The 576,716-nt window shown below is 43.4% G+C and overlaps 1 protein-coding gene across 1 annotated transcript; it reads left to right on the top strand.

Moving 5' to 3' along the window:
- The first annotated feature begins 112,451 nt into the window (after positions 1-112,451).
- Positions 112,452-393,890, top strand: SCARF2 (scavenger receptor class F member 2). The gene is made up of 11 exons (XM_073673292.1): positions 112,452-113,049; positions 222,495-222,553; positions 233,315-233,416; positions 234,560-235,079; positions 240,058-240,276; positions 244,923-245,051; positions 263,637-263,740; positions 281,806-281,920; positions 283,673-283,794; positions 385,413-385,565; positions 388,661-393,890. The coding sequence occupies exons 1-11, from the start codon at positions 112,820-112,822 to the stop codon at positions 389,905-389,907; spliced, it is 3,000 nt and encodes a 999-aa protein (XP_073529393.1). The 5' UTR covers positions 112,452-112,819; the 3' UTR covers positions 389,908-393,890.
- The last annotated feature ends 182,826 nt before the right edge of the window (positions 393,891-576,716 follow it).

Here is a 576,716-nt window from a genome sequence, read left to right as displayed (position 1 = left end):
TGTACCTCAACTTGGGTTAGATTAGTCATACTTAGTGGAGGATTAAGCTTGTCACTTCTCATTTCTCCTGTTAGTTCTATTTCCTTTGTGAAAGTTGTCGAAAAAAAATTATTTAATAGATTAGCTTTATCCTCATCTTTCTCTGATTTTGCCTTCCTCACTTTTTATCGGTCCAATATTATCCGATTTAATCCTTTTACTATTTATATACGTAAAGAACAGTTTGGGATTTGATCTACTTTCCCTAGCAATACGTTTCTCTGTTTCCTCCTTCGCTATTTTTATTTGTTTTTTACAGGTTCTCGTTTTTTCCTTGTAACACATTAGTGCCTCCTTACTGTTTTCCTGTTTTAATCTCTTGAATGCCTCTTTTTTGCTATTTAACGCCCCTTTTACGTTCTTGTTCAACCATATTGGTTTCCTCTTATTTCTGTCCCTTTTATTCCCATACGGTATATACCTCTCGCACTGAGTATTCAGAATTCTTTTGAAGGTTTCCCATTTACTATTCGTATTCCATTGATTAAGTACTTTGTCCCAGTCAATAAGTTGAAGGTTTTCTATCAGCTGATCAAACTTCGCCCTCCTAAAGTTTAATGTTTGTGTTGTTCCCTTATTGATAACCCTACTGAAGGGCATTTTGAAGTCGATAATATTATGATTGCTATTACCTAGGTGCCCCCCTATCTGTACCTCAGTTATTCTATCAGGCCTATTAGTCAATATTAAGTCCAACACGCCTTCCCTCTCGTTGATTCCTGCACTAGTTGGGAGAGATAATTATCCTTAATATTTGTCAAGAACCTTTTTCCTTTCTGAGATCTACAGGTTTCTGTTTCCCAGTCAATATCCGGCTAGTTGAAATCCTCCATTACAATCACTTCATTATGTTTTGCTACTTTGTCTATTTGTCCTAATAGTAGATTCTCATTCTCCTCTGTTATATTTGGTGGCTTATAGCAGACCCCCAGTAATATTTTATTATTATTTTTTGCCCCCTCTATCTCTACCCACATGGACTCGACCCCCTCTTCTCCCTCTCCTATATCTTCCCTTAGTCTGGGTTTTAGACATGACTTTACATATAAGCAGACTCCTCCGCCTTTCCCCTGTCTCCGGTCCCTTCTAAATAAACTATAATCTAATAAATTTACCGCCCAGTCGTAGCTATCATCTAGCCAAGTCTCTGTTATACCTACGATGTCATACCTCTCCTCCGATATAAGCACCCGCAGCTCATCCACCTTATTGGTCAGGCTTCTTGCGTTGGTCAGCATGCAAGATAAAACTTTGGGGTTATTTAGCATCCTATTCTTCTCTAACGATCTAACTGTACTATCCCCACCCCCCTCTCCACCCTCATTATATTCACTTCTCCCCTTCCCCCTTGCTTGCCTCACATCCCACCTATTTCCTTGGTTTCCCCCCCCTTCTCTAGTTTAAAAACTCCTCCAACCTATTAGCCATCTTCTTCCCCAGCACCGCTGCACCCTCCCCATTGAGGTGCAGCCCGTCCCTACGGTAGAGCCTGTAGCCGACCGCGAAGTCGGCCCATTTCTCCATGAACCCAAACCCTTCTGCCTTGCACCAACTCTTTAGCCACTTATTCACCTCCCTAACTTCCCGTTGGGGCTCCTGTGTGGCTCGCGGGATTGGTAGTATTTCTGAGAAAACTACCTTGGAGGTCCTTGCCCTAAGCTTCCTACCTAGGTCCCTGAAATCATTTTTAAGGACCCTCCATCTACCACTCACTTTGTCATTGGCCGATGTGGACCATGACCGCTGGGTCTTCGCCAGCCCCACCCAGTAACCTGTCAACCCGATCCGCGATGTGCCGGACTCGAGCGCCAGGGAGGCAGCACACCGTTCGGCGGTCCCGGTCTTTGTGACAGATTGCCCTGTCTGTCCCCCTAATAATAGAGTCACCCACTACCAGAACCTGTCTTGCCTGCCCTACACTTCCCCCCTCCCCCTCATTACTGGAGCATACACTCCCCCGGCGGTCAGAGGATCTGTCGTGCTCCAATAATGCCGGTTCTGAAATAGCCTTCCTATACTTCTTCCCTCTATCCCTCCTAACTGTTATCCAGCTCCCTGCCTGTTCAGCCTGCACTTCCCCTCTATGCTCCACCCCCAGTATTGACCCATTGAGTGTCTGCTCGGTGAGCAGCAAACTCCGTTCCATGTTGTCGATGCTCCTCAGTATCGCTATCTGAGCACTTAGATCCAGAATTTGGGCTTCCAAGTGCACGATATGCTCACATCTCTAGCAGCAGTATGGATCCTCGGGCGGTTGCTCACGGAATGCATACATTGCGCAAGATGTACACTGCACGGCTCCGGCCAACATGGACGTCATTCTAAATATGGGGATACAGTCAGTATATATATACAAGTACAAAACACAATTATTTATATATAGTTGTATGGACGGGGATCAATTAGGGATGTGCAAGTGTATCAATTAGATATCGGCCGGGGATCAGTTAAGTATGGACGGGGGATCAATTAAGTATCAAGTATGGACGGGGGAATCAGATAAGTAGGTCAGGTGGATTAATTAAGTAAAAAGTAAAGTAAAGAAAGAATGAAATACAGTCAGCAATTCAGTCCTAAGTCCTCCCTTCCAAACTCCCTGAATACAAAGTCACTGAAAAACAAGTCACACACTTACTTTCGTTCGCACTTACACTCTGGACACACGCAGCTCGTTCACACTCACAAACTAAGAGATTTAAAGAGGTTTTTTTTTTATTTATTTTTTTCCTTTTCCAGCAATGTACCCTTTACCTCAATGCACTTCCAAAGGACTTGATGCCCAACCAGCTGCCCCTTATAAACCCTTAATTATGACCCCTTCCCCTTAATTAACCCCTTGTGAGTAAATCTACACCTCAGGATTTTAGTGCAATGTAGTTAACCCTTAAATACACAGGTAGTAAACTAAGAAACTAAAACTGTAGTGAGAAAATAGGTTTTAAAAAGCCCAATAAATCTAAACAGGGAGAAAAGCACTCAGCAGGTCACAATGCAGCACTCACCGCAATTCACACAGGTATTTTCTGCAGGATTCCCAATACCTCTTCACTGAAAAACAAGTCACACACTTACTTTCGTTTGCACTTACACTCCGGACACACGCAGCTCATTCACACTCGCAAACTAAGAGATTTAAAGAGTTTGTTCTTTTGTTTTTTTTTTCCTTTTCCAGCAATGTACCCTTCACCTCAATGCACTTCCAAAAGGTATAAAGACTGTAGGTTATGGACGGTGAATAACCGAAAAACTTTCCATTGTAAATAGTTGCACTTATCAAAGTGCCCCCCTTATTTGTTTCATAAAAAGACCACAGAACAAAAACCCGTTTGGCGTGGCCGAAGACATGGTCCAGGACCTGGATCGCTTATGCCCTGTAGCCACGCCCAGGGCCTACGCTGAGGATTTTCAGGCGGGTCCCTCATGCTACTCTTGTTACACCTTTATCAGTGAAATGGACACCTGGTGACGGGACTTACTGTAACATTGTTATTGTTATTACTATTGTTACTTGCTGTTACCTGTTTAAAATGCTTTAGTCCAGGAGTACTGAATTGTACTAGGGGGGAACGTGGCACCCTGCTACTACAGGTAGCACAGGACCCAAAAGGGTGCACGGATGGACTTCTCCACAAGAGGCCCTCACTACATGCAGACACCTCCACCCTTCCACCTCAGACCACCAGAGGGAGCCTGTTAGGGATATATAAACTGGAGGGTGGAGTCAGTCAGACAGTCAGTCAGAGAGTGTGCTGACACTGAGAGCAGTGAAGACGCAGTACGTCTGCTGCTGTTCTGAGGGCCCCGAGTGTGGCCGAGGCAAGGAGAGAGAAGAGAGGAGTTAAGGGGGCAGAGGAGCGTCTGAAGCTCACCCCAATACACAAGCCGGACACCGGGCCCGCGCCTACAGGGTTCTCTACACCCAGTAGGGACAACCGGCATACCAGGAGGCTTCCAGACTCCTGGTCATGCTGAAGCTACCATCAATTACAGGACTAGGAACCACGAAGGCCGCGGTGTCCAGGGATACTGATTGCCAGTGAAAAGTCCTACTACCAAGCAGTCATGTAAGAGAGCAAAACAACATAGAGGCTAGGCCAAGTTCCAGGCTGGCCAGAAGCTTAGAAAGAGGACCAGGAGGCCTACAACCCACTCACTGGGGAGAGTTCTGAAGTGCACCCTTCCTATTAAGTACCCTGGACCCTAGACCCTACCTACCTGCCGTTACACCAGTAAAGGTACTGAAGCGAATCCCCTGTGTGCGTGTCCGTCATTCCCCCTGACCCAACCGGGCCACCTCTCACCTGCATCCCTTCCATCAACCCTGCCCCGGGGGACCGCTCTGCCTGTGGGGAGCAGAAACATCCCAGCTGCTATCCCATCACCCCCGGAGGTTTGCAGCAGCGCCTGTATTCATTACCGGGAACCACAGGTGGCGTCACGAGAGAAACTGTTAACAAAAAAACCTTTTTATAGAGTGACAGGCCCGGCAGCCGACTGCCGTGACATCCTACAAAGAAGGTAAAGGCCCGGGTACCGAGTCCCCCATATCCCCCTGGGCGAGTCACTATTAAAACATCGTATCTACCCCAAATTAAAACTGTAGCTCACCATGCAAAATAATGCTCTAGCACAGCTCTATTGACAAAAAAGTAAACGCGTTACAGGTCTCGAGAAATGGCAACACAAGCAATTTTTTTTTAATTTCCGATTTTTTTTACTATTTAAAAACAAAACTACACAAGTTTGGTGTCACTGTAATTGTACTGACTTTGAGAATCCTATTGGCAGGTAATTTTTACTAAATAATGAATACGAAAAAAACAAATAAACAATTGCGGAATTATATTTTTTTCTCAATTTCACTCTTCTTGGAATTTACTAGTACATTAAATGGTAAAACGAATGGTGCAATTCAAAACTAGTTGTCCTTCAAAAAATAAATCCCTCATATGGCTATGTTGACCGAAGCAAGAAGTAGTAGAGTTGTGAGTTATTGTGAGTTATATATAATCTTGTGATAGATAATGTATAAATGATTGAGACAGGTTCAACTTCATGGTCGTATGTCTTTTTTCAACCTATGTAACTATCTCCCCCAATGTCTCCTAGAAAAATACCTCCATACATACCGGATCTGATGAAAAAATTCAACATTTTGTTTAGTCAGATTCGTATGGAATCTTACATAGGAACTCTCCATATGCCGCTATTAAAATGGCATGCATATAGTGATAAAATACAGGATTCATGCATCTTTACAGAAGACCCCATTGTGACCTCATGCAAACACCCTTATTCTTGAGCCCAAACTTTGGATTTTTAAATGATAGCATCATCTAATTTTATGTGGTAAACCATTTTATTCATACATTGCATTGTTTTATTTTGGAGATCTGTGTTTTACATTACATTTTATAAAGTCCAGCTTCCTAAATCTTTAATTGTTTCTGTCCATTTCTAGATTAGCTTAGAAAGAAGTGCAGCCTTTCCCATTCATTCAGTGTACTCCCTGCTACTTCTTGCAAGTACATCGTTTTAACTATCACAGATGAAGAACACATTGTTTTCAATACACCAAGACGTGTTTAGAAAGACATTACATGCACTCCAGGCCTACACGCTGCCCACGTCTATTGACTATATAACATCAGGCATTTTCACAGCCCTGAGGCTCTCATGTGCCCTATTATACCCATATATTACACTTATATTTCACAGCAGAACCATCACCCCATATATTTATAGGATGAAACTATTGGCGCCTGAAGAGCAGATACTAATATAAGACATCTAATATTACACATTCCAATGTAACATCAAAGATGGAAATCTTCTCATCTACAAGAATGTGATCATATTGAGACATCTGTCTCAACAATTGCATTGCAAGACAGTAAAATACTAAGAAATTCATAAATAATGCACACTGTATTGCTGAAAATGATATCACTTTTGTTATATTAGAAGCTCTAATCAAGATGAAGTTTGCTTTTTAGTATAGGCTGTAATACAGTTCTATGGTAGCCACACTATTAATAGTTAGTGCTAAAATGCTCAATTATACCAATTACACTGCTTCAAGAAGTACAAGAACCTAAGTTGTTTTTCTGAAGTGGCCAGGATAACAGCAGGAACATAAGATACAATAATATACCGTAATATAGGCATAAGATGGCAGAGCTTGTCTTCAGGCAGGCTAGCCAAGTGCCATTATTGAGTTGGTACAGACTAATCTAGGGTGCAAAATAGAGATGAGCGGGTTGATCCGTGGAGGATCTCGAATTTCCTGAAATTGACAGTTTCACACGAATTTGAACATTTTGATATTTGATTCACAGTTCACCATAAGAAAAAAAAAAGTTTGCCCTGCATCATTTCCCACACTGTTGAAGAATCATTGAGCAGGCTAACATCACTTTGTGCTGCCGCACAGGCTATGCAGCTATGACATCTAATTTATCATATTTTTGTACAGTGGTGGTCAGTACATGGGCCATCACAGATCAGACGTTCCCAGCAGAGCACAGTTTGTATGGCAGTCACTGGGTCCTTCTCTTCTGTAGAGTGTAAGCTCTTATGGTCAGCGGGATCCTCTCTCTCTGTTGTGTAAAGTATAAGCTGTTATGGTCAGCAGTTTCCTTTCCTCTCTCCTCTTCCTCACGTGTATTTTTCAAGTTTTCCAGTATTGAGATTCGCGATAATTTATTCGCCACAAATCAAATTTCTGGGAGAAATTGCGAAGTCAGCGACTTTGAATTTCAAGAGATCCACTCATCTCTGGAGCATAATCATGGTTGCGAACTATCTAATAATTCGCTGAAAAATGTAGTAGTTTCTCTGGAGAAAAAAAAGACTACATTCTCTTACAGTTTACAATAAAAGCAAATGTATTAATATCACTACTCTAAGCTATCAAATTACTGCATATCATTTATGAAAATAGATATTACTTATCTATAGCACACTCCTCTTTTATAAGACCAGAGCAGGTGTAAAATTAGACAAAATACAAATTTATGGCTCAAATGGTTTTGTATCCAGATATTATCTCCTAATAACTCCATAATTTACTTGTGCATTCCTCAGCATATGTGTGGCTTATTACAAGTCTCATTTTATTTTTGAATTTCCAAATGAGAGTGAAGAAACAATGGATCCTTAACCACTTCGCGCCAGAGCCTGTTTTTGCCTTCGTGACCGGGCCAATTTTTTCAATTCTGACCACTGCCAGTTTATGAAGTAATTACTCTGGAACGCTTCATCGTATTCCCCTGATTCTGAGATTGTTTTTTCGTGACATATTGTACTTCATGATAGTGGTAAAATTTCTTCGATATAACTTGTGTTTATTTGTGAAAAAAATCGGAAATTTGGTGAAAATTTTGAAAATTTTGCAATTTTCAAATTTTGAATTTTCATGCCCTTAAATCAGAGAGATATGTCACACAAAATAGTTAATAAATAACATTTCCCACATGTCTACTTTACATCAGCACAATTTTGGAACCAAAATTTTTTTTTGTTAGGGAGCTATAAGGGTTAAAAGTTGACCAGCGATTTCTCATTTTTCCAACAAAATTTACAAAAACATTTTTTTAGGGACCACATCATATTTGAAGTCACTTTGAGGGGTCTTTATGACAGAAAATACCCAAAAGTGACACCATTCTAAAAACTGCACCCCTCAAGGTGCTCAAAACCACATTCAAGAACTTTATTAACCCTTCAGGTGCTTCACAGGAATTTTTGGAATGTGGAAGAAAAAAATTAACATTTAACTTTTTTCACAAAAATGTTACTTTAGACCCAATTTTTTTTATTTTCACAGGGGTAACATGAAAAAATGGACCCCAAATTTTTTTGTGCAATTTCTCTTGAGCGTGCTGATACCCCATATGTGAGGGAAAACCACTGTTTGGGCGCACGGCAGGGTTCGGAAGGGAAGGAGCGCCATTAGACTTTTTGAATGTAAAATTTGTCTGAATAATTAGCAGATGCTATGTTGCGTTTGGAGAGCTCCTGATGTGCCTAAACAGTGGAAACCCCCCACAAGTGACACCATTTTGGAAACTAGACCCCTTAGGGAACTTATCTAGATGTGTGGTGAGCACCTTGCACCCCCAGATGCTTCACAGAAGTTTATAATATTGAGCCGTAAAAATAAAATTTTCACATTTTTCCCTCAAAAAATGTTTTTCATTCCCTAATTTTGTATTATCATAAGGGTAACAGGATAAATTGCACCATGAAATTTGTTGTGCAATTTCTCCTGAACACGCCGATACCCCATATGTGGAGGCAAATTACTGTTTGGGCACATGGCAGGGTTTGAAAGGGAAGGAGCGCCATTTGACTTTTTGAATGTAAAATTTGTTTGAATAATTAGCGGACGCCATGTCACATTTGGGGAGCCCCTAATGTGCCTAAACAGTGGAAACCCCCCACAAGTGCCACCATTTTGGAAACTAGACCCCTTAGGGAACTTATCTAGATGTGTGGTGAGCACCTTGCACCCCCAGATGCTTCACAGAAGTTTATAATATTGAGCCGTAAAAATAAAATTTTCACATTTTTCCCTCAAAAAATGTTTTTCATTCCCTAATTTTGTATTATCATAAGGGTAACAGGATAAATTGCACCATGAAATTTGTTGTGCAATTTCTCCTGAACACGCCGATACCCCATATGTAGAGGCAAATTACTGTTTGGGCACATGGCAGGGTTTGAAAGGGAAGGAGCGCCATTTGACTTTTTGAATGTAAAATTTGTTTGAATAATTAGCGGACGCCATGTCACATTTGGGGAGCCCCTAATGTGCCTAAACAGTGGTAACCCCCCACAAGTGCCACCATTTTGGAAACTATACCCCTTAGGGAACTTATCTAGATGTGTGGTGAGCACCTTGCACCCCCAGCTGCTTCACAGAAGTTTATAATATTGAGCCGTAAAAATGAAATTTTCACATTTTTCCCTCAAAAAATGTTTTTCATTCCCTAATTTTGTATTATCATAAGGGTAACAGGATAAATTGCACCATGAAATTTGTTGTGCAATTTCTCCTGAACACGCCGATACCCCATATGTGGAGGCAAATTACTGTTTGGGCACATGGCAGGGTTTGAAAGGGAAGGAGCGCCATTTGACTTTTTGAATGTAAAATTTGTTTGAATAATTAGCGGACGCCATGTCACATTTGGGGAGCCCCTAATGTGCCTAAACATTGGTAACCCCCCACAAGTGCCACCATTTTGGAAACTATACCCCTTAGGGAACTTATCTAGATGTGTGGTGAGCACCTTGCACCCCCAGCTGCTTCACAGAAGTTTATAATATTGAGCCGTAAAAATAAAATTTTCACATTTTTCCCATAAAAAATGTTTTTCATTCCCTAATTTTGCATTATCATAAGGGTAACAGGATAAATTGCACCATGAAATTTGTTGTACAATTTCTCCTGAGTACGCCGATACCCCATATGTGGGGGAAAACCACTGCTTTGGTGTACGGCAGGGTTCGGAAGAGAAAGAAGCGCTATGTTGGCTGGGATAGGCAGCAGACACCATGTCACATTTGAAGAGTCGCTGACATGCCAAAACAGCAGAAACCCCCACAAGTGACCCCATTTTGTAAACTACACCTCTCAAGGAATTCATCTAGGGAAGTAGTGAGCATTTTTTAATTTTTAAATTTATACCATTGGGCAGTGAAAAAAGCATAATTATATTTTTACCACAAAAAAATGTTTTACCCTCAGATTTTACATTTTCACACAGGGCAATGGGTAAAAATGGTGCCGAAATGTGTCACACAATTTCTTCTAAAAGTGGCAATACCCCATATGTGGCTGTATCGTACCGCTCAGCCATATGGCGAGATCTGGGGGGGACGGAGTGCTATTTGACAATTGGAGAACAAATTATTGTAGAATAGGCATTTGGATTTGGGAGCACAAAATTTTCTGAATTTCTTTTGGGGGGCAAGGACCATTTTGCTTTTCCAGAGCCTTTCTGCTACCAGTAACTTGGAAGTCCTTTATATTTTTAACAGATGATGGACCTGAGTGGGGACTAGCTTTTTTTGAGGACTGAGTTGAAGCTTTTATTGGGAACATTTTACGTAACATTTATCCGGCGCTCTAGGCTGAGCACTTACATCGGGGTTTCCATCTAAATTTCCAAGTGATGTAATTCAGATGAAACCCCTGCAGGATCCATTCACTATAATGAGGCAGCAGAGTTACTCTGGACTCCGTCTGGCCTCTGTTTAGTGGTGTCCTTTTTTTCAGAAGTGCACAAAACTGTGGCCAACCGCACTTTTATGCACGCCTAAAACAAATGACACCGTGGGATCCCAGGCTAGACGGCGTCCACAGTGGCCTATATCTGCCTCATTACAGGGAATCTTCCATCATGGGTTCTGGCTGAATCACGTATTTCAGAGATTTACACGGAAACTCTGGTGTAAGTGCTCAGCGCAGAGCGCAGGATAAATGTGAGCAGAGCCTTACTGGGATCTTTGGGAGACATAATAAACAAATCAGTAGCAGGTGAATAATATTTGTTTTATTTATTTTTTATGGCGTTCCTAGTGTGATATAACTGATTAGATTACTTTATTCTTCGGGTCGGTGCGATTACAGAGATACCAGATTTATATCGGGTTTTTATGTTTGGCAGCTGTCACACACTAAAATACGCTTTTTTTGCAAAATCTAGTTTTTGCATCACCATATTTTGAGAGCTATGATTTTTCCATATTTCGGCCGATAGAGTCATGTGACGGCTTGTTTTTTGCGGGACGAGTTGACATTTTTATTGGAACCATTTTTGGGTACGTGACATTTTTTGATCGCTTTCTATTACGTTTTTTGGGAGGTAAAGTTAACAAAAACAAACACTTCAGGAATTGTTTTTTGAGGTTTTTTTTATGCCGTTCTGCGTGTGGTAAAAGTGATCAGGCAGCGTTATTCTTCGGGTCAGTACGTTTACAGCGATACTACACTTACTGTATTTTTTTTATGTTTTGGCGCTTTTACACAATAAAACAATTTTATAGAAAAAAAAATATTTTTTTTGCATTGCTTTATTCTGAGCGCTATAACTTTTTTATTTTTCGGCTGATGGAGCTGTATGGCGGCTTTTTTTTGCGGAACAAGATGACGTTTTCAGCGGTACCATTTTTATTTCTATTCTGCTTTTTGATCGCATTTTTTCCACTTTTTGTTTGGCGATATGATGAAAAAGCATATTTTTTTGCTCCGTTTTTTATTTATTTTTATTACGGTGTGCACAGAAGGAGTTAATTAGTGTGACAGTTTTATAGCTCGGGTTGCTTCGGACGCGGCGATACCAAATATGTGTACTTTTTTTGGTTTTGTAATAATATACGGATTTATTGGTTTAATATTTTATTTATTTATTTTTATTTATTTTGTGATTTTTTTTTTTTAATAGTTTAAAAACTTTTTTTTTACTTTTTTTTACATTTTTACTTAGTCCCTGTATGGGACATTAATTTTTATTTTTCTGATCACTGATCTCATGTAATGTAATAGACATATATTACATTACATGAGATCTTCACTGACTGTTTCAGTCAGTCTCCTGTCTGGCATCAGCTACATACAGGCTGAAGCCAGACAGGAAGGACACCATATATGGCAGAGCTGGAGGCGGTCATGTGACCTCCAGCTGCCATAGCAACCCCAGGTCCTCAAACGAAACGGAGGTCTTCGGAGGTAAGTAAGACGACCCCCTCTCCTCCTGCTGTCTCCTATATGCCGCGATCACTATAGATCACAGCATATAGAAGACAGCAAAGGGTTAACATCACTGGGACCTGATCTAATCAGGTCCCGATGATGTACCCTGTCAGAGCTAACGCTCTGCACCGGAATCGCAGTGCTTGCAGGACCCTGGGGGTCCTGAGCACTGCGAGACCACCCACCGTTTTTAAACGTCGGCGCTGCACAGAGCCCGGCAAGCGGTCGGGAACCGGTTAATTCCGCAACCACATGGAGCTGTATACCTTCAGAAAGAGTTTCACGTAGACTAAAGTAAAAATAATTTTCATTGTACTCACAAAAGAACATGTAAAACAGGCATCAAGTAGAAACAACAAACCTGCGTGCATGTCCACCCTTAGATTTCTCTTGTTTCTTCTGGGGCAAACTAGGCGTACAGTATTATTTATTATTTTTATCAATCATTACTAGTAATGGGCGAGCACTAAAATGCTTGGGTATTTGTTACTTGAGTTGAGCAAATCGAAAGTCTGGAAGGGTCTAAAAAGTGCTCAATTTGTTGGAAACAGAGCTGAAGTGGCATGGGAACAACATAGGAAGACCCCTGGAAGCATCTCTGAATTTCAGGTCGCTGCTAGGAACAGTATTGCCAGACTATTAGGCCAGTTTTAAGGACTGACAATAAAACATACAAAACCAAAGTTAAAATGGATTTTACTGGAAGGAATGTTAAGAAACATTCTTTCCAGGATAATGACTTGTATATAAGGCAAAATAAATAAAAGAAAAAAAATGTTCCTCCACATCTTGGGCTATGTTCACACATACTGTTTTTACACGCTTTTAAAGGTGAAAAAAACATTCACCAGTAAATGTAATTGTAACATTTTAATACCTTATCTGATGATTTGGTGTGTGAGACATGATCAGACACATCCTATTTAATTTATGAAGGAGGGACTTCATAAATTAAACAGGATTTGTCTGATCCTGTTTAATTTCCCGTTAAAGCCCCTTTCTTTTCAGGGCCATCAGGCAGCCCTCACTATTTGTATAGGGCCATCAGGTGGCCCTTACTATTGTTAGAGGGCCAGCAGATGGCCCTCACTATTGTCAGAGGGCCAGCAGGCGTCCCTCACTATTGTCAGACGGTCATTCAGCAGCAATTACTCAAATTTTAGAGGTCCAGCAGCTGGCCCTCACTCAACATTTTTAGAGGGCCAGCAGCCACCCCTAATTAAGCATTTTTGGAGAACCAGAAACGGCTTTGCTTTGCATAGCCGTATATTGCCACTGCAAAATAATGTATCCATCTGAAGTGGTCACATTTTCTTTTTCATATATATTATGTAAAGTTTGAAACTTGGAGGGTCAGCAGGCAGCCCTCACAATTTATAGACGTCCTCAGCGGAGACCGGAGCTGGGGAGGTACCTGAATTGTCGGAAAAAGAATTAAGCACAACTGGTTTGAGGAGAGATACGTGGAAGGAGTTGGGAATCCGTAAGGTGGCCGGGAGTTTTAACTTGTAGGCTACTGGGTTGATTTGCTTGAGGACTTCAAATGGACCGATGAACCGTGGACCCAACTTATAGGAGGGTATTTTGAGACGAACTTGTTTGGAGGAGAGCCAAACCTTGTCTCCCGGACGGAATTGAGGTGCGTCCAGGCGTCTCTTATCAGCATGTTTCTTCATCCGCTCGGAGGATTGAAGAAGTAAGGATCTAGTGTCCTCCCAAATGGTGGAAAATTCACTGACCAGAGACTCCGCGGCAGGGTTGTCCAATGAAGCGGAGACGGGAAACGGAATCCGGAGATGTTGTCCGTAGACCACAAAGAACGGGGACTTGGAAGAAGATTCGCTCTCATCGTTGTTATAGGAGAACTCGGCCCATGGTAGGAGCTCTACCCAATCGGCATGGTGAGTGTTGACGAAGTGCCGGAGGTAGCTGGTAAGGATCTGGTTGATACGCTCCACTTGGCCATTGGACTGCGGATGGTAAGCAGAGGAGAAATCCAGGGTGACATCCAGCAGCTTACACGTAGCTCTCCAGAAACGCAAAGTAAACTGGACCCCGCGATCAGACACAATGTGGAGGGGTAGGCCGTGGAGACGAAAGATGTGATGAATGAAATCCTTAGCCAGCTCTGATGCAGATGGGAGACCAGGCAGAGATGAAGTGGGCAATTTTAGAAAAGCGGTCAGCAACCACCCAAATGACAGTACAACCTTTCAGTAATAAAGTTCATAGCAATGTGTTGCCACGGGGCAGCAGGTACGGGAAGAGTCAGGAGATGGCTGGCTGGAAGATGTCTGGGAACCTTGTTGCGGGCACAGGATGAACAGGCCGTCACGAAGTCTACCACGTCCTTGAGCAGGATAGGCCACCAGTAATGCATGCTGGGTAATGAGCAGGAAGGTCTTCTTCTGGCCAGCATGGCTGGCTAGTTTAGATGAATGACCCCAGTGAAGAACCTTCCTACGATCCGGAACCGCTACAAACGTCTTACACGGTGGGAGACGAGACAGGTCCAAGGGGGCCACATTCATCACTTTGGAGGGATCGATGATATGCATAGGCTCCTCCTCTTGATCGGAAGACAGGAAGGATCGGGACAAGGCGTCGGCTTCAACGTTCTTGTCCGCAGGGCGGTAATGTAGGGTAAAGTTGAAGCGGGCGATGAACAAAGACCACCGGGCCTGACGCGGATTGAGTCTTTGGGCATTCTGTAGATATGCCAGGTTTTTGTGGTCAGTGTAGATGACCATCGGGTGCAGAGCCCCCTCAAGCAGGTAACGCCACTCCTCCAGCGCCAATTTGATGGCTAGCAGTTCTCGGTCTCCTATGGAGTAGTTGCGCTCGGACGAGGAGAAGAGATTGGAGAAGAAGCCGCAGGTTACCATTCTCCCGGACGGAGATTTCTTGGTGAGCACCGCTCCGGCTCCGGAAGAGGAAGCATCAACCTCCAGAAAGAACTGTTTGTTGCAATCCGGATGATGCAGCACTGGGGCAGAAGCGAAGTCTTGTTTTAAGGAGAGGAAGGCCTCCTCCGCTTCGGACGGCCATTCCTTAGGATTTGCTCCCTTACGAGTGAACACAGAGATGGGAGCAGTCCGGGAAGAGAAATGTGGGATGAAGAGATGGTAATAGTTGGCAAAGCCCAGGAATCGCTGAATCGCCTTCAACCTCTCCGGACGGGGCCACTTTAAGACGGCAGAGACCTTCTCGGGGTCCATCCATAGACCTGTCTTAGAGATAATATAGCCCAGGATTGGAAGAGAGGTCTGCTTGGAGAGGCATTTCTCAAATTTTGCGTATAGCTGATTCTGCCTGAGCCTAAGCAGGACCTGACGAACATCCCTCCGGTGCGTGGGAAGATCCGGAGAGAAGACCAAGATGTCGTCCAGGTACACCACCACGCAAGAATATAAGAGGTCACGGAAGATGTCATTAACTAATTCTTGGAAGACGGCTGGAGCATTATAGAGGCTGAAGGGCATCACACGGTATTCATAGTGGTTGTCCCGGGTATTGAATGCCATCTTCCACTCGTCTCCTTGGCGGATCCAGACCAAGTTATACGCCCCACGAAGATCGAGCTTGGTGAAGATCTTCGCGCATTTAAGGCGGTCGAACAGCACAGAGATGAGCAGCAGGGGGTATTTGTTTTTGATAGTAATCTGGTTGAGTCCTCTATAATCGATACAGGGGCGTAGTGAACCGTCTTTCTTTTTTACGAAGAAGAATCCGGCTCCAGCAGGGGAGGAAGATTTCTGGATGAATCCCCTAGCCAGATTTTCTTCGAAGTACTCCAACATGGCCCGGGTTTCAGCCAACGACAACGGGTAAATACGCCCACGGGGTGCAGTGGCACCGGGTACCAGGTCAATAGGGCAATCATATGGCCTATGAGGTGGCAGTGTCTCTGCTTCCTTCTTGCCGAAGACATCTGCATAGGACCAGTAAGGTGCGGGTAGACCAGGTAAATTAGCCGGAGTAGACAGAGGTCAAGCCGGGCGAACCGTGACCAGGCAGGTCTCATGGCAATCCTGCCCCCAACGGAGCACCTCACCGGATTGCCAATTCAGAACAGGTTCATGTCTCTGTAGCCAGGGTAGACCTAGCAAAAGGAAGTGAGAGAGTCCAGAAAGCACATGGAAGGAGATCCTCTCTGAGTGCAGCATTCCCACCTGAAGGGTTACGGGCTCAGTAACTAGCAAGATGGTCACCGGAAGGAGCCTTCCATCCGCGGAAGCAACTGCCAATGGTTCAGCCAGAGGTTTGGTAGGAATCTGATACTTCTCTACAAGGGACTGGGAAATGAGATTCCCAGCGGCTCCGGAATCCAGATGGGCGGTTTCAAAGAAGCGGTTCTCTCCACAGAAAATAGAGACAGATAAAGTCAAGAACGGAGAGGATTTACTCTTGCCTAGGACGACCTCTCCGAGCGGTCCTAGACACTGGAGTTTCCCAGCTTCACCGGACAGGAACGGATCAGGTGCTCCTTACTACCACAGTAGAAACAGCTCCCCTCGGCTCGGCGTGTTTCTTGGTGAGACTTGACCATCTTGGTCTGGTCGATCTGCATGGTTTTGGGCGAGCGTGCCCGGGTAGTTGCTGGTTGGGAGGCAGGTTTCTGGAAAACAGGAGCAAGACGAGGAAATCTTCTCTCCCGTGTAGTCTCCTTAGCACGTTCTAGGAAACGGATGTCAATCTGGGTAGCTAGTAACACCAGGTCATCCAGGGTGGTAGGAATGTCCCGGCCGGCTAGCTCGTCCTTAATCCGACCGGAAAGACCCTCCCAGAAGGTGGATACCAGGGCCTCGTTGTCCCAGGCAAGCTCTGAAGCGAGGGTGCGGAACTGTATGGCATACTGGCCCACGGTGAGACTCCCTTGGCAGAGACGGAGCAATGAGGAGGCAGTAGAAGTCCTTCGTCCGGGCTCATCGAAGACCCTCAGGAAGGCAGTGAGGAAAGCCGGAAGATCGGACACCAGGGAATCTCCTCTCTCCCATAGAGGATTTAGCTATGCCAATGCTTCCCCGGTGAGGTGAGACATGATGAACGTCACCTTGGCCCGGTCGGAGGGAAATTGATGTGCCAGAAGTTCAAAGTGCTGCGTGCACTGGTTCAGAAAACCCCGACATAAGACGGGGTCACCCCCAGAATGAGGAGGCACAGAAAGCTAGGGTTCTCGGCTGCATGCCTTGGTATTGGTAGGCAGCGGCGCCGCCGGAGCGGGTGTCGCTCGGCTTGAGGCGGGCACAGGTGGGACAGACAGCATGTCCAGGCGAGAGTTGACAGACCGCAGGAAGGTCAGGATGGTTTCCTGTTGGGATCTTTGACGAGAAACCTCCTGGTACAGGTCAGCAAGTGAAGGAGCCTGGGGGCCACCGGGTTCCATGGCCCCGTGCAAACTGTTATGGATCCGGGTGGTGGAACCTCTGTACTGCGGTGGGACCACAGGGGCGTAACTAGGTAAAACTCGGACTGACCAAGGTTGCACGGCAGCTCAATCGACTTCGTGAACCAGGGAAGGACCGAGCAGAGGGACCAGGTGCTACTCTGGGCCTGTCCTTGTATGAGAGCAGGTGACTCCCACGGGTAACTGGCAGGAGCCTCCGGGTAGGCACGGCAGGTAACTGGTAGGAGCCTCTAGGTAGGCTGGCTGATAGGCACGGCAGGTAACTGGTACATTTTCCAGGTAGGCAGGCAAGCCAGGCCCATAGACAGACTGGCGGGTTTGGATCGTAGGCAGACCGTCGGGCTGGAGAGTACACTTGGCTGGCAGAGACAGGTAGTCAGGCTGGCGGACAGGACTGGTAGTCAGGCTGGTGGACTGGACTGGTAGTCAGGCTGGCGGACTGGACTGGTAGTCAGGCTGGCGGACTGGACTGGTAGTCAGGCTAGCAGCGGGACCTGAGGGCTGAAGCAGAGTTTAGGACACAAAGCTACAACCTTGCACGGGCACCTCCATTTTTGAGGAAGTGCCTTTTGTATGAGAGGTCCTCCGGCCATTGGCCAGGGACTCCTTAGGATGGCGCGCACGGCCCCTTTAAGAGGGAGGGAGCGCGCGCGCCCCAAGCACAGTGCCCGGGAAGCTGCGCACGCCGGCAGCAGCAGCAGGAGAGCCGGAAGACACCAGGCCGGGAGCGCAGTGGTAAGGGGGATGGCGTCTCTGCCTGTCAGGGGGCAGAGATGCCGATACTACACTGAGTATGCTGGTGGTGGTCAGGCTAGTAGTTTTGCGGCCCCTGCTGATGCTGGCATGGCAGATGTTGCAAATGGCCTTTTTTGGGTTAACAAGACAGTCTTTAAAAAAGCGCTAGACTTGGGAAGACCAAACCCTTGGACTAGCAACTTCCCTCGTGTTGGTGTTCTGGGAAACAGTTGCCCACCTTGTGTTTCTGGCCACCCCACAGCCTCTTTTTGCCTGTTCTGGTGTTGTGGATTTTGTCCCCCTCTTCACTGCTGTCCTCGCTTTGCATGTCACCTTCCCAGGTTGGGTCAGTGACTTCATCATCCACCACCTCGTCTTCCACTTCCGCACCCTGGTCCTCCTCCTGACTTGCTTGAAATTGTGTCATCATCATCCACCTCTTGCAACAGTAATTGCACTTTCCCACCATCACCTTCTTGTAACGATGGCTGCTCAAATATTTGGACATCGCTACATGCAATCTCCTTATATCCCGCTTGAAGCGGGCAGGGCGAGAGTCCAGAATCTATAAATGGAAATGTGAACAGCTCTTCGGAGTGTCCAAGTGTGGGATCACTTGTCTCCGGGCACTCGGCATGATGGGAGGAAGGAGGATCAGGGTGAGGATTATGTTGTCCAGACTCACGGCTTCTGAGACTGGACCGTCTGGAAGACAGGGTGGTGCCGGCTAACTGACTGGAAGCATTATCTGCTATCCAACCAACAACCTTTTCACACTGGTCTGGCTTCAAGAGTAGTATTCCTCACCCCCCTAAAAAGTGCGACAGGAAGCTAGGTCGACATGATGTGTATGTTGTGCTCCCGCAGCAGACAGAGTTTCATCTTGCCCACGGCCTCGGCCTCGGCGCTCAACATCAGCATCACGTCCACTTCCCCGTCCATTACCACACGCCTTGTATGATATTTCCCTGCAGAAAAAAACTTTGCAGGATTCTTATCAAGGTAAAATTTGACCACCTCAGTGGACTTGTTACACTGCAATAGCAATACAGCGATGCTATTGGTTAACAGCCAAGTCTGGATTTATATTTTCAACGCACAACTGCAGCATTTTAAATAGCGCTCAATTTTTTTATGCTGAGAACCCTTTGCAATATTTGTATTGCAGCAAATTTAGCACACCTCAGATGGACTTTTTTCACTGCTTGGACTATATAGCAATGCTATTACAACCAACCAAGTGTACCTGTATGCTTTTAAAGCACAAATGAAGTTGTATAAATGGCGTATAATATTTTGATGCTGAGAACACTTTGCTGTGTTTGTATCGCAGCAAATTTAGCACACCTCAGAGAGACTTTTCACTGCTTGCACTATTTTGCGATGCTATTGAAATCAGCCAAGTCTGGCTGTATGCTTTTAACGCACAACTTGAGCAGTGTAAATGGCGTATGATATGTCTTTTCACAACAATTTGAAATATTAAGAGCAAAAAGATTATTAGTAGCCCTCAGAAGGGCTATTAGAAATGAGTTCCACCAGCAGAAAGGATGTGTCCTAACTAGTGTTGAGCATTCCGATACTGAAATATCGGGTATCGGCCGATATTCGCGGTATTGGAATTCCGATACTTAATTCCGATACTTTTAGAATATCGAATACCGGAATCGGAAGTTCCCATAATGCCTGCGCTCTGCAGTGTCTCTGAAGGATGACAAGCTGGATGGCAGCGCTCAGCTGCGATCCAGCCTGTCATCAGAATGCCATCCCAGCGTGAGAGAATTCTCCTGATTGTTTAAAAGCCGGCGGGCGGTAAAAAGCCGCCGGCTTTTAAACAATCACACAGCCCCATACTGCTTCCCCGCAGCCTCCCACCCCGATCCTCCGCTCCCCTCGCCACCTCCCATCCCGATCGTAAGTTATGACCGGGCGGGGAGCACAGCACCAAGGAGCGGGGAGCGAAGGACCCGGGCGGGGAAGCCGGCAGTGAAAAGACTTCACCGCCGGCTTTCCCGTTCTGTGCTGCGCTTTCCCGCCGGTTATTTCAAATGAACAGCTGAGGTATCAGGTGATGCTGATCAGCTGTTCATTTGAAGTAGCCGTGGTGCCCTCGGAGGGTTCATGTGAGTTCATGCTTGACTGCATGAACTCACATGAACTTTCCCACGGCCGCACAGGTCAGCCTCACCTCCCAGACCATCAGCCCGTCATGATTAGTGTGTGTGGGTGTCTCTGCGATGTGTGCGGGTGTGCGCGGTGTCTGTGCGATGTCTGCAGGTGTGTGCGGTGACTGTGCGGGTGTGCGCGGTGTCTGTGCGATATCTGCGGGTGTGTGCGCGGTGTCTGTGCGCGGTGTCTGTGCGGGTGTGTGCGGTGTCTGTGCAATGTCTGCGGGTGTGTGCGGGTGTGTGCGGTGTCTGTGCGATGTCTGCGGGTGTGTGCGTGCAGGCAAACATAGGCCGATGTGACACTACTACTCCCATCGGCCTATGTCTGTCCCTCGTCCACTCGTGCCAGCAGGATCAGCTCGATGGGAGCAGTAGTTCCCATCAGCCTGATCCTGCTATTTAAATTGCCCTACTGTGTCCCCAATAAATTTTAAATACATGTCATTGGTGGCCAGTGGTTACCTACAATAAGTTAGTTTATACATTACCTGTCCCCGCCGATCGCCACCTAAAATAAAGTAAAAAATAAAAAACTACACCTATACTCACCTAGACACCTAATTCCCCGAAGCCATCGATCTCCTGTAATAAAATATAAAATAATAAACCACAACCTTATCCTTACCCCTCCATAGTAGTCCACGAGTGTCCCACGATGATCTCCAGTTTAGAGCAGCCACATAGAATGTGACCGCTCTGAACAGCTGCCGCCGCTAGAATGACAGGGCCGTAAAGCAGCCCCGTCATTGCATAAGCGGGTTAGCCGGAGTTCAGGCACCGCTGCACTGGTTAGCTCCTTTACGGCCCCGCTGTACCGTGAGAAATTCCCACGGTACAGCAGTGCTGTAAAGGAGGTCACCAGAGCAGCGCTGACTGAATGCACTCCGGTGACCTCAGTCAGTGGCTCCCGCTGCCGGGAGCGGACGTGTTCCCGGCAGTGTGAGCTTACAGCAGCAATGACAGCTGTCACCATCTCCAGATGTGACAGCTGTGCATGGGAGATCAGCGCAGGAACGTGGACAGGTAACTATTTTTTTTTTTAGTAAACTAAGAATTAAATAAAATGGTGTGTTTTATTTCAAATAAATTATTTTTTTCTGGGTGTAGTGTGTGTTTTTTATTTTTAACACTTTGTAGGTTAGTAATGGGGGTGTCTTATAGACGCCCATCATTACTAACCTGGGCTTCATGGCAGCTGGCGCTGACATCAACCCCAGCCCTATTACCCCACTGCCACCGCACCAGGGCAGCGTGGAAGAGCGAGGCTAAGTGCCAGAATTGGCGCATCCTATGGATGCGCCATTTCTGGGGCGGCTGACGGCTGGTGTTTCTAGCCTGGGAGGGGGCCAATATTCATGGCACCCTTCTTGGGCTATTAATATCAGCCCCCAGCTGTCTGCCTAGCCTTTGCTAGCTATTAAAATAGGGGGGACCCCACGTCATTTTTTGGGGGGGGTCTCCCATTTTAATAGCTAGTAAAGGCTAGGTATTCATCTGGGGGCTGATATAAGAAGCCTGGGAAGCTCCGTGGGTATTACTCCCTTCCCAGGCTTCAAACATCTGCCCCAGCCGTCTGCTTAACCTCCGCTAGAGACTAAAATTATGGGGGATCCCACGCCAATTTTATTTTTAATAAATCCTTTATTTTAACACTAAATGAAACTTGAGGAGTTAATAAAGATGCAGTCCCTAAATTATTTATTTTTTAATTAATTTTTCCCAAAAATTTTGACGTGGGCTTTGCCATATTTTTGTATGCCAGCCAGGTACAGCATCCAGGAACGGGCTGCCCCCAACTCCCAGCTGCCTAATTGTACCTGGCCGGACACAACAATATAGGGAAGCCCTTTTTTTTTAATTATTTCATGAAATAATTAAAAAAAAATTGCCTTGGGGCTTCGCCCTATTTTTGTGTCCAGCTAGGTACAACTAGGCAGCTGGGGGCTGGAATCCGCAGCGCTGGGAGGCCCAAGCTTTCTGGGCCACCCCCGCTGCAAATTGCAGTCCGCAGCCACCCTGGAAAATGGCGCGTTCATAGAAGCGCCATCTTCTGGCGCTGTACCCAACTCATCCAGGGCCCTGGTGCGGTGGCTCACTGGGTAATAAAGGGGTTAGGGCCAGCTTGGCATTATCAGCTGGCCCTAAGCCCAAAATTCATGGGGTCACGCCAATAATAGACATGACCGCCATGAATTTCTAATAAAGTATTTAAAAAAAACACAAATACCCAGAATAAAGTCCTTTAATTGAAATAAACACACAATTCTTTATTGTTCTAAATTAAACCATGCTTACCATCACGCCCATTCCAGCTGAAGCCAACGATCTCCTGCAATAAAAGAAAAATAATAAAGCAACATCATCCTTACCTTTCCATGGTTCCCACGACAGCTTCAGCTCTGCTACATCGAGATGACAGGCTGGACCGCAGCAGAACGCTGCCATCCAGCCTGTCATCCCGCAGACACTGAGAAGCGCAGGCATGCTTGCGCTCCTCAGTGTCTGGCTGTGACGGCATCTAGATGAGCCGAGTTCATGTCCAATGAACTCAGCTCACCTCATTCACGTCACTGACAGCGTGGGAAAATTCTCCTGCACTCAGCGCTTCAGCGTGAGAATTCTCCCACGCTGTCAGTGACGTGCATGAGGTGAGCTGAGTTCATTGGACATGAACTTACCTCATGCATGTCACTGACAGCGTGGGAAAATTCTCACGCTGAAGCGCTGAGTGCAGGAGAATTTTCCCACGCTGTCAGTGACGTGCATGAGGTGAGCCGAGTTCATTGGACATGAACTCGGCTCATCTGGATGCCGTCACAGAGAGACACTGAGGAGCGCAAGCATGCCTGCGCTTCTCAGTGTCTGCGGGATGACAGGCTGGATGGCAGCTTTCTGCTGCAGTCCAGCCTGTCATCTCGATGTAGCAGAGCTGAAGCTATCGTGGGAACCATGGAAAGGTAAGGATGATGTTGCTTTATTATTTTTCTTTTATTGCAGGAGATCGTTGGCTTCAGCTGGAATGGGCGTGATGGTAAGTATGGTTTAATTTAGAACAATAAAGAATTGTGTGTTTATTTCAATTAAAGGACTTTATTCTGGGTGTTTGTGTTTTTTTTAACTTTGACTATGGGGTTAGTAATGGGGGTGTCTTATAGATGCCTCTCCATTACTAACCTGGGCTTGATGTCAGCTGGCATTATAAGCTGACATCAACCCCAGCCCTATTACCCCACTGCCACCGCTACAGGGCAGTGGGAAGAGCGAGGCTAAGTGCCAGAATTGGCGCATCCTATGGATGCGCCATTTCTGGGGCGGCTGACGGCTGGTGTTTCTAGCCTGGGAGGGGGCCAATATTCATGGCACCCTTCCTGGGCTATTAATGTCAGCCCCCAGCTGTCTGCCTAGCCTTTGCTAGCTATTAAATTAGGGGGGACCTCATGTCATTTTTTGGGGGGGTCCCCCATTTTAATAGCTAGTAAAGGCTAGGTATTCAGCTGGGGGCTGATATTAGTAGCCTGGGAAGCTCCGTGGGTATTACCCCTTTCCCAGGCTTCAAACATCTGCCCCAGCTGTCTGCTTAACCTCCGCTAGAGACTAAAATTACGGGGAACCCCACGCCAATTTTTTTTTAAATAAATCCTTTATTTTAACACTAAATGACAAGTACAGTAATCAACACTGTCACTGTACTTCATATATATGTGACTGACATGTTTCTATCTATCTAATTTATGTGTGATTCTCTATTCCTTCTATTCTAAATTGTCGGGTACAGATGCTGAATTGCCGGCCGGCTTTTTTAAAGAGACGGTGCATGAAAACACTATTATTTTTTTTTATAAATCCTTTACACTAAATGACAAGTACAGTAACCAACACTGTCACTGTACTTCTTATATATGTGACTGACATGTTTCTATCTATCTAATCTATGTGTGATACGCTATTCTTTCTGTTGTAAATTGTCGGGTACCGCTGCTGAATTGCCGGCTGGCTTTTTTAAAGAGACGGTGCATGAAAACGCTCTTATTTTTTTTAATAAATCCTTTACACTAAATGACAAGTACAGTAAGCAACAATGTCACTGTACTTCATATATATGTGACTGACATGTTTCTATCTATCTAATCTATGTGTGAAGCTCTATTCTTTCTGTTCTAAATTGTCGGGTACCGGTGTATGCCGCTGATGAATTGCCGGCTTTTCGTGTAATACATTCTACATTATTCTTAGTTGTTTTACTTCATGTAGAATTAACCTACAAGGAAAGAAAGGGTTTATTTTCATTCCGATATTTGTGTCCCATTGACTTGCATTGGTTTCCGGTATCGGAATCGGCGATATCCGATACTTTTTGGGTATCGGTCCGATCCAATCCGATACGATATTTCCTGATATCGGAAGGTATCGCTCAACACTAGTCCTAACAGAAAGGATGAACCCTATCCTGTCCTACATTATCCCTCCACAATAACTCCCTAACTACTGCTAACAGCAGTATTAATATTCATTAGAATGAGCCCTAATAAGGGCTGTTGTTGCAGATTATAGAAATAAAAGTAGTGTGGAACCCTGCCTAAACGCTAAAATTCTCTCCCTCACTTAGCAGCAGCTCTCCCTATTGTGCCTGTTTCCGGGGTAGACTGTGACGAGCATAGGGTCCTGGGTCTTATATAGACCCGATGACGCTATTCAGCCAACCAATCACAGTAATGCCACTACCAACAAGGCTACGACATTACAGTGACTGGCAGGCAATCCTCGCATGTTTATTGGCTGCCTAAAAAGCGCCAAACATGCGGGGCAGGGACTCGAGCTTCCGCCCGAGCTTTAAAAATATACTCAATGAGCATCTCGAGCACAGTGATGCTCAAGTGAATTACGAATAGTGACGAGCACGCTCACTCATCAGTAATCATTATGATTTTGTCTATCTATATTGATTTTTTTCTTTGTGATTTTTGCATGTATCCAGAAAATCAGGTTGGTATCCCTGTGTAGAAATGAGTATTAGTATGCACCTTTGCCTCCTTTTTTATGGAGCGGAATTCTACCCAGACAGGCATTATTCTGGTTAAGTCACCTCTCAAAGACTGAATGTGTTAAGGTTTTTATGTCAGGGTTTTGACAGTTCTAGCTATACTATTTCCAAACTTGAGAATTCAACTAAAATAAAAAAAAACAAATTCTGTTGCCTATAACAATAATAAAGCATTCAACAGATTATTTTTTACCTATTGTTAAATATGTTATATACAAAATATTATTTCACTAAAACCATTGTTTCTATGTGGGTATGCCATAAATGTCTTTAAAAGGCAAAACCTTATAATCCTTCTGATAAACATATATCTTTATTCTATTTCAGTCATTAGACAGCATATATGTGCAGATTTTTGGCCTAATGAGAACAATTTTGTAATACGAATTGTACTGTTGTTGCCAAATAATTAATGCGATAGAATACTTGCTTTCATTCTATAGAAGACTCTTGGCTAAGTATCATTATCTGCCACAAACATAACAATAGGGACCATCTGCCTAGATATATTTACCAGCACGGCTGCTGCATTTTCCAACTAATGGAACAGATTTCCACTAAATAGAAATAATATGTATTTTTATCATAGATTTATGGCTGCTCTGTGTCCTTCATATCTGCCAAATAATCTGTCAATCTGACCAGCTCTGGGCTATTGAGGATGCAAAATTTGCTGTTATCTGCAGCACTGAACCTAAGTGATCCTAAGCCTTAAAATGCATTTTCTTATATTGGGATTGTTATTTGCTAACTCTTAACATTATTCTTCATTATGTAGTTAAAATGCCTAAACATGAAATAGAAACTTTTTCCCCTTAGACGCAAGCACCTTCAGCAGTAAAAAGAGTTAAGGCAAACAATTTCTATAAACAAGGCAAGGATGTAATTATTACCCTTCTGGGACTTTGCTGTACATATGTTCAGAACACTGGTGCTTTGCAAAAAGACGTTTTCATGGTTTAAAGGAATGGACTTTGCGGTTAGAGATCTTGTGATTTTGGCTTCCTGGTCCCTTGACTCAGCCCTTCATGTGATCTGGAATACATTCCTACTATTTTACAGGGTATTCCAGAGTCTTAACCCTTGGGGCACCTAAATACTGACTGTCTGTGTAGCTTGTCACCATATGATTTCTTGCTAATAGACTGGCTCCTATGTCATGAAAGATAGCAGTGGGAGTCCTCCATTTGTTGAGATAATGCTAAAAAGCACAAAGTCAGTGTTGAATCGGAGCACTTTGACTTTAACATCATAACCCTACCATGTGGCACTTGTGAATTTCGGACAACTTCATAAACATACATAAATGTCTTTCATGCTTACTAGTGAACCTTAAGGTCTAGACCTTGTGTTCTAGGGATATAAAGCCTAAAAAGAGAAAGCAGTTATTTATTTAAGCACATTATAGCATTCCTAGCTTCTGTTAACAGTGTTTCTTTAATGTATAACTTGTCAGCTGTTCTTCCACTGGAACATTGCCCTAGTCATGTGAATCCTGCCTGGTCAGGCCATTCCTTTATTACTATTCCAGAACTTTGGGATTTTATGTAACATGAAGTCTGTTAAACTCACTATAAATTTGCATGAGCTATAATGTAACGTATATATATATATATATATATATATATATATATATATATAAATCTTGCATAACTGGAATGAGAGTAAATTAAGCTGAATCCATTTCTTTTACTGATAAATATTTCATATTTACAAATTAATATTCGCTAATATTTACATAAGAAGGCAAAAGGCTAAATCATGCAGCTTTTGTAACTAGTAGAGATGACTGAATCTTTTGAAATTTGAATTTGCCACGGTTTGACAAATTTTCACATAAAGTTCCAATGGATTCGCTACAAATCTCAATGCTGTAAAGCCTCTTATTGCTTCAAAAAGATGTATGTAACACACTGAAGTCTCTTAGGCTGCTTTGAACCCCTTTTGAGCTTTTTACTTTAAACATAGCTTGCTATAGGTAACTGGTAGTAACAAGTTGTTTAAAGAGGATCTGTCACTAGGTCAAAAGTGGCCAGCTTTTACTTTTATTTCATTCCCCCTATTTCTTTGGCTATTTCAGTTTATTTCTTTTTAAAAATCTGCCACATGGTTCCAGAGATATGAGCCTTTTAATCTGACATTTTTTACTGTCTTTACAAGGGTACATGGCTCATAAGGTTCTCTGGGGGCATGTCTTCAGGCTGTTCTGCATTATTAACCTGTGAACAATGCCCCCTTGGTAAAGGCCATAAAAATAGGACTGAATTAAAAAGCTTATATCTCTGAAACCATATGGTGGATTAAATAAAACAACAAAAAAATGCCTAAACATGAAATAGATATACTATATACTCAGGGCAATTGTGGAAATGAATTAAGAGCAAAAACTCATCACTTATAACCAAGTGTCGAGTCCTTTTTAATAACACACTGCAGCGACAGAATTTTAAGGCTTCTTAAATTGTAAAAATGGTTCAAAAATTATCCCTTTTGGAGAGCAGATGCCTGCCTTGCTCTCATTTATACACAGATGGTGCAATCAAAAAAACAGTGGCTTTTCCACAAAGGGTGGTGGAAAAATTATCTTTGTTTGGGAAGTATCATAAGTTTTTTTCTTTGCTAAAGCCTTTCAAAAACTGCCCCTTTATTTAGGGAGCAAAAACAGGTGCGCTGTTTTAAAAGAGAAGAAGCAATGGCTTCTCAAAGAGGCGTCAACTAAAAAAATTTTCTTTTTTTTGGCATCCCTAACAGGTTTGCTATTCTGAGTGACTATGACTAAATTCTCAATTACTAAACAATTACAATACCTTTTTACTTCATCATGAATTATTTTTCATATAGGGAACAGGAACAAGTTTGCTATGTTCAAAAGTGAAGACACAATGGTTTGTCAAGAAGCCAAGAACAAATTACTCATGAACATTGTACTTTTCCCTGCAGCAACACAGTATAGCTATACAATTTTATTTGCTCTGGGGGAAGGAAATCACTTAAGAAGTTTTTAATGAAATTAATGAAAAAATAATAATTTACATTTCCCCTCCAATTAGAGCATTCACGCTGTTTTATGTTGGGAACAAGCACAGGTTTGCTATGTTCAAAGTGAAGATGCAATGGTTTGTCAAGAAGCAAAAAAAAAATTACTCCTGAACATTGTACACTTCCCTGCAGCGGAAGAGTATAGCTATACAATTGTATTTGCTCTGGGGGAAAGAAATCACTAGAGGAGTTTTTAACTGATATTAATAAAAAAACAAATTTTATTCACACTTCACCTCCAATTAGAGTATTCACACTGTAATTTTTTTAGATTTATCTATACATATTGAAAATGGCAAGACTCTCACTAAATTATATACTTAACTCACAGATAGCAATAGCTATATTCTTATGTCTAGCTGTCATTTACTAGTGTTGGTGAATAACATTATAAAAGGACACTTTATGAAGGTGAAAGTGAATTGTACAAATATAGGGGAACTTGAAAATGAGGCATCTAATTCAATAAAAAAAATTACATCCTAATTTCATTTTTAAAAAGCCTAAAATCTTGCCAATTATGTGGCTCATACAGTCAAAAAACATTCCATAGAAAATAAGAATGTACAATGGTAACCCTCTGGTTTTATACTTGTTATATATGTGCCATTAAAGAAAATTAACCAATAAGAACCTTTACATCATCAGAAAATTCCCAAAATATTGCTACAAAACATCATATTAGTTGCTGTAATTGGGGGGACATTTTTTGTATCAAATGTTCATGAGAAAAATTACCGTATATGTGGGATGCACTAAATGGGAATTGAATGTGAGAATGAAAGAGCATGCCAATATTATTAAGAAACTATTTATGGGGACAAACGCATTGACAACTTGAGAGGATTTAGTTTTGGGAATAGAAATTGGGAAGGTGGGATATAAACAGCAAATGTTAAAAGCTGAAACCAGATGGATTTTTAGATTAAACACTATAAAACCAGATGGATCAAACAGTGAAATTGAGCTGTTTGCAGGGGTTTGTAGGGGTGGATAATACCTTCCATTGGTACACTATGGGTACCAGAAAGGCAGGAACAGCACTCACCATGGATCTATATAAACTATGTGTACAGCCAACCGTAATTCATGAGGAAGAAGGACGTCTCCTCCAAAACACGTTGGACGAACTATGACCAGCAGGACACACTGTACTTTGTGACATCACAACCAAGTGAGTGACTTTCCAACTGGTACTTAATTTTGCTGTACACTACCAGCAGGGTCATGGCAGCAGGGGCGAAACTACAGTAGGTGCAGGGGTTGCAATTGCACCTGGGTCCCAGAGCCTAAAAGGCCCCAAAGTCACTTTTGCCTATATAAAAAAGACCATTGCTATTAAAAACTTGCATTAATTGGGGGCCCAATTGGAGCTTTTGGATTGGGGCCCATGAGCTTAAAGTTACGCCACTGCATGGTAGTCAACTATAGTACATGTTAAAGTGGGACTTTGTAGCATCTTAGCACTCAACTTTAATCAGCAGTAAGTTCCAGATCTCCATCCAGCTTCCATTATGTAAGTATTGTTACAAGGAGGATCTGAACCCACTCCATTTAATTTAGATCACCTGAATAGTAGGAATAATTCAGAGGCCACAGGCTCAAAGGCTCGAAAACGTTGCTCGGACAGACATGGCCCAACCCACTCCATATAGAAGGTTCCAGAGGAACCCCAACTTTTACTCTTTATCCCCTGTACAGGGATCTGGTCTTACAACGGGGTCCAGTGGATTGCTTCCATAGAAGGACTGCCATCTGGACGAGCAAATCAGAGGCAGGAAAGGTGGCCAACCAGGGTCAGAGCCAAGAGGCCATGTTAGGAACAGGTAACAAAAACAAATTGACTGGTAGTGGAAGTCAGAGACCCAGGGGTTTAATAAATGGCAGCCCCGCCCAAGACTCTCAAAAAAGAGTAATCAAAAATCAGTTAATTAAGCTCATAGCTCCCTGATCTAGAGACACCAAAAGTCCTAAAAGGTGCTAAACAAGACTGATGCAAAAAAACACGGAAAAAAGTGTAGCGCCACCTAGTGGCCAAAGCAAGAACAAAAGGTACAGGAACTGACACAGATGTTACAGTGTGGTTGTGCAGTGGTATTGGCAAAGCTGCATGGTAAAAGGATATGATGCGGCAGACGTCCTCTCCTGTAGCCGGCGCAGAAGCCAGCAGCCAACTTCAGTGTGCAAGCGATAGGCAATATATTGAACCGAGGGCATTACCTAAATGTGAACGGGGATCAACCAGGGGCACACCAAGAAATCATGTAAACAAAGAGAGGCAAAGCGGTGTACATAAAGACTGGGATCACCACAAAATATAGCAACGTAATTTTATTAGACAAAAAAAGATGAACAGGAACAATTTAAAAATATTTAAAAAGCAAAACATGCTATAAAAATTTCCATAATGGGACAAAACACCTCCAAAAAACACCACAGACCACACAATATGAATAGTGACCATCAAGATATATCAAAGGCAGGTCATATAGCGTAGAAACAAGCAATAATGCAAGGGAGTTTGCGAAACCATAGGCGAGGTCACATGAACATGGTGGAAAAAAGCAAATGCAGCCAGGAGAAGTACCTGAAGTGAAGTAAGGTCAATAGGTGTGGAGGAGTTGGAAACCCCACATGTATCGCCACCTCTAATGTGGCTTCATCAGGGGAGGGAGACACAAAGGAAGGTTCACAATTCATCATTTATATACTGAAATACTACATATGTAATTAAGTAAAGTTACCACATGCGGGGATGAAGCATAGGAACGGCGTCATAGGAAGTAAGCAGCAGCCTAGATGGTATCAGTGCACCTGCGCCACAGAGCCAGCCTATCGGGGGGCACTTGACAAACACAATAGACGAGAAAGGTAGTATTGTGCATGCTCTGTGGAGAAGGGCCAATCAAACACAACGTATCAAAAGGTATGGAGACGTCTCGTGTTCAATATACAGCAGTCACAGTGTGTCCTATAAAGTGTATATACAGCATTCACAGTGTGTCCTATGGACTATGGAATATATACACAGCAGTTGCCTATAAAATGTATATACAGCAGTCACAGTGTGTCCTATGGCATATATAAACAACAGTTGCAGGGTGTCCTATGGGATATATATACAGCAGTCACAGTGTGTCTTATGGCATATAAACAGTTATTGCAGTGTTTCCTATGGGATGTATATACAGCAGTAGCAGTGTGTCCTATTGAATGTATATACAGTAGTCGCAGTGTTTTCTATGGAATGTATGTACAGCAGTTGCAGTGTGTCCTATGGAATGTATATACAGTAGCCGCCGTGTTTCCTAGTGGATGTATGTACAGCAGTCATAGTGTGTCTTGTGGGATATAAATATACAGCAGTCGTAGTGAGTCCTGTGGGATATATATACACTAGTGGCAGTGTGTCCTATGGGAGTTATATACAGCAATCGCAGTGTGCTCTTTGGAATGTATATACAGTAGTCAAAGTGTTTCCTATGGAATGTACAGTATGTACAGCAGTCACAGTGTGTCCCGTGGGATGTATATACAGCAGTCGCAGTCTCCTGCTGTTAGAACCCTCCTGTTTGTTTTTTCCATCTTGTGTTTTGTGGTCTTGTGACCGTCTGCCTTTATATTCCAGCTCCGCCTTTTTGGCTGTGCTGGACTTCAGTGTTGTTTGACTGTTTTGCTAGCCAGGTGCTTCGGTGCCTATATCTCTCAGTTCGCTTGGTCCTTTGGGACCTCTAGTACCTTTTGTCAGTTTATCTTTAGTTTTCTGCAACAACTTTCTCTGTTCAGGAGGTGTCCCATTTTTGTTCCAGTCTTTAATTCTTTTAGGGACCCCTTCCCTTTATTCTATTGGTCTTCGTTCAGACTAGCCTAGGACTAAGGCGGGTCTGTTCACTAGGAACAGGCAGCCCGCTACATCGTAGGGATTCAGCTTAGTCTTACTGTAGGGAAAGCTTTCTCCTTCTTTCCTTAGTTCTTGTTTGCAGATCATAACACCTATAAAATGTATATACAGCATTCGCACTGTGTCCTATGGGATGAATATACAGACGTCTCCTATGTGAAGTATATACACGAGTCTCGGTGTGTCTTATGGCAAAGTTACATTTTTTTCTGTTCTTTTTCATCTCCTTAAGAACCTTTCATATGTGGAAAACTAATGCTAGCAAGTATTGTAAAAACTGACACATGGACCAAAAATGGGTCCAATACACTGAGAAATACCATACACTGACCCTTTTTCACATATCAGGAAAAAAGAATGCTTGAAACCTTAATTGATTGTTTTCTAATTAATAAGTTACTGATGTAACTTGCTGTAGAGCTAATATCTGGTATGCTGTTCACAGATCAGAGCAGCGGCTGAAGCAACATAAGCAAAATAAAGAAAATAAAAACAGAATCCCCCCTACAAAGGGCACTGTGCTAAGCCTCAAAATGCTCTAGAAAGCAATAGGAACCATGATAACTGAACACAGTGATAAGAGATGATAATAAGTTATTAAATAAATGAGTCTGAAGAGCTATTTGTAGATTTGGAGCCTCTGTCACTCCAGCTCTATTCTCCACCTAGCACTGCATCCTCCTGCTTAGAGTCTGTCAGTCAAGCAGGATGTGGTGGAGCTAGGCAGGGAGCAGAGCTGGAGTGCGGAGGTTTCAGATTTACCATAGCCATTTGCATATCAATTCAAACACTGATTTCTCAGGAGGAACAGACTGGCTATGTAAAGTTATTGCTGAACTTGTCTTTGAAAGAAGTACATGTACATCTAAATAGTTTGCTGAGTAGATAGTTAAATTTGTAAAGTTCTGCAGAATATGTTGGCGCCATAAAAATACAAACTATTATTATTATTATTATTTGGTGACAGATCACCTTTAAGGACAGAATGTTTGCTTGTAATACAAGTGGTTTGGGTGGCTGTTAGAGTCCCAGGGGGCCTATAGCCTCACAAAACACCCTACATGTGACCTAGGAGCAGCCTGCAGCTGCCACACTGTCTCATACTGAACTTACCATTTGCCTTGGGGCACAAGATAAAATATATCTCTGTACTGCTGTTAACAAAACAGAGTAGCAGCTTATCATATAATCATATACAAAACATACAATAACTAAATATACATTCATAAAATAAAAAGATTTGAAAAATATGTTTCAGTATGTTGTTTTAATAGTAAAAAATAGCTTATTGATAAATGCCCTGTAAATTTTACTCTGAAAGCAAACCCTTAATTGCTTAATTGCTATAATTGATATAAACCAGAGATGCACAAAATTTTTGTTCCAAGGGCCTCATTGCCATACTGAACCAATCCCAAAGGCCGCAAAAAGTTTTAAAGAGGTAGTTACATGAATACCATCAGTACATTAATGGGTACATCAATACATCACCAGAACCAAATTTTGACTATGTGAGAAGGCTTTAGAGAGTTTTTGCTCCAAAAAAATCAGTGTGAACACACACTAATGTAAACTGAGGGTATTTTTAGCAGAAACTTGCCAAATCCTCCTCATAATCTCACATCTCTAAGTTTTGATGCTTTTTAAGTTTTAAGATAGCCATTAAGCATGCTATGGATTGCTACATGCGTACAAGATCAGAACCACTGTCAGTACACGAGTGAAGCACCAGAACCACCATCAGTACATGAATGCAGCATCAGATCCACCATCAGCACCTAAATGCAGCAACAGAACCACCATCAGTACATCAATGTGGCGCCAGAACCACTGTAAATAGTTTAATGCAGTACCAGAACCACCGTCAGTACATGAATGCAACACCAGAATACCCAGTCAATACATGAATGCAGCACCAGAACCACCGTCAGCACATGAATACAGCGCCAGAATCACCTTCAGTATATGTTTAGAGCACCAAGCTTAGTACAGCGATCAATTGCAGTGTCAGGTCAGCCACATTCATAATTGTATAGAATGAACCTGCAATTCCCAGAATGTCCTGCACAATGGTAAGGAGATGCTGCAAGTTGTTGTTACAAGCCATTGTCAGACTGAGGACCATACAGGAACCACAGTACTAATGAGACGCAGGTAGTATCACAGATAAATATTTACATCCAGTTATCTTATGGGTGACATCTTCTCTGAATTAAGTTGTTCTTTTCTTCTCCAATTTGTCCAGAAGCTTTCACACCCAAAGCTTGTCTTTGCAGATTTCCCTCTTCTACGTCTTCAGCAGCACTTCATGACACCGAACCCTTAAAAATAAAAGTATCTTTATACTGCTCCATAAATAAACATATATCCCATGCTGTACCCCTGAATAAATAATTGCCTCTCTGCTTCCTGCACAACATACCCCCCACCTTGCCCTTCTCCATGATATCCACCTCATACACAGTCACTCTCCATAATGTCCCCTCACATACTGCCCCTTTCCATATCTCCCCCAAACTGCCCCTTTCCAAGTCACCCCCACCTCACTGCCCCTCATTATATTATCCGCCCTTTGTTAACCCTCCTTAATTGCTCCATAATGTCCCAAATTGCCCCATAATGTCCCCCATTGTGACATGATGTGCTCTCGTAGTAATACCACTCTCTCCTCCCCCCTCAAATGTATTCACTTCTGAAAGACGCAAATTCGCCTGCCGCAACAAACCCTTTGACGGCCCGCATGCAGCCCGCGGGCCATATTTTATGCAGGCCTTGGTTAAAATGAATCTTGTGTCTGAAACAGACATAGAGAATTCACAGTTAGGCCGGGGTCACACTACCGTACAACACACCCAAGTGCTATGCAATAAAACATCGCATAGCACTCGGCCCAGTGTTATTCTATGGGGCAGCTCAGATCAGTGATTATTTTCTCTTGCCAGTTCGGCATGAGAGAATAATCTCAACATGCTGCGAGATTCGATTCACTCGCACCCATACAAGTCTATGGGTGCAAGTGAAACATCGGACTGCACTCGGATGTCATCCCAGTGCAGTCCGATAAACGCCGAGTCAGGCCATGGAGGAGACGTAGAAATTACTTTCTCGGTCTCCTCCGCAGCTGTGCTCCGATTCTCTCTTGCGAGCATGTGACTCGCCCCCTGGGCCGTGGGGTACCCGAAACGGGCCTTCTGGTGTACGGTGCTGATGGGGGTAGTAGTGGCAACCCGATCCCGTGGCTCAGGGTGGTCAGACCAAATTGTGGCAGTCTATTTATCAGTGTTTTGAATGTCCGACTACACCACCCGTGGATTGCGGTCAGGGAAAACCGCCGCTGCAAGGCAGACCGCTGAGGCTGGTGTTGGTGTGCAGCACAGGGGTAGGATAACTCCCCACGGGAAGAGTGTAGCCTCAGGGCAGTGTAGGTGGATGCTGGGGGTGATAGTGCAGGCCGCAATAGTAAGAGTTCAGAGTCCGCTTCAAACAGTCCAGGGTCTTTATTGTAGGTATTATTAATGACCCAACAGTGGTACCGGTTAGGAATGGACCTGAGTGTCTGAGAGCATTCGGGCGAGCCCCACTGGTCAGGGCGAGTGTGTAGGCCTACCGTTCTCTCTATGCTCTTTCTGACTATCCCCCTCTTTGTGGTGTAATAGCCCACGTCCCTGAGCTAGACGTGTACTTCTCGCCTGTATGGCTTGCGACTCGGGCCTTGGGTACCTTTTGCTTGCTCCTTGCTGTACTGGTCCCTCTGAGTGGCGGAGCCTCCAGGCTTCTTAGGCCAAGGGACCTGAAATCCCTCGTGGGTTGGTTCTCTGCTGCTGGGCTTATAACCCTGACAGCCTCGGACCCCAATGTCCGGTTGGATTGGTTCTCTGCCAGGACCGGCTCTCGTCGCCTCTGTCCCTGGCTTGCAGTTTCTCCTCAGCCTCATGGACTCCTCAGCTGCTGCTGACCTGTTCCTCTTCTCTGAGAACCCTTCTGGTTACTTTAGAAGTGGGTTCTGGTCTCTCTCTCTCTAACCCTGCCCCAGTTCCAGCTTTTATAGGGGCAGCCAGCTCCCCCTACTGGCCTGGGACAGGAGGTGCTGCATGCTAATGGTCCCTAACCAGGGGACCTCCCTCCTGCTCTCAGACACAGCCTTTAATATTTGTGGCATCCAGGCCTGGGGTGACACATTCCCCCCTAGTAAAATTTAGTACTCCGGACTAAACAGGAAACACAAATACAGGGTATAAATAATAACATAACACATATACAGATACATTTTGTCCTTAAGGCCACAGCGCTTCCGTGACTGGGTGTCCATGTCACCCAACAAGGTGAAGTTTTCCACGGTGTGGGGACCGGTCCCTACAAACCCCAAGTTCCTGGCCTTGGTCGTGGCGGCAAGGTAAAAGCTAACTACTTTGGACCACAAGGAGGCCACGCCGGACAGGTTTTTCTTCCGTGGCCATCTTCACAAGAGGGCACCAAGTGCAACTATCTACAAGACAGTTCCGGCCATTCAGTGTCCATGACCTGTCAGTCCATTGTATCTAGGAAAACTGGGATAACAGTATTAATAACCAGGTAACAAGTATAAAACATTTGCAATATACAGCATTTAGATCTTCCAGCGAGCTGGTATTTGACCCCTAGTGCTCCGGGTTGACCTGCGTAACCCACTGTCTGGTGGTGGTCTAACCTGGCTTTCCCCACTAGCATTTAGGGTACAGCTACTAGCTAGGTTTACAGGCAGGGCAGGCAGCTGTCTGCGGGTCCTTTGGTTTACCGCAGGCATGGCAGGCTCACTGTCAGCAGAGGGTTGACTCTCCTGGGCTGCTGGCATGGGTTCTTCTGCCTCCGGGGCTGCTTGTTCCTCTTGTTCTTCCTGCTCTCCTGTAGGCTCCTGCTGGGTTGGTTGAAGGAAGTGTAGGACGGGTACGACTATTGCATCATTTATCCGAGTCCAGGACCGGGGGAACTCTCCAAGAACTGTGCTGATCATTTCTTCCTTGTCCACTGCGGGTTCAAGGTCATCTTGATCTTCTCCTGCACTCTGTAGTTGCTCGGGGCACCTTTTTAGGTGGTCTCTGGAGACGGTGCTAGTGGTTTCTCCTCCATCCTTGGTAATTACACATACCTTCGGGTTGTCATGGTTGGACGGCAGTACTGTGTACTGGTCTCTCTCCCACTGGTCATCTAGGTTGTGAAGCTTTCTCTTCCGCTTCAGGACCTGCTCGCCAGGTTCCAGGGGACCAGCAGGGGCGTGTTGGTTGAAGAGCCTCTCTTGCTTTTCTCTTGCTTGAGCCAGGCTCCTCTCCACGCTCTCATGTACCTTTTTGTACTGTAGCCGCCATTCCGTATCCCAGTCCGCATCTGGGGAGGTGTCCTCGGGTGTCAGGACTCCCATCTCCAGGTCTATCGGCAGCTTACCTGGTCTTGCTCGCATCAGGTAAGCCGGGGTGCAATTTGTAGCATTCACCGGGATATGATTGTATAAGTCTATCAGGTCTGGCAGCTTTTCCGGCCACAGGCTGCGTTCTTCCAGGAGCAACGTTTTGAGGAGATCAATGACGATATTATTCATTTTCTCACACAGCCCGTTGGTTTGCGGGTGGTAAGGCGTTGTCCGAATCTTCTTACAGCCGTAGAGGTTGCAGAACTCCTGGAAGATTTCAGCCTCAAACGCGGGACCTTGATCTGTCAAGACCTGTTCCGGATACCCGTGTTGACGGCAGAAGTGTTGTTGGAAGGCTCTGGCCGCTGTTTGGGCGGTCAAGTCTTTAACGGGAACCACCACCAGAAACCGGGAATAGTGGTCCACTATTGTCAGGGCATAGACGTAGCCCGACCGGCTTGGAGCCAGTTTCACATGGTCCAGAGCTACCAGCTCAAGAGGCTGCCTGGTGACGATGGGCCTCAAGGGTGTCTTCTGGCTGGTACCATCCTTCCTTCTGAGGTTACATGGGCCGCAGTCCCTGCACCACTTCTCTATGGCCCCTCTCATACCGACCCAGTAGAACCGCTCTCTCAGTAGGAACTCCAGTTTCTTCCACCCGAAGTGTCCCGCTTTGTCATGGTAGGCCTCCAGGACCATTGCTGCGTCTCGTCTCGGGACCACTACCTGCCAGGTCAGCTCGTGCGTCCGGTGGTTGACAAGCTTTCTGCACAGCTTACCTTCGTAGAGGAATAGCCTGCTTTTCTCCTTCCATAACTGCTTGGCTTCCTCTGGAGCGTCCGGGCCAGGGCTAGCATCTGCCTGGGTCAACAGGTCTTTCACCAGGCGAATTGCAGGGTCACTATCTTGCATTTCAGTCCAGCCGTGGTGGGGTAAGGGATTGAACATGATGGTGGTTAGGTCGTTGTCTCTTACCCGGTGAGAGTACTGAGTGGCCCCATACCGGTGGAACGCAGGAAGCTCTACTTCCTCCAGCTCTTCCGAGTCTTCTTCTCCTTCGGGTAGGTGGGGCATTCTTGATAGGGCGTCTGCGTTGGCGTTGGTTCTGCCCGCCCGGTATTTGATTGTGAAGTCATAATTTGATAGCCGGGCCATCCACCGCTGTTCTAGGGCACCTAGTCTTGCATTGTCCAGGTTTGTCAACGGGTTGTTGTCCGTGTACACAGTGAACTTTGCGGAGGCCAGGTAATGTTTAAACCGTTCTGTGATGGCCCACACCACTGCGAGGCATTCCAGCTTGAAGGAGCTGTAATTCTCCGGGTTTCTTTCAGTGGGCCTCAGCTTCCGGCTGGCATACGCTATCACCCTTTCTCTGCCCTGTTGGTTTTGTGACGGTACGGCTCCCAGCCCCACATTACTGGCGTCTGTGTGGAGGATAAAAGGCTGGCCATAATCGGGGTAGGCCAGGATCTCATCCCCTGTGAGGGCCATCTTCAGCTGGCGGAAGGACTCCTCTTCCGGCTTGTCCCACTTAAAGGGTGGCTTGTGACTTCTGGATTTAGACTGACCTATCAGGAGGTCCTGCATTGGAGCTGCCATCTTAGTGAACCCGGGGATGAACCTTCGGTAGTAGCCCACTAACCCGAGGAATTGCCTCACTTCTTTGATGTTAGAGGGGCTTGGCCAGCTCTTGATGGCTGTAACCTTGTCGGGGGCTACTCCCTCTGCACTCACCACGTGTCCTAGGTACTGTACCTTCAGTTTCACTAGGTGACACTTTGAGGCCTTCACTTTCAGGCCATAGCCTGCCAGGGCTTCGAACACCTCTGCCAGGTGTTTTAGATGGTCCTCGTAGGTCTTCGAATATACAATCACGACGTCTAAGTAAAGTAGGACCGTCTCAAAGTTTCGGTGCCCTAGACAGCATTCCATCAGCCTCTGGAAGGTCCCGGGTGCGTTGCAGAGCCCGAAGGGCATACAGTTGAATTCACTTAATCCCATCGGGGTGGTGAAGGCAGTCTTCTCCTTGTCAGCCTCTGCCACAGGAACCTGCCAGTACCCGCTACTAAGGTCCAAAGTAGAGAAGAAATTAGCTGATTTTAGTGCAGCCAAAGACTCGTCTATCCTAGGTAACGGGTACGCGTCTTTATGGGTGATACGATTGACCTTTCTATAGTCCACGCACATTCTCATGGTACCGTCTTTCTTTTTTACCAGAACCAAGGGGGCTGCCCAGGGGCTACAACTGTCTCTAATGACCCCGGCTTCTTTCATTTCTCTCAGCATGCCCTTTGCGTTCTGATAGTGTGCGGGGGGTACAGGTCTGTATCTCTCTTTTATTGGTGGGTGGCTCCCTGTGGGGATGTGGTGTTCTACCCCTTTCACTCTGCCGAAGTCTAGCGGGTGCTTACTAAAGATTCTCTCGTACTCCTGAACCACCCGGTAGACTCCTTGTTTTTGGTGCAGGGGAGTAGAGTCAGCACCCACGTGGAGTTTCTGGCACCAGTCCTCCTTGTGTTTCTGGGAGCCATTATCCTCCACCGGTGGAGATGGAGGCAAGGGTTCCACGACCCTGAGAGCATTGTGTTCGACGGCAAACAATTTGGCTAATGTAGCGTACCGGGGCAAATGTACTTCCCTTTCCCCAATGTTTAAGATCCGGACGGGCACCCTTCCATGGCGGACATCAACCACCCCCCGGGCTGTCAAAATGGTGGGCCTGCTGTCTGAGTACACGGGTTCTACCATGGCTTGGTAGTCTCTCCCTCTTAACCCGATTGCAGTCCGACACCAGATCATCATTTCACTTTAGGGAGGCATGGCAATGGGGAACGGGTCGCTCATCCTCACGCTACCGATCTCACCACCAGACAGTTCTACCTGTTGCCGTCTCATCAGGGCTCTTATCTCTTTCTGGAGGACTCTCTGTTGGCTGGAACTCGCATTCATCGCTACCTGCTGCAAAATTACAATTACTTTTGAAAGACAATTTTCAATCACGTTAGTACCCAAGGTTATTTTAGGGTGACTTTCTCGACGGTCAATGTCCACAATGATCACTCCCTGTGCCGGCAGTTCAACCTTACCAATCTTGATGGTCAACTCTCTGAACCCCACCTGCGGCACGGGTTGACCATTGCTGGCGATGATGCTCAAGTCATCGTCTGGATAACGAGTTATATCAGTGTCACTCTAGTACTGCTTGAAAAGTACATAGGGGATGGTAGTCACTTGGGACCCGGTGTCCAGTAGTGCACTCATGGGGATACCGTCCAGCACTATGGGTAAAACCGGGCGTCCCCCTACGTACTTAGCACACCAATTAGACGGGCCTGATGACCTTATGCCTGGGGGTTGGCCCTCTGCCCCAGGTTGGACCCATTTAAAGTACAGTACCTGGCTACGTGTCCCGGCTGGCTGCAACGGCGGCAAATCGGCTGTCCATCCTCAGTGTAACGATCGGCGGGCCTCCCTCTGAACGACGTGATCCTCCACCGTCGACGCCACAGGACATCCTCCGGACTAGAAGCCAGCTTGATTGGTCCTGACGGGTCCATCTGTAACGACTGTACGGTCCTGGTCAATGCAGCAACACTCTTTGTTAGTTCTTGGACTCTTGGACCTGATGGTGCAGATTTGCAGGCGGGGATGGATTTAGGGCCTGCGCATCAGCCCCCACAAGGTCTGCGGGGTAGGGCGCCGCCCCCTGGTGGTAAGTGATGGCAGGGCGCCGGGAAGCTACAGCGCCACCTGGTGCGGGTTCTCGGAGCACCCGGATGGCCCTATCTTTGAACTGTGCAAAAGTCAAATCGGGGTTCTGTAGGGCCATGAGGCGCAGCTGAGTTCTGTGGGCGCTGGACAGCAGACCTTCTATAAACTGGTCAGTCAATAGTTTATCCGTATCCTGCACGCTGCCAGGGTCAGCTTGCTTAATTGCCCCCAAGGCTTCCTGTAAATTTAGGGCATAATCTCTGATGCTATCTTGAGCTCGCTGCTTACATCCATAGAACCGCATTTTGATTTCTGCTGAGGTACGGGTATCAAAGGTGTCCCGTAGACGGGTCAGAACATCCTTTACAGTCCTTCTCTCCTCAGCTGTTCAAGACTTTACCGCACCAGTTAACTGCCCTATCAGTATGCTTACTTTCTCTTCTTCTGTCAGGGGATAAACTTTGAAAAGACTATACAGCCTTTCTTTAAAGTCGCCCAAGGTATGCGACTCGCCGGCATACTGTGGCAGCCAGGCCGCTCCTGGGATATAGGGCATGGAAAACGGCATCACAGCTGCAGCGGCTACGCTGGTGGTAGAGGGTCCCTCCGCGTCCGACATCTTCCTCCCCCCAAGTTAACCGTGGCCTACCTTCCGGCGGTCCTCTTCTGTAGGCCGCGGCTCCGCTCGCGATGCTCTGGGCGAGGACCTTGCGTCACTCGGTGATGACGTCGGCGTCCGCTGGATCTCCTTCCAGGACCTTGTGCAGCATCTCAGCGTAGGGCGGGGTTTCAGGTCTCGCGTTTTTGACGTCCACGCCCCTCTTCTTCCCGCGCGGCGTCCCGAAGATGGCGCCCAATGGCGGGAAACAGCTCCGATTGGCGGGAAATGGCCCCGAATGGCGGGAAACTTCACTCAGGTAAGTATAAAGTCTTTTTCAGGCACGCAATACCCGTTTGTGGCGGGTTGGCCACAATCCTGCCGACTACGCCAAAGCTGACTCACCCCCTGTTCCGTGGGGTACCCGGAACTGGGCCTTCTGGTGTACGGTGCTGATGGGGGTAGTAGTGGCAACCCGATCCCGTGGCTCAGGGTGGTCAGACCAAATTGTGGCAGTCTATTTATCAGTGTTTTGAATGTCCGACTACGCCACCCGTGGATTGCGGTCAGGGATAACCGCAGCTGCAAGGCAGACCGCTGAGGCTGGTGTTGGTGTGCAGCACAGGGGTAGGATAACTCCCCACGGGAAGAGTGTAGCCTCAGGGCAGTGTAGGTGGATGCTGGGGGTGATAGTGCAGGCCGCAATAGTAAGAGTTCAGAGTCCGCTTCAAACAGTCCAGGGTCTTTATTGTAGGTATTATTAATGACCCAACAGTGGTACCGGTTAGGAATGGGCCTGAGTGTCTGAGAGCATTCGGGCGAGCCCCACTGGTCAGGGTGAGTGTGTAGGCCTACCGTTCTCTCTATGCTCTTTCTGACTATCCCCCTCTTCGTGGTGTAATAGCCCACGTCCCTGAGCTGGCCGTGTACTTCTCGCCTCTATGGCTTGCGACTCGGGCCTTGGGTACCTTTTGCTTGCTCCTTTCTGTACTGGTCCCTCTGTGTGGCGGAGCCTCCAGGCTTCTTAGGCCAAGGGACCTGAAATCCCTCGCGGGTTGGTTCTCTGCTGCTGGGCTTATAACCCTGACAGCCTCGGACCCCAATGTCCGGTTGGATTGGTTCTCTGCCAGGACCGGCTCTCGTCGCCTCTGTCCCTGGCTTGCAGTTTCTCCTCAGCCTCATGGACTCCTCAGCTGCTGCTGACCTGTCCCTCTTCTCTGAGAACCCTTCTGTTTACTTCAGAAGTGGGTTCTGGTCTCTCTAACCCTGCCCCAGTTCCAGCTTTTATAGGGGCAGCCAGCTCCCCCTACTGGCCTGGGACAGGAGGTGCTGCATGCTAATGGTCCCTAACCCTCCTGCTCTCAGACACAGTCTTTAATATTTGTGGCATCCAGGCCTGGGGTGACACACATGCACTCGGCTCATGCTCACAGCAGAGCAGGAGCCGAGGGTCATTAGCATATCGCATCCGACGCTGGTGTGGCTCCAGCCTTTAAAACAAAAAATCCTCGGATCTGAGACTGCAACTCACTGCTCTGTTTACAAAGCAACATGGATGACATTGGTATCCTGGATTTCGGTTATGAAAGATTTTTGGCACATAGGGCAAACTACTCTATTATGGAATTGAGATTAAAAGGAACCATGAAGCTAATGTGAACAGATTTGGCATCCCACACCTCCTTTGGTGCCACATTAATTCATTTAACTTTAACATTTTAATTATGCATACTTATTTATTATTTCATGGATTGGTGTTTGTAAGGGTGGTCATTTTGAGGTTTTCACTACCATATTTGATTTACAGTTGCTAGGCCATAATGTTAGTATTCAAAGGATTTCATCAGATTTATTCATTTGATGTAAAATCAATTCAAAAGAGAATAGGGAGTCTGCACAGGAAGGACGCACTTTCAATTATGCTAGAAATTGGTGTACATTTTAGTGGAACGATACTCCAGCTAATTTAGATTTTGACTTGTGGTTCAACAGACAGCTCAAAAAAAAGATTATATTTGTAGGGCCGGCATCTCTGCATGTTTCCTCCCACCCCCCACCCCCAGCAGAGACGCCAGCTTACTCACCACCGTGGCCTCCATCCGACTCTTCCTCCTCATGCTGCTGTGCCTTCCAGCGTACCTGCCTGCATCAGCCGTGCCACCAGTATACCAGTCATACCTGCCTGCAGCTGCCCGTGCCTATCTATATTCCAGCCGTACCCATCTGCACCTGCCTGTGCCTACCTGTATTCCAGCCGCACCGTTTACACCAACCTGTGTCCACCTGTATACCAGCCATACCTGCCTGCTCCTGCCCGTGCCCACCTGTATTCCAGCTGCACCACCTGCACCCGCCTGCGCCACCTGTATATCAGTCGTTCCTGCATGCACCTGCCTGCGCCCACCTGTATTCCAGCCATACTCGCCTGCACCTGCCTGTGTCCACCTGTATTCCAGATGCACCTGCCTGAAACCTGCCTGTGCCCACTTGTATACCAGTCATACCCGCCGGCACCTGCCTGTGCCTACCTGTACTCCAGCCAGTGCCTGCCTGTAATTCAGCTGTGCCAGCCAGCACCTACCGCTCCTGGGTTCCTGCCATGCCTGCCTATACCAGCTGAACTTTCCCGTCTTGGCAGTTCCAACTTCCTTTCCCTTGGGGGTCAGCTGCTGTGCAACCAAGGTCAGTCCTGGTGTATCATCTAGTTTAGCCCCTCAAGTCTCTCCTCGGCTCGTGACACAGTGGTTTCACCACTTCCCGCTACAATATTGTTTGGCTAATACAAACAATTAGAGCATACACCGGATACAATAAGGGACACTTATGCAAAATTTTAATGCCAGAAAACTAGCACATAGACCAACATATTATTGCTTAAGATATATTTGCACAAAAATATGTGACTTTTTTACCCATCTCTGCCTAACAAGCCACTTTTTTTTTAAGAACAGTTTTAGCAGACTCAAAGAATATTCAATAATTTACTCCAGAAATTGGCATATGTTATAAATTGACATAGATGCTGTTTTGATTTAGACCTGATTTTAAGCGCCCTACTTATGAATAGGCAGGACTCTTAAACAATGTTTCTGGTGCCTTCTCCTATCATCCTACTATTTTTTCAACTAAGAGGAGAGCTGACCTGCCCCCATACTATGCCCTTACATAGAGCAGCATAGTTTTCTGCCAGATATGCTTTCTGTATATAAATTTAGTTTTCTTGTGGCCATAGTTCCAGTGAAGCCTCAAGCGTTTAATTTATTTCCTTAAGCAGTTGAAAGCTATTGCTAGATCCAGTTGCAAAATCAAAATGCTCAACATATAGACAATATTATCCTTTTTTGTTTTTGGGTTCCATGTTGTGGTATGATGAAGTGGCCTCTAAGTTCCCCAAGTCCAATTCATTAAGACTGGTGTTTCATAGGCCAGTCTTAATAAAGGACTTATTGGAATACGATGTGAAAAATTCACTAAGAGGTGCACACCATATAATGAATTCAGTGCATTTTTTCATTGTCGAGCGACTCAATGCACTTTGCCAGAAATACTCCAATCCGGACTAGAGTAGCAATTCTAGCAACAACAAAAAACTAGCAAATTTGACGGGCAGGCGTGGCTACGACAGTATGTTCTCTTATACATTTCATGTATACCAACTCTTGAAGCTCATCAAGAGAAAGCCAAGAGTGTGCAAAGCAGTCATCAAAGCAAAAGGTGGCTACTTTGAAGAACCTAGAATATAAGACATATTTTCAGTTGTTTCACACTTTTTTGTTAAGTATATAATTCCACGTGTGTTAATTCATAATTTTGATGCCTTCAGTGTGAATGTACAATTTTCATAGTGATGAAAATACAGAAAAATCTTTAAATGAGAAGGTGTGTCCAAACTTTTGGTCTGTACTGTACGTCACATATACGTTGTCAGAAAATACTGCCATTTCTGGCCTCCATTAAAAATTTCCTTTAGTGTGTCAGTGAAGCAATTCACCGCAGTTTGCTGGTCAAACTACTTACCTACAGGCCAGGTATTTAAAACTCTGTTTTCTCCATCACATGGATCACATATAAGGTCGCTCCAAACTCAGTCATTTGTAGTGAGCGTGGAAGATACTGTCCTCCATTTAAAATGGGCAAGGCACGTGGCAAGGGACGTGGAACTGGACGTGATGGTAATGGTGCATGTAGAGGCCGAGGAAAAGGCCATGGGCAAGCCGAAATTGTGCCACAACAAACACCCACATCTTCTCGCCTGACCTTCCTGTCCCATTTTCTAGGGGACCGCAGCACAACACTATTGAACCCAGAGCAGTGTCAAAAGGTTGTTGGTTGGATAGCGGATAATGCTTCCAGTCACTTAGCCGCCACCATCACCACCCTGTCTTCCACACGGTCAAGTCTCAGTAGCCGTGAGTCTGTACCGCATATTCCTCACCCTGATCCTCCTTCCTCCCACCATGCCGAGTACCCAGAGACAACTGATCCCACACTTGGACACTCTGAAGAGCTGTTCACTTTTCCATTTATAGATTCAGGCCTCTCGCCCGGTCCACTTGAAGCGGGGCAAGAGGAGATCGCATGTAGTGATGCCCAAATATTTGAGCAGCCACGGTCACAAGAAGGCGAAGGTGGGAAAGTGTCACAAGAGGTGGACGATGATGAGACACAATTGCCAGAAAGTCAGGAGGAGGATGAGGGTGCGGAAGTGGAAGACAAGGTGGTGGATGATATAGTAACTGACCCAATCTGGCAGGAGGACATGCAGAGCGAGAACAGCAGCACATAGGGGGAGTGAGGCAGAGCACCCCAACAGGCAGGAAGAAGTAGTGTGGTGGCCGCAGACAGAAGGCAGGCAACCGTTCCCCGTAACACCAACACGAAGGAAGTTGCCAGCACAACTGTTAGGTCTTCCCGAGTCTGGTTGTTTTTTAAAGACTCTACCGATAACCCCAAAAAGGCCATTTGCACCACCTGCCAGGCCAGCATCAGCAGGGGTGGCAAAATGACCAGCCTGACCACCACCAGCATGATCAGGCACATGGCAGCAAAGCACCCGACTTTGTGGGCCGAACCCCAGGGTCCAGGAACAGTGTCTGCGGGTGGCACCATTGCTTCTTACGCTGTTGTGCATGCAAGCCAATCCCCTGTCCATTGTGCATGCGAAGATGCCTCCTGCCCTTCACCTATCGTTGCACACTCTCAAGTAGCAGCATCAGGAAGCACGTCCATGTCCTTGTCCCAGAGCAGCGTTCAGTTGTCCATACCCCAGTTCTTGGAACACAAGTGCAAATATGCAGCCAACGCCCCACAGGCCACACTACTAAATTCTCACATTTCATGACTGCTTGCGCTCGAAATGTTGCCTTTTAGGTTCGTGGAGACGGAAGCTTTCCGCAACCTGATGGCAGCGGCCGTCCATCGGTACTCGGTCCCCAGCCGCCACTATTTCTCCCGGTGTGCCGTCCCCGCATTACACAAGCACGTGTCCCAAAACATTAGCAGTATTCTCAACAACGCAGTTACCGGTAAAGTCCACCTAACCACGGACATGTGGACAAGTGCTTGTGGGCAGGGATGGTACATCTCGCTGACGGCACACTGGGTTAACATAGTGGAAGCCGGGACCCAGTCGGACCTTGGGACGGAACACGTCCTCCCGATGCCAAGAATTGCGGGCCCTAGGTCAATCAGGGTTGCCCCCATGGTCTGCAGCTCCTGCACCTCATCCTCCTCAGCCTCCTGCTCCTCTTAAGCCTCCATCTCCGAAATGACCACATCAGTCACAAGCTGGAAGCACTGCAGTACTGCCTCGGCCAACCGGCAAAAGGCTGTGCAGAAGCTAATATGCTTAGGTGAAAAACCGCACAATGCTGAAGAGTTGTGGACAGCTCTGAAAGAGCAGGCAGATCTGTGGCTCACACCGCTGAACCTACAGCCAGGCATGGTTGTGTGTGACAATGGCCGGAACCTGGTGGCGGATCTAAGGCGAGGCGAGCTCACACACGTACCATACCAGGCCCATGTGCTTAACCTCGTGGTTCAGCGGTTTCTCAAATCCTACCCGGAGTTGCCGGATCTGCTTGTTAAAGTACACCGCCTGTGTGCCCATTTTAGAAAGTCAGCTACAGCTTCCGCCGCCCTTGCAGTGTTTCAGCAGCGTTTGCAGCTTCCAGCTCACAGACTGGTATGTGATGTCCCCACGCGTTCGAACTCTACACTGCAGATGTTGGGAAGGATTTGTGAGCAGAAGAGGGCAGTTGTTGGGTACCAGCATCAACAAGGACATCGGTATTCAGTTCAGACTTCACACATAAGACCTCAGGAGTGGACATGGATGTCAGACATATGTACCATCCTCCAAAACTTTGAGGACTCCACCAAGATGGTGAGCGGCGATGACGCCATAATTAGTGTCACCATCCCGCTTCTCTGTCTTCTGAAACACTCTCTGCTCACAATCAAAGAGGATGCATTGCAGGCGGAGCATGATGAGATGGAGCAAGGAACCATACAGGGTGATTACACACAGCCAAGCCTTATCTCATCCCAACATGGATTGGGTGACAATGAGGAAGAGGAGTAGGAGGAGGAGGAAGGACAGGAGCTAGTTTCATGCACTATGGACGATACTCCCTGCACAGCTGTCATACCGTCTGTTCAGCGTGGATGGCCAGAGGACAGAGAGGAGGAGGAGGAGAGCATGGTCAGTCATCCTCTTGGTGAGGACACGGAAGTCTTGCCTGTTAGTAGTCTGGCACGCATGGCTGAGTTTATGTTACGCTGCCTTTCCCATGACCCTCGCGTTCTCAAAATTTTGGGTGACAGTCATTACTGGTTGGTGACACTTCTAGACCCACGCTACAAGGAGAACTTTATATCTCTTATTCCTGAGGCGGACAGGTGTACAAAAATGGGGCAGTACCAGAAGGCCCTTGTTGCGGAACTATTAAAAAAATTCCCATCTGAAAACGCTGGCGACAGAGGGCACACTTTGTTGGACAACCAAGGAGTACAGGCAAGAGAGACACAACTTCAATCCAGCAGAGGCAGGGGAACACTGTCAAAGTTCTGGGAGAGTTTTCTCAGACCCTGCCATCGCACAGGCCCTGAGGCGCGGGGTACTCTCACAAGGAGTGCAAAGTTCGGGAAGATGCTGAGGGAGTACCTTGCCGACCGTACCAACGTCTTCCGTGATTCCTCTGTGCCTTATAATTATTGGGTATCCAAGCTGGATACGTGGAATGAACTGACTCTCTATGCCTTGGAAGTCCTGGCCTGCCCTGCCGCCAGCGTTTTATCAGAGCGGGTTTTTAGTGCCGCTGGTGGAATTATAACTGATAAGCGCATCCGCCTGTCAACTGAAAATGCTGACAGGCTGACTCTTATTAAAATGAACAAGGGCTGTATTGGACCAGACTTCTCAACACCACCGAATGATAGCAGCGTGACATAAACTCAAATCCAGTGTCTTTTCTTGGGAGGTGTATTCCCATGCACCTTTTCACACCCACACATGGGTATACGCTTCCTGATTTTGGCCATTTGCTCTTGTCCTCCTTCTTCTCCTCATCCTCCACCACCATATAACCAGGGTGACCGTGGTCTGTGATGCAACACCCACATCATTTTTTTAAAGGGTGTTTATGATGCCCATAAAAAAAAAATTTATACAGTATGTTCATGTATACCCCCCAGGGGTAAATGTTTGTCAGCCCATACACTTAGTGCATGGGCATTACAAGTATAGGAGGCCCGCTCCTTTCTAATGGGAACATTTTTTTATGAAGCCCTCCTCCACGTCTCTTCCAAGGGTCATTGAAGTGCCGCCCAATTTTTGGCAGCCCTTGCATTCACTGCATAGGCCAACACTATGGGAAAGTCTCTCCTTTCTAATCGGAATTTGTCATTACTGTGGCCCTGCTCTATGTGTCTTTAAATTCTTAGTGGGGTTTTTCTTAAAATTGGTCAGCCGTTGGACTCACTGCATACCCTATAACTGTATAGTAGACCCTTTCCTTTCTAATGGGAACATGTCGTACCTTTTTACTGTGGTCCTGCTCTGTGTTTCTTTAAATTCTTAGTGGGGTTTTTCAGAAAATTGGTCAGCCGTTGGACTCACTGCATACCCTATAACTGTATAGCAGACTCTCCTTTCTAATGGGAACATGTCATACCTTGTTAATGTGGCCCTGCTCCATGTGTCTTTAAATTCTTAGTGGGGTTTTTCCTAAAATTGGTCAGCCGTTGGACTCACTGCATACCCTATAACTGTATAGCAGACCCTCTCCTTTCTAATGGGAACATGTCGTACCTTGTTACTGTGGCCCTGCTCTGTGTGTCTTTAAATTCTTAGTGGGGTTTTTCCTAAAATTGGTCAGCCGTTGGACTCACTGTACCTTGTTGCTGTGGCCCTGCTCTGTGTGTCTTTAAATTCTTAGTGGGGTTTTTCCTAAAATTGGACAGCCGTTGGACTCACTGCATACCCTATAACTGTATAGCAGACCCTCCCCTTTCTAATGGGAACATGTCGTACCTTGTTACTGTGGCCCTGCTCTGTGTGTCTTAAAATTCTTAGTGGGGTTTTTCCTAAAATTGGTCAGCCGTTGGACTCACTGCATACCCTATAACTGTATAGCAGACTCTCTCCTTTCTAATGGGAACATGTCGTACCTTGCTACTGTGGCCCTGCTCCGTGTGTCTTTAAATTCTTAATGGGGTTTTTCCTAAAATTGGTCAGCCGTTGGATTCACTGCATACCCTATAACTGTATAGCAGACTCTCTCCTTTCTAATGGGAACATGTCGTACCTTGTTACTGTGGCCCTGCTCCGTGTGTCTTTAAATTCTTAGTGGGGTTTTTCCTAAAATTGGTCAGCCGTTGGACTCACTGCATACCCTATAACTGTATAGCAGACCCTCCCCTTTCTAATGGGAACATGTCGTACCTTGCTACTGTGGCCCTGCTCCGTGTGTCTTTAAATTCTTAATGGGGTTTTTCCTAAAATTGGTCAGCCGTTGGATTCACTGCATACCCTATAACTGTATAGCAGACTCTCTCCTTTCTAATGGGAACATGTCGTACCTTGTTACTGTGGCCCTGCTCCGTGTGTCTTTAAATTCTTAGTGGGGTTTTTCCTAAAATTGGTCAGCCGTTGGACTCACTGCATACCCTATAACTGTATAGCAGACTCTCTCCTTTCTAATGGGAACATGTCGTACCTTGCTACTGTGGCCCTGCTCCGTGTGTCTTTAAATTCTTAATGGGGTTTTTCCTAAAATTGGTCAGCCGTTGGACTCACTGCATACCCTATAACTGTATAGCAGACTCTCTCCTTTCTAATGGGAACATGTTGTACCTTGTTACTGTGGCCCTGCTCTATGTGTCTTTAAATTCTTAGTGGGGTTTTTCCTAAAATTGGACTCACTGCATACCCTATAACTGTATAGCAGACCCTCTCCTTTCTAATGGGAACATTTCGTACCTTGTTACAGAGACCCTGCTCTGTGTGTCTTTAAATTCTTAGTAGGGTTTTTCCTAAAATTGGTCAGCCGTTGGACTCACAGCATACCCTATAACTGTATAGCAGAACCTCTCTTTTCTAATGGGAACATGTTGTACCTTGTTACTGTGGCCCCGCTCTGTGTGTCTTTAAATTCTTAGTGGGGGTTTTCTTAAAATTGGTCAGCCGTTGGACTCACTGCATAACCTATAACTGTATAGCAGACCCTCTCCTTTCTAATGGGAATATGTCGTACCTTGTTACTGTGGCCCTGCTCTATGTGTCTTTAAATTCTTAGTGGGGTTTTTCCCAAATTTTGGCAGCCCTTGCAGTCACAGCATGGGCATTACCACTATAGGAGACCCGCTCCTTTATAATGGTAACATTTTTTTTACTGAGGCCCTCCTCTATGTCTCTTCAAAGGGGTATTGGGTTGAGTCCAAATTTTTGGCAGCCCTTGCGGTCACTGGATACGCAATAACAGTATAGGAGACCCACTTATTAATAATGGGAACAACAGAGCATAGCCGGCTGGTGGCTCTCTAACAATAGCTAGGGAAGACTGCTGGCCTTTTAAGAATTGTAAGGGCCGTCTGATGTCCCTATAAAAATAGCCTTTATGACTTTCAGAGTCCCTCCATTATCAATAAAACAGAATGTGTCTGATGATGTGTCACACACCACATTGCCAGATAAGGTTGTAAAATGTTAAAATGACATTTCCCGATGAATGCATTTGTCTTAAAAAATAACGTTAAAAAAACAAAACAATAGGATCTTTCTTTAGCATAAAAAACAGCGTCACCATCTAACTTCAATGTAATCACATTGCTCAGCTCATGCACCTCCTCCTCCATCTCCGAAATGACCACATCAGTCACAAGCTGACAGCACTGCCTTGGCCAAGCGGCAACAGGCTGTGCTGAAGATAACATGCTTAATGCTTAATTGACAAACCGCCCAGCACTGCAGAGTTGCTGAAAGCTGTAACACAGCAGCCTGATCTGTGGCTCTCACCGCTGAACATACAGTCAGGCATAGTCATGTGTGACAATGGGCGGAACCTGGTGACTGAGAAATGACAGCCGGGGTAGATACGGTTTCCCTCTATGCCAGTCCTTTCACCGAGCTAATGAATATGGCTGTGGTGAAACACAACTCCCACTGAGAATCTATTTCAGATTGAAAAACATTGTGCCCACCAGAGGATTTGATTCTGAGGGCTAACCTTTCTCACCCGCTCAAGAGCCCCATCGCAGCTGCAAAGTTAGCGCTATCATGAACTCTCCTGAGGTAGAAGCCAAGGCACATCAGAGGATTCTCTGGTGGGACCGTCCAACCCTGCCGAGAAGCAGTCCTGGCTAAGAAAAGTGTGTGGGAAGGTTCCCGGACACTCTATGGCTGCTTTTTTACTGAGGAAGAAACACATGCAAACACAGGGAGTACATACAAAGTCCTTGCAGAGGTTGTTCTTGCTGGGATTTGAACCCAGGATCCCAGCACTGCAAGGCATCAGTGCTAACCACTGATCCAATGTGCTGCCGTTCACCCTCTAATATCTAACAGGCTGGAAAAACTTGCACCTACTGCCACTCTATCTTCAGCTCCTTTGTGAGAAAATGTATTTTTGCAGCCACTCAGTCTACCAAATAAAATTCCTGAGAAGGAAATTGGGGATGGCTTCGCTACTGGTACTTGGGGCAGTGCTAATACCATGGCGTCGTACCATAGTTTGCTGGAAATATTCCAGGCTGGTAGGAGGCAAGCAAATTCCCACAGAAAAGTACAAGCAGTAATGTTCAGGCCACATTTCAAGTGAAAGCAGCTTTTGAGGCTTTCCTGGGAGAAATGACACGCAGGGTAGATACGGTTTCCCTCTATGCCAGTCCTTTCACCGAGCTAAATACAACTCTTAGCAAAAAAAGTTGTGGACTGGCTCCGTACCGTCCCTGGCCACATTCACCTGTCCACGTGTTTGTGGTTAGGTGGTCTTTCCCAGTAAGTGCACTGGGGAGGGCACGGATAATGTTGTGGGACCCGTGCTTGTGGAAGGCGGAAGCGATACCGGGAAATATAGTGGCAGCTGGGGACCAAGTATGGACACCCGGCCACCGTCGGCATGAGGTTATGAAAAGCTTCTGCCTCCACGAGCCTAAAAGGCCACATTTCAAGTGCAAGCAGCTGTCAAAAAATTGGCAGTATAGTATTGCAGCCTGTGGGTGGGTGGCTGCCTGCATACTTGCGCTTGCATTCCAAGGAATGGGGTAGGGACAACTGAACGCTGCAGTGGGACAAGGACGTGGACGGTGATTATTGCAAGTCTGCAACAACAGATGCATGGCAGGAGGCATCTTCGCATGCGCCAAGGATCACTCATGATGGGCACACTTTTAGGCAGTGACCTGGGAGTCAGAGATGCTTCCAGAGGTCTTCCCCATGCTGTTCCCATGTCTTTTCAGCACTGTATGCATGTGTCTGATGATGTGTCACACACAACATGGCCAGATAAGGTTGTAAAATGTTAAAATGACATTTCCTGGTGAATGCATTTGTCTTGGTTGAAAGCAATGCAAAAGTGCAAAAACGCATCAAAAACGCTATGTGTGAACATAGCCCAAGGTGTGAAGGAGTATTTTTGGTTTTGGTTATTTATTTTGCCTTATATACAAGTCATTACCCTGGACAGGATGTTCCTTAACATATTTCCCAGGAAAATCCATTTTGGTTTCGTTTTTATATGTTTTATTGTGAGTCCGTAAAAGTGTCGTAATACTCTGATCACGTTGTTGACAGCAGTGATCTGGGAGTCAGAGATGCTTCTAGGGGTCTTCCCCATGCTGTTCCAGTGTCATTTGAGAACGGTTCCCATCGATTTGGGCAATTTTTAGGCCCTCTGCAGATGGCCGGGGAGAGCCGCCTGAAAAATGCTCGAGTTTCCCATAGACTTACATTGGGCTCGTTGCTCGGGTCGAGCACCCGAGCATTCCAATTTGCGCGACCAAGCAATGAGTGCCCGAGCATTTTAGTGCACGCTCATCACTACATCCTGGTTCTGAATGAATGAAATATTCTCAATGAATACTTTGTTCTGTATAAAGTTGAATGTTCTGACAACAAAATCACACAAAAATCATCAATGGAAATCAAATTTATTAACCAATGGAGGCTTGGTTTTGGGGTCACCCCCAAAATTAAAGTGGAAAAACACACTACAGGCTGATCCAACTTTGATGTAATGTTCTTAAAACAAGTCAAAATGAGGCTCAGTATTGTGTGTGGCATCCACGTGCCTGTATGACCTCGCTACGACGCCTGGGCATGCTCCTGATGAGGTTGCGGATGGTCTCCTGTGGGATCTCCTCCCAGACCTGGACTAAAGCATCCGCCAACTCCTGGACATTCTGTGGTGCAACTGTTGGTGTTGGTGGATGGAGTGAGACATGATGTCCCAGATGTGCTCAATCGGATTCAGGTCTGGGGAACGTGCGGGCCAGTCCATAGCTTCAATGCCTTCATCTTGCAGGAACTGCTGACACACTCCAGCCACATGAGGTCTGGCATTGTCCTGCAATAGGAGGAACCCAGGGCCAACAGCACCAGCATATGGTCTCACAAGGGGTCTGAAGATCTCATCTCGGTACCTAATGGCAGTCAAGCTACCTCTGGCGAGCACATGGAGGGCTGTGCGGCCCTCCAAAGAAATGCCACCCCACACCAATACTGACCCACTGCCAAACCGGTCTTGCTGAAGGATGTTGCAGGCAGCAGATCGCTCTCCACGGCGTCTCCAGACTCTGTCACGTCTGTCACATGTGCTCAGTGTGAACCTGCTTTCATCTGTGAAGAGCACAGGGCGCCAGTGGCGACTTTGCCAATCCTTGTTTTCTGTGGCAAATGTCAAGCGTCCTGCACGGTGTTGGGCTGTGAGCACAACCCCCATCTGTGGACGTCGGGCCCTCATACCACCCTCATGGAGTCGGTTTGTAACCATTTGTGCAGACACATGCACATTTGTGGCCTGCTGGAGGTCATTTTGCAGGGCTCTGGCAGTGCTCCTCCTGTTCCTCCTTGCACAAAGGCGGAGGTAGCAGTCCTGCTGCTCGGTTGTGGCCCTCCTGCAGCCCCCACCACGTCTCCTGGTGTACTGGCCTATCTCCTGGTAGCTCCTCCAGCCTCTGGACACTACGCTGACAGACACAGCAAACCTTCTTGCCACAGCTCGCATTGATGTGCCATCCTGGATGAGCTGCACTACCTGAGCAACTTCTGTGGGTTGTAGAGTCCGTCTCATGCTACCACGAGTGTGAAAGCTCAACCAACATTCAAAAGTGACCAAAACATCAGCCAGAAAGCATTGGTACTGAGATGTGGTCTGTGGTCCCCAACTGCAGAACCACTCCTTTATTGAGTGTGTCTTGATAATTGCCAATAATTTCCATCTATTGTCTATTCCATTTGCACAACAGCATGTGAAATTGATTGTCAATCAGTGTTGCTTCCTAAGTGGACAGTCTGATTTCACAGAAGTTTGATTTACTTGGAGTTATATTCTGTTGTTTAAGTGTTCCCTTTATTTTTTGAGCAGTGTATATATATATATATATATATATATACAGTACAGACCAAAAGTTTGGACACACCTTCTCATTTAAAACATTTTCTGTATTTTCATGACTATGAAAACTGTACATTCACACTGAAGGCATCAAAACTATGAATTAACACATGTGAAATTATATACTTAACAAAAAAGTGTGAAGCAACTGAAAATATGTCTTATATTCTAGGTTCTTCACAGTAGCCCCCTTTTGCCTTGATGACTGCTTTGCACACTCTTGGCATTCTCTTGATGAGCTTCAAGAGGTAGTCACCGGAAATGGTCTTCCAACAATCTTGAAGGAGTTCCCAGAGATACTTAGCACTTGTTGGCCCTTTTGCCGTCACTCTGCGGTCCAGCTCACCCCAAACCATCTCGATTAGGTTCAGGTCTGGTGACTGTGGAGGCCAGGTCATCTAGCGTAGCCCCCCATCACTCTTCTTCTTGGTCAAATAGCCCTTACACAGCCTGGAGGTTTGTTTGGGGTCATTGTCCTGTTGAAAAATAAATGATGGTCCAACTAAATGCAAACCGGATGGAATAGCATGCCGCTGCAAGATGCTGTGGTAGCCATGCTGGTTCAGTATGCCTTCAATTTTGAATAAATTCCCAACAGTGTCACCAGCAAAGCACCCCCACACCATCACACCTCCTCCTCCATGCTTCACGGTGGGAACCAGGCATGTACAGTCCATCCGTTCACCTTTTCTGCATCGCACAAAGACACGGTGGTTGGAACCAAAGATCTCAAATTTGGACTCATCAGACCAAAGCACAGATTTCCACTGGTCTAATGTCCATTCCTTGTGTTCTTTAGCCCAAGCAAGTCTCTTCTGCTTGTTGCCTGTCCTTAGCAGTGGTTTCCTAGCAGCTATTTTACCATGAAGGCCTGCTGCACAAAGTCTCCTCTTAACAGTTGTTGTAGAGATGTGTCTGCTGCTAGAACTCTGTGTGGCATTGACCTGGTCTCTAGTCTGAGCTGCTATTAACCTGAGATTTCTGAGGCTGGTGACTCGGATAAACTTATCCTCAGAAGCAGAGGTGACTCTTGGTCTTCCTTTTCTGGGGCGCTTCTCATGTGACCCAGTTTCTTTGTAGCGCTTGATGGTTTTTGCAACTGCACTTGGGGACACTTTCAAAGTTTTCCCAATTTTTCGCACTGACTGACCTTCATTTCTTAAAGTAATGATGGCCACTCGTTTTTCTTTACTTAGAATTTGTATTATGGCAAGAAAAAAGCAGCTAACAGTCTATTCAGTAGTACTATCAGCTGTGTATCCACCAGACTTCTGCACAACACAACTGATGGTCCCAACCCCATTTATAAGGCAAGAAATCCCATTATTAAACCTGACAGGGCACACCTGTGAAGTGAAAACCATTTCCGGTGACTACCTCTTGAAGCTCATCAAGAGAATGCCAAGAGTGTGCAAAGCAGTCATCAAAGCAAAAGGTGGCTACTTTGAAGAACCTAGAATATAAGACATATTTTCAGTTGTTTCACACTTTTTTGTTAAGTATATAATTCCACATGTGTTAATTCATAGTTTTGATGCCTTCAATGTGAATGTACAATTTTCATAGTTATTAAAATACAGAAAAATCTTTAAATGAGAAGGTGTGTCCAAACTTTTGGTCTGTACTGTATATATATATATATATATATATATATACACATATATATATACACATATATATATACACAGTACAGACCAAAAGTTTGGACACACCTTCTCATTTAAAGATTTTTCTGTATTTTCATGACTAGGAAAATTGTACATTCAAGCTGAAGGCATCAAAACTATGAATTAACACATGTGGAATTATATACTTAACAAAAAAGTGTGAAACAACTGAAAATATGTCTTATATTCTAGGTTCTTCAAAGTAGCCACCTTTTGCTTTGATGACTGCTTTGCACACTCTTGGCATTCTCTTGATGAGCTTCAAGAAGTAGTCACCGGAAATGGTTTTCACTTCACATGTGTGCCCCTGTCAGGTTTAATAAGTGGGATTTCTTGCCTTATAAATGGGGTTGGGGCAATCAGTTGTGTTGTGCAGAAGTCTGGTGGATACACAGCTGATAGTCCTACTGAATAGACTGTTAGAATTTGTATTTGTATTATGGAAAGAAAAACCAGCTAAGTAAAGAAAAACAAATGGCCATCATTACTTTAAGAAATGAAGGTCAGTCAGAGCGAAAAATTGGGAAAACTTTAAAAGTGTCCCCAAGTGCAGTTGCAAAAACCATCAAGAGCTACAAAGAAACTGGCTCACATGAGGACCGCCCCAGGAAAGGAAGACCAACAGTCACCTCTGTTTCTGAGGATAAGTTTATCCAAGTCACCAGCCTCAGAAATCGCAGGTTAACAGCAGCTCAGATTAGAGACCAGGTCAATGCCACACAGAGTTCTAGCAGCAGACACATCTCTTCAACAACTGTTAAGAGGAGACTTTATGCAGCAGGCATTCATGGTAAAATAGCTGCTAGGAAACCACTGCTAAGGACAGGCAACAAGCAGAAGAGACTTGTTTGGGCTAAAGAACACAAGGAATGGACATTAGACCAGTGGAAATCTGTGCTTTGGTCTGATGAGTCCAAATTTGAGATCTTTGGTTCCAACCACCGTGTCTTTGTGCGACGCAGAAAAGGTGAACGGATGGACTCTACATGCCTGGTTCCCACCGTGAAGCATGGAGGAGGAGGTGTGATGGCGTGGGGGAGCTTTGCTGGTGACACTGCTGGGGAGTTATTCAAAATTGAAGGCATACTGATCCAGCATGGCTACCACAGCATCTTGCAGCAACATGCTATTCCATCCGGTTTGCGTTTAGTTGGACCATCATTTATTTTTCAACAGGACAACGACCGCAAACACATCTCCAGGATTTGTAAGGGCTATTTGACCAAGGAGGGGAGTGATGGGGTGCTACGCAAGATGACCTGGCCTCCACAGTCACCAGACCTGAACCCAATCGAGATGGTTTGGGGTGAGCTGGACCGCAGAGTGAAGGCAAAAGGGCCAACAAGTGCTAAGCATCTCTGGGAACTCCTTCAAGATTGTTGGAAGACCATTTCCAGTGACTACCTCATGAAGCTCATCAAGAGAATGCCAAGAGTGTGCAAAGCAGTCATCAAAGCAAAAGGTGGCTACTTTGAAGAACCTAGAATATAAGACATATTTTCAGTTGTTTCACACTTTTTTGTTAAGTATATAATTCCACATGTGTTAATTCATAGTTTTGATGCCTTCAGCGTGAATGTACAATTTTCATAGTCATGAAAATACAGAAAAATCTTTAAATAAGAAGGTGTGTCCAAACTTTTGGTCTGTACTGTATATATATATAAACAGTATATTATTTTTATTTTTTTATATTATTTTTCTTTTTTAAATTGTATAAATAACTTAATAAATTCATTACATTCACATGGAGTAGGGACCTTTTACAGGGCCATGGGCTTATATACTGTTAAGTAGGATCCTGGTCTTCATTTTTGAAAATTTTGCTTAGCCCCAGTAGATCAGAGTATAATATTTAGATGCGTGGTCCATGTCTTTTTTCTACTGTTATTATTAATTCAATAAATGTACAACTTGAGGTATAGCAGAATATATTTTATGCTATAATTTGTGAATGAGCGTTAAGTTTGATCAATTCTGTGTGTAAATTTAGTAATCCAACAGTTTTCAAAAAGTGAGTATAATAAATTATGGGAAATATGCTGTTTATTAACACTGTGTGTCGATATAAACTTTTCAAATCACATTAAGCAAAGTAAAATGCACTGTATTGCAATGTGCCAATTAATATCCATTGAGTCAAAAGAAATATAGTTTAGCAGATAAAAAAGTAATACTTTTTCATATAACAGAAGAATCTTGGATAGGAATTAAAGTAATGATTAATTTAGTGTTTAATGCAATGTTATCGAGTTATTACCCTGCCAAATTTCAGGTTTTGAAGTGACACTGCCTAATTCAATTAACTTTACTCTGATAAAAAATAAATCGTGGAGATCTTTATCAAGGTTCCAATTTCTCTACAAAGGCTATTACTGACGCGCCCCCTGGGCCTGTGCTGTGCAGGGGAACCCGGAACCGGGCCTGTTGTAGAATGCTGGGGGTTGTAGTCTCCGTGTGGCGGTGACCCGGTCCGTGCCCAGGGTGGTCAAACCAGTGGCAGTCTTAATGTATAGCAAATGTCCGACTACGCCACCCGTGGATTGCGGTCAGTGGGGACCGCCGCTGCGCTGCCGACCGCTGAGGCTGATGTTGTTTGTGCAGCCGAGTATGGGATAACTCCCCACGGGAGAAGTATTGCCTCAGGGCAGCTAATGTGAGAGATGATGGGAGTGATGGTGTGAGGGTCCCAGTGCTAATGGTGCTGGTGCGGCAAGGAATCACAGAGACGTAAGGTGCAGTTCAGGGTCTTTACTGATGGTACAAGGCAGACCCTTCCGGGAGTACTGGCTAGTATAAGGGGCCTGGTCAGTCTGCGAGCAAGCAGGATCTCCCCTGGCCAGGTGGAGTTGTAGGCCTCCCCGCTAATCTGCACTCTTCCTGGCTACCTTGCTGTCAGCGGTTACAAGTAGCCCACGTCCCTGAGTATACCGTGTGGTGCTCACCCGTATGGCTGGTGACTTGGGGCCTTCTGTTAGCCTCCGCTCCTGGATGGCGGCGCTGGTCCCTTCTTTGTGACTGAGCCTCCGGGCTTCTATGGCCAGAAGACCTGGAATCCCCTGCCGGCTGGTTTCTGCTGCTGGGTATATATCAGTCCCCACAGCCTCGGACTCCTGTGTCCGGTTTTAGTAACTTCAGCCAGGGCGAGCTATATCTCTGCTCACAGCCGATGGCCTTCAGCTGCTGCTCCTACAGAGCTCCTGTTCTCACTTTCCCTCTCCAGGCTCTGACTGCTCTGCTTGTTCTGCAGGCTCTGTCTGACTTAATCCCGCCCCAGACCCAGTTTATAAGGGCAGATTCCTCCCCTCCCAGGTCTGGGTGGGCAGTGTTGCATGCTTAGGGCTCCTGACCAGAGAAACCTCCCACTTGCACTCAGACATAATATCTCTATTACTGTGGCAACCAGACCCCTGGGGTGTCACATTCCCCCCTAGTAAATTTTAGTACTCCGGGACTAAACACATTTTTAAAGAAACATAAATACAGGGTATAAACAATAATACGATAACATATTTACAAGAAGCTTTAGTTCTTTAAAGGTCACGGCGTGTCCGCAACCGGGTGTCCATATCACCCAAGGTGAAGCTTTAAGCGAAGTAGGGGACCTGTCCAAAGCAAACCCCTTGCGTTGTCCTTGGGCGTGGCTGCAAGGGTAGACTAACTACTTTGGGCTGCAAGGAGGCCACGCCAGACAGGTTTTCTCTTCCGCGGCCGTCTTCGCAAGAGGCACCAAGGTGCAACTATCTACAAAACTGTTCCGGTTATCCAGCGTCCATAACCTGTTAGTCCATAAAAATCTGCAGGGTAACTGAGAAACATAATTAATAACAGGCAACAAACATAAACCATAAACAGTTAACAGATAAATTCACAGTGCATTAGTTTAGATTCTCCAGCGAGCGGGCATCTGACCTCTAGTGACTCTAGTGGACCTACGGAGCTCACTAACTGGTTCTGCACTACAGCGTGTAGGAGGTGTTATGGGTAAGCTGGGCAGCTGTCTGCGCACTCTTTGGCTCACTAGGGGCACGGCAGGCTCACTACTAGCAGAGGGTTGATCCTCCTGTACTGCTGGTGTGGACTCTTCTGCCTCTTGGGCCGGCTGCTCTTCCAGCTCTACCGGTTCCTCTGTAGGCACTTGCGGGGCTGGCTGGAGAAAGGTGAGGACGGGTACCACGACAGCGGCGTTTACTTGTGTCCAAGACCGGGGGAAGTCTCCGAGTACGGTACTGATCATTTCTTCCCTTTCCTCTGCGGGTTGAGGGTTTCCTTGATCTTCTTCAGGGCTTTGCAGCTGCTCGGGACACTTCTTCAGGTGGTCTCTGGAGACAATAGCTGTGGTTTCTTCTCCATCCTTACTGATTACGCAGATTTTTGGGTTCTCATGGCTTGATGGCAGTACGGTGTACGGGTCCTTCTCCCACTGGTCGTCCAACTTGTGGAGCCGCCTCTTCCTCTTCAAGACCTGCTCTCCAGGTACCAGGGGAACAGCGGGAGCATACTGGTTATAAGCCTTCTCTTGCCTTTCTCTAGCTTGAGACAGACTTCACTCGACGCTCTCCTGTACTTTCCGATACTGCTGCTGCCGTTCTGTATCCCAGTCTGCCTCTGGCGAGGTGTCCTCAGGCGTCAGGACTCCCATATCCAGGTCAATAGGCAGCTTACCAGGTCTTGCTCTCATTAGGTAAGCCGGGGTACAGTTGGTGGAACCTACAGGGATGTGGTTATACAGGTCCACCAGATCAGGCAGTTTCTCAGGCCACAGACTGCGTTCTTCCAGGGGCAATGTTTTTAGCAGATCTATCACCACCTGGTTCATCTTCTCGCAGAGTCCATTGGTTTGAGGGTGATAGGGCGTTGTTCTTATCTTCTTGCAGCCATACAGGTTGCAGAACTCCTGGAAGACCTCCGCTTCGAAGGCTGGTCCTTGGTCTGTCAACACTTGGTCCGAGTACCCGTGTGGATGGCAGAAGTGCTGCTGGAAGGCTCTAGCTGCTGTTTGAGCCGTTAAGTCCTTGACCGGGACCACCACCAGGAACCGGGAGTAATGATCTACGATTGTGAGGGCGTAGACATACCCAGATCTGCTTGGAGCCAGTTTCACATGGTCCAGGGCTACCAGTTCCAGTGGCTGTCTGGTGATGATGGGCTGCAGGGGAGTCTTCTGGCTGGCTCGGTCTTTTCTTCTCAGGTGGCACGGGCCACAGTCTCTGCACCACCTCTCGATGGCTCCTCTCATGCCTACCCAGTAGAACCGTTCACGCAACAAGAACTCCAGCTTCTTCCATCCGAAATGCCCTGCTCCGTTGTGGTATGCCTCCAGAACCATAGCCGCGTCTCGTCTTGGGACCACTACCTGCCAGGTCAACTCATGTGTTCGAGAGTTAACCATTCTCCGGCACAGCTTCTCCCTGTAGAGGAACAGCTTACTTTTCTCCTTCCACAGTTGCTTGGTCTCCTCCGGAGCATCTGGGACAAGACGGGCATCGGCCTGGGTCAGCATTTCCTTCACCAAATGGACTGCGGGATCACTGTCTTGCGTCTCCGCCCAGTTGTAGTGGGGCAAGGGATTGAACGTCACGGAGCGCCTGTCCTTCACACGGTGGGAATACAGGGTAATCCCATGACGGTGGAACGCAGGGAGCTCAACTTCTTCCAGATCTTCTGGATCTTCCCCTACGTCCGGTAAGTTCGGCATTCTAGACAGGGCATCCGCGTTGGCATTTGAGCGTCCTGTCCGGTATTTGATGGTGAATTCAAAGTTGGACAGGCGGGCCATCCATCTCTGTTCCAGGGCACCGAGCCTTGCAGTGTCCAGGTGTGTCAACGGGTTGTTATCCGTGTACACGGTGAATTTGGAGGAGGCAAGGAAATGCTTGAAACGTTCGGTCACTGCCCACACTACTGCCAGGAACTCCAGCTTGAATGAGCTATAATTCTCAGGGTTCCTCTCCGTGGGCCGTAGCTTTCGGCTGGCGTAAGCGATTACCCGTTCTTTCCCTTGCTGGATCTGGGACAGTACGGCTCCTAGCCCGATGTTGCTTGCGTCCGTGTGGAGGATAAAGGGCTGGCTGTAGTCTGGATATGCCAGGATTTCATCCCCCGTGAGGGCCATCTTCAGCTGGCAGAAGGACTCCTCTTCCAGCTTTTCCCACCTAAAGGGCGGCTTCTGGTTTTTGGCTTTCCGAGATTGACCTATCAGGAGGTCCTGCATAGGGGCTGCCATTTTGGTGAAACCGGGAATGAATCTTCGGTAGTAGCCTACCAACCCGAGGAACTGCCGCACTTCCTTTATGCAGGAGGGTCTTGGCCAGTCCTTAATCACGGTGATCTTATCAGGGTCAGGAGCCACTCCGTCAGCACTCACCATTTGTCACAGGTATTGCACCTTTGGTTTCAGGAGGTGACACTTGGAGGGTTTCACCTTTAGGCCGTAGTTTGCCAGAGCTTCAAACACTTCTGCCAGGTGTTTCAGGTGGTCCTCGTAGGTCTTGGAATAGACGATGACATCGTCCAGGTATAACAGGACCGTCTCGAAGTTCCGGTGTCCCAGACAGCATTCCATCAACCGTTGGAAGGTTCCTGGTGCGTTGCAGAGCCCGAACGGCATACAGTTAAATTCGCTGAGACCCATCGGGGTGGTGAATGCGGTCTTCTCCCGGTCCGCCTCTGCTACAGGAACCTGCCAGTACCCGCTAGTGAGATCCAAAGTAGAGAAGAAGTTAGCAGATTTTAATGCAGCTAAGGACTCTTCTATCCTTGGTAACGGGTACGCATCTTTGTGTGTGATACGGTTGACCTTCCTGTAGTCTACACACATTCTCATGGTGTTGTCTTTCTTTTTCACTAAGACTAGTGGAGCTGCCCAGGGGCTACAGCTGTCCCTGATTATCCCAGCCTTCTTCATGTCTCTAAGCATCCCCTTGGCGTGTTGGTAGTGTGCCGGGGGTACGGGTCGGTATCTCTCCTTTATGGGAGGATGGTCTCCCGTGGGGATGTGGTGTTCTACCCCCTTTACTCGCCCGAAGTCTAGCGGGTGTTTACTAAACACTCTCTCGTACTCTCGAACCACCCGATAGACTCCCTGTTTCTGGTGTGAGGGAGTGGAGTCAGTACCCAAATGCAGTTGCTGACACCAGTCCTCCATTGGTTTCTTAGAGCCGTTACCTTCCTCTGGTTGAGATGGAGGCAAGGGTTCCACGGCCTGTACAGAGTTCTGGTTGATGGTGAACAATTTGGCTAGCGTGGCATACCGGGGCAGGTGTACTTCTCTCTCCCCGATATTTATGATGCGAACGGGCACCCTCCCATGGCATACATCGACCACCCCCCGTGCCGTCAAAATGGTGGGCCTACTGTCTGAGTAGACGGGTTCTACCATTGCTTGGTAGTCTCTACCTCTTAGACCAATAGCTGCCCGGCACCAAATCATCATCTCACTTTTTGGGGGCATGGCAATAGGGAACGGGTCACACATTCTCACGCTACCTATCTCACTACCAGATAGTTCCACCTGTTGCCGCTTCATCAGTGCCCGGATCTCTTTTTGGAGCACACGCTGCTGGCCGGAACTGGCGTTCTTGGCAACCTGCTGTAAAATGAGAATCACCTCTGCAAGACAATTTTCAATCACATTAGTTCCCAAGGTTATTCTAGGGTGACTCTCATGACAGTCTATGTCCACTATAATCAGTCCTTGTGCCGCCAGTTCGACTTTACCGATCTTAATGGTCACCTCTTTGAATCCCACCTGCGGCACGGGCTGACCATTGCTGGCGATGATACTCAGGTCGTCATCTGGGTAGCGGGTTATGTCCGAGTCATTCCAGTACTGTTTAAAGAGCACGTACGGGATGGTGGTCACCTGTGACCCAGTGTCTAGTAGGGCACTCATAGGAATGCCATCCAGTACCACAGGCAAGATTGGACGTCCCCCTACGTATTTATCACGCCAGTTTGATGGGCCTGATGGTCTTATGCCTGGGGGTTGGCCCTCTACCCCAGGTTGTGCCCGTTTAAATGACAGTACCTTGCCACATGTCCGGGTTGATTGCAGCGGCGGCAGATGGGTCGTCCGTCCTCGTTGTATCTGTCGCTGGGTCTTCCTCTGGCCGGTGGGGTCCTCCTCAGTCGGTGCCACGGGACGTCCTCCGGTCCGGATGCCAGCTGGATCTTTCCTGGAGAAGAGACCTGTAAATACTGCACAGTTCTGGTTAGCGCGGCAATGCTCTTAGTCAGCTCTTGGACCTGATGGTGCAGGTCTGTAGCCGGGTCACTGTTTAAAGCCTGCGCATCAGCTCCATCAGGCCCTGCAGACAAGGGCGCCGTCTCCTGGTGGTAAGTGATAGCAGGGCGCCTGTGGGTCACAGCGCCACCTGGTGCCGGTTCTCGGAGCACCCGGATGGCTCTGTCCTTGAACTGTGTAAAGTCCAGGTCAGGGTCCTGTAAGGCCATTGCCCGCAACTGGGTTCGGTGGGCATTGCACAGTAGACCCTCAATAAATTGTTCAGTCAACAGCTTATCTTCATTTCCCACGCTGTCAGGGTCTGCCTGCTTAATGGCTCTCAGGGCCTCTTGTAGGTTTAGAGCATAGTCTCTTATACTCTCATGTGCCCGCTGTTTACACCCGTAAAATCTGAGCTTTATTTCGGCTGAGGTGCGGGTATCAAATGTGTCTTTCAGCCGGGCTAGTATTTCTCTGACAGTCCTCTTCCTCCCAGGTGGCCAGGACTTTACCTCCCTTTGGGCTGCCCCGATTAATTGGGCCACCAGGATGCTCACTTTTTGCTCTTCTGTGAGGGGGTACACCTGGAAGAGGCTATCCAGTCTTTCTCTAAAGTCATTTAGAGTATGTGACTCCCCTGAGTACTGGGGTAGCCAGGTTGCCCCCGGGATATAGGGCATGGTGAATGGCATGACTGCTGCAGCGGTTGCGCTGGCGGTGGCTGTGGCAGTGGAGCTCCCCTCGGTATCCGGCATCCTCCTCCCCCCTAGTGGACCGTGGCCTACCTTGCGATGCTCTTCTTCCGTAGGCGGCGGCTCCGCAGTCGATCGTCGAGGTTGAGGACCTGGCGTCGAGCTCCGATGACGTCAGCGTCGCTCTTCCTCCCTTCCAGGACCTTGCGCAGCGTCAGACCGTGGGGCGGAGCGTGGGGCAGAGCTTCGGATCTCGCGCGCTTTCGGCGTCCACGCCCCTCTTCTTCCCGTGCGGCGTCCCGAAGATGGCGTCCGAAGGCGGGAAGCAGCTGCGGATGGCGGGAAGAAGGCAGAAGACGGCGGGAAACGGTCCAAGATGGCGTCTGATGGCGGGAATCGGCTCCGGATGGCGGGAAACGACTCCGGACGGCGGGAAACTTCACCACAGGTAAGTATAAAAGTCTCTTTTTCAGGCACGCAGTACCCGGTGGTTGCGGGCACGAAATCCTGCCGACTACGCCAAAGTTGACACGCCCCCTGGGCCTGTGTTGTGCAGGGGAACCCGGAACCGGGCCTGTTGTAGAATGCTGGGGGTTGTAGTCTCCGTGTGGCGGTGACCCGGTCCGTACCCAGGGTGGTCAAACCAGTGGCAGTCTTAATGTATAGCAAATGTCCGACTACGCCACCCGTGGATTGCGGTCAGTGGGGACCGCCGCTGCGCTGCCGACCGCTGAGGCTGATGTTGTTTGCGCAGCCGAATATGGGATAACTCCCCACGGGAGAAGTATTGCCTCAGGGCAGCTAATGTGAGAGATGATGGGAGTGATGGTGTGAGGGTCCCAGTGCTAATGGTGCTGGTGCGGCAAGGAATCACAGAGACGTAAGGTGCAGTTCAGGGTCTTTACTGATGGTACAAGGCAGACCCTTCCGGGAGTACTGGCTAGTATAAGGGGCCTGGTAAGTCTGCGAGCAAGCAGGAGTTCCCCTGGCCAGGTGGAGTTGTAGGCCTCCGCGTTTATCTGCACTCTTCCTGGCTACCTTGCTGTCAGCGGTTACAAGTAGCCCACGTCCCTGAGTATACCGTGTGGTGCTCACCCGTATGGCTGGTGACTTGGGGCCTTCTGTTAGCCTCCGCTCCTGGATGGCGGCGCTGGTCCCTTCTTTGTGACTGAGCCTCCGGGCTTCTATGGCCAGAGGACCTGGAATCCACTGCCGGCTGGTTTCTGCTGCTGGGTATATATCAGTCCCCACAGCCTCGGACTCCTGTGTCCGGTTTTAGTAACTTCAGCCAGGGTGAGCTATATCTCTGCTCACAGCCCCTGGCCTTCTGCCTCTGCTCCTACAGAGCTCCTGTTCTCACTTTCCCTCTCCAGGCTCTGACTGCTCTGCTTGTTCTGCAGGCTCTGTCTGACTTAATCCCGCCCCAGACCCAGTTTATAAGGGCAGATTCCTCCCCTCCCAGGTCTGGGTGGGCAGTGTTGCATGCTTAGGGCTCCTGACCAGAGAAACCTCCCACTTGCTCTCAGACATAATATCTCTATTACTGTGGCAACCAGACCCCTGGGGTGTCACATTACAACCTCATTTTTAAGTTCTAAACCCTTGTGATGTTTTCTAAGCATTTGTAATAATAGATGTAGAGAAACATAAAATTATGTAGACGTCCTTATTATCTTATACCCTTTTCAACAATCTATTGTACAATGTTTTACAACGACTTTTGGATATTGTAGTGTGGATTAAGAATAATATCAGCCACTTTCACATTGCTACCGTAAATGCTAGTTTATGTAAAAGAATAAACATAACAAGTTAAAAACAGTCATAAAGAAATAATGCAATATACACTGCTCAAAAAAATAAAGGAAACACTTAAACAACAGAATACAACTCCAAGTGGATAAACTTCTGTGAAATCAAACTGTCCACTTAGGAAGCAACACTGATTGACAATCAATTTCACATGCAGTTGTGCAAATGGAATAGACAATAGATGGAAATTATTGGCAATTATCAAGACACCCTGGGGATCACACACCATATCTCAGTACCAATGCTTTCTGGCTGATGTTTTGGTCACTTTTGAATGTTGGTTGTGCTTTCACACTCGTGGTAGCATGAGACGGACTCTACAACCCACAGAAGTTGCTCAGGTAGTGCAGCTCATCCAAGATGGCACATCAATGCGAGCTGTGGCAAGAAGGTTTGCTGTGCCTGTCAGCGTAGTGTCCAGAGGCTGGAGGCGCTACCAGGAGACAGGCCAGTACACCAGGAGACGTGGAGGGGGCCGTAAAAGTGCAACAACCAAGCAGCAGGACCGCTACCTCCACCTTTGTGCAAGGAGGAACAGGAGGAGCACAACCAGAGCCCTGCAAAATGACCTCCAGCAGGCCACACATGTGTCTGCACAAACGGTTACAAACTGACTCCATGAGGGTGGTATGAGGGCCCGAAGTCCACAGATGGGGGTTGTGCTCACAGCCCAACACCGTGCAGGACGCTTGACATTTGCCACAGAACACCAGTATTGGCAAAGTAGCCACTGGCGCCTTGTGCTCTTCACAGATGAAAGTAGGTTCACACTAAGCACATGTGACAGACGTGACAGAGTCTGGAGACACCGTGGAGAGCGATCTGCTGCCTGCAGCATCATTCAGCATGACCGGTTTGGCAATGGGTCAGTAATGGTGTGGGGTGGCATTTCGTTGGAGGGTGGCACAGCCCTCCATGTGCTCGCCAGAGGTAGCTTGACTGCCATTAGGTACCGAGATGAGATCCTCAGACCCCTTGTGAGACCATATGCTGGTGCTGTTGGCCCTGGGTTCCTCCTAATGCAGGACAATGCCAGACCTAATGTGGCTGGAGTGTGTCAGCAGTTCCTGCAAGATGAAGGCATTGAAGCTATGGACAGGCCCACTCGCCCGTTCCCCAGACCTGAATCCGATTGAGCACATCTGGGACATCATGTCTCTCTCCATCCACCAATGTCACGTTGCACCACAGACTGTCCAGGAGTTGGCGGATGCTTTAGTCCAGTTCTGGGAGAAGATCCCACAGACCATCCGCAACCTCATCAGGAGCATGCCCAGGTGTTGTACGGAGGTCATACAGGCACGTGGAGGCCACACACAATACTGAGCCTCATTTTGACTTGTTTTAAGGACATTACATCAAAGTTGGATCAGCCTGTAGTGTGTTTTTCCACTTTAATTTTGGGGGTGACTCCAAATCCAGGCCTCCATTGGTTAATAAATTTGATTTCCATTGATGATTTTTGTGTGATTTTGTTGTCAGCACATTCAACTTTGTACAGATCTAGGATGTGTTATTTGAGTGTTCCCTTTCCACCCAAAATTGACATGACTTAGGATATAAGGCAGAACTGTTTCTGGCTTATATCCAAAGTCATGTGATAAGGCTTGTTAAAGGGTCACTATTGATTTTTAGGATTGCCACTTCCTGTAGGTGGCACTAGAGTTCTGGTCCTCTTCCTCTCTGAAGAGTCAATTTGCATATTTCCCAGAGGAGCATTGTGGCTTTAAGGCTATGTGCCCACGATGCAGAAATGCTCAGGATTTTTTCCTGAGCGTTTCTGCATCTCCCTGGCAAAAAAAAAACGCATGCGGATTGTACATGCGGATTGTACATGCGGATTGTACATGCGGATTGTACATGCGGATTGTACATGCGTTTTCCTGCCAGGGACATGCGGAAATGAAGCATTCTTCACTTGCATTTCCGCATGCGGGTTGACAAGCGCTTTCCAAGCGATCTTAGCATCACTTGGAAAGTGCTTGACAACTTGGTCACACTATATAAATCCATGTAAACAGCATGGATTTATATAGTGTGACCCGAGAGCATGTCAAAAAATAAAAAAATAAATGTATACTTACCCTCCGATGGCCCCTGGTGTCCTGCTTCACTCCGTTCTCCCTTGCCGGCAGCGGTAACTGAAGGACCTGCCGACGTCAGCGTCGCGGGACACGTCACATGACTCTGACGTCAGCGCAGGTCCTTCATTCCATCGCGAAGTGCCGGGAAGCAAGGGGGAGCGCAGCGCGGGCCGCCAGAAGGTAAGTACCGTATATATTTATTTTTTATTTTATTCTTTTTTTTACAGCTTTTTTAATGGTACCTGGGTGTGGATGAGACTCTCCTCTACACCCGGGTACCATCCGCACATTAGAACGTGCCAATTACGCAAGTACAGATGCAGTCTTGCGGAATTGGCGCGGTCTAATGCAAGTCAATGGCGGCAAAAACGCAGCACTTCCGCAAAATAATTGGTAGTGCTGCGTTTTTTTCCACAATGATAATCCGCAGCGGAAATTTCCGCAGCATGTGCACAGCACATGTGGATTATCATTGGGGGACATGGCAGGCCTTCTACCATGCATTTTTTAAGCGTTTCTACAGCGTTTTTGCCGCTGTGGAAACGCTTAAAAAATGCTTCGTGGGCACACAGCCTAAAAGTCTCCTTACCGTGACATGCTTAACATTTCGCTCTCCGCAAGGAGAAATGTTACCCCTTAGATACCGGTCTGATTTCACAGCGATGCCAATTTCTCATATAATAAATCAATCCATTCGAGGAACAATCAAAACCAAAATCTGTACGCTGAAAAACTCAAATCTGTACAAGCACATTACAGATATATACATTTACATAACACACACAATGTACATACTGCATAAATCTATCACATCCCAGCAGCGGAGAGGAAGCCGGGCTGAGCAGAGGAGAGCCCTTGCCTATATAAACTTACAATAACCAGTAAGGAGTTCCAGTTTCTGTTTCGTCATTGGCGTCTTTTTTAAAAAGCAGCATTTTGAAGGTCCTGCCTTTTTTTCATTTGCAGGCTTTTTTATAGGACTTCAAAATCACAAGTAACAATGCATACAAAGAAATGTCTGACTAAAAAAAACCCACCAAAACATTTATAAAAATGCATGAAATTCATGTTATTTTAATTTCAAATATGAAAAACCATCACGAAATATGACGTGTGAAGGAATCACATATGCAGTTTTTTCATGTATTTCGTTTTTAACCAAAGCCAGAAGTGGGTTGAAAAGGAACAAAAATATAAAAAATGACTTAGGCTATATAGGCACGTTGCGTTTTTTCAGCGTTTGTTTATGCAAATTTTCAGCTGCGTTTTACAGTACCAGCAAAGTCTATGAGATCTCAGAAATCTCATGCACACAGCTTGGTTTTTTTGTCCTTGGTTTTTGTAAAATGCAGCATGTCACTTCTTTCAGCTTTTTTTTTCAGTGTTTTTGCAGTGTTTTTCACGCATTGAAAGCAAAGCTGAAAAAACGCTGCAAAAATGCAGGCATCAGGTTTTGCTGCGTTTTTTTTGCCAAAACCTGAGGAAGTTGAATCAGATTATTTTCTTTTGTACTAAACTTTATCAGCATGCACAAGAGACAAATGTACAGTGACAAAAAAGCAGTAAAAAATGCACCAAAAACGCAGCAAAAACTCAGGAAAAGCTGCTTTTTTGAAGCAGCTTCTTTAGTGCCAAGAGAGCAGGTTTTGCCTGCGGAAACAAAATACACATCAAAAACGCAACGTATGAACACAGCCTTATACTTCTTCAGCATCAATTACAGCCTTTAGTCTTCCCAACAAATACCCTTTTTCTGTGTTTTTTACAAGTGTTTTAGTACCATTTTTCTATTTTTTGCTTTATTTGTTATTTCTTCAGTCTTGTTTTTCAAGTCCATTAGAGAAGCCAATGGGAAAAACACAGAAAAAGTTATATTTTGAGGAAAAATACCCTAGCATGATCCATATAGGAAAAAAAATACAGACAACCTCGAAAACTCAATCAAAATGCCACAAAACTAAATGCATTACATGAAGCGTGTTTTATATTGCATTCTAAACTTAAACTGGATCTCTTGCTGAAAAAAATAAACCTCTTAAAAGCTATTTAAAGTGCTGTATGAGAACCCAGACTTAGAGTGTCAGCTCAACAACACTAAACTGATTGCAAGAGGTCAAACTTCTTGAACCTGCAGTGATTGCTGGGGAAATTGACTGCATGTTCACATTTCCCTTGCAGTATGAATACAACAGGCTATTGACTCCCCAAAGTAGCACCATGGAGGAGGCAATAGCCTGACTTTTAAGATGATATTTACACTGTACTAAAATCTGTACTTTTTTTTTAACTGTAATTTTTATTGATATTTTTGAAAAATTACAAATAAGATGTATATAGAAACAACATTCACATGATAAGTTAACTTAGTTTAACTTGTATAGACCAGTTTTAAGAACAAGAGTAGAAGCCGAAGGAGGAATGGAAGAGACTTGATTAGCGATTAAAAAAAAAATACCAGAAATGAATAAGTATACAATAAAGTGTGGAGAGCCTCTCTATAAGCGGATCTAAACTACATTCTGATGCTGATAGAACAGAGACCACTTTTGTTGGGATTGACGTTAAAAAGCACCCTTGCCGGAGAAAAAATATGCTTTAAATTTTTTAATATAATTAATTGCAGGAATTATTATTATTTTAATACCACAACGTAGGTAAAATGCAATAGAAATAGTATCTACATACTGTATAGTAAATGTAGACATATGTCTATAGAGAAGTACATGCAAAACATCAGCCTTCTGATGATTTCTGTTAAGATGCTTAGGAAAGGTGCACACTGTGCTTGATTCATAACGGTGAAAAAAGAAATGACTAACCCACCTACGTTTCCAACTTTAGATTTTGGAAAGCCTCGAGCTAGGGGGTGATCGATTGAAAAAACAGATCGATTTGCCCAGCTTGAACCAAATGGGTTAAAGTTAGCACTTTTATTTCAAATATTCAAAATCAATAAATGAATCATAGAATCATAGACTGGGAAGGGACCTCAAGGGTCATCATGTCTAACCCCCTGCTCAATGCAGGATTAACTAAACCATCTCAGAGAGATGACTGTCCAGCCTCTGTTTGAAGACTTCCATTGAAGGAGAACTCACCACCTCTCATGGCAGCCACTCATTGATCACCCTCACTGTCAAAAAGGTTTTCTCTAATATTTAATTAGTATCTTCTCCCTTTCAGTTTAATTCCATTGGTTCTCGTGTTCTTCAGATATTTGTAGACAGCTATTAAGTCTCCTCTTAGCCTTCTTTTTTGCAAGCTTAACATTCCAAGATCCTTTAACCGTTCCTCGTAGGTCATAGTTTGCAGTCCGCTCACCATCCTGGTAGCTCTTCTCTGAACTTACTCCAGTTTTTCGATTACTTTTTTAAAATGTAGTGCCCAGAACTTGACAGATGAGATCTGACCCAGGAGGTGTAGAGGGGAATAATTAGTTTGCGTGATCTAGACTCTATGCTTCTCTTAATACATCCCAGAACTGTGTTTGCTTTTTTTGCTGCTGCATCACACTGTTGACTCATGTGCAGTCTGTGATCTATTAGTATACCCAAGTCTTTTCCACACGCGCTGTTGCTTAGTTCTAGTCCTCCCTTCTGTAGATATAATTTTTGCTTTTCTTGCCCAGATGTAGAATCTTACATTTCTCCCTGTTAAATACCATTCTATTAGCCTCTGCCCATTGTTCAAGCTTATCTTGATCCTTTTGAATCCTTTCTCTGTCTTCTCTACTGTTAGATATCGCTCCTAGCTTTGCATCGTCTGCATATTTGACTAGTTTACCTTCAGTTCCCTTATCTATCACCCTATCATTAATAAAAATGTTGAAAAACACTGGGACCAGGCCAGAGCCTTTTGGTACCCCACATGAAACACTCTTCCAATTGGATGTGCAACCATTTATTACTACTCTTTCAGTATGATCACTGAGCCAGTTATGAATCCACCTAACCGTAGCCTTGTCAATCCCATACTTGGTCATTTTTTCAACAAGGATAGTATGAGAGACTTTATCAAATGCTTTGCTGAAGTTGAGATATACTATATCTACCGTATTTCCCTGATCCACCCAGTCAATGAGTCTATCATAGAAGGAAATTAGATTAGTCTGGCATGATTTGTTTTCTAAAAACCCATTCTGGCTCTGGTTAAATGCTGTATTCTTATCCAAGTACTTACATACATGCTGTTTAATAATTTGTTCATCAAAGAACTTTTCTGGTATAGAAGTAAGGCTCACTGGCCTGTAATTTCCTGCCTCCATCTTCTTTCCTTTTTTTGAAGATAGGGACAACATTAGGCCTTCTCCAATCTTCTGGAACTTTTCCTGTTCTCCAGGAATTTTCAAAGATTCAGGTTAGTCAATGGTTCTGCAATTTCTTCTCCTATCTCTTTCAGTACCCTAGGATGTAATTCATCTGGACCAGGAGATTTAAATTCAATTAAATTAGCTAAGTGTTTCCTCAGCATCTCTCTGTCTATAGATATTGCAGATTCTTTTATTCCTTTAATAGCACAGTGAAGATCAGTTGATGTTACATTTGCTCTCTTAGAGAACACAGATGCAAAATACAGGTGGGCCATTTATATGGATACACCTAAATTAAATGGGAATGGTTGGTGATATTAACTTCCTGTTTGTGGCACATTGGTATATGGGTGGGGGAAAACTTTTCCAGATGGGTGGTGACCATGGCGGCCATTTTGAAGTCGGCCATTTTGGATCCAACCTTATTTTTTTCAATGGGAAGAGGGTCATGTGACACATCAAACTTATCGTGAATTTCATAAGAAAAACAATGGTGTGCTTGGTTTTAACGTAACTTTATTCATAGAATCATAGAATGGTAGAGTTGGAGCGGACCTCCTGGGTCATCTGGTCCAACCCCCTGCTCAAAGCAGGATTCACTAAATCATCTCAGACAGATGTCTGTCCAGCCTCTGTTTGAAGACGTCCATTGAAGGGGAACTCACCACCTATCGTGGCAGCCTGTTCCACTCATTTATCACCCTAACTGTCAAAAAGTTTTTCTAATATCTAATCTGTGTCTCCTCCCATTCAGTTTCATCCCATTGCTTCTAGTCTTTCCTTGTGCAAATGAGAATAAAGATGATCCTTCTTCAATGTGACAGCCCTTGAGATATTTGTAGACAGCTAATAAGTCTCCTCTCAGTCTTCTTTTTTGCAAGCTAAACATTCCCAAATCCTGTAACCGTTCCTCATAGGACATGGTTTGCAGACCGGTCACCATTCTGGTCGCTCTTCTCTGAACTTGCTCCAGTTTGGCGATGTCTTTTTTAAAATGTGGTGCCCAATACTGGATGCAGTATTCCAGATGACGTCTGACCAAAGAGGAGTAAAGTCCGATAATGACTTCACGTGATCTACACTGTATGCTTCTGTTAATACATCCCAGAATTGTATTTGCCTTTTTTGCTGCTGCATCACACTGTTGACTCATGTTCAGTCTATGATCTATTAGTATACCTAAGTCTTTTTCACATGTACTGTTGCTTAGCTCTATTCCTCCCATTTTGTATATGCTTTTTTCATTTTTATTGCCCAGATGTAGTACTTTGCATTTTTCCCTGTTAAAAACCATTCTGTTAGTTACTGCCCACTGTTCCAGTATATTTAGGTCTTTTTGAATCCTCTCTCTCTCTTCTCTAGTGTTAGCTATCCCTCCTAGCTTTGTGTCATCAGCAAATTTAATCAGTTTACCCTCAATTCCTTCATCTAAATCATTGATAATGATGTTGAACAATACAGGTCCCAGGACAGAGCCCTGTGGTACCCCACTTGAGACATTCATTCACTGGATGTGAAGCCATTTACGACCACTCTTTGAGTCCGATCACTAAGCCAGTTATGAATCCACCTAACAGTTGCCTTGTCCATTCCATACTTGGTCATTTTTTCAATAAGGATGGTGTGAGATACTTTGTCAAATGCTTTGCTAAAGTCAAGATATACTACAGTGGTGGCCAAAAGTATTGGCACCCCTGCAATTCTGTCAGATAATACTCAGTTTCTTCCTAAAAATGATTGCAATCACAAATTCTTTGGTATTATTATCTTCATTTAATTTGTCTTCAATGAAAAAAACACAAAAAGAATTGTCCTAAAGCCAAATTGGATACAATTCCACACCAAACCTAAAAAAGGGGGTGGACAAAAGTATTGGCACTGTTTGAAAAATCATGTGATGCTTCTCTAATTCGTGTAATTAACAGCACCTGTAACTTACCTGTAGCACCTAATAGGTGTTGGCAATAACTAAATCACACTTGCAGCCAGTTAACATGGATTAAAGTAGACTCAACCTCTGTCCTGTGTCCTTGTGTGTACCACATTGAGCATGGAGAAAAGAAAGAAGACAAAAGAACTGTCTGAGGACTTGAGAAACCAAATTGTGAGGAAGCATGAGCAATCTCAAGGCTACAAGTCCATCTCCAAAGACCTGAATGTTCCTGTGTCTTCCGTGCGCAGTGTCATCAAGAAGTTTAAAGCCCATGGCACTGTGGCTAACCTCCCTAGATGTGGACGGAAAAGAAAAATTGACGAGAGATTTCAACGCAAGATTGTGCGGATGGTGGATAAAGAACCTCGACTAACATCCAAACAAGTTCAAGCTGCCCTGCAGTCCAAGGGTACAACAGTGTCAACCTGTACTATCCGTCGGCGTCTGAATGAAAAGGGACTGTATGGTAGGATACCCAGTAAGACCCCACTTCTTACCCCGAGACATAAAAAAGCCAGGCTGGAGTTTGCCAAAACTTACCTGAGAAAGCCTAAAACGTTTTGGAAGAATCGTTCTCTGGTCAGATGAGACAAAAGTAGAGCTTTTTGGGAAAAAGCATCAACATAGAGTGTACAGGAGAAAAAAAGAGGCATTCAAAGAAAAGAACACGGTCCCTACAGTCAAACATGGCGGAGGTTCCCTGATGTTTTGGGGTTGCTTTGCTGCCTCTGGCACTGGACTGCTTGACCGTGTGCATGGCATATTGAAGTCTGAAGACTACCAACAAATTTTGCAGCATAATGTAGGACCCAGTGTGAGAAAGCTGGGTCTCCCTCCGAGGTCATGGGTCTTCCAGCAGGACAACGACCCAAAACACACTTCCAAAAGCACTATAAAATGGTTTGAGAGAAAGCACTGGAGACTTCTAAGGTGGCCAGCAATGAGTCCAGACTTGAATCCCATAGAACACCTGTGGAGAGATCTCAAAATGGCAGTTTGGAGAAGGCACCCTTCAAATAGCAGGGACCTGGAGCAGTTTGCCAAAGAAGAATGGTCTACAATTCCAGCAGAGCATTGTAAGAAACTCATTGATGGTTACCGGAAGCGGTTGTTCGCAGTTATTTTGGCTAAAGGTTGTGCAACCAAGTATTAGGCTGAGGGTGCCAATACTTTTGTCTGGCCCATTTTTGGAGTTTTGTGTGAAATGATCAATGATTTGATTTTTGCTTCATTCTCTTTTGTGTTTTTTCCTTGCAAGCAAATTAAATGAAGATAATAAGACCAAAGAATTTGTGATTGCAATCATTTTCAGGAAGAAACTGAGTATTATCTGACAGAATTGCAGGGGTGCCAATACTTTTGGCCACCACTGTATATCTACAGCATTTCCCTGATCCACCCAGTCAGTGATTCTGTCATAGAAGGAAATTAAGTTAGTCTGACATGACTTGTTAGTTACAAACCCATGCTGACTCTGGTTAATCACTTTATTCTTATCCAGGTACTTACATACATTGTTTAATAATTTGTTCAGAGATCTTTCCTGGTATAGAAGTCAGACTCATCGGCCTATAGTTCCCTGGGTCCACCTTCTTCCCCTTTTTGAAGATAGGAACAACATTTGCTCTTCTCCAGTCTTCTGGGACTTCTCCTGTTCTCCAAGAATTTTCAAAGATTATGGAGAGTGGTTCTAAAATTTCTTCTACGATCTCCTTCAGTACTCTGGGGTGTAATTCATCTGGATTCTTTCATGAGTTTTTTACAAGTTTATGACCACTTATAAAATGTGTTCAAAGTGCTGCCCATTGTGTTGGATTATCAATGCAACTCTCTTCTCCCACTCTTGACACACTGATAGCAACACCGCAGAAGAAATGCTAGTACAGGCTTCCAGTATCCGTTATTTCAGATGCTGCACATCTCGTATCTTCACAGCCTAGACAACTGCCTTCAGATGACCCCAAAGATAAAAGTCTAAGGGGGTCAGATCGGGAGACCTTGGTGGCCATTCAACTGTCCCACGACGACCAATCCACTTTCCAGGAAACTGTTCATGAAGGAATGCCCGGACCTGACACCCATAATGTGGTGGTGCACCATCTTGTTGGAAAAACTCAGGGAACGTGCCATCTTCAGTGCATAAAGAGGGCAACACATCATCATGTAGCAATTTCAGATATCCAGTGGCATTGAGGTTTCTATTGATGAAGAATGGCCCCACCATCTTTGTACCCCATATATCACACCATACCATCAAGATATGAGATGTGCAGCATCTGAAACAACAGATACTGGAAGCCTGTGCTAGCATTTCTTCTGCGGTGTTGCTATCAGTGTGTCAAGAGTGGGAGAAGAGGGCTGCATTGACAATCCAACACAATGGGCAGCACTTTGAACACATTTTATAAGTGGTAAAACTTACATAAACTTGTAAAAAACTCCTGAAAGAATAGTTGAGAGTTGTATTCAGCCCCCACTGTCTACATCGAGTGTAAAATGAAGAATAAAATAAAAAAACACATTATACTCACCCTAACACCTTACGTTAAAACCAAGTACACCCTAGTTTTTCTTATGAAATTCTCAATAAGTTTGAGGTGTCACATGACCCTCTTGCCATTGAAAAAAATAAAGTTGGATCCAAAATGGCCACCATAGTCACCACCCATCTTGAAAAGTTTTCCCCCTCCCATATACTAATGTGCCACAAACAGGAAGTTGATATCACCAACCATTCCCATTTAATTTAGGTGTATCCATATAAATGGCCCACCCCGTAGAAATGTAAAAGTTCGACCTTCCCAACATCATTTTTGATCATTTCACCCTTTTCATCCTGTAAAAATTGTATAGCATCTTTGAATTTTCTTTTGCTTTTGACATACCTCCAAAATCCTTTTTTATTGCTTTTGGTCTCCTTTGCAAGCCTCACTTCATTACTGGCTTTCCTGCAGGCATACCCGCAGACAGCATTATATTCTTCTTTATATATGCCCCCCCTCTTTCCAATTGATATACATTTATTTTTTCCTTTTGAGCAAGTGTTTAAGTTTTGTGTTCATGTTCATCCATCCTGGTCTCTTTAAATGCTTCCAATGTTTCCTTCTTTTCGGGATTGTTACTGATTGTGCAGTGAGAATTTCATTTAGCAAAATTTCTCATCCTTCTTGGACATTTCTGTCCTTTAGAACATCCAGCTATTGGACCTTTCCTACCCTCTTTCTGAGTTCATTAAAATCTGCCTTTCCGAAGTTCAAACGTAAAGTCTGAGTTTTCGCAGGTCTACCTTCTTTTGTAATCCAGAATTTGAGGATAGCATAGTCGTTGCCTCCTAAATTTCCAGCCATCTTTACTTCCTCAATCATTTCCTCCCTTTTTTGTAAGAATTAGGTCCAAGATGGCAGATCTTCTTGTTCTCTCTTCTACCTTTGAAAGACAAAGTTGTCAGCGAGAGAAGATAAGAATTTTCTGGACCCTTTACTTTTTGCCTGAGTGTGATTCCCAACAAATATCTGGATAGTTAAAATCTTCCATGATCATATGTCATACTGTTTTGAGAACAAAGACATCTGACGTAAAAACAGTTCATCCATATCTTCAGTCTGTCCAGGTGGTTTATAGTAAACACCTACAATATTGTCCTTTCTGTTCTTCTCTCCTTGTATTCTTACCCAGTTTCTACAGAGCTACCATTCTCGGAATCTTGGATCTCTGTGGAGATGTACGCTTTCCTAACATACATTGCAACACCCCCTCCCCTCTTTTTAAGCCTGTTTTTTATAAGTAAGTTGTAGCCTTCAAGGTTTGTATTTCAATCATGTGTATCAGCCCACCAAGTTTCAGTGATGCCTATCTATATATATAATCGTCTTATCCTGTCTGTCTGTCTGTGTGTCTGTGTGTCTGTCTGTCCAGGAAATGCCGCGTCGCTCATTGGTCCGGCAGCGGCTAATCAGCGCCGGGGGATTTCTAAAAAAAGATGGCGGCCGTTAGCGGCTCATCTGCGGGACGGAGCTGAGCGGCGATGCAGCCGGGAGATGACCGGCGCGAGGCGCTCATCTCCCGGCCGGCAACAGCAGAAGGAACCCGACCGCCGGACCCATCTGCGGGACGGAGATGCAGCCGGGAGATGAGCGGCGCGAGGCACTCATCTCCCGGCCGGTAGCAGCGGATGGACCGCCGGCGTCGCTGACCTCCATGCGGAAGGGAGGACCGGGGAGCGGCGCTGCGGGTCAGGATACTTCTGCTGCAAGCGCCCGCTATGTCCCGGGTTCTCGCAGCGGAAGTATCCGCACAGGCAGCGGCGCTCCCCGGTCCTCACCAAGACGATTCGATGATTGGTCGCGGTCTTCGGACCTGACCAATCACTGATCTTAGTGCAAAACTTAAACACTATTGTGCTGATTGGTCGCCGACGCTGCCCGCGACCAATCACCGATTTGGGCACCAAATTTAAATATCGGCCGCGACCAATCACCACAGCGGTGTTTAAATCTGGAGCCAAGATCGGTGATTGGTCGCGGCCGATATTTAAATTTGGCGCACAAATCGGTGATTGGTCGCGGCCGATATTTAAATTTGGCGCCCAAATCGGTGATTGGTCGCGGTCAGCGTCCGCGACCAATCAGCACAATAGTGTTTAACTTGGGCGCCAAGATCAATCATTGGTCGCGGGCCAAGATAGCGACCAATCACCGATGTGTGCGGCAATTTTAAATAGCGTCCGCGACCAATTGGATGTCAGCGCCGCTGCCTGTCCGGATACTTCCGCTGCAAGAACCAGGGACATGAGCGGGCGCTCGCAGCAGAAGTATCCCAACCCGCAGCGCCGCTCCCCGGTCCTCCCTTCACACCCTAGCCGCTGATGCCCCCACAGTATCCGCATGGTGTTACAAAGGTCCGGAAATTTGTGTTAAAAATCGCTGATTGGTCGCTGGCACTGCCCGTGACCAATCACCTATTTGGGCGCCAAATTTAAATATCGGCCGCGACCAATCAGCACAGCGGTGTTTAAATGTGGAGCCAAGATCGGTGATTGGTCGCGGGCAGCGTCCGCGACCAATCAGCACAGTAGTGTTTAACTTTGGCCGCAAGATCAGTGATTGGTCGCGGGCCAAGTCCGCGACCAATCAACGATTTGTGCGGCACATTTAAATAGCGGCCGCGACCAATTGGGACATGAGCGGGCGCTCGGAGCAGAAGTATCCGGACCCGCAGCGCCGCTCCCCGGTCCTCCCTTCACACCCTAGCCGCTGATGTCCCCACAGTATCTGCATGGTGTTACAAAGGTCCGGACACTTGTGTTAAAAATCGCTGATTGGTCGCTGGCGCTGCCCGCGACCAATCACCGATTTGGGCGCCAAATTCAAATATCGGCCGCGACCAATCAGCACAGTGGTGTTTAAATGTGGAGCCAAGATCGGTGATTGGTCGCGGCCGATATTTAAATTTGGCGCCGAAATCGGTGATTGGTCGCGGGCAGCGCCAGCGACCAATCAGCGATTTTTCACACAAATGTCCGGACCTTTGTAACACTATGCGGATACTGTGGGGACATCAGCGGCTAGGGTGTGAAGGGAGGACCGGGGAGCGGCGCTGCGGGTCGGGATACTTCTGCAGCGAGCAGTCGCTCATCTCCCGGCTTCTTGGAGTGGAAGTATCCACACAGGCAGCGGCGCTCCCCGTTCCTCACTAACACGATTCCGCTCCCCGCTCCTCACCAATACGATTCGCTAATTGGTCGCGCTCTCCGCACGAGACCAATCAGTGATCTTGGCGCTAAAGTTAAACACCGCTCTGCTGATTGGTCGCGGCTGCTGCCCGCGACCAATCACCGATTTGGGCGCCACATTTAAATAGCGGCCGCGACCAATCACAGATCTTAGCGCCACATTTAAACACTGCTGTGCTGATTGGTCACGGACGCTGACCGTGACCAATCACCGATTTGGGCGCCACATTTAAATAGCGCCCGCGACCAATCACCGATCTTGCCGCGACATTTAAACACTGCTGTGCTAATTGGTCTCGGACGCCAGCCGCGACCAATCAGCGAGCTTGGCGCCAAATTTAAACAACGCTCTGCTCATTGGTCGCGGACGCCAGACGCGTCCAATCAGCGAGATTGGCGCCAAATTTAAACAACACTCTGCTGATTGATCGTGGTCGCTGGCCGCGATCAATCAGCAGTATTGGCGCAAAACTTAAACCCCACTCTGCTGATTGGTCGCAGTCGCCGGCCGCGACCAATCAGCAGTATTGGCACCAAATTTAAACCTCACTCTGCTGATTGGTCGCGGCCGTCAGCCGCGAACAATCAGCGGGATTGGCGCCAAATTTAAACAACGCTCTGCTGATTGGTCGCCGGCCGCGACTAATCAGCGATTTTGGTGCCAAATTTAAACACGCTCTCCATTCCTCACTAACACGGTTCGCTGATTGGTCGCGGCCGCCGCCCGTGACCAGTCAGCGATTTTGGCGCCAAATTTAAACACCGCTCTGCTGATTGGTCGCGGCCGCCATCCGCGACCAATCAGCCAGATTGGCGCCAAATTTAAACAACGCTCTGCTGATAGGTCGAGGCCGGCGACCGCGACCAATCAGCAGAGCGATGCAGAGCGGGGTTTAAATTTGGCCCCAAAGTCGCTGATTAGTCGCGGCTGACGGCCGCGACCAATCAGCAGAGCGTTGTTTAAATTTTGCGCCAAAATCGCTGATTGGTTGCGGCCGGCGGCCTCGACCAATCAGCAGTATTGGCGCCAAATTTAAACACCGCTCTGCTGATTGGTCGTGACTAATCAGCGATTTTGGTGCCAAATTTAAACACGCTCTCCAGTCCTCACTAACACGGTTAGCTGATTGGTCGCGGCCGCCGCCCGCGACCAATCACCAATATTGCCGCCAAATTTAAACACCGCTTTGCTGATTGGTCGCGGTTGCCGAACGCGACCAATCAGCGATTTTGGCGCAAAATTTAAACACCGCTCTGCTAATTGCGCCCCATTGGCCGCATACCTATTCTAGAATACCCGATGCATTAGAATCGGGCCACCATCTAGTGACATCATATCTCTCTTCCTGTCTTAGCAGCTCCAGTTCCTTGTTTGTTTCCCATGGCCTTCTAATAGCAGGGTTCTCAACAGAATTCATTAGCTGCATACCTTTTCCTGGCCTTACATTTCTCATCCCATATTGCTCTAGTTTAAAGTTCTCCTGCTCTCCTCATGAGTGTGGCAAAGCGTCTACCAAATATGTGTTTTTCTGTTTTCGTAAGATGCAACCCATCTCTAGCAAGGAGTCCATCATACAGGTAATTCACTCCATGGTCAAGAAACCCAAAACATTGCTTAAGGCACCATCGATGTAGCCAGTTGTTCACCTGTAGAATCCTGTTCAATCTTCTTTTTCCATGTCCATCCACGGGGAGGATGGTTGAGAAGACAACCTACGCTCCCAACTCCTTCACCTTCCGGCCTAGGTCTTCAAAGTCTCTGCATATAGTTTCCAGGAGCTTCTTTTGCTGTGTCATTTGTTCCTACGTGTATTAGTAGGCATGGGTAGTCTAAACTGAAAGAGTAGTGAATGGATACTGAACATCAATCCCGTTTCAAGTGCTATATGCGTTCTTAATCAATGTGAAATACGGACCGAGCTAGACAATCCCACCTCTTTTTTCAGTCTTGATTTATGCCTAATCATCTGCCCAGTGTAGCATCGACGTCTCTGCCCCGTTCTAGGCAGAGACGCCGTCCCTCTCACCTCCCCGCTCCTGGCGCGGCGTCCTCCAGCGCTGCTCTCCCCGCTGCTTCCGGCGCGCGCTCCTTCCCCGGCAGTGTGCTTAGGGCACGCGCGCGCGCGCTCCCCCTCTCTTAAAGGGACCGCGCGCGCCGTCCTAAGGAGTCCCCGGCCAATTGCCGGAGGACCTCCCATATAAAGGGCACCTCCTCCAAAATGGAGGTGCCCGAGCAATGTTGTTTGCACCTGTGTCTCACCTGTGCTTCAGCCCTCAGGTCCCGTTGCCAGTTACCTGCCAGTTACCTGCCAGATTCCTGCCAGCTTGCTGCCTTTGTCCTGCCTGATATCCAGTCACCTGCCTGCCTGCTAGCCTGAGGTCCGACGGTCTGCCTTCCAACTCCTGTCAGTCTGTCTATGGACCAGCTTGCCCGCTCACCTGGGAGCGCACACCTGTTACCTGCCTGCTAGCCTACCTGGAGGCTCCGCCGTCATGTGCTGTGACCATCTGCCTTTCCAGAGACTCCTGCCCGCTCACCTGGGAGCGCACACCTGTTACCTGCCTGCTAGCCTACCTGGAGGCTCCGCCGTCACGTGCTGTGACCATCTGCCTTTCCAGAGACTCCTGCCCGCTCACCTGGGAGCGCCCACCTGTTACCTGCCTGCTAGCCTACCTGGAGGCTTCGCCGTCACGTGCTGTGACCACCTACCATTCCAGAGACTCTCGCTTGCTCACCTGGGAGCACACATCTACCATCTGCCTGCTAGCCTACCCGGAGGCTCTGCCATCACAGGTCGTACCTACCCTTTACCCAGAGACTGCCCCGGTCACTTGCCGTAACTCCCTGCCCGTTCATCCAGAGACTGCCCCGGTCACTTGCCGTAACTCCCTGCCCGTTTATCCAGAGACTGCCCCGGTCACTTTCCGTGACCTCCAGCCCGTCCACTCAGAGACTGTCCCGGTCACCTGCTGTGACTGCCTGCCCGTCATCCCTGATTGCCACCCGCTCCCTTACAAGGACCGCCCCCTTGTATAGTAGCTCAGAGGTTCCGCCTCCCAGACCCGTTACAGTTTGCTCGGGCCATGGAACCCGGTGGCACCCAAGCTCCCTCGCTCTCGGACCTGTGTCATGAACTGTCCCGCCAGAGGTCCCAACAGGAGTCCATCCTGGGTCACCTGCTGAATGTCAATTCTCGCCTGGACACTCTGACTGCTCCGCCAGCAACCTCCGCCAGCGCCATGATTCGCAATCCGACAGCTCCGCTGTCCACCAACACTATGGTATCCTACCCCGGACCCCGGCTTTCTGCACCTCCTCGCTTCGGAGGCGACTCCGCTCAGGCTCGGGGCTTCATAAATCAGTGCACCCTGCACTTTGAACTCCTGTCCCACCAGTTTAACTCCGACCGGGCCAAAATTGCCTTCATCATGTCCCATCTCACCGGAGAGGCTCTGGCCTGGCTAAATCCTCTATGGGAGAGAGGAGACCCCCTGGTGTCCAACTTGCCTGCCTTTCTCATGGCCTTCCGGAAAGTCTTCGACGAACCCGGACGGAAGACCTCATCCGCATCGTCACTGCTACGCCTCCGTCACCGTGGGCCAATATGCCATACGGTTCCGTACCCTTGCCTCGGAGCTGGCCTGGGATAATGACGCTCTGGTTTCAGTCTTCTGGGAGGGTCTGTCCGGCCGTATTAAAGATGAACTTGCCGGTCGGGACATTCCTACCACCCTCGATGACCTGATAGCTCTTGACACCCGGATTGACCTGCGGTTCCAGGAGCGTGCCAAAGAGGTCACCCGTGAGAGGAGGTTTCCACGCCTAGCTCCTACTTTTCAGCAACCCGTCACTCCCTCCGTCTCTCCTGAGCCTATGCAGGTCGACCAGACCAAGATGGTCGGTTCTCGCCAAGAATCTCGCCGAGCCGAGGGAAGCTGTTTCTATTGTGGCAGTAAGAAGCACTTCATCCGTTCCTGCCCGGAAAAGCCGGGAAACGCCAGTGTCTAGGACCACTCGGAGAGGTCGTCCTAGACAAAAGTAAGTCCTCTCCGTCTCTGACCTTACCGGTCTCTATTGCTTGGGGAGAAAACCGTCTCTTCGAACTCGCCCATCTGGATTCTGGAGCTGCTGGAAACCTCATCGCCCAGTCTCTGGTAGAGAGATACCATATTCCCACCAAGTCCCTGGCGGAGCCATTGTCAGTTGCTTCCGTGGATGGAAGACTTCTCTCGGAGACCATCCTGCTCGTCACCGAACCTATAACCCTACAGGTGGGAATGCTGCACTCTGAGGAGATCTCATTCCATGTGCTGTCCGGACTTTCTCACTCCTTGCTGCTAGGTCTACCTTGGCTCCAGACACATGAACCCGTATTGAACTGGCGGTCCGGTGAAGTACTCCGATGGGGTCCTGACTGCCATAGGACCTGCCTGGTTCCGGTCCGTCCACTTCGCCCTCAGCCTACTCCAGCTAACTTACCTGGTCTCCCGGCTCCCTACTGGCCCTATGCGGACGTCTTCGGTAAGAAGGAAGCTGAGACGTTGCCGCCCCATAGGCCATACGATTGCCCGATCGACCTGGTACCTGGCACCACTCCTCCCCGTGGGCGTATCTACCCGTTATCTGCAGCCGAGACCCGAGCCATGTCTGAGTACATTGAAGAGAATCTGGCTAGGGGATTTATCCGAAAATCTACCTCCCCGGCTGGAGCCGGATTCTTCTTTGTCAAAAAGAAAGACGGCTCGCTACGTCCCTGTATTGACTACAGAGGACTCAATCTCATTACGGTAAAAAACAAATATCCCCTGCCACTCATCTCCGAATTGTTTGACCGGCTCAAGGGCGCCAGGATCTTCTCCAAGCTGGATCTTCGAGGAGCGTATAATCTGGTCCGTATCCGTCAAGGAGACGAGTGGAAGACGGCATTCAATACCCGGGACGGTCACTACGAGTACCTTGTGATGCCCTTCGGTCTCTGTAATGCTCCCGCGGTCTTTCAGGAACTAGTCAATGACATCTTCCGTGACCTCCTGTACTCCTGCGTAGTGGTATACCTGGACGATATCTTGGTCTTCTCTCCGGATCTCCCCACACACCGGAGGGATGTTCGTCAGGTCCTGCTTAGGCTTCGGCAGAACCACCTTTACGCCAAATACGAGAAGTGCCTCTTCGATCAGACCTCCCTTCCGTTCTTGGGCTATGTCATCTCCCAAACAGGTCTGCAAATGGATCCCGAGAAGCTCTCTTCCGTTCTAAAATGGCCTCGTCCTGAAGGTTTGAAGGCGATACAGCGATTCCTGGGCTTCGCTAATTATTATCGTCTTTTCATCCCACACTTCTCGTCTCGGACTGCTCCCATATCTGCACTTACCCGTAAGGGGGCTAACCCCAGGATATGGTCGCCTGAAGCCGAGGAGGCCTTCCTTTCCCTAAAGAAAGCCTTCGCCTCTGCTCCCGTCCTGCACCGTCCGGACTGTAATAAACAATTCTACCTGGAGGTTGATGCTTCCTCCTCCGGAGCCGGAGCGGTGCTCACCCAGAAGTCTTCTACCGGGAGAATGGTAACGTGCGGCTTCTTCTCCAAAATCTTCTCCTCGTCGGAGCGCAACTACTCCATTGGAGACCAGGAATTGCTAGCCATCAAATTGGCACTAGGAGAGTGGCGCTATCTGCTTGAAGGGGCTCTCTACCCGGTAATTATCTACACGGATCACAAAAACCTGGCATATCTCCAAAATGCCCAGAGGCTCAATCCTCGCCAGGCCCGGTGGTCGTTGTTTTTTGCCCGCTTCGACTTCACTCTTCATTTCCGTCCGGCGGACAAGAACGTCAAAGCTGATGCCTTGTCTCGGTCTTTCCTGTCCTCCGATCAAGAGGAGGAACCTACGCACATCATCGACTCCTCCAAGGTGATGAATGTGGCTCCCTTGGATCTAACTCGTCTTCCACCCGGTAAGACGTTCATAGCTGTGCCAGATCGGGAGAGGGTTCTTCGCTGGGGACATTCTTCTAAACTAGCTGGCCATGCTGGCCAAAAAAAGACCTTTCAACTTATTGCCCGGCATTACTGGTGGCCTACCCTACGTAAGGACGTGGTAGACTTCGTCGCGGCCTGTTCATCCTGTGCTCGTAACAAAGTTCCCCGACATCTACCTGCCGGCCATCTCCTGCCCCTTCCCGTACCTGCTGCTCCTTGGCAACACGTCGCTATGGACTTTATCACCGACCTTCCAGTTTCTGCCGGTTGTACCGTCATTTGGGTTGTCGCTGACCGTTTTTCTAAGATGGCCCACTTCATTCCCCTGCCTGGTCTTCCGTCTGCACCCGAGTTGGCTAAAGACTTTATCCGCCACATCTTCCGTCTCCATGGTCTGCCCCTCCACATCGTGTCGGATCGTGGGGTTCAGTTCACCTCTCGTTTCTGGAGAGCCACTTGTAAGCTGCTGGACATTACCCTGGATTTCTCCTCCGCTTACCACCCTCAGTCCAATGGTCAAGTGGAGCGGATCAATCAGATCTTGTCCAGCTACCTACGGCACTTCGTGGATGCTCACCACTCGGACTGGGTGGATCTTCTACCGTGGGCCGAGTTCTCTTATAACAACCATGAGAGCAAGTCCTCTTCCAAATCCCCGTTCTTTATAGTTGGTGGCCAACATCCCCGGATTCCACTTCCTGTCTCCGTTTCTGTGGACAACCCTGCTGCGGAGTCTCTTGTCAGCGAATTTTCTACTATTTGGGAGAGCACCAGGTCCGCTCTTCTTCTCTCCTCTGAGCGGATGAAGAGATATGCTGATAAGAGACGTCTGGATCCGCCCCAATTCCGTCCGGGAGACAAGGTTTGGCTCTCATCCAAACATGTGCGGCTCAAAATACCCTCCTACAAGTTGGGTCCTCGATTCATCGGCCCCTTCGAAGTCCTCAGGCAAATTAACCCTGTGGCCTACAAATTAAAACTCCCGGCCACCCTACGGATCCCCAACTCCTTCCACGTATCTCTCCTCAAACCCGTTGTCTTTAACTCTTTTTCCAAAAATCCAGGTGCCCCTCCTGCTCCGGTTTCCACTGATGACATCTTTGAGGTAGAGAGTATTCTGGCCTCCAAGAGGGTAAGAGGAAAAACCTTTTTTCTGGTAGATTGGAGGGGGTTTGGTCCTGAGGAGAGAACTTGGGAACCCAGGGAGAACATCAACGCCCCGCTTCTCCTTGAAAAATTTCTTTCTGGCCTAAAAAAGAGGGGGCCTAAAGGGGGGGGTACTGTAGCATCGACGTCTCTGCCCCGTTCTAGGCAGAGACGCCGTCCCTCTCACCTCCCCGCTCCTGGCGCGGCGTCCTCCAGCGCTGCTCTCCCCGCTGCTTCCGGCGCGCGCTCCTTCCCCGGCAGTGTGCTTAGGGCACGCGCGCGAGCGCTCCCCCTCTCTTAAAGGGACCGCGCGCGCCGTCCTAAGGAGTCCCCGGCCAATTGCCGGAGGACCTCCCATATAAAGGGCACCTCCTCCAAAATGGAGGTGCCCGAGCAATGTTGTTTGCACCTGTGTCTCACCTGTGCTTCAGCCCTCAGGTCCCGTTGCCAGTTACCTGCCAGTTACCTGCCAGATTCCTGCCAGCTTGCTGCCTTTGTCCTGCCTGATATCCAGTCACCTGCCTGCTAGCCTGAGGTCCGACGGTCTGCCTTCCAACTCCTGTCAGTCTGTCTATGGACCAGCTTGCCCGCTCACCTGGGAGCGCACACCTGTTACCTGCCTGCTAGCCTACCTGGAGGCTCCGCCGTCACGTGCTGTGACCATCTGCCTTTCCAGAGACTCCTGCCCGCTCACCTGGGAGCGCACACCTGTTACCTGCCTGCTAGCCTACCTGGAGGCTCCGCCGTCACGTGCTGTGACCATCTGCCTTTCCAGAGACTCCTGCCCGCTCACCTGGGAGCGCCCACCTGTTACCTGCCTGCTAGCCTACCTGGAGGCTTCGCCGTCACGTGCTGTGACCACCTACAATTCCAGAGACTCTCGCTTGCTCACCTGGGAGCACACATCTACCATCTGCCTGCTAGCCTACCCGGAGGCTCTGCCATCACAGGTCGTACCTACCCTTTACCCAGAGACTGCCCCGGTCACTTGCCGTAACTCCCTGCCCGTTCATCCAGAGACTGCCCCGGTCACTTGCCGTAACTCCCTGCCCGTTTATCCAGAGACTGCCCCGGTCACTTTCCGTGACCTCCAGCCCGTCCACTCAGAGACTGTCCCGGTCACCTGCTGTGACTGCCTGCCCGTCATCCCTGATTGCCACCCGCTCCCTTACAAGGACCGCCCCCTTGTATAGTAGCTCAGAGGTTCCGCCTCCCAGACCCGTTACACCCAGCATAGGGACACATACAGTACTACATGCACACATTTTGTGCGGCAGCTTTCTATAGGAAACCATAATTTGCAATGTTTCTCTATACAGTTAAATAAATGTTGTACAGATATGTAGTGGCCAGACACTGGCCAAAAGCACACACTTATGGGCACTGTCTGGTGATTGGGACCTATGGAAATGTTAAATTACTGCTGTACAATGTCGTTCATGCTGCTGTTGTAGCTTATATGTGTGCTTAAAAAGGCATGAAAGGCAGGAATCCCTCTTTATGTGCTGTGCTATGTATGTGAAAAATCACAGCCGCTAGTCTTCTCCCACCAGCATTGAGTAGATTGCAAAATCAGATATAGAGGCTGAAAAGAGGAAAACTATTGACGATTCAGGATACAAATCATCTAATAGGTAAATGTAGTGTTATGCCTTATTTACATATGCAAAATGCCTATTCCGCCATACCAGAATCTCAATTTGCAGACACTGTGTTTCGGAGTGTTGCCCCTCATCAGTGCAAAGTATGAGACCTGGTTTGACTAGGTGAGAGGCTTCTGACCAGGATCCAAGGTTCCAAGGGTCCTTAAAAGCCTCCTCATATTGGCATGCCAGGCTAGGCATGTCACTCTCCACAAGGAGAAACATTACCCTTGGATCCTCATTTACACTGATAGGACAAAGTCAAGTCTGAAAAGTTGTTTGAAATGATGGTTACCTTTCAAAGTCTCCACTAAAGGGAACCTATCCAAACCTTGGAGAGCATGAATTAAAGCCTGGCTGTACAATTGCAGCTAGGTATGTTTTTCTCTTAAATGCTTTGGTGTTTCAGAGGAAACATAGTTTAAAGATCTGGTTTGAGACTATAGGGAGAGGCGTGACTAGTCTGGTTTCTCTCCACTCTGCTCCAGTTGATTGACAAGTCTCTCCCACACACATGGGACAGACCTGTCTATCACCTAGAGCAGTGTCGGGAAATTATGTTTTCTTTGAATGCTGGAGCATCCAAATGAAGGTGAGTACTGCAGCCCATTATCAGTCGTAGATTGGATGCTCACATGACATAACAATGTCATGTGAGCCCTAGGAGGCCATGCGCCGACATTGATGGAATGGCGCCATTGCGGAAAGTGAGTATCTGTTATTTTTATTTAACACAGGGGAGTATAGTATTTAAGTATAGTGTTTAAATATAGTTGCTGCTTATGCAGAGCGCCACAATCGAGATGCCAGTCTTAAGATGTTGCGGTCTACATCAGCAGCAACAAAAAAGATAAAACTCACTTCATTATACTGAGTTTTGTCATTTCAGTCTCTGCCTATGCAGAGTGCAGCAGCTTTTGACTAACTTATCTCGCTTGCTGTGCTTTGCATGAGCGGCACATTCATTCGCTGTATAGTTTGGCGACTGGGGCAACTGTCCCTGTATTCCCCCACGCTACACCACTGCACGTATATGCATTTTAACTCTTAGTTCTGTATATTTCTAATTATAAAAGTTAACATTTATAAAGTTTATACATATTGTAGGGTTTGTACTTACTCAGCTGCGGTTGAGGTAGGCACAGGAAGCGTTTTCATTGAAATATCCAGGCTTGTTTATTAAGACAGCATAAATCGCTCAGGAAGCAAAACACAAAAAACAGCCTTTTTCGGCTGTAATATTGTAATATTGCGGGTTCGCCCGCTCAGCGTCCAGTTCTCAAGTCCTTAGCACAGACCAACACACTGGAGATTCACATATCTCCAGACAAAGACCTGAATGAGACACTTGGTCTCCATTTTATTTACCAAACCACTTCCCCGGGGTGGGGATATGTGAGCAGCCATTCCTATCCATCTCTTATGACTGCTCATAAAACCGGCCCTGATATTCCCTATTAACCCTCTCAGCAATATTAACCCTCCCAGAAAACATTTAGTTTCCATTCATAATCAACATTTTCTTTGGGATTCCATACCACCCCGTACTCCCATAAATGTGGGCCATTGATTGCAAAGAAGTTTCTTACTTTGCCCATCCAAAAAAGTAATTTTCCTAACAGATTCATATAAGGTCATATAGCAAACATGAGTACACCCCAATGAATGTCTTAGAAGCAAAGCCAACGTTTAGACTACAAAATTCTAATAACAATAATTCAACCACGGGCAAGTCTAATTATTCTGTAGAAAGGTGTCCATGAGACAGTTGACTATAAAAGGGCATTACTTATCCCCTTACCGACATACAGTTACTTGCAAGCCCACATCTTTTCCTGCAGATGATGACTGTAAAACTCAGGCTGTGGCTTTTAACCTGTTAAATGTTGCTGTTGATCTCAGACGACAGCGGCATTAACTGCGCGCTGGCAGGTGGGCGCATCATTCTATTGGTGCCCCAGTGACGTGATCGGGGGGCTTGGATGGGTTGCCATTAGGGACAGAGGTCTGCTGAATATCTCCATGCCTGTCATGACGGTGCTCCTGTGAAAGCCAGCCTGTTTCTGGGGTTCATAAGAGACCGGGATTTTCGTTACACACAGTACTACTGTAGTATTGCTGTGTATCGCACAAGTGGTCAGATGATTGCAGGCTCAAATCACCTAAGGGGGCTGCCAATTACAGTAAAAATATAAAGAAAATAAAAAATCTAATAGTTGAAATAACCCCTCTTTTCTCTCATTAAAAAAAAAATAAAAATACACATACTTGGTATCACTACATCCATAAAAGTCCAATCTTTGAAAATGTAAAATTAATTGATCAATAAATGGCATGATGAAAAAAAAATCAAAACTCCAGAATTACCAGAATTAATTTTTTTCGGCAGCTGAAAAACTAGAAAAAAATAGAAAAAGAAGCAATCAAAATATCATATATACCCCAAAATGGTATTAATAAAACCATTGGATCAGGGTGCAAAAAACAAGTCCTCACACAGGCCCATAGACTGAAATTTTTTTTTTTACAAATTTCTGAATTATTTCACCTCTAAAATGAAAAAAAACTTACGCATGTTTGTAACTGACCTGGAGAATCATACTGCTGAGTAATTTTTACTGCTTTCCAATACATCACATGATAAAATGAATGGTGCCACTCCAAAGTCCAACTCGTCCTTCAAAAAATGGGTTAACAATGAAAACCCATTCCCATTTCATGCTCTCAGCAATGGCACCACATGTAAGAGAAATATCACAAGACCTGAGAAAGAAAATAATTTCTTTACACAAGAAAGATGAAGGCTACAAGAAGATCATCAAAACTTTACTTATCAGAGTACTGTAGCAAAAGTGATACAAAAATGTAACAAAGATGGAACAGCAACCAACTCATAGAGACGTCCAGGCAGACTACCTAAACAGGAGCATCTTCTGGCGAGAAGAATTGAAGAAAATCAATATGAAAGTTCACCCCAGTTAGGTATAGAAATAGAAAGCCAAAACAGGGTGAATGCACTGCATAGGAATGGCATGCATAGTTGTCGTCCATGAAGTAAGTCTCTCCTATAGCCCATGCACAAAAAAGCCTACCTACAATTTGCCAAGGCCCATGCTGAAAAATATGAAGATTACTGAGACTATATACTCTGGAGTGATGAGACCAAGATAAATCTTTTTGGAACTGATGGCTTCAAAACTTTATGGAGTCACAAAGGTGAGGAGTACTAAGAAAAATGCATATTTCATACAGTGAAACATGGTGGTGGCTGTGCTCTTATGTGGAGCAGCATGAGTGTTCCAAGTGTTGGAGAGCTACATTTCATTGATGGTATCATGAATTCACAGATTTACTGCTCTATATTGAAAGAGCAACACCATCACTTCGTGCCCTTGATGCAATTTTCCAACATGACAATTAACTAAAACACACAGTTAAGGCCACTGTTTAATTTCTGAAAAAGAAGAGGGTGAAAATGATTCTTTGGCCAAGTATGTCTCCTGATCTGAACCCAATTGGACGTCCATGGGGAATTCTGAAAGCACCATTCCAGGGCTATAATAAAAAAAAAACACTGGTCTTATACTTGCCTCTAGTCTTATACTTAACAGCCTGTCCTCATCATTTATCTTCACCGCTCCAGTCGGTCTCCAGCTGTTTGTGACCTGCCGGATCTCTCCAGTGTTTGCTGGGTGACCCGGGGGTCACTTTTCGAAGTAAGTCTATGAGAGCCAGAACAAGGCCAGAACGAGGCTCTCCTAGACTTGCATTGAAAGCTTGTGACTGTTACCTCTGACTTCCATTCAGTCAGAAGTTGCGATCACAAGATGCCGCCTTGGGACCAGAACGGTGACGGGAAGAGCTAAAGACGGCGGGTGGTGAATATAATATTAGATGCAGGACCTTATGTTAGTAGCACAACTCCAGCTCTGAAATTAAAAAAAACGACGCTGAAGTGGTGCTTGAAAAAACAAGTCGAGCATTATTCTCTATTCAGCATTCAGGCTCTAAAAGAGGTCGTTTTTGAAGAATGGAAACAGAGATGTTGCAATATGTTGCCAACTTGTTCGTTCCATGCCTAGAAGACTTGGTGCTGTCGTTAAAAATCACGGAGGTCATACAAAATACTGGATGTAGTAGTTTTTGCTGTGGGGAGTATTCATTTCTGCATCAACTAATTTGAGTTGAACAAGATTATATAAAGAAAGTTATATTAACTTTATTTTCATGTTATAGGTTAAAAAATGTTCTACGACACTCATTCTTGACAAATTTTTGGAATTTGTTTTTGTGTTCAGTGAAATATTGATTAAAATCTTATTTTTCAAAGAGAATGTACTCATTTTTGCTGAGCACTGTATATACACTGCCCAAAAAAATAAAGGGAACACTTAAACAACACAATGCAACTGCAAGTTAATCACGCTTCTGTGAAATCAACCTATAAAGTTATGAAGCAACACTGTAAATCAATTTCTCCTGCTGTTGTGCAAATGGAATAGATCACGGGTAGAAATGATAGGCAATTAGCAAAACACCCCCTATAAAAGAGTGGTTCTGCAGGTAGTGACCTCTGTTCTCATCCTTTTTTGCTGCTGTTTTGGTCACTTTTGCATGTTGTCATTGCTCTCACCCCTAGAGGTACACCACAGAAATTGCTTAGGTAGTACAGCTCATCCAGGATGGCATATCAAGGAGAGCTGTGGTAAGAAGCGTAGCTGTGTCTGTCAGCACAGTGTCCAGAGCATGGAGCAGATACTGTACCAGGAGAGAAGCCAGTACACCAGGAGACGTAGAAGGGGTCGGAGGAGGGCAACAACCCAGAAGCAGGACCGCTGCCTCAGCCTTTTAGCAAGAAAGAACTGGAGGAGCAGTGCCACAACCCTGCAAAATGACTCCAGCTGGCCACTAACATCCATGTGTCTGCTCAAACTGTCAGAAACAGACTCTATGAGGGTTGTATGAGGGCCCGACATCCACAAGTGCGATTGGCATTTGTCAGAGAACACCAAGATTGTCAGATTCGACAGGGCACCCTGTGCTCTTCATGGGTGAGAGCAGGCTCACACTGAGCACATGTGACAGAGTCTGGAGACACCGTGGAGAACGTTCTGCTGCCTGCAACATCCTCCTGCATGACCAGTTTGGCAGTGGGTCAGTAATGATGTGGGGAGTCATTTCTTTGGAGGGCCGCACAGCCCTCCATGTGCTAGCCAGTGGTATCCTGTGTAACATCCCTGGCGGCGTGCTGGCATGGCTTACCATCTGCCACCATGCAAGACCGCCAACTTACCTATCAGTCCAGGCTGCACACTTTGCTCCAGTACTTGCTGTGTGCATGTCTCTTGTCTGATTGCTTAGGGTGGCGGCACTGTTACTGCCTGATTCTTAAAGTTACAGTGTGCGAAGTCCTAATGCCTCCCCAGCCTATTGCTGTGAGTCACTGGATACTTAAACCGCCTCCACTCAGTAGGAGGTGCCTGAGCAACACTTTCTTTCAGTGTGTTTTGTGCAACTGAGTTGCCAGGTCCTGTCCTGCATCTTGTCTGTTTCCGCCTCCCTGGGGGCTGTATACCCAGGCCTGTTACCTGTATCTGTGACTTCTAATCTGTTCCGCCACCCTGGGGGCTGTATAATCAGGCCCGTTACCTGTATCTGTGACTTCTAGTCTGTTTTCGCCACCCTGGGGTCTGAGTTCCCAGGCTCGTTCCTGTATCTTGTTCCTGGTTAAGTTCCTGTCTGAACTGTGTCCTAGCCCGTTACCTGTTTGTCTCTATGTCCGAACCTTCCCTTTTCCTGCAGTGTCTGAACCTGCACCTAACTCCAACTCGTTGTCTCAGTACTTCTGTTTGTGAGTTTTGTGGCCACTCGCTACTTCATTGCAAGTACCTTGTGTGTATCTGGTTCTGCTTGTCCCGTTTCCCTGCCTCCGTATCTACCTCCTGTGTTCTAGCTATCTTCCTGTGTTTCCCAGTCTGTTCCATGTGAACAGAGCCCTGTCCAGTCTGCCTGCACCTTCTGCTCTGCGGTTTCGCTCTGCTCTGTTCTGCCTTGCTTGTCCACCGCACCTGCGGTTTCGCTCTGCTCTGCTTGTCCACCGCACCTGCGGTTTCGCTCTGCTCAGCTTGTCCACAGCACCTGCGGTTTCGCTCTGCTCTGCTTTTCTCTGCACCTGCGGTTTCGCTCTGCTCTGCTTGTCCTCCGCACCTGCGGTTTCGCTTTGCTCTGCTTGTCCATCGCACCTGCGGTTTCGCTCTGCTTGTCCTCCGCACCTGCGGTTTCGCTCTGCTCTGCTTGTCCTCCGCACCTGCGGTTTCGCTTTGCTCTGCTTGTCCTCCGCACCTGCGGTTTCGCTCTGCTCTGCTTGTCCTCCGCACCTGCGGTTTCGCTCTGCTCTGCTTGTCCTTCGCACCTGCGGTTTCGCTCTGCTCTGCTTGTCCTCCGCACCTGCAGTTTCGCTCTGCTCTGCTTGTCCTCCGCACCTGCGGTTTCGCTCTGCTCTGCTTGTCCTTCGCACCTGCGGTTTCGCTCTGCTCTGCTTGTCCTCCGCACCTGCGGTTTCGCTCTGCTCTGCTTGTCCTTCGCACCTGCGGTTTTGCTCTGCTCTGCTTGTCCTTTGCACCTGCAGTTTCGCTCGGCTCTGCTCCACTTGTCCTCCGCGCCTGCGGTTCTTTCTCTGCTTGTTCACCGCACATGCGGCTCTGTTCCTGTATCCCAGTCTGTACTGGTCTCTATCCAGCCTGCGTTCCTACCTGCCAGTATCTGCCTGTCTGCATACCAACCGTGCCTGCCAGTACCTGCCTGTCTGCATACCAGCCGTGCCTGCCAGTACCCGCCTGTCTACATACCAGCCATGCCTGCCAGTAATCACCTGTCTGCATACCAGCTGTGCCTGCCCATTCCTGCATTCCCTGGTGAGGGTCAACAGCTGTGACCAACGTCTGACCTGGAGTAGCACCTGGGCCACCTCCCACGTCCCTCCTCAGACCACGGAGTCGATTAAGCCGCCGTGTGTTCGTGGTCGGATCTGGCGAGGCCCCTAGTCACCACTAACCACGCTCACGCCAGTCAGTTCGGGCGTGATCGTAACATCCTGACTGGGATGAGATCCTCAGACCCATTGTGAGACCATATGCAGGTGCAGTGCGTCCTGGGTTCCTTCTGATGTATGACTATGCTAGGCCTCATGTGGCTGAAGTGTGTCAGCAGTTCCTGCATGATGAAGGCATTGATGCTTTGGACTGGCCTGCCCGTTCCCCAGACCTGAATCCAATCGAGCACATCTGGGACATTATGTCTCATTCCATCCACCAACGCCATGCTGCACCACAGACTGTCCAGGTGTTGACTGATGCTTTAATCAAGGTCTGGGAGGAGATCCCTCAGGAGAACATCCACCACCTCAACAGGAGCATGCTCAGGAGTTGTAGGATGGTCATCTAGGCATGTGGAGGCCACACACACTACTGAGCATCATTTCCTTGTCTTGAGGCATTTCTACTGAAGTTTGACTAGCCTGTAAGTTGATTTTCCACTTTGATTTCAAAGTTTGTCCAATTTTTCGGACTGACTGACCTTCATTTCTTAAAGTAATGATGGCAACTCGTTTTTCTTTACTTAGAATTTGTATTATGGCAAGAAAAAAGCAGCTAACAGTCTATTCAGTAGGACTATCAGCTGTGTAACCACCAGACTTCTGCACAACACAACTGATGGTCCCAACCCCATTTATAAGGCAAGAAATCCCACTTATTAAACCTGACAGGACACACTTGTGAAGTGAAAACCATTTCCGGTGACTACCTCTTGATGCTCATCAAGAGAATGCCAAGAGTGTGCAAAGCAATCATCAAAACAAAAGGTGGCTACTTTGAAGAACCTAGAATATAAGACATATTTTCAGTTGTTTCACACTTTTTTGCAAAGTATATAATTCCACATATGTTAATTCATAGTTTTGATGCCTTCAGTGTGAATGTACATTTTCATAGTCATGAAAATACAGAAAAATCTTTAAAGGAGAAGGTGTGTCCAAACTTTTGGTCTGTACTGTATGTGTTTATATATATAAATATACTAGCTATTGAACAACCCGTTCTACACCCAGGTGGTGAGCATTTTTATTGGCATATGGTCTTTCATGCTGGTATGTGCTGCCCCCCTCCTGGTATTTGTGCTGCCCCCATCCTGTCCCCACCATCCTATACTGGTATGCGTGGTACCCCTCACCCCAATCCTGGTATGCGTGGTACCCCTCACCCCAATCCTGGTATGCGTGGTACCCCATACCTCATCCCTATCCTGGTATGCATTGTATTCCTCATCCTGGTGTGCATGGCCCCCCTCATCCAAATCCCGGTGTGCGTGGCACCCCTCATCCCCCCAATCCCGGTATGCGCGGCACCCCTCATCCCCCCAATCCCAGTATGCGTGGCACCCCTCATCCCCCCAATCCCGGTATGCGTGGCACCCCTCACCCACCCCCCCAATCCCGGTATGCGTGGCAGCCCTCACCCCCCCCAATCCCGGTATATGTGGCAGCACTCATACCCCCAATACCGGTATGCGTGGCACCTCTCATCCCCCCAATCCTGGTATGCGTGGCACCCCTCATCCCCCCAATCCCGGTATGCATGGCACCCCTCATCCCCAATCCTTGTAGGCGTGGCACCCCTCAGCCCCAATCCAGGTATGCGTGGCACCCCTCACCCACAATCCCATTATGCGTGGCACCCCTCACCCCCAATCCCGGTATGCGTGGCACCCCTCATCCCTATCCTGGTATGTGTGGTACCCCTCATCCCCCAATCCTGGTATGCCTGGTACCCCTCATCCCCAATCCTGGTATGTGTGGTACCCCTCACTCCTAATCCTGGTATGTGTGGTACCCCTCACCCTGGTATGCATGGTACCCCATCCCTCATCCCAGTATGCATTGCACTCCATCCCTCATCCCCAATCCCGGTATGCGTGGCACTCCTCATCCCCAATCCCGGCATGTGTGGCACCCCTCATCCCCAATCCTTGTATGCGTGGCACCCCTCATCCCTAATCCCGGTATGCGTGGCACCCCTCATCCCCAATCCCGTATGCGTGGCTCCCCTCATCCCCAATCCCGGTATGCGTGGCACCCCTCACCCCAAATCCTGGTATGCGTGGCACACCCTCATCCCCAATCCCGGTATGCGTGGCACCCCTCATCCCCAATCCCGGTATGCGTGGCACCCCTCATTCCCAATCCCGGTATGCGTGGCACCCCTCATTCCCAATCCCGGTATGCGTGGCACCCCTCATTCCCAATCCCGGTATGCGTGGCACCCCTCATTCCCAATCCCGGTATGCGTGGCACCCCTCATCCCCAATCCCGGTATGCGTGGCACCCCTCATCCCCAATTCCGGTATGAGTGGTACCCCTCACCCCCAATCCCGGTATGCGTGGTACCCCTCATCCCCCAATCCCGGTATGCGGGGTACCCCTCACCCCCAATCCCGGTATGCGTGGTACCCCTCACCTCCAATCCCGGTATGCGTGGTACCCCTCACCCCCAATCCTGGTATGCGTGGTACCCCTCACCCCACAATCCTGTTATGTGTGGTATCCCTCACCCCCAATCCCGGTATGCGTGGTACCTCTCATCACCCAATCCCGGTATGCGTGGTACCCCTCACCCCCAATCCCGGTATGCGTGGTACCCCTCACCCCCAATCCTGGTATGCGTGGTACCCCTCACCCCACAATCCTGTTATGTGTGGTACCCCTCACCCCCAATCCCGGTATGTGTGGTACCCCTCACCCCAATCCTGGTATGTGTCGCCCCCTCATCCCTTTCACACTGTTCACACATACAAAAAAAAGAAACAGTTATACTCACCTTTCTTCTCTGTGCTCCAGCGCTGCTGCGTCCTCTTCTGCCGGAGGCCGGGGGAGGAGTGCGGCACCAGAGCACCGCACTGTCCGGCGCCATTTTGCTGAAGACACACTGTAAATGTGTTGAAAAGCAATGTCTGACTTTCATTTGTTTATTTACATAGATTTTTAATTTATTATTACTTTTGTCAGATTCAAATTATTTCTGTGACCATTGTGGGTTTTTCTTTCATTAAATGAGGGGTACCAACGATTTTGACCACGTGTGTATATATGTACTGTATACATATATATATATATATATATATATATATATATATATATATATATATATATATATATATATATATATATATATATATATATATATATATATATATACACAGTGCATTGTGAAAGTATTTGGCCCCCTTGAACTTTTCTACCTTTTGCCACATTTCTGGCTTCAAACATAAAGATATAAAATTCTAATTTTTTGGGAAGAATCCACAACAAGTGGGACACAATCGTGAAGTGGAACAAAATGTATTGAATATTTTAAACTTTTTTAACAAATTAAAAACTGAAAAGTGGGGCGCGCAATATTATTCGGCCCCCCTGAGTTAATATTTTGTAGCGCCACCTTTTGCTGTGATTACAGCTGCAAGTCGCTTGGGGTATGTCTCTATCAGTTTTGCACATCGAGAGGCTGAAATTCTTGCCCATTCTTTCTTGCAAAACAGCTCGAGCTCATTGAGGTTGGATGGAGGGCGTTTGTGAACAGCAGTTTTCAGCTCTTTCCACAGATTCTCGATTGGATTCAGGTCTGGACTTTGACTTGGCCATTCTAACACCTGGATATGTTTATTTTTGAACCATTTCATTGTAGATTTTGCTTTATGTTTGGAATCATTGTCTTGTTGGAAGATAAATCTCCGTCCCAGTCTCAGGTCTTTTGCAGACTCCAACAGGTTTTATTCCAGAATGGTCCTGTATTTGGCTCCGTCCATCTTCCCATCAATTTTAACCATCTTCCCTGTGCCTGCTGAAGAAAAGCAGGCCCAAACCATGATGCTGCCACCACCAAGTTTGACAGTGGGGATGGTGTTTTGAGGGTGATGAGCTGTGTTGCTTTTACGCCAAACATATCGCTTTGCATTGTGGCCAAAAAGTTTGATTTTGGTTTCATCTGACCAGAGCACCTTATTCCACATGTTTGGTGTGTCTCCCAGGTGGCTTGTGACAAACTTCAAACGAGACTTTTTATGGATATCTTTGAGAAATGGCTTTCTTCTTGCCACTCTTCCATAAAGGCCAAATTTCTGCAGTGTACAACTGATTGTTGTCCTATGGACAGACTCTCCCACCTCAGCTGTAGAGCTCTGCAGTTCATCCAGAGTGATCATGGGCCTTTAGGCTGCATCTCTGATCAGTCTTCTCCTTGTTCGAGATGAAAGTTTAAAGGGACGGCCGGGTCTTGGTAGATTTGCAGTGGTCTGATACTCCTTCCATTTCAATATGATCACTTGCACAGTGCTCCTTGAGATGTTTAAAACCTGGGAAATCTTTTTGTATCCAAATCCGGCTTTAAACTTCGCCACAACAGTATCTCGGACCTGCCTGTCATGTTCCTTGGTCTTCATGATGCTCTCTGCACTTGAAACAGAACCTTGAGACTATCACAGAGCAGGTGCATTTATACGGAGACTTAGATAGTTGGTAGAGGCGCTGGTAGGTGAGCCTTATATTGTACCTGCTGCAAGAAAAGACGACCTACCACAAGTTGTCTGGTTTGGATATATCCAATGAATGAATTTAAAATATTACTTGCGCTGGTAATGTTAGGCTTTGGATATAAGGGTTAGGAGATTGGTAAAATGGTTTTAAAAATAATTTTTAGGATACCCAAATAGATTAAAACATACACTTTATTTAAAATTATTAAGACAATAAATACAAAAAACGGGGAATAAAGGATATTTAAAAAATCATTGGGAGCGTAAAGAATCTTGAGGGTAGGACCAAGTTGTCATCGACGGCTCTAGGGAATGGATGCAGTAGGTGGATGCAGGTGATCTAGGTTAAAATTAGATGGGAAGAGAAGAGTTAGTGGGTTTGCATGTTCACAGCCTTCGCGGTAGGGAATAGAATTTACCTGCGATGAAGTTGACTGTGGAGTGGATTCATAAATGGTGGCACTAAACTTGATCGTGGTTGTGGTAAGGTTTCCACGAACTAGAGGGAAAAACAGGGGATCAGTATTATTATGACCTGGTAGATAGCATGCCTTGTTGTACCGGAATAGAAGAGCTTATTTAAGGTACATTTAGTACAATGAGTAGGTTTGAGTATGCAAATGAGGTTTACCTTCTAAGAGGAATTGTTGGTGCCTGGGAATTGGACGTGGAGTGTGTCCTAAATAGGGCGTAGCCTGTAGGATACTAAAAGGCGATGGTTACTAGAAATAATTCTGTTGTTGAAATGGTGGATATAAGCTAGAAATAGCGGAGTCGGATTACCTGTTGTTCATGTGGCTAGAGTTTGCGTGTTAATAGAAGCTTGCCGTTCTCACCGAGGGCTTATAGTGTCGGTAATTTTTGTAGTCATGTACCACCTCTTGATTGAGGTGGTAGTGGCTACAGGTGAAGCCAGGACTGTAGCAGTCTCCTAAGGCTTCTAGGCTGGCACAAGCTTCGGATGACGTGGATGTTGTACCCGGTAGCAATGCACATTCGGTGCTAATATTGCTGCTTTCAGATTGTAGAAGCTGTGGAACTCAAAACAAAGGTATCACAATCTTTAAGATGAATGACCCAATACCTGATATGTTAGTGTAAGTGGAGCTCAGTGTAAAAACTTACAGTTGTAGATTTCTTGGAGCAGATCCTGTTCACTGATATGGTACTGTGTGATGGTTCGTTGTGCTCTTCAAATTTGAGCATGTGATGAGCAGGCGGTAGATTTGAGGGAGAGAAGCGGGGATTGTAGACGGAGTCCCGGCCGGTGACTCACTGTATCTCCCGCGATTCTCTTGTTGTCTTGCGTAGTCAGTGTGGAGGAGGCTGGACCTTTACGCTCCCAATGATTTTTTAAATATCCTTTATTCCCCGTTTTTTCGTATTTATTGTCTTAAAAATTTTAAATAAAGTGTATGTTTTAATCTATTTGGGTATCCTAAAAATTATTTTTAAAACCATTTTACCAATCTCCTAACCCTTATATCCAAAGCCTTAAAACAAGTCAAAATGAGGCTCAGTATTGTGTGTGGCCTCCATGTGCTTGTATGAACTCCCTACAATGCCTGGGCATGCTCCTGATGAGGTTGCGGATGGTCTCCTGTGGGATCTCCTCCCAGACCTGGACTAAAGCATCCGCCAACTCCTGGACAGTCTGTGGTGCAATGTGACGTTGGTGGATGGAGCTAGACATGATGTTCCAGATGTGCTCAATGGGATTCAGGTCTGGGGAACAGGCAGTCCATAGCTTCAATGCCTTCATCTTGCAGGAACTGCTGACACACTCCAGCCACATGAGGTCTGGCATTGTCCTGCATTAGGAGGAACCCAGGGCCAACTGCACCAGCATATGGTCTCACAAGCGTTCTGAGGATCTCATCTCGGTACCTAATGGCAGTCAGGCTACCTCTGGTGAGCACATGGAGGGCTGTGCGGCCCTCCAAAGAAATCCCACCCCACACCATTACTGACCTACTGCCAAACTGGTCATGCTGAAGGATGTTGCAGGCAGCAGATCGCTCTCCACGGCATCTCCAGACTCTGTCACTTCTGTCACATGTGCTCAGTGTGAACCAGCTTTCATCTGTGAAGAGCACAGGGTGCCAGTGGCGACTTTGCCAATCCTGGTGTTCTGTGGCAAATGCCAAGCGTCCTGCATGGTGTTGGGCTGTGAGCACAACCCCCATCTGTGGACGTCGGGCCCTCATACCACCCTCATGGAGTCGGTTTGTAACCATTTGTGCAGACACATGCACATTTGTGGCCTGCTGGAGGTCATTTTGCAGGGCTCTGGCAGTGCTCCTCCTGTTCCTCCTTGCACAAAGGCGGAGGTAGCGGTCCTGCTGCTGGGTTGTTGCCCTCCAACAGCCCCCTCCACGTCTCTTGGTGTACTGACCTGTCTCCTGGTAGCGCCTCCAGCCTCTGGACACTACGTTGACAGACACAGCAAACCTTCTTGCCACAGCTCGCATTGATGTGCCAACCTGGATGAGCTGCACTACCTGAGCAACTTCTGTGGGTTGAAGAGTCCATCTCATGTTACCATGAGTGTGAAAGCACAAACAACATTCAAAAGTGACCAAAACAACAGCCAGAAAGCATTGGTACTGAGATGTGATCTGTGGTCCCCACCTGCAGAACCACTCTTTTATTGAGGGTGTCTTGATACAGTAATTGCCAATAATTCCATCTATTGTCTATTCCATTTGCACAACAGCATGTGAAATTGATTGTCAATCAGTGTTGCTTCCTAAGTGGACAGCTTGATTTCACAGAAGTTTGATTTACTTGGAGTTATATTCTGTTGTTTAAGTGTTCCCTTTATTTTTTTGAGCAGTGTATATATATTTATAATATAACGGGAGATGCGTATCTCTGTCTGAAGCCTTTATAGACTGAGCATGTGCGACGCGCAGTCTGGCTCCAGACAGAAGCACGCATCCAGCCGTTACAGGTAAGAGGAGTGTGTATGGCGCCAGAGATCACGGTATGCGTAGACACTGAACGCATAGCGCTACCCGGTGCCATTTTACTGAAGACACATTTGCAGTGTGTCTTCAGCAAAATGGCACCGGACAGCGTGGCATGGGCACGCGCGTACTACGGCACCACACTTCTCCCCCGGCCTCTGGCAGAACAGGACGCAGCAGAACTGGAACACAGGGTAGAAAGGTGAGTGTAAGTGTTTATTTTTTTGTATGTGTGTACTGCGTGAAAGGGGGTGATGGGACCATGCATACCAGGATTGGGGGGTGAGGGGACCATGCATACCAGGATTGTGGGGTGAGGGGATCATGCATACCAGGATGAGGGGTACCACACATACCAGGATTGGGGGGTTAGGGGACCATGCATACCAGGATTGGGGGGTGAGGGGACCACGCATAACAGGATTGCGGGGTGAGGGGACCATGCATACCAGGATGAGGGATGGGGTGCCATGCATACCAGAATGAGGGATGGGGTGCCATGCATACCAGAATGAAGGGTACCATGCATACCAGGATAAGGATGAGGGGTGCCATGCATACTAGGATACTTGATTGGGTGCCATGCATACCAGGTTTCTGAGATGAGGAGGCCATACATACCAGAATTGGGATGAGGGTCGCCATGCATACCAGAATGAAGGGTACCATACATAGCAGAATAGGGATGAGGGGTGCCATGCATACCGGGATGAGGGGTACCATACATACCAGGATAGGAATGAGGGGTACCATGTATACCAGGATTGGGGATGAGGGGCCCATGCATACCAGGATAGGGATGAGGAGTGCCATGTATACCAGGATAGGGATGAGGAGTGTCATGCATACCAGGATGGGGGTGAGGGAGCCATGCATACCAGGATTGGGGATGACGGAGCCATGCATACCAGGATTGGGGATGATGGGGCCATGCATACCAGGATTGGGGATGAGGGGTGCCATGCATACCAGGATTGGGGATGAGGGGTACCATGCCTTCCAGGATTGGGGTTGAGGGGTGCCATGCATACCAGGATTGGGGTTCAGGGGTGCCATGCATACCAGGATTGGGGGTGAGGGCTGCCATGCATACCAGGATTGGGGGTGAGGGGTGACATACATACCAGGATAGGGATGAGGGGTGCCATGCATATCAGGATGGGGATGAGGGGTGCCATGCATACCAGGATAGGATGGTGGGGACAGGATGGGGGCAGCACAAAAACCAGGAGGGGGGCAGCACATACCAGCATGGGAGACCATATACCAATAAAAATGCTCGCCACCCGGGTGCAGAACGGGTTCAATAGCTAGTATACATATATATGTATATGTATATACAGTACTGGCCAAAAGTATTGGCACCCCTGCAATTCTGTCAGATAATACTCAGTTTCTTCCAGAAAATGATTCAATCACAAATTCTTTGGTATTATTCTCTTCATTTAATTTGCTTGCAAGGAAAAAACACAAAAGAGAATGAAGCAAAAATCAAATCATTGATCATTTCACACAAAACTCAAAAAAAGGGCCGGACAAAAGTATTGGCACCCTCAGCCTAATACTTGGTTGCACAACCTTTAGCCAAAATAACTGCGAACAACCGCTTCCGGTAACCATCAATGAGTTTCTTACAATGCTCTGCTGGAATTGTAGACCATTCTTCTTTGGCAAACTGCTCCAGGTCCCTGATATTTGAAGGGTGTCTTCTCCAAACTGCCATTTTGAGATCTCTCCACAGGTGTTCTATGGGATTTAGGTCTGGACTCATTGCTGGCCACCTTAGAAGTCTCCAGTGCTTTCTCTCAAACCATTTTATAGTGCTTTTGGAAGTGTATTTTGGGTCATTGTCCTGCTGGAAGACCCATGACCTCGGAGGGAGACCCAGCTTTCTCACACTGGGCCCTACATTATGCTGCAAAATTTGTTGGTAGTCTTCAGACTTCATAATGCCATGCACACGGTCAAGCAGTCCAGTGCCAGAGGCAGCAAAGCAACCCCAAAACATCAGGGAACCTCCGCCATGTTTGACTGTAGGGACCGTGTTCTTTTCTTTGAATGCCTCTTTTTTTTTCCTGTACACTCTATGTTGATGCTTTTTCCCAAAAAGCTCTACTTTTGTCTCATCTGACCAGAGAACATTCTTCCAAAACGTTTTAGGCTTTCTCAGGTAAGTTTTGGCAAACTCCAGCCTGGCTTTTTTATGTCTCGGGGTAAGAAGTGGGGTCTTCCTGGGTATCCTACCATACAGTCCCTTTTCATTCAGACGTCGACGGATAGTACGGGTTGACACTGTTGTACCCTTGGACTGCAGGGCAGCTTGAACTTGTTTGGATGTTAGTCGAGGTTCTTTATCCACCATCCGCACAATCTTGCGTTGAAATCTCTCGTCAATTTTTCTTTTCCGTCCACATCTAGGGAGGTTAGCTACAGTGCCATGGGCTTTAAACTTCTTGATGACACTGCGCACAGAAGACACAGGAACATTCAGGTCTTTGGAGATGGACTTGTAGCCTTGAGATTGCTCATGCTTCCTCACAATTTGGTTTCTCAAGTCCTCAGACAGTTCTTTTGTCTTCTTTCTTTTCTCCATGCTCAATGTGGTACACACAAGGACACAGGACAGAGGTTGAGTCAACTTTAATCCATGTTAACTGGCTGCAAGTGTGATTTAGTTATTGCCAACACCTGTTAGGTGCCACAGGTAAGTTACAGGTGCTGTTAATTACACGAATTAGAGAAGCATCACCTGATTTTTCAAAGGGTGCCAATACTTTTGTCCACCCCCTTTTTAGGTTTGGTGTGGAATTATATCCAATTTGGCTTTAGGACAATTCTTTTTGTGTTTTTTTCATTGAAGACAAATTAAATGAAGAGAATAATACCAAACAATTTGTGATGACAATCATTTTCAGGAAGAAACTGAGTATTATCTGACAGAATTGCAGGAGTGCCAATACTTTTGGCCAGCACTGTATATAGTAATCACTATTTACCTACTTTAAATCTACATACCGTTTTTTACGGACTATAAGGCTATGTGCCCACAATGCAGAAATGCTCAGGATTTTTTCCTGAGTGTTTCTGCATCTCCCTGGCAGAAAAAAAGGAATGCGGATTGTACATGCGTTTTCCTGCCAGGGACATGCGGAAGTGAAGCGTTCTTCACTTGCATTTCCGCATGCGGGTTGACAAGCGCTTTCCAAACGATTTTAGCATTTAGCTTGTCAACTTGGTCACACTATATAAATCCATGCAAACAGCATGGATTTATATAGTGTGACCCGAGAGAATGTCAAAAAATAAAAAATAAATCTATACTTACCTTCCGATGGCCCCCGCAGTCTGGCTTCACCGACCCGGCTGCCGGCAGATCGCGCTACACTGACGGACCTGCCGACGTCAGCGTCGCGTGACCCGTCACATGACTATGACGTCAGCGCAGGTCCTTCAGTCCATCGGGAACTGCCGGCAAGTGAAGAGAAGGAGAGCGGGGGCCGTCAGAAGGTATCTATTTATTTTTTATTTTATTCTTTTTTTTTACAGTTTTCTATGGTACCCAGGTCCTGAGGAGAGTCTCCTCTCCTCTAGACCTGGGTACCATCCGCACAATAGAACGCATGGAATGCGCATCTACATATACAGTGATGCGTAATCCATGCGATCTAATCCAAGTCAATGGCGGCGAAAACGCAGCACTTCCGCAAAATAATTGGTAGTGCTGAGTTTTTTTCCGCAATGATAATCCGCAGCGGAAATTTCCGCAGCATGTGCACAACACATGCAGATTATCATTGGGGAACATAGCAGGCCTTCTACCATGCATTTTTAAGCGTTTCTGCAGCGTTTTTGCCGCTGCGGAAATGCTTAAAAACGTATCGTGGGCACACAGCCTAAGACGCACTTTTTTCCTCCAAAATTTTGGAGGAAAGTGGGGGGTGCGTCTCACAGTCCAAATGTACTATATTATACTGTTGCTGTGAATGGTGGGAGGGGTGGAGGGAGCGGCAGAGGCGGAGGAGCGGGGCACAAGAAGCAGGAGCCACCTGCTGCAGCTTAGACTGCGCCTGCTGCTAAAGAAAATTAATATTCACTGCTCCCCACGCTCATAGGCGTGTGGAGCACTGAATATTCATTCTCCTTAATAGCGCACGCAGTGTCAGCAGCAGACACCGGCTCCTGCAATGGCTCAGCAGTCAAGTGTGCCCGCTATTAAAGAGCATGAATATTCACTACTCACCACTCCCATGGGATGAGCGATAGCCCAGCCTCTGCAGAAGCCAGCAGCTGCGGCTACAGTGTGTGCCCGCTATTAAGAAGAATGAATAGTCACTACTCCCCATGCCCATAGTTCCGGCGTGGGGAGCAGTGATTATTCTGGCAGCTCATCTCCCCATGTGAGGGCGCATGGCAGTGACATGAGCTGCTCACACAGTGAGATCAGCTGCTGGCAGAAGAACAGGACGCAGCGCTGGAGCAGAGGGAAGGAAGGTGAGTAGAAGCGTTTATTTTTTTGTGTGCAGCGTGATGGGAATGGGGGTACCATGCATACCAGGATGAGAGGCGCCATGCATACCACAATAAGGGTTGCCATGCATACCTGGATGGGGGATGAAGGGTGCCATGCATACCAGGATGGGGGATGAGGGGTGCCATGCATACAAGAATGAGGGGTGCCATGCATACCAGGATGAGGGGTGTCATACATACCAGGATGAGGGATGAGGGGTGCCATGCATACCAGGATGGGGATTGGGGTGCCATGCATACCAGGATGAGGGGTGCCAAGCATACCAGGATGGGGATTGGGGTGCCATGCATACCAGGATTGGAATGGGGCCACATATAACAGAAAGGGGGGGCCATATATACCAGGATGGGGGGGATATTAGTAGAAGATTGAGGGACATTACCCCTATAACAGTGTCAGCAGCAGACGCCCTCCTCCATAACAGTGCATCATGACCACATTTTTTGCTTCAATTTTTTTTCTATTTCCCTCCTCTAAAACCTAGGTGCGTCTTATGGTCCGGTGAGTCTTACAGTCCAAAAAAATACAGTAAATATTTTAAAAATAAATGTCTTCCATTGACCTCTCTATTCCCAATATTTCTTCCATATTTCCTTTCCACCCTTCTTTTCTCTCACTGTACCCAGCTTTCCTCACGACTCATTCTTGTGCTGTTCGGCCTCATGGTGCTGTTCTTTCCCCTTTCTCCCCTGATTCAGCCACCATGTGTTATCTGACAGGGAGCCTGCAGCTTCAATTAGGTGAACTGAGTTCTCTTATCACTCCTCTTGTCTGGATGGTGTAACCAGGACTCCCTATCACATGGGGGTCTTGGTCCTATTAACTTATTACCTCCCTGCCTCTCAGCATCATACTGTCTTGATAATCTGACTGTAATTTTAGTGTTAGTTCCTCAATCAGTGCTATATAATATTCACATAACTTACTTATCTGTCTATCTGCTCCTTACAGTTTATACATCCAGTATATAACTAAAACACTGTTCTGAACACACATGTACTTTCTTTCTGCACGTTTTTCAGTATTTATACACATCGTGTTTGGTTTTCCTTTCATGTCTGAAGACGATAACCGTAGAAATTTGAAATATGGGGCAGCCCTTATATATTAAAGTTAAAAATAATTATGTTAAAAATAAAGTATTTATTTACTATACTCCCTTGGATCTGTTTGGCATCTCTTCTTGCCACCTACAACCAGCAGCGTCCATTGCTCCCTATTTTCATCTTATATCCATGACTTTTTTTTAAGGTTAGGGTCACAAGACAGTATTTTCTCTCATCCAAGAGAATCGGGTTGATTATGCAAATATAACTCTGATCAGATTTTGATAAGAGTGTAATCATGTAGAAAAAAGAATCAGAGCTTACTATGCTTTGTAGGTTGGAAATCCATGAGAGGAAAATTGGTGGGTGCTATGACTCCAGCTGGTGTGGCTCAGCAACAATGGAAAAGTGAAAAAATGGAGAAGATGGAGAAAAAAAATGTCTCCATCTTCTCCATTGTGTCTGTCCCTGGAAATCGAACTGCACTCAGATGACATCCGAGTGCAGCCCAATGGTATCCACGCACTCATTGACTTGCATGGCCGAGTGTGATCCGAATATCGGATCAAACTTTGGCATGCTGCGATATTTTTCCTCAGACCGGCTCAGTCCGAGGGAAAAAACTGAGCACGTGCCCCATAGAATAACATCAGTCCGAGTGCAATTGGATGTTTTGTCGGATCGCACACGAGCCGAAAATACAGCCATTTGCATGAGCCCTAAAAGAAGTTCTGCAGTAGACGAGGCACGTACTCTAAGGCATAATGTACATCCTGTGTCCTACTCCTTATATATGGTCACTTGATTACCAATATTCCTATGGATTACTTTGGGATGGGGGCATAATATCCAATATATCATCAGATTTGCTTCCTTTATGAACGAAAACGGTTGTCAGTTGTGAAGCTTCCATGATTAGATCCACAGATTTCAGTATCCACTTAGATCAAGGTCAGATCTGCAGATGGATTTTAGGAAATCGATACTAGGAAGAATCTGATGAGCCAGAAGAAGGTGAAGCCTGGTCAGAGCTGCTCGGGGAATGTGCACAGGGATCTCTACCACTGCTGCTGCTTTATGAAGTGATTGTAAGAAACTTTGGGACTTTAACTCCAGACAGAAGAGGAAACTTCAGTGAGTGACTTGGAGCAGCAATGCCCTACTGGTCAGGGTTGGGTGGGACACGTCCACGATGCCCCACCTCCTAGAGGATCAGGGTAGCAAATCTGGAATTTCCTTCTGCCACTCCTGCCGTAGAAATCACTTCAAGCTGCCTGGCAGTCACAGGGACTGAGCACCATTTCCGTTGTGTGAGCTGCTGCACAATAACAAGACGGTCCCTCCTCATCCTCAGCACATCCCTGCAGCTCATCTGAGTCCTGCTGCTCGCCCACTCACTGGGATCCACAGTCTGGGAACTTAACCCCCCCACTCCCTGCACAGGGCATCTAGGAGACACCTCGTGGATTGCATTCTTCATGAGAAGTTTGGAGCCTTCTGAGATGCCCATCTACCCCCCACTGCCAGCTGCCTCTGGGGGACTTTGAAACTTTGCAGTGATCAGGGTGTCTGGGATGCAGATTGAGCAATCGGCTTCTCTGGGTCGGATGGGGATGAGGAGAGGAGGAAAGTTCTCTGGGATGGAGGGAACATGTGTGAGGGAATGGACTCTGCTGCTTGTGAAGCACAAGGGGACACCAGGGTCTCACTTCTTCTTTGTGGTGCTTTTAATGCTTTGCTGTGTGAACTATGGAAGTGGCCAAGAACTCAATCCTAGAGGAAGGAATGTCTGCAAACCTCCTGGGTAAGAGCCTGCACCAATAGATTGTACTTTCAGTATGAGCAATGTATGATTCTTAAAGGGAAATAAATGTAAGGGATTGTTAATAGTCTGGTAACTTCAGAAACTGCAGAAGCAGTATATTCTTGTAAAGGGAAATTGTAGAAAATGTCATAAGTAACTTCTAAATGCATTGGAAGGGCTGGTAGGAAAGTTCTGGTCCTTGAAAGTAATCTCAGAGTGATGATCTATAGCTACTTCTATAAAAACTTCACTTTCCTTAACTAACAGATATGTTTGCAAAACCATTTCAGATATAATGTATCTTAAAGGGGAACTCTATCAGGACTGAGTTCTAAGTAAGCTGAAAAACTGTTGCAGAAAGTACTGCCTGAAAGAGGAACTCTGACAAAGTTTGACATAATGTGAAACTTATGAGTAAGATTAAAAAGTAATTTCGGTACCTTAAATAGTTTTTAACCCCCTAGTTAGCAATCCTGCCTTCACTCCTCCACTGTTGCTTAGCAACATCACTTTTTATGGAGAGGTGATCACTGTAATACTCACAGCTAAAGAGTTGACTCTCTATTAGATGATACTGTGGCCAGGTAAATAACAATGAAAACATAACCTAGTTAGATTGGACTATGAAATGTAGAACTTGCTCAACAACTTCTGGTTTGGTGAGACATCTGCTAAGTGAAGATGGTGGCTGGATCCCTACAGAATAGTCTCAGAGCATTAGGAGTGGGCACGTGTTTGGTTAATTGAACTTGGTATAGTAGCAAAAGCTATGGAGATAATGGAGTGTTTGCTGTAAATATTTGGGAAATTTGCTGACAATATTTGGACAATTGCGCAAAGTAGCAAACAGAAGCAATGAGAAGTGGACATGGGGAAGAGGAACTAATGAGTTAGAATGTGTCAGTAAGTTTCCAATAGGAGGGGCCCCAGAATTGCATAACATGGGACTGATTGGTCCAGTGTGCTCATCACTTCTGGGCAATGGCAGGGACCATGGGAGGCCTGTATCTTCCACTCCAGCTTTGTGCTGTGCTGATTAACGAGTGACAGTGAGGATGGCATGGTCATTGATAGGCAGAGAAATCCATGGAAGGGCACTTCATAAATGACCGTCAAATGCCAGGCATTTTCCTTCTGTGAATTGCTAGTTCCTTTAATTTCTTTAATAACTTGGCTGTGACTTTTCTAACAGGTAATCATGTTACCTCTCCTCAACACTTCAATTATATTGCAATATATTGCATTTGCAAGGCAATAAATCTCAGCTAATGGGATGAATATATCCTTTAGCTGAATTCTTCATAAATTGTAGAATGAAATCCTGGAAGGTATAATTGTAACAAGTGGCAGAGCTTAATTAGGAGATTAATACTTTATTTTTTTTGCCTTAATAATTCATATAGAAGCAATTTTATATTCCTGTTATGGACAGTTAATGTATGAAATAAGGGGGTCAGATGTGATTAGCCGCTTTGGCTTCTATGAACTTCTTTTCTTATAGACATTTTCTTTTCTCCATGCCTAATCTTTTTTCGCCTCTAGCCGAGTTATGGCGCTTGATATCGCCATGATATGCAGCAACTAAACTTCCATTTAGTAAGTTGAAATGGCATTATATGTCTAAAGATGTCCGATTTTTGCATACGCATGCTATCAGTGTTTTTCACGGATAGCACTCGTACCCATGGTATTCATGTGGCCGGTATTTTTCCTCGAACCAAGTGATCCATGGCAAATATCGGAGACAGATCCGATTTTGATCCAAGGGTTGGATCAAAATCGGCAACGACAGTCAATGGGTCCGTGAAAAAATTGGACAGCACTCGAATGACATCTGATGGTGGTCCAATTTACAGACTGTTAGAATGGCGAAGGTTACATTTCTCCATAAGCAAGAAAATCGGATGACACTCGTACCCCACTCTCTTCAAACTCTGATGAAACTCTGATCAGATTAATCGGTCCGATTTTCTCGTACGCTAAAAAATCAGACGTGTGAATGAGGCCTAAGAATACCAACTGCAGCCTATAATCAAGAACTATGTATGTTACAATATTAATGTGACATTATATATCTCTACAAGCCTCAATGTCACTATGTTACATTTATTGCTTTAAGACAAGAAGTCAAAGTTACAGTCTATCTCCAGTCATATACACAGTATGGGTTAAGTGGCAGCTTACAGTAATATCCTATAGTGGCTCATAGTATGAGTTCATCTGTGTAGTGGACTTCAAGGTCATTGACTTATAAAGGCAGAAATAGTTTCTGATGTATATATGATTTTGCTAACTTTAGTGACTTTTTAGCCAGACACGGTAACAGTTGAGACATTGTAAAAAATATGGTGTAAACTTTAGTGCGTTTAGGAGGGCCTTCTAAAGGGAAACACAGAGTGTCAGGAAAGTTATTGCCGCCTTTTCCTTACATTGTAGACTGTGTTATGCAGCAAGTGATTGGCCCGGCTTGTACAGTCGTGTACAGGAGGAGCATTACAACGCTTCTCATACAATGCAGGTTATCTAACTGGAGAATAGGAGGATTGCTAGGATTGCTACTCATTAGTAATATTAGTGCACTCTGTACTAACAAAGCGGAGGAAATTAAAGAATTCTACAAAACAAGGGGAGTACATTGATTTAGCCAATTTTATTAATTATGTGTTTTAGACATTTTTATACTTTTGTTGACACTTTTGAATTGTCTTGAAAAAGGAGTAGGGCTAAGAGTAAAATACTGATTTTTCAATGGCGTGTGTCATCTTTTGGGAATAAGATAGTGGTGTGAAGAAAAAGTCAAGAGGGAGTGTAGAAAAGAGATAAAGCCTTATTATTTATTTACTATGCTCTCTTTTATAGCACCAAAATATTCCGCAGCGAATTCCAGACATCATCAGCACTGTTCCCATTGGGGCTCACAATCTAATTCCCTATAAGTATGTCTTTGGAGTGTGGGAGGAAACTGGAGAACCCAATGGAAACCCACGCAAATATAGGGAGAACATACAAACTCCTTGCAGATGTTGTCCCTGGTGGGATTTGAACCCAGGACCCCAGCGCTGCAAAGGAACACTGTTGTCCTACAAATATTTGCCAAATTTATCCTACAAATTGAATCAATCTCTCTCGTCATCTGTCCTAGTTTAATCCTGTCTAAATTTGGGGTGGATTTGTAAGACACTGTTCACATCTAGATGTATAAAAAGAGAAATATAGAAATTACAAAGTGCTGCACTAACTGCACGAAGACACCAGAGGCGCCATATGGTCCCTATTGATTATCATGAGGTTTATCTGGTTTCCATCATGGTGAATGGTATTTTAACAGACAAAATGTGAATAGAGCCTAAATTGTACCCACTGTATTGTGTTCGGCCCATATAAATAGTTCGGACATTTGAACATTCAGTAGCCAATTTTCTTTGTTCCTCCTGGTCTCCAGTGTCAAATTTGTAACAACTCCCAACTACCATGTGCCAATGTATTATACTGGTGCTTTGTTATGCCCCTATCTGCCATATTCGCAATTACGATAACTTCTTTGTGGATGTTCCCATGGCTTTCCTATTCCTAGGCTCCTAGTGGTTGGATTTGCAAATGTACATCTCAAAAGGAAGGCCCCGATGAATGCCTCTGTATAGCCACATGGTGACTGTAGGCTTTCATGAAATAAAATAAGTAAAACTTAGGGTGTGTGCCCACGTAGCGTTTTACAAGCATATTTGATGCTGAAATTCCGCAGCGGAAACGCTTGTAAAACACTTGGTTATCCACACCCCATGGTCCACAATGAGTTTCTGCAAGTTCTATGCCCATGCTGCGGATTTTTCCGCAGCGTTTTTGATGCGCACAAAAATCTGTAGCATGTTAATTAATTTTGCGTTTCCGCATGCGGAATTGCCTTTGCAATGCAATAAAAAACGCAAGGCAATTCCGCTTGTCGAAAACGCACGATAAACGCTTGCGGAATTCCGCATGTGTTTTTCCAGGAAAGGACAAGCAGAAATGAAGCAGAAATTTTCTGCTTCATTTCCGCAACGTGGGCACATAGCCTTACAGCATACATTTTTTTTTCTGTAAAACCCTGCATAGGCAAGCACAGAAGACTGTTTTCCTATGCTTTGCAAAACTAATATTCTAGCGGATGCTAAAAGAAACATGAATAAATGGGGCCCTAATGTTTGTCATATAGTATGTGCCAGGAGTGTTCCCGGTGCGTACTCAGAAGATAGTGTATAAATGTTATGTCAGTACGGTTATACTGGTATAGAGAGCAACGACAATGCTATATATGATTATTTATCAGTGTAGGTTAACCTAATTCTTCTCATACTTTTCTTTTCTCAACAGGCAGACTATTCTAGACTACAAAACTAGTGGCTTATTCTTAATATTCAGTCTGTGGGGGTCTTACTGTAGTTAGCTGCCTAAAGGGGCAACTGTGATATCTGCCTCTTTATTTTGTTCCAGGCACAGCCTTAGCCCATTAGATATTGTGTGGCTTAAGGCCAGACGATTTATAGTTCTCAGTTTGAATGAAAACTCTGCTTTTAAAGGGGTTTTCCCACAAACAAAGTACATTTTAATCAATTTATCTGGGAATAAAATAAGTTCCACAATTGGATGAGTTAAAAAAAAATGTTACTGTGCTGAGATAATCATATAAATGTGCTCCCCCTATAATGTGTGCCCTGACCGTATAGGAATATGGTCTGATCATACCACAGCTCCCGGGCAGAGCAGAATGCAAAAGAGTATACAGACATTACAGCATGGGATTGCAGCTGACTCTTTCTGTGAGGCAAAACATTTGCTGCTTGTTTTTAAATATGTTTTAAACCAGCATTTGTGATCCTATGCTGTAATGTCTGTATACTTTTTTTGTGTCCTCCCCTGCCCAGGAGCTGTGGTATGATCAGACCATGTCCCTGTACATAGCAGGGGCACATTTATAAGATAATCTCAGCACAGGAATATTTTTTTAAACACATCCAATTGTGGAACTTATTATTATTCCAAGATCTATTAATTAAAATTTACTTTGTTCATTGGAAAATCCCTTTAAGTTAATTTTCACAGTTATAATGCGTATAAGATGATGAGCAATCTTATAGTAAACTTGACTCATTTCTCTCTTCATGGCCAAGTTAGATTCAGAATATCTTTTTTTCCTGGTACCAGAGAACAGTGTATTCTGGGTCATTAGAGACACATGGTTTAACTAGTAGGCGTATATCTGATACAGCAATCAACCGAAACCTCTGTTTCCAAGGGCTACCAATCAAATTTTTAAAGCAGCTGTGAATATGCAGAGAAAGAATAAAATGAGATAACTCAAAAGTAGTTGTAACATTTTATCATTTTAAAAGGAAAAATTTTGTTTAAAGCCCCAATTCATCATTGCTCTTTTTTCAGTTTTCTGGAGTAATAGCTCCTTCTAAATGGCTTTAGTATTTGCTACTGATTTTCTCTACTTTTTATAACACTTTTTAAAGTTCTCTCTTTTTTGAGTATTTTTTGATTTTTCTTCGACAACTTTGCTCATCCAGATTTTTTAGGCAGATTCATGAAATGTAAAGTTTACCAAATGTTGCATTTTTTTAGCGCATCTCACTAAGTCACATGACTTAGGATAAAAAGCCAGGTCATGTGATAAGGCTCATTAAAGAGTCACTATTGACTTCTAGGATTGCTACGTCCTGTAGGTGGCACTAGAGTTCTAGTCCTCTTCCTCTCTGAAGAGACAATTTGCATATTTCCCAGAGGAGCATTGCGGCTTTAAAAGTCTCCTCACTCTGACATGCTTAACACGTCACTCGCCGCAAGGAGAAATATTACCCCTAGATAAGGGAATGTTCACACAGAGCGTTTTTGCTGCGTGTCTTGTCTTTTTTCTGCAGCCAAAACTTGCTCTCTTGGCAGTGAAAACATGTTCAAAATCCTTGTTCTTCAGAGTTTTGCAGTGTTTTCTTCACAAAATTTTTGATTCTATTTTTTGCAGCATTTTAGGTGCAGATTACATATGAGATTTGTCTATACTACATCTTTAATAAAGTTACTTCATTCACTGAAAACGCCGCAAAAAATACCGTCACGTTTTTTGCAGAGTTGTTTCACTTTCTCTTTGCTTTTTATGGGTGAAAAATGCTTAAAAAAAGCTGAAAGTATTGACATGCTGTAGATTTCAAAAGCGCTGCAGCTCTCAAATTCAGTTAGGGAAAAAAAACGTGTGCACGACATCTCAGAAATCTCATAGCTTTTGCTGGTGCTGTAAAAAGCAGCTTTTAATTTGCATAAAAAACTGCAGAAAACCTCATGTATGAACATAGTCTAATAGGTAGATACTGCCAAATTATAGACCAAGAGATCCAGTGCCATCGGCCTACAGAATGCCTTTATTGGTATGCTGCCATGCTGTTGTTGTTGGTTTAATTAAGATTGTGCCTCTGCCTGGAAGTGACCATTTAGAATTGTTCTGCCTTATTTGTAAGAAAAAGTCAACGGTTGTGTTTGGACATTGAACTTGTGTTGTTACATTGCTTAAGGAAGAAGCATCGCAAACCTTTTCCCACCACTCGCATCCATCTCTACAGCCAGATTCTGTGTCTTACAATTTGGCTTTCGAGACTACTCAGGTCTCTTCACCAGGCTAGTATACCACAAAATCTGAAGAGTCACATATTTATACACAATAAGACACAAAAATAATGCAATAGATAAGACAGGTGATGGAAAGCAGAGTTATTATGGAAGAGATAAACAGTTCTGGCTATAAATATTTTAGCAGTTAATATATAAAGAGTGTGAAGGTTTTAAATGATAGTTTAAGTGATATTTTTAAGTTTTAAATGATAGTTTGCAGGATCTTGTGATTGCAACATTTTTGGTTTGTGATATTACGCCTTGTTCTACACCTATGGGCTCGCTCATACGAGCAAATAAATCGGGCAAATAAATCCGAGTGCAGTGCAATATACTCACACAGAGTCAATTGAGAAGATGGAGAACTCTTGATCTCCATCTTCTCCTCACCTGTGCTGTGATTCTCTCATGGTAAAGAATCAGATCACACACAGATGACCCTCGGATCAAACTGTGACAGAGTTTGATTCGAGTGTCATTACCATAATCGGCCCGATTCTCTCACACGAGAGAATATTCACTTGTGTGATCCTGGCCTAATATACACATAAATAAATAGCAATTAGTGTAGGTTTTGTGACAGCTTATCAAGAAATTTGTATCCAAGACACCAAGAAGCTCTATCATGGCAAATCTCCTATCTTATATAGTTATTATTTCAGTTTGCACTCTAGATGATAATCGAATAAGGCCACGGCCCCACTATCAGTATTTGGTCAGTATTCGGTCAGTATTTTTTCTCAGGAGTGGGAGCCAAAACCAGGTGAGGGACAATCAGAGAAAAGGTATAATAGAAACAAGTCACCAATTCTGCATTTATCACCCACTCCTGGTTTTGGTTCCCACTCCTGAGAAAAAATACTGACCAAATACTGATAGTGGGGCCGTAGGCAAAGTGGCCGAATACTGATAGTGGGGCCGTAGGCTAAGTGACCGAATACTGACCAAATACTGATAGTGGAGCCGTGGCCAAAATGTATCACTTTGGCATGACTCTAACTTACTATAACCTGGCAATGATTAAAGTAGGAAAAGAGAATGTAGTTGTATGACTTATAACACTTGCACATTGTAAAATGCTGACTCACAAACCTATATAATTGTTGGGAATGCTTGCCAGGTCCTGGTTCTAATTGCTCTTGGAATGCATCGGCGCTAAGTGTTATGTTGCCGAATGTGTTTAATGTAAACTGTATTGTACGGTACGTTCTAGAACACGTTCCATATGGTATATTCTCTGTACTTTAAAGTGAATTTTTGAGTATCTCCACATGTTCACATGGTTTTATGCATGTCTCTTTTAAAATAAAGAGGGGACTAATGTATAAATATTCACTTCAACATTGAAAATCTCTAGTAAATGCTCTGTTTTACTTACGGAGATGAAAATGCAGTGATAAACTGTTCTGTATATGTAAGTGAAACTCTGGATCCAGTTGCAATTCATTTTTAGCTCAGACCGTTAAAGATTAATTTCAATCTAAGAAGGGTATAACCATGTCTAGGCGCCATCCACAGGAGGTGGGTATACGAAAACAGGGGAGCACAAGTGCGCTACACTGTTCCCATAACTCCTGAGGCTGCCATTTTTCTGCCCCAGCTATCATGTTTTCCCCTTGATAAGCCAAGGACTGATGTGGATAAAAATATCAAACAAATAACTTCCTATGTAATGCATGCAGGTCAATCAGCATCCACTGTTTTGACACAGAGAGCACTTTTTGCCTATATTCCCTGGACAGTGGTCATCATCACCTTTAAACATCACTTTTATCCATGGAGTCCAAAATTTGGTGTGCTCCCTCTTTGGATGTGGGCAAAATGTTTTTGGCAGATTCTACAAAACATATATATATATAGACAGTAGCACTGCTTCTGATATCAGACTTGATATTTCTTATCTTTATTGAGGGTTAAAGTCTTGTTGTCACTTATGCAGAATAGATAAGTTGAAATGAAAGGAATGTGACTGAGATGAGTTCTGATGAGAATCAATGTCACCTTTCTGCAGCAAAGGCAGCGACTACCGTGAATGCTGGGGGTTATAAAAACCATGATTCATTTTTCCCAAGTATCTATGACAATTTATGCACCTCATTTAAGGGGTTATTCCCACAAAAAAAAATCTAGATATTCTCTATTCCAGCGGTCCCATATGAATAGGGGGATAACTTTATTTTTTGTGAATAAATCTTTAAACTTTAATTGTAAAATTCCTCCAAACAAAGCATACATTATATTGGGACAGAGCTTCCTAATTCCTCTGCTACATAGTATGTACGTCTTCTCACTGCATATACTTTATCTTTTTTCAATACTCATCATAAGTCCACTTTTGTGGATTTTCATTCACATCAATAGAGGGCACACCATTAGCAAAAACACTAAATACTGTACATCCATATAAACTGCTCATATATCTGGTAACCACCATATGGATACTAGATGTCTCATTAAAAGTTATCACAATGTTGATTTTGAGAGTTTTATTGTTGTTGTTATTTTAATAGGGGGACACTTTCCTTGTGTAATCTACAAATACATATACACGAACACAGTCCTGCGAGCATCTTCATGTAGGTGACATAGCTGGGATGCCAATTTTAATGCAATTCTCTTTATAATAGATTTTCTAGAAAATTCCTTTGAATAGGTGAACCTCTCCTGGAACCTCCACTGAAGAATGGGCCATGCCTTGACCTCATCCCTAGAGTACCCGACACAAAGGGCAGTAGCACTCTGGAAATTCTCATTGGTTACATATTCATTGCAACTAGGCCAACATTGTTACCTCACATAAAAACTTGTTTGCAGTCGTGTAATAATGCCATTCTCCATTGGAATCTATAATGTGCTGCTGTTATGCTTAAATGACTGTTTTTCTTATTCAGTTATCCTCAAAGCATTGTAAAGTTCTGAATTTTTTTTTATGTATGTCAATACCTCTGCTTCATTCTCTCTAAAACAACATGCTTTAGTGCTGTTTCATGCTTCTTTAGATGCTCCTTTTAACTGCTGCTCAGCAAGATTCCTACCCTATATTCAAACAATCTTATACCTGGCCAGCCTCCTTGCTCTTTACCTTTATACACAGAGAAGGGGATTCCATGTTCTGATTGTTTGAATATAGTTTATCAGTCTTTCTGAGCAGCAGTTGAAAGCATCTTCTAAAGAAGTCTAAACTGGGCATTGAAACAGCACTGCAACATTGTGGTAAAAAAATTATAACTTTATAAATTCTCTTTAGGTTCTAGATATTTTGAAAGTCATAGTCAAGAGCATTTTTGGTGACATGCATGGAATGTGACTGTTGCATGACAGCTCTTGAGACTCTCTAAATATATTCGATGGTTTTAGTTAATCCAGTTACTTACACATGAGACATATACTAGACCATTTATACTCCTAGCTAAGAATACAACATCATAATTGTAAAAATGTGAACTATGAGGACCATTCCTATATCTTTATAACACTATCTATGGGATAGAGTGTCAAGGCATGGCATTAAGATTATTTTATAATATTTCTAGACAAATGTATTTACTTGTTCTTATGATTTAATCCAAACAGCTGCTATATTAGAAAATAGTAGAATGGATTTTTTTTGTATATATTTATAGTACAGGCTTCCTGATGACCTTAGAGACTTGCACTCTTATTTACTGTAGTTACAAAATGAATCCCCCATTGTTGGTGATTGATGACATTTTAGAAAAATGTGTACAGCCTCATGTATGAAAATGGCAAAAGTAAAATAAGACTTATTGGTCAAAAAGGCCATTTTTAAACCTTAGACTATGTATGATGTCCCTTGTTGGCTGCCATGGCTATATTTTTTTTTAGACAGCTTTCTCACGTGAGGCCCATTATTCTGTTTTTGTTCCTGACCTTAAGTCTTAACCACAAAAGGACAATGTCCCAGAAAGTAACAAGTAGAGGGAAAGCACAGTGGCTCAGTGGTTAGTTAGTACTGTTGCTTTGCAGCGCTAGGGTCCTTTGTTCAAACCCCACCTGGGAGAACATCTGCATGGCTTTCCTCCAGATATTCCAGTTTCCTTCCGCACTCCAAAGACATACTGGCAAGGAATTTAAATTGTGATGCCCAGTGGTGACAGTGATAATAAGTTTAAGTACAATAATTTAATAAAATATAGAAAGTTGTTTGGTTCATGCTTGAGAGTTGGTTTTCATTAGTGGTTTCCTATGATATTGTCTTATGCAAGGGAATCTGCCAGGACGTTTAGTTTACTTAAACTACAGGTACATCTCACTAAATTAGAATATCATCAAAAGGTTAATTTATTTCAGTTCTTCAATACAAAAAGTGAAACTCCTATATTATATAGAGTCATTACAAACAGAGTGATCTATTTCAAGTGTTTATTTCTGTTAATGTTGATGATTATGGCTTACAGCCAATGAAAACACAAAAGTCATTATCTCAGTAAATTAGAATACTTTATAACACCAGCTTGAAAAATGATTTTAAAAGCCGAAATGTCCTACTGAAATGTATGTTCAGTAAATGCCCTCAATACTTGGTCGGGACTCCTTTTGCATCAATTACTGCATCAATGCGGCGTGGCATGGAGGGATCAGCCTGTGGCACTGCTGAGGTGTTATGGAAGTCCAGGTTGCTTTGATAGCAGCCTTCAGCTCATCTGTATTGTTGGGTCTGGTGTCTCTCATCTTCCTCTTGACAATACCCCATATATTCTCTATGGGGTTAAGGTCAGGCGAGTTTGCTGGCCAGTCAAGCACAGTGATACTGTTGTTTTTAAACCGGGTATTGGTACTTTTGGCAGTGTGGACAGGTGCCAAGTCCTACTGGAGAATGAAATTTCCATCTCCAAAAAGCTTGTCGGCAGAGGGAAGCATGAAGTGCTCTAAAATTTCCTGGTAGACGGCTGCGCTGACTTTGGTCTTGATAAAACACAGTGGACCTACACCAGCAGATGACATGGCTCCCCAAACCATCACTGATTGTGGAAACTTCACACTAGACCTCAAGCAGCTTGGATTGTGGCCTCTCCACTCTTCCTCCAGACTCTGGGACCTTAATTTCCAAATGAAAATTGGAACTCTGGGACCTTGTGGAGTGTGTCAATGACTGCCTTCTGGACATCTGTCAAGTGAGCAGTCTTCCCCATGATTGTGGAGCCTACTGAAACAGACTAAGGCACATTTTTAAATGCTCAGGAAGCCTTTGCAGGTGTTTTTTGTTAATTATTTTAATTTACTGAGATAATGACTTTTGTGTTTTCATTGGCTGTTAGCCTCAGTCACCAACATTAACAGAAATAAACACCTGAAATAGATCCCTCTGTTTGTAATGACTCTATATAATATATGAGTTTCACTTTTTGTATTGAAGAACTGAAATAAATTAACTTTTTTATGATATTCTAATTTAGTGAGATGCGCCTGTATATACATGACCATAGAAGTGCATGTGTGTCTGTATTGACCCAACGCGATTCTCTTTAAAAAAATTAGTGCTAAGTGCAGTTAAATAGTAAAAAGAAATTGTCCAATTTTGGATTCTAAAAATAACATTTGATTTGTGCATTGATCACTCTCAGCTTCTATATCTTTGTGTTATCAGACCTATACCTAAGTGAAACTGAGAGTGCGGACACGGGGAATGGCTCTGAGAGCATGGCGGTTCCTTCATTATGGTGATCCCTTTCAAAGTGTCTACAGACATGTTTGCATGACATCTCACAATATGTTTTAGAATTTTTGCATTATGTTAACTTTATATATCCTTGACAGAGAAGGGTTTGCTAAGGTGCAAGAACTTGCTGAACTTACAATAATAATAATAATACAAGTTTCTCTATATTATTATTATCGAATCAAATGCAATGCAACCAAGGACTTATCATTTGGATAAATTAAGTTAACTGTATTTTGAATAAAAATTAATTATTATTATTATATAATACAATTAACACAATTTATTTATGAAAATGACGTGTCTGTGGTTGCATTGCATTGGATCCTTCTAGATAGCTATAGTAATGCAGTTCTTCTCCCAGAATTCTGTAATATTTGAGAGTATATTTTACGATTCATTTTGTAAAGCCTGAGAGACAGGAGAAGGTTTGTGAAATGTAAACATTTTACATTGAGTTGTATGTGGGATTTCCTGTTAACCCTCCTATTCTCTGTGGGCCTAGCTGGAACTGCACAATAATTGCAGCTGACAGCATAGGCTGCTTGCACGCGCATCAATATTCATGCTCCGCTTGGAACATTCTCTTCCTGCGTCTCTTAGTATTGTTACTGTACTGTTCTCTACTTGAGTGAAAAGTTAACTTCCCTCTCAGCAGAGAAACACACAAGCAACTACTGTCTGTTACTGAGGCCATGTGTCCTCCCTGCTAATAAACTCCTCTCCAGCAAGGCGAACGCATTTCCACGACTCTCAATTGCTTCTTTTATAGCGCTATGAACGGCTGAGTTACCTGACGGCCGATGCATATTCATATATTGAGTGAGTTCGTGTGTCTCCCATACGTTCCTTATGACTGCTGGCGTTGTGCGTGTAAATTAATTGCTGGCATAGGACAAAGGTAGCACAGAAGGAACTAGTCTACAGCTTGAGAAGTCATTTACAATACAGGCAGGCTGTGGATTAATGGGAAACTGTCAACTATCCAGATTTCAAGGGGTAGTCTGCTTTGAAAATCACTTTTCGTATAGTGGGACCTCAGGGACAAGACTGACCATGGGGGTTCAGTGCAATAATAATAATATAATAATAATTTTTATTTTTATAGCGCCAACATATTCCGCAGCACTTTACAAATTTTAGGGGGGACTTATACAAACAATACAGAATAAACATATCTCATATCGAAAGGAGTGAGGGCCCTGCTCGCAAGCTTAGTCTATGAGGAAATGGGGGGAGACCCAAGAGGTAGAATGTGCAAAGCTTGTGATCAGATTTAGAGACACTTATTATTATTTACATCAAGTATACAAGTTAAAAATGTGAAGAAAATGGTGTGTTTTTCAATATCACCATATATATTTAAAAGTGAAAAATTGAAAAATCTTGCAACTAGGTCAATAACCGTAATATTAAAGCAGTTGTCCTCTTTCAGAAAAACAAAAAAACAAACCGCATACAAACTTTTTAAACTAATACTTTGTTAGCTGTTATTATATTACTGTTAGGATTGCAATGCAAGATAACACTTATATATATATATACATACAGTGATGGCCAACAGTGATGGCACATTCTGTCAGATAATACTCAGTTTCTTCCTGAAAATGATTGCAATGATTGTAGCGCTTGATGGTTTTTGCAACTGCACTTGGGGACACTTTCAAAGTTTTCCCAATTTTTCACACTGACTGACCTTCATTTCTTAAAGTAATGATGGCCACTCGTTTTTATTTACTTAGCTGCTTTTTTCTTGCCATAATACAAATTCTAACAGTCTATTCAGTAGGACTATCAGCTGTGTATCCACCAGACTTCTGCACAACACAACTGATGGTCCCAACCCCATTTATAAGGCAAGAAATCCCACTTATTAAACCTGACAGGGCACACCTGTGAAGTGAAAACAATTTCTGGTGACTACCTCTTGAAGCTCATCAAGAGAATGCCAAGAGTGTGCAAAGCAGTCATCAAAGCAAAAGGTGGCTACTTTGAAGAACCTAGAATATAAGACATATTTTCAGTTGTTTCACACTTTTTGTTAAGTATATAATTCCACATGTGTTAATTCATAGTTTTGATGCCTTCAGTGTGAATGTACAATTTTCATAGTCATGAAAATACAGAAAAATATTTAAATGAGAAGGTGTGTCCAAACTTTTGGTCTGTACTGTATGTATATGGCATTATTGTATTTTTTGGTGGCCAAGTCTCTAGGGATGTTTTCTAATTAATTTATTGTTTTCCATATGTTTATGTCTGCACAAGCAACAATAATCTGAGAGAGACTGAGCTATACCATTTTTCAAAGGACCCAGTGTGGTTGACTCTGTACCATTGTTTGGATCTAATTTTTAGCCGATCCTGTTTTTTATTTGTGTGTCTGGTATAAGGGTAAACTAGGGCTAATAAGGAAGAGCCGACATGGAACGGGGACACCAAACCGTATCTCTAGGGTTCTAAACGTCCGCTGTCAGGTAAGGTTTCAGTATCAGAGGGAAAGCTAGGGCCAGTCTGAATGGTCTTGGTATTGCTTCCCAGTTACCCTTACCCCATTTGTATTGACTCCTGTTTTTAATGTTCTTTGTCCGTTTATATATTGACTCGTTATATCTTTTAATGATATCTAATGAAAGTTAGATTTTATATAGGGTTACTTTTGCTGTTATGGTCTTAACTGCAAATGGACATGTATATCATCAAGATCTTCTGCTGGCAGCTCCCTTTGTAATTGCTGACTAATGGCCAACATGTGTTAGATGGGAGACAAGTCCAGAGACGTACAGGCCATGGTAGCACGTTTAGGCCACCAGGTTGTTCACCGTAGCACAAGCAATATGCAGCCTGGTGTTGTCATGTTGCAAAAATGTCTTCTGGGACACTTTGGAGAAATGGCCGTACCACTGGTTCCATGACTAATAAATGGCAGATTAATTAGAAAAGTTATTCTTCCAGTTCTCTGTATTTGCTAAACATCCATTGGGACTGCACATCTGATGACTATGTAAGCCAATTTCAGTTACATCGTAATAATCCATCCTTAGTGACATTTCTGGCCAGTGATTGAATATGTGGGTCACTTACATGTTCGCACTGTTGGCGTCACATCAGTTCACACAGAGGAAAAAGTCTAAGCCCAAATATAGATATTTACAGTTCTCTGGACACCACGTTCACAGTTGGAGAGAAGAAGACTTTGAAACATGGAACATGGAGAAGGGACCATTTGTTGAGTAAATTCTTAACATTGAGGTGCAAGGCATGTTTTTGTTTTTAGGCATGATTACTTCTTTAACTACAACCGATAGCAGTATAGCCCCCTTGAAATAAAAACTAAAGATGAGGGGCACCCAACTGTGAGAACCTCTACAATCATGATTATCTTTTAGCCATCATTAGTATTTTGAAAGAAAGTGTTTTGTGCAAGAAAAAGTAGTTTTAGTTTCCAGAAGGTAGAGATTCTCCATGAAGAAGCATCAGATGCATACACTCATGCTGTTTTGCCATCTTTTGGAGAACATTTCCAGCATTACATGTAGACCATAGCTGTGCTAGGAAAGAAGTAAAGGCACAAAAACCCCAAATAACTTCCTCATGGCCCCCAACTGGTCATGTTTTCAGGATTTCCTTAGCATTGATGGAATTATTATCAAGGCATCAGAAACTGTCACAAGTTCTCTCACCTGTGTAATACTAAGAAAATCCTGAAAACATGAATTGTTGGGGGGCCATGAGGACTGGACTTTAGGAAACGCTGCCTTACAGGATTGGTCAATAAGGTCCTGTTCACACTGCAGTGCATCCAGAATACGTTTTTGTGCCCATCTGAAAAAACAGGCACGTTCAGAGAAAAAATAAAACACTAATGGAGTTCAATGTATTCTATTGCCCCATTGGCGATTTGTCAGAATCCCGATTTTAGGGGTATTCAGACCAAACCCATGGACACACTGCAAAAAAAAAGCAGTGTGAACAGGGCCTAACCTATGGCTCTCCAACTGTTGAGAAACTGTGGATCGCAGGGCATGCTGGGAGTTGAATTTTCACAACAGGTTGTAGACCACTGCCCCAAATGGAGAAATACAGGTTATTTAGGTGAACCTCAGTAATTTTAAGTGATAAGGGATAGAAAGGGCAGATTTTAATGTCAGTTCAGGTGTTTTCAGTCGCGAGTAGAAAGTGTGGACTGGACGGCTCTATACAGACCTCCTAATGTAAACTGGAAAGTTTCTGCTATGCACAATGTGAATGTTTAAAAATAGCCGGCTGTGGATGGGATGACTAATGTGCACTTCTTGTTTTGCAAAGCTTTCTTTATTTCACTTTGGAAAGATTGTAGAAACGAATAAACTTTAAGATTTAAACCAAATGTTTGCTACATTTAAAGACAAAGCGCATGTTAGAAAATAAATGTTTTTTTTTTTAAGTTAGACAAGGATGTGAATACATTTGATTTAAGGGGTATGTACACATTTATACTAGGAACAAGGATATGTATTTTAGATTAGAGTGCCTGTAAAAAGGTAGCAAAGAATACATAGAAATGATTAACTGTAAGTTCACATTTCAGTTTTCACTTTTAACAAGACGCAATATAATCAACAATGTATAGCAAAAAAAAGCATTTTTGCTTTTTTTTTTGCTTTGCCTCCTTTTTTTTGCGGAAATATTAGCAATGAAAGCATTTGGCACTTAAACAGTTAATTCTTAAGACCAAGTGGGCATTACCAGAGAGATTTCACTGGGGGCGTGTACTTCTTTCTCTTTCTGATGCTGACCAATCATAAGCAGGCAGCAAAACACTGAGGAAAAAAAAACACCCCCCCACAGTAGTATTGGCAAACAGTCTGCCTTACTGCAGAGTGATGACATGCTGGAGCACAGCAGAGCTGAGCTTTCAGCTCTCGTCTACAGTAGTTTCAGTACAGACACTTCTAGTAGCCCTCCTTTCATAATGCTGCAAGCTCTGCCAATCGTTAATAGTCATCCACATACAAGGGGAAGAGGAATAAGCTCCCATTATAGCTAAGAATGGGCTCTGTGTGAGACATAAAGATACAGTCTGCTCTCCTCACAGCAAAGACATGGTGCTAGAGCACAGCCGACCTGAGTGTGATTTACAACTTTCAGCTTTCATCTCCAGCAGTCAGTGTGGGGGATATGGTAGTACAGCAGAGTTGGCAACACTACAATTGGTTTGGCAATGATATTGTGTATTTGATGCTGCCAATAAAGCTCATTTGAATTTTAGAGGAGAGCTACTAGAAGTGTTTACAATGAGACGACTTCTGTAGAATTGCCTCTCTTCTGCACCGAATGACAGAGATGAGAGCTGAAAGCTGTTAGTTAATCACTCTCAGATCTGCTATGCTGCAGCACGTCATTACTCTGCAGTGAGGAAAGCAGACTGTCATTATGCCTCACATTGAGCCTGTCCTCAGCTATGGTAGGGGCATGTTCTTTCCCCAGTGTGATGCTGTCTACTTATGATTGATCAGGATTAGAAAGAGGAAGAAGTACACCCCCCAATGAAATCTATCTGGTAATGCCCACTTGAACTTAAAAAAAATTGTCGTTTAGGTGCTAAATACTTTATGCTAATATCTCCGCAACAAAGAAGCAAAATTGAAAAATGAAAAAACAAATATGTTTTATTCTGCTCTGCAGCGCCTATTACATCGTGTGTCCAGTTCGACATGAAACATTTGGTGAAATTACCTCTTTCAAGAGGGTCCCATATGTTTAGAAAACTTTGATTAATATTAACATATGGATGAATTACAAGGTATGACTGCTGCCAGTATGTTTTTCTCTTCTATTGTATCTTGATTGTGCCTGGTCAATTAATTCATATCTGGCAGTCTTGTTGCTATAGATGTGCTGCCTAACAACCATTATATATAATAAAGATGCGACACACAGTGTAAACTTGGCTTTATCAGATTATTAAAGTCTTAAAGGGGATGTCTTTTTGTCCTTACTAGCCAAGAGTGGATACAGCACAGAGTATTGATGAAGGGACTGATTGGGTCCCGAAACACACTGTCATTTCACCATAAAGAAATTTACTTTTACAGACTCTGGACGTCAGTCTGAATTCTTGCAAAAGCATAATAGGCAAGATAAGCCATGATTTTCCGATCCACATCTCTGGGGGTCACAATCACTGTGAGCAAAATATAGCTTAACCCTATTGACAAAATATTAGTAATCGGACTGATAAAGAAGTATTCCAAGAGCAATACATTTCCAAAATTCTAATTGCTGACATATATATCCATCCGTGTGAACATACCATAAAGTCCCCTGTACACATTAGATGAAAGTCAGATGAGCCCTTATAATTCCAACTGACCATTATAAGGGCCTCCTGACTCTCCTCTGGCAAATGAAGTCGAAAGGGAGAAGAATCAGACAGTTGAAACTGCAAAGCCTTATAATTTTGTTTTTGGGGGACATAAGCCACCGCCAGAGGTTTATTACAGGGGCTTTCTCTGCTCTCCCCATTGAAGACACATTATCACTTGGCGGAGTCGAATAATTATGTGTATGGTGGAGTTGGGAGAGATAACTGTCTGCCGGACAAATGCTCGTCTGACAGCCATCTCATGAATGGCCGACTATAGGGGTACGGTCATAGATGGCTATTATTTTTCAAAATAGAAAAATGTTACTTGTTATCCATGGAATTTATTTAGGATTAAGGGTGTGCTACACAACCTAATATTGAGATGTTATTTTTTTATATTATTTTTATATTATATTTTAGTGGTTAAAAACTATACAGTAGTTTCTAAAGTCCCTTTATTCTAGTCACATAACCATAATTGTCCGTCCATAGTGAGAAGATGGGATGTATGGTTTGTTTCCCATCTAGCTGAAGTGTAATCTCTTCTCTCCTCATCCTTGTACCTGGCACTTATTAGTTATAACCTCTTCATTTGAATAACGGTCTCGCTTTGAGCGGGGGGCCTCTGCAGGACGATTAATACAAATACTGTGTGCTATTCATCTTTACACTTGCATAGTTTTCCCAGCTGCCCCATAACACATGGCTTCTGTATAGGAAGACAAACAGCTGCATCCTGTCAGACCCTGCTCTTATTTAATAGATAGCCGCTTATAGGACCAAATAAATATTTCCTCAAGGTTGAGTATTATGAATTGTCACCATGTTTCAGATGCCACACTATGAAAAGCTTCGCCCATAAATTCTGAGATTTCTGGCCTAGCGTAGAAGAAAATACGGACAGCTGGCATACACAATGCAGATTCCAGGATTAATTGTAGTCACTTCCTTTACTCCACAGTTTTCGGTAATCAGAGGAAATCAAAGCAGTGCTATAAATATGACTCTTTCTTTTTTTCTTTAGCAGGCGGGCGGAAGGGCTGTCTTGTTGGAAAAAAAGATCATTTGAGCTTTCGTATAATAAAGAGCGGCTCTGCTGAATATTGTATGCTAATAGATGCGGAAACTATGAGAAATGTAAACAGCTTTGTTATGTTGCATCCCTTTTATACCTCCGCATTAATCATATGTACATAACAAACATATTCTCATGAATTTTTGAAATAATAAAATTGAAAACAAAAAATGCAGACTTGAAATTCAAGGTCAAATAGGGACACCGTGCATGGAAGGAATGGGTAAAATGATGGAAACGTAAGGAAGCAATATATAATGTAAACCTTGGAAGGCAGGCAATAGATAACGTAAACACAAGGAGGCAGGCAATCGTGTACTGGATCTTTTAAGGACTAGGGAAGATATTTCTTCATTGACTTCAATAGAAAGGAAGTAGATATTATCAGAGGTGCCTTGACAGCACATAGGAATTTTTTCCAGCTATCTCTTGACAGTATGAAGAATCACTCAAAATCACTCCCTTACACAACGGGAGTGTTCTGTCGAACACTGTGGATGATCTGTAGACCAAGGAGTAGATTGATAACAGTAGACCAAGGAGTAGATTGATAATGGTAGACCAAAGAGTAGATTAATAACAGTAGACCAAGGAGTAAATTGATAACGGTAGACCAAAGAGTAGATTAATAACAGGAGACCAAGGAGTAGATTGATAACGATAGACCAATGAGTAGATGAATAACAGTAGACCAAGGAGTAGATTAATAACAGTAGACCAAGGAGTAGATTGATAATGGTAGACCAATGAGTAGATGAATAACAGTAGACCAATGAGTACATTAAAAACAGTAGACCAAGGAGTAGATTGATAACAGTAGACCAAGAAGTAGATTGATAACAATTGACCAAGAAGTAGATTGATAACAATTGACCAAGGAGTAGATTGATAACGGTAGACCAATCAGTAGATTAATAACAGAAGACAAAAGAGTAGATTAATAACAGTAGACCAAGGAGTAGATTAATAACAGTAGACCAAGGAGTAGATTAATAACAGTAGACCAAGGAGTAGATTGATAACAGTAGACCAAGGAGTAGATTGATAACAGAAAACCAAGAAGTAGATTGATAACGATAGACCAAGGAGTAGATTGATAACAGTAGACCAAGGAGTAGATTGATAACAGTAGACCAAGGAGTAGATTGTAAACAGTAAATCAAGAAGTAGATTGATAACAATTGACCAAGGAGTAGATTGATAACGGTAGACCAATGAGTACATTAATAACAGTAGACCAAAGAGTAGATTAATAACAGTAGACCAAGGAGTAGATTAATAACAGTAGACCAAGGAGTACATTGATAACATAAAACCAAGAAGTAGATTGATAACGACAGACCAAGGAGTAGATTGATATCAGTAGACCAAGGAGTAGACTGCTAACAATTACATCAGTTTTACAATGTACAGCTGAATGCAAAATACCATGAGATGAAGATGGACCTGTGTTGCTCGCGTATAACCATATTTTATTTCCAGATGTTTTAGCTTTGGCAGAATTGTGTACTAACATTAGACGACCATATTCCACCTAGTGTCCACATTAGACAATGCCTATGATCATTTATTCTGCATTACAAGAGGATACAAAACAAGAAATAAATAAGGTCTCATTCATACGTCATTAATTTTTCACGTACGCACAAAATCGGTGCTTTTCATCTTAGTTTCATCAGTGTTTGATCAGTGAGTTAGTTTTCCCATCAGTGCTTCATCAGTGATTTTTACATATGAGATTTTTTTTTACAAAGCTTCTCCTATACGTTACAATGTTAATCACAGACCGCACACATATTGCGCACTGATGCCATATGGGTGCTGTTTGAGTTTTTCATGGACCTTTAGATTTAAATTTTGATCTGATAAAAAACAGACATGTCTGTGATTTTTTTTTTGCGTACACACAGTTCACAAAAACACACACACATGTGAATAGCATCAGTGATTATAATGGTTGTGTTCTATCTGTGAAAACCACAGATAGAACACGTACATGAAAACCAGGTGTCTGAATGAGGCCTAAGACCTGGGACTGCTGACTTATAACTTGTCACTGTAAGGCTGTGTGCCGACGATGCGTTTTTAAGCGTTTCCGCAGCGGCAAAAACGCTTAAAAAACGCATGGTAGAAGGTCTGCCATGTTCCCCAATGATAATCCGCATGTGCTGTGCACATGCAGCGGAAATTTCCGCTGCGGATTATCATTGCGGAAAAAAATGCAGCACTACCAATTATTTTGCGGAAGCGTTGCATTTTCGCCGCCATTGACTTGCATTGGAACGCTTGGATTATGCATAACTGCATCTGTACTTGCAGAATCCATGCGTTTCAATGTGCGGATGGTACCCAGGTCTAGAGGAGAGGAGACCGACCAAGTTGTCAAGCACTTTCCAAGTGATGCTAAAATCGCTTGAAAAGCGCTTGTCAACCCACATGTGGAAATGCATGTGAAGAACGCTTCACATCCGCATGTCCCTGGCAGGAAAAACGCATGTACAATCCGCATGTACAATCCGCATGCGTTTTTTCTGCCAGGGAGATGCAGAAACGCTCAGGAAAAAATCCGGAGCATTCCTGCATCGTGGGCACATAGCCTAACATCACTTATTTAGTGAGATTGACTATACTAGTCTTTGTACATTGTATTTTTATCTTAGTGAATGAAGGACAGTGTACTGTAACTGATTAAAAAATGCTTCAGCCATGCAATAATGTTATCTTTATATGTACTTAGGACTATCTGCAGCTCATAACCTTGCGGGTACATAATTGGTGGCTCACATCATGAAGTTTACTAGAGGTTAAGTAAAGAGGGAACTTTCTGTGTTTTCATTAATGTCTTACATTCATTGGGATAATAGGTTTTGGCAGCAGAATGAGGGTATATAAGCATCATCTAGGGGGTGATGCTTCCTCTTTAGATTGTTGCCACCACCCAGGCAAAGTCAGAGAGTTTAGTGAGCATTAATGTGCCTTATGTCTTATTTCTATGACGCAAACATCATATAAGTTGCCCCTTTCCTTTTATTGATTTGCTCGGGATTCTGGCGGTCTGGAGTTTTAACTGTTATTGGTACACACATCTGTCTAATATTCTAGGAACCACTTCTGATTCTCATGCCCTATAACCTGCCATCCACTGTTTTTAATGACCAGTTCTTCTTCATCAGCATTCAGCCAGCACTACAGTTACTAGAGCTTCCTCTCCCCTATCATTTCCCATCATGCATTGCATCTGATATTGTCCAATGTCTTGTTTTCCTTGAAGTGAAATATTGCCTCTCTGTTATGCCTTTATACAGTTTGACAGACAGTTGAAACTGCAGGGTGGCCGATAACCTAGGTAACAAGCTGTACACTATGAAATTAGAAATCCCTCCAATTTTGAGAAGAGGGGTAAATTGCAAAACTGCTCATTTTTTTAAGCACTTTGCAATTTCACTCATTTATGAAGTTGAGACAATCCCTTTAAACGAGGTTCTCTACTTAAGGCAATCCAGGCTTGTTAGAAGGGCCACCTAGCAATAAGATGATCATAAAGTGTTCCCTGCTGAGACCACAAGCAATCAGATCTTTGGTGAAACCTTGCTGTAGGTGTCTATTTCCCTACATCTCCACATCGGAAAATTTGACATTACAAAGTGCCTATTCAAATCTATGAGTTTGTTGTGTAATGCCAGACAGGGCAGGTCTTCCAAAAGAAAAGATGTTCTGGCCAAAAGATAAAGACCTGAAATGAGGACCATTTACTTTAAATTACCAAATAAAATATATGAAAAATGGATTTTCTACTCCATTAATTAAGGCAGGGGTCTCAAACTCGGCTGGGTATATGGGCCGCACATGGAAAAAATTTGAATTTGGGGGGCCGCATTCTTTGTTCAATGTGACATTTTTAGTGATACCATTTTTTTTTGTATACACCTTTTGAACATTTTTGCCGTGTTTATTTTTTTATGGCTTGGGTCGTTATGGATGTGGCGATAATAAACGTGCACTTTTTTGTGTTTACTTTAGTTTACATATAAAACAGCATTTTTAGTGCCCAATATTTTTTCATGCTTTATTTTATTTTTTATTTTTTTTACAATTTTATTTCCCCCAATTGGCCACATTCAGTAATATTGTCTTACAATTAGCATCATATAGTAATAATGGAAAACATCTTGTAGTAATGTTCCCCATCCAAGTCCCCATCTTGTACTAATGTGCCCCATCCAGGTCCCCATCCTGTGGCTATGTGCCCCATCCAGGTCCCCATCCTGTGGCAACGTTCCCCATCCTGGCGCCCATCTTGTACTAATGTGCCTCATCCAGGTCCCCATCTTGGGGCTATGTGCCCCATCCAGGTCCCCATCCTGTGGCTCTGTGCCCCATCCAGGTCCCCATCTTGTGGCTCTGTGCCCCATCCAGGTCCCCATCCTGTGGCTATGTGCCCCATCCAGGTCCCCATCCTGTGGCAACGTTCCCCATCCTGGCGCCCATCTTGTACTAATGTGCCTCATCCAGATCCCCATCTTGTGGCTATGTGCCCCATCCAGGTCCCCATCTTGTGGCTATGTGCCCCATCCAGGTCCCCATCTTGTGGCTATGTGCCCCATCCAGGTCCCCATCTTGTGGCTATGTGCCCCATCTTGTGGCTCTGTGCCCCATCCAGGTCCCCATCTTGTGGCTATGTGCCCCATCCAGGTCCACATCTTGAGGCTATGTGCCCCATCCAGGTCCACATCTTGTGGCTATGTGCCCCATCCAGGTCCCCATCTTGTGGCTATGTGCCCCATCTTGTGGCTCTGTGCCCCATCCAGGTCCACATCTTGAGGCTATGTGCCCCATCCAGGTCCCCATCTTGTGGCTATGTGCCCCATCTTGTGGCTCTGTGCCCCATCCAGGTCCACATCTTGTGGCTATGTGCCCCATCCAAGTCCCCTCTTGTGGCTATGTGCCCCATCCAGGTCCCCATCCTGTGGCTATGTGCCCCATCCAGGTCCCCATCCTGTGGCTATGTGCCCCATCCAGGTCCCCTCTTGTGGCTCTGTGCACCATCCCGGTCCCCATGTTGTGGCTCTGTGCCCCATCCAGGTCCACATCTTGTGGCTATGTGCCCCATCCAGGTCCCCATCCTGTGGCTATGTGCCCCATCCAGGTCCCCTCTTGTGGCTATGTGCCCCATCCAGGTCCCCTCTTGTGGCTATGTGCCCCATCCTGTGGCTATGTGCCCCATCCAGGTCCCCATCCTGTGGCTATGTGCCCCATCCAGGTCCCCTCTTGTGGCTCTGTGCACCATCCCGGTCCCCATGTTGTGGCTCTGTGCCCCATCCAGGTCCACATCTTGTGGCTATGTGCCCCATCCAGGTCCCCATCCTGTGGCTATGTGCCCCATCCAGGTCCCCTCTTGTGGCTATGTGCCCCATCCAGGTCCCCTCTTGTGGCTATGTGCCCCATCCAGGTCCCCTCTTGTGGCTATGTGCCCCATCCAGGTCCCCTCTTGTGGCTCTGTGCCCCATCCAGGTCCCCTCTTGTGGCTATGTGCCCCATCCAGGTCCCCATCTTGTGGCTATGTGCCCCATCCAGGTCCCCTCTTGTGGCTCTGTGCCCCACCCAGGTCCCCATCTTGTGGCTATGTGCCCCATCCAGGTCCCCTCTTGTGGCTCTGTGCCCCATCCAGGTCCCCATCTTGTGGCTCTGTGCCCCATCCAGGTCCCCTCTTGTGGCTATGTGCCCCATCCAGGTCCCCTCTTGTGGCTATGTGCCCCATCCAGGTCCCCTCTTGTGGCTATGTGCCCCATCCCGGTCCCCATGTTGTGGCTATGTGCCCCATCCAGGTCCCCGTCCTGTGGCTATGTGCCCCATCCAGGTCCCCATCCTGTGGCTATGTGCCCCCTGTGCTGTTCTTCACACACATAAAATAGAAAAAAAAAAAGATGATTCTCACCTGTCCTCCGTTCCCTCGGCGGCCTTCCTGCAGATGTGGCCCGCAGGCACCACAGAGTCCGACCCCTTGACGATCCCGACCTGGTCCAGGAGGAGCCGCCGACAGCAGCGCTGCATTGCCGCACAGAGACTGTCTCCCAGCACAGCATTTTCAATGTCAGCCGCCGGCCAATCAGAGGCCAGCAGCTGACATCTGCATATGGCAATGACGTCATACTCGCTGCGCCGACACGCAGATATCAGCTGCTGGCCTCTGATTGGCCAGCGGCTGGCATTGGAAATGCAGTGCTGGGAAACAGTCTCTGTGTGGCAATTCAGCGCTGCTGTCAGCGGCTCCTCCTGGACCAGGTCGGGATCGTCAAGGGGTCTGTGCCTGCGGGCCACATAAAGCAGCCTCAGGGGCCGCATGCGGCCCGCGGGCCGCGTGTTTGAGACCCCTGAATTAAGGTAACATGTATTCAGAAGAAATCCCATTAATTTACTCAATTGAAGAAAACTAAAGGTGAGGTGCCTGAACCTTTAAGAACATGTTCCAGCATTTCCATTCACACTTACAGTAATGGACGAAAATGTTGGCACCCTTGAAATTGTTCCAAAAAAGTATTTCTCCCAGAAAATTATTGCAATTACACATGTTTTGTTGTACTGTACACATGCTTATTTCCTTTGTGTGCATTGGAATAACACAAAAAAAACAGAGAAAAAAAGGCAAATTGGACATCATTTTACACAAAACCCCAAAAATGGGCCAGACAAAATTGTTGGCACCCTCAACTTAATATTTGGTTGCACACCCTTTGGAACAAATAACTGAAATCAATCACTTTCTATAACCATCAACAAGCTTCTTACACCTCTCAACTGGAATTTTGGACCACTCTTCTTTTGAAAACTGCTCCAGGTCTCTCATATTTGGTGTTCAATGAGATTTAGATCCTGACTCATTGCTGGCCAGTTCAGAACTCTCCAGTGCTTTGTTTCCATCCATTTCATGGTCTTCTTGAAGTATGTTTGGGGTCATTGTCCTGCTGGAAGACCCATGACCTAGGACCTAAACCAAACTTTCTGACACTGGGCACTAAATTACGACAAAAAATCCTTTGGTAATCTTCAGATTTTATCAGGCAGCAAAACAACCCCAAAACATCTTTGAACCTCCACCATATTTCACTGTATGTATTGTGTTCTTTTCTTTGTAGGCCTCATTCCGTTTTCGGAAAACAGTGGAATGATGTGCCTTACCAAAAAGTTCTATCTTAGTCTCATCTGTCCACAAGAAGCTTTCCCAGAAGGATTTTGTCTTACTTGCAAACATTTTGGTAAACTGCAGTCTAGCTTTTTTATGTGTCTGTGTCAGCTGTGAGGTCCTCTTGGGTCTCCTGTCATAGCGTTTCATTTCATTCAAATGTTGACTGATTGTTTACGCTGACACTGATGCACCCTGAGCCTGTAGGACAGCTTGAATTTCTTTGTAACTTGATTGGGGCTGCTTTTCCATCAGCCGGATTATCCTGCATTGCAACCTTCCATCAATATTGCTCTGCCGACCACGTCCAGGGAGATTAGCTACAGTGCCATGGGTTGTAAACTTTTTGATTATGTTGGGCAACGTGGACAAAGGAACATCAAAATCTCTGGAGAGGGACTTGTAGCCTTGAAATTGTTGATATTGTTCAACAATTTTGGTTCTCAAATCCTCAGACAGTTCTCTTCTCCTCTTTCTGTTCTCCATGCTTAGTGTGGCACACACAGACACACAATGCAAAGATTGAGTCAACTTCTCCCTTTTTTATCTGGTTTCAGGTGTGATTTTCATATTGCCCACACCTGTTACTTGCCACAGGTGAGTTTGAATGAGCATCGCATGCTTGAAAGAAAGTTGTTTACCCACCATTTTGGAAAGGTGCCAACAATTTTGGCCAATCTTTGGAGTAATGTGTGAAATTATGTCCAATTTGCCTTTTTTTCTCTGTTTTTTTTTGTGTTGTTCCAATACTCACAAAGGAATTAAACATGTATAACAAAACATATGTAATTGCAATAATTTTCTGGGAGAAATACTTAATTTTCTGGAACAATTTCAAGGTTGCCAACACTTTCAGCCATGACTGTACTGTATATGTTCTACACCTACATTATTCTGTTATCACACTTTTGTCCTATTATTATGTTCAGAATTATTATATCTTCTTATTATAGCTTATAACTTATATTAATCAAAAATTATTACCGTGATGTTAGATTAGTAAAATTGCTAGGGTTTTTAGAGACCCAACTAATGAAAAGAACTATGCAGAATTGGCTTTCGTATGTCCGCTGTGGGCTGATATAGACGCATAAATCATATATAACAGTTGGTGTTATGTGACTGAGGTCTGAAAGACACAGGAAACAATGCAGTTAAATCCCATTGTCTCATGCATTTTGCACTGCAGAGTTCAGACCACATCTGGGAAATAAAAATAGCCCATGGCAAAATTCCAGCTCACGCTAATAAACCAATGGCAAAGACTGATCGCCTTCCAATGGTTAAAAAAACAGTCGTTTTTGTAATGCATCATTGCTAATGGCTGGCTCCAGTGGTGGTAGAACAAAGCATCTGACAGTGACCACCCAAAGCAACAGCTGCGATATCATAGAGGTATTGAACACAAGTATTCACTGCTCAGAATAGGACAGGTTTCAAAATGCTGTGATATGGACATATTTTATTGTTCTTCTGAATGTAACTCATTATAGGGTCCTATAGTGATATAACTTCTGTTCAATAGAACTATAAGGGTCACGAAATGCAGCCACATCACGGCTATGTGAACAGACCTACATTTCAATGAATGAGATCTTAAAGGAGATACTTAAATAAAAATGATTGAATTGTGCATGTTATGTATTATAATATATGCATTAAGTAGATGCTCTTAGTTGTCCTAATCAGTGGTTGCACTATATGTACCCCGCCACCCTCTTATCTCAACATCTGAATAGCTACAGGAGTTATATTACGACTGTAAAAGCTTAATGTGCTTCTTTCAACTCAGTTTATAGAAAACCTGCATTAAATTGCCATGTTCTAATGTAAAACATCACAATCCAGTCGACACAAGGATTTTCTTCCATTAATGTCATTCTCATGTAACAAATAGAGCTTGTAAGTGCTGCCATGAAGCAGTACCACTGCACTCCTCCTCTGCTTGCTGCATTGGAGAGTGCAAAGTTTGGACCAGTGTCACAATCATGCCGCTGGCCCAATGTGTCAGTCATTCAGGAGTGAGACAAACCCCTTTAAAAATTGGTGGTGCTATAAAAGGTATCTTCTGTTTCTGATAACAAAAGCTATATTCACATGTCCTCCATTTGAGATGTTCATTAGGGAAAGTATTCAATGTACAATATGCACCTAAAGTAGGCATCCATCACAAGCAGGACCCATTATAAAACCTAAAGGATGCAGTGGTATACACTTTTTTTATACTGGATACCATATTACGGAATAGCATAGTTCTTTTTTGCAGCAAACCGACTTATACCAACTTGGCGGTGATCATAGGGACACTTTTTACCTCCATCGGCTGATTGATACTTATGGATATGCTTGGCTTGTACATAAGCATTTCCTGGCTATACACTATGGGGAGGTGCGGACGGTGCCTTTTAGACACTGAAGTACCTACATCATTTTTGAAGGAGAAGTATGATGCGAGTGTGGGGCTCCTTAGACAGCGTTTCTATGAATATCTATGTAGAACAAGTACTCACACCAAGAACTTCATCAGGTAGTGTCACCTCGACTGCAAGAGGAATGTATAATGATTGCAAAAGAAGCTTATTCTCGGGCTGAATTTTTGGATTATTCACAATAGTAACAGCAGTAGCTGCAGCAGCTTCAGCAGGTAAAAAGACAATTCTGAACCAGTATTCACAGCAAGAACTTCATCAGATAGTGTCAGCTCGACTGCAAGGAGCATTTACGGTGATTGCAGAAGAAATTTATTCTTGGGCTGAATTCTTATATTATTCACAATAGTAACAGCAGTAGCTGCAGCTGCTTCAGCAGGTAAAAATACAATTCTGAACCAGTACTCACAGCAAGAACTTCATCAGATAGTGTCAGCTCGACTACAAGAAGCATGTATGGTAATTGCAGAAGAAGTTTATTCTTGGGCTGAATTCTTATATTATTCACAATAGTAACAGCAATAGCTGCAGCCGCTTCAGCAGGTAAAAAGACAATTCTGAACCAGTATTCACAGCAAGAACTTCATCAGATAGTGTCAGCTCGACTGCAAGGAGCATGTATGGTGATTGCAGAAGAAATTTATTCTTGGGCTGAATTCTTATATTATTCACAATAGTAACAGCAGTAGCTGCAGCTGCTTCAGCAGGTAAAAATACAATTTTGAACCAGTACTCACAGCAAGAACTTCATCAGATAGTGTCAGCTCGACTGCAAGAAGCATGTATGGTGATTGCAGAAGAAGTTTATTCTTGGGCTGAATTCTTATATTATTCACAATAGTAACAGCAGTAGCTGCAGCAGCTTCAGCAGGTAAAAAGACAATTCTGAACCAACGATATACAGAGGTGAACCTCGAAAGATGGCTGACAAACGCTAACTGGGGAAGAAGGGAGGGGGTACATACATCAGAACTGGGCTACAGGAAGAAAGACAGGACAAACTTCTAAAAGGCAAACTGCATAGCAATGTAACAGCAACAATGCAATGATAATACAATACTGTATGGTTCCCGAGTCGTGGGACATGACAATTCAGGAAAACGCCAGTGGTGAATTCCCTGAAGTGTCTTGTCTGATGTCTCCTTGGACGTCTTTTCCGCCGCTGTCTTTTCTGTATATTCCAAGTATAACAGAATAAAATGAAAGGACGGAGACAGGTCACTTGTTTTAGCTGCTTGATGGCTTTCGAGGCCTGGAGCAGTTAAAAAAAAGTGACAAAAGATAGAATATATCCACAGCAAGTCATTTTGATATTCATATGTTCATCATTTTGTCGTTCTTATAGCTCTTTTTCAGGGTAGTTACAGGCGTAATCGGCCTGAAAAAGGCATCATGTGCACATACACTAAGTGTCTATCACAAACTTGATGTGAAGATAGATTAAGGGGTTTGCATAAAACAATTACATAACTGGCATATGATAATAGTACTGGTTAGATACAATTGTAGCAGTAGATTGGGGGCACATTGCTACTAGTGTGTGCTATATGGCACATTGACACTAACAAACACTGGTTTTCTATGCTTGTGTTTGTAGACTGTGCTGGGGGTTGACTTCTCCCATCTCTGAAATAACCCAGCTCAGGAGCCTTTTTAATGAATGTTTAAAGCAGGAACATGTGCACATATGGAGGTAGAGATCATAATTTACAGTTTCCTGTCTCACACACTCAGCTTCATGCTGTGAGCACCGCTTAGTTAATGAAACCAAATCCCGCTCAGAGTTTTTGGTTATTAGCACCGTTCTACCTCAAAGCAACAGTCCTGGGCTAAGATTGCCTCAGTTTTCAATTTCAGCAGTGTGTGGAGTTTGCTGAAATAATTTCGAGTTGGCGTTTCTCCAGAGCTGATAAATTGGCCTACACTTCTGACTTCATGCTGCTTTGGACTGCATGCAGTTACCTCCTGCTAGAAGGCCCAAGTCATTGTGGGTTTCCACTGGTGGAATCCAGGGTGTGGGGTTCAGGGAGGTGAACACTATATCACAGAAACCTAGAGCATTTCGATGATAACACACAACATGCAGGATGGTAAACCTCTAAGCTTCTTTTCTTAGAACGGTGCATTACTCTGTTGCTCATCCTGGAAATGTATGTATTTATTGGACATTGGGTGTTATCATTCCTCTTGTGGATGGGATGTCTCCATACAATCTCTAAAGCCGGCCATACACGTGCCGTAAGTGGCGGACGAACAGTTTGGCAGACAACTATCTCTCTTGAGTATACCACCATACACATGGGCGCCTTACTGGATTAAGTGTTCATGTGTTTTTTATGGGGAGAGAGGAGAAATACGCAGACTGACACCTTTGGCAGAATCTTATCTTCCCAGGAAACAAAAGGATTTTCCATTAAAATTCCAAAAGCCCAGTTCTTCTTGGGGGTCGAGAGGCCCCCATTCACATCACATAGGTGGAATTTGTAAGCTCCCTCAACTTTCATCTACTATGTATGGGGGGCCTTCAATCTTTGTAGCGACTAGGGATGAGCCGTGGAAGTTCAGGGTCAACCAAACTTTAGTCCAAAGCTCGGTTTGGGTATCAGAACTGTACCTGAACTTGAACCTGTACCCGAACCCCATAGAACTCAATGGCGACACGAACTTTGGAGCTGGAAAATCTCTCTCCTCCCTGAACTCCCGAACGGGAGTTCGCTCATCACTATTAGCAACACATCTTATTGACAAGGTCTGTATAATAGTTATAGACCTAAAACAAGAAACCTCCAATCAAAACTATTTGCAAACTTGCTTCAGTCTTGCTTCGATGTGTTGAGTCAATACATAAATTTTTGCTAAAGAGCATGTACTCTTTAAGAGCTATTTTATGAAGAACCCAAAGGCCTCAGTGACCCATAGATAAACTTCCCCTTTTATATTTTCCCTCTCTTAATTCTGTGCTCTGCAGAACATTTCCAGATCCTCTGGGTTCATGAATAGAATGCAAAAAACTAGAGTGAAGACTGACACTTATATTGGTGGAAAATTAGGAGAGCAGAAGTGGAATAACTCTGCAAAGCAATGCAGTTTTATGTCCTATTCTGGACCCGAGTGGCAGATTTTAATAGAAAACATTAGTTGTCTGTTGGGGAAAGATAACTCCTTAATGGCGAAATACAATTTAGTACAACACTTGACATAAGAGTGCAACCTGGGACTTCTATCACTTTATATATGTCTACCACGCTCCTGTTTTTTTCTGTACACTGCTTTAGGAAAGCTTCTGCTATTACTATAAATGTAATTTTCTAGATTGTCAAAAGTCTTGTAGATACATTTTTATATTGTAATTTTGGGACCTTTAATTACAGAGATGCGTGTGCTGCAATTACCTTTCCTAGATAATGCAAATGATGAAGGGTGAGGGAATAGTATCCCAAAATGCTTTGATCCTTTTTTTGTCACTGTATGATTGTCAAACACACACAGTAAAAATGAAATATTACAGTAATAATTACTTTAATCTAACTGGCTGTGACCTGAATAAGTCATTTTGGAATGTCTGTGGGTGAAATATGATGGAGAATTTCTACATTTTTAATACTACATTCACTTGTTACTTTATTTCAGCGCAATAATACAAAAACTGCGCTGATTTCTCATTCTGCAGGATATATCATTAAACAAAACGTATAAATCACTTGTGGGAGCGGGTTCTGCTGCCTCTTAATAATTATGATGCAATTTTACAGGCATAATGAGAGCATCCAGCATACAAGAAATCATACCTTCAATTAGGTTATTGTCCCATTGCAGTCCTATTTGCGGGAAGATGATACTGGTATAGTTTACCAGGATAAGCCTCAATCAGCCTTATGGAGGCCAGAAGTGTCCTTTTGGACCTTATTGAGCCGGTATAAGTCAATATACTGCAAAAACTTTATAGTCTGGTATACTTTTTTTTTCACAATGGGTCCTGTTGGTGACAGATATCTTTTTTTAGTGCATATGTTGAGAACTTTTCCAAGTGACGTTATAAATATAATGAGGATATACAGTTAGGTCCATATATATTTGGACAGAGACAACATTTTTCTAATTTTGGTTCTAGACATTACCGCAATGAATTTTAAACAAAACAATTCCGATGCAGTTGAAGTTCAGACTTTCAGCTTTCATTTGAGGGTATCCACATTAAAATTGGATGAAGGGTTTAGGAGTTTCAGCTCCTTAACATGTGCCACCCTGTTTTTAAAGGGACCAAAAGTAATTGGACAATTGACTCCAAGGCTATTTCATGGACAGGTGTGGGCAATCCCTTCGTTATGTCATTCTCAATTAAGCAGATAAAAGGCCTGGAGCTGATTTGAGGTGTGGTGCTTGCATTTGGAAGGTTTTGCTGTGAAGTAAACATGCGGTCAATGGAGCTCTCCATGCAGGTGAAACAAGCCATCCTTAAGCTGCAAAAACAGAAAAAACCCATCCGAGAAATTGCTACAATATTAGGAGTGGCAAAATCTACAATTTGTTACATCCTGAGAAAGAAAGAAAGCACTGGTGAACTCATCAATGCAAAAAGACCTGAGCGCCCACGGAAGACAACAGTGGTGGATGATTGCAGAATATTCTCCATGGTGAAGAGAACCCCTTCACAACAGCCAACCAAGTGAACAACACTCTCCAGAAGGTAGGCGTATCAATATCCAAATCTACCAAAAAGAGAAGACTGCATGAAAGTAAATACAGAGCGTTCACTGCACGGTGCAAGCCACTCATAAGCATCAAGAATAAAAAGGCTAGACTGGACTTTGCTAAAAAACATCTAAAAAAGCCAGCACAGTTCTGGAAGAACATTCTTTGGACAGATGAAACCAAGATCAACCTCTACCAGAATGATGGAAAGAGAAAAGTATGGAGAAGGCATGGTACAGCTCATGATCCAAAGTATACCACATCATCTGTAAAACACGGCGGAGGCAGTGTGATGGCTTGGGCATGCATGGCTGCCAGTGGCACTGGGTCACTAGTGTTTATTGATGATGTGACACAGGACAGAAGCAGCCGAATGAATTCTGATGTATTCAGAGCCATACTGTGTGCTCAGATCCAGCCAAATGCAGCCAAACTGATTGGTCGTCGTTTCATACTACAGATGGACAATGACCCAAAACATAAAGCCAAAGCAACCCAGGAGTTTATTAAAGCAAAGAAGTGGAATATTCTTGAATGGCCAAGTCAGTCACCTGATCTCAACCCAATTGAGCCGGCATTTCACTTGTTAAAGACTAAACTTCAGACAGAAAGGCCCACAAACAAACAGCAACTGAAGACCACCGCAGTAAAGGCCTGGCAGAGCATCAAAAATGAGGAAACACAGCGTCTGGTGATGTCCATGAGTTCAAGACTTCAGGCAGTCATTGCCAACAAAGGGTTTTCAACCAAGTACTAAAAATGAACATTTTATTTACAATTATTTAATCTGTCCAATTACTTTTGGTCCCTTTAAAAACAGGGTGGCACATGTTAAGGAGCTGAAACTCTTAACCCTTCATCCAATTTTAATGTGGATACCCTCAAATGAAAGCTGAAAGTTTGAACTTCAACTGCATCTGAATTGTTTTGTTTAAAATTCATTGTGGTAATGTCTAGAACCAAAATTAGAAAAATGTTGTCTCTGTCCAAATATATATGGACCTAACTGTATTCTTAGGTTTTAGAAAAAATATTTTTATAGCCACATCAGACTTTAAGGCTATGTTCACACTTTGCGTTTTTTTCAGCTTTTTTTTTCTGCAGCAAAACCTGATTTCTTGGCAGGAAAGAAGCTGCATCAAAACATAGGTTTTGGTGCGTTTTTCAGGATCCCAAAGTTCAGCTTTGCTTCCACAACAGAAGCATGAACACAGGTCACCAATGCAAGACATATGTGAAACAATATTAACCATAATTTCAAATATAATGGTGGTGGGAGGTGAATTGTTCAGGACTAGTTTTACCTAAGACACTTGCAGTGCATTGAGTTTGTAGGATACTATTTTTTTCACACTATGGTCTGCCATTGAGTTGCTCAGAAATTGTTCAATTTCACAACTCCCTGGGACACAGGTATTGTTCAATCTCATACCTAGCTCAGCCAATGTTTACTGTATACACATTACTAATTTAATTAAATTGTTCTAATCCAAAGATTGCCATCTCAGGTGACCAAGACAAGATGGTAAAATTACAAAAATAAATGAGTTTCACATACTGTTGTACTTGCTTTTTTTTCACTAAAAACGCTGCAAAACCTGATTGCTTTGTTCACACTAGACGTTTTTTGACCGTCTTTTTAACCACCCCTTACTTTCAATAGGTGAAAAACACAGTAAAAACGCAGAAAAATAGCTGAAAGATGTGACATGCTCTATTCTGCAAGAAACCATGCAAAGCACAAAATACTGATCAAACAAAAACCAAGGTGTGTGCACTTCTGAAATTTCACAGACTTTGCTGCTACTGTAAAAAGCAGCTGAAAATTTGCATAAAAAACTCAAAAAACAAAACCGCTGAAGAAACGCAATGTGTGAACATAGCTTTAGTCTACGTTCCCACTATGAGTATTTGGTGAGTTTTTGATGTTGCAGATTTTCTTCACCATTTCTGCATTTATTATGTATTTTCATTGCGTTTTATAGTGCGTGCATTTTTTATGTGTTTCTGACGTAAAAATGCACTAAAAACGCATGTGCGATTTTTACCTGTGGATTTTCCATATGTAATACCTAATACAAGCTTGTGGGAAAAATCTGGACATAAAACTCAGCGTACCCGCAAAAGAAATTGACATGTTGCGGATTTTAAATACGCACCGCACATCAGTTTACACTGAGTAAAAAGAAGCGCAGTGGGCATGTGATTTCTATAAATCCCATCCGCTTTGCTGGGACTGTAAAACGCAGCCTTAGGATAAGTTTCCACAACGATTTTCTAGTGCGTTTATGACACTGCGTATAGAAATTTCATGCCCGCTGTGCTGTTTTTAATTAGTTTAAACTGACCTGCGCTGCATTTTTGAAATCCACAACATGTCAATTTCTCTTGCGGGTATAGTGAGTTTTCTGTGTAGATTCTCCTATAGAATTGCACTAGATGCGATAAATATGCAGGTAAAAGACGCACATGCGTTTTTAGTGCTTTTTTGGAAACGCACTGAAAACACATCTAATTCGTACATGACTGTATCAATAAAGTTTTGTCAAAACCGAACACCAGGAAGTATTAAAAATAAAACAGCTTTATTTAAAACATGACGTACTAAAGAGAAACAAATCCTCAAAAATGCAATAAAAAAGCATTTAACCCCTTAACTACTGGTGCCGTATTAGTACGCATATTTGCGATCCCCCCGTTCAGTGAGGGCTGCTGCGCTGAGCCCTCACTGAACCGAGCACATGTCAGCTGATTATTACAGCTGACGTGCCCGCAACAGCCCCGGGTGGAATCGCGATCCACCCGCGGCTGTTAACATGTTGAATGCCGCTGTCAATCTCCGACAGCGGCATTTAACGCGCGCTTCCAGGTAGCGCGTAATAAGCCCCGCCCACCGGCGGGTCACCGATGGATGGGCATGACAACCCAGGGTCTGCAGCAGACGCCTGTGGTTGTCATGATCTTGTCGCTATGAGCGCCACCTAGTGGTCGGCGCTCATAGCACAGGACCATTTCTGCTGCATGCAGGGGACCTGCTCGTCCCCTGTATGTAGCAGAGGCGATCGGACAGTTGCTGCTTCTAGTCTCCTATGGAGACTATTGAAGCATGCAAAAAGTAAAAAAAAAAAAGTTTTTAAAAATATTAAAAAAAAATATAAAAGTTTAAATCACCCCCCCTTTCGCCCCATTCAAAATAAAGTATATAAAAAAAAAACCTACATACACATATTTGGTATCGCCGCGTTCAGAATCGCCCGATCTATCAATATAAAAAAAGAATTAATCCGATCGGTAAACGGCGTAACGAGAAAAAAATTCTAAACGCCAGAATTACTTTTTTTGGTCGCCGCAAAATTGCAATAAAATGCAATAACGGGCGATCATAACATTGGATCTACCCCAAATGTTATCAATAAAAACGTCAGCCCGGTGCGCAAAAAATAAGCCATCAACCAGCCCCAGATCACGAAAAATGGAGATGCTACGGGTCTTAGAAAATGGCGCTATTTTTTTTTTTTTTTTTTTACCAAATTTTGGAATTTTTTTCCACCACTTAAATATAAAAGAACCTATACATGTTTGGTGTCTATGAACTCGTAATGACCTGTAGAATAAGAAGGGCAGGTCAGTTTTAGCATTCAGTGAACGTAGTAAAAAAAATAAATAAAAAACAACTGTGGTATTGCACTTTTTTTTGCAATTTTACCGCACTTGGAATTTTTTTCCCGTTTTCCCGTACAAGATATGGTAAAACTAGTAATGGCGTTGAAAAGTACAACTCGTCCCGCAAAAAATAAGCCCTCACATGGCCATATTGACCAAAAAAAAAAAACGCTATGGCTCTGGGAACAAGGGGAGCAAAAAAGGAAAATGCTCCGGGGCTTAAGGGGTTAAAAAAACACACTTAAAAATGTAATGAAAAAGCAATCACCCTAATTTAGCTAATAGGTGCAGAAATGCTGCAGAAAATCTTCAACATCAAAAACTAACCAAATACTCATGGTGGGAACATAGCCTTAGGTCATGTTCATACGTTGCTTTTTTTCTGTTGCCAAAACTTGGTCTCTTGGCAGTAAACAATCTGTAGCCAAAATGCTTGATTTGCTGCCACAAAGAATGTTACCCCTTAGATCCCAGTCTTAAGCCTCTCACCTAGCCAAATCAGATCTTACACTTTGCACTGATGAGGAGCAAAAGCCTGAAACACCATGTCTGCAAATTGAGATTCTGGTTTGGATTTTATCCTAAGTCATATGGCAGCTGTTTATGTAAAAAAAAAAAAAAAAAAGCAGCGTATAGTGGCGTCAAAGAGATTGCCCCATCTGTGACATGTTTGGTATATTGATAGGATATGCCATAAATGTCAGATACATGTGGGTTCTATTGTTCTAAATCACTAGAACAAGGCTCACGTTCTTATGGATATAGAGATGTCTGTGCACACGAGGCTTGCTTCATTCATTTTTATGACAGCTCTGAAAATTGCACAGCAAAGTGTGCAGAGGGAACTTGCTCTATTGAACATTTATAGCATCTATATATATAATCGTCTTATCCCGTCTGTCTGTCTGTCCAGGAAATCCCGCGTCGCTGATTGGTCCGGCCGCGGCCAATCAGCGACGCGGGATTTGAGAAAAAGATGGCGGCCATTAGCGGCTCATCTGCAGGACGGAGGTCAGCGGCGATGCAGCCGGGAGATGAGGCGGCGCGAGGCGCTCATCTCCCGGCTGCTTGCACCAAAAGGACCCCGACCGGCGGCTCCGCTGACCTCCATGCGGCTACTGTCGGGAGATCAGCGGCTTGGCCCGCTGATCTCCCGACGGCAAGTGTGAACGGAGGATCGGGGAGCGGCGCTGCCGGTCGGGATACTTCTGCTGCGAGCAGCCGCTCATCTCCCGGCTTCTCGCAGCGGAAGTAGCCGCACAGGCAGCGCCGCTCCCCGGTCCTCACTAATACGATTCGCTGATTGGTCGCGGCCGACGGACGCGACCAATCAGCGATTTTGGCGCCAAATTTAAACAACGCTCTGCTGATTGCGCCCGGTCGGCCGCATACATATTCTAGAATACCCGATGCGTTAGAATCGGGCCACCATCTAGTATGTCATAAATGTCTTGGATGGGACAACCCTTTAAAAAATGTAGAAATCGGGCTATGAATTAAATACTGTAGCAATATTACTACATATGGCATACAGAAGAAGTTTTAGAGTAATCTGATTCAATTTCTTGATTAAAGTTTGTCATCACAAAATGTTTGTTCTTACCAAGCAGAGGCGATCAGTGCAGCTTTGATTGAGCAGTTCATTGCATATTTCCACCTATATGTTTTTCATCTATTTCTGCTCTCCTCCAGCTTCCTGTAGAGCCAGAGCTGTCAATCTAAGAAGAGGGGGGGATAAATGCAAAATGAGTAGGAAGGAAGGTGCACTGAACTGATTGGCTTTGCCAAGGGTGCAACAAGTACCTGTGCTTGGTTTGAACAGTCATTTTATGCTGACAGACTTCCCTTAGTGTTGGTCATCTGCTGAAAACTGTCACTCTGAGGCCACATTCACAAGTTCAGTATATGGTCAGTATTTTAAACCAGGAGTGGGTAAACCAAAACCAGGAGTGGGTGATAAATACAGAAGTGGTGACATGTTTCTATTATACTTTTCCTCTGATTGTTCTACTCCTGATTTTGGCTTACAAATACTGATGTAAAATACTGACCAAATACTGAGCGTGTGAACGTGGTCTAAGGAGTCATTCTCATTTCATCCCAACACATACTGTCACTCAAAAATGTTTGTCCCATTGTGCAAAACCAAAAAAAAAACATCACAGTTTAAAACACTGCAGAGACTGTATCATGTTAATGATTTGTGTAGTTAGTAGCTCTGTCCAGTGTTATCATTCTTAATCATTATCTTTAATTATGATGATTTACTAGCACACATCAGCACTTCAGTCTTCTTATGTGACAGTGGAGCCTCTGGGCCTCCTCAGGCAGCAGACTTCCAAACTACATTTATTATTTCACCCATATGTAGACCATGTCCTTGCAGGCAACGTATAAAATTAATTTTTAATATAATAAAGTTAGACTTAAGAAAAAAATTACGCATTTACAATTTGCTCTATGATCTACTTTATTTTTAACATATATTTTAGTCTATAGACTTTGTAAAAAAAAAAAGAAAAAGAAAAGGTGACTAAGCACTAACAGGCATGCGGTTGCGACCTACCTTCCTGTTATGCCTGGCGCCATTCTCCGCTGACACAGAGCGATCAATGATCACTCCTGCCGGTGATTCAGCTGCTCTCTGTCAACAGCACTTCCTCTTCCGGGCAGCTCTGCTTACAGGGCGGGATTTTGTCATCATGTTTATTGACAGCTGGCCCCCCAGTTAGGGATCCAGCTTTCTATCAGCATGACGCCAGCAGTCATGCCCTGTCAACAGAGCAGAGTGGAAAAGAAAACACCGCACTGTCGATGTTACGTTATCAGAAGCTACTGAATCACCGGCAGGAGCGGTCAGTGACAGCACTCTGCCGGCGGAGAACGGTGCAACCTACCTGCCTGTTAGTGCTTACCATTAAAGAGGCTGATCAACCATCATGATCTTACGGGTCACAGAAAATGCAGATCATGGCTTCATATCAGAATTATGTATCATAATGATTTATTATGGTTTTCCAATGTGTCTGTAAAAAATATTATCTGTTCGTGATTTTTTTGGTAAGCTGTCCAGGAAAAATACCAAGTCAAGTTGCCAATTCTGGACTGGAGTACCATTTCTGGCCGACAGTTGATGAATTTGACGGACTCCAGATCCTCCCCAGCTCCGCTCATTTTGGTGGATTCAAACTGGCGTGAAGACTGCAAAAGTTGCAAAATTTTTGTTGCCCCAATATTTTGAGACTTTTCAAAGCTTTTAAGACACTTTTCTGGTGTAAAAGCTTTGATGAATCAGGCGCACAATCTACAGGGAATCTACAGTCTGAGTAACACTTGTTTCATGAATGGTTCACCAGGAGGTCAGTGCATAACTAGCTGATCACAGCAAGGGCAAAATGATAATAAAGTACAGATTATCAAACTATTATTAAAGATTATCAGGTAACTGCCACAAACATACTGTAGCGTCGGCGTCCCTGCCCTCTGCTAGGCAGGGACGCTGTTCCCCTCACCTCTCTGCTCCGAGCCCGGCGTCCTCCTCCCGCTCTGCTGGCAGCGCGCGCTCGTTCCCGGCCACTGTGCTTAGGGCGCGCGCGCTCCCTCCCTCTTAAAGGGGCCGCGCGCGCCGTCCTAAGGAGTCCCCGGCCAATGGTCGGAGGACTTCACCATATATAAGGCACCTCCTCCAAAATGGAGGTGCCCGAGCAATGTTGTTGCACTGTTCACTACTCTGCTTCAGCCCTCAGGTCCCGTTGCCAGTTACCTGCCTGATTCCTGCCAGAGTCCTGCCAGTTTGCTGTCTGTTTCCTGCCTGATATTCCTGCTACCTGCTTGCTAGCCTGAGGTCCGACGGTCTGCCTTCCTACTCCTGTCAGTCTGTCTATGGACCAGCCTGGCCGCTCACCTGGGAGCGCACATCTGCTACCTGCCTGCTAGCCTTCCTGGAGGCTCTGCCGTCACGTGCTGTGACCACCTGCTATTCCAGAGACTCCTGCCCGCTCACCTGGGAGCGCACATCTGCTACCTGCCTGCTAGCCTTCCTGGAGGCTCCGCCGTCACGTGCTGTGACCACCTGCTATTCCAGAGACTCCTGCCCGCTCACCTGGGAGCGCTCCTCCGCTACCTGCCTGCTTGCCTACCTGGAGGCTCCGCCGTCACGTGCTGTGACCACCTGCTATTCCAGAGACTCTTGCCCGCTCACCTGGGAGCGCTCATCTGCTACCTGTCTGTTGGTCTTCCTGGAGGCTCCGCTGTCACATGCTGTGACCACCCGATTATCCAGAGACTCTCGCCTGCTCACCTGGGAGCTCACGTCTATCATCTGCCGCCACAGGTCGTACCAATCCTTTATCCAGAGACTGCCCCGGTCACTTGCCGTGTCCTCCTGCCCGTTCATCCAGAGACTGCCCCAGTCACTTGCCGTGACCTCCTGCCCGTTCATCCAGAGACTGCCCCGGTCACTTGCCGTGACCTCCTGTCCGTTCATTCAGAGACTGTCCCAGTCACCTGCTGTGACTACCTGCCCGTCTACCCTGGTCGCCACCCGCTCCCTTACAAGGACCGCCCCCTTGTATAGTAGCTCAGAGGTTCCGCCTCCCAGACCCGTTACACATACTGAGGTTACTGGAGCTTAGGGCTTGTTCAGACAAGAGTATTATATGGACATGTGCTGTCAGCGTAAAAATCGGACACCACACCGACTAATGTAATTCAATAGGGCTGTTCAGATGACAGTTATTTCACACCAACCGAGTGTCCATGTGAAAAAAATCATAGCATGCACTATAGTGTTGATCGAGCACTAAAATGCTCGGGTGCTCGAAGCTCGGGCCGAGCACATCGTGATACTCGGGTGCTCGACCCGAGCAACGAGCCCAATGTAAGTCTATGGGAAACTCGAGCATTTTTCTGTAGGTCCCCCCCGGCGGTCTGCAGAAGGTCAAAAATTGCCCAAATCGATGGGAACAGTGCTCCATGAAACATGTCAGGCAGGCAGGCAGAATATATAGGCAGACAGGCAGGCAGGATATATAGGAGGATGCATGAAAAACATAGCAGGGCACTCAGAACACACTAGTGCCCTCCGATTTTCATGCACCGTCTCTTTAAAAAAGCTGGCAGTTCAGCAGCCATATACAGTTATAACATCGGTACCTGACAATTTAGAACAGAAAGAATAGAGCATCACACATAGATTAGATAGATAGAAACATGTCAGTCACATATATAATGAGTACAGTGACAGTGTTGGTTATTGTACTTGTCATTTAGATTTAAAATAAAGGGTTTATAAAAAAAATTGGCGTGGGGTCCCCCGTAATTCTAGTCTCTAGCGGAGGTTAAGCAGACGGCTGGGGCAGATGTTTGAAGCCTGGGAAGGGGGTAATACCCTCGGAGCTTCCCAGGCTACTAATATCAGCCCCCAGCTGAATACCTAGCGTTTACTGGCTATTAAAATGGGGGTCCCAAAAAAAAATTATGTGTGTTCCCCCTATTTTAATAGCTAGCAAAGGCTAGGCAGACAGCTGGGGGCTGATATTAATAGCCCAGGAAGGGTGCCATGAATATTGGCCCCCTCCCAGGCTAGAAACACCAGCCATCAGCCGCCCCAGAAATGGCGCATCCATAGGATGTGCCAATTCTGGCACTTAGCCTCGCTCTTCCCACTGCCCTGTAGCGGTGGCAGTGGGATAATAGGGCTGGGGTTGATGTCAGCTTGTAATGCTAGCTGACATCAAGCCCAGGTTAGTAATGGGGAGGCGTCTATAAGACGCCCCCATTACTAACCCCATAGTGAAAGTGAAAAAAAACACCAACACCCAGAATAAAATCTTTTAATTGAAATAAACACACAGTACTTTAGTATTCTAAATTAAACTCTATTTACCATTACGCCCATTCCAGCTGTAGCCAATGTCTCCTGCAATGAAAGTAAAATAATTAACCAACCTCATCATTACCTTTCCATGGTTCCCACGAGGGCTCCAGCTCTGCTACATTGAGATGTCAGGCTGGATCGTAGCAGAACGCTGCCATCCAGCTTGCCATGCCACAGAGACACTGAGAAGATGTCAAATGAACTCGGCTCACCTCATGCATGTCACTGACAGTGTGGGAGAATTCTCCTGCGCATGTGGTGCCGGCAAATGACGTCACCGCGTGAGCAGTAGAATTCTCCCACGCTGGGATGGCATTGAGATGGCAGGCTGGATAGTAGCAGAACGCTGCTATACAGCTTGTTTTCCTTCAGAGACACTGCAGAGTGCAGGCATGCTTGCGCTCCACAGTGTCTCGCTGCGACGGCATCCAGATGAGCCAAGTTCATGTCCAATGAACTCGGCTCACCTCATGCACATCACTGACAGCGTGGGAGAATTCTCCTGCTCACGCGGTGACGTCATTTGCCGGCATATTTCCCAGAGGAGCATTGGGGCTTTAAAAGTCTCCTCACCTTGACATAATTAACATGTCTCTCTCCGCAAGGAGAAATATTACCCCTTAGATACCGGTCTGACGCCTCTCACCCAGCCAAACCAGAACTCACACTTTGCACTGACAAGGGGCAGTACCCTGAAGCACAGTGTCTGCAAATTTCGGGTTCTGGCTTATATCCTAAGTCATGTGATAAGGCTCATTAAAGGGTCACTATTGACTTTTAGGATTGCTACTTCCTGCAGGAGGCACTAGAGTTCTAGTCCTCTTCCTTTCTGAAGAGACAATTTGCATAAGGATAAATTGAAATCCTTAACATACTTATTAATATTTTTTTATTATTATTTATTATTATAACATATGAAACTGTATTTGATCATCTACATTTTAAAATGTTGATGTATAAAAAGGGATCTCACACGAATGTTACCTCTGCATGATTAAGGAGGAACTTGATGAAAACCTTTTTTTTTGTGATTTTCATCATCAATATTGAGCAACAGTTATGTTTGTCTTGTATATTTTTCATTGTTAGCTTTTGAGTATTCTTTTGCAAGGTACTTTGTAAACTTTTAGTTCATTCTGCTATGGAATAATTGAGTGACGTGGTTGGTCAAGTAGAGCGGAAGATTGTGTTCCAAGAGTGCCATGTAACACAGTAGTAATGACCAGCTGATGGACGTGAAAAATATTGCTATTAAAATGTCCTTTTAGTTGAAATTTCACTCAAATAGAATTAGAAAATGCCCTTACTTTGGCACTCGTCAAAAGAATATTCTAGTTATTCACTTTATACAAAGAGAATTTATAACGGCTTACTGCTGCTTGGCATACAGTGTCTCTGCGTGGCAGGTAGCCAGCATCTCTTACTTGTGGCCTTCTAGCACTGGCATTGATGCTCTAAAAACACTCAATTTATGGAGTATGGCCAATGGCAAAATGCCACAGCATCCTCTAAGTTTACTGCTCCACCCAGACCTTCTGTACAGCATGCATTTACACAGAAAATCACTTTCACAATCTTAGGGTCATAGATTCAATTGCATTGTGCACATATTTGTGTCCGTAGAAGAAAAAGAGTTGTGTCACAAATCTATAATTTTCTATGGAGCTATTGATATACTGAGTTAGTAACACAAATAAAAGAACACAAATTCGGCTTTGCTGCATTTTGCATTTAAAAAGAAGCTGTTGCTTGCCAAAAATGGTGTAAATGCTGCCGTTCTTCTGAATCTGGCATTGTTCTTATGTTCCTGTGCCTTTCCGTTCCTGTTTCCGTGCATGAACCCTCTTACCTACATATAAATCTGGTATTTTCAGACAACTGGGAGTGTTCCTCAAAAAGATGCCCACAGAGAAGAATCGAGGACCACGTCCTCTTGGTTAAAGGTGATTTTTAATATTATCCAGAACTTTCATTATTTTTGTGTATGGGGCTAAGAACTAACAGGCAGTAAGCTGCTAACTACCTGCCTGTTCTGCATGGGGATGATCTATACCTGTTAAGGCGGTGACTCTCCTGCTTCACTTCACCTCTCGTCAACAGAACTGCACCTTCTCTTCCGATCTGCTCTGCCAATGGAGCATCTTTGCAGACATCATGATGATTGACAGCTGACTCCCCGCAGTTAGGCAGTGGGGAGCCGACTGTCATTGAGAATTCAGAATGACATCAGCAGTCACATCCCATCAGCAGAGCAGAAAAGAAGACGCAGCTTTGTCAGTATAACATCAGTGTAAGCAGAGGAGGGAATCACCGGTAGGAGCGGTGTGTGACCGCTCTAAGAAGGCAGACATCGTTGCTGAGCAGAACAGGCAGGTAGTTAGAAACTACCTTACTATTAGTTTTTAGTTCCATACGCAAAAATAATAAACGTCCTGGATAAACCCATTAAAGAGTAAATTTACAGGGAAGGCGGCCATATTTCAAGAAAGGAGATGCAAAGGAATACAAGACAACGCTAGATTTAGGCTAAAAGTGTCATTTATACAAGTTAAAAAAACTAAATATTTATGGCAATTGATAGGTATTCACTATTTTTATAGCTACAGTATGCAAGGACCATGGCCCTTGTAAAACACATATTCAATATATTCTTTAAACCTAATCACTATGGAGTACCAAAAAGAGCAATCATAATCTAGTGATGGATGGGTATATACATGTTTAGCACTGTGGTAATGATAAGTTTTTTCTTTAAAGTGCCAGTGGCATGAAAGGAGGTATACTGTAGTAAAAAGTACGTTTGGGAAGATCATAGTGAGTCCAGATGGTCATCGTCTCTTTCTACTAACTGGCAAGGTTCTGATAACAAAGCTACGTTCCAATGCCCTGTACAGTTGGATGCAGGCTTTGTATAATGTGTGCTGTCAGAAGGTAATTGCCTCTGCGCATAAGGCTACATTCAGGCGAATGTATTATTAACAGTGTGTTGTCCATATGCACAAGAGCTATTTAATAAGAATGGCAGTTCACACTAGTATTATCCATTTTGCATAAAAAACAGTGTTATTTTCATGACACATAGTTTGTGCAGTTGTTCACGATACAGATGAGCTCACAGAGCCACACAAGGATAAAGTCACTTTCACTGGTGTAACTAGATGGGCAAGATTTGGACAGGGTCCTCCCCCATCTTGGTATATATATCCCCCCTGCTGGTATATGTATGCCCCATCCTGGTATATATATCCCCCATCCTGATATACTGTATAGCCCCCATCCTAGTATATATGTTCCTTATCCTGGGCCCCATCCTAGTATATATATCCTCCATACTGGTATATATGTCCCTTATTCTGTGCTCCATCCTGGTATATATATCCCCCATCCTGGTATATATGTCCCGCCCTCCTGGTATATATGTCCCTTATCCTGGGTCCCATCCTGGTATATATGCCCTTATCCTGGGCTCCATCCTGGTATATATATGTCCCTCATCCTGGCCCCATCCTTGTATATACATCCCCCATCTTGGTATATGTCCCTTATCCTGGGCCCCATCCGGTTAATATGTCTCTTATCTGGGCCCCTCCGATTCCTCACAGTGCAGTGTCCTCTTCTGAAGCCGGCAGTTGACTTCAGTGTGCAAGCGACGGGAGTGCATGACGTCACTGCCATGCGCCTTCAGTCACGTGCACACCGACGTCAGCTGCTGGCTTCTTATTGGCCGTCAGCGTGTATTGCTGCTCACAGACCCGACAGGTCTGTGCACTGCAATATACTTCAACTGGATATGTGTCCTAAGATCCGAGAATGCACATCCAGTTCAAGTTTCTGCTGGCGCCAGCGAGTCCTTCACCCCTACGGGCCGGATAGCGGTCATGACCTCTGCAGTCATGGTCGTTACGCCCCTGGTCACGTTCACGCTGGCTGGTGAGCTGCTACTTTCGTCTAAATGTAGCCTAAATAAATGATTTGTATTATGTATAGCTCACAATGTGATTAACTAAGTGGTTTTTAAAGGAACACATAGGAGAAAATAAGTTCAGTTCTTCAGGTATGTTGATACATGAAAGTAAGTGAAGCAGTGCCCTGGATAAACACAGAGCTCTCATCCAGCCTGTATTACAGGAAAGGACACTACTACAAGAAAAAAAATCGGAAACTTGGATCAGACTGCAAGCTTCATATCAGGGAGTCTGAAAATGAATGAAATAATGACAATAGTAGGCTAAAACTTAGTGGAATTTATTAACTAAAGGTAACTACTAACAGGTAAAAAGACATATTTTCCTTGTCAAAGATATATATAGCCTTTTATGAAGGAGCCTTCTGCTGTGCAGAAATGTACTGTCTTCAATGTGCAAATGATAAAAATAAATCATTTTAGTTTTGATGGAAACTTTGTCCATTTGAGGTGAAAGCTTTCCTTTCTTAGTGTGCTGACGGGATGATGCATGGCATGAAGCTGAGCACATGAAAGATAAGTATGTGGAGATATATGTAGAATGTTCCTCTTGGAAGTTGTGAGTTCACTGAGAAAGGAATGTACCATTCGGTACAGTAAAGCTGTATACATCTGTTAGTAATATTGCTGTTCTATTAATATTAATAGACATACAGTTGTGCTCAAAAGTTTACATATCCCGGCAGAATTTTTCCTTTCTTGGCCTTGTTTCAGAGAATATGAATGAAAACAAAAAAACTTTTTCTCCCCTCATGGTTATTGGTTGGGTGAAGCCATTTATTGTCAAACTACTGTGTTTTCTCTTTTTAAATCTTAATGACAACCAAAAACATCCAAATGACCCTGATTAAAAGTTCAAATACCCTGGAGATTTTGGCCTGATATCATCCACAGAATTTGACATAAATGGGTTTGAATGGCTATTAAAGGTAACATCCTCACCTGTGACCTATTTGCTTGTAATCAGTGTGTGTGCATAAAAACGGAGTGAGTTTCTGGGATCCAGACAGACTCTTGCATCTTTCATCCAGCCACTGACGTTTCTGGATTGTGAGTCATGGGGAAAGTAAAAGAATTGTCAATGGATCTATGGGAAAAGGTAGTTGAACTGTATAACACAGGAAAGGGATACAAAAAATCCAAGCAATTGATAATGCCAGTCTGCAGCATTCAAACCGTGATTAACAAATGGAAAATCAGGGACTCTGTTAAAACCAAACCACAGTCAGGTAGGCCAACAAAAATTTTGGCCACAACTGCCAGGAAAATTGTTCGGGATGCAAAGAAAAACCCACAAATAACATCAGCTGAAATTCAGGACTCTCTGAAAACTAGCGGTATGGCTGTTTCAAGATGCACAATACGGAGGCAATCGAAGAAAACTGGGCTGCATGGTCGAGTAGCCAGAAGAAAGCCATTACTGCGCAAATGCCACAAAGTATTTCGCATCAATACGCCAAACAGCATAGAGACAAGCCTCAAAACTTCTGGAAAAAGGTAATTTGGAGTGATGAGACCAAAATTTAACTTTTTGGCCACAACCATAAACATTACATTTGGAGAGAGGTCAGCAAGGCCTATGATGAAAGGAACACCATTCCTACAGTAAAGTACGGAGGTGGATTGCTGATGTTTTGGTGATGTGTGAGCTACAAAGGCACAGGAAACTTGTTAAAGTTAAAGGAAAGATGAATGTAGCACGTTATCAGCAAATACTGGAGGCAAATTTGCACACATCAGCCCGGAAGCTGCGCATGGGACGTACTTGGACCTTCCAACATGACAACAATCCAAAACACAAGGCCAAGTCGACCTGTCATTGGCTACAGCAGAACAAAATGAAGGTTCTGGAGTGGCCATCTCAGTCTCCTGACCTCAATATCATTGAGCCACTCTGGGGAGATCTCAAGCTAGACAGCCCAGGATTTTGTTCATGCTAGACAGCCCAGGAATTTACAGGAACTGGAGGCTTTTTGCCAAGAAGAATGGGCAGCTTTACCATCTGAGAAAATAAAGAACCTCATCCACAACTACCACAAAAGACTTCAAGCTGTCATTGATGTTAGAGGGGGCAATACACGGTATTAAGATCTGGGGTATGTGAAATTTTGATCAGGGTCATTTGGATGTTTTTGATTGTCATTAAGATTTTAAAAGAGAAAACACAGTAGTTTGTCAATAAATGGCTTCACCCAACCAATAACCATGAATGGAGAAAAAGTTTTTTTTGTTATTCATATTCTCTGAAACAAGGCCAAGAAAGGAAAAATTCTGCCGGGGTATGTAAACTTTTGAGCACAACTGTATACTCAACAAAGTTTAGCAAAACATAATGATAAAATCCACTATTTCAGATACAACTCCTGCAATAGGGATACTTGCATGGTGGAATGGGCACATTCATCTCTGTGTAAAGAATTCTCCTAGCTGAACGGTATCAGAACCACGAACATGGTTGGCTATTGGGTTATAAAATGCCATGGAGCTATACCAGCAAGACTCCATACACAGCTGGTCCAAAGAGAACCAGTCTTCTCTGCAAAGCTGGGTCACTATCATCCTGTTCAACCTGTCATACTTTACCATCTACTGATGAGGGTCAAGTACCCCCAAACAGCTTTCTGTAGATACATGTCTGATTTGGCCATTATACTCTAGTCGTGTTACAAGGCCTTCATGGCTCTTTTTATTTTGTGCTACAGTTGTTTCAAAAGCCATAACTTATTAATTTTCTGCCTTTATTTTTTAACTGAAAAGAGGAGCGATTAAAGCTTTGTAGATATACTTTTAATTTTATTTTTTTATTAATTTTTACTTTAATTTTCAGTCACCCTACAAGATATAAACATGCAATGTTTTACACCAAAAGCATACTCCAATACTACTGTTACGCACATGCCCCAGTCTGTTTGATTTTCTTGTGTTCCACGTCAGGCTTTGCAAGTAGCCCGGCATCCTCTCATGTATTGTATTTCCTGGGCCTATATAAGGCCTCCCAAGACACATACAGTACCCGTGTCTTGGTATTGTGCTAAGACTTGCTAGTAGCTCTCTTAGTTGTCTGTGCACAGTGCCAGTGCACTGTCATCAGGATGTTTCATGGCTGTTTGATTTTTCCCATCCATGAGTTACTTGTCTGCAGTTTCCTGTAACCTTGCTACCTGTCTGCATCTCCATGACGCTTTCTATAAGCTCAAGGTCTTCAGTAGCTCTGCAATCTGGCTGAGGTCTTCAGTAACTCTGCAATCAGCATGACGTCTTCAGTAACTCTGCAATCTGGCTGAGGTCTTCAGTAACTCTGCAATCTGCTCAAGGTCTTCAGTATATCTGCAATCTGCCGAGGTCTTCAGTGACACTACAATCTGCCGAGGTCTTCAGTGACACTACAATCTGCCCAAGGTCTTCAGTAACTCTGCAATCTGCTTGAAGTCTTCAGTAACTCTGCAATCTGCTTGAGGTCTTCAGTAATTCTGCAGTCTGCCAAGGTCTTCAGAAACTGTGCTATCTGCCCGAAGTTGTCAGTAACTCTGCAATCTGCCCGGGGTCTTCAGTAACTCTGCAATCTGCCCGAGGTCTTCAGTAACTCTGCAATCTGCCCGAGGTCTTCAGTAACTTTGCAATCTGCATGTGGTCTCTTGGATATTTCCCGCCTGCCAGCGGTTTCCAGCATCCCACCTACTTGCCTGCAGTCTCCTGGACGTTTCCTGCTTGTCTGCGGTTTCCAGCATCCCGCCTGCTGGTCTGTGGTTTCCAGGACTTTATTAAAATCTTTAGTTTGCCTCTACGTGTCCGCCTGTGGCTTTTAGTACCTCTGCTTTCTGCTTCCCATTAAACAAGATTAATTATTTTACATACCCAAAAAAGTAATTTTCCTAACAAATTTATTCAAAACCATGTTGCAAAAATGAGTACACCCCAATGAAAGTCTTAGGAGCAAAGCTAAAGTTTAGACTCCAAAATTCTAATTAACAAAAATTCAGGTGAAATTAATTTTAAACTTGCTTAAAAATCACCATTCCCAATAACACATTGTCCTATGAAATCAAGACATGTGCTGCCGAGAACAATGACTGCCTATGCCCACAGGACGATCTATTACTGATCTACTACTGTTCTGTGCACATTGAAAGTATGGTTGGGTTGTCTAAAGCTATTAAACAACCTCTGATTGTCAAACATAGCCAATCAAAAGTTGTTTAACAGCAAACATCGGCTAATTAAAACCCACCCTAAGATTCCATACACAGATGGTCTCCTTAAAAAAGCCAGTGACCCCTCTCCTAACAACCAATACTAGGTTCTGTCATAGTTAAACATTTCCATTATCAATCATTACATTCTGAACCTTTTAGTTAATTGATGCAAATGCAATATTTGCTATCAAGCATAAGCTGTATCATATAGTGCCATTTAAGTGATCAAGACTAAACTGTAAATTCTGTTGACTTTCTTGGATGTAAAGCAAATCTTCCCGTGTTTTCCTTAGGGCCTATGGGAACCAAGTATACCTTATCTCCACATTCATCACACATCTTTTATTTGGGCTGGATAGGAGAAGCCCTGTGGGGATTGCAGTTGCTGCAGAAATTACCATGTTGTGACAATCCTTGCTGAGTTGAATAATTCCTGATAATGGGTCACCCATAATAGTTCACATGTTATAAATGGATGTGAGGATATTAGTTACATATATAGCATTTATTCCAAGCTGTGGTGGCTTTAAGGCTGAGTTCACACGATGCGTTTTTCATGCGTTTCCGCGGCGTTTTTGCAGTTGCGTAAACGCCGCGGAAACGCATGAAAAATGCATGGTAGAAGGGCAGCAATGTTCCCCAATTGAAATCCGCATGTGCTGTGCCCATGATGCGGATTTTTCCGCAGCGCAAACGCTGCGCTCAAAAATCCGCAGCATGTCAATTAATTTTGCGGAAACGCTGCTCTTTTGCCGCCATTGACTTGCATTAGACCGCATGGAATCCGCATCACTGTATATGTTGATGCGCTTTTCATGCGGTCTAATGTGCGGATGGTACCCGGGTGTGGATGAGAGGACTCTCATCCAGACCCAGGTACCATTAAAAAAAAAAAAAGAATAAAATAAAAAATATATATATTCTCACCTTCTGACGACCCGCGCACCGCTCCTGCTTGATTCCCCGCACTTCGCGGTTGAAGAAGGACCTTCGCTGACGTCAGAGTCATGTGACGGGTCACGTGACGCTGACGTCGGAAGGTCCTAAAGTCTTCACTGCCGGCAGCCGGGACCGAGCGAAGCCGGACACCGGGGGCCATCAGAGGGTAAAGTATATATTTATTTTTTATTTTTTGACATTCACACACTATATAAATCCATGCCGGTTGCATGGATTTATATAGTGTGAAGTTGACAAGCACTTTCCAAGTGATGCTAAAATCGCTTGGGAAGCGCTTGTCAACCCGCATGCGGAAATGAAAGTGAAGAATGCTTCATTTCCGCATGTCCCTGGCAGGAAAACGCATGTACAATCCGCATGTACAATCCGCTTGCGTTTTTTCCTGCCAGAGAGATGCAGAAACGCTCAGGAAAAAATCCTGAGCATTTCTGCATCGTGTGTACATACCCTAAGTCACAAGCCTACAATGCCTTATCTGTATTTTATTATGCATTTGTTCCTACTGTAGATAATTAGGTTATAATAAAATGAATGCACATGAACTGTAGTTATCTTACCACGTAGAAGTCTGCCCGGAATCTCTGCACGTCATTAGAAGCCGTATATCACTGACACCACATGAAAATATATTAGAAGAATATTTAAGTAGGGGAAGTTTTGTACACAAACTTGTTGTATTGCCTGTCATGGCTAAACAGATGAATGTCCTATACACGTGAAGATAAATTTGTTACATTTTTATATGTACCAATACGCCAGATTGGTTCAGAGACGAAAACAGTTAAACTTAACTAATTTTGTGGAGCTGAAAATGTCTATGATGTTTAAATTTGCTGATTGGCTCTAGTTTTCAAGATCCAGAGGAGGTTGTAATTATTTATGATACCTTTTATGCAGGTTTATAGAAAAATTGCATCTATATTATTTTATCATTATTGCATTGTTAGTAGTCTATTACATCATCTATTTAGTCTATTGAACCTTCAGTATTCTTGCTCTAATCTTAGGGTGACCAATCAAAAAACGGCAACTCAGCTCCGATGACGTAATCCTAATTAAAGTTGCATCACCTACTTTTATAAATGCTCTCTGTGTAAGGCATACTGTTTTAGGATTTCTTAGCTAAGTTTCATAGCATATGGACATGTTTCTATATGTTTTTTCAGACATGCCTCGTTCTTGCATTAACAGAGCGGATAGTTTTTGCTATATATGTGGAGAAGTCACTTTTGCATCACAAAGGCGAAACTTGACTACCAGAATAGGAGATCAAGAAAAGAGTTGGGCTCCACACATGTGCTGCAAAATGTGCTAACTGACACCTCTGGTGGTTTTAATCACAGCAGGATCCTACCTACCCATTTAAATGTAGGCTATCAACCCAGGAGAAGAATCACATTTGGTTAGGTCCCATGAAAGAGAATCGCCTTATCGTGGCTACTACATGACATGAATTGGCCAATTTATTCGCTAAGTATTCTCATGTTTTCCTATTTTCTAGAGCAGTAATGCATTAATTCAAATTTCATGTATTTCATGTTTGCATGGTATAGAGCTGCAGAGTTCAACTTTATTTGTTAGTTATATATGGAGACGATTACTCTTAGTATGCACCTGCGTACACCTGTTTTCTGTTTGGTGCATCACATCTTACCCATTGGTTGCATGGGAAAAGACAATATATGCCTTTTGCAATCCCAATGATCTGGAGAGAACCAAACAATAACACTACCATTTGTTATTTCTGCATGGTGCCCCCCATTAGGAAAGGAGTTTGAAGGAAGAAGTGGACTTTACAGTATCCAAACATTCCATCTGCAATACGCCCAGTACCACATACAGAAGAACTGCCGGTTCCAAAAGCACCAGAAACGTTTTCAGTCTAGTCAAGTGATGAAGAAGAGGGCGCTCGTTGTCATGAAGCATCTTCTCACAGCACAGACTTTCTGTCAGCAACCTGAACTGAACCACACCTTATAACACAAAGTGAACTGAATGACCTTGTTAAAGATTTGGATCTGCATAAGACTAAGGCTGAGCTTTTAGGTTCCAGGCTACAGCAGTGGAATCTCCTATCGAGCAATATTTGGATTTCTTTGTTCCACAACCGTAATAAAGATTTTGTCCAATACTTCTTCATGGAGGGCAATCTTGTGGAATGCAACAACATCAACAGTTTAATGGAATCTCTGAAGATAAGTCATAACCAAGAGGAATGGACGCTCTTCATCGATTCGACCAAAACAAGCCTAAAAGCTGTCTTGCTGCATATTAGTAACTTGCTACATTCAGTTCCAGTTGGTTATGGTCCTCATTAAAGAAACCTATGATAACATGAAACAGCTGTTGAGGTGCCTGAATTATGACCAACATGTAATGACTTAAAGGTGGATGCCCTCTTACTTGGTCTCCAGGGTGGATACACAAAGTACTGCTGCTTTCTGTGTGAGTGAGATAGTCGTGCAAGAGAATATCACTACAATAAAAAAGACTGGCATCCCCGACAATCACTTCAGCCAGGGAGAAAAAATGTCCTGCACTTTTTGACCCACATAAAATTTTGTTACCACCATTGCATATCAAGTTGGGCCTAATAAAGAACTTTGTAAAGGCACTGCATAAAAATGGAAAAGCATTCAAATATCTCATTGATAAATTTCCAAGGTTGAGTGAAGCTAAGATTAAAGAAGGAGTCTTTATTGGACAGATTTGTAAGCTTCTTCAAGATAAGGAGTTTCTTCGTTTGTTGCAAGGCAAGGAAAAGGCTGCATGGTTAGCATTCACCTTAGTGTTGGCTATTTTTTGGGGAAACTCAAGAGCAGATAACTATTAAGAGTTGGTGGAAAATCTCCTCAAAACATATAAGAATCTTGGCTGTAACATGTCCTTAAAGATTCATTTCTTGCATTTTCATCTAGACTTTTTTCCACCAAACTGCAGATCAGTGAACGACGAGTACTGTTGAGAGATTTCACCAAGATAGAAAAGATATCAAGGAAAAGCGAATTTGTCAATGCTTGCAGATTACTGTTAGACAATTGTAATAGGTGATCCGATGCAGGAGTACAAGAGACAAGCAAAAAAGAGTTGCCACTGAATGAGGACCAAATTTTGTAGTGCAATTTCGGTAACTGTTTATAATTCGCAATAGTGTTTAGACATGTTTTAGTTATTTGAATTGTTGCTAAATTTCCTCTAAATAAATATTAAAAACTTGACTTAAAATATTCTGCATTTTTATATTTGCAAAAATAATAATATTTCAAAGTGCTGAAACTTTTATGCATTAATTATACTCGTATTTAGCAGTAACAGGAAGACTCTTTGCTTTCATAGAAACAAGATACGACTAAAAATTTTCATTATCACATTTGAATTCAGGTCAAAATCATTAAGAAATGTCTCATTTCATGACTAAACCTGACAACTTTTGAAAATATGTAGAACAGTGTAATCATCTGTTTTAGTCTAAGTTCGATGGCTAATGACTAGCAGATGCATTGTTACATGATGGGACATACCACTGGCAAATCATAATTTTTTGGTCACCAAAAAAGATCTGATCAAAGAAAAATGATTGAATTCTCTCTGATTGATTCTTCGATGCACGTGTTTAATCTGGCCTATCATTGCAAACATTTACTCAATGGTAAGATATTTTACACAATAATTGCTTTATATCTTCCCATACACATAAAATAAAACTCAGCTGGCTTAGCTTAATGTCAGAATTTCTGTTTGCCAAAGATGTGATCGGTAAAGTTGGAATTTTTTTGGCTATTAGCTGAAACTACACGACTATATAGCATGACTATCGTCTGAATTGGACTGATCATTTAAGTTGATCGTCTACATTCCAGCTGATACCTATGTGTTTGGCCAACTTTAGGGTCTCTCATATGACGCGGATATGCTGCTGATTTTCTATCCAGATTTTCCAAGCTGAAAATCCTCAGTATTAGGTCACGGTTAGTATTCGGTCAGTATTTTTTCTCAGGAGTGGGAGCCAAAACCAGGTGAGGAACAATCAGAGAAAAGGTATAATAGAAACAAGTCACCAATTCTGCATTTATCTCCCACTCCTGGTTTTGTCTCCCACTCCTGAGAAAAGATACTGACCGAATACTGACCAAATACTGATAGTGAGGTCGTGGCACCAGGGCTCATACACACAACTAATTATATTGGATGAGTTCTATCCATAGTTTTCACAGATAGCACATGTACCCATGATATTCTATGGGGCTGTGCACATATTCATTTTTTTCCTCGGACCAAGTGACATGTAGGATTGTGATCCGAGTGTTGGATCAAAATCAGAAAATCAAGTCTGTGGGTCTGTGGAAAACATTGGACCGCAGTCGGATTATATCCAAGTGCAGTTCTATGTCCACGGACTGACATAATGGAGAAGGTGGAAAACCTTTTTTTCTTTCCACTTCTGAGAAAAACTGATCCCACTCCAATCAAATTCTGATCAGAGTCTGATCAGCATAATCGGACCGTTTTTCTCGAATGGAGGGGAAACGGTCGTCTGCACCTACCCTTACACTGCCAGTAAAGTAGATGATATTTTACCAAATGTCATCCACCTGCTCTGCCAGGCGGATTATAAGTTTGCAGTGTGTCAATTTTTGCATTGGAATACATAGGGTCAAATCCACAGTAAAATTTGTGAAAAATCAGTATGTAACTTATGAAGATTTTGCCACAGTTTATTGCCAAATCTAGAGCAGATTTTTTTCTGCATAATTTATGCTTTCTGTGTTAATTCCATTATTCTCAAAATGCATTCTGACAGTTTAAATCTGACTGGTTTGTACTGGCAACAGAGCAGATTTTATTTGTATCAGTTTTTAAACCTGACTCCCTATGTGTCTTGTGATCTGCATGACCGTTCTCTTATGTGTCCCTGTATATCCATTGTCTGCTATAGAATATGTTACTTTTGCTGGAATTTCTTAACACCAACCTCTAGCCCTGTTACCCTAACCCTAACTCGTCCACTGTGTACATTTCTATTGTTAGCACTTCTGCATTAGAAGCAAGTTATAGATGTGACTGGCATCGTGCAGCATGTGCACAAAAAGATATATTGTGACTGTGAAACCTTCAAGTCTTTGGAAAACGTATGACTGCATTATGGGCACATCTTGCTGTGAATTATTATTGTTATGGAGTATCAAACGTGTCCTTTGTATCAAGTTGAAATACATCTTAGGTTGAAAGAAAAATATGACATTGTATAACTCTCTTATCATTCCTAATGCTAACGTGACCCTCCTGTCCAGGGGCCAAATTTACCATTTGATAGGATAAAAGGAGCAATAATGCCTGGTGCTCTCATTTTCCTTCTTCTGCCATTGATCTGATCTGCAGCTTTGAAGTCCCTTTTTCCTTCCCCCAACTTGGCAGTAGCATTTCTCAGACTACTGGATGAACAATATGCAGCGGCAGTCTGAGACTGCCTGGTGCTCTCTGATTGGCCAGTGCTACCCATGAGCCGGTGCTACCTATGAGCATGGGTATACGTCAGACTTTCAATTCACACTGCGCATCAGCTGCTCTCGGGAGCCTGGTGGCCATGTTAGGTAAAAAAAAGAAGATACAAATAAAGAAAAAACAGCTCACCCAGGCTTTAGGCGTGTTGAAGCACGGAATCCAAGGGAACAAATATAGAAAAAAATCCAGCTTCTTGAAATTTGCAAAATTTATTGAAAAACAAGTTAAAAAACAGTGCATGGTATTCTCATAGGTAGCACAGCAATGCGCTTAAACTTAGTGTTCTTAGTCAGAGCTGAAGCTGGATTTTATTCTATAAAAAAAAAGAGAAGACCCAACAATAGCATATTTTGTTGCAGAGTGAAGAAACAGTAGGGCACCAGATGTTATGCTTTTATACCCTATCACATAAATTTGGACAAGTCATAAGTGAGCAAAGCACAATAAAGTAAAATGGTATAGTGAAGTGCAAGCATGATACATTAAGAACATACAATAATAGAGCAGTACCACAACAAGTATCACAATGAACAGTAAACAGAAGAAGGTTTTTACCACAAACACGAATTAGGCCAATCCAGAAACAGTAACAATAAAGAAAGTATGCAAGATTTGTATCCAAATTTAAGTATGGGGAAAAAGCTATCCCTCATGTATTGCCGTACCAAGGTAGCTTCCTCAGGGGTGATACCTCTATGTCACTTTCAGTACTTGTGTGGTGTATTTGTATTGCATGTTTATTGCCATATTAATGACTATCTGAATGACCCAAATTATCTGCAGTCAAGGTGTATACTGTACTTGTTTACAGAATTTCTCTTAACCAGATTTTTGTTTAAACCCTTAATTGTGGAGTGTATTAATCACATTTGTTCATATATCAGATTTGCTGACTACTTCATATCACCCCTGAGGAAGCCATGTTGGTATGGTGATATTCCTTACATTTGGATGCACTATTATTTTGTATTCTTTCTGCATCAGAATAGGGATATGCATCTAAGCCATTATTGATATAGTACTGGGGTAAAACCTCAGCTGTATTTTTGAGCTGGGGTCATGTCTCTTTCGTCTTTTAACGGATTTGCTTGCATTTAAATTTCCTTTCTGTGAATAATTTATCGTATTTCTTAATATAATATTACTATTTAAGACATTGGATGAGCGGCTATTCATGTGTGTTTAGCTTTCCTATTGATTTTTCTACGTTTTAAAAAATTTGGCTCCTGGGATGGAGTTTTTTTAGTTTCTTTTAGGTTAAAGGCCTTACCATGGTTTCTTTATTTCAACAAATGTGTTTGAGACATAATCTTGTGGCAATTACTAATACAGTGTTAAAAGAATTAAGGTTAAATCACACATCGGATCTTGACGAACTGGAGAAGAGTGAAAATCTTTTAGTGATACATCATTTTGTTCTCAACAAATGACACAAATTGTATCAGTCAATAGAAAACAAAATCATCAGTCAACTGAAAGCTGGAGTCCAAGTCACCCTGAAAATCAAAGTAAAAAAAGTGTGACTAACTAGTGTGTATGGCCTCTACGTACCTGTATGTACTCCCGACAACATCTGGGCATTCTCTAGTCCCGATGAGACAGTGGATGGAGTCCTGGGGGATCTTTTCCAGACTTAGAAGAGGGCATCAGTGACATCCTGGAAAGTCTGTAGTGCTACTGGCTGGTGTTGGATGCACTAATACATAATGTCCCAGCGGTTCTCAATTAGATTCAAGGCTGGGGAACATAAGGACCAGTCAGTGATATCAATGCCTTTGTCCTCCAGTAACAGCCTACAAACTCAGGTCACATGAGGCCAAACATTGTTTTACACCAGGAGGAAACCTGGGCTACTGCACCAAATTAAGGTTTGAAAATGGCTCTGAGAGTGTCATCTTGGTACCTAACATCAGTCAAAATACTGTGGGCTATCATATAGACGTTTATGTGACTCTCCAAGGATATGTCTGTTTTGACCATCACTGACTCACTGACTTGTTAAACTGGTCATGCTCGATGATTATGCATGAAGAATAAATTTTCACCATGGAATCTCCAAACTCTTTCATGTCTGTCACTTGTTCTCAGTCTAAACTTGCTCTTATCTGTGAAGAGAACGGTGTGCAAATGGCGAACTTGCCAGTTCTGGTGTTTTCTTTAAAATGTGAATCAAGATGCACATTGCTTGGCTGTGATCACAGGGCTAACTACAGGATGTCAGTCTCTAATGCCACCCTCATGGAGTCTATTTTTGGTCAGAAACATGCAAGCTAGAAGACCGCTAGAGGTAATTTTCTAGCTCTTTTACAATGCTCCTCCTGTTTCTCCTCATACAAAGGAGCAGGTATTGGTCAATGCTGCTGGGTTTATGCCCTTCTATGACCCTATCTGGCTCTCCTCGTGTACTCGCCATTGTCCTGGTATCTGCTATATGTTCTAGCTCTTAAGACTGTGCTCTGGGAGATAGAGTAGCTGGACTACTTGTGCAACCTGAATGAGCTATAGGTACGAGGTAATGTTAGCAGTAGTGACAAGGACACAAGTAAAATACCAAACTAGAAATAAATCAGTCAAGCACGATAAAGAGGGTAATTCTGTGTGGCCAGCATTGGAAAACCAATCTCTTTTTGTGGTCATCTTGCCTCCTCAGGGCAAATGTCATCACTTTCACTTGCAGCAAAGCATATAAAATTGATTCACAGTCACTTGTGCTTCCTAACTTGACAGATTGATATCTCGAAAGATAAATTGAATTGGAGTTGTACTGTGATGGTTGAGTGTTCCCTTAATTTTTTTGAGTAGTTTATATCACAATTACAGGGTCTCCACCTTTCTCTTGTTAATGCATCAGTCTTCCCCAAGTGAAATACAGGTTTCGTATTCACAATGTTTTTCATTGAAGGAGGCTGATGGACAGACCTGGTCACATGCCCCTCCATTAACAGCCATTGTTTGGACAGAAGAGCTGTGCAGTCTGTAAGGAAGGCGTCGCTAACAATTGCAGAAGGAGAGTCTTTAGAATAATTATATATTAGTAAGTGCCACAATATCATGTCCCCGATACATTTATTAAAATTAAGATAAAGTGGCTGTGATGAAAGCCGGCCGGTGGGTGCAGCTCTCTGGCGCCCCCTTACCTCTCAGGTCAGTCAAGGTACTGCACCTAGAGAAAGTAGTGCCAGGAAGCTGCAACCAGCGCAGGGAACACGGTAGTGTGTTATCCCTTCAACGTCACTAAACCGTAACGTCACTACACAGCACAACTCGCTAGCGCCCTCTTAGCCTCAGGTCAGTCAAGGAACTGCACCTAGGATAAGCGGTCGCCAGGGAGACTGTCCTGTAACCTACTGGGTATCGGGGCCCTCTGTAGTGAGGGCGGTATATATATCTTCCTTGGCCGCGCCAGGAATATATATATCTGAACCTCCGACCGTCACTACCAGCCTTCCCCAATCCCCAGTTGGTATGCTGCCACCAGTCCCTATTTTAGATATACGCCCAGTCCGTGAATGGGCCTATATCGGGTCAGGAAACAACCCTGGGTAGCGTTTTTGGCTTGAGCCGAGCTCACACGGACGTGCGTTCGTTATGCAGAATAAAAGGCGGGCCCACAATTACTTGAGGTAATTGATTATAATAATACACTAGATACACGATATACAACTAAATATACACAGGTATAAGGTCAGGCTAAACTATACAACAATGGAATACAACACACAGAATCACCACAGCATATCAGTTACCGGTTTCTTGATTTTCTTGTGACGCAGGGAGAGGATTCTGCGGTCGCAGGCACGGTTCTTTGTTACAGGCTGAGGCCTACCACCGCATGGTCAAACTGCTCCTCCCCTTGGTGGCCTCAGCTGGTGCTCAGATGTTCAGCACACCACTCTTGGGTCAAAAACTGACTTGTCTCTTGTCTGTCCTGCTATCTTACCTGCCCCGTCCCGCCCACTGCTGGTGAGGTCAGCTGGCTCAGTCTCCACCCTCAGGTCTAACTTCGATCAGAAGCCCAAATTCTATGGAACCCAATAACTTCTTCTGGGATGGTCTCATGATACCCCCAGGGGTTCCCATGGATTCGGGCCGCCGTAACCGACCTTTTGATATCAATTATGATACCATACGGTCCTCAGGAATGGCTCCGCGCTATATCTTGGCTTCCAGAGCACGTACAAACGTCTACCGCGGAGGCTTGTGTGCGCAATGGCTCCGGGACGCCGTGATATTTTTTTATTGGCCCATCCCACGCAACATGCGTGTACTATTCATGTTTCTATATCTTATGCCTCCATGCTTGTGACAGACAAAGAAACTAGTCCTATGGGACAAATGGTCAGGTACAGATAGACGAAGCACCCCCCCCTGCTGGCTGTGTTTCCTCTCGAAGTCTTTGAAGCTCCTAGCATTCAAGTGTTAAGTAGGCCCTGGATGGGGGAAACTATCTAGTTGACGTTTTAACAGAAGGTCCCAAGGGTGGGGGCTGCTGAAGTGTGGCCATCCCTGGATATGATTTATCATTACCAAGATGGCGGCTACGGGTTCATCACACCTCCCCCTATACGAGGGCGCGAGGGGGTAGCACATTCCTGTGTTCCCCCGTGCGTCCTTCTGCACCCTCCCCTTGCCGGGATAACCCGTCAGCGTTACCGTGGTCACGGCCTCTTCTGTGGCGAATGGAGAAGTGGTACTGCTGGAGAGCGAGGCTCCAGCGTAGCAACCTGCCATTCGACCCAGAGACCGGGTGTAACCAGCTGAGGGGGTTGTGGTCCGTCTCCACGGTGAAATGGCTCCCGTACAAGTAGGGCTGCAGACGCTGCAGGGCCCATACAATTGCCAGGCATTCTTTTTCCACCGTGGAGTAAGCCACCTCCCGGGGCAGTAGCTTCCTGCTCAGGTACAAGACAGGATGTTCCTGGCCTGTCGTGTTGACCTGACTTAGCACAGCACCGAGGCCAAAGTCACTGGCGTCGGTCTGTACCACAAACGGCCGGTCGAAGTCGGCAGCTTGCAGTACAGGGGAGCTACTTAGGGCGGCCTTGAGTGCCCCGAAAGCTGTCTCGCAGGCAACTGTCCAGTCGACTGCGACGGGCAGCTTCTTCTTGGTGAGGTCCGTCAGGGGCTTGGCCAGGGTGCTATAGTGTGGGACGAACCTCCTATAGTACCCGGCGGTCCCCAAGAAGGACATCACCTGCTTTTTGGTCCTAGGAGTGGGCCAGGATGCGATGGCATCCTCTTTCCCCGGTTCTGGCTTCAGAACCCCCCCGCCTACCCGGTGACCCAGGTAGAGGACCTCACTCATGCCCAGCTGGCACTTTTCCGGCTTGATGGTCAAGCCTGCCCGGTGGATCCGACCGAGCACCTGCCGCAGGTGCTCTAGGTGATCCTCCCAAGTGGGACTGAAGACTGCAATTTCGTCCAAGTACGCAGCCGCGTACCCTTCAAGTCCCTCAAGCAGCGTATTGACCATCCGCTGAAAAGTGGCAGGGGCATTCTTCATGCCGAATGGCATCACTGTGGACTCGTACAGTCCAAAAGGGGTGATAAAGGCAGAGCGTTCCCTTGCCGCGGGGGTCAGAGGAATCTGCCAGTACCCCCGGCTCAGATCCATGATGGTCAGGTACGTAGCCCCGGCCATCCGATCGAGCAGGTCATCGATGCGTGGTATGGGGAACGCATCGGTGGCCGTTACAGCGTTGAGCCCCCGGTAGTCCACGCAGAACCGTGTAGTTCGGTCCTTCTTTGGAACGAGGACTACAGGCGAGGCCCACGCGCTGCTGGATGCCTGGATCACCCCCAGCTTCAGCATCTCGTCTATCTCTTGGCGCATGTTTCCCTGCACCTCGAAAGAGACCCGATATGCTGAACGCCGGATCGGCGGGTGATCGCCAGTGTCCACGTCGTGGACAGCCATCTCAGTCCTTCCGGGCAGGCTGCTGAACAGCCCCCGGAAGGGGTGCAGGGTGGTCCCCAGCTGGGACCGTTGGTCCTCCGTGAGCTGGTGGCCAACCCCCACATCCTCGATGGACCCACCCGCCTTGGCTTGGGTGAGCAGATCCAGGAGGGTTTCTACCTCTCCTTCCTCGGGAAGGTTGCACACTGGGTGGGCAGTCGCTTCCCGCTCATGATGAGCCTTCATCATGTTCACGTGGAAGGCCTTCCTCCTTCCACGGGCGTGATCCAGGGTGACCAGATAGGTGACGGCATTGAGTTTCTGGTGCACGAAGTAGGGACCTTCCCAGGCTGCCTGAAGCTTGTTCTGTGGTACGGGGACCAGTACCCACACCTTTTGACCCACCTGGTAGGTCCTCTCACAAGCATTCTGGTCGTACCACCGCTTCTGGTCGGCCTGGGCCTGGGCCATATTGTCCTGCACCAGCTTTGCCAAGGCCATCATCCTGTCCCGGTGGCGTACGACATACTCGATGACCGACACCTCGGGGGTGGCCAAATCCCCTTCCCATGCTTCCTTCACCAGAGCCAGGGGGCCCCGTACCCGTCGCCCGTACAGGAGCTCAAAGGGGGAGAACCCCGTTGAGGCCTGCGGAACCTCCCGGTAAGCAAATAGGAGGTGTGGGAGGTAACGCTCCCAGTCTCTCCCGTGGGAGTCGACCAACATCTTAAGCATCTGCTTTAAGGTGCCATTGAACCGCTCACACAGGCCATTAGTCTGTGGGTGATACGGGCTGGCCACCAGATGTTGCACCTGCATTTGCTTACAGAGGGACTCCATCAGCCGCGACATGAACTGGGTCCCTCGGTCGGTGAGCATTTCTTGGGGGAAACCCACTCTGGAGAAGATCTCCAGTAAGGCGGTAGCCACCTTGTCGGCCCGAATGGACGACAAAGCTACCGCTTCCGGGTACCGGGTGGCATAGTCCACTACCGTGAGTATGAAGCATTTCCCGGAGTGGCTGGGAGTGGACAGAGGTCCAATAAGATCCACAGCAACCCTCGAGAAAGGCTCTTCGATGATTGGCAGAGTTACCAGTGGGGCTTTGGGGCGCGGCCCCGCCTTCCCCACCCTCTGACAGGTGTCACACGAACGGCAGTAGGCACCCACCGCGGCTCCCATCCCAGGCCAGTAGAAATGCTGAGCTATCCTGGCCTTGGTTTTAGCGATCCCTAGGTGTCCGGCCATCGGAATCTCGTGTGCGATCCGCAACAATTCCGCCCTGAACGGATAGGGTACCACTAACTGTCGGTCCCTGGGCCACGCCTCCGGTGAACCCTGCTGGACCGTTACCCGGTACAGCCGTCCCTGGTCCCAGACCACCCGCTCGCAGTCTGACTCCATGGGAGGCTGTGCCGCCTGTTCCTTGAGAGCTTTCAGGCTGTCGTCTGCTTCCAACGCAGCCTGAAATTCCTGACTTGATGTGGCCAGAATCGACGAAACTGCCACATCCTCCGTCAGCCCCTCCGGGCATGTCACCTGGCCGCTGTCTGACCCGGCAGACACTTGGTCAGAAGTGGGGAAGCCGTCGGACCTCTGCAAGGCTCCTTGGGCTCCGGCGCTCCCACTCCTGGTGACAGCGGCTATGACCGCTGTGACCGTGGGTAGTGCCTGCTTCCCCTCTGTTTCTGACCAAGCCGCCCGATCAGGCAGGCTTCCTAGGCCTTTGGACATCTCGGATGTGGGGAACTCCTGCCCTGGGGTCTTACCTGGCGGCTCCTCTCTTGGGACACCCCCACCTCCCATGGCCTGTTCCTCCCCCTGCAGTGGGCCTATACTCAGCAGCCTGGATACCCCTGGGAGCCCTACACTGCCGGTAGCTGCCCCCCTCTCCATCCCTGAGCTTCCCTCTACAGAATCCTGCCCGCCCCCTCCCTCACCGGAGGACAAGAGGTCACGGCACGCCGGCTGAGCACCTCTGCGGGCATCCCCACACTCCCCACCTGCTTTCACTAACCCTGTTTGTGTTGTGTCTGTGCAGGTGTTACCCTCAGGTTTCACTCCCTCCTCCTCAGCAGGACACACACTACATACAACATGGTTGGCATTAGCAGCAGACAAATCAATACACTCTTGGGGGGCCGAACTTGGGGGTTCAGAGGGTACATACTGCGATACTAGACGCCCCAAGTCGGTCCCTAATAAAACATTTGCGGGAATATTTGGCGTTACTCCCACCTCCCGCATCCCCCTTCCGGCACCCCAGTCCAAATACACCATGGCAACGGGAAGTGCCGGCTCCACGCCTCCAACCCCGGAGACGGAAAGAGTCTTTCCTGGTACCAAGTCCTGGGGGGACACCACCTCAGGCCGTACCAGTGTTCGTTCAGCGCCCGTGTCCCGCAGTCCCATGACCGCAGAACGGCCTATGGTGACGGGTTGGATGTTGTCCAGGGACCTACCACCACCCCCTCCCACACACAAAACATTGGGCGCTCTCTGGGACTGGGATGGGGTCTTTTGGCGCTGGGGACACTCAGCCCTAAAGTGTCCTGGTTTGTTGCATAGATGACAACGTCTTACGTCTGGTCCTTGCCTGGAGAGGGCAACAGGGGGATACACCCCTTGTGTTCTAGGGGCCGGGGAAACAGGGGCATGACTGGGCTTACCCCCTCTCCAGGTGCTGCTGGCAGACTTCTTCAGCTCAGGCGCCCTGTTATTGGCATACTCGTCTGCCAGGGCGGCTGTAGCAGAAGCCCCTGTTGGTTTTCGGTCACGGAGGAACTGTCGGAGGTCCTCTGGGCAGTTCCACAAGAACTGCTCCGTGACGAACAGTTCCTGGACCTCCTGGCGGGTAGTAAGCGCTAGACCCGAGGTCCAGTGCTCTGCGGCTCTCAACAGCGCCCGCATATGATCGGTCCAGGTGTCCTTGGGGCCACGCAGCAGGCTCCGGAACTTCTGGCGGTACGACTCGGGAGTGAGGTTGTACTGCCGGATCAGGGCCCGCTTGATGCAGTCGTAGTTCTGTACCTCCCCGGCAGGTAAGTCCCCCAAGGCATCCAGGGACTTACCCCTCAAACGGGGGGTCAGGTATCTGGCCCACTGATCCCGGGCCAGATGGTGCTGAAGACAGGTCCGTTCAAATGCCACCAGAAAGGAGTCCAGGTCCCCATCCTTCTCCAGTAGAGGGAAGTCCTCAGCTCGGACTTTGGACGACTTGGTCTCCTGATGGGTTGGTTGCTCTAGCGGAAGCCCCCGCTGGGCCAGGTCCAGTTGGTGCTGGCGCTCCGCAGCTCGCTCTGCACGCTCCGCAGCCTCCCGGCGCTCTGCAGCTTCACGCTCCGCAGCCTCCCGGCGCTCCGCAGCTTCGCGCTCCTCCTCCGCTGCCTTCTCTGATGCTGCCAGGAGGGTTTTGTAGACGGCATCGCCATGAGACTGGAGACTTGCCATAGCCGCTTGTAAAAGGGCTTGTGATCTGGACAGGCTGGGCTGGGTAGGTGGTGGGCAGCCCACTGCGGGACCGTATACTGGGGACTGGCTCCCTGAGGTGCCCGGGCTGGACTCCTCCTCGCCATGAGTAACAATGTCCTCCCCTCCTGCCACACGGACCGTAGCATTAGCCTCCTGCAGGGTCTTGCTCCTGGTGCCGTCTGCCATCTTGGTAACCGACACCGCTGCAACCCTGAGTTTGCACACACCTTGTTATACTTTTAGCCTGACCGTCTAACGTTGGGCTGACCTTAAGACTCCAGCAGTGGAAGTTACCACTGGCAGTCTTTAGTGCCTGGGAGTAGGGGTCCCACAACACTATTATTCTGCAATCCCACCGCTCTGCCACCAATGTGATGAAAGCCGGCCGGTGGGTGCAGCTCTCTGGCGCCCCCTTACCTCTCAGGTCAGTCAAGGTACTGCACCTAGAGAAAGTAGTGCCAGGAAGCTGCAACCAGCGCAGGGAACACGGTAGTGTGTTATCCCTTCAACGTCACTAAACCGTAACGTCACTACACAGCACAACTCGCTAGCGCCCTCTTAGCCTCAGGTCAGTCAAGGAACTGCACCTAGGATAAGCGGTCGCCAGGGAGACTGTCCTGTAACCTACTGGGTATCGGGGCCCTCTGTAGTGAGGGCGGTATATATATCTTCCTTGGCCGCGCCAGGAATATATATATCTGAACCTCCGACCGTCACTACCAGCCTTCCCCAATCCCCAGTTGGTATGCTGCCACCAGTCCCTATTTTAGATATACGCCCAGTCCGTGAATGGGCCTATATCGGGTCAGGAACCAACCCTGGGTAGCGTTTTTGGCTTGAGCCGAGCTCACACGGACGTGCGTTCGTTATGCAGAATAAAAGGCGGGCCCACAATTACTTGAGGTAATTGATTATAATAATACACTAGATACACGATATACAACTAAATATACACAGGTATAAGGTCAGGCTAAACTATACAACAATGGAATACAACACACAGAATCACCACAGCATATCAGTTACCGGTTTCTTGATTTTCTTGTGACGCAGGGAGAGGATTCTGCGGTCGCAGGCACGGTTCTTTGTTACAGGCTGAGGCCTACCACCGCATGGTCAAACTGCTCCTCCCCTTGGTGGCCTCAGCTGGTGCTCAGATGTTCAGCACACCACTCTTGGGTCAAAAACTGACTTGTCTCTTGTCTGTCCTGCTATCTTACCTGCCCCGTCCCGCCCACTGCTGGTGAGGTCAGCTGGCTCAGTCTCCACCCTCAGGTCTAACTTCGATCAGAAGCCCAAATTCTATGGAACCCAATAACTTCTTCTGGGATGGTCTCATGATACCCCCAGGGGTTCCCATGGATTCGGGCCGCCGTAACCGACCTTTTGATATCAATTATGATACCATACGGTCCTCAGGAATGGCTCCGCGCTATATCTTGGCTTCCAGAGCACGTACAAACGTCTACCGCGGAGGCTTGTGTGCGCAATGGCTCCGGGACGCCGTGATATTTTTTTATTGGCCCATCCCACGCAACATGCGTGTACTATTCATGTTTCTATATCTTATGCCTCCATGCTTGTGACAGACAAAGAAACTAGTCCTATGGGACAAATGGTCAGGTACAGATAGACGAAGCACCCCCCCCTGCTGGCTGTGTTTCCTCTCGAAGTCTTTGAAGCTCCTAGCATTCAAGTGTTAAGTAGGCCCTGGATGGGGGAAACTATCTAGTTGACGTTTTAACAGAAGGTCCCAAGGGTGGGGGCTGCTGAAGTGTGGCCATCCCTGGATATGATTTATCATTACCAAGATGGCGGCTACGGGTTCATCACAGTGGCCAATCCCATTAAGTCTAGATAACTTAAAGAAGCTCCATTCCCAGTGATTAACTAAAATTAATTTAAGAGACTTTGCATTTAAGCATTTTTCCCTTCACTGCACATCTAATGTCTTATATATTTAGTATGTATACATAGTTCACATACTGGACTTAGAACATGTACATTGGAATAATGTTTTTTATGATCTTAAAACAATCTAGTAATGTATATATATTTAATAATGCAACTTTCCATTCCTTCATGGGCTGGAGCAAAGACTACATCTACCATGCTGGCTGGTCATACTGAACATCTTTCTATGAGATTATATTACTCATTATAGGCTACATCTATCTAACCCTGTGTTTCCCAGACTCCAATCCTTACGGTCCCCAACAGAACATGTGTTCTGGATTTCCTTAGTATGGAATTATTATCAAGGCATCAGATATCGCTACAGGCTCTCAGGCCTGTGCAATACTAAGGAGATCCTGAAAACAAGATCTGTTGGGGGCCGTGAGGACTGGAGTCTGGGAAACACAGAGTTAGATAGATGTAGACTATAATGAGTAATATAATCTCATAGAAAGGACTGGAGTTTGGGAATAACTGATATCCCTTAGAGAAAATCTGGGCAGTGAGAAAGATAAAAAAACTGGGAGAAGAAAGGAGCGCTATCTGAGCGCCGTAAATAACATCACATATAGAATTTTGATAAGGTAACTGGAGAGGTTCACCTTTGTGGGTTGTGCAGATCTAGGCACAAGTCTAGTAGAGATTTAATAAAATGTTTTACAGGGTCTCCACCAACGGTCTGCCGCTCATCCGAAACCCGTGGTTGCACACCTTGTCCTGGCCCGACAGGTTGCCTCCACGTGAGTTTGTGAAAGAGATTACCGGAGGCGCTCCCGTGGATAATGATAGAGACTCCACTGTAAGATTAGTGGAAACGTTCCAATAGGCTCGCAGGTGACTGCTCAAAAGCGCATAGGTTCAAGATATAAAAATTTATTTGGAATTAAAAACCACTCAAGAGATGAGTGGTTGACATATAATAGCATATAATGGCACAACGCGTTTCTGCTCTCAAGGAGCCTTCATCAGGTGCATATATATGCTATTACAGTGGTGGCCAAAAGTATTGGCACCCCTGCAATTCTGTCAGGTAATACTCAGTTTCTTCCTGAAAATGATTGCAATCACAAATTCTTTGGTATTATTATCTTCATTTAATTTGTCTTCAATGAAAATACACAAAAAGAATTGTCCTAAAGCCAAATTGGATATAATTCCACACCAAACCTAAAAAAGGGGGTGGACAAAAGTATTGGCACTGTTTGAAAAATCATGTGATGCTTCTCTAATTCGTGTAATTAACAGCACCTGTAACTTACCTGTGGCACCTAACAGGTGTTGGCAATAACTAAATCACACTTGCAGCCAGTTAACATGGATTAAAGTTGACTCAACCTCTGTCCTGTGTCCTTGTGTGTACCACATTGAGCATGGAGAAAAGAAAGAAGACCAAAGAACTGTCTGAGGACTTAAGAAACCAAATTGTGAGGAAGCATGAGCAATCTCAAGGCTACAAGTCCATCTCCAAAGACCTGAATGTTCCTGTGTCTTCCGTGCGCAGTGTCATCAAGAAGTTTAAAGCCCATGGCACTGTGGCTAACCTCCCTAGATGTGGACGGAAAAGAAAAATTGACGAGAGATTTCAACGCAAGATTGTGCGGATGGTGGATAAAGAACCTCGACTAACATCCAAACAAGTTCAAGCTGCCCTGCAGTCCGAGGGTACAACAGTGTCAACCCGTACTATCCGTCGGCATGTGAATGAAAAGGGACTGTATGGTAGGATACCCAGGAAGACCCCACTTCTTACCCCGAGACATAAAAATGCCAGGCTGGAGTTTGCCAAAACTTACCTGAGAAAGCCTAAAACGTTTTGGAAGAATGTTCTCTGGTCAGATGAGACAAAAGTAGAGCCTTTTGGGAAAAAGCATCAACATAGAGTGTACAGGAAAAAAAAAAGAGGCATTCAAAGAAAAGAACACGGTCCCTACAGTCAAACATGGCGGAGGTTCCCTGATGTTTTGGGGTTGCTTTGCTGCCTCTGGCACTGGACTGCTTGACCGTGTGCATGGCATTATGAAGTCTGAAGACTACCAACAAATTTTGCAGCATAATGTAGGGCCCAGTGTGAGAAAGCTGGGTCTCCCTCAGAGGTCATGGGTCTTCCAGCAGGACAACACACTTCCAAAAGCACTATAAAATGGTTTGAGAGAAAGCACTGGAGACTTCTAAGGTGGCCAGCAATGAGTCCAGACCTGAATCCCATAGAACACCTGTGGAGAGATTTCAAAATGGCAGTTTGGAGAAGGCACCCTTCAAATATCAGGGACCTGGAGCAGTTTGCCAAAGAAGAATGGTCTACATTTCCAGCAGAGCATTGTAAGTAACTCATTGATGGTTACCGGAAGTGGTTGTTCACAGGTATTTTGGCTAAAGGTTGTGCAACCAAGTATTAGGCTGAGGGTGCCAATACTTTTGTCTGGCCCATTTTTGGAGTTTTGTGTGAAATGATCAATGATTTGATTTTTGCTTCATTCTCTTTTGTGTTTTTCCTTGCAAGCAAATTAAATGAAGATAATAAGACCAAAGAATTTGTGATTGCAATCATTTTCAGGAAGAAACTGAGTATTATCTGACAGAATTGCAGGGGTGCCAATACTTTTGGCCACCACTGTATATGTCAACCACTCATCTCTTGAGTGGTTTTTAATTCCAAATAAATTTTTATATCTTGAACCTATGCGCTTTAGAGCAGTCACCTGCGAGCCTATTGGAACGTTTCCACTAAACTTACAGTGGAGTCTCTATCATTATCCACGGGAGCGCTTCTGGTAATCTCTGATCTGTCCCTTATATGTTACCTCTGGTTTAGGTGAACTTTTAATGATAATAGCCTAGGTGGAAATAATTCTGCTGGCAGCCTGGAGAGCCAGACTGTTAAAGACCTCCATTTTGACCATTCCATAGTCTATAAATGGGAAGCAGATTACAGACTCTCCAATAAAAGACAAAATTCTACTGATTAGCTAAAAAGAAGCTTTGGGAGCTGCTCTTATTATAACAATATATTATTAATTCTTCAGAAAATCTTTATGTGCCTTTTATGTGCCTCCAAAACTGTATTTTAGCTGCTAAATCATCTTTTCTTTACACTCTCAAAACAAGGTTATTATTTGTGCGATTTTTACAGTCTTCCTCGCTCCTTCTGCACATTACATTTTCCATTGTGCCTGCCTTCTATTATTTGGAGAACATTTTCATGTTTCTTTTTTCCGTTGCACTGGGAAATTCCTTACATCCATTATTATTAAAAATGTCTCTCTAACACCTAATTCATAGAAGAGTATCTGAACATTTTCGTTCACCACCTTTATTGTTTTTTTTTGTGGCTTACAACTGCCTTCATATTTCATGAGTTTTCCTGGCTCTCCGCATATCTCAATATATTATTTCACTTTATCGGGCTGATATTTATTGGGTTTTGTTATCAGCTGAAATTTGTAGGTGTTTTACACGATTGTCATGCTTTTCTTTCATTAATTAATTGTCAGATCCTTTATATTATGTCCTTATCTTAATCACTTCTACAGACGCTACAAGTCTACATCATTTTATATAGAAAATTGCTGATTATTAGAATTTGAGTCTTTCATTTAAATGGTGGGCTCTCACGTCTACAGAGGAGATGGGTTATGAAGTTATGACTGGTCCCTAAGAAGAGTAAGACATTTACTAACCTATCCTATAGAACTTTCTCTAATAATTTCAGCTTACTAATTACTTGAAGGGGTAGTACAGGAATAGGTTTTTCATCAGCATCAGCTTCTGCTAGGTTAAAATAAACTCAGGTGTTACTCATCCTCCCCAGGTCCAGAGATACCCTCCACTGCTGCCCTAGTGTTTGATGACAGGCTGCAGAGGTGATATCTAGACTACAGGAGCAATCATGCAGCTCAGTTGACGCAGGCGGCACAAGCCACTAAGCTCAGTGATTCGCTTCAGTGGTCACATGATGTGGCCACTGCAGCCTATCAACAAAGACCAGGGCAATGGCAAAAAGGTAGCAGTAGATCTGGAGAGGGTAAAAACTTAAGTTTTTTTTTTAATCTAGTAAAAACCAATGGGAATGCAAAAATGTATACCTGGAAAACCCTTTAAAGGGGTATGCACAGGACTTCAGACTCTGGAAACAGGCGAGTGGGCTATGCTATGTGGTTTTTGTAGGTGGGTCTACGAAAATACCCTTATATGGATAGATACATTGTCAATATATTATCAAAATGTATTAGCATATAAAATTATGGTATTATGTAGGTGCAAAGTCAGTACCATGGATCAAGCTTCAGTAATGCTTTGGCATCTCTGACGTAATTTGCTAAAACACTTCATGCTGGGGGCTAATGGACTTATATGGCTTCTTAATCACTGGTTGGAAGTAGCTAATTTTAAAGAACATGCCCTTCAGGTGTATTTACACTGCAAGATTATCATAAATGAACGTTACTAGGAAAGCTCGCTTCATAATAATTTTTCAGTGTGTACAGGCTGCTGATAACCCAAAGAACAAGCAAAAGGTTCGCTTGTGGGGTGAAATGATTTCTAAGCAAGATTAAAAATCATCATTCTCTGCAGCTCTTGTGTAAACAGGATTCACGCTGCCTAGAGCAATGGCAGCCTATGTGCACATCGGAAGTGCAGTCTGCCTGTATAAACAAGCAATCAAATTACCGCCGATCACCAAACATGTTGTTGATTGGCGGTCATTAAGTTCACGCACATCTACTAATGTAAATGGATTCTTACTTTAAAGAGGGTCTTTCTTTTGAGAGATTTACTCTAACCCATCACCACTCGTTTCTAAAATTATTTATATAATAGATTCAGGCCATCTTCACGGCCCCACATTTTATGTCTGAGTGCGATCCGACAAATCTTTGGATCACACTCGCACCAAGGTTAACCTATTTCCTCGAAGGAAAAAATTGCAGTATGTCCGATCACACTATGCTCACAATGTGATCAAACTCTGAAGATTACGCCATAGTTGCCCTCTGCACACAGAACAGAAACTATGGTGCCTAGTTACAATGGCAGCATTATAGATCATCATTCATCAGTTCATTGTCAGTTAATCAAGCTAACCTGATGCCCTGGCACAAGTCGGCAGTAAATGAGTTCCCGTGGGCACAGCTACATATATAGGATGCCTATGTCATGTTGTTAGCACACAGTAGTGGTCAGTGGGTAACCATAAAAGCGCACACAGCGGAGAAACAGATTTTTCCATAGGTATAAAATAGTGAATTCTTTCTAAAGAAATACAACATTGTCCTTAAATTAGCATAAAATAATACTGTACAATGCTATCCTTAAGTTGTAAAATGTTTTCCTTAACCCCTCCGCTCCCAGACCATTTTTCATTTGTAAGCTGTCATCTTTTCCTCCTTTTCTTCCAAGAGCTAGCTATGCCTTTTCTATTTTTCCATTGTCATTATGAGGACTTGTACTTTTTGGGACGAGTTGTAGTTTTAAATGACACCATTCACATTACCATGTAATGTACAGGAAAATGGAAAAAAAATTCCAAGTGGGAAGAAATTGTGCAAAAAATACAATTCCAACATGTTTTTTTGCTGTGTTTTTACGGCGTTTATTGTGTAGTAAAAATGACCTGGCAATGATTGTTCAGGTCAGTACAAACAGGGTGATACCAAAAATGTAGTTTTCTTTAAATTATTTTAGTGGTTTTAAAACTTTTAGAACTTTGTACAAAAAGTGTGTTGTTTTTTGTTCCTATTTTCTGAGACCCCTAATTAACGTTTTTATCATTGGATTTATTGAGCTGTTTCTTTTCTGTAAGGGAAGCTGGTGATTTTATTGATACCATTTTGTGGAACATTGAACGATTTGATTGCTCACTATTGCATTTTTTAACTACCTGTAATCGTTTGGACTACACGAGTACAATGTTATTCTATGGGTCTGTGCATATGGCAGATTTTTTCCTTGGACTGAGTCTGTCCAAGGAAAAATTCACAGTATGCACGATTTGCATCCGTAAATCTGATCACACTATGTCATTAGCATAATAGGGCCAATTTTCTCCGATGAGAGGAAATACAGTTGTGAGACCCTAGCCTAAGAGAGGTGTGACAACCAAAAAAAACAGTGAATCTTGTGTTTGGATTTATTTTCTCTTCACGTCCTTCACCTTTACTTTTATATATCGATAGATTGGACTTTTACAGGCACGGCTATATGTTTATATTTATATATTGTTATTTTTTTCATTTTGTTATTTTTAAACATGGAAATTTTTTTACTTTATTCTTTAGTCATCTTAGGATACCTCAACCTGCGATCCTTTGATCGCTTGTTTTGTATACTGCAATACAACTGTATTGCAGTACATGGTGTAAATGATGGCCTCCTATGAAGATTATTCTATGGCTGGGCTTCACAGGAGTTCTAAAATGGCAGCCATGGGGGGGCTAAAGCTGCCACGGTATCCCATCAGCACTAATGATTGCTCCATATAAGTGCCATTGTTAGTGATTGTCATCAGGATCTTCATGGGTAAACAGCAGCTCTCCGAGTTAGCGCAGGTCACCGTGGTTACCGTCAGATGCCATCTATGTAACACAGCTGGCATCTGCCACTTATGGAGCAGGCTAAGCTCCTGACCTCCACAAAATAAGACCATGGTGTAGATGTACAGTTACATCCAGGCCCAGACTGCTACTCTGCCCTTCCGGGCACTTGCCCGGTGGGCCACGGTGTGGCACTGCTTGTGGAGCCGCCAGCCCTTTAATTTTCCATGTGCCTGCCCTGGTGGTTCAGCATCTCTGGGGGCGGGGCGCGCATAACTGAACGCTGCAACGCACAGGTGCCTGGAGCCGGGAACGCACTGACGCTGTCATATGTCAGCGCTTTCTGCTCTCCTGCCCTAGTAATGCTGCAGCCGAGGCCCGGCTGAAACAGCGAGGAAGGAGGAGAGGTCAGTTTTTGTTTTAAATCAATTAGTACCTTGTGGGGGCTACAATCTGTGGGGGCCATCATACTATATGGGGGATTATATGTGGGGGCTATCATACTATATGGGGGATTATATGTATGGGCCATCATATTATGTGCAAGATTATATGCGGGGCCATCATATTATGTGCAAGATTATATGTGGGGCCATCATATTATGTGCAAGATTATATGCGGGGCCATCATATTGTGTGCAGGACTGTATGCAGGGCCATCATATTGTGTGCAGGACTGTATGCAGGGCCATCATATTGTGTGCAGGACTGTTTGCAGGGCCATCATATTGTGTGCAGGACTGTATGCAGGGCCATCATATTGTGTGGAGGACTGTATGCAGGGCCATCATATTGTGTGCAGGACTGTATGTGGGGCCATCATATTATGTGCAGGACTGTATGTGAGGCCATCATATTGTATGCAGGACTGTATGCAAGGCCATCATATTGTGTGCAGGACTATATGTGGGGCCATCATACTGTGTGCATGACTGAATGTGGGGCCATCATACTATGTGCAGGATTATATGTGGGGCCATCATATTATGTGCAGAATTATATGTGGGGCCATCATATTATGTGCAGGACTGTATGTGGGGCCATCATATTATGTGCAGAATTATATGTGGGGCCATCATATTATGTGCAGGACTGTATGCGAGGCCATCATATTGTGTGCAGGACTGTATGCGGGGCCATCATATTATGTGCAGGACTGTATGCGGGGCCATCACATTATGTGCAGGATTATATGTGGGGCCATCATATTGTGTGCAGGACTGTATGTGGGGCCATCATATTATGTGCAGGATTATATGTGGGGCCATCATATTGTGTGCAGGACTGTATGTGGGCCATCATATTATGTGCAGGGCTATTAGGACTTTTGCTTTGGGGCCCCATGATTTCTATGTACGCCCCTGGTGGCCGACTATTCAGCTCCAGACCAGCAGTCAGCTGCAGTGTGTTGCCGTTCCTGCCCCACTCTGCAGCAGTCTGGGTCACTGGGTGAGTTCGTGTTCTATCCAAGCCCAGAGACAAATGTAGTAAATTTAAAGGGGTTGTCAACTACTTTAACATTGTGACTTATCCTTAGGATAGGTCATTAATGTTTGATCTGTGTGGGTGCGACACCCGGTTCCTCTGCAGATCAGCTGTTCTCAATGCCGGCAGGAACCGCTCAGTTACAGCACACCATTGTCTGTGTCCACTTAAATAAGACCGTAGTTGAATGATGTTCGAGTGCAGTCTGATGTTTCACCCACACCCACAGACTTGTACGGGTGCGTGTGATCCGAATTCTGGAGCCTTTGGCAGCATGCTGCACTTCTCTTTTTTCACAGACCTATTTGGTGTGTAGAAAACAGCGCAGATCTGTACTGCCCATAGTATAACATTGGCCGAGTGCTATCTGATAAAACATCGGCTATCACGCAGCCATGTTATATGCCAGTGTGAGAGAGCCCTCACTGAGCCAAACACATTCTCATCTGTTTCTCTCAATGGAATAGTAAGAGAAGTGGATGAGAAGAGATGAGAATGTGTTTGACAGATCATCTACTTGTGGTCACGTGACAACTGCCTGAACCGCCTGATAAAGCCAAATCCGAATTTTACACTCTGGTTAGTATTCAGCAAGCTGCACTGCTGATTAGAAATATGCACTCGGTGGAAAATCCCTTTAACGATGTGCGAGGAAGGGATGAGTGAATAAATTTATAATTATTATAATGTGCACTGACCTTAGGTCCTCCTGAAGCTAGGGGCATACATAGAAGTCACGGGGCCCCATACCAGAAGTCCTAATTCTGGTTCCCCTTTCCAAAAGCAAAAATTGTTAGCGGGATCACGGGGCAGAGGCGCAGTCACAGAATGGCGAATCTCCCAACTTTTAAAGACAGGGAGAGGGACATGTATGGTAATTTTTTATTGAGCTCCCTTAGCGTTTTCACCCACAAACTGTACAGAAAATGTCGCATAGAAAAGATACACTCCTATTTGAAAACAGAGATTTGCATGTGGGCTGCTTTGGTTTGTGTGCCAGGGCTGATTTTCAGTCCCAGTCCGGCCCTGGTTACATCCACATGCATCAGGAGACTAAAGGATTTTTTCATTATTTTAAAGAGTCTGGAATGCCTCTATAGTTGTCCTCAGTTCTCCAGTGAAGACGTCCTGTCCAGCATTCACACAACTGGCCTCAGGGGTCAAGTGCCATAAATTCTGAGTCCAGTGATTGGCCGAAGTGGTTGAATGATGGATAGGACGTCATCGTTGGCCTAACGGGGTGGTGCTGGAGCGGTGAGGAATACAAGGGGTACGTAATGTTTCTTTCTTTCTTTTATAACATTCCCTACTCTTGGGCAAAATTTGTATAATTCTGGAGAATCTTTTCAAAGAAGGAGAGACTCCATAGCCTTCTTGAGAGATTTCAGTTTACATGGCTAAAAAGTTTCACATGCATGAAGAAGTAGGACAGTTGATGTACGTTAGCACTTTAGTTTGCAGAAAAGACTTGTGTTGTTTTTTCCTAATCTCCATTTATGTATCTGTCTCATAGTAGAGGCTCGATAAGTCATGTTATCTTTTGCTTATTCGCATCACCTGTAACTCGGCTGCATTCATAACTTGTGTGATGAGTCTCTCAGGCCCTTTGAGTCAAGATATAAAGGGAATTTGGAGACCTGATTTAGGCCTCATATTTCAATAATTAAATACTGTACAGACTTTAAAAATCAGTGAGCAGAATAATAAAGAGAGTGGAAAACAAAGTCAATGTTTCAGAAATTATTAAAAAGAGAGGAAATGTAAAATAAATGTACCGAGATGTAACAAAAATGAAGTAACATGAACTGAACTTCAGCTGGGTATCTGTGTATATAAATGGCAAAAGATTTACATCATGTCGGATTTCTGCATCGGGATTCTGCTGAAGACTTTGACATTGTGCAGCTGGAACTATGAAATGATGAATGTAATAAGCTACATTGTACAGTTGGCAGAAAATAAACCCTCATGGTTACACCACCCCTACTGTTTTAAAAAGTTAAAGGTGTTCTTCAGTGAGAATCAGTTATCACCTATCTACGGGATAGGTGGTAACGTATTGATTGGCCCATCTCTGACCGCTGGGACCTTCACCCATCAGCAGAATGGGGAATTTTTATCCCTGATGGGGCACCTTACAGAATATAACGGCAATTTGCAAGCCTGACCACCACTCCATTCTCTTTGGCACTGCTGAAAAAAAGAGTAGAGAAGCACTCAGTAGCCCCATAGGGAATAAATGGAGCAGCAGTCGAGTATGTGGACTTCCAGTCCATTCTAATGGAAATTGCAACTGCGACTCCATTCTAACGGTTCCTCATCCTGCCAATGAAATATTCTTAGGCCGTATTAACTAGTGGGTGGGAATGTCAGCTATATACTTTATACTTATGGAGATCGATAGCGTGGGTCGGAGTGAAGACAAACACGATATATCGTATTAACAGGATATATTGAAGCAGGCAAGCATATATTATAGCAGGCCGGTATAGGCAATAAGCGATCAGTAAACAGTCTCTGGAAACGGTTGTGATGTCAGTACAAACCGATAGATGTCCCAGGTCCAGAAACGCACAGTCCATGAGATCCTGAGCCCGGACCAGGCTCCTTGCAGAGAGCAAGCTGAACTGCAGGTGGATGCAGAGCGGGTCTTTGCACACAGATGAAAGTCCGGATAAACGGCAGGCAGGTAACAGGTGGGGAATCCCAATGTAGAGAAGCAACAGGCATGATGCAAGTCCTTCAAGCTTGGCAGCAGGTAAGATACAAGATACACAAGCAAAGTATAGTTGGCCAGAGTCTCTTTATATATATAGCAAACAGGAAACTGGAGATATCAGACAGGAAACAAGATGGCCCCCGAGGCGGTCAACTCCATTTTGGATAAGGGCAGAACCAAACAGAACAGGTACATGCAGCTCCATCTTGGATAAGGGCAGCACAGGTACATGCGGCTCCATTTTGGATAAGGGCAAAAACCGGACAGAACAGATACATGATTCAGCTCCTTACAGGGAAAGAATAAAATACTGATTAATAGCTGGAAAAATATTAAAATTTGAGAGTCCTAAGTGGTTGATACCTTTTAATGACTAACTGAAAAGATGGTAACAAATAGCAAGCTTTCGAGACTACTCAGGTCTCTTCATCAGGCATAAGGTATCAACCACTGAGGAGTAGTGTTGAGCATTCCGATACTGAAATATCGGGTATCGACCGATATTCGCGGTATCGGAGTTCCGATACTGAGTTCCGATACTTTTAGAATATCGAATACCGGAATCGGAAGTTCCCATAATGCCTGCGCTCTGCAGTGTCTCTGAAGGATGACAAGCTGGATGGCAGCGCGTCAGCTTACTGTAATTGTCATTTAGTGTTAAAGGATTTATTAAAAAAAAATAATAGTGTTTTCATGCACCGTCTCTTTAAAAAAGCCGGCCGGCAATTCAACAGCGGCATACACCGGTACCTGACAATTTAGAATAGAAAGAATAGAGCATCACACATAGATTAGATAGATAGAAACATGTCAGTCACATATATAATAAGTACAGTGACAGTGTTGATTACTGTACTTGTCATTTAGTGTTAAAATAAAGGATTTATTAAAAAAAAAATTGGCGTGGGGTTCCCCGTAATTTTAGTCTCTAGCGGAGGTTAAGCAGACGGCTAGGGCAGATGTTTGAAGCCTGGGAAGGGGGTAATACTCACGGAGCTTCCCAGGCTACTAATATCAGCCCCCAGCTGAATACCTAGCCTTTACTAGCTATTAAAATGGGGGACCCCAAAAGAAATGACGTGGGGTCCCCCTATTTTAATAGCTAGCAAAGGCTAGGCAGACACCTGGGGGCTGATATTAATAGCCCAGGAAGGGTGCCATGAATATTGGCCCCCTCCCAGGCTAGAAACACCAGCCATCAGCCGCCCCAGAAATGGCGCATCCATAGGATGTAATCGCGGGTGGCGATCCTTGCCGCGGTACCCTGAGGTCATCTGATGTTAGGCTCTGGTAGTGAGTCACTGACAGGTCTAATGCACTGCAATACACAAGTACTGCAGTGCATGAGACCAGAGATCAAAGTAAAAAATATTAATGTCCCACAGTGGGGATTGTGAAAAAGTGAAAAAAATAAAATATGTTAAAAAGTAAAAAATACACGAAAAAAAAAGCGCACACAAATCACAAAAAGCTGTTTTGCCACTAAAAACGCAGCCTTTGTGATAAAACAAAAATAAGCAAAAAAAGTGCACATAATTGGTATTGCCGCATCCAGAACAACCCAAACTATAAAACTGTCATGCTACTTATTCCATACGGGGAACACCGTAAAAAATAATAAGAAACACACCAAAAATGTCACTTTTTCATTATACTGACTACACAAAAAAATTAATAAAAAGCGATTAAAAAGTTATATGTAAAAAAAAAATGGTATAAATTAAAACGCCAAATCGTCCCGCAAAAAACAAGCCCTAATATGGCTCATTCGGCAAAAAAAGTTACAGCTCTCAGAATATGGCGATGGATGCAAAAACAAACACATTTTTGTAAAATATTGTTTTTAGTCTGTAAAAGCAACAAAGCATAAACAAATCGATATAAATCAGGTATTGCTGTAATCATACTGACCCAAAAATGTATTGGTCTTATCACTTTTACCGCACGGTGAAAGACGCAAAAAAAGTAGATAAAAACAACTGTATTGCTGGTTTTTGTTCATTCTCTGTCTGCACAATCTCAATAAAAAGCGATCAAAAACGTTATCTACCCCGAAATGGTAGCAATACAATCTTTAACTCATCGCAAAAAAAATAAGCCCTCATACAGCTTTGTTCGCCAAAAAATAAAAAAGTTGCAGCTCTCAGAATAAGGTGACGAAATAACTATTTTTCATAAAAAATCATTTTAGTGTGTGACAGAAGCAAAACCTAAAAAACTATATAAATCTGGTATCGCTGTAATCACACAAACCCGAAGAATAAATCCACCTTATCACTTATACCTCACAGTAAACGGCACAAAAATAAGAAAATAAGAACTATTCTTGTACTCATTGTCTATATGTTCATCCTGCCTCCCAAAAATCAGAACAAGGCTGGGGTCACATTTATCCTGCTCTCTCCGCTGAGCGCTAACATCGGGGTTTCCGTGTAAATCTGCAAAACCGCAATGCAGACAAAACCCCCGACAGAATCACTCAAGTATGAGGCAGATGGAGTCACTTTGGACTCCATCTGGTCTCTGTTCCAGTGGAGTCATGTTATTTTAGGAGTCTTTTTAGCGCACAAGTGTGGTCGACCACAGATCTGTGCATGCCTAAAAAGATGTATACCACCAGAACAGACACCAAACGGAGTCCAAAATGTCTCCATCAGCCTCATTATATGTTCCTTCTGGGTCTGAATTGTATTTTTGTGGGATTTACATGGAAACTCCGACGTAAGTGCTCAGCATAGAAAACAAGAATGTGATCCCACCCTTATACTAAAAGCGATCAAAAAATGTTATGTACCCCAAAATGTTACCAGTAAAAACCGTACCTTATCCCGCACAAAACCAGCCCCCACTAAGGTCCGTCATCTGTCACTGGAAATATGGGGGTTCCCACGTTACTAGTAGAACAAATACTCTTGAAATGTGACATGTCTCCAAAACCCCACTCAAATAAAATCCAGTGAATTCTTCTCTCCCAAATCCAAATGCCCCTCTGTGCCTAAGCCGCAGTAAGCGATTGGCATTATTGTTTGGCATTATTATAGTTTGGCATTATTGTAGTCGGGAAAACCCATTTAACAATTTACGAGGCATATGTTGCCAGAAGCATAAGCTGGGGAAAATGTATGGGGGCGCTACAATATATGTTGGCAATGCACTGTGTGGAGGAACAATATATGGGCACTAAACTGGCATATTTACAATTCTCCAGAATAAAGCCTGGCGTGGATGTTCCAAAATAGTCACCGCAGCTGTAGATGAATTAATTGAAAGGTGCAATTTCTACAATGGGGTCACTTTTGGGGTTTTTCTGCTATTCTGGCACCTTTGGCACTCCGCAAATGTTGCCCTAGTCTAGCAAAATCTGTGCTCCAAAAGCCAAATAGCGCTCCTTCCTTCTCAGCCCTGACATGTGGCCTAACAGTAGTTTCTGAAAACATATGGGGCATCCCTGAGTTCAGGAGAAATTGCGCAATCAATTATGGGATCCATTTTAACGTATTAACCATCGTGTAACTGACAAATTTGCAGCAAATAAAAAACTTAAGTTTTACCACGAAAATGTTATCGGTGACGGCGGAAGTGCTTTCTTGCGGAGCTTGGCCGTCAAGTTGTAGTGGCCGCCACAGGGTACTGCACATTCGACTCCTGTTCAATTCAATGGGAGGCGGATGTGCAGTACCCTGCGGTGGCCACTACAACTAGATGGCCAAGCTCCGCAAGTAAGTATTTCTGGCTGGAGGCTGCTGGCACCGATAACAGCTGATCGGCGGGGATGCCGGGTGTAGGACCCCAGCCGATCAGACATTGATGCCCTATCCTACGGAAAAGTAGTGGACAACTTCTTTAAGTAGTGAAGTCTCCAATTTTGGGTCGCTTGTGGGGGGGGTTCTTCTGACACCTCAAGGGCTTGGCTAATGGAGCCCACAATATGATCAAATGGAATCTGCGCTCTAAAAGCCAAGTAGCGCTCCTTCCCATCCAATCCCTACCGTGTGCTCAAATAGTAGTGTACAACCACATATGTGGCACTGCCACATTCTGTAAAAATTGAATAACAAATTATGGGGTCCATTTTCTCCTATTACCCCTCGGTAAATTATACATTAGGTGCTAAAACAGTATTTTAGTGGAAAAAATTTAAGTTTTTGTGAATGGCCTGTGGGTTAAAAATGCTCAGTACACCCCTAGATGAATTCCTTAAGGGATCTAGTTTTCAAAATGGGATCACTTGTGGGGCTTTCTGCTGTTTTGCTATCTCGGGGGCTCTGTAAATGAGACATTTCCAGCCAAATTTACATTCAAAATATCAAATGTCGCTTCTTCCCTTCAGAGCCCTGCTGTGTGTCCAAACAGTACCTTTTGACTGCATGTGGGGTATTGCCGTGCTCAGAAGAAAGTGGGTAGCAAACTTTGACATCCACTTTTTCATGTTTCCTCTTGCAAAAATGAAAAATTTGGAGATAAAGCAACATTTTCATAAAAAAAATGAAGATTTTGAATATGTCAAACTAATGTTAACAAAATCTGTATAGTACCTGTGGGATCAAAATGCTCACTATACCTTGGGTAAAATCCTTGAGGGGTGTAGTTTCCAAAATGGGATCATTTGTTGGGGTTTTTCGCTGTTTAGGCACCTCAGGAGCCCTGCAAATGCGACATGGCGTCCTCTATTTTTTGGGGTCCATTTTCTTGTGCTATTCCTTGTAAAAGGGAGAAAATTGGGGCTAAAGCAACATTACAATTTATTTTTTTTTCATTCTACTTTGCATTAATTCCTGCGTAGCACCTGAAGGATTAAAACATTTCCTGAAGTTTTGATGTATTTGAAGTTTGCTGTTTTTAAGATGGTATCACTTTTGGGGAGTTTCCAATATATAGGCCCCTCAAAGTCCATTTAAATCTGAATAGGTCCCTAAAGAAACAGGTTTTGAAAATATCAGTCCAATAGTCAATTCATATGCACCATTGACCAAATTGTGGCTTAGCTCAGCAGGGCCTCCGACCAGGAAAAAATGAGAAATTATTGTTCAACTTGTAACCTTTCTGAAATCCTAACAAAATAAAATGACGTTTGAAAAATGCTGCAGATGTAAAGTAGACATGTGGGGATGTTATTTAAGTTATTTATTAATTATTTTGTACAGCATGACTAACCAGTTTAAGGGTATAAAAATTGAAAGTTCGAAAATTGCGAATTTTTCACCAAAATTTCGATATTTTCACAAATAAACGCAAAACTTTTGTTGACCTAAATTTACCAGTACCATAAAGTACAATGTGTCACGAAAAAACTGTCTAAAAATTACTGGGATACGTTGAAGTGTTCCAGAGTTATTACCACATAAAGTGACAATGGTCAGATTTAAAATTCTGGCTTGGTCCTTAAGGTCAAAACTGTCTTGGTCACAAAGGGGTTAAAGGGAATTTCAGCAGTTTTTTTCTATTTAAGCTGAACGCAGCATAATACAGGGACGGAGAGCCTGATTCCAGGGGTGTGACACTTACTGGGCTGTATGCTGTTGTTTCAATACAATCAGTGTTTTATCAGCAGGAGAATATCACTATAATGTCACAAGGGCACTGTTCGAAATCACCTGGCAGCTCCAAAATGGCTACCACGAACAGGCTTGGCACACGCTACTACATTTCCCAGACCCCAGGGATCCGGACTTACACAGGGGTTCCTGGGCAAGGCCCACAGAGTCAGCTGCTGTTCAGTGGCAAGAAGGGTCATCAAGCAGGGTCAAAGAGGTCACATCAAGGACAAAATCGTAAAGCAAGCGAATAGTCAGAAAACAAGCCGAATTCAAGGAACAGGAGTAATCAGAAAAACAATCAGGATCAGAGCGCAGCAGTATTCACTAGTTCAGCTATACTATTGACTGGCTCTCCGGGGTTTACATAGAACAGCCCCACCCAGTGCTGACAGCAGATAGAAGCCAATTAACAAGTTTAACCTTGTTGCTTCTGGACTGGCCAGAGCCATAAATCCCCGTAATAAAATAGGATTGATGCTATCAAGCATCACCCACAACTATGGTGTGGCGCCACCTAGCGGCCTAAGCAGAAACAGGCACAGATATTACATATAGGACTAGGTCTCTTGTGCAGGCCAGTCCAGTGTAATCCAGCCCTCACCACTGATTGCCAGCTTGCTGACAGTGTGTACAGTGTACGCAGGAAGCTGCCAATTAGAAATATGGGGGGTTATGCACAGCTCAGCATTCTGACCTACTGCTATGCCTACAGACGTGAAAACAAGGATGTCATCAAAACTGCACAAAGCAATCTAATAAGTGACACATAGCTGGAATCAGGGTCTCTTTGCCTACATCATGCATCTCTCAGATTCCGCAGCAAAAACCTGCTGACAGATTCCCTTTAAGCACATAGCCAAATATTACGTCAGATCGCAAATAAGTTGATGCCTGCTATTTAAATCATAAGCCACAGGTCAGTCTACATAGGAGAAAATTAAATCCAGGATACAGCAACTCCACATTATAATGTAACCTGCAATATAGTGTACTATATATCCATATACTGAATTGGTATTATTGCCCAAAATGTGCACATTCACGCCTGATAGAAATAAAACAGATGGCACTTAGCTAGAAAAAAAAGAAAGTAAAATATTGAAAACTTGCCCTATTCCATTTTTCAGCAGCAGTCACAATCTAATTGATATTGTGCAATGGGGCACATGAAATTTGAGCAGCACAGCTGATAAATAGAAATGTGTTAATACTACAGACAGCATATTTATGACCTGTAGATGGTATTTGTTAAGTGATTACATCACAGGTAATCCATTATACTCTAATCTCTCTGAATTTAGCTGCAAAGAATCCACCTTTCATCGATTAGAAAGAAGCTTACATGAGAAAGCTGCTGCAACTTACATTTCAGATCCATAAATCATTTCTAAACCTATTCAACATGGATGAAGCCAAATCTAATCAGTATGAGAAATTGTTTCCAAACCATCACTTGACAATGTAAATAAAAGGGTAAAACAGATCTTTTGTATTTTGTATTGACTTTATTCTTTTATTAAGTGCATATACTGTATAGGGCTTTCTTTTCTGGGTTTCCAAGTTTCCAACCGCCCCAACATTCCCAGTCAAGGCCCCTTAATGTTCCATCATCCTCCTTAAGACAAATGCTGTTGGTATAACGTAATCTAGTGTCGATAAGCTTTGAGGTCGGGTCATAGAAAAACATAAGTGAGCTCTCTTCTCATCAATTTTCCTACCAAAAACAGTAATGGATCCCAAAGGAAATGTTTGGGTAAGGTTCTTTATTTGTCTGGTGTCCATTCTCATTCGGGAAACAAGATGAAACAAGAGATGCCTGTAAAGCTGCATGCCCATGGTAGAGCAGTGCCATGTAATTCATGTCTCAATGGTTTTTTGTTTCAAATTCGTACAAATTATAAGAAGAAAAAACCTCTGTATGCCTCCATGTAAGATCGCTTGCATATGAAGGTATAAAAGGGCCGCAAAAACTTCAGCGAGTGCCACGTTATAGCTTTATATTACTCAGAGGTTGCCACGATGTGGCCATGTGAATGAGCCCTAATGCCGAAGCTGGGTTTCAATGAGTAGAAAGTCGTATAAGTGACAATTACCATTAGCGACATCTCAGAATGGTAGTCAGGCATTTACATGTAGCGATGATCGTGTAAAAATGTGTTAATATACGATCGTAGAATCGATTAATCATTCGTCGTTCACGGGATTCAGACAAGTAGTGTGGCAGATGACTGGTAGTTCGTGTGTGGAAAGGAATGTAAAGATGCTAATGTCTGTGCACGTGCAACCGTTTAGCCATCACTTGCCCATCCCCTTAGCTTCCTATTTGAGTTCTATAGCAGCCAAATCCAATCAACCAATTAGAAGAAGTCACACGGTTACAATACATTTGCGTCTCTGGTTGAATTACCATATTGTTGAACAAACAAATGACCTTCATTTACATTGACTTATCAATTACAGAGCAACAATTATTTTTTGGCCAGCATGAAAATTTCATAAACAATGTACATGTAGAAGAAACAGGTGGAAAGCGCCCCTTGAGCAGATCAACAAATATTTCTGAGTAGAAGTAAATAGCTTCTACTCAACTGGATCGGTTGTGCAGCATCAGGCACAACCTTGGTAATTGCAAATTGAACCTCCATGGCTGCAGCTATGCCCTCTGAACCTCCATGAAAGATCCAGAATAGAAATTCAGATGAGGGGAACAGAAATTGGGCTTCTAGGAGTGCTGCCAAGGATGCGAAAGAGAAATTCTAATGTTTAAAACGTTAAAATTTATTGAGCTACATGTTAAGAAGCCAGTCCAGCTCCTTCATCAGGCTCATACAGATTGAACAATACATGCCATCATTTATACAATCCATATTGACCTCACAATTTTAGTGATTGGCGAGGCCAACCAATCACTAAGATTGTGAGGTCTATAGGGATGGTATAAATGATGGCATGTATTATTCAATCTGTATGAGCCTGATGACAGATCTAGACCGGCTCTGTAACATGTAGCTCAATAAATTTTAAAATTTGAAAGATTAGAATTTCTCCCTCGCATCCTTGATAGCGCTCCTGGGAGCCCAATTTTTGTTTCCCTCATCTGAATAAACAATGTACAAGCATTTGTGGCCATAACTTCGACTCATTGTAACCATTTACACAATTCTTGCATGATGGGTAATAACCATCCTCATCTTCTCATGTAAAACCAGCTTGATTGATGACTTGGAATTCTTGTGTCTATTTGTCATTAAAGCACCAGAAATCTTGGGCAAGAAACTGCCGGTCTAAAAACAGCTTTACATTTGAATCAGATGGTGATAAATTATGTTAAAGCATCACTCCAACATTTTATTTTATTGCAGCGCTGGAGTAATATTACTAATGGAAGTTCCGTGGCCCTAGTATTATACTTCATCTGTTATCAGCACCGCTCTGGTTGGTCTCCAGAAGTTTGTGACCTGCCAGATCCCTCCAGTGTTTGCTGATGCGATTCTGAAGTCACATCTCAGTGTAGGTCTAAGAGAGCCAGAACGAGTTATGATTAAAGTAGTGAAAGTAATAAAATAGTGAAGTGGTATAAAAATAGTATAGAAAAAAGTAAGGAAGATACAGGTAAATACTTACCAACAGGTCAAGATACAGATTAGGTGGCATGTGGGTTTAGGTGATATTTCTTTATTATATGGGGTTTTTGCCTTTCCCTGGACCAGCATGTTAGGCTATAGGTTGACCTCGATGGACTTAACTCTACCTTCAACTTCAAAAACTATGAAACAATGGGACCAAGTTTGGACAATTCTCGCATATATTTAGAAACTTTCTCAATTTAAAATATTGCATAGAACATGTTATACACCTGAATTCCTAAATAAATCAAATTAAAAAATGGCCGATTCATCAAGACTGGCATAGCGCACAATCGCACAAGTCTTGCTGAAATAGAGTTCATGCCACCTAATGAATCCAACGCTTCTAGGAAGTTTTTTTTTGGTGAATATGTCAATAACTGTAGCTCCTAGAGAGCTGAAAATAGGTCTAAAACCTTTGGAAGTGCCCGATTTACCTAGGTGCCAAATGTGGTGCAAATTGATGCAGTTGTTTGGCTGTAAATTAATATCTGCTTCCTTGTTCCATGTTTTGGTGAATATCTCAATAACGCTTTTGTATTCTATTTTTTTGGAATTATTTTAAAGGAAACCAGGTTTTTCCCATATAAAGTAAAGCCATCACCTGTACACCCTTAACTACGACATTCTAAAATGTTGTATATATGTCCCCAATGCACTCTGCATAGTAAAAAAGTAGCTCTTATTATACTCACCTACAGAGCAGTCTGGTCCAATGGGTGTAGCTGGTCTTGATCCGGAACCTCCTCTCTTCTTGCAATCGACATACTCCTTCTTGCTTTCTGTGGATGACGTGTCCTACATCATCCACACAGCGTCCTCCATCGCGCTCCTGCGCAGGCGCACTTCTCTCTACCCTGCCGAGATGAGAGCAAAGTATTGTAGGGAGCATGCACTGGCACTCTTTGCCCTTTCCCCACGTATGAGCATTACAATACTTTGTATTTCTAGAATGCTGTATAAGATGCTGGCCCGACTTCATATGGGAAAAACCTGGTGACAGGTTCCCTTTAAGAATGGTGGTCCTATAGAGCTGAAAACCTTCCAAGGTGCCAAATTTGGGGATGATTGGTCCAGTTGTTTGGTCGTGCATAAAGTATATACACAGAAATTCATTTTTATAAATAAAGATTATGGGAATAATGGGTTAACTTAAAGGGTCATAGAAGAATATAGACAGACTATATAATCTAATATCAATAGGTAATTATTAATAAATATGTCATTGGTTCGCGCAAACATCAAAATTACTGACCCCATGGAAACAATTAGTAAATGATATGATCTATGAAAAAAACTCGTCAAAGGGTATGTATGTCTCAAAAATGACACCACGTAATTTGGATGGTGCAATTTTTTAACTTTAAATACTTTTTTGCTGTAAAAGTAGTTTATATTTTCCCATACAGTATTCAGAAATAGGGTACCTTCACACATAAACACAGTACTTTTTGCAGGATATCCCTAGGTTTTTTTTTCTGCATTTTTCTTGTGCAACTCAAGGCTGAATCCAGATGGCGACTAGAAATGGAAATTGTTGTTATACACAATATAAATAGTGAGGTTTTAGCTGTGATGTTTTTCTTCACTTGTCATGTGTTTTTTAAGTCTATGGTATTTTTTACAAATGCAACATGCTTTAGGCTTGGGCTTCTTTAAGCCAATTTTGGGGATTTTTTTCCTGTTGACCTATATTGTGTATTTTTTTTCATATATATGGAAAACCCTTGTGTTAATATGGGTTTTTCATTGATGTATGAATCACTTGACTTTTTTGGCCAAATCTATGAAGAAAACCTTAGGCCATGGCCCCACTATTGGGTGGGATCAGTTTTTCTCAGAAGTGGAAAGAAAAAAAAGTTTTATCCACCTTCTCCATTATGTCAGTCCGCAGACATCAGACTGCATTTGGATATTATCCGACTGTGGTCCAATGTTTTCCACAGACCAACAGACTTGATTTTCTGATTTTGATCCAACACTCGGATCACAATCTTACATGTCACTTGGTCCGAGGAAAAAAATGGACATGTGCACAGCCCCATAGAATATCATGGGTACAAGTGCTATCTGTGAAAACCATGGTTAGAACGCATCCAATATAATCAGTCGCGTGTATGAGCCCTAAGTCCACAGCCCCACTATCAGTATTCGGTCAGTATCTTTTCTCAGGAGTGGGAGACAAAACTAGGAGTGGTTGATAAATGCAGAATTGGTGCACTTGTTTCTATTATACCTTTTCTCTCATTGTTCCTCACCTGGTTTTGGCTCCCACACCTGAAAAAAAATACTGACCGAATACTGACCACAGGGCTGCCACCAGGAATTTCAGGGCCCCATACTGGCAAAACTTTTGGGCCCCCTTGAGACTCCGCCCTGGCTCCACCCCAGCATTGCCTCCATCCCTCGAACCTTCTACAGTCCTGCTGCCCACTCTTGGAAAAACTCCACTTCTGCTCCACGTCCTCACCAATCACACATTACCAGTTCCCAGTGAACTGGTAGACTCTTCTGGCCGGGCCCTACTCTACTCTAACCTATTAAAAATTTCTTAAAATATCCAATACTCTTTTTAGGTATATTTTTATTTATTTTTCTAAAAGGGAATGTGTCATATACATTTTTAAAATGACCAATACTACCACATACAAGGATCAAATATCACCACACCATGACCAGACCACATATTACCACCACATAGTGACCAAATAATACCACATACAAGGGACAAAAACCGCCACACCATGACCAGACCACATATTACCACCACATTGTCACCGAATAATATCACATCATGAGTGGCTTGACACAAGGAATGCAACACTTCTAGCCCATGCCCTGGATACGTCTGTGTGTGGTGGCTCTTGAAGCAATGACTCCAGCAGCAGTCCACTCCTTGTGAATCTCCCCCAAATTTTTGAATGGCCTTTTCTTAACAATCCTTTCAAGGCTGCGGTTATGCACCTTTTTCTACCACACTTTTTCCTTCCACTCAACTTTCCTTTAATATGCTTGGATACAGCACTCTGTGAACAGCCAGCTTCTATAGCAATGACCTTTTGTGGCTTACCCTCCTTGTGGAGTGTGTCAATGACTGCCCTCTGGACATTTGTCAAATCAGCAGTCTTCCCCATGATTGTGGAGCCTACTGAAACAGACTAAGGGACCTTTTAAAACACTTAGGAAACCTTTGCAGGTGTTTTTTGTTAATTGTTCTAATTTACTGAGATAATGACTTTCGTGTTTTCATTGCCTGTAAGCCATAATCATCAACATTAACATAAATAAACACTTGAAATAGATCACTCTATTTGTAAACTCTATATAATATATGAGTTTCACTTTTTGTATTGAAGAACTGAAATAAATTAACTTTTTGATGATATTCTAATTTTGTGAAAAGCACCTGTATATCTATACAGGGGAAGGAGGAAAAACATTAGTCCAAAGCTGCCATTTCTTGGCATACATTATAAATTTGTTCTCTCTTAAAGCAAGTTTCATTAGAGTTCACCAGAGTAGTTTGGTCAGTTTTTACCATCAGAGTTGAGTCGAAGTTTAATCAATTTTTCTCGGATGTAAAAAAAAATTAATGTTTTTCAATGTTTTCCAATCAAACAGTCCGTAAAATGCAGACAGCACACCGATGATATTCAAGTGTTGTCCAATTTTTGGATGGACTCATAGATTTGCTTTGGCTAGTTTGATCCGAGACTAATGAAAATTGGACATGTCTCTATTTTAGTGTGGACCACTCAGTCCGTGAAAATACACAGACTTTTGAACCGCTCCATAGAATATAGGTACTAGTGCTATCCATGAAAAACTGACGTCTGATTGAGTCCTTAGTCATAGAAATAATCCAAAGGGTTTTTAATCTTAATCGTGTTAACTGCATGTGTTTAGTTTTTTTGGTTTCTTTTTTTACATTGCAGCCAAGATTAAACGTGATGCTACAGTTTTATAGAAAAATATGCAGCAGGGGCTCGTAATTCAAAACTCTTGAGGTTTATTTACTAAGCTAAATGTACCAGAATTGTAACTCAATTTACCCAAAAAACTAGGTCAAGATTTCTTGATTGTTTTAGGGACTTTTTTTTTTTATATGCTCATCAAGGAGAAAATTTAAAATTGTGCTCCAAAATTGCACCTAAATTTTGGGTGCATAGTAAGACTTAGAAAAGACAATCTAAAGAGCATGAACCATTGTGATAAATTTGGAGCATTTTCAAAAATTCTAGTCTAAATTTATGCTGTTTGGAATATATAAAACTTTGTAAGATGGTGACATATAGGGTCAACCTTTCATATCATTGAAGCATTTGGGCAACTCAGGATCAATACATCAAATCAGCTACGAATGTGCGACTTGGCTTGGACAATTACTATTAACTCTTCGTCCCTATTCAGCATTATATTGTTTGAACAATTTTCCAATAACTATGGGAAAATGTCAGCATCTTCTTGTGCAGACATGTCTTATTTACCACATACTGTTTCATGCTGCCTCCTATTCCTGAACTAAATATTGAATAACTTGCAAATGTTTATTTTTGTAATTAACGTGGATGATACTAGACGATGCTCTTCGCTGTTTGGTAAATTCTCTTTAATTGTAGCCATTTATTACATTACACACCACGATTGTACTTTTTCTCATTATATTATGTGAATGGCATGTCCAACAACAAGCTTTTTATTAGCATAGATCATCGTAATCGTTAAACCCAGTGCATGACCAATTAACCCTTTTCCCACTATAAGTTAATTGCATACAAGTGTGCTTTAGATTTGTGCAGCACAGACGGTATTAAGAGAAACACATGTGCTGTTTTATAATTAGGTGTCAGCCTGCGTGACATATCTACATCTCTCCGCCAGTAATAACATACTGGAACTGGACAAAGCTATCTTGTGAATACTAACTTGGAAAGGTTAGAAAGTTACTGTACTTAATCCAAGCTCTGGAGACAGTTTAATGGGAAACGACCAAATGCAGATCAAGCAGCCGGACGGGAAAAATAACAGCCTCCGGCTATTCCTGACTTAGGAGTTGGGAATTGCATGGTGAGAATAGTCTTCTGTCTGGGTTTAAACCCATCATTGGTACTTACTACAAATTTGGAACGTGCTGGAAGTACTTTCTGAGTATGAGGTTTGTAATGACGCCAGACTAATTGGCTCGCACTTATGATTTCATGATCCTCACTGGACAATCATAAACAGATTATTAGCGGAACACTTACGAAAAGGGAAAGGGATGGATTTATGGGATTTGAGATTTTTTTTTGCACTACATAGTGTTTGACCGAAATTCACCAATTTTCAACAATGAGTATTGTGTATGACTACTATTTTCATTCCCAGACATAGTATTGTGACAAACCGTAATTTCCTGTGTGAAGAAACCATTTTATGGCCATGCAGCCCTCTGTTTTTTACAGTTAGGACATGTACCTTTTATACTATGGTGCACTATTCACATGTCCATGGTTATTTACAGGCCAAGTCTGCGCAAAATATTCACTGATGTTCGTTTTTGATTTGATTCACAGAACAAAATGATCCCAGCTCATCTCAGATCTATGGATCCTATGGGCCCTTAAATATCACGGCGGCACTCAGATGCCATCCATATGTGGTCAGTGTGCTATCCGTTTTGAATAATTTTAATGAATAGGAGAAGCTTTGCAAATTTTTCTTTTTTTGGCAAACTAGGAAATCATTGATCACCGGTGAAAACAGTCACCCTAACCCATCTAATACAGCACACTGATGAAAATTCGTCAGTTTTTTTAATGTACGGGAAAAAATTACGTCTGAATGAGGCCTTACCTATACAATAGAAACCAGAGCGTTCTAGATATTTCAGGCAGTCAGAAAGACTAACAAAAAGTGTTTACTTCATTGAGTTCTTATTTTTGTTAAGTGTTTTTCTTACAAACCTACACATAGGAGGCATAAAAAAAAAACCAAACTTAAAAATAAACTTACAGACACTCTGTTTGCCAGACTTTCTACAAGTTTCATAAATCACTTTCATTCTAATGACCTTTGTTTCAGCTGGGACTAATGGTTGGGGTTGGTTTTGGTTGCTTGATGTACCATTGATTGAACACAAAGCAGCATAGGGAGGCTCCTGTTGCATTAAACTGCCTCCCAATAAAAGACTGGTTAGATCAGAGATCTGCAAGAAGGGTAAGGAATGGTCTAAAAAGAGGAAGTTATGTATTTTTTTGTAATTTAGGGTATGTTTAATAGAGAGTGATTTTGGCAGCATTAGACTAGTGACTCAAAACATATAATTTTTCTTAAGTTTCCTATGAAAAGTATTCCAGATAAAAGCATGAAACTTCTCTCTCAAACTCCTTTCACTCATACCCATAGGGGTCAATTCATCAAAACTTTTATGTCAGAATTCTAGCTGTAAGGCCACGTTCACACGTTCAGTATTTATTCAGTATTTTACATCAGTATTTGTAAGTCAAAACCAGGAGTGGAGCAATCAGAGGAAAAGTATAATAGAAACACATCACCACTTCTACATTTTTTACCCTCTCCTGGTTTTGGCTTACAAATACTAAGGTAAAAACTCACCCAATACTCAATGTGTGCACGTGGCCTTAAAAAGCTTTCTAGGCTATGTTACCACTATGAGCGTTTGGTGAGTTTTTGATTTTGCAGAATTTCTGCACCTATTATTTAAATTAGGTTACTTGCATTTTTTCATTGCATTTTTGTGTTCCTTTTTTAACATGCATTTTATTGCGTTTTTTATGCTTTTTTTTTTCTTTTGTTGGTGTCATGCTGTAAACAAAGCGACTTTATTTTTTATTCTTCCTGCTATTTGGCTTTGACAAAACTTTTATCGACGTCCTTTTGTGCAGACCATATTTTTGATGCGTTTCCGCCACGGAAGCGCACTGAAAACAATTGTGCATTTTTTTACCTGTAGATTTTCCGCATCTAATGCAACTCTATGGGGAATATCACACAGAAAACTCCGAGTACCCGCAAGAGAAACTGACATGTTGTGGATTTCAAACACGCACCACAGATGAGTTTACACTGAGTAAAAAAAAAGGGCAATGGGCCTGAGATTTCTATAAATCCCATTCGCTTTGCTGGAACTGTTTTTTTGAGGCAGCAAAAATACACAGCGTCAAAAACTCACTAAAAGCTCATTGCGGGAACGCAGCGTAAGAGTCACAAAGATTTGGCGCAACGTGAAGATGCACTAAAATTTTGCTATAGATCAATGTGAAAATTGCCCCTCTTGAAGATTTGGGGCCATAATGATTTGTACAAGGTTTTAGTTGTGTGGAGTGAAAATCAGCAGCCATAGAAATTTTGGGGCCAATATGATACATTTGTAAGTCTCCAATCATACAGAGTATGTGAAGGTTTTAGCTCCTGGACTCCTATGGAATACAACAAACAAAAAATGTGCTTTTTTTCACTTTTAACATTATTATAAAAATATTAATCTCTAGAAGCATCATGTTACAGGGCAGTATGGAGGAACCTTATGGTAGAATATAAGGCCACGTGCACACGTTGAGTATTTGGTGAGTATTTACCTCAGTATTTATCACCCACTCCTGGTTTTAGCTTACAAATACTGATAGTGGGGCCGTGGGCTTATACTTTTTCCCTGATTGTTCCACTCCTCGTTTTGGCTTACAAATACTGAGGTAAAAACTCACCAAATACTCAACATGTGCGCGTGGCCTTAGGCCACGGCCCCACTATCAGTATTTAGTCAGTATTTAGTCTGTATTTTACATCAGTATTTGCAAGACAAAATCAGGAGTGGGTGATACCGTATTTTTTGGACTAGAAGACGCACCGGACCATAAGACACACCTAGGTTTTAGAGGAGGAAAATAAAAAAAAATGTGAGCAAAAAAATGTGTTCATGATGCACTTTTAAGGGGGAGGGGGTCTTCTGCTGACACTGGTATAGGGGTAATATCCCCCAATTCTGACAATATCCCCTATCCTGGTATATATGCCCCCCCCCTTCCTTTTATATGTGGTCCCCATCCCCATCCTGGTATGCCTCGCATCCCTCCATCCTGGTATGCATGGCACCCCTCATCCTTATCCTGGTATGCATGGCACCCCTCTTCCCTATCCTGGTATGCATGGCACCCCTCATCCCTGTCCTGGTATGCATGGCACCCCTCATCCCTATCCTGGTATGCATGGCACCCCTCATCCCTATCCTGGTATGCATGGCACCCCTTATCCCCATCCTGGTATGCATGGCACCCCTAATCCCTATCCTGGTATGCATGGCACTCCTAATCTCTATCCTGGTATGTATGGCACAGCAATCCCCATCCTGGTATGCATGACACAGCAATCCCCATCCTGGTATGCATGGCACCCCTCATCCCTATCCTGATATGCATGACACCCCTCATCCCTGTCCTGGTATGCATGGCACCCCTCATCCCTGTCCTGGTATTCATGGCACCCCTAATCCCTATCCTGGTATGCATGGCATCCCTAATCCCTATCCTGGTATGCATGGCACCCCTAATCCCTATCCTGGTATGCATGGCACCCCTTATCCCTATCCTGGTATGCATGGCACCCCTAATCCCTATCCTGGTATGCATGGCACCCCTCATCCTTATCCTGGTATGTATGGCCCCCTCATCCTAATCCTGGTATGTATGGCCCCCTCATCTTTATCCTGTTATATATGCCCCCCTCAGAGTTATCCTGGTATGTATGGCCCCCTCATCTTTATCCTGCTATGTATGGCCCCCTCAGCGTTACCCTGGTATGTATGGTCCCCTCATCCTTACCATGGTATGTATGGCCCCCTCATCCTTACCCTGGTATGTATAGCCCCCTCATCCCCATCAGGCTGCACATAAAAAAAAAATAAACACTCATACTCACCTTTCTTCTCTCTCCTCCAGCGCTGCATCCTGTCTCCATGTGAGCCGCACATGACGTCACTGACATGCGCGGCTCACATGGAGAGATCAGCTGCCGGAAGTCACTGCTCCCCACGCCGAGACTGTGTGCGGCTACCGCTTCCCCCACACCCCACATATATATGCACCCCCCCAACATTCGGACTATAAGACACACCCCCTATTTTCCTCCAAAATTTTGGAGGAAAAAAGTGTGTCTTATAGTCCGAAAAATACGGTAAATACAGAAGTGGTGACGGGTTTCTAATATACTTTCCCTCTGATTGTTCCACTCCTGGTTTTGGCTTACAAATACTGAGGTAAAAAACTCATCAAATATTGAACATGTGCACGTGGCCTAAGAAGAATGAGGGACCCGCCATATTAAAATGGGGGAAGCATGGTCGCACAGACCCTATAGAATAATAATACTTTATTTAGCTGGTGTTGTTATGGCTAATATTTCCTAACAGATGTTTTCTAGTTTATTTATATAGGTCAAAGGTGATTTGAGTCAGCTGTGCTGAGGCACGAGCAGGTTTGAACTGGTTTGAGCAGTTATTCTGCGCGGTCTTTTTGATTGATTCTGATTGGTGGAGGCAAAAAAGTGTGGGAAATCGCCAACCTATTTAATAACGGTTCCAGTGATCAGCTGGCATTCGCCGTCGGATCAAGACAGAAGACACCTTCCCTCCCTCCCTTATTTTATTCTGTCGTGATGCCTTTAATTAGAGGGATAATCGTCCAGCTTTTGGTGGGTGGAGTTGGTTATTATTGATGGTTGGTATATGGTTTTATGAGAGTTTGAGAGTATTGAAATTTATTATTATAAAATTAAATTTATTTATGTTTTTTTTATCTATTAATAATTTAAAGTAACTCTTAATAAAAGGCATCACGGCCTATTTTTATTCCACTATTTCAGAGTGTCATGTGTTTTTATTATTTAGTTAACGTTTTTTGGGAAACGGTGGGTCTTGTGCTACCATGTAGATGTACAGATGACCTGTTCATGGACTCGCAAGTTGGCAAACAATATTCTAGCCTTCATTCTCTACTTGGTCTGGTACCATAGGTCAACAGTGAGTATATCCAAAAGCTTGATCATTCTATTATAGAGAATAGTTATTTATATAGATTCAGAATGTCAGCCGTAAAAATAAAGATTGGGTAAAGGGTGTATGCGACCTGTGAGCAAAGGGTTAACCATTGCCAGTCTGGAAGCTCTGTATCTAATTGATTGAACCTGCTGGACCTAACTAATTGACAAGATACATGACTTAATTAAAATATTTATAAATATCGGCTTGATAATGGCGTAGAAACAATTCCACGAGAAACTTTTACTTTGATCTGCCGTACGCACACTTCTGCAGAATAAAGGCCTTTACTTTTACCTCGAATACATAGATCGACAACACAATTCCTTTCTGTCTTTATATACTGCAGCTTGCTGAAATGATTGGTCTGCTTCACTGACAATTAACCTAATAGCTAACTAATGACTTTCTTATAGAAAAATAGAAGAACCTCTCTCATAGCTGCATTACATCAGAGGCTGAGGACTGATTAAAGTGCTACCCTTTGGGTATTTTTGTAAAGGAACAAAAAGCCTCTTGTGCTATTACTTATCAAAGGGACTCTATATAATCCATTTGATTATTTTCTGAGAAGGTTCAGGATGTTCTTTACTTGCACTCAGAATCAGTATCTGCTTGGAAAGAGAGGGGGAAATTGGACAGTAAAGGACTGTAGAAGTATTCAGTCTAAAGTTCTTCTCCAGATGGGTTATAAAAGTGAATGCATTCTTTGTCCCTTTAAATGTATGGACATGCTGGATGTAAAGATGTAGGATGTAAACAAGTGAAAAGTGTGCGCCATATAAACTTTTATTGGTCTGAAAACTTTGATATTCCTGAATTTCGGAATGGACTTCGCTGTCTACTGCAGTAATTCTATGCTCATATGCGTCTTTCCAGCCATATATATTCTGCTGTTGTAAAATATAATACTGTAAAATCCAAAAGTAATGTTTTCAGGTATGAACAAAGCAGAACCAGCCATGTCCATGGAAATGCAATGTACACTGGAATATTATAATGCCGCACTAAATGTGATGGGTAGTTTGCAATATACAAAATTATATTGTAGCTAACCTAAGGTCTAGATGACTACAGCATTTTTATATATACATGCGTATATATATATATATATATATATATATATATATACAGTCATGGCCAAAGGTATTGAGAATGAGACAAATAGTAATTTTTCCAAAGTTTACTGCTTCATTTTTTGTAATGGCAATTTGCATATACTCCTGAATGTCAAAGAGTGATCAGCTTAACAGCAATTACTGTACTTGCAAAGTCAATATTTGCCCAGAAAATGAACTTTAACCCCCAAAACACATTTCAACATCATTGCAGTCCTGCCTTAAAAGGAGCAGCTAACATCGTTTTAGTGATTGATCCATTAACACAGGTGTGGGTGTTGATGAGGACAGGGCTGGCGATCAATCAGTCATGATTAAGTAAGAATGACATCACTGGACACTTTAAAAGGAGGCTGGTTCTTGGTATCATTGTTTCTCTTCAGTTAACCATGGTTATCTCTAAAGAAACACGTGCAGCCATCATTGCACTGCACAAAAATGGCCTAACAGGGAAGAGTATCGCAGCTACAACAATCTATCGCATCATCAAGAACTTCAAGGAGAGAGCTTCCATTGTTGTCAAAAAGGCTCCAGGGCGCCCAAGAAAGACCAGCAAGCACCAGGACCGTATCTTAAAACTGTTTCAGCTGCGGGATCGGACTACCAGCAGTGCTGAGCTTGCTCAGGAATGGCAGCAGGCTGGTGTGAGTGCTTCTGCACGCACTGTGAGGCGGAGACTCTTTGAGCAAGGGCTGGTTTCAAGGAGGGCAGCAAAGAAGCCACTTCTCTCCAGAAAAAACATCAGGGACCGACTGATATTCTGCAAAAGGTACAGGGAGTGGACTGCTGAGGACTGGGGCAAAGTCATTTTCTCTGATGAATCCCCTTTTCGATTGTTTGGGACATCTGGAAAACTGCTTATTCGGAGAAGAAGAGGTGAGCGCTACCACCAGTCTTGTCTCATGCCAACTGTAAAGCATCCTGAAACCATTCATGTGTGGGGTTGCTTCTCAGCCAAGGGAATCGGCTCACTCACAGTCTTGCCTAAAAACACAGCCATGAATAAAGAATGGTACCAGAATGTCCTCCAAGAGCAACTTCTCCCAACCGTCCAAGAGCAGTTTGGCGCCCAACAATTCCTTTTCCAGCATGATGGAGCACCTTGCCATAAAGCAAAGGTGATAACTAAATGGCTCATGGAACAAAACATAGAGATTTTGGGTCCATGACCTGGAAACTCCCCAGATCTTAATCCCATTGAGAACTTGTGGTCAATCATCAAGAGACGGGTGGACAAACAAAAACCAACAAATTCTGGCAAAATGCAAGCATTGATTATGCAAGAATGGACTGCTATCAGTCAGGATTTGGTCCAAAAGTTGATTGAGAGCATGCCAGGGAGAATTACAGAGGTCTTGAAGAAGAAGGGGCAACACTGCAAATATTGACTTGCTGCATTAACTCATTCTAACTGTCAATATAACCTATTGGTACTCATAATATGATTGCAATTATATTTCTGTATGTGATATAAACATCAGACAAACACTAATAAAAACCAGAGGCCAGCAGATCATGTGAAAATATAATTTTAGTGTCATTCTCAAAACTTTTGGCCATGACTGTATATATATATATATATATATATATATATATATATATATATATATATATATATACACTGTACACACAACTGTACAACAGGTCATGTAGATGGACTTCATACATTGATTTGGGACTGCACCGAAGTGTATGTAAGCACGTTAAGTAGCAGATGTGCTTTTAATGTTTTAGTCTTTATTTTTCTAAGTAAGATTTTATGAAATGTCAGTAGGACACTACATATAACTCTAAATAATTAGGTCCAATCTCTGGGCCCGCATCAATAATGTGAACGAAGAGCTGTGGTCCAGTCTTTCTGATACAATAAGTGAGATTTATGGAAATTATAAGATGAGAGTAGACAAGACCAAAACTTCTCTGGATCAAAGAGGGTATCAGCATCTGAATGTGTATTATATAAATAGGAATGCTTTTTTTTAGGAGGGGGGCACTTTATTAATTTCAATATTAGGTAACTCCAAAATTTGCCAGATTCACCTAACAATCCTATGTCTTAGGGTCTGTTCACATCACAGGTACCTCTGACTTGATACCATGCAGTGTTATCTGCCATCTATAGCGTCCCGTTGTAAAAGAATATATGCATTTAACAAATATTTGTTTGCATTGTATACCATTGTTTGGAATAGCGGAGTTTACTATTCTTTACTGACATATGATGGCGAGACGGGAGCCAAAAGGACACTCATTAGTCCTCTATCAGGCAAATAGAACCATATGAACATATACAGTTTGTATGTCGGCATTTCTGAAGCACATGCTAAACATAATCACGTGCATGATGTGAATATAGCCTTAGATAAATACCCTGTTTTAGGCTTATTTTATTAAATGTCTCCTTTACTGCTGCTTAGGTATGCTGCTCAATACATCCCTATACTTCTGGTTTTTCATAGCAATAAAAGCACTGAAGAATGAGAGAACACATTACAAGGGCTGCTACACATTATATTTTATTGTGTTTGCTTTTTCTTTTTACTGCTTAAAATCTACTGGGTATTTTTAATTAACATACATAAAAAGAAGAAAAATATATGTTTTACAGATCATCAAGATCTCATTCACTGCATAGAGCAAAATTACAAGTTATGACTTATTGGCACCAGCCACGTGTTCTTTTTCTGTCCATGATTCTGCAGAATCTGTTCAGTATTTTCCATGTGAGCTGTGCAAACCCCATCAGCCTGTGGCAGTTTGGCTATTTACCAAGTTGTAAATGATACTTTCCATGTGTAAATCTTTAAGCGGCAAACATCTAAAGCAGTCATTTGGTGAATTGAAAGAAAAAGAATATGTTATTCTAGATCTGCAGCTTTGCAGACAGGGACGCAAAGAATCTTCTGGTCCTCACCAAGCACATGCAAATCTAGCAAGTAATAATGATCGTATTGTATTCAACAAATAAAATGTAGTGGTACTTTAAAGATTTTTCTGGTTTTATGCACATAAACCTTAAAAGGAACCTGTCACGATGAAAATGCAATCCAATCTGCAGGCACCATGTTATAGATCAAGGAGCAGATTGATAGATACATTTTGTGAGAAAGGATTCAGTATACACTGAATTCAGTGTTTTTATCATTTAATCCTTTGTTCTTTCTGGGATTTTCAGTCCAGTGGGTGGTCCTGTCTCCACTGTGCGCTTAACTGTTATATGGAGGTTCAAGCCAGCGGTGTCTCAACCCTGGTGACCTTCCAACCCATTGGACTTGAGGTATAAATCTGCCATGTGTTGGAAGACACCAGCATTTCAGTGCAGCTCCATTGTAAAGAATACTACAACCTCACTATCGTCAGGGATAACTGTTATTATTGTCTTGGTCAAGCAAAGGTTTTTGGCTCACTACATTCAGCCTTTGTCAGGTATAATCCTACAAAATCATAGCTCACACATGCACCCAATCAGTCACCTGTTTTTCTGCTATTTTCTAATTGTCCAGCAGCCAGGAAGGGGTGGGTTGTTGCCTTTGGGGGCAGGGCTGGTGCGGGGCTCCACCTTGCCCCTGCACTCCGTTCCAGGGGACCGGCTTTAGGGCATGGTGGATTGGGAGGCCGGATGCCGTCGCTCCTAGGAGACATGGGACACTATTTCTCCTGGTTCAGGTGTGTGGTTGGAGGTTCCTTTTTCTCCACCCTCCTCGCCCCTTCCTCTGTCTCTCTGGGCAGAGGGTGGAGATTGGTCGTTACTTCAGCGGTGTTAGGTAATCCATGAGAGGGATATTTAAACCCGCCATGTCCTCTTCATCGCTGATTATTCAGTTGCACTTCAGTTGTACGGTTGGTAGCTCTTTGGTGAGTGTTTCTTTGGTTTGTCCCTGGCTCTGGTGCCCTCTGGTACCTACATAACTGTTTGATGCCCCCTGACCTTCCAAGTTTGGTTTGCTAGGTTTGTCTCTGCCTTACCGGTATAGTTTATTGGTGTGTTTGACCCAACTGTGGCCAGTGTGCCCAATCACCAGACCCCCCGCTATTGCCACCTGGGAACAGCTTTGCAAAAGTACCCCTCCATTTAGTGGGAGAGGGTGAAGAGTATTCTCGACCCTCAAGGGTGTGCATAAGTGGGACGGCTTGCGCCAAGTGTGTCTGGCACACTGCTGTTGCTGGCCTTCAGTCCGCTTATCTCACCACTACTAGAATGTTACACTAATATATTTTAATACTTCTTTACTTCTAATATACCTATTTGCAATCAATGAATGGGAGTGTTCTTGTTGGCTTCCAGAGGCATATAGATCTGGTTTGTACCATATTGGATAAAATATTATTCTCACTATACAGAGGCATTTTAAACAAAGTTACATTTAGTGGGTACTATTACTATATGGCACCCCAAGATCAGCTGATCAAAGTGGTTGCCACATTCCAGCAAGCGCCAGATTCCCTTTATTCTTTGCCAAGCACATCTTTGCATTCTTGGCAGTGACTGTACCTGGTTTTACAGCTCAAGCCCGTATATTTGAATAGGACTAAGCAGGAAAGAGCTGCAGTACCAAGCACAGCCAATACTAAATGCATGGAGTTGTGTCTGAGGAATAATGAAGAGCAGAAGTTGCTTGCTAGAGCGTCATAGCTTCTTGAATAATGTAATTGTTGGTGGAGCAGAAAGCAGGTATTATGGTAAATATTTATACTTTGCTTTATTATTTAGACAATTCATATATCTTTGATAATTTTGTATTTTAATATTAGCTTTATAAGTGTTATTCTTAAATAACAGGGTGTTGTCTCTGATATAGAGATGTACAGTGCTGGCCAAAAGTATTGGCACCCCTGCAATTCTGTCAGATAATACTCAGTTTCTTCCTGAAAATGATTGCTATCACAAATTCTTTGGTATTATTCTCTTCATTTAATTTGCTTGCAAGGAAAAAACACAAAGGAGAATGAAGCAAAAATCAAATCATTGATCATTTCACACAAAACTCCAAAAAAGGGCCGAACAAAAGTATTGGCACCCTCAGCCTAATACTTGGTTGCACAACCTTTAGCCAAAATAACTGCGAACAACCGCTTCCGGTAACCATCAATGAGTTTCTTACAATGCTCTGCTGGAATTGTAGACCATTCTTCTTTGGCAAACTGCTCCAGGTCCCTGATATTTGAAGGGTGCCTTCTCCAAACTGCCATTTTGAGATCTCTCCACAGGTGTTCTATGGGATTCAGGTCTGGACTCATTGCTGGCCACCTTAGAAGTCTCCAGTGCTTTCTCTCAAACCATTTTATAGTGCTTTTGGAAGTGTGTTTTGGGTCATTGTCCTGCTGGAAGACCCATGACCTCTGAGGGAGACCCAGCTTTCTCACACTGGGCCCTACATTATGCTGCAAAATTTGTTGGTAGTCTTCAGACTTCATAATGTCATGCACACGGTCAAGAAGTCCAGTGCCAGAGGCAGCAAAGCAACCCCAAAACATCAGGGAACCTCCGCCATGTTTGACTGTAGGGACCGTATTCTTTTCTTTGAATGCCTCTTTTTTTTCCTGTACACTCTATGTTGATGCTTTTTCCCAAAAAGCTCTACTTTTGTCTCATCTGACCAGAGAACATTCTTCCAAAACGTTTTAGGCTTTCTCAGGTAAGTTTTGGCAAACTCCAGCCTGGCTTTTTTATGTCTCGGGGTAAGAAGTGGGGTCTTCCTGGGTATCCTACCACACAGTCCCTTTTCATTCACACGCCGACGGATAGTACGGGTTGACACTGTTGTACCCTCGGACTGCAGGGCAGCTTGAACTTGTTTGGATGTTAGTCAAGGTTCTTTATCCACCATCCGCACAATCTTGCGTTGAAATCTCTCGTCAATTTTTCTTTTCCGTCCACATCTAGGGAGGTTAGCCACAGTGCCATGGGCTTTAAACTTCTTGATGACACTGCGCACGGAAGACACAGGAACATTCAGGTCTTTGGAGATGGACTTGTAGCCTTGAGATTGCTCATGCTTCCTCACAATTTGGTTTCTCAAGTCCTCAGACAGTTCTTTGGTCTTCTTTCTTTTCTCCATGCTCAATGTGGTACACACAAGGACACAGGACAGAGGTTGAGTCAACTTTAATCCATGTTAACTGGCTGCAAGTGTGATTTAGTTATTGCCAACACCTGTTAGGTGCCACAGGTAAGTTACAGATGCTGTTAATTACACGAATTAGAGAAGCATCACATGATTTTTCAAACAGTGCCAATACTTTTGTCCACCCCCTTTTTTAGGTTTGGTGTGGAATTATATCCAATTTGGCTTTAGGACAATTCTTTTTGTGTTTTTTCTTTGAAGACAAATTAAATGAAGAGAATAATACCAAAGAATTTGTGATTGCAATCATTTTCAGGAAGAAACTGAGTATTATCTGACAGAATTGCAGGGGTGCCAATACTTTTGGCCAGCACTGTATTAAAGCCTTCCTTTGTTCTGAAAGTAGAGTAAAACTAGATATAACCAGCCTCCTAAGGAATGCAGCAGAAGACGTGATTGACGACTTTGTTTTGCTCAACTTATCTCCCTTTTTTGCTAACGTAATGTAAGCCACTCCCACTTTCCTTCTCTTTGTGGTTTGTAATAAAAGCTTCTATCCAGGCATCTGAGACTCAGATGAGTCTGGGACACAGACAGTTTTGGTCGTGTTTCTCTTGTCTCCGATCGATCGACTCCCTGATTTGATCAAAACTGGCAAACATGTGAAACCCTTTGAGTTTCTCCTAAAACTTACTATACAGGTTTCCACATCACAGGGCACATCGATCTGATGTAAGGTTAAAGAACTTCACTGAAAAACAGCTTCAAATTATATTGTTTCAAATGAAGAACAGAAGAGAACTTCAGATTTCATACAATTATCATGAGTATTAATAGCCACCTGTCTATATCTACAGATACTTGTCTATGATGTCCAGGCTTCTGAAAGCCTGCAGAGGAAAGGAAGGGAATATGACTAGTAAGTCTCCTTACTGTCTCGCCCTAATTTGAGTCATTTTGACTTTTGGGGTAACCTATTCCATTCAGATGTACATTAATATTCACCTAAAAAGGTTTTATTACAGAACATAAAGTATTATAATAGAAGAAACGTTCAATAGTGGATGTATTATTTTCCGTTAATCATTTTTTCCTGACCTAAATTGAATGGAGCTTTCTTCAAAAATTAACATTTTGCTCAAAAATGCGACCTCATCAGGTACAAGGAAAAATAATTTCTTTCTACACAATTCTTAGCATTTAACACATATACAGCTCAGTCCTTAGAAGGATTACTGCAGTTGGTTCACACACCAATAATTCTTTAGCGTTTGGGATCGATAGACTCTGCATTGCAGCAGTTGCCAGAAGTACTATTTTCTTGCATTTGGAAGAAAGCTTGGCAGGTTTGAAACATTAAGTGGATTCAGAGTTCTTTCTAATGTGTCAGAGGAAGTGCCAAGAAATAAATATATATTTGATCTGCGTCTCATTGCAGACCATAGTTTGTGGGCTGGTTGGTTGTTCTGTTGGAAGTGTTCCTGTAGTGCCGGAAACACTAACCAAGAAGGGATGCACCTGGCCGGCACCAGTGATGAGATGTGCTGTGGCGTACAGCTGTGGACCACTTGGTATCAAGGGGTGAAATGTCTGCCTGAATCCACTTACAACAATGGGTGGACATGTCAGAATTCGTGTTGTTTTGTGTTCAGCTTGTGAAAACAGAATGAAAGCAAGGAAGCGTGCTGTTCATGTTATCTAGACACAAATAGATCTTGTGAATATAGTATGATATTTATATAGTAATATATATAATATACATATAATATGGTATAACAAGACAGGAAATAAACAGCATTTTACATCTAAACTTTGGAAAATAGCCATTTATTTGTATTGCTATATAATAAGAATGCCATGAGAGCAGAAAATCTGGGCAAGGGCATAACTAGATATTAACTAGCTGTAGAAAAACACATTAAACCACATGCATAGTAGTCCTATACTTACAATGTGCAGTAGGAGGTAATGGCGTTACTGGGGTTGAACTATGAATATAAATCAGGGATGGAAAAGAGCTATATTGAAGTAGTGTTGTATGACTTAACAGTAATTGCATGTATTAGTGCCCATCTAGTATTGTTCATACCCCGGAATTTTCATTACGTGATTTTGACTTCAATGCTAGATGGCAGTTTGCATTTTGAAGCTTCTGGGTAATGGTGGGGAAAATGAGAAGGCTACATTATTGGCCAAGACTCCTACTAGCCATGTGGACTGGGAGGTAGATGGTAAGGCCTTATACACAGAGGACCTGCCTGCTCTCCTGACTTTATCCTAGAAATAAATGAAGAGTGGGACAGCTGGATGTTACCAGTTGGGGTGGTGCCCATCTCAATCTGATACCATCCAAACAGCGCTGACAATGCCAAACTATGTGCGGACACATTCTCTTGACATAGGGAAGGGTATCAGTTTATTCATAAATGTTTCTAAGGAGTAAGGTTTCTCCTTATGGAGAGTTGACATGCCAGATCTGGCATGCCAGTATGAGGAGACTTAAAAGCCTTGCAAGCTCCTCTGGGAAATTAAATATGCAAATTGTCTCTTCAAAGAGGAAGAGGACTTGAACTCTAGTGCCACCAATTGGAAGTAGCAATCCTACACGTCAATATCAACCCTTTAACGCGCCTTCATAAATGTTTAAAAGGAATAATGGAGGAACTGAACCATGCAGAAATATAGGAAAATATTTCTTTAAATACGCATACTCTGATTTTAAATCCATTTTATGTATGTTGTGAAAAAAAATGGGTTTTTTTCCCGTTTTTACAGTATTTTTTTTCTCTTTTGAAAATATAGTGGTTCAAGTTTTGCCTGCTGTGCAGGGTGGAAGCAGCTTGGAGAAGACTGTCCAACAGGTAAGCATAAACTTATATTGCTGTATTGCAAAATGCAATTCTAGTGATATGCTGAGAACTGGAAAAAAGTGCTAAAATAAGTGAGGAGAAGAGTACGACAAGTTGGGATAAACAAGACAAAGAGCCTGACCCAAATGTCTTTCTTCACAATGTAGTAGCGTGATTGAGCTGAATGGAGAAGGGAGGGATTTTGATTTTAGCATTCTTCCTGTTCTTGAAGATAGTAGGCAGAAGTGATTAGCCAAAGTAGAAAGAAGTAGCTATATGGGTAACAGAGGCTGCACTTGCTCGCAGAAACCTGTTCCTGGGATTTTTCATTAAGCTACGCTCACACTGGCATAGATTCTCTCATGTGAGAGAATCGGGACAATTGTGCTACTGCTATGCCAGAGTTTGAGCCAAGTGTCACCTGAGTGTGATCCGATTCTCTTGCATCAGAGAATCGCAGCACATGTGCAGAGAAGATGGAGACAATTTCTCCATTATCTCTGTGAGCGTACATCGGACTGCACTCGGATGTCAACCGAGTGCAGTCTGATGTTTCATATGCACCCATAAACTTGTATGGGTGCACGTGATCCGAATTGGCATGAGAAAACAATCGCAGATCTGCACTGCACCGTAGTATATAGGGCCCAGTGCTATCCAATAAAACAGCGCATAGCACTCAGCTGTGTTATATGGCAGTTTGAGCGAACCCTTAAGGTGTTTTCTGTTTCTTTATAAATGATAGCTTGTCCTATCAATATTACACCAGTGGATAACCTTGCTGATCAGCTGTTTGAAGTGGCCACAGAGCTACATATAAAATTTGTAAAAAAAAAAACAACACTGTGTATCAGTATGTGTTAACTATTAATTTATGTTAAAATTAAATTATGTTAAAGTAATTGGGTATTACTTTAATTGTATTGCTTTTTCTGTATGTTATATAGAAGTCGCTTAAGTGGGTTCTCTTGGAAGACAAAAAAGAAAGTAAATATAGATAAATTCTTAAAAACCTTTAATTAGTAACACATATATTTTGAATTACAGAGGTAATCACTACAGTTAATTAAAAAGGCCACCATATTGTTACACTTACAGAAACCTTTCCTAAAATGTAATAGGACAGGTGCATGTGCAGTAGGATGCTTCAGCCCCTCCATTAATGAGTAGGAAGATGTGCTCCCATTGGATATTCTGATGTAATGTGTGAAAACCAGGGTTGCAGAGACTAAGAAAAGACCACTCACATTGCTGTCCACCCTCTCTTTCTGATTTAATACTGGAAGTACTAAGGGTGCTGAGGTAATAAGAGACTATTCACACTGCTGTCCACCATGTCTTTCTGTTCTAATACTGGAGATACAAGAGGTGCTGAGGTAAGAAGAAGCTATTTCACTGCTGTCCACACTGTGTTTCTGGTCTGATACTGGAAATACAAAAGGTACTGAGGTAAGAAATGACTCCTGACATTGCTGTCCACACTATGATCCTCATCTAACTCTGGAGGTAGCAGGAGTACTGAGGTATGTTCACACTGCTGTTCACCTGTCTTTCTAATATGGAGATACCAGGAGTGCCTAGGAAAGAAGAGGCTGCTCACACTGCTGCACACCATATCTCTTATCTAATACAAAGGATACAAGGGGTGTTGAGGCAAGAAGAGTCTGCTCAAACTGCTTGGAAAAAAGGTAAAAAGACATTCACTGCAGTTGCCTAGTCCCTCCGGAACACGGAGTAAACGTCGCTGCGAATGTAGTAAAAGAAATCCAGCTTAATGGTATGAAATCTTCCACTTTATTTGTATGTGATTAAAACATCTTCACATGCATCATTAGTCCATAGATAGGAATATGTACACAGTTCTGGTGCACTTAGCTCACTTACTCAAAGTTGAAGATTTTATTACCTTGAGCTGGACTTGTACTACTTTTCTGATCACACTACTGCCGGTTTGTTCTTCTAATCTAATACTGGATATACTAGTGGTATGGAAATAAGAAGAGGCTGCTCACACTGCTGTCCACCCTGTCTTTCTGATCTAATGCTGGAGATACCAGGGGTGCTGATGTAAGAAGAGGACACTCTTCCTCGTATTCACTCTGACTTTCTTTTCTAATAATGAAGATAGCAGGGGTGCTGAGGTAAGAGACTGTTCACATTGCTGTCCACCCTGTCTTTCTGAATGATGAGTGGCTGCTTTGACTTGGAGATAGCTGACAGCATCTGAACTGGGTTGTCTCCGGCTCATAGTAGTCGAGCTCTTACTGCACATGTTCATTGGCACCTATCCTATGAACATTCTAGGACAGGTTTTTTGTACGTGTAACAAGACTGCAACCATTTTATTGTACCGCAATCATTTTAATGTGATTATCGCTTTAGACACAATAAATATGATTTGCTAATTAAAGATGTTTGAAATGTATTTAGAATCACATTTCTTTTATGTTATCTATTTTTTTTTCCATTCCCGGAGAACTCTTTTGATTTCTGTAATCATTGCAATTTATAGGTAACAAATTTGTGTTAGACACATGACTGGTAAATGTGGAGATATTCATTTTAAAAGTGCTAGTGACGCGCCCCCTGGGCCATATTCTTTAGGGGAATATCCGGAGCCGGATCAGATGGGAGTTGTAGTCTTCCGAGTGGCTGTGACCCGGTCCGTGCCCAGGGTGTCAAACTCAGTTGTATGTGGCAGTCCTACAGATGTTATTAAGTTCTTTATTGTCGACTACGCCACCCGTTGTATTGCGGTCACTATGGCCGCCGCTGCAGCAGGGTCCGCTGAGGCTGATGGTGTAGGTGCAGCTTTTGGTGGTATAACCCCCAACGGGTGGGGTATAGCCTCAGGGGGTCAGGTGCAGAGGATGGGGGTTGTGGTGGTGCAGCATAGATGTTAAAGGAAGACAGAGTCGGGTTGTGCAGTTTAGGGTATTTACTCACTGCTGATGTTCCGGTCACTCCAGCTTCAAGTGACCTCCCGAGCCGTGCTGCATCCACCAGGTCCTGGATCCAGCCAACCCCCAAGCGAGTCCGGAGCGTGACCCTGAGCTCTCCTTCTGTCCTTTCTCTGGCCGTCCCCACTATTGATCCACCCAGGTCCAGCTCCCTCGGGCCTTCTGTTGGGAGACCCTTGGCCTTGGGTTCCCTGACCCTCCACGTGGTATGCCTTCGGGGTGGATGTGGTGGGTGGCCGTGGCAGACGCTGCCCACGGCCTCCGGTCTCTGGCTAGGGTGTGTTTTTGCCCCCACCAGCTTGGGTTCCGGTACCCTAATGCCAACTCTTCACCCGCTGATGGACTTTGGGTTCTCAGAGTTCCTTTCTTTGTCTCCTCTGGGTCTTTCTTCTCTGCTCCACTCTCTCTCTGCAGGCTCATCTGGACCTCTGCTTCTTACTCTGACAGACTGACCCTGTTCTTTGATGGTGCCCACCTTATATACACCCTCTATGTGTGAGCTCAGGCGACCAGCACCCAATGAGCTCCTATCTTTACCCAGGCTGCTCCCCCTATCTGCCCCTACACTACTTGGGATGTACCACCCCCCTCCCACTCCAGCCAGGAACAGACTCGGTCGTACCTGCACATTTCTAAGTGGGAGTACCGTCGGTCTGCTCCTCGGAAATGGGATGTGTGTAGTGCATGCAGCCTACCGAGCTCAGATCCACACTCCATCCTTACCCGGGAGTGGAATATCACACCTCTGGGTTGAGGTGCAATACCCCTGTAGCAGCCGAATCCTCAGGGTGCTACATTCCCCCCTGGTAAATCACAGCACGTCCTCGGGCTGTAAGACATAACACCAAAAACATACAAATTTTTGCATAAACATATAAAACATATAAAACAACATATATTAGCAGCATAACTCTTCATATAAAACATTCTCGTCGCCTCTGGCTCCTCCTCCGGTCACTGTGCAACGTGTGACCGGGTACAGTGCGACAGTCTCTCTAGAAAACTGGTTTTCCTATAAAACCGGTAGGGGGCGCTTTAGGACGCGCAACTATTTACAGGGGTAGTGGCCGCTCTCAGTCCTCGGCCAGGTATTAGGGAGGAATGACCGCTCTCAGTCCTCGGTCAGTGGGATTAAGGGATAAACGGATAAACAGTTCACACTTGCTGGTCCCAACGGGGACTATATTTAGCAACAGTAACAGTTTCAGTTTCAGTTCACTGTGCCCCGACGGGCAACTATATACAGCTTCTGCTTCGCTGTACTTAGCGACGGCGTCCTCCTGCTCTTTCTTTATGGTTACCTCTAACTCTAGTTTCAGACCCGTCCGGGTCCTCTTGTTCTTCCTCCTCACACCGCAGCTCTTCCTCCGTCAGGCGATGCACATGGAGGGCGTAGGGTCCTTTGGCACACTTGTGCCGGGTGAAGGTGACCTCGTACCCGATGTAAAGGTCACGACCTCTGTGTCCCTCCGGTAGGTGGGACTCAACGTCTCTCCTGGTCACGAAGACGTCGCCTAGGGTGCGGTGGTCTCGGATGAAGCCCCACCCATGCTGCATGTTAAACTTTATCACAGTCCCGGTGGTGCGGGGACTATGCGCTGCACGGGGGTCTCTCCTGGCCCGGCTCTTCTGCTCCGCGCTCCTTATTTGAGCTTGCTGTTCCCGGACCCGCCTCTCTCTCCGCTCCCTCTCAAAGTCCTCGAGCTGTTGGCGGCAGCACTCAGCACGCTCCGCTGCAGCTGCCCGAGTCTCTTGAGTGAACCCCATGAGATCTTCTCCGGTGGGGTCCCACTCGAACTGCGCTTCTGCTAGCGGGGGCGAGATCCTCTTTACGGGCTTTGGAGCCGGGATCAGGGGTTCATCCAGGGGTCTCTCTCTCCGGAGTCGGGGATGGTGAAACTCCGGTGGCCATATAAATGGCTGCCCATCCGGGCACGTATGCTGGGCGTACAGGACCTCTCCCAGATGCGGCACTCTTGGTCTTATGGGCGCGGTGGTGTTAGCGCCCGGGTTGCCCGGGCCTTGCGGCCAGGCCTGGGGTATCTGGAAGGTAAAGGGCACCGTAAGGACGGCGGCGCCCTGGGCTACTTGGCCCTGCGACCAGGCCGGGGGCTCCGCGGAGGTAGGGGGCGCTGTTGGTATTGCGGCGCCCGGGGGTACTAGGCCTTGCGACCAGGCTGGTGGTACTTCCTGCTTGGTCACGCTCAGGGTCGAGGCGTGTGACGTCACAGGGGTCGCGGCTCCCGTTTGAGGCCTAGTCTGCGGCGGTGACGTTGCAGCGACGGGCACGGCAGGATAGACTTCGGGCTCTGCGACGGGGAGCTGGGGCAGGTACGCGGTTTCCCGGTTTGGGGTATAGACGTCCCCTTTACCTGCCTCCACTCGTTCGGCTCCCTTCTCGGCGCCGTCTCCGGCCTTCAATCCTCCCGCGCCATCCTCAGAGGCGGTCTGTTTCCTCGTCTCGGGCGGCGTGCTCCGCTGACAGGTCTCGGTCTGCTGGGCCATCTCACGGCTCCACTCCGCCAACGTCTCTCGCTGCACCCGGGCCATCCTCCTTGCGAGGCCCTCCAGAGCGGTCTGTGCACACTCCCGGTCTCGGGGGAGCTGTGCTAGGACCTCCACTAGGCCTAGTGGGGTCGTTGTTTCCAGCAGGCTCCTGACCAACGGGTCGGTGCTGCTCTGCTCTCCTTCAGTTGTCTCCAGCAGGCTCCTGGCCAGCGGGCCGGTGCTGCTCTGCTCTCCCTCCTCTGTTTCTAGCAGGCTCCTGACCAACGGGCCGGTGCTGCTCTGCTTTCTCGCCATCTCCGGGTAAGCTCCTCCGAAACTCTTCTCCAGGCTTCTTGCCTCCGGGTGCGCTCGCTCCAGACTGCTCCAAGCGACACCCATCTTTGTTCTCTCCTTTCGTCTCCTCCCACCTCGAGGGCGGTCCCGGGGCCACTTGGTGATTGTCAGCTCCAGGGGCTGTTCTTTCACGCTGACAGACACCTCTAGCATCACAGTCTCTGTTGGTGGGGGCGGTTTCCACTTTTGGCGCCATTTTCGGTCCTGGCCCACGATGGGAGGTGGCCTCTCGCCACCCTCTGGCACGCCCATAATGGCGTCCGCTCTGGCAAGGCGGGAAATCTTCGGAAATGGCGGGAATCGCTTCCCAGTGGCGGGAAACTCTGCAGATGGCGGGAAAAAGCTGTTAATGGCGGACAACCGGCGGGAATCGACCTGTGATGGAGTCCGATGGCGGGGACCCTCCGGAACCGGCAGGAGACTTCTTTTTGAGGTAAACTCGTTCTTTTCTTCAGGCACGCAGTACCCGGTTGTTGTGGGCACGTAATCCTGCCGACTACGCCAAAGCTGACGCGCCCCCTGGGCCATATTCTTTAGGGGAATATCCGGAGCCGGATCAGATGGGAGTTGTAGTCTTCCGAGTGGCTGTGACCCGGTCCGTGCCCAGGGTGTCAAACTCAGTTGTATGTGGCAGTCCTACAGATGTTATTAAGTTCTTTATTGTCGACTACGCCACCCGTTGTATTGCGGTCACTATGGCCGCCGCTGCAGCAGGGTCCGCTGAGGCTGATGGTGTAGGTGCAGCTTTTGGTGGTATAACCCCCAACGGGTGGGGTATAGCCTCAGGGGGTCAGGTGCAGAGGATGGGGGTTGTGGTGGTGCAGCATAGATGTTAAAGGAAGACAGAGTCGGGTTGTGCAGTTTAGGGTATTTACTCACTGCTGATGTTCCGGTCACTCCAGCTTCAAGTGACCTCCCGAGCCGTGCTGCATCCACCAGGTCCTGGATCCAGCCAACCCCCAAGCGAGTCCGGAGCGTGACCCTGAGCTCTCCTTCTGTCCTTTCTCTGGCCGTCCCCACTATTGATCCACCCAGGTCCAGCTCCCTCGGGCCTTCTGTTGGGAGACCCTTGGCCTTGGGTTCCCTGACCCTCCACGTGGTATGCCTTCGGGGTGGATGTGGTGGGTGGCCGTGGCAGACGCTGCCCACGGCCTCCGGTCTCTGGCTAGGGTGTGTTTTTGCCCCCACCAGCTTGGGTTCCGGTACCCTAATGCCAACTCTTCACCCGCTGATGGACTTTGGGTTCTCAGAGTTCCTTTCTTTGTCTCCTCTGGGTCTTTCTTCTCTGCTCCACTCTCTCTCTGCAGGCTCATCTGGACCTCTGCTTCTTACTCTGACAGACTGACCCTGTTCTTTGATGGTGCCCACCTTATATACACCCTCTATGTGTGAGCTCAGGCGACCAGCACCCAATGAGCTCCTATCTTTACCCAGGCTGCTCCCCCTATCTGCCCCTACACTACTTGGGATGTACCACCCCCCTCCCACTCCAGCCAGGAACAGACTCGGTCGTACCTGCACATTTCTAAGTGGGAGTACCGTCGGTCTGCTCCTCGGAAATGGGATGTGTGTAGTGCATGCAGCCTACCGAGCTCAGATCCACACTCCATCCTTACCCGGGAGTGGAATATCACACCTCTGGGTTGAGGTGCAATACCCCTGTAGCAGCCGAATCCTCAGGGTGCTACACTAGCGTATCCTTGGGATTACACCTCAGGTTAATACTGCCTACAGGAACATGTCAAGTAAGAAAAAAATGAACAAATAGTGCACGTAGAATGAATAATTAATCCGCTGTAAATTCCAAATCCTTCTTGAAAGTCATTGGAGAGATCAAGAAGGCTGACAGATAATAATGTTATCCAGTTACCACCTAGCTGTTTTATGCGACCTCCTCAACAGCTGTTTTATCATGCGTCTTGTTCCACAAAATATGAAACCTATATTCCCTTCATGCATTGTCGCTACTTATCCTATATGCATTGATTGGAAATATGAATAGATAATGAACTATGTATGCCCTGTCTTACAATATTAAGTTTATTATAATAGTATATTATCAGCATAAAAATGTTTTGGGGAACTTGCAGACCGTAGCCAGTCTGGCCACAAGATCCTTTAAGTATATTATGATACATATAGACATGCTGAGTTCCCCTTGTCAGTGCTCTTTAAAGGGGTTGTCCACTAGTGGACAACCCCTTCATAACAGCTGGTGTAGATCCATTAATGGACAAAAGAGTTAAAAAAGCCAAGTTTTGTGTGCAGAATGGGCAGAAGGAGATTAGTTAAGCATTACCCTCATCCAGTCATCTATCACCTGCTATGATCACGACTTGTTTCATGCCTTTCTGATTATCCTGTTCTAAAATGGACAATATAACACTATAGTATAGCTGCATGAAGTAGGGATACTATCGGTGGACTGTTGCCCAGGCTCTCATTTTATAGTCCAGTGTATTGGCATTTTACATTCCCCAATGTATTCATATGGCACATTTACATAACTATTTAGTGGAAATAATCCAGCATATATTTATTTAGCATTTCCTGCTAGAGACCTCATTTCTGATTACATATTTGGAAACTGAATATTGCTGTACAATAGTAGCACATTAGATTCATTTTATTGTGCCACAAATTGCTCTTCTAGCAGATCGTTAATATCCGGATGCTGAGTAGGTCCAAGTCAATCAGTGAGGCAATTTCCTTTCCTGAACCACCAGTGTTGAATTGCCAAATCTAAGGTTGATGATATTCCTATGTAACGAGTCCAAGTTGCTGCTTTATGTATTGTAATTTGCCTCTCTTTTGTGCTCATAGGAAGTTTACGCCAATTATAGCACAAGGCACAAGTTTCTTTTGCTTGTGTATTTAATACATTCTATTCTCCATCATTCTATTCTTCATGTACGACTAAGAAACAATTTCCTTGGGTATAACATGAGCAATGACAACTGTTAACCAAAAAATGTTAACCCTTTCCCTGGTAAGGATAAGGTACATTAGGTCTTTAAAGGCTAGAGCTGAACACTTAATAAAGTCTGGGATCTGTATATTTTGATGCAATATTGTAGGTGCAACAATTATTTAAAGCAGTGTGAAAAAGTTTTATTTCTAGTTCTGTGTGTAAGGCCTCCATCGGACGTCTGATTTCCACATATGCTTTCTGTCCTTGTTTTTGACTGATATAATGAATAACCTTTATAGTCTATGTGTCTTTTATCCTGTTTTGTGGACTAACTGGTTCACAAGAATATAAGGAGACGTTCATTTTCAATCCTAGTCGCAGATAAAGCTCACCCATTCAAGTATATGCAGTCAGATGCCACCCTAGTTATATCCTAGTGCTGGCCGTCTTTCTCTAACTGTTTGCTTTGAGAAAAAACTCATGAAGTAAAATCTGAGACACTGATTTTTTCATTTTATCATTAAGCTTAATTTATAATTTTATATTTAATTTAAGTTCATATTTGTTTTATTTGTCAAAACGATAAAACTTGTTTTGGCAGTGAAAGGGTCAAACAGGAAGTGGGCAAAATATGATTTTAACAATTACATATATGAGTATATTACAGTATATATACTAAATTTGATTCATATATAATAAATTTGATTCCTATATGGTCAAAAAGTGACAATATCATAGAGTATTATTATTATTATTACTTTTATTATTTATTATTATAGCGCCATTTATTCCATGGTGCTTTACTTGTGAATAGATAGAATATTTAATCTTAATAAAACACACATAGGCATTTTTATTCATAGAACTATGCAGTTTCTTTTATATCCTCTCATTTTTCATTATCTGCATGAATTTTGTCATTTATTCATAAGAACTCATTGATTTCCCTGACAAACAGCAGGCTATGGACTCTTGGCAGGATACTTGTGAAATTCCCTATGGTGCTATTGAGCCACCACATTTTAATTACATTAATACAAATTTGTTTTTTACAAAATTCTCCCTACTCTAAAAAATATTCAGACTTTTATTGAATGTACTTACTCTATTCATAGGCTTTTTAGCCTCAAGAACTATTGATGTCAGTTCAGAAGTTATAGACTGTGTGTGAACAATCAGATCTCCAAGAAAACTAGTGACAGGTAGGGATGAGCGGACCCGTGGAAGTTCGGGTTCTGGTATCCGACCTGAACTTTAGTTCAAAATTTGGTTCAGGTACCTGAACTGTACCCGAACTTGAACCAGAACCCGAACCCCATTAAAAACAATAGAGACCCGAACTTTGGATCTGGAAAAGAATTCTCTCTCCTCTCTCTTTCTCAGAACTTTGAACTTTGCAACGGGCTTCCCAGGGCTGTGGAGTCGGAGTCATGAAGTTGGAGCCGGTGTCCATTTTGGTGGAGTCAGAATCGGTATAAAATGGACCAACTCCAATTCCTAAAATATATAATAAATTGGGTACAGTAGTTCAATGCAGTTTGTGGGGAATATTTTTTCATAAGAATTTTGGAAAGTTATGAAATGTCCTATAAATGTCTGTCCTATTCCTGATCTAAGGGTCTAGACTTTTAGCTGAGATGAATCTGTGCTACAGTAAATTTATCACTTAAACATGAGCCATGTATGAGGGAGTCAGAGTCATGGAGTCGGAGTTGGAGTCGATGTCATGGAAATTGAGGAGTTGGAGTCGGAGTCGGAGGTTTGGCTTACCGACTCCACAGCCCTGGGGCTTCTGGGAGAAGTCCGTGTTCAACGTTTAGCTCCGGATACTAACCGTCTGGTACGAAACTCGAACTTTTAAGTTTGGGTTCCCTCATCTCTACTTATTACGTTCTTGGTGTGTTGACTCAAAAAAAAGGAATTTAAGGAAAGCTGCCAACTGTCCTCGTGTGAGGACCATAATTAATATCCATTCTACTCATTATTTGGTAGAATGATTTTGTGTATTTATTGACTTTGGTAACTCTTTTTAATGCAATGCTTGTGTTAATTGATTCCTAGCAATATGTGAAGGCAACTTTACCTGTAAAGAAAATGAAGTCTGTGTCCGGCCAAATGAATGTCGATGTCGTCACGGCTACTTTGGTGCCAATTGTGAAACAAGTAAGTAATGTTTGATCTTTTATGTAATGACATCATAATAATAATAAATGCTTATTTATATCTTTTCATGTAAGTGTAGTATTAACCATGCACTTGTCTTGTTTTTGTAGTTTAGCACTGTTGGCGCTGATAGCTTGTTAAATAAGTTGTCCCATAGGATAGATGTTATATATATTTGAATGATTAAAGAGAATCTGTCACCATGTTTTTATTATATAATTTGGGAACAGCATGATGTAGGGGCAGAGACCCCGAATACAGCAATGTGGTACTTACTAGGCTGTGTTTTGTTGTTGCAATAAAAATCAATATTTTATCAAAACTACAGTAAGTGATACATCCCTGGAATCAGGAACTCTTCCCCTGCATTATGCGGCTCTCAAATGGGGTAGCAAAATCATTTAAATAACTTACCATCCATTGATAAATAGATGTGCCCCCTCATCCTGATCTAGTATATACAGCAAAGCTGGCAAGTGAGCTTCAGAGAACAGGATGTGTCAGCCTGTTGTCCCATTCCATTAGCCAGTGTGAAAATTAGAATATTTCACATTTTGCTAGCACCATGATATTTACTATTAATTACATAATATACAGTATATTTTATATGTATGACTGTCCATGTCTGTGGCTTTGTAATTAACAAAAAAGGTACAAATCTAAATCTTTCCAATTCACTATTCCAAATGACTATAGTATTGAATGTGACTTATTTTTACTTTATTTTGATTAGATTTTTTGATTTTTACTGATGAGTTTTCAGGTTTCAGCTATTCACATAGTAAATAATAATCCATAAGATTGTAATAGTAATTCATCAGTTGCTACAAAGAAGCAAAAGATTGCATTGCAAGTGGCAGCGAAAAAAATTAGTTTATTTTTTGTTACATATTTTCCACTCGGCTGTACATCATTGGTGGCTCGGTATAGTTCAATCATTCTTTCATGGACTTCTTTAGGCTTTTTTTGTTCCTTTTATAAGGAATGTAATCACAAAACAAAGCTCCAAATCTCTCACTTTCAATGTAGAGCCGCACTGTACTGCACTTGCCATCCTGTCACTTCCAGTGCTTTACATCTGATGTGGAGACTTCATATAAGAATGGATATAGTCTAAGATTCTGTTAATCTTTTCTGTTTTAGAATGTCCAAGACAGTTCTGGGGTCCAGACTGCAAAGAAAAATGTGCATGCCATCCTCATGGACAATGTGATGATGTAGGCGGTCAGTGCACATGCAATCCAAACCGATGGGGACCCAACTGTGAGAATGCCTGTCTCTGTAAACATGGCAAGTGTGACCAAGAGACTGGGAAATGTACTTGTGAACCGAACTGGTGGGGGCCTCAATGTGCAACTGCCTGTTACTGCAGTTCCAACTCACAGTGTGACCAAGCCACTGGAAGATGCATCTGTCAACCAGGATGGTGGGCACGGAGCTGTAATAATCAGTGCACATGCAACAATTCACCATGTGATCAATTGACTGGACGTTGCATGTGCAGAGATCGCCTATGGGGAATGCGCTGTGAACGAGTATGCCAGTGTTTCAAAGGGAAATGTAATCAAGTGGATGGAACTTGCACTTGTGAGCCTGGCTACAGGGGCAAATATTGCCGTGAACCATGTCCAGCGGGACTGTATGGCCAGGGCTGCAGGAGGCGGTAAGAAGTCTTTACTTATTTAATTATTTAGTCAACAGATGGCCAGTTTGTGGTATCTGAGGAATGACAAGGACATTCTAAGATATTTGACAAATATTTTCTCCAAATTAACAGGTTAATGGATTGATGTTATAATGTTCAAACTTTATGCTTTTATTTGTGACACGTATGCTCCCATGCATCTGTTTTACAAGTATTTTTCTTCATGCTCTAAATCTGTTTATTTTCTGAGAAGCAATCTGTAAAATGAAAGGGAGTTTCCTTGTCATCTATTACAGCTAAACAGTATATTGTTACTATAAACAATATATCTATATATATATATGCTCATATATACGCTCACACACTCCTCAACATTAAAATTGCAGTACCAAGAAGGAAAAATCGTGGACTTATGGAAATCACAGGATAGACATGTTACTGATATGCAAATGATGAAAAAATGGAAACTAAATTTTCAAAACATCTCAGTTTATTCAATATTGAGTATAAGCTTCACCCGCAGAAATATATGCACTTACATGCCTTAGTATGCCATCATATTGATTTGGTGGTGGAGCCGGTAAGATGGCTGTTTCTCCAAAGTGTCCTAGGTTCCGTGTTTCAACAGGACAATGTCAGGCTGCATGTTGATTGCACTGCTGCAAGGCCTAAATGTGCTACCATGGCCTCCAGGGTCTCCAGACTTGTCTCCCATCAAGCAAATCTTGGATGTCATTAGTCGGCAATTGCAAAGGAACATGCGAGTAGTGGATCTTGATGATTTGCGTGCCCAAGTGTATTAAACATGGCAGAACATTCCTCAGACAACCATCAAAAACTTCATGCCAAAGCATGTGAATGCGTGTATTTCTCCGAATGTTGCTCATACTCAATACTGAATAAATTGAGATGTTTTGAAACCTTTGGACCTGACCAAAACTAGCCTTGTTCACACCAATACTGTAAAACTGCACATTTTAGAGTGGCCTTTTTTTGTCGCCAGCCTAAGGCACACCTGTGCAATAATCATGCTGTCTAATCAGCATCTGGATATGCCACACCGGTGAGGTGGATGGATGATCACGGCAAATGAGCAGTGCTCACTAACACAGATTTAGACAAATTTGTGAACAATATTTGAGAGAAAAAGACCTTTTGTGTACATAGAAAAAGTCTTAGATCTTTGAGTTCAGCTCATGAAAAATGGGAGCAAAAACAAAAGTGTTGCATTTATATCTTTGTTCAATATATACATATATATATATATATATATATATATACTGTATATACATATATATATATATATATATATAATACACACACACACAGCAGGTGAAATAAGTATTGAACACGTCATTGATTTTCCAAGGAAATATATTTCTAAAGGTGTTAATGACATGAGATTTTCACCAGATGTCGGTAACAACCCATCCAATCCACACAGGCAAAGACATCAAACCATAAGATGTCCATGAATTAAGTTATGTATAATAATGAGAAATGACATAGGGAAAAAGTATTGAACATGCTTACTGAACTTTAATACTTCGTACAAAAGCTGTTTTTGGTTATAACAGCTTCAAGACGGCTCCTGTATGGAGAAACTAGTCACATGCATTGCTCAGGTTGTTTTTGACTATTCTTTCACACAAACACTCTTAAATTCTCAAGGATCCATGGGCTCCTACTATGAACTCTGAGCTTTAGTTCCTTTCATAAATTTTCGATTGGATTCAGGTCAGGTGATTGGCTGGGCCATTCTAGCAGTTTTATTTTCTTTCTCCTGAAACCAATTGAGAGTTTCCTTGTCTGTGTGTTTGGGATTATTGTCTTGCTGAAATGTCCACCCTAGTTTCATCCTCATCATCCTAGTAGTTGCCATCAGATTTTTATCAAGAATGTCTCAGTACATTTGTCCTTTCATTCTTCCTTCAACCATATGAAGTTTGACAATGCCGTATACTGAAAAACAGCTCCACACCATGATGTTCCCAGTTCCAAACTTCACTGTTGGTATGGTGTTTTGCGAGTGATATGCAGTGCATTTTGGCCTCCAAGCATAGTGTGTATTATGGTATCCAAAGAGTTCAATTTTGGTCTCATCTGACCAGACTATATTCTCCAAGTATTTCACAGGCTTGTTTAAATGTTGTTTAGCAAACTTTAAACAAGCTTGAACATTATTTTTTGTTCAGCAATGGAGTTTTGCGTGGTGAGCATACATACAGGTCATGGAGGTTGAGGGAATTACTTATAGTTTTCTTTGAAACAATTGTAACTGCTGATTACAGGTCTTTCTGTAGCTCTCCACGGGTGGTCCTTGGCTCTTTTTGGCTCTTGCACAACTCTTCTAATAATTCTTTTCACTCCTGTGTTTGAAATCTTGCGGGGAGCACCTGGTTGTGGCCGGTTTATGGTGAAATGATGTTTTTTCCACTTTCAGATTATGGTCTCAACAGTGCTCACTGGAACCTTCAGTAGTTTAGAATTTTTTCTGTAACCAATGCCATCAGTATGTTTTTTAACAATAAAGTTGCAAAGGTCTTGAGACAGTTCACTTCTTTTACCCATCATGAGATGTTTCTTGTGTGGCATCTTGGTAATGAGACACCTTTTTATAGGCCATCAGTTGAACCAGCTGATATTATTTTTAACTAAGTGGCAGGATTGCTTTCAAATTATTGATAGATTTCAGCTGGTGTCATCACTTTCCATGGCTTTTTGTACCTCTCCTTTCTTCATGTGTTCAATACTTTTCCCTGTGTCATTTCTCATTATTACACATAAGCATAACTTAATTTATGGACATCTATGGTTTGATTCCTTTGCCTCTGTGAGTTGGATGGGTTGTTACCAAATCTGATGAGAATTTCATGTCACCTTTAGAAATATATTTACTTAGAAAATTGTTAACATTTTCAATACTTATTTCACCCTTTGAATATAGCTTTCCTAGTTTCGCATAAATACAGAATTGGGCAGGATTGCAGTTTAACAACCTACTGGTGATTTTTTTTTTTAGATTTTGGTTGGAATATTGGTCAACTGGGTATTCAAATGCAAATGACACCCATAATCAGCAGTGCAGTAAATTGCTAATAATGTGTGTCCATGAACATAAATTCCCACCAATCCAGGTAATAAACAATATTCTGCAACTCCGTTCCATTTAAAGTTAACCTGTTGTGTCCTCTGACTGTTCTCAGCCACTGGCACAGTGTTATACATGCCAATTTCAGAATTCTAATAAGATATGATGTGCAGTCATTTAGGGATATACTTTTATCCTGGAGCATCACATATGCAAATGAAGCAGGACTAGTCTGGCAAGAAGTTTCTTAGGGTATGTGCACACGATGCAGAAATGAAGCAGAAAATTTCTGCATCATTTCTGCATCTCCCTGGCAGAAAAAACGCATGCAGATTGTGCATGCGTTTTTCCTGCAGAATACATGCGGATCCACATGCAGATTCACATGCGTTTCCGCATGCAGATTGACAAGCGCTTTCCAGGCGATGTTAGCATCACCTGGAAAGTGCTTGATAACTAGGTCACACTGTATAAATCCATGCAAACAGCATGGATTTATACAGTGTGAACCGAGAGAGTGTATATACTTACCTCCGATGGCCCGCGCTGTCCTGCTCACTCCGTTCTCCCGGCTGCCGGCAACTTTGAATTGAAAGACCTGCCGACGTCAGCGTCACGTGACCCGTCACATGACTCTGACGTCACCGCAGGTCCTACAACTCACTGCAAGTGCCGGGAACCAAGCGGGAGCGCTGCGCGGGCCGACAGATGGTAAGAATACATTTATTTTTTATTTTATTCTTCTTTTTACAGCTTTTTCAATGGTACCTGGGTGTGGATGAGACTCTCCTCTCCTCCACACCCGGGTACCATCCGCACATTAGAACGCACCAATTACGCAAGTACAAATGCTGTCTTGCGGAATTGGCGCGTTCTAATGCAAGTCAATGGCGGCGAAATCGCCGCGTTTCCGCAAAATTAATTGACATGCTGCGGATTTTTGACCGCAGCGTTAACGCTGCGGAAAAATCCGCATCATGGGCACAGCACATGCGGATTTCCATTGGGGAACATTGCTGCCCTTCTACCATGCGTTTTTCATGCGTTTCCGCGGCGTTTACGCAACTGCAAAAACGCCGCGGAAACGCATGAAATACGCATCGTGTGAACACAGCCTTACTCTGGACTAGTTCTGTCTCGGATTTTCTAATCTTGCCTCCTAACAGTCCTGCCATGCAGGCCTTCAGTCATGCCCAGGATGGCATGATTAGAAGATTGATTCAAGGCTGAACTTGTCCAGGGCAAGGGACACCTTGCTGGATTAGTCCTGACTCATTTTCATATGCTATGTTGCAGGATCAAAGTACATTCTTAGATGATTGCATCCCTACTATGGCACATCAAACACCATGTTACAATGCAGTAACTGGCGTATATACCGCTATCCTAGCATTAGGGAAAATTTAGGAAACCTGACACATTCCCATTAAGTGAATGGGGTTTAGATATAATATTACAGTACCTGCAGCTCCTGGATGGCAGTGGTGGAGTGGATGGCAGTGGTGGAGTACAGGAAAAATTAACAGAGATTCTAAGTCCCTTCATTGTTGCAGTTTGTGTAGTCTCAACTATATATTGTCACTAGCTATGATTGCAAAATCACTTACCTTTAGGTTGGGGTTACACGAGCGATGAATCGCATCACAGGTGTGGAGAAGATGGAGAACTTAAAGATAGCAGATCTTCGGTGACCCATAGTATAAAATTAGTCCGAGTGCTATCCGATAAAACATTGGATAGCACTAGGCTGTGTTATATGCTCATGTGAGCGAGCCCTTAAGGTAGTGTACATTTATGCCCTTGAATTGCGCAATTACTTTTCTGTTATGGATTTTAGTTACAAGTGTTTATAAAGATGTTGAGTTGAACTTGAATGAGCTAACATCAGATTTCTCTCCCTTCTAGGTGTGGTCAGTGTAAGGAACAGCAGCCTTGTACCATTGCTGATGGCAGGTGCATTGCATGTGAACCAGGCTGGAACGGGACAAAGTGTGATCAAGTCTGCTTCCATGGCTTCTATGGTGATGAGTGCTCCAAAATATGTCCACCTTGCAAAGATGGACACACATGCAACCATCTTAATGGGAAGTGTTCACATTGCAATCCCGGCTGGATAGGGGATCGGTAAGGAGAAGAATTTCTTATCTAGTATTATAAAACATTAGGATTATATTTCCTTTCACAGTGACAGTGATAGATGTGAACGTCTAACTAGTCCTGAGTGAAAATAGACTAAAAAATAGACTATGGAAGACATTAAAAAGAGAGACAGTGATGAAGGCCATCCATCACTGAGGTCACTGAGAATTGTGGTTATGCACATCTAGCCAACATTTCATAGCTGACATTCTTGGGCAAAAGGGAAAGTTTAAGAAGTGCAGATGCAATACAGTAATGATAGATCATATACTGTATATACATATGTATAAATTCTGTATATACAAATAGTTCTGCTAAATGTAGTATGTGAGATGAAATTAAATAACCTTAAGAGCAAAGTGCAGTGACCATGGTGAGAATTACAACCATTTTCATACAAAAACCCGCTTTAGATTTAGATTAGATTTCTTTTGTATGCATTTGGTATTAGTTTCTATTTCCTCTTAAATGAAGTCTACGGGGTTGTCTCTGCCAGTGATGCAAGCCAACATTAGGTGGAAAACAATCTGTGGTCAATGACAGAAGAATTCTTTCCTTGGTGAAAAGCCCTTAAAAACAGTTGGCCGGATCAAGATCTCCCACCATGGGGTAGACGTATTTGTGTCAAAGTCAACAATAAAGAGAACACTTTACCAGAATAAATAAAAAGGGTTTACCACAAGATGTAAATCATTGGTAAGCCTCAAAAACAGGAAGGAACCAGAGTTTACAAAAAAAGCATTAGATGAGTCTGTACAGCTCTGGAATGATTAGAGACGAATGTCAAGATGAGAAGTAACTGATTATGAACCAAAGCATAACACCAAATTAGTCAAGAATGGTGGTGGTGGTTAGGGCTTGGGTATGTATAAATGTCTGTGGAACTGGTTCCCTTGTTGAAGAACCTGTTGTATTGAGGTAAATTATCTTCTCGTATTCAGCCATTTTTTTCAAAACAAATTAGATGCTACTTTTCAGTATAGATGGGCAATGATCAAAAAGATATGGCAAAAACAATATGTTCAGTAGCGGCCAAGATAATTACATGACCTCAGTCCTGTTGATCATGTATTACACTTACTAAAGGCAAATGTGGAGTGAAAATATGCCAAAAACAAGTAGTAACTGAAGACATCTGCTATAAATGCCTGTGAAAGAGTAGGCAGTAAAGAAACCAGGTGTCTGGTAATGTCTATAGGTCTCAGACTTAAAGGGAACCTGTCAGTTGATTCATGCTGCTCAAACCATGGGCAGCACGATGGCTGAACGATTGCAGCTAGGTATGTTTTTCTCTGAAATCCCAGAAATTTCAAAGAAACCATAGTTTTCAGATTCGTCAGGGGATTATAGGCAGAGACGAGACTAATTTAGCACAGAAACACACAGGTCTTTCCCATGTGTGTACATCGGGAAAGATCTGTCAATCACTTAGAGCGGTGAGGGGAGAAGTCGGCTGGGGGCGGTGTCAGACTAGTCTCGTCTCTCTTTCGTCTCCGGCCAGGTTCTGATTCATTATGCCCTTGGTTTGGGCAGCATGCATGAACTAAGAGACATTGTTCCCTTTAAGCAAGAACTGACTGGCATGTTCCCTTTAAGCGATCATTGACATTGACTGACTGCAAAGAATTCACAATGAAGTATTAAAAATTACAATTTCATTTACGATTGCAAGTTTATACATCTACGTTTGAGCCTGTAAAATTGATGTGGACTCTTCATTTATAGGTTGTAATTGGTTCATCTAATGTAGGTGTAAATACTCATATTTTTGTAATATTTTAATTTCAACTACAATGTGCTATGGTTGACCGCTAAATTAGAGTCACTTGATTACTTTTAGTATTATAAATACATGATTTATTTATTTCCCGTTGTTTTCATGACACCAAATTATTTCTCAGACTAATACATTGAGAAGCTAATTAACCTATCAGTATGGGAGAAAATTAGAATATATACAAAAGTTCCATATGTGTTTCACAGCCACACTTGCAAATGCACAATAAATAGACAACTTGCACTTTAGTAGCATTTTTCTGGACATGCTATCAGTATGACACAGAATAGTGTACATCTATCAGCAGAGAGATATCATTTCAGTTGAATGTCACTTCTAGTCTGGAGACCACATCACACAAAGTTTTGAAGCCTATTGAATTTTTGTATATGCAGTGGGGAAAATAAGTATTTGATACACTGTCAATTTTGCAAGTTTTCCAACCTACAACACTTCAACTGTGAGAGACAGAATCAAAAAATAAAAAACAGAAAATCGCATTGTATGATTTTTAAATAATTAAATTTCATTTTATTGCATGAAATAAGTATTTGATCACCTACCATCCAGCAAGAATTCTGGCTCTCACAGACCTGTTAGCTTTTGTTTAAGAAGCCCTCCTACTCTTCACTCATTACCTGTATCAATTGCACCTGTTGAACTCGTTACCTGTATAGACACTTGTCCACACACAAAATCAATCACACTCCAACCTCTCCACTATGGCCAAGACCAAAGAGCTGTCTAAGGACACCAGGGACAAAATTGTAGACCTGCACAAGGCTGGGATGGGCTACAGGACAATAGGCAAGCAGCTTGGTGAGAAGGCAACAACTGTTGGTGCAATTATTAAAAAATGGAAGAAACACAAGATGACTGTCAATCTTCCTCAGTCTGGGGCTCCATGCAAGATCTTGCCTCGTATGATAAGGATGATTCTGAGAAAGGCCATGAATCAGCCAAGAATTACATTGGAGTACCTGAAGAGAGCTGGGACCACAGTCTCAAACATTACCGTTAGTAACACTAAGCTGTCATGGATTAAAATCCTACAGGGCACGCAAGATCCCCCTGCTCACATCAGCAAATGTCCAGGCCCGTTTGAAGTTCGCCAATGACCATCTGGATGATCCAGAGGAGGCATGGGAGAAGGTCATGTGGTCAGATGAGACCAAAATAGAACTTTTTGGTATTGACTCCACTCGCCGTGTTTAGAGGAAGAAGAAGGATGAGTACAACCCCAAGAACACAGTGACAACTGTGAAGCATGGTGGAGGAAAAATCTTACTTTGGGGGTGCTTTTCTGCAAAGGGGACAGGACGACTGCACTGTATTGAAGGAAGGATGGATGGGGTCATGTATCGTTGGATTTTGGCCAACAAGCTCCTTCCCTCAGTAAGAGCATTGAAAATGGGTTGTGGCTGGGTCTTCCAGCATGGCAATGACCCGAAACACACTGCCAAGGCAACTAAGGAGTGGCTCCGTTATAAGCATTTCAACGTCCTGGAGTGGCCTAGCCAGTCTCCAGACCTGAACCTAATAGAAAATCTTTGGAGGGAGCTGAAACTCAATGTTGCCCAGCGACTGCCCAGTAACCTGAAAGATCTGGAAGAAGATCAGTATGGAGGATTGGTCCAAAATCCCTGCTGCAGTGTGTGCAAACTTGGTCAAGAACTACAGGAAACGTCTGACCTCTGTAATTGCAAACAAAGGTTTCTGTACCAAATATTAAGCTCTGTTTTTCTATTGTATCAAATACTTATTTCATGCATTAAAATGCAAATTAATTATGTAAAAATCATACAATGTGATTTTCTGGATTTTTTTTTAAGATTCTCTCTCTCTCTCACAGTTCAAGTGTACCTACGATAAAAATTACAGACTTCTCCATTATATGTAGGTGGGAAAACTTGCAAATCAGCAGTGTAGCAAATACTTATTTTCCCCACTGTATGCATTAGGCCTCAATCAGACATCAGTGATCTTTCTTGTATGCAACAAACAGTCCAAGTGTCTTCAGTGTTTTGGATCAGATTTTCATTATTTTGGTCAGTGTCAGTTTTTACCAATCTTGTGTCATCAATGATTTTCACGTATGAAAAAAAATAGAACAAATTCCAAATCTTCTGCTATACGTTATAGTGTTAATTGCGTACTTCACACAGATGCTACAGACTTATATGGGTAATTTTTGTCCGTGATTCCAATCATAAATGGACTTCTCTCGGATTATTTTTTGGGGACACATGTGACATAGGGCCCGATACAATAACGCTTTTATGCCAATATTCTGGAGTAAAAAGCTTTGAAAAGTAGCATAATTTTTGCACAACTGATGGCTGCAGTAAAATCGGGTGACGTTGGCATTTGCCATTTTTGCCTAGCTCCTACAAAGTTGAAGAAGGTAGTGCAGGGCAGGGGCATGGCGACCGCCAGCAAAAGCTGGAATAAGTTTTGGGTGACGCACACACAGATGTGTATGCTGGTTGTCTGATGCTCCTGATAATCATTTGCCACTTCATGAATCAGGAGCGCCTGACCCCAGCCCATCACCTCTTCAAGACCAATGTAAACAACCCCGGTCTTGATGAATCGAGCCCAGGACCCGTAGTCTGCAAAAAACATGAACACGTGACTAGCATCATAGACTTTAATGGGTACATCTTCTATCATGAATAGAACATGTATGGGATTCACGGATGTCTGAATGAGGCCTAAGTGGACAGCTGGGCCATAGAGTATTTATGCCTGGCCAGGTGTATACTGAGACACATATACAGTTATGTTTGATGCCTGTACATGTATATGAAATAATGAATAAAATAATAATAATATATATATTTATTATGTCTAGGTGTGAAACTAAATGCCGTAATGGTACATATGGAGAGAACTGTGGTTTTGTCTGCTCTGACTGTTTTAATGGAGATTGTCATTTTGAGACCGGAAAGTGTCTCTGCACTGCAGGCTCTTATGGACCATAGTAAGTGTCAGGGGTTTCCTTTTTTTATTACATCTGTTGAAGAGGGCTACATCAATTTAAAGAGGAACTGTCAGCTCTCTTGACTTGTCTACTTTAATAAATATTTGCATTTTTCATTAAATAACAATAATGTTATTCCTAAAAGAAATTTATGAATAAATTGACAACTAGTTGTTACTATTCCTTTTTGTCAAAGAGGCGTGTCAGTGTTCATCCACCATGCTGTGTATACTGCATTCCTATTAAAAATGCTTTCTACTAGCCCCACATTTCAGTGCCTGTTTTAGCCATTTGTTCGGGCTAACATATTAAAGGGCTTTTTCATTTTTAGAAAAGTGGATCTTAAATGATTTGCATATTGTAAAGTAACAAAGACAGATAGTACTCATCCTCCCACTCTCTAGTGCGAGCTCACTGTTGCTGCTATGATCTCTGTGTTTTGGTTGCAGTGGTGATTTCATATCACGCATCACCACTGCAGCCAATCACTGAGCTAAGCAGCTCAGCAGATATGCACAACCGCTGAGCTCAGTGATTGGCTGCAGCTGTGATGTGCGCTGTCGATGTGATGTTACCACTGCAGCCAAAACTCCGGAGTAGCAGTGGGAAGCTGGCAATGGAGAGTGGGAGGATGAATACTATCTGTCTTTGTTATTTTACAATACGCAAATCATTTAAGATCCACTTTTCTAAAAATGAAAAAGCCCTTTAATATGCTAGCTCGAACAAATGGCTAAAACAGGCACTGAAATGTGGGGCTAGTAGAAAGCATTTTTAATAGGAATGCAGTATACACAGCATGGTGGATGAACATTGAGGGTATGTTCCCACAGGGATTTTTACACGCCAACATTTTTTGCATGTTTCATATGCTTCATGGTAATAATTATAGGCGTGACCTGGCATGCAGTGGATTAATATCCCTAGCACCAGTCAATTTACGTTGCATATTTTAGTACAATACTGCTATTGTCGTCACAGAATCAATCGTGGTCTGATTTTTTAAAAGTTGAAAACGATGTAGTTTTGGTTTGAGAAAGGGTTTGGTATGGACCCAAAACACATGAATAAAGGCTTCTAGAAGCAGAACTACCAGTGCCAAACTACTCTGTCTGTCGCTACAGATTTTCGGATCCAGGAGGATCGCAGCTGAAGTATCCCATGGGAACATACCCTGAACTTTTAATGTTTTATCCACCCAGCTCTGTATTGTTTCTTTATTATTATCATCTATTAGGACACAGAAATTACTAATGACCTGATAATTTATAACTTGTAGAGAAAATCCGAGATATCCTATCTCACCAATGGCACAGTCTGCTGCTCTGCCTTTCTCAATTTTACACTGCAACTCCCAATGTTCGGATTGGCTTCTGTGTTATCACCATCCCAGCACAAGCTCACCGGGAAGCCATTGTATTTGAAAATCTCTCTTGCAGCAAGAATAGAATAGTAATACATGAAAAACAGCTAAACTTCTCTTGAGAAATAAATACAGAGATATGTAATTATCATATATGATATAATAAATGCACATAAATAATAAATACAGAAACAGAACTATAATATACTGATCCAAATAGGGGAGTTACGGGAGAGCTAAGGGATTAGAAAATGTAAGTAGGCATCAGAATAGTTAACCTAAAGGGCATCCTCTTATTTAGCTATTACACTTGTTTACCGATAGTTATATTAATATTTTTTGCTGAAATTAACACCAGATAGTGACTGATTCACCAAAGTGCTTTATGACAATTTTCTAGCTTTGAAAAGTCTTAAAATTTTGCGCAATGTAAAGTTGCATAAAGATTTTGCATCTTGTTGTGTTTTCCAGCCTGCTCTGCCATAAAGGGCGGAACAAAGAATGTGGGGGAGTGGCGGCCGAATTGATCAAAAGTTACACCACTTAAGTGTAATAGCTTATGCCAGAAAAGTTATTCCAGTCCCTGCTGAGGCATGCGTTGCATTTCTGGTGAGGCACACAGAGGCATCGCACGCCACAGAGAAGATGCGCCAAATTCATTAAATGTCATGCACTTCTAAATAAATTTGGTGCATCTTATTCCTTCACGCCCATCATTAAGACTGGCATGTACAATGCCAGTCTTAATGAATCGGCCAAATAGACAATGCCGGAAAGTATAACAAGGAATGCTGGTGTCCTAAGAAACATGCAAAATGTGGTGGGCTCCAGGCTTGGACTGGCCCACAGGGGAGCAGGTGAATTCCCCGGTGGGCCTCTGTGCAGAAGTGGCCACAATCCCCATGTTTAAGCAGTGGTTTACACAATACACTTGATTTACTATATAGTGACAAAGACAAGACAGTCTCATCAGTCATTCATTCCTTTATTCATTCCTTTATTCATTCATTCATTCATTCATTTATTCATTCATTCAACAAACTATCCACTTTATTTTTATATAGAATAAAGGTACATTTGTGACTGAGGTTCAGGTAATTTTTCCATGTACTGTAGCTGAAGAGTGGACCCCCAGAGTCAATATTACTTGGGGGGCACTTAGTAGCCCAATCTGAAACTGGTTGTCTCCGTACAGTATTCTATCACTGTTCCCCTTTAATGATGTAAATAGCTACTGTCTGGGTTGTTTGTTTGCATTTCTAACACATTTTACAGTCTTCATTTTAGTGCCAAAAGTTATTAGGCAATCATTCATGTTTAGTGCATGATGTGCGAAAAGGTAATGAACTTCATTTAAATATAAATGACTTGTGCAGAGATAATCTGAAGGTCTGAACAACTTCCATGTATTTTGTGAGTTTCTTGGGGAGTTATGTGGGCCTGTTTTGCAGATTAAAGTTAGTCATATAGAACAGATGAATACAAGACATGGTTTTATAAGTAGAAACATATGATAGGATATTCGGTGACAATTCTGAATGTACATTATGGGAATGTTACCAAATAAGGTCAAGGGTTGAATAACTGAGGAATCAAAACAGGCTTTATGGTGCTTTCAACTGCAATAACTTTAACTTATAAAATATGATTCATGTGTTAAAACATTAAAAGATGTGTACACATCTGACCAGATATACATCTGTATGGCGGCATCTTCATTATAAAAAGTCATCCATGCCCCAAAACATTGTAAAGGGAAACCTTATTATCTTGAAATGAGGAAAAAGTTATTAGCGCACCAAATTGTACATATCTGGTCAAAGCATTACTGAACAAACTATCAAACAATGGATGCTCATATAGGCATTTACCACCATGAGTAACCGAAAAATAAAGAGACCACCAGTAATTTTCAGGAAAAGACGTTAACATGTTATTCAGCTATTTCTAAGTTGTTGCTGTTTTTTTCTTTGCGTTTTTGTTTTGACCTATTTTCTTCATACTTCTGATTGACAGATTCGGCATTGATGGTTTGCATGCCCTTATATTTCCATGTAACTAGGCAGATTTATTATTTAGGGGTTTGGCAAAATAGTAATTGCACATTGAGAGTATTCTTTCACTTTATCAAACTTAATTGCAACCAGATTTACAAAATAGACAAAAGATGTCTCACTTATCCTCATGTAACTGGTTTATGAAGGCAAATACTATAATGTTTCACTTTTTTTTGCAGCTCGATATCTTATATTGCAACTAGGTTACAAAAAAACCAAAAAGTGCTAATTTATCACCATACCTGTCTTTGCTTAGTATTATACTCACCAGTGTCCTTCCAGCCTTTGACTTCTGCCCTCTTGTTGCTCTCTGCTGGTAGAGAGTGTCTATGTTTTAGCATAGTTTGACTTTTTCCCTTGACCCTTTACATAATGTTTCCGTTTTATCACATGTTCTTCTACATTTCAGAACAGGGCTAGATTTACTAGTGTCATTCCATCTGATATAACTCATCTCTGCATCCTTCTGTCATTAGTGAATTGTTCCATTCCAAACATCAATACTCTCCCTAGTAAATATCAATAAAAAAGGTTGTCTTGGGCAAGAAAAAATACTGTTTTCAAGAAGCGATACCGCCATTGCACATGGGCAACTGATGAGTTTGTTAGGTTCAACAAACCTCAAGGTGGCCGAAATGCTTGATCACCCTCACACACCAACAGTAAAATAGAAATTGCTCCTGGTGGTGTTGTTCCTTTATCCTGGGCCTCATGACTGTATTCTATTGGACCCTCTGTAGTTTAGGAACATATAGCAGCAGTACATGCCCTCAGATCAGATCATTCCTGCTTTAGGGTATAACCCCCACCCACCTCTCCCTGGTAGGAACCAAATTTCACCCACTCTCCAGGATATCACTCCAGTGGGCCTCATAAATTCAGTATTGCTCTGTCGTCTTCAGCTTTGTAGGGTGATCACCCCAAGGGGTCTCGTAACAGCACCCCTCCTATTAGGGAAAATGTAGTAACTACTACAATTGGATGAACAAACTGCTCCCAATTACTTTAATTAATACTTTTTCTAACCTAAGACAAGAAGCTGATTTCTACATAAGGAGGAGTAAACATCAAGTGCAAAAATTGTGCAATAATAATAGTGAAGATCTTTTTAATTGAAGCAGTTCCCCTTGTAAAATAAAAACAACAGATACTCTCCGCCCGCACCAGCGATGTTCCGTCAATGTAACATTGTTATGCCATGTTTGAAATGCAACCAATCAGTGTCCGCTATTGGGCTGCTGCACTCTCACTTCCGTCAGACGAACCTTGGACAAATGGAAGAGGTGCTGATTGGCTGCAGGGCTTACGTGGCTTTAACAATGTCCCAGGAAACCCAACGCTGGAATGGCACCAGTACGGAAGATGAGTATATGGGGTTTTTTTTATACAAGAGGGAACTACTTCATTTAAATAGGGGTTGTCCAAGTAGTGGTCATTCCCTTTAATAGCAAATAATCTGCCTTCATAAACATTGATATATTCCTGTATTACTCAATTATAAGGTATGATAAAAGTGAAGACTCCAGAATTGTTGTCTACCTATGACCACAATATTAGTTGTCACCCATCTTTCTCAGAAATGGATATAATTAAGAAGGTTTTATTTTGTCTTTAAACACGAGTTAACACACAGTTCAGGTTTCTTTAGCTAGTCTATCTCTTCTGTGAAAACAAATGGAGATTAATAATTTCACAGATCATAAAGTAGGAATTCATTAGAAAAAAATACAATTTGTTAACTGTTCTGACAGGTTCAGGGCAACGTTCACATCTCTTCCATATAAAGCAACAGTTTCTGTCAAATTTCTCCCCTTAAGTTGAGTTTCATTTAATACACAATATTCTCATACATATGGTTATGATTACTTCAGTATTTACCTAGCACAACCTCCAGGTTAAAGCACAGCTTATAAATTACTTCTATAAATTTTCTCAGCAGGGTTTGCTTACATCTGCTTATTCATTAAAAAAAACCTCCAATAACAGAGCTGTACATGTGAACAGATGCAGGTATATACTATACAGAAATAGCTTGCCCGGCTCCACACAGAACATACACTAGGAGCAAAGCCAGATTTGAGAATGACCTAACAAATGCTGCCTTTTTATTTGGATCACCTGTATGTTATTTATGAGGAAAGGATAACTTTAAACTATTAGCTGATTATAATTGCTTTTCTACACGTTAAATAGTGCTTATATTAAATATTCAGATTTATTAAGCTTTAAAATGTATAAAATGGTCTATATTAAACTATTTTTTAATAATGGGAATTTTTTTTTAAAGGGCAACATATAACTTGATTCAACATGAAACAGCATCTTGTAATATTCAGTCTATGTACCAAACCATTACTTAAGCACTTCCATCAAAGTTTTTATCCCCTTAATATATTGCAACCATCATATTATATAGCACTGTGTACTTACAATTGCTCATTTTGCCTTTCTACCCAGTTACTTCTTCTTTTTTTCCATTAGGACTATGACATCACATGATTAAAAAATCATCCCCCTCTACAACTCCTGACCCAGCTGCTTGGTCCCCCCCCCTGCCAGGGATTTTGCAGTGATATAGAATTGTAGTTCTAACAATGACTCATGCAGGGAAAATTTACCTCCTGTTTCTACATAGAGCTTAGAAGGATTCCACTAGTCAGTTTTAATTAACGTGATATAATAGTCCTAATGGAAAAGTGAAGAAGTGTATAGAAAGGCAAAATGAGCAATTGTAAGTACACAATGCCATATTATATGATAACTGCAATATATTAATTGGATAAAAATTTTGATGGAAGTGCATCTTTAAAGAGAACATTTCTCTGGAACTAAATATAAACTGAGTACCTCTTCCAATTGGTGCTGCTGCGCTAATTCTGGAACATTTTTTTCTTTTTCTTCTGTGCCCCACTGTTCTAAAGCTATGCCCCCTAATAATAAAGATGGAAATTTTATCATCAACCAACTGGGCTTATACCACAGATCTTCTCTGTTGGCATTTGATTTTTTCCGCTGATGCTGGCCAGTCTTGATGAGTCGGCCCTTTCATTTATGTATTTTCCAATAAAGCCATTTCCTTATTATATTGGATATCACAATTATAATAATGACCTAAATATCTATGACGCGCCCCTGGGCCTGTGCTGAGTAGCGTTGCGCACGCGGGGGCCTACCCGGAGCCGGATCTGAGAGGGGTAGTAGTTTCGTGGCGGTGACCCGGTCCGTGCCCAGGGAGTCAAACTGAGCGGCAGTATTTAGCAGTAGATGTTAGAATGTTCGACTACGCCACCCGTTGAATGCGGTCATGACACCGCCGCTGCAGGGCAGACCGCTGAGGCCGGTGATACGGTTGTGCAGCGGGGATGGTATAACCCCCAACGGGAGGGGTATGGCCTCAGGGCAGCGGACGTGGATGATGAAACACTCGGAGACGGTGCGGTGTAGTTCAGGGTCTTTACTGGTGGCAAAGGTAGACCCTCCCGGAGTACTGGCTAGCGATCGGGGCCTGGTCAGTCCGCGAGCAGATGGGATCTCCCCTGGCCAGGCGGAGTTGTAGGCCTCCCCAACTAATCGTACTCTTCTGGCTACCTTGCTAGAGGCTGGTAAAAGTAGCCCACGTCCCTGAGTGTACCGTGTGGTGCTCACCCGTATGGCCGGTGACTCGGGGCCTTTTGGTAGCTTCCGCTCCACGTCGCGGTGCTGGTCCCTTGCGTGTGACCGTGCCTTCGGGTTTCTTGGCCAGAGGACCTGAAATCCCCTGCCGGGCGGTTTCTGCTGCGGGGTAAGGATTAGTCCCCACAGCCTCGGACTCCGGGTCCGGTAAGAACTCTTCAATCAGGGCGAGCTCTACAGCTTCCAGCCCCTGATCTCTTTTTAGCACTGCTCCCACTGAGCTCCTGATCTTTCTTTTTCCTAAAGCTGCTCCACTCCAGACCAGACTGTGTCTCTGTCTGTGTTCTCTGCTCTTTCTCTCTAACCCTGCCTCAGCCCCAGCTTTATATAGGGGAAGTTCTTCCCCTCCCAGGACTGGGCAGGAGGTGTGGCATGCATAGGATGTCTGACCAGGAAACCTCCCACCTGCTCACAGACGTAATATTGCTATTACTGTGGGAACCAGACCCCTGGGGTGCCACATTCCCCCCTAGTGAAATTTAGTACTCCAGGACTAAACATATTTTTGTAAAACATAACAAGTAAAAAACAGAAACAGTACAATAAAGAAAAACACATTAGGATGGTCACGGCATGTCCGCAACCGGGTGCAGTCTTTGAAGAAAACAAAGGTGTCCATTTCACCAAGAGACAGGGAGCCGTAACCAGGTAGGGGTCTGTCCTGCCCCGAGTCCTTAACAGTCTTTAGTCCATTCCTGGGTTACGCTCCAAACATATGTACAAAGGATTCCGGATAATCCATAAACGACACCTATAAACTAACTAGAAATACACAATTATTTACAAGTAACAGAAAACAGGTAAATACAAATAAACAGTCTAAACACTTAGATCCTCCAACGTACGGGTAACTGGCCTCTAGTGGCTCTAGTGGACCTACGGAGCTGACTGACTGGTCCTGAGCTACGGGGTGTAGGAGCTGTCAAAGATAAACTGGGCAGCTGTCTACGGGCTCTTTGGCTCACTAGGGTACGGCAGGCTCACTATAAGCAGAGGGTTGATCCTCCTGGTCTGCTTGTGTGGGGTCTCCTGCCTCCTGGACCGGCTGCTCTTCCAGCTCTACCTGTTTCTCCGTAGGTACTTGAGATGCTGGTTGGAGGAAGGTGAGGACGGGTACCACAACTGCGCCATTGACTTGAGTCCAAGACCGAGGGAAGTCTCCGAGCACAGTACTAACCATATCTTCCCTTTCCTCTGCGGGTCGAGGGTCTTCTTGTTCTTCTTCAGGGCTTCGTAGCTGTTTGGGACACTTCTTCAGGTGATCTCGGGATACAATGGCTGTGGTTTCTCCTCCATCCTTACTGATTATGCAGACTTTCGGGTTCTCATGGCTTGAGGGCAGTATGGTGTACGGGTCCTTCTCCCACTGGTCGTCCAACTTGTGGAGGCGTCTCTTCCTCTTCAAGACCTGCTCTCCAGGTACCAGGGGAACAGCGGGAGCATACTGGTTCTAAGTCTTCTCCTGTCTTTCTCTAGCTTGACAGAGACTTCGCTCCACGCTCTCCTGTACTTTCCGGTACTGCTGCTGCCTTTCTGTGTCCCAGTCTGCTTCTGGTGAAGTGTCCTCGGGTGTCAGGACTCCCATCTCCAGATCAACAGGAAGCTTACCAGGTCTTGCTCTCATTAGGTAAGCCGGGGTACAGTTGGTAGAACCTACCGGGATGTGGTTGTATAGGTCCACCAGATCAGGCAGTTTCTCAGGCCACAGACTGCGTTCCTCCAGGGGCAATGTTTTCAGAAGATCTAGCACCACCTGGTTCATTTTCTCGCAGAGCCCATTGGTTTGCGGATGATAGGGTGTTGTTCTTATCTTCCGGCAGCCATACAGAGTACAGAACTCCTGGAAGACTTCCGCTTCAAAGGCAGGTCCCTGGTCCGTCAGCACCTGCTCCGGGTATCCGTGTGGACGGCAGAAGTGCTGCTGGAAGGCTCTAGCTGCTGTTTGAGCCGTTAAGTCCTTGACCGGGACCACCACCAGGAACCGGGAGTAATGATCTACGATTGTGAGGGCGTAGACATACCCAGATCTGCTTGGAGCCAGTTTCACATGGTCCAGGGCTACCAGTTCCAGTGGCTGTCGGGTGATGATGGGCTGCAAGGGAGTCTTCTGGCTGGCACGGTCCTTCCTTCTTAGGTGGCACGGTCCACAGTCTCTGCACCACCTCTCGATGGTTCCCCTCATGCCTACCCAGTGGAACCGCCCACGCAGCAGGAACTCCAGCTTCTTCCACCCGAAGTGCCCAGCTCCGTCGTGGTATGCCTCCAGTACCATAGCCGCGTCTCTTCTTGGCACCACTACTTGCCAGATCAGTTCATGCGTCCGGGAGTTAACCATTCTGCGGCACAACTTCCCCTTGTAAAGGAACAGTCGACTCTTCTCAGCCCACAGTTGCTTGGTCTCTTCCGGAGCGTCTGGGTCAAGGCGGGCATCTGGCTGAGTCAGCATCTCCTTCACCAGTCGGACGGCGGGGTCACTGTCTTGCATTTCCGCCCAGTTGTAATGAGGTAAGGGGTTGAACGTAGCGGATTGCTTACCCCTTACACGGTGGGAATACTGGATAGTCCCATGACGGTGGAACGCGGGGAGTTCAACTTCTTCCAATTCCTCTGGATCTTCCCCTACGTCCGGTAGGTTTGGCATTCTGGACAGGGCATCCGCGTTGGTATTGGAGCGTCCTGCCCGGTATTTGATCGTGAACTCATAGTTGGACAGGCGGGCCATCCATCTCTGCTCCAGGGCACCGAGTCTTGCCGTATCCAGGTGTGTCAACGGGTTGTTATCCGTGTACACGGTGAACCGGGAAGAGGCGAGGTAGTGCTTAAAGCGTTCGGTGACTGCCCACACCACTGCCAGGAATTCTAACTTGAATGAGCTGTAATTCTCAGGGTTTCTTTCGGTGGGTCGCAGTTTTCGGCTGGCGTAAGCAATTACCTGTTCCTTCCCCTGCTGGATCTGGGACAGTACGGCTCCTAGCCCGATGTTACTTGCGTCGGTGTAGAGGATAAAGGGCTGGCTGTAATCAGGGTACGCCAGGATTTCATCCCCCGTGAGGGCCATCTTCAGCTGGCGGAAGGACTCTTCTTCCAGCTTCTCCCATCTGAAGGGTGGCTTCTGGTTCTTGGCCTTCCTGGACTGGCCTATCAGGAGGTCCTGCATAGGAGCTGCCTTTTTGGTGAAACCGGGAATGAATCTTCGGTAGTAGCCTACCAACCCGAGGAACTGCCGCACTTCCTTTACGCTGGAGGGGCTTGGCCATTCCTTAATTGCGGTGATCTTATCAGGGTCGGGAGCCACTCCGTCAGCACTCACCACGTGTCCCAGGTACTGCACCTTTGGTTTCAGGAGGTGACACTTGGAGGGTTTCACCTTTAGGCCGTAGTTTGCCAGGGCTTCGAACACTTCTGCCAGGTGTTTCAGGTGGTCCTCGTAGGTCTTGGAGTAGACGATGACATCGTCCAGGTATAACAGGACCGTCTCGAAGTTTCGGTGTCCCAGACAGCATTCCATCAACCGTTGGAAGGTTCCTGGTGCGTTGCAGAGTCCGAACGGCATGCAGGTAAACTCGCTAAGTCCCATCGGGGTGGTGAATGCGGTCTTCTCCCGGTCCGCCTCTGCTACAGGAACCTGCCAGTACCCGCTAGTGAGATCCAAAGTAGAGAAGAAGTTAGCAGATTTTAAAGCAGCCAAAGACTCCTCTATCCTTGGTAAGGGGTACGCATCTTTGTGTGTGATACGGTTGATTTTCCGGTAATCTACACACATTCTCATAGTGTTGTCTTTCTTTTTAACCAAGACTAGTGGAGCTGCCCAGGGGCTACAGCTATCCCTGATTACCCCAGCCTCCTTCATGTCTCTAAGCATCCCCTTGGCGTGTTGGTAGTGTGCAGGGGGTACGGGTCGGTATCTCTCCTTTATGGGAGGATGGTCTCCCGTGGGGATGTGGTGTTCTACCCCCTTTACTCGCCCGAAGTCTAACGGGTGTTTACTAAACACTCTCTCGTACTCTTGAACCACCCGATAGACTCCCTGTTTCTGGTGTGAGGGAGTGGAGTCAGTACCCAAATGTAGTTGCTGACACCAGTCCTCTATTGTTTTCTTAGAGCCGTTACCTTCCTCTGGTTGAGATGGAGGCAAGGGTTCCACGGCCTGTACAGAATTCTGGTTTATGGTGAACAATTTAGCTAGCGTGGCATACCGGGGCAGGTGTACTTCTCTCTTCCCGATGTTTATTATGCGAACGGGCACCCTCCCATGGCGTACATCAACCACCCCCCGTGCTGTCAAAATGGTGGGCCTACTGTCTGAGTAGACGGGTTCTACCATTGCTTGGTAGTCTCTACCTCTTAGACCAATAGCTGCCCAGCACCAAATCATCATTTCACTTTTTGGGGGCATGGCAATAGGGAAAGGGTCACACATTCTCACGCTTCCAATCTCACCACCGGAGAGTTCCACCTGTTGCCGTCGCATCAGTGCCCGGATCTCTTTTTGGAGCACTCGCTGCTGGCCGGAGCTGGCGTTCTTGGCAACCTGCTGTAAAATGAAAATCACCTCTGCAAGACAATTTTCAATCACATTAGTTCCTAGCGTTATCTTTGGGTGACTCTCGCGCTTGTCAATGTCTACAATGATCAGTCCCTGTGCTGCCAGTTCGACTCTACCGATTTTAATGGTCATCTCTTTGAATCCGATCTGTGGCACAGGTTGACCATTGCTGGCGATGATACTCAAGTCGTCGTCAGGGTAGCGGGTTATATCCGAGTCATTCCAGTACTGCTTGAAGAGCACGTACGGGATGGTGGTGACCTGTGACCCGGTGTCAAGTAGGGCACTCATAGGAATGCCATCCAGTACCACAGGCAAGACTGGACGTCCTCCCACATATTTGTCACGCCAGTTCGATGGGCCTGGTGATCTTATTCCTAGGGGTCGGCCCTCTACCCCAGGTTGTGCCAGTTTAAAGGACAGTACCTTGCCATATGTCCGGGTTGATTGCAGCGGCGGCAGATGGGTTGTCCGTCCTCGTTGTATCGGTCGCTGGGTCTTCCTCTGGCCGGTGGGGTCCTCCTTGGTCGACGCCACGGGATGTCCTTCAGTCTGGATGCCAGCTGGATCTTCCCTGGAGCAGAAACCTGTAACGACTGCACAGTTCGGGTTAGCGCAGCAACGCTTTTAGCTAGCTCTTGGACCTGATGGTGCAGGTCTGGAGCCGGGTCATTGTTCAAAGCCTGCGCATCAGCCCCCACAGGCCCTGCCGACAAGGGCGCCGCCTCCTGGTGGTAAGCGGTAGTAGGGCGCCTGTGGGTCACAACGCCACCCGGTGCCGGTTCTCGGAGCACCCGGATGGCTCTGTCCTTGAACTGTGCAAAGTCCAGATGAGGATCCTGTAAGGCCATTGCCCGCAACTGGGTTCGGTGGGCATTGCAATATAGTCCCTCTATAAATTGTTCGGTCAACAGCCTGTCCTCGTTTCCCACGCCGTCAGGGTCGGTCTGCTTAATGGCTCTCAGGGCCTCTTGTAGGTTTAGTGCATAGTCCCTTATATTCTCATGTGCTCGCTGTTTGCACCCGTAGAATCTAAGCTTAATCTCAGCTGAGGTGCGGGTATCAAAGGTGTCCTTCAGCCTGGTTAATATCCCTGCGACAGTCCTCCTCCCAGGTGGCCAGGACTTTACCTCCCTTTGGGCTGCCCCGGTTAGTTGGGCCACCAGAATGCTCAGTTTTTGCTCTTCTGTGAGGGGGTACACCTGGAAGAGGCTATCCAGCTTTTCTCTAAAGTCATTCAGGGTATGTGACTCCCCTGAGTACTGGGGTAGCCAGGCTGCCCCCGGGATATAGGGCATAGTGAAAGGCATGACCGCAGCAGCGGTGGCGCTGGCGGTGGCTACGACAGTGAAGCTCTCCTCCATATCCGACATCTTCCTCCCCCCTAGTGGACCGTGGCCTACCTTGCGATGATCCTCTTCCGTAGGCCGCGGCTCCGCAGTGGATCGTCAGGGTCGAGGACCTTCCGTCGCACTCCTATGACGTCGGCGTCTGCTGGGCTCCTTCCAGGACCTTACGCAACGTCCGGACGTGAGGCGGGGCTTCAGTTCTCGCGGGCTTTTCGGAGTCCACGCCCCTCTTCTTCCCGCGCGGCGTCTTCAAGATGGCGTCCAACGGCGGGAAAACTCCACGGATGGCGGGAAGAAGGCAGAAGATGGCGTCCAACGGCGGGAAAACTCCACGGATGGCGGGAAGAAGGTAGAAGATGGCGTCGGATGGCGGGAATCTTCACCACAGGTAAGTTGAAAAGTCTCTTTTTCAGGCACGCAGTACCCGGTGGTTGCGGGCACGAAATCCTGCCGACTACGCCAAAGTTGACGCGCCCCTGGGCCTGTGCTGAGTAGCGTTGCGCACGCGGGGGCCTACCCGGAGCCGGATCTGAGAGGGGTAGTAGTTTCGTGGCGGTGACCCGGTCTGTGCCCAGGGAGTCAAACTGAGCGGCAGTATTTAGCAGTAGATGTTAGAATGTTCGACTACGCCACCCGTTGAATGCGGTCATGAGACCGCCGCTGCAGGGCAGACCGCTGAGGCCGGTGATACGGTTGTGCAGCGGGGATGGTATAACCCCCAACGGGAGGGGTATGGCCTCAGGGCAGCGGACGTGGATGATGAAACACTCGGAGACGGTGCGGTGTAGTTCAGGGTCTTTACTGGTGGCAAAGGTAGACCCTCCCGGAGTACTGGCTAGCGATCGGGGCCTGGTCAGTCCGCGAGCAGAAGGGATCTCCCCTGGCCAGGCGGAGTTGTAGGCCTCCCCAACTAATCGTACTCTTCTGGCTACCTTGCTAGAGGCTGGTAAAAGTAGCCCACGTCCCTGAGTGTACCGTGTGGTGCTCACCCGTATGGCCGGTGACTCGGGGCCTTTTGGTAGCTTCCGCTCCACGTCGCGGTGCTGGTCCCTTGCGTGTGACCGTGCCTTCGGGTTTCTTGGCCAGAGGACCTGAAATCCCCTGCCGGGCGGTTTCTGCTGCGGGGTAAGGATTAGCCCCCACAGCCTCGGACTCCGGGTCCGGTAAGAACTCTTCAATCAGGGCGAGCTCTACAGCTTCCAGCCCCTGATCTCTTTTTAGCACTGCTCCCACTGAGCTCCTGATCTTTCTTTTTCCTAAAGCTGCTCCACTCTAGACCAGACTGTGTCTCTGTCTGTGTTCTCTGCTCTTTCTCTCTAACCCTGCCTCAGCCCCAGCTTTATATAGGGGAAGTTCTTCCCCTCCCAGGACTGGGCAGGAGGTGTGGCATGCATAGGATGTCTGACCAGGAAACCTCCCACCTGCTCACAGACGTAATATTGCTATTACTGTGGGAACCAGACCCCTGGGGTGCCACATCTACCTTGTAGAGCAGAGAAATATACAGTAGATGAGATCCAGTACTCCATCTTTGGCATTTGCATAATTTGTTTCAAGCCAAGTCCACATGTTTGTGCCTTTCAATCAGTAAACTGAAGACGACTCATAGACTTTCACTTTATTACATCTTCAGTCTCGGAGGAGAGCAGCACTTGGCTGAGCTTTCTCCTCTTCATTTTAGCACCTAGATTCAAACTTTCCATGATCATATCTTCTGACATGTCTGTATGTGCAGTCACACTTTAAATTAACTACCTCACGGCATTGTTTTCCTACTTGTAGACCTGTGAAGTTATAGTAACTTTATTCAAATCTTTTATAATGGAAATTTGGAGAATTCTGCTGACTTTCTGGCAAACTTTCTCTGACCTTCATAGGGATCTAATATTTGTTCAATTGTCAAAATTCTTGATACCATTCTCCCTAGACAAGTATATAATGAGAGACAATGACTTGCTTAAAATCTTTATTAAATTTGAATCATTTTAATATGTAAATGTGGCATGCTTTCCTTTAAAGGGATCGTCCTGTCTAAAACGACAAGTCTGCAGTCACTCTATCTGACTGCAGATTTGTGAATCCTCACACAGCTCGTACTGCACACTGTGAGGATTCTCCAGTGTCGGTGCCAGGAACGGCGCTCATGTGACTGCAAGTATGCGATATGCCGGCCATAAACCGATTAATTGAATGCAGCCTTGCTCATTGCAAGTGTATTAAGCGAGGCTAGAAACAGTCTAGTCATAATGTGACTGAGTGTATGCATATTGCATACTTGCGGTCACTTGACTGCCTTTCCCGGCACTGACAAGTGCTGTGCGTGCGATGTGGGTATTCAAAAGTCTGCAGTCACATGGAGTGACTGCAGACTTGTTGTTTTAGAGAGGACAACTCTTTTAACAGTATAATTACTCTTGGCAAATATTTGTAAAACTATGACCTCTTGTGACTGAACCAGGTGGGTAAATGACTTATCGGGACAGTCAGAGCAGCAGGACTTTGAAATAAGAGTGTGTCTGTCATGAAACCATGGGAGTGAGTGAAGGATGCCTTACTGGTAAACGGTGTGTGAAAGCTGAGAAAATTGAGTACAGATGGTGTTGTAAGTTGGTGCACTGCAAATCACTAGGGAAAGAGCCGGATCTGTCTGTAATCACAAGTGGGTTCCATTGATGTTTTTGTTCAATTTCTATATTGTAAGTCATACCCCTCTTAATTGGAAAACATTGTAAATAAATTAAAACTATTTTTAAGAAACTTTGGTGTCATGGCAAGTATCATGTTGAGGAGTGAGATACCCTTCGGCCACCAGGGGTGCATGGCAACTATCCTTCAAATATTAGAGATAGACAATCTAGCAGTCATCTCCTGGTCTTTAGATATGGATGGTCCTTTTGTTAGTTATATAGCATTCTGTGCATCTATATCAAGAGCAGACAAAGGCAGAAGAGGGCCCCTGAGTAAGAACAATATATGGACCCTTTGCAGTCCAATAGCTCCCATAGTGCACAATTCCACTTGCTTTGGAGGTGAAAGTGGGCCCCCATACCTCTTAGGCCCCTATGCGACTGCACAGGTTGTGACAATGGTATGTCCACCCCTAATCTATATTAGTATGATGGATCTGGTTTAGAAAGGCTATGTTTTGTAATTTTTGGCAATGCAGTTAATCTGTTGGATGAAGTCAAAAAATAGTCTTTTATTTTTGCATTGAACTGTTTTTGTGACTTTTTGGCACCAGAAGTCGCAAAAATTGCACCAAAATACTGGCATTCTCAAAGTGTACTCAGGAGAAGGGGGACCTCAAAAAAGGTGCAAACAGAATTATAAATTGGGTGCAAACAAAAAAAGGTGCAAAACATACAAAACTAGACAAAAAACAGGCATAAAGGGAGGGAAGAATAGTGGCCTAAGTACAATCAAACTGGGTATTTCGCTCTTGATTAAGCAGATGAAGTCTCCACTAGTTTTAGTCGATTCTCAGGAACACTTTTGTTTATACATTTAAAGGAAACCTGTCTGAAATCATTATTATGATGGTGTAGTGTTTTAAAAGATAAGCCAATCAATCTCTTTATGATCCCAAAGCACTGCTCCAGCAGCGAGAAATCGCATTTTGAAGTTGTATATAGAAGTGCATTGGGGCGTCATGATGCACTCGCAGCTTCTCAATCTCACTTGTATTTCCTATCTAGCAGCAACCTTCCCTGAGTGATTGACAGGTCAGAGGCCATGTACCAGAGCATATGACCTATCAGTCTGTCAGGGAAGGGTGCTGCCAGGTAGGAAATACAGTGTGAGGCTGAGAAGCTAGAAGTTCATCATCACGCCCCAATGCACTTCCAGGCACAACTTCAGAATGCGATTTCTTACTGCTGTAGCAGTGCTTTGGGGTTATCTTCTGGCTTAGATTTTAAAAGGCAGTTTTCTTGCTATATATTATATTTATGTACAGTAAATAAGATTGTTTCAGTAGCAAGCACATGTATTTCTGCAAGTCCCATTCAGATGAATGCAACATTCGCAGCAATGCATCTGCCACATATGAATATACACTGTATATACTTGTGCATTAAGCTCTCTTGCTATTTATTTGGCCTTTTTGCCTTTGCTGCACAATTTTCTGCACACAGAGGTAGTCAGAATCCACTTTTTATCTCATCAGCGACTCCTTCTCCACTCATCTCATATGTTTTACACTGCAGCTCTGCCTGTAATGATTAGCTGCAGGGTTTAGGTGCAGCCCTCCAAATGCTAAGGGATTTTGTTTCACCTAGTTTTAAAATAAGGAGCTCTGCTACAATATCTCTTATTATTTAGAAAAGAATGAACTGTAAGCAGTTCCAAATGGCCACAATATGGCTGAATTTCAGCTTCTGCATAACTGATGCAACTCCAGACTTTTTGCAGTTTTACTGAACCAAACTAAGATTACGTTAGAACCCAATGGTAATGTAAGTGTGGTACAGTAGAACCTAAAATTCAACCATATTATACCCATATAAAACCATTGTGATGGTTGAGTTGGACACCAGCATAACAACATAAAAATCATGCAGAACAGAGAACGATATAAACCTTCATATAAAGAATTAAGCATAAAAATGTTGGCTATAAACAAAGTGATAAACATTACTGTGGAGAAAGATTTTATGAGAACCATTTGCTGTGCACATGCACTTAGCCTCCCATGCTTAGTAAAATATTAGTCATAAAGAAGCATGCTTCTCCTACAAACAATCAAAGTTACATGACGACTTAGTTCCTGAGGCCCTCGCCCCGAGACCACGGTCCCTTATTGTTTTCGCATGCTGAGCTCCACATCTGGATTCTGCTCTGTACAATTTATGCATTTGATTGCTCAGATATTCATTGTTTTCCTAAATAAGAAGTGATGCCAATATTAGCTATGGTTGTCTGCTCTAAGAGTATACATCATCCACATATGCGCCTCCAGACTTTTATCACAAATGTCAGAGTCCGTGGGAAATAGTTTAAACATGCCAGGGCGCGCATAAATATGCTTAGTGTTGTGGTGCGGTGTCGTTTTTCTTTGTTAATGTGATTTATAAGGCAATTTCTCGTTCCGCTGTAACCTTGACAATAGCGCAATTTACAAAATATTAAACTGTTAATAAAACATATGGAATTTCGAAACATAAGTATTGTGTTGTTTTTTTTACCTCCAGGGTATTTTATCGCTGCCCTTTGTTTATTAGCTCCATGTATTTTGCTTTGCTCCTCTACTGCTTCTCGTATTATATCTCTTTGGTTCATTGTGTTTATAAATATTGAATATGGAAGTCGTGGGGAATACTAATGCTTACCATACCCATACACGAAGCGGCTTTCTTTATAATTCTTAGCGCCCTCTGTAGGATTTAGGGGAATCTTCATAAATCAGAATCCAGGCCATTATTTGGACTGTATGGAAATCAGCTACCACAAAGGCTCATTCTACACATAGCTTTTATATTATGACTTTCAATTCAGCGCACTGGTTACATAAGGTCTTAATACAACATAAAAATGTAATTTTATAATTGTGTTAACATATACACATGCTGCATATAACAATGTTGCTTGTTTCATTTGTAGCTGTAACCTGTCGTGTCCAGCCGGCCAGTTTGGAGTTAATTGTGAGCAGTTTTGCAATTGTCATGATGATAAGTGTGATCCTTTCACCGGCGCCTGTCATATGGGTAAGTTCTCGTCATTCTATTTCCATGGATTCATGCTGTATAGTGTCGTGGCTGTGTAGTAGCGGTATGAATTAGTCATGTATATAGAAATAATACTTGTACTGGTAAAATAAGGCATTGACTAGTTATGACAGACCCATGTAAAATGCACTTTTAGGGATTTTGTACTTAAAAGGAGTCTGTCAAGCCTAAAATGCTATCTCAACCACTTACACAGGTATGTGGGGAACTTAGACCCTATAAAAATCAAAGGTATAGCGTAAGGGTTTAGTTGTTATTGAAATACTATTTTTGGGGTTTGTGAACCAGGGGGCTTTGGTTTACCATTGACGACGCTAAGATCTTGGCGCACTGTTAAGGGTTTCACTACCTGAAACGTGTTGTTTTATCTACTACCATGGCATTTTAAATTCTCCGACTGGAGTGTTTTCTATTCACACTAATAAAGAAGAGTTTTTTTGATTTTCATGGAGCTGGATTTTTCTTTCTTTGCACTGTTATATACTCTCAACTAGCATACTGGGTACTGTCATATCTTGAGTGACAGCGCTAAACTCAATCAGCGGCTCAGCAGCATTCACATAGTGTCAATGCCGTATCTCATCGCTGGCTCCTGTCTGTGGCTGGGGCTCGGTATTACACTGCAGACACCAGCGAACGATGAGAGTCGGCATTGACATTCTGTGAGCGCACTTGCAGTGTCCGTGCAGAGCTGCTGATTGAGTTCAGGCAGCTAGTTCAATCTAGATATGATGAGCACCATGCATCCTCATTTTCATACAAAATAAATCTTTTTATGACAATAAACCACTAAAATCTATAGTACAAAATCAAGTACACACTACTCAGCACGTGACATGGGGTGCGACTACAAGAGTTAAGCTATCTCCTCTCACTCAATCTTGCACTCAACCTCCGTTATAGGCTGCAGAGTGAGCATAAATCACACCCCTAACCAAGTCTACACAACCCAGATAGGCAACATGCTGCCACCACTCAACTATACGCTTCTGTGCGACAGTCAAAAGGCCACACACTCTCTGGAAGGCTATGGATTGTTTTGAGCATACAAGGACCAAACTTATTAAAGTTTTAAGCTTTAACAAAAAAGGTACAGTGCTTATAAGAAAATGAAAAAAAAAGAGAAAAATAAGATGACACACAAATATGCAGTTATAGAATGAAAAAGGAGAAATAATATTACCTAAAATTTCACACTGTATTTGTTCTTCTCTCTCCTAGAACGTAGGGAAGTTTTATGGATCACACTCAGCTCGACTGACACCGCACCATGTCAACAGCTTTCCATTGATTAACCCATTTCTTGATATGCCTAGTCTTGGACTCAATTTTCTAGTATGGTACTATATTTTAGTAAGGAAATCGTAGGTCTGTAACAGGACAGTGGGCTAATAAGAAATCAAGTACATTGAATATTAACCCCTTCATCCCGGGCCATTTTCTGTTTTTGCGCTTTTGTTTTTTGCTCCCCTTCTTCCCAGAGCTAAAACTTTTTTATATTTCCATTAATATGGCCATGTGAGGGCTTATTTTTTGCGGGACAAGTTGTACTTTTGAATGACTCCATTGATTTTAGCATATAATGTACTGGAAAAGGGGAAACAAATTCCAAGTGCGGTGAAATGGCAAAAAAAGTGCAATTCCACAATAGTTTTTTTGTTTTTATTTCTTACCATATTCACTAAATGCTAAAACTGACCTGCCATTATTATTCTCCAGGTCATTATGAGTTTGCAGATATCAAACATGTATAGGTTCCTTTTAATTTATGTGGTGAAAAAAAATCCAAAGTTTGTAAAAAAAAAAAATGGCGCCATTTTCAGAGACCTGTAGCATCTCCATTTTTCATTATCTGGGGCTGGGTGAGGGCTTATTTTTTGGGCGCCAAGACGACATTTTTATTGATACCATTCTGGGGTAGATAAGATGTTTTGATTGTCCGTTATTGCATTTTATTGCAAAACGTAATTCTTGCGTTATTAATTTTTTTTCTCATTACGCCATTTACCAATGGGATGAATTCTATTTTATATTTTGATAGATCGGGTGATTCTGAATACAATGATACCAAATATGTGTATTTTTTATATTATTTTATTGCTTTATTTTGAATGGGGGGTGATTTGAACTTTTTTGTATTTTTTTTACATTTTTTAAATATTTTTAAAAACATTTTTTCTACTTTTTACTTGCTTCAATATTCCCCTTAGGAGACTTGAAGCTGCGATCTTCTGATCGCTTGAGCTCCACATAGCAGGGCTTCAGCAGAAGCAGATGAGTAAGGTTCATCTGCTATGAACGCTGGCCATGGGTTGGCAATCATAGCAGATCGGCACTGACAACCATCGGGGTTTCCTGCAGATCCTCGGTTGTCATGCCAACCCATCGGTGCCCCGCGATCATTTGATGGGCGCACTGATGGGCAGGGTTTGTGATGCGCTTCTGGCTGTCAGAGATTCTCATGTGCTGTCATGTGGCGGGAAAGATGCGGGCTCAGTGCCAGAGCCCGCATCAAAGGAGGATACACGACATATGACGTATATGTACGTCATATGTCACGAAGGGGTTTTTAAAAAACTTGTTTTTTAAAATTACCTCTTCCTACAGTAAATTAGGTATGTTCAGCATGGTTACGTAGGACCATGATCCTTTGAAACTCAGGCTCTCGAAGCTGAGGTATGAGGAATGACATTTTCTGTAGTCCCAGCCATACCCCCTTGGTTTTGAGGTCCTGTTAGCCTCCTGACCTGTTATGTGAGTTCACAGAATTCATGGCCCTTTGTGTAGAGTTAATCATGGGAATGTCAAACTTATCCTTCTGTTATTTTCTAATATTATATTCTCCCTTACATACTTGTATGATTTTTATAGGGTCTCATACATACCTTTATAAGTGATTTAGTTAGCTTTGTTTTTGCTTGACAGACTCCTTTTAATAGGAGACACTATGATAAGTATGTTGCTTGTAGACTTTCAGAATTCATGCAATGTATTTAACTCCATTTTTGAGCTAGTCACAGGTCCTTTAAAGCAGAGGTCCCCAACCGCCGGTCCGCGGACCAGGACCGGGCCGTTGGGGTTTTTCAGCCGGTCCGCGGGGAGAGGGGGCCCCTCCAGCCTCCAGCAGGGCCGCCATCAGGGCATGACTGCCCTGACTCCAGTATGGGGCCCGGCCGGTAGGAGCCCCCTCGGAGCCCCCCTCTTGTGCGTCTCTCTCCTCATGGGGCCCCCGGCCGCATGCTAAGCGCCGGGTCCGGAACATCTTAGCGCTGCGCTGCTGCGGCAGCACCTTCATGATTCCCCTGACTTCCGGTCATGTGACGGCGCCGTCACATGGCCGGAAGTCAGGAGAACCTGGTGTCAGCGATTTGGACGAGCGCCAGGATTCTGCAGGGATCGCATGGGGGTAAGTATAACAAGTTTTATTTTTTTTTAAATACAATTAACTAGGAGTGGGGGGAATGGGAGATGCACATGGGGGGAGGGGAGAGATGAGAGATGCACATGGGGGAGGGGAGAGATGAGAGATCCACATGGGGGGGAGGGGAGAGATGAGAGATGCACATGGGGGAGGGGAGAGATGAGAGATCCACATGGGGGGGAGGGGAGAGATGAGAGATGCACATGGGGGGAGGGGAGAGATGAGAGATGCACATGGGGGGGAGGGGAGAGATGAGAGATGCACATGGGGGGAGGGGAGAGATGAGAGATGCACATGGGAGGGAGGGGAGAGATGAGAGATGCACGGGGGGGTGAGAGATGCACGGGGGGGGATGAGAGATGCACGGAGGGGGATGAGAGATGCACGGAGGGGGATGAGAGATGCACGGGGGTGAGCTGCACATGGGGGGGTGAGAGATGCACATGGGGGAGGGGAGAGATGAGAGATCCACATGGGGGGGAGGGGAGAGATGAGAGATGCACATGGGGGAGGGGAGAGATGAGAGATCCACATGGGGGGGAGGGGAGAGATGAGAGATGCACATGGGGGGAGGGGAGAGATGAGAGATGCACATGGGGGGGAGGGGAGAGATGAGAGATGCACATGGGGGGAGGGGAGAGATGAGAGATGCACATGGGAGGGAGGGGAGAGATGAGAGATGCACGGGGGGGTGAGAGATGCACGGGGGGGATGAGAGATGCACGGAGGGGGATGAGAGATGCACGGAGGGGGATGAGAGATGCACGGAGGGGGATGAGAGATGCACGGGGGTGAGCTGCACATGGGGGGGTGAGAGATGCACATGGGGGGGTTATGTTTACATAACTTTGTTGCCTTATGAAGGGCGGGGGGGGGGCCCCCAAAAATTTCTTGCACAGGGGCCCACTACAGTCTGTGTCCGCCCCTGGGATGAAGTAAATGCAGCTGAACAGCAGCTGTCAGGACAGCTGCCCTGTCCTGCTGCAGGGCGTGATGGGGCCTCAGTGATGCGGCTCCTGGCACAGCACATTATGTGGGGCTCCTGGCATAGCTCCTGGCGGGGACCTGGTCTACACTATATGATAAGTATGCACTAAACTCCAAATCCCTCCATTACCCCGCCCCCATATGACCAAAGCCCCGCCCACCCCACCCCCTCCTTGCTGGGCCATGGAAAAATGATCTTGCTTCAAGCTGGTCCCTGGTGCAAAAAAGGTTGGGGACCACTGCTTTAAAGAATACAGCTGAGTCTTTTATGAATGTTTGTGGCCTCTTTCATTTGAGTGCTGATCTCTACATATTCAAATTGATTCTCTGTCTGTCTTCTTATCGATCAATCCATATGTCGCAGTCATAGAGGAATGACATACATGATTGCAGTCTCTTCTAATTAAACCATTCTTCCAATCTCATTTAAAGTGTAATTACAGAAGAAATAAAAAATGCATGCAGGTAAAGGAAAGCTATTCCTTTGTGGTTTATTTTGTGTAGACGTAAATTAGCTGGCCTGAGGCTACCACAGGCTCTCTTGCTAATAAATGGAAGACACTCTTGCTGAAGTTTGATAAACCACATAATGAATTAAGGACACTTATAGGAATTAATGGCACTTGCAGTATAGTACATTAGGACATATTTGTCAATATTCTTGCTAATTTACCTAACATAGCTGCCATGTTTCTGTGCAGAAGAGTGTCCGCGAGCGAAAGTAGGTACACCAGCAACAACAGAAATAGGTGTCATAGAAGCAAATGATTGCGTCTCTGAAACCTACAGCCAAAACTGTACAAATGCTTATTAAATGATGTAGGACCATAAGAATTAAAAAGAAAAGACGTCCTTGTTACATTATTGATGCAGCAACAAAATCAAAATTAATACTCTGCTGCTTGCAATGGGGAAAAGCAGGAGTTGTTTCCTAAAATATGTCGTACTACCCAAATGGAAGCATATAATTGTGATGGGAATTCAGCATGTGAGTAGAAGAAAAGCAGCTAATTTTCTTGGACAGCTTGTTGTACAAGCATGAAGTCATTTTTCATTATAAAGTAGTGTAGTATTATTTATTTATTTTACTCATATCTATAGCGCCATCAATTCCACAGCGCTTTACAGACATTATCGGCACTGTCCCCATTGGGGTTCACAATCTAGTTCCCTGTCAGTATGTCGTTTAAGTGTGGGAGGAAATCGGAGAACCCGGAGGAAACCCACGCAAACATGGGGAGAACATACAAACTCCTTACAGATGTTGTCCTTGGTGGGATTTGAACCCAGGACCCCAGCGCTGCAATGCTGCAGTACTAACCACTGAGCCACCGTGCTGCCCAGTATACAGGGTGGGCCATTTATATGGATACACCTAAATTAAATGGGAATGGTTGGTGATATCAACTTCCTGTTTGTTCTACATTAGTATATGGGAGGGGAAAACTTTTCCAGATGGGTGGTGACCATGGCGGCCATTTTGAAGTTGGCCATTTTGGATCCAACTTTATTTTTTTCAATGGCAAGAGGGTCATGTGACACATCAAACTTATTGAGAATTTCATAAGAAAAAACAATGGTGTGCTTGGTTTTAACATAACTTTATTCTTTCATGAGTTTTTTACAAGTTTATGACCACTTATAAAATGTGTTCAAAGTGCTGCCCACTGTGTTGGATTGTTAATGCAACCCTCTTCTCCCACTCTTGACACACTGATAGCAACACCGCAGAAGAAATGCTAGCACAGGCTTCCAGTATCCGTTGTTTCAGATGCTGCACATCTCGTATCTTGATGGTATGGTATGGTATATGGGGTACAAAGATAGTGGGGCCATTCTTCATCAATGGAAACCTCAATGCCACTGGATATCTGAAATTGCTACATGATGATGTGTTGCCCTCTTTATGCACCGAAGATGGCACGTTCCCTGAGTTTTTCCAACAAGATGATGCACCACCACATTATGGGTGTCAGGTCCAAGCATTCCTACATGAACAGTTTCCTGGAAAGTGGATTGGTCGTCGTGGGCCAGTTGAATGGCCACCAAGGTCTCCCAATCTGACCCCCTTAGACTTTTATCTTTGGGGTCATCTGAAGGCAATTGTCTATGCTATGAAGATACGAGATGTGCAGCATCTGAAACAACAGATACTGGAAGCCTGTTCTAGCATTTTTTCTGCGGTGTTGCTATCAGTGTGTCAATAGTGGGAGAAGAGGGTTGCATTGACAATCCAACACAATGGGCAGCATTTTGAACACATTTTATAAGTGGTGATAAACTTATGAAATAATGAAGTTACTTTAAAACTAAACACACCATTGCTTTTCTTATGAAATTCTCAATAAGTTTGATGTGTCACATGACCCTCTTCCCATTGAAAAAAATAAAGTTGGATCCAAAATGGCCAACTTCAAAATAGCTGCCATGGTCACCACCCATCTGGAAAAATTTTCCCCCTCCCATATACCTATGTGCCACAAACAGGAAGTTGATATCGCCAACCATTCCCATTTAATTTAGGTGTATCCATATAAATGGCCCACCCTGTAGTTGTTCTTTCTTCAGTAGATCTACCATACTCACGCCAGCTATGTATCATGCAGAGCATGTAAGGCAAGAGACTGCTGTTTCTACTTGTAGAGACTTAAAGTTGTCATAAGGAGTCTTGTAGACTTGCAATGCTTCCTGAGAAAATGGTATTCAAATTAGCTCTTCTCCGTAAGAATGAAAGATGTCCTTCTAGTGCCACCAGTTGGAGGAAGCTACCCTTTAAGTCAACACCTGATCCTTTTACAGGGCTTTCAACACCACCAAGTATGTAAGTGAAACCAGGGTCAAAGCCTCTGTTCTCCCGTACTAATTGAGTGGCATATTCTAGTACTCTGTATGTCACCGATTGATAGAGATATTCTCTCCTAGAAGCAATGCAGACAGACTAGTAGGAAGAAGAAGCAAGCATCCAAGATCCTGGGAGGCTCCAAAATGCAATTCGGAATATGTGTGAGTAAAATAATCCTTATTTATTAGTTAAAATTGGACAAAAAGACATTGTAACCTATGCATTTTGAACAGTATAGTTCTTAATCATGACAGAATCATATCCTGCTATGAAAATAACTATACTTTTCGAAACGTGTAGGTTTCAACTTTTGCTGAATATGTCCCTGTAGTCCGTGATGTGTTTTTGTCCTTTTTTAACCAATAAAAAAAGAATTTTTACTCACACATGTGCTGGATTGCCTCCTGGAGTCCCCCAGGATCCTGGATTCTTCCTCCCTCCTAGTTTCACCTGCGAGCCGGCTGGTTCTTTGCACTGTACATGAATGGGACGCCTAAGGAATTACATTGGTTAGCTACATCATTTTCTTCAGTCACACCATTTGTTAGGTTCTAGTAAGTGATACAGTGGGTACGAAAAGTATTCAGACGCCTTTAAATTTTTCACTCTTTGTTTCATTGCAGCCATTTGGTAAATTCTAAAAAGTTATTTTTTTTTTCTCATTAAAGTACACTCTGCACCCCATCTTGACTGAAAAAAACAGAAATGTAGAAATTTTTGCAAATTTATTAAAAAAGAAAAACTGAAATATCACACGGGCATAAGTATTCAGACCCTTTGCTCAGACACTCATATTTATGTCACATGCTGTCCATTTCCTTGTGACCCTCCTTGAGATGGTTCTACTCCTTCATTGGAGTCCAGCTGTGTTTAATTAAACTGATATGACTTGATTTGGAAAGGTACACACCTCTCAATATAAGACCTCACAGCTCACAGTGCATGTCAGACCAAATGAGAATCATGAGTTCAAAGGAACTGCCCAAGGAGCTCAGAGACAGAATTGTGGCAAGGCACAGATCTGGCCAAGGTTACAAAAGAATTTCTGTATTACTCAAGGTTCCTAAGAGCACAGTGGCCTCCATAATCCTTAAATGGAAGAAGTTTGGGACCACCAGAAGTCTTCCTAGACCTGGCCGTCCAGCCAAACTGAGCAATCGTGGGAGAAGAGCCTTGGTGAGAGAGGTAAAGAAGAACCCCAAGATCACTGTGGCTGAGCTCCAGAGATGCAGTAGGAAGATGGGAGAAAGTTCCACAACGTCAACTATCACTGCAGTCCTCTACCAGTCAGGCCTTTATGGCAGAGTGGCCCGACTTAAGCCTCTCCTCAGTGCAAGACATATGAAAGCCCGCATAGAGTTTGCTCAAAAACACATGAAGGACTCCCAGACTATGAGAAATAATATTTTCTGGTCTGATGAGACGAAGATAGAAGTTTTTGGTGATAATTCTAAGCGGTATGTGTGGAGAAAACCAGACACTGCTCATCACCTGCCCAATACAACCCCAACAGTGAAACATGGTGGTGGCAGCATCATGCTATGGGGGTGTTTTTCAGCTGCAGGGACAGGACGACTGGTTGCAATTGAAGGAAACATGAATGCGGCCAAGTACAAGATATCCTGGATGAAAACCTCTTCCAAAGTGCTCTGGACCTCAGACTTGGCTGAAGATTCACCTTCCAACAAGACAATGACCCTAAGCACACAGCTAAAATAAAAAAGGAGTGGCTTCAGAACAACTCTGTGACCATTTTTGACTGGCCCAGCCAGAGCCCTGACCAAAACCCAATTGGGCATCTCTGGAGAGACCTGAAAATGGCTGCCCACCAACGTTCACCATCCAACCTGATGGAATTAGAGAGGATCTTCAAGGAAGAATGGCAGAGGAGCCTCAAATCCAGGTGTGAAAAACTTGTTGCATCATTTCCAAGAAGACTCATGGCTGTACTAGCTCAAAAGGGTGCTTCTACTCAATACTGAGCAAAGGGTCTGAATACTTAAGACCATGTGATATTTCAGTTTTTCTTTTTTAATAAATTTGCAAAAATGTCTACATTTCTGTGTTTTTCAGTCAAGATGGGGTGCAGAGTGTACTTTAATGAGAAAAAAAATGAACTTTTTAGAATTTACCAAATGGCTGCAATGAAACAAAGAGTGAAAAATTTAAAGGGGTCTGAATATTTTCCGTACCCACTGTATTCTATTATATCATTCTGGTTAGTCCTACAATTATTGTTAGTTTTTAGATACATTTTAAAAGCATCAGTCTGAAAAATGTATTCAGTTCTACTCTAAACTCATCAATATTTTGTGTAGTTCACTTAAATTTTCATTTTATATACAATTTTTTTTCATCCAGAATAGGGGGATCATCACACTGGTCATGTGGGTCAATAAGAAATTGTGGATCACTTATTTCACAGAGGTGCACATTTAATGTAGCAGCTGAACCAGGTGTAAAAGCAGCCGGCATTACACACTCCGGATGTACGCAGCGTCCCATCCACGCACACAACCCTGACCACTCATGCACAGGTTTTTTTTACACTTTGCAGAACTGTTCCAGCATTAGAGGGAGGAAGTGTTTTATCCAGCAGGCAACATAACAAGCATTTTATTTGTTCCTCCCGGGACATTGTTTCTTGGCTCGACTTGCTTGGCTGAAATTGTAAGTCTGTTATTGAAAAGAGTGTGGAAAAGAGTAAGATTTGCCAATTAAAAGGTTGATTTATTGGACATTAGAAATACTCGTTACCGTAATCCTTAGTACAGTACATTTTGATGGGTCTTAAAGTATGCAGAAAGTCATTTTTTATTTGATCACAGGGCAAACACTTTCTGCTATAGACTTGTTAATGTTTTAAGAGTGTTTTATAATGGTATAATAGTTGATCGAGGAGAAAGTGTTTTTGGGATAGAGCCTGGGTGTTGATGTCATATTTGGGGAACAATTGTTAAACTAATTTATTTGGAACGTTTGAAACAAGACTGAATTGTTCGCTTTTAGCTGTGTATCATGGTCATATTTGAGTTGTTAGAACAGTTCTGCATTCGTTTTCACAATTTTTCTGCCATATATTCAGCACAAATTTTTCAAAGTTCTTCGAAGTTTGCGATTTTGAATAATTTGTGATTCATTTCATGAATCACATAAATTGGCTGTCACCTTGTTACAGAAATCATAATGCAGAGAAGGATCACATGACATCAGGCTTGGCTTGCCGGGCTTCCGCATAGTGCCTTGCAGTTACCTCATCTATGAGAGACTGTAGTTCAGAGGAGAATAATAGCCGCTATAAAAGTCCAAGAAAGAAATGCTGTAGCCATTTAATGGAAAAAGGTGAGAAGAGAGAGGACCTCAGAGCTCAGTTAGAGAGGCATTGTACACATTTGGAGAATTAGTGTGTGCAGAAAATGGAATAGATTGATTACAAGAAATAGATAGAGAGCTCTCACCCTTTCTATTCATTAATATTCCTTAATAATGATCAGATCAGCTGTCATGTGCATGAAACGATGTGGGCTCAGCACCGGAGCCCGCATCAAAGGGAGGGAGGCGACATATGACGTATGTATACGTCATATGTCATGAAGGGGTTAACAACATTGATATGAAAATAGAACATTCCAATTGCGTTCAATAATAACAATAAAAAAGTTGATGGTTGGTAATATTAAGTTATTGTTAAACATTATAATATAAGTATAACCAGTTTGATGAGGTATTAATATAAGCTCTTACATGAACCAAATAGGTATGTGTGTGCTAGAGGAATACAAAGAAGAAATGAGGACAGAAAGAAAGAGAATGGGAAGGAAAAGGAGGTGGGGGGGGCAAAAAAACCCCACAACTTATTGAAACCGGCAATTCAGAGGAGACCACATCTATCACAACATTCTATTTTAAGTATTATTTTCTGACAACCAGATTGACAGGTCATTCCCCTCACTGAAAAATATCCAACATGTCCATGGAATAACTGACTGTCAGAGTCCATGAAGTGTTTTTTGTAATTACTTTGTATTGTCATTCTTGCCTATCACTGACTACTCACAGGCATCATGTCAGAGCCGGCTGTAGCCGGGTCACATCGGCTGATGTCACATCGAGTTGTGGCTGCAGCCAGGCGTGACCCAGTGATGGGCACCCCCCTGATTGATGGGCTGTGGGTGGCTTTTCACTGCACGTCACAGACTAGCATCCACTGCGTGCTTTCCCAATGAATGCAGAGGAGAGGGAAAGCGCGTGGTGGATGCTGGGCTGTGATGTGCGGTGAAACCCCACCCACAGCCCATTAATCAGGGGGGTGCATGTCACTGGGTCACGCCTGGCTGCAGCCGCAACTCTATGTGACATCAGCCGATGTGACCCGGCTCTGACATGATGCCTGTGAGTGGTCAGTTATAGGCAAGAATGACAATACAAAGTAATTACAAAAAACACTTCATTCCACTCTTTAAATCGATGGGGGCATTATGTATAGTAGTGGACAACCTCTTTAATTTAAATCATTGCTTATTCTTCGGCTAGGGGTTCAGTGGGTGGTCCTAATTAATTATTTACAGCCTTCTCTGTTTGAGCATACAGAAACCGCCCACTGGACTCCTAAGCAGAGAGTGAGCATTGAATAAATGATACGTTATACACAATCTTTCTTACAAAATTATACATCAATCTGCTCAGCTCTTCCTGCTCTATATCATGGTTCCTGCAATCAGACATGTTCAAGGTGGCAAGTTCCCTTTAATCCATTCTGAACAAAATTCCTGAAATCATTCATGAAGTGAAATAAACACATTGTGAAACATTCACCAGAATGAAACCATTAAGAACCCCTCCACCTCCCATGTGTAAGCAGCCAATTTCCCACGTTTCACAAGGCAAGCACATACAGCTAAGAATAGAGCTGTGGGCCTCTTCACAAATGACATGGTTTATGCTGAACATTCTGCTCATTTCTCCCCATGTTTTAATTCGGGCAGTGAGATGTTACTTTGCTCCTTTGACATTGAATGGAATTAAAAGATTATTACAAAATACAACTTTAAAGGATGCAGAATGCTAGTGTAGATGAGTATCAGAATGCTTGCAAGTTGCATTTCCCAGAGGTAAAACACCCACACAGCACAATAAAATGTAACATTATACAAAGCAGACAACATCTGAATGGAATTTCCAGAAACGCTTGTTGTCATAAAACATTTTCATTTTCTTAGTTTGCCTATTGTGAAACATTGCCTAATGAGTAATACAAGCGAAGGTCCGCTTAGGACAAAATTTAATGCCTCAGATTGCAAACCTACAAATCTGCAAGTCCGCAACAATATCCATGTGTTACATCTTTATGTTGATGCGCAATTACTATGGATTTATTGAAAGGGATGAAATTGACATTCTGCAGATTTGTGCATGTAGCTCTTTCAAAGACAAGTCCAGCAATGACTTTACATGGCCAGTCCATTCCTCTGTTACTTAGAAACCAGCGTTTGATATGCAAATGAGTCTGTAGATTTGAAACCCCTGTCACTCCAGTTCTATTCCCAGTGCTACCTCCTCTTGCTTAAAGGGAATATGTCACCACATTTGACCTATATAAACAATTAATAGGGGCATACAGGTTATAGACAGCTGAAAAGAGTGATACCTGTATGTCTCATATCAGATGTCTTTTTGATAAGTAATTTTTTATCACTTTATGTAAATGAGCTCTTCCAGGTTATGGGGAGGACGCTGCCTGGAAGATAACTCTGCCTCCAGAGCTTATTTTACATGAAAGGAAGTTACCAGTGTGATGTGTGATGGCGGCTCTCTGCTCTCCTGATCTCACTGCAGAGCTGTGTGTTGTTATACCTGACACATCTGCAGGTTCCTCTCCACTTCAGCTTCCAGTTCACAGGCAGACGGGCCTGCAATATTGTTGAAATACAGCACAGCTCAGAGAGAAGCAAAAAGTGTTTGCAAAAAGACAAAGTTAATTTCTCCTGTTCTGTGTTAGTTACTTGTCTCACACTGGTAACTTCCCCTTCATGTAATATAAGCTCTGGAGGCAGAGTTATTTTCCAGGAAGCATTCTCCCCAAAGCCTGGAAGAGGTCATTTATATAAAGTGATAAAAGATGGTTTCTCAATAACAAGACATCTGATATGAGACATACAGTGAGGACTTGTTTCAGCGGTCTACAGTATAACCTGTATGCCCATATTAATAGTGTAGATAGGTCAAATATGGTGACAGATTCCCTTTAACTGATGGCTCCTTTGCCTGAAGTTACACAGGAAAGAGGAGGAGATGGCGCTGGGCAAGGAATAGAGCTGCAGTGACAGTGGCTTCAGATCTACTATAAACATTTACATACCAATTCAAACACTGATTTCTCTTAAAGTAAGGAGGAATGGACTGGCCATGTAAAGGTATTGCAAGACTTGACTTTGAAAGTGCTACATACACAAAGTTTGGGGGGTGAAAATCTACTGACAGATTCCCTGTAAAATTTGCTCCATATGTTTATTTCTATATAAGTAAAAAGTATTCTGCATGTGGATGAAATGCTACAGGAGAATCTGCAATATTGCAGATTAAAGGGGGTTGTTGATTTTAAACAAGAAGCAATCCTAGAATATTTTTAACACTATTTCTGGACATATGGCTTATATCAGTAATTTTTCAACCGTTTTCTCCTTTGCATATTCTATATCTTATTTTCAGTCATCTGAGCTAGTCAGTGGTGACTAGCTGCTGTGATGGATGTCTCTCATACACAGTAGACAGACATGCTTTGAGCAGGGGGTTGGACCAGATGACCCAGGAGGTCCTCTCCAACTCTACCATTCTATGATTCTATGAGAGATTCTAGCTGTCCTGTCACTATGTAGCACATGTTCAGAAGCAACAGCAGCAAGGAAGACATTATACAGCTTTACTGAGCAGTGTGGCTGTGAATCCAAAACTGGGGTGAGATAAAATACTAGACAGCAACAACACCATCTGTCACTCGGCAATGTCTCACTCTACTCCTCTCTCCTCTTCATGCATATCCTCAACAGAGATGCAATAGGCAGCTGTGAGCTAATCTCTCAGTAACCTGGCAAAACTTTTTGTTTTGTCAGATTTTATCTATGTTTCAGTACGAATAATGAGATGGGAGGAGAAGATCTGCCTGATTAGTGGAGAAATAATCAGATTTCTCTGATAAAATATATTACAAAGTATCTTATATACTGTATTTGTTTATACTATTGAGTCATCTAAAGTTTGTTGAAATGAAGTGACTATTTAATAATAACAGACCAAGTATTACTTACTCTTCGATAATACATGCTTCTCTAGCACCATCTACTTTGGCATAACCACTGAGGCTAGTGATTGGCTGCAGCGGTCATATGTTGTAGACAGGCAGCGGCATCCCTGCAAACAAAAGCCCTGGGGAACAGTAGAGATAGGCTGCTGGAGCAGGAGGGGAGTCACAGTCACGGCCAATTCGCTGCACATGTGACTCGAACTGTAAAGGGGAAGCCGGTTCCTCACACTCACTTGTCCATGACCACTCTCCTGTCACGATAGTCTGACAATGATCTAGGCGCACCACACAAGTTTAGCTTTTTTTAATTAAAGATTTCCTACCGATGCCCCATTTTGAACAAGTAGGCGCCATCATTTCGAAGGGCAATCTCTTCTAAAAAATGTCATTAAGCAGAGAGATCAATCTGTGCATGATCCATCCCCATCAATAATGGCGCCTGCGTGAGATTTCAGCCAGAGGAGGCAAATCACTGAAAAAATAATGACCTGTCCGTCAAAAACTAGAGGCAGATGGGGGGCGGATAATACTCAGACAGGCAGGAGAAGATCAAGTGCACTATCCTGCCTTGCTGCATTGTGTCTCATTAGGATATAACTTCAACATGTGATTACTGAACAATTACAACACAGATTTCTCTAAAAAAGGTATCAATTTAACATAATTAATTCACTCTTATTGCCATGTCTTTACTTTATAATCCAAAATCGTGCTGACAGGGCCAATTTAAAAGACGGGTATAAATGGTTAGTGATTGTAAAAGAAGCATCTTTCCACTTTTTATTAAACGGAATCTTCCCATTACCTCCATGCTCATATAGACGGTGTAGGAGTTAGTAAGGTTTATCATACTGACAGATTCCCTTTAAAATGATGCACTGTACCTCTGATAAATAGTATTTTTTGTTTATAGCTCATTGCCTAGGAGACCGGCCACCACTGCAGTTGTAACTCAATGTTTATAAGCTCTTTTCTATTGAGCTCGTAAGAACTGCACTGAAGCTGACCAGGGTCGCCATTGGAGTTTGCTGTTAGCTCCCGTTCCTGGCCAGCTTCAGTGGCTCTGCATTTCTTTGATGCTACAGAGGCAAAGCTGTGTCACATAGCAGCATTGGAGACTGCACAGTTCAGGCCAGTGGTGCATTGATGATTCTGGTCTCAGCTGACAGTCAAGCTGGAGAACACCTGAAAAGAGAAGACAGAACAGAGAGAATAGAATAGAAACATATTGTAACAACATAGGGCAATGCGACTGCATGAGGGACATAACTTTGTATAGATGGACTGTATATCATCTATGAAATGAACCTACACGAGTCTCTCCTGAGTATGGTATCACTAATATGTCTGGTATGGGAGTGATTTCAGGACCACTTATATGTTATATCTGTTTGATAGCCCAGCAGGTCCAGAAATGTAATATTAGGAGTTAACCAAAGGGCAGCACAGTGAATATGTATTATGCAGCTTCAGAGATATTGTGTGCTTGCATACAGATCACCAAATGTGCAAAATATTCACCAGAAATTGGCAATTTCCATGAAACCCCATGTAGAAAATGTAATGATAAATAATCCAGCATAAGAACACTGAATAGTAACAAATCTGACAATATTAAAAAATTCTTGACACTGGGTGTTTTTTTCACATATTACATAAGCAGATGTTCTACAGGGAGCTTGTGTTTTTTTCATTTCATCCTGGTATATAAAGTATGCAGATTTGCATTTAGTGCACATTTTCCCAAACAACATGACCCAAATGTCTTCTTGCCATATGCTGCTGGCTGACAATTCTGCCCATCTATATCTCATTCACTTTGTATACATGTCTCTCTCTTTTTTTTCTTTCTTGGCGGGCTCTATACTGAGAATCAACAAAAAAGAGAAAGATGCATCAGGGAGTGAAAACTGTTTGGACTGCATTCAAAGTAGTGCTTTGGTTTTGCAGATGGCTTGTGTATGACACAAAGGGTGGTGGTGGCAGGGGACGTGAGGCAAGTGGTCATTACAGAGTCCGCAAGGTCACACTTTAGAAAACTTTAAATCTACAGAATGAACTTATAACTTTTTTTTAAACAAATGACTTAAGATGCTCTGCATTTTTCCTCACGTTACCTTGGATTTTACATTCTACCTGTATCTCAAAATTTCAGATACTAGAACCGCTAGGGATTTACATGAGCTGACACGGCCATAAAACGCTATTTACTGATCCTTAACTTACTGGAAGACAGTATAATCTAGTGTGTGTTACAGGCATGGACATGGCAGAGACCCTTGTATGATGTCAATAGCTAGATTCAGCCAAGACATTCTTTCTCTTTTACCAACTACTTCAGTCTCCATTTTAGCCATGGCAACTTCTGTGACTTCAGACTACCGCAAACCTGCAATGACAATAGTTGTAAAGTGGTAGTGTTAAAAAGATTTTTTTTCTACTTAAATGAATGTATTTTTGGCTAAAAATCATTTTTGTAATTGAATTTCATTAAAAATTTGGCACCGTTTGGCTTTTATAGCCTCTGTTTATTGTTGGCCGCAGAATGAGTTAGCTAAGAATCCGTCAGTGAGGAGAGTCTCTAATTCTTATCTGTCTTTGAGCTCCTGTCAACTGACTTATGGCCACAGACCGATATTCCATTTATGGTCTATAGGTACAATTATGAATTTCAGTGTGTAGTGTATCATCAGCTTATCTGATTGGGATCTATTGCATTGTTCATCTTGAGCTCACAAGTTGAGCTCTCACCTCTGGACAGGCAGTTAGGGGGGATGGGCAGTCCAGCAGAGCTGACAGTGTTATGAGAGGAGGAGAGCTGATAGAATGGTGTGCAGTGTGACACAGCTACACATCAGCCTTATCTACAAGGTGTGAGTCATCTTCTCTGTACCCAGCACTTTCTAATCATGCAGGAAGTGAGACCAGAAGATCAGTGCTGTATAACATCTCACATACTGAGAAACCCAAGCTATGGTGGGGAGTGTTCTCTCTCTAGGATGTTGCCTGCTTATGATTGGGCAACTCATACAGGGAGAAGTAATACACCACCCCCAAGTGAAAAGTAACTAGCAACACCCACTTGGACTTAAAAAAAATAAGTTAACTGATTGTATGTCAATATTTTGATTGCTAATATCTCCATAACAGAGAGGCAAAATTTAAAAAAAAAAAAAAAAAAGGAAAAAAACATGAGCTATTCCCCATTGCAGCCACTATTACATTGTATGTCCATTTCAACATGAAAAAATTGATGAAAGGTTTTAATGTAAATGATACCAATTCTTACACACTGTATACTACTGTATTCCACTTTCTATGTTCTGTACCTTTGTTCTGGTGCCATTAAACTGCAATTTCTTAGTTTCATGGTTTAGTACTTATATTTAATGGACGTCATTTCATCTTTCACTAATTAGAAAGCTGTATAAAAGGATGATATTGGGTCATTCGGATTATCCATAATACCTTCAATAATTTTCTCTATATTACAGAAGCCAATCAGCGTATGGGAGTAATAGGAGCCGGAGTACTTGTTATAGTTCTGCTAATTCTCCTGCTTTCATTGTTATGTTGCTGCTGTGTCTGCCGGAAGAAGGAAGCAGCTGAGTAAGTTTATACTTTAAATATTTAGTTCTAATGACCATGACTTTTTTTTTTGTAAAAAATACACTGTGTACTATTGCAAAGACAGTCCATTGATCATCAATATTGCCGGACTGGGGTCTATATAAAGAAGTGCACACTTAGTTTATGTTGTATTTTAAACTTTGCTGTTATAATTGTTCACATAGGAAATATCATCAAAGTCTGACATACAGTAGATCCTAGAAACCCTAATGGTGATCGTTTCCAAAGTCAGCACTAGAGATGAGCTAATTGCTTTGTGAAACCCAAATCCACGGTCCAGGTGTGAAGTTCCCTGAGCATTCAGGTTCCCTATTCCAAAGTTTGATTTGTCGGCCTGGTGTGACAACATCTGTGCATCATGCATTGCACAGGTGACATCTCACCAGCCTGGCTAATCATAAGCCAAGCCTGGTATCCTGGAGGGTAAGGAAAGTTTATATGAAGCTATTCGCTCATCTCTAGTCAGATCCACATTGCGAGGTTGTCTTCTGCTTGAGATCATTTACTGTGTTAAAGCCTGTGCCAACCAGAGGATCCTCTCTTACTATGATGGGACAGTCTAACCCTGTTAATAATTATATTCATAGATACAGACATAATTCACACATATAACTAACAAAATATATTCTATGTTTCCATGTCTAGACATTTAGAAATGAATGGAATTTTAGTGAGTTTTGGGCTTTTAATTTTGGAGAAAGTCTATAAAAGTGGTGTGCCAAGTTTGGTGTGACCTACACAAAGTACTTCTCCCCGAGCCAAGAAATGGTGATGAATTGTAACAATGGTTGTGAGTCAGTGCCTAGACAAATCCCATGCAGGCATATTCCAAAAACTAGTGGAATGGCATTATATCAGCCAGAGGGGACCAACTCCATAGATATGTTCATGATTTTGGAATGAGATGCTCAAATAGCACATATAAATATAATACTAAGATAATCATATGATGTAGCCTAATTATTCCTGTCTATCGACCAGTATACCATAAATTGTATTTGATACTAAGGTAAAGAAAAGATGGCATTATAGTATGCACAGTACATTCATATGTAATCAGGGTCGTGTCTATAGTGAGTGAAGAGGAGGGGATCATTGGAAGGGCCTAAATCCTTCCCTACCACATAAGAAAATACTAGTATAATATCCAAGGAGCCCTCCTACAAACCTAGAACTCAGGATCATGAGTTACGCCAGTATATACATAAAGGGATATTCCCATCTCCAAGATCTTATCCCAATATGTAATAGTTGTAATAATAATATTAGCAAATACCTCCAATTAGAAATGTAGTATAGTTCTTCTGATTCGCTATGTTGCTTACCCAATGCGCAGGGCATTTCAGTAGCTTAGGTATCCATGGTCACGACCTCTGCAGCTAACTGTCACTATAAGAGTGGTCGTAACCATAGATACCTAAACTAATGCAATGCACTGCACATGGGGTAAGTGACATAGCTAATCAGAAGAACTATACTCCATTACTAATTGGAGGTATATGCTAATATTATTATTATTACACCTACTACATATTGGGAGAGAATCTTAGAGAAGGGAATGCCCCTTTAAGGTGTAGCTCATTGGTAATGAAGTGTATGGTTACTAACATGTCCTAGAAATAATTATGTGCCAAAAAGAATGTTCCAGTAAAAAAAAAAATCAAAAATATTTTTAGTGATTAGTTACTGCGGTATGTAATAATAACATGAATATGTTATTCTCCTTTACAGTGGAAATCAGGAGCAGATAACAAACAAGAAACCCCCTCGACGCTTCTGTGGGCGTTTTAGTCGAATCAGCATGAAGCTCCCTCGAATTCCCTTACGCAGACAGAAACTACCAAAAGTTGTGGGTAAGATTATTTATAGTGATTTCTCAAGCTGTTAATCTAGTGGAACTGTGGAATTGAGCATTGTTCTAATAACATGGAGAATATTTTACTAAGAGGATGGTAGAAGTAGCAGGATATACTATGGCATTTTGTAATTATTAGGACACGGACGACAGAGGTTAGGTCAGCAGAACAAGCAAAGGAGGAGCTGGATTAGTCTCTGTAGTGAACCTGTCATCAGGATTTCTACTTTGTAACCTGTTATTTCCTACAGGTAAAACATAGTGAGCAAAAAATGCTCAAATGCCGTTTTACATAATTACACAGGTTGATAAAAGACCTAGGTCCATCAAGTTCAACCTTTCTCCACCAATTGTAAATTTTTTCACTAATTTAACTATAAACCACAATGTTATGTGTATAGAGGAAATCATCCAGCCCTTCTTTGAAAACTGTAATAGTCTCGGCCATTACTACCTCTTGTGGTCGGCATTCCGCAGTCTGACTGCCCTAACTGTAAAGAACCCTTTCTAAACAAACCCTTGTTAAAATCTTCCACTTTACGTTTTCCCCCTGGGGTTAAGTTCCCTCGATGAGTATTTAGCGAGTTTCAAATATTGCAGATTTTCTTCACCTATTAGATTACTTGCATTTTTCATTGCATTTTTGTGTGTGTTTTTTTTTACATGCGTTTTTGATGCTGCGGTTGTGTGTCATGTCTTAAATAAAACTGTTTTGTTTTTTTTATACTTTCTGGTATTTTACTTTGACAAAACTTTTGTGAAACAGTCATGTGCGTTTTTAGTGCAGCAGATATCATCTAAAGCTTTGTACGCGTCTTAAAAAACTCAAAGAAAAAAAATTCAAGTAACCTTATTTACTTAATAGGTGGAGAAAATCAAACACTCACCAAAAGCTCATCATGGAAACGTAGCCTAAAGCCCCCGTCTCACATAGCGGAGTCGCTGCTGAGTCAAGGTTTTGGTGAGGCAACAGCGACCTCACCAGCGATGTCGCTATGTGTGACACTTTGCAGCGATCAGGCCCCTGCTGTGAGGTCGCTGATCGCTGCAGAATGTCCTGGAACATTTTTTGGTGTTTGCCCTCCTGCTGGTCAGCACACATCGCTGTGTGTGACCAGCGGGAGCAGCGATCAGGCTGGTAACCATGATAAACATCGGGTTACTAGGGGCACACGCGCACTTAGTAACCCGCAGTTTATCATGGTTACCACTCTGCTACCGTGAGCGGTAACCTCCCGCTCACCGTAGCAGGCTCGTAACCATGATAAACAGCGGGTTACTAGGGGCACGTGTGCCCCTAGTAACCCGCAGTTTATCATGGTTACCAGCCTGCTCCTGCCTTCAGCAGGCTGGTAACCAGGAGCAGGACATCGTGGAAAGATTCTTTCCACGATGTCGCTGCTCCCCTGATCGCTGGTGAGCCTGCCTGTTTGACAGCTCACCAGCGATCACATAGCGACGCAGCAACGATCCCTGACAGGTCGTATTGTTGTCGGGATCGCTGTAGCGTCGCTAAGTGTGACGGGGCCTTAAGGCCATGTGCACATGTTGAATATTTGGTCAGTATTTTACCTCAGTATGTGTCAGCCAAAACCAGGAGTGGAACAATCAGAGAAAAGGTATAATAGAAACCCGTCACCACTTCTGGATTTATCACCCACTCCTGGTTTTGGCTTACAAATACATGTGATAAAATGCTGATCAAATACTGAATGTGTGCATGTGGCCTTATACCATGGTAAAGAGCATACAGAGCATACCTGCACTCATGAGGGTGGTGTTCGAGAGTTGAAGAGTCAGTGTCTTGACTCTTACCTCGCCCCCTCCATCTTCATTAACATCTACGGTAATTGGTGATGTCAAGTGTCCAGTAGAATATCAATCAAAGAAAATCGGGTGGGTATGCTAAGAGACAGGACACTGCTCCAGAACCTCCACCATAACTCCTGGCATACTGTTTTTACATAGTGTAAGCGGATATAAAACTATTTTTTTGCCAGAATGAAAAATGGATGATTTTAACAAGGGTATGTTTGGGATATTGTTAAGAACAGATATAACATCATGCAGCAAGATTAGACACTAAAAATCTAGTAGCTGGTTCCCCTTAAGAGGGGGCACTTTAAAGGGTTTTCCCGCAAACGAAAGTTAATTTTGATCAATAAATCTTGGAATAATAATAATTTCCACAATTGGATGTATTTAAATAAAATGTACATCTTATTAGCCCACCTTTTTCTCCCTTTACTGTATTTTGAGAAATATATGGCGTATTTAATAAAATTAAAGTGTTTTATTTATTAAACTGGCTATTATACCTTTGTGGCATTTTTAGGCATTGGTGGATAACCCCTTCTGAAATGATGACGTGCACCAGATAAAACCCCAAAATAAAACCTCCGGGACCGACTGTGTGTACCTGACGATCACGTGACATTGTTATGTCACAAGAGCGATGCAGCCTATCAGTGGTTGCTGATCAGCTGCAGCATTCACAGTTTTGTCAGGTGGAATAGTTCTGTCTGATGGAAATGTGAAGGCTGCAGCTAATCCGAGAGTCTGGTCTGGGGGGTGAGTATTTGTCTTTTTATTTTATCTGGGGCATTTAAGAAGGGGTTGTCTAGTAGTGGAGAAGTCCTTTTAAGTCAAAATACAGTGGAAGAGAAGTACAAACTACAAAAGTTTGAAATAATCTGATGTTCTTATATACGTAAAGTCTTATTTAGAACATTTTCGTTATTGTACTGTAGATTTTGCTGTGCCATCTGCTTTCACATTTCACAACTGAAGATTTATTTTTATTTCAAGTCCCATATGTTCCAGAAATTAAAACACATATATCTTCCTATAACTTACACATAAAGTTTTTCATAAAGAGCATCTGTCATTGTTTTATGTGATGTGAAGAATGTTATCTTATAATACACTTTCTTTTAAAGGGAAGTTTTTACTGGATTTTTTTATTTAAATTGTAATGTTTAACTGAGTATGTCTTTAAATTGGAGCTGCTCCACTCATTCTGGAACAGTTTTTCTTTTTTCTATGCTCATTCATTCCAAAGTTATGCCCCTTGGTAATAAAGAGCGCCTAATATGCACATTCTCTGGCTCAGCATGTTCTCCTGAGATGAGATTTGTCTCAAGTGAACACACAGAACTCTGCAGTAGCCACATCCCTTCCAGCTATTAGAGCACAGGAGAGTAGCAATGCTGGAGCAAATGAGGAAAGCAACACAGGCCATCGTCTACGACAAAATCGGATCAAGAGGTCTGACTATTGAGCTCTGCTTCTCTACTGTGCTCCAGATCTCCAGCTCTGCTGTGGTCTGCTGCTCCAGCTCTCCTGTGCTCTGTTGCTCTCCTGTGCATCAGTGCTCTAGCCTTGCTGTTTTCCTGTGGTTTTGTGCTTCAGCTTTTTTGCTCTCTGGTGCTCCAGCTCTGCTTCTCTCGTGTTCTTCGGCTCTCCAGCTCTGCTGCTCTCCAGTGCTCCGGTGATCCAGTTCTGTTGCTCTCCTGTCCTCTGGCTCTCCAACTCTGCTGTTGTCCTGTACTCTGGAGCTCCTGCTCTGTTGTTCTCCTGTATACCGGTGCTGCTCTCCTGTGCTCCTGTGATCCAGTTCGGTTGCTTTCCAGTGCTCCAGCTCTGTTGCTCTCATGTGGATCCGCTGCTCCAATATCAGGAAAGGATGTGACAAATGTGGAGATCTCAGCATGGTCATGTGAGACAAATCTCATATCAGGAGAATACCCCGAGTCAGGCTGCAGCTGTGACCTTTTCTGTGGGCATTTGTTTTTTACCGTCTATGACGTAGCTGTGTTTTAAATGGCCAAAGTCATAGAAAAGAAAAAGCAAACTCCCACTCACTGTGGTGTATGACCGACTAGTTGGTTTAAGGGAGAATTTGCATATTGAGTGCTTTTTATTACTGGGGGCCATAACTTTGCAATGGAGGGGCACAGAAAAAAAAGAAACACAGTTCAAGAATCAGTGGAGCAATTGAAGGAAGTACTCAGTATAAATAAAGAAAATCCAATGAAAGCTTCTCTTTAAGAGTATTCGCTTAATTGATGCCTTCTACATGTTCTCTTGGGCAGTTGTTTTATCAATGTGTGTAGGTCTAAGGGGTTTATTTAACAAGGCTTTGGTGTGGGGTTTGTTGATTTTTTTGGTGGAGGTCTTTCATGGTTATTGTAGCTCACCAGTGAACATGAGGTGAATCTAAAATGTCAGTCAGATGTCAGCATTTCTTGAAGGCAGATAAACTTTATATTACACCAGGGTGGATCACAGGTAGATCACACTGTAGATCATCATGTTTATTTTGATGAAGAAACATAATTGACTTTCAGAAGGATCACAATGTACAGTAAAGAAATATTCTGGACCAGAGTATTTTACCACCACCATATCTGAAAAATACCTGACATTGTAGCAATGTTCTGGAGATCTACCACAGGGGAAGTACTGCCTATTTATTTACTGTCCTGATGCCTCTTCCAGCAGCACTAGGAGCAGGCTTCAGAGGAGCACGTTAAGAGCTAGTATTATTTATGATATTGACTGAAAGGACAACGCATGACTCTTAAAGCTTACTTGTCCTTTCACATAAAACCTATAGAAGTGCACAGTCGTGCTGCCCTCATTCCCTATAATAAAGCCTTGCACCTACCAGTCTAATATGTACAATACTGTGCCAATTCACATACAAGGTAACTTGTCATCCATTGTAATTGAGTTTGGCAGATGCCGGAACAGTTGAAAGCAATGATGGAGATGGGAGCATCATATGACACTCCCTCTCCCATCATTCTGACGTCTGACGCAGCGGGCGCAATGGCGTCTCTTCATCGCGCCACACTGGGTCAACTAGTGGAGCTGAGGGGATGCGCTGCAGTGACCGAAGCAGCGGGGGAACGAGGAGCAATGAGTATTGTATTTATTTATTTTTTTAAATCAGTGAGCACGTGGTGCCCATATTACTGGAGAACTGTGGCTGCATTTTACCCCATGGGGGCTGCAATATGCCCTATTGGGGCTGTATTATGCCCTATGGGGGCTGTACTATGCCCTATGGGGGCTGCATTAAGCTCTATTGGGGCTGCACTATACTCTATGGGGGCTGCACTATACTCTATGGGGGTTGCATTATATTCTATGGGGGCTGCATTATACTGTATGGAGGACTATGGGGAGTGCATTATATTGTGTGGAGGATGATGGGGGTGCATTATATTGTATGGAGGACTATGGGGGTGCATTATATTGTATGGCGGAGCATGGGGGTGCATTATATTGTATGGAGGACCATGGGGGTGCATTATATTGTATGGAGGACCATGGGCATGCATTATATTAATGTAGAAAAAATATTTCAGCTCACCTGGGTGAGCCTGCTCGGTCCACTTTCTCATGAGGCACGGTGCTCGGATTGTAAAGATCCCCGTCTGGGAGACATTAGGCAGTGATGAAGAGGTAGTTATCCAGCAACTCGTGAAAGTGACTTAAAAATTAGCCTTTATTTTGAAAAAATTAAAACCATGAGACCACGGTGCAAATAAAAGCGTACAGAGGCTTACGCGTTTCGGATACGTAGATCCTTATTCATAGCATAATACAATGTTGAAATGGAAAAACTTTTAAGGCATATGGAGAAAGTAGCTGCCCACCGACATCACCTGTTCAGGAGCTCAATTATTAAGTCCAGAGTCTCAGAAAACTCAGTTTTAACCCTAAATAAACTGACTGTGCCAAACAATTACAAACTCCATAAATATAACTCGCTAAATATAAGTCACATAATATTGACCTAGAAACAGATAGTTATAATGAATATAGCAGGAAATCAGCTAGTGTAAAATAGTGCAGGTGGAAATAACCAGAATATTAATACAAATACATTAATTAATTTCTCATATTTAAACCTGTTGGATATCTAGTATTTAATTTCAAAATCCACTGTGCTTCTTTTTTCCGTAATAATTTAACCCTGTCCCTACCACGATGAGATATAGGGACAGTTTCCAATGCACTTACACGTAAGCAGCCGATATTACCTCCATGTTCATGCAAAAGATGCCTGGAGGCTCCTGACAAGCTACGGGTAGTGGGATTTAGGACATCGTATATGTGTTCTGACAAACGTTTTCTCGAAGTGCGGCTTGTGGACCCAACATACTGTTTATTACACTGTGTACAGAAAATCACATAAACACAATGATTACTGCCGCAGTTCATAAATGTCACTAGATGGTATATTTGTCCCTCATTATTGATTACCGATTTGTTGTTATTGATCATATACGGACACAAGCCACATTGCCTTTGTCCACACCTAAATGAGCCTTTTGTGGACAGCCAAGAATTCCCCCTCTTTCTATGTTCGTTATTTCTTAATTCACTAGGGGAAATAATGTTCCCCACTGTGCTTTACCTCTTTGGAACAAATTGGCATCCATTTTTCAAAATTTCCTTTAGAGTACTATCGGGGTATAAAGCAATGGTAAGTATTTCCGTACAATACCAATAACATTATAATAATTTTTGTTATATGTGGTTGAGAATATCACTTTTTTCGGGAATTTATTTATTCTATTTGCATTTTTGGAACTTTGCTAAATATTGATCCCTGGTTTTACTATTAGCTTTATCTTTTGATGTTTCTATGGTTTTAGTATCATACCCTTGATTTATTAGCCTCTCTTCAATGATTTGACATTCCTGTTCATATTTGACGGCATCAGTACAACACCTGCGTGCCCTTATGAACTCTCCTGTGGGTATGTTGCTAATAACATGTTTAGGGTGCTGGCTCGAGGTGTGCAATATAGAATTGCCAGCTATTTTTTTACGAAAAAGGTTGCATTCCACCTTATGGTTATTAATATTACCCTTTAATTTCAAATCTAAAAAGGAAATTTCTTTCTTTTTTGCTTCAATAGTAAAGGATAAATTCAATTCATTCGGATGCATTATATTGTATGGGGGAGCATTATAATGTATGAAGGACCATGGGGTGCATTATATTGTATGGAGGACCATGGGGGTGCATTATATTGTATGGAGGACCATTGGGGTGCGTTATATTGTATGGAGGATCATAAGGGTGCATTATATTGTATGGAGGACCATGGGGATGCATTATATTGTATGGAGGACCATGGTGGTGCATTATATTGTATGGAGGACCATGGGAGGTGCATTATACTATATGAAAGGGTATGTGGGACCATTATAATATTTTGAGGGCTATGTGGGGGGCCATTATACTGTGTGCAAGCAATTATACAGTGTGAAGGTTTGTGTGAGGTCCATCTTACTGTTTGGAGGACTAGTGTGGGCCATTATGCAGTGTGAGGCAATTATACTCTATGTAGGCCCATTATACTGCATGGTGGGCTGTGTGGGGTCACAGTTGGGGGATCATACTGTGAAGGGGTCACCATACTTTGCCTGGGGAATTGAGGTGGGATACAGTAGGGTCATTATACTGTGCATCTGGAGGCTAATGTAGAGGAATTCACCATGGGGGTATCATACTGTGGGAGGGCAATTAGAACTTTTGCTATGGGGACCCTTGATTTCTATGTACGCCCCTGGTAGTCAAACTATATTTTCAAAATTGGATTAACTGATTCTATATTATTAAGTTATTACAAAAAGGAAGAGATAGCTCACCAAACCTCAAATCACCATCTTTACTTGTGTCAGTGCTCAAAGTGTGTGGCGTCCAAGAAACCAAAATGGCAAAAAAAGAATCCAGCACCAGGCAGGTGCATAGCAAAGGAGCTGTAACTTTTTTATTGTTAGTGCCATAATGAACTAAGCACTCATTTTTTTTTTAAACTTGATTTGTTTATTAAACAATTTTATAAGCAATTATACATTAGATTTGGTGTCGGAAAACATCCAAAGATAGCACATCAACATAGATATACATCAAGAATGACATATAGAATGACATATAAAAGTAAACATGTCAAATGGATTACCACATACATATATATAGTTTCCTTGTCTTGGAATGTCCCATCTTCTGAAATTATATGCAGAGAAAAAGATGGAAAATAGAATATTTTCTTGATTAGGATACAATCCAAACTTGAAACTTTTAACCACAACTTATCAAACTTATGCTGTCTTTTCCATGCTTAAAATATCTCACATCATAATGTATAAGGATCTAGATGTCTGCCTCCATGAGTAACATTTGTCATCCGTGACACGTGATTTACTATTCATACACATATCTCTTGCATATTCACTTTCAAGCTCAAACCTTTTGCCTAAGTAGAGATTGTAAGACATGAAGAATTCCAATAGTCCCATATTTTGGAGAATTTTAATGGACAGCCTCTACTTTGGTATATGATCTTTTCAAATGGAATTACTTAGTTAACCAGAGCAATCCAGGAACGCAGTGTTGGCTGTGTGTTACCCATCCATCTCAAAGCCAATAATTTCCTGGCCAGAAACAAGGTTTCGCTCAAAAAAATCTTAATATAGTTGTCCAAGGCATCATCCTCCATTACCCCAAAAAGGCAAATCAGAGGATCACATGGAATTGGAATGGAGATTAAAGAGGATAATAGGGAGGTAACTTCCTGCCAGAAGGACCTAATAATGGAGCAGTCCCAAATTAAATGGACAAAGTCAGCATCTATGCTATGACACCATAAACATTCTGAATTAGAGTAACGCCCCATTTGATATAGTCTGTGGGGTGTGAGATATGACTGATGAATAATATAAAGCTGAATCATCTTATCATTAGCAGATGGAGAGACAAATGATGGAGATTCCAAAACTTCATCCCATTCCTCCTCCCCCATATTCGGAATTAGAAGTCTCCATTTATTTTTTGCTGGCAAAGGAATACGATCTAAGCCCGTTGATAGCAAATATGTATACAAGCTAGATAAAAGACTTTGTCGGCCTTGAGATTTAAGTATTCCTATTAAGGGAAATGAGGAAATAGTTTAATTTATTTCACAGTTTTGTAAATGAGACCTAAGCCCATTCCTGAGTTGGAGATACCTGAAGAATTGAGATCTTGGAACCTTGAATTTATTTTGCACCTGTTCAAATGACATCAGTATAGATCTTTCATAAATATCTTTCAACACACAGACCCATTAGCTATCCAAAAGGGGGCCAATGGATGTTCCATTAATGTCTCAAAAAACGGATTCCCCCATATAGGCATTTCAGCTATAACATGTGTAAAGTAGGTTCTATTCTTTGCCTGTTTCCATACCGTTCTCGCTAATCTATGTAAGGGTAGCAACTTAACGGGAGTTGATTTATTTAATTCTAGAAAACCCAATAAACAACCTGTGCCTAATACTTGTGCCAGATGGTTCTCAGAATTCAGTAATTGGGAGTCAGGCATCCAACTACGGATCGCTTTAAGCTGACCTGCTAAGTAGTATAGGTGGAAGTCAGGCAAATCAGCTCCTCCCATATCTTTAGGCCTTTGAAGGGTAGACAACCTCAGTTTTGGTCTGGAACTTCCCCAAATAAATGTAGACATCAAAGAGTTAAGAGATGTAAAAAAAAATTTAGGGACTGATACTGCACTATGTTGTAATATGTAATTGAATTTAGGGAGTAAGATCATCTTAATTAAGTTAATCCTCCCTGACACTGATAGTGAATCAAAAGCCTTGACCGCATCCAGTGAGGCCAAGGCCCAATCATTTTTTGGTATCAAAGAACTATATTGAGTTATTGATTGTACCCTTCTAATATTAATAGAAGTGTTTTTCCCTGGCATAAAGCCTGTTTGGTCCAGGTGGACAACTGAAAGTATCACCTTATTAAGTCTCAAAGCTAGAAGTTTTGTGAGAATTTTGTAATCCACATTTAACAATGAAATAGGACGATATGATCCGCACTCCAAAGGATCCTTCCCCTCCTTTATAAGAACAATAATATTGGTGTCATAAAAGGATTCAGGCAGAGAGCCACTTTGATATTTAAGATAGAGTTCTAGAGGTAGGCCATCAGGACCCAAAGTTTTTCCCCGAGGCCATATCTGCCAGGGCTGCATTTATTTCCTCTAAAGTGATATCTGCATCTAAAAGGGATTGCTGTGAGTTACTCAATTTGGGAAAATCAAGATCTGCCAAATAGGAGAGACATTCTAGTTTATTATGGGTACTTTGGGATTTATATAAAAATTTATAAAAATTATGAAAGCCATTTAGGATTTCTTCCGCCGCAGTGACTATCTGACCCCCTGGTGTCCGAATCCTAAGAATAACACTAGAGTCATTATGCTTACGGACGATAAAGGCCAACAATTTACTTGATTGGTTTCCCAATTCAAAATATGATTGCCTCGTGAAAAATAGTTTACGTTTAGATTTAGTGTCAACGTTTTGTGTATATAATCTCTATGAGTGTAACCAGTTTACTCTATTCTCATCAGACGGGTCGGAAACATAAGACTGTTCAGCTTCTTTTAACCTAATTTCAAACTCGGCATCAGCCTGTGCAGTCGATTTCTTTATGTAAGAAATAGCAGAGGACAGGCATCCTCTAAGGGATGCCTTCATTGTATCCCAAAAAATCTTAGTATTCCTTGGTAGTGGATGCACCTCCACGAAACAGTATATTTGATCTGGTATTCTATCTTCTGGACCAATCAACTTTAACCAAAAGAGATTAAGTTTCAAAGTGGGTCTGTCTCTTATCTGGTCAAATTTAATTGTTAGAATCACCGGGCTATGGTCCGAAATCCTTCTTACCCCGTGCTCAATATTATGTACCCACATTGCAATATTACTAGAGCTGAAAATATAGTCTAACCATGATATCGTAGACTTGGTTGAGGAGTTACATGTGTATTCTTTAGTTCCGGGGTGATGTAATCTCCACAGATCTATCCAACCAATACTCTCCATATAAGTTGAAAACAAATTAGAAGATGGTATTAGTGTCGTTCTGGTGTTGTCGCCAATTCTTAATCTATCTAAATTCTCATCCATGATCAAGTTAAAATCCCCAATACACAAGATCTGAGCATCTGGATGGTTTAGTGCAAAGCTTACTGCCTTTTGGATAATAGTTAGGTTGGCAGGAGGCGGGCTATATATACAGAGTATTATGTATTCTCTGGAATCAATTATAGCATTTATAAAAACAAATCTTCCCTCTAAATCTCTACGGGCCTCCCTAACCTCCCATCTAATGGCCTTATGGATTAAAAGCGAAACTCCTCTTGAATAGCTCGAATGATAAGAGTGTATCGACCATTGCACCCATGGTTTATTTAACCACCTAGCTGAATCTCTAGTGAGGTGTGTTTCGACTAAAGCCAGGATATGTGGCTGGTAATTTTTGATTTGCGAGAATACTTTAACCCTCTTCTTAGGGGATTTGAAACCTCTTATATTCCATGTCATACACTTCAGTTGTGACGCCATTTATCTAATATAAGAATAATGAAAATAGGAGAAGACCATCACACTATTATTATTCATAGTCATTATTTCCCTTTTGACGTATCTAATCAATTCCTCCCAATTCATATATTTATGAGGCTCACCAGGTTGATCTATTGGCTCTATAGGACCCAACATATCAAATTGCATGGAGGCAGAGCAAATAGAGCTAAGCATTTTGACACCATTCAACTTGAAAACAATAACCCAAAACACAACCAAAACAAAAAGTAAACTTAAACTTTTCTTGTGACGCATCCTTCCGGGGAATACCTTCACTGAACCCAGTGTAAGGTATTATGTTGTCTTTGACGATGCAAAGAACTCCCGCATATAAAAAAGGTGTTTCAAATTACATCAAACCCAATGTTCAAAGTAGGAACGGCGGTATAAAGGTTGTCGGTCATCCTTTTTCAGACTCTGGGTGCAACCGGAGCCACTCCAACGCTTCCTCCGGGGCAGCAAAGAAAGTAGAAGAGTTTCCAGAAACAATTCGGAGACTAGCAGGATAAGCCATAGCGTAGATAATCCCTTTGTCTTTAAGTTTCTTCTTAACATCCATGAACTGTGCTCTTTGTTTCTGTAGTTCCACGGAAAAATCGGGGAAGATGGAAATTGTAGAATTGTTGTATTTAATAGGGCCTTTTTGTCTTGCCAATCTCAAAGTGGTAACTCTGTCCTTAGAGTTCAGCAGTCTAGCAAGAAGTGGTTTAGGAGGGGCTCCAGGAGGGGGGTTTTGGCTGGAACTCTGTGGGCCCTTTCCACAGCAAAGAGTATTCATCTTCTAGGGTAGATTTAAGCCATTTTTCAAAATAAATTTCAGGATGTCGACCCTCTTTTCACTCTGGTAGGCCAATAATTTGTATATTATTTCTTCGCATACGATTTTCAAGGTCTCTAAGCACTAATTTTGTCAGTTAACCTGATTTACTTTTTTCAGCAGCGCATTCTTGCTGCATGGAAGGATATGACGAGGTGAGAGGAAGTAGTAAAATACAGCACGTTTGCTATATCCTGTTTGCGCTGTGTTTATTTACTTCCTTGCAAGGTCAGGCGGTGCCATACTTTTCTCATGAAACTGTCCCTATTTTATTACATTTCACCCTGAAGAAGTAATAAAGAAGGAAATGGAGCCCATTTAACAGGTGACTTTTTTCAGGCTAACATTATTTACTTTGTCATATGCATTTTTCAGAGGCAAGCTCTCAGACTAAACAGTGGTAGATGTGCTGGATTTCCGGCTTTCAGCACAAAATTACTCATTAAAATGCAATCCAAAAACGCTAATCTCTGTGTGATGATTTTTGTATCAAAGGAAAATAATTAATTGGTTTAGTTGTATGAAATGTCTTTCCCTGGGGATAAATTGCTATTAATCTCTGTATGGATTTGTTTACAGATTATATTTGACAATTACAAAGTGGGATATCACAGTCACAATACTATATTATCCCTGTCCCCCTAATTTCTTGTAAGGGATGAGTATATTACTATAGAAGCAGGAAAGCAAATGCCGTAAGCTCTATGTACTCGCACTTTTACGCCCTACAGTGTTATTTGCTTACTTGTTCTCCGATACCATGTAGCACAGTATTCTATATACTGTCATAACATGTACCTCCATGTCTAAGGGGTTGTCTAAGGATGACAAACCAAGTCCATATTCCTTTTTTAGGGCAAAGCAATGTCTCCTGCTCAGGACCTTCCTGTATATACTAGAACAAAGAGTGTAAGATCGACTCCTGTTAGGTGGACCCACCACATCCATTTGAATGGTTCTAGATTCTTGTTTTTCCAATCTAGTTCCACTAACTACACTAACTGTTAGTCTATTTTTTTTTACTTCCTGTTTGATAACGATTTGTTTAAGAGCCCCCAGTGCATCCTGGGATGCTCAAACAAAACATCATCAAAGCAGGGGCAGAGGCTGCAGTCACTGTCACAGCCCCTGCCCCCTTCCTGAAACAAAGAGTCATCAGTGACGCTCGTTTCAGGGGCGGGGCTGGTCCCTGCTCTGTGCGATGTGCACAGTGATAGTGCCCGCTCTCTTGTCGGCTCAGATCTTCAGTAATGAGCTGGCAACACAGCGGTGTTACAATTCTCGGCGTGCAGGAAATCAGCGCCACCTCCGAATAGATAGGGATTTAGATGAAATTTATTTTCGCCTTCAGCCCATCCCTTTAAAGTTTCTTCTTGTGGAGAGTGCCATGTTAGTGTTAGGAGACACATAGGCCATGCAGGGCTCTTTTGGGAATTTGAATATGCAAGTATCTTCTTCAGACAAGAAAATATGGAAATCTAGTGCCACCTATGGGAGGTGGCAATCCTAAAAGTCAATATAAACCATTTAATGAGCTTTGCCACATGACTTTGGATAAGAATGAACACTAGAGGAAACAAGTAAGCCTTGGATGCGTACATTTCCATTGGTGTTTACAAAAGTTATAGAAAGAACAAGCAAGCACCATGGCCACTATTCCACTGAAGTGTATGAACAATGTGACAAACGGTCTTTAGCGGACTCTTATTCTCTCAATAGAGGTGGGACCAGCACCTGCATTATTTCTAAATCTACAGGTATGTAAAGGTGTCTGAAGTGAGAATACCCTTTTAAAGGAGTTGTCTTATTAAATTGAGGCCAGCTTAAAAATTAGCAGGCTGCTATATGTCCAGTTTAAAAACTCCTATTGATCAGCTGTGATCACAATGTAAACCCCTTTAAAAATAAAATATATGTTTATGATATTAAAATGCATGATACTAGGTTTAAATGAATTACTTGGAATGGCTTAAGTAAGCAGAGCTATAGTAGTAGGCAGGGCTGTCAATTTGTTGAGTAACAGCTCGGTATTCCAGGGCAGCAACATTTGATAACACATTCAGAATGTCTACATTTGTTACAAAATTACAAATTGGAAAGGCCTTTAAAGGATTTAACTTGTCTGGCCTTTCAATTACACAGGGCCAATAAATTGCTTCCTTTACCTCTTGACTGCTTGGGAAACCTTCAGCAGAATATATTTTGTTCTCAGATGGTAATAGGACTATATATTATGTTTGCACAGCCGCTGCTCACATGATGATTAATTAGTTGTGGCCATAAAAAAGCAGATGTTCTAAAACCTTTCTCCCCTGACAGCCCCACAGAAGGGCGATTGACCAGGCCTTGAATTGATAACAGGAAAAACTACTTATTAGAAGAAACAACAAAAAGCGGGTTATCAGTGTAAGTGGGAATTAAGAACCACTCAAGTTACAACTCAAACTGATAAGGAACTTAATGTGTTTTAAATACTTTTTCATTTTTTTTTCCAAATAGTCAAATGGATTGGTTCAGTCCAATTTCAGATGTCTATATTTAACATATTATATATTTTTTTAATCTTTAAAAATGTAGCTATATCCAGATTCTGTAAATTACCATTTATTTTTACATTACTGCATGTTAAAGCTATATTAACATCTGCATTCGAGGATCATTCACCATCACAGATATGACAAGTCACTCCAGACAATATAACGCAGCATACTGCACAATTGTTGGCAGTAAAATGCTAGGCTACATGACCCAAACCTGATCAACCTGATAATAGTAAGTGTGTCTGGGATATCTGGGTCACGATACTAGAATTAGAAAACATTGATGAGAACAGAGCCTTTTCTGGTGATATTTAGTACATTATTGACCCCATATAGCATGATGGGCCATCGCAATAATAGAAGCATTTATTCAAACTTGTACTTCTGTTTCAGTTGGGAAAAGCATCATCAGTCCAAGGTCTAAAAACTGTGACCTCTGTATTTTTTAGATTGGGTAGTATCATCGCAAAGTAATCTGAAATGTTTTGGTCTAGTGAGCTTAAGTGAACTAAACTGTTCTCTAATTACACTTCTGTTACTATAAACTGTCTCACCCATCATACATTTATATACATTCATATATTTACATAATAGTCATACTGAAAGTAATGGGGTTGTCCTTCTCAGAAAATCTTGGCGCCTGGCCGCAATTTATGGAAAAAAAAAATAGCTGCACTTTACACTTCCTTCAGGTCCAATCCAGAGTATCTGCCGCAACTCCCAGTGTCCGATAATGGCTCCGACACTAGTGTTGCGTCGACAGCTTGGCAATCAGTGGCAGCTTAGCAACTAATACTGAACACTGGGAGCAGCACCAGAGCCTCAAAAGTAGACACGGGGATGGTGAGTAAATTGTGATGTTTTTTATAACAAACTGCAGCCAAGGACCAAGATTTTTTGAATGGGAACAACCCATTTAATGTAAAAAAAAACAAACAATCAAAATTAATTAAAGTCTCCTATTAAAATTCTCTTCTCCTGATCATTTGTTGTTTCATATTGTAGTCATACCTTTGAGAAATCATTGTATTCAGGGTTTTCATTCAGTTTCCGTCACGGGTGTATCAGAGGTGACAGACAGTCGCCCTGCAGTTGGTTGCAGGAGATCTCTACATTTGGCATTACAGACATCTTCTTAGATGAGAGGCTGTCTCTAGGGCCTAGCGGCTACCTCCCTCTGGTACTTAGCTCCGTGGTCTGGGTGTATATATACCTGGTGTGTCTGAGAGGGAGGTGCCGGCTATATACATTTCTACTTGTGAAGGCTTAGCAAGAGCAGTACTTCGTCCTCTCTGGAGCTTGAGGCCGAGTTTGCATTTGTCTGGAGTCGTCTAAAGCTAAGCATTCTCCCCCTGTTTGTATACCCTTGTTGTCTATAGAGTTTAGTGGAGATCGACTAGTGCTCATCTCCTCCCATCCCTAGCCTTAGCTATACGCCAGGGAAAGACAGGGCGAGGCGCGCGTGCGGCGATTGCTGAAGAGAATATATAAGGACTGTAGTTGAGACAGGGTGACACTAGACCAGTCTAGGAGGTCTCCACTTCCACCTAGTGTCTGGGTTCCCTTTCCATCTTCCCTCTGTGTTGTCTTTCCCACACCTGGCGTGACAGTTTTATTGTCACAGGTGTGTAAAATCCATCCTTAGCCATGCAGTCTGCCTTTGCTAACATTTGTGAAAGAATGGGTCACTCTAAAGAGCTTATTGAATTAGAGCGCTGTACTGTAAGTCAGAAAAATTTCGCCCCTCCTAAATTATCCATAATCAATTGTGAGTGGTACTACTGAAAAGTGGAAAGGTTTAGGAACTACAACAACTCAACTACAAAGTGGATGACTTGCCTGGCCCCAATATGCCAACTGTACTGTCTGGTGGTAAAGTGACAATGCTATGGAGTTGTTTTTTGGCAGATGGCCCCTTAGTTATATTGATGTGAAATCTTAATGACATTTTGGACAAGTGTGTGATTCCAACTTTGTGAGAACGGTTTGACTGTGCCCCAATGCACAAAGCAAGGTCTATAAAGGCATGGTAGGATCAGTTTGTAGTGGAACCTTAACACTAGTGATGAGCGAGCACTAAAATGCTCTGGTACTCGATGCTCAGGTTGAGCAAATTGGAATACTCGGGTGCTCGACCCGAGCAACGAGCCCAATGTAAGTCTATGGGAAACTCGAGCATTTTTCAGGCGACTCCACCCGGCGGTCTGCAGAGGGCCTAAAAATTGCCCAAATCGATGGGAACAGTGCTCAAATGACATTGGAACAGCATGGGGAAGACCCCTGGAAGCATTTCTGACTCCCAGGTCACTGCTGTCAACAACATTGTCAGAGTATTACGCCACTTTTACGGACTCACAATAAAACATACAAAAACTAAACCAAAATCGATTTTCCTGGGAAATATGTTAAGGAACATCCTTTCCAGGGTAATGACTTGTATATAAGGCAAAATAAATAACCAAAAACAAAAATACTCCTCCACACCTTTGGCTATGTTCACACATAGCGTTTTTGATGCTTTTTTGCACTTTTGCATTGCTTTCAACCGAGACAAATGCATTCACAGGGACATGTCATTTTAACATTTTACAACCTTAACTGGCCATGTGCTGTGTGACACATCATAAGACACATGCATACAGTGCTGAAAAGACATGGGAACAGCATGGGGAAGACCTCTGGAAGCATCTTTGACTCCCAGGTCACTGCCTAAAAGTGTGCCCATCATAAATGATCCTTGGCGCATGCGAAGATGCCTCCCGCCATGCACCTGTCGTTGCAGACTAGCAACAATCACCGTCCAAGTCATTGTCCCAGTGCAGCGCTCAGTTGTCCCTACCCATTCCTTGGAATGCAAGTGCAAGTGTGCAGCCAGCCACCCACCCACAGGCTGCTGTACCCAGTGCACTTACTGGGAAGGACCGCCTAACCACAAACACGTGGTGAAAGGACTTGGGAAACCATATCTACCCAGCTGTCATTTCTCCCAGGAAGTCCTCTAAAGCTGCTTTCACCTGAAATGTGGCCTTTTAGGCTCGTGGAGGCGAAAGCTTTTCATAACCTCATACAAGCGGCGGCTGGGTGTCCATACTCGGTCCCCATCCACCACTGTTTCTCCCGGTATCGTCTCCACCTTCCACAAGCACGGGTTCCACAACATTACCCATGCCCTCCCCAGTGCACTTACTGGGAAGGACCACCTAACCACAAAAACGTGGACAGGTGAATGTGGCCAGGGACGGTACGGAGCCAGTCCACAACTTTATTTCCTGAGAGTTGTATTTCACCACAACCATATTCTTTAGCTTGGTGAAAGGACTGGCATAGAGGGAAACCGTATCTACTCTGGGTGTCATTTCTCCGAGGAAATCCTCTAATGCAGCTTGTTGCAGAAGAAATGGCAGCCTGTCCAGCATCAACTCGCACTTGTCGGTGGTGCTTTGACACACAAACATCTTTCTTTGCGCATTTAATTTCATGACTACAGAGTTGGGCAATGGCCTGATCTGCAATGCAGTTTGAGAAATAACATGCATAAGCACGTCTGATCCACATTAAAAAAGCTGCCATAGAGTGTCCAGGAACCTTCCCCTACACTGTTCTTAGGCAGGGTTGCTTCTCGGCAGGGTTGGACGGACCCACCAGAAAACCGGAAACTCCTCCGGTGGGCCCTGGCTTCTCCTTTAGGAGAGTTCATAGTGCCGAGGTGAGGCCATGATGATGATAGAGGCCACCATCTGCTTAGTTTTCTGTCACTTGGAATGCAAGCGCAAGTATGCACTTGAAATGTGGCCTTTTAGGCTCATGGAGGCGGAAGCTTTTCACAACTCATGCCTCGTGTCCATACTCAGTCCCCAGCCGTCACTATTTCTCCCGGTGTTGTCTCCGCCTTCTACAAGCGCGGGTCCCTGAACATTACTGCTGGTACTTTTCTGTGGGAATTTGCTTGCCTCCTACCAGCCTGGAATATTTCCAGTAAACTATGGTACGACGCCATGGTATTAGCACTGCCCCCAGTACCAGTAGCGAAGCCATCCCCAATTTCCTTCTGAGGAATTTTATTTGGTAGACTGAGTGGCTGCCCAAAGGAGCTGAAGATAGAGTGGCAGTAGGTGCAAGTTTCTCCAGCCTGTTAGATGTTAGAGGGTGAACGGCAGCACATTGGATCAGTGGTTAGCGCTGAAGCCTTGCAGCGCTGGGATCCTGGGTTCAAACCCCAGCAAAGACAACATCTGCAAGGACTTTGTATGTTCTCCCCGTGTTTTGTGGTTTTCCACCTCAGTAAAAAAGCAGCCATAGAGTGTCCGTGAACCTTCTCACACACTTTTCTTAGCCAAGACTGCTTCTTGGCAGGGTTGGACAGTCCCACCAGAGAATCCTCTGGTGTGCCCTGGCTTCTACATCAGGAGAGTTCATGATAGCGCTAACTTTGCAGCTGCAATGGGGCTCTTGAGCGGGGGAGAAAGGTGAGCCCTCAGAATCAAATCCTCTGGTGGGCACAATGTTTTTCAATCTGAAACAGCTTCTCAGCTTCTCCCACAGCCATATTCTTTAGCTCGGTGAAAGGACTGGCATAGAGGGAAACCGTATCTACTCCGGCTGTCATTTCTCCGTCACCAGGTTCCGCCCATTGTCGACCATGCCTGGCTGTATGTTCAGCGATGAGAGCTACAGATCAGGCTGCCGTGTTATAGCTTTCAACAACTCTGCAGTGCTGGGTGGTTTGTCACCTAAGCATTAAGCATGTTATCTTCAGCACAGCCTGTTGCCGCTTGGCCAAGGCTGTGCTGCAGTGCTTTCAGCTTGTGACTGATGTGGTCATTTCGGAGATGGAGGTGGAGGTGCAGGAGCTGAACAATGTGATTACATTGAGGCGACTCTGTTTTTTATACTAAAGAAAGATCCTACTGTTTTTTTTTTTAACATTATTTTTTAAGACAAATGCATTCACCGGGAAATGTCATTTTAACATTTTACAACCTTATCTGGCAATGTGGTGTGACACATCATCAGACACATCCTGTTTCATTTATGATGGAGGGATTCTGAAAGTCACAAAGCCTATTTTTATAGGGCCATCAGGCGGCCCTTACTATTCTTAAAAGGCCAGCAGTCGGCCCTCACTACTGTTAGAGAGCCATCAGCCGGCTATGCTTTGTTGTTCCCATTATTAACGAGTGGGTCTCCTATACTGTTTCTGTGTATGCAGTGACTGCAAGGGCTGTCAAAAATTCAGACGCAGCCCAATACCCCTTTGAGGAGACATAGAGGAGTGACTCAGTAAAAGAAATTTTCCCATTATAAAGGAGCGGGTCTCCTATACTGGTAATGCCCATGCTGTGACTGCAAGGGCTGCCAAAATTTTGGAAAAACCCAACTAACAATTTAAAGACGCATAGAGCAGGGCCACAGTAACGAGCACGACATTTTCCTATTAGAAAGGAGAGGATCTGCTATACAGTTATAGGGTATGCAGTGAGTCCAACGGCTGACCAAATTTAGGAAAAACCCCACTAAGAATTTAAAGACACATAGAGCATGGCCACAGTAACAAGTACAACATGTTCCCATTAGAAAGGAGAGGGTCTGGTATACAGTTATAGGGTATGCAGTGAGCCCAATGGCTGACCAAATTTAGGAAAAACCCCACTAAGAATTTAAAGACACTTAGAGCAGGGCCACAGTAACGACAAATTCCCATTAGAAAGGAGAGGGTCTCCCATAGTGTTGGCCTATGCAGTGAATGCAAGGGCTGCCAATAATTGGGAGGCACTCCAATGCCCCTTGGAAGAGACTTAGAGGGCCTCAAAAAAAAATGTTCCCATTAGAAAGGAGCGGGTCTCCTATACTTGTAATGCCCATGCACTAAGTGTATGGGCTGACAAACATTTACCCCTGGGAAGTATACATGAACATACTGTATAAATTTTTTTTTTACGGGTATCATAAACACCCTTTGAAAAAGTTATGTGGGTGTTGCATCACGGACCATAGTGATATGGTGGTGGAGGATGAAGATGAGGAGAAGGAGGAGGACAAGAGCAAATAGCCAAAATCAGGAAGCGTATACCCATGTGTGGGTGCATGGGAATACACCTCCCAAAAAAAGACACTGGATTTGAGTTTATGTTACGCTGCTATCATTCGGTGGTGTTGAGAAGTCTGGCCCAATCCGGCCCTTGTTCATTTTTATAAGAGTCAGCCTGTCATCATTTTCAGTTGACAGGCGGATGCGCTTATCAGTTATAATTAGTGTTGAGCGAGCACTAAAATGCTTGGGTGCTCGAAGCTCGGGCCGAGCTCGCCGTGATACTCGGGTGCTCGACCCGAGCAACGAGCCCAATGTTAGTCTATGGGAGACCCGAGCATTTTTGCGGCGGCACCCCCGGCAGTCTTTTAAAAGCCTAACAAGTGCCCAAAACGATAGTGACAGTGCTCAAATGACATAGGGACAGCATGGGGATCGCCCCAGGAAGCATTTCTGACCCCCAGGTCACTGCTGTCAACAACGTGGTCAGAGGTATTAAGCCACTTTTAAGGGCTCACAATAAAACGTTCAAAAACTAAACTGAAACTGCTTTCCTGTGAAATATGTTAAGGAAGTTCCTTTCCAGGGTAAAGACTTGTGTATAAGGTAAAATAAATAACCCAAAAAAAAAATACTCCTCCACACTTTGGGCTGTGTTTACAAGTAGCAATTTTTATGCGTTTTTGCACTTTTGTATTGCTTTCAACCGTGACAAATGCATCCACCGGAAAATGTCATTTTAACATTTTACAACCTTATCTGGCCATGTGCTGTGTGACACATGCATACAGTGCTGAAAAGACATAGGAACAGCATGGGGAAGACGCCTGGAAGCATCTCTGACACCCAGGTTACTGCCTAAAAGTGTGCCCATCAGAAGTCATCCTTGCCGCATCAGAAGATGCGGACTTGCAACTATCCCCGTGCAAGTTCTTGTCCCAGGGCAGTGTTCAATTGTACCTCCCCCATTCCTGGCAATGCAAGCGCAAATATGCAGCCAACCACCCACCCACCCACCCCGCAGGCTGCAATACCATAAGGCTTGCTTGCACTTGAAATTGGGCCTTTTAGGCATGTGGAGGCGGAATCTGGCCACCACGTCATGGCTGCGTTAGCGGCCTGGTATCCATACTTAGTCCCCAGAAGCCCGGAAGCTGGGTGTCCACACTCGGTCCCCAGCCGCCAGGGGGCGGCCGGGTGTCCATACTCGGTCCGCAGCCGACCCTATTTCTCCTTGGAACATCCCCCCACACACTTTTCTTAGCCCGGCCTGCTTTAGGGCAGCATTGGACGAGCCCACCAGAGAACCAGACTCCTCCGGTGGGCCCTGGCTTCTCCATCAGGGGAGTTGAGAGTGCCAAGGTGAAGACCATGATGATGATGATACAAGTTAGCATCTCCTTTGTTTTCTTGGAATGCAAGCGTAAGTGTGCAGCCTGCCACCCACCCACCCCCAGACTGCAATACCATACTGCTTGCTTGCTTGCACTTGAAATTGGGCCTTTTAGGCATGTGGAGGCGGAATCTGGCCCCCAAGTCATGGCTGCGTTGGCGGCCTGGAATCCATACTCAGTCCCCAGCCGCCCGGCGGCCGGGTGTCCACACTCGGTCCCCAGTCGCCAGGGGGCGGCCGGGTGTCCATACTCGGTCCCCAGCCGCCCAGCGGCCAGGTGTCCACAGACGGTCCCCAGCCGCCTGGGGGCAGCCGGGTGTCCATAAACGGTCCCCAGCCGCCCCTATTTCTCCTTGGAACATCCCCCCACACACTTTTCTTAGCCTGGCCTGCTTTAGGGCAGCATTGGACGAGCCCACCAGAGAACCAGACTGCTCCGGTGGGCCCTGGCTTCTCCATCAGGGGAGTTGAGAGTGCCAAGGTGAGGAGCATGATGATGATGATACAAGTTAGCATCTGCTTTGTTTTCTTGGAATGCAAGCGTAAGTGTGCAGCCTGCCACCCACCCACCCCCAGGCTGAAATGCCATACTGCTAGCTTGCACTTGAAATGGGGCCTTTTAGTTTGGAGGAGGCCGAAGCTGGCCACTACCTCATGGCTGCTTCGGCAGCGAGGTATCCATACTCAGCCCCCAGCCGCCCCTATTTGTCCCAGTGTGCCTTATACATAAGATTAAGCGCGCATACCAAAACATTACCTGTGCCCTCCCCAGTGCATTTAGTGGGAAGGACCGCCTATTCTGCTGTAGCGTGTGCATGCCAAACCCTTGTTCATGGTACATGCGAAGATGCCTCCCACCCTGCCCCTGTCGTTGCAGACTTGCAACTATCCCCGTTCAAGTCCTTGTCCCAGGGCAGTGTTCAATTGTACCTCTCCCATTCCTTGCAATGCAAGCGCAAGTATGCAGCCTGCCACCCACCCACTAACCCCCAGGCTGCAATACCATACTGCTTGCTTGCACTTGAAATTGGGCCTTTTAGGCATGTGGAGGCGGAATCTGGCCACCACGTCATGGCTGCGTTGGCGGCCTGGAATCCATACTCAGTCCCCAGCTGCCCGGCGGCCGGGTGTCCACACTCGGTCCCCAGCCGCCAGGGGGCGGCCGGGTGTTCATACTCAGTCCCCAGCCGCCCAGCGGCCGGGTGTCCACACACAGTTCCCAGCCGCCTGGGGGCAGCCGGGTGTCCATAAATGGTCCCCAGCCGCCCCTATTTCTCCTTGGAACATCCCCCCACACACTTTTCTTAGCCCGGCCTGCTTTAGGGCAGCATTGGACGAGCCCACCAGAGAACGAGACTCCCCCGATGGGCCCTGGCTTCTCCATCAGGGGAGTTGAGAGTGCTAGGTGAGGTCCATGATGATGATGATACAAGTTAGCATCTGCTTTGTTTTCTTGGAATGCAAGCGCATGTTTGTAGTAGCGGCTAGGCCTGAGGTGGTCAGCGTTTTGGCGCATATCCTACCTCCTCCGAGGATTGCTGGATGTTTTCCTGCTACTATCCCAGTTCTATGACTCCCGTTAAAACCAAGCTTCAGATGATAAATGATGGATGAGGCAGTGGCAAAGGAGAAAGAGCAGGAGGAACAGGGACCATTCACATCAATATCAGGCCAGTCAACCACATATGTCTTGTAGGATATGTTTCTGTAGCAAAAGTAGCTGTTCGGCTACACAGTTATAGGGCATACAGTGAGTGCAATACCTACCAAAAATTTTGAGGCACTCCAATGCCCCTTGGAAATGACATGGAGGTCAGAGGGCCTTAACTAAACCGTTTTTTCCATTTATAGCAACTGGGTCTCCTGTACACTGTTGGCCTAAGCAGTGAATGGAAGGCTTTCCAAAAATTATGAGGAACTGCAATGTCCCTTGAAACAGACGTGGATTACAGCTTACTAAAAACCTTCTACCCATTATTGGGGAGTGGGTCTCCCTTAGTTTTCGCCTTTGCATTGAAAAGCAAAAGCTGACTAAAATTAGGAGGAAATGCAATGCCCGTTGGAAGAGTCGTGGAGGTTAGAGGTAATTAAAAACAACATTTCAATGCCCCTTGGAAGAGCTGTGGAGTTCAGAGTGGCTTAAGAAGATGCTTAAGAAGACGCTTTTAATGCCCCTTTGAAGAGACGTGGAGGTCACAGTAGCTTAACAAGACGGTTTTAATGCCCCTCGGAAAAGTGGTGGAGGTCGCAGTAGCTTAACAAGAAGGTTTTAATGCCCCTTACAAGAGCCATACAGTACAGCATCTTAAAAACATTATTCCCATTATTGGGGAGTGTGTCTCCCATAGTCTTTGCTTATGCCTTCCAAGCAAAAGCTGCCAAAAATTAGGATGGAGGAACTTGCAATGCCCCTTACAAGAGCCATGCAGTACAGCATATTACAAACATTATTCCCATTATTGGGGAGTGTGTCTCCCATAGTCTTTGCTTATGCCTTCCAAGCAAAAGCTGCCAAAAATTAGGACAGAGGAACTTGCAATGCCCCTTACAAGAGCCATGCAGTACAGCATATTGCAAGCATTATTCCCATTATTGGGGAGTGTGTCTCCCATAGTCTTTGCTTATTCCTTCCAAGCAAAAGCTGCCAAAAATTAGGACGGAGGAACTTGCAATGCCCCTTACAAGAGCCATGCAGTACAGCATATTACAAACATTATTCCCATTATTGGGGAGTGTGTCTCCCATAGTCTTTGCTTATGCCTTCCAAGCAAAAGCTGCCAAAAATTAGGACGGAGGAACTTGCAAAGCCCCTTACAAGAGCCATGCAGTACAGCATATTACAAACATTATTCCCATTATTGGGGAGTGGGTCTCCCATAGTATTTGCTTATGCCTTCCAAGCAAAAGCTGCCAAAATTTAGGACGGAGGAACTTGCAATGCCCCTTGCAAGAGCCATGCAGTACAGCATATTACAAACATTATTCCCATTATTGGGGAGTGTGTCTCCCATAGTCTTTGCTTATGCCTTCCAAGCAAAAGCTGCCAAAAATTAGGAGGAAATGCAATGCCCGTTCGAAGAGTCGTGGAGGTTAGAGTTAATTAAAAACAACATTTCAATGCCCCTTGGAAGAGCTGTGGAGTTCAGAGTGGTTTAACAAGACGCTTTTAATGCCCCTCGGAAAAGTGGTGGAGGTCACAGTAGCTTAACAAGACGCTTTTAATGCCCCTCAGAAGAGATGTGGAGGTCCCAGTAGCTTAACTAGACAGTTTTAATGCCCCTCGAAAAAGTGGTGGAGGTCCCAGTAGCTTAAAAAGACAGTTTTAATGCCCCTCGGAAAAGTGGTGGAGGTCCCAGTAGCTTAACAAGACGCTTTTAATGCCCCTCGGAAAAGTGGTGGAGGTCACAGTAGCTTAACAAGATGCTTTTAATGCCCCTCAGAAGAGACGTGGAGGTCCCAGTAGCTTAACAAGACGGTTTTAATGCCCCTCGGAAAAGTGGTGGAGGTCCCAGTAGCTTAACAAGACGCTTTTAATGGCCCTCGGAAAAGTGGTGGAGGTCCCAGTAGCTTAACAAGACGCTTTTAATGCCCCTCGGAAAAGTGGTGGAGGTCACAGTAGCTTAACAAGACGGTTTTAATGCCCCTCAGAAGAGACATGGAGGTTCCAGTAGCTTAACAAGACAGTTTTAATGCCCCTCGGAAAAGTGGTGGAGGTCCCAGTAGCTTAACAAGATGCTTCTAATGCCCCTCGGAAAGGTGGTGGAGGTCACAGTAGCTTAACAAGACGCTTTTAATGCCCCTCGGAAAAGTGGTGGAGGTCGCAGTAGCTTAACAAGATGCTTTTAATGCCCCTTACAAGAGCCATACAGTACAGCATCTTAAAAATATTATTCCCATTATTGGGGAGTGGGTCTCCCACAGTCTTTGCTTATGCCTTCCAAGCAAAAGCTGACAAAAATAAGGACAGAGGAACATTCAATAATGGCAACACGGACCACGGTCACCCTGGTGGTATAGTGGTGGTGGAGGCTGAGGATAAGGAGAAGAACATAAAACAGCCGAAATGAGGAAGCATATACCCATGTGTGGGTGTGAAGCAGTGCATGTGAATACACCTCCCGAAATAACACAGTGTATTTGACTTTATGTTACTTTGCTGTCATTTGGTGGTGATGAGAAGTCTGGCCCAATCCAGCCCTTTTTCATTTTGATAAGGGTCAGCTTGTCAGCATTGTCAGTTGACAGGCGAGTGCGCTTATCAGTTATAATTCCCCCAGCGGCACTAAAAACACGCTCCGATAACACGCTAGCGGCAGGGCAGGCCAGGACCTCCAAGGCGTACAGAGCGAGTTCATTCCAAGTGTCCAGCTTGGATACCCAATAATTAAAAGGCAAAGAGGAATCACAGAGGACGCTGGTACGGTCGGCAAGGTACTCCCTCACCATCTTTAGAAACTTTCCACTCCTTGTGAGAGTACCCCGCGCCTCAGGGCCTGTAAGCTGGGCGGGTCTCAGAAAACTGTCCCAGAACGTTGACAGTGTTCCCCTGCCTCTGCTGGATTGGAGTTGCATCTCTCTCGCTTGTACGCCTTGATTGGTCAACGAACTGTGACCTCTGCCGCTAGCATGTTCAGATGGGAATTTTTTTAACAGTTCTACAGCATGGGCCTTCTGGTACTGCCCCATTTTTGTAGACCTCTCCACCTCAGGAATAAGAGAGTGAAAGTTCTCCTTGTAGCGGGGGTCTAAAAGTGTCACCAACCAGTAATGACTGTCACCCAATATTTTGACAACGCGAGGGTCACGGTTAAGGCAGCGTAACATAAAGTCAGCCATGCGTGCCAGACTGGTAACGGGCAAGACTTCCGTGTCCTCACCAAGATGACGACTGACCATGCTCTCCTCCTCCTCCTCCCCCCTGTCCTCAGGCCACCCACGCTGAACCGACGGTATGACAGTTGTACAGGTACTACCGTCTACAGCGCATGATACAAGCTCCTGTTCTTCCTCCTCCTCTCCCTCATTGTCCCCCAATGCATGTTGGGATGAGATGAGGCTGGGCTGTGTGTAATCGACCGCTACGGCTTCTTGATCCATCTCATCATACTCTGGCTGCAATGCCTCCTCTTTAATTCTCTGCAGAGAGCGTTGCAAAAGACAGACAAGTGGAATGCTGACGCTAATGATGGCGTCATCGCCACTCACCATCTTGGTGGACTCCTCAAAGTTTGTTAAGATGGTACATATGTCAGACATCCAGGTCCACTCCTGAGGTCTTATGTGTGGAGTCTGACCTGAATATCGACGCCCTTGTTGCAGCTGGTACTCCACAACTGCTCTCTTCTGCTCACAAATCCTTTGCAACATGTGGAGGGTAGAGTTCCAACGTGTGGGGACATCACACACCAGTCGGTGTGACGGAATCTGCAAACGCTGCTGCAACACAGCAAGGGCGGCGGAAGCTGTAGCCGACTTGCGAAAATGAGCTGACAGGCGGCGTACTTTGATGAGCAGATCTGGCAACTCGGGGTACGATGTAAGAAACCGCTGAACCACGAGGTTAAGCACATGAGCCAGGCATGGTACGTGTGTGATCTCGCCTTGCCTCAGGGCAGCCACCAGGTTACGGCCATTGTCACACACGACCATGCCTGGATGTAGGTTCAGCGGTCTCAGCCACAAATCTGCCTGCTCTTTCACAGCTGTCCACAATTCACAAGCAGTGTGAGGTTTCTCACCTAAGCTTATGAGTTTCAGCACAGCCTGTTGCCGCTTGGCGGAGGCAGTACTGCAGTGCTTCCAGCTTGTAACTGATGTGGTGATATCTGAGATGGAGGCTGAACATGAGTTGGAGGATGATGCGCAGGAGCTGTACACTGTGGGGGCAACTCTGACTGACATAGGGCCCGCAATCCTCAGTGTGGGGAGGATGTGTTCCGTCCCAAGCTCCGACTGGGTCCCGGCTTCCACCATGTTTACCCAGTGTGCCGTCAGGGAGATGTACCGTCCCTGGCCACAAGCACTTGTCCACGTGTCCGTTGTCAGGTAGACTCTCCCAGTAACTGCGTTGTTGAGGGCACGGCAGATGTTTTGGGACACTTGCTTGTGTAGTGCGGGGATGGCACACCGGGCAAAATAGTTTCGGCTGGGGACCGAGTACCGAGGGACGGCCACCGCCATAAAGTTGCGGAAGGATTCCGTCTCCACCAGCCTAAAATGCAGCATTTCCAACGCAAGCAGTTGTGAAATGTTTGAATTTAGGACTGCGGCCTGTGGGGCGTTATCTGCGAATTTCCGCTTTCGTTCAAAGTTCTGGGATATGGACAATTGAACGCTGCGGTGGGACGTGGACGTGGACGTTGATGCTGTTTTTTGAGAAACTGCCATAACAAGTGAAGACTGAGAGGAGGGGGCATCTTTGCATGCAGTATGGACAGGGGATTGCCTTGCACACACAACAGGGGGTTCTATTGCACGCACAACAGCGGAAGAAGCAGTGGTGACACCCGCTGACACTGGTCGTGGACCCTGGGGTTCGCCCCACAAACTCGGGTGCTTTGCTGCCATGTGCCTGATCATGCTGGTGGTGGTCAGGCTGGTAGTTTTGTCACCCCTGCTGATGCTGGCATGGCAGGTGGTACAAATGGCCTTTTTGGGGTTATCAGCAGAGTCTTTAAAAAAATTCCAGACTCTGGAAGACCTACAGGTTGTACTGGAAACGTCCCTCGTGTTGGTGTTACGGGGAACTGTTGCCCGCCTTCTGTCTGCAGCCACCACACTGCTTCTTCCTGCCTGTTGGGGTGCTCTGCCTCCCTCCCCCTGTGTGCTGCTGTCCTTGCTCTGCATGTCCTCCTGCCAGGTTGGGTCAGTTACTATATCATCCACCACCTCGTCTTCCACTTCCGCACTCTGGTCCTCCTCCTGACTTTCCGGCAATTGTGTCTCATCATCGTCCACCTCTTGTGACACTTTCCCACCATCGCCTTCGTGCGACTGTGGCTGCTGAAATATTTGGGCATTGCTACATGCGATCTCCTCTTGCCCCGCTTCAAGTGGACCAGGCGAGAGGCCCGAATCTGTAAATGGAAAAGTGAACAGCTCTTCGGAGTGTCCAAGTGTGGGATCAGTTGTCTCTGGGCACTCAACATGGTGGGAGGTTGTCTCTGGGCACTCAACATGGTGGGAGGAAGGAGGTTCAGGGTGAGGAATATGCGGTCCAGACTCACAGCTACTGAGACTTAACCATGTGGAAGACAAGGTGGTGGTGGTGGTGGCGGCTAAGTGACTGGAAGCATTATCTGCTATCCAACCAATAACCTTTTCACACTGCTCTGTGTTCAATAGTGGTGTTCTGCAGTCCCCTATTAATTGGGACAGGAAGGTCGAGCGAGAAGATGTGGGTTTTTGTTGTGGCACAATTTCAGCTTGCCCACGGCCTCGGCCTCTGCATGCACCATCATCAGCATCACGTCCAGTTCCCCGTCCCTTGCCACGTGCCTTGCCCATTTTAAATGGAGGACAATATCTTCCACGCTCACTACAAATGACTGAATTTGGAGCAAACTTATATGTGATCCGTGTGAACCACAGTTTTAAATACCTGGCCTGTAGGTAACTATTTTGAACAGCAATCTGGTGTCAATTGCTTCACTGACACACTGAAACAAATTTTTAAAGGAGGTCAGAAATGGCAGTATTTTCTGAAAATGTATATGTGATCCGTGTGACAGAGAAAACACAGTTTTAAATGCCTGGCCTGTAGGTAACTATTTTGAACAGCAAACTGCTGTCAATTTCATCACTGACACACTGAAACAAATTTTTAATGGAGGTCAGAAATGGCAGTATTTTCTGAAAACGTATATGTGATCCGTGTGATGGAGAAAATAAAGTTTTAAATACCTGGCCTGGAGTTAACTATTTTGAACAGCAAACTGGTGTCAATTGCATCACTGACACACTGAAACAAATTTTTAATAAAGGTCAGAAATGGCAGTATTTTCTGAAAACGTGTATGTGATCCGTGTAACGGAGAAAACTCAGTTTTAAATACCTGGCCTGTAGGTAACTATTTTGAACAGCAATCTGGTGTCAATTGCTTCACTGACACACTGAAACAAATTTTTAATGAATGTCAGAAATGGCAGTATTTTCTGAAAACGTATATGTGATCCGTGTGACGGAGAAAACACAGTTTTGAATACCTAGCCTGTAGGTAACTATTTTGAACAGCAATCTGGTGTCAAAAACTTTGCTGACGCACTGAAAAGAAAATTTAATGGAAGCCAGAAATGGCAGTATTTTCTGAAAACGTATATGTGATCCGTGTGACGGAGAAAACACAGTTTTAAATACCTGGCTGGAGGTAACTATTTTGAACAGCAAACTGGTGTCAATTGCATCACTGACACATTGAAACAAATTTTTAATAAAGGTCAGAATTGGCTGTATTTTCTGAAAACGTATATGTGATCCGTGTGACGGAGAAAACACAGTTTTAAGTACCTGGCCTGTAGGTAACTATTTTGAACAGCAATCTGGTGTCAATTGCTTCACTGACACACTGAAACAAATTTTTAATGGAAGTCAGAAATGGTAGTATTTTCTGAAAACGTATATGTGATCCGTGTGATGGAGAAAACACAGTTTTAAATACCTGGCCTGTAGGTAACTATTTTGAACAGCAAACCGGTGTCAAAAACTTTGCTGACACACTGAAAAAAAAATTTAATGGAGGCCAGAAATGGCAGTATTTTCTGAAAACGTATATATGTGATCCGTATGATGGAGAAAACATAGTTTTAAGTACCTGGCCTGTAGGTAACTATTTTGAACAGCAATCTGTTGTCAATTGCTTCACTGACACACTGAAACAAATTTTTAATGGAGGTCAGAAATGGCAGTATTTTCTGAAAACGTATGTGATCTGTGTGATGAAGAAAACTAGGTTTTAAATACCTGGCCTGTAGGTAGCTATTTTGAACAGCAATCTGGTGTCAATTGCTTCACTGACACACTGAAAAATTTTTTAATGGAGGCCAAAAATGGCAGTATTTTCAGCACAATTATATGTGATCAGTGTGACGGACAAACCACAGTTTTAAATAGCTGGATTTTTAGCACTGTAATATGGAAAGGACCTGGCTGTATTCTGCAGTGCCAACAAGCAAATAGCGCAGAAAAACTGTGTTCTCTGGATTGTTTTTTAAGCACATAATGAGGATTAAGATCCAAAAAAAAATTATTCCTGGCCCCTGAGACCTGGGTCTATTTCTAGAAATATTTAACAGCAGCAGCAGACAGAACTGGAATGGAGCCTCTTGTGCTATATGCACTGCAGTCTGCTATATACCCTGCCTGCCTGCCTATATACACTGCCTGCCTGATATCTCTGCAGATGGATTAGTCCTCAGAAGGACTGTTTGTTGAGATGGATATGTGTCTCTAATATAGTTTGGTACACCTACACTAACTAGAAACAAGCAAATCTCTCCTTAGCTCAGCAGCACCTCTCCCTACACTGTCTGATTCCGGAGTGACTGTGACGAGCTTGGCGGCTCCAGGTCTGATATAGACCTGATGACACTGTGCGGCCAGCCAATCACTGTAATGCCACAACCAACATGGCTACGGCATTACAGTGAGTGGCAGGCAATCCCTGCATGTTCATTGGCGCTCTAAAGAGTGCCAAACATGCAGGGAGGAGACCCGAGCTCCCGCCGAGCAACCCCAGAAATACTCGATGAGCGCCGAGAATCTCGAGCAGTGAGATGCTCGGGCAAGCACCGAGCAGTAGCGAACATGCTCGCTCATCACTACTTAAATCCTTTACATATCTTAGAAATGAACGCCTCACAAATGCTCTTCTAGATGAATGAGCAAATATTCTCATAGAGACAGTCCAAAACCTTGTAGAAAGCCTTCCCAAAAGAATGGAAGCTGTTATACCTGCAAAGGGGAGACCAACAATTTAGAATGTGATATCATAAATGTTTCTGTAGGTGTAATGTGTAGGCTATCCTATACATTTGTCTATATAGTTTTAAATTATTCTAATAAGTGGGTCTCAAGAGATCAGCCATGACTCTTCTCCTTTTAATGATCTTATACCTGGTTGTAGGCTAATTGACTGCAGAAGAAACCTCCTCCCATTACTGTGTCTGCAGTAGAAATCCTGGATCACTAAGCCTTCACCTAAGTCATCTGCCTTCCAAAAGTTGAAAGGAATCAGAAGGATATTAATGCCTGTGATTTTTTACAAGACTATTTGTTTTAGTAACAGTAGACAGGTTTTTATTTTTTCACTTTTATCATTAATATCTACATTTAAACTGAACATACACTTCAGCTGTTGCTCCTGACCCTTCCATAGCACTGCACACTCATTTCGGAATGTGTATAGAGGAGGTTGATTCTTCACTTTATAACTGGGTGAAGATGGCTTGTTCCACCAAAATCAGCAGGTTTAGCCAACATTAAAGACTTAATACACATAATTTTCAGATCGGTGGGAGGTTTCACCATTGAGATCACTATCAATCCTGAGTATGGGGCTCTGAATTGCCAAGTCAGAATACAGTCACTCAAGTGTACCACACCATTCCATTTGTTCTCTATAAGACCAGCATAGATAGCCGAGTACAATAATATCTGTAGCAGTCCCATGAAGAATGAATGGACTTGTGGTACACATGCCGTTCTGATGGGGCATTTCAGAGCTCCATTTTAAGGATATCCCAATGGTCAGACCCGCACTGATCCACAAGTTATCCCCTATCATTTCAATAGGAGAGAACTTTTAATGTTTAATCAGAGGTGTGTGGCCATCTTTACTGTTTCTTTTTTGGAAAATACTGTAGATACATAGAAAGCACATAGAAGAGAACCTGTCATTTGCCGAGGGCCACAATATTCTGATCTATTTGAAAATGTTAAAATCCTTTGCAAGTTTGGGACCATTCACAATACAAGATTATCGGGAACGCGTGCTCCTCTTTTCACGATAATCTTGCAGTCTAAACAGGCTGCTGATAACTCACAGATGAGCAAAACACTCATTCATCAAGTAAAATGATCTTTTGTGCTGCACAAAAGATCATTGATCTCGGCAGCACATTGTCTTGTGTAAAAAGGACTTTTACTGCCGAGAAAATTGCAGCCTATGTGCACTGAGTACTATTTAGTTTAGTGTGCATATGAAGATCTGTCTGCCTGTTGAAGCAGGCTATTAAGTGACCACAGTGTTAAGGGGACGGTTGCAAACAACTTTATTAAATAATGGAAAGCAACCAAACCCGGGGTCCGCGATGCAGCCTGGAGGACTGTGGCTGAACACCTTCCAGGTGAGAAGGTAAAACAACCAACTTAAATAACAATCCCTTCCGTGTTACTGCACACTGGAACGGGAATACGGATTCGCACTATCTCCGTTAACTGCACGAGAGATGTGCGATAAATAATGTATCTGTAGTCCTGTTGCAGCACAGGGACTACACAGCAGGCGCCAGGATGCGTGTGTGATACACGCCGGCATATACATGCTCCCAGCCGACGTGCTACCGGACTGAGGAGTATCTCTCCACGTGGCTTACAGGCGGTGCCGGGAATACGGCGTCTGCAGACTGCTCGGGGTGTATGGCGACCCCTTTGTCGGAGCCAGACTGTCAGACGAAGCTACCTGCCTCCCTCCATCTAAGGCTGCCTACCCCCCGCTAAACCTGCCTGACAGAAGCTAAAGCACACGTGGAGCCCAAACGACCAAGCGTCCACACAACAACACCATCACAGCTCAATGATCAGAGCGCGCCGCCATGTTTGTGGGCGGGCTATTTAAAGATTAAGCCCTGCCCACCATCACACTATTGGTGACATCACCCGCGACCAATCAGGCGGTGCCAGGTCACCGGATCAGCTGACTCCCAAACCACCAATCACGGTCCGCCATGTCACGGGCATGCTCAGTGCAGTGAATCCTGGACTTAGGCTGTAGCAGCCCGGTTTCCCTCCGCAACCTACGCTTTATGTTGCTAGGAACAAAGACCCAAGAGACAACTTTTATATCTCATGCACTAGCTAGGTGTTGGGACTCATGATGATGCTGAGCAGCATCAGCCTTGGCTGGACAGGAATGGGAGACCTCAGAATCCACTGATGGTTCTGAACCCATTTCAAATCCAGCAAACACCCGACGCCTAGCACACAGATTAATAAATGTTTACTGATCGGCGGATGTTTAGTGCCACAAAATCAGGTGATGTAAATGCACTCTTAGGCCACGTGCACACGTTGAGTATTTGGTCAGTATTTTACATAAGTATTTGAAAGCAAAACCAGGAGTGGGTGATAAATACAGAAGTGGTGACGTGTTTCTATTATACTTTTCCTCTGATTGTTCTACTCCTGGTTTTGGCTGACAAATACTGAGGTAAAATACTGACCAAATACTGAATGTGTGAACGTGGCCTTAGATTACCACAGTTTGTAAAGAGGTGGAATGTGTTCATGTGAACGTCACCTATTATTTAGTACCTGACATAGCACTGGTATAAATGATTTTACTTACACTACATTACAACAATTACAGTAAGATTTATGACCCCATAAGAGTGAGAATAAGATTGGTTTGCACTTAGCATGAATTTAAATAAACCAATGACAAGTATATGCTGCAGGAATTTATATACAGAAGTCTCTAATGATTCTCTTCTCAAATGGTTCCAAGATCAGAGAAATTGCACTAAATCTGAAGCTAGTTCAGAATGTTTTACTTATTGGAGGGAATTTTTATGATCTTGTGTACAGATGGCTGTTCAATCTATCCAAACTTCTCTTTTATTTTCCTGTAATATTTCCTATTTGTTGGCAAAACAGTCGATATTTTATTTTTGCTTATTTAGTAGGAATGTCAAAAATTAAACCTCTTTGGATGAGCGACTCTGCTCTGTTCGCACAGATTACTGACTTGGAATGTGCCCAGAACCCATTGGTTCCTTACGTGATAGTTCCAGTAATGGATGGGAACTCACTAAAACATTCTGTGCATATTTTAAATACAAACAGATGCTCAGAAGTTGGAAATAAGAAGCAAGCTTTGCATTCAGTGCACCGTGCATTTCAGTACTTTCTGGAGATGTCGTACTATTCTAAGATGAAAATTTGGAAATAATTTATATGTAGAAACTGATATGTTTTTTATTTTGAAATACTTCATTAATCATTAGAAAAGGACATAGATACCAAATACATACATAGAAACATACCTAAAATAATCAGCACTCACCCCTCCCTGATAAGGCAATAAAAAATAAAAAAAATGCTCCCAGGTAAGTTCTAAAAACAGCAAACCAAAGAAATGAGTGGGAGCATAAGTTGGTAGACGTGCACCGAGTAAAGGCCCCGTCACACTTAGCGACGCTACAGCGATCCCGACAACGATACGACCTGTCAGGGATCGTTGCTACGTCGCTATGTGGTCGCTGGTTTGCTGTCAAATAGGCAGGCTCACCAACGATCAGGGGAGCAGCGACATCGTGGAAAGAATCTTTCCACGATGTCCTGCTCCTGATTACCAGCCTGCTGAAGCAGGAGCAGGCTGGTAACCATGATAAACATCGGGTTACTAGGGGCACACGCGCACCTAGTAACCCGCTGTTTATCATGGTTACCACTCTGCTATGGTGAGCGGGAGGTTACCACTCACCGTAGCAGAGTGGTAACCATGATAAACAGCGGGTTACTAAGTGCGCGCGCGCCCCTAGTAACCCGCTGTTTATCATGGTTACCAGCCTGATCGCTGGTCCCGCTTGTCACACACAGCGATGTGTGCTGACCAGCGGGAGGGCCAAGACCAAAAAAAGGTCCAGGACATTCTGCAGCGATCAGCGACCTCACAGCAGGGGCCTGATCGCTGCAAAGTATCACACATAGCGACATCGCTGGTGAGGTCGCTGTTGCGTCACCAAAACCGTGACTCAGCAGCGATCTCGCTAGCGATCTCGCTATTTGAGACGGGGGCTTAAGAGCACGTTCACACTGTGGCCATTTCACAGACAAAACCCAATAAAAACCAATTGAGCATATACCCTATAGTAAGTAAATAAATAAACAGTACATGTAAATAACATAGGGTACTTAATGTTATTTTGATCAAAAATGCATAAAAGCCATCACACCGCGACAAGGTGTACCCAGTCAGAACGGTCCTAGCCTATCTTTTTTATTGAAACCTTATATTGTGTCAGCCAACCTCAATGTGAATAAGGGCAGAGCCACCTGTCCACATGAACCGATATAGATAATTGCCTAACTTAGAAAGGGGGGTCACGCCCTGGTTTGTATAAAGTGCAAGAAAATACAGCAAAACCAAAGAAATGAGCTGGAGCATAAGTTGGTATATGTGCACTGAGTAAGAGCACATTCACACTGTGTCCATTTCACAGACAAGACCTAAACACCCTTAGGCTGTGTGCCCACTATGCGTTTTTTAAGCATTTCCGCAGCGGCAATTCCGCTGCAGAAACGCTTAAAAAACGCTTGGTAGAAGGTCTCCAATGTTCCCCAATGATAATCCGCATATGCTGTGCACATGCTGCGGAAATTTCCGCTGCGGATTATCATTGCGGAAAAATCCGCAGCACTACCAATTATTTTGCGTAAACGCGGCATTTTTTGTCGCCATTGACTTGCATTGAATCACTTAATATCCGCATGACTACATGTGCACATGTGGATATTAAGCGATTCAATGTGCGGATTGTACCCGAGTTCTGGAGAAGAGGAGACTCTCATCCAAACTCGGGTACCATGGTACCTGTAAAAAAAAAAAGAATTAAAATTAAAAAAATACATTATACTCACCTTCTGATGGCCTCCGGTCTTTTCTCCGCTGCGTCCGGTCTCTTCTACGGCTCGCGATGGTCTAAAAGGACCTGCCATGACGTCATTTAGTCATGTGTCATGGATTTATATAGTGTGACCAAGTTGTCAAGCACTTTCCAAGTGATGCTAAAATCGCTTGGAAAGCGCTTAACAACCCGCATGCGGAAATGCAAGTGAAAAACGCTTGTCCCTGGCAGGAAAAACGCATGTAAAATCTGCATGCGTTTTTTTCTGCCAGGGAGATACAGAAACGCTCAGGAAAAATCCGGAGCATTTCTGCATCGTGGGCACTTAGCCTAAGACCTCCATGCTCTCTGTATTAAATTATTGTAATAGAGTCAACTTATCTCTTTCTTTCATATTCTTTCATACACCTGATCCATGGCCTCCATAAGTCCCAGAATTTCCTGATATTTTGTTCTCTTGGCTGATGTGGTTTTTAATTCATTTATTTTGATATCCTCAAAAGTTAAAATAATTGGAAGATTGTTAAGCACGTTGCACTTTTCTACTGCAAAAAATGGTCCTCAGATCACTGTTTCTAGTATTGTACTGAATTTGAGCTACTCTAAATAAATCAAATGATATTTTGAACACCATGAAATGTTTCAAGTTTTCTACATATATCTTTCCATCTAATGATATCTCCATTGGATAGACCATCTTGTCTTGATATGTAGCATGTAACTGTTTTTCATTAGAGACACTTAGAAGTCAAGTAAACCACAGTTTTTTGTGGTTTTCTCAAAAGAAACCTTTTCATGAGGTTCTTAACATTTTTTTTCATCAGTCATTTTGTTTCACACAACACAAAGGGAGAGAAGGGGAAATGTTATCCTCAATGTCTGTTTTTATTGCCAGAGGCAAAGTGTTATTTCAGTGGAATAAAATGTTTGGTCGGAGGCCCTGTTTTCCTTGGCAGCAGGACTTTGCCATGTGTTTGTGTTATTATTCAATGTGCATCGGAAAACAAATCTAAATATCAGTTTTATCAAATTTATTTAACACAAAGATAATGTATGAGAAACACAAGCTCATACATGCAGAGAGCTTGGTTATATATGCTCGTAAAAGCAAAAAGCATATACCTTTGTTACTAGTCTTTTTTTAAGGACTACCATAGTAATACATGGATAGTCTGTAGTGTATAGTTCTGAGCTGAACTGTATATCAGAGCCAGGCGGATGGGAGTAGGCCAATATTTAGTTGCCAGAAGGCTATCAATGTTTTTATAAGTTCCATACTATATCTATAGAAAAGTACTGGGCAACTTTATTAGAAGTAGGTACTGTATGATTTGTAATATTAAGTATGAAAGTTAATATGAGGAAGATATTGTTGGAATTCAAAATATTTAGTACCCCAATTCTTCAATTAAAAAATAGGCATCGGAAATAACATTCTTCCTAATTTTACAACTATGACTAAGCCCTTCTATAAATCATCTGTTTATGACCACGAAAAGTTCTCAAAAATACTATACTTTTAATTCTCACATAAGGGCAAGGTGGTTATAGTTGTCTAGTTTCTCTAGAAAATGATGACATTTTTATAAATTAATAGCTCATAGTAATGCCCTGTACCCAAGTGTAAAAAGGGAAGATGCATTGTAATGGAATAATGTTTGTAGTCACCAATTACAGTCTTTGAGTCATCATAAACCATAGGCTAGTTATTAGTCTTTGTCATTTCAGGAAAGGGCTGTAATTGAACACATCCTTTCTATTATTAGATTGGCCTTTTCTGCTGAGGCCTAATCTAAATCTATGTGATTTAAAAAATTGCCTAATATAGTCAGAGAGATAGACAGACAGACCAATCGATAGATAGTTATAGTGGGGGAAATAAGTATTTGAACTCTTGCTGTTTTCGTAAATTTACCCACTGACAAAGACATGAACAGTCTATAATTTTAAGGGTAGGTTAATTTTAAAATTGAGAGATAGAATATCCCAAAAAAATCAAGAAAATCACATTGTATAAATTAGATAATTTTTTTTTGCATTTTGCAGTGAGAAATAAGTATTTGATCCCCTACAAACCATTGTGAGTTCTGGCTCCTACAGACCAGTTAGACGCTCCTAATCAACTCGTTACCTGCATTAAAGACAGCTGTTTTACATAGTCACCTGTATAAAAGACTCCTGTCCACAGACTCAATCAGTCAGACTCTAACCTCTACAACATGGGCAAGACCAAAGAGCTTTCTTAGGATGACAGGGACAAGATCATAGACCTGCACAAAGCTGGAATGGGCTACAAAACCATAAGTAAGATGCTGGGTGAGAAGGAGACAACTGTTGGTGCAATAGTAAGAAAATGGAAGAAATACACAATGACTGTAAATCAACTTTGATCTGGGGCACCACGCAAAATCTCACCTCGCAGGGTATCCTTCATCATGAGGAAGGTGAGAGATCAGCCTAAAACTACACTACACGGGGGGAACTTGTTAATGATCTCCAGGCAGTTGGGACCAAAGTCGCCAAGAAAACTATTGGTAACACATTACGCCTTAAAGGTTTAAAATCCTGCAGTCCCCACAAGGTCCCCCTGCTCAAGAAGGCACATGTGTAGGCCCGTCTGAAGTTTGCCAATGATCACCTGGATGATTCTGTGAGTTATTGGGAGAAGGTGCTGTGGTCAGATGAGACAAAAATTGAGCTCTTTGGCATTAACTCAACTCGCCATGTTTGGAGGAAGAAGAAGGATGAGTACAACCCTAAGAACATCGTCCCAACCGTGAAGCATGGTAGGGGAAACATTATACTTTGGGGGTGCTTTTCTGCAAAGGGGACATGACAGCTGCACCGTACTGAAGGGAAGATGGATGGGGTCATGTATCGCGAGATTTTGGCCAACAACCTCCTTCCCTTAGTAAGAGCATTGAAGATGGGTCGTGGCTGGGTCTTCCAGCAAGACAATGACCCAAAACATACAGCCAAGGCAACAAAGGAGTGGCTCAAAAAGAAGCACATAAAAGTCATGGAGTGGCCTAGCCAGTCTCCAGACCTTAATCCCATAGAAAACTTATGGAGGGAGTTGAAGCTCCGAGTTGCCAAGTGACAGCCTCAAAATCTTAATGATTTAGAGATGATCTGCAAAGAGGAGTGGACCAAAATTCCTCAAACCTCATCATCAACTACAAAAAACGTCTGACTGCTGTGCTTGCCAACAAGGGTTTTGCCACTAAGTTAAGTGTTGTTTGCCAGAGGGATCAAATACTTATTTCTCACTGCAAAATGCAAAAAAAATTATCTAATTTATACAATGTGATTTTCTTGATTTTATTTTGGATATTCTATCTCTCAATGTTAAAATTAACCTACCCTTAAAATTATAGAATGTTCATGTCTTTGTCAGTGGGCAAACTTACAAAAACAGCAAGGGATCAAATACTTATTTCCCCCACTGTATCTAGAACAAAGTGTTATGTTCTGCTACCAGAGCTAAGGAAAGAGAGGAGATCTGTCCCTACGATAGAACTCAGCTGAATCCCTACGATGTAACAGGGAACCTGATCCTGCGATCAGACCTGCTAAAGTCCTAAGCTAGTCTGTACGGAGACCTATAGATGTGGGGAAGGAATCCCTACAAGCACTAAGGACTGGGAGGAAAATGGGACACCTCCTAACAGAAATAGTAGCAGACAGACGAACAAACAAAATATATAGAACATAGAGGTCCGTAGACCAAGCAAACTAACAGAGTTAGATACAGAGCACAGGCTAGCTAGAAAGTAGTTATACAATGAAGTCCAGCAAAGCCAGAAGGGCGGAGCAGGATTAAATAGGCCAACAAGGTCATGTGACCAGCAAAGGAAAAAACCTAAGAGCAAGGTTCTAACAGTACCCCCCCTTCTAAGAGGATCCTCCGGATCCCCTAGGACCAGGCTTATCAGGAAATCTCCTGTGAAACGCTCTGATAAGTCTGGACGCGGAAACATCATCTGACCTCACCCAAGAGTTATCCTCGGGTCCGAAACCTTTCCAGGCCACAAGATACTGCAAACTACCTCTATACCGTCTAGAGTTAAGGATGCGAGAAATTTCATATTCCCCGTCCTCCACCACCGGAGGAACAGAGGCAGAGGCGTCACCATCCGACACAACAGCTTTTTTTAACAGAGAGACATGAAATACCGGATTAATTCTCCAGGAGGTAGGAACCTCCAACCTAACAGCAGATTGGTTGACAACCTGAAGCACCTTAAAGGGCCCTACAAACTTGGGACCCAATTTCTTAGAAGGAATCCTCAACCGCAGATTCCTAGAGGACAACCAAACCATGTCACCAACAGCGAACAAAACCTCCTGTCGTTTCCTATCAAAGTAGTCTTTAGATTTTCTGTTGGCCTCCTGAAGATTACCACGCACATCCGTCCAAACTCTCTCCAAATCACCGGAAAAATTCTCCTCCTCAGGCACGGCAGATCCCAACTTGGAGAACGACCCAAACGACGGATGTCTCCCAGAACAACAAAAAAAAGGCGAACAACCAGCAGAAGAAGATGTATGATTGTTCAGAGCAAATTCAGCAAGTGGCAGAAACTCAGACCACCCCTCTTGATTGTCTGCCACAAAACAACGCAAGAACTGCTCAACATCCTGGTTTTTCCTTTCTGTCTGGCCATTAGATTCAGGATGATATCCGGACGAGAACAACAAATGAACTCCCAACCTGTCACAAAAGGCACGCCAAAAACGAGCCACGAACTGAGGACCCCTATCAGAAACAATGTCAGTAGGAACGCCATGAAGTCTGACAATTTCCTTGACAAAGGCCTTAGCGAGAGTTTTAGCGCAGGGCAGTTTGACGAAGGGAACCAAGTGACACATCTTGCTAAAACGGTCCACGACCACCCAGATGACAGTAAAACCCTCAGAGGGGGGAAGGTCAGTTATAAAGTCCATAGCCAAATGTGTCCAAGGAGCACTGGGAACCTCCAAAGGACAAAGCAACCCCTCAGCAGGAGTATGTGAGGACTTAGATCTAGCACATATAGTACATTGACGCACCCACTTAATGACCTCCTTCTGCCATCCAGGCCACCAAAAACTGCGACCCACCAGTCTCTTGGTCTCAGAGATTCCGGGATGACCTGCCAACCGAGACTCGTGACACTCAACAAACAAATCTCTCCTAAAGGTCCCAGGCACAAACAACCTCCCATGAGGAGTGTTAGATGGGGCATTCTCCTGTGCTTTAAGAATCTCATCTTCCAAAATGGAGTCCAAAGCAGCTATCACAACCCCTTCTTGTAAAATGTTCTCCTCTTTCTCAGCACCGACTATGGGAGAAAAACTGCGAGACAAGGCATCCGCCTTAACATTCTTAGTACCAGGGATGTAAGTAACGGAGAAATTAAACCGCGAGAAAAACAGTGCCCACCTAGCCTGACGGGCATTCAGGCGCTTGGCAGCATCAAGATATATCAGATTTTTATGATCCGTAAGAACCTGAACGGGAAATTCCGCACCTTCCAAGAAGTGGCGCCAGTGTTCAAATGCAAGTTTAATAGCCAATAATTCCCGATTACCAATATCGTAATTCAGTTCAGTCTCCGAAAATTTTTTTGAAAAAAAGGCACAGGGATGTAATCCATCCCCGTTATCCTGAGACAATACTGCGCCAACCCCCACAGAGGAAGCATCAACCTCAACCAAAAACGGCTTAGTCACATCAGGCTGCATAAGGATGGGAGCAGAGGTGAACCTCTCCTTGAGATACACAAAAGCTTCAATGGCCTCAGAAGACCACTGAACCGCATCAGCACCTTTCCTGGTGAGATCGGTCAGCGGTTTGACAATACTAGAAAAAATTTTTATGAATTTTCTGTAATAATTGGCGAAACCTAAAAACCTCTGTATCGATTTCAAACCAATAGGCCTAGGCCATTCCTGTACAGCTTGAACTTTAACCGGGTCCATCTCAAAACCATCGCTGGAGATAATGTAACCCAAAAAACTAATTCTCTGTACAGCGAACTCACATTTCTCCAGCTTAGCAAAAAGCGAATTGTCCATTAATAACTGTAATACCTCACGTACGCTCCGCCAATGAGACTCCAGATCCGGCGAATAAATCAAAATGTCATCCAAATACACAACCACATTTTTGCCGATCAAAGGTCTAAGGATGTCATTAATAAGATTCTGAAAAAATGCAGGAGCATTAGTAAGACCAAAAGGCATAACCAGATTCTCAAAATGACCCACAGGAGTGTTAAAAGCAGTCTTCCATTCGTCACCCTCCTTCATGCGCAACAGATTGTATGCCCCCTTATGGTCAATTTTAGAGAACCACTTGGCCCCCATTAACTGGTTAAACAGATCAGGAATCAATGGCAGTGGGTAAGGATTGCGTACAGTAATTTTGTTAATCTCACGAAAATCCAGACAAGGACGTAAACCGCTGTCCTTTTTTTTTGCAAAAAAAAATCCAACCACCACAGGAGACTTAGAGGACCTAATGTGACCGGCGGCCAAACTTGTCTGTATGTATTCCTCCAAAGCCTTCCTCTCAGGAATAGTAAGGTTAAATAAACGACTTTTAGGAAGAGTCGCTCCAGGGACAAATTCAATAGAACAATCATAGTCTCTATGGGGAGGCAAAACCTGCGATTCCTTCTCAGAAAAAACTCTCCAAAAATCCTGAATAGGAACAGGCAATTCTCCCCTATCCAAAGCTGCAATACGCCCATTACAACACTTGTCATAACATTTATGGCTCCAGGATTTAATTTCACTGGTAGACCAATCCAGTACAGGATTGTGAAATTTTAACCAGGGCAATCCCAATATTACTGGAGAAGGCAAGTTATTCAAAACTACCAAATCCAATTTCTCATGGTGAACACCATTAATAGTGAGAGGAAATTCACAGACCTTGAGAGTAATATTCTTCAAAGGGGAACCATCCACAGAAACCACAGCAATGGGGGATGATAAAGGTTTGGGTTTTAAATTGAGTCTTTCCAAGAATCCCCCATCAATTACATTCAGAGTAGACCCACAATCAACAAACACCCGAAATTCCATTAATTTTTCCTGAGCAATCGTGGAAGCAGCTAAAAATACACCCTTGGAATTTAAACAGGCAATACGGGCATGACTGACCATTTTTTTTTCTTTCTTCATACGAAGCTCACAGCCTTTAATCAAATGACCAGATTTTCCGCAATAGAAACACAAGCCTTCAGAAAATCTGCAATCTTTTTCTTGAGAGCGAGGTGCCACCGATCCAATCTCCATCGGTTCACCACTGTTAGTACACACATTCTCATAACCAGAAACTGACATAGCAGAGGATTTGCTCTCATTAACCCTTGCACGCAGTCTCCTATCCACCCGTATAGCTATTTGCATAGCCTGTTGCAAATCTTCAGGTGTAGGATAAGCAATTAGCAGGTCTTTAACCCTTTCATTGAGCCCAGCAAGAAATAGACTTTTCAGAGCAGAATCGTTCCACCCTGTTTGAGTAGACCAACGACGGAAATGAGTACAATATTTTTCCACATTACCTGATCCCTGTTTCAAATGTCTCAACTCAGTCTCAGCTGATGCGACACGGTCAGGATCATCATATAATAGTCCCAAAGCAGAAAACAAACTATCCACTGATCTGAAGCATGTATCACTAGGTTGCAAAGAAAAGGCCCACTCCTGAGGTTCTTTGCACAAAAGTGACATTATGAACCCTATGCGCTGGGATTCATCCCCAGAGGACTTGGGTCTCAAACGAAAATACAATAAGCAAGCATTTTTAAATGAAAAAAATTCTCGGTGTTCACCAAAAAATAAATCCGGCAAACATACCTTAGGCTCCAAGAAATGTGCTCCAGGACAGTTACTCACGTGCTGACGGAGCTCGGCCACCTCCAGAGAGAGTCCCTGCAGGCGATGAGCCAAATCCTGAACCGACACCATGATGGAACAGAAAAATCTTTCCTTAGAGAATTTGCAGGCTGGACTTACTGTTATGTTCTGCTACCAGAGCTAAGGAAAGAGAGGAGATCTGTCCCTACGATAGAACTCAGCTGAATCCCTACGATGTAACAGGGAACCTGATCCTGCGATCAGACCTGCTAAAGTCCTAAGCTAGTCTGTACGGAGACCTATAGATGTGGGGAAGGAATCCCTACAAGCACTAAGGACTGGGAGGAAAATGGGACACCTCCTAACAGAAATAGTAGCAGACAGACGAACAAACAAAATATATAGAACATAGAGGTCCATAGACCAAGCAAACTAACAGAGTTAGATACAGAGCACAGGCTAGCTAGAAAGTATTTATACAATGAAGTCCAGCAAAGCCAGAAGGGCGGAGCAGGATTAAATAGGCCAACAAGGTCATGTGACCAGCAAAGGAAAAAACCTAAGAGCAAGGTTCTAACACAAAGCTGAGACAGCATTCCCAGTTGGTGAAAAAGGGCAAACGGTATTTTATTCATGCCTACAAGGTACATTTCAGCTCTCTCTATCGAGCCTTTCCTCGTGAAAGGCTCTATAGAGAGAGGTGAAACATAGCTTGAATCCTTTTCACTTTTGATCAAATGGCAGTGCTGCATTATCGGAGAGAGTACTTAGCCAGCTATCATTAGAAAATTTAGCACCCAGAGAGGCTGCTCTGTTATTTATTTTTCTCATTAGAGATAGATAGATATAGTGCCTGGAAAAAGTGTTCATACCCCGTGAACTTTTCCACATATTTTTCATGTTACACCCAGAAATGTAAATGTATTTTATTGGTATTTTATGTGATATACCAGCACAAAGTAGCAAATATTTGTGAAGTGTAAAGGAAATGATACATGGCTTTCTAAATATTTTAAAAATATAAATCTGAAAATTGTGACGTTCATTTGTATTCAGCCCCTGTGAGTCAATACTTTGTAGGGCCACCTTTTGCCGCAATTACTGCTGCAAGTCTTTTGAGATATGTCTCTACCAGCTGTGCGTATCTAGAGGCTGAAAGTTTAGCCCATTTGTCTTTCTCTAGCTTAGAGAGATTGGATGGAGAGCGTCTGTGAACAGCAATTTTCAAGTGTTGCCACAGATTCTCAATGGGATTTAGGTCTTGACTTTAACTGGGCCATTTACTTTAAACACATAAATATGCTTTGAACTAAGCTATTCCATTGTAGCTCTGGCAGTATGTTTAGGGTCATTGTCATGCTGGTAGGTGAACCTACGGCCTCGTCTCAAGTCTTTTGTAGCCTCTAACAGGTTTTCCTCCTGGATTGCTCTTCCATCCATCTTCCCATGAACTCAGACCAGCTTCTCTGTCCCTGCTGAAGAAAAGCATCCCTCCAACATGATACTGTCACCACTATGTTTGACGGTGGGGATGGTATTTCAACGTGATGTGCAGTGTTAGTTTTCCGTCACACATAGCATTTTGCATTTAGCCCAAAAAGTTCTACTTTGGTCTCATCTGACCAGAGCCGCCTATTCCACGTGCTAGCTGTGTCCCCTACATGGCTTTTTTGAAACTGCAAACAGGACTTCTTATGGCTTGCTTTGTAAAATGGCTTTCTTCTTGCCACTCTTCCTTAAAGGCCAGATTTGTGAAGTATTCGAGTTATAGTTGTTCTGTGGACAGATTCTCCCACCAGAGATGTGGATCTCTGCTGCTCCTCCAAAGTGACAATAGACCTAATTAGTTCCCTCCTTGCTTGTGATGTCAGTTTAGGTGGACGGCCATGTCTTGGTAGGTTTGCAGTTGTGTCATAACTTCCATTTTTGGATGATGGACTGAACAGTGCTCTGTGTGATGTTCAGAGCTTGGGCTATTTTTTTTCATAACCTAACCCTGCTTTATTCTTCTCCACAACTTTACCCCTGACCTGTCTGGTGTGTTCCTTCTTTTTCATGATGCTGTTTGATCCTTAATGTTCTCAAACAAACCTCTGAGGCCTTCACAGAACAGCTGTAGTTATACTGAAAATAAATTACATACACACACAAGTAGACTCAGTTTACTACTTATGTGACCTCTGGAGGCAGTTGATCACTCAGGATTTTATTTAGGGATCTCAGACTACAGGTGGCTGAATACAAATACATGCCACAATTTTCAGATTTATATACCTGTTGTTCGTATATCACATAAAGTCCCAATAAAATACATTTAAGTTTGTAAGTGTAAGGTGAAAAAAGTGCAGAAGTTCACAGATATGAATACTTTTTCAAGGCATTGTAGATATATACAGACATACAGTACAGATCATAGTATATTAGATAGTAAGATAAAAATAAAAAAATATATAATAGGTAGATATTAGATAATAAGATAGATATATTTGATTTAAGATAGACATATATTAGTTATATATATTGTCATTTTTTACATTTTAAAAATTACAAAAAGGAAAATGGGTCAAAGCAAAAGTTTGGGCGCCCTGCATAGCTAGCACCTAGTAGCACCCCCTTTTGCAAGTACCACAGGTTGTAAACGTTTTTTGTAGCCAGCCAAGAGTCTTTCAATTCTTGTTTGAGGGATTTTCATCCATTCTTCCTTGGAAAATTCTTCCAGTTGTGTAAGATTCCTGGGTCGTCTTGCATGCACTGCTATTTTGAGGTCTAGCCACAGATTTTCAATGATGTTCAGATCAGTAGACTGTGAGGGCCATTGTAAAACCTTCGGCTTGTGACTTTTGAGGTAGTCTGTTGAGGATTTTGATGTGTATTTAGGATCATTATCCATTTGCAGAACCCATCCTGTTTTCAACTTCAGCTTTTTTACAGATGGTGTTATGTTTGCATCAATTTGATGAAATTTCATTGAATCCGTTCTTCGTTCTACCAATGAAATGTTCCCCATGCCATTGGCTGCGACATAACCCTAAAGCATGATTGATCCATCCCCATGATTAATGGTTGGTGAGATGTCCCTTTCCTGAAATTACGTACCCCTTTTTCTCCACACATACCTTTGATTATTGTGGCCAAATAGTTCTATTTTAACCTGATCGGTCCACGGGACTTGTTTCCAAAATGCATCATGCTTTTTTAGATGTTCTTTTGCATATTTCTGACTCTGAATTTTATGGTGTGGATGCAGAAGAGGTTTTCTTCTGATGACTTCCATGAAGGCCATATTTGTGCAGGTGTCTCTGAACAGTAGTACAATGTATCACAACTCCAGAGTCTTATAAATCTTTCTAAAAATCTTTTGCTCTCAAGCAGAGATTCTGATTTGCCTTTCTAGCAATCCTATGAGAAGCTCTCACTGAAATTTTGCTTGATGTTCCAGACCTTATCTTGACCTCAACTGTTCCTGTTAACTGAGATTTCTCAATAACATTTCAACTGAAGAAAAGGCAACTTGAAAACGCTTTGCTATCTTCCTATAGCCTTCTGATTCATGGGCCTCCAGCATTTTCATTTTTAGAGTGCTAGGCATCTGCTTAGAATAACCCATGGCTGCTGTTTATTGGCACAAGGTTAAAGGAGGCTTGAGTTTTATAAAACTGGGAAATTTGAATCACCTGGCCTTTCCTAACAATGAGGGTGAACAAGCCATAGCCATAACAGGCTAACTAATTTCTGAAACCTTGGTCAAAGTTATCTGAGCACACAAATCTACAAGGGTTCCCAAACTTTTGCATCGGCCCATTTTCCTTTTTTTCAATTTTTCAAATGTAAAAGATGAAAATATATTTATATATGTATGTGACGCGCCCCTGGGCCTGTGTCGCGCTGCGTTGCGCACGCGGGAGCTTACCCGGAGCCGGATCTGTTTAGGGTTGTAGTCTCGTGGCGGTGACCCGGTCCGTGCCCAGGGAGTCAAACTGGACGGCAGTCTGTTAGCGGTAGAAAATGGTTGATGACTACGCCACCCGTTGAATGCAGCCAGGGGGGCTGCTGCTGCAGGGCAGACCGCTGAGGCCGGTGGAAGGATGGTGCAGCGTGATAGTATAACCCCCAACGGGAGGGGTATGGCCTCAGGGCAGCCGACGTGGATGATGGGGGTAGCAGGAACCACTCAGAGACGGTATGGTAGCGTTCAGGGTCTTTACTGGTAACAACGATAGACCCTCCCGGAGTACTTGCTAGCGAACGGGGCCTGGTCAGTCCTTGAGCAGATGGGATCTCCCCTGGCCAGGCGTAGTTGTAGGCCTCCCAAGCTGACTGTACTCTTCTGGCTACCTTGCTAGAAGCTGATGTAAGTAGCCCACGTCCCTGAGTGTACCGTGTGGTGCTCACCCGTATGGCCGGTGACTCGGGGCCTTCTAATGGCTTCCGCTCCACGATGGCGGTGCTGGTCCCACGCGTGTGACCGGGCCTTCGGGCTTCTGGGCCAGGGGACCTGAAATCCCCTGCCTGACGGATTCTGCTGCTGGGTAGAAGTTAGTCCCCACAGCCTCGGACTCCGGGTCCGGTAAAGAATCTTCTTAGTCAGGGCGAGCTCTTTAGCTGCCAGCCCCTGACTCCTTGTGACTCTGCTGCTTCCTATGCTGCTCTTGTCTCTACTCTTCCTGGACTCACTCACCCTGCCTCAGCCCCGGGTTTATACAGGGGAAGTTCTTCCCCTCCCAAGGCTGGGCAGGAGGTGTGGCATGCACAGGATCCCTGACCAAAGGACCTCCCACCTGCTCTCAGACGTAATATCTCTATCACTGTGACAACCAGACCCCTGGGGTGTCACACTCCCCCCTAGTGAAATTTAGTACTCCGGGACTAAACACTTTTTAGAAAAATATAACAAGGTATATCAAAGAACAATAAAATACAATAAGGAAACACAATAAGATGGTCACGGATGTCCGCAACCGGGTGCAGTCTTTGAAGAAAAGCAAAGGTGTCCATTTCACCAACACAGGGAGACGTAACCAGGTAGGGGTCTGTCCTACCCCAAGTCCTTAACAGTCTCTAGTCCATCCTGGGTTACGCTCCAACTATATACAAAGGATTCCCGGTAAATCCACCGAAGACTCCTAAAAACAACTAGAAACACAAAATTACACACAAGCAACAATAAACAGGTAAACATTGTAAAACAACTTAAACATTTAGATCCTCCAACGTGCGGGTAACTGGCCTCTAGTGGCCCTAGTGGACCTACGGAGCTGACTGTCTGGCCCTGAACTACAGGGTGTAGGAGCTGTCAAGGGTAAACTGGGCAGCTGTCTACCGGCTCTTTGTCTCACTAGGGGTACGGCAGGCTCACTATAAGCAGAGGGTGGATTCTCCTGTTCCGCTTGGGTGGAGTCTTCTGCCTCCTGGACCGGCTGCTCTTCCAGCTCTACCCGTTGCTCCGTAGGTTCTTGGGATGATGGTTGGAGGAAGGTGAGTACGGGTACCACAACTGCACCATTGACTTGAGTCCAAGACCGAGGGAAGTCCCCGAGCACGGTACTAACCATATCTTCCCTTTCTTCCACGGGTCGATGGTCTTCCTGTTCCTCCTCAGGGTTCCTCAGTTGTTCGGGGCACTTCTTCAGGTGGTCCCGGGATACAATGGCTGTGGTTTCCCCTCCGTCTTTACTGATGGTACAGACCTTCGGGTTCTCGTGGCTTGAGGGCAGTACGGTGTACGGGTCCTTCTCCCACTGGTCGTCCAACTTGTGGAGCCGTCTCTTCCTCTTCAAGACCTGCTCTCCGGGTACCAGGGGAACAGCGGGAGCATACTGGTTGTAAGTCTTCTCTTGTCTTTCCCTAGCCTGACAGAGACTTCGCTCCACGCTCTCCTGTACTTTCCGGTACTGCTGCTGCCTCTCTGTGTCCCAGTCTGTTTCTGGTGAAGTGTCCTCGGGCGTCAGGACTCCCATTTCCAGGTCAACAGGTAACTTACCAGGTCTTGCCCTCATTAGGTAAGCCGGGGTACAGTTGGTGGAACCTACCGGGATGTGGTTGTATAGGTCCACCAGATCGGGCAACTTCTCAGGCCACAGACTGCGTTCTTCCAGGGGCAACGTTTTTAGAAGATCCATTACCACCTGGTTCATTTTCTCACAAAGTCCATTAGTTTGCGGATGGTAGGGTGTCGTCCTTATCTTCCGGCAGCCATACAGATTGCAGAATTCCTGGAAGACCTCCGCTTCAAAGGCAGGTCCCTGGTCCGTCAGCACTTGGTCCGGGTACCCGTGTGGACGGCAAAAGTGCTGCTGGAAGGCTCTAGCTGCTGTTCGAGCCGTTAAGTCCTTGACGGGGACGACAACCAGAAACCGGGAGTAATGATCCACGATGGTTAACGCGTAGACGTAGCCACTTCTGCTGGGGGTCAGTTTTACATGATCCAAGGCTACCAGTTCCAACGGTTGCCGGGTGACGATGGACTGCAGGGGAGTCTTCTGGCTGGCCCGGTCCTTCCTTCTCAGATTGCACGGGCCACAGTCTCTGCACCACTTCTCGATGGTTCCCCTCATGCCTACCCAGTGGAACCGCTCGCGCAGCAGGAACTCCAGCTTTTTCCACCCGAAGTGTCCAGCTCCGTCGTGGTATGCCTCCATCACCATGGCTGCGTCTCTTCGTGGCACCACTACTTGCCAGAGTAGTTCATGCGTCCTGGAGTTAACCATTCTGCGGCACAACTTCCCCTTGTAAAGGAACAGTCGACTCTTCTCTGCCCATAGTTGTTTGGCTTCCTCTGGAGCGTCTGATTCCAGGCTAGCCTCCGGGCGAGTCAGCATCTCCTTCACCAGTCGGACGGCAGGGTCGCTGTCTTGCGTTTCCGCCCAGTTGTAGTGAGGTAAGGGGTTCAACGTAGCAGCCTGCTTACTCCTTACCCGGTGGGAATACTGGATAGTCCCATGACGGTGGAACGCAGGGAGTTCAACTTCTTCCAGTCCCTCCGGATCTTCTCCTCCGTCCGGCAGGTTGGGCATCCTGGACAGGGCGTCCGCGTTGGTATTGGAGCGCCCTGCCCGGTATTTAATTGTGAACTCGTAGTTGGACAGACGGGCCATCCACCTCTGCTCCAGGGCACCGAGTCTTGCCGTGTCCAGGTGTGTCAACGGGTTGTTATCCGTGTATACGGTGAACCGGGAAGAAGCGAGGTAATGCCTAAAGCGCTCGGTGACTGCCCATACCACGGCCAGGAACTCTAGCTTAAATGAGCTGTAATTTTCGGGGTTCCTTTCGGTGGGTCGCAGTTTTCGGCTGGCATAGGAGATTACTCGTTCTCTCCCCTGCTGAATCTGGGACAGTACGGCTCCTAGCCCGATGTTACTGGCGTCGGTGTAGAGGATGAAGGGCTGGCTATAGTCCGGGTACGCCAAGATTTCATCCCCCGTGAGGGCCATCTTCAGCTGGCGGAAGGACTCTTCTTCTAGCTTTTCCCATTTGAAGGGCGGCTTCTGGTTCTTGGCCTTCCGGGACTGGCCTATCAGGAGGTCCTGCATAGGTGCTGCCTTTTTGGTGAAACCGGGAATAAACCTTCGGTAGTAGCCTACCAACCCTAGGAACTGCCGCACTTCTTTTACGCTGGAGGGGCTTGGCCATCCCTTAATTGCGGTGATCTTATCGGGGTCGGGAGCCACTCCGTCAGCGCTCACCACGTGTCCCAGGTATTGCACCTTTGGTTTCAGGAGGTGACACTTGGAGGGTTTCACCTTTAGGCCGTAACTCGCCAGAGCTTCGAACACCTCCGCCAGGTGTTTCAGGTGGTCCTCATAAGTTTTGGAGTATACGATGACATCGTCCAGGTACAACAGGACCGTCTCGAAGTTTCTGTGGCCCAGACAGCACTCCATTAATCGTTGGAAGGTTCCTGGGGCGTTGCAGAGTCCGAACGGCATGCAGGTGAACTCGCTAAGTCCCATCGGGGTGGTGAATGCGGTCTTCTCCCGGTCCGCCTCTGCTACAGGAACCTGCCAGTACCCGCTAGTGAGATCCAAGGTAGAGAAGAAGTTAGCAGATCTTAAAGCAGCCAATGACTCCTCTATCCTTGGTAAGGGGTACGCATCCTTGTGTGTGATACGGTTGATTTTCCGGTAATCTACACACATCCTCATGGTGTTGTCTTTCTTTTTGACTAAAACTAGTGGGGCTGCCCAGGGGCTACAGCTATCCCGGATTACCCCAGCCTCCTTCATGTCTCTAAGCATCCCCTTGGCGTGTTGGTAATGTGCAGGGGGTACGGGTCGATACCTCTCTTTTATGGGAGGATGATCTCCCGTGGGGATGCGGTGTTCTACCCCCTTGACTCGCCCGAAGTCTAACGGGTGTTTACTAAACACTCTCTCATACTCTTGAACCACCCGATAGACTCCTTGTTTCTGGTGTGAGGGAGTGGAGTCAGTACCCAGATGTAGTTGCTGACACCAGTCCTCCATGTCTTTCTTAGAGCCGTTACCTTCCTCCGGGTGAGATGGAGGCAAGGGTTCCACAGATTGTATAGAATTTTGATTAGTGGTATATAATTTGGCTAGCGTGGCATACCGGGGCAGGTACACTTCCCTCTCCCCGATATTTATTATGCGAACGGGCACCCTCCCATGGCGTACATTGACCACCCCCCGTGCTGTCAAAATGGTGGGCCTACTGTCTGAGTAAACTGGTTCTACCATTGCCTGGTAATCTCTACCTCTCAGACCAATAGCTGCCCGGCACCAAATCATCATTTCACTTTTTGGGGGCATGGCAATAGGAAAAGGGTCACACATTCTTACGCTACCAATCTCACCGCCGGAGAGTTCCACTTGTTGCCGTTGCATCAGTGCCCGGATCTCTTTCTGGAGCACCCGCTGCTCGCCGGAGCTGGCATTCTTGGCAACCTGCTGTAAAAGGAAAATCACCTCTGCAAGACAATTTTCAATTACATTAGTTCCTAGAGTTATTTTTGGGTGACTCTCATGTTTGTCAATATCTACAATGATCAGTCCCTGTGCGGCCAGTTCGACTCTACCAATTTTGATGGTCACCTCTTTAAATCCGATCTGTGGCACGGGCTGACCATTGCTGGCGATGATACTCAAGTCGTCGTCAGGGTAGCGGGTAATATCCGAGTCATTCCAGTACTGCTTGAAGAGCACGTACGGGATGGTGGTGACCTGTGACCCCGTGTCCAGTAGGGCACTCATGGGAATGCCATCCAGTACCACAGGCAAGACTGGACGTCCTCCCACATATCTGTCGCGCCAGTTCGATGGGCCTGGTGATCTTTTTCCTGGGGGTTGGCCCTCTACCCCAGGTTGTGCCCGTTTAAAGAACAGTACCTTTCCATATGTCCGGGTTGATTGCAGCGGCGGCAGATGGGTCGTCCGTCCTCGTTGTATCGGTCACTGGGTCTTCCTCTGGCCGGTGGGGTCCTCCTTGGTCGACGCCACGGGATGTCCTCCGGTCCGGATGCCAGCTGGATCTTCCCTGGAGTGGAAACCTGTAAAGACTGCACAGTTCGGGTTAGCGCAGCAACGCTTTTAGCTAGCTCTTGGACCTGATGGTGTAGGTCTGGAGCCGGGTCATTGTCCAAAGCCTGCGCATCAGCTCCCACAGGCCCTGCTGACAAGGGCGCCGCCTCCTGGTAGTAAGTGGTAGTGGGGCGTCTGTGGGTCACAACGCCACCTGGTGCCGGTTCTCGGAGCACCCGGATGGCTCTGTCCTTGAACTGTGCAAATTCTAGATGAGGGTCCTGTAAGGCCATTGCCCGCAACTGGGTGCGGTGGGCATTGCAATATAAACCCTCTATAAATTGTTCGGTCAACAGCCTGTCCTCGTTTCCCACTCCATTAGGGTCGGTCTGCTTAATGGCCCTCAGGGCCTCTTGTAGGTTGAGTGCATAGTCCCTTATACTCTCATGCGCTCGCTGCTTGCACCCGTAGAATCTAAGTTTAATCTCGGCTGAGGTGCGGGTATCAAAGGTGTCCTTCAGCCGGGTTAGTATCCCTGCGACAGTCTTCCTCCCAGGTGGCCAGGATTTTACTTCCCTTTTGGCTGCCCCAGTTAGTTGGGCCACCAGGATGCTCACTTTTTGCTCTTCTGTGAGGGGGTACACCTGGAAGAGGCTATCCAGCTTTTCTCTAAAGTCATGCAGGGTATGTGACTCCCCTGAGTACTGGGGTAGCCAAGCTGCTCCCGGGATATAGGGCATGGTGAAGGGCATAACTGCAACAGCGGTAGCGCTGGCGGGGGTTGAGGCAGTGGAGCTCTCCTCCGTATCCGACATCTTCCTCCCCCCTAGTGGACCGTGGCCTACCTTGCGATGATCCTGTTCCGTAGGCCGCGGCTCCGCAGTGGATCGTCAGGGTTGAGGACCTTCCGTCGCGCTCCTGTGACGTCGGCGTCTGCTGGGCTCCTTCCAGGACCTTACGCAACGTCCAGACGTGAGGCGGGGCTTCAGTTCTCGCGCGCTTTCGGAGTCCACGCCCCTCTTCTTCCCGCGCGGCGTCCTCAAGATGGCGTCCAATGGCGGGAAAACTCCACGGATGGCGGGAAGAAGGCTGAAGATGGCGCCGGATGGCGGGAAACTTCACCGATGGCGGGAAGAAGGCTGAAGATGGCGCCGGATGGCGGGAATCTTCACCGACGGCGGGAATCTTCACCACTGGTAAGTTTGAACAGTCTTTGCTTTTCAGGCACGCAGTACCCGGTGGTTGCGGGCACGTGATCCTGCCGACTACGCCAAAGTTGACGCGCCCCTGGGCCTGTGTCGCGCTGCGTTGCGCACGCGGGAGCTTACCCGGAGCCGGATCTGTTTAGGGTTGTAGTCTCGTGGCGGTGACCCGGTCCGTGCCCAGGGAGTCAAACTGGACGGCAGTCTGTTAGCGGTAGAAAATGGTTGATGACTACGCCACCCGTTGAATGCAGCCAGGGGGGCTGCTGCTGCAGGGCAGACCGCTGAGGCCGGTGGAAGGATGGTGCAGCGTGATAGTATAACCCCCAACGGGAGGGGTATGGCCTCAGGGCAGCCGACGTGGATGATGGGGGTAGCAGGAACCACTCAGAGACGGTATGGTAGCGTTCAGGGTCTTTACTGGTAACAACGATAGACCCTCCCGGAGTACTTGCTAGCGAACGGGGCCTGGTCAGTCCTTGAGCAGATGGGATCTCCCCTGGCCAGGCGTAGTTGTAGGCCTCCCAAGCTGACTGTACTCTTCTGGCTACCTTGCTAGAAGCTGATGTAAGTAGCCCACGTCCCTGAGTGTACCGTGTGGTGCTCACCCGTATGGCCGGTGACTCGGGGCCTTCTAATGGCTTCCGCTCCACGATGGCGGTGCTGGTCCCACGCGTGTGACCGGGCCTTCGGGCTTCTGGGCCAGGGGACCTGAAATCCCCTGCCTGACGGATTCTGCTGCTGGGTAGAAGTTAGTCCCCACAGCCTCGGACTCCGGGTCCGGTAAAGAATCTTCTTAGTCAGGGCGAGCTCTTTAGCTGCCAGCCCCTGACTCCTTGTGACTCTGCTGCTTCCTATGCTGCTCTTGTCTCTACTCTTCCTGGACTCACTCACCCTGCCTCAGCCCCGGGTTTATACAGGGGAAGTTCTTCCCCTCCCAAGGCTGGGCAGGAGGTGTGGCATGCACAGGATCCCTGACCAAAGGACCTCCCACCTGCTCTCAGACGTAATATCTCTATCACTGTGACAACCAGACCCCTGGGGTGTCACATATGTATTTTGCCTAAAATACAAAGGGAATGTGTCATCTTTAACATTAGACCTTTTAGAGATCATTTCATTTTCAACCTACTTAATTTTGACCAGGGGTGCCCAAACTTTTACATTCTACTGTAGTGACAATATGGAGAGGATACTTTAGTTAGCCATATTTCACTTATACTGAGTATGTGAAATGAAAATGGACTTGGCAGTGGATTGCACTGTAGAGTTCTTATGAGAAAATAACTTTCTGGATTGTCTTTTTCTTTTTTTCAACTATTGAGATAACCTCAGACTTAGAAATGTTTTGATTTCAACTAATGTCTCTACCCAACTGCTGGAAATATTTTTAGCTCTGGTAGCAAGTATATAAAAATTCACTCCTGGCTGCTGTCTTGTATTTACTGAAAATGCATATATTGGTAATTTTTTAATATTAGTTTAGTAAAATCCTGCGTATTGATGACTTGAAATGTCTTTTTCAAGAACTGCAAAGAGAAAAATACAAATACTGTCCACAAAATATGAAAACTGGTAGCAAAAAAATAAATGCACCTTCTACTGGGCATAAGAACTTCAATTTATGGCCAAGTATAGACCTCCTCCTGAGAAATTGTGGCTATAATAGCTGAATTGCCTCCAAGTCCTCTTAAAGGGGCAATATTTTACTAGTCAAAATAAGAATGTCTATAACCTCAAAACTAACATATATCAAATACATGCAGACTGCCAGTATGGGGGAACGCAGAAGTCTTCGCAGCCAGACTGCAGTTGCAGGGAGAGGTCCAGACTACACAGCCATACTTCTGATATGAATACAGGACCAGAAACACAGTGAATCTAGTGCTCCAGGGGACACAACAGACTTTACATTCAGATTGCTTTTATAGGGCATGATCTAGACTAAGCAGTAAGACTACTATTAGTGGGGATGTCCGAACTAGGCAGTATGTTGTTTTTTCATGCTATACAGACTACAGGAGGTATAGCTCTAAGAGGTATAGCTACAGGAGGTGCCGCAGACTGCAAAGCAAGACTACTGGTATAGGAGATAAACCTGACTACACTTCTACACTAGAGTTTTATAGGAGATGCTCCATAACAAACCGACTGCTCTTCTAGCTCCATAATAAATAGATATGGTGATGTTGAAGATTTGTAGTTTTTAGCTGAATCATTACGAAATATAGTACAGCAACTATTATCTACCTCATCACAACATGGGGGATTATAGGAAGAGAGCTGTGACACACGCTAAATTGTGAGGTTCTACAGTGCAGTCTGCAAATCACAATCCCCCTTAAGGCAAGCCTGCAACTGTTGTAAACTACAACACTCCTTCCCTTCTCAACAGCTAAGGCTTAGTATAGGTCTAGGCATAGGCAGATTATAATGAGGGCAATCTGGGCTACCGCCCGGGGCCCCGAACCTCCAGGGGGCCCGGGGCTCCGGGGTGTCTATGGCAAGATTGCCCTCATTATATGTGCGGCGCCGCGGCACATACCGGCAGACAGTGGCGGGGGGGGCCCCCGACCGCTCCCCCAGCAGTGGCGCACGGCCGCTGCTCCTTCTTCGGCCGGGCCAGCACTGCAGCAGTTAACTTTCCTGTGCTGGCCCGGACGCGTCACTGCTAGGAGACACGGCCTTGTGCGCTGCCGTGTTTCCTAGCTGTGATGTCACGCAGTGCGCACCCGGCCTGCAGTGCTGCACCGGAAAAGAGCGCACCCGGCCAGCAGTGCTGCACCGGAAAAGAGCAGAAGGACTGTAGCCGAGCCGGGGGATGGTGAGTTTGTGTGTGTGAGTGAGTGTAAGTGTGTGTGTGTGTATGCATGTATGTATGTATGTGTCTGTGTGTGTGTGCAGGCAGATATCATTGTGTGATGTCTGTTTATATGTATTTTTGTGTTTCAAATGTGTTTATGCGTGTATGTATATGTCTGTATATGTTTGTGTGTGTGCGTGACTGCGTGCGTGACTGTGTGCGTGACTGCGTGCGGCCTCCTGCTGAGTATAGATGGCACCGTGCGGCCTACTGCTATCTCTGGGGGGGGCGCCGTGCAGCCTCCCGCTGTGTATAGATGGCGCCGTGCGGCCTCCCGCTGTGTATAGATGGCGCCGTGCGTCCTCCCGCTGTGTATAGATGGCGCCGTGCGGCCCCCTGTGGTGTATAGATGGCACCGTGCGGCCTCCCGCTGTGCATAGATGGCGCCGTGTGGCCTCCCGCTGTGTATAGATGGCTACGTGCGTCCTCCTGCTGTGTATAGATGGCTACGTGCGGCCTCCCACTGGGTATAGATGGCTACGTGCGGCCTCCCGCTGTGTATAGATGGCTACGTGCGGCCTCCCGCTGTGTATAGATGGCGTCGTGCGGCCTCCCGCTGTGTATAGATGGCTACGTGCGGCCTCCTGCTGTGTATAGATGGCTACGTGCGGCCTCCTGCTGGGTATAGATGGCTACGTGCGGCCTCCTGCTGTGTATAGATGGCTATGTGCGGCCTCCTGCTGTGTATAGATGGCTACGTGCGGCCTCCTGCTGTGTATAGATGGCTACGTACGGCCTCTTGCTGTGTATAGATGGCTACGTGTGCTCAATATTGAGTCATACAATTAATGTAAGGTTATGTGCCCAAGATGCAGAAATGCTCCGGATTTTTTTTGAGCGTTTCTGCATCTCCCTGGCAGAAAAAACGCATGCGGATTGTACATGTGGATTGTACATGCGGATTGTGCATGCTTTTTTCCTCCAGGGACTTGTGGATGTGAAGCGCTCTTCACATGCATTTCCGCATGCGGGTTGACAAGCGCTTTCCAAGCGATTTTAGCATCACTTGGAAAGTGCTTGACAACTTGGTCACACTATATAAATCCATGCAACTGTCATGGATTTATATAGTGTGATCGTAAAAGAATGGTAAAAAATAAATATATAATTACCTTCTGATGGCCTGCCGACGTCAGCGGTCGCGTGACCCGTCACATGACTAAATGACGTCACGGCAGGTCCTTTTCAGACCATCGCGAGCTGCCAGCAAGCCAGGACGCATCGGATAAAGACACCGGGGGCCATCAGAAGGTAAGTATAATATTTATTTTTTATTTTATTCTTTTTTTACAGGTTTTATGGTACCCGGGTCCGGAGGAGAGTCTCCTCTTCTCCAAACCCGGGTACCATCCGCACATTGAAACGCATGGATTCTGCATGTACAGATGCAGTGATGCGGATTCCATGTGTTCCAATGCAAGTCAATGCCGCGCTTCCGCAAAATAATTGGTAGTGCTGCAGATTTTTCCGCAATGATAATCCGAAGCGGAAATATCCGCAGCATGTGCGCAGCACATGCGGATTCATTGGGGAACATGGCAGACCTTCTACGAAGCGTTTTTTGAGCGTTTCTGCAGCGGAATTGCCGCTGCGGAAACGCTTAAAAAACGCATAGTGGGCACACAGCCTATAAAAAATTATTATAATTAATATTGTGCCAAATTAATTTCACGTGAACTATCACATGATCTATCACAGGGGATCATGTGACATGCCACGTGATACATCAGGTGTGTGTGGGGGGGGGGCGCGCCTTCTAAACTGCTCGGGGCCCTTGCTACTCTTAATCCACCCCTGGGTCTAGGCACTTCACCGGTCATGAACGTCTCTCTCTATGGGCAGTGGCTTTGTAAAAATATCTGTAGTCATGCCCTCAGTTGGGCAGTACTGCAATTCTAGAAGTCCTTTTTCCTGAAGATCCCTCAGAAAATGGAACTTCAAATCAACATGTCTGTACAAATACACTCACACTACCTTGGCTGTTATCATGTATGTGATATGGATTCACATACACTGACTGCTTGCTTTGTATGAGAGACGTTCAGGTGGTTTAGCTTTGTTTTCTTTTGTTGAACACTTGCTAACTTGTAGTGTTTGGGCTTGCACTGACTTCAACTATTTAACTATTTGTTCTTGAGTACTCTGATCACTTTTAGATTTTCTCAAGACTTCTCTTCTGTTCTTATTTCAAGTGATGTATTATCTTTCAGGTCCTTAGTGAAAATAACGCTGTTGCTAATACAACCCCAATTCCAAAAAAAAGTTGTGACACACTGTAAAATGTAAAGAAAACCAGAATGCAATAAGTTGGAAATCTCGTATAGCCATATTTTCTTCACAACAGAAAATAGAACACAGATCAGAAGTTTAACTGTGTTAACTTAACTCAGTTAGAAATTGATGGCAGCAACTATTTTACGTTTTTCACGCTGCAGTAAAAGTGATAAGACAGCTTTATTCTTTTGTTCAGTACAATTACCGTGATACAAGGCTTATATAGTTTTATAAGTTGCTATTTTTACACACTGAAGCGTTATTTTTCAAAAAATTATTTGTTCTTTGCATTACTATATTCTGAGATAAAAATGTTTAATTTTTCTGCCAAAAGAACAGTGTGAGGGCTTGTTTTTTTGCAGGAGGTGAGGTTTTAATTTGTACCATCTTAGACTATATCATCTTTTGTGATCGCTATTTTTACAGATTTTTCTGTGGTAGAGTGAACAAAAACCAGCAAATCATTACCATAATTCTTTTTTGTTTTTAATTGGGGTTTTAGTACCTCTGATTCTTTTGCAGTTTTGTCATTATGTATTTTGTTTTGCATTTTGTTTTTTATTTTGTTTTGTCATTATGTATTAGGTGAAGTGCTTCTGAAGCTCTGGTCTGACTCTCTTTAGAAAGTGGAGAACTTGTAGCTTTCACATCTTACTCTATAAGGTTCTTTGTCAGTTTCTGGTTTAGCCGTTCCTTAAAGGGGTTGTCTACTGCTCGGACAACTCTTTCTCAATCATTATATTTCCCCCATGTAAAATAATAATAGCTTTACTCACCTCTGGTGTGGGTGCCATTCCAGCGATGTCGGCACCTAGTCACAATGTCATGCAAGCCCACAGCCAATCAACGGCCGCTTCAGCTCTCACTTCTTCTGGGTGTCAGTTTCATCCAAAGGAAGTGAAAGTGATGGGGCTCCTGATTGGCTGAAAGACTCATGTTGCATAACAATCGCTGGAATGGCACCTGCACCGGAGGAGAGTATAGCTGTTATTATGTTACATGAGAGAAATATAGTGATTGACAATGAGTTCTCCATGCGACGTTCGTGTGACATTCTTGTGCGATCCATTTTCATACATCTACATTAAAAAATGTACATGATCAAATACAGTCTCCTAGGTTAATAATAGAAATTTATCCATAAAAATTGGATGCCACACAGATGTTCTGTGTGGGATCCTATTTTTTTATGAACTCCTACAAATGAATGGGTGCATCTCATCTGATATACGTAAGAAAGTTGTGCGATTTTTTTTCTCACGACAGTCGGACTGAGAGATAAACTGTTCATCTGAAGAGCCCTATTGAGCAACATAGGTCAGTGTGCTGTCTGTGTGCTATCCGATCAAAAATTGGATCAAAAACCACACTTCCAATTCATATGCTCGTCTGCATAAGCCCTAAAGGTGTTATTCCAATTATTTGCCAATGGATCAGATTGTAGTTTGACCTTTTCTTTAAGGCCCCGTCACACTTAGCGACACTGCAGCGATCCCGACAACGATACGACCTGTCAGGGATCGTTGCTGCGTCGCTATGTGGTCGCTGGTGAGCTGTCAAACAGGCAGGCTCACCAACGATCAGAGGAGCAGCGACATCGTGGAAAGAATCTTTCCACGATGTCCTGCTCCTGGTTACCAGCCTGCTGAAGCAGGAGCAGGCTGATAACCATGATAAACAGCGGGATACTAGAGGCACACGCGCACCTAGTAACCTGCTGTTTATCATGGTTACCACTCTGCTATGGTGAGCGGGAGGTTACCGCTCACCGTAGCAGAGTGGTAACCATGATAAACAGCGGGTTACTAAGTACGCGTGCGCCCCTAGTAACCCGCTGTTTATCATGGTTACCAGCCTGATCGCTGGTCCCGCTGGTCACACACAGCGATGTGTGCTGACCAGCGGGAGGGCAACGACCAAAAAAAGGTCCAGGACATTCTGCAGCGATCAGCGAACTTACAGCAGGGGCCTGATCGCTGCAAAGTGTCACACATAGCGACATCGCTGGTGAGGTCGCTGTTGCGTCACCAAAACCTTGACTCAGCAGCGATCTCGCTATGTGAGACGGGGGCTTTAGTCTCTTTTGCAAATTGTTTCTGTAGCTTTCCAAATTGTACAATTTTTCAAGTGTCTCTGTCTGTGGTATCTGCAACATGCTCTAGATTCCTTCTTGTTTCCTGTGTGACCTTGTACCTGTTGATTTAAGAGTGATTCTAATGACACTTTGTGTGGCATCCTGCACAAGTTACATTCTTCTCTGGTATTCATCTGCTTGCCTGGGCTTTAGAAATTCTACTGTCAGGTCTGTCATAGACCTTAACTTACTTTGCATTAACCCCTTCACAACATATGAAAACGATTATTAATTAAAATTAAAAAAACGAAAAACAATTGTGGAATAGCAATTTTTTTGCAATTTCACCACACTTGGAATTTTTTTCACATTTTCCAGTACACTGTATGGTAAAATCAGTGGTGCCATTCAAAAGTACAGTTCATCCCGCAAAAAACAAGCCTTCATACAGCTATATTGACAAAAATATAAAAAAGTTATGGCTCTTGGAATAAGGAGAGGAAAATCGAAAACGAAAAAAAATGGAAAATGGCCATGGCGTGAAGGGGTAGTGCATTGTATGCATCAGGTAAACTGTACCGCAATATAGCTGCAACATAGCTATCCTTTATATCGACACCCACTGACCTCAGTTGTTTGATCACTGCCAGCGTTTACATTCTCCTGGTGAGTCTCATTTTGCACACTTTCCTTAGTAGATCTACCTTGCTGTTTAGGCTGGATCTCGCATGCAGCTTTTGCAGTACATTTCTTTAGCAGTGTTCTCTTGTCTTATGCGAATCAGTTGGCCAACTTCCAATAATAAACTAATTGTTGCACTCGACTGCTTTTCTTGTCCCTTTTCTGATCATTAATCTGTGGTCTATCTACAGTATAGTAATTACTTCCCACAAGTTATATCTGGACATTAACATTTACACTTCCACAGTTAGTAATTGTCATTATTTATTATTATTCATTATTTATTAAGAAACTTTCTAATGTATTTTATTTGAGAATTCTCCTTCTTTCTCCTTTTATGAGACACTTTTTTCCTTCTGCCTCCTAAGTCTATCATACACATTGAAAAAACATCTCAGTTCCATATTGCTCAGGCAAGACAGACTACTAGCACAGTGAGTTGTCAGGTTACACCTCTTGTTTTGTTTTATGGAAAAGAGAGAAGAGGAGCAGAGTGAGAAAACAAGCAGCAGGAGACACAGACAAATCGTGCTGAGCTTTTTAACAAGTCTTTTACCTCACTACAGAGCTGGATTCTCATCTACACTGCTTAGTCCTGTTGTATAATTTCTTCCATGACTCTCCTGCTTCTATTTGTGTGATACTAATGGATGAAGATAAGGAATCCTCATCCTGGGTTCTATATTGTGTATTGGAGATATCACAGTAGCTAGTCTCCATCCACCTTCTCAGAGTCAATTGCAAATTAAGAGATAGAACCTGCAAAGGGGAAACTAGAGAAAATGCAGAGCACAAGAAATATAATGGCTAGAAATAGCATTATTCCTTATGTACACACATTGGACTGCTTATTCTGAAAAATATGCTTGAAAATATAGTTACCCTTTAAGCTTTGTTGGACATTTGTCTTCACTCCTTTATTTTGTAGCAAAGCCAGGTAGGCTAGGATTAAATCCTAGCTCTATAGGTTCTGATTTGATCACCTGGCTAGACCTGCATATAACCAGGCTATCTGTTCTCAACCAGTCAGCTCAGGGAAGCTGACCAGAGTGGATTTGTGTTGGAGCTAAAGAGAGAGACAAGCCAGAGTATGTTTCTGAAAAGAGTCTGCACAGGCCGTGTGCACCAAACCGCAAACTGGTTGCTATGGACAATAGCTGTTTTGTTTGACCGGATTGGGGCTAGCTCATCCATGTGTGAGTAGCCAGGGTCTGTTTCTTTTAGTTAGCGCTTGGACAAGGCTAGGAATTTATGTTTATGATTTTGTTTTGGTGCTGTGCAATATGTGGAAAGCAATAAAAACTGCACATTTGGACCAAAACTGCAATGCCTGTGTGAACGCTACCTAATGCCTAATGTCCAATGCCTGCTAAAGAGAGTGAATCCCAACAATTGGTGGATGAAATGTGAGTGTGAAGTCCCAGAGAGCACAAGCGATTGCAGTATAAAGATTGAATGTCCTAGGTAAAGGCAGCTACAGCGTTGCAAACATAGTCTGAACGCATGAAGGAGCTTATTAAGCAACTGGTCCAGGCCAATATGCAGCAGTGGCAGCAGCAGCAGGACCAACAAGAAACCAACAAACTCCTGATCCAGCAAGCAGTTGCAACAACAGCAGCAGCAGCAGATGGCTCTTCTGTCAGAAACTGTCTGGGCCAAGGAGATGGCACAACCCGCCAGCCAAAGTGAGGTTATATGGGTGAGGCGAACGGTACGGAAAGCCTTACAGCAGATGACTCTGGAGGATGACGTCAAGGTTTTCCTGACTGTATTTGAGAGGGTGGCAGACAGAGAGAAACTGTCCCCAGGTCCTAGCTCCTTACTTTACTGGGAAACCGCAGAAATTGTACTACAACCTTGCCCTGCAGGATGCCAAGGAGTACGACAAGCTGAAGGTGGAGATTATGGCATGTTTGGATGTCACCCTGGCAGTCCGGGCACAACGGATACACCTCTGGCGCTACCAAAGGGAAAAACCTTCCCTGTCCCACAGGGCTGTGGAGTCGGAGTCGTGGAGTCGGAGCCCATTTTGGTGGAGTCGGAGTCGGTATAAAATTGATAGACTCCGACGCCTAAAATATATAATAAATAGGGTACAGTAGTTCAATTCAGTTTGTGGGGAATATTTTTTCATAAGAATTTGGGAAAGTTATGAAATGTCCTGTAAATGTTTGTCCTATTCCTGATCTAAGGGTCTAGACTTTTAGCTGAGATTAATCTGTGCTACAGTAAATTTATCACTTAAACATGAGCCATGTATGAGGGAGTCGGAGCCGTGGAGTCGGAGTCGGTGTTATGGAAATTGAGGAGTTGGATTCGGAGGTTTGGCTTACCGACTCCACAGCCCTGCTGTCCTAGATGTTCAACCTGCCTAAACTGGTGCAAAAATGGTTGCAGCCCAAGACCTGTTCTCCAGCACAGATGGTGGAAAGAGTGATAGTGGACTGATTTATCCACTCACTACCGAAATCCACGCAAAGCTGGATTGCCCAAGGAGATCCCCAGAATGTAGATGACCTTGTGAGCCTCGTAGAAAGATACTTGGCCTTGAAAAACTCCCTGAGCAATCACGGGAGCCTAAGGTCACATTTCTGGGATACCCAAAGAAGGAGCCCAAGACCCCATCTGAGGGGTGCACAAAGACCCAGGAGTGGTCAGAGCTGGGTTCAAATGGTACAAGTCATTTATTTTATTGTACAGATGAGATAAGGATCTCTAGAAGCTTCCTTGTGTCAGTCTGTTCAACAAAGCCAAAATACTATTCTAGGGGGTTTCCAGAATACACAGCAAGTCTACTGTCATAGGAGGTTCCCCAGACTACACAGTCCAACTATCGTTATAGGAGGTGCTCAAGAATACGTAGAAAGTCTACTGTTATAGAAAGTTATTGAGACTACAAAGCCAAACTAATTATATGGGAGCTGCTTCAGACAATAAATCAGACTGCTATTAAAGGAAATATTCCTAACTACACAGCTACACTAGAGTTATAGGAGGTTCTCCAGACTATGAAGCTAGACTACTGTTATAGGAGGTGCTCCAGAATACACAGCTAGACTACTGTTATAAAAGGTGCTCAAGATAACTAAACCAGACTACTGTTATAGGAAATGCTCCAGACTTCACAGCTAGAATACTGTTGTAGGTTGTTCTTCAGACTGCAAAGCCAGACTACTTTTATAGGAGGTGTTCCAGAATACACAGCTAGACCTCTCTTATAGGAAATGCTCCAGAATATACAACTAGACTACTATTATAGGAGGTGCTCCAGATTAAAATGACTAAAGAAAATTGACATTTATCAACATTTATTACAAATTAAATAAACCTTCACTTTAACCTTGGAATCTGATGTAATTGTACATTGCAGCATGGCAACTTGTGGGATACAGGTGATTCAAAGGTGCTGTGTACCTGCTGTGATGAAAGTTCAAATGAATTATGAAGGTTTCATCCTGAATACCAGAACCCAATAAATATACTAATTATTTTGTAGTGTCCCAGAAGCCATTTTTCAATAACAACGTCAAAGCATCTAAACATGCTTCCTTGGCTGCAGTATCTCTGGACTTGTCTCCCATCGAGAACATATGGGGCGTCATTCCGCAAACAACCATTAAGAAAACTCACTGATAAGAGCTGAAGCACATAAGTGTGTGTATTTCTATGCGTGGTGCTCATACTTGATGCTCAATAAATCGAGATATTTTGAAAATGTTGCTTCCATTTTTCCGTCATTTGCATATCATTAACAAGTCAATCAATCCTGTGATTTCAATAATTGTATGACTTTTCCTTCTTGATGTTACAATTACAATAATGAGGAGTGTATGTACAATAGACCGCCTTGACACTTGGTAATGCTTTGATCAGAGTCAGCAAAGTAGAATCTTGAAGTTATCATTTGTAATCTATGCAGATGATTGGAATTCAGATTTTATTTTATTGTATTTGTCCTTATGAAAATGTATGCAGGAGCACATGCACATTTATTTTGTACTGAAAGAAACATCAGTCCTTTCAGGATATGCTGCCTATCATGTTTTAGAAATAATCATATATCAATAATAAAAATATAGCAGCAGCAATTTACAACCCTTCTTTTCTTCCTTTTCCATGTCGTTCAATATATATCACATTAAGAAGTTGCTGGTAGAATTTATTGCATATAATGAAGGTGAAGACAAGAAATGAAACTACTATACTACAAGTTGTCAGTTTTTCTTTATATATACAGAGAGCGAGCGAGATGTAACAAAAAAAAGTGTGTGTGTATATATGTATAAATATACATATATATATATATATATATATACATATATATATATATATATATATATATATATATACAGTACAGACCAAAAGCTTGGACACACCTTCTCATTTAAAGATTTTTCTGTATTTTCATGACTATGAAAATTGTACATTCACACTGAAGGCATCAAAACTATGAATTAACACATGTGGAATTATATACTTAACAAAAAAGTGTGAAACAGCTGAAAATATGTCTTATATTCTAGGTTCTTCAAAGTAGCCACCTTTTGCTTTGATGACTGCTTTGCACACTCTTGGCATTCTCTTGATGAGCTTCACCAGAAATGGTCTTCCAACAATCTTGAAGGAGTTCCCAGAGATGCTTAGCACTTGTTGGCCCCTTTGCCTTCACTCTGATGCCTTCAGTGTGAATGTACAATTTTCATAGTCATGAAAATACAGAAAAAATTTTAAATGAGAAGGTGTGTCCAAACTTTTGGTCTGCACTGTATATACACAGAGATTAGCATAAATAAGTACACCCTCTTTGAAAAGTAAGATTTTAATCAATACCTCACTGAACACGAGAACAATTTCCAAAAATTTAAAAGGGCTGAGTTTCGTAGAACATTCCTTATCCCATAAAATGAAAGTAAGGTTAATAATATACACCCCTCATCAAAAACTACTACATCTAGTATTTTGTTGACCTCCATGATTTTTAAGGCTACACCTTGTCTTCTAGGCATGGAATGAGCAAGTTGGCGACATATGGCAACATTTATCTTTTTCCATTCTTCAAGAACAATCCTCTTTTAGAGTCTGGATACTGGATGGAGAGTGATGCTCAACTTGTCTCTTCAAAATTCCCCATAGGTGTTTGATTGGGTTCAGATCAGGAGACATACTTGGCCACTGAATCACTTTCACCCTTTTCTTCTTCAAAAATGCAACAGTGGTCTGAGGTGTGTGATTTGGATAATGTAGGAAAAGTGCATGTCTACCAAGGGCACAGAGTGATGATAGAATCATCTTTCAATATAAAGCAGTAAATCTGTGAATTCATGATGCCATCAATGAAATGTAGCTCCACGGCACCAACAACACTCATGCAGCCCCTCATTAAGACAATGCCACCACAATGTTTCACTGTAGGCACCATGAATTTTTCTTCGTACTCTTCACCTTTGCAACGCTATACAGTTTTGAAGCTATCAGTTCCAAAAACATTTATCTTGGTCTTATCACTGAAGAGTATAAAGTTCCAGAAGTATTCATATTTTGCGGCATGGGCCCTGGAAAATTGTAAGCTCGCTTCCTTTGTGGACGACACACAAGCATGACATTCTTCTGTAGTGTAGTCTGTATTGTGTCACGGGAAACACCACTGCTTTGACTTTCTACTTCTTACCTAACAGAAGTGACCTTGTATGTCGATATTCTTCAACCCTTCTCATAAGAAGACGGTCCTGTTTAGGTGTTAACTTTCATGGTCTGCCTGGACATATCTGTGAGATGGTTGCAGTTGCATCTTTGTTAAAGTATTGTATCATTTTTGCTTCAGTATTTTGACTGATAAAGAAAGCATTTAGGGTGTGCAAAATAACAAATCTTGTTTGCAATTCATGGCTTAGCAATCAAGAAAACTCTGGGCAAAATAAAATAGTTTAACACACACACCTTGCAAAAGGAAATATGCTGGTGCCAATCGTGTATAACAGTGACTTAATCCACTTTTCCCAATGAAATGAACATGTAATCTTGGCATATTTATATAGGAGTGAAGAGTGAAACCACAGTCTGAAGGACCAGTGTGATGTTAAAAATATTTAGATTTGAGAGTCCTCAGTGGTTGATACCTTTTAATGGTCATCATCATCTCCCGCCTCGACTACTGCAACCTCCTGCTCTGTGGCCTCCCTTCCAACACTCTTGCACCCCTCCAATCTATCCTAAACTGCCCGAATCCACCTGTCCCCCCACTATTCCCCGGTCTCTCCTCTCTGTCAAACACTTCACTGGCTCCCCATTGCCCAGTGACTCCAGTTCAAAACCATAACCATGGCATACAAAGCCATCAACAACCTGTCTCCTCCATACATCTGTGACCTAGTACCTCCTCTTCCCACAATCGCATACAAGATTTTTCACGTGCATCTCCTCTACTCTGGAACTCTCTACCCCAAAGCATCAGACTCTCGACTACTTTGGAAACCTTCAAAAGGAACCTGACGACCCACCTCTTCTGACAAGCCTACAACCTGCAGTAACCATCGCTCTACCATACCACTGCACGACCAGTCTACCCTCACCTACTGTATCCTCACCCATCCCTTGTAGATTGTGAGCCCTCGCGGACAGGGTCCTCTCTCCTCCTGTACCAGTTTGCTGTTGCATTTTTGTTCAAGATTATTGTAATTTATTGTAATTGTTTTTGCTATGTATACCCCTTTTTTCAAATGTAAAGCGCCATGGAATAAATGGCGCTATAATAATAAATAATAATAATGGCTTACTAAAAAGATGGTAACAAGTTGCAAGCTTTCGAAACTACTCCGGTCTCTTCATCAGGCGTAGTATAACACAAAATCTGAAGGGTCACATATTTGTACACAACAGGACACAGAAATAATGCACTAGATGAGACAAGTGATTTAAAGCAGAGCTATTACTATGGGAAAGGGATAAACAGTTATGGCTGTAAATTGGATTGTGAAAATAAAAGGGAAAATAGGGGTAAGGAGAGTCAGCTCACCGGTAAGTTAGTGTTCCTTAGAAGGTCATCGCACGGAACCGCCCTGGTACGGGTCAAGCACATGCACAGCAGGAAAAGAAGAAGATTTATCGAATTAAGTTGAAACGCGTCGATCTGAATCGCCATGGAGGGTGCATGGTAGTTGCTTTTGACTGTATCCACTGGATTATCTTTTAAATTTTACTCAATAAAGAGAAATTAATTTTTATTAACAAAATCATCGCTGGATAAATCTTCTTCTTTTCCTGCTGTAAATATTGGATTAGTTCATAGATAGTATGAAAGTTATATTGTTCTGTGATTGAAGTCTGTATTTCTGCTTTTAAACATAAAACATAGAGTCATCAAATAGAATACAACACGCAAGTAAAGTGCGAAGTCTAAAAATATATGGTTAAATTAGTTGGGGCTCTGTTTTTAGTTTTCATTGTAATACACTGGTCACTTGCCATGATTAGTACGTAAAAGAAAACACAAAAAGTCAGCTCTCCAACAATGAAAACTCCTGTGCCACGAGGAGGAACAGCGTACGGAGCCGCCCAGGCTAGGGCTGTAGCAGCAAGTCGAGAAAAAAAGTAGATTCTCCAGCGATACGACCTCAGGTAAGTAAAACTTGAAGTTTATTTCACAAAAACGTTAAAACGAGGAATGATAGCACAAAGCAGACGAGACTACAGAGAAATGAAGCCACGACCATGTTTTTGTGAAATAAACTTCAAGTTTTACTTGCCTGAGGACGTTTCGCTGTAGAATCTACTTTTTTTCTGCTTGTTATGAGTAGTGGATCATTTTAATTGTAAGATGACGCAGGCACAGATAGTACTGCTTTCCTATCTCTAGCTGTGTACAGATTTATGCTGCCGTCACTTTATACTATTTGTAAGTATATATCATATCAAGAGAAGGATGCCAACTAGCTGAGTAGTGTCACGTGTTCACAGTAACACAATTAATAGAATTAGATTGCTGCCATTGTTTTACACTTTGATGACATCCTAAAGGAAAGCGGGGAAATATTTGTGAGCAAGCTTTATGTCACAGCAGTGTCCGGTGTTCTGTTTCCACTTTAGGGGATTCCTGCTTGTACTTTCCTGAAAATCATACTCAAAAAGCAGAACACGTTTTATTCAGACGGAGCTTTGCTTCCAATCACTTTGGCTTTGTGTTGTTCACAAAAATCTGGGATCCTGCCAACATTTTCTCCATATTCCCTGTGCATTGAGATCATATGACTTGCATATGATTAAGCAAAGCGTTGTTGCTGAAAATGGAAATTGTGTAAGCTAGCTAATATAAGTCATCTGCTGCTAGAACGTTGCTTTGTTCCATTACTTTGTATATAGGGAAGCATGTGATTGAGGAAAACATATGATAGCATATGGTGTTCAGTTATAAGGGGGGAAAATTTCAATAAACATAAAAAAAATTCCAAAACTGCGGAAAACACAACAATATAATGCAAAAGAAAGCACTCACAAAACAAATTAGAGCATGTCTCCTTATCAGGATAATATTAAAAGTATCATTGCATTTATGTGATTCCATTATCAAAAGGAAAAGGGCTCCTAAGAGTTGTTAGATATAACAGTGGCAGAATTCATAAAAGATTAATACAGTTCTCATAACTGAGGGCATTTTGTTCTCAAGTGTAAAGAAAATTTGACCAAAATGGTGCTGATGTACATAGCACCGACTTTTAAGTTGATTTTAGCGTGGAGTTACACATTCAGTTTTGATGCAATTTTTCATGCCATGGAAATGAATAGATGAAAAGAGAGAAGTATCTTTGTGTTATGTACCTAGAATACACATGTCAAACTCTGGCCAGCGGGCCAAATCTGGCCTGCAGGGTGAGTATATTTGGCCCGCAATGCTAGTCGGGGCCATTATACTGTATGGAGGACTCTGTGGGGCCATTATACTGTATGGAGCACTATGTGGGACTATTATACTGTATAGAACACTATGTTGAGCAATTACACTATATAGAGCACTATGTGAGACCATTATACTGTATAGAGCACTATGTGGAGCCATTATACTATATGGAGCACTATATGGGGCCATTATACTGTATGGAGGTTGGCTCTTGACTTTGCCCAAGCTTTTAATTTTGGCCCTCTGTGTATTTTGAGTTTGACATCCCTGACCTAAAACCTCTCTCACTGATAACAAAAGAGTGGGCACAAGTACCTTTTTGTATGGAGAGTGGTGGTTGAGCATGTGCACAGTGGTTCTATTGAAAGACTACGGGATTGACGGAGATAGCCAAGTAAAGCATTCGGTTACGTTTATCCATTTCTGTAGACTTTCAGTGAAGCCTGCACCATTATTTTATAGATGCTTCCATGGTAAGCTGTACAGCAAGGTTTATCACCTATAGCAATTTGACTAATGGTACTGACAATAGTGATCCCTAATAATTGTCTCATTTGTCAAGTATAAAGTAACAGAATTTAGCTACCTTGTAGACTACAGTCAGTTTCGGTGCTTTTTGATAAACATTGTGTTTAGGAAACTCCATCTTACTCATTTATCATAGGAAGTTTAAATTGAATAAAGACCCTTTAGCGAGCAAAGGTACAAATTCATCATGTAGCTTAATTTAGTGCATGGAGAATTCCCATCAATTGTACACTTGAAAATGTCTGAGAGTTGTGGAACCTCTGTACTTTGCACTATTATTTATGAAGACCTTAAGTGTTTATTCGCTGAAGGGTGTCACAACCTCCCACAAATCATCCTGCCTACAGGGCCAATATCTTTACTAAGACATTGTAAAGGAGCTGTTAGAACCTTGCTCTTAGGTTTTTTTTCCTTTGCTGGTCACATGACCTTGTTGGCCTATTTAAGCCTGCTCCGCCCTTCTGGCTCTGCTGGACTTCATTGTATAACTACTTTCTAGCTAGCCTGTGCTCTGTATCTTACTCTGTTAGTTTGCTTGGTCTACGGACCTCTATGTTCTATATATTTTGTTTGTTCGTCTGTCTGCTACTATTTCTGTTAGGAGGTGTCCCATATTCCTCCCAGTCCTTAGTACTTGTAGGGATTCCTTCCCCACATCTATAGGTCTCCGTACAGACTAGCTTAGGACTTTAGCAGGTCTGATCGCAGGATCAGGTTCCCTGTTACATCATAGGGATTCAGCTGAGTTCTATCGTAGGGACAGATCTCCTCTCTTTCCTTAGCTCTGGTAGCAGAACATAACAGTAAGTCCAGCCTGCAAATTCTCTAAGGAAAGATTTTTCTGTTCCATCATGGTGTCGGTTCAGGATTTCGCTCATCGCCTGCAGGGACTCTCTCTGGAGGTGGCCGAGCTCCGTCAGCACGTGAGTAACTGTCCTGGAGCACATTTCTTGGAGCCTAAGGTATGTTTCCCGGATTTATTTTTTGGTGAACATCGAGAATTTTTTTCATTTAAAAATGCTTGCTTATTGTATTTTCGTTTGAGACCCAAGTCCTCTGGGGATGAATCCCAGCGCATAGGGTTCATAATGTCACTTTTGCGCAAAGAGCCTCAGGAGTGGGCCTTTTCTTTGCAACCTAGTGATACATGCTTCAGATCAGTGGATAGTTTTTTTTCTGCTTTGGGACTATTATATGATGATCCTGACCGTGTCGCATCAGCTGAGACTGAGTTGAGACGTTTGAAACAGGGATCAGGTAATGTGGAAAAATATTGTACTCATTTCCGTCGTTGGTCTACTCAAATAGGGTGGAACGATTCTGCTCTGAAAAGTCTATTTCTTGCTGGGCTCAGTGAAAGGGTTAAAGACCTGCTAATTGCTTATCCTACACCTGAAGATTTGCAACAGGCTATGCAATTAGCTATACGGGTGGATAGGAGACTGTGTGCAAGGGTTAATGAGAGCAAATCCTCTGCTATGTCAGTTTCTGGTTATGAGAATGTGTGTACTAACAGTGGTGAACCGATGGAGATTGGATCGGTGGCACCTCGCTCTCAAGAAAAAGACCGTCGATTTTCTGAAGGCTTGTGTTTCTATTGCGGAAAATCTGGTCATTTGATTAAAGGCTGTGAGCTTCGTATGAAGAAAGAAAAAAAAATGGTCAGTCATGCCCGTATTGCCTGTTTAAATTCCAAGGGTGTATTTTTAGCTGCTTCCACGATTGCTCAGGAAAAATTAATGGAATTTCGGGTGTTTGTTGATTGTGGGTCTACTCTGAATGTAATTGATGGGGGATTCTTGGAAAGACTCAATTTAAAACCCGAACCTTTATCATCCCCCATTGCTGTGGTTTCTGTGGATGGTTCCCCTTTGAAGAATATTACTCTCAAGGTCTGTGAATTTCCTCTCACTATTAATGGTGTTCACCATGAGAAATTGGATTTGGTAGTTTTGAATAACTTGCCTTCTCCAGTAATATTGGGATTGCCCTGGTTAAAATTTCACAATCCTGTACTGGATTGGTCTACCAATGAAATTAAATCCTGGAGCCATAAATGTTATGACAAGTGTTATAACGGGCGTATTGCAGCTTTGGATAGGGGAGAATTGCCTGTTCCTATTCAGGATTTTTGGAGAGTTTTTTCTGAGAAGGAATCGCAGGTTTTGCCTCCCCATAGAGACTATGATTGTTCTATTGAATTTGTCCCTGGAGCGACTCTTCCTAAAAGTCGTTTATTTAACCTTACTATTCCTGAGAGGAAGGCTTTGGAGGAATACATACAGACAAGTTTGGCCGCCGGTCACATTAGGCCCTCTAAGTCTCCTGTGGCGGTTGGATTTTTTTTTGTAAAAAAAAAGGACGGCGGTTTACGTCCTTGTCTGGATTTTCGTGAGATTAACAAAATTACTGTACGCAATCCTTACCCACTGCCATTGATTCCTGATCTGTTTAACCAGTTAATGGGGGCCAAGTGGTTCTCTAAAATTGACCTTAAGGGGGCATACAATCTGTTGCGCATGAAGGAGGGTGATGAATGGAAGACTGCTTTTAACACTCCTGTGGGTCATTTTGAGAATCTGGTTATGCCTTTTGGTCTTACTAATGCTCCTGCATTTTTTCAGAATCTTATTAATGACATCCTGAGACCTTTGATCGGCAAAAATGTGGTTATGTATTTGGATGACATTTTGATTTATTCGCCGGATCTGGAGTCTCATTGGCGGAGCGTACGTGAGGTATTACAGTTATTAATGGACAATTCGCTTTTTGCTAAGCTGGAGAAATGTGAGTTCGCTGTACAGAGAATTAGTTTTTTGGGCTACATTATCTCCAGTGAAGGTTTTGAGATGGACCCGGTTAAAGTTCAAGCTGTACAGGAATGGCCTAGGCCTATTGGTTTGAAATCGATACAGAGGTTTTTAGGTTTCGCCAATTATTACAGAAAATTCATAAAAAAAATTTCTAGTATTGTCAAACCTCTGACCGATCTCACCAGGAAAGGTGCTGATGCGGTTCAGTGGTCTTCTGAGGCCATTGAAGCTTTTGTGTATCTCAAGGAGAGGTTCACCTCTGCTCCCATCCTTATGCAGCCTGATGTGACTAAGCCGTTTTTGGTTGAGGTTGATGCTTCCTCTGTGGGGGTTGGCGCAGTATTGTCTCAGGATAACGGGGATGGATTACATCCCTGTGCCTTTTTTTCAAAAAAATTTTCGGAGACTGAACTGAATTACGATATTGGCAATCGGGAATTATTGGCTATTAAACTCGCATTTGAACACTGGCGTCACTTCTTGGAAGGTGCGGAATTTCCCGTTCAGGTTCTTACGGATCATAAAAATCTGATATATCTTGATGCTGCCAAGCGCCTGAATGCCCGTCAGGCTAGGTGGGCACTGTTTTTCTCGCGGTTTAATTTCTCCGTTACTTACATCCCTGGTACTAAGAATGTTAAGGCGGATGCCTTGTCTCGCAGTTTTTCTCCCATAGTCGGTGCTGAGAAAGAGGAGAACATTTTACAAGAAGGTGTTGTGATAGCTGCTTTGGACTCCGTTTTGGAAGATGAGATTCTTAAAGCACAGGAGAATGCCCCATCTAACACTCCCCATGGGAGGTTGTTTGTGCCTGGGACCTTTAGGAGAGATTTATTTGTTGAGTGTCACGAATCTCGGTTGGCAGGTCATCCCGGAATCTCTGAGACCAAGAGACTGGTGGGTCGCAGTTTTTGGTGGCCTGGATGGCAGAAGGAAGTCATTAAGTGGGTGCGTCAATGTACTATATGTGCTAGATCTAAGTCCTCACATACTCCTGCTGCGGGGTTGCTTTGTCCTTTGGAGGTTCCCAGTGCTCCTTGGACACATTTGGCTATGGACTTTATAACTGACCTTCCCCCCTCTGAGGGTTTTACTGTCATCTGGGTGGTCGTGGACCGTTTTAGCAAGATGTGTCACTTGGTTCCCTTTGTCAAACTGCCCTGCGCTAAAACTCTCGCTAAGGCCTTTGTCAAGGAAATTGTCAGACTTCATGGCGTTCCTACTGACATTGTTTCTGATAGGGGTCCTCAGTTCGTGGCTCGTTTTTGGCGTGCCTTTTGTGACAGGCTGGGAGTTCATTTATCGTTCTCGTCCGGATATCATCCTGAATCTAATGGCCATACAGAAAGGAAAAACCAGGATGTTGAGCAGTTCTTGCGTTGTTTTGTGGCAGACAATCAAGAGGGGTGGTCTGAGTTTCTGCCACTTGCTGAATTTGCTCTGAACAATCATACATCTTCTTCTGCTGGTTGTTCGCCTTTTTTTTGTTGTTCTGGGAGACATCCGTCGTTTGGGTCGTTCTCCAAGTTGGGATCTGCCGTGCCTGAGGAGGAGAATTTTTCCGGTGATTTGGAGAGAGTTTGGACGGATGTGCGTGGTAATCTTCAGGAGGCCAACAGAAAATCTAAGGACTACTTTGATAGGAAACGACAGGAGGTTTTGTTCGCTGTTGGTGACATGGTTTGGTTGTCCTCTAGGAATCTGCGGTTGAGGATTCCTTCTAAGAAATTGGGTCCCAAGTTTGTAGGGCCCTTTAAGGTGCTTCAGGTTGTCAACCAATCTGCTGTTAGGTTGGAGGTTCCTACCTCCTGGAGAATTAATCCGATATTTCATGTCTCTCTGTTGAAAAAAGCTGTTGTATCGGATTGTGACGCCTCTGCCTCTGTTCCTCCGGTGGTGGAGGACGGGGAATATGAAATTTCTCGCATCCTTAACTCTAGACTGTATAGAGGTAGTTTGCAGTATCTTGTGGCCTGGAAAGGTTTCGGACCCGAGGATAACTCTTGGGTGAGGTCGGATGATGTTTCCGCGTCCAGACTTATCAGAGCGTTTCACAGGAGATTTCCTGATAAGCCTGGTCCTAGGGGATCCGGAGGATCCTCTTAGAAGGGGGGGGTACTGTTAGAACCTTGCTCTTAGCTTTTTTTTCCTTTGCTGGTCACATGACCTTGTTGGCCTATTTAAGCCTGCTCCGCCCTTCTGGCTTTGCTGGACTTCATTGTATAATTACTTTCTAGCTAGCCTGTGCTCTGTATCTTACTCTGTTAGTTTGCTTGGTCTACGGACCTCTATGTTCTATATATTTTGTTTGTTCGTCTGTCTGCTACTATTTCTGTTAGGAGGTGTCCCATATTCCTCCCAGTCCTTAGTACTTGTAGGGATTCCTTCCCCACATCTATAGGTCTCCGTACAGACTAGCTTAGGACTTTAGCAGGTCTGATCGCAGGATCAGGTTCCCTGTTACATCGTAGGGATTCAGCTGAGTTCTATCGTAGGGACAGATCTCCTCTCTTTCCTTAGCTCTGGTAGCAGAACATAACAGGAGCTCTTACCACGCAAACCTCACAGTGGAAAACAATAAAATATTATCCACTATGTTAGCTTTATTTATACATCACTAATTATTTGTTTCCCAGTGCTTATAAAGCTCCCACATACTCCACAGAACAGTATGGTACAGAGATTGTCACCACTCACACAAGTCCCTGTTCCCAGTTGGGTTGACATACCAAATTTCTTATCCTAGCGAAACACAATAAGGCCAGTTCTTTATGAAATCATCTATCAGAAGGGTTTTGGATTTGAGGGAAAACTGAGGTATATGGAAGACACCCACACAAACACAGGGAGAACATAGAAACTATATGTAGATGTTGCCTTTGGATACAAACCCAGGACCTCAGTGCTGCAAGACAGCAGTGTACCATTATCTTAGTTCTTATGCGCAGTACTTCCGAGTATATTTGGATGCTTACACATAAACTTACCCTACCGATTGTGATTTTTTTCTTAAGCCTAGGCAGTCTCATTTTACTCCTTTTTTAATATTTATCCTAAAACATGAGCTCAAAAGTGAAATGGCTAATACGTATAAAGGCTGGGAAATTGTCACCCATTACATACAGGAGCGGTAACTGAAAGAATGCAAAAAAATGTAAAAAAAAAAACCTTCTCAAATGCAAAATAATAAAATAAATAATATTAACTTTCCTGATCTCCTGTGGCCTGAGTCTGCTAGTGGTCATATGTCCTTCCAGATATGTGATACAAATCACCCCTGACAAAGCGCACTGTTTGAAATGCGCGTCAGGTCGGGCAGTAGGAGCTCCCCTTTACTTTGATTGTTGCATGCTTTTGACCATGCTGTAACATTGTTTAAATGTAATTATATTTTGGGAACTTTTCTCTGCTGTGTGTGATTAAAGTCACCACTTTATATATGTTGGATGTCTAGCATTACTATCTTCATTTATGCTTATTGATTATAGCTGGCACCATTATATATGGTATATATTTGTACTTTATTATTATTACTGATATCTTTCACAATTGAAATAATAATTGCACTTTCTTTTTATTTATATATACTTCATTCATCCACTTGCATGATGCATGCTCATCTGCATTGTGCCATCCCTTGGGGCCCTAGTTACCCTGCCCATTTTTCCTTTTATCTGATTCTTAACCTTGTATGGATTTCTTGTACTATATTTTTTATATGTTTTTATCTATTTTTCAATACTTTTTGCATTCATATATGTTCTTAGTCATGCTTCTCATGTTAGAGTGTTTATTAACCCTCCGTCACATACAATATCGGTTCTAACGAGTTCACATACAATGTGACTGTCAGGCGCAGGCTAGAAAAATACCTATAATATCTAATGTTTGCAATTTCAGTGTTCTAACAGTGATCAGTGACCTTCATAGGGATGTAATAAAAGAGACTACACATAATCAGGTGCAAAAAAAAAACATTTACTTAACATAAAACTAATAACTCTGAAATACAAACATTTCAAAACTCCCGCCAAATAGTCCCCAGTTCGACTCTGTCAAAAAACTCTACAAAGAAAATTTATGGAAACAAACTTAATTTTAAGGTACCTTAAGTACTATTAAACACATATTCAATCAGAATTAGATCCTGAAGTTTCCCCAGAAAAATTACACTTGCAGAGCAAAGAGCAAGAATTACACATCATTTTTGCATGTGTCAGGCAGATTGCATTATGACATTTGTGACATTCATAATTAGAAAGCCTTCTGATTCCGCTTTCCGTGGTGCAGGTGGTGCATCTCCTTCTTTTGGAAGGTGGTGCAGGTGGTGAATTTTCACTATCATCTTCTGGGCGGAATCTTTTGAGCTGAACTTGAAGGCGAGATGGGATACCGATTGTTTTCATACTTCTCCTGCGTAGCTCTCCAAGCACTAGTTCATGGGCCAATTTTTTCAGATAGAATCGTCTACGGAGTGGTTCAAGCTTGTTTTCAAGGTAAATGACTTGTGAATTTATACCACCCAAATTCAACATAGCAAAAAATATGACCATTGGCCAGCGTTTGGTGTTTCTGCTGACGTTGAAAGTTGAGCACATCTGATCAGCTGTATCAACACCCCCTTTGGTTGCATTATAAAATGTAATTATCTCCGGGTTTTTTTGTGCCTCAGTCCCAGGATCGATGGCATCATCATCATGAAGTGTTGATAGAAGAAGTACAATTTTTTTTGCTTGTGGTACATAGGAAACCAAAACCTTTCCATTATGGAATGCAAACATACTGCTGTACTGTTGTCTCCCTTTCACACTTACAAACTGTGTAGGCAATTCTTTTTTATTTTTTCTTACAGTTCCGACATATAAAAGCTTCTGCATTTTCAGATAATCAATCAGATCACAATTTGAAAACCAATTGTCAGCTGTTATATTGCGACCCGATCCAAATAAGGGCTCAGCCAGTCTTTTTACAACATCACTAGGTTTGTTGCTGACACAGTAAGGACCTTCTGGTTGTTTTCCTGCATAAACTTCCAGGTTGTAAGTGTAGGTCTTACTGGCATCAGCAAGGGCATACATTTTTATTCCATATTTGTTAGGCTTTGATGGAATATATTGACGAAAGGCACATTTACCACGAAAACCAGGGTGCATTTCGTCAATAGTGAGATTCTCCCCAGGGTAATAGCTTTTTTTATAGTTTTCAATAAATTTTTGGAATATATCACGAATTGGAGCAAGTCGGTCATGTGTTTTACGTTCGGTTCGGGTAGTTCTGTCGTCAAACCGAAGGCAACGAATTAGAAGCTTGAATCTGTTTATGGACATAACAAGGCCAAATTTTTCAACTCCATCCCCATCTTTACTCCAAAGTTCCTCCAAACTTTGTCCATTTACCCTATAAGCTCCTGCAAGGTATAATAATCCAAAAAAAGCACGCAGTTCTATTTCATCTGTGGCCTTGATGGTTCTGTTGCAGATGAACTTGTCCTTTATAATGTCTGTATATTGGTTGGTATATGTGACAATAGAGTCCAGAATGTCATCTGTAAATAAACTATTCCAGCATTCAACTGCAGTTTTTTCTTTACTTGCAGTTCCTATAACTGCAGGAAGGTGAGTAATAATGTTTTGAGGTTCCCTACGTTTTTTCTGGAGTGGCTTCTTGTTCCATTGTTTTTTTTTCATCTTTTCCCATATAATAAGATTCTACATCTTCATCCTCATCACTGTCACCATCTTGCTCTGTTTCAGAATCCACTTCACATACTTCCACCTCATCATGAGAATCAATCTCACTTTCCTCTCTTAAATCCTCATTCAGTGTGGGGTCTGCATCATCTAACAGCATGTTTGTTACTTCCTCAACATAAAGGTTTTTTGATAAATTGTACATTTTCCTCTCCATTTCAGCAGATAATCTGAAGCAAGAGAAGGAATATGTGTTGGGGAACTACTGTATATGCCTAAGCAGCACACTTTCTTTTTTAATCTGCCTTATTTCTATGAAATATCCTCACACTTTGTGCTATACATTCATAAAACAAGCTAAATAAACAATTGTGATGAATAAAAACATAAAATACCAACCTTATTGAGTGTGACGTGTTCACATACAATGAGCCTGAGAGATTAGCGCAGTTATATCTGTCCTCCTGAAGCTCTGCAATCCAACTGTGGTATGAGGTTTCACAGAGCTGCTAGAGACAGGAGACTACCTGGAGGGAGGGGATTTCCTCACAATCTGGTGAGGAAGGAGAAATGAAAGTAAAAGAGATATGCCTGTCAGGCCTATTGTATGTGATGGAGGGTTAATCACTGTTTGCAGCAGTTACAGGTCAGTCACCAATTTGGCCAGTGATTGGCTGCAGCAGTCACATACCTATATGAACCAAACAGAAAGTACTGAGACCAGCATGGGACCTAGGCAGTTTTGGAACTTGACCAGTGGGGGTTCGCTGGGGTTAATTTTATTTTATTACTTTACAGCAGTTGAGAAGGTTTTTTGATGTGTTTTTAGTGACTGCACAGCCCCTTTTTATTTTGTGATTTGAAGCTAGCACTACAGAGTTTAGTTTCCTTTAAGCCAGAACTTACATATTGACTATCTCGAGGCTTTGTGAACTTACTTTAACCTTACAAAAAATAGATGGTTTTCTAACCTCGACTATTTCATTCCTAGGAAATAGAATAACTTTTTGACACCTGTAACACTTAGAATCATGTATTGTTCATTTTGCCCTAGAGATATATTTCAGAATTATAAAAAGGCTATGTTTCTACTCCTCCACCAATATTACAGTGCAATATACCATAATCTTATTCCAGACCATATCTACAAATGTGCTTTCTATGATTTGACATTGTGCTTTCCACTTGACAATTCTTGTCTGGATTACTTACATTTTTTGGTTATGGCCTAAGACCTTAAATTAAAGTTGAATTGTTGGCTCATAACTTCAAAGAGGAAGTACATTTCTATTAATGTGATGATGTTCTGGCTGCGTCTAGTTAGAAGTTGGCGAAAGCTGCAAGTACATGTCGTGCTGCTATGGAAAAAAATATCTCCATTGACCACAGTTGCTACAAGTACATTTATTTTTTGTTATAAGAAGAATACTGCTTTAAAAAATAGTTGTGCAAGAAAAACAACTTTTTATCAATCGGAAATGTATTGTGTTGTACAACATACAATGGGATCAGATGCATTAAATTGACTGATGTATTAAAATCACCATCACTCATTCCTGTATCTATGTTTGTATCACAATGGCATGATTGACAATCCAGTGTGACAAGGCAGGAGGAGAACAAGAGGGATGACTTCTCCTCCATGCTCTCCCTACTTAATGATGTCACTGTGGGCGTAATACCAGAAAACAGCAGAGATGAGTGACGGCACTCCTGACTAGTTCAGGTATGCATGTGCCGGGATTAAAGGGGTGGTCCAAAACTAATATAATAGTTTTTCTAATATGGTTTAATTAAAAAGCCCCCACCCTTTTCTCTTTACTCTGCTTTATTTTATTTTTTCTACCTATTTCCATCTTGATTACGTTTTGTTTGAGAATCCTCAGTGCATGCTGCAATATTCAAATGGGACATCATCAGGGCGCAAAGGCTGCGGTCACTGTCACAGCCTCTGTCCCTACCCTGGAATGAAGCCTCGTCAGTGACTCCCGTTTCATGGGCTGGGCTAGTCCCTGCTGTACTGTGAATGCGTTGGTTGTCAGTTTCGATGTATGCTCGGTATGGGCTCGCTTCTTACTGTTCAATATTCTGCTCTGTGCTCAATGACAGTGTTCTACCTTGCCAGCTCTATTGCAAAGTGAAGAGCTGGCAACAGAATGCACTGTCAGTGCGCATTGTAAGGAGAGAATGCAGTGAGCAGAGACAAGCCCTGCCCCCCCAAAGTAACATCTATTTGAGGACTAGGCTTGTCTCTGCTCGTCGTGTTCTTTCCTTAAAGTGCACACTGACAATGCGCTCTGTTGCCGGCTCGTCACTCTTGATTAGAGCTAGCAAGTAGTGTTGAGCCACCCCCGTAGTGTTCGAGTTCGGTTCGGTTCGTCGAACACCCGTGTGTTCGCCGAACTGTTCGTCGAACTGTTCGTCGAACACCTTCGAACACCGTTAAAACCAATGGCAGGCAAACAAAAACACATAGAAACACATAGAAAACACCTTCAAAGGTGTCCAAAAGCTGACAAACTGCTCAGAAGACACAACTAACACATGGAAAAGTGACAAGTACATATAGTCATGCGAAAAGAAAAGAGGTGGAGGAGTAAAAGGAGGGGGAGACACAGATATAGGCATGTCATGCCCTTCTAAAATCCAAAAAGTGAGAAGCCGAGACGGCCAGTCCGCTCCTGCCCGTGCCACCTCCGTGTCGCCGGGTTTGTGCCAGAGCCGCGGTGAACCCTGACGGCCAGCCCCCCTCTCCCAATACTGGTGCCTGTCCGCTGGTGGGTCGAGAGAGCCCCCCTGTGGTGGAGGCAGCTCTAAGCTTTTTAATTTAAATTGTCCCTCTAATTTGAATGAATACACTTTAAATCCATTTACAAGGATCTATTGGAGGGCAAGTCTCATGCCAGCAGCCGCGTAATTCCAGCTCGAGTAGCGTCCACTAAAGCTGCTGCAGTTAAAAAGCTTTTATAAGGATCGAGCTCGGCTGTCCACCGCAAGGCATCCTAGTGCCAGTCCCAGCCCCTATGCCTTGGGGTGCCTCCTGATGCTCTTCACTAAGTATCCCGTGGTCCCGAAGCATTTCCTTTGAAAAAATTAAGTGTCCAAACTACAGGTGGTGTAGCTTGCTTAACAGCCGGGATAATCCGCTGACTAGCAGACACTGCTACTAGGCACAAAGTATTTCCTGGGCTAGATGCAGTTAAAAATTTGTAAGTAGATACTCTCGTTGGATGCTGAGAAAGCATTCCATAGAGTCTCCTGGCACGCCATATATGATTCTCTTAAAAAGCTTGGGGTAGGGGTCTAGGGGACCCTTTTATAGCCAAAATCACGGCCCTGTATCACAATACGTCACCTAGGCTGAAGATAAATGGAACTGTAGCACCGAGGGCTCGGTTGCTACAGACGTATTGCACCTCACCCAGAGGTGTGATATCTCACTCTCAGATAAGGATGGAGTGTGGATCAGGACCCGACACCTGCATGCATTACACCACATTGCCGTGGGGCAGGGCGACCAATATGCCCCTGAGATGGGCACGACAGTCCCTGTCCCTGGCTGGAGTGGGGGGAGGGAACACTGAGGAAGGGGAACCCTGCAGTGCAGGAGCAGGGAGGAAGCAGTTCCTGGGTGCATTGAGAAGGGAGTATAAAAGGTGGGCACCATCTTAGTTCAGTGCAGAGAAGTCTGAGCAGAAGTGGCAGGGAGCAGGGGCTCTGCATGAGCTCTGCTCCGGAGGCGGGCCTAGTAACAGAGGCCCAGGCCTGCAAGAGGGAGAAGGAAGGAAGAGGAGCGGAGAAGGCTCCAGGAACGAGGAATGAAGGGATCCCAGGGGTGCGGACGGGCGAGTCGCCACCGCACGCCCGAATCCACCTGCGTGGAGGGGTCAGGCCAAAGGGGGAGACCGGTCCCCGAACTAGTGGAGGCAGGAAACGACCCTCAGCTAGAAACCGGAGGCTCTGACATTTTATGTGGCGCAGCCCCTTGCTCCACCCGCTAGGAAGGCACCACATAGGGTCAGGGAAACTGGCGCCAAGTTTACCAAGAGGAGGCCCGAGGCAGCCGGACAGAAGTGTTGGTAAGAAAGGCCAGACAAAGGACACACAAAGGGGGTCCTGTGAAGCACTCCAAAGTTATCTGGGAGTTGTCTGAGCCCCTCACCTGGTGAGCACAGTACGACGTGGGCAGCCGTTACCTGCAGACGTGGTCTGGATAATAAGAACTGTGAGTAAAGGCCCTGAACTGCATCACTGACTCCGTGTCGTTACTGCTGCTGCCCTGCACCATCACCCCCATCCTCCGCATACACTGCCCTGAGGCTATACTCCTCCCGTGGGGAGTTATGCTACGCTCTGCTGCACCCACAACACCAGCCTTAGCGGTCTGCCCTGTAGCGGCGGTTCACTCTGACCGCAATCCACGGGTGGCGTAGTCGGACATTTAAACATCAAAACCACATAAATAGTTCCGCCACTGGTTTGACCGCCCTGAGCCACGGAACCGGATCGCCGCCACGAAGACTACAACCACCAGCATCCACCAAAAAGGGTCCGGCTCCGGGTGTCCCAAGGCCCAGGGGGTGCGTCAGAACATTTTCATCACCTTTCACAATCACCAATGGGACAAGGCAGGGATGTCCTCTGTCCCCTCTCTTATACATCCTAGTGACGGAGCACCTGCTCTCATCAATTCGCCATAACCCCAATATTAGGTGGATTGAGGTGGGAGGCACCGAGTACAAGTGCTCTCTATTTGCTGATGATGTCCTAGTATATATCACTCAATCACATATATCCATCCCTGCTGTTATGGCTGAAATAGATCACTTTGTTACATGGTAAAATTTTAAAATCAATGCAGCGAAGTCTGAGGCCCTCGATGTCTCCCTCCCTAAATCCATATAGGATTCCATCCAGTCCAACTTTCCCTTTGCCTGGCCCTCACAGGGTATCAAATACTTAGGAATTCCTATTCATAGAGACCTCTCCCATCTATGTTATCTTAATTTTGGGCCCTTTATTGAACAATTCCATACAGACCACGGTTGGCAAGTTAGAACTGTAAGATTCACTACGTGAACCACTGGTGTTTTGTGGAAAAGCAAATGTACACCGCGTTCAAAATTATTATGCAAAAAGTGTTTAGGAGTGATAAGGGAAGAATTTGTTTGTTTGTCAGTTAAACTCATTGATGGTGATGTGTGTCAGGGCTCTTTATATCACTGTAAGCAATTGCAGACACCTGTGCTAATTAGTTTGGCAGGTGTGTCCAATGAAAGGCAAGACTACTTAAGAAGGCTCTCTCACATTATTAAGCAGCCTACATTTTCTGCCAAAATGGGAAAGAAAAAGGATGTGTCGGCTGCTGAGAAGCAACAAATTGTGGAGTGTTTAGGTCAAGGCATGACTACAATCAACATTGTGCGATGATCAGGATGAAGTGTCTTGGCAATCAAGAAGTATGTAGCTGATTCACAGTACACACGTGTGCGTGCTGATAAGGGCAAATTGAGGACTCTTTCCTACAGGCAATTACGTCAGGTTGAAAGAGCAGCGGCAAAAAAGCCTTGTCATAGCAGCAGACAAGTTTTTGAAGCTGCTTGTGCCTCCAACGTCCCCCGAACAACAAGATGCAGGGTCCTTCAGAGGTTTGCAGCTGTGCATACGCCATCCTGTCGACCTCCTCTATCCACTTCACACAAGCAGAAACGGCTCCAGTGGGCCAAACATTACATGAAGACTGATTTCAAAACTGTTTTGTTCACGGATGAGTGCCGTGCAGCGCTCGATGGTCCAGATGAATGGAGTGGAGGATGGCTGGTTGATGGACACCCCACGCAAACACGGCTACAGCGCCAACAAGGAGGAGGTGGAGTAATGTTTTGGGCTGGAATCATGGGGAGAGAGATTGTCGGCCCCTTTAGGATCCCTGAAGGCGCTAAAGATGAACTCCATAATGTATGTGGATTTTCTCAAACAGCACTTCCTGCCATGGTTCAAGAAGAAGAACCGTGTATTTCACAGCAAGATCATTTTTCTGCATGATAATGCACCATCTCATGCTGCACATAAAACATCTGCATCTCTGGCTGATATGGGCATAAAAGGGGACAAACTTATGGTGTGACCCCCATGCTCCCCTGACCTCTACCCCATTCAGAACCTTTGGAGCATCATTAAAAGGAGTGTCTATGATGGCGGGAGGCAGTTCACATCTAAGCAACAGCTCTGGGAGGGTATTCTGTCCTCATGCAAAACAATTGAAGCAGAAACCATCCAAAACCTGACAAATTCAATGGACGAGAGAGTTCAGAAGCTCCTTTCGAACAAGGGGTCCTATGTGAAAATGTAACATCACCTAGAATAAAGTTTTGAGTTGAAAACTGTTTGATTTCAGTTTCTAACAACCTGCTAATGCTTATAATTTCAAAAATGACCATTTTTTTGGTCTTTATTAAAATGAAAAGGTTGATCGAAAAGTTTGGGGGATCTAAGAGTGTGGCAACCCAGTAGTCATGATTACTTCGAATTCTGACAATATGAGGGTCATGCTGCAGGTAGTGCAGCAAGAAGGCACTTATGTGTCTTGCGCATCTCGGAGCCCCAAAATTATTTTCCGGGCTAGATGCAGCTAAAAATTATTTTTAATTTTAAATCTGGTGAAGCTTATTATAGATGGCCTAATAGGATCAGTGCTGCACACTGCTACAAAGCCCAAATTATTTTCCAGTCAAGATACAGATAAACATGATTAGTAATTTGAAAGCTTAAAACGGTTGGTAGGGTGATTTTAACCAATCATCAAGCTTTTACTCTCCCCAGGATGACACAGGGGTAGAAAAGTCGTTTCGGATCCATGATTTGTTCATCTTTATGAACGTGAGTCTGTCTACATTATCAGTGGAGAGCCGCGTGCGCTTATCTGTCAGCACACCACCAGCAGCGCTGAACACACGTTCAGACAGAACGCTGGCTGCGGGGCATGACAAGATCTCCAAGGCGTAAGTGGCTAGCTCCGGCCATTTATCCAGATTGGAAGCCCAAAAAGAGCAAGGGTCCAGTGACACAGTCGTGGCTTCAATGTTTACTTGGAGATACTCCTGTACCATCGTCTCTAGGCGTTGACTATGTGTCAGACTTCTTGTCTCCTGTGGCCTTGCAAAGGATGGGCTAAAAAAGTGGTGAAATGATTCCGCAAAATTGATGTTACCAGCAGATACTGTGGTTCTGTTACGGTTTGAGTGCTGAACACTTGACGGTCCCACGGTTGGCAAGTTGGAACTGTGAGATTCACTACGTGCACCACTGGTATTTTGTGGAAAAGCACATGTAAGATTCTGCAACAGTCTCTGCTGATACTCCTGCATGCGTGCATCCCTTTCTATGGCAGGAATAATTTCTGCAAATTTACTTTTGTACCGGGGATCTAACAGTGTGGCAACCCAGTAGTCAGGATTATTTCTAATTCTCACAATTCGAGGGTCATGTTGCAGGTAGTGCAGCAAGAAGGCACTCATGTGTGTTGCGCATCCAGGAGCACCAAGTCCCTGTTGTGTTGGTGGCGAGGTAACAATCATGCTTCCTTCCTCTGTCCTCTCCCCCCAACCTCGCACAACAGAAATGTGATCAAGGTCTCCCTCATCTGATGAGTCTTCCATCAGTTCGTCCTCCACTTCTTCCTGGGCTCCTGCACCTTCCTCACTAGTTTGGCTGCTACCATGCGCCCTGGTAAAATCATCTCCCCCACCCTCACATGCCTGCCGCCCTGATGCTGCCGACCGTCTGGACCTTGCAGATGTTAGCCCTTCCGCATACAACTCCTCCTCCTCTACTTCCTCCACCTCCTCTGCTGACCTCATCTCTTGGCTGACTGTGGGTTGACAGTAAGTGGGATCTCTGACCTCATCATCATCACCCTGTGCGTTATCACACCCGTCGTCCTCAGAGCCAACCTGTTCCTGCCCTGACAAAAAACTAAAGTCGCTCCAATCAGGTATTTGAGTCTTATCATCGTCTTCCTCATTGTCTCCACCAACAGGAGTTACAGTTTGGGAATGAGGGTCTACATTATGGTCAGAACCTTCTGCGTCTGGTCCTGGATCCGACTCATAAAGATTCTGGGCATCAGTGCAGATCATTTCCTCGTCTGGATTCACAGAAGCGCTGGAGTCGACCTCTGATTCCCAGGCTATAGTATGAGTAAACAGCTCTGCAGACACAACCATCTGTTCTACCTCATACTCAGACGGACAGCTGGAGATTTGGGAGCTGTGAGGAAGCAAGTGCGATTTGGGTGACACCTTTGAGGACTGGAGTATTTGTGATGTTGAAGTTGATGTGGAGGAGAGCCCACTTAAAGGAGCACTTGATATCCGTTGAAGCACCTGCTGTTTTTGTGCCTCATCTGGAATTTGTAGCGATTGGCGTGGCCGTAAGAAAGGGATCTTATCACATTGTCCGCTAAAAGAAGTAGACATTTTAGTTTGGCTGGAAGATGGTCTTTCTTCTGCACCTACCCCACGGACACAACCTTTTTTCCCCTTCCCAACACACCTATTCCCCTTTCCACCAGCAGCAGGCCTTTTTCCACTCATTTTGGTGGTTAACTAATTCACAACTCTGGAGTTGTTTGCACAAAAAAACAATGGATGGTAACCGAGCAGAGCTGAGTGGCCAAACTGTGGTATTAGGCCAAAACTATTGGCTGGGTTAGATGCAGAAAAAAATTATTTTTAATTTGCAACCTGATGGAGGTCAGTATAGATGGACTAATAGACCAAGTCCCACACACCGCTAGAAGCCCAAATATTTTTTCAGAGCTAGATGCAGAAAATTTTTTTATTCAATTTGCAACCTGATGGAGGTCAGTATAGATGGACTAATAGACCAAGTCCCACACACTGCTAGAAGCCCAAATATTTTTTCAGAGCTAGATGCAGAAAAAAATTATTTTTAATTTGCAACCTGATGGAGGTCAGTATAGATGGACTAATAGACCAAGTCCCACACACCGCTAGAAGCCCAAATATTTTTTCAGAGCTAGATGCAGAAAACAATTATTTTTAATTTGCAACCTGATGGAGGTCAGTATAGATGGACTAATAGACCAAGTCCCACACACCGCTAGAAGCCCAAATATTTTTTCAGAGCTAGATGCAGAAAAAAATTATATTCAATTTGCAACCTGCTGGAGGTCAGTATAGATGGACTAATAGACCAAGTCCCACACACTGCTAGAAGCCCAAATATTTTTTCAGAGCTAGATGCAGAAAAAAATTATTTTTAATTTGCAACCTGATGGAGGTCAGTATAGATGGACTAATAGACCAAGTCCCACACACCGCTAGAAGCCCAAATATTTTTTCAGAGCTAGATGCAGAAAATTTTTTTATTCAATTTGCAACCTGATGGAGGTCAGTATAGATGGACTAATAGACCAAGTCCCACACACTGCTAGAAGCCCAAATATTTTTTCAGAGCTAGATGCAGAAAAAAATTATTTTTAATTTGCAACCTGATGGAGGTCAGTATAGATGGACTAATAGACCAAGTCCCACACACTGCTAGAAGCCCAAATATTTTTTCAGAGCTAGATGCAGAAAAAAATTATTTTTAATTTGCAACCTGATGGAGGTCAGTATAGATGGACTAATAGAACAAGTCCCACACGCTGCTAGAAGCCCAAATATTTTTTCAGAGATAAATGAAGAAAAAAATTATTTTTAATTTGCAACCTGATGGAGGTCAGTATAGATGGACTAATAGACCAAGTCCCACACACTGCTAGAAGCCCAAATATTTTTTCAGAGCTAGATGCAGAAAAAATTATTTTTAATTTGCAACCTGATGGAGGTCAGTATAGATGGACTAATAGACCAAGTCCCACACACCGCTAGAAGCCCAAATATTTTTTCAGAGCTAGATGCAGAAAAAAATTATATTCAATTTGCAACCTGCTGGAGGTCAGTATAGAAGGACTAATAGAACAAGTCCCACACACTGCTAGAAGCCCAAATATTTTTTCAGAGCTAAATGAAGAAAAAAATTATTTTTAATTTGCAACCTGATGGAGGTCAGTATAGATGGACTAATAGACCAAGTCCCACACACTGCTAGAAGCCCAAATATTTTTTCAGAGCTAGATGCAGAAAAAAATTATATTCAGTTTGCAACCTGATGGAGGTCAGTATAGATGGACTAATAGAATGATGCTATGCCCAAAAGATTTTACTTCACTAGGTGCAGTAAAAAAATTGGTATTCTATACACAGGTGGTATATCTTGCAACACAGATAGGCTACTCCACTGACTAACACACTCTGCAATAGGCCAAAAAGGATTAGCTTTGCTAGATTCAGCCAAATGCTGTGAAAAAAACTTGCACAGCACTGGCACAGACCTGCCTGGCAAAAACTGATAGGAACTCATGTAACCTAGTCCTGAAAAGGACTCCAATTACAATTAGTCTTTACTCCCACAATCTATCTATTTAAGAGCACAGACCTGCCTGATAAAAGTCGTAGGAAATGCTGTAACCTAGTCCTTAAAAGGACTGCAATCACAACTATTCCCTACTCCCAAGCTATCTGTATATTTGTGCGAAAATTGGCTTGAAATTAACAAGGTATAGCGCACACAGCAACAGCGGTGCCGTCTAACACGCAGCTGCAGCAGTGAGAAAATGGTGGCGACGGGGAAAATGGCTTGGTCTTATAGGGCAAGGACATGTGACATACACTGCCAATCACACATGCCCTTGCTTGTGTGAAAAAAAGCACTTCGCTCCGTGTGTGCGCTGCTGATAGGCTGACAGATTGCACCTCCCCACTGCAAATGCGGGAAAGAGAAAAAAAAATGGAGATCTTCATTGTTCCTGCAGAGATCCATCCCCTGCCCCTCCCCCCGCCCCGCTGTACACTCAAACTGCGTATTAACATTAATTTTCATCATTACTGAGAAAAAATCCAGTTATGATTTTGGTGCACGAACAGTTATCGAACATAACCTCGAACAGCCGAATTTTTCTCAAATTGTTCGTGTTCGCCGACCGGCTCGAACACCGCCCAAAACAGCTCGAATTTGAGATTGGCGAACAGTTCGAGTAGAACAACGCTCATCTCTACTAGCAAGAGAGTGCACTGTCACTGTGTACTGAGAAGAATATACTGGACACATCTTGGAACTTACAACCGATGCGAGCACAGTACAGCAGGGACTTGCCTAGCCCTTAAAACGGACATCACTGATGACACTTCCTTCAGGATGGGGACAGAGGCTATGGCAGTGACCGCTGCCACTTCCCTCTGATGATGTCCCGTTTGAGAATCCCAGCATACACTGGGGATTTTAAATCAAAACATCATCAAAAAGGAAATGGGAAAAAAAAAATAAAACAGTTCGATTAAATAGGAAAGAGTAGGGACAAATTTAGCACAATTTGTCTAATTACTCTAAGTCATGCAAAAAATATGCAACTTTTGAAGTTTGCACTCCAGTTTAGGGCCACTCTTTCCAAATGTGTGGGGTTGGGGAGGAGCCAGGATAGGGCATGGTTACATCCACCCATCAAATTCATCAATAGTGATGGCACCAGAAATATTACTCCTGTCTCTGACTGGAGCAACACTTTTAGTGAGGCACATGGAGGAAAACGCCACTGATAAGATTCATGAAGTGGCATGCACATCTTAATGATTTTGTAGCATCTTATTCCTGCACGCCCCTCATAAAGACTGGCTTACGAAATGCCAGTCTTACTGAATCAGAGCCTTAGTTCTAATAAAGGAATCATTAAAAACTCTATTAGGAGGCCGATAAAGTGCTCCTAATACATTATTGGCATAAATCTCCATGACAGGTTCTCTTTAACATATTTCCATTTATTTTATGTTGCTGTTTCGCTTCATTCGACCTCAGCATATGATTCATCTTTAACATTCAAGCCAAGCGCTCCAACATGGAAATGCTCCTTGCCGTTTAATACTATGTGCAGACTGACTTTGTCTGGGGCAGCTTGCGGTTTCCTGTGAACACACTGCTGCAGAACTCATTTCTTAGAGACAGGTGCACAGGATTATTTTACCACTCTCTTGGCACTTTATCAAGATTGAAAACTGCAGGAACGGGCTGAGGGTGGGCAGTCCTGTCTGCTTAACTTTTTACATGTAAAACACTGATTTTCTGCTTTTTAAGCAGAGTAATGCTCCATGCTGCACAGTTTAGTGGGGATTAAACATGTAAAGGGCAGACACAGACTCGCTCATTATAATGGAATCATTGCAACGTCTGGGTGTTTTTATTATTTCGCTTACAGTGCAAAATTGAATTATTTTTGTATGGGGTCAGTGCTTAGATTACTTTACCTTGGTCTCTAAGTCATACAAATATTAAATAGTATTCGCTTCGAGAGCCAGGAGAGATATGTTGGAAGACTCCCTGCATCCATTAGAAAGGTTAATCGTCAGAACACAAGCATAGCAGGCTAGTGTTAAAGATACAGTACAAGCATGGGGTCCTTTATAGTGTTGCAGTGTTGGAAGTCTCAATTAACCCCTGCCATTTTTTGCCTTTGAATTTTCATTTTTTCATTCCTTTCAAGAGAAATAGCTTTTTTTTATTCTTATGTCACCATAGCCATTCAAGGTTTTCTTCTTTTCACAAGATTAGTTGTAGTTTTGAATGATCACCATTCAACAAGATTCTTCATGTCTGTACGATTACAGTGATACCAAACTTGTATAGTTTACTTTTTATATTAAAGTGGCTAAAAAAAATCATAACTTTGTAAAAACAAAATCTGGCTTGCATCACAATTTTTCTTGATATGTATGGGACTTTTCAAATGTTTTCTTTAGGCTATGTGCCCACGATGCAGAAATTGCCTGGATTCTTTCCTGAGTATTTCTGCATCTACCTGGCAGAAAAAACGCATGCGGATTGTACATGTGGATTGTACAAGCGTTTTTCCTGCCAGGGACAAGCGGATGTGAAGCGTTCTTCACATGCATTTCCGCATGCGGGTTGTCAAGCGATTTCCAAGCGATTTTAGCATCACTTGGAAAGTGCTTGTCAACTTGGTCACACTATATAAATCCATGCAAACGGCATGAATTTATATAGTGTGACCGAAAGAATGTTAAAGAATAAAAAATAAATATTATACTTTCCTTCTGATGGCCCCCGGAGTCCTTGTCTCTGCTTGCCGGCAGCTCGCGGTAGATTTAAGGACCTGCTGACGTCAGCGGTCGCGTGACCCGTCACATGACTAAATGACATCAGCGCAGATCCTGTAGTCCACCGCGAGCTGCCGGCAAGCAGAGACAAGGACTCCGGGGGCCATCAGAAGGTAAGTATAATATTTAATTTTTATTTTATTCTTTTTTTTACAGGTTCTATGGTACCCGGGTCCGGAGGAGAGTCTCCTCTTCTCCGAACCCGGGTACCATCCGCACATTGAAACGCATGGATTCCGCATGTACAGATGCAGTGATGCGGATTCCATGCGTTCCAATGCAAGTCAATGGCGGCGAAAACGCAGTGCTTCCGCAAAATGATTGGTAGTGCTGCATATTTTTCCGCAATGATAATCCGCAGCGGAAATTTCCGCAGCATGTGCACAGCACATGCGGATTATCATTGGGGACCATGGCAGACCTTCTACCAAGCGTTTTTTAAGCGTTTCTGCAGCGCTATTGCCGCTGCAGAAACACTTAAAAAACGCGTAGTGGGCACACAGCCTTATGCGGTTTACCGTATGGGTTAAATTTATATTTGCATATATCCAACTTTCACAAAACAAGATGTTTTTTCTTCTAATTCAATCTTTTATGCTATTTTTTTAAAGACTTTTTAACCCCTTTACCACCGAGGGCGGTTTGCACGTTAATGACGGGGCCAATTTTTTCAATTCTGACCACTGTCACTTTATGAGGTAATACCTCTGGAACGCTTCAACGGATCCCGCTGATTCTGAGACTGTTTTTTCATGACATATTGTACTTCATGATAGTGGTAAAATTTCTTTGATATCACGTTTATTTGTGAAAAAATCAGAAATTTGGTGAAAATTTTGAAAATTTCGCAATTTTCAAAATATTAATTTCTATGCCCTTAAATCAGATAGATATATCACACAAAATAGTTAATAAATAACATTTCCCACATGTCTACTTTACATCAGCACAATTTTGTAACAACATTTTTTTTTTATTAGGGAGCTATAAGGGTTAAACGTTGACCAGCGATTTCTCATTTTTACAACTAAATTTGCAAAACCATTTTTTTAGGGACCACATCACATTTGAAGTGACTTTGAGGGGCCTTTATGACAGAAAATGCCCAAAAGTGACACCATTCTAAAAACTGCACCCCTCAAGGTGCTCAAAACCACATTCAAGAGGTTTATTAACCCTTCACATGCTTCACAGGAATTTTTGGAATGGGGAAGAAAAAAATGAACATTTAACTTTTTTCACAAAAATGTTACTTTAGACCCCAAGTTTTTTATTTTTGCAGGGGTAACAGGAAAAAATGGACCCCAAAATTTGTTGTGCAAATTCTCCTGAGCGTACAGATACCCCATACGTGGGGAAAAAACACTGTTTGGGCACACGGCAGGGCTCAGAAGGAAAGAAGCGCCATTTGACTTTTTGAATGTAAAATTTGCTTGAATAATTAGCGGACGCCATGTTGCGTTTAGAGAGCCCCTGATGTGCCTAAACAGTGGAAACCCCCCATAAGTGATACCATTTTGGAAACTAGACCCCTCAGGGAACTTATCTAGATGTGTGGTGAGCACCTTGAACCCCCAGGTGCTTCACAGAAGTTTATAACATGGAGCCGTGAAAATAAAATTTTCACATTTTTCCCACAAAAATGTTTTTCAGCCCCCAGTTTTGCATTTTCATAAGGGCAACAGGAGAAATTGCACCATGCAACTTGTTGTGTAATCTTTCCTGAGTAAGCAGATACCCCATATGTGGGGGAAAACCACTGCTTGGGCGCACGGCAGGGTTCGGAAGGGAAGGAGTGCCATTTGACTTTTTGAATGTAAAATTTGCTTGAATAATTAGCGGATGTGCCCCTGATGTGCCTAAACAGTGGAAACCCCCCCCCAAGTGACACTATTTTGGAAACTAGACCCCTCAGGGAACTTATCTAGATGTGTGGTGAGCACCCTTAACCCCCAGGTGCTTCACAGAAGTTTATAACATGAAGCCATGAAAATAAAAAAAAACAACTTTTTCCACAAAAATAATCTTTTAGCCCCAAATGTTTTAGTTTCACAAGGGTAAAAGGAGAGACTGGAACCTAAAAACTTTTGTGCAATTTCTCCTGAGTACGCCAATACCCCATATGTGGGGAAAATACACTGTTTGGGCGCCCGTCAGTGTTCAGAAGGGAAGGAGCACTGTGTGACTTTTTGAACGCAAAATTGGCTGGAATCGAGAGCGGATGCCATGTCGCATTTTGGGAGCCCCTAATGTGCTTAAATAGTGGAAACCCCCCCACAATTGACTCCATTTTGGAAACTAGACCCCTCAAGGATTTTATCAAAGGGTATAGTGTACATTTTGAACCCAGAGGTACGACAGAATTTGATAACATTAGGTCATCATATTGAATAAGTTGTCATTAGTCTTGAGCGCAAGTGCTCTCTACTTGAGTTTGCATTGGGTACTCGGGTATGCACCATGTATCACGGGTGCTCGAGTGACATGCTTGAGTCCCTGCCTCGCATGTTTCACGGTTGTTAGACACCCAGAAAAAAACATGCGGGTATTGCTCGTGCATGGCAGGCGATCCCAGCAATGTTTTTTTTGGCCGCGAAGCATATGGGGCAGAGACTCGAGCATGTCACTCGAACACCCACGATACTCAGTGCATACACGAGCACCCGATGCAAACTCAAGTAGCGAGCACTTGCGCTCAACACTGGTTGCCATATCGTCATCATTTTTTTTTTCTTTACTTTTGAAAAAATCCCAACCCCAACCCTAACCCTAGCCCAACCCTAACCCCAACTTTAACCCCAACCCTAACCCTAGCCCAACCCTAACCCAACCCTAGCCCAATCCTAACCCTAGCCCAACTCTAACCCTAGCCCAACCCTAACCCTAGCCCAACCCTAACCTTAATACACGCACAACCCTAACCCTAGCACAGCCCTAAGCCCAACCCTAATACAACCCTAACCCTAGAGTTTATTTTTTTACACCGTTCCTCGTGTGGTATAAGTGATTAGATTACTTTATTCTTCGGGTCGGTGCGATTACAGCGATGCCAGATTCATATCGGGTTTTTATGATTGACAGCTGTCACACACTAAAAGGCGCTTTTTTTTGCAAAGACTAGTTTTTGCATCGCCATATTTTGAGAGCTATAATTTTTCCATATTTTGGCCGACAGAGTCATGTGATGGCTTGTTTTTTGCGGGACAAGTTGAAATTTTTATTGGTAACATTTTCGGGCATGTGACATTTTTTGATCTCTTTCTATTCCGATTTTTGGGAGGCAGAATAAACAAAAAACAGCAATTCCGGAATTGTTTTTATGGGGTTTTTTTTATGCTGCTCTGCGTGTGGTAAAATTTATAAAACAGATTTATTCTTTGGGTCAGTACGTTTACAGCGGTACCACATTTATATTGTTTTTTTATGTTTTGGCGCTTTTACACAATAAAAACTATTTTCTAGAAAAAATTATTTTTTTGTATCGCTTTATTCTGAGAGCTATAACTTTTTTATTTTTCGGATGATGGAGCTGTATGGAGGCTTGTTTCTTGCGGGACAAGATGATGTTTTCAGCGGTACCATTTTTATTTACATTCGTTTTTTTGATCGCGTTTTATTCCATTTTTTGTTTGCCGGTATGATGATAAAGCATTGTTTTTTGATTCGTTTTTTATTTTATTTTTTTACCGTGTTCACTAAAGGGGTTAACTAGTGGGACAGTTTTATAGGTCAGGTCATTCTGGACGCGGCGATACTAAATATGAGTATTTTTATTTTTTTCATAATAAATAAATATTATGGGTTCAATATATTTTTATTTTTTGGGGATTATTTTTTTCATTTTTTTTATATTTTAACATTTTTTAATATATTTTTTTTCACTTTCCTACTTTTTTTTAACTTTGACACTATGTCCCACTATGGGACTTTCACGTTTTGCAGCCTCATCGGCTGCATGGCATAGAGAGCATCAGCTCCCTATGCTATGCAGCCAGTCAGCGCTGCACACAGGGGAGACATTACTTTGGTCATGCACTGCGCATGACCAAAGAAACCTCCTGGTGACCCACATCGGGTCGTCATGACAACATCCGGAAGCTGCCGCAGACACCGCGGGACGCTGACAGGAGAGGTGAGTATAGCGATCACCTCCCCCCTTGCCACCGCTGTCTACCAGGAAATTTTAGAGCACTTCATGCTTCCCTCTGCCAACAAGCTTTTTGGGGATGGAAATTTCATTCTCCAACATGTACTATGCACCTGTTCACACTGCCAAAAGTACCAATATCTGGTTTAAAACAACAGAATCACTGTGCTTGATTTGCCAGCAAACTCGCCTGACCTTAATCTCATAGAAAATCTATGGGGTATTGTCAAGAGGAAGATGAGAGACACCAGACCCAACAATGCAGATGAGCTGAAGGCTGCTATCAAAGCAACCTGGGCTTCCATAACACTTCAGCAGTACCACAGGCTGATCGCCTCCATGCCACGCCACATTGATACAGTAATTGATGTAAAAGGAGCCCCGACCAAGTACTGAGTGCATTTACTGAACATACATTTCAGTAGGCCAACATTTCGGATTTTAAAATCATTTTTCAAGCTGGTGTTATGAAGTATTCTAATTTACTGAGATAATGAATTTTGTGTTTTCATTGGCTGTAAGTCATAATCATCAACATTAACAGAAATAAACACTTGAAATAGATCACTCTGTTTGTAATGATTCTATATATTATATGAGTTTCACTTTTTGTATTGAAGAACTGAAATAAATTAACTTTTTGATGATATTCTCATTTTCTGAGATGCACCTGTATGTATGCCATTTGCTAAGATGCTGTGAAGTGGTTAAAAGTAATGCAATTAAAGGGGTTGTCCAGGATTAGAAAAACATGACCGCATTTTTCCAAAAATAGTGCCACTTCTGTCTACAGTTTCTGTGTGGTATTGCAGCTCATCTCTATTAAATTGAATAGGAATGAAGTGCAATACGAAGAACAACCTGTAAACAGATGTGGGGCTGATTTTGGAAAAAGCCATGTTTTTCTAATTTTGGAAATCCCTTTTATTGATATTGTTATACATAATGAGTTATAAGCATGTAGTTACTTGACCTTACTCCTGTACACTATGCAAGACACAGGTCTTTCCCTATTAGTACGTAATAGTTATACAGCTTTGCACAGTAATGTGTGCAGTATGTGGTTGGTCTAGAGCAGTCTGTGGTGAGTACAGCCTCAATTCAATGGCAGATATAAAAAAATGTTTCCAAGCTTATATACAGTGCTGATCAAAATTTTGGACACACCTGTTCCTGCTGTTTCGTTCCTTATTCTTATTGGAATGTACACAATGTGAATTCAGACTGAAGGCAGCAAAACCATGAGTAAACACGTGGAAACAAGGAGTAAAGAAACACATGTGAAATAAACCATTGTTAAATTTTAGATTCCTCAAAGCACCCCACGTTTTCTGTAATGACAGCTTTACACCCCCTTGGCATTCTCTTAAATAGCTTCATCAAGTAGTCACCTGGAATGGCTTCCCAACAGTCTTGAAGGCATTATAGGTGACTGACTACCTGATAAAGTACTTGTTGGCTGCTTTGCCTTCTGTCTACGGTCCAACTCATCCGAAACCATCTCAATTGAGTTGAGGTCAGGTGATTGCGGAGGACATGTCATCTCACTCCCTCTTCTTCTTGGTTACATAGCTCTTTCATAGCCTAGATGTGTGTTTTGGGTCATTGTTTAGTTTCAAGACAAATGATGGTCCCACTAAGTGCAACCAAATGGGATGGCATGTCATTGCAGAATGCTGTGGTAGCCATGCTGGGTAATGGAGCCTTGAATTTGGAATAAATCATCAACAGTTTCACCAACAAAGCACCCTTTCCCTTCTCCTATCAACAGTTGATGTTGATAAATGTCTACTATTTGATGTCTGTGCATCATTTATGAGAGCTGTTATCTCCGGTGTTGGCAATTTGCATTTTCTGAGGTTGACAAATGATTATCCTCTGCAGCAGAAGTGATTCTTAGTTTTTCTTTCCTGGGTTAGTCCTTATAAGAGCCAGTTTCATCATAGCGATGGATGATTTTCATGACTGAACTTGAGGATACATTCAAGGTTCTAGCAATTTTCTGTATTGACTGACCTTCATGTCTTAAAGATATGATGGAAAGTTATTTCTCCTTTCTTTACTTTGTTGAGTGATTCTTCCCATATTCTGGCTTAGAACAGTTGTGGAGTTTAGCACTGTATGGAACTGTGTACCAACACTGCCTCTGCAAAATACAATTGATGGCTGCAAACACTTTCTGAAGGCCATTAATTCTACAAATAAGCTTTTCATGAGGCATACTTGTTCATTGGAAGCCATTCCAGGTGACTACCTGATGATGCTGTTTGAGAGAATGCCAAGGGGGGTGTAAAACTGTCATCAGAGTACAAGGCGGTACTTGGAGGAATATAAGATTTAATACATGTTCAGGTTTGTTTCACATATATATTTTTACTCCTTGCTTCCATGTGTGTTCCTTTGTGGTTTTACTGCCTTGAGTCTCAATCTACAATGTGCACATTTCAATGAGAAGCAAAACTATTGCATGAACAGGTGTGCCAAAACTTTTGACCGGTACTATATAGTGACTAACCTAAGGTTATCACTGATTTATAAAGTGCTTGTATTCTTGTGATCAGTGGCATTTATCATTTATTGTCCAATCCTAGCAATCATCATCTCATTCCGTGTCTTTTTCTTAATTATTATCAGTGGTATATACGGTGTACTCATCTCACCCATGCTGGTCAACAGTAGATGACAGCTTAATTTTCTGTTGGTTAATTGAGCTTACCCCAGTGCTCATAGTATATGCAGCTTACAATAACTGGAGACAAGTGGTACCATGTTGGTCTGATGATGTTAATCCAGTCACATAATCAATTTGTGTTATGTTTCATTTCAGTGGCTCATCATGACATGGAGAATACGTTTAATTGCAGCTTTATTGAACCACCATCTGTTGCCGAACAGCCATCTCCTTCATGGTCATCCCGAGGTTCTTTTTCATCCTTTGATACCACAGATGATGGACCTGTGTACTGTGTGCCTCATGAGGGTAAGTGAGACAAGGAATTCTGCTGTATAGCAAATTTAATATCTGCAGTCTAAAGGTAATCATTCGTGGCATTATAACATGAGATTGTGTCATTTTAAATGAAATCATCTATAAATGATCATCTATAAAATGCTGTTAAAGGGACTATGTCACCAGGTTTATACTTTCCAATTTGAGGACAGCATAAAATGGAGTCATGGACCCTAATTATAACAGTGTGTCAAGGTTTTCTTGCTATAGTTTTGTTAAAAAACACTTTTTCATCTACTAGTCATTTGAATAATAAGCTCTGTTTAACCCTGTCAGCACCATTAATTGACAGCTTTCTGCTTACAATGTGTATAGTCAGAAAGTTTACAATAGTATAAAAAGAGAGACATCTTAGCTCACCTGCCTGGTGCACGATCAAAATACTGTTCAGGTAGTAGAAATCCGAACCATAGCCGACACTCGCTTCTTCTTTAAAAAATACTTACCTTGAATCAAAAGTAAAAATCAAGGTTGGTCACACAGTGGCACAAAAATTGATAAGATGGCAAAGAAAGGACACTTACAGACTCCAGGCAATGCATTTCTGACCTACATTGTCCACAAAGCTGACAATCAATGGTGGAGGGTGATGACAGCTGGACTTCATGAATATCGAGGACTACATAGCAGAAGTTTAGCACTGAGAGGACGAGAAGAGCTACCGTGGATAAAACAGTATTTTTTCAAAACTGCAGCAGGAAGCCTAGTAAGTGACACAGCATTCGAATAAGGTTGTTTGCCCCTAATTTTTGCTGGAATAGATATAGGGAAAAAAAAAGTCAGCTCACCATTCAGGAGTCTTACGCACAGAACCCTGTTGTGCCACAGGATATTCAATGAAGAAACAAAAGAGAATCCAGCTTCCGGATCATCCATAAAACTATTCCATTTATTGAAATTCAATTAAAATCCATACAAAAAAGTCACAACTTCAACACTGGGATTATAGGCGTGGGCAAACGCATATATTCTGTGGAATATAAAAATGGAATATTTTTTTGGATGATCCAGACCATGGATTCTCTCTTTTGTTTCTAATTTTTGCTGAGGCTGCAAAAACTTAGGCTGTGTGCCCACGTAGCGTTTTACAAGCGTTTATGCTGCGGAATTTCCGCAGCATAAACGCTTGGGAAACGCTTGGTAATCCACCCCCCATGGTCCCCAATGACAAGCTGCACTTTCAATGCCCATGTTGCGGATTTTATCGCCGCCATTGACTTGCATTGAAACGCATAATATCCGTGTCAGTACATTTGTACACACGGATATTATGCGCTTCTATGTGCGGATGGTACCCAAGTCTGGAGGAGAGGAGACTCTCATCCAGACCTGGGTACCATAGAAACTGTAAAAAAGAGAATTTAAAATAAAAAATAAAGTTTATACTCACCTTCTGATGTCTTTCCGGTATTTTATCTGCTCCGTCCAGTGTCTTGCAATGTTCGCGTTGATGTGAAAAACCTGCCATGACGTCACTGAGTCATCTGACCCATCACATGGCTCAATGACGTCACCGCAGGTCCTTCACACCACCGCAAGCAGTGCAAGACACCGGACGGAGCAGACAAAACACCGGGAAGACATCGGTAGGTGAGTATAAACTTTATTTTTTTTATTTTTCACCATTCATATTCTTTTTTTTAACTAACTTGGTCACACTACTATAAATCCATGCCGGTTGCATGGATTTATATAGTGTGAACAAGTTGTCAAGCACTTTTCCAAGTGATGCTAAAATCGCTTGGAAAGCGCTTGTCAACCCGCATGCAGAAATGCATGTGAAGAACGCTTCACAAACGCTTCTACCTTGCGGGAAAACCGCATGTAAAATCCGCATGCGTTTTTCCTGCCAGGGAGAAGCGTAAAAAATATGCTTCATTTCCGCAGCGTGGGCACATAGCCTTAGAGACAAATTCTCTTTGGGGCAATATACCCAAAATTGCATTTCATCAGTACTGTTTGATGCTTCACCAGTTCCAGTGAAAAGAATGTGTGAATGGCACTTGCTAATGAAAACCCTGTCAGTTAACTGCTCATTCACCATCAGAGGTATCCAGCATTTCACTAAACTCTGTATCTACTAACTAATGAAGAATTAATCACTGTAGTCACCACCAGGCTTGTCCATGTGCTGTGGACGTGCTCCTCCATGTGCTGTTGATGTATACTCTCGATCAGCATTACAGCAAGGTGTAATATGTTCAACTTAAAGGGGTTGTCCAGCATTGGAGTACAATTCTGCATTCACGCTACGTGACTGCAGATCTGTGAATCCTCCCAGCACACACACTGTGCGCAGTGAGGATTCTCTGGTGTCGGCACCAGGAGCGGGCGGGCATGTGACCGCAAGTATGTGATTTGCGTACATGCAGTCATATGCAGACTAGACATGTGCGACCTCACTCAATACAAATGAATTGAGTGAGGCTGGACATGTCTAGTTGGAATGTGGCTGGAAGTATGCAAATCGCATACTTGTAGTCACATGATTGCCTGCTCCTGGCGCCGACACCGGAAAATCATCACAGCGCATACTGTGGGAGCTGTGAGGAATCACAAGTCTGCAGTCACATAGAGTGACTGCAGACTTGTATGCCAATGCTGGACAACCCCTTTAATTACAGTACACCTCACTGCACTGTGCATGCATGAGGAGTAGAAGGTAACAGAGCATGCAGAGGATTTGTAGGAGCCCAGCAGTGACTACAGAGGCCTGGTGATATCAATCAAGATTACAGAGGCAGGGTTGGCCACTGGATATCATGACTCTTCCATACTATGTCAACACCCACTTGACTGTTTACAGGTCATTTCCACACAACACAAGTCGTGTTAAAAACTGTTTTTTGAACTTTTGCCACCTCTAAAAAAGACATCTTTTATAACATAGTAGATGCTTTTTTGAATCTTACAGATATATTGTTACTACCTCCATATTACATTACATGTGTACAGTATAATCAGATTTGAACCTACTTTCTTCCTTCTTATATTATCAATAGAACATTATCTTTAGATATGATATTGATCAGCATATGTTAATGTCATGCTGTTCTACCTTTTAGAATCAATGACTGACTGCAAAGAAAAGGGACAGGTCAATGTCCTGGAAAAAATCACACCTCCAATTAATGAGGAGGAGGCTGGAGAATATACGTACTTAAAAGATTCTGGATCTCCTAAATCATCTCAGGTTGATAACAGTGAAACTCCATTATTGAAATCATCTGACAGTGAAAGATCATCGTGTGGTTCAGGATCAACTGGTGGTGCTTTGTATGCTAAAGTTGCAAGATTATCTAAACAGTCGAAAGATGAAGATGACACTGCCATGGATAATAGAAGTGCTACTATAGGCGCAAAACCCCCATCTCCTGAAAGAACAAAACCACCTCCACCTGATCCTTCAACAAAGCCTAAGGTTTCCTGGATCCACGGCAAGTTTAATTCAAACCAGTCTAATTCACTTCCAGCATTTAATAAATCTCCAGATAAGTCATCCACTAGTACTGATCATTCGGAACAAAATTCAAGCATTAAAGATCATCATAGAAAGAGAACCCCCAGTGATAATTGCCCTGCTGGTCAAGGCAAGAGTGAAGAAAAAGTTATCATGAGGAATAAGGACAGGGGGCAAAAGCATGTGAGCACAACAGAGAGCAAACCTGATGAATCTCTGTCACCATCCAAGTCAAAGCACAGAATCAAAAGCCATGATCACATAGAAAGTATTAATGGGACAGTACAAAATGCCCTAAAAAGAATAGGAAACCTGCACCTTGACAAAAAGAGTGTTGATAATAAAGATGCTCCAAAAAGTCCAGATCACAGCAAGTCTCGGGCTGAGGTACTTCATCCTCATTTGTCCTCAGAGGCAGCTTCCTTGCTGGCCGCCCAATTAAAAGAAAAAACACAAAGCCTTAACAGAATAGAGAACAGCAGCAATCAAAATGGTATTGGCCCTCTGAAAACACAGAAAGAGAAACCTACTCCTCCACAGAAAGCCAAGCGATCCGCTGCAGCCATCAATCAGAAGTCCAGCAAAGCAATTCTGCCCACAACCACCAGTCTGCAAAAAATGATCAATCCAGTTACGGAGCCAGTATCAGCCACAGGAAATCAGCTTGAGAAACAAAACTCAAATAGCAGTCAAGAGCAGTCCGCAACTGTAAAGCCAGAAGCAGGCGAACCAGCCGTAAAGAAAACGCCTATTAAGAAGCCTCCTAGGAAGAAAAGCAAAGATGCTACTTTAGACGCTGATGGAAAAATACAACCAAAAATGGCCATAATGCCACCCCAGTCAGTAAAATAATGATGGCAGAGGTATACACATTGTTATTACTCCAAAAGGGGCATTACATGGAATTATCTGGACTTCTGCATTATACTTTCATGTATTTTGCTGTAGCCACATTTTGAGCCAAAGAGAACCGAGACAGTGCCTTTGTGATGAGGACACGTATATGTGGAAACAAGGCGGTGGAATTCAATTGTCCAGAGACCAAGGAGACACATCAGTGGCCAAACTTTTTAAGGAGCAAAATCTAGAATAACATATATGTGCCTCTATACATGGATTCAAAGACCAGGGCATATCGGTGGCAATAATGCCATGTTTAAGAGGGATGGGTGGTCTTAGAAGAGCGCTTAAGCAACACATGGAGAATGTGGTATAAATGCACCAACTATGATACCTTCATAGTATTGGTTTGATAAACTAGACTATTCAGCAACTATTTACAGGTCTTATTGCCGACTGCCAAACCGTGCCTTTAATATTTAGACGCTTTATGATACTTTATTGTTTGAGGCAACTAAGTTATTTAAAGAAATGCTTATTTTTGTATTCTAAAACTGAAGATAATGAAGGATCTTTTTACAAGAAGGATCATAAAACGCTAACTGTCAATGTGTAATGCCAATACTCAGCATAGCTGTTGACATTCCACCTTAGCATCTGTCTTGTAAAATGCATAAGCAGTGCTTATTTTAATATAAAATATTTTACAAATCTGTTATAGTTATGCAGTAATGGATAAGCTAGCTTATTTTAATTCTTTTTTTTTGTTATTTTAGACCAGGGTCAGTATTACCATGGTTAGCATAGCCTGGCTTAAAATGCGTCAGCATACAGTATATTAGGGCATGAATTTTTACCGTTTACTCTTTATATATAGTAAAGGCAGCCATATTCCAAGTAATATTCCCAAAAAATACAAATTCACAGGGGAGGATGTTTAGCCAAAGTAATTTTATAGGCCGTGTTATCCTAAGGTTATACTCCAGGATGAGAAAAAAAGATTAGTTATGGCTGGTATCTGGTATTGATTTTCCATCCCATTCATTTGAATGAGTATGACCTGCATTAGACACAGCCCATAGTGTACAGTGGCACTGTTTCTGTACAACAAAAGCAGACCTTTTTTAAGTCTTCCGGACAATCCCTGTAAAGAGAAGCTGCCAGCACAATTTGGTAAAGACATGGCTGTAATGGCGCTGTAATACTGATTACATTGATACCTTTGGTGAACAAATCCGCTTTGTTGTTCTTCTTTAATTGCCATTTGTAGATTTCTGCTAATTAGATTTTAGTGCACAGGGGCCGGACTGTACACTGGGTCTCCTCCCTGCCTGTGATTCCCCGACCCCTCCGTCTACCTCCGGTCTTTGAATGACCGGCCTCCTGTGTGTGAGATCTCCACTCGGACCTGTCATTCAATGACTGGAGGCAAGCGGAGGGGCTGGGGAATCACAGACAGGGAGGAGAAGACCCCGTATACAGTACAGCCCTAAGCACTGAAATTAGCAGAAAACTTCAAATGGTGATTAAAGAACCATAAAGCGGATTTCTTCACCAAAGGTATTAATCTAATCAGTATTACATCGGCATTACACCAATGTCTTCACTTTACATTACAAAATTGTGCTGACAGGTTCTCTTTACGTATTGGTTCCTTGACTGTGTAATATGATGAGTAGAATTCATTAGTCTTCGTTGAATTTATTTTTCAGCATTTTTATACTTTGCGCAAAAATGAATGGCTCATATTTCAATGGAGTTGACTTTGGGGTACTAAAAATTCTTCCACCGAAAAGTATATCAAGAACAGTACTGGTAATTTCTCAGTTTATGAAACTTTCAAGGTCGTCCAAGTTTTGTATAGAACTTTTTGTGTGGTATATCGATGCATGACAACTCACGACCGCCTCTTTCAATCTTCTCTTAGTTTTCACTCTGTCAGTCACCAAAAGCTGTGGCTTTAAATGGTGTCAAATAGAATTAATGGAAAATGTTTAAAACTAAGTTCTGCTGGAGAATTGTACTTTGGTAACATTTAAAGGGAACATGTCATGTTGTGCATACAGTCTCCTAGCATAACAAAAGGATCTGGCATGATGAATTTGATCATGTTTAAACATACCTCATCATTGATTCCCCAATATCTAATTGACACAAATATGGATATTGAGAGGAACAATCTACATTCAGTTATCATCAGATCAATGTGAAATCAGTGGAATCTGTCAGCATCAGCCTTTATAACAAAGCAACGATACTTATATTCCCTTGCATTAAGGACCTCATCATGTTCATTCTGAATATTGTAAAATGATGGAGATTATTTCAAATTCATACTAAGAACTTGCCACTGACTGGTACAGGCTGACCATAAGTGCATGGTAATGCATCCCATTACTTACTAGATGGCATGCAAGTGACTGCAACATTGTTCTCAAGGCTCCCAATTACTGTTGGATTGGTACATTAGGGAGGGATTTTATATGGCATTACAGAGGACTACAATGGCCCATTTTGGGAAAGGTGCCCTCAATATCTGTATGTGTACATATAGTATACTAACTGCACCTGCCTAGCAACTGATAGCAAAATGTTGATTAATTGATATCTGTGTTTTGTACGCTTGTAATATCTTTCTTGGTAACTACCAGAGAGGATATTGAGAAGTCTGTTAACGATATGTTCACTGAAGTTAAGATGTTAAAAAAAATTGATATCAAAAGTCATATAACATAACATAGAACATAACAATTCCTGTGTTGACAGCTCACCACTTTCACAACTTGTTCTTTCTCCCTTCAGGTGCACGGATTCACAAGCATGAATAACCATATGGAAGAAGACAAATTCCAGTACTCCGACTCTAGATTCTAAAAACTTGAAGCTTTATTCAAGAAACATGGATATACTCTATATGTAAAATAGCTATTTCCAGCATTATAAGCCAGCGTGTTTTGTCTTTGCTCAGTCTTAATTATCTCAGCCAGTCTTTAGCATCTGAGTGCTGAAATTTGTCTTCTTCCATGCTCTTTTCTTTTGTTGTCCACCTGTTAGGTAGATTTCTCAGACCTGAGACCTATTCTGCTGTAATACATTTTTTTATGTCAGCAAATTTATAGCTGCTTAAACGCTAAGTCCAACATTAATTCAACAGATTTAACAATTCTGAATCTATTTCTGCCAATCTTTGTTTTTTTTTTTTTTGCTAAACTTACAATATTATTTTTGGACAGATTCCCACACACGAAACAATCATTTTAGAAAATGTATATTTTTCATAAGTAACAGTAATCTTAAGTAGGCGGAAAATTCAAGATTCTTATCAAATATTTAAGTTGGCACTACTAAAGTCAATGGAGCTGTTGACTTTAAATCATTGGACTTTTTTTTTACTGCTTAAGCAATAGCTTAAATGAACACCAAGTATTGACATACTGATAAATCTTGATTTGGTACCATTGAAAAAATAGTAAGAACTGGCCACAAAGCATCATACTGTATATCTCTACAAAAGCAAGCTTCACTGGTCCTAATCTCCTGAGCATCTAAAGCTTGCACGACCAATTCCGTACTTTGTGCTGTAACCCACGGTTAGGTGATATTTGGGCACTATATGGTTGAATAGTAGTTGTGCATTATATAGTAGGAAGTATAACTACTGTAATTGTATTTAAGTCATAACATCTTATGTTAAAAAAAGCGAAATTCAGCAGCCTCACAAAGCCTTTGTTTTATAGATACTGCTGCAAATTGGCTTACAATAATGTTACCTGTCTCCTGTTCCATAAAAATAAAATTAGTCTGAAGCTAGTCCTTAACCGCCTGTCTCCACCACCATTGTTCCCTGGCATTATATACAGTGGGTACGGAAAGTATTCAGACCCCTTTAAATTTTTCACTCTTTGTTTCATTGCAGCCATTTGGTAAATTCTAAAAAGTTATTTTTTTTCTCATTAAAGTACACTCTGCACCCCATCTTGACTGAAAAAAACAGAAATGTAGAAATTTTTGCAAATTTATTAAAAAAGAAAAACTGAAATATCACATGGTCATAAGTATTCAGACCCTTTGCTTCAGACACTCATATTTAAGTCACATGCTATCCATTTCCTTGTGATCCTCCTTGAGATGGTTCTACTCCTTCATTGGAGTCCAGCTGTGTTTAATTAAACTGATAGGACTTGATTTGCAAAGGCACACACCTGTCTATATACAGTGCTGGCCAAAAGTATTGGCACCCCTGCAATTCTGTCAGATAATACTCAGTTTCTTCCTGAAAATGATTGCAATCACAAATTCTTTGGTCTTATTATCTTCATTTAATTTGATTGCAAGGAAAAAACACAAAAGAGAATGAAGCAAAAATGAAATCATTGATCATTTCACACAAAACTCCAAAAATGGGCCAGGCAACAGTATTGGCACCCTCAGCCTAATACTTGGTTGCACAACCTTTAGCCAAAATAACTGCAAACAACAGCTTCAGGTAACCATCAATGAGTTTCTTACAATGCTCTGCTGGAATTGTAGACCATTCTTCTTTGGCAAACAGCTCCAGGTCCCTGATATTTGAAGGGTGCCTTCTCCAAACTGCCATTTTGAGATCTCTCCACAGGTGTTCTATGGGATTCAGGTCTGGACTTATTGCTGGCCACCTTAGAAGTCTCCAGTGCTTTCTCTAAAACCATTTTATAGTGCTTTTGGAAGTGTGTTTTGGGTCATTGTCCTGCTGGAAGACCCATGACCTCTGAGGGAGACCCAGCTTTCTCACACTGGGCCCTACATTATGCTGCAAAATTTGTTGGTAGTCTTCAGACTTCATAACGCCATGCACACGGTCAATCAGTCCAGAGGCAGCAAAGCAACCCCAAAACATCAGGGAACCTCCGCCATGTTTGACTGTAGGGACCGTGTTCTTTTCTTTGAATGCCTCTTTTTTTTTCCTGTACACTCTATGTTGATGCTTTTTCCCAAAAAGCTCTACTTTTGTCTCATCTGACCAGAGAACATTCTTCCAAAACATTTTAGGCTTTCTCAGGTAAGTTTTGGCAAACTCCAGCCTTGCTTTTTTTATGTCTCGGGGTAAGAAGTGGGGTCTTCCTGGCTATCCTACCATACAGTCCCTTTTCATTCAGATGCCGACGGATAGTACGGGTTGACACTGTTGTACCCTCGGACTGCAGGGCAGCTTGAACTTGTTTGGATGTTAGTCGAGGTTCTTTATCCACCATCCGCACAATCTTGCGTTGAAATCTCTCGTCAATTTTTCTTTTCCATCCACATCTAGGGAGGTTAGCCACAGGGCTTTAAACTTCTCGATGACACTGCACACGGAAGACACAGGAACATTCAGGTCTTTGGAGATGGACTTGTAGCCTTGAGATTGCTCATGCTTCCTCACAATTTGGTTTCTCAAGTCCTCAGACAGTTCTTTGGTCTTCTTTCTTTTCTCCATGCTCAATGTGGTACACACAAGGACACAGGACAGAGGTTGAGTCAACTTTAATCCATGTTAACTGGCTGCAAGTGTGATTTAGTTATTGCCAACACCTGTTAGGTGCCACAGGTAAGTTACAGGTGTTGTTAATTACACGAATTAGAGAAGCATCACATGATTTTCAAAGGGTGCCAATACTTTTGTCCACCCCCTTTTTTAGGTTTGGTGTGGAATAATATCCAATTTGGCTTTAGGACAATTCTTTTTGTGTTTTTTTCATTGAAGACAAATTAAATGAAGAGAATAATACCAAAGAATTTGTGATTGCAATCATTTTCAAGAAGAAACTGAGTATTATCTGACAGAATTGCAGGGGTGCTAATACTTTTGGCCAGCACTGTAAGACCTCACAGCTCACAGTGCATGTCAGACCAAATGAGAATCATGAGCTCAAAGGAACTGCCTAAGGAGCTCGTAGACAGAATTGTGGCAAGGCACAGATCTGGCCAAGGTTTCAAAAGAATTTATGCATTACTCAAGGTTCCTAAGAGCACAGTGGCCTCTATAATCCTTAAATTGAAGAAGTTTGGGACCACCAGAAGTCTTCCTAGACCTGGCCGTCCAGCCAAACTGAGCAATCGTGGGAGAAGAGCCTTGGTGAGAGAGGTAAAGAAGAACCGCAAGATCACTGTGGCTGACCTCCAGAGATGCAGTAGGGAAGTGGGAGAAAGTCCCCAAAGTCAACAATCACTGCAGCCCTCCACCAGTCAGGCCTTTATGGCAGAGTGGCCTGACAGAAGCCTCTCCTCAGTGCAAGACATATGAAAACCCGCATAGAGTTTGCGCAAAAACATATGAAGGACTCCCAGACTATGAGAAATAAGATTCTCTGGTCTGATGAGACGAATATAGAACTTTTTGGTGATAATTCTAAGCGGTATGTGTGGAGAAAACCAGGCACTGCTCATCACCCTCCCAATACAATCCCAACAGTGAAACATTATGGTGGCAGCGTCATGCTATGGGGGTGTTTTTCAGCTGCAGGGACAGGACGACTGGTTGCAATTGAAGGAAACATGAATGCGGCCAAGTACAGAGATATTCTGGATGAAAACCTCTTCCAGAGTGCTCTGGACCTCAAACTTGGCTGAAGGTTCACCTTCAACAAGACAATGACCCTAAGCACACAGCTAAAATAAAAAAGGAGTGGCTTCAGAACAACTCTGTGACAAATTTTTGACTGGCCCAGCCAGAGTCCTGACCTAAACCCAATTGAGCATCTCTGGAGAGATCTGAAAATGGCTGTCCACCAACGTTCACCATCCTACCTGATGGAACTGGAGAAGATCTGCAAGGAAGAATGCAGAGGATCTCCAAATCCAGGTGTGAAAAACTTGTTGCATCATTCCCAAGAAGACTCCTGACTGTACTAGCTCAAAAGGGTGCTTCTACTCAATACTGAGCAAAGGGTCTGAATACTTATGACCATGTGATATTTCAGTTTTTCTTTTTTAATAAATTTGCAAAAATTTCTACATTTCTGTTTTCTTCAGTCAAGATGGGGTGCAGAGTGTACTTTAATGAGAAAAAAAGAATTTACCAAATGGCTGCAATGAAACAAAGAGTGAAAAATTTAAAGGGGGTCTCAATACTTTCCGTACCCACTGTATACTGTTGGGCTTTACTACAATGCTTCCATTTGTAGATGTTGTTCCAGATACAGATCAGTTAAATGAATATGGCCTTCCAGATGCTAAAAGCATAGAATTTTGGAAAAATGCATTTACATTTTGGTTTAGTTAATTTATACCATCATTAATATTATTTACACAGCTTTTGGCATAAATTATAATTTAGTTTCATGTTACTTCAAGCTGCAGTATAGTGAAAAACAGCGCTTTTCATAGTCATGTTTACGTTGGCTATTAATATCATATCCCACTTACTAAACCTGACACGGCACACCTGTGAAGTGAAAACCATTTCCGGTGACTACCTCTTGAAGCTCATCAAAAGAATGCCAAGAGTGTGCAAAGCAGTAATCAAAGCAAAAGGTGGCTACTTTGAAGAACCTAGAATATGAGACATATTTTCAGTTGTTTCACACTTTTTTGTTAAGTATATAATTCCACACATGTTAATTCATAGTTTTGATGCCTTCAGTGGGAATGTACAATTTTCATAGTCATGAAAATACAGAAAAATATTTAAATGAGAAGGTGTGTCCAAACTTTTGGTCTGTACTGTATATATATATATATATATATATATTAAGTATATATTGAAAACTGCACCATTTAACAATTACTCACTGATGGGTGCCAGGCCTCAAACAGTCTGTCCAAACTGTTGCATATCAAGAAGGTATATCAAAAGGCAGCACTCCAAATAATTTTTTAGAAAAAAATGGACTTTATTGAGTCCAGAATGCAACGTTTTGGTTCACAGAACCTTTTTCAAGCCATTGAAAGAAAAGGTTGAAAAAGGTTCTGTGAACCGAAACGTTGCATTCTGAACTCAATAAAGTCCATTTTTTTCTGAAAAATTATTTGGATTGCTGCCTTTTGATATACCTTCTATATATATCCCACCTTAATCTTTAAAAGTTAAGTTGTTTTCAAGGCTTTTTAATAGCATTTAACCACAGTAAGTCTAACATCAAACAAGTATAGGATGTCATTCTTGCTATTCAAGAACAAACACTGTACTTTTTATTAGAATTGAACATTAGTTACATTTTCTAACAAATATAACATTTTAATCAGTAGCTCACAGGAACAAAAAACCTTTTTCTACAGTGACAACTACTCATTTTCTTATTGTTTAATAGTCATAGCCACATTTCTCTGCCAAGATAGTTATCTCCATCCCAGAAAGAGTACTATTGAGCAGTATGAGGTTGATAAAATGGTTTTCTGACCAAATACATGTATCACCTATCCACATATCACCAGTATGATTGCTGCAGGTCCACTCACAAAATCAGGGGTCTAGAGTCCACTGTGTGAATGAAGAAGTGGAGAGTTTGTGTGACCACAAAAAGCTTAATTCACAACGGGGACTTTGGGTCACTTGCTCCAGTTAAAGCTCTATTCACACAGGGGACTTTGGGACACTTTTTCCCATGATCAGTGTTGATCTTAGTGAATGGGCCACCAGCAACCACACATTTATCATTATTGTACCATAATGATACTTTATTGGTACCTGTTTCTAATTATCTCCAAGAAGACGTCATTGACGGAAATACCATCTTGTGTTTCCTCATTTCCACTTGAAAATAGGAAGGACTGGAGAATGGGACAGGAGCAGAATTAGTAAGATTTATGCATTAGAATTACTTTTTATAGTCAAAAGATATAGTTATTATAACCTAAAAAAAAACATTAGCTGGGGAGCTGGTTGGAGGAGATGTTAGGATTTTAAGAACTTTAAAAACGGCATGTAATACTGATTAATTTAATAAAATAAGAAAGCCTTGCGAATGACACAACATCATATATAAAATTTGTACATTTTATGTCTTAGCCTTATGGAGCTTTCTAATGTCATTATGTTCTTTTTCCTACTGTTATTGAATTTACTCTAAGGAGACAGATCTGAAATAACTTTGTATACTTTTTTGTAGATTAAAATGCCAGTGAAACATCTGAATGAAAAAAATATATATTGTAGATGCAGGTGTATGGTGGGTATGGTTTATATAAAAAGTACATTGAGGAAATGATTCACTTTTGATTATTTGAGAATTGATCAACTAATGATTGACTATACTTTCCATTACTGCCTATTTGCATTGAAACGTGTCAACTGTCCTCAAACACTTTGCTGATAAACATTAGCGTTCTACTTCGTGAAGTTATAATATGTAGTGATGTGTGCATTAGTATCCTATTGTGGCTACAGGTATAACAAAACCAGCTAAAAAACTACAATAATCACTACCGAGTATGTTTTAATAATGTCTTAGAGTTAGCATGTAAGAATTCAGAATTTAGGAGCTTATTTCAGATAAAGTCTTTCCCTATTATCATTTGCACCATACCACCTTGTATACAACTCTTAAGTCTTGTACGCTTTTTTCATAAACAGTTTTATGTGGTTTTACGAAGTATATATTTTGCTGTCCTAATAGCTGGCTATATATTGCAAGAACTGTATAGCATTGTGGATATTTAGGTGTAATGGCTTAAATATGTAATTTGAATACAATTTTGCCTTTGTTAGTTTAGGTTTTATTTCATGTTTGTCATCTCGTGAATGTGTCATTGTGGGTCAAATCGGGGTTAGGGTAAAAAGGTCGAGCTGGTTTTGACTGATTCCCTTGTACCTGAAAATATAAAATACTTTCTAGTGGAACTGAAAGCTATACGCAACCAATATTGGGATATTGGTGATATAAAAGTCCTATTTATAATCTGACAACTGAACCAGTGTATAAACTGATTTTTGTAAAGTTGTTCGCTAGTAGGTTTAGCTAATTACTATTTTGTATTAAAAGACTGGTACTGCACCTGATCTTGTTGCCCCAAGGAAAAGCTTTGTTAATAAAATTTAATTTTGTTTCCATTTTTGTCTGGAATGTTTTAATATTAGTATGTTTCTATGTCTTACATTATGATACTAAAAAAATTTCATATCTATATAATGAGTAAAAAAAATTTTTTACAAGCATTACTTCACTTACATCATCTTTATATAGCATATTGTACAAATAATATATGGATCATGACTCATTTCAAGAAGCTTCTTTGATGGCACTGGAAGGACAGCAGCACAGGGGCAGGTAGTTGGATAAGTGACTACTTGTGACCTAGTCTACTGCAAACCAAGGACTGTATCACATAACCAATGGATATTTGGAAATGTAACACAAAACCAAAAGACATCTCAGTCTCACTAACCTGGAACCATGAGAACATCAATGGACACTATTTGGTGAGTTCATTATCCAGTTAGAATCACCCTCTACCTATATTTAAAAAAAGGTTTTATACATTGTAGAGACAGCAACGTTCTGTACATCAGTGAGGGTTCAGGTCTTGAGATGTCCACGCATGGGTCAAAACACCATTCTACAGTGCACAACTCCTACAAAAGCGCATGCACAGAGCAGTGTATGAGCTCAATAGTAAGTGTATGGGTCACCAATGAGCCCATGAACCACTCTGTTTGCCCATTCCTGCAGCAATGGGCTTCAGAAATCTTAGATATACCCTCAGGTATTTGAGCAGACTAATCACTTATGGCAACACAACATGATTTCTGGATTAAATCAACGTACCAACTTGTTACTTATTGAAGTTGTCTTCGTATCCATGTGCATGTGACTGCAAACAATGGGAACATTTTGACATTTCTTTGGTGGCACAGAATATATACCCAATATCTATGTGGAGAAACTCTGTGTGAACATACTCTAATAGCGAATTAGTCAACTAGCCTCATAAATAAAATAAAAAATCCAGGGGTCATTAAAACATATTCATTGTCTGCTCATGGGCTTGGCATTATCCGTTGTGGCTGGTCACCATTGTTACCCAACAAGGATCATTGTTTCTTACTGGTTTCCAGTCCAAACTTGCTTAAGTTTGTAGATGTTATGTTACTATGATCCTTAAAACAAGCTAATTTGACCATTACCTTCTAAAGCTGAAATTAATAACTCATTAGCTTAGAACTTGACATTAGACTATAAACCATCATTACTGTGGATATTCAAGATATGTATGCATAATAAATTAGATGTACAAGTCTATAAGGAAATGCTTAACTGTGACTTAAGTACAAGCCAGGCACATCAAAGGATCCAGTTTTTAAAAAGGAAAAACAGGAAGACCAAACCAAATCACTTCAATGAAAACAGGCCAAATCACTTGTACAAATATAGGAAAAGTAGGCCACAGATGTTTCTCAACTACTTAAAAATACAGTAAATTACATTGCACACAAGTAAATGTTTGTCCCAATGAAAAGAAGTTATTCATAACAAAAATGTGAACTGACTGCCATTAGACAGTTCCCACCAGTTATTATTTCAGATGAGTCAAACTATATAACAAAGCATTAAAAAAGCAGAATGCTACATTGTCTCAAAGTAACCTTTAAAAAATACTTTGAAGAGGACAGGTCACCAAGTCAAAAGTGGCCATTTTTCTTGCTTTTCTTTTATACTTGATACTCCCCTGAGTATTACATTATTATTATTTTTTAAAATTCAACATATAGTTCGAGATATTGTTCTATTTATTTAGTACTAATTTTTATGGGATTTTTTACCAGCTGGGTGTTGCTCATAGGGCAATAATGCAGAGCAGATTAGAGACATGCCCCAGAGAATCCTGTGAGCACCATCCTCCTGGTAAGGACCATAAAAATTAGCAAGAAATAAAAAGGACTATATCTCTGGAATTGCATTGTGGATTAAAGAAAAAAAAAATATTAGAGAGCAGCAGGAATAAAACAAGAGCAAAAACTTGCTACTTTTGACCTGGTGACCAGTCCTCTTTAAAGGAAATCTGTCAGTAGAAAAACCCTCCTAAGTCGTCTAGATGGAAATGCAGGTTCTAGAAAGTTGAATAAAATTATAGCTTGATGTCTGCGATCCAATGTCTTATTCAGCAAAAATCCACATTTTTCTTAAAAGCAAATGAGCTCTGAAGATCTATGGGCCGGATACAGATTTTCCTGAGAATCTGCCTCCAAAGCTTATTGTAAATAAAAGGGTGCATTATCAGTGTGACACATGTAATGACTGACACTTTTGTCTCATAATCACAGGTCAGAACTAACACAGTACACCAGAGCTAACACAGTACATCAGAAGTGAAGTTTGTCTCATTATAAACATTTGCAGAAGCACTTTTCCTCCCATATTGCTGTCAGCTCTGCTGCAGAGCTGAGTATTATTATAGCTAGCACAGTACAGCAGAGTTGAGCCTTGTCTCATTACAAATACACATTTGCATTTGTCTTCTCACAGTGCTGTCAGCTCTGCTATACTGCCCTTCCCCCACAAGGCTGCCTGTGAGATGGAAGCTGAACCACTGTGAGAGGGCTGCAGCTGCAAATGTTTGTGTATATGACAAACTTAATTTCTGCTGTACTGTGTTAGCTCTTTTGTAATGTGTTAGCACTTTTGCAATGTGATGAAAGTTCACTTCCGCTGTACTGTATTAGTTCTGATCTCACTGGAGAGCTGTGTGTGATCATGAGAGCAAAGTGTAAGTTATTACATGGTTCAGACTGGTAACACCGTCTTTTATTTAAAATATGGATCATGGTAGATGGAGGAGTAGGGTTACCTGAAGGGTGGAAATAAAAGATGGATCAATTTTATATTTTGCCATATTTATGGCTGCTGCAATGAATAAAAAATATTAATAGTAGTGATTAAATACAACCTCCTGATACAGAGTATAGGGGGTCACAGGAGAGATACATATAGAGCATTATGTAAGTTTAAAGTGTTAAGTTGGTCACATACATACAGTTGAAACCAGAAGTTTACATACACTCCTTGAAGGAAGTTATGTCGCTTATCCATGTTATGTAAATAAAAGCTTATAACCTGACATTAAATTCATCCATTGGTTTTATAAATTACTCTTTTCAAAGCTGAAACCCTCCCAAATTTGGTTTAGGTTAAGAAAATAAATTGGCATCAATGCTGAAATATTGATCATTTAATGAACACAGATTTTGGCAAGACAAAAGTTTTGTCGCCTGGTCATATAATGCACCCAATCTTAGTTTACATCCTCACCAGTTCTCAGTAAATGATCAGTTAATTAGTGGGTGTGTATAAAAAGAAACCCAGCACCACAGACCTTCACTTGAACCGCAACTTGAGCTCTGACAACATGCCAAAAATCCACCCTGCGACCAAAGCCTTAATTATCAAGAGGCTGAAGACCAGATCCACTGCACAGGTGGCTGGCACCTTTAATGTGTCTCAGCGTCAAGTATAAAGAATTAAAAAAATATTTGAAGAGACTGGAAATGTGTTTGACAAGCCCAGGTCCGTCAGACCCCGCAAGACAACTGCTCAGGAGGAACGTTTGTTGATTAGAAAATCCAAAGCTAGCCCCTCTTCCACTGCAGCAGAGCTCCAACAGGCCTGGTCACCTCAAGTCCCTGTGTCAACTAGAACAGTTTGTAGGATTCTATCTCGAAATGGCCTCCATGGTCGAATCAGTGCCCAGAAGCCAGCACTAAACAAAAGGCAAATAAAAAAACGTGTGGCATTTGCAAAGTCCCACAGCCTGCTAAACAGATGGACTCAGGAAAAGTGGCAGAAGGTGGATTTCTCTGATGAATCTTCAGTAGAATTTCACCACAGCCGCTGCAAGTACTGCAGGAGACCTACTGGAGCCCGTATGGATCCAAAATACACCCAGAAAACAGTTAAATTTGGTGGTGGAAAGATCATGGTCTGGGGTTACATTCAGTATGGGGGTGTGCGAAACATTTGCAAGGTGGAAGGCAATATCAATAGCCTAAAATATCAAGAAGTATTAGCTACCTCTTACATTCCAAATCAAAAAAGGGGTCAAATTCTGCAGCAGGATGGTGCTCCATCTCATACATCCATCTCTACAACAAAGTTCCTCCAGGCAAAAAAGATCAAGGTGCTCAAGGACTGGCCAGCCCAGTCACCAGACATGAACATCATTGAGCATGCTTGGGGTAGGATGAAAGAGGAAGCTTGGAAGACAAAACCAAAGAATCTAGATGAACTCTGGGAGGCATGTAAGACTGCATTCTTTGCTATTCCTGATGACTTCATTAATAAATTGTATGAATCATTGTTGAACCGCATGGATGCAGTCCTTCAAGCTCATGGAAGTCACACAAAGTATTAAATATGACTCTAATAGCACCACAACTTAATTCACCAATGTTATGCAACATATATTTGTATTTTAAGATAATTATTTGTTTGAATATCACATTACTTTCTGTGGGCGACAAAACTTTTGTCTTGCCAAAATCTGACCATTCTGTGTTCATTAAATGAACAATATTTCAGCATTGATTCCAATTTATTTTCTTAACCTAAACCAAATTTGGGAGGGTTTCAGCTTTCAAAAGAGTAATTTATAAAACCAATGGATGAATTTAATGTCAGGTTATAACTTATAAGCTTTTATTTACATAACATGGATAAGCGACATAACTTCTGTCAGGGAGTGTACACTATATAAAAAGACACATATGCATGTTTTTCTCAATATCTGACATGAAATCAGAATAAACCTTTCCTGTTTTAGGTCAATTAGGATTACCATAATTTTTAATATTTGCCAAACGCCAGAATAATGAGAGAGAGAATGTTTTAAGTTATTTTATTAGTTACTGCAAAGTCAAAAGTTTACATACACTAAGATTACTATGCCTTTAAACAATTTTGGAGATGATGTCATGTGTTTGGAAGCTTCTGCTAGGTTTTTTGGCATCATCTGAGTTAGAGACACACCTGTGGATGTATTTTAATGCACACATGAAACACACTGCATCTTTGTATAGCATCATGGTAAAGTGTAAAGAAATCAGGCAAGATATCAGGAAGAGAATTGTGGACTTGCACAAGTCTGGCTCATCCTTGGGTACAATTTCAAGATACCTGAAGATGCCTTGTTCATCTGTACAAACAACTATACCCAAGTACAAACAAGATGGGAATGTCCAGCCATCATACCGCTCAGGAAGGGGCGGGTTCTGTGTCCCAGAGATGAACGTGCTTTGGTCCGACATGTGCATATCAACCCAAGGACAAAAGCAAAAGACCTTGTGAAGATGGTGGTGGAAGCTGGTAAGATTGTGTCAATATCCACAGTGAAACGAGTACTGTATCAACATGGGCTGAAAGGTCACTCTGCCAGGAAGAAACATAAAAAAGCCAGATTAATGAAACAAAAAAAAGCCAGATTAATGTTTGCAAATGCACACAGGTACAAAGACCTGAATTTTTAGAGACATGTCCTGTGGTCTGATGAAGCTAAAATTGAACTTTTTGGGCATAATGACCATCGCTACGTTTGGAGGAAAAAGGGAGAAACTTGAAAGCCTAAGAAGACCATCGCAACTGTGAAACATGGGGATGGCAGCATCATGATGTGGGGTTGTTTTGCTGAAGGAGGGACTTTTGCACTTCACAAAATAGATGGCATCATGAGTAAAGAAGATTATGTGGCAATACTGAAGCAACATCTCAAGACATCAGCCAGGAAGTTAAAGCTTGGGGGAAATGGGTCTTCCGAATGGACAATGACCCAAAGCATACTGCCAAAATGGTGACAAAGTGGCTTAAGGATAACAAAGCCAATGTTTTGGAGTGGTCATCACAAAGCCCTGATCTCAATCCTATTGAAAATTTGTGGGCAAAACTGAAAAGGCAGGTGCGAGCAAGGCGACCTACAAACCTGAATCACTTACACCAGTTTTGTCAGGAGGAATGGGCCCAAATTCCAACCTACTATTGTGAGAAGCTTGTGAAAGGATATCCCAAATGTTTGACCCAAGTCATTCAGTTTAAGGGCAATGTTACCAAATACTAATGAAATGTATGTAAAATTTTGACTTTGCAGTAAGTAATAAAAATGCCTTAAAACATTCTCTCTCTCTCTCTCATTATTCTGGCCTTTGGCAAATATTAAAAATTATGGTAATCCTAATTGACCTAAAAGGGGAAAGGTTTATTCTGATTTCATGTGTGATATTGAGAAAAACATGCATATGTGTCTTTTTATTTAGTGTATGTAAACTTCTGGTTTCAACTGTAAGTTAGCTGTTGGTCAAACTTTAATTCGGCAGACAGTTATCTATTCTGATCCTCCATTCACAGAGTGCTCGGTTAGGGTGAGCAATTGTATTTTTAATGGAGAGAGAAAAGAAACTGTCCTTGCCCTTAAAAATAAAGGCATTGAAATACCAACTGCCAATCATTCTCTGCCCTGACCGTTGTGAGGCTCCCCATAAACATCAAATGGTCGACGAGACATACCAAAATTAGCAAATTTGTCTGACTTTCATCTAAGGTGTTTGAGGCCTTTACTATCCTGCCTTATCCAGGAGTCAGACCCAGCAGCACAGTACAGCTGCCATTAAACTATGAGAGGTGGTTAAACCCTCAAAATCTGTGGTTCCCGTCTCTGCCTGGAGCTTCCATCTGAATGCCTAAAAAACAAAAAAAAGGATTCAGATGAGCCAGTAAAAAAGGCATTAGAGTCCACAGCATGCAAGTTTAGGCACTCCCTAATAGTGGTGTTAGATGGCACAATAATCTACTGAGACAAAACAGAACTCAAAGTTTGATACTTTGGTCTCTGTCTTACACAACTCAATGCCTCCATCTTGGGATCATCTGAATCCTGTTTTGCAGGGAATCATTCAGAGGTACCAGAGAAAGTGAAATGAATGCACTGCGAAAAGCAGTGTGAAAGCCCCGAAGCTGACCCTTTCCAAACTATACAGCAAAAATGACAAATGCAGCCAAGGGAACACATATGATTAGGACATAGAAGTAAACAAATGTAGGGTAATATATATGTATTAGAGTACAACTGTCATATGATAATTTAAGTGGGATAGTAAGCCAGTCTAAACAGTTGGAAATGTAAAGCGAAGGGGAAGGAAGAGAACCAACCAAAAAGTCTAGATACACAGTAAATTTATAATATAAAGTTTATTGAAGAATCAGGGAGGTAGCATGTGTACAACAAGGAAGGGGCACACGTGCAGAGTAAAAAAATGATAATTTTTCTCCTCATTACTCACTTGAATTATTGTGTTGTTTTCCCCTCTTCCATTCACTTGCATATTTTGTTGCTTTCCCCTCTTTTATTCACTGGTACACTTATCTTACACACAACTCACCCACTCTCCCATTCCCCTTGTTCCCTCCCCCTCCTCATTCCCTGTTCTTATGTCCAGCCACTATACTATAACTCCAAACATCCTTTTTCGTTGACACTATGTAATCACATATTGAACCGGGTGGTACGCATGCATACTCCAGCTCCCGGACTCTCTTTGCTGGCCGCGTCTCTATGTTGTCTGTGATGTCGGGTCACATAGTTCCCACGTGATGCTGACGTCCCGGATCACATGACACAGTTGCCGTGGACTCTCCGGCCAGCTTGAGCCCGGCATGCATCACACCACCCTTCAATGCCATTGGCCACTTGGCTCACGCCCCCAGTACTCATGATTGGCTAATGCCCCTTTATAAACACCCATTTCCCTTGATGATGTCACCCCTTGACGAAGGCTAACGCCGAAACGCACATCGGGGTGGGCGCCACGCTGTCTGATGTCCCTTGTATACTCTTTGCAGTAAGTACAGTGACATGTGATTATTTATTTATGTGTTCTGGTGTTATTTATGCTCCACTACACTCTGCACTTACTGATCTTAGTACATTTGTACTGTGCTTTCTGCTATGGTCATTGATTGTGTGCCATACATTGCACTTGCAATATACAGTACAGACCAAAAGTTTGGACACACCTTCTCATTTAAAGATTTTTCTGTATTTTCATGACTATGAAAATTGTACATTAACACTGAAGGCATCAAAACTATGAATTAACACATGTGGAATTATATACTTAACAAAAAAGTGAGAAACAACTGAAAATATGTCTTATATTCTAGGTTCTTCAAAGTAGCCACCTTTTGCTTTGATGACTGCTTTGCACACGCTTCGCATTCTCTTGATGAGCTTCAAGAGGTAGTCACCGGAAATGGTTTTCACTTCACAGGTGTGCCCTTTCAGGTTTAGTAAGTGGGATTTCTTGCCTTATAAATGGGGTTGGGACCATCAGTTGTGTTAATCAGAAGTCTGGTGAATAAACAGCTGATAGTCCTACTGAATAGACTGTTAGAATTTGTATTATGGTAAGAAAAAAGCGGCTAAGTAAAGAAAAACGATTGGCCATCATGACTTTAAGAAATGAAGGTCAGTCAGTGCGAGAAAATGGGAAAACTTTGAAAGTGTCCCCAAGTGCAGTTGCAAAAACCATCAAGCTCTACAAAGAAACTGGCTCACATGAGGACTGCCCCAGGAAAGGAAGACCAAGAGTTACCTCTGCTTCTGAGGATATGTTTATCCGAGTCACCAGCCTCAGAAATCGCAGGTTAACAGCAGCTCTGATTAGAGACCAGGTCAATGCCACACAGAGTTCTAGCAGCAGACACATCTCTTCAACAACTGTTAAAAGGAGACTTTGTGCAGCAGGCCTTCGTGGTAAAATAGCTGCTAGGAAACCACTGCTAAGGACAGGCAACAAGCAGAAGAGACTTGTTTGGGTTAAAGAACACAAGGAATGGACATTAGACCAGTGGAAAAATGTGATTTGGTCTGATGAGTCCAAATTTGAGATCTTTGGTTCCAACCACCGTGTATTTGTGCGACACAGAAAAGGTGAACGGATGGATTCTACATGCCTGGTTCCCACCGTGAAGCATGGAGGAGGAGGTGTGATGGTGTGGGGTGCTTTGCTGGTGACACTGTTGGGGATTTATTCAAAATTAAAGGCATACTGAACCAGCATGGCTACCACAACATCTTTCAGCGGCATGCTATTCCATCCGGTTTGCGCTTAGTTGGACCATCATTTATTTTTCAACAGGACAATGACCCCAAACACACCTCCAGGCTGTGTAAGGGCTATTTGACCAAGAAGGAGAGTGATGGGTTGTTATGCCTGATGACCTGGCCTCCACAGTCACCAGACCTGACCCCATTCGAGATGGTTTGGGGTGAGCTGGACCGCAGAGTGAAGGCAAAAGGGCAGACAAGTGCTAAGCATCTCTGGGAACTCCTTCAAGATTGTTGGAAGACCATTTCCAGTGACTACCTCTTGAAGCTCATCAAGAGAATGCCAAGCGTGTGCAAAGCAGTCATCAAAGCAAAAGGTGACTACTTTGAAGAACCTAGAATATAAGACATATTTTCAGTTGTTTCACACTTTTTTGTTAAGTAAATAATTCCACATGTGTTAATTCATAGTTTTGATGCTTTCAGTGTGAATGTACAATTTTCATAGTCATGAAAATACAGAAAAATCTTTAAATGAGAAGGTGTGTCCAAACTTTTGGTCTGTACTGTACATACTATAAATATATGTGGCATACACCCATATTGTGCGTGACTTATTGTATAATTGTGGTATACTTCTTTTGATCACGGTTTATTGGATCTCTCAGTACTATTATCTACTTTTTCTAAAAAAAAATTTTTACTCTGCACATGCGCCCCTTTCATGTTGTACACATGTTACTTCCCTGATTCTTCAATGAACTTTATATTATAAATCTACTGTGTATCTAGACTTTTTGGTCTGTTCTCTTCCTTCCCTTTCAAGCAAAAATGTCAAGTAGACTGCAGAAAAAATTACATTTCAGTACAGTGTGAAGATGAATTTGTATGGATAGTCGTATAAACATAAAAAAAAAAAAAAAAAAATAGAATGTGTGTATCAAAAACCTAGTTTAAATTGTATTGCATTTTCTGATGATACATTGCCTTTAAGAGCTAATCCCTAATAAATTAGATTGGTAACTGATCATCTATCATGGATCCTCAAATTAATGTATCGCCAAAAATATACTTAAAGTTGTTGTAAAAATGTGAAAAAGAACAATAAACTGTTATACATGTATCAAACACCTTTCTAGGTAAAAAAAATGCAGGTTAAATCACGTTAGCATAGATATTAAAGTCAAAGTTCTACTGCTGCTTTAAATTGAAGACAAGAGGACCATTCATGGCCTAACAGCCAATGCTCTGTGTGCGGGTCATGTAGCTAATGTATCATATGCAGAATATTTGCACTCTCAAGGGGAAAAGCATGGCAGTAAAGAAAAGAAAATGCCGATCATGTGGCTCATAATTAGATCCAGATGCTGTCAAAGTGATGACATAGTGCTGTGCTTTCCACACGAAGGCAGACTAAACAAGAAAAGAACCTTTACAATTTAGTTCTTTTAGTCAAGTAAAAAGGAAAAAAAAGACACCAGCCACGTATTTATATTTTTCAGAATCCTCTAAAAGTATGACCTCGAATGCTGTCGATACCCAGCCAATGCCTATAAACATTTGCACATTGCCCCATATCAACACAAGCAGATTACATTTTTAAATGAACCTTTGAATGTCCTTTCAACCTAATCTGAACCTCCAGGGACAACATTGTGTTTTTCTTTTTAAGTTATGCATACATTCAGTCTGATGGTAAGATATTCTTTACTGGAAGGACACAAGTAGTGTGATTGACGCATGTAATTGGACCACATAAGGTTACATCTGTCTACATGGAAAATGTAATGAATTCTAAATAATGCACAAAATTCAGAACCAGGAAGACAAAAACAGATTTTTCATTCTACTGGACTGGCATGTGCGTATATTGATGATAATAACCTAAATTAGGGCAGCACGGTGGCTCAGTGGTTAAGTACTGTAGCCTTACAGCGTTGGAGTCTTGCGTTTAAATCCCACAAAAGACAATATCTGCAAGGAGTATGTTCTCCCTGTGTTTGTGTGAGTTTCCTCCAGGTTCTCCTGTTTTCCTCCCACATTCCAAAGACATCCTGATAGGGAATGTAGATTGTGAGCCCCAATAGGGACAGTGATAATGTCTGTTAAGCACTGTGGAATTAATGGCACTATAAATGAATAAAGTAAAAAATTGGTAAAATAAAAGTAACAATATGAGTAAAATAAAATAGGTCTTGTATGGACCTAGCTGGTTCTTACCACCACTGCGTGCTGAAACCCAGGGCCTCTTTTGTGACATCAGGACGTGCGCCACAACCTAAGAACAGGCACTCTAGGCCAAGACTTCCATCGCAATTTGGTCCAGAACTAGTTATGGCTGTAAGGTGCAGTCTAACCGCCATGGGGTTTCAGAGTGGTGGCAGTAAGAATAGGCACCGATAATTGTACAGGGGACATTGAGTAGCGGAGGTGGAGATTTACAGACCCCAGAGCAAAATACAGGGCATTCAATTTGCAGGGAATAAAATCTTTGTGAATCAAATTTTCCTGTAAAATCTAGCAGATTTGGCAAATTTTTCATATCTCGTCACATCCGCTCACCTTTAGTGAGAAGATATTATAATTTTCATTATCCAGATGCATAATTGCCAGCCATATTAGAGTAGCAAAATCAAATCAAATTAGGAATTTTGCTATAATAGCTACTCACTTAAACATGTAAGAAACTCTGTGCCAAGATGATGTACAGTACAAGAAAACTACAATCAGCGTTTTCATCATCGAAATGGAGAAGCAGGTAATTATTTCTCCCCTTGTGCCACTTCTTAAAATCTGAGGAAGCCTAACAATTGGCAGTGGTGGATGGGGTCTTCTCTCCTGCGGTCTCCTGCTCAAGCTTTTTCACTACAATGCCATTTTCACACATCTGTGAATCACGGACGGGGCAGATCATAATACCCAGACTTCCTATTGGATCTCCTGATCTGATCTACCTGCATAAAGGCCTATGAGGCATTTACCTTAGGAGGGGTGACCCGACGATAGGGCCAGATATTGCAATCTAAATATGGTCCGTGTTTGACAGTTGTGTGAAATCAGCCTAAGCCACAGCAGAAAGCTATTTCAAAGCACATGTTTAATGCGATCATGTATCACATCGTCATTCATCAATTTTAACAGATGCCATATAATACTATGTTTACCTGCAACAATAAAAAGTAATAGGGGTGAGTGGTTGGGGGTTGTATTGCAATAAATAGCAGTAATATATTTGATGTTTCTGTCTGTTTTATCTATGGTTACAATAATATAAATGGGTGATGGAACATGTTCAAAAAAATATCTAAGGACAAACTTTTATAAAAAAAATAAGCCAAGTAACTAACTACGAGAGCCTACGTACAGTGGGTACGGAAAGTATTCAGACCCCTTTAAATTTTTCACTCTTTGTTTCATTGCAGCCATTTGGTAAATTCTAAAAAGTTCATTTTTTTTCTCATTAATGTACACTCTGCACCCCATCTTGCCTGAAAAGCAAACAAATATGTAGAAATTTTTGCAAATTTATTAAAAAAGAAAATCTGAAATATCACATGGTCATAAGTATTCAGACCCTTTGCTCAGACACTCATAGTTAAGTCACATGCTGTCCACTTCCTTGTGATCCTCCTTGAGATGATTCTACTCCTTCATTGGAGTCCAGCTGTATTTAATTAAACTGATAGGACTTGATTTGGAAAGGCACACACCTGTCTATATAAGACCTCACAGCTCACAGTGCATGTCAGACCAAATGAGAATCATGAGCTCAAAGGAACTGCCCAAGGAGCTCAGAGACAGAATTGTGGCAAGGCACAGATCTGGCCAAGGTTACAAAAGAATTTCTGCATTACTCAAGGTTCCAAAGAGCACAGTGGCCTCCATAATCCTTAAATGGAAGAAGTTTAGGACCACCAGAAGTCTTCCTAGACCTGGCCGTCCAGCCAAACTGAGAAATCGTGGGAGAAGAGCCTTGGTGAGAGATAAAGAAGAACCCCAAGATCACTTTAGCTGTGATCCAGAGATGCAGTAGGGAGATGGGAGAAAGTTCCACAAAGTCAAGTATCACTGCAGCCCTCCACCAATCGGACCTTTATGGCAGAGTGGCCCAATGGAAGTCTCTCCTCAGTGCAAGACATATGAAAACCTGCATAGAGTTTGCTCAAAAACACACGAAGGACTCCCATACTATGAGAAATAAGATTCTCTGGTCTGATGACATGAAGATAGAACTTTTTGGTGATAATTCTAAGCGGTATGTGTGGAGAAAACCAGACATTGCTCATCACCTTCCCAATACAATCCCAACAGTGAAACATGGTGGTGGCAGCATCATGCTAAGGGGTTTTTTTCAGCTGCAGAGACAGGACGACTGGTTGCAATTGAAGGAAACATAAATGCGGCCAAGTACAGAGATATCCTGGATGAAAACCTCTTCCAGAGTGCTCTGGACCTCAGACTTGGCCGAAGGTTCACCTTCCAACAAGACAATGACCCTAAACACACAGCTAAAATAACAAAGGAGTAGCCGACCCACAATTGCCACATTATAAGATGAATGCATGAAACTTTCTGTTACTTCGTTTTTCATCCTGGCAGATTTACATGTAGAACATAAATCATATTACTGATACTCCATGTTGAATCAAGCAGTATGAGCAATTGACATGCTACATTGAGCGATTGGCTAAAAAAGTCACCTAGGTAGACAGCATGTGATCAGCTGCAGGGACATACAGAGACGAGTAGGGGACTGGCAAGTAGTGGAACCGGACCAGCGGTGAATCGGTAAGTTGAGTATAACAATTTTCATATTTTTTTATAACAATTTAAAACCTCACATCTGCATAACCCCATTAAGTTAAGGTTACAAATTCATAAATTATTCTATTTGGCATAGTAAAAATAAAAAAGAACATATGTATTAAACTATATATTCTCTTTTTGTTTTCTCCATTTGAAATGTAAATCTAGTTGTCAAACTAATGGGAAAATCCCACAATACAAAGAGAACATTGAGAACATTTTATTTCAGGAACTTTTTTTGGGCCTTGTTGTAACCATCTCTCTAATTACAGTTCCTCCCGTCAATTAAATAGACAATATTTTATGCCTTGCTCTCATTTAGAATGCAATTAAACCATAAATTAACACCTGTCCATGAATTGTAGGGTTAAATTTAATAGTGTTCCCAAAACACTATTTGGTAAATAAGGGAGGAACATGATAACGAGTTCCTTTCAATTAAAATTTCAATTAAAACTGAATCAATTTGCCACCGCTGTGCTGAAATTACAAACTTTTGATGAGAAACAGCACCAGTGTACTTTGACAATCAATTTTACTGCACTGATTACATTTCTCCGATAATTTGGAAAAAAAACTTTTCAAAAACTGTCTCAAAGACGTTTAATAAATCAACAATATTGGTGTCGATAAATCTTTAGTGCAGTAAAGATAATGAGAAAATCCTGTGGTGATTTTAAAGGTGTTTGTTGGACTGCTGTGCTTATTAGGATGTTGTCAATCTTTAAAGAACAAAAACTACAGAGGCTTTTAATTACGCTTATTTTTTGTTTGTTTTTTTCTTTAAAGGAGCTTTCGCTCTTTTGGAAACTATTGCTTCCATTTCTAATTTTATACCAATAATTGTATTATGTAATTAGATTGTGAGCCCTCGCGGGCAGGGTCCTCTCTCCTCCTGTACCAGTCGCCGACTCGTTGTTGTTCAAATTATTGTACTTGTTTGCTATTATTATAGGGCATTTATAGCCCTTTTAAACATGTAAAGCGCCATGGAATTAATGGCGCTATAATAATAAATAATAATAATATATGTGTAAAGACATAGCTGAACTAGAGTAGGTTCAGAGGTGGGCAAAGTAAGTATTAAAGGCGTTGTCCAGAACTATTTTATTTTTTTACTATGCACCTAAAATCTAATGTACAGTAGTTGCTAACAGAGGCAACTACCTGCCTGTTCTACGCTACGTTGGCTCAGAGCGGTTACTGATCGCTCCTATCAATGATTCAGCTGCTCCACATAAATAGAACAGCTCTTCTTCTTTCGGTCTGCTCTGTCGATGGGGCGTGTCTGCCAATATTTATTTATTTATTTTACTCACTTATATAGCGTCATTAATTCCACAGCGCTTTACAGACATTATTGGCACTGTCCCCATTGGGGCTCACAATCTATCAGTATGTCTTTGGAATGTGGGAAGAACCCGGAGGAAACCCATGCAAACACGGGGAGAACATACAAAATTCTTACAGATGTTGTCCTTGGTGGGATTTTAACCCAGGACCCCAGCGCTGCAAGGCTGCAGTGCTAACTACTGAGCCACCGTGCTGCCCTAAATATCATGCTGATTGGCAGTTGGCTCCCAGCAGTTAGGCAGCGGGGAACTAGCTGGCAATCAGCATGATGTCGGCAGTCACACCCTGTCAACAGAGCAGAGCGGAAGAGAAGCCGCTGCTCTGTCGACATGACATCCGTGGAAGTTGCTGAATCGCCAGCTGTGACCACTCTGTGCCGGCAGAGATCGGCACCGTGCACAACAGGGAGGTAGATTGCAACTATCTGCCTCTTAATTCTTAGGCCTGTAATAAAATAATTAAATAGTCCTGTATTACCCCTTTAATGGAATGGGTAAATTGCAGTACCAAGAAGGATCATTAAAATTGGGGTTATTTCATATGAGTGAAAGAGGAGTGGCAATATTTTGTACAGTTGTATCACCGGTAAGTGTAAAGATTGGATTGCACTACTAATACTACATCTCCTGGCCAAGCATGGAAAGGGATCCAGCTCAATAGATAAAGGCCCTGATTCACGATTGCCTTTTTTTGTCCTAGTTTTGTATGTTTTGCACGTTCTTTTGTTTTCACCCAATTCATTACTCTATTTGCGCCTTTTTTGAAGTCTATTTCATATGTACTCACCTGTTTTTTTATTTTTTTCTGGCTTTGTGGGGACAGTCTAGTGAATACAGATGTTTTTGCCTTATTCATCAAAATCTGACTTTTTAAAAAGTCGCAAAATTTGCTACAATTTTACTCCAGTCCCCTCCCTGGTGTATTTTTGTGTATGCCCACAATTTGGTAAAATGTTTGCAACATTTGGTGCCAAATTGCGACTTTTGGCACAAAAACAGATCAAGAAGGGAATAAAGCCAATTTTTGACTTTGGCCAAATCTATGAAACTGCGTGTGCCATTTTGATGAATTTGGTGACAAAAACAGCAACTAATACCACAAGACAAAAAAGGAAAGGGACTTTAAAAATACACAAATGATGAATCGGGGCCAAAACGTCAGCTTTATTGGTGTGGTTATTAACATATGGTTATATCCACATGGTGTCCATTACCAAAAACATCAATGAATTTCTGGTGTGCACTCCACCTTTACTCATGAGCTGGATCCCTTTTTACTATTTTACTATACTGTATTACATGATTACATGGACAGTCAATCATCTGAATGGTCACCATGTAATATTACATTTGCATAATATACAAAATATTACAAATGCATTTGCTAAGTTAAATTCTCCATTGTAGGCAATGGCGTAGCTAGAATCCAATGGTCCCCGATGTAAAATTTGGACCTGGGCCCCCACCTGTATGTTCGTCAGATGTGTGGGCCCTTGTAGCATTCCAGATACTCTAAAGACATACTTGTTCGCTCTCTCATGTAGCTGTGTCCCCCATCCTGTAATAATGTCCCAATCCTGGTCCCTTTCCTGCAATAATGTACCCCATCCTGGCCCCTTACTGTAATAATGCTCTCCAACCTGGCTCCTTCCTGTAATAATGTCCCCCATCCCGGGCCCCTTCCAGGTATAATGTCCACTATCCTGTGCCTTTTCCTGGTATAATGTCTCCCATCCTGGGACCCTTTCCTGTAATACATGTCCCCCATCCTGGTATAATGCCCCCTATCCTGGGCCCCTTTCCAGCAATGTATGTCCCCCATCTTGCTATATTGCCCCCCATCCTGGACCCATTCCAGTAATATATTTTCCCCATCCTGGTACAGTTATATGAAAAAGTTTGGGCACCCCTATTAATCTTAAGCTTAATGTTTTATAAAAAATTGGTGTTTTTGCAACAGCTATTTCAGTTTGATATATGTAATAACTGTTGGACACAGTAATGTTTCTGCCTTGAAATGAGGTTTATTGTACTAACAGAAAATGTGCAATCTGCATTCGAACAAAATTTGACAGGTGCATAAGTATGGGCACCCTTACCATTTTCTTGTTTTAAATACTCCTACCTACTTTTTACTGACTTACTAAAACACTTTTTTAGATTTTGTAACCTCATTGAGCTTTGAACTTCATAGCCAGGTGTATGCAATCATGAGAAAAGCTACTTAAAGTGGCCACTTGCAAGTTGTTCTCCTGTTTGAATCTCCTCTGAAGAGTGGCATCATGGGCTCCTCAAAACAACTGTCAAATGATCTGAAAACAAAGATTATTCAACATAGTTGTTCAGGGGAAGGATACAAAAAGCTGTCTCAGAGATTTAACCTGTCAGTTTCCACTGTGAGGAACATAGTAAGGAAATGGAAGAACACAGGGACAGTTCTTGTTAAGGCCAGAAGTGGCAGGCCAAGAAAAACATCAGAAAGGCAGAGAAGAAGAATGGTGAGATCAGTCAAGGACAATCCTCAGACCACCTCCAGAGAGCTGCAGCATCAACTTGCTGCAGATGGTGTCACTGTGCATCGGTCAACTATACAACGCACTTTGCACAAGGAGAAGCTGTAGGGGAGAGTAATGCGAAAGAAGCCGTTTCTGCAAGCACGCCACAAACAGAGTCGGCTGAGGTATGCAAAAGCACATTTGGAGAAGCCAATTTCTTTTTGGAAGAAGGTCCTGTGGACTGATGAAACCAAGATTGAGTTGTTTGGTCATACAAAAAGGCGTTATGCATGGCGGCAAAAAAACACAGCATTCCATGAAAAACACTTGCTACCCACAGTAAAATTTGGTGGAGGTTCCATCATGCTTTGGGGCTGTGTGGCCAATGCCGGCACCGGGAATCTTGTTAAAGTTGAGGGACGCATGGATTCCACTCAGTTTCAGCAGATTCTTGACAATAATGTTCAAGAATCAGTGACAAAGTTGAAGTTATGCAGGGGATGGATCTTTCAGCAAGACAATGATCCAAAACACCGCTCCAAATCTACTCAGGCATTCATGCAGAGGAACAATTACAATGTTCTGGAATGGCCATCCCAGTCCCCAGACCTGAATATCATTGAACATCTGTGGGATCATTTGAAGAGGGCTGTCCATGCTCGGCGACCATCAAACTTAACTGAACTGGTATTGTTTTGTAAAGAGGAATGGTCAAAAATACCTTCATCCAGGATCCAGGAAATCATTAAAAGCTACAGGAAGCGACTAGAGGCTGTTATTTTTGCAAAAGGAGGATCTACTAAATATTAATGTCACTTTTCTGGTGAGGTTCCCATACTTATGCACCTGTCAAATTTTGTTTGAATGCAGATTGCACATTTTCTGTTAGTACAATAAACCTAATTTCAAGGCAGAAACATTACTGTGTCCAACAGTTATTACATATATCAAACTGAAATAGCTGTTGCAAAAACACCAATTTTTATAAAACATTAAGCTTAAGATTAATAGGGGTGCCCAAACTTTTTCATATAACTGTATATTGTCCTTTATCCTGGGCTTCTTTCAGTAATAATGTCCCTGTTCTGTGGCTCTTCTCCAACAAATCTAAAAAAAATAAACGATTTTACTCACTTTCCCCCACTCCCAGGACGTGTGGCGTCCTTTTCTATAGCTGGCACGGAATCCAGCAGCTGACTTCAGCATGCAAGCGATGGGCAGTGCATGATGTCACTGCCATGAGCCGCTAGTGACTTACACACCGATGTCAGCTGCCAGCCTCTGATTGGCCGGCAGCGTGGTATTGCAGTGCAGGTATCCGGTGGATCTTTGCACCGCAGTACATTTCAGCCTAATATGCATCCCCGGATGCGCATCCAGCTGTAGTAGCTGCTGGCGTTGGCGGACCTCTCTCCGGCATGAGCCTGGTCGCATCCGCATCTTCTGCAACCATGATTGTTACGCCCCTGCTTGTAGGTAAATGTAGAGCATGGTTACCAAAAAAAAGCCTACAACCATACATAAAGGAGAGCAACAAGGGCCTAATTACTGAAATATTACTTTTTTATGTTTTTCAATCTTAGTATAAAATGTAAACATTTGATTCAATGATAAGCACTAATAGGGAGCCCACCATGTGGTCTGTGGTTATAGCAAAGTTACAGGAGACAATATTGGCCCCTTGAATATACTTATAACAGATTGCAAACACTAAACTGGAACAATAACTGCCTGTGATATTAATAAATATTTCTACATGCTAAACCTTTTCTAGTAATATCAGTCAAACATTTCCATGACAACATTGAATATACAGTTTAGTAAATGAGTCCAATTAATACACGTCTATGAATCTGACATTATTTGTCATGATGCGCATCAAATGTTCTATTGTAAAGCCCCAATGGAAAGTCACTTCAACCTCATCACATAAAATATAATGAGATTTTAGATTTATGAATAACAAATATTATGATTCACATTGGAACTTCAACTCTTCTATAGAGTCAAAACTCAATTATGCATTGTCTTCCCTTCTGACCCCAGAGCTCTTCTGTAGACTTCTCTGCAGTATATACACACTGGAAGTCATATTTGTTGGATATGTTGTGACAGTAATTTGACAATTCCACTCTCAATTTCAGCTCAGTCCTTCCCTATCTGTCATGGTGTGGAGAATGGTGGCAGTCAGGGGAAGGGAGCTGAGGCAGGAAAACAAGGATAGGAGATGTTCAAGATGGTCATTTATGTCAGAAATTCAGAGAAAAAAATCAATTAGTTAAAATAAAAAAAATTTTTTAAACACCAATGCAGTTTTTGAAGATTGAGCCTAAACAAGAAGTGGATCAAGCAAAAAGGAAAAGTATAAGTCCTTACTTTACATTTTTCTTATTTTTGCTTTTTATATATATACATTACTAATAATATTACAAGAATTTGCAAAGAACTATTAGATATTGCTGTTTTTTTATTTCCATATCTTTGTTTAAATTCTAGTACTGAGACTTGTACTTTGTTGAAGTCCTCACTGCGTTTTCCATGAAATTGTATACCTGTTTTTAACCAACTTTACTCTAATGACATAAAATTTAACTTTTCTATTATTTTAATCATCACATCTATATGAAATGTTGGACTCTGACAGATAAGCAGCCCATCATGTGGTCTGTGGTTATGATTCATAGCAAAGCTACAGTAGATGCAGCTACTGGAATTGTTAGCAGGGATTTTAGATTTCCACACTGTAAACAGACATTTTCCAGTTTTCACTAATAAATATACAGTGGGTGAAATAAGTATTGAACAGGTCACCAAATTTCCTAGTAGATATATTTCTAAAGGTGCTATTGACAACTATAGGATGTATTCAATATTAAAATCAAAATAGTAATTTTAGAAGTGAAAACTTCTGGTGACAAACAAAAAACAGTAATTCTCAAAAACTTCAGTATAATGTACAAGATATAAACAACAGGAAATGATGAAATCCCCAACAAATTCCCATTGTGGATGAGTTTTATCTTGGATTGGGAAGTTGTATTTGTAAGATGTGGAGAAGATCTGTATGGAGGAGTGGGCCACAAACTTGGTCAAGAACTACAGAAAACGTCTGACCTCTGTAATTGCAAACAAAGGTTTCTGTACCAAATATTAAGCTCTGTTTTTCTATTGTATCAAATACTTATTTCATGCAATAAATGCAATTTAATTATTTAAAAATTTAAAAATCATACAATGTGATTTTCTGAATTTTCTTTTAGATTCTGTCTCTCACAGTTGAAGTGTACCTACGATAAAAATTACAGACCTCTCCATTCTTTGTAGGTGGGAAAACTTGCAAAATCGTCAGTGTATCAAATACTTATTTTCCCCACTTTTTGTCTTATTTTTAGAAACAGTACCCCTCTTATCTAAAGCTTTGCAATGTGCATGAAGGTTAATTGTGGATTTTCTTTGAAGGATGGCTCACTTTTATACCAATGATAGCATAATAGCAATTTATTTACCATACATTATAAAAAAACAGACATCAGTGGTTAAACAAAACAAAATACTGTTTGTAAAAAAAAAAAGGAACCAAAACGCTTGGTGTTTTGATTGAGGAGCAAACAAATGAACTGTGTTAATGTCTTTGGTCTCGAGTTAAAATCTCTAAATTCGAGCTCCAGCTGACTGTCCGATCCCATCACTATCTCAATGTGCTACAAAGGTTCATTATAGAAGCTTTTGGTTCTGTGGAAAGGTCTATGTGTTAAAACGCCGCAGTTTAAACCAGGGAAGTGATTTTTGTCAGAGCTGTACTTGCAGAAGTCACTGGGCTTACTCCATGTTTATGTCATGGTTTTGGACAAATGTTTTATTTTTTTGACAGAAATCCATATTGTAACAGAATGGGGGAGTAAAAATGAAACAAAAAACACAAATTTATCTCCAAGTTAAACATCATATTACTCGGCAGGTTTCAAGGCAATGCCAGTTCTCACATAAAAATAGGCCCTTGAATAGTCCTGTACTACAGCCAGCTTGTTAGGCCTAGTAGAATAATGAGATCTTTCGGTTAGCATAGAAGTTGCAGCATGTGACCCACCACATCTGCTAGTTATTGTGAAAGAAAAATATGGCTGGGATAAAAAAAAAAAAAGATTCAACTATTTTCTGCAAACGCAAGCATAACGTCTGCCAGAGAAATTTTAACACTTTAGCAAAGACTCTTTTATGATACAGTACTAACGTGCTATTCTTATGCTCACATTTAAGTCAACTTACTTCAATTCTCAATATAGAGCATTTTCAGATCTTCAATAATCAGAAATTGAACCACTAATGACAAGACATTTACACTCATTTGTTTAATATACACTGCTCAAAAAAATAAAGGAAACACTCAAATAACACATCCTAGATCTGAATGAATGAAATATTCTCATTGAATACTTTGTTCTGTAGAAAGTTGAATGTGCTGACAACAAAATCACACAAAAATCATCAATGGAAATCAAATTTATTAACCAATGGAGGCCTGGATTTGGGGTCACCCCCAAAATTAAAGTGGAAAAACACACTACAGGCCGATCCAACTTTGATGTAATGTCCTTAAAACAAGTCAGAATGAGGCTCAGTATTGTGTGTGGCCTCCATGTGCCTGTATGACCTCCCTACAATGCCTGGGAATGCTCCTGATGAGGTTGCGGATGGTCTCCTGTGGGATCTCCTCCCAGACCTGGACTAAAGCATCCGTCAACTCCTGGACAGTCTGTGGTGCAACGTGACGTTGGAGGATGGAGCGAGACAAGATGTCCCAGATGTGCTCCATCAGATTCAGGTCTGGAGAACGGGCGGGCCAGTCCATAACTTCAATGCCTTCATCTTGCAGGAACTGTTGACACACTCCAGCCACATGAGGTCTGGCATTGTCCTGCATTAGGAGGAACCCAGGGCCAACCGCACCAGCATATGGTCTCACAAGGGGTCTGAGGATTTCACCTCGGCACCTAATGGCAGTCAGGCTACCTCTGGCAAGCACATGGAGGGCTGTGCGGCCCTCCAAAGAAATACCACCCCACACCATTACTGACCCACTGCCAAACCAGTCATGCTGAAGGATGTTGCAGGCAGCAGATCGCTATCCACGGCGTCACCAGACTCTGTCACATGTGCTCAGTGTGAACCTGCTTTCATCTGTGAAGAGCACAGGGCGCAAGTGGCGACTTTGCCAATCCTGGTGTTCTGTGGCAAATGCCAAGTGTCCTGCACAGTGTTGGGCTGTGAGCACAACCCCCATCTGTGGATGTCGGGCCCTCAAACCACCCTCATGGAGTCGGTTTCTAACCGTTTGTGCAGACACATGCACATTTGTGGCCTGCTGGAGGTCATTTTGCAGGGCTCTGGCAGTGCTCCTCCTGTTCCTCCTTGCACAAAGGTGGAGGTAGCAGTCCTGCTGCTGGGTTGTTTCCCTCCTACAGCCCCCTCCACGTCTCCTGGTGTACTGGCCTGCGTACCAGAGCAAACAATCTGTCAATCACTCAGGAGAGGGTGCCGCTCGGTAGGAAAGCGTGTGGTTGAGAAGCTAGAAGTGCATCATCACGCCCCAATGCACTTTCAGACACAATTTGTCACAACTGGACCAGTGTTTTGTCATCTTAAAGGTATTGCCTGGCTTATATTTTAAAGGGCTACACAATCATATTAATGGATTGGGGGCAAAAGCTTCAGACAAGTTCCCTTTAAGAAAGCTGTTTTTCCATTGGAAGAAGCTGATGGACACATCTAGCCACATAACAAAGTCATGTCTCCAAAACATCTGTTAAAATAATGTGTCCAACCCCTTAAACAAAAAAATTGGCTAATTTTTGCCAAGTTGATAATAATGAATAATTGTAGCAATTTTTTGAAGCACACAGAAATGTAAATGGTACATTTGTAATTAATTATGACAGATCCCATTGAATAGGTTCATCAGGTTCTGTTACTGGATAGAGTAGTGCAGCACACTATCAAAAAGTCTGAACATAGTCTAAAACGTCATACATGCAGTAAGGCTGTGACACTCTGTATTCAGGCATATTGGTGCCTCTATACTGCAGAATATTATGGAGGCTTTATCCCTTAATAGCAAGTAGTAGTGTCTCTCAAGTGTGCAGGTAATTTGGCATCTTCGCTGCCTGATATATTTCTAAACTCTGTGAGTCACAAGACAAACCCACGTGTCTCCAAAAGTGTGTCTTCTGACAAACTCATCTCTGCTGTACGGCATACTCGATCTTGCTGTTGCAAGGTACCTATCCGCACAAGGCTCTGCTGTTCCAAAGTACTAGTCTGCATACTCAGCTCTGCTGTTCCAAGGTTCACTCACTCAAGAGTCTGTTGTCACAAATTATCTCTCTAAATACTTGGCTAAGCTCTTCCAAGATGCTTGTCCACACTCCCAAGTCAACTGTTCCACATGCTGACCAGCATATACAGCTCCAATTTTCCAAACACAGTCTAGCATATCCAGCTCCAATGTTTAATGCCACTCCAAGTGCTGACCTACATATCCAGCTCCACCGTTGCATGGGCCAGTGGTCGTGGTTGCTAGTGGTTGTCCCCTATATCACGGTATCACTCATTTAAAATACCTTTTGGGGATTACAGAATTCCTTGAACAGAGGTATTATAGCTATGTCTAATTCACATTCAAGCAGATCCCAACTAATCCTGACAGACCCTATAGACTAATATTGGGGACTGTCAGGTTTCTCTTGGGGTTCCAGTATTTTTTAACAGCAAGATCTCTGACAAAACAGACAGCAGTGTGAGCAGAGACTCAAACAAACAAAATATAATAAATTTTCTATGCAAATATTGGCTTTAAAGATGATATACCAGTTTGGTGATGCTTATTTCCTTGCTAATAAGAGTTATAAAAATGTAATCAAAATGATGACATGGAAACTTTCACAATAGTTTATAGAACTAATTAAGCCTAAGAATTTATACTTTCTCCTTTCAGAATGAAAATGGTAAAATATTATTTCATAAATCTGTCAAATGTGCAATATACAATTTTATTTGTTTCATTTAGAACAGTTTTATATAGGTTGTAAAATATTTTGTCTGTCCAATTTAAAAGTGATTTCTGGAGCAATCAATAACTTTTATACATACGCTAAGGAACATAATAAAACCTGTTGGGTACTTTATGGAAGTGATCGACATGAAAAGTCTAGTCACATATCTAAACTGCTAAATGTAGCAGGCTACAGACACATTATTAAGAAATGTTGAGAAAATGAATTGAAGATATTCAAAATAAGATTTATGTGATTGTCCGGGGCATCCATACCTATTATCACTGCTATAATATTAGTATAGAATATTCCCTATTGTAACAATAATCATCATCAGCAACTAGAGATAAAACCTGGGAGTCTGAACTGAAACGTAAGTTGATGTGCATGCAAAATGTAAATGCATGTTCACACAAGGCCACTAGACAGAGAAAAACCAAAAACAAGCAAAATACCCAAATAACTGGAAGTAAATGGATAAATCGCACAGTGCAAAAATAATGATAAATAATGAAGGGTATTTAGTTAACATAATTTTGATCAAAATAATGTAAAAGCCATCCCACCACGTCACGGTAACCCTTATGGGACAGTCCTAACTCTAATATTAAAAACCTTACCATTTGTCAAGTGACATACATATGGATAAGGGCAGAGAGACTGAACCTGTAGTAGAGGCATAGACCTAAGAGGCAGAATGAACCTTTCAGCTCAGACAAAGGGCGGCCACACCCTTAAATGCACTAAGGCACACTAAACTGCAAAGAAAAAACCTGGGAGTCTGAACTGAAACGTAAGTTGATGTGCATGCAAAATGTAAATGCATGTTCACACAAGGCCACTAGACAGAGAAAAAACAAAAACAAGCAAAATACCCAAATAACTGGTAGTAAATGGATAAATCGCACAGTGCAAAAATAATGATAAATAATGAAGGGTATTTAGTTAACATAATTTTGATCAAAATAATGTAAAAGCCATCCCACCACATCACGGTAACCCTTATGGGACAGTCCTAACTAGAGATAAGCGGATCTTTTGAAATTTGAATTCGCCGATTTTGCCAAATTTTCCCAAAAATGAGATTTGTGACGAATAAATTCTTGTTTATCTCAATACTGGAAAGATTGCAATTACTTAGAAAATGCACATGGAGGCGAGAGAAAGAAAGAGAGAGAGAAAACCTCACTGACCATAAGAGCTTACACTCTAATTGAGAGAGAAAGGGAGGACCTACTGACCATAAGTGACTGACTTACCCAGTGACTCTGGAGATGGAAAATAACTCTGCCGTACAAACTGTGATCCACTGCAAACTACTGATTTGTGATGGCCCGGGTACTGACCACCACTGTACAAGGTATAATTTATAGCTTGCAGGACTTTATGGGGAGGCCCACATGGCAATACAAAATGATGCTACCCTGCTCATTGATGCTACACCCATGTGGGAAAAGGTGCAGGTCAAGTTCTGTTTTTTTTTTGCAAACTACAAATCAAATCTCAAAATGTTCAAATTTGAGTGAAACCATGAATTTGAGGAAATGCGATTCAAACTTGATCCTCCACGTAACGATTCGCTCATTTCTATCTCTACCAGTAACACATCTAAGTGACAGCATGGAGGGCTTTTGTAGATTTAGTATAAATGGTATTGAAATGGCATGTACTGTAGCTTACAAATATTGTAATGTATTGTGTGCAGCATTCAGTTCCCATGCACATTAATGTAATGTTAAATGTATTTGAACTGTTATGCTTGGAGCAGGTCTCCTATGCATTACTTATCTGCTTTAATTCCAAAATTAATGTAAAGTTGGTTTAATTCATCCATTAAAAACACGGAGCATTCCCGCATCGAAAGAATCGGCCTGACCACTGGGACTCTTGACCTGACTGCCGGGTCTCTCAACCTGAGCTAACGGCTTCATATATGCCTATAAAGCAGTTATCCCAGGTTTGGAAATTAAGTTTTGCAATGAGAGAACAGTTCATGTTTCACAGATGTGTGAAACCAGCCTTAGTTTATGCCAATTCAGCAGTTTGCTCAGGTCTGGAGATCCGATGACCATGCCGTGTCTTCCAATGCTAGAACGGTCCATGTTTCACAGATGTATAAAACCAGCCTAAGTGTTTCACAATCTGAAGTCACTAGAGATGAGAGAATGTGACAAAATTCTAATTAGTTAAATTGGGTGGATTTTCCAGGGAAACCCGTTTAGCAGCAAACTTATTCTCCACAAACTGATTGTCCCATATAATTCTTTGGGGTCACAGCCCCTCCACTGCCCACCATCATGGACAAGCGACACGCAGCTACCTCTGAGGCCTGCTTCCGGCCGGAAGTATTAGAGTAAACAGGTTGGATCTACGACGGCAGAAAGAAGAAGCTTTGAGGCCTGGATGGTGGGCAGCAAGCAGTCTGTCTCTCTTCTTTCTGATATCACATCTTCTAGCTGCTCACTCTAGGTTAGGACTTACAGGGGTGAACAGGTTTCAAAACTCAGTGTGCGTTGCACGTCCATCATGTCATGACATGTGATGCGTAGTGACCTCAGAGGAATGGTTGTGGCCAGGAGTCCAGGGTCCTGGCCTAGAGTGTGGAGGGGAAAAAAAAGAGGCGGCTAGTGGTGTTTCCGAAGGTTGTCATACAAATAGATCTACCTGTACGCGAACAAATATTTCTTGCAGATTTAGTAAGGCTTCTGTATCAGTTATGATGTGGTACCACATCTGGCATCACTCTATATCTTGGCTTGTCCTATGTTCCAGCTTGTATCATAGAATCATGTGGCTCTAACTACTGTTTTGTTCAAACCAAATTTTATCTATTTCCTTGAGATTTATAACTCATTTTTCTTAAATCTATGGTTCGCACCAAATTTCTACTACAAAATACAGTCATTTTGGTAGAGTCAGTCCCCATTTTTTAGCACCTGCTGCTAGAAGTGTACACTTGAGGGCGACTGGAAGAGCCCCCTGCTGCATTGTTGACATCACAACTAGAGCATACATCACCACCGCATCCAATCGCTGTACTAATGTAGACACCATGAATCGCTGAGCTCATTGGATGGCTGCAATGGTGATGTGCTCTGTAGTTGTGATGTCACCAATCCAGCCAGTAAACAATCACCAGGGCTGCAACAGTGAGGTAGTGCTGGATCCAGAGGGGGTGATTACTGGCTCTGTGCAACACTATGAGGAGAAAAATAATTTAGCATGGAAAACCCTTCTGAATCCTCTTTGTAGGAAAGTGAAAAACTGAAATAACTGACACAAACTATCAACAAGTGGCATAATTGATTTCTGTAATAACTGTACGACTTGCGGGACTAAGTTTTGCATGATAAATGTGTTATAGTTAAAGTTCCCACAGTCACCTATGGACCTATAACAATTACTATACCTATTTAGTAATATAGTATGGCAGTATCTTTTTTGTGTGTATTTTTTATTTTTTTTAATATATACAGTACAGACCAAAAGTTTGGACACACCTTCTTATTTAAAGATTTTTCTGTATTTTCATGACTATGAAAATTGTACATTCACACTGAAGGCATCAAAACTATGAATTAACACATGTGGAATTATATACTTAACAAAAAAGTGTGAAACAACTGAAAATATGTCTTATATTCTAGGTTCTTCAAAGTAGCCACCTTTTGCTTTGATGACTGCTTTGCACACTCTTGGCATTCTCTTGATGAGCTTCAAGAGGTAGTCACTGGAAATGGTTTTCACTTCACAGGTGTGCACTGTCAGGTTTAATAAGTGGGATTTCATGCCTTATAAATGGGGTTGGGACCATCAGTTGTGTTGTGCAGAAGTCTGGTGGATACACAGCTGATAGTCCTACTGAATAGACTGTTAAAATTTGTATTATGGCAAGAAAAAAGCAGCTAAGTAAAGAAAAACGAGTGGCCATCATTACTTTAAGAAATGAAGGTCAGTCAGTGCGAAAAATTGGGAAAACTTTGAAAGTGTCCCCAAGTGCAGTTGCAAAAACCATCAAGTGCTACAAAGAAACTGGCTCACATGAGGACCGCCCCAGGAAAGGAAGACCAAGAGTCACCTCTACTTCTGAGGATAAGTTTATCCGAGTCACCAGCCTCAGAAATCGCAGGTTAACAGCAGCTCAGATTAGAGACCAGGTCAATGCCACACAGAGTTCTAGCAGCAGACACACTACAACAACTGTTAAGAGGAGACTTTGTGCAGCAGGCCTTCATGGTAAAATAGCTGCTAGGAAACCACTGCTAAGGACAGGCAACAAGCAGAAGAGACTTGTTTGGGCTAAAGAACACAAGGAATGGACAATAGACCAGTGGAAATCTGTGTTTTGATCTGATGAGTCCAAATTTGAGATCTTTGGTTCCAACCGCCGTGTCTTTGTGCGACGCAGAAAAGGTGAACGGATGGACTCTACATGCCTGGTTCCCACCGTGAAGCATGGAGGAGGAGGTGTGATGGGGTGGGGGTGCTTTGCTGGTGACACTGTTGTGGATTTACTCAAAATTGAAGGCATACTGAACCAGCATGGCTACCACAGTATCTTGCAGCGGCATGCTATTCCATCCGGTTTGCGTTTAGTTGCACCATCATTTATTTTTCAACAGGAAAATGACCCCAAACACACCTCCAGACTGTGTAAGGGCTATTTGACCAAGAAGGAGAGTGATGGGGTACTACGCCAGATGACCTAGCCTCCACAGTCACCAGACCTGAACCCAATCAAGATGGTTTGGGGTGAGCTGGACCGCAGAGTGAAGGCAAAAGGGCCAACAAGTGCTAAGCATCTCTGGGAACTCCTTCAAGATTGTTGGAAGACCATTTCCGGTGACTACCTCTTGAAGCTCATCAGGAGAATGCCAAGAGTGTGCAAAGCAGTCATCAAAGCAAAAGGTGGCTACTTTGAAGAACCTAGAATATAAGACATATTTTCAGTTGTTTCACACTTTTTTGTTAAGTATATAATTCCACATGTGTTAATTCATAGTTTTGATGCCTTCAGTGTGAATGTACAATTTTCATAGTCATGAAAATACAGAAAAATCTTTAAATGAGAAGGTGTGTCCAAACTTTTGGTCTGTACTGTATATACTTTACAAAAGTAACGTCACAGCAGCACAAGCCCATGACTTCTCACTGTGCATACATTAACATTATTGCGATTATTTGCTATGCATTGTTGAATAAAACCCCTTAAACAATTCATTTGAGCAACTCATTTAACAAGTGTGGCACAAAACAGCAAATAAAACAAAAATCCTCTTCCTTTCATACACAATTTATCAAATCACCAAGAGTTATTTTGATGAAATATTCACAAGATCCAAGAGAACATGTTCATCTATTATGTTGGTTGATACTGAGTAGTAATAAATAGATATGAATTAAGGATTCTATTAGATTCTATTATATTCACTATAAATCACAATTTCACAAAATACAGTTGACACAGGTGCTAAGTCAATAACAAGCACTTTATTTCTATTTTCGATTAATGAAAAAACTCAGTAGCATTATAGATGAGAAAGGTGACATATATATTAAAATGTGATTGTATACTTTCATCAGACACAAATATAGCGGCTCCAATACTGTGCAGGATAATTTGACTCAGTGTTTTTCTAGAGTCTGATATTTTTATGGCATGGTAGTCTCCTCTTAAGCTTTATTTTATCTCCCTTGTAGAGTGGCTTGTTTTTCTTGAGTAAGACTGGAGAAAATTCAGTTTCTCAATACCCCATAGGCCACCTGAGGATATTGGCAAGGGAAGTATTTAATATAAATTAAATCTAGACTGCTGCTTGGCCTACTTTCCTATTATACTAGAAGGCTAGATTTATTACTATCTTTTAGTTTGTTATTGTTTTTTAACCACTGATGATGTACTTAATGTTTTATGGACTTTTTGTACTATGTAATGCAAAAAAGTTTTGCTATGAAACACTAGCTTTACCTTATATGTCCTTTATGCAGTTAACGCACTATAAAAATAGCTTCTTGTTTCTATAATATTTAGTTAGTAGATTGTTTAGCAGAGAGGGTGTTGAAATAGCCTGAAAAATCCACATTAAAATCTTCAACAAAATCTGTATGTGTTCCAAAAATGTTAAATTTACATAGTAGCGGCAGGGAGATATGTTAATATGCTATTATTTTTTAGTTACGAAACCAACACTATCATTATATAGTCCTGTTAAAAGTCTTTAAAAAAATCTATGACAGCTTGTAAAAATGTTGTTACCCTGTAATACAATATGTCTTTAGAACCTTTCACTACATTTTTCTTGTTGAGCTGGACACACAATTTAATAGTGGCTTTTTTTTGTTTGTTTAAATGTTATTGCAGAATTATTAGCAATCAAAATATTTGCAACATAATGAGTTACCTTTTTAAGTCAAATTGAGTGTTATCAGATAGTTTTCACTGGGAGCATGTACTTCTCAGTGTGTCATGGCTCGGTTTGGGGATTCGATCCAGTGACCTCTGGCTCTGTGGTAGGTTCTCCTGTCTGCTGAGCTATTTCTCTTTTCTTCCCTGTCTTTATACTGATGGATCCTATTGCCTTTATTTTCCTTTCTGGGTTTGCTCCTCTTCAGGTCTTTCTCATTGTCTTGTTTTGGCTGCCCTATCACATTCTGGGTTGGGCTATATAGATTCTCCTTTCCCTACACTTCCTTGCTGGCTATAATTCTAAGTGGTTAGCGCTAAGGAGTTCCAGTTCTTCAGTGAAGGGATTTCCCCTGCTAGGCAAACACCATGTGTATTTCTGCTGTGTATTTGTTTGCCTGCTTTCCCAGCACCTTTCCTTCTCCTCAGTTAGGTTGGTGGGAGATTATTCTTGTTTTATTTATTATTCACCTTAGTTCTCCTTATTTCCCCTTCGTGCATGTGCTTTAAGTTTCCTTACCCTTGGTCCTTGTATCCCTGTGCACACTTTCCCTCTCCTGGTTAGCTGTGTACAGGTATCATCAGCATAGAGATGATAATGTAAACCAAATTTGCTGATGGGTTGTCCAAAATGGGCGGTGTATAGAAAGAAAGGAGAGGGCTAGGACTGAGCCTTAAGGAAACTCAATAGTAAGGGGAAGAGGAGAGGAGTAAAAGACGTCAAAAGATACAGTGAAGGTGCAGTCAGAGAGGTAGGAGGAGAGCCAGGAGAGAGCAGTATCCTTGAGGCCAATAGAGTGGAACATAGTGAGGAGGAGCTGGTGATCCACATTGTCAAATGCTGCAGACAGATCTAGGAGAAACAGCAGGGAGTAGTCGCCATTGGATTTTATTAAGTCATAGGAAACAAAGAGTAAAATAAATAGTACAATCTCTAAATGGGATATAGTCAGCAGTGGGGTACCACAGGGATGTGTGCTAGGACCAATTCTTTTTAACCTTTATTAGTGACCTTGTGGATGGGATTGAGAGTAAAGTGTCAGTCTTTGCTGACGATACCAAGCTATGTAAGATATTAAAATCAGATCATGGCATTACAATATTGAAAAATGATCTGGATAAGATGTCTGAATAGGCATACACTTGGCAAATGAGGTTTAATGTAGCTAAAAGTAGAGTAATGCACCTAGGACGGAGTAATCCTATTGCTGCATATACATTAAATGGGAGTATACTCGGGACTACAGAACAGGAGAAGGACTTGGGTATTCTGTGTCACGGGTGTGTCAGAAGTGACAGACAGTCGCCCTGCAGTGGGTTGCAGGAGATCTCTACGTTTGGAATTAGACATCTTAGAGGCTGTCCCTAGGACCCAGCGGCTATCTTCCTCTGGCTAATTAACACCCTGGCCTGGGTGTATAAATTCCTGCTGTGTTCCAGAGGGAGGTGCCAAAGATATTCATTACTTCTTGTGAAAGCTTTAGCAAGAGCAGTACTTCATCCTCTCTGGAGCTTGAGGACGTGTGTGCATTTGTCAGAAGTCGTCTAAAGCTAAGCAATTTCCCCCTGTTTGTCCTCCCTTGTTGTCTTTAGTGTTCAATGGGGAACTACTAGTGCTCATCTCCTCCCTTCCCTAGCCTTAGCCATACACCAGGGAAAGGCCGGGCCGAGGCACGCGTATGGCGATTGGTGAAGAAAAAATATAGGGTCGTTAGGGGAGACAGGGTGACACTAGACCAGCCTAGGAGGTCTCCACTCCCCCCTTTCCTTAGAGTCTGGGCTCCCTTTCCCTCTTCCCTTTGTGTTGCACTAAGTCTTTCCCACACCTTGCGTGACATTATTGCAGGCCAAGCACATTTTGAAATGGAAAAAAAAAAAAGACTGAAACATTGTTTTTTTTTCTCTGTGTGTTTTTGGGAGTGGACTTTTTTTTTCCTTTTTTGCTTGGTATGGGTTCAGTTGCAGAGCTCGCAGAGCAGTGATGCTGTCGGGCTCTGAAGGTGAATGACCTCCGCTGTGAGGTTCAGCAGCAGCAGCAGCGGTTACAGGTCGCCAATGTGGGGGTGTCTGCAGGTAGGCCTGTCCAGCCTGAACCCAAGGTTGCCCTCCCGGACAGGTTTTCAGGAGGTAGGGACAAGATTTTTGTATTTAAGGAGGAATGCAAACTTTATTTTAAACTTCATCCTTACTCCACCAGAAATGAGGAGCAACAGGTTCGTATTGTGATCTCTCTATTGCAGGGAGATCCTCAGTCATGGGCGTTTTCCTTACCGCAGGACTCGGTTTTTCCCCAGTCTGTGGAGGGATTTTTCGGGGCTCTGGCCCTCATCTATGATGACCCTGACTGAGTCGCCTTGGCTGAGTCTAGGCTATGTCGCCTTCTGCCGGGGAATCGGTTAGTGGAGACGTACATTTCGGAAATTCGTAGATGGGCAACGGATTCCAAATGGAATGACTCAGCTCTTAGAAGTCAATTTTGTGAGGGGCTTACTAAAAGGTTGAAAGATGCCTTGGCAGTATATGAAACCCCTCAGTCGTTGGAGGCTGCCATGTCATTGGCCATATGTCTTGATAGACAGATGAGACCACCTTCTCCGGGGTCTTCTAGTTGGGGTTGTGTACCTATGCCGGCGGAATGGTCTGAGGTTGAGCCAGTACTGGCGGAGGTGGAGGAACCTATGAAGTTAGGGGGTGTCTCTATATACATCATATATCTCCCCGGAGATTCACAGGACAAAAGGCGTATGTTTTTTTTGTGGGAAAAAGGGACATTTTGTTGGGACCTGTCCTTCAGTTCCTAAATGAAAGGAGACTTGATTAACGTTTGGTAGTCTGGAGTTGGATAAACAAGGGGTTTATTTGCTACCAACCTGCAGTTACCGCTTTGTCCTGTTAGCAGAGGTGGTGCTAGAGAGCAAAACTGAGAAAATTTCTGTGTTTGTTGACAGTGGAGCCGGAGTCAGCATGGTTGATGCTGAGTCTGTGAAAACTCACGGTCTTACTTTCTGTGCTTTAGCTGAACTTATTTCCATCTTTGCCATCGACTCAGCGCCACTTGCACAGAAAGCATTTACTCAGATTGTACATAATGTAAAATTGAGGGTGGGGTCAGTTTATTGTGAAATAATCCCTTGCTATGGACAATTTTCCCACACCTATTGTTTTGGGTATTCCTTGGCTTGTTAAACATAATCCGTTGGTGGATTGGCAAACCGGGGAGATTATTGAATGGGGAGATTACTGCCATGAGAACTGTTTAAATATTTCCCTTGCTACTTTCTCTACGGAAATATTACCTGTTTTTCTGTCTGGTTTTGAGGACGTTTTTTCTGAGAGGGGGTGTCAGGATTTGCCTCCTCATCGTGCTTATGACTGTCCTATTAACCTGACCCCCAGAGCTAAACTACCAAAGTCCAGACTGTATAATCTTTCTGGCCCTGATAGACAAGCCATGATGGATTTCATTGCAGAAAATCTGGAGAAGGGACATATCAGACCCTCATCTTAGCCCATGGCAGCAGGATTCTTCTTTATGAAGAAAAAAGATGGCGGTCTGTGTCCCTGTTTGGATTTACGGGAATTAAATCAAATTACCATCATTGATTTATACCCTCTTCCTCTGATTCCTGATTTGTTCAGCCAGGTTGTAGGAGCTAAGGTATTCTCCAAGTTGGATTTAAGGGGAGACTACAATCTGGTTAGAATCAGAGAAGGGGACAAATAGAAAACAACGTTCAATACCCCAAAAGGACATTTTGAGAGTCTGGTTATGCCTTTTGGTTTGACCAATGCACCTGCGGTATTCCAGCATTTCATAAATTATATTTTCCATCATTTGGTGGGGAGGTTTGTGGTGGTCTATCTGGACGATATTTTGGTTTACTCACCTGATTTTGAGACACATCGGGGGCATGTTAAGCAGGTGCTCCAGATATTAAGGGATAACGAACTTTATGCCAAACTGGAAAAATGTGTTTTTGCTGTTCAGGAGGTGCAGTTTTTGGGGTACTTGTTGTCATCTTCGAGTTTTCGGATGGATCCTGAGAAGATCCATGCAGTCCTTGATTGGGGACGTCCCGAGAACCTGAAGGCTCTACAACATTTTCTGGGCTTTACTAATTTTTACTGGAAATTTATCCAAAATGACTCTGTAATTATGAAACCCCTTACTGACATGACTAAGAAGGGGTCTGATTTGTTCAAATGGTCGGATGCTTCCCTCCAGGCTTTTTCTTCCTTAAAGAATCATTTTGCCATTGCACCTATACTCAGTCAACCCGATGTTTCCCAACCCTTTATTGTGGAGGTTGATGCGTCGGATTTCGGGGTTGGCGTTGTGTTGTCTCAGGGTCGGTCCCCTGGTAAATGTCTTCCATGTGCCTTCTTTTCTAAAAAATTGTCTTCGGCTGAGAGAAATTATGACGTGGGTAATAGGGAACATTTGGCGATCAAATTGGCGTTCGAAGAATGGCGACATTGGTTGGAGGGGGCTGTCCATCCTATTACTGTTATTACTGATCATAAGAACCTGTCATATCTCCAGTCAGCTAAACGTCTCAACCCTAGGCAAGCCAGATGGTCCCTGTTTTTTACTAGGTTCAATTTTGTTGTCACTTCTGGTCCAGGGGTCAAAAATGTCAAGGCTGAAGCTTTGTCTCAGAGCTTCCCTGTTGGTGGAGACCATGAGAACCCTGCCCCGATATTACATAAAGGGGTAGTCATTTTGACACTGTATCCTGAACTGGAGGGTGAGGTGTTCGAGGCTCAGGGGGACGCTCTTGACCTTCAGGAAGGTTATTTGTACCATCTGATCTGCGCTGCAAAGTAATTAAGGAACATCATAACTCTGTGCTTGCTGTGCTGGGCACCCAGGTGGTAAGGCAACCATGGACCTCGTCTCTCGTCATTTTTGGTGGCCGGGGTTGCATTGGGATGTGATTGAACACGTAGCTGCTTGTAGTATTTGCGCGCGTTCTAAGGTTTCGCATACCCGACCGTCTAGTACGCTTCTTCCACTACTTATCCCTAGTAGGCCACACTTGTCCATGGATTTTATTACTGACCTACCGGTTTCTGCAGGCAAAACAGTGGTTTTGGTCATAGTAGATAGGTTCAGTAAAATGGTTCACTTTGTCGCATTGCCTGCGCTTCCAAATGCCAAGACACTTGCTCAGGTGTTCATAAATGAGATTGTGAAGCTTCACGGGGCTCCCTCTGATGTGGTGTCAGATCGGGGGACCCAGTTTGTTTCCAAGTTCTGGAAGACATTCTGTTCTCGACTGGGGGTGCAGCTGTCTTTTTCCTCTGCCTTCCACCCTCAGTCGAATGGACAGACAAGTTTTTCAATCAGAATTTGGAGACCTACCTCAGGTGTTTCGTCTCTGAAAATCAGGAGGATTGGGCATCCTTCTTACCGCTGGCAGAATTTGCCATCAATAATCATCGTCAAGAATCCACTGGCGGGTCACCGTTCTTCGGTACATATGGTTATCACCCACAGTTTGGTACCTTTAGTGGGGGAGGAGCTTCAGGAGTTCCTGAGGAGGAACAGTTTGCTTCTTCGCTCTCCTCGGTATGGCAGGGTGTTCTGAGTAATTTAAAGATCATGGGAGACAGGTATAAACGTATGGCTGACAGAAAACGCATGCCAGGTCCGGACCTGAATGTGAATGACTTTGTGTGGTTGTCTACTAGGAATATAAGATTGAAAGTTTCTTCTTGGAAGCTAGGACCTAGGTTTATTGGTCCCTATAAAATAACCGCCTTCATTAACCCAGCAGCGTTGTCTTGAACTTCCTCAGGCCCTTAAGGTCCACAACGTGTTCCATAGGTCCTTACTCAAGAAGTATATGGAATCTTTTGAGCCGTCACCTCTACCACCGCCCCCAGTAATGGTTGATGGTTATCTGGAGTTCCAGATTTAGAGGATTGTAGATTCTCGTCTCTAACATCATTCTTTACAATACTTTGTGCACTGGAAAGGCTATGGTCCAGAGGAGAGGATGTTTTCAGCATCAGAGGTGAACGCTCCCAAGTTGGTTCATTCATTCCACACCTCTTATCCTGAGAAACCTGGTCCTGAGTGTCCGGAGGCCACTTGTAGATGGGGGGTACTGTCACGGGTGTGTCAGAAGTGGTTGCCCTGCAGTGGGTTGAAGGAGATCGCTACGTTTGGCATTACAGACATCTTCTTAGAGGCTGTCTCTAGGACCCAGCGGCTACCTTCCTCTAGTTAATTAACACCCTGGCCTGGGTATATAAATACCTGCTGTGTTCCAGAGGGAGGCGCCGAAGATATTCATTACTCATTGTGAAGACTTTAGCAAGAGAAGTACTTCATCCTCTCTGGAGCTTGAGGACGTGTGTGCATTTGTTGGGAGTCATCTAAAGCTAAGCAATTTCCCCCTGTTTTTCCTCCCTTGTTGTCTTTAGTGTTCAGTGGTGATCGACTAGTGCTCATCTCCTCCCTTCCCTAGCCTTAGCCATATGCCAGGGAAAGACAGGGTGAGGCACGCATGCGGTGATTGGTGAAGAACCAATATAGGGTCATTAGGGGAGACAGGGTTACACTAGACCAGCCTAGGAGGTCTCCACTCCCCCCTTTCTCTAGAGTCAGCCCTCCCTTTCCCTCTTCCTTTTGTTTTGCACTAAGTCATTCCCACACCTTGCGTGACATTCTGGTTACAAGTAAGCTGAGCAGCAGTACTCAATGTCAAGCAGCAGCCACAAAAGCAAACAAGATTTTAGGATGTATAAAAAGAGAGATAAAATCCCACGAACCCAATGTACTGTTACCCCTTTATAAATCACTAGTGAGGCCACATCTAGAATATGGGACCAGTTTTGGGCTCCACATTTTATAAAGGATATTCAGAAGTTAGAGTCAGTTCAAAAGTGGGCAACTAGATTTTTATAAGGGATGGAAGAGAGGTTGAAAAAGTTGGGCTTGTTTAGCTTATAAAAAAGAAGCCTCAAAGGAGATCTCATTTATGTTTACAAATATATGTGTGTGGTCAGTACAAAGTAATGGCACATGACTTATTCCTTCAAAAGACCATACTAAGGACCAGGGGCACTCATTATGGGTGGAAGGAAGCCAATTCTGGCAGATAAATAGGAAAGGGTTCTTTACAATTAGAGCTGTCAGACTGTGGAATGCCTTAACACAAGAGGTAGTAATGGCAGACACTATAACAGACACTATAAACATAACATTGTGGTTTATAGTTAAATTAGTGACAAAATGTACAATTGGTGGAGGAAGGTTGAACTTGATGGACCTAGGTCTTTATTCTACCAATGTAACTATGTAACTACTAGAGACTTTAGTAAGGTCAAATTCAGTAGAGTGTAAAGAGCAGAAACCAGATTGTAAAGGGTCAAGAAGAGAGTGATCTGACAGCAGACTAGATGAGAATGGGCCAAGCATTCCAGTAGTTTAGCCACAAAGGGAAGATTAGAAACAGGTCTGTAGTTACCAGTTCTGGTTGAGGGATGTTTTTTAAAGTAAAGGTGTTATGATATTGTGTTTGAATGAAGAGGGAAAGATACCAGAAGAAAGAGAGAGGTTAAATATTTTAGGTAGGTAGTAACAGCTGGTGAGAGAGACTGGAGGACATGCGAGAGAATAGAGTTTGGGGTCACATATGCAAGTTGTAGGGCGAGAAGAAGCAAGAAGCCTGGTCACTTTTTCTGTGATAGACACAAAGATGGTAAGTGAGATTGAGGTGCAGGAGGGAAGAGGATCCAGCCTCTAAGGGGATTGTGCTGATGTTGGTGATCGGGGCCTGTGATTTTCTCTACAGATGCTTGGCACACCTTGAGCAGCGCTGGAGAAAACGTGTTTGTAGCGTGTGCCAGGGTTGCCGATGTCGGGTCTTTCTGCATGTAGCCAGTGCTGCTTTATCTAGGGCACTCTGCAACGTATTATTATAATGTGACAATGCTGAGTCTGGACAGGAGAAGGAGGAGATAGAGATAGCTAAAGATGACTGTGTATTCTTCATAAGCTGCTGGGTATTGATGGCATGTAGATTTCTGTATGTGTAATACGTGGAGGAGTCCTGGGTGTGGAGATTGTTCTTGACAGAGAAGGAAAGAAGGCTGTGATCAGAGAGTGGGAGAGGGAAGTTAGTAAAGTCATTCACGGAGCAGAGCCGGGAGAAGACCCAGTCCAGTGTATTACTATCTTCATATGTAGGAGAGATGGTAAGCTGGGAAGGGGCGAAGGAAGGAAGAGGTTAGAGAAAGAAGATGAGTAGCCGATGGGGAGAGTGGATCATCAATGGGGATGTTAAAGTCCCCCATGATGAGAGTGTGAATATCACAGGATAGAAAATGTGGAAGCCAGGTGGCAAAGTGATCCAGAAACTAAGGAGGGGCCTGGTGGGTGATACAATACAGCCACTCGCAGGGAGAAGGGTTTGAAGAGTCTAATGGTGTGAACTTCAAAGGAAGAAAACATAAATGAGGGTACCTGGGGGATAACCTGGAAAGCACATTGTGATGAAAGGAGCAGACCAACACCTCCACCTTGTCTGTTCTCAGGTCTGGGGGTATGTGAGAATTGAAGCCCACCATACAAGAGAGCAGCAGCAGTGGTGGTGTAAGACTGCTGGATCCAGGTTTCAGTAAGAGCCAGAAGGGCAAGGTAATTGGAAAGGAAGAAATCTTGGATATAGAGGAGTTTGTTGCATGCTGACCATGAATTCCAAAGGGCACAATTATAAGAGACAGGAGAAGGTGAGCACTGAATGATAAGATTGGCAGGATTTTTATGTGCTGCAGGATGAGAGTTATGTGTACTAGTGGAAGGAGGGCTGGGGTTGGGAGAGATGTCGCCAGCGACTAGGAGAAGGAAAAAAAAGAGAAAGAGCAGGTGGTTCAATGATTTGTGTGAGCGTTTTGTGTGCTGTATTGTGGTAATGGATGGTTTGTGTAACATACCTGGCGGCGTTCTTGCATAGGGCACCATCTCCCACTATGCAAGATCGCAAACTTGATCATCAGTCCAGTCTGCTAGCCTGGCTTCTTTCCATGCTGTCTACTTGCCCCTGTTCTGGCTGCTTAGGGCGGCGGCCCGGTCACTTCCTGTTTCGTGTAGCTGCTGTGGGCACACCCCTAATGCGTCCTCAGCCTATTGCTGTCAGTCATTGGATATTTAAACCAGCTCCACATACAAGCTGGTGCCTGAGCAACTTTATCATTCAGTGTGCTCCTTGACTCTGAATGTGCCAGGTCCTGTCTGAACTATCTCCTAGCCTGTTGTCTGTCCGCCTTCCTGGAGGCTGTATTTCCAGGCCTGTCTGAACTCGCTCTTAGCTTGTTTGTTTCTGCCTCTGGGGGCCGTATACCCAGGCTCGTTCCTGTATTTCGTTGCAGTAACAGTTCCTGTCTGAACTGTCTCCTAGCCTCTTACCTGTTTTGTCTCTATGTCCGTTTCCTCCCTTTTGCTGCAGTTTCTGAACCAGCACTTGGCTATACCTAGGCTCGTTCCTGTATTTCATTGCAGTAACAGTTCCTGTCTGAACTGTCTCCTAACCTGTTTTGTCTCTATGTTCGTTTCCTCTCTTTTTCTGCAGAGTCTGAACCTGCACCTAACTCCTACTCGTTGTCGCTGTACTTCCGTTTGTGAGTTTGGAGTCCACTCGCTACTTCTTTGCAAGTACCTTGTGTGTATCTGGTTCTGCCTTTCCCTTCCAGTCTGTTCTGTGTGAACAGAGTCCTGTCCCCTCTGCTCTCTCTTTGCTCTCCGCTTTTGCGGTTTATCTCTGCTCTGCCTTGCTTACCGCTCCGGCGGTTCCTGCCCGCTCTGCCTTGTCCACCACATCTGTGGTTTCGCTCTGCTTAGCCTTATCCACCGCATCTGCGATTTCGCTCTGCTCAGCCTTGTCCACCGCATCTGCGGTTTCGCTCTGCTTAGCCTTGTCCACCGCATCTGCGGTTTCGCTCTGCTCAGCCTTGTCCACCGCATCTGCGGTTTCGCTCTGCTCTGCCTTGTTCACCGCATCTGCGGTTTCGCTCTGCTCAGCCTTGTCCACCACATCTGCGGTTTCGCTCTGCTTAGCCTTGTCCACCGCATCTGCGGTTTCGCTCTGCTTAGCCTTGTCCATCGCATCTGCGGTTTCGCTCTGCTTAGCCTTGTCCACCACATCTGCGGTTTCGCTCTGCTCAGCCTTGTCCACCGTATCTGCGGTTTCGCTCTGCTTAGCCTTGTCCACCGCATCTGCGGTTTCGCTCTGCTTAGCCTTGTCCACCGCATCTGCGGTTTCGCTCTGCTTAGCCTTGTCCACCGCATCTGCCGTTTCGCTCTGCTCAGCCTTGTCCACCGCATCTGCGGTTTCGCTCTGCTTAGCCTTGTCCACCGCACCTGCAGTTTCGCTCTGCTCAGCCCTGTCCACCGCACCTGCGGTTTCGCTCTGCTCAGCCTTGTCCACCGCTCCTGCGGTTTCGCTTTACTCTGCTTGATTAAAGCATCTGCGGCTCTGGACCCGTCTCCCAGTCTGTACTGTACCCTACCCAACCTGTGCTCTAACCTGCCTGTTCCTGTATTCCCCGGTGTGGGTCAACAGCCGTGTCCGGGGTCTGACCTGGAGTGGCACCTGGTCCCTCTGCTCGGTTCCTCCCTGGTGCACGGCGTCGTAGCCGGCGTGCGACCTGGGTCGGATCGGGTTGATACTTAGTTACGCCCCTCCAGGCACTCTCCGGTTCATGGCACAGTGGGATCACTAATCTCGCACACGCCAGTCAGTCCGGGTGTGTGCATAACAGTTTGGAGTGATTGAGAAATCTCAGTAGAGCCTCGGTATTGTACATAGGAGAGGGGAGAAGGCAGAGGCTGATGTGGAGAGAGTGTACAGAATGTGTAAAATGGTGGTGGAGGTGAAAGAAAGCAGCAGCTAAAATATTTGAAGCAAATAGGTATGAAAACTAAATAGTGTAGTACAACTGAAGAAGAAGCAAGTTTGTTTAAATATCTGGCACAGCTTACCTGTCTCCTGCTCAGTCCACATGCCATGTTTAACTGGTGAGACACTTCAAAAATATTGCACTTAGAAATATATGGTACATGTGGTCCAGCACACGTGCTCTTTAATCCAGGTCTGAATATATCGGAAGTGTCTGCTGGGATGTAGTACCAATTTGCCTTATTGAATAATTAAGCAATTAGCAAGAGACCACAGCAGGCATTACTATGCAAGATACACAAACATCCATACTGGGCAGAAAAAGACCATAAAACATCTAGTGAAAGAAAACTTTGAACATTTCAAAGCAAACACAGGAACAATTAGTAAATAGTAAATTTGAAATCATGTAAAATCAAGAGAGATGTTTACACATGACAGATGTGACGCATGCAGATCAGTGAATAATACCTTTTGGTCTCTTCTGGGGTATTTCTGATATATTTCTAATTTACACTTAAAAGCTGCACTTGAGAAGATGCACTCAGAGACCAAAACAAAGACACAAACCCTGCACTATACACTGCGCTACACTAGCATTCCATGTTACACATATTATTCAATAACCAACAGATATAACAGGCCCAAAACTTTATTCAAAGAGAGATATACAAAATATGGAAGGACCCGACTATCAATCCTTTTCTTTATCAACAGCCGAACTGTCCATGATGGCATAGTCCCTGTGCAGGCTGTGAGCCATTCTATGGAAGTACTAGATTAACATCCTCATCCAGTTCATAATAGAGCATCCTTAAACAGTTTTTAAATGGGAACTTTACTTTCAACAAATTTTGCATAAATCAATACTAAAGGCAATTGATTTGAAACTTTGTAACATCAGAGACTTCTGCTTCTTTCTCTACTTATGAAACATTTCTTCTCCTCCAATCATTCTCCTAACTTTATCATACACTCTTAAAAAGAAGCTCAAATCTGACTTGCTCAACACAAGATAGACAGTCAACACCGTGAGATGTCAGGTTACAGGTAAAGTGCAGCAGGAGACACAGACAGATCATGCTGAACTTTCTAGCAAGTCTTACCTCAACTCAGAGCTGAATTCACATCTACACAATACTGGATTGCTGTATAATGTCCTCTATGCTGCTGATGTTTCTCTCTGTGATAACTTATGAATGAAGAACATGAACACCTCTCTGTGTGCTGTGCTGGGTGTGGGACATATCATAGCAGCCAGTTTCCTCCTACCAGCTTAGAGTCCATTGCAAATTAAGAGATAAAGTCTGCAAAGGGTAAAAACGGATGAAAAATGCAGGACTCAAGACTTGTAATCTCAATAAATGGTGTTGTTTCTCATGTACACGCCAAGGACAGCTCATTCTCAAAAGTTAATTGAAAGTATAGTTGCTCATTAAGGCACCAGGCTATCTTGATTGCCTCAACAGTATAATAAACAGAAAAAAGTCGTATTGTACAGTGTGATACAATATGCTGTCTTGGGAACAACGCAAGTACATTTTCCAGGTCATGCATCAAGCCTTGTGCAAATAGCCACTGCCAGAAGAGGTGCCTGTGTGTTTCCTTAGCTAATGGGCACCTCAGGCAGTGCTTGGTGTCGAATAGTCCACATGCATGTAAGTTCTTAGGTGCAGGGCCTCCTGAATATTAATTCCAGAACTTTGTGCCAATTGGTCAACATGTGACAGTTGGTCAACCTATGTTTTTTCAAACAGTCTCTGTAAAGTCCTTTGCTCAGATGAACTGTTGGATAGTTTTGGTCTCTACAAGCGAGCTTGGGTCCCTTCAGCTGCTGTTCCTGTACAGGATCCTAGTATCAGGTTCTTACAGGGGTTTAATTTACTTGCTGATAAAATTCTGCTCTGTTCCTGAGCTGTCACATGCGGTCATATACCTTACTCTCTCCTACAGTCTGTTCAATGCACAGGGTAAATAGATTTCCTCTCTGTGCTTTGAATGGAGTGTAGCCTATAAATCAAGCAGAGCCTGGCATGTGACTCGCCCCCTGGGCCGTGGGGCACTCGGGACCGGGCTTCAGGGCAATGCTAGGAGTAGTAGTGGCGACCCGGTCCCGTGGCTCAGGGTGGTCAGACCAGTGGTAGTCTGCTATGTTCTTTAGGTAATGTCCGACTACGCCACCCGTGGATTGCGGCTATTATGAACCGCCGCTGCAAGACAGTCCCCTGAGGCCGATGGTGTGTGCAGCTGAGATCGTATAACTCCCCACGGGGCAATGTAGTGGATGGAGGGGGTGATGGTGCAGGGAGTCCCAGTACCATTAGTGCTGGCGAAGTAAAAAGCACAAAGACAACGTGTTGCAGTCCAGGGTCTTTTACTCACAGTTCGTATACTCCAAGTCCACCAGGTGAGGGGCTCGGTCAACCCCCAGGCAACCCCCAGGCAATTCAGGAGTATGGCACAGGACTCCCTTCTATCCTTTCTCTGGCTCATGCCCCACCAGTGACCAAGCTTTTGTCCAGCTGCCGCGGATCTATGCGGGCAAACGTTGGCCCCGTTCCCCGCTATCCTATATGGTGCCTTCCTAGCAAGGTTTAGCAGGGGGTCGCACCAAGTAATGATCACGACCTCCGGTTCTTGGCTGAGGATTATTTGCCTCCACCAACTTGGGATCCGATACCCTTTTCTTGCCTGACCCGTCACCCGTAATTTCCTGGGTTCTTAGGGTCCCTTCTGCCTTCTTGTTCCTGAGCCCTTCTACACTTTCGGTACTTCTCTTCTTTTTCTGTTCCTTTCTGTTTCTGTTCCTTTCTGTTCCTGTTCTCCTCTCCTCTCTGGCTCCGGCCTTCACCCTAGGCCTGCCAAGTGGAGCTGGGCCCAGACTGAGCCACAGCTCCCTGTCAGCCCTCTCTGGCTGAACTCCTTCTCTCACTGAACTCAACCCAGATGGTGCCCACCTTATATACCCTTCCCTAGTGTGTGAGCTCAGGTGACCAGCAACCAATGAGCTCCTACCTATGCTCAGAAACCGTCCCCTTCTACTCCTACATCACTGGGTTTTCCTCCCCCCTCCCCACTCCAGCCAGGGACATAGTCTGTTGTGCCTGCATTACTGTATAAATGGGAGCACCGTTGAGCTGTCCCCCGGAAATGGGGTGTGTGTGATGCATGCAGCTAACTGAGCCCTGGTCCATACTCCATCCTTACCCGGGAGTGGAATATCACACCTCTGGCAGAGGTGCAATACCCCTGTAGCGGCCGAACCCTCGGGGCGCTACACATGCAGGAAACAGTACTCAGCTATCCACTGGTGACTTTGGCCTCAGGAGGTGGTGCTGTGCAATCCAGAGTGCTAGATTACATTATAATAGATTAATACATACATTATATGACTCATTGTTCCTTTACAGTACACTGATCATGTGTGGTGCCAGTGTCAGCACCTTATTATTTTGAAAATTATTAACTGGAGAATCTCAAGATAGTGCATACTAGAAGTGTTAGGAGGTAGAAAGTGTGTGAGCAGCTATTTGTCCATCTTGAGTCTATATATGAGTCTCAAGATGGTGCTTTGGTATAGTGGGCGGGCACTATTGGTAGAAAAGTATGAGCTAAGAGAAGGAAACAGCTCTGGCAGAGAAACCAGAACACACTGGGAAATGTAGTCTAAAGTGCCAGAAGGAAAGCTAGCAAGAAGTTCACAATGTAAATAATAACAGATCACAAATATAGCTTCAAGGGGGCTAACAGGGGATTTGAGGACTTATTACAGGAAGAAACAAATTTATTTTTGTCCCCAGAAAATCCCTTAAACCCTTGTCCGCACAAAGCAGTATAAAGCTAGGAAAGGGGTTTTACAAACAATATTTTTTTTTCAAACTCCATAACTATTTAGCTGATATTTTCCGTGCGTAAAGTTGAGCATTCTGTGCTGCAGAATTTTACTTCTTTAATGTATAGGGTGGAAATTTGAGGTGAATATGCAGCACAATCTATCGAAAAATCAACATGTAACACATGAAGATTTTGAGCTCCGCCTGGAACTACCCTAGGCATATCATGTTATATTTTTCAGTTTAGTGCTACTTTTCTTTTAATATGTGAGAACTAGTGTGTCTAATTTTTACATTTTTTATTGTAATGCATACTTCTTTTATTTCAATCAGTTATGTGTTGTCACAGTTTCAGACCTCCTATTAAAATAAACACAGTATGAATGGTCACGAATTAATAAAACCTTAAATTGTCCTTGGGCTGTTTTGGTGTGATGCCCAGAATTCAAAAAGTTTAACTTTCCATTCTAGTATTAAAGTATGCCAACATGGGGCTTCAGAAGTACAAAAATTAGGCTATAATGTAGCCACCTTAGGACACCCAAGTCAGCAGTTATCTTCTATGGTAAACTGTGGCGCCAGTCAGATCATTTTGGTGGTTTGTGTTCAGATGTGTAATTGATGGATGGTTTTTATATTTTTAAGTTCTAAATTATTAACAATTGAATTAGAATGTTCTAAAACCTCACGCTGGTATGCTTGTTACTGAAGAACAAATCAAACAGATGGTCAATATTATTATATCATTATATACAATTATTTTTTTTTTCACATTTTATATGTGCCATTTCAGAGAAAACAAAGTATGAAAAGCCAGCCGAGTACCACAGTAAGAGATCTGACTAGTCTGACATGGTCTCTGGACATCTAATATATGCCAGGGTTTTTCCTACTATCTTGGAGAACTAACCACTGATCTGTGGATGTAGGCTTGCACAAATTCTTTTGTCTCTTTATGTGGTTCCAGACAGACTCGATGATGTTGAGATTAGGGCTTTATTAGGGCCATATCATCACTTCCAGGACTTCTTGCACTTCTTTACGCTGAAGATAGTTCTTAATGACATTGGCTGTATGTTTGGAGTCGTTGTCTTGCTGCACAATACATTTGAAGCCAATCAGATGTCTCCCCTGATGATATTGTAGGATGGATAATTAATTATCTGGCAGTATTTCTCAGTATTGAAGACATCATTAATCCTGACCAAATCCCCAGCTCCATTTAATAAAATGCAGTTCCAAACTTGCAAGGAACCTCCATCATGTCTCACTTTTGTCTGCAGACACTCATTATTGAACTGCTCTCCAGTCCTTCTGTTACAGCCAAATATTTCACATTTTGTCTTAGTCCAGAGTACCTGCTGCCATTTTTCTGCATCCCAGTTCCTATGTTTTTGTGCAAGGTTGAGTCATTTAACCTTGTATCCATGTCAAAGTTACTGTATGGCTTTCTGGCCACAATTCTTCCAAGAACACCACTTCTGGACAGACCTCTCTGAACAGTAGATGGGTGTAGCTGGGTCTCACTGGTTGCTGCTAGTTCTGAGCTGATAGCACTGCTGGACATGACTCGCCCCCTGGGCCGTGGGGCACGCGGATCCGGGCGGTAGGGGAACGATGGGGGTAGTAGTAGTGGCGGCCCGGTCCCGCGGCTCAGGGTGGTCAGGCCAATGGTAGTCTGCTATGTGCTCCAAATAATGTCCGACTACGCCACCCGTGGATTGCGGTTATTAGGAACCGCCGCTGCAAGGCAGTCCGCTGGGGCTGATGATGGGTGCAGCTGAGGTGATGTGACTCCCCACGGGAAGAGTGCAGCCCCAGGGCAGTGTAGTGGATGTTGGGAGTGATGGTAGTGCGGGTCCCGGTGCTGATAGTGCTGGAGGCGCGAAGGAGCACACAGACAACAAGTTACAGTCCAGGGTCTTTACTCACAGTTCGTTTGTTCCAGGTCACTTCGGCCAGCAGTGACCGCCTGAGCCGTGCTGAGTCCACCAGGTGTGGGGCTCGGTCAACTCCCAGGCAGTTCAGGAGCATGGCACAGGACCCCCTTTTATCCTTTCTCTGGCCTGCCTCACCAGTGACCCACTTTTGTCCAGCTGCCGCGGACCTGTGCGGTTAAACGTGGGCCCCGTCCTCCGCTGTCCTATATGGTGCCTTCCTAGCAGGTTTGATGAGGTGTCGCACCAATATATGATCACGACGACCGGTTTTTGGCTGAGGGTTGTTTCTCCTCCACCAACTTGGGATCCGGTACCCTTAATCTGCCTGACCCTGCACCCTGGATTCTTGTGGGTTCTTAGGGTCCCTTCCACCTTCTTGTTCCTGAGCCCTTCTCTTTCTCTGTCTCTCCTTCTTTGCAGTTCCTTTCTGTTTCTGTTCCTTTCTCTTGGAGCTGAGATGAGCCAGAATCTCAGCTCCCCTTCACCTCCTCCTCGGCCTCTTCTCCAGGCCCACTTCTCCTTCTCCTCTCAGGCCCCGGCCTCTTCCCTAGGCCTGCCTCTGGAGCAGCACTCAGCCTGAGCTGCTGCTCCCTGTCTTCTCCTCTCCACAGAACTGAACCCAGATCTAAGATGTTGCCCACCTTTTATACCTCCCTCTAGCCATGAGCCCAGGTGACCAGCAACCAATGGGCTCCCTCCTACGCTCAGGAACCGCCCCCTATCTGCCCCTACAGCACTGGGCATTCCACCCCTCCCTCCCCACTCCAGCAGGGACATGGTCGGTCGTGCCTGCACTTCTGTCTAGTGGGAGCACCGTTGAGCTGTCCCTCGGAAATGGGGTGTGTGTGCTGCATGCAGCTAACTCCTTACCTGGGAGTGGAATATCACACTCCGGTCTGAGGTGCAATACCCCTGTAGCGGCCGAACCCTCGGGGTGCTACAGACATCTTCTGATTTGGAAGGGGAGTAAGTATGATGTGTCTTTTATCTGCTGCACTAGGTTTCCTTGGCAGACCACTGTGTTTACAATTCTCAACATCACCCATTTCTTGGTGCCTCTTCAAAAAACCTTGAACAGCACATCTTGAAATCAGAGTCTGCTTTGAAATCTTTGCCTGGGAGACACCTTAAGTCTTGTTCTCAGTTTTGCCATGGTGGATGAACTGTGATATAAAACTGTCTTCCACAACCTCATCTTTGTAGCAGAGTTTGGCTGATCCTCACCCAGTTTTATGTTTCCTACACAGCAATTTCTCCTTCATTTAATATACGTTTGAACCTACATATGAAAATTATGATCATTATCACCTATTTGGTATAGTTGGTTACTCATGTACCTGACTATAATCTTACAAAATCCCTGACTTTGTTCAAATGTACCTAGAAGAATTAATGCTTTGATGCTGTTTTGAAGACAAAGTGTGGTCACACCAAATATTAATTCGATTTAGATTTCTATTTCGTTCATTCACTTTGCATTTTGTAAATTGATAAAAATAAGCTATTAACACTACTAAAGCATTCTTTTATTGTTTTTTTTCCAAACCTGCCTTAAACTTTTGTACAGTACTGTACAAAAACAACATCATACATAAACGTCGCATACCATATCAAGATGCCAGCACGGTGGCTCAGTGGTTAGCACTGCAGCCTTGCAGAACTGGGGTCCTGGGTTCAAATCCCACCAAGTACAACATCTGCAAAGAGATTGCATGTTCTCCCTGTGTTTGTGTGGGTTTCCTCTGGGTTCTCCGGTTTCCTCCTACACTCTAAAGACATACTGATAGGGGATTTAGATTGTGAGTCCCAATGGAGAAAGTGCTGATAATGTCTGTAAAGCGCTGTGGAATTAATGGTGCTATATAAGTGAGTAACATAAATAAATACTTAGTTTCATGTTATCAGTACAGTTATCTCCTATTAAGCAAGAAAGTTTCCCTCTTTAGACAATTCATTGTCCTCTACTATGTACTGTCAAAATATTCCCCATAGTACATGGCTTGATATCAGAGGCTTCAACCCTACCAGATAGATCCAACTTTTCTGTCTATTGCTGTTGCTATCAAGTATGAGATTCTCTGTTAATGTGAATTTGTTCTACTAGTTAGCACACAGATACATCACTTACTATGTGTGTGAGTACTTGTAGGCTACAGTATGAAAATTCCTTACCTTCATGGTCTAATAATGCAAGAGTAAATTTGAAGTTTTTATCTTCATTGGGGACACTGGATAGCCATTGGTGACACATTACTAATTGGGATCCAGCATGGTGTCTTTTCTTCATGCGTCTCATGCTAACACTCTGAGAATACATCAAGCAGTGAGCTAATCATATTTTTCTCTTTACTCCTTATATTTTGTTATTGTCTATGAAAGCCAGTTAAAGGGGTTTATCAGGTTTACATTTTTTCGGGCACATGCTTTGCTCCAGCACTGCCTCTCCGCTGCTGCCCCAGTCTTTGTGAACATAGCAACAGCAGTGAAGTCATGAATGCAGCAGTAGTATCAGTGGTCATGTCACTAACATTATGTCCAATAACCCTGATGATGGGACACTGCAGGTGCCTGTAAATGATTTTACCGTATTTTTTGGACCATAAGACGCACCTTTTTCCTCCAAAATTTTGGAAGATTTTTCTGTATTTTCATGACTTTGAAAATTGTACATTCACACTGAAGGCATCAAAACTATGAATTAACACATGTGGAATTATATACTTAACAAAAAAGTGTGAAACAGCTGAAAATATGTCTTATATTCTAGGTTCTTCAAAGTAGCCACCTTTTGCTTTGATGAGTGCTTTGCAAACTCTTGGCATTCTCTTGATGAGCTTCAAGATGTAGTCACCGGAAATGGTCTTCCAACAATCTTGAAGGAGTTCCCAGAGATGCTTAGCACTTGTTGGCCCTTTTGCCTTCACTCTGCGGTCCAGCTCACCCCAAACCATCTCGATTGGGTTCAGGTCTGGTGACTGTGGAGGCCAGGTCATCTGGCGTAGCACCCCATCACTCTCCTTCTTGGTCAAATAGCCCTTACACAGCCTGGAGGTGTGTTTTGGGTCATTGTCCTGTTGAAAAATAAATGATGGTCCAACTAAACGCAAACCGGATGGAATTGCATGCCGCTGCAAGATGCTGTGGTAGCCATGCTGGTTCAGTATACCTTCAATTTTGAATAAATTCCCAACAGTGTCACCAGCAAAGCACCCCCACACCATCACACCTCCTCCTCCATGCTTCACAGTGGGAACCAGGCATGTAGAGTCCATCCCTTCACCTTTTCTGCGTCCCACAAGGACACGGTGGTTGGAACCAAAGATCTCAAATTTGGACTCATCAGACCAAAGCACAGATTTCCACTGGTCTAATGTCCATTCCTTGTGTTCTTTAGCCCAAACAAGTCTCTTCTGCTTGTTACCTGTCCTTAGCAGTGGTTTCCTAGCAGCTATTTTACCATGAAGGCCTGCTGCACAAAGTCTCCTCTTAACAGTTGTTGTAGAGATGTGTCTGCTGCTAGAACTGTGTGGCATTGACCTGGTCTCTAATCTGAGCTGCTGTTAACCTGCGATTTCTGAGGCTGGTGACTCGGATAAACTTATCCTCAGAAGCAGAGGTGACTCATGGTTTTCCTTTCCTGGGGCGGTCCTCATGTGAGCCAGTTTCTTTATAGTGCTTGATGGTTTTTGCAACTGCACTTTCAAAGTTTGCCCAATTTTTCGGACTGACTGACCTTCATTTCTTAAAGTAATGATGGCCGCTCGTTTTTCTTTACTTAGCTGCTTTTTTCTTGCCATAATACAAATTCTAACAGTCTATTCAGTAGGACTATCAGCTGTGTATCCACCAGACTTCTGCACAACACAACTGATGGTCCCAACCCCATTTATAAGGCAAGAAATCCCACTTATTAAACCTGACAGGGCACACCGGTGAAGTGAAAACCATTTCCGGTGACTACCTCTTGAAGCTCATCAAGAGAATGCCAAGAGTGTGCAAAGCAGCCATCAAAGCAAAAGGTGGCTACTTTGAAGAACCTAGAATATAAGACATATTGTCAGTTGTTTCACACTTTTTTGTTAAGTACATAATTCCACATGTGTTAATTCATAGTCTTGATGCCTTCAGTGTGAATGCACAATTTTCATAGTCATGAAAATACAGAAAAATCTTAAAATGAGAAGGTGTGTCCAAACTTTTGGTCTGTACAGTATGTGTGGTGTGGGGGGAGTGGTATCGGTGGAGGAGCGGGGCACAAGAGGCAGCAGGCGCCCGCTGCAGCCTACACTGACCCCGCTGCTAAAGAAAATGAATATTCACTGCTCCCCACGCCCATGGGGCATGGGGAGCACTAAATATTCATGCTCCTTAATAGCGGTATACAGTGTAGCCGCGCTGCGGCTGCTGCCGGCTATCTTCTGTGCCCTCTGTTAAAGGGCATGAATATTCAACCTCTCTCCACGCCCATGGGCGTGGGGAGGGGGTGAATATTCATGCCCTTTAATGAGCGGGCACAGGAGATAGCGGGCAGCAGCAGCAGCCGCAGCGCGGCTCCGCTGTGTGCCAGCTATGAAGGAGAGTGAAGTCACTGCTCCCCGCGCACACAGACCCGGCGTGGGGAGCAGTGACTTCCGGCAGCTGATCTCTCCTTGTGAGCCGTGCATGGCAGTGACGTCATGCGCGACTCACATGGAGAGATCAGTGCAGGCAGACTGGACGCAGCGCTGGAGGAGAGAAGAGAGCTGAGTAGGAGTGTTTATTTTTTTTTAATGTGCAGCCTGATGGGGATTAGGGGGACCATGCATACTAGGACAGGGATTAGGGGTGCCATGCATACTAGGACAGGGATGAGGGATGCCATGCATACTAGGACAGGGATGAGGGGTGCCATGCATACCAGGACAGGGATTAGGGGTGCCAAGCATACCAGGACAGGGATGAAGGGTGCCATGCATACCAGGATAGGCATTAGGGGTGCCATGCATACCAGGATAGGGATGAGGGGTGCCATGCATACCAGGACAGGGATTAGGGGTGCCATGCATACCAGGACAGGGATTAGGGGTGCCATGCATACCAGGACAGGAATTAGGGGTGCCATGCATACCAGGACAGGGATTAGGGGTGCCATGCATACCAGGACAGGGATGTGGGGTGCCAAGCATACCAGGACAGGGATGAGGGGTGCCATGCATACCAGGACAGGGATGAGGGGTGCCATGCATACCAGGATAGGGATGAGGGGTGCCATGCATACCAGGATAGGGATTAGGGGTGCCATGCATACCAGGACAGGGATGAGGGATACCATGCATACCAGGACAGGGATTAGGGGTGCCATGCATACCAGGATAGGGATTAGGGGTGCCATGCATACCAGGACAGGGATGAGGGGTGCCATGCATACTAGAACAGGGATTATGGGTGCCATGCATACCAGGATAGGGATTAGGGGTGCCATGCATACCAGGACAGGGATGAGGGGTACCACATATACTAGGACAGGGATGAGGGGTGCCATGCATATCAGGATAGGTATGAGGGGTGCCATGCATACCAGGATAAGGATGGAGGGGTGCCATGCATACCAGGATGGAGGGATGCCAGTCATACCAGGATGGTGATGGGGACCACATATAAAAGGAAGGGGGGGCGGCATATATACCAGGACGGGGGATATTGTCAGAATTGGGGGACATACCCCTATACCAGTGTCAGCAGAAGACCCCCTCCCCCTTAAAAGTGCATCATGACCACATTTTTTGCTTAAAGCCTAGGTGCGTCTTATGGTCCGGTGCGTCTTATAGTCCGAAAAATATGGTATATGTGTGTCAAGTGTCAACTGAATATCAGAAACAGATAAACTAGATTTCTGAGAATTTTGAGCAATATATAGGTGATATCTTAGACGTATGCACCTTTTTTCATGCGTCACTTTGTTTGTTACAGAATATGTGACTTGTGTCTAGTGTGTTATTGACATATGTAGCAGAGATGAGATCTGGCCAAATTTGAATTCGACAGATTTTCCTGGAAAAATCCGCGCATTCAATTTGCAGCAAAGTTATTCTCCACAGTTTGAATGATCCTTATTATACTCTTGGGTATCACCAGCCCCAGAGCATAATAAATGAAATAGGTAAAAAATAAAAAATATATTTATACTCTCCCTCCAATCCTCACGGTCCACCATTTGGTTCTCAGCACATCTTTTTATCACCGCTGTAAGTGCTGAAATTCCGGACCTCCTCATACCAGGCTGGGATTTCTGGCTCTGATGAGCTCTGGGACAGTTCTGCGCATGCACTAGTAAGGCCATGGCACACACCATGATGTCATGACCTTACGCTCGCTTGCTAGGTAAAGTGAACAGGTCTGGGATTTCAACACTAGAGGTTACACTAAGAAGATGCTATAAGGACCGGATGTGGAACAGTGAGGAGCAGTGGGTTCGTAGAGCTTAGCGATAGGATGAGCATAAGTATATTTTGTTATTTTTAATCTTTTGGTGACCATTTATGGTTGAGCAAAATGCCAACCACCAGGCCATGATTTTGCTGAATCATCATGGAAGCAATTTGTAAAAAAAAATCAGCATTTTGACAAATGCAGATTATTGTAAAATTCCAGTAATTCAATTCCACTTGAATAAATTCATCTCTTATGTGGAGATTATGTCCAGTGTGTGAGTGGAGTGTGCAATGTGTCTCCAGTCTGTTATTGTCATGTGTGGCTTATGTCCACTGTGAGAGTGGAGTGTGTAATGTGTGTCCAGTCTGTTATTGTCATGTGTGGCTTATGTCCACTGTGAGAGTGGAGTGTGTAATGTGTGTTCAGTCTGTTATTGTCATGTGTGGCTTATTTCCAGTGTGTAATGTGTGTCCAGTCTGTTATTGTCATGTGTGGCTTATTTCCAGTGTGTGAGTGGAGTGTGTAATGTGTGTCCAGTCTGTAATTGTGATGTTTGGCTTATATCCAGTGTGTGAGTGTAGTGTGTAATGTGTGTCCAGTGTTTTATTGTCATGTGTGGTTTATGTCCAGTGTATGAATGGAGTGTGTAATGGGTATCCAGTGTGTTATTGTCATGTGTGGCTTATGTCCACTGTGAGAGTGGAGTGTGCAATATGTGTCCAGTGTGTTATTGTCATGTGTGGCTTATTTCCAGTGTGCAAGTGGAGTGTGTAATGTGTGTCCAGTCTGTTATTGTCATGTGTGGCTTATTTCCAGTGTGTAATGTGTGTCCAGTCTGTTATTGTCATGTGTGGCTTATTTCCAGTGTGTGAGGGGAGTGTGTAATGTGTGTCCAGTCTGTTATTGTCATGTGTGGCTTATGTCCAGTGTATGAATGGAGTGTGTAATGTGTATCCAGTGTGTTATTGTCATGTGTGGCTTATGTCCACTGTGAGAGTGGAGTGTGCAATATGTGTCCAGTGTGTTATTGTCATGTGTGGCTTATTTCCAGTGTGCAAGTGGAGTGTGTAATGTGTGTCCAGTCTGTTATTGTCATGTGTGGCTTATTTCCAGTGTATAATGTGTGTCCAGTCTGTTATTGTCATGTGTGGCTTATTTCCAGTGTGTAATGTGTGTCCAGTCTGTTACTGTCATGTGTGGCTTATTTCCAGTGTGTGAGTGTAGTGTGTAATGTGTGTCCAGTGTGTTATTGTCATGTGTGCCTTATGTCCAGTGTGTGACTGGAGTGTGTAATGTGTGTCCATTGTGTTATTGTCATGTGTGGCTTATTTCCAGTGTGTGAGTGGAGTGTGTAATGTGTGTCCAGTCTGTTATTGTCATGTGTGGCTTATTTCCAGTGTGTGAGTGGAGTGTGTAATTTGTGTCCAGTGTGTTATTGTCATGTGTGGCTTATGTCCACTGTGAGAGTGGAGTGTGTAATGTGTGTCCAGTCTGTTATTATCATGTGTGGCTTATGTCCACTGTGAGAGTGGAGTGTGTAATGTGTGTCCAGTCTGTTATTGTCATGTGTGGCTTATTTCCAGTGTGTAATGTGTGTCCAGTCTGTTATTGTCATGTGTGGCTTATGTCCAGTGTATGAATGGAGTGTGTAATGTGTATCCAGTGTGTTATTGTCATGTGTGGCTTATGTCCACTGTGAGAGTGGAGTGTGTAATATGTGTCCAGTGTGTTATTGTCATGTGTGGCTTATTTCCAGTGTGCAAGTGGAGTGTGTAATGTGTGTCCAGTCTGTTATTGTCATGTGTGGCTTATTTCCAGTGTGTAATGTGTGTCCAGTCTGTTATTGTCATGTGTGACTTATTTCCAGTGTGTAATGTGTGTCCAGTCTGTTATTGTCATGTGTGGCTTATTTCCAGTGTGTGAGTGTAGTGTGTAATGTGTGTCCAGTGTGTTATTGTCATGTGTGCCTTATGTCCAGTGTGTGACTGGAGTGTGTAATGTGTGTCCATTGTGTTATTGTCATGTGTGGCTTATTTCCAGTGTGTGAGTGGAGTGTGTAATGTGTGTCCAGTCTGTTATTGTCATGTGTGGCTTATTTCCAGTGTGTGAGTGGAGTGTGTAATTTGTGTCCAGTGTGTTATTGTCATGTGTGGCTTATGTCCACTGTGAGAGTGGAGTGTGTAATGTGTGTCCAGTCTGTTATTATCATGTGTGGCTTATGTCCACTGTGAGAGTGGAGTGTGTAATGTGTGTCCAGTCTGTTATTATCATGTGTGGCTTATGTCCAGTGTGTGAGTGGAGTGTGTAATGTGTATCCAGTGTGTTATTGTCATGTGTGGCTTATTTCCAGTGTGTAATGTGTGTCCAGTGTGTTATTGGCATGTGTGCCTTATGTCCAGTGTGTGAGTGGAGTGTGTAATGTGTATCCAGTCTGTTATTGTCATGTGTGGCTTATTTCCAGTGTGTAATGTGTGTCCAGTGTGTTATTGTCATGTGTGGCTTATTTCCAGTGTGTAATGTGTGTCCAGTGTGTTATTGGCATGTGTGGCTTATATCCAGTGTGTGAGTGGAGTGTGTAATGTGTGTCCAGTGTGTTATTGTCATGTGTGGCTTATTTCCAGTGTGTAATGTGTGTCCAGTGTGTTATTGTCATGTGTGGCTTATGTCAAGTGTGTGAGTGGAGTGTGTAATGTGTGTCCAGTCTGTTATTGTCATGTGTGGCTTATTTCCAGTGTGTAATGTGTGTCCAGTGTGTTATTGTCATATGTGGCTTATTTCCAGTGTGTAATGTGTGTCCAGTGTGTTATTGGCATGTGTGGCTTATATCCAGTGTGTGAGTGGAGTGTGTAATATGTATCCAGTGTGTTATTATCATGTGTGGCTTATGTCCAGTGTGTGAGTGGAGTGTGTAATGTGTGTCCAGTGTGTTATTGTCATGTGTGGCTTACGTCCAGTGTATGAATGGAGTGTGTAATGTGTGTCCAGTGTGTTATTGTCATGTGTGGCTTATTTCCAGTGTGTAATGTGTGTCCAGTGTGTTATTGGCATGTGTGGCTTATGTCAAGTGTGTGAGTGGAGTGTGTAATGTGTGTCCAGTCTGTTATTGTCATGTGTGGCTTATGTCAAGTGTGTGAGTGGAGTGTGTAATGTGTGTCCAGTCTGTTATTGTCATGTGTGGCTTATTTCCAGTGTGTAATGTGTGTCCAGTGTGTTATTGTCATGTGTGGCTTATTTCCAGTGTGTAATGTGTGTCCAGTGTGTTATTGGCATGTGTGGCTTATATCCAGTGTGTGAGTGGAGTGTGTAATATGTATCCAGTGTGTTATTATCATGTGTGGCTTATGTCCAGTGTGTGAGTGGAGTGTGTAATGTGTGTCCAGTGTGTTATTGTCATGTGTGGCTTATGTCCAGTGTATGAATGGAGTGTGTAATGTGTGTCCAGTGTGTTATTGTCATGTGTGGCTTATTTCCAGTGTGTAATGTGTGTCCAGTGTGTTATTGTCATGTGTGGCTTATTTCCAGTGTGTAATGTGTGTCCAGTGTGTTATTGGCATGTGTGGCTTATATCCAGTGTGTGAGTGGAGTGTGTAATGTGTGTCCAGTCTGTTATTATCATGTGTGGCTTATATCAAGTGTGTGAGTGGAGTGTGTAATGTGTGTCCAGTCTGTTATTGTCATGTGTGGCTTATGTCCAGTGTGTGAGTGGAGTGTGTAATGTGTGTCCAGTGTGTTATTGTCATGTGTGGCTTACGTCCAGTGTATAAATGGAGTGTGTAATGTGTGTCCAGTGTGTTATTGTCATGTGTGGCTTATTTCCAGTGTGTAATGTGTGTCCAGTGTGTTATTGGCATGTGTGGCTTATGTCAAGTGTGTGAGTGGAGTGTGTAATGTGTGTCCAGTCTGTTATTGTCATGTGTGGCTTATGTCAAGTGTGTGAGTGGAGTGTGTAATGTGTGTCCAGTCTGTTATTGTCATGTGTGGCTTATTTCCAGTGTGTAATGTGTGTCCAGTGTGTTATTGTCATGTGTGGCTTATTTCCAGTGTGTAATGTGTGTCCAGTGTGTTATTGGCATGTGTGGCTTATATCCAGTGTGTGAGTGGAGTGTGTAATATGTATCCAGTGTGTTATTATCATGTGTGGCTTATGTCCAGTGTGTGAGTGGAGTGTGTAATGTGTGTCCAGTGTGTTATTGTCATGTGTGGCTTATGTCCAGTGTATGAATGGAGTGTGTAATGTGTGTCCAGTGTGTTATTGTCATGTGTGGCTTATTTCCAGTGTGTAATGTGTGTCCAGTGTGTTATTGTCATGTGTGGCTTATTTCCAGTGTGTAATGTGTGTCCAGTGTGTTATTGGCATGTGTGGCTTATATCCAGTGTGTGAGTGGAGTGTGTAATGTGTGTCCAGTGTGTTATTGTCATGTGTGGCTTATTTCCAGTGTGTAATGTGTGTCCAGTGTGTTATTGTCATGTGTGGCTTATGTCAAGTGTGTGAGTGGAGTGTGTAATGTGTGTCCAGTCTGTTATTGTCATGTGTGGCTTATTTCCAGTGTGTAATGTGTGTCCAGTGTGTTATTGTCATATGTGGCTTATTTCCAGTGTGTAATGTGTGTCCAGTGTGTTATTGGCATGTGTGGCTTATATCCAGTGTGTGAGTGGAGTGTGTAATATGTATCCAGTGTGTTATTATCATGTGTGGCTTATGTCCAGTGTGTGAGTGGAGTGTGTAATGTGTGTCCAGTGTGTTATTGTCATGTGTGGCTTACGTCCAGTGTATGAATGGAGTGTGTAATGTGTGTCCAGTGTGTTATTGTCATGTGTGGCTTATTTCCAGTGTGTAATGTGTGTCCAGTGTGTTATTGGCATGTGTGGCTTATGTCAAGTGTGTGAGTGGAGTGTGTAATGTGTGTCCAGTCTGTTATTGTCATGTGTGGCTTATGTCAAGTGTGTGAGTGGAGTGTGTAATGTGTGTCCAGTCTGTTATTGTCATGTGTGGCTTATTTCCAGTGTGTAATGTGTGTCCAGTGTGTTATTGTCATGTGTGGCTTATTTCCAGTGTGTAATGTGTGTCCAGTGTGTTATTGGCATGTGTGGCTTATATCCAGTGTGTGAGTGGAGTGTGTAATATGTATCCAGTGTGTTATTATCATGTGTGGCTTATGTCCAGTGTGTGAGTGGAGTGTGTAATGTGTGTCCAGTGTGTTATTGTCATGTGTGGCTTATGTCCAGTGTATGAATGGAGTGTGTAATGTGTGTCCAGTGTGTTATTGTCATGTGTGGCTTATTTCCAGTGTGTAATGTGTGTCCAGTGTGTTATTGGCATGTGTGCCTTATGTCCAGTTTGTGAGTGGAGTGTGTAATGTGTATCCAGTCTGTTATTATCATGTGTGGCTTATATCAAGTGTGTGAGTGGAGTGTGTAATGTGTGTCCAGTCTGTTATTGTCATGTGTGGCTTATGTCCAGTGTGTGAGTGGAGTGTGTAATGTGTGTCCAGTGTGTTATTGTCATGTGTGGCTTACGTCCAGTGTATGAATGGAGTGTGTAATGTGTGTCCAGTGTGTTATTGTCATGTGTGGCTTATTTCCAGTGTGTAATGTGTGTCCAGTGTGTTATTGGCATGTGTGGCTTATGTCAAGTGTGTGAGTGGAGTGTGTAATGTGTGTCCAGTCTGTTATTGTCATGTGTGGCTTATGTCAAGTGTGTGAGTGGAGTGTGTAATGTGTGTCCAGTCTGTTATTGTCATGTGTGGCTTATTTCCAGTGTGTAATGTGTGTCCAGTGTGTTATTGTCATGTGTGGCTTATTTCCAGTGTGTAATGTGTGTCCAGTGTGTTATTGGCATGTGTGGCTTATATCCAGTGTGTGAGTGGAGTGTGTAATATGTATCCAGTGTGTTATTATCATGTGTGGCTTATGTCCAGTGTGTGAGTGGAGTGTGTAATGTGTGTCCAGTGTGTTATTGTCATGTGTGGCTTATGTCCAGTGTATGAATGGAGTGTGTAATGTGTGTCCAGTGTGTTATTGTCATGTGTGGCTTATTTCCAGTGTGTAATGTGTGTCCAGTGTGTTATTGGCATGTGTGCCTTATGTCCAGTTTGTGAGTGGAGTGTGTAATGTGTATCCAGTCTGTTATTATCATGTGTGGCTTATATCAAGTGTGTGAGTGGAGTGTGTAATGTGTGTCCAGTCTGTTATTGTCATGTGTGGCTTATTTCCAGTGTGTAATGTGTGTCCAGTGTGTTATTGTCATGTGTGCCTTATGTCCAGTGTGTGACTGGAGTGTGTAATGTGTGTCCATTGTGTTATTGTCATGTGTGGCTTATTTCCAGTGTGTGAGTGGAGTGTGTAATGTGTGTCCAGTCTGTTATTGTCATGTGTGGCTTATTTCCAGTGTGTGAGTGGAGTGTGTAATTTGTGTCCAGTGTGTTATTGTCATGTGTGGCTTATGTCCACTGTGAGAGTGGAGTGTGTAATGTGTGTCCAGTCTGTTATTATCATGTGTGGCTTATGTCCACTGTGAGAGTGGAGTGTGTAATGTGTGTCCAGTCTGTTATTATCATGTGTGGCTTATGTCCAGTGTGTGAGTGGAGTGTGTAATGTGTATCCAGTGTGTTATTGTCATGTGTGGCTTATTTCCAGTGTGTAATGTGTGTCCAGTGTGTTATTGGCATGTGTGCCTTATGTCCAGTGTGTGAGTGGAGTGTGTAATGTGTATCCAGTCTGTTATTGTCATGTGTGGCTTATTTCCAGTGTGTAATGTGTGTCCAGTGTGTTATTGTCATGTGTGGCTTATTTCCAGTGTGTAATGTGTGTCCAGTGTGTTATTGGCATGTGTGGCTTATATCCAGTGTGTGAGTGGAGTGTGTAATGTGTGTCCAGTGTGTTATTGTCATGTGTGGCTTATTTCCAGTGTGTAATGTGTGTCCAGTGTGTTATTGTCATGTGTGGCTTATGTCAAGTGTGTGAGTGGAGTGTGTAATGTGTGTCCAGTCTGTTATTGTCATGTGTGGCTTATTTCCAGTGTGTAATGTGTGTCCAGTGTGTTATTGTCATATGTGGCTTATTTCCAGTGTGTAATGTGTGTCCAGTGTGTTATTGGCATGTGTGGCTTATATCCAGTGTGTGAGTGGAGTGTGTAATATGTATCCAGTGTGTTATTATCATGTGTGGCTTATGTCCAGTGTGTGAGTGGAGTGTGTAATGTGTGTCCAGTGTGTTATTGTCATGTGTGGCTTACGTCCAGTGTATGAATGGAGTGTGTAATGTGTGTCCAGTGTGTTATTGTCATGTGTGGCTTATTTCCAGTGTGTAATGTGTGTCCAGTGTGTTATTGGCATGTGTGGCTTATGTCAAGTGTGTGAGTGGAGTGTGTAATGTGTGTCCAGTCTGTTATTGTCATGTGTGGCTTATGTCAAGTGTGTGAGTGGAGTGTGTAATGTGTGTCCAGTCTGTTATTGTCATGTGTGGCTTATTTCCAGTGTGTAATGTGTGTCCAGTGTGTTATTGTCATGTGTGGCTTATTTCCAGTGTGTAATGTGTGTCCAGTGTGTTATTGGCATGTGTGGCTTATATCCAGTGTGTGAGTGGAGTGTGTAATATGTATCCAGTGTGTTATTATCATGTGTGGCTTATGTCCAGTGTGTGAGTGGAGTGTGTAATGTGTGTCCAGTGTGTTATTGTCATGTGTGGCTTATGTCCAGTGTATGAATGGAGTGTGTAATGTGTGTCCAGTGTGTTATTGTCATGTGTGGCTTATTTCCAGTGTGTAATGTGTGTCCAGTGTGTTATTGTCATGTGTGGCTTATTTCCAGTGTGTAATGTGTGTCCAGTGTGTTATTGGCATGTGTGGCTTATATCCAGTGTGTGAGTGGAGTGTGTAATGTGTGTCCAGTGTGTTATTGTCATGTGTGGCTTATTTCCAGTGTGTAATGTGTGTCCAGTGTGTTATTGTCATGTGTGGCTTATGTCAAGTGTGTGAGTGGAGTGTGTAATGTGTGTCCAGTCTGTTATTGTCATGTGTGGCTTATTTCCAGTGTGTAATGTGTGTCCAGTGTGTTATTGTCATATGTGGCTTATTTCCAGTGTGTAATGTGTGTCCAGTGTGTTATTGGCATGTGTGGCTTATATCCAGTGTGTGAGTGGAGTGTGTAATATGTATCCAGTGTGTTATTATCATGTGTGGCTTATGTCCAGTGTGTGAGTGGAGTGTGTAATGTGTGTCCAGTGTGTTATTGTCATGTGTGGCTTACGTCCAGTGTATGAATGGAGTGTGTAATGTGTGTCCAGTGTGTTATTGTCATGTGTGGCTTATTTCCAGTGTGTAATGTGTGTCCAGTGTGTTATTGGCATGTGTGGCTTATGTCAAGTGTGTGAGTGGAGTGTGTAATGTGTGTCCAGTCTGTTATTGTCATGTGTGGCTTATGTCAAGTGTGTGAGTGGAGTGTGTAATGTGTGTCCAGTCTGTTATTGTCATGTGTGGCTTATTTCCAGTGTGTAATGTGTGTCCAGTGTGTTATTGTCATGTGTGGCTTATTTCCAGTGTGTAATGTGTGTCCAGTGTGTTATTGGCATGTGTGGCTTATATCCAGTGTGTGAGTGGAGTGTGTAATATGTATCCAGTGTGTTATTATCATGTGTGGCTTATGTCCAGTGTGTGAGTGGAGTGTGTAATGTGTGTCCAGTGTGTTATTGTCATGTGTGGCTTATGTCCAGTGTATGAATGGAGTGTGTAATGTGTGTCCAGTGTGTTATTGTCATGTGTGGCTTATTTCCAGTGTGTAATGTGTGTCCAGTGTGTTATTGGCATGTGTGCCTTATGTCCAGTTTGTGAGTGGAGTGTGTAATGTGTATCCAGTCTGTTATTATCATGTGTGGCTTATATCAAGTGTGTGAGTGGAGTGTGTAATGTGTGTCCAGTCTGTTATTGTCATGTGTGGCTTATGTCCAGTGTGTGAGTGGAGTGTGTAATGTGTGTCCAGTGTGTTATTGTCATGTGTGGCTTACGTCCAGTGTATGAATGGAGTGTGTAATGTGTGTCCAGTGTGTTATTGTCATGTGTGGCTTATTTCCAGTGTGTAATGTGTGTCCAGTGTGTTATTGGCATGTGTGGCTTATGTCCAGTGTGTGAGTGGAGTGTGTAATGTGTGTCCAGTGTGTTATTGTCATGTGTGGCTTATGTCCAGTGTATGAATGGAGTGTGTAATGTGTGTCCAGTGTGTTATTGTCATGTGTGGCTTATTTCCAGTGTGTAATGTGTGTCCAGTGTGTTATTGTCATGTGTGGCTTATTTCCAGTGTGTAATGTGTGTCCAGTGTGTTATTGGCATGTGTGGCTTATATCCAGTGTGTGAGTGGAGTGTGTAATGTGTGTCCAGTGTGTTATTGTCATGTGTGGCTTATTTCCAGTGTGTAATGTGTGTCCAGTGTGTTATTGTCATGTGTGGCTTATGTCAAGTGTGTGAGTGGAGTGTGTAATGTGTGTCCAGTCTGTTATTGTCATGTGTGGCTTATTTCCAGTGTGTAATGTGTGTCCAGTGTGTTATTGTCATATGTGGCTTATTTCCAGTGTGTAATGTGTGTCCAGTGTGTTATTGGCATGTGTGGCTTATATCCAGTGTGTGAGTGGAGTGTGTAATATGTATCCAGTGTGTTATTATCATGTGTGGCTTATGTCCAGTGTGTGAGTGGAGTGTGTAATGTGTGTCCAGTGTGTTATTGTCATGTGTGGCTTACGTCCAGTGTATGAATGGAGTGTGTAATGTGTGTCCAGTGTGTTATTGTCATGTGTGGCTTATTTCCAGTGTGTAATGTGTGTCCAGTGTGTTATTGGCATATGTGGCTTATGTCAAGTGTGTGAGTGGAGTGTGTAATGTGTGTCCAGTCTGTTATTGTCATGTGTGGCTTATGTCAAGTGTGTGAGTGGAGTGTGTAATGTGTGTCCAGTCTGTTATTGTCATGTGTGGCTTATTTCCAGTGTGTAATGTGTGTCCAGTGTGTTATTGTCATGTGTGGCTTATTTCCAGTGTGTAATGTGTGTCCAGTGTGTTATTGGCATGTGTGGCTTATATCCAGTGTGTGAGTGGAGTGTGTAATATGTATCCAGTGTGTTATTATCATGTGTGGCTTATGTCCAGTGTGTGAGTGGAGTGTGTAATGTGTGTCCAGTGTGTTATTGTCATGTGTGGCTTATGTCCAGTGTATGAATGGAGTGTGTAATGTGTGTCCAGTGTGTTATTGTCATGTGTGGCTTATTTCCAGTGTGTAATGTGTGTCCAGTGTGTTATTGGCATGTGTGCCTTATGTCCAGTTTGTGAGTGGAGTGTGTAATGTGTATCCAGTCTGTTATTATCATGTGTGGCTTATATCAAGTGTGTGAGTGGAGTGTGTAATGTGTGTCCAGTCTGTTATTGTCATGTGTGGCTTATGTCCAGTGTGTGAGTGGAGTGTGTAATGTGTGTCCAGTGTGTTATTGTCATGTGTGGCTTACGTCCAGTGTATGAATGGAGTGTGTAATGTGTGTCCAGTGTGTTATTGTCATGTGTGGCTTATTTCCAGTGTGTAATGTGTGTCCAGTGTGTTATTGGCATGTGTGGCTTATGTCAAGTGTGTGAGTGGAGTGTGTAATGTGTGTCCAGTCTGTTATTGTCATGTGTGGCTTATGTCAAGTGTGTGAGTGGAGTGTGTAATGTGTGTCCAGTCTGTTATTGTCATGTGTGGCTTATTTCCAGTGTGTAATGTGTGTCCAGTGTGTTATTGTCATGTGTGGCTTATTTCCAGTGTGTAATGTGTGTCCAGTGTGTTATTGGCATGTGTGGCTTATATCCAGTGTGTGAGTGGAGTGTGTAATATGTATCCAGTGTGTTATTATCATGTGTGGCTTATGTCCAGTGTGTGAGTGGAGTGTGTAATGTGTGTCCAGTGTGTTATTGTCATGTGTGGCTTATGTCCAGTGTATGAATGGAGTGTGTAATGTGTGTCCAGTGTGTTATTGTCATGTGTGGCTTATTTCCAGTGTGTAATGTGTGTCCAGTGTGTTATTGGCATGTGTGCCTTATGTCCAGTTTGTGAGTGGAGTGTGTAATGTGTATCCAGTCTGTTATTATCATGTGTGGCTTATATCAAGTGTGTGAGTGGAGTGTGTAATGTGTGTCCAGTCTGTTATTGTCATGTGTGGCTTATTTCCAGTGTGTAATGTGTGTCCAGTGTGTTATTGTCATGTGTGCCTTATGTCCAGTGTGTGACTGGAGTGTGTAATGTGTGTCCATTGTGTTATTGTCATGTGTGGCTTATTTCCAGTGTGTGAGTGGAGTGTGTAATGTGTGTCCAGTCTGTTATTGTCATGTGTGGCTTATTTCCAGTGTGTGAGTGGAGTGTGTAATTTGTGTCCAGTGTGTTATTGTCATGTGTGGCTTATGTCCACTGTGAGAGTGGAGTGTGTAATGTGTGTCCAGTCTGTTATTATCATGTGTGGCTTATGTCCACTGTGAGAGTGGAGTGTGTAATGTGTGTCCAGTCTGTTATTATCATGTGTGGCTTATGTCCAGTGTGTGAGTGGAGTGTGTAATGTGTATCCAGTGTGTTATTGTCATGTGTGGCTTATTTCCAGTGTGTAATGTGTGTCCAGTGTGTTATTGGCATGTGTGCCTTATGTCCAGTGTGTGAGTGGAGTGTGTAATGTGTATCCAGTCTGTTATTGTCATGTGTGGCTTATTTCCAGTGTGTAATGTGTGTCCAGTGTGTTATTGTCATGTGTGGCTTATTTCCAGTGTGTAATGTGTGTCCAGTGTGTTATTGGCATGTGTGGCTTATATCCAGTGTGTGAGTGGAGTGTGTAATGTGTGTCCAGTGTGTTATTGTCATGTGTGGCTTATTTCCAGTGTGTAATGTGTGTCCAGTGTGTTATTGTCATGTGTGGCTTATGTCAAGTGTGTGAGTGGAGTGTGTAATGTGTGTCCAGTCTGTTATTGTCATGTGTGGCTTATTTCCAGTGTGTAATGTGTGTCCAGTGTGTTATTGTCATATGTGGCTTATTTCCAGTGTGTAATGTGTGTCCAGTGTGTTATTGGCATGTGTGGCTTATATCCAGTGTGTGAGTGGAGTGTGTAATATGTATCCAGTGTGTTATTATCATGTGTGGCTTATGTCCAGTGTGTGAGTGGAGTGTGTAATGTGTGTCCAGTGTGTTATTGTCATGTGTGGCTTACGTCCAGTGTATGAATGGAGTGTGTAATGTGTGTCCAGTGTGTTATTGTCATGTGTGGCTTATTTCCAGTGTGTAATGTGTGTCCAGTGTGTTATTGGCATGTTTGGCTTATGTCAAGTGTGTGAGTGGAGTGTGTAATGTGTGTCCAGTCTGTTATTGTCATGTGTGGCTTATGTCAAGTGTGTGAGTGGAGTGTGTAATGTGTGTCCAGTCTGTTATTGTCATGTGTGGCTTATTTCCAGTGTGTAATGTGTGTCCAGTGTGTTATTGTCATGTGTGGCTTATTTCCAGTGTGTAATGTGTGTCCAGTGTGTTATTGGCATGTGTGGCTTATATCCAGTGTGTGAGTGGAGTGTGTAATATGTATCCAGTGTGTTATTATCATGTGTGGCTTATGTCCAGTGTGTGAGTGGAGTGTGTAATGTGTGTCCAGTGTGTTATTGTCATGTGTGGCTTATGTCCAGTGTATGAATGGAGTGTGTAATGTGTGTCCAGTGTGTTATTGTCATGTGTGGCTTATTTCCAGTGTGTAATGTGTGTCCAGTGTGTTATTGTCATGTGTGGCTTATTTCCAGTGTGTAATGTGTGTCCAGTGTGTTATTGGCATGTGTGGCTTATATCCAGTGTGTGAGTGGAGTGTGTAATGTGTGTCCAGTGTGTTATTGTCATGTGTGGCTTATTTCCAGTGTGTAATGTGTGTCCAGTGTGTTATTGTCATGTGTGGCTTATGTCAAGTGTGTGAGTGGAGTGTGTAATGTGTGTCCAGTCTGTTATTGTCATGTGTGGCTTATTTCCAGTGTGTAATGTGTGTCCAGTGTGTTATTGTCATATGTGGCTTATTTCCAGTGTGTAATGTGTGTCCAGTGTGTTATTGGCATGTGTGGCTTATATCCAGTGTGTGAGTGGAGTGTGTAATATGTATCCAGTGTGTTATTATCATGTGTGGCTTATGTCCAGTGTGTGAGTGGAGTGTGTAATGTGTGTCCAGTGTGTTATTGTCATGTGTGGCTTACGTCCAGTGTATGAATGGAGTGTGTAATGTGTGTCCAGTGTGTTATTGTCATGTGTGGCTTATTTCCAGTGTGTAATGTGTGTCCAGTGTGTTATTGGCATGTGTGGCTTATGTCAAGTGTGTGAGTGGAGTGTGTAATGTGTGTCCAGTCTGTTATTGTCATGTGTGGCTTATGTCAAGTGTGTGAGTGGAGTGTGTAATGTGTGTCCAGTCTGTTATTGTCATGTGTGGCTTATTTCCAGTGTGTAATGTGTGTCCAGTGTGTTATTGTCATGTGTGGCTTATTTCCAGTGTGTAATGTGTGTCCAGTGTGTTATTGGCATGTGTGGCTTATATCCAGTGTGTGAGTGGAGTGTGTAATATGTATCCAGTGTGTTATTATCATGTGTGGCTTATGTCCAGTGTGTGAGTGGAGTGTGTAATGTGTGTCCAGTGTGTTATTGTCATGTGTGGCTTATGTCCAGTGTATGAATGGAGTGTGTAATGTGTGTCCAGTGTGTTATTGTCATGTGTGGCTTATTTCCAGTGTGTAATGTGTGTCCAGTGTGTTATTGGCATGTGTGCCTTATGTCCAGTTTGTGAGTGGAGTGTGTAATGTGTATCCAGTCTGTTATTATCATGTGTGGCTTATATCAAGTGTGTGAGTGGAGTGTGTAATGTGTGTCCAGTCTGTTATTGTCATGTGTGGCTTATGTCCAGTGTGTGAGTGGAGTGTGTAATGTGTGTCCAGTGTGTTATTGTCATGTGTGGCTTACGTCCAGTGTATGAATGGAGTGTGTAATGTGTGTCCAGTGTGTTATTGTCATGTGTGGCTTATTTCCAGTGTGTAATGTGTGTCCAGTGTGTTATTGGCATGTGTGGCTTATGTCAAGTGTGTGAGTGGAGTGTGTAATGTGTGTCCAGTCTGTTATTGTCATGTGTGGCTTATGTCAAGTGTGTGAGTGGAGTGTGTAATGTGTGTCCAGTCTGTTATTGTCATGTGTGGCTTATTTCCAGTGTGTAATGTGTGTCCAGTGTGTTATTGTCATGTGTGGCTTATTTCCAGTGTGTAATGTGTGTCCAGTGTGTTATTGGCATGTGTGGCTTATATCCAGTGTGTGAGTGGAGTGTGTAATATGTATCCAGTGTGTTATTATCATGTGTGGCTTATGTCCAGTGTGTGAGTGGAGTGTGTAATGTGTGTCCAGTGTGTTATTGTCATGTGTGGCTTATGTCCAGTGTATGAATGGAGTGTGTAATGTGTGTCCAGTGTGTTATTGTCATGTGTGGCTTATTTCCAGTGTGTAATGTGTGTCCAGTGTGTTATTGGCATGTGTGCCTTATGTCCAGTTTGTGAGTGGAGTGTGTAATGTGTATCCAGTCTGTTATTATCATGTGTGGCTTATATCAAGTGTGTGAGTGGAGTGTGTAATGTGTGTCCAGTCTGTTATTGTCATGTGTGGCTTATTTCCAGTGTGTAATGTGTGTCCAGTCTGTTATTGTCATGTGTGGCTTATGTCCAGTGTGTGAGTGGAGTGTGTAATGTGTGTCCAGTCTGTTATTGTCATGTGTGGCTTATGTCAAGTGTGTGAGTGGAGTGTGTAATGTGTGTCCAGTGTGTTATTGGCATGTGTGGCTTATGTCCAGTATGTGAGTGGAGTGTGTAATGTGTGTCCAGTCTGTTATTGTCATGTGTGGCTTATTTCCAGTGTGTAATGTGTGTCCAGTCTGTTATTGTCATGTGTGGCTTATTTCCAGTGTGTAATGTGTGTCCAGTCTGTTATTGTCATGTGTGGCTTATGTCCAGTGTGTGAGTGTAGTGTGTAATGTGTGTCCAGTGTGTTATTGTCATGTGTGGCTTATGTCCAGTGTGTGAGGGGAGTGTGTAATGTGTGTCCAGTGTGTTATTATCATGTGTGGCTTATGTCAAGTGTGTGAGTGGAGTGTGTAATGTGTGTCCAGTGTGTTATTGGCATGTGTGGCTTATGTCCAGTATGTGAGTGGAGTGTGTTATATGTATCCAGTGTGTTATTATCATGTGTGGCTTATGTCAAGTGTGTGAGTGCAGTGTGCAGTATGTGTCCAGTGCGTTGTTGGCATGAGAGGCTTGTGTCTACTGTGTGGGTGGTATGGTATATGTGTCCAGATTAGTGGCATGTGTGGCATCTATCCGTTGTGTTAGTCTCTTGTAGTGCACAGAAAGTGTCCTGTGGGTATAGTGTGCTTAATGTGTTAGTGGCAAGAGTGCTATAAAATGTAATATTCAGTACAGTAAATTGAATGGCAAGTGGCCCAAACACACTTCTAGTATGTTGTCAGCATCTCTCCCTAATGTTGGCGGTTCTGTTACAGATTTAGTGTTTGGGCCCTGGAGCTTTAAGTTAAACCTCTGCATATTGTGGCTCTCTTGGTAGATACAGGATTTTTCTATTTTAGTTCAGTACAAGCATTGATTTTATATATAATGCTAAGAAATTAAGGACTAGTCAAACAAAAATTTGCTTAAAAATGTGGTGACTGACTGAGACAGGGCCTGGGATGGAGGTTTGGCAATATTCCTGCATAGGCTTTGCAATTTGGAAATGTCAGAAGGGATGTTTTCTTGGAAAGTAGCCACCAGCCCAGAGCCTGCATACTCTATCCTAGGAGTTAAGGAAGCTTTGTTTAATGGGAAACAGATTACTTCTCTCCCTGCAAAGGAAGTTCTGTGGTTAAAGGTTTCAGCTTTCACATTCTTTTGGAGCTGTTCATGAACCAGAAAAAAATACGCTTTCACCACTATCACATTTATTTAGTACATTTCTAACACCAGCTGATGAGTCCTTTATGGTGCATGTACAAATACACACAGGGCTCCTCCAATTTCTTACAAGGTAATATGGTCATGTAACTATTCCCATCATGATCCCTTACTTTTACGCAGCCCTGTGTAGATTCCTATCTTCTCATCTGTTTACATTTATTTTCCTGATGTATTTCACGTATCCAATGGTGATACCAGAGAGAGTCTATATTAAAACCAGTGCGTTGCTATCCAGAGGAGCAAAGTGTAAAACATTCAAAAACATTTAAGCCGACTCTCGGTATGAGCAAAATCATGTCGTATGGTTAATACTTACCAGAGCAAAGCATGCTTCCTATGTCAATGTCCTAGGTAAACTGTGTTGCTTACCTTCTCAATGTTGTACCAAAGCACTATTTTGATTTAAGGACTTCAAAATTTTAAATTTTTAGAATTATTTTTTATTTTTATTGATACACCTCCTATTTCACAATTATTATCAAATCAGTTGAATTAAAAAAAGAAAGAAAGTAAAGATATGAACCTACACAAAAGCTTACAATCAAAAATTACAATTTTTTTTTATCTCGAGCCTTGGCAAAGTGAGTGAATGATATGTAGGAAGATCGATCTTGTGCAAGCCTAGATAGGTCCACCAGAGTCTTCTCCGCTGCTATCTTGATAGTATCCAGCCATCGGGTTACTGGTCTTCCTGTTCGTCTTGTTCCTTCTATTCTTCCAGCCATGATGTCCTTCTCCAGTGATTGCTGTCTTCGCATGATGTGTCCAAAGTAGGCAAGTCGTAGCTTGGTGCTTCGAGTGACATGTCTGCCTTTGATTTGTTCCAAAACTGATTTACTCATTTTTCTTGTATCCATGGTAATGATTACATCTTTGTCCAGCACCACATTTCGAAGCTGTCCATTCTTCTGTCTTATTTCTTTATCGTCCAGGTTTCCCATCTGTATGTTACCACAGAATAGACCAAACTATGTACTAGACATGTCTTCGTCGCCAGTGAAATGCTCCTTGATTTGAAGACCTTGTCCAATTATTTCATTGTTGATTTGCCCATAGCTATTCTCCTATTGACTTCTGGTGTCGTCGCTGCATCTTGAGTGATCAATCATCAATCCGAGTAGGTTGAAGTCCTTTACAACTTTCAGTTCATCGCCATCCATCTCAAATATGTTCTGGCAGTAGTCAATATCTGTGTCTTCTTTATATTGAATAGAAGTCCCATGTTTGAGCTTTCCCTCTTGACACTCTGTAATAAGTCCTTCATTCCATCTACGCTTGTTGTTATCAATGTTGTATCGTCTGTGTAAGATTGTTGATGATTCGTCCAGCAATTTTGATTCCATCTTCTTTTTTAGCAAGTCCAGCCTTTCTGAAAATAGCTTCTGCATTTAAATTGAAGAGAAATAGTGACAGGGTGCAGCCTTGTCTGACGCCCAGCGCCCTACTTTGAACCGTGCCGTGTCGCCGTGTTCCGATCGGACTGTTGATTCTTGGTCAATTTAAAGGCTCCTAATGAGGCTGATCAAATGGTTCGGCACACCCATATCCATAAAAGTTACAGTACGTACAAATGAATGAGAAAAATCAGATACGAGCCATTTGACTTGTTCTGCATCGTGATTAATGATCATGGCGCTAACAAAGGGGAGCACTTTTGCTCTGCAATTTCCAGAGCTAAGATTTTTATACAGGCAGTCCGGAGTCTTTAGACTGCCAATGTTTTTTTAGAATTAATCCCTGTTCATCAGCAATGTAATGTTATATAGTCCATATAAATTAAAAATTATATTTTATAAATTTTTGCAGCTCTAAACATGAAAAAAGTTAATTAATGCTGATTCCTATGGTACTAAAATCAGTCCTTAAAGGGTTGTCCACTAAATTTTTTTTCTCAAAAGACAAGGAATGTCATAAAACAACAAAATAAGTGATACACAATCCTTTAACCCACTATTGTTTCAGCCCCACTGGTCTCCTCCAATCTTTATTTACTTTTAGACAGCTGATCACATGCCATCTAAGGCTTGGTTCAGACAGCCATACAAAAACTTGGGCCATGAGGAGCTCCATGTGCTCGTCTGCATATCGGACAAAAAATTTTTTCCATGCAGACCATTGGTCCCTATGAAGATGGACTTGTGCACTGTCACATTGGCTATAATGAATAAGCATGCTTTCTGTGTGCGGTATGTGGTAAACGTGGACAGCACACATCCGTATAACATGCTCATCTGAACGAGCTCTAAGTGGTGAGGCCAGTGATTGGCTGCAGCAGTCGCGTGCTTAGATGGCATGAGAACAGCTGGCCAGCAATACACAAAGACCGATGTGAACGTCGGTGGCTTATATGTGTAAGTATCAGTCATTTTATTACTTTTATCTCATTAACTGCCATCTGATAAAAAACATAATATCGTTTATAAGTAAAGAGCTATTCCAGTTTCAGAAAAACATGTAATGCAATTTTCTAAAATACGGAATCAGAGGTCTCTTACTGTTCGTTTCTGTCATGCCAAAGGAGTCTTCATTGTGTATTTCCAGTGAAAAATCTACCCTGGCCATGTCATGATCCCATCATTGCTGGACTGATTAGTCTTAAAGAATGTAACCGAGTTTTACCTTATAGCGAGTTTTCTGCCAAACGACAATTTTTTTAAGGCTCTGAATAAATGTCTGCAAGCAGAGATCTTGATTTTTCATTAAATGAAGAATGGTAATAATTTGCTGCTACATGAAAACCCCTTTAAGGGGATCATGCAATAATAAAGATAGTTTTTATTTATATTGCATACATCATATGCCAAATAAAAGTGTACATATACAAGCAAAACGAAAAACTGCAAAGTAGCAAAATAATACTGCCTGCATTAGCAGTCAGGGCCCTGCTCACAACAGCTTACAATCTATGAGGAAATAAGGTTGACACAGAAAGTAAACAAAGTAGTACAGTTAAAGCCAAGGCATCTCAAACCTTTTTGTAAAGGAGCCCCATCAGACACACCAAAATAGCGCCCAGGCCTCACCAGACAGACCAAGATCATGCCTGGGCCTCATCATTTATAGTGGAGGTTCCTGCTAAAATTAAAAATATCTTTCCATTTTCCTTTTTTTGTCTCCCAAACCCAATAAAAGATTAAAAAATGACTTCTATGAAACCTGCTTCTTCGCTGCGCCTCTCCAAAATCTAGCAGCCTCACCATTTGAGAAGTACAGGTTTAAGTTGTATTTGTGTATGACATGACATGGAGTGCATGTATCGTATATGTATCGTATATGTAGGTAGATGTAGTGTGGGGGATACTGTTTGATGTAGGGCTTATGTTCTCAGGCATAATGTGGGAGGGGTAGACAACCAACAGAAGATTAGACCCCTAAAATATAACTTTTATTCGAATATGCTAAAAAGGACTCAGTAGTCACCATAACAACAAACACAAAAACAAGACAAAATACCAGGGAACAGGGATAAGTCACACATCAGTCAGGAAGGATTACGGGCTCTATCTGTCCCTATTTTGTCCCTAAATTCTCTCCCTTCCTGACAGCGGAGGTTGGCACCCAAATTTTTGCTCCGTGGCGCCCCCGCTCAACGTCGGTGTCCCTAATATCCCTGGTAAATCTCTATCTTTATATTTAAAAAACCACAATCGTGAATAAAAGATAGAGAAAAGTGAACGTACAGATTAAGAAGCCGACAATTCATCATAGATATGCATTTAAGGAGACCCAAGTCTATATATTGCGACAATAATAATAGCCCTGGGAATTTTTTAGAAGGTCAAATTTGTCTCAAGATAGCTGGTTTATTACATTCATACACAAGCCAGCATATACTAAATAACCAAAGCTAATAAAGCAGGTTCTGTTATATATGAGACTAATCCCCAGAAGTAATGCCCACAGACCGGTATCACATGTGCATCCTGCTCTATGTCGTTCTAAATTGTCAGAGCCAGAATGTGATAGAGACTGTAACACATACAAGCAAAACAAATGACCAATTCTAAATGCATTATAACAATCTCAATATCATTTAGTAAGGAATAGCATTTATCATTGGTAATGCATTATGTCACATCTCATAGATATCAAAGAAATAACACAAATCATTAGTGATTCCTAATATCCTATGTCAGAAAATACAGGGATTTAGCACTTATCATAGATAGTCCCTTATATCATGTCCCAAATGCAAAGACAGTCTGATATCATATAAATAGACAGGGAGCAATACTTATCATTGATGATCCCTCATATCTCGTCCCAACGCGTTTCTCCCTGGTACTCTCCAGGGTTCATCAGGGGAACTGGAGAGGCAATCAATCCTTCTCTCCAGACGCTCAGTCAGTGCTGCATAATGTGGGAGGGGGTAAATAGAAACAAACCAGAAAGGGTTAACATAGGAGAACTAAATTAGGGAAAGTGCAAGGATTTACTAAAAAGATGTGTAGATATTGGAAATGAGCCTGGCTGTCTGAGGTAGTGCATTCCAGAGAAGTGGGGAAGCTTTAGAAGAGCAATGATATGTACACACGTCTTTATAAGATAGGTCCGCCTGAAAAAGCATTTAAAAAATGCAAAAAAGAATGAACATATGCATTGCAATGTTAACTTGCTGTTCATTTGTTCAGTATTTTGAGCTTCTTTTAATCTTCAGGTTTCCAGAGCCATAAAGAGGCTAAAAGAGGCGAGCTGACTATTCTTCAGGTGGCTCTCTGTTTGAAAGTCGCTCACTATTTTGTACATATGAGTATAACTAAAACGCCGGCTGCAAAGTTACGGCAAAAATGACCAAAAGGACGCCAGAAAACACTCAGTACCTGTTGAATTTTGCCAAAGGAAGACACTTCAGAAAAACGCCGTTTGCACATCCCCTTAGAAGTCAGAGAAAATAAAAAAGTTCAAAACAATTAAAATTATTTTGAGATTTTTTTTAAATTTTGCAGCATTTCAGATAGTTTTATGGCAGAATTTTGGCAAATACTGATTGCTGAATCAGGGCCTAAATCTTTTTAGGTAGCCAATAAAAAGTATAGCTTTAACATCAAACATTTTAACTTTCATTAAAAGTTAATACCATATAACACTCTACTTGGGGTTCACTTTACTACTCTATTAAAAAGAAAAAAAATAAAGAAAAAAAATTAAGTAATAGTATATTGACAAATATACGGCGTACTCGCATCATTTTTGAAGAAGGAGACATTTTAGAAAAATGCCAGCGGTGTTTTCCCAGGAGCGTCTTTTCTGACATCTTTCTGACAAGTTAAATGCCGCTGTCAATCTCTGACAGCAACATTTAACACGTGCCAATCGGAAGCGCGTCACAAGACACGCCCATAGGCCCCCTGTTACGTGATCGCGGGGCGCAGATGGGTTGTCCCGAAAGCCGGGAGTCTGCAAAAGACCCCTGTGCCTGTCATTGTAAAGCTTTTATGAACGCACGCCCGTAACTGGCATTCAGAGGAGATCATGATTTCTGCTGAAGCCCTGCTATGTGTAGCAGAAGCGATCGGATGATCGCAGCTTAAAGTCTCCTATAGAGACTATTAAAGCAAGTAAAGAAAAAATGTTTTAAAAAAATGGCCCAAAATGGTATCAATAAAAACATCAGGTCGGCATGCAAGAAATAAGCCTTTACCCAGCCCCAGATTATGAAAAACGGAGACGCTATTACAAACTTAATATTTTTTTTTCACAAATAGCTCATAAGTGGCCAGGAGGAGCTTAGAAAAATATGGATATTACTCATGACTTCACTGCAGAGGTGGACATACCATTGATGCAACCTGTGCAGCCGCTCAGGGGCTCAAGAGGTAAGGGGGCCACATCCATCTCCAAAGCAGGTGAAATTATGCATTATGATTGTCTATTGGACTGCAAAGGGCCCATACATTGTTCTTGCACAGGGGCCTCTTCTGTCTGTGTTCGCTTCTGCTTTACTACATCATATTATCAGTACTACAAATGTGAATTAGAAACAGACGAACATATGAAAGGATTAAGATTTGGATTAGATAACAAAAGTAATATTAGAAGGTTATAACATTTAATAACATTATCCCTATTCATTTATTTAAGGCCATATTCAATAAAAAAATGTTACAAGAAACAAAAAGGAAACATTTACTATCTAATGTATATATTCAAGTCTTTTAATGAATTATGTAGTAACTGATAAGGAAGATTGGAAACTTCCTTATGTGTAGGACAGAAATACATTAAAAATATTAAAACCAATACCTTTTTTGTCATTGGTGATTTTTTAACAATATACTGCCTTAAAAAACAAACAAATGAAAGATATTTTAGACATAAAGGAAACGTGTGATCACATCATGAACTATTGTTTAATTCATGGTTTTCTGTTAGGTATACCTATTAAAATGTTGATTTTCTTTTTTTGGATTATTATTTTTCAAATGAAAAAAAAAAAGTCTTGCAATTTTCATGAGTCTAATATTTATTTATTTTACTCAGCTATATAGTGCAATTAATTAATTAAACAGCACTTTAGAAACATCACCATCACTGTCCCCATTGGGGCTCACAATCTAAATTCCCTATCAATATGTCTTTGGAGTGTGGGAGGAAACCCATGCAAACACGGGGAGAACATACAAACTGGTTGCAGATGTTGTCTCGGGTGGGATTTAAACCCAGGACCCCAGCGCAGCAAGTCTACAATGCTAACCACTGAGCCACCGTGCTGCCTCAATACTAGATTCTGTCTCAGTACAGGTAGCCACTTGTCCATAGGATGCAATAGTCTAGCTTTGACATTCTGCAGAAGAGTTTTGTGGGTATTCTCTGATATGGGCAATTGTTGTTCAGTTGGGAGGGGAAAGCGGTGAGCTGTGACCATTACCTATTGTGAGTGGTGAATCTTGTGTTAAACAGATTTTCCACTTTTAGAAAAGTTGTGGTGTTATTATTATACACCCTTGAACTGCTATCTACATTGGGTTACTATGGGGGCTCTTTGGTGTCCTTTGTTTTTTAATTACATATGTGGCACTTTGTGCCTTTAAGCTCTTTAATGAACTATTTTTGTATATTCTTGACATGTGTATTCAATAAAATTATATTTTTTCTATGCTTATCTGGGGCTTTGTTGTCGCTTTCCTTTTTCTCTTATTTTTTCACTATTTTGGCTGCAGCTATGACGTCATATTGACAGCTCACATCACTGAGGGTGAGTACCATATCATTTTGTTATTTTGCATTACAGCTAATGGTTGGCAAGTCAATGAAATTCCATGATTTTTTTGCTTTATTTTTACAGCATTCATTGGGTGGTAAACATAAACAGGCAATATGAGTCTACAGGTCAGTTTAATTAACCCCTTTCTGACCCAGGGCGTATTAGTACGTATCTGTGCCCTGGGCCTTATGGGCCTGATACGTATTAATACGCCCTGGCGAGATCGCCGCCGGGTGTCAGCTGATCGTCACAGCTGACACCCTGTGCTATGTGCAGAGAGCAGTCCCGCACCGTTCCCGGCACATTAACCCCCGAAATGCTGCGATCAAAATCGATCGCAGCATTCCGGTGGCAAGAGGAGGTAAGCGCGATACTTACCTTCTCTGCCGGCGTTCAGCGGCGTCTGAATCCGGTCCCGGATGTTGCCATGGTGACCCGACATCATCATGACAACATCTGGGTCACCAGGAGGCAGGAAGCTGCTTTGGTCATGCGCAGTGCACAACCAAAGTAACTTCTCCCTGTGCAGCGCTGACAGGCTGCATGGCATAGGGAGCTGCTGCTCTCTATGCCATGCAGGCAATCAGGCTGCGAAAAGTGAAAGTCCCATAGTGGGACAATGTGAACAAGCAATAAAAAATGTCAGAAAGTGAAAAAAAAAAAAATATATATATATATTGTACCCATAAATAAATAAATAATCTTATGAGAAAAAAAATAAACCAATAAAAGTACACATATTTGGTATCGCCGCGTCCGGAACGACCTGATCTATAAAACTGTCTCACTAGTTAACCCCTTTAGTGAACACGGTAAAAAAAAAAAAAAAACGAAACATAAAGCGATGTTTTATCATCATACCGCCAAACAAAAAATGGAATAAAACGCGATCAAAAAGACGAATGTAAATAAAAATGGTACAGCTGAAAATTTCATCTTGTCCCGCAAAAAACAAGCCGCAATACAGCTCCAACAACAGAAAAATAAAAAAGTTATAGCTCTCAGAATAAGGCGATGCAAAAACAATTCTTTTTTCTATAAAATAGTTTTTATTGTGTAAAAGCGCCAAAATATATATAAAAAAAAAAATGTGGTACCGCTGTAAACGTACTGACCCGAAGAATAAAGCTGCCTTATCAATTTTACCACACGCAAAATGGCATAAAAAAAACAAAAAAAACAATTCCTGAATTGTTGGCTTTTGTTTATTCCTCCTCCCAAAAATCGGAACAGAAAGCGATCAAAAAATGTCATTTGCCCAAAAATGATACCGATAAAAATGTCAACTTGTCCCGCAAAAAACAAGCCATCACATGACTCTGTCGACCAAAATATGGAAAAATTATAGCTCTCAAAATATGGCGATGCAAAAACTAGTCTTTGCAAAAAAATGCGTCTTTTAGTGTGTGACAGCTGTCAGTCATAAAAACCCGATATGAATCTGGCATCGCTGTAATTGCACCGACCCGAAGAATAACGTCGTCTTAATCATTTATACAACATGAGGAACGGCGTAAAAAATAAACTTTAGGGTTAGGGTTGTGCTAGGGTTAGGGTTGTGCTAGGGTTGGGTTAACGTTTGGCTAGGGTTAGGGTTGGGTTGGGGTTAGGGTTGGGGTTAGGGTTGGGGTTAGGGTTGGGGTTAGGGTTGGGTTAGGGTTGGCCTAGGGTTGGGCTAGGGTTGGGCTAGGGTTGGGCTAAGGTTAGGCTAAGGTTAGGGTTAGGGTAGGGCTAAGGTTCAGGTTGGGATGTTTTCAGAAGTAAAAAAAAAAAATGACGACGATATGGCGACTAGTGTGCGCAAGTACTCGCTACTTGAGTTTGTATCGGGTGCTTGGGTATGCACTGAGTATGGCAGGTGCTCGAGGGACATACTCGAGTCTCCCCCCCAAATGTTTTGCAGCTGTTATACAGCCAAAAAAACTTGCGGGGATTGCCTGCACACCGCAAACTAAATATGTCTCAAGGTAATATTGTCATTGCTGTTATCATGAACTTACCATAGCCTTTTTGACATTTGCATGCGTATACTGTGCTGCATTATATGTGACTACTTCTGGCTGCCTAGCTATATTCAGGGTTTTCGTTATATATCACTGATCAGCTGGACATATACGCCCGCTGACTTATAGGCTGTATTATAGCTTAAACTTATCCCTGCTAGGAGACAATCTGGTCTGATCACTTCAGCACGTATGACTAAATTGATCTCAATGAAATGATATTCTATTATTTGATCAATTCTGGTCCTAGTGCAATTTCCTTTTCTGTATACGTACGTCATATATCTTTTTGCGGTTGTTGCTAGGGTCTGCCTATAGGGGATATGGTCTTCTTCCTTTGGCTCCCTTTCATCTGCCTAACCTAGTCGTGCTTCTCACATTAGCCACTTTATACTCATTGTAATTTTATACTGTTTTTGATATCTCCTCCATTTTAAGGATTAATAAAACGTATAAATTGCCTAATAGCTCCTTTCTTTGGCTATTCTTTTTTGGAATTTGGTGTTTATTATGAACTTAATAGACATTTTCCCCATATAATTCCCTTCTTTTGGTTCTATGTTCTTATTAAGAGAAAAATCTAATAGGTGTTGTACTTGTAATTGCAGAAACCTCAACAGGTTATATGGATTATAGGAAACGTGATAGAGCCTGGGTTAATCAACTCGGGGTGGTTTTTGGAGAGAGGCTAACTAGTGAAAAGGAGACCTGTGATACCAAGGACTTGAAGCTTAGAATTCGTGAGTTATTAAAAATTTGGTGGAATAAAGCTGCATTAGAAAACTATTTACAGAAAGATATTTTGCCAAGAGGATTGCGTATCCAACTTTTTTCTACCCTAGAAATTGACGATCCTCTATTTGTTAATAAATGGGCAGATACGCTCACTAAATGCTCAAAAACACTTCTGGAGCTTCTGATCGGTCTAGATAAAAAGGCCCTTGAACCTCTAGAAAAGGAGATAGATGACATTCGTGAGAAATTGAATTCTGTACTTACTTCAGAGAATGTAAAAACTTTGATCAAGTACTTGAGGAGGACCTCAATAAATGGGAGAGCGAAATTCAAAAAGCTAAGACAAAAAAATACACCCGGGATTTGAACGATTATCAATCCAACAATATTTATCGGTGGAAAACCAAAAGTAGAAATAGACCTCGCTCTTACTCCTTCTCCAGTACTTCTAATATTTCAGAAGAAGAATGTGGCGGTGGAGCAGGGCGTTTTTTAGACAAACGCCTTCCTCTAAATACAGAGGATACTCCCACCCCGTCTCACCTGCATGCGAGAACTCCCTCTGCAAAAATGAAGAATCGTCCATATAACTTCAGAGAGAAAAGAACCAAGAAACTTTGAAGGTAATAAACTTATCCAAAATTCCTTTATCTAGAGGTTTTATCAAAGGGTCTTTCTTTATCACCTGTAGAAAGATTTGATTGTTTCACAGCAATTAAAGATCTGGAATCATTTGCCAGAAAATTAAATTTTAAGAAATACTTTTCCGGTCCAGTGATTCCTCCATCCACAGTAAAGGCACTAGCCCTTCAGGATTTAGAATCACTGGAAGCGGAACAAATAGCACAGACCCTCCCGACTGTCCCCGTGCACCTCCACCGTGGTTCCAGGGCCTTCCCGCCCTTGTCCTCTTGCCCACAAATTGAAATTTTTGTTAAATTAGTACGGGAAGATTTTTCCAAACTAGATACTAAGATCTATTCCGATAATCTCTCGCTACCTTTATGTCGTGCGATAAAGGAACTACAAGGTATGAAAAACATAGTTATCAAAAGAGCTGACAAGGGCGGGAATGTTGTCATTTGGCTGGTGGAGATGTACGAGGCGGAGGCATTAAAACAACTTCGCTGTGCTGATAAATACAGAAGGCTAGAAAACATCCCATTAAATGTATTTCGTAGAGAGTTGATAGATCTGATTGACGATGGGATGGAATCTAAAGTGATCACATCAAAAATGGCGGAGGCATTAATTCCAGACTTCCCAGTGAACCCTACTTTTCATCTGCTGCCTAAGGTCCACAAGGACCCCCTCTGTCCCCCCGGTAGACCCATCGTATCGGGAGTGGGGGGGTCATTGTGGACCTGTTTGTAGCTTCATTGATTTCTACCTATAACAGTGTGTCGAGACCCCTCCCTGATTTATTAGGGATACTACTGACATCCTCAGAAGGCTTGATGGTGTCACACTTGAGGATGACATGTGGTTGATCACCTGCGACGTGGAGTCCCTTTACATGTCTATACGGCATGACCAGGGAATACAAGCTGCAGAATTTTTTCTTAATATGACTAACTTGGATTTAGAACTAATTGAATTCATATTAAGGCTATTGAGATTTATTCTCACACATAACTACAGCTCCAGGGTACCGCAATGGGGGCAGCCTGCGCGCCCTCATATGCAAACTTGTTCCTGGGACTGTGGGAGAGGGATACGGTCCTGAACACTCCAGGACATGATGCAGTAGTTCTCTGGTCACGCTACATAGACAATGTGCTTTTCATCTGGCAGGGCTCCACGTCGCGGCTGGAGATGTTTCTGAATAGCTTAAATAATAACGAATTTAATATTAAACTGACATGGAAATATAGTCAACAACAGGTTGACTTTTTGGATTTACTGATCTCCAGAAATTCAGACAGCACGCTAGGCACAGATATTTTCCGTAAGGCAACATCGACTAATTCGTTACTTCACTTTTCCTCATCTCACCCTCCTAAGCTAAAGAGCTCTATACCCATAGGTCAATTCTTAAGGGCACGCAGGATTTGCTCGAGTGAAGAAAAGTTTAAAACCAAGCTAACGAATTGGCCAGGAGATTTCGCAACAGAGGCCATAGACAGCATGATATAAATAGGGGACTGATCAGAGCAATGAACACCACTAGACAAACCCTTCTAAGTACATCTTCAAGGCCTCATAACAAACTGAGATATGACCAGTCTGATGGGACTCCGAGATTTATCTCCACATTTAATGCTAATTGGAGAATAATCAAAGATGTCTTCTCTGGACACTGGCCAATTCTCTTGACAGATAGGGATCCACGCAATAATCTGGCACCTCAGCCACTTATTTCTTGGCGAAGATCACAAACACTGGGGGATTTACTCTCTAAGAGTCATTATATACCTCCAGGCAATCGCTTTATCTTTGGCAGCAGAGGTCCACCATGGGGCAGTTTTTCCTGTAGTAGATGTTCCATCTGCAAATATATTCCAAAAACTGTAGAATTCAGGAACTATAGTCATGACAGGATTTTCAAAATCGTACACCATATATCATGCGACACCGAAGCAGTAGTTTACCACCTTACCTGCCCTTGTGGATTGATTTACGTGGGAATGACTACAAAACTATTCAAAATTTGTATTCAGGAACACATCCGAGACATTAAAAATGCAATTACATGCTTAGAACCCGGGTTACTCAAAACCATCCCAAAACATTATTACGAAGCCCACCAATGCAACCCCAAGGGCACTGTAGTCTATGGCACTTACCATGTCTCGCTCGGTATTAGAGGCGGTAACGTGAAACAGAAACTACTGCAAAGAGAAACACGCTGGATAACGGTGTTGGATACACTTGCCCCTAAGGGTTTTAACGAAAATGTAAGCTTCAAGCCCTTTTTGGCTTAAATAGGTTGAGTGCTCATATTTTAACAGTAGGTTTCGACTTAATATTGTATAGTTGTTCATTTTTTAACTGTTTTGTCTGCCTTGTTCTAGGGTATATGACTCATATGATGTTTTCCGACCTATTGATGGAGGGACGTTGTTCTTAACACCTACAGTATATCAACCAATATGGACTTCACTTTTTCGGCTCCAGGATATACTCCGGATAAGACTGTCTCCTATAATGTATTGTAATATTGGCAGTATATGATATACTGAGTACCCATATTGTGTTTATATGTATATTTGATATATGTATGAAGCACATGTGCCATACCCGGCACATGAATGGTCCGTATAATTATCACATATGTCATGTGTACACTGTGTTTTTATGGGTTATACATATGCATACTTGAGATCTGATGGCTATAACTCCTACATCTGTAGGCACCCAGTGATCAGTGGTTTTGTGTCCACCTTTATAATTGATGTATGATGCCCGTATATAATTATCTTTTTATCGTTATTATCACTGTGGACTCCACATGCCACTCATTTCTGGATGCCCCTTATTTATGTAAGCCGTGATAGTGACCAACTGTCATACGACCCTATCCTGTACCGAGGTGGCAGTTCGGTATATTTTACACTACTACATGGGTATACCAGCGTTCACCCGCAGGCTCTATTACATATAATTACCCTCCTTCTGATACTGACCACGGGTGACTCAGGAGCATCCCAGACGCTCTTGGACTGGCCACCCACCCGTCGTCTGGTTGTATGCCCCTGGTCACCACTGCGGTTGGTACTAACTTCTCTCTTGGATGCACCTGATCCCCCTAGTCTCTGGCGTCCAGGGCGGCCCTGGGTTGCCGTGACAGCGGGTCGGTTGTGATCACTTCTGCCCTGCACTACCCGGAGTGCTCGGGACCCGCCCGGCTGCCGGAGGGGGCGCGGCATCGATATTTACTCCGCACCTATTGGTCGGTCCCCACGTTGAGTCATATTTATACACCCACCTGCACACTACCAAGCCACGCCTCCTGACGAAGCCACACAGGCGAAACGCGCGTTGAAGCGCGCTATCAGCTCCCTGCTGGCAGTGCCTGCACACCGCAAACTAAATATGTCTCAAGGTCATATTGTCATTGCTGTTATCATGAACTTACCATAGCCTTTTTGACATTTGCATGCGTATACTGTGCTGCATTATATGTGACTACTTCTGCCTAGCTATATTCAGGGTTTTCGTTATATATCACTGATCAGCTGGACATATACGCCCGCTGACTTATAGGCTGTATTATAGCTTAAACTTATTCCTGCTAGGAGACAATCTGGTCTGATCACTTCAGCACGTATGACTAAATTGATCTCAATGAAATTATATTCTATTATTTGATCAATCCTGGTCCTAGTGCAATTTCCTTTTCTGTATATGTACGTCATATATCTTTTTGCGGTTGTTGTTAGGGTCTGCCCATAGGGGATATGGTCTTCTTCCTTTGCCTCCCTTTCATCTGCCTAACCTAGTCTTGCTTCTCACATTAGCCACTTTATACTCATTGTAATTTTATACTGTTTTTGATATCTCCTCCATTTTAAGGATTAATAAAACGTATAAATTGTCTAATAGCTCCTTTCTTTGGCTATTCTTTTTTGGAATTTGGTGTTTATTATGAACTTAATAGACATTTTCCCCATATAATTCCCTTCTTTTGGTTCTATAACCTTGCGGAGATTGCCTGCCATGCACGAGCGATCCCCGCATGTTTTTTTTTTGGGTGTCTAATAAAAAAACATGCAGGGCAGGGACTCGAGCATGTCACTTGAGCACCCGCGATACTTGGTGCAAACTCAAATAGCGAGCACTTGCACTCAAGACTAATGACAACTTATTCAATATGATGACCTAATGTTAACAAATTCTGTGTCGTACCTCTGGGTTCAAAATGTTCACTATACCCCTTGATAAAATCCTGGAGGGGTGTAGCTTCCAAAATGGAGTCACTGGGGGGAGGGTGGGGTGGTTTCCACTATTTAGGCACATCAGGGACTCCCCAAACGCAACCTGTTACCCTTGTGAAAATGCAAAATTGGGGGCTGAAAAACATTTTTGTTGAAAAAAATGTGAAAATGTTATTTCTACGGTTCAATGTTATAAACTTCTGTGAAGCACCTGGGGGTTCAGGGTGCTCACCACACATCTAGATAAGTTCCCTAAGGGGTCTAGTTTCCAAAATGGTGTCACTTGTGGGGGGTTTCCACTGTTTAGGCACATCAGGGGCACATCCGTTAATTATTCAAGCAAATTTTACATTCAAAAAGTCAAATGGTGCTCCTACCCTTCCGAACTCTGCTGTGCGTCTGAACAGTGGTTTTCCCCCACATATGGGGTATCGGCTTACTCAGGAGAAATTGCACAACAAACTGCATGGTGCAATTTCTCCTGTTACCCTTATGAAAATGCAAAATTGGGGGCTGAAAAACTTTTTTGTTGGAAAAATGTGAAAATGTTATTTTTACTGCTCAATGTTATAAACTTCTTTGAAGCACCTGGGGGTTCAAGGTGCTCACCACACATCTAGATAAGTTCCCTAAGGGGTCTAGTTTCCTAAATGGTGTCACTTGTGGGGGGTTTCCACTGTTTAGGCACATCAGGGGCTCCCCAAATGCAACATGGTGTTCTCTAATTATTCAAGCAAATTTTACATTCAAAAAGTCAAATGGCACTCCTACCCTTCCGAACCCTGCCGTGCGCCCAAACAGTGTTTTTTCCTCACATATGGGGTATCTGCGTGCTCAGGGGAAATTGCACAACAAATTATGGGGTCCATTTTTTCCTGTTACCCCTGCGAAAAAAAATTTGGGTCTAAAGTAACATTTTTGTGAAAAAAGTTAAATGTTCATTTTTTTCTTCCACATTCCAAAAATTCCTGTGAAGCACCTGAAGGGTTAATAAACTTCTTGAATGTGGTTTTGAGCACCTTGAGGGGTGCAGTTTTTAGAGTGGTGTCACTTTTGGGTATTTCTGTCATAAAGGCCCCTCAAAGTGACTTCAAATGTGATGTGATCCCTAAAAAAATGGTTTTGTAAATTTTGCTGTTAAAATGAGAAATCGCTGGTCAACTTTTAACCCTTATAGCTCCCTACTAAAAAAAAATTTTTGTTCCAAAATTGTGCTGATGTAAAGTAGACATGTGGGAAATGTTATTTATTAACTATTTTGTGTGACATATCTCTTTGATTTAAGGGCATAAAATTAAAATTTTGAAAATTGCTAAATTTTCAAAATTTTTGCCAAATTTCCGATTTTTTCACAAATAAACGCAAGTGATATCGAAGAAATTTTACTACTATCATGAAGTACAATATGTCATGAAAAAACAGTCTCAGAATCAGGGGCATCAGTTGAAGCGTTCCAGAGTAATTACCTCATAAAGTGACAGAATTGTAAATTGGCCTGGTCATTAACGTGCAAACCACCCTCGGGGGTAAAGCGGTTAAAGAGATACCAAACTTCTAAGGTTTTTATAAATATTTTAGTGGTTAAAAAAAATCCAAACTTTGTTAAAAAAATAATTTGTGTTTGCATTTTCTGAGACCTCTAAAATTTTAATTTTTCAGTCCATAGAACTTGATGAGGGCTTCCTTGTTGTGCACCAAGCTGCTGGTTTTATTTATACCATTTTAGGTTATATATAACATTTTGATCACTTTTTCTGGCATTTCATTTTCATTTTACTTTTCAGCAGTCAATGTACAGTATAAATAATTTTATATTTTAATAGATTGGACTTTTTTAGATTCGACAATACCAAATATGTACTTTTTTAATTTTTTGTTTTTCAATTTGAAGGGGTAAAACTTGGTGGGATCAGAGCGTTTAAAGGGGTTGTCCGTTCTAAAATGAAAAGTGTGACAGCAGACTTTTCAATCCCCCCAGTGCATGCATTATGCGCTGCTAGGATTCGCCGGTTTCTGAGCCGGGAGCAGCAGTGATGTATGCGATATGCACACTCCCGGCCAGAGCCAATATGGTGGATGCGGCCTCACTCCATACACTTGTATTGAGCACGGCCACGCCCACTGAACAGCAGCGTCACTAAACAGGGCATGGCCTCATTCAATACAAGTGTGGAGCAAAGACACTCCCGCTAGATGGGTTCTGCCCGGGAGTATGCATGTCGCATACATCACCGCTGTTCTCGGAGAATCCTCGCAGCGCACAGTGCATGCGCTTGAGGGATTCAAGAGTCTGCAGTCACACCGAGTGACTGCAGATGTATCATTTTAGAGCGGACAACCCCTTTAAGGTATAATCATTAGTGATGAGCGAGCATGCTCCTTTAACCCTTTAACTGAGCATACTAGTGCTAGTATATTATGTTCGAGTCCCTGCGTCTGCATGATTTACGGCTGTTAGACAGCCTCAACACATACAGGGATTGCTTGTTTGTTAGGGAATCCTCAAATGTCTAACAGCTGTAAATCATGCAGACGCAGGGACTCAAACATAATATGTAAGCACCCGAGCATGCTTCGTTAAAGGGTTAAACTAGCACACTCGCTCATCACTAATAGTCATATAATAGGTAAGAAATAGTAATGATCCTAAATGCATAGTCAACATGCTTTTTGTGCTTCATGATTTCCTTTTCTTTGCCAATATTACTAAGTTAAATAGTAAGTGAACATGGTAGGAGTCAATAAATAAAGTGCTATAAAATAGATAAAATAGACACACAAACAAATAAAAATGGAATGTGCACATTCTGATAAGGGCAAAGTTACCGCCATAAAGGGGAGCAGGTAGAATAAGCATACAAGTCAAAGAATAAACAATACAGTGTATGTGTAGAAGTCTAAATGACCTATCACATATGCACTACAGACTTGCAACTCTCAACATATTATAAAGATAGTAGTAGTATAAAAATACTCACCGGAAGACCTCACCGGATCGGGAAAATGAAGCTGGGCAAGCCTAAAGGTAACCCCACTGCAGAAACCGCATAAGGCCGGGGTCCCACTAGCGAATTACATCCGATGCGAGAGCATCGGACACGACATGCTAATGACACTCGGCTCCTGCTCTGCTGCGAGCGTGATCCGAGTGTCAGTGCTCTGAGCTCCGGTCCTCTCGCACAGAGAGGATGGCAGCACAGCTGTGGAGGAGAAGGAGAAATTAATTTCTCCATCTCCTCTGTTGCTGGCATAGGCGGGAATCGCACTGCACTTGGGTGATATCCGAGTGCAGTGCGATGTTTCACACACACCCATAGAGTTATATGGATGCGTGCAATCCAAATCCAGTATGCAATCGAAGCATGCTGCATTTTTTTCCGTCCGATCGCGATCCGATCTTTAATCGGATTGCATTCGTTTTATTTAATCGCAAGTGGGAGCGAGCCCTAACAAGAGATACCTGACCACAGAATGGTGCTTATCAACTCAGACACATTTCATCATTGCTTTCTCATTATCTCTCCATTGTTTTTTTTTTTCACTGATAGTGTATGACAAAGCATGCAACTTTTGTACACTGAAAAACTGAGGTAAAAGCTGGGATAAATTTCCCCAATATGCCTCCTTACAGGCATTGCCAAATTCAGGAGACCGTATACTAATAAGATAATTCTGTATCACAAGAATTTGTAATGGTAAAACAAAATGATAATAAAAGATATAGAAGGGATAAGGTTTCTCTTTGTGAGGAGTGACATGCCAGGTCTGGCACGCCAATATGAGGAGACTTAAACGGTTCATGCTCCTCTGGGGAATTAAATATGCAAATTGTCTCTAAAGAGAGGAAGAGGACTTGAACTCTAGTGCCACCTATTGGAAGTAGCAATCCTGCAAGTCATTATCGACCCTTTAACGAGCCTTGAAATATGACTAAAGATAAAAGCCAAATCAGAATCTCAATTGCTACTTCCAAAAGGTGGCACTAGAGTTCAAGTCCTCTTCCTCTGAAGAGACAATTTGCAAATTTAATTCCCCAGAGGAGCATGCAACCAGTTACGTCTCCTCATATTGGTGTGCCAGACCTGGCATGTCACTGTTCACAAGGAGAAACGTTACCCCTTAGATCCCAGTCTTAGCCTCTCACCCAGCGAAATCAGATCTCATACTTTGCACTGACGAGGGGCAATAACCCAAAACACCATGTCTGCAAATTGAGATTCAGATTTGGCTTTTATCCTAAGTCATATTTCAAGGCTCGTTAAAGGGTCGATAATGACTTGTAGGATTGCTACTTCCTGTAGGTGGCACTAGAGTTCAAGTCCTCTTCCTCTCTGAAGAGACAATTTGCAATAAAAGATATAGGAACACATTTACTTCATGTCTAATAGTATTTAGTACAAAAACTAACAGAAGTATTGAAGCTTGATCCATAGAAATCTTTCTTTCCTTTAAGGTAAAATGGCCACAAAAAGCCCCTAAGGGTTTGTTATGTTTTTCACTGTTTTACATAGTGAATCTGAGTATGGCTGAACTTGAGCTTGTGTCTTTTTTCAACCTATGTAACTATATATTATAGCACTTTATTTATTGACTGCTACCATTTTCACTTACTATTTAACTTAGTAATATTGGCAGAGAAAAGGAAATCAAAGAAGAGCAAACAGCATGCTGACTATGCATTTAAGATCATTACTATTTTTTTTACCTATTATATGAATAGAACTTAAACACTGATCCCCTCAAGTTTTACACTTTCAAATTGAAAAACAAAAAAATTAAAAAGGTACATATTTGATAAGGTTGGATCTAAAATAAAATCCAAGCTATTAAAATATTAAATTATTTAAACTGTACATTAAACGCCAAAACGAAAAACAAAAACGAAATACCAGAAAAAGCAATCAAAATGTTATATGTAACATAAAATAATATAAGTAAAACCAACAGCTTAGTGCACAACAAAGAAGCCCTCATCAAGCTCTATGGACTAGAAAATTAAAAAGGTACAGGTCTCAGAAAACGCAAACACAAATTATTTGTTAAATGTAATTTAAGGGAAGCGGGCACATGCACTATTCTTACACAGGGGCACTTTGACCTCAGTGTCGGCCCCTGATGAGCTGCTCTGTATATAATATGCATATTCACAATCCCTAATATTAGGCCACATTCACACGTTCAGTATTAGGTCAGTATTTTCCTCAGTATTTGTAAGCCAAAACCAAGAGTGGGTGATAAATACAGAAGTGGTGACGTGTTTCTAATATACTTTTCCTCTGATTGTTCCGCTCCTGGTTTTGACTTACAAATACTGAGGTAAAATACTGACCAAATACTCAACATGTGAACGTGGCCTAAGGCTGTGTGCCCACGTAGCATTTTTCAAGCGTATATGCTGCGGATTTTCCGCAGCGTAAACGCTTGAAAAACGCATGTATATCCGCACCCCATGGTCCCCAATGGGATTCCGCAAGTTCTATGCACATGCTGCGGATTTTTCCGCAGCGTTTATGCTCCGTTCAAAAATCCGCAGCATGTCATTTAATTTTGCGTTTCCGCAAGCGGAATTGCCTTTGTCCAATGCATAAAAAACGCAAGGCAATTCCGCATGTGGAAAACACGTGATAAACGCGCGAAAAATGCGCGATAAACGCGTGCGGAATTCCGCATGCGTTTTTCCGGGAGAGGACTTGCATTTATGCAGCAGAAATTTTCTGCTTCATAAATGCAACATGGGCACATAGCCTAAAAGTGTTTTTCTGGGCTTGAGTTATTTTCTGCACCCACTCTATGTGATTGCGGATTGATGAATCCTGACTGTGTGATTACGGACAATTGACACATCAATTCACGTTCTGAGGAGATTCTCATCCACGTCTCTCAATAGAACATTTAATCAGCACGTGATCGACCTCTTCATTTGCCAATTGAGGGGATTCCTGACATTGCGCATAATGCACACAGTCAGGATTGTACAATCTGTAGTCACAAAGAGTAGATGCAGAAATTTACCTGAAGTCCAGAAAGCCCATGCAATCTTCCGTTATATGCCGCAGCCTATATAGAAGGGGTTATATACTACTGAACATTCCTTGTTTAATCAATTCAGGACCCTAATTAAAATAAAAAAAATGGATACCCACTCACGCAGTGGCACCATTCCAGTGATGTTGGCTCTGTGGTTCCCGGAAAGTGACATAATATTGCTGAGTCATGTGTCGTCTGCAGCCAATGAGAGGCCCCAGTTTGGCAGTAGATCATCAATATTCCGTCAGGAGAGACATCCGCTATGATGAAATAGTGGAGGCTGTAGCTAAACAGCAGAAATCCATTGTCTGCAGCCTGCACGTGAAACTACAATATCACGTTACCCTCCGGGAACAGTAATGTCAACATCACTGGAACGATGCAGCTGCGGAAGTGAGTGTCCATTGTTTTTATTTTAATAGGGGCATTAACCTGATTAAACAGGGATTGTCCAGTAGTGGACTACCCCTTTAATCTAAATCCGGTGAGTCAGGGCCTGCATGTGGGTGTGGGCTGTCAGGTGGATGGTTTCTAGCCCAGTTTAGTAGTGTTGTGTTGGAATGGTGGGATGAATGTAAAATGCAGCGATCCGCTCATAGTATAATGCTGTATATAAATGTGCATTGTAAGATTTAAATTGCAGGGATGTACGGTATATAAAATTGATCTGAGGCCACTTGGCCAAATATGATGCTACGTTGTTGCTAGAATGCTCTGTAATGTTAGTGAATGTGGTTGTGAGAATACAACACATAAGTTGGAGAAAAAAAACATTTCGACTTATAGCATTCACTCACATTAAAGTGCAATGAAGCAGCGGAGTAATGATATATTTGGATGTGAGACATGTGTCAAAGCCAAACTTGTCATGTAGTCTCAGCCTAAGGCCACAACCCCACTATCGGTACTTGGTCAGTATTTTTTCTCAGGAGTAGGAGCCAAAACTAATTGAGAAACAATAAGAGAAAAGGTATAATAGAAACAAGTCACCAATTCTGCATTTATCACCCACTCCTGGTTTTGTCTCCCACTCCTAAGAAAAAATACTGACCAAATACTGATAGTGGGGCGGTGGCCTAAGGCCGGGGTCACATGAGTGTAAAAGATGGCCGAATGCTATGCGATAAAACATCCCATAGCACTCGGACCAATGTTATACTATGGGGCAGCTCAGATCTGTGATTATTTTCTCATGCTGACTCAGTGTAGAACGGGCAAGAAAGATTGTAAAAGAACTTCAACATGACGTTTCAAGGATGGAGCGAGACTGCCATCTACTGGCCAGAGACAGTAAAGCGGAACCAAAATATACATAGGAAGTTGCAGGGAGGGCAGATTCAGAGGCTGGACATGATCAGGTGACTTCCAGGAAGGAGTTCAGAGAGATAAGAGGCCAGCGCGCCAAACCTGAGGGGTCTTTGGCGCCAAGCAGCAGAGAGGAGCAGACGTGCTCCCTCTGTCCTGAGAAACCCCGCGTGACAGGCCAAATCCAGAGGCCTGAGAGGTGCTCCAGCCGGGCACCGGTAAAAGAGCTCCGGATCCCTCACAGTTGTGACTCGAGTGCTGTGCCTGCTGAGGATACTAGGAACCTGATCGCGGTGCTGAGTGAGTTCGCGGAACCCGACATCGGCCGCCGACAGACGAGGCCTGGACCCCCCTATCCAAGGCTCGAGAGACTGCCCCCAACAGCCAAGCAGAGAGGAGCTGCATACGTGAGCAGGGCCGTCACTTCCACTGCTCACCCACGGTACCGGGGACAATTGGGTTTAAGTACTCAGGTTGGGAGGGGGATGGTTGGGGCTAAAGTAGCACAACGTGATTTAATTGAATTCATCCGGAAAGAGACTCACGGCCTAGCGGGAATAACCGGTGACCCCCGCTAGGGCCAAATTCACAGTTAAAGAACTTGTGTGGTGCTTCTCATGCTTGAGGGCATCACCTTACTTTAAGAGACTGCGCTTTATTTTAAGAGACTGCGCCTTACTTTGAGAAATTTCGTATTTTTCTGATATTTCAAACCACTGTTCATTACCCTTGTTGCTAATCCCTTGTTTCAGTATGCCTGTTGTATAAAACTGTTTACAATCATCTCTGACTGTTCTCGCCTTGTGTCTCTGTGCGTTGCATTCCGGTACCTGCATTACATTTGGCATAGTCGGCAGGATGCAACATTCAGACGCAGAGATGGCGGATCAGTCTGTGGCTGGGTCTGGCCGGAGCCATATACCCCTAGGGGCTATGCTCAGCCATCTTCCCAAGTTTACAGGGGATGGCATGTCACTTTGGGACTGGGCAGAAAGACTGAGAAGTATGCTACGTATGTATCCCCTTGACCCTCTAGCCCAGGCGGAGCTGGCCCTCCTAACCCTTGATGGAGAGGCCCGACAGACTGTGATGTACCGCCCACCTGGGGACCGTGACACCGTGGATAAAGTGATAAAAATTCTAGAGGACATGCACGGTGACACTACAGATTTGGGACACTTGCGCTTACGGTTGTTTCAGCGGGTCCAAGGGGAAAATGAGACAGTAAATCAGTATGTTAATGCATTACAGGAAGTGACGGCCCATATCACTAAGAAAACTCGAGATGGGAACCGAGGACTGGGACCATTGGATGAGGTGTTGCGTGACCAACTGATTGCTGGCTTGAAAGACCCTTCCCTGAGGCAGATCCTGAAGGAGTGGCTGCGATTGAGCCCTGATATGGGCTTCCTGGAGGTAGGGGCTGAAGCTAGAGTCCTGGAGAGAGAAGTTCCTGTTCTCAAAGCCACAGTTAGAAGTCATGAGGCAATTGCTCCTGGATTCACCAACCAAGAGCCTGATTGGGTACGGGAAATACGTCAGGAAATTCGAGACATTCGGGGTGAGCTGAATTCTATTAGGAAGACTCCTACTGCCCCCTTGCCGACGGACCGTACTACTCAACGCGGACGGAGACCAGAACGAGAAAGACGTTCCTATCCGGCCCCAGCACGACATGTACCCGACCTATCGGCAGAACGAGGACCGGAGTGCTGGACCTGCGGAAGTAGGGGGCATATCTCCAAAGACTGTCCCAACGAGAAAGGAGGAGGAGGGGACAGCCATTAAACTAAAATGCCCCATGGTTGTGGAGCATACCGTGGGGTCTCGAGCTTCAGAGAGTAGAAGAGGGAGCTCTGAAGACATTGTCTCCGAGAGGCCCATTATCTGGGCTGAATTCAATGGGCAGCGGATCCGCTGTTTGATGGACACCGGGTCTCAAGTGACCACTATGCCTGAGACGTACTTCCAAAGTCACTTTCCTGAAGTCGCTCGTTCCTGCCGGGAACCCACTGTCAAACTGGTGGCGGCTAATCAACTACCTATCCCAGTAGCGGGAGTAGTATGGATGTCCGTGCGGGCATGTGGAAAGGACCTCGGTCGAAAAGGGATTGTACTGACCACCGGGCCCGGAGGTGATGGGCCCATTGTAAACCTGGGCATGAATGTGCTGAAAGAAGTCGGACAGTTCCTGGCTGAGGGCTGTAGCAAAAACAACTGGACCCGCGCCACTCGAGACCCAGCTACCAAGAGAGTGTTCCAGCACCTCGTGCGGGTCAGTCAGATTCAAAAGTTGCCCACTACCTCCCAGTACCTTGGTAAGGTATCGATACCGCCCGAAGCCACAATGACACTGCCGGTGGGACAGACTGTACTCACTTTGCCGGTGCTGGCACATGTGTCCTTAGAGGGCGTGGACATTCAAGTTGAACCAATGGAGGGAGAAGAAGCGCCCTCTGGACTCCTGATTGCTCGAACTCTGGCCACCGTGCGGCACGGTCGAGTACCCGTGCGCTGCATCAATTTAAGTGGCACCAGTTTACAGTTGTTGCCCCGACAAGAGGTGGCGCGAGTGTGCGTAATGCCGGAGGCCCTTACTAGAGCTGACGCTATAGGGCTGGCACCTGTGGAAGGGAAACCATGGACCCTAGAGGTGTCCCTCAATAGCCAGGAACATGGAAGAGAACCGTTGGCTGGACGCCACCTCCTGGAAGAAATGGAAGCTAACCTGACTGAGTTTTCTGCTGGACAAGTAAGGCAGATCGAACAACTTCTACAGCGATATCAGGGAGTGTTTGCACAGCATGAAGATGATTTTGGGTGCACTCGGGACATTCAGCACGAAATACCCACCGGAAATACTGCTCCCATCCGAGAGAGATATCGGCAGATCCCGCCTCAAATGTACCAGCAGGTGAAAGAGCTGTTGGCCCACATGTTGCGGAACGGTGTGATCCGTGAAAGCCAGAACCCCTGGGCGGCTCCAATCGTGCTGGTCCGAAAGAAGGACGGTACCCTGAGATTCTGCGTAGACTATCGGAAGCTGAATGCCTGTACAGTGTGGGACTCCTATCCACTCCCCCGAATCGAAGAGTCTCTATCTGCACTAGGGAGCGCCAAATTCTTCTCCTCCCTCGACCTGGCCAGTGGCTATTGGCAGGTCCCAGTAGCTGAGAAGGATCGCCCGAAGACAGCTTTTGTTCTCCCTATGGGCCTGTTTGAGTTCAATCGAATGCCGTTCGGATTAACAAATGCGCCAGGAACCTTCCAACGGCTGATGGAGAGATGCTTGGGGGACCTCAACTTTGAAGCCACTTTAATATATCTGGACGATAAAATGATCTATTCCGCAACGTTTGAGCATCATCTCCGCCGATTGGAACAAGTGTTTGAACGGCTACAAAGGCATGGCGTGAAAATTAAGCCTCGTAAGTGTCGTCTCTTCAAACGAGAAATTGAATATCTGGGGCACACTGTGTCCAGTGCAGGGATGCACCCCACTGCGGAGAAAGTAGCTGCCATGCAGAAGTGGCCCACGCCCGCCAATCTAAGGGAACTAAGGGCATTCCTGGGGCTCGCTGGATACTACCGCAGATTCATTAAAGACTTCGCTAAGATTGCGAACCCGCTCAATGAATTGCTGAGAGGAATAGCCGGGGGAGCCAAGCGGCAGCCCATTCAGTGGGGCCCACGACAAGAAGAGGCATTCCGAGCATTGAAAATGGCGCTAACAGATGCCCCGATTCTGGCCTACGCTGACTTTTCGCAGCCGTTCATGTTGTACACTGATGGAAGCTTGCATGGGCTGGGAGCAGTGCTGGCTCAAGTACAAGGAGGGAAAGAGCGAGTGATCGCGTATGCCAGCAGGTCACTCCGAGATACGGAGAAGAATCCAGACAACTACAGTTCGTTTAAGCTGGAGCTACGGGCACTGGTGTGGGCCATGACCGAGAAGTTTGCTGAGTACCTGTCAGGGTCAGAAGTGCAAGTGCGGACAGATAACAACCCTTTGACCCACTTGGAGAACGCCAAACTGGGCGCGTTAGAACAGCGGTGGGTCACAAGGATGTCCAAATTCCAGTATAAAATCGCCTATCGGTCCAAGGCCCTGAACACACATGCAGATGCCCTGTCCCGGGTCACTCAGGCAGGGCCGAAGAAGGACAGAGATGAGGAGCTCGAAGGCGACGAGATCCCGGATTTCAGCCAGTTCGCCGCTGCTGTGGTCGACGCCCAAGAGACCAGAGGGGAGCCGAGGCCCACTCAGATTCTGGGCCGTTGAAGAGACGAATGGATACATCTGCAGCAATCCGACCCGGAGCTAGCAAAGTTGAGAGAATGGGTCGCCCTTAATCAGAGACCCGACCAGGAAACCAGAGCCGCTTCACTTCCAACTACCCTACAAATCCTAGGCCAGTGGGAGAGGCTCCTCCTGAAGGACGGCTTGCTATGCCGAAGAATCCAGCTGCCTTGAGAGTTTGATGTTACCTGGCAAGTGGTAGTTCCAGGAGCGCTAGTAACACAGCTAGCCCAAGAAGCTCATAGAAGAGGTGCTCACTTCGGAGTAGAAAAGACCTTCCGGTGGTTGCAACGGCTGGTGTATTGGCCTCAACTGCGACAAGAAGTCAAGGGGGTCTGCCGAACATGTCGCCAGTGTGAGTTGAACAAGCCCCCGGAGCAAAGAGCTCCCATTCAGACCATCCGAACTTCGGCCCCCTTGGAAGTCTTGATGATTGACTACTTGATGGTAGGAACTTCATACAACGGTTATGGACACTGTTTAGTCATGACTGATCACTTCACCAAGTTTGCAGTAGTGACGCCCACTAAAGATCAGACGGCAGAAGCCGCAGCCAAGGCCATCTGTCAAGATTTCATCCGGATTTATGGGTGCCCGAAGCGAATACATTCTGACCAGGGGGCCTGCTTCCAAGGACGAGTGATGGATGAGCTATACCGCATCTATGGGATCGACCGTTCCCGGACAACGCCCTACCACCCGCAAGGGAACGGTGCATGCGAGCGCTTTAACCGAACCCTGTTGCAAATGTTGCGAACACTGGAAGCGGACAAAAAGATGAAGTGGCCCGAATTCGTGTCCGAGCTGATGTGGATGTATAATAATCGAGTTCATGCAACCACCGGCTACACCCCCTACTTGTTGCTGTTTGGAAGAAGTGGCCGAGAAATCACCGAACTGGAGCTAGACTCAGAAGACCCCGGTCTGGGCAGTAGCCCAAGTACCTGGATTCGAGAACACCAGCGTCGACTCCATACCGTGAGAAGACTGGTTGCTCAGAAGTTTCAGGAAGTAGAGCATGCAGTTCGGCCCCCGACCACAGGTGGATCGCTTCAGCCAGGAGACCGAGTGCTGGTGAGGGCTAAACGATTTGGGAGTAAGCTGGACCATCGTTGGGAGGCAATACCATATCGGGTGGTGAAGAAGGTTCACCCAGACAACCCCGTCTACGAGGTTAGGCCCGAAGGGGATGACGCCGCGACATCCAGGGTGTTGCACCGTAATATGTTGCGACCTTGCTCCTCTGAAGCAGAAGTCTGTAACAGGGCTGGGCCCTCAGATGTGTTGGCTGAAGTGCCACATACAGGAACCTTGGGGGATGAAGAAGGATGGGCCACAATGCAGTTGGGCCCGTCAGAACCGTTGGTGCCACTCCCGAGTGGAAGTCAGAATGAGTCAGGAAATGATTTGCAATCCCCAGTAGTTGATTCCTCGGATCTCCCGGAGTCTCCTCCGCAAGAAGAGCCCCGCAGAACTGAGCGGGCTAATGCCGGAATTCCTCCTAACCGGTATGCTCAGGAAGAGTTTATCTGGTCTTGAATCCAACAGAAAACGCAGGAGTGTGCCCAACTCCTGTCTGAGCTTGCACTGCCTAGAAGGAGACATCAATTCTGCGAGGAGTCCACTCGCCCGAGGACTGGCGAGCAAAAAGGAGGGAGGAATGTAGAACGGGCAAGAAAGATTGTAAAAGAACTTCAACATGACGTTTCAAGGATGGAACGAGACTGCCATCTACTGGCCAGAGACAGTAAAGCGGAACCAAAATATACAAAGGAAGTTGCAGGGAGGGCAGATTCAGAGGCTGGACCCGATCAGGTGACTTCCAGGAAGGAGTTCAGAGAGATAAGAGGCATGCGCGCCAAACCTGAGGGGTCTTTGGCGCCAAGCAGCAGAGAGGAGCAGACGTGCTCCCTGCGTCCTGAGAAACCCCGCGTGACAGGCCAAATCCAGAGGCCTGAGAGGTGCTCCAGCCGGGCACCGGTAAAAGAGCTCCAGATCCCTCACAGTTGTGACTCGAGTGCTGTGCCTGCTGAGGATACTAGGAACCTGATCGCGGTGCTGAGTGAGTTCGCGGAACCCGACGTCGGCCGCCGACAGACGAGGCCTGGACCCCCCTATCCAAGGCTCGAGAGACTGCCCCCAACAGCCAAGCAGAGAGGAGCTGCATACGTGATCAGGGCCGTCACTTCCACTGCTCACCCACGGTACCGGGGACAATTGGGTTTAAGTACTCAGGTTGGGAGGGGGACGGTTGGGGCTAAAGTAGCTCAACGTGATTTAATTGAATTCATCCGGAAAGAGGCTCACGGCCTAGCGGGAATAACCAGTGACCCCCGCTAGGGCCAAATTCACGGTTAAAGAACTTGTGTGGTGCTTCTCATGCTTGAGGGCATCACCTTACTTTAAGAAACTGCGCCTTATTTTAAGAGACTGCACCTTACTTTGAGAAATTTCGTATTTTTCTGATATTTCAAACAACTGTTCATTACCCTTGTTGCTAATCCCTTGTTTCAGTATACCTGTTGTATAAAACTGTTTACAAACATCTCTGACTGTTCTCGCCTTGTGTCTCTGTGCGTAGCATTCCGGTACCTGCATTACATCAGCATGAGAGAACAATCGCAGCATGCTGCGATTGTCAGTGAGACTCGGCTCACACAAGTCTATGGGTGCATGTGAAAACATCGGACTGCACTTGGATGTCATCCCAGTGCAGTCTGACATACTCATAGACAGGCAATGGAGGAGATGGAGAAATAACTGTCTCTGTCTCCTCTGCACCTGTGCTGCAGATTGGAGCACAGAGCACTTAAGTTCACAGCAGAGCTGGAGCCGAGTGTCATTAGCATATCGCATCCGATGCTATACAATAATGTGATTCCTGCCTAAGTGCTGGTAGATTATAGTCACCTAAAAAAAATCATGTTTTTCATCGTATTTTTGCAGTGTCTTTGCTTTGTCAAATATGCTGCAGCCAGATGCTTCTTTAACCCTTTAATGACTGAGCAATTTTCTGTTTTTACACTTTTTTTTTTGTCCCTCCCTTTCTTCCAAGAGCCATAACTTTTTTTTATTTTCTGGAAAAGTCATATTAGGCCTTTTCTTGTGGAGGAATACTTTTAAATGACACCTTCGATTTTTATCATGCGGTTTACTGGAAAATTGGGAAAAAAAATTCCAAGTGAAGTGAAATTGTTAAAAAAAAAACCCACAATTCTACAATTATTTTTTGGCCATCCTTTTTTCGCCATTCATTCTGGAGTAAAAATGACCTGGAAATGTGATTATCCAGGTCAGGATGATTACAAAGATACTAAACTTGCATTTTTTTATTTAAAGGGGTTGTGCCACGAACAAAAGTATATTTTAATCAAAAGATCTTGGAATAATAATAATTTCAACAATTGGATGTGTTTAAAAAAATGCTCCTGTCCCGAGATAATCTCATAAATGATTCCCAGTGTGATGGCTGTGTCTGACCGTGCAAAAACAGGTCGGGTATACCACATCTCCTGGGCAGGGGAGGAAGTAAAGGAGTATACAGACATTACAGCAGGAGATTGCAGCAGATTCTTTCTTTGAGGTAAAATATTGTTTGTTTAAAAACAGGCAGGGAAAAGTTTTAGGTTATGTACGCACGATCAGGATTTGCTTGCAGAAATTTCTGCAGTGTTTCTTGTTTCTGCAAGGTTCTGCACCTCTTGGCAGTAAAAACGCTGCAGAAAATCCGCTGCATTTTTGATGCGTTTTTGCCTGCGGATTTGCCATGCAGTTTTTCCAGTGCATTGCATAGAAAACACACAGGCAAAAACGCCCAAAGAATGGACATGACGCTTCTTTTAACGCACATGAAATTCTGTAAGGAAAAATCCTGATCATGTGCACAGATCTTGCAAAATCTCATAGAAAATGGTGGGATAAGGTTTGCAATGCATTTTTTAGGCCATTTCCGTGTGGATTTACTGCATCAAAAACGCATTAAAAAAAGCACCGTGTGCACATAGCCTTACTCATAAAAAGAATCAGCTGTGATCCCCTGCTGCAATGTCTGTATACTCTTTTGCTCCTCCCCCTGCCCAGGAGCTGTGGTATATCCAACCTGTTCCCGTATGGTTGGACACATAAATGTGCCCCTGTGTAATGGCTAAGATTATCTTGGGACAGGAACATTTTTATTAAACACATCCAATTGTGGAAATTATTATTATTCCAAGATCTGTTGATTAAAATATACTTTTGTTCGTGGCACAATCCCTTTAAGTGATGAAAAAAATATTCAAAAATTTGTAAAAAAAAAAATCTATTGATGAATGCTAATACTTGTGATTGGAAGCAGCAGTCACGTGCACTGTTGTGGTGACATCAATATTACAGCCTGTCAACAAAAATGGGAAAAGCAAAAGAGAGGTGGGAATGAGTTTACAGAGGGTCAGCATTGGAGTGCTTGTTATTTTCTATGTCTGCAAGCCTATGGGCAAACAAAAATGAATCCTGGACAACCTATTTAACCCTAGAACGCATGACCATAAAAATCTACTTTTTCACATACCTGGGGCCTTTTAGGCCCGTGTGCAAATAACATGGAATAACTCAAACAAAAATGACAAATAACTATATACCTGAGGAATACCTAGAGTTTCAAAATTCTAACTAAAGTAATCTTGCAGAAAATAGAAAACAATTAACAGGGTGGGCCTGCGAGGCCCCAGGTATGCGTTCTAGGGTTAATGGATGTACTTTGAGTCTATATTGAGAAAAGTACCTGAAGAAGGCTGGATAAATCTAAAACACGTGTTTTTAACCCTTTCACGACAAATGACATATCTCTAAAAGAAAGAGACAGCATCCAATTCAGGTGAAAAAACTTCAAAGCTCCGTTTATTCTGCCATAGATGCAATGTTTTGAACAGCCGTAGGTCTCTTTCTTCTATTGAGTTTTTCAAAGTGGACTCCTTGGAACTTCTTTGATGCTGCGTCCTTTCTTTGGGCCTATGTGGGATTTATGTGCCAGGGCTGCTTTTTTGTCCCAGTCCGGCCATGGTCTCCTGACCAGAGCTGACTGCTCATATATGCCCACAAGGTTATCTCGGGTCAGTAGACTTTGCGGCCAGGATGGGAATTACTATATGAGCACAGTTATTTTTTCACTGGTTGTGAAAAGGGCCTTAATCTTCCCTTCTTCTGAGCAATTGACCTCAGCTGCTCCTACGCTTCCTTCATCCATACTTCCCCAACAGTGTCTGAAATAGGACAGGCTATTTAAATAATGAGAATTTTTTTTCTTCTTTTTTCAGCCTTAATCAGTCCTCATTCATTGGACTTTTCACTAGTTAAGCTATCAGCACTATAACACTTTAGATTTAATGATACCCCAGTCCCAATGGGAATTCACTTCTGTCAATACAATCTCTGAGAAAAGCCAGATGCATGTTATCATTATTAATTTTGTCAGCGTTTCCTCTAACTAGCATAAATGAAACTCCCACCAAATTGTCTTTTCATCTGCTCTTGATTGGTATAAATTAAGACTGAAAAAGGCTTTAAATCTATGGACATTTAAGAGAAAACTGTGAACCAGAAATCAATCAGTTCTTAATTTTCTGGCATGCAAACCATCAGCTATTTAAACCTTGTATACAAGTCCCATAGAGGATCTTTCAATTAGACTGGGATGTAGCAGTAAATCAACAGGGCAGTATAAAATAAGCATTCACCACCGCTACTATAGTGAAATGGTATATAGTGATACATATTTGATACAGAAAGGGTCAAAGGAGAAAAAGTTAAACGGTCTTTAAGAAAGGGTAAGAGTCATTTATCTTGGGATGAGTCCAGATGTGTACAAGCACTTGTTCAGACTGATCTACTGCTACAGCAGTTTTACCATCCAAAGAATATATGTGTATAGCAGGTTTTCCATAAAACTATAGATGATGTAAACTTTAATTTGCCATTTAGTCCTAATTCAGACATCGATTGATCGTGTACGTCAGGGATGTCAAACTCAAACACACAGAGGGCCAAAATGAAAAAGTTGGACAGAGTCGCGGGCCAACTAGTATACAGTATAATGGGCCCCACAAAGACCTCCATACAGTATAATGGGCCCCACATAGTCCTCCATACATAATAATGGGGCCACACAATCCTCCATACAGTATAATGGCCCCACATAGTACTCCATACAGAATAATGGGCCCCACATAGTCCTCCATACAGAATAATGGGTCCACATAGTCCTCTGTCCAGTATAATGGGCCCCACATAGTCCTCCATACAGAATAATGGGCTCCACATAGTCCTCCATACTGAATAAAGGGCCCCGCATAGTCCTCCATACAGAATAATGGGCCCCGCATAGTCCTCCATACAGAATAATGGGCCCCACATTGTCCTCCATACAGAATAATGGGCCCCGCATAGTCCTCCATACAGAATAATGGGAGCCACATAGTCCTCCATACAGAATAATGGGCCCCACATAGTCCTCCATACAGAATAATGGGCCCCACATAGTCCTCCATACAGAATAATGGGCCCCACATAGTCCTCCATACAGAATAATGGGCCCCGCATAGTCCTCCATACAGAATAATGGGCCCACATAGTGGTGGTGGTTCTGGTGTCGCGGGCCAAATAAAACCATCCTGAGGGCCAGATTTGGGCCACGGGCCAGAGTTTGACATTTATGGTGTACAAGTTCCGTCCTTTTTTTTCAATGATAAAACCCCTGCCCATTATAGTCAGATATTTGTTAATCCAAGTCATAAATCAAACTCACCACCGCAAGTCTATGGGTCTGTGAAAAACTCGGACAGCACATTGATGGCATACTAGTTGTATCCTAGCGTTGTCCATTTTTCACTGAGTGTTTGCTATGAGAAACTTGGAAACCATTAGTCTAAGGCCGGGTTCAGACAGTCATATGAAAACTTGGGCCAGTGACATTCACAAATTGCAGATGTTACAGGCTCCGTGTGCAGCTCCATGTGCTCATCCACATATTGAATGAGTGGTAGAGCGCCCTGCCATTTACATGCCCTAGTTTGGTCCATAAATCAGATCAAAGTAGTACATGCTGTGATTTTTTCCACTCAGATCATTGGTCTGTGTGGAAAATCGGCCATGTGCATTGGCAAATTGGCTATAATGGGTGTGTGTGCTGTAACTGTATTATAGTGCCATAGAGTGACTAAATACTACCACCGTACAGTTACTGAACTAGTACTAATACTACCAAATAATGCCACCATACTGAAACTGAAAAGAATATTACTGGCATGTAATACCACTATACAATAAATTAATACTGCTAAAGAGTGAATAATATCACTAAATAGTGAATAAAGCATACCACCACACAGTGATCACATAAATCCACCACACAGTTACTTAATAATGCAATCATACATTCAGTTGAACACCACAATTCATTGAATTAATATAACCACCATAAAGTTATTGAATAATACTCTTTTCAGATACTAAATAGTATAAAACCACCAAATAGTGACAGAATATTACCATCACACAGTGAATCCAAAATAGCAACAGTTAATGCTAAAACACAGCTAATCAGCAAAATAATTAATTAAAACTGCCGTAGAGTGACTGAATAATACCACCTAAGAGTAATTAAATATTATCCCTCCAAAGAGTGACTAAATAATACAGACTGAATGACACCACAGTATAGTAGCTAAATAATCATTATCTAGCAAATGATGTTGGTCATCGCCGGGCCCACCCGCCCCCAGTCATCGCTCCTCCATCATTCTCACTCAGCATCTGACGTCTCAGAGCAGCGAGCAGATGACGTCACTACATGGCGCTCGCTGCACTGAGATGTGCAGTCACTTCAGAGACCGAATCAGCAGGGGAATGAGGAGGAGAGGTGAATATTGTATTTTAAATCAGTAAGTACATTGTGGTGGCCATAATACTGTATGGAGGACTATGGGGAGTGCATTATACTGTATGGACGACTATGGGTTGCATTATACTATTTGGAGGACTATGGGGAGTGCATTATACTGTATAGAGGAATACGGGGGGTCCATTATACTATTTGGAGGACTATGATGTACATTATACTTTATGGAGGACTATGAAGGGTGCATTATACTATTTTGAGGACTTTGGGGAATGCATTATTCTGTATGGACGACAATGGGGTGCATTATACTATTTGGAGGACTATGGGGAGTGCATTTTACTGTATGGAGAACTTTGGAAAATTACTTTGTAAGGACTGCAACGTTATGAGATATGCTCTTCCGTGACCCTGTCGAATATTATTTTTTTCTCTGTTTTTTTGCAGGGAGGGGATGCCTATGCTATGGGGCCCCATGATTTTTATCTACGCCTCTGACGTCGGTCACACACATAAGGTAGCTGTTTGGCCAACAGCTATTACTTCTGACTTCCTCAAACACTTGAATGCTTGGCCAAGTGCTCAAGTGTTTTTAATGGGCAGAGGGGAGAAAGTGACTCTGCGACAGTCCTGTCAGCAGCTTACCCCACCTAAAAACAAGATCATTTGGTGTTCAAATGTCAAATGTCTGATCCTTATATTCCCTGTCATTATTTGTTAGGCGTGAATTGGGAGGCCCCTATTTACATTGGCTAGTTGCCCGGTCCAGACAAAATTGCTGAATTTCATTTAATGTGCATGTGGGCCTTAATCCATGACTAAGGACATTTCTATGTCCGAAACGTGTTGGGTTTTTCCTTGATGCAATATTTTATATTTTTTGCCTCCTCGTCATTTAGGCTACGTTCCTATAATGAGTATTTTGTGTTTTTGATATTGTAGATTTTCTGCAGCATTTCTGCATCAATTTTCTAAATTAGGTTGCTTGTGTTTTTTCATACAAACATTTTTAGATGCTATAATAACCAACTGAATTGGCAAATGTGGTGCCCAAACAGCTGCAAAATAACCATTTACCCATATTATGTATCTGACAATAATCATGCTATACTTTTAAGAAAAAGTCTTTCCTCCTGGCTGGAGTGTTGGCTGCACCGCTTTCTATGGAATTTAATTTTAACAGTTACATCAGGCTGTTCCTGAAAATCCTATTGAGATTACATGTGAGCCCTCGCCACTTAGCCTGAACCAATTCTATGGAGAGTAGCCATACATCCCCTGGCAGTTACAACTTGATATTCTTCTTTTGTCACCTCAAAAATGTTCCATGCTAAAAATATAGCTAAATAAAAAGTAGTATAGAGAGCTAGGTATAATATAAGTATATTATCCTCTTGTTCTACTTCAAAAGGTTCATTACACCATGGATGTCAAACTCAAATACACAGAAGGCCAAAATTGAAAACTTGGACAAAGTCGCAGGCCAACCTTGATATTTATTAAAAAAAAAAAAAACATAATATTCGGTGGGGTCACAGAGGAGCATATCTCACAACTTTGCAGCCCTTAGAGAGCAATTTTCCTATTGAAGCCCCTAGATTCCCCTTTCATTACCCCCATAAAGTATGATGCCAACAAAATTCTCCCCCAAACACAGTATGATACCTCCACAGTGAATACCTTCACAGTAAACTCCACACATATGGTATGATGAGCCTAATGTACCCACCTCTCAACTCACCTGGTGACGTCACAGTATGATGCCCCAACTGTGATCCCCACACAACCGTCCACACAGTATAATGGGTCTCACATAGTCCTCCATACAGAATAATGGCCCCACATAGTCCTCCACATGGCATCGCGGGCCAAATATAATCACCCTGAGGGCCAAATTTGACTCACGGGCCAGAGTTTGACGTGTCATTTACACAAACTGACTGACTGCACTAAATGACGACTATTCAGCAAGTTTTTACTGATTTTACTGTGTATACAAAACGATGTGCAACCGAGAATGATGATCTTTTGTGCAGCATAAGAGACCATTACACCTGACAAATGAGCATTTTGCTCGTTCATCACTTGATCAGTAGTCTGTTTAGACTGCAATATTATCAGGAAATGAGCATTTCTAGGAACGCTCGTTCATGATAATATTGAAGTGTCAAGGTACCTTAAGCCTACAAGCCTGTGTGATCAAGTCCTTTTGTTCCAAGGGGTCTAAATCAGAAGTTACAGCAATTTTTGCTTTGCAGTTGATTTAGACTGATTGAGATAATGGATGGCCATATCCATCAGCATTGCATCACTCATTGCCAACAATGTATAAAATAAAGTGATCATGAAAGTATTGATAAAGACTGATTAAAACACTGGAATTCGTTTTCGTCCCATAGAGCCAAATTCACTTGTCTGTGAAAGAAGGACTATGCTCAGATTGCAATATCTGGCTTCAACACCGAGTTTCCAGATCTAATCCAAGAGCCTCACAAGCATATATCGGACCATGAGCTCAGGCCAGGAGACCTGCCGGTGAGACCAGGCTTTTCAATTCTGTCTGTGAATGAATGATTCATTTGTAATATTGCCTGAAGAAGGAGCCTCTGTGCTCTGAAAGCTGTAAATATAATTTTTCTGGTCAGCCAATAAAGGTATCACTCCGAGAATACTTTTGTCATTTTTTGGCATAAACGTATTTACATCGATTTCTCTGGCTAACATAGTACCACAATATAATTTTTTATTCAACATCACACATGTCTAGAAATTTTCCTGTCATATAATGTTAGAGATGTAAATTCATCAAAAGTTTTGAAATTACAGGGAACCTAGCTGTTCTCAACAGCTGATATAGCAATGTGCACGCTTATTCCTTTAGTCTAGTTGCAGGCGTTTAAAATTGAACTTTTATTCCACTGCATCGCCTATATTAATGACTAGTCTGCAAAGGCGTTTTTTCCCTCAAACAAGTTCTGTCTTGGATCTTCTAATCATACCCTTTTCTATGTGATTGACACCCTGCATAAAATACTCATTAGAGTTGATGGGAATTGATTAACGGGTTCTGGGACCATGGCAACATAAGAAATCTGTGGCCGCCAGCAGGTGACCAGCGAACTGCTCCTTACCCGATGCCTCTACTTTTGGTTAGCGACCTGGTGACAATGACATTGCACCAGGCCAGCTAATCAAATGAAGAGCTATGGATGCATCACATAAGAGGTGGTTTGCAAAGCACCTGTCCAATTTCAACAGAATACTGATCTGGTCGCTGTACCGTGTCCTGCTAATCGATTTGTTCTCTTTCCCTTTGAAAAGTATGCAACAAAGTAAGTACATAAAACAGCCTATTAGCATAAAGGAATTGCATGCAGACAGATATAGTAGTGGTTTAAGAGTCAGGTTCCCTTTAAGTATAGTTCCAGAACAAAAAAACATTTTAGTGCTAAATTGGAAGCTGTGACCTTTATTCTAAATAAGGTTCTGGAAAAGATAAGTAAAAGAATGTAGAATTCCTGACCTTTTTTCTCTTTTCCTTTCATAGAGATACTGTCTGTTATGCACACGCCCGGGCTAAGCGGCGTGTGCGTGTGATTGGTAGTGATTCCACTGGACCGTGCCGGAGAGTGAATGCCTGGAGGGGCGTGACTAGGTATTCACCCGATCCGACCAGGGTCGCACGACGGCATACGACGCCAGTGCACCAAGGAGGAACCGAGCAGAGGGACCAGGTGCTACTCCAGGACAGACCCCGGACACGGCTGTTGACCCACACAGGGGAATACAGGAACAGGCTGGTAGGCTGGCACACAGACTGGTGGGTATAGGCAGGCACGACTGGTATGCAGGCAGGCGGGTATGCAGGCAGGGGGGTAAAGGCAAGCACAGCTAGAGTGCAGACAGGGAGGCACTAGCAGGTAGGAACACAGGCGGGATAGGACCCAGTACACACCGGGACACAGGAACAATACAGGCAAAGGGGTACAGGCAAGCACGGCTAGAGTGCAGACAAGGCTGAGCAGGGAGGACAGGGCTCTGTTCACACGGAACAGACAGGAAGGGAAAGACAGAGCCAGACACCCACAGGGTACTTGCAGTGAAGTAGCGAGTGGACCACAAACTCACAAACGGGAGTACAGAGACAACTGGCAGGAGTTAGGTACGAGTTCAGACTCTGCAGAAAAAGGAAGGGAACGGACATAGAGGCAAAACAGGTAAAGGACAGGAGAAAGTTCAGACTGGAACTGAGTGTACGGAGGAGACCGACACTGCAGAGGGATACAGGAGCGGGTCTGGGAATACGGCCCCCAGAGAGGCGGGACGAACAGGCAAGGAGCGTGTACAGACAGGACAGACCAGACACAGGAGCGGGTCTAGGAAAACGGCCACTAAAAGGCGGAACGAACAGGCAAGGAGCGTGTTCAGACAGGACAGACCAGACACAGGAGCGGGTCTAGGAAATCGGCCACTAGAAGGTGAGAGGAACAGGCTAGGAGCGAGTACAGACAGGTCAGACAAGATACAGGAACGGGTCTAGGTAATCGGCCCCTAGAAGGCAGGAGGAACAGGCTAGGAGCGTGTTCAGACAGGTCAGACAAGATACAGGAACGGGTCTAGGTAATCGGCCCCTAGAAGGCAGGAGAAACAGGCTAGGAGCGTGTTCAGACAGGACAGACAAGAGAACACAGAAAGGACTCAGTTCAGACACGGGAGCTGATACCGCAAAGCAGGAGACATACAGGACTCAGTTCAGACACGGGAACTAATACCGAAAAGCAGGAGACATACAGGACTTAGTTCAGACACGGGAACTAATACCGCAAAGCAGGAGACATACAGGACTAAGTTCAGACAGGCCTGGAAATACAGCCTCCAGGAAAGGCAGACAAGGAAACAAAGACGGGACCTGGCACCTTCAGAGTGCAAGCACACACTGAAGGAAAACACTATGCTCAGGCAGGGATAGAAGGGAGCTGCTGAGCTATATACCAAGTGTCAGACAGCAATAGGCTGAGGACGCACAAGGGGTGTGACCCACAGCAGGTACAAAAAGCAGGAAGTGATCGGGCGCCGCCCTTAAGCAGCAGAGACAGACACAAACAGACAGCATGGAGGGAAGCCAGAGAGACATTCCGGACAGGAGATCAAGTGCGCTCTCTTGCACAGTGGGAGATGGACCACCATGCAAGGACGCCGCCAGGTATGTTACAGTACCTCCCCCCTTACGCCCCCTCTTCTTCAGGCCTGCCAGAATCTTCCGCAGGGAATTCGAGGACCAGTCGTTCACTGGGTTGGAGGGGGACAGAGACTTGAGGGTAATCTCTGCTTCGAGGTACATCTTGTCAAGCTCACAGGAAAAAATAGACGGGTTATCAGGTACATAATGAGGAAAAGTCACTGTCTCTTTGTTATCTGGTGGTACCCCGGAGGATTCAGGAAACAACTGGAGGTCCTCCGCCGGGTCAGAAGAGTGCAGAGGCTTAGAGAAAACAACTGCTTCAGAGTACACTAGGTCGGACTCACTGGAGGAAGCAGGCGAGGTATCGGGTACCGAGTATAGGAAAGTCTCTGTCCATTCACCACCAGGTGGCACCCCGAAGGGTTCTGAACACAACTGGAGGTCCTCCGCCTGGTCGGAGGGGTGTAGAGACTCGGGAGTAACCTCTGCTTCGGAGTACACTAGGTTGGACTCACTGGAGGAAGCAGGCGAGGTATCGGGTACCGAGTATAGGAAAGTCTCTGTCCATTCACCACCAGGTGGCACCCCGAAGGGTTCTGGACACAACTGGAGGTCCTCCGCCTGGTCGGAGGGGTGTAGAGACTCGGGAGTAACTTCTGCTTCGGAGTACACTAGGTTGGACTCACTGGACGAAGCGAGCGAGGTATCAGGTACAGAGTATAGGAGAGTCTCTGTCCTTTCGTTACCAGGTAGCACCCCGAAGGGTTCAGGAGACAACTGGAGATCCTCCGCCTGGTCGGAGGGGTGTAGAGACTCGGAGGTAACTACCACTTTGGGGTACCCATTGTCAGGCTCACAGGACGAAGCGGACAAAGTATTGAGTACCGGGTGTAGAGAAGTCTCTCTCCATTTGTCATCGAGTGGTATCCCGGAGGATTCAGGAGGCAACAGGGGATCCTCCGCCTGGTAGTAGAGGTGCACAGACTCAGAGGTAACCACAGCTTTGGAGCATCCTTGGACATGCACACCGGTTAAAGAGAGAGAAGCATCTGATGCCGGGTGCAGGAAGTTCTCCTGTGTGGAGTCTGGATGGGCAGAAGTCTCTTCGGGCAGGAGAACTGGTGCACTACCCACGCACATTACCCATTGGGGTTTCTCCGGGATACAGGGAGATGAAGCTTCAGTAGGGACTTCAAGGTTGGGGTCAGGAGGTCTCAGGGAGGACAGACCCTGGCGTGACGGCTTGCCTCTACGTCTAGCACGTCTGGACTGCCTCTTGAGGTTGAGAAAAGTATTCCGGAAAGCGTAGTCACCCTGTGAGGATTCTGGGTGGGCAGTAGTCTCATTGGGCTGGAGGACTATTGCGCTACCCACACACATTACCCATCGGGGCTGCTCCGGGATATTGGGAGGTGAAGCTTCAGCAGGAGCCTCCGGGTTAGGATCATCGAAGACCATTAGAAAGGCCACTAGGAAGGCCATTAGGTCCCGGAGGATCGGATCCTGTGTTTCATATAGGGGGTTGATCCATTCCAAGGCATCACCCGCCAGGTAAGACATCATAAAGGCCACTTTAGCCCAATCGGAAGGAAAGTAGAGAGGGTAGGCCTTAAAGTGTAGCATGCATTGCTCCACAAATGCACGACACTGTCTTGGATCCCCATAGTAACGTGGCGGATCCGCAGGAACGAGAGCTGATAGATCCATCTGGACGGTGCGTAATTTCGCCTGGAACTCAGCTAAGAGGAAAAAAATGTATTTATTTATTTTAATGCATATATTCGCTGGAAAACTTCTCAGAGGGCGAAGGCCGTGGGGCTCAACGGGAACCATGGCCTGAGCATGCTGTTATGCACACGCCCGGGCTAAGCGGCGTGTGCGTGTGATTGGTAGTGATTCCACTGGACCGTGCCGGAGAGTGAATGCCTGGAGGGGCGTGACTAGGTATTCACCCGATCCGACCAGGGTCGCACGACGGCATACGACGCCAGTGCACCAAGGAGGAACCGAGCAGAGGGACCAGGTGCTACTCCAGGACAGACCCTGGACACGGCTGTTGACCCACACAGGGGAATACAGGAACAGGCTGGTAGGCTGGCACACAGACTGGTGGGTATAGGCAGGCACGACTGGTATGCAGGCAGGCGGGTATGCAGGCAGGGGGGTAAAGGCAAGCACAGCTAGAGTGCAGACAGGGAGGCACTAGCAGGTAGGAACACAGGCGGGATAGGACCCAGTACACACCGGGACACAGGAACAATACAGGCAAAGGGGTACAGGCAAGCACGGCTAGAGTGCAGACAAGGCTGAGCAGGGAGGACAGGGCTCTGTTCACACGGAACAGACAGGAAGGGAAAGACAGAGCCAGACACCCACAGGGTACTTGCAGTGAAGTAGCGAGTGGACCACAAACTCACAAACGGGAGTACAGAGACAACTGGCAGGAGTTAGGTACGAGTTCAGACTCTGCAGAAAAAGGAAGGGAACGGACATAGAGGCAAAACAGGTAAAGGACAGGAGAGAGTTCAGACTGGAACTGAGTGTACGGAGGAGACCGACACTGCAGAGGGATACAGGAGCGGGTCTGGGAATACGGCCCCCAGAGAGGCGGGACGAACAGGCAAGGAGCGTGTACAGACAGGACAGACCAGACACAGGAGCGGGTCTAGGAAAACGGCCACTAAAAGGCGGAACGAACAGGCAAGGAGCGTGTTCAGACAGGACAGACCAGACACAGGAGCGGGTCTAGGAAATCGGCCACTAGAAGGCGAGAGGAACAGGCTAGGAGCGAGTACAGACAGGTCAGACAAGATACAGGAACGGGTCTAGGTAATCGGCCCCTAGAAGGCAGGAGGAACAGGCTAGGAGCGTGTTCAGACAGGTCAGACAAGATACAGGAACGGGTCTAGGTAATCGGCCCCTAGAAGGCAGGAGGAACAGGCTAGGAGCGTGTTCAGACAGGACAGACAAGAGAACACAGAAAGGACTCAGTTCAGACACGGGAGCTGATACCGCAAAGCAGGAGACATACAGGACTCAGTTCAGACACGGGAACTAATACCGAAAAGCAGGAGACATACAGGACTTAGTTCAGACACGGGAACTAATACCGCAAAGCAGGAGACATACAGGACTAAGTTCAGACAGGCCTGGAAATACAGCCTCCAGGAAAGGCAGACAAGGAAACAAAGACGGGACCTGGCACCTTCAGAGTGCAAGCACACACTGAAGGAAAACACTATGCTCAGGCAGGGATAGAAGGGAGCTGCTGAGCTATATACCAAGTGTCAGACAGCAATAGGCTGAGGACGCACAAGGGGTGTGACCCACAGCAGGTACAAAAAGCAGGAAGTGATCGGGCGCCGCCCTTAAGCAGCAGAGACAGACACAAACAGACAGCATGGAGGGAAGCCAGAGAGACATTCCGGACAGGAGATCAAGTGCGCTCTCTTGCACAGTGGGAGATGGACCACCATGCAAGGACGCCGCCAGGTATGTTACACTGTCTATATTTTTAGTTTTAATTCCCTCAAAAAGTCCCTAAATTCAAACTCCAACAATGAGACACCTGCTGGTAGCTACTAGAATTCTTGTTCCAATTTAGGGTATGTATACATGACGCCTTTTTCAGGCAGATTCTGCTGAAAAAGTGCCATACAAACTGCCGCAAAAATCAACGTAAGCACTGGAATGTAAAAACGACATGCTGTGGACATGTTCAGTCTTTTGTTACTTCTTTTAATTGTTTCAGGGTTTGGAAATCGTGAAGCAGTTTATAGAAGTAGCACATACATTCTTTGAGCGGCTTCTGCTAGGAAACTACTGACTAGTTATAGTTTAAGTAATGAAAAATAGACGCCGGCAGCAGAGCCACCGCAAAACCTACAGCAAAACTGCCAGCAAAGCCACTTCAGGAAAAAGACCGCAGGATTTTTACCTGATGCAGCTTCTCCTATGAAAAACTCGTGGGGTGCTCCAAAGTCTAAAACAGTGTTTCCCAAACTCCAGTCCTTACCGCCCCCTATACGTCATGTTCTCAGGATTTCTTTGGGATGGGATGGTGCATTGTCATGCATGAAGATGGTTTTGCTATGGATGGCATGGTTCTGCTTTTTGTACTATGTAAGAAAGTGGTTAGTAAGAAACTCTGTGTACTTTGCCAAGGTCATATTCACACCTCAGAGACCCTAAAGGGGCCTACCAGCTCTCTCCCCATGATCTCAGCCCAAAACATGACTCTGCCATCTCCTTGCTGATGTCACAGACTTGGTGACCATCCATCAACCATCCACTATTCCATCCATCTGGAACAAAAAGGGTTACACGGCACTTATCAGTAAACAAGACAGTTTTAAAATTAGTCTTCATGTATGTCTGGGCCCACTGCAACCATTTCTGTTTGGAAACACTGTTTAAGGGTGGCTGAATATTAGGTTTATGCACAACGGCAAGCCTCTGGCGGATCCTACACCTTGACGTTTGTGGGACTCCAGAGGTACCAGCAGCTTCAAATACCTATTTGCTGCTTTGTAATGGTATTTTAGCAGCTGCTGTCTTAATCCTATTAATTTGTTTGGCAGAAACCTTTCTCATTATACCTTTATCTGCACAAACCTCTCTGTGTTCTGTGTCAGTCACAAATCTCTTTACAGTACAAGGATCACGCTTAAGTTTTCATAAAATATCTAATGTTTTCATACATTGTCCAAGGCATTGCACTATTTGAGCAGAGATCCTTTTTCTTTCCCATACTGCTTGAAACCTGTGGCCTGCTTAATAATGTGAAACGCCCTTCTTAAGTAGCTTTCCATTAATTAGGTTCACCTGGCAAACTAATTATCATAGGTGTTTGTGATTGATTTCAGTGATCCAAAGAGCCCTGAGGCACAATACCATCCATGAGTTTATTTGAAAAACAAAAAATGACATCGTTATGACACTTAAAAGCAATTTGCAAAATAATTTGAAATGCAGTGTAGAGCAACACTTTCGTCATCAGTGAAGTCCATTTCAGGGGTTGGGCTAGTCCCTGTTTTAGTCTTTTTAAGGGGCTGGGCTAGTTTCTGTCAATTCCAATACATGCTCACTCACTAGGATCTTATCACTGTGCACTGTTCTTCACGTGACAATGAGCTCCCTCACTGGTGATGAACTGGCAAGAGAGAATACTGTCAGTGCGCATTGCACTGGGATTCTCAAACAAAGCGTCATCACACAGGAAGTAGTAAAAAAAATAATAACGCAGTTAGGTAGAGTAGTGCAAAGCTTGAGAAAGTTTCACATTTGGAACAAAACGTCACCATCACTATGAGTCATGGATGGAGATAGATATATGGATGGAGATAGATATATGGATGGAGATAGATATATGGATGGAGATAGATAGAGATAGATGGATGGAGATAGATAGATAGACAAAACGTAGCCATCACTATGAGCCATGGATGGAGATAGATAGATAATAATTAATAATAATTTTTATTTATTCCGCAGCACTTTACAATTAAGCGGGGACATGTACAGACAATAAATTCAATACAATTTAAGACAGTTTAAACAGATACATTAGGAGTGAGGTCCCTGCTCGCAAGCTTACATTCTACAAGGAAATGGGGGGGGGACACACAATAGATGAAAAGTGCTTGTTATTTCTGGTCTGGCAATTATAATAAATAGGGATTTTCATATAAAGCTGTATGATCCGGTCATCAGCCAGTATGTTTAAGTGCAATACTCAAGTACCGAGTGCAGTTATCATGTGCATGGAGGGTGTTGAGACAGATGAAGAGTAGGGAACAGATTCTGAATAATATTTAGAAGGAGGGAACAGGGGAAAGTTAATTTACTGAGTAGTTAAGGTGGTAGGCTTTTTTAAAGAGATGGGTTTTTAAAGCGCTCTTGAAGACATGGGGGCTAGGCATCAGTGGGATCGCCTGGTGTAGTGCATTCCAGAGAACTGGCGCAGCACGAGAGAAGTCTTGGAGAAGGAGGTGCGAGGTTCCGATTATGGAGGATGTTAGTCTTAGGTAATTTGTAGAACGGAGGGCATGTGTAGGGCGATAGACAGAGATGAGCGAGGAGATATAAGGCGCAGAACTGTGGAGAGCTTTGTGGGTGAGAGCGATGAGTTTATATTGGACCCTGTAGCGGATGGGCAACAAGTGTAAAGACTGGCACAAGATGGAGGCATCGGTGAAGGGTATAGACAGAAATACGACCCTGGCTGCCGCATTCAGGTCGGATTGGAGAGAAGAAAGTTTGGTAAGAGGGAGACCGATCAGAAGAGAGTTGCAGTAGTCCAGACGAGAGTGAATAAGAGCGACAGTCAGAGTTTTAGCCATTTCAAAGGTGAGAAAAGGTCGGATTCTGGAGATGTTTTTAAGATGCATGTGACAAGAGCGAGTGAGTGATCGGATATGAGGAGTAAAGGAAAGGTTAGTGTCAAATATGACCCCAAGGCAGCGTGCGTGCTGCTTGGGAGTTATGGTTGAACCCTCCAAGGTAATTTCGATGTTAGGTAGAGTTGGGTTAGCAGAGGAGAGAAACACAAGAAGTTCAGTTTTAGAGAGATTCAGTTTAAGATAGAGGGAGGACATGATGTTAGAGACAGCGGACAGACAATCCTTGGCATTTTGTATTCGGGTAGGGGTGATGTCAGGAGAAGAGTTGTATAGTTGGGTGTCGTCAGCATAGAGATGATAATGGAACCCAAATCTGCTGATTGTTTGTCCAATAGGGGCAGTGTATAGAGAGAAGAGGAGGGGGCCTAGGACTGAGCCCTGCGGGACCCCGATAGTAAGGGGATGAGGAGAGGAAGAGGAGCCGGCAAAAGATACTGTGAAGGAGTGGTCGGAGAGGTAGGAGGAGAACCAGGAGAGAACGATGTCTTTGAGGCCTATAGAGCGGAGCATAGTGAGGAGGAGCTGGTGATCCACAGTGTCAAATGCGGCAGAGAGATCCAGGAGAATCAGCAGGGAGCAGTGACCTTTGGATTTAGCTGTTAGTAAATCATTAGAGACTTTAGTGAGGGCAGTTTCAGTGGAGTGTAGGGAGCGGAAACCAAATTGTAGAGGGTCGAGGAGAGCGTTATCTGAGAGATAGCGGATTAGATGGGAGTGGATCAAGCGTTCCAGGAGTTTAGAGATGAAAGGTAGTTAGCAGTGCAGTTCTGGTCCAGGGATGGCTTTTTAAGTAAAGGGGTTATGATAGCATGTTTAAATGAGGAGGGAAAGATACCTGAAGAAAGAAAGGTTAAATATTTTATTCAGGTGAGTGGTGACTAGAGATGAGCGTTGTTCTACTCGAACTGTTCGCCAATCTCAAATTCGAGCTGTTTTGGGCGGTGTTCGAGCCGTTCGGCGAACACGAACGATTTGAGAAAAATTCGGCTGTTCGAGGTTATGTTCGATAACTGTTCGCGCACCAAAATCATAACTGGATTTTTTCTCAGTAATGATGAAAATTAATGTTAATACGCAGTTTGAGTGTACAGCGGGGTGGGGGGAGGGGCAGGGGATGGATCTCTGCAGGAATAATGAAGATCTCCATTTTTTTTTCTCTTTCCCGCATTTACAGTGGGGAGGTGCAATCTGTCAGCCTATCAGCAGCGCACACACGGAGCGAAGTGCTTTTTTCACACAAGCAAGGGCATGTGTCATTGGCAGTGTATGTCACATGTCCTTGCCCTATAAGACCAAGCCATTTTCCCCGTCGCCACCATTTTCTCACTGCTGCAGCTGCATGTTAGACGGCACCGCTGTTGCTGTGTGCGCTATACCTTGTTAATTTCAAGCCAATTTTCGCACAAATCTACAGATAGCTTGGGAGTAGGGAATAGTTGTGATTGCAGTCCTTTTAAGGACTAAGTTACAGCATTTCCTATGACTTTTATCAGGCAGGTCTGTGCTCTTAAATAGATAGATTGTGGGAGTAAAGACTAATTGTAATTGCAGTCCTTTTCAGGACTAGGTTACATCAGTTCCTATCAGTTTTTGCCAGGCAGGTCTGTGCCAGTGCTGTGCAAGTTTTTTTCACAGCATTTGGCTGAATCTAGCAAAGCTAATCCTTTTTGGCCTATTGCAGAGTGTGTTAGTCAGTGGAGTAGCCTATCTGTGTTGCAAGATATACCACCTGTGTATAGAATATCAATTTTTTTACTGCACCTAGTGAAGTAAAATCTTTTGGGCATAGCATCATTCTATTAGTCCATCTATACTGACCTCCATCAGGTTGCAAATTGAATATAATTTTTTTCTGCATCTAGCTCTGAAAAAATATTTGGGCTTCTAGCAGTGTGTGGGACTTGTTCTATTAGTCCATCTATACTGACCTCCATCAGGTTGCAAACTGAATATAATTTTTTTCTGCATCTAGCTCTGAAAAAATATTTGGCCTTCTAGCAGTGTGTGGGACTTTCTCTATTAGTCCATCTATACTGACCTCCATCAGGTTGCAAACTGAATATATTTTTTTTCTGCATCTACCTCTGAAAAAATATTGGGCTTCTAGCTGTGTGTGGGACTTGTTCTATTAATCCATCTATACAGACCTCCATCAGGTTGCAAACTGAATATAATTTTTTTCTGCATCTACCTCTGAAAAAATATTTGGGCTTCTAGCTGTGTGTGGGACTTGTTCTATTAGTCCATCTATACTGACCTCCATCAGGTTGCAAATTAAAAATAATTTTTATCTGCATCTACCTCTGAAAAAATATTTGGGCTTTTAGCTGTGTGTGGGACTTGTTCTATTAGTCCATCTATACTGACCTCCATCAGGTTGCAAACTGAATATAATTTTTTTCTGCATCTAGCTCTGAAAAAATATTTGGCCTTCTAGCAGTGTGTGGGACTTTCTCTATTAGTCCATCTATACTGACCTCCATCAGGTTGCAAATTAAAAATAATTTTTATCTGCATCCAGCTCTGAAAAAATATTTGGCCTTCTAGCAGTGTGTGGGACTTTCTGTATTAGTCCATCTATACTGACCTCCATCAGGTTGCAAACTGAATATATTTTTTTTCTGCATCTACCTCTGAAAAAATATTGGGCTTCTAGCTGTGTGTGGGACTTGTTCTATTAATCCATCTATACAGACCTCCATCAGGTTGCAAACTGAATATAATTTTTTTCTGCATCTACCTCTGAAAAAATATTTGGGCTTCTAGCTGTGTGTGGGACTTGTTCTATTAGTCCATCTATACTGACCTCCATCAGGTTGCAAACTGAATATAATTTTTTTCTGCATCTAGCTCTGAAAAAATATTTGGGCTTCTAGCTGTGTGTGGGACTTTCTCTATTAGTCCATCTATACTGACCTCCATCAGGTTGCAAATTAAAAATAATTTTTTGTCTGCATCTAGCTCTGAAAAAATATTTGGCCTTCTAGCAGTGTGTGGGACTTTCTCTATTAGTGGATCTATACTGACCTCCATCAGGTTGCAAACTGAATATATTTTTTTTCTGCATCTACCTCTGAAAAAATATTGGGCTTCTAGCTGTGTGTGGGACTTGTTCTATTAATCCATCTATACAGACCTCCATCAGGTTGCAAACTGAATATAATTTCTTTCTGCATCTACCTCTGAAAAAATATTTGGGCTTCTAGCTGTGTGTGGGACTTGTTCTATTAGTCCATCTATACTGACCTCCATCAGGTTGCAAACTGAAAATACTTTTTTGTCTGCATCTAGCTCTGAAAAAATATTTGGCCTTCTAGCAGTGTGTGGGACTTTCTCTATTAGTCCATCTATACTGACCTCCATCAGGTTGCAAATTAAAAATAATTTTTATCTGCATCTACCTCTGAAAAAATATTTGGGCTTCTAGCTGTGTGTGGGACTTGTTCTATTAGTCCATCTATACTGACCTCCATGAGGTTGCAAACTGAATATAATTTTTTTCTGCATCTAGCTCTGAAAAAATATTTGGCCTTCTAGCAGTGTGTGGGACTTTCTCTATTAGTCCATCTATACTGACCTCCATCAGGTTGCAAATTAAAAATAATTTTTATCTGCATCCAGCTCTGAAAAAATATTTGGCCTTCTAGCAGTGTGTGGGACTTTCTCTATTAGTCCATCTATACTGACCTCCATCAGGTTGCAAATTAAAAATAATTTTTTGTCTGCATCTAGCTCTGAAAAAATATTTGGCCTTCTAGCAGTGTGTGGGACTTTCTCTATTAGTCCATCTATACTGACCTCCATCAGGTTGCAAACTGAATATATTTTTTTTCTGCATCTACCTCTGAAAAAATATTGGGCTTCTAGCTGTGTGTGGGACTTGTTCTATTAATCCATCTATACAGACCTCCATCAGGTTGCAAACTGAATATAATTTTTTTCTGCATCTACCTCTGAAAAAATATTTGGGCTTCTAGCTGTGTGTGGGACTTGTTCTATTAGTCCATCTATACTGACCTCCATCAGGTTGCAAATTAAAAATAATTTTTATCTGCATCTACCTCTGAAAAAATATTTGGGCTTTTAGCTGTGTGTGGGACTTGTTCTATTAGTCCATCTATACTGACCTCCATCAGGTTGCAAACTGAATATAATTTTTTTCTGCATCTAGCTCTGAAAAAATATTTGGCCTTCTAGCAGTGTGTGGGACTTTCTCTATTAGTCCATCTATACTGACCTCCATCAGGTTGCAAATTAAAAATAATTTTTATCTGCATCCAGCTCTGAAAAAATATTTGGCCTTCTAGCAGTGTGTGGGACTTTCTCTATTAGTCCATCTATACTGACCTCCATCAGGTTGCAAACTGAATATATTTTTTTTCTGCATCTACCTCTGAAAAAATATTGGGCTTCTAGCTGTGTGTGGGACTTGTTCTATTAATCCATCTATACAGACCTCCATCAGGTTGCAAACTGAATATAATTTTTTTCTGCATCTACCTCTGAAAAAATATTTGGGCTTCTAGCTGTGTGTGGGACTTGTTCTATTAGTCCATCTATACTGACCTCCATCAGGTTGCAAACTGAATATAATTTTTTTCTGCATCTAGCTCTGAAAAAATATTTGGGCTTCTAGCTGTGTGTGGGACTTTCTCTATTAGTCCATCTATACTGACCTCCATCAGGTTGCAAATTAAAAATAATTTTTTGTCTGCATCTAGCTCTGAAAAAATATTTGGCCTTCTAGCAGTGTGTGGGAGTTTCTCTATTAGTCCATCTATACTGACCTCCATCAGGTTGCAAACTGAATATATTTTTTTTCTGCATCTACCTCTGAAAAAATATTGGGCTTCTAGCTGTGTGTGGGACTTGTTCTATTAATCCATCTATACAGACCTCCATCAGGTTGCAAACTGAATATAATTTCTTTCTGCATCTACCTCTGAAAAAATATTTGGGCTTCTAGCTGTGTGTGGGACTTGTTCTATTAGTCCATCTATACTGACCTCCATCAGGTTGCAAACTGAAAATAATTTTTTGTCTGCATCTAGCTCTGAAAAAATATTTGGCCTTCTAGCAGTGTGTGGGACTTTCTCTATTAGTCCATCTATACTGACCTCCATCAGGTTGCAAATTAAAAATAATTTTTATCTGCATCTACCTCTGAAAAAATATTTGGGCTTCTAGCTGTGTGTGGGACTTGTTCTATTAGTCCATCTATACTGACCTCCTTGAGGTTGCAAACTGAATATAATTTTTTTCTGCATCTAGCTCTGAAAAAATATTTGGCCTTCTAGCAGTGTGTGGGACTTTCTCTATTAGTCCATCTATACTGACCTCCATCAGGTTGCAAATTAAAAATAATTTTTTGTCTGCATCTAGCTCTGAAAAAATATTTGGCCTTCTAGCAGTGTGTGGGACTTTCTCTATTAGTCCATCTATACTGACCTCCATCAGGTTGCAAACTGAATATATTTTTTTTCTGCATCTACCTCTGAAAAAATATTGGGCTTCTAGCTGTGTGTGGGACTTGTTCTATTAATCCATCTATACAGACCTCCATCAGGTTGCAAACTGAATATAATTTTTTTCTGCATCTACCTCTGAAAAAATATTTGGCCTTCTAGCTGTGTGTGGGACTTGTTCTATTAGTCCATCTATACTGACCTCCATCAGGTTGCAAATTAAAAATAATTTTTATCTGCATCTACCTCTGAAAAAATATTTGGGCTTTTAGCTGTGTGTGGGACTTGTTCTATTAGTCCATCTATACTGACCTCCATCAGGTTGCAAACTGAATATAATTTTTTTCTGCATCTAGCTCTGAAAAAATATTTGGCCTTCTAGCAGTGTGTGGGACTTTCTCTATTAGTCCATCTATACTGACCTCCATCAGGTTGCAAATTAAAAATAATTTTTATCTGCATCCAGCTCTGAAAAAATATTTGGCCTTCTAGCAGTGTGTGGGACTTTCTCTATTAGTCCATCTATACTGACCTCCATCAGGTTGCAAACTGAATATATTTTTTTTCTGCATCTACCTCTGAAAAAATATTGGGCTTCTAGCTGTGTGTGGGACTTGTTCTATTAATCCATCTATACAGACCTCCATCAGGTTGCAAACTGAATATAATTTTTTTCTGCATCTACCTCTGAAAAAATATTTGGGCTTCTAGCTGTGTGTGGGACTTGTTCTATTAGTCCATCTATACTGACCTCCATCAGGTTGCAAACTGAATATAATTTTTTTCTGCATCTAGCTCTGAAAAAATATTTGGGCTTCTAGCTGTGTGTGGGACTTTCTCTATTAGTCCATCTATACTGACCTCCATCAGGTTGCAAATTAAAAATAATTTTTTGTCTGCATCTAGCTCTGAAAAAATATTTGGCCTTCTAGCAGTGTGTGGGACTTTCTCTATTAGTCCATCTATACTGACCTCCATCAGGTTGCAAACTGAATATATTTTTTTTCTGCATCTACCTCTGAAAAAATATTGGGCTTCTAGCTGTGTGTGGGACTTGTTCTATTAATCCATCTATACAGACCTCCATCAGGTTGCAAACTGAATATAATTTCTTTCTGCATCTACCTCTGAAAAAATATTTGGGCTTCTAGCTGTGTGTGGGACTTGTTCTATTAGTCCATCTATACTGACCTCCATCAGGTTGCAAACTGAAAATAATTTTTTGTCTGCATCTAGCTCTGAAAAAATATTTGGCCTTCTAGCAGTGTGTGGGACTTTCTCTATTAGTCCATCTATACTGACCTCCATCAGGTTGCAAATTAAAAATAATTTTTATCTGCATCCAGCTCTGAAAAAATATTTGGCCTTCTAGCAGTGTGTGGGACTTTCTCTATTAGTCCATCTATACTGACCTCCATCAGGTTGCAAATTAAAAATAATTTTTTGTCTGCATCTAGCTCTGAAAAAATATTTGGCCTTCTAGCAGTGTGTGGGACTTTCTCTATTAGTCCATCTATACTGACCTCCATCAGGTTGCAAACTGAATATATTTTTTTTCTGCATCTACCTCTGAAAAAATATTGGGCTTCTAGCTGTGTGTGGGACTTGTTCTATTAATCCATCTATACAGACCTCCATCAGGTTGCAAACTGAATATAATTTTTTTCTGCATCTACCTCTGAAAAAATATTTGGGCTTCTAGCTGTGTGTGGGACTTGTTCTATTAGTCCATCTATACTGACCTCCATCAGGTTGCAAATTAAAAATAATTTTTATCTGCATCTACCTCTGAAAAAATATTTGGGCTTCTAGCTGTGTGTGGGACTTGTTCTATTAGTCCATCTATACTGACCTCCATCAGGTTGCAAACTGAATATAATTTTTTTCTGCATCTACCTCTGAAAAAATATTTGGCCTTCTAGCAGTGTGTGGGACTTTCTCTATTAGTCCATCTATACTGACCTCCATCAGGTTGCAAACTGAATATATATTTTTTCTGCATCTACCTCTGAAAAAATATTTGGGCTTCTAGCTGTGTGTGGGACTTTCTCTATTAGTCCATCTATACTGACCTCCATCAGGTTGCAAATTGAATATAATTTTTTTCTGCATCTAACCCAGCCAATAGTTTTGGCCTAATACCACAGTTTGGCCACTCAGCTCTGCTCGGTTCCCATCCATTGTTTTTTTGTGCAAACAACTCCAGAGTTGTGAATTAGTTAACCACCAAAATGAGTGGAAAAAGGCCTGCTGCTGGTGGAAAGGGGAATAGGCGTGTTGGGAAGGGGAAAAAATGTTGTGTCCGTGGGGTAGGTGTTAAAGCAACAGTAACATCTGCAGAAGAAAGACCATCTTCCAGCCAAACTAAAATGTCTACTTCTTTTAGCGGACAATGTGATATGATCCCTTTCTTACGGCCACGCCAATCGCTACAAATTCCAGATGAGGCACAAAAACAGCAGGTGCTTCAACGGATATCAAGTGCTCCTTTAAGTGGGCTCTCCTCCACATCAACTTCAACATCACAAATACTCCAGTCCTCAAAGGTGTCACCCCAATCGCACTTGCTTCTTCACAGCTCCCAAATCTCCAGCTGCCCGTTTGAGTATGAGGTAGAACAGATGGTTGAGTCTGCAGAGCTGTTTACTCATACTATAGCCTGGGAATCAGAGGTCGACTCCAGCGCTTCTGTGAATCCAGACGAGGAAATGATCTGCACTGATGCCCAGAATCTTTATGAATCGGATCCAGGACCAGACGCAGAAGGATCTGACCATAATGTAGACCCTCATTCCCAAACTGTAACTCCTGTTGGTGGAGACAATGAGGAAGACGATGATGAGACTCAAATACCTGATTGGAGCGACAACTTTAGTTTTTTGTCAGGGCAGGAACAGGTTGGCTCTGAGGACGACGGGTGTGATAACGCACAGGGTGATGATGATGAGGTTGGAGATCCCACTTACTGTCAACCCACAGTCAGCCAAGAGATGAGGTCAGCAGAGGAGGTGGAGGAAGATGCTAGTGACGACGAGGTCAGGTTGCGCCTTCCTGGACAGAGACGTACTACTGGAAGCACATCAACAACTGCATCCTCAAACACAACTCTGCCTCTCACCACAAGTCGTGGTGGCTCTTCAGGTCGCATGGGTGCTAAGCCTTGCATAGCCTGGGCATTTTTTCAGATCGATAAAGATGACCCAACTCGTGTTATCTGTAACATTTGTCAGCAAAAGCTAAGTAGAGGCCAAAAAATACATAGTTTGAGTACTTCATGCATGAACCGGCACATGGACATGAAGCATAAGTTGCAGTGGGAAGCTCAGTGTGCTACAATGCGGCCTAGCCGGCCGGGCCAACCACCGTCTGCCATATCTTGTGCATCCGCGGCCTCTTCATCCTCTGTGACTGGGGGGACAGCAGTCACACCTGTTTTGGGGCGCAGACCTGCCACCTCTTTACCCGCAACAGCCAGCGTGATTGGCAGGTCATCATTTTCTTTGGAGGTGGTAACACCAGCTGGTGTTGAGCGCTGTCCGACATCGATAGCACCACCTTTGGATCAAGGCAACCTAACATGTCCGCCTGCATCTTCCTCACAGACCGGCAGTTTGCCGGGGACACCCTTATCAACCCTGTCTAAGCACAATAGCCAGCCCTCGGTCCCTCAGATGTGGACAAGTAAAAGACCATTTCCTCCTAGCCATGAGAAAGCTAAGAGGTTGAATTTCACCACCTGCAAGCTCTTGGCTACAGAAATGCTGCCTTTCCGCCTGGTGGACACAGAAGATTTTCGAGACCTTATGTCCGTCGCAGTGCCCCAGTACCAGATGCCCAGTCGGCACTACTTCTCAAAGAAAGGTGTGCCTGCGCTCCACCAGCATGTCGCACACAACATCACCGCTTCTTTGAGAAATTCTGTGTGTGACAGGGTGCATTTCACCACAGACACTTGGACGAGTAGGCATGGACAGGGGCGTTACATGTCGCTGACTGGGCACTGGGTAACTATGGTGACAGCAGGACAAGGGGCTGCTGTCCAAGTCTTGCCGTCCCCACGAGTTGTGCGTCAATCCTCTTTATGTCAAAGTTCCTCCACTGCTTCTGCCTCCTCAACCTCCTCTCGGTCTTCCACCTGCACCCAAAGCCTGTCTGGTCATGCCACAAGCTTTCTAACTGCGCAGAAGGGATCCTGCACACCTCCTTACTATGCTGGCAGTAGGGCTCAACGTCATCAGGCGGTTTTTACTTTGAAATGTCTGGGAAATGTGAGTCACACAGCTGAGGAGTTGTGGTCAGCTCTGGAGAACCAATTTCATGAATGGTTGTCTCCACTGGACCTGAAACCAGGGAAGGCCGTGTGCGACAATGCTGCAAACCTGGGTGCGGCCCTTCGCCGGGGCAATGTCACACACGTGCCTTGTATGGCTCACGTGTTGAACCTGGTTGTCCAGCAATTTTTAACCCACTATCCCAGACTAGATGGCCTTCTGCAGAGGGCACGGTCGCTGTGTGCTCACTTCCGCCGTTCGCATCCCGCAGCTCAGCGACTTACATCTCTACAGAAGTCGTTGCGCCTGCCACTTCACCGGCTAAAATGCGATGTGCCTACCCGGTGGAATTCAACTCTGCACATCTTGCAGCGACTGTGGCAGCACCGACAAGCCCTGGTGCAATACGTTCTGACGTATAGCCTGGGCCAACGAGATCCGGAGGTGGGGCAAATCACGCTGGAGGAGTGGTCTCAGATAAGGGACCTATGCACCCTTCTGCACAGTTTTGAAATGGCGACGAAGATGTTTAGTGCTGACGATGCCATTATCAGCATGACTATTCCGGTGATTTACATGCTGGAGCACATGTTAAACAGAATTCGGAGTCAGGTGGTGGCACAAGAGGAGGTGGAGGAAGTAGAGGAGGAGTTGTTGTATGCGGAAGGGCTAACATCTGCAAGGTCCAGACGGTCGGCAGCACCAAGGCGGCAGGCATGTGAGGGTGGGGGAGATGGTTTTACCAGGGCGCATGGTAGCAGCCAAACTAGTGAGGAAGGTGCAGGAGCCCAGGAAAAAGTGGAGGACGAACTGATGGAAGACTCATCAGATGAGGGAGACCTTGATCACATTTCTGTTGTGCGAGGTTGGGGGGAGAGGACAGAGGAAGGAAGCATGATTGTTACCTCGCCACCAACACAACAGGGACTTGGTGCTCCTGGATGCGCAACACACATGAGTGCCTTCTTGCTGCACTACCTGCAACATGACCCTCGAATTGTGAGAATTAGAAATAATCCTGACTACTGGGTTGCCACACTGTTAGATCCCCGGTACAAAAGTAAATTTGCAGAAATTATTCCTGCCATAGAAAGGGATGCACGCATGCAGGAGTATCAGCAGAGACTGTTGCAGAATCTTACATGTGCTTTTCCACAAAACACCAGTGGTGCACGTAGTGAATCTCACAGTTCCAACTTGCCAACCGTGGGACCGTCAAGTGTTCAGCACTCAAACCGTAACAGAACCACAGTATCTGCTGGTAACATCAATTTTGCGGAATCATTTCACCACTTTTTTAGCCCATCCTTTGCAAGGCCACAGGAGACAAGAAGTCTGACACATAGTCAACGCCTAGAGACGATGGTACAGGAGTATCTCCAAGTAAACATTGAAGCCATGACTGTGTCACTGGACCCTTGCTCTTTTTGGGCTTCCAATCTGGATAAATGGCCGGAGCTAGCCACTTACGCCTTGGAGATCTTGTCATGCCCCGCAGCCAGCGTTCTGTCTGAACGTGTGTTCAGCGCTGCTGGTGGTGTGCTGACAGATAAGCGCATGCGGCTCTCCACTGATAATGTAGACAGACTCACGTTCATAAAGATGAACAAATCATGGATCCGAAACGACTTTTCTACCCCTGTGTCATCCTGGGGAGAGTAAAAGCTTGATGATTGGTTAAAATCACCCTACCAACTGTTTTAAGCTTTCAAATTACTAATCATGTTTATCTGTATCTTGACTGGAAAATAATTTGGGCTTTGTAGCAGTGTGCAGCACTGATCCTATTAGCCCATCTATACTAAGCTCCACCAGATTTAAAATTAATAATAATTTGTAGCTGCATCTAGCCCGGAAAATAATTTTGGGGCTCCGAGATGCGCAAGACACATAAGTGCCTTCTTGCTGCACTACCTGCAACATGGCCCTCATATTGTCAGAATTCGAAGTAATCATGACTACTGGGTTGCCACACTCTTAGATCCCCCAAACTTTTCGATCAACCTTTTCATTTTAATAAAGACCAAAAAAATGGTCATTTTTGAAATTATAAGCATTAGCAGGTTATTAGAAACTGAAATCAAACAGTTTTCAACTCAAAACTTTATTCTAGGTGATGTTACATTTTCACATAGGACCCCTTGTTCGAAAGGAGCTTCTGAACTCTCTCGTCCATTGAATTTGTCAGGTTTTGGATGGTTTCTGCTTCAATTGTTTTGCATGAGGACAGAATACCCTCCCAGAGCTGTTGCTTAGATGTGAACTGCCTCCCGCCATCATAGACACTCCTTTTGATGATGCTCCAGAGGTTCTGAATGGGGTAGAGGTCAGGGGAGCATGGGGGTCACACCATAAGTTTGTCCCCTTTTATGCCCATATCAGCCAGAGATGCAGATGTTTTATGTGCAGCATGAGATGGTGCATTATCATGCAAAAAAATGATCTTGCTGTGAAATACATGGTTCTTCTTCTTGAACCATGGCAGGAAGTGCTGTTTGAGAAAATCCACATACATTATGGAGTTCATCTTTAGCGCCTTCAGGGATCCTAAAGGGGCCGACAATCTCTCTCCCCATGATTCCAGCTCAAAACATTACTCCACCTCCTCCTTGTTGGCGCTGTAGCCGTGTTTGCGTGGGGTGTCCATCAACCAGCCATCCTCCACTCCATCCATCTGGACCATCGAGCGCTGCACGGCACTCATCCGTGAACAAAACAGTTTTGAAATCAGTCTTCATGTAATGTTTGGCCCACTGGAGCCGTTTCTGCTTGTGTGAAGTGGATAGAGGAGGTCGACAGGATGGCATATGCACAGCTGCAAACCTCTGAAGGACCCTGCATCTTGTTGTTCGGGGGACGTTGGAGGCACCAGCAGCTTCAAAAACTTGTCTGCTGCTATGACAAGGCTTTTTTGCCGCTGCTCTTTTAACCTGACGTAATTGCCTGTAGGAAAGAGTCCTCAATTTGCCCTTATCAGCACGCACACGTGTGTACTGTGAATCAGCTACATACTTCTTGATTGCCAAGACACTTCATCCTGATCATCGCACAATGTTGATTGTAGTCATGCCTTGACCTAAACACTCCACAATTTGTTGCTTCTCAGCAGCAGACACATCCTTTTTTTTTCCCATTTTGGCAGAAAATGTAGGCTGCTTAATAATGTGAGACAGCCTTCTTAAGTAGTCTTGCCTTTCATTGGACACACCTGCCAAACTAATTAGCACAGGTGTCTGCAATTGCTTACAGTGATATAAAGAGCCCTGACACACATCACCATCAATGAGTTTAACTGACAAACAAACAAATTCTTCCCTTATCACTCCTAAACACTTTTTGCATAATAATTTGGAACACAGTGTACATGTGCTTTTCCACAAAACACCAGTGGTTCACGTAGTGAATCTTACAGTTCTAACTTGCCAACCGTGGTCTGTATGGAGTTGTTCAATAAAGGGCCCAAAATTAAGATAACATAGATGGGAGAGGTCTCTATGAATAGGAATTCCTAAGTATTTGATACCCTGTGAGGGCCAGGCAAAGGGAAAGTTGGACTGGATGGAATCCTATATGGATTTGGGGAGGGAGACATCGAGGGCCTCAGACTTCGCTGCATTGATTTTAAAATTTGACCATGTAACAAAGTGATCTATTTCAGCCATAACAGCATGGATGGATATATGTGATTGAGTGATATATACTAGTACATCATCAGCAAATAGAGAGCACTTGTACTCGGTGCCTCCCACCTCAATCCACCTAATATTGGGGTTATGGCGAATTGATGAGAGCAAGTGCTCCGTCACTAGGATGTATAAGAGAGGGGACAGAGGACATCCCTGCCTTGTCCCATTGGTGATTGTGAAAGGTGATGAAAATGTTCTGATGCACCCCCTGGGCCTTGGGACACCCGGAGCCGGACCCTTTTTGGTGGATGCTGGTGGTTGTAGTCTTCGTGGCGGCGACCCGGTTCCGTGGCTCAGGGTGGTCAAACCAGTGGCGGAACTATTTATGTGGTTTTGATGTTTAAATGTCCGACTACGCCACCCGTGGATTGCGGTCAGAGTGAACCGCCGCTGCAGGGCAGACCGCTGAGGCTGGTGTTGTGGGTGCAGCAGAGCGTAGCATAATTCCCCACGGGAGGAGTATAGCCTCAGGGCAGTGTATGCGGAGGATGGGGGTGATGGTGCAGGGCAGCAGCAGTAACGACACGGAGTCAGTGATGCAGTCCAGGGCCTTTACTCACAGTTCTTATTATCCAGACCACGTCTACAGGTAACGGCTGCCCACGTCGTACTGTGCTCACCAGGTGAGGGGCTCAGACAACTCCCAGATAACTTTGGAGCGCTTCACAGGACCCCCTTTGTGTGTCCTTTGTCTGGCCTTTCTTACCAACCCTTCTGTCCGGCTGCCTCGGGCCTCCTCTTGGTAAACTTGGTGCCAGTTTCCCTGACCCTATGTGCTGCCCTCCTAGCGGGTGTAGCGAGGGGCTGCGCCACATAAAATGTCACAGCCTCCGGTTTCTAGCTGAGGGTCGTTTCCTGCCTCCACTAGTTTCGGGGACCGGTCTCCCCCTTTGGCCTGACCCCTCCATGCAGGTGGATTCGGGCGTGCGGTGGCGACTCGCCCGTCCGCACCCCTGGGATCCCTTCGTTCCTCGTTCCTGGAGCCTTCTCCGCTCCTCTTCCTTCCTTCTCCCTCTTCCAGGCCTGGGCCTCTGTTACTAGGCCCGCCTCCGGAGCAGAGCTCATGCAGAGCCCCTGCTCCCTGCCACTTCTGCTCAGACTTCTCTGCACTGAACTAAGATGGTGCCCACCTTTTATACTCCCTTCTCAATGCACCCAGGAACTGCTTCCTCCCTGCTCCTGCACTACAGGGTTCCCCTTCCTCAGTGTTCCCTCCCCCCACTCCAGCCAGGGACAGAGACTGTCGTGCCCATCTCAGGGGCATATTGGTCTCCCTGCCCCACGGCAATGTGGTGTAATGCATGCAGGTGTCGGGTCCTGATCCACACTCCATCCTTACCTGAGAGTGAGATATCACACCTCTGGGTGAGGTGCAATACCTCTGTAGCAACCGAGCCCTCAGGGTGCTACAGTTCCATTTATCTTCAGCCTAGGTGACGTATTGCGATACAGGGCCGTGATTTTGGCTATAAAAGGGTCCCCTAAACCCCTACCCCAAGCTTTTTAAGAGAATCATATATGGCGTGCCAGGAGACTCTATGGAATGCTTTCTCAGCATCCAACGAGAGTATCTAATTACAAATTTTTAACTGCATCTAGCCCAGGAAATACTTTGTGCCTAGTAGCAGTGTCTGCTAGCCAGCGGATTATCCCGGCTGTTAAGCAAGCTACACCACCTGTAGTTTGGACACTTAATTTTTTCAAAGGAAATGCTTCGGGACCACGGGATACTCAGTGAAGAGCATCAGGAGGCACCCCAAGGCATAGGGGCTGGGACTGGCAGTAGGATGCCTTGCGGTGGACAGCCGAGCTCGATCCTTATAAAAGCTTTTTAACTGCAGCAGCTTTAGTGGACGCTACTGGAGCTGGAATTACGCGGCTGCTGGCATGAGACTTGCCCTCCAATAGATCTTTGTAAATGGATTTAAAGTGTATTCATTCAAATTAGAGAGACAATTTAAATTAAAAAGCTTAGAGCTGCCTCCACCACAGGGGGGCTCGCTCGACCCACCAGCGGACAGGCACCAGTATTGGGAGAGGGGGGCTGGCCGTCAGGGTTCACCGCGGCTCTGGCACAAACCCGGCGACACGGAGGTGGCACGGGCAGGAGCGGACTGAACGTGTCGGCTTCTCACTTTTTGGATTTTAGAAGGGCATGACATGCCTATATCTGTGTCTCCCCCTCCTTTTACTCCTCCACCTCTTTTCTTTTCTCATGACTATATGTACTTGTCACTTTTCCATGTGTTAGTTGTGTCTTCTGAGCAGTTTGTCAGCTTTTGGACACCTTTGAAGGTGTTTTCTATGTGTTTCTATGTGTTTTTGTTTGCCTGCCATTGGTTTTAACGGTGTTCGAAGGTGTTCGACGAACAGTTCGACGTACAGTTCGGCGAACACACGGGTGTTCGACGAACCGAACCGAACTCGAACACTACGGGGGTGGCTCAACACTAGTGGTGACCACCGGTGAGAGAGACTGCAGGAGATGTGAAGGAATGGGGTCGCTGTTGCAGGTTGTAGGTCGAGAAGAAATGAGGAGCTGGGTAACTTCTTCTTCTGTAACAGGCTCAAAGATGGCTAGTGAGCTTGAAGTGCGGCAGGGAAGGGGATCCAGGCACTGGGGAGATTGGGCTGAGATGTCCTGCTGGATGTGGTTGATTTTTTCTAAGAAATAAGTGGCCAGATCCTCCCCGCTGAGGTTGGTGGTGGGGGCCTGTGCTTTAGGTTTCAGAAGGGAGTTTAAGGTTTCAAAAAGTTGTTTTCGATTGTTGGACAGTGAAGTGATGAGAGTGATGAAGTAGGATTGTTTGGCCAGATGAAGGGCAGAGTTATAGGTTTTGAGCATGAATTTATAGTGGATGAAGTCCTCTGCTAAAAGAGATTTTCTCCACTGACGTTCAGCACACCTTGAGCAACGCTGAAGAAAGCGTGTCTGCATTGTGTGCCAGGGCTGCCGCTGTCTGTGTCGCGTCTTTCTGCGCGTAGAAGGTGCTGCTTCATCTAGGGCGCTCTTCAGTGTATTATTGTAGTGTGACAATGCTAAGTTCGGACAGGAGAGAGAGGAGATGGGGTCTAAAGATGTGTGGAGATTGTCCATAAGCTGCTGTGTATTAATGGTACGTGTATTCCTATAAGTGTGGTAAGTGGGGGTGTCCCGGGTGAGGAGACAGTTCTTGACAGAGAAGGAAAGAAGGTTATGGTCCGAGAGCAGGAGAGGGGAGTTAGTAAAGTCATGCAGCAAGCAGAGACGGGAGAAGACCAGGTCCAGAGTATTCCCGTCTTCGTGCGTAGGAGAATTAGTAAATTGTGAGAGACTGAATGAAGAGGTTAGAGAAAGTAGATGAGAGGCAGATTGGGAGAGGGGATCATTGATGGGGATGTTAACGTCTCCCATAACGATGGTGGGGATGTCACAGGATAAAAAGTGAGGAAGCCAGGTGGCAAAGTATCCAGGAACTGGCGGGAGGAGCCTGGAGGGCAATACACAACCTCCACTCACAGGGAGAAGGGTTTGAAGAGTCTGACGGTGTGGACTTCAAAGGAAGGAAACATAAGTGAGGGAACTGGGGGGATGACCTGGAAAGCACATTGTGGTGAAAGGAGCAAACCAACACCTCCACCCTGTCTATTCTCAGGTCAGGCGGTATGTGAAAATTTCAGCCCACCAAATGAGAGAGCAACAGCTGGGGTGGTGTCTGAATGCTTGATCCAGGTTTCAGTAATAGCCAGAAGGTTAAGGGAATTAGAGAGGAAAAAATCGTGAATGTAAAGGTACGGTCACACTTAGCGACACTACAGCGATCCCGACAATGATACGACCTGACAGGGATCGTTGCTGCGTCGCTATGTGGTCGCTGGTAAGATGTCAAACAGTCAGATCTTCCCAACGATGCAGCAATGATGCGGCGACCCGTAGCGACCTGTATAACGATGCACGCCTATTTGTTTCTGTGTCTGAGTCACCAACGAGGTCATTTGTAAGGTGTCAAACACACCGATGCATGCTACCCAGCGGGACCTCAACGATCAAAGAAATGTCCAGACCATTCCGACACGACCAGCGATCTCACAGCAGGGGCCTGGTCGTTGCTACATGTCAAACGTAGCGAGATCGCTACTGAGGTCGCTGTTGCGTCACAAAACTTGTGACTCAGCAGCAATCTCGCTAGCGATCTCGCTTAGTGTGACTCGCCTTTAGTTAGTTTGTTACACACAGACCGTGCGTTCCAGAGAGCACAGTGGAAAGCAATAGGAGAGGGCATGCACTGAATGTTAATAAGATTAGCAGGGCTTCTATAGGCAGCTGGAGGAGAGTGGAGGGAGGCCCAGGATTGGGGGAGATGTCGCCAGCGACTAGTAGAAGGAGAAAAAAGAGAAAGAGCAGGTGGTGCAATGATTTGCATGAACATTTTGAGTGCCGTATGGAGGTAGTGGATGGTTTGGAGTGGGTGAGAAATGTTAGTAGAGCCTCAGAGTTATTCATGGGAGAGGGGAGAAGTGAGGGGTTGATATGGAGAGAATGCACAGAATGTGTTAAAGGGCGGGTGAGATGTGAGAAAGCAGAGGTTAAAACAAGTAAGAAGCAGATTGCTATGACCAATGCATAATGCAATACAACTGACCAAGAAGCAGCATGTTTGTATGAATATCTAATGCACCTTACCTGTCTCCTGCCCTGTCCAACTGCCGTTGTATAACTGCTTATTAAAAGCACTTTAAGCTATTGCACTTAAAGTTTATTGCACGCGTGCTATCCTGAGCCAAAGCTGAATGTATATGAATTGAAATGTCTGCTAACATGCAGTACCAATTGGCCAAACTGAGTAATTAGCCAATTAGCACAAGGCCAGAGCAGGCCATAAAACTGTGAGATAGATAGATAGATAGATAGATATGTGAGGGGTACAGGGTGGTAGTAGTGGCGAGACCCTGCAGTTGTTGTGCATTTACATTCTCACCCTGTCCGCCCACAAATAAAAGATAATGTCCATGTTGTCTTGTGATTTGCATGTAGTGCACAACACTCACAGTTTCTTGTTGTTTCTCCATCTTCTTTAGGAGTCCAGTAGTTGAAGGCAAGCAATCACTTTCACACTCTGTTTCTTTTATATAAAAACCAACTTTACTTAACCTTTTCTTCAGTTCAGTTATGGTCATTAATACATTCTTTTGGGACATCACCGTTACAGTTTCCTCTTCTGTCCCTTCCTGTCCTGTCCTCAGAGTTAGTTTCCCCAGTACCATAGGCTTTCCAAAACACAGTCCTACTCTCCTCAGGTATGTCCCCGTCCGCTCTCCCCTCCTTAGGAGTAGTGAAGGCCGGCTCCATCAGTTCTTCCACAGGCCTCGGACGTTTAGGGAATTGTCCACTTTATCATTCCCCCAGCTGCCTAACTCTTTTTCCATCATCCGTCTGCATCTCTATTGACCTTCAGTCCCCAGGGCCCTGAACTTCTCCTCAGTTTTCCTCCAGTACAGACTTAACATTACCAACAGCAACTACAGCTCTGACTGAACTGATTCCTGACAGGAAAGAAAAAAACGTTGCTCCCCTCTTGCCCAAACTCCTCCCCCTTTTTAACTGAACCAATCAGCAACCGTCTCCGTTGGTCGCTGGGCAAACTTCTCCCTTCACCAATGACCTGCCGTATTCACCCACTAATAAGGTACACTAAACTTCCTATACTCTACACTGTGCCTTATCTTCTATATACTAATAGGCCCAGCACTGCCTGTCAGCCCCAATGTTTCTATCTATCACTAAGTAAACCCTAGGCAGTGTCCTATGCTTTCCCTATATACCATATATAAATAACATTATACAATAATCACAATACATTACATTAACTGTGTACATTAATGCCTATAAAACAATGCAGATTTATATATTAATATAGTCACCAAAATATAATAAAACCATACACTTGGTACAAACACTGTTTAGAGAGGGAGAGGCATATGACAGCCCCTGTCACACCCTTACAGATAGATAGATAGATAGATAGATAGATAGAGAACTAGAGAGATCGATATACATAGATAGATAGATAGATAGATAGATAGATAGATAGATAGATAGATAGAGAGATAGAGAAATAGAGAGATCGAGATAGATAGATAGATAGAGAACTAGAGAGATTGATATAGATAGATAGATAGAGAACTAGAGAGATCGATAGAGATAGATGGATAGATAGATAGATAGAGAGAGAAATAGAGAGAAATAGAGATAGATAGAGATAGATGATAGAGAAATAGATACAGAGAGAAATAGAGAGATAGATAGAGATCGATAGATAGATTGATTGATTTTGCAGTTTTTTATTTTCCATTCTGCCATTTCTTTCCTTACTTTTTCAGTCATCGTGTACAAATCTTTTAGGTTCCATGTGGTTAACCACTGTCATTTATAATTGTAGCGTTTGTTCAGTGCTGCATCTACATAACATGATTAATATCATTTTAATAGTGCCATCTGCTGGCTGAGAATCTTCCCATCTGTTTAATTTAATTGCTATTGTAAGAATGTATCTACATACTGCAATTTTATTTTATGTTGGTGTTTTTCTGTAGTTTTTACACCCATTTAATTTTTTATACTTTCTAAATGTAAGCACTCATTGAACAATGAACCTTAGGAGCATTTTGTAACAGCCATTCCATTACTATTATGATTTCCCAATGGTTTTGCTGTAATGCATGAAGGTTATAAATGGGTTTTTTTTTAAATGGAAATTCATATTTAACAAAAAGAACGCATGAATTCAAGTACAAAGATTATTTTTTTCAATTTCATAGAAATTGTTTGCACATGAATGAAAAGACACGATTTGGACACTCTGTGCATGCTTTTGTTATGTATCAATTTATCCTACAAAAAAAACTAAATATAAAAAACTAAGATGCAAAATAAGAAATATGAAAATATACATAGGTCAAATGAGTAATACTTGTCTTAACCCTTTTCCAATTGAGCGATTTTCTGTTTTTGCGCTTTTGTTTTTTCCTCCATAAGCCATAACTCTTTTATTTTTTTATCGACATGGCTATATGAGGGCTTATTTTTTGTGGGATGAGTTGTAGTTTTGAATGATACCATTCATTTTACCATACGTTGTACTATAAAAATGGGGAAAAAATACAGTGAAATTGAAAAAAAAAACCACAATTCCGCAACTGGTTTTTAGGTTTTGATTTTTTAGAATTCATTGTGCTGTAAAAATGACCTGGCAACACACTTCTCCAGGTCAGTAAATTATAGAGCTTCCAAACTTGTATGTTTGTATTTTTTTTTATTTACAGTAAGTGGAGAAAAAATCTGAAATTTTGTAATATAAAAAATTTTCATTTGAGTTGCCGTTTTCCCAAACCCATGACATTTTCATTTTTATCTCAATGGAGCTGTGTGAGGATATGTTTTTTGTGGGGTGAGTAGACATTTTTATTGATAGCATTTTGAGGTAGGTTCGAAGTTCTAGCATTTTTTGGGCAAAATAGCGACAAAAGAAAAAACTGTAATTCTGGTGTTTTTCGATTACTTTCTCTTTATGACCTTTATCGATTAGATTAATTTAAAATTTTAATAGAACAGACTTTTACAGATGCAGCAATACCAAATATATGTTTTTTTTAGTTCTTTTTATATGTTTATTTTTAATAGGGGATTTGAATTGAATTTTTATATATCTTTTTAATATTTTAAAAAGAGATATTTTTTTTACTTTACTTTTTAGTCCCCCTAGGGTATTTGAAATTGTTGGAAATTGTGATCTCCTGATTACTTGTACTAAATACTGCAATACCTCAGTAGTGCATTATATAGTAAAAGTCGTGGTCTCCTATGAATCTCAAACACAGGCTGATCTTCACAACATCAACAACCATTGAGGCATACACAGAGCCTACAGCAGGCCCCCGACTGCCATGGCTACCCATCGGCTCCTAGTGATCACATCACAGGGGGCCAATGAGTGCATGGCATGCCCCCCCCCCCCCCCCCACACACACACACACACCATTGAACTGCACAGTGTACATGCTTCTGTTTCTGTCAGTGACTGACAGGGGTATTTAAGGGGTTTAAAGCAGTGGGGGGAGCTCAGCTACACTCACTTCTGATAGAGGCAGACGCTGGCTGTGTAACACAGCCAGAGACTGCTAAGTATGATGCGGGCTCAGCTCCTGAGCTAGCAGCCTACACGGGGATCTGACATTCAACAATTGACTTACCAATAAGTCCAAAGTCGAGAGGGGGTTGAATGTGTATTTCCATCTCAGTCAAGCAATGCTATGCGATTTCTGTAATTTCCAAAGAAGTGGGGCATGAAATCTGGTTTTCTCTCCACATATTGACATGAATGGCTGAGATGAGAATAATCCTTTACATTCCACATTCCAATATGTATTTTTATAAATACTTTTTCTTTTCAATAGAAAGGGTTGGACAAAGTCTTACAAAGGGAACACTTAAACAACACAATGTAACCCCAAGTCAATTACACTTCTGTGAAATCAACCTGTCCAGTTATGAAGCAACACTGATTGTGAATCAACTTCTCCTGCTCTTGTGCAAATGGAACAGACAACCAGTAGAAATGTTAGTCAATTAGCAAGACACCCCCTATAAAGGAGTGGTTCAGCAGGTGGTCACCACAGACCATTTCTCTATTCTCATCCTTTTTGGCTGTTTTTTGGTCACTTTTGCATTTTATCATTGCTCTCACCCCTAGAGGTACAGTAGCAAGAAGCGGTGTCTACAACCCACAGAAGTTGCTCAGGTAGTGCAGCTCATCCAGGATGGCACATCAATGAGAGCTGTGGCAAAAGGGTAGCTGTGTCTGTCAGCACAGTGTCCAGAGCATGGAGCAGATACTGTACCAGGAGAAAGGCCAGTACACCAGGAGACGTGGAGGGGGCAATAGGAGGACAACAACCCAACAGCAGGACCCCTACCTCCTTCTTTGTGCAAGGAGGAACAGGAGAAGCAGTGCCAGAGCCCTGAAAAATGACCTCCAGCAGGCCACTAACATCCATGCGTCTGCTCAAACTGTCAGAAACAGACTCCATGAGGGTGATATGAGGGCACGATGTCCACAAGTGGGTGTTGTACTTACAGCCCAACACCATGCAGGGCAATTGGCATTTGCCAGCGAACACCAAGATTGGCAGATTCCACATTGGCGCCCTGTGTTCTTCACGGATGAGACCGGGTTCACACTGAGCACATGTGACAGATGTGACAGAGTCTGGAGACGCCATGGAGAATGTTCTGCTGCCTGCAACATCCTCCAGCATGACCGGTTTTGGCAGTGGGTCAGTAATGGTATGGGGAGGCATTTCTTTGGAGGGCCAAACAGCCCCCTCCATGTGCTAGCCAGAGATACCCTGACTGCCAATAGGTACCAGGATAAGATCAGACACATTGTGATACCATATGCAGGTGTAGTGGGCCCTGGGTTTCTTCTGTGCATGACAATGCTAGGCCTCATGTGGCTGAAGTGTGTCAGCAGTTCCTGCATGATGAAAGCATTGATGCTTTGGACTGGCCACCCCTTTCCCCAGACCTGAATCCAATCGAGAACATTTGGGACATCATGTTTCATTCCATCCACCAATGCCACGTTGCACCACAAACTGTCCTGGAGTTGACTGATGCTTTAATCCAGGTCTGGGAGGAGATCCCTCAGGAAAACATTCGCAGCCTCATCAGGAGCATGCCCAGGAGTTGTAGGGAGGTCATACAGGCACGTGGAGGCCACACACACTACTGAGCATTATTTCCTTGTCTTGAGGCATTTCCACTGAAGTTGGATTCCACTATGTAAAGGTTAAAACGGAGCCCTAGCAATGCCATGGGCAGAGTGTGCCATGACTCGGCTTTTTAGGGCCAGCAGGGGTTAAGTGCATTGTACGTAGCTGGGTATTTTGGGTCAAAAGTTTAAGGGGACAGTTTACAGGGGGGGTGGATTGGGTCACTTGTTACGGTCATAAAAAAGTGGAAGATCCTGCCCACCTGCCCTTTAATTTTATATGTGGGTGTTAGCTAGACTCAGTCCTATGTTGTAATAATGTCAATTTGGCTTGGCGGTGTGAAGGGGCTCTTGGAGTTGGTGGAAAATTGTGGTAGGGGGGTTGTACATCAAGTAGATGGCACTCTCCAGTTGTGTTTGGAATTTGGAGTGTGGCCTGGCAGAGTTTTGGGACCCTTCAGGGTGGGGTCCCTGGGGAGTCGGTGGCATGGTGAAGGTTTCCGGTGATGGAGGTGCCCTCGAGCTGGTGGTCACAGCTGGGGGTAACACCGGAAGTTTTCAATTGGGTAATGTTAGGCCTTTGGAGCTCCAAGAACCTCCTTCTGCCAAAATGTTATTATTATTGTATGTTTGTTATAATAAAGGCCAATTTGGCCAATTTCATCCAACAGTTAGTTTTGTCGTCATTTAGGGGTGGTAAAATGGGGGATGTTATAGTCAGGTCTTTGGCTAAAGAAAGGCCTCAACAATACTCGAGTTATGAATAAACATTTGCAACTGGAATATTTCACTCAGTGATATCTAGGATGTGGTATTTTAGTGTTCCCTTTATTTTTTTGAGCATTGTATATACAGTATATTGTAGAAAAAAATATCAAGATGCTTTTAGGATATTTTATCAAAGTCTAGACATCACTTGTATAAATTAAAAACCTAAATATATATTTGTATTTGGGCTGAGCAAAACGTTATACCTGTTTTTCTTCTTGTGCAGACTGTCAATCAACGGGTTTCCCATCATAAAAGCAATCTATATCTGTGACAGTTTTATAGGTTACCTACAATGAAAAAGCTGAGCCTTGAGATACATGTATAAATATCCTTTTCTCAGCTTTCTAAATGATTGCTCACATTTCTACCTAACTTATTTATTAAATAGTAATACTTTTCATTGAAATGATCTAAAAAAAAATGATATCACTTCCTTATATTACCTTCCTGTTGTTTTGATAAGGCGAAAGCTGGCTGGATTTGTTTTACTTTGAGCATAATCAAACAAAGGCCCACAAAAAGCTTCTTTGAGAAAGTGAAAAGGAAATATCCAAACACCTCAAACCGAGGAAGTGATGTCATACAATAGATGTATTCTGAATGGGAAGGTCATTATTATCCCCTGCTTAGTTCAGTATTAATAAGGCTGCCAAGCTCCCCTTAGAAGCAGTGTCTAGTTTCCATCTGTGCCAGGCATACAAAAAGGCCTCTGTTATATATTCTGGGAAACCAAATACAGTCAGAGACCTACATATTTTTATTAAACACTGTGAAAGGTATGTTCAGATCTCCTGAAAAATTAACATTCAAAGTGTACAAATACAGAATTAGCCTCAGGCTGAAATCCTTACTTGTTAATCATAAATTAGCATTCTAAAATTGGATAGAAGGAATGTTTGGGACAATTTAATCATCTTCATTTAGTGGAGGTCATTAATGACAGATAATCAGAAAACCATCTATCATATATACAACTGCAGACATTTCCAAAATATTAAGGCACTGTTTCTTCATAGGATTTAAATTTTATGGAAGCATCCATTATATAATCCAAAGTTAGGCAACTTTTTTTCTATTTTAATTGCCCACCAGAGGGCAAGCCTAAATCACTCAGATATTTTGAACTGGTGACATTGCATAACATATATAATATGATATACAATGACTGAATAATACTGTCAGACAGTGACTGAATAATACTGTCATAAAATGAATAATACTGTCATAGAATGACTGAATAATACTGTCATAGAATGTCTGAATAATACTGTCATATAATGTCTGAATAATACTGTCATACAATAAATAATACTGTCAGACAGTGACTGAATAATACTGTCATAAAATGAATAATACTGTCATAGAATGACTGAATAACACTGTCATATAATGTCTGAATAACACTGTCATACAATAAATAATACTGTCAGACAGTGACTGAATAATACTGTCATAGAATGTCCATATCTTCTGTACCCCTCCATTACAAAGTTATTCCCGGTAATAATGGTGCAAATAATCCCTTCAACTAACTGCTGGGGATGCATTTATAGCTGTTGCTCTCTGTACACAGAACGGTGACTGAACCAGCGCTGGCGCCAACCCTATGACTGAAACCCAGACACAACCGGTAGAAATAAAGTACATTTCCTCCTAGCGGCAGGGGTCTAAGTGCCGGTGCCGGGCAGGTTCAGAATGCTATTAACCTTCAGAATAATACTGTAGGTTAACAGTGTTTTTTCCGTGACAGATTCCCTTTAAAGAGATTGTTCCCATTCAGTGGCGTACCGCCAATGGTGGCAGACCACGCAACCGCTATGGGGCCCGGCGGGTGAGGGGGCCCGGCGGGTGAGGGGGCCCGCGACGGCCGCTGCGGTCCGGCGGCTGTGCTGTGCTGACAGTGCTGTACGTTCCTCTAATCTTCCTTTCTGGTTCCTGGTCTGCTGCCGGCTGAATGCTCTGGCTGGATCTGCATAAGAACGTCACGCCTCCTGGCTGACGTAGCTTTCCAGCCAGAGAGCAGCAGTGTGCTGGGCCCGGGCCAGAAGCAGGAAGCAGGAAGTCAGCACATGAAGGTGTGCTGCGTGCACGGAGAGAGAGAGACGGTGAGCAGGGCCGGCAGTGTGTTGTTTTTTTTTTTGTTGTTTTTTTAAATGTGTCCCCTCACTGTGCTGGGCTGGCGCTGCACTTTGCTGACTTCTGACTGGGTGGAGGTGGGGGGCCCCTGGCTGCACGCAATGTGGAGGGTGGGTAGAGGTGGGGGGCCCCTGGCCCTGGCTGCACACAATGTGGAGGGTGGGGGGGGGCCCTGGCTGCACACAATGTGGAGGGTGGGGGGGGCCCTGGCTGCACACAATGTGGAGGGTGGGGGGCCCCTGGCCCTGGCTGCACACAGTGTGGAGGGTGGGTGGAGGTGGGGGGCCCCTGGTCCTGGCTGCACACAATGTGGAGGGTGGGTGGAGGTGGGGGGCCCCTGGCTGCACACAATGTGGAGGGTGGGTGGAGGTGGGGGGCCCCTGGTCCTGGCTGCACACAATGTGGAGGGTGGGTGGAGGTGGGGGGCCCCTGGCTCTGGCTGCACACAATGTGGAGGGTGGGTGGAGGTGGGGGGCCCCTGGCTGCACACAATGTGGAGGGTAGGTGGAGGTGGGGGGCCCCTGGCCCTGGCTGCACACAATGTGGAGGGTGGGTGGAGGTGGGGGGCCCCTGGCTGCACACAATGTGGAGGGTGGGGGAGGGGAGTAAATAGTGGCTGCTGGCTCTGATCCACAGTTTACACATTACAAGGGGTGGAGGAGGTGGGGGGGGGATATTCTGCCTGCACACAATTTGCACATTACAGTGTGGAGGAGGGGGGTAAACTTGGACCATCAGAGGGGCTCACTCGCTGTCGGGGCCCAGGCTGTTCCCCCAGCATCTCTGCTCCACATCTGAAGCTGCAGGGGCGACACTGCACTTTTAATTGTGCTTGTGTTGTTGCCCCGGCTACGTTATTACTAGCAGGCACAGCGCACTGCACGCCGCCATGTCTCTTGAAGTGACCGCATTCACACAGTGCTAGTTGTCCTGCTGGGGGAGCGGCCCAGGCCCTGACGGCGAGTGGGTCCCTCTGATGGTCCAGGGTTGTGTCTGTGACTGTGGCGGCCCTGCACTACCACATGGCTAAGGAGCTGGATGAGGCACAGGCTGGGAGCAAGTGAGCGAGGCTTGTTACCGGCTTCCCCATTCCCCATATTAAAAATATTTCTAATGTCTGTGCAGGCATGATGCTAATATCTGTGTATGACTGTGTTCAAATATGTATGTATGTGTACGTATCTGTGTATATGTTTGTGTATGGATGCAAAAATATGAAGACAGCACTCTTTGAAAAAACTCATTTATTAGTCTATAAGGGCTGATGTGACGTTTCAGCTCCAAATGTGAGCCTTTCTCAAGCCTGTTTGTGTATGTATGCATAGTGTGTACCATGCCTGCTATGTGTGTCCGTGTTTGCGTAGTGTGTGCCTGTGTCTACATATGTAAAGGATGAGGGGGCAGACTGGGCCCTGTCTTGTATATCTATATTTCTCCACCATAAGTCACGTGCAGCATGAATCACAGCTGGCAGCACAATTGCAGCACAGGTATAATATCCTCTGAAACGTTCCATAAATAATGTACTTTGAATAGTTAGCCAGGCAGCCACCATAGCTGGAGATCTCTCCTTATGTACATGTGAGGGAGACCTGACCATCTCTAGCAGCAGAGTTGGATGAAGACAGCCAGGTGCAGTGCTGGACTAGTCTCCTCTCTGGCTATGGTTCCTGTTTAGATCTACAAAGTACATAATGTACCTTGCTGCAATTGTTCTACAAGACTGCAGTTCATGCTGCCATTACCATACATTGGGCAGTGTGAATCAGGTAACAGGTTTCCTGTAGAAATAAATGAGATTTATAATGTCCAGCCTGCTTTGTATGGGGGACATGGCACATGGCATTATGTTTCATGTATTCTGGCATAAATTTTTTTTTCATTGCCTTCAGACCTTAATCCTGAATCTGCCTTGTCAAGGACCAAATCTCAACAGGGAAATCGGCTAACAGCTATAATAAGCTGAGACGGTCCTGCTTAATCTTCCATTTTGACTTTTACAAGGAATATATCAAGTTGGATGTAAGTGTTTTTCCTTTTTTTTTTTTTACTCAAATGAGAAAAAATGAAAGACTAGCTATAAAATTTTAATTGTCTTCTATTTCAAGGCAATCTTTTTCTTGGACAATGTTTGGTCTATATAACATGCATGCTTGGAGTTAAGAGCACTTGTTGATCCTTTTTTTTTTTTTTTGGCGGGGGGGGGGGGGGCATTCAGACTTTTGCTATTGGGCCCCATGATTTCTATGTACGCCCCTGTTCCCATTCAATTAAATTTCTCACATGGCTGCAGTTTGCTATAAAAAAAATAAAGAAAAAACCACTGTGTTCACCTTCCACAGGTCCGCTGGACAGTCTCCTCCCCTGTACCAGCTGTGTGGCATTGGTTGCGTTACTGCCAATCCGACAGTGCAGCAAGCAATCAGTGAGCTCAGCATCTCTGAACGAGGCATTGCATCAATCTGAGATGCCCTGTTAGAACTCACTGATTGGCTGCAGCACTATCAAGGTGACGTCAGCAACATGGCCAATGACTGACGCTGGTAACTACTGCAGAGACTAGCTGGTGGACCTGAGGAAGGTGAGTAAAGTGTGGGTTTATTTTGAGCAAACTACAACCAAGGCAGAAATTTCATTGAAAGGAAACAACCCCTTTAATCAAGGTTTCCATAAACTGTGCCCTATAGGTGCTCCCATAAACAATGCTTACCAAGTGCCATCATAAGCTCTGGTCCCCTCTCCTTTTCTATAGACACAGCCCAGGTTATTTAGTTAAATCCATTTATTTAGTCCATACATTAGCCACATAAATCCTTCTTCATTTCTCATATTTTGCTCCAAAGTACTAGTGTAGACACAACATGTATCAGCCATGAGTACAGGTTGCTGGGCTCGCAGAAGATTGCCTATTTTATTCACATTGCTCCCCTGAGTATTTTGCTTTTTTTTTTGCAATTCCGCTGTCCAGAGATTTAGTAAACCCAATATGCAAATATTTATGGCCTCTAACATGGGGCGTTGGTCACAGAATAATTCTGCAGAGCAACCTAAAGACACATCCTCAGAAATTCCTGTGATCAATGCTTTGCTGGTAAAGACGTTAAAAATTAGCCTATTGGGCACTTAAAAAGATCCATTTCCCGTGAGTGGAAGTGCATGTTCCCGGAGAAGAGATTGGAGACGACGCCGGGTCAGGTGACATATGTGTCACAGTTACTAATTATAGTAGGGAAGAGTTGGTGCCAGAATCTGTACCAGACATGTCGTGTGGCCGCGAAGTGGGCTTACAGCCACCATCGCCAAACAAGGGTCCGAGAATGGTCAGATGCCGGAAAAGGCCTGAACTGTGAGGAAGACTGTGACCGGTGCCAGTAGAAGACCATAGTCCAATAGATAGATAATTAGCATGCGCTCGGTCAACATAGAGAGGTGCAGATGGAATGGGCCTATGGTGCCCAGACAATGCGGAAATTAATTCATCGCACACTCAAAAGAATTTTTTGATTGCAGTGTACATTTATTTACAGGCAAAAACAGAATTCAGACAATAGACATGAAGCCAACAGTAAGACGTTTCGGCCACTACATAGAGACACTATATCAAAATAGGGACATCAACCAGTAAAATCAATAAGAAATACAAAAGTTTCCAAGTAAGAATTCCAAGAAAATCATGACAAAAATAGGGTAAGGGAGTGTGGGGGGGTTGGGAAAGGGGAGGGAAGAGTAAGGAGGTGGAACAATGATTAGATAACTGGGAGATACATTAAACTTATATACATATATACAGTTATATACAGTCAGTGAGTATCATAAACAGCCCAGGTGGTATTTGTTATGTTCTGCTACCAGAGCTAAGGAAAGAGAGGAGATCTGTCCCTACGATAGAACTCAGCTTAATCCCTACGATGTAACAGGGAACCTGATCCTGCGATCAGACCTGCTAAAGTCCTAAGCTAGTCTGTACGGAGACCTATAGATGTGGGGAAGGAATCCCTACAAGTACTAAGGACTGGGAGGAATATGGGACACCTCCTAACAGAAATAGTAGCAGACAGACGAACAAACAAAATATATAGAACATAGAGGTCTGTAGACCAAGCAAACTAACAGAGCAAGACACAGAGCACAGGCTAGCTAGAAAGTAGATATACAATGAAGTCCAGCAAAGCCAGAAGGGCGGAGCAGGATTAAATAGGCCAACAAGGTCATGTGACCAGCAAAGGAAAAAAAAACTAAGAGCAAGGTTCTAACAGTACCCCCCCTTCTAAGAGGATCCTCCGGATCCCCTAGGACCAGGCTTATCAGGAAATCTCCTGTGAAACGCTCTGATAAGTCTGGACGCGGAAACATTATTCGACCTCACCCAAGAGTTATCCTCGGGACCGAAACCTTTCCAGGCCACAAGATACTGCAAACTACCTCTATACCGTCTAGAGTTAAGGATGCGAGAAATTTCATATTCCCCGTCCTCCACCACCGGAGGAACAGAGGCAGAGGCGTCACAATCCGATACAACAGCTTTTTTCAACAGAGAGACATGAAATACCGGATTAATTCTCCAGGAGGTAGGAACCTCCAACCTAACAGCAGATTGGTTGACAACCTGAAGCACCTTAAAGGGCCCTACAAACTTGGGACCCAATTTCTTTGAAGGAATCCTCAACCGCAGATTCCTAGAGGACAACCAAACCATGTCACCAACAGCGAACAAAACCTCCTGTCGTTTCCTATCAAAGTAGTCTTTAGATTTTCTGTTGGCCTCCTGAAGATTACCACGCACATCCGTCCAAACTCTCTCCAAATCACCGGAAAAATTCTCCTCCTCAGGCATGGCAGATCCCAACTTGGAGAACGACCCAAACGACGGATGTCTCCCAGAACAACAAAAAAAAGGCGAACAACCAGCAGAAGAAGATGTATGATTGTTCAGAGCAAATTCAGCAAGTGGCAGAAACTCAGACCACCCCTCTTGATTGTCTGCCACAAAACAACGCAAGAACTGCTCAACATCCTGGTTTTTCCTTTCTGTCTGGCCATTAGATTCAGGATGATATCCGGACGAGAACGACAAATGAACTCCCAACCTATCACAAAAGGCACGCCAAAAACGAGCCACGAACTGAGGACCCCTATCAGAAACAATGTCAGTAGGAACGCCATGAAGTCTGACAATTTCCTTGACAAAGGCCTTAGCGAGAGTTTTAGCGCAGGGCAGTTTGACGAAAGGAACCAAGTGACACATCTTGCTAAAACGGTCCACGACCACCCAGATGACAGTAAAACCCTCAGAGGGGGGAAGGTCAGTTATAAAGTCCATAGCCAAATGTGTCCAAGGAGCACTGGGAACCTCCAAAGGACAAAGCAACCCCGCAGCAGGAGTATGTGAGGACTTAGATCTAGCACATATAGTACATTGACGCACCCACTTAATGACTTCCTTCTGCCATCCAGGCCACCAAAAGCTGCGACCCACCAGTCTCTTGGTCTCAGAGATTCCGGGATGACCTGCCAACCGAGATTCGTGACACTCAACAAACAAATCTCTCCTAAAGGTCCCAGGCACAAACAACCTCCCATGAGGAGTGTTAGAAGGGGCATTCTCCTGTGCTTTAAGAATCTCATTTTCCAAAACGGAGTCCAAAGCAGCTATCACAACACCTTCTTGTAAAATGTTCTCCTCTTTCTCAGCACCGACTATGGGAGAAAAACTGCGAGACAAGGCATCCGCCTTAACATTCTTAGTACCAGGGATGTAAGTAACGGAGAAATTAAACCGCGAGAAAAACAGTGCCCACCTAGCCTGACGGGCATTCAGGCGCTTGGCAGCATCAAGATATATCAGATTTTTATGATCCGTAAGAACCTGAACGGGAAATTCCGCACCTTCCAGGAAGTGGCGCCAGTGTTCAAATGCGAGTTTAATAGCCAATAATTCCCGATTACCAATATCGTAATTCAGTTCAGTCTCCGAAAAATTTTTTGAAAAAAAGGCACAGGGATGTAATCCATCCCCGTTATCCTGAGACAATACTGCGCCAACCCCCACAGAGGAAGCATCAACCTCAACCAAAAACGGCCTAGTAACATCAGGCTGCATAAGGATGGGAGCAGAGGTGAACCTCTCCTTGAGATACACAAAAGCTTCAATGGCCTCAGAAGACCACTGAACCGCATCAGCACCTTTCCTGGTGAGATCAGTCAGAGGTTTGACAATACTAGAAAAATTTTTTATGAATTTTCTATAGTAATTGGCGAAACCCAAAAACCTCTGTATCGATTTCAAACCAATAGGCCTAGGCCATTCCTGCACAGCCTGAACCTTAACCGGATCCATCTCAAAACCTTTGCTGGAGATAATGTAGCCCAAAAAACTAATTCTCTGTACAGCGAACTCACATTTCTCCAGCTTAGCAAAAAGCGAATTGTCCATTAATAACTGCAATACCTCACGCACGCTCCGCCAATGAGACTCCAGATCCGGCGAATAAATCAAAATGTCATCCAAATACACAACCACATTTTTACCGATCAAAGGTCTAAGGATGTCATTAATCAGATTCTGAAAAAATGCAGGAGCATTAGTAAGACCAAAAGGCATAACCAGATTCTCAAAATGACCCACAGGAGTGTTAAAAGCAGTCTTCCATTCGTCACCCTCCTTCATGCGCAACAGATTGTATGCCCCCTTAAGGTCAATTTTAGAGAACCACTTGGCCCCCATTAACTGGTTAAACAGATCAGGAATCAATGGCAGTGGGTAAGGATTGCGTACAGTAATTTTGTTAATCTCACGAAAATCCAGACAAGGACGTAAACCGCCGTCCTTTTTTTTTACAAAAAAAAATCCAACCGCCACAGGAGACTTAGAGGGCCTAATGTGACCGGCGGCCAAACTTGTCTGTATGTATTCCTCCAAAGCCTTCCTCTCAGGAATAGTAAGGTTAAATAAACGACTTTTAGGAAGAGTCGCTCCAGGGACAAATTCAATAGAACAATCATAGTCTCTATGGGGAGGCAAAACCTGCGATTCCTTCTCAGAAAAAACTCTCCAAAAATCCTGAATAGGAACAGGCAATTCTCCCCTATCCAAAGCTGCAATACGCCCATTACAACACTTGTCATAACATTTATGGCTCCAGGATTTAATTTCACTGGTAGACCAATCCAGTACAGGATTGTGAAATTTTAACCAGGGCAATCCCAATATTACTGGAGAAGGCAAGTTATTCAACACTACCAAATCCAATTTCTCATGGTGAACACCATTAATAGTGAGAGGAAATTCACAGACCTTGAGAGTAATATTCTTCAAAGGGGAACCATCCACAGAAACCACAGCAATGGGGGATGATAAAGGTTTAGGTTTTAAATTGAGTCTTTCCACGAATCCCCCATCAATAACATTCAGAGTAGACCCACAATCGACAAACACCCGAAATTCCATTAATTTTTCCTGAGCAATCGTGGAAGCAGCTAAAAATACACCCTTGGAATTTAAACAGGCAATACGGGCATGACTGACCATTTTTTTTTCTTTCTTCATACGAAGCTCACAGCCTTTAATCAAATGACCAGATTTTCCGCAATAGAAACACAAGCCTTCAAAAAATTGACGGTCTTTTTCTTGAGAGCGAGGTGCCACCGATCCAATCTCCATCGGTTCACCACTGTTAGTACACACATTCTCATAACCAGAAACTGACATAGCAGAGGATTTGCTTTCATTAACCCTTGCACGCAGTCTTCTATCCACCCGTATAGCTAATTGCATAGCCTGTTGCAAATCTTCAGGTGTAGGATAAGCAATTAGCAGGTCTTTAACCCTTTCACTGAGCCCAGCAAGAAATAAACTTTTCAGAGCAGAATCATTCCACCCTGTTTGAGTAGACCAACGACGAAAATGAGTACAATATTTTTCCACATTACCTGATCCTTGTTTTAAACGTCTCAACTCAGTCTCAGCTGATGCGACACGGTCAGGATCATCATATAATAGTCCCAAAGCAGAAAAAAAAACTATCCACTGATCTGAAGCATGTATCACTAGGTTGCAAAGAAAAGGCCCACTCCTGAGGCTCTTTGCGCAAAAGTGACATTATGAACCCTACGCGCTGGGATTCATCCCCAGAGGACTTAGGTCTCAAACGAAAATACAATAAGCAAGCATTTTTGAAAGAAAAAAATTCTCGGTGTTCACCAAAAAATAAATCCGGCAAACATACCTTAGGCTCCAAGAAATGTGCTCCAGGACAGTTACTCACGTGCTGACGGAGCTCGGCCACCTCCAGAGAGAGTCCCTGCAGGCGATGAACCAAATCCTGAACCGACACCATGATGGAACAGAAAAATCTTTCCTTAGAGAATTTGCTGGCTGGACTTACTGTTATGTTCTGCTACCAGAGCTAAGGAAAGAGAGGAGATCTGTCCCTACGATAGAACTCAGCTTAATCCCTACGATGTAACAGGGAACCTGATCCTACGATCAGACCTGCTAAAGTCCTAAGCTAGTCTGTACGTAGACCTATAGATGTGGGGAAGGAATCCCTACAAGTACTAAGGACTGGGAGGAATATGGGACACCTCCTAACAGAAATAGTAGCAGACAGACGAACAAACAAAATATATAGAACATAGAGGTCTGTAGACCAAGCAAACTAACAGAGCAAGACACAGAGCACAGGCTAGCTAGAAAGTAGATATACAATGAAGTCCAGCAAAGCCAGAAGGGCGGAGCAGGATTAAATAGGCCAACAAGGTCATGTGACCAGCAAAGGAAAAAAAAACTAAGAGCAAGGTTCTAACAGTACCCCCCCTTCTAAGAGGATCCTCCGGATCCCCTAGGACCAGGCTTATCAGGAAATCTCCTGTGAAACGCTCTGATAAGTCTGGACGCGGAAACATCATCCGACCTCACCCAAGAGTTATCCTCGGGACCGAAACCTTTCCAGGCCACAAGATACTGCAAACTACCTCTATACCGTCTAGAGTTAAGGATGCGAGAAATTTCATATTCCCCGTCCTCCACCACCGGAGGAACAGAGGCAGAGGCGTCACAATCCGATACAACAGCTTTTTTCAACAGAGAGACATGAAATACCGGATTAATTCTCCAGGAGGTAGGAACCTCCAACCTAACAGCAGATTGGTTGACAACCTGAAGCACCTTAAAGGGCCCTACAAACTTGGGACCCAGTTTCTTTGAAGGAATCCTCAACCGCAGATTCCTAGAGGACAACCAAACCATGTCACCAACAGCGAACAAAACCTCCTGTCGTTTCCTATCAAAGTAGTCTTTAGATTTTCTGTTGGCCTCCTGAAGATTACCACGCACATCCGTCCAAACTCTCTCCAAATCACCGGAAAAATTCTCCTCCTCAGGCATGGCAGATCCCAACTTGGAGAACGACCCAAACGACGGATGTCTCCCAGAACAACAAAAAAAAGGCGAACAACCAGCAGAAGAAGATGTATGATTGTTCAGAGCAAATTCAGCAAGTGGCAGAAACTCAGACCACCCCTCTTGATTGTCTGCCACAAAACAACGCAAGAACTGCTCAACATCCTGGTTTTTCCTTTCTGTCTGGCCATTAGATTCAGGATGATATCCGGACGAGAACGACAAATGAACTCCCAACCTATCACAAAAGGCACGCCAAAAACGAGCCACGAACTGAGGACCCCTATCAGAAACAATGTCAGTAGGAACGCCATGAAGTCTGACAATTTCCTTGACAAAGGCCTTAGCGAGAGTTTTAGCGCAGGGCAGTTTGACGAAAGGAACCAAGTGACACATCTTGCTAAAACGGTCCACGACCACCCAGATGACAGTAAAACCCTCAGAGGGGGGAAGGTCAGTTATAAAGTCCATAGCCAAATGTGTCCAAGGAGCACTGGGAACCTCCAAAGGACAAAGCAACCCCGCAGCAGGAGTATGTGAGGACTTAGATCTAGCACATATAGTACATTGACGCACCCACTTAATGACTTCCTTCTGCCATCCAGGCCACCAAAAGCTGCGACCCACCAGTCTCTTGGTCTCAGAGATTCCGGGATGACCTGCCAACCGAGATTCGTGACACTCAACAAACAAATCTCTCCTAAAGGTCCCAGGCACAAACAACCTCCCATGAGGAGTGTTAGAAGGGGCATTCTCCTGTGCTTTAAGAATCTCATTTTCCAAAACGGAGTCCAAAGCAGCTATCACAACACCTTCTTGTAAAATGTTCTCCTCTTTCTCAGCACCGACTATGGGAGAAAAACTGCGAGACAAGGCATCCGCCTTAACATTCTTAGTACCAGGGATGTAAGTAACGGAGAAATTAAACCGCGAGAAAAACAGTGCCCACCTAGCCTGACGGGCATTCAGGCGCTTGGCAGCATCAAGATATATCAGATTTTTATGATCCGTAAGAACCTGAACGGGAAATTCCGCACCTTCCAGGAAGTGGCGCCAGTGTTCAAATGCGAGTTTAATAGCCAATAATTCCCGATTACCAATATCGTAATTCAGTTCAGTCTCCGAAAAATTTTTTGAAAAAAAGGCACAGGGATGTAATCCATCCCCGTTATCCTGAGACAATACTGCGCCAACCCCCACAGAGGAAGCATCAACCTCAACCAAAAACGGCCTAGTAACATCAGGCTGCATAAGGATGGGAGCAGAGGTGAACCTCTCCTTGAGATACACAAAAGCTTCAATGGCCTCAGAAGACCACTGAACCGCATCAGCACCTTTCCTGGTGAGATCAGTCAGAGGTTTGACAATACTAGAAAATTTTTTTATGAATTTTCTATAGTAATTGGCGAAACCCAAAAACCTCTGTATCGATTTCAAACCAATAGGCCTAGGCCATTCCTGCACAGCCTGAACCTTAACCGGATCCATCTCAAAACCTTTGCTGGAGATAATGTAGCCCAAAAAACTAATTCTCTGTACAGCGAACTCACATTTCTCCAGCTTAGCAAAAAGCGAATTGTCCATTAATAACTGTAATACCTCACGCACGCTCCGCCAATGAGACTCCAGATCCGGCGAATAAATCAAAATGTCATCCAAATACACAACCACATTTTTACCGATCAAAGGTCTAAGGATGTCATTAATCAGATTCTGAAAAAATGCAGGAGCATTAGTAAGACCAAAAGGCATAACCAGATTCTCAAAATGACCCACAGGAGTGTTAAAAGCAGTCTTCCATTCGTCACCCTCCTTCATGCGCAACAGATTGTATGCCCCCTTAAGGTCAATTTTAGAGAACCACTTGGCCCCCATTAACTGGTTAAACAGATCAGGAATCAATGGCAGTGGGTAAGGATTGCGTACAGTAATTTTGTTAATCTCACGAAAATCCAGACAAGGACGTAAACCGCCGTCCTTTTTTTTTACAAAAAAAAATCCAACCGCCACAGGAGACTTAGAGGGCCTAATGTGACCGGCGGCCAAACTTGTCTGTATGTATTCCTCCAAAGCCTTCCTCTCAGGAATAGTAAGGTTAAATAAACGACTTTTAGGAAGAGTCGCTCCAGGGACAAATTCAATAGAACAATCATAGTCTCTATGGGGAGGCAAAACCTGCGATTCCTTCTCAGAAAAAACTCTCCAAAAATCCTGAATAGGAACAGGCAATTCTCCCCTATCCAAAGCTGCAATACGCCCATTACAACACTTGTCATAACATTTATGGCTCCAGGATTTAATTTCACTGGTAGACCAATCCAGTACAGGATTGTGAAATTTTAACCAGGGCAATCCCAATATTACTGGAGAAGGCAAGTTATTCAACACTACCAAATCCAATTTCTCATGGTGAACACCATTAATAGTGAGAGGAAATTCACAGACCTTGAGAGTAATATTCTTCAAAGGGGAACCATCCACAGAAACCACAGCAATGGGGGATGATAAAGGTTTAGGTTTTAAATTGAGTCTTTCCACGAATCCCCCATCAATAACATTCAGAGTAGACCCACAATCGACAAACACCCGAAATTCCATTAATTTTTCCTGAGCAATCGTGGAAGCAGCTAAAAATACACCCTTGGAATTTAAACAGGCAATACGGGCATGACTGACCATTTTTTTTTCTTTCTTCATACGAAGCTCACAGCCTTTAATCAAATGACCAGATTTTCCGCAATAGAAACACAAGCCTTCAAAAAATTGACGGTCTTTTTCTTGAGAGCGAGGTGCCACCGATCCAATCTCCATCGGTTCACCACTGTTAGTACACACATTCTCATAACCAGAAACTGACATAGCAGAGGATTTGCTTTCATTAACCCTTGCACGCAGTCTTCTATCCACCCGTATAGCTAATTGCATAGCCTGTTGCAAATCTTCAGGTGTAGGATAAGCAATTAGCAGGTCTTTAACCCTTTCACTGAGCCCAGCAAGAAATAGACTTTTCAGAGCAGAATCATTCCACCCTGTTTGAGTAGACCAACGACGGAAATGAGTACAATATTTTTCCACATTACCTGATCCTTGTTTTAAACGTCTCAACTCAGTCTCAGCTGATGCGACACGGTCAGGATCATCATATAATAGTCCCAAAGCAGAAAAAAAACTATCCACTGATCTGAAGCATGTATCACTAGGTTGCAAAGAAAAGGCCCACTCCTGAGGCTCTTTGCGCAAAAGTGACATTATGAACCCTACGCGCTGGGATTCATCCCTAGAGGACTTAGGTCTCAAACGAAAATACAATAAGCAAGCATTTTTGAAAGAAAAAAATTCTCGGTGTTCACCAAAAAATAAATCCGGCAAACATACCTTAGGCTCCAAGAAATGTGCTCCAGGACAGTTACTCACGTGCTGACGGAGCTCGGCCACCTCCAGAGAGAGTCCCTGCAGGCGATGAACCAAATCCTGAACCGACACCATGATGGAACAGAAAAATCTTTCCTTAGAGAATTTGCTGGCTGGACTTACTGTTATGTTCTGCTACCAGAGCTAAGGAAAGAGAGGAGATCTGTCCCTACGATAGAACTCAGCTTAATCCCTACGATGTAACAGGGAACCTGATCCTACGATCAGACCTGCTAAAGTCCTAAGCTAGTCTGTACGGAGACCTATAGATGTGGGGAAGGAATCCCTACAAGTACTAAGGACTGGGAGGAATATGGGACACCTCCTAACAGAAATAGTAGCAGACAGACGAACAAACAAAATATATAGAACATAGAGGTCAGTAGACCAAGCAAACTAACAGAGCAAGACACAGAGCACAGGCTAGCTAGAAAGTAGATATACAATGAAGTCCAGCAAAGCCAGAAGGGCGGAGCAGGATTAAATAGGCCAACAAGGTCATGTGACCAGCAAAGAAAAAAAAACCTAAGAGCAAGGTATTATCCTTACTTGTGTTTAGATATGAGCATATGTCAGGGATCAAATGCCAAGGTGGGAAGCAAACCCAGTAGGGAAGCTGTAATGGGGGGTTACATGTCAGTATTATAGTTACATGCTGAGAGTGAAAGAGATATATGTAGATGGGTACCTTAGTTATAGTTTTGTTGCTTGTCAGCCTGAGGGAATCTGCAATATATGTAGCAGAGGTTAGGGGAGCATATAGGGGTGTAAGGGGATAGATGTGATGGGAGCCATACCTGCAACTGTAAGGAGATGATGCTCCAGCGCCTAAGATAGGGCGAGGTTCAAGGTGCCAGTATGGGGGATGGAAGAGGGGCATTCCCACGCCTTGCTGCTGCCAGGTGGTGTGTTTAAGTGCTGTGTATTGTGTTTTTAAAGCCTGGCATCGCGATCTAGGCCGGATGTGCATCATAGGGGGCGTGGCCCGAAGTGACGCACTGTTATCGGTGATGCGGCTATGGGTTGCCTGGAGGACGCAGGTATGCAGAACGCAGTCCGCGGGTGTAGCATGAGCAGGCTCCAGTAGTGGCAACTGTCGGGTATATGGTCCTGGGTTGCCAGGGGGACGCTGGAATGCAAAGTGCGGTCCACGGGCGGAGCATGCGCACGCTGCAGCAATAGAAACCAGTGGTTGTGTATACAGGGAAAGTGGTCTGGTATATATAGGATATGGTACAATGGTAGATAGGAACTGTGGTACATTAAAGGTTAGGCATATTAAAGGGGAATAGGATAGTTATATCCCAGTATAGGGAAACTAATATGGTAATAATAGTAATACTAACATGAAGCTATTAGGGTTTGCCACATGGGGTTTTTGCCTTCCTCTGGATCAACATGTTAGGCTATAGGTCAAACTCGATGGACTTGAAATAGATCACTCTGTTCGTAATGACTCTATATAATATATGATTTTCACTTTTTGGATTAAAGAACTGAAATAAATTAATTTTTTGACGATATTCTAATTTTGTGAGAAGCACCTGTAAGTCTACCTTACAACCTTAAAACTAGGAAACTATAATAATGAGTCCCATATATAGGTGAGTTGCCCTGCTCATCTTATTTTGACCTATCATTGATGCTAAGAATGAACTTTTAACATTTGGCTTAAACATGAATATAAAGATTAATATTAGCTCTCGATGTCCATTGAGTAAATGCAAAATGAACAAATCTCCCCTTCACATACTGTGATCTTTGGCATGACTGCACAGTAGACAGTGGTTGTAGCATGTCTATAGAATGATTATGCCTTCAATCCCAAAAAGACATTATTACACTAGAATAAACTAAGGTAACAGGTTCTGCACTCACCAGATTGTTACAATTTAGGCACAAAATATGAAATGTACTTTTTAATTCCTTTTAAATATTAATAATAAAGTAATATACTCTTCTGGTTAGCCGGCAGCTATCACTATGGACTTCTCCGTACACAGGAGGGTTGGGCTGAGCGCTTTTGTGTTCTCTATAAGAGAGTCACTGCCATGCTCCAAAGGTGGCGGCTTATCTCACCAAGAACAAAAGGATAGGATTAGAAATTAGACATGCTGCACCCTTATCTCTCCCAATATCATCTGTCGTGAGATAGTCGGGAGGCCCCCATACATATTATTAGACTGTCGAATACATCTGCCGATTTGGACGACATTAGTTTGCTGTGTACTGGGGTCTTTAGAGTGCCCCTTTAGGTAGTGTACACCATAAATTAGCAGATGGTAATCTTTTATTTTAAGTAAACTGTATAAAATAGAAAATAAATGTATTTTAAAATACTGACCACCTTCTTGTTTTGGAGTGGAATTTTACTTTATAACGTTCACTGCTGTGACCTACAATGGGGAAACTACATGTTGGACCTATTAAGTATAAGAAACAATTTTATCTATTTATTAGTTGAAAGCTATGTTTTTCTCTCTTGAAGTCATCAACATTCATAGAACATAATTTACCAATTTCCATTTGCTGTACAGTAAAATCCTCCAAGTATTCAACTGTGATTTTTTAATCAAACTTGTATTGTGGAAATTTCTTAAGCACGCAGATTGATCTGATGCTCTGGGATTTACATATTATTCAGATACCTTTTCCCTTAATGTTTTATTTTGTAATCAGCCCCAATGTGCAAAATTAGTTTTCCAGATGCTTAGTGCAACTTATAAACATTAATTAGGTATGATAGGTGTAATACACCAGACGCTACAACGTGACCCTTTAAGACCTGCTTTATATTTTGTTTATTTCAAAGGCTAACGTCTGGGGACAGGTCTTTGAGCAATTAACAGACATAGTCTACCATTACTTGATATAACCTAAATGATTGTGGTGTTCTGCATATATTATATTTTGGGAAAGCATTATGGCATTAAAGAGGGCTCGTTAGCTCTCATATGTGTTTCTTGGTAAATATTTGCATTCCCTATAAGATATCAACTCTTAAGAACCTTTTTCTACAATTTTGCGCTATGCCATTCTTTAGTTATTCCTACTGGAAATGTAAGAATAATTTGACAACTGGATGTCACCATTCCCTGTCAGTAGAGCATGTCCCTGCGTACGATGACCCTGTCCAATCAGTGCCAACAGTGTCAAACTATGTAGAATAAACGCTCTATTAACAAGGGAAATATTAACATCCAGTTTAATTTAGCCAGACATTTCCCAAAGGAGTAGCAGAAAAACTGCAAAATGTTGTTATTGCAATGCTGTAGTATGTAGCTGTTTCCTCATGGAGAACACAATATCCTCATTAAAAAAATAGCATATGTTGAAAACTGTTATATCTTAAATGGGAACTCTACTTTCAACAAAGTTTTCATAAATTAATAGTTTAAGTGAATATAAGAAACTTTGGAATAACAGGTGCTCTGGACTGAGGAGTCAAAGTGTGAAAAATGTGGTTGTAACAGAAGGCCATTTATTCCCCAGAGGGCTGGAGAGCGGTACAATAATGAGTGACTGCGGGGAACAGTGAAGCATGGTGGAAGGTCTCTGCAAGTTTGGGGATGCATTTCAGCAAATTGAGTGAGTGAAAAGTGTCAGTACAAGCCTATGGGTCCATGAAAAACACGTACAGCACACAAATGACATCCGTGTGCCATCCATGTGCCATTCGTGTGTCATCCCTGTGCTGTACATGTGTAACATTGCAAACTTTAGGAGAAGCTTTGTCATTTATTTATCAATACGTGAAAATCACTGATGAAACACTGATGTCATGATGATTAGTGTTGAGCGAGTATGTTCTATTAACCCTTTCGGCGAGTATGCTCGGACGAGCTCCGAGTATTTACAGCTGCTCGGTGATATTCTTGAATCGCTCCCGTGTGCATGATTTGCGACGGTTTGACAGCTTTATTACATGTGAGCAATGTCTATTTCTTACACATTCCTCACATGTATTAAAACTGTCAAACAGTTGCAAATCATGCACACGGGAGCGATTCAAGAATATCACCGAGCAGCTGTAAATACTCGGAGCTCGGCCCGAGCATACTCGGAACAGAACATACTCGCTCAACACTAATAATGATACAAAACACTGAGGTCATACTGATCCAAAACACTGATGACCCACGTACCATTTTTTTTAAGTAGGAGCTTACATTCTACAGGAGAGAAAAACAGAGGATTCTGCTGATTATGAGAACATATACACTACAGAACAGAGAGAACACCCCGCTTACCATAAGAGCTTACACTCTACAGAAGAAAAAAAGAGAGAGAACTCTGCTGACCATAAGAGAGAGAGAAAGGACCCCTGCTGACCATGAGAGCTGACAGACAACAGAAGAGAGAGACTTACCCAGTGACTCTGGAGATGGAAAATGACTCTGCCGTACAAACTGTGTTCCACTGGGGATCACTTATTTGTGATGGCCCAAGTTCTGACCACCACTGTACAAGGTATGATAATCCACTAGATGTCATAGCTGCAGTGCATTATGGGAAGGCCTGTTCGGTCTCACAAAGAGACATTAGCCCACTCTCTGATGCGTCTGCAGTGTGGTAATTTGATTTGTTTTAATTTTATTTATGAAAATATCCAAAATTTGCTGAAAATTTTGAAAAATAAGCCAGTTTCAAAAAAAGGGTGGGCACCGTGGGAAGTCTCTCTGACACGCGTTTCGCGTTACCTTCTTCCGAGGATACTTCTTGCGGTGCCCACACAGGTTATTGACTTTTTTATTATATATTTCTCTGCCATACATTGGATATAGGAGCCATGTCATGGATGCACAATATGACAGTCACACCCTCATTGGTGCTTCTTTAAATGTAGTATTACCTCTAGGTTGAACATGGGAAACAAAATAGTGATTACTGAGCATGCACAATTTGCAGCAGTATGTATCTATGCATAATCCTATTTTCTGGTATATACCAGTATACGATATACAGTATCTATGTAGGAACAGAGTTCCACGATTGATAGGTTCATAGCAGCTCATTTTCATTGAATTATATTAATAGGGTGGTTATTGAACTGGCAACAGCTTATGTCGACCTTCTCCTAAATCATGTTCTGAGGCTATTAATTCTATTTAGTGATTAATCATGTTTGTGGCCCCTTGTTCTGTGTGATGTCTTTATGTTTTTATGATGTCTTGCTGTTTTATAAAAATTTCATGTATATTGTTTAATGAACTTCTGTAATTAATAAAGATTAAATATGTTATCATTATTGCAGCACTCCTATTATTATAGGTTATATATTTCGTAGTTAGCAGGGGCATAAACTTATATGGTCATTAATAGGAATTTCGTATCATTTTTAAATGTTCTTTATTTTGTTAACATGTTAGAAGAGTTAAAAGTTTAGCAGCAATTTTTTTTTCCAAGAAAATGTACAATTCCTATTTTTTAGGGATCATTTCACTTTTGAAGTGACTTTGAGGGGCCTATATAACAGTAGACCCCAAAACAATACTCAATTAAAAAAAAACTGCACTTCTAAAATATTCAAATCACATTCAGGAAATTTGTTAACCATTCAGGTTCTTCACAGGAATTAACACAAAATGAAAACAAGAAATAGTACATTTTTCCACTAAAATGTTGGTCATTTGAGAAGATGGACCCACAATTTGCTATGTAACTTTTCACAAACATTGGAATACCCCATTTATTGTCACAAAATACTGTTTTGGCACATTCCAGATCTCAGAAAGGAAACGGCACTATTTGATTTTTGGAGAGTAAATTTAGCTGGAATAGAATACAGAAGCCATGTTGCATTTGAAGAGCTCCTGAGTTGCCAGAACAGCAGAAATTGCCCACAAATTACCTATTTTAAATGTACCGTATATTTTTTTTAAATCATGTTTATTCAATTTTTCAAAGTAAACAAAACATAACTACTATCTACTACAGTGATACATTAAATAAAGGTAAATGGAAAGGGCAGGGAGGAAATCTAACTTATACATTTAAAACAAAGTAGTCCAGTACAGTAGCTTAATCAGATAACTATCCCGAGATCTCGGCTCCCTAGATCTCAATCTGCCTATGCGGCTCCTCCCGCGGCCATTTTCCCGAAGACCACCGCAGTGAAAATAATGGGAAGTGCAGGTACTCCGCCAACATTTTGTGAAAGCCAGGAGCCGTCGCAGCCTTGCACCTCCGAACTGTTCTGGCACCTCAGGGGTTCTGCCAATGTGACATGGCACCCTCAAACCAGTCCAGCAAAATCTGAACTCCAATATGGCGCTTCTTCCCTTCTGAGCTTTGCACTGTGCCTCAAAAGTAGTTTTCAACCTCATGTGGGGTATCGGTGTACTCAGGAGAAATTGCACAACTAATTTTGAGATTCATTTTCTCCTGCTATGCTCGTGAAAATGAAAAAAATTGGGGCTAAAACAACATTTTTGTGGGAAAAATATATTTTTCTCATTTTCATAGATCCACATTGTAAAATTCTGTGAAGCACCTGTGGGTTCAAGGTGCTCACCACATGTCTAGATAAATTCCTTGAGGGGTCTAGTTTCCAAAATAGGGTCACTTGTGGGGGTTTTCCACTGTTTAAGCACATCAGGGGCTTTCCAAACGCGACACGACACCCGCAGACCATTCCATCAAAATCTGCGTTCCAAAACGTCACTCCTTCCTTTCTGAACCCTGGCATGCGCCCAAACAGTACTTTTCCCCTACATATGGGGTATCTGCATACTCAGGAGAAATTGCACAACAAATTTTGGGGTCCATTTTCTCCTGTTACACTTGTGAAAATAAAAAAATTGGGGCTAAAAGAACATTTTTATGGGAAAAATTAGATTTTTTTATTTTCACAGCTCTACGTTATAAACTTCTGTGAAGCACCTGGGAGTTCAAGGTGCTCACTACACATCTAGATAAGTTCTCTGAGGGGTCTAGTTTCCAGAATGGTGTCACTTGTGGGGGGTTTCCACTGTTTAGGCACATCAGGAGCTCTTCAAATGCGACATGGCGTCCGCTAATTTTTCAAGCAAATTTTGCATTCAAAAAGTCAAATGGCGCTCCTTCTCTTCTGAGCCTTGCCGTGCGCCCAAACAGAGGTTCTCCCCCATATATGGGGTATCGGTGTGCTCAGGAGAAATTGCAATATATGCACAATTTGTAAACCAATTTTTTCTGCTTTGCAAGTGGTAGAAAAAAAAAAACTATTTGAACACAAAGCAGGGTTTGGGAGGGAAGAAACGCAATTTGGCAGTAATACTTTGTGAGTGCCACTTGCAGAGCTTCCGATGTTATAAAACATAACCCCAAAGTAATCCCAAATTCAGAAACTACACCTCTCAAGGAATTCATATAATTCATGAAATAATGAGCATTTTAACTCAACAGATGTTTCACCGATTCATTTACCATTAGACTGCGTGAAAATGAAAAATTACAATAGCTATAATAACAAGTAGATTTAGATCAAAACTTCTCATTTTTACAATGAATAAATAGATAAAAATAGCCCATGATTTACTACGCTATTTCTTCCGACTATAGCAATACCCTGTTTATAATCATGCACTACTATTACCGGGCGCACAGCAGGGCTCAGAAGGGAAGGAGCGTCAATTGGCTTTTTGAAGAGATGATTTTTCTGGGATAGTTTTTGGGTGCCATAAGCAGAGCCTCTAAGATGCCAGAACAGCAGAAATTTACTAAAAGTGATGCCATTTTGCAAATAGCACTTAGGGAATTCATCTTCAGGTTGGTGTAGTGACTATTTGTACCGCTCTGGCAATTTTCCAGAAATTAGTGTACAGTGGATATTGCAGAGTGAAAATTGCAAATATGCCATTTTAGTGCCCAACATATTGTGCCCAGCTTGAGCTTCAGGAGACACACACCCCTTAAATTCTTAAACGGGTTGTCCAGGAGTCGGTGGTAACAAAATCACTGAAGTTCTGATACCTCTAATGATCCACTAAAAACTGCTCCAGCAGAAGCCAGAACTTATTGATGTACAGCAGAACTCCGTGCAATCATTTGTGGCCACTGCTGAGTTCTGCAGTACACTGTATTGGTTCTATTCTTTAATGGGGAAAATAGGGCAAAACTTGACAGTGGCCACTAAGCAATGCTGCTGTATTACACCCATATATCAGTTCATTCTGGCTGCCACCGAAGCAGTTTTCAGTTGATCAGTGGGTGTGCCCAGTTTCAGACACCCACCAATCCAATATTGATGACCTATACCAATAAGTCCTACCGTTCTTTTTGATGTTATCTGCAATTTGGCCAAACTGTGGGGCATGAAGGTAGGTGGGAAAGACATTGTGTTTTGGGAGTGTGTATTTTACTAGACTAGTTGTTGAGAGCCATGTCGCTTTTCCAGCACCTTGGAGCTACTAGCATCATGGATAAATTACATTTTCTTCATTGACTGATGACAGGTCTAAGTAGGGTGTTGTTTTTTCGGGATGAGTTGAAAGTTTTATTAGTACCATTTGGTGCTACATAAACAATTTTTGAATTTGTATTCCTATTTTTAGGAGACAATATGAACAAATAAACAGCAAGTAAGAAATTATCTTAAGTTTTTTTACGATGTTTTACGCTGTCCATGATGCAGTAGATGTGGTAAAATTACTTTATTTTCGGGCCAGTATAATTAAAGCGAAGCCAGGGTTATATAGTTTTTTACATTCTTTTATTTTTGCACACTAAAATACTTTTTTCCAAAAAAATGTATTTGTTTTTGCATCACCATATTCTGAGAGATATATGGTAACTTTTTTATTTCTCTGCCAAAACAGCTGTGTGAGGCCTTTTTTTCGTAGGCATTGAAGTTTTCATTTTTGCCAATTTGGACTACAATATATTTAGTCAACACTTATTTTTACCGATTTTTGTGTGACAGAGTGAACAAAAACCAGCAATTCTTACATTGTTTTTATTCATTTTTTACAAAATTCACTGTGTGGTAAAAGTCTTAAGACAACTTATTTGTTTCAGTAGAATTGCAGTGATACCACATTTAGGATATGTACACATGGCATCATTTAGACATTGTCATAGCCGCCAAGTTTTCCCACTTGTCTGACAATTGATCTAATACACTGGTGTATATACAGTATGTATAGCAGGGTATTAGACCGTTTTAGTGCTCGCTCACATGAGCATATAACACAGCCGAGTGTTATTCAATGTTTTATCGGATAGCACTCGGATACTATGGGGCAGTGCAGATCTGCGATTTTTTTTTTTTACTATAGACTAAATCGGTCTGTGGAAGAAATTACAGCATGCTGCAAATGGCACGTGAGAAACATTGGACTGCACTCACATGTCATCCAAGTGCAGTCCGACATCCGCAGACTCAGACAATGGAGAAGATGGAGAAATTAAGTTCTCCATTTTCTCCACATCTGTTCTCAGATTCTCGCACGCGTGATAATCGGATCACACTAAGATGACACTTGACTCAAAGGCTGACAGATTTTGAGCTGAGTATCATTAGCATAGTCTAGCTGATTCTCTCACACGAGAGAACATACGGTGATGTGACCCCGGCCATACACTGACAGGAGGTCTATTAGACCCTGATTAATGGCAAGGCCTAACAGGCCACCCTATCTAGCAGACCTGGACATCATTGTTTACCAAGACAACCATCAGCATCAGGCGATCAAGTCTGGGGGGTGCTGATAGAAGAGACCTTCCTTCTCACAACCATCTACATGTTGCAGTCGCTATTGAATGAGGCATGTAAAGGTTTAAATGGCCATGATCAGTACTAGCACCGATCACAGCCATTGAAGGAGGATGTCAGCTATATGATAACAGTTGACACCTGCTGCTGATGGCGCAGGCTCTGCTTTTTTTCCGGTTCTATTACAATACATGTATGGAGCTTTGCCCTCTTTGCCGTATTTATACAGTATGATGGATGGTGGGAAGGAGTTGAAGCTATTTTTTCGCTCTAACAAATTACACCAGAAGTTAGATGTTGCCCTAGGTAAGGGCTTGCCTTTAGCTACTCCCCGCCACGTCCCTGCTCTAGGAGAGAATAACTCAGTAATACAGCATCTAATGGAGCATGCCACATCAGATGGGGGCCCACTTGAGTTTACATCTGCTACATTTCTCGGGGGTTACAGAGCTGTAAGATCATGTGCTTGAACCATTCATAGATAGTTTGAGGTTTTTTGTATTTTTTTTACTTTCTTGCCTCTTGGCTGAGCTGTTTGTTCTTTAAACATGGAAAGAATATGAGATACATGAAAGTTTATAACGTAGGATTAGACCTGGAAGAACGTAGGTTTCTTAGTGATATCTATTGTTTTCCTTGAGGTTTGGATGTCAGTGCACCTGACTGCAATTATAATATTTTCATAGCATTGCTCTTTTCCAGCACATTAGATTATATTGAGCTTTGACCCAAGAACAAATACTTCAGTTTTCTTTAGTTCCTGGGAATTATGCATAAAATATGGCATCTATCCAATTAACATGATATATTTTTAAGCCTTGAGGGGGTTATTGTTGCATTATTATGTGGCAAAAACTCTAACCAGATGTAAGACTGTAGTCAGCCATGAAGCAAATGCTTGGAAATATATTACTGATTCAGTTATCACAACTCTTTGTGGCAAAAATGACAAATCTCTAGGGGTTATTTTTTGCTAGTCAAGCCATCTATTTTTCTGCATGACTTCAGTCTTGTACATGGCACTTTACTGAATTAGAATATAAGACATTTTAATACCAGGCAGTGAATAAGGTTCTTCATATTGAATACTGGCTGCCAAGTTCAGCTCTTACAAACCAGTACCCAATTAATGCCTCCCAGCCATACATACACTCACAATCATTCTCAGACACCCAATCGCTGTGACACTTTCCAAAACTTGCCTTTTTTTTTCCTTTTAACTCACACACTCACAGACATCCCGGCGTATAGCCATCATCTGTAAATCGGAACTAACCCATTTAACAAATACACTCAGGACCTGCCATGGCTCCAGGTTTAGGGTAAAGAACGGCCCCGTCACCTGATCAATCATATTTCGGCTGAACAAGTCTCCATTTCATAACTCGAAAACAGCTTAATCTCACCCTTGGCTTTCAGTTATGCTGCCTTGATACTTTTCAGTTACTGTCTGACATTTACTGAGTTCTTTCTAGGAAAACTAATTTTTCAATATTTTTTTATTTGCCAAAGTTCTAAAAGTATGGAAACATAATATATATTCATGTTAAATGTATTTGTTTCAAAGTATCTGCACATAAAGAAGAGTGAAGTATTCATGAGACTATTTGGGTTATTGGAATAAATCAACAAAATAGGAAACTCCTGCAACTTTTCTAATGTTCTCATGGGTATCTTGTCAGGCTTTAGGTGGGGATCATTTTTATGGCAGTTTTAGCTAAGCCCAGAAATGGATCAAAAATCAGAAAAAGCACAAATAAAATACTGACAGTTCCTCTCTCTTTTTTATTCACTCCTTACTCAAAAAAGCTACATCAAAAACTGCATTACATCTGTCGTCCGGGTTTTAAGCCTTATTCACATGTTGTTGTTTTTTCTCCTTTGGAAAAAAATAAGGAATGATTTTAATGTGTTTGTTCTCATTTTATCAACAGTGTGGCATCCGTTTTTCTTGGATAAATAACTTTCCAAGCTTCTCCTACCCACTAAACAGTATAAAACAGGCACCAAACTAACCTTGACGCATTACAAATCTGCAACATGTCAACTTCTTTTGTGGGTACGCTGAGTTTTTCTAGAAAAAATATACTTCAGCTTTAAACAGCTTTACTAATAAAATTCTATTTGGCTGGTGCCCCTATATTTAGGAAGATGACCCATCCGGAGTGCCAGCAGTTTTGCTTCCAGTTCTGTGCATTTCCTATGTTGACACATAAAAAAGCAGTGGGTGACGTGGGCCTGCAAACTGCTAATTTAAAGAAGCACTCCTCCCAATATATTGCATCATATTATATAGCACTGTGTACTTACAATTGCTCATTTCGCCCTTCTACCCAGCTAATTCTTCTCTTTTCCATTAGGTCTATGACATATGATTAAAAGCTGACTAGCTGAATTCATCTAAGCTCTATGTAGAAACAGGAGGTCAATTTTTCCTATATCAGTCATAAATCACTGCAAAAATCATTGGCAGGGGGAGGAGGGGCGGAGCAGTTGGGTCAGGAGACTTCCTATTTCTACTTAGAGCAGAGAAAAATTAACTGGACAGAAAAGTGAGATGCGCAATTGTAAGTACACAGTGCTATATAATTTGATGGTAGTGCTTCTTTAAAAATGTGCACTGGTTGAGAAACGGATGTGCACTGGTTGATGACCAGATGTGCACTGGTTGAGGAAAGAAATGCAGGGTTTATTGGACAATGGAAACACCTGGCCTAATAGAGCTATATTATTTAGTTATACAGTACAGACCAAAAGTTTGGACACACCTTCTCATTTAAAGATTTTTCTGTATTTTCATGACTTTGAAAATTGTACATTCACACTGAAGGCATCAAAACTATGAATTAACACATGTGGAATTATATACTTAACAAAAAAGTGTGAAACAACTGAAAATATGTCTTATATTCTAGGTTCTTCAAATTAGCCACCTTTTGCTTTGATGACTGCTTTGCACACTCTTGGCATTCTCTTGATGAGCTTCAAGAGGTAGTCACCGAAATGGTTTTCACTTCACAGGTGTGCCCTGTCAGGTTTAATAAGTGGGATTTCTTGCCTTATAAATGGGGTTGGCACCATCAGTTGTGTTGTGCAGAAGTCTGGTGGATACACAGCTGATAGTCCTACTGAATAGACTGTTAGAATTTGTATTATGGCAAGAAAAAAGCAGCTAAGTAAAGAAAAACGAGTGGCCATCATTACTTTAAGAAATGAAGGTCAGTCAGTCCGAAAAATTGGGAAAACTTTGAAAGTGTCCCCAAGTGCAGTTGCAAAAACCATCAAGCGCTACAAAGAAATTGGCTCACATGAGGACCGCCCCAGGAAAGGAAGACCAAGAGTCACCCCTGCTTCTGAGGATAAGTTTATCCGAGTCACCAGCCTCAGAAATCGCAGGTTAACAGCAGCTCAGATTAGAGACCAGGTCAATGCCACACAGAGTTCTAGCAGCAGACACATCTCTTCAACAACTGTTAAGAGGAGACTTTGTGCAGCAGGCCTTCATGGTAAAATAGCTGCTAGGTAACCACTGCTAAGGACAGGCAACAAGCAGAAGAGACTTGTTTGGGCTAAAGAACACAAGGAATGGACATTAGACCAGTGGAAATCTGTGCTTTGGTCTGATGAGTCCAAATTTGAGATCTTTGGTTCCAACCACCGTGTCCTTGTGGGACACAGAAAAGGTGAAGGGATGGACTCTACATGCCTGGTTCCCACTGTGAAGCATGGAGGAGGAGGTGTGATGGTGTGGGGGTGCTTTGCTGGTGACACTGTTGGGAATTTATTCAAAATTGAAGGTATACTGAACCAGCATGGCTACCACAGCATCTAGTAGCGGCATGCTATTCCATCCGGTTTGCGTTTAGTTGGACCATCATTTATTTTTCAACAGGACAATGATCCCAAACACACCTTCAGGCTGTGTAAGGGCTATTTTACCAAGAAGGAGAGTGATGGGGTGCTACGCCAGATGACCTAGCCTCAACAGTCACCAGACCTGAACCCAATGGAGATGTTTTGGGGGTGAGCTGGACCGCAGAGTGAAGGCAAAAGGGCCAACAAGTGCTAAGCATCTCTGGGAACTCCTTCAAGATTGTTGGAAGACCATTTCCGGTGACTACCTCTTGAAGCTCATCAAGAGAATGCCAACAGTGTGCAAAGCAGTCATCAAAGCAAAAGGTGGCTACTTTGAAGAACCTAGAATATAAGACATATTTTCAGTTGTTTCACAAATTTTTGGTAAGTATATAATTCCACATGTGTTAATTCATAGTTTTGATGCCTTCAGTGTGAATGTACAATTTTCATAGTCATGAAAATACAGAAAAATCTTTAAATAAGATGTGTCCAAACTTTTGGTCTGTACTGTATATTTAATTGGATAAAGATGAAGTATATTTTTTCACACTTAATTCCATATTTCACGTACAAAGAAAATGTGTTCTAAGATGTGGTTAAACGCAGAGATAAAGGTTGATTAGCGTTGTGAGGGAACGGTTGGGTTGTCTCATCATAAAGCCACTACTCAGTGAAGCTTAAAAGGGAAACTGTCAGTCGATTCATGCTGCCCAAACCACCGGCCAATCTCTCCCATGTACATTGAGACCTGCCAATTAACTAGAGCGATGGGGGGCAGATGCTGGCTGGGGACGTCACTGGACTATTCACGTCTCCACCTAGTGTCCCCAACCAGATCATAAAGCTGTGTTTCACTAAAACGCTTTAGTGTTTCGGAGAAATACATACCTGGTTGTAATCATGCAGCCAGGCTCTGATTCATGTTGCCCCTGGCTTTGGCAACATAAATCAACTGACAGGTCACCCAAAAAGTAGATATGTATAAGACGACAGTACTCAAAAGTACCGAGTTTCATAATTATACCTGTTTTGTGCTATAAGATTTATTTTGTTTAATAAAGTTGATTTTCAACTGAATGCAAATGACAGCAATAAAGGAAGTATTCTCATTATTTACTAGTCATTACACCAAAAAGCCTAAGCGACATCACACTTTTTAAACATAAATGCTAGTTTGTGTTCTTTAACATCAACTACTACCGCACCATCCCCACTGAGCCCATCTAATGAGAGCAAACACAAGAAACTTAATTGCTCTTCTCTTCATTCATTGGTGGGGTCAACGAATGACCTCGTGGTTGGTCATTCCTCTCAGACTAACCTCGCAGTCTAATTATAAAGATTGATTTTTTTTTGTATTTTTTTTTTTGCTACAATCCTTCAGAGCTGTGAAATAGTGAGGCCTAATGAGACTCGGTCACACCGACAGCTTGCTCTGGGCTGCTAATTTAAGTCAGTAATTGATGATTTGGGTGACACAAGGTAGATATAGGATAGGAGTATCATTTGTGATATAAAATAATAAGTTTCTAAAGCCAAGCATAATACAAATAACCAAGCTATAAAAAAAATAACCAGTAAAGATTAAATTACTGAGTTGTCCCTTCCATCAGGCTACGAAATTACTATGCAGTCATTTCTGATATATGTTCCTGGGAAATATGGTTAATTATTAACATTATTCTTTTATCCTCCGGGATTGTCATCCAGGTTTCCCGACTTCTAAATGACAAATGTACCAGTTTAAGCAGCGATGCATGTCCTGTATTGCTGCGTAATTTGTGGGACCTGTATTGGCTATGTGATGGACACAGCTTCTTACAAGGCACATCTCTGATAACAGTACTATGAGAGTCACACCCATCAGAAATGCCTGCAATTGAAAATTAGCTCTATATATCTGAAGGGGGTCGATGGCGGCAAGCATATGGATTTCTGCAAGCCTCATTAAGATGAATGAGAGAATCGCAGAAATGTCTGCAATATATCTGCCACATGTGAACTCAGCCATAGGCTTAACTGACATGACCGAATAAAGGCAGCAAAGGTCTCGTGACCAAATCTAAAAGCATATATAATAAATGATACTGCTAATTGGGATATACAGTTTTGTACTGATTCCATTCCATCTTCCCAATGGGTCCAATTAGAAGAATGTATCCTATGCTGTATTCCATTTTTAGCATGGAAATCTGAGGGCTCATGTAGATGTCCATGTAAATCGGTCTGATCTCGGACCGCAATGCACGGACAGGCTACAGCTTTCCCAACCCGAGCGTCACAGCCTCATAGAAATCTATGAAGCTGTCATGACCCGTGGCCAGTCTGTGCATTGCGGTCCGAGATCGGCCCAGTTTGCACAGTCTGCATGAGCCCTAAGGGTGACGAAAGTCACTTTATGAGGAGAACTAGAGTAAGGAACAGAGCGCACAAAAATAGAGTGATGCCCTTTGGAGCAAGAGTAGGTAAGTATTGGTTACTCTTATCTGTGGGAATTGTGACAGTCACAACTCCTATGAAAGTCAGCTGCTGCTGCCCCATGGCTGGTGGAAGAATTCCTCCAGGAGATATCTGTTCCAGATGGATAAATCACGTTGTGTGGACTGCGCTGCTGAAACAAACGATTCTTCACCATAAAAGGATTACGATTTTTTATTTTACACCAGACTGGCGCCTTTTTCAAGAAATAAAAAATATATAGTTGTATGGCATCGAAAGCCACTTTATGGCATACATTCATTTAAAGAGATTGTCCACTGCTTTAATATCAGATCGGTGTTGTGACATCCGGCACCCCCACCATTCAGCTGTTTCCGATACTTGTGACAGGCAGATGTTAGTAGTTGCGAAGTGGAACAGCGCAGCTCTGACAACTGTATAGTGGCCACATTGGATTATTGCAGATCCACTCCAATTCACTCGAATAGGGATGGATTTGTAGTACCTGTCCTCAACCTCTACGCAGTTGGTGAAGCTGTGTTCGTCCACTTTGCTTCTGATCGGTTCGGGTGCTGGGTGTCGCACCCCCACCGATCGGGTATTGATGACCTATACTGAGGATAGGTCATCAATATAAAAGTAGTGGACTAACCCTTTAACTTATATACCAGGATCTTTTCCTTGTGTATATGGTAAATGGAGTGAAAAGATGTGATGTGCACAGTCCCTATTTAGCTCCACTGAATTTCATACATATGGCTATATTTCAGATCTGATTTGTGCTGAGCTATAATAGGGCTCTCAAAGAGATGCATAGGCCGTCTCCACCATACCTTTCTATACTTCTCATTTCTAATGAAGGGATTTCTAATGGCAAGCTAAGCCGTGAGTTTCCATCACAATCTAGAAGTCGGATTTTCACACACTAGATACTTCAGCATTCAGCGGCCTATTCAGTAAGCGTCTATGGACTAGCACATTATAATTGAGTAGGTTTTCATCTGACATATTTTTAGTTTATTTAGCAGTATGTAGAGTTGACTGGGGCACATTCAGCAAGGCAGAACATGACAAACTGATTTCCTATGACAGCACCTTACTGGAAGTCAGAGAGAACTTCAATAATACCCATTATTCTGATTTTTTTCCGTGGGGATTGCATGGTTGCATGTCTGATTTGATGCACTAGTTAGCAATTAGAAGGGGTATGTACATAATTTGTGCCATGGAGTGTATGTGGGCTTCATCTATTGAGTTTCCTTTTAAAATAACCATGCTTCCTAATTAGTTATGTTTCTATTTTTTGCCACATTTAGTTAGGTTGAAGACGAATATATGGCATTCTTTTATGTCTGTAAAGAAACAGCTTTTCCATATAAGCCCATTGTGTATTAAATCTCAGCTTCAAAGCTTGGCTCTTTGTCATAGGATTTTTATATAGAACCAAGAAATACAGGTTTCATTTCCCATGAGAATTAAGAAGATTTTTTTTCTTGGTGCTGTAACTAGCTTCCTGGAACCATAAATCAGAACTTTCAATATGCAAACAGCCATAATACTGTTGAGGAAAATGACCAACACAAGCGGGAATTTGTAATTCAAGAGGAACATAAATTCCATAAATCTAGGCAGAAATGGTATTACACAATCACATCCCATGAAGGAGTGAAAACCATGCAGATTTAAACTGAACTAAGAAAAGTCATTTCTTCAAAATGTTTTTTAGCCTATTACAAATGAAGGTAGCAGATACATGACTTTCACACAAATATGATTATATATTCTGTGTTTCTCAGCAACATAAAAATTACAATAGTACTGAGACTTTCAGTATCTCTTCTCAATTCCTGGCTTTATTTTCCTTTAAAGAGGACCATTCAATTTTAGTATGTTAAAATTTGTCACTGTCATGATTCCACCACCCACAGTGTCCTAAGTGACAGCTCAGCCGCTCTATAGGATCAAAGGTGTGCTGAGCTGTCAGTATTGTGAGTGACAGCCCAGCCACCCAATCAGAGGCAGGGGCGTGCTGGGCTGTCAGTACTGGGAGTGACTGCTCATCTGCCCAATCCGGCTGGACCTGCAGGATTTCCTCGAGGTTTCACCAGTTCAGGGTGATTATCTGGCTATTTAGCTGGCTGGCAATGATCAGACCATTGCCAGCCATAGCCTTGCTCAGTGGTGTGTTTGCTCTGTGCGCTATGTTGTGATATTGTGATCTTTGTTGCCAGACCTTGCTTTTTCCTTTTGACTACTCGTTTGTATTACCCCTTTTGCCTTTGATGTACTCTGATCTTAGCTACATGACCCCGGACTTCGCCTTTGATTATTTGTTTGTCTAATCCCTTTTGTCTTTGATGTACTCTCTTGGCATTTCACCTTGGACTCATTGACCTACCCGCCTCACGGCTTGTCCGTGAGAAGTGACTCAGAGTTACAGTCACATCATGGAATTTTAATTTCCCATCCTTGTTGCGGAGATATTAACTTTTAAAGTTTGGATTCAAATTTTTACGAAGATCAATTGAGCTTTACCAGAGATTCATCTCCGGAGGGCAGTATTTTTTTCCCCTCCATGATGAGTCCTGCTTATGATTAGTCGGTGTAATACAGGGGAGGGAGAACACCCCGCCGGAGACAAATTTCGGCTAACTTCCCTTATTATAACCTAAACTTTAATAATATTAAAGTTAATAACTCCGCATCAGAGAAATTAAAAAACAAAATAACTACATTTTATTCAGCTTTGGAGCTACTATTCCATGATGTAGCCTGTTAACATACACAAACTGCTGAAAGGTCCTCTTAAAAAAAAAAAAATGTCAAATGAATGCTCAAAGAAGCTTAAAATGTACACCCACCAGTGTCCTTTAACCCTTTAAAGACCATAAATTGATATAATAAAATTGGTTTTAGTTTAAAACTATGCAACAAATATATCCCTTGGTCCTCAAACAGTCAAAACCATTTAGCATTCCCCACTAGAGTCCTCAGGATTGATGGGCGTCTTAACTATGTAATTCCTGCTGGTGGCGCACATCAGTACATTTCTAAAATGAATGATGAGGGGAGAATGGATATTGGCTGTTTTATTAATAATCCAGTGAATAATAGTACATCTCAGCTGAAATCAGGAAACTTGCATGAGATCTTAAAATATTTTCATTGCTTTGCACGGTGTTCCATTATTAGAGCAAAATATCACATTTTACAACTAGTCTTCTCAGCCACTCTTTCACATGTAATGCTAGTCTATTGTCTATGATAGATATGGCTCACTGTTCATTTATCATAAAATGCATAAGAACCATCAAGGACTTTCACATAAAAGTTGATGGAGTCTGTCACCCACAAAATACCAATTAAACTGCATAAACTTTTATATAGGTGATGTAGCCCCTATAAAAATCATACTATGCATATACATTTTAACTTAATATTTGCTGAAAAATTAACTTTTACTTAGTATGCAAGTGAGGACGCTTCGGTGCATCCTTGACATGGCCTATGCTATAATGCCCTTCTATTTGCATATTAAATGTGGCCCTTTGTCTTGATTGACTGAACTCAGTTGGTAAGAGCGAATGCTGTCTAAAATTAGATTGTGTGTCTGAGTTTGCACACAGACACTGGAGGAGCACAACGGCACACTTAAAGTTTCAGGGCCAGCGCAATGTGGCTCCGGGCACGCTCTGACACCTGACTCCTGTGTGTCTGTGGCCGCCACTCAATGCATCCGAAAGTGTAGTGAGTAAGTGGCTTTAGTGAGGAGAAGAGGCCATTGTGCATACCAGAGAAGTGGACATATCATTCGTGCAATCTGGGCAGCAGCACACAGCGCCCTAGAGATAAAGGGGCCCATTTCTACCTCTAAAACAGGTTGAATTGTGCATGATGATGAATGATGAGCTATTGGACCGCAAAATGTCCACATATTGCTCTTGCATAAAGGCCCTTTTCTGCCTGTGTCCATCAGTGGTGCATGCTATCTGTTCACTTCAACACACACTCCTCCTCACTGACAATGCTCGAAAGGCAGCCACAGACAGTCAGAAACCAGTCATAAAAGCACGTGTCATGGGCTTACCACAACAGAGAGGGGCCAGAAGACCGCAATGTCTGATTTCACGTACTCCTGCACTGATTAGAAGCCCTTCACCATCATATTAAACAGTGCAGGTTTCTGCTAGAAGTGCAGGGGTTAATCTGTTCAATTGAGAGCTGCTGGAGATTTCCTGCTTTGATGGTCTCAACTGTTCAGTGTTGGCCACTCCCCTCTGCTATATATACTCGCCTCTGGCGATCAGGGATTGCCAGTGTTAGCTTCATACTGCCTAGTTCTGGATTTGGAGGTGTTGGTTGTTTGAGGAGGCGTTTGGAGTGTTGCTCTAAAGACTGTCGCTTGTTTATTCGTCTGCGTGCATATCCTCATCCTGTCCTATTTGTTTTTTTCCTTCCTATACTTCCCGGTGTTCGACTCTGTTGTTTGTGAGTGCATATTTGTATGATTGATATTTTCATTTATACCTGTACGTATTCCCTTGTTAGTCTGGTTTGTGTATACTTATACACAACTACTCCACACTTCTCTGGGTGAAGGAGGGGACAGATAAGGGCTGATTTAAGAGTGCATCAAGGCACGTGGCCCTGGCGTCTTCACCATTAGAAGTAATTTGGGAAGCAGGGATGGCCAAGGCGCCCCTAGCTTTAGAGATAGGGAAGGAGCCCCTAGCCCCGACACATCCGACAGTGTCGTAACAGCATTCCACGAGGTGCCCTCATTTACATAGTTAATAAAAATAGATTAAAGTGAACTCCCTTCACATCACCCATAAACTTTAAAAGTCCTGGCAATCCTGTTCCTACTCTGCAGTGACATTTTAAAACGTCACTGTATGCACAGCCACATGCTATTGTGTACAGTGGGTACGGAAAGTATTCAGACCCCTTTAACTTTTTCACTCTTTGTTTCATTGCAGCCATTTGGTAAATTCTAAAAAGTTCATTTTTTTCTCATTAAAGTACACTCTGCACCCCATCTTGACTGAAAAAAAACAGAAATGTAGAAATTTTTACAAATTTATTAAAAAAGAAAAACTGAAATATCACATGGTCATAAGTATTCAGACTCTTTGCTCAGACACTCATATTTAAGTTACATGCTGTCCATTTCCTTGTGATCCTCCTTGAGATGGTTCTACTCCTTCATTGGAGTCCAGCTGTGTTTAATTAAACTGATAGGACTTGATTTGGAAAGGCACACACCTGTCTATATAAGACCTCACAGCTCACAGTGCATGTCAGACCAAATGAGAATCATGAGCTCAAAGGAACTGCCCAAGGAGCTCAGAGACAGAACTGTGGCAAGGCACAGATCTGGCCAAGGTTACAAAAGAATTTCTGCAGTACCCAAGGTTTATAAGAACACCGCGGCCTCCATAATCCTTAAATAGAAGACGTTTGGGACCACCAGAAGTCTTCCTAGACCTGGCCGTTCAGCCAAACTGAGCAATCGTGGGAGAAGAGCCTTGGTGAGAGAGGTAAAGAAGAACCCCAATATCACTGTGGCTGAGCTCCAGAGATGCAGTAGGGAGATGGGAGAAAGTTCCATAAAGTCAACTATCACTGCAGCCCTCCACCAGTCGGGCCTTTATGGCAGAGTGGCCCGACGGAAGTCTCTCCTCAGTGCAAGACATATGAAAGCCCGCATAGAGTTTGCTCAAAAACACATGAAGGACTCCCAGACTATGAGAAATAAAATTCTCTTGTCTGATGAGATGAAGATAGAACTTTTTGGTGATAATGCTAAGCGGTATGTGTGGAGAAAACCAGGCACTGCTCATCACCTGCCCAATACAAACCCAA

The sequence above is a fragment of the Phyllobates terribilis genome, unplaced genomic scaffold, assembly GCF_046119375.1.
Source record: "Phyllobates terribilis strain yellow unplaced genomic scaffold, ASM4611937v1 Scaffold_1__5_contigs__length_1240528914, whole genome shotgun sequence".
In the NCBI taxonomy this organism is placed as follows: Eukaryota; Metazoa; Chordata; class Amphibia; order Anura; family Dendrobatidae; genus Phyllobates; species Phyllobates terribilis.
This window is presented reverse-complemented; position numbering and strand designations above follow the sequence as displayed.

What these genes read in the sequence shown, in the direction of transcription:
- SCARF2 (XM_073673292.1), top strand. Translation starts at nt 112,820, where the DNA reads ATGCAGATTGAGCAATCGGCTTCTCTGGGTCGGATGGGGATGAGGAGA. An exon ending in GCAGGCTCTTATGGACCATA is followed by an intron (nt 245,052 to 263,636) that starts GTAAGTGTCAGG and finishes TTTCATTTGTAG; the next exon opens with CTGTAACCTGTCGTGTCCAG. An exon ending in GTACTGTGTGCCTCATGAGG is followed by an intron (nt 385,566 to 388,660) that starts GTAAGTGAGACA and finishes TCTACCTTTTAG; the next exon opens with AATCAATGACTGACTGCAAA.